Source organism: Lithobates pipiens, unplaced genomic scaffold, assembly GCF_037356315.1.
Source record: "Lithobates pipiens isolate NorthernLeopardFrog02 unplaced genomic scaffold, aLitPip1_a1.2 Scaffold_13, whole genome shotgun sequence".
NCBI lineage: Eukaryota > Metazoa > Chordata > Amphibia > Anura > Ranidae > Lithobates > Lithobates pipiens.
The window spans coordinates 473653315-474218694 of NW_027507718.1; the positions used below are offsets into that span (position 1 = coordinate 473653315).

The window sequence follows — 565380 nt, forward strand, 5'->3', positions numbered from 1 at the left end:
GCGTTTCTATTGCCCTGTTATTATTTCTATTATTCTGTCAAATTGTTGAAGTAAAAGGAGATATACACTCACCGGCCACTGTATTAGGTACACCTTGCTAGTATCGGCTCGGACCCCCTTTGCCTTCAGAACTGCCTTAATTCTTTGTGACATAGATTCAACACGGTGATGGAAACATTCCCCACAACCATGATGTGAATTTCCCATTCTACCACATCCCAAAGGTGCTCTATTGGATTGAGATCTGGTGACTGTGAAGGCCATTGGAGTACAGTGACCACATTAACCATGTTCAATAAACCAGTGGTGAGATGATTTGAGCTTTGTGACATGGTGCATTATCCTGCTGGAAGGAGCCATCAGAAGATGGGTACACTGTAGTCATAAAGGGATGGACATGGTCAGCAACAATATTCATGGTATACAGAAAAAATAGGGGTATGAGAATGATGAGTGTGCTAATGTGCCAACATCCTATATCATATTTATAGAGAGGAAATTGCAACAAAGTGCATGGAGAGGTTGCCCCCTTGGATTTTAAAGGGCAGAGAGAAGAGTAATGGAGAGTATATATATATATATATATATATATATATATATATGTAAAAAGCACAGAAGTGTCAAATTTATTCGTATACAAAACTGTTTTTTTTATTAAAAAGTAGACACAATTCAATCTTAAAAAACAATGTATCAATGAGTTGATGTCAAATTTAAAACATACAGTACATATCACCCAAAGCTAGCAATCCCAATTGTGGCCTCAAGAAACTGAGTTCAGTTTAAGGATTGATAGCGGATATTTACAGCCCGACATGTTTCGGAAAATCGCATTGAAACTTATCTTTCCTTCTGAGGAGGAGTTTATATAGTTGGGTAAACTACTTGTTTGTCTGAAATATAAACACATATGTATGTGATATATAGTAATAACATTAACATAATAGCCTAAGAAAGATCTCAAAACACAGTTTATAACTCATTATGCCATTGCACAAAGTGACAAGGTATAGAATACTCACATGTTTAGACTCATTGGGGGGTTGAATAACGAGGGGAAAGACATGCTGGCTGCAAGGTTCCACACAGATAGCCATAAGTTGTCCATGCACCAATCCGCCAGAGTGAAAAGACGCCCAAAGATGCCAAAAGACGCCCAATGCTGCCAACAGCATTCAAATTTAATGCCACTGTGGGAGCAAATACAGCAGAGGAGTAATTAAATCTAGATTCCTCATATCTAAATAAGGGGTAAAGTAAGTATTTGTAACAGACATGAAGGTATAGCCATGTTTGCACATGGGGAGTATCAGGACCAAAGTATTTATCTCAAATTGGAGAGCTGAGTATGTTGCTCACATCCCGGTAACGACCAGTGAACTGACACTGACCGTCTGAGTGTGAGCATTTAAATATCCAGATGCCCGAGCAGCAGTCAATAGGTGCGTCCATACCGCCAATACAGCCGATTACAGTGATCAGGGCATCTTTCTGATGGGGGGGGGGGGGGCACGGCGCGACCATGCCCAAAAGGGGCATGGCGGCGTTACGTGTCGACACGTCATCGACGGATAAACCCTCACCACACGTCATGGAGACGGAGGCGAGAGCGTGTATTTATACTGAGATTAAATTACACACAGTTAGACTCTACTTACTAATTAGGTGACTTCTGAAGGCAATTGGTTCCACTAGATTTTAGTTAGGGGTATCAGAGTAAAGGGGGCTGAATACAAATGCACCCCACACTTTTCATTTATTTATTTGTAAATAAATTTGAAAAACATTTATCATTTTCCTTCCACTTCACAATTATGTGCCACTTTGTGTTGGTCTATCACATAAAATCCCAATAAAATACATTTACGTTTTTACTTGCAACATAACAAAATGTGGAAACTTTCAAGGAGTGTGAATACTTTTTCAAGACACTGTAAATGCATTGAGTTGCTGCCATGTGATTGGCCGATTAGCAATTTGTGTTACCAAGCAATTGAACAGGTGTAATAAAGTGGCTGGTGAGTGTATATCCAAATGGAACACAGGAGGAACTTGGAGAAAATTTGAGCTCATAGAAAATAAGTTTCATCTTCCATTCACTGAAAAACTTAAGCATGGAAAATAGGACCATGCTCAGTTCTTCACCAAATGCAAGCAGCAGCCTTACTTCAATTGTAGTCTATGGTACAAAGCACATGGAATAGAACTGGTTTCCTAGGTGGAAATGAATGGAAGTCCAATACAAGGTCACAGCACAGGCTGTAATGAACACATTGGGCTTTGGGAGAGGAAGGCTGAGACACACTGATCTAGATTAACTTAATGTTGTCCAAAATGTCCTCATTTTCTATTAATAAAAGCCAAAAATATACCATTGTGTTAAGAATGTTTGTATGGAACTTGTCACTGACTCCTAACGCTTATGGGCAGATTAATTGCTAGTTCTGGCATCCACTGCCCAAAACTATCTGATGCACTTAATGGGGTTGCCACCTTCATCCATTTAAAACTGAAAACAAATGAATTACACAGGTTCTGTGGCTGATTAAGGTGGTAATTAACCGTTTGTGGAGCAGCCACCGTTATTTTACTGCAGCAGCTCGGTGCGAGGCGGCGTAGCTATACGCCGGCTCGTGGGATCAGGACAGTAGGCGCGTGCACCACCGGAGGCACACACCTGCTGCACAGCGGGGTGCCGATGCTCGTGGTCAATGGTCACGATGACCGCTGGCCACGAGCAATTGCGGGCACGAGAGGCCTAACAGGGACGTGTGTGTGTAAACACACAAATGCCTGTTCTGTTAGGCGTGATAGATCATGAGTTTCTATTAGCTAGGAACCACGATCTGTCATTCCCTCTAGATCTGTCATTCCCTCTAGATCAGTCCCCTCCCCCTTCAGTTAGAAACACACATAGGGAACACAGTTAACCCCTTGATCCCCCCTAGTGTTAACCCCTTCCCTGCCAGTGACATTTTTACAGTAATCAGTAATGCATTTTTATAGCACCGAACGCTGTATAAATGCCAATGGTCAAAAATGTGTCAAAAGTGTCCGATGTGTCCGCCAGAATGTCGCAGTCCTGATAAAAATCATAGATCGCCACCATTACTATTAAAAAAAATAATAATAAAATTGTTATAAATCTATCCCCTATTTTGTAGACGCTATAACTTTTGCACAAACCAATTAATTTATGCTTATTGCGTTTTTTTCCCCCAAAAGTATGTAGAAGAATACATATCGGCCTAAACTGGGGAAAAAATTTGCTTTTTTAAAAAAAACAAAATGGGGACATTTATTATAGCAAAAAGTACAAAATATTGTGTTTTGTTTTTTTTAATTGTCGCTCTTTTTTTTCTATAGCGCAAAAAATAAAAACAGCAGAGACGATCAAATTCCACCAAAAGAAATCTCTATTTGTGGGAGAAAAAGGACATCAATTTTGTTTGGGTGCAATCGCGCAACTGTCTGTTAAAGCGACACAGTGCCGAATCGCAAAAAATGGCCTGGTCATTCAGCAGCCAAATCTTCCGGGGCTGAAGTGGTTAAACTCACTTGGTGCCTTATCTGCATTAAATTAGCCTGAGAACCTGTGTGAATAATATGTGTTTGGGTTTCAAGGAATGAGGTGGCATGCACTTACCCTGCTGTATGACTCAATGACCGATATAGATTTATTAAACAGGAACTTCCTCTTGTATTACCGTCATGCTATTTATGCCTTTCAAATGTCATTACAAATAAAAAATAAAAAATACAGTTTCCTTATGTATGGATGGATTAGATTTCCTTGCAAAATACAACATCTCAAATATAATACAACATAACTGTCCCACTTTCTGCTAAGGTATTGCACAGTTGTGTGTTGCAGTGCCAGTCACTTTCAATGGCACCCCAATGCACCTTGCAATTACACGATTACCACGATGCACATATGGTGTGCTAAAAGTTTGAGGTGCGTTGTGGTGCTTTGGTAGTCCATTTAAAGCTGAAATTTGTCTTATCACAAGAGTCACATCATGCATTCTTACAGAAATATTGGGTGTGCTTTATGTATTTCTTCCAGATCTATGCAGTAATGCAGGGTGACTGGTCTTGTCTGTGCCCCCTCCTGTAGTTGTTGCTAGGGATGAGCCGAAACCCCTTAAACCCCCCCCCCCCCCAGTTCGCACCAGAACTTACGAACAGACAAGAAATTTTTTAAACGGACGTTTTTTCAGGAGTAGTGATTATAACCACTTACCGACCAGCTGTCATTATACTGCGGCAGGTCGGCACCATCCCACGAACCGTCGTAGGTATACGTCGGCCCCTTTAAGCGGGATAGCAGGCGCGCGCCACAGCGGGGGTGCCTATGCTCATGACCAGCAGTAGCGATGAGATGTGTGTGCAAACAGGAGAGAGAGATTGTGCGTTCCTACGAGCTGGAAACCATGATCTCTCATCTCCTATAGTCAGTCCCATCCCAACACAATTAGAACACACACAAAGGGAACACAGTTAACCCCTTGATCGCCCCCTAGAGTTAACCCCCTTCCCTGTCCTTGACATTCATACAGTAATCAGTGCATTTTTATAGCACTATATGTCAAAAGTGTCTGATGTGTCCAACATATTGTCTCAGTCTCGATAAAAATCGCAGATCGCCACCATTACTAGTAAAAAAAAAAATAATAATAATAAAAATGCCATAAATCTATCCCCTATTTTGTAGACACTATAACTTTTGCGCAAAGCAATCAATATACGCTTTTTGTGATTTTTATTATTAAAAATATGTAGAAGAATACAGATATGGCCTAACTTGAGGAAAAAATTAGTTTTTTTTAAATTGGGGCTATTTATTACAGAAAAAAGTACAAACTATTGTGTTTCTTTTCAAAATGTTCAATTTTGTTTATAGCACAAAAAAACCCCCCAAAAAACTACAGAGATGATCAAATACCACCAAAAAAAAGCTCTATTTTTGGGGAAAAAAAAGGACATCAATTTTGTTTCGGTACAGCATCGCAAAACTAGTTAAAGGACGCAGAGCCTTATCGCAAAAAATGGCCTGGTCATTGAGCAGCCAATTCAACAGAAATTAAATATTCCTTTAAATATCATGCCTGGGGGGGTCACCTTAGTCCACCCGTAAAGTAGCCCATTTTTCACATGTTTAGAAAAGTACTGCAGCAAAATGACATCGCTAAAGGAAGAAATGTAATTTAAAATTGCTCACGGCTGTAATGTATTGCCAGGCCAGATCCCAGCAATATACATAAAAATTTTTTTTTGAAAACAGCGTGCTCCCCCCAGTCCATACCAGGCCCTTCGGATCTGGTATGGATATTAAGATGAACTCCACACCAATATTTTTTTTTAAATGGCGTGTGGGGGCCCCCCTCAAAATCCATAAGGGCCTGGTATGGGCAGTGGGGAACCCATGCAATTTATTTCTTAATCATGTCCACTTAACCACTTCAATACACTATATTATATATTGTACACTGCAGTATATACCCTGCACTGTATTATATATACTACACTGAGGGCACTGTATACTCTGAACTGCAGTATATGTACTATACAGACTGCACTATATACTCTGAACTGCAGTTTATATATACTATATGGACTGCACTATATACTCTGCTGAAAAATTGGGCCTTTGGTGTTGGTGGTGTCAGAACACGGTAACCCCTCACAGTTACTCTTGCTGGGCCCAGGAACGATCCGTGCTGTTAAATATTATTTCAGAGGCTGCTTGCCCCCTCTTAGAGGCCTTCCGGACATGATGGGTTTTTGTTTTTTTAACACCGCACTACAATGTATTATATACTGTGTGCACCGCCTGAAGTGTATTTGAAACTGTACGCACTCTATTATATACTGTGTATACCGTATATATATATATATATATATATATATATATATATATATATATATATATATATATATATATATATATATATATATATATATATATATATATATATATATTAGTAATATATATATATATATATATATATATATATAATCTCAAATATACTGCTTGTATTGACTGAATATATAGTTTACACTGTATATATTATAGGCTACGCTGAATGCAAAGTATGTATGTATATATATATATATATATATATATATATATATATATATATATATATATATATATATATATTGTGAGGGGTTAGCTCGGCAGCGGGTGTGTGTGACCCCCTGGATGGGTTCACAACACAAAATCAGGCACAGCAGACAGCGTTGTAGGTGCAAAAAAAACAAAAGATGCAGTTTATTTATGCTACATGCAGTGAAACATATAACAACCAAACAAAAATAAAACATGAAAATAAATCCTGGTCAGCTTGACCTCTAATTACACACTTAGATTCCCTATCTAACAACTGAGTGCAGCCTTGTGCTGCACCAGTCCCTGTCTCTGTTGTAGAGGTTTGCCACACAGGCGTTAACTCACCGCACAGAACAGGTGTCACACTCCCCAGTCTATACTATACAACACAAAACTGGTTCCAGGATGGAGCATCTCCCTAAGCATGCTGGGGTTTTTTGTAGAGGTCTTAATGAGCCCACTTACTTCAGCTGGGCTCATTAACTCTTCCCCTCTAATTGTACAAGTCTGCATAAAGCCTGAATCTAGGGCACACATATTTCCCATCCTGGATACAACCAGGTGACTTTACCCGCCTGCTGCCACATACCCCCCCCCCTTGTTTCAACCTTGGGGTTGTAACACAAGCAGCCAGACACGCATGTATCCGAGACAAAGCATCCACATTCCCCATTTTAACACCAGGGCGATGCTTAACTGTAAAGTTAAATTCCTGTAGGGCCAGGAACCACCTATTTAGCCTTCTATTGGTCTCCTTGTTTTGAGCCATCCACTTTAAAGGAGCGTGATCAGTCACCAGGTCAAAGTGCCTACCTAGCAGATAGTAACGAAGGGAATCTAGAGCCCACTTCACTGCTAAACATTCCTTCTCAATCGTGGCGTAATTTACCTCATGGGACTTCAACTTCCTGCTGAGGTAAATGACTGGGTGCTCTTCCCCGTTCCAGACCTGGGATAACACTGCTCCTAACCCAACGTCTGATGCATCAGTTTGTACAAAGTCCTTAGAGAAGTCTGGTGAGTACAACACTGGCTGGCTACATAAGGCTGTTTTTAAGGACTGAAATGCTTCTTCAGCCTCTGGGGACCATTTAACCATGACAGACTCTTTCCCTTTTGTCAGGTTGGTGAGGGGCACAGCCTGAGAAGCAAAATGGGGAATGAATCGTCGATAATAGCCAGCGATTCCCAGAAAGGCTCGTACCTGTTTCTTGCTATTGGGACGTGGCCAACTCTGTATGGCCTCGACTTTATTGACTTGGGGTTTTATCACCCCCCTCCCAATAGTGTACCCAAGATATTTGGCCTCCTCCTGTCCAATGGTACACTTCTTTGGATTGGCCGTAAACCCAGCTTCCCGGATAGAGTCTAGGACTGCTTGTACTTTTGGCAAATGTGAGACCCAGTCTGTGCTATGGATAATCACATCATCCAGGTAAGCTGCAGCATATTTCTGATGGGGCCTCAGAATCTTATCCATTTTCCACTGGAATGTTGCCGGTGCATTCTGTAACCCAAACGGCATTCTCTTATATTGGAATGCCTCATCTGGGGTTACAAACGCAGTTTTCTCCTTGGCCGACTCGGCCAGGGGAATTTGCCAATACCCTTTGGTGAGATCAAGAGTTGTCATATATCGGGCTGTTCCCAGCCGGTCAATCAACTCATCTATACGTGGCATGGGGTAGGTGTCAAATTTTGTAACTTTATTCAATTGTCGAAAATCGTTACAAAACCGCCAGCTCCCATCAGGTTTGGGCACTAGTACGATAGGACTGGACCAGTCACTCTGGGACTCCTCTATCACACCCAATTCCAGCATCCTTTGAACCTCCCCACGTATTGCCTCCCGTCGGGCCTCTGGTATTCTATACGGTTTTAGTTTTACCCTTTCTCCTGGCGGGGTGATAATGTCATGCTCTACGCCAGATGTTTGTCCTGGCAGCTCAGAGAAAATCTCTTTGTTACGAAGTACAAACTCTTTAACCTCCTGTTGTTGGGCTTTCGATAAGGTGACTGCTATTCCAACCTCAGGAACTAAGCAATCAGGCTGTACTTGTGACAAAGTCTCTGCGACTAGGGATTCCCTATCCCTCCAGGCTTTCAGCAGATTGACGTGATAGATCTGCTCCGGCTTTCGCCTTCCTGGCTGTCTAACCCTGTAGTTCACCTCACTAATTTTTTCAATTACTTCGTATGGGCCTTGCCATTTGGCCAGAAATTTGCTTTCAACCGTAGGGACTAGCACCAAGACCCTATCCCCCGGGGAAAAAGTACGGGTCTTGGCCCCACGGTTGTACACTCTCTGCTGTGCTAACTGCGCTTGGGTCAAATGTTCCTTTACGATTGGCATTACCTGTGCAATTCTATCTTGCATCAGGGCGACATGCTCAATCACACTCCTGTGAGGAGAACTCTCATTTTCCCAAGTTTCCTTGGCGATATCCAGCAGCCCTCTTGGGTGTCTCCCATAGAGCAACTCGAAGGGTGAGAAACCCGTAGAGGATTGGGGTACCTCCCTAATGGCAAACATCAGATAGGGTATTAGACAGTCCCAATTCTTTCCATCTCTATCCACCACCTTCTTTAACATTTGTTTTAGGGTTTTGTTGAATCTTTCAACCAACCCATCTGTTTGGGGGTGATACACAGAGGTACGCAATTGTGTCACTTTGTACAACTTGCATAGTTCTTTCATAACCCGGGACATAAAGGGTGTACCTTGGTCCGTAAGCAGTTCCTTACAAATACCCACGCGGCTAAAAACAAGAGATAGCTCTTTGGCTATGGTTTTGGCTGAGGTATTTCGAAGAGGAATTGCTTCCGGATAACGGGTGGCATAGTCCAATATAACCAAAATGTACTGATGCCCCCTAGCAGACTTCATTATCGGACCTACCAAATCCATTGCGATCCTCTCAAAGGGGACCTCAATGATAGGAAGAGGTACCAGCGGGTTACGGAAATGTGGCATAGGTGCCGACTTCTGACACACAGGGCAGGAGGAACAATAATTTTCTGTTTCCTTCATGACCCCAGGCCAATAGAATCTCTGCAGTACCCTCTCTCTGGTTTTCTCGGTCCCCAGATGACCTCCCAGAATGTGCCCATGGGCCAATTCTAACACCAACTTCCTGAAAGGTTTGGGCACCACAAGTTGCTCAATGGTTTCTTCTGCCCTTTGAGCCACTCGATACAGCAGGTCCCTTTCCATAGTGAAGTAAGGATAAGTGCAAGTCTTATCTGGGTTCACTAACTCGCCATCTATTTTCACCACATTTTCCCGTGCCTTTATTAGGGTGGGGTCTCTTAACTGTTCTGTGGCAAAATTTTCCCTGTGAACCTCAAGATCCGAAAACTCCACAGACGGCATGTTTTCATCTGAGGATGTTGGCTCCTCCCCAGTTTCTCGAGTTTCCCCCGCCAATACCTACAAGGGAAATTCAGGAGAGTCCTCACCACTCCCAGAGGAATTCTGGTCATCTTCCTGGTCTATAGGGGCACCAGTGGGGGGCTCAGGACAATCCCAGAGTTCCCAGAATTTTGGAAAATCCCTTCCCACAATAGCATCATGTGGTAAGTGAGACACTAACCCCACCTGATGAGAGAGGTTACCTTTGGGGGTCTCAAAAAACACTGAAGTTACAGGATACTCTCGGGTGTCCCCATGCACACAAATAACAGCGACCTTGTTCTTCCCAGAGACCTCTGTAGTAACTAATTCAGCTTTTATCAATGTTACCAGGCTACTTGAATCCAACAACACATCAACATTTCTACCATTAATACACATTTTACATAAATGTTTCTCAGGTCCCCGAATGGCAGTGCATGCAACTGTCGCAAACAGCGACTGACGTCTCTCCCTTATAAAGTCACATTGCATAGGCTCATCCACAACTGGGCAATTGGCTGCAATATGTCCCTCTTGCCGGCAGCGAATAATCTTTTTCGCTGCCTCTTGCAGCCTGGGCTTCCCGGGCTGCTCCCGCCAGACCTTAGGTAGAACTCCCACCCTCTCACTCTCTCCACCCTCACCCCTTGGAGTCATCTTACCCGCCACTGGGGATGATCTGGTCTTAGGATGGAAAGTCCATGAGTCCCTGGAAGAGGTGGTCAAGTTCTCTGTAGCCAAGTACCTCTCAACCAGATCCACAAGTTTATCTGCATTTTCTGGGTCTCCATGGCTTACCTATTTTTGGATGGCAGTAGGAAGAGCTCTCAGGAAACGATCCATAACCACACGTTCCACAATGTTTGGTGCGGTCAAAATCTCTGGCTGCAGCCACTTTCTGCTCAGGTGAATGAGATCATACATTTGAGACCTGAGGGGTTTTCCAACCTGAAAAGTCCAATTATGCACACGCTGAGCCCGGACGGCCAGGGTGACACCCAGCCGTGCCAATATTTCTGTTTTTAGTACCACATAGTCTTTTGCTTGGTCCGGCTCTAGGTCATAATAAGCTTTCTGCGACTCCCCAGTTAACAGAGGGGCCACCAGTCCAGCCCACTGCTCCTTAGGCCACTTTTCCCTTTCAGCAGTCCTTTCAAATGTGGTCAAAAACCCCTCCGGATCATCCTCTCCAGTCATTTTTGTCAGTAAACGGCTCACCCCAAAGGATGCGGTATTATTGTAACCACTTGCTTCATTGGTCTGCGGACGTTGCTGTATTAATGTCTCTATTTGCTGTTGAAAACTCTGCTCTTGCTTCTGCAACAGGTCTATGAAGCGGGCTTCAGATCGCTGCTGGGCTTGTTGCTGAGCTTCCAGACTCTGCAGGTGAGCTTTCTGCTGAGCTTCCAGACTCTGATGCAAAGTTGCATTTGTCTGCTGCTGATTTGCATTTGCCTGCTGCTGGGCTTGTTGCTGAGCTTCCAAACTCTGCTGCAAAGTTGCATTTGTCTGCTGCTGGGCTGCAAGGCTCTGTTGTTGAGCTGCAAGGCTCTTTTGTAAACCCCGCATTTGTTTGCTGCTGATTTGCATTTGCTAGAGCCAGCTGTCTCAGTATCTCCTCCATGCTGGCCTTAAAAAAAAAACTGCCAAAATTCTCCACCAACTGTGAGGGGTTAGCTCGGCAGCGGGTGTGTGTGAGCCCCTGGATGGGTTCACAACACAAAATCAGGCACAGCAGACAGCGTTGTAGGTGCAAAAAAAACAAAAGATGCAGTTTATTTATGCTACATGCAGTGAAACATATAACAACCAAACAAAAATAAAACATGAAAATAAATCCTGGTCAGCTTGACCTCTAATTACACACTTAGATTCCCTATCTAACAACTGAGTGCAGCCTTGTGCTGCACCAGTCCCTGTCTCTGTTGTAGAGGTTTGCCACACAGGCGTTAACTCACCGCACAGAACAGGTGTCACACTCCCCAGTCTATACTATACAACACAAAACTGGTTCCAGGATGGAGCATCTCCCTAAGCATGCTGGGGTTTTTTGTAGAGGTCTTAATGAGCCCACTTACTTCAGCTGGGCTCATTAACTCTTCCCCTCTAATTGTACAAGTCTGCATAAAGCCTGAATCTAGGGCACACATATTTCCCATCCTGGATACAACCAGGTGACTTTACCTGCCTGCTGCCACAATATATATATATATATATATATATATATATATATATATATATATACATACACACACACACACACTATTCTGGCTGTATATATTTATCAAATACACTGCCACTAACCTAACTAACCTGCCTACCTAATCAAGCTCAATTTCTCTATCTCTGTCCACTATAACACACTATACGGGTGCTGTGTAAGCAGCCTTATATAGCGTGGGGTGTGGACTTAGTCCCCCTGAGCCAGGATTGGCCAAAGGAACTGTCACACATTGTGACAGTTCTTGGCGGCTGATGCGCTATTTAAAGAAGACTGATGCCCAGGTTTATTGCTGTCTGGTCTACAGCGTTCCTTGTGACTCCTGCTACCCATTGACTTTCGGCTTGTTCCTGACTACCCTGCCTTCTGCCTGCCTCTGATCCCAGCTTGCCCTGACTTCGCTCCTGTCTCTCCCTTGGTCTCCTTGCTGCCCACCTGTTACTGACCCGGCCTATACCTTGACTCTGCTCCAGCTACTACACTTGTGCCTGTTCTGTCCGCCAGTGTATGACCTGGCTTGCCTGTACCTGTCTGTGTTTCGATCTACAGAACACCTTCTCGCTGTCTACTGAGTCCTGCTTCCAGTCTGCTCCTGTCTCCAGCCTGCCTGCTGTTCCAGCCATCCTCCTCGCTGAGAGCCACTTCACAGTATCATCGGAAGTTTGGATCAGCCCCTGCATCAGCGATCCTGCCAGGCACTTGTGCCACTTTGCACTCCTGAGCTTCCTGTCTGCTCTATCAGGAGTTCTTGAGTCAGAGGTGTAAGAGAGGCCTTTCCCTGCATACTGGGCTCTACAATAAGGTACTTGACAGTACCAGACAGCAATGTCTGAGCCTCAGCAGGGAACCTCTCCAATGGATGAACTTTGTCGCATCTTGCTGGTCTGACTCAGGCCATTAAAGATTTGCAAGAAGGTTATACCCAACTGGAAGGACGTGTCCAGGCCCTATCCTCTCCTGCTGCTCATCCTGCCTCCACCGCATCTGGGGTGGAGGAAATGTGGTGAACAGGCCTTACATGCTCAAATTTGGGGGCAATGCCCACTTATTCACCCCATTCTGGTCTGCTGTTTTACATTGGATAAAAGTGATCCAAGGCTCAGAGGTTATTGATGATCCTTGGGTTGTCCTATTTAACTGCACAGGCGAATCAGTAGGTCGTTACAAAAAGTCCGTTACTCCACATTTTCTAAACACTGCAAAAGCGCTCATTCCTAGATTCTGGAAACAGCCTACCATACCGTCCTTACGTCAATGGTTACAAATCGTAGACCATATTTACCATATGGAGGACCTTGCCTACTCTTTTAGAAATAAAGTTGAAATTTCCAATAAAATTTGGGCCTGCTAGTTCAGCTTTACATATTCTTCCGAATATGTGGACATAATGTCCCATCCTGTATAAATCTATATTTTGTAATTCCACTGATGTTTGCTTAAGACAGGATATCCCTTCCCCCCATCCTTCCTCTATCCTTTTTCTCCTCCTACTCTCACTAATTTCTACTGTCCTTTTTGAATCTCCTTCTTTTATTGCGGTATACTCTACCTCGTATCTAGTTATCTACAATAGAGACTTTAGAACTGCTTTAAAATTGACCAGGCTATCGAATGCTGTTCGGATAAGAGTCTTCACTTTTTACACTTTGTATGCTTCTTAACCTGTACTCTATTGTCAATTCTCTTTATTCATTCTTATCAGGTAGTCCATACTGCCTGTTTGTATAGTGACCCCTGTGGTGGGATGACTATTGCACAACATAACTGAACCAGAACTTGCAGCAGACTTGCAGAATGTTTTCAAGGAAAGTTTATCTGGAGTCATGCAATGAAGACTTGCTACAACTGAGCAACAAACTTGTGAAGCCTGGTAAGTCTAGCAATAGCTTAGCAAGTCATTTTTAAACTTGCAGCACAATTGCTTGCTATCTGGGCTACAGCAGCAATCCATAAAGCCACTTCTGGCAATTAGTTCCCCTATAGCACTCGCACAGCTATCCATCCCCAACAAGGTCTTTACTCAGTGTCCCATATCTGTCTGTCACCGAGCATCCGTAGTGAGGGAGCGAACAAGATTCTTCTCCAGACCCAGGACTTTGATGCAGTACCCTCAAGCAAATGTAATCCTCAGGCAATCTTTCCCAGGCACTCAGCCCAGCAGATGCTGAGGCCCAGACTGCAGCTTCTTGTCTCAGTAACTCTTTGACTATCTCCCAGAGATGACAGACCCCCAGGAGAACTGGAGCCCTCCCATGAGGGAAAGAACAATTTGCTCGGGCCTCCTGGAGATTTATCACCTCCCCTTCCACCTTCCGGACAACTCCTTCCAGGTACTAGCTAAGGCATGATAAATATTCAACTGATCATTTGAACCCTTTGCCCTATACTCTGGAAACTTCTTTCAGAGGCAGGTGGGAATAATAAAACTCTACGCTCAGGAAACCCCAAACACAGCAAAACAATCAGTCACTGCTCCATTCACTACAATGGAATTGTACCTAGTAACCTAACCAGGAGAGGGCGCTACATCCATATCTTTTGATCACTTCATCCTGCTGTGTTACATTATTGCCCAAGGAGGGTAGCTACACTTTTTACACTCTGCAGTTGTAGAAATTCCAAGTTATGGACTACTAGCTGCGATAAATCTCTGGCTAACCTCCACTGCACAGCTTATTTTTTGGTCTACCAATCTGTGGTGCCAGCAGCGCTTATTATCTTATATGGGGATTGGGTAGCATAGGCATGCTCCAGCATATCTGTCATAACCAGATGCCAGATATAAATCCTGTTAACCTTCCTAGCGGTAATCCCGAGTCTGGCTCGGGTTGGGATTTTAATTACATAAGCGGTAACCCCGAGCCAGACTCGGGATCGCATCGCTCGATGCAGGGGAGGACACAGGGAGAGTTACTCACCTTGTCCCCTGGATCCAGCGATGTCCTCCGCGCTGTGTGATCGAGCTGTCCTCCGCTCAATTCACAGTGCCGAATGCCGCCGAGCTCCGTTCCCTGCGGCGTTACGACGCACGGGAGCGGAGAACGGCGGCAAATTCAAAAAAGTAAAAACACACAAAACACTGTAATCTTACAGATTACAGTGCTGTATTAAAAAAATACACACCCCCTTTGTCCCTAGTGGTCTGTGCAATGCCCTGCATGCACTTTTATATTATAAATAGTGTTTTTTCTGCCTGGAATTTGGAGATTGTCCATAGCAACCAAAACATGTCCCTTTTTCAGTTTTTTTTGGATTTGATTACATTATTGAATCATTTTTATTATTCTTTATTATATTATAAACTTTATCATACCCGGGATGTCCGCTAGACTCTGGTTTGAAGAGATTTCAGAGCGTTATTCCTAAGAATTACAGGACTACAAAATAAAAGCCAGATTTCCATGCAAAATAATTGTATTGCTTTCAGCACCTTATTCCAGACCGAATCATACCGCCAGGGAGGTTAATATACTTAGACCCCTTTCACACCACACCGCACCTTGCGTCGGCGGTAAAACGCCGCTATTTTTAGCAGCGTTTTACCGCCAGATTTGCGGCGCATTTCGGCCGCTAGCGGGGCGCTTTTACCCCCGCTAGCGGCCGCGAAAGGGTTAAAACCGATGGCAATACGCCGCAATAGCGGCGTTTTGCCGGCGGCATTACAGCGCTGCCCCATTGATTTCATTGGGCAGCAGCGGTGGAGGAGCGGTAAACACACCGCTCCAAAGAAGCTGCTGGCAGGACTTTTTTCTGACGTCCTGCCAGCGCACCGCTGTAGTGTGTAAGCCCTCTGGGCTTTCACACTACAAACAATGGTGCAGCTTCTTTAGGGCGTTTTGCAGGAGCTATTTCTAACGCTATAGCGCCTGCAAAACGCCCTGGTGTGAAAGGGGTCTTAGACACTGCTTGGGAAGGAGCATTCCTGCTGGTCCTTTGCGGTGTATAACATATGGAGGTATTGGTTATCTCAGCTATAGTTTTGAGAAGGATTCTGGATGTTTTAGATTCTCATGTTCAACTACACCCTGCCAGTTGCTTTGACCTTTGCTTGTGTTACAACTCTTAGCCCTTGTACACACGGTGGGAGAATCTGTCGGAATGAGTCTTATCGGACCGTGTCGTCAGATAATCCGACTGTGTGTGGTATGCATCGGACTGATTCCGTCCGAATCTCCGTCCGACCCAATTTTCCAACATGTTGGAAATATTTCCCGACCAACTGGGCCGGACGGACCTAATCCGATCATGTGTAGAGCATTTTGATCGGACCAAGTGCCACACATGCTCAGATCAAATTCCTACATCAAAGCTATTGGCTACTAGCCTGAATGTAGTCCCATCGTAACGAAATTACGTCATCATGTTCTGAGAGATCGGATTTTTCGCCAACTTCGCCCGACCGTGTGTATGCAACAGTTTCGGACTAAATCCGACGGGCAAAATCCGACGGATTTGGTTGGCAAAATCTCTGACCGTGTGTACGTGGGCTTAGGCTGACTCAGATTGTTGTGAAGGGATTTATCCCTTGTGAGACCTCTATGCCTGGCCTGTATAAGATATAATCACTGAGGATAATCCTCATCAGCTACCTTGAACTCACCAAATACCGATTCTATCCACAAAGGTGCTTTTATTCTGAACATCAGGTTACAGCAAATGACAGGATACAAACAGATGAATAGGTTTTGGTATTTATGCAGTCAAAAGATTATATTGTCTGTAGCTTATAATGCAGAATACACGTGCCCTGCTACATGTGGCCTGTTAGCTGCATCCATGACATAGGAGGTACAAACTCAGAAAAAAGGGTGGAGCATTACATACAAAGGAAGTGTGTCATAACATAAGGGAAAAAGAACATGGGAAATAAGTGCATTACCACAAAAGTTCACTAGATGGCAACATGTGAACTAAATATAAAATGTCCATAGAAAATGGTTAAGCAAACAATCTATATAGATTCTATGCCCCGTTGGGGCAGCACAACACTTTAGCGGCGCACAGAATTTTTTATTTTTTTTAGCATACACTATAGGATTGTAACAGACCTGAGACACCTTTGGGCGATCCAAAGAGAATAGTGATGTGGCGTGCATAGTGTCCCCTCACCCTCCTATCAGGCCCTGTACCAAGTCACATTCTTGTCTGAATGCTGTGTCCGGGATTCAGGCGGACTGAAACACGGACACATGATTCAAAACCCAAACTGTCCGGGTGAATCCTGGAAAGGTGGCAACCCTACCTGCCCTAACCTGTGCCTGTCTTATGCTGCTACTTGTCACATTCCCAGTTTACTGCTTTTTTTTACTGTGCTCTTTCCTACTTGTTGCCTTGCTTTTGTCATCTGCTAATGGGGAAAGGTGAAGCAGACAAGGGGACAAAGGTGAAAGCTGTAACTTGGAAAAGGAAGCTAATAACATGAAGTGATAAGAGATCACAGATAAAAAAAATATATAATAGTGGAGTGCGAAAGACTGTACACCCAATTTCCCAATAGTACAACCATCACACAGACAGGAAGGGTGGGAAAAATCTCCCCACCATGTGTCCTGTTCTCACCTACCTGCCAGGGTCCCACCCTCCCTGGCAGGTAGGTGAGAACAGGACACATGGTGGGGAGATTTTTCCCACCCTTCCTGTCTGTGTGATGGTGTCAGGATGTTGAGTAGTGGAAGATCAGTGAACATCCCTTCGCCAATTTCCCCCAGGTAGCGTGAGCCTGGAGGTGCTCAGCTCTGAGCACTTCCAGGTTTAGAGCTCTCAATTCCCAGGCAACTTGATCAGCTTTGACAGCGTACTGTGGCGACATTTGAAGAGTCTAGTAGACCCTCTGATGTCTCCTTAAAGAGAATCTGCCATCTGCACTATACTATCATATTGGGGAATTATTGAATTGTGTTTGGGTGCACTAAAATGAATTGAAGTGTTTTTATTTGCACATAATTTAGATTGTTACATAAAAAATTGCAACAGACATAATTTTATTCTACAGTCTCTTTTTTCAGAAAAGATATGTTTTGTTCTATACTGTATATATTTGCTACGAGTTAAAGGGTAGCTCTACCCAAAAGTGGAAGCTCTGCTTGTCTGCCTCCTCTGCTGCAACATTTGGCACCTTTTGGGGGAAAGAGGGTACCTGGTTTTGATGCGGCAAACTCAGCCAAAAATTCAGCTCCCCTTTTCCTTTGCCCACAGCTGGCCCATTAACAGAGTGCAGCACCCTATGCCCATGCACAGTAGGGAACCAGCTGTGAATCTGCAAGGCTTCACTGCCGATTCCCCTTAGTGAACACGGCGGTGGCACCACCCGATAGCCATTTGAAAAAGTGCCTCGGGTGACGACACCGCTGGATGCCTGGACAGGTAAGTGTCCTAATATTAAAAGTCAGCAGCTATAGTATTTGTAGCTGGTGACTTATTTTTTTCTGAAGGAGCCTCAAGCTCCTTTTTAAGGATAGGATCTGCTGTAGCTTGCAAGAAAATAACAAAACAATACAGTACCTCACCTGACCCTATGTGAATTTAGTATTGTTCTGGTCGAATTCTGAATAGTTCTTTACAGCATTTCTCTGCCTCCTAACACAGTGCAAGACAACCCACATAAAAGAAAAAACGTGTTAGTTTGGTCATACAATCTCCTTTAATGTTTCTAAAGGAGAGCAATGCGAGTGCCAAGTCATAAGTCAGATACGGGTCCAGATGGCAGGGAGACGGCAGGAGGCCGGGAACTCTGATGCTCATTGGGCAGAGTAATGAGATCTTGGAAAATCACATTTTAATCTCCAGAGTACACAGCGGCAGAAGAATGAATAGCCATTCTGCAACACTTACATAACAACCACCAGATTTTTTTTTTTTTTTAGTCTGAGTCAGAGCTAACAAGAAGCATGCAGCATTACATGTAAAATCTGCCACATACAATATGTGGGCAGAACAACAAGGAGATTGTGGGATCGCCTCCATGATCATGTGTATGATATACCTAAGAACCACTCTACAAATGTTGCTAATCATTTTAATCAATCACATGGTGGCAATCTCACAGCTCTACAAATACAGGGGACTGAAAGAGTTAAAAGACCACCTAAGGGAGGTGATATCTTTAGGTTGCTGTGCAAGCGGGAGGTCTTTTGGATTTTCCATTTGAGAACAGGTTTACCCAATGGGTTAAATTTTGAGTGGGATCTTACCCATGTTTATGATTGTCCTCTCGCTTTTTCCCTTTTTTTTTTCTTAGCTGGTTTCCTGCAGTCTATTAGCACCTATTTTTCTCCTATATATTTATTATAATTTTTTTCCTATACATTTATTCAATTCCTTTTTTTTTCTCTCTTAGCTAGTTTCCTGCAGTCTATTAGCACCTACAGTGCCTTGAAAAAGTATTCACCCCCCCTTGGTATTTTTTGTGTTTTGTTGCCTCACAACCTGGAATTAACATGGATTGTTTTAGGATTTGCATCATTTAATTTACAGAACATGCCCACAACTTTGAAGTTTTTTTATTTTTTATTGTGAAGCAAACAACAAATAGGACAAAATAACAGAAAAAGTCAATGTGCATAACTATTCACCCCCCAGCCCCCTAAAGTCAATACTTTGTAGAGCCACCTTTTGCAGCTATCACAGCTCCAAGTTGCTTTGAAGACTTTGGATAAGTCTCTATGAGCTTGCCACATCTTACCACTGAGATTTTTGCCCATTCCTCAGTGGTAAGATGTGGTAACTGCTCCAGGTCCTTCAAGTTGGATGGTTTGCACTTGTGAACAGCAATCTTTAATGCCCCGTACACACGAGCGGACTTTTCAACATCCAAAGTCCGAAGGACCGAGTCCGTCAGACTATCCGATCGTGTGTGGGCTGCAACGGACTTTTGATTCGCCAAAGTCTGACGGACTTTAGAAATGAAGCATGCTTCAAATTTTCCCGAAGGAACTCCGCCGGACCCGGTCCCCTTCGAAAACTCCGCTCGTGTGTATGCTACTCCGACGGACTAAAACCGACGCTAGGGCAGCTATTGGCTACTGGCTATGAACTTCCTTATTCGAGTCAGGTCGTACGTCATCACGTTCGAATCCGTCGGAGTTTAGTGTGATCGTGTGTGGCCAAGTCCGTTCGGCCGAAAAGTCTGTCAGAACTCCGTCGGAACTCCTTTGGAAGTCTGTCGGACATAAGTCCTCTCGTGTGTACGGGGCATAAGTCTGACCACAGATTGTCTATTGGATTGAGGTCTGGGCTTGACTAGGCCATTCCAACACATTTACATGTTTCCCTTCAAACCACTCAAGTGTTGCTTTAATAGTGTGTTTAGGGTCATTGACCTGCTGGAAGGTGAACCTCTGTCCTAGCCTCAAATCACACACAGAATGGTACAGGTTTTGATCACGAATATCCCTGTATTTTAGCACCATCCATCTTTTCCTCAACTCTGACCAGTTTACCAGTCCCGACTCTGATGGCCAAAAAGTTACATTTTAGTCTCATCAGACCAGAGCACCTTCCTTCATACATTTTGGGATGGCTTTTCGCAAACTCAAAACGTGCCATTTTGTTTTTTGCTGAAAGTAATGGCTTTCTTCTGGCCACTCTGCCATAAAGCCCAACTCTATGCAGCATACGGCTTGTCTTCCTATGTACAGATACTCCAGTCTCTTCTGTGGAACTCTGCAGCTCCTCCAGGGTTACATTAGGTCTCTGTTCTGCCTCTCTGATTAATGCCCTCCCTGCCTGATCCGTGGTGTGCAGCCCTCTCTTGGCAGGTTTGCTGTTGTGCCATGTTCTTTCCATTTAGTTATGATAGATATGGTGCTCCTAGATCAGTGTTTCTCAACTCCAGTCCTCAAGGCGCACAAACAGGTCATGTTTTCAGGATTTCCCTCAGATGAAACGGCTGTGGTAATTACTAAGGTGGTGAAACCGATCAAATCACCTTTGCAAAATAATGGAAATCCTGAAAACATGACCTGTTGGGGCACCTTGAGGCCTGGAGTTGAGAAACACTGTCCTAGATCATCAAAGATTTGGATATTTTTTATAACCCAACCCTGACTTGTACTTCTGAACAATATTGTCCCTTACTTGTTTGGAGAGTTCCCTGGTCTTCATGTCAGTGTTTGGTTAGTGGTGCCTCTTGCTTAGGTGTTGCTGCCTCTGGGGCCTTTCAAAAAGGTGTGTATATGTAATGACAGATCACGTGACACTTAGATTGCACACAGATGGACATCATTTCACTAATTATGTGACTTTTGAAGGTAATTGGTTGCACCAGAGCTTTTTATGGGCTTCATAACAAAGGGGTTGAATAGATACGCACATGCCAATTATTTTTTAATTTCTGAAAAATAGTTTTATGTATATATTTTTCTAATTTTACTTCACCAACTTAGACTATTGTGTTCTGATCCATCGCATATAATTCAGATTAAAAAAATGTAAATAAAGGCTGTAATTTAACAAAATCTGTAAAAAGCCAAGGGGGTGAATACTTTTGCAAGGCACTGCATTTCTCTCCTACATTTATTTATTTTTTATTTACATGCAGTCTATTAGCGCCTATTTCTCTACTACATTAAATTTTGTATTCATTTATTTCTCTTGGTTAGTTTCCTGCATTCTATTAGCACCCATTTCTCTCCTATATATTTATAATACTTTTTTTTCCTCTTTCTTAGATAGTTTCCTGCAGTCTGTTAGCATTTATTTCTCTCCTATATTTTTTTGCCATTGACGTTCATTTAAGACTATGCACATACTTTATAATGTAGTACCTCATAAAAGTTGAAAACAGGATCTATAAGTTGGTATCCTCATCCTCATTACTTGGAACGAAAAAGAAAGAACGGTTTAACATGGGCTATTCCAAATAGGTTACCATGTAACACCAGTGGTGATTGAGGACTGTCTTGATACGCAGAAATTAGGCAAAGTAAGATAAAAAAAAAGTTACATAGATTTTATTCAAAAAATGTAATTCATTAAAAACTTTTGATGATAACCAACCATTCTACAAGTTTATACCATCATAGCACAAACAATGCTACAATGAACACCCCCCCCCCCCCATTTAAGGGAGCCAGGGATACAAAAGCTTATGCCCAAGTTGGTGGTGTCCTCTACTAGTTTTATGACAAAGTCGCTTCTTCAGGAGATCTCTTGGCACATCTAAGGTTGAATAAATACAGTCTCATGATTAAGGTTATACAAAATTAAACTTACTACAATAGGACATACTGTAGTCTTAGTCGCAAACATGGAGTCGTTTTACAGTCGTAACAGAGGTGATAATAGCATGGCTTACCATCAAGGTCCCCAAAAGAAGCCTGCAAATAGGCATGGGTGGCTCCCTAACAGGGGTAAACCCGGGGCAAACACGGGACTAAAAAAATCACCACTGGTGTTACATGGTAACCTATTTACCTTTCTTTTTTATGCACATACTTTGGGAATATGCCAGTATCATTCTAACACTTTGCTTTCAAAATCATTTGTTCTCATCCTCAACTTCATTGTGTGTATATATATATATATATACATACACACATATATACACACACACACACACTTTTTTTTATTATTTTGTGATGTGTCTAGTTTGCTCCGAGTTCAATTGGTGTATCAGATTTTTTCTGGCAGTGGATTTGGACCGAATGCTACACCTGATTTGAGGGCCATGTATTCTAGCTGGGTTTGCTTTGCAACACCAGCTGAGTACTAATTTTAATTGGTTAGTTCACCTGTAACCGAATGATGACACATTAGAGCAGTATATAGGTGATTGCGGTGACTATGGTAGTTCCAATAGTTAATGGCTAAGCACTAAAGCTGGCCATACATGGTCGTGTTTCGAAATAATTTTCTTTTGAAAATCAGAAAATGTATGCATTCCATAAAAATGATGGACTCATAATCTGTTAGTATGTTAGGTAAGGTGTTGGCAATTGAAGTATGACTGCATGCAGTATAATGGTGCTCCAGTGGGTAGCCATATCCCTCTGCTTGGGTTATATTGATAGCTGGGGGGAATTCCAAGCACTGTACTATTGATATGGAACACCTGTATCTCATGACATCATAACTGAACGTGCCATAAAGAAGAGAGAGTGACAAGGTGAAGAAAATCTCACATGATAGCCATTGCTGTCTAGATGGTATGCTGATGTGTTGGCTTTAACATTTTGAGTCACTCACCCACTTATGAGATAAATAATTCAAATGCTTGTTTCAAATTATCAATGCTGCTCATTCAGTGACAATCTGAAAGTAGGTGACTGCACATGGAACCCCTGAGATTCTGGGCCAAACAATGTGGAAATCTCAACTTTCTTTCCAAAAGTCAAGGTCTAGCTGCCCGGTGCCCTTTAAAACACCCTACGTGTTTTTCAATATGGTGAGTAGCCTCAATGTACAATAAGGAGCTCCTGGAGATGGAAGATGGCAGACTAGTTGTCAATGTTCCTCAAAATCTTAATTTTGGAACTACTCTTGTCTGGCAATTCTCCACTTTCCTACTACCTCTCCCCTGACTTACCTAGGTTGCCTCTCCCCACATCCACCAATGGAATCACCCCCATTCTCCCCTATTCATCCCCAAGCTCCTTACCCCCCCTTCCCTATTCATGGTAGTAGATCCCTACCTCTAGTATCCTCCACCTAATTGCTTAAAATCTAGTGTCAGGGGATACCATGAATCATCATGATTACACTACAATGGTCTACCCCATCTACATCTTGCTGTTATAGTTATGTATTGGAAAGGCTTAACCAGACACCACTGATATTTATGATGTTTAATAATAGAATATCTTTGCACCACTCTGCTTCTACCGCACGTGTAACTTGTACTACAATTGTTTATAGACTTTATACTTATTGTACATTATATAATGTCCTGATGCTTTCTTAAAGTGTATACCCCTTTTTGCAGCCAAATTTGATAATTATCCACTATATATTTGTATTCGCACAACATACCTAAAAATAACTTTCTTACACAATATTTCTTACTTTTCTAATGTTTCTTTGGGGTAGAATTATACACAGGACTGAAATCTATTCGGAACAGTTTCAGAGGGATAAAGTGGAGACATAAGGGGTTCTTCACGAAAGGCAAATCCACTTTGCACTACAAGTGCACTTGGAAGTGCAGTTGCTGTACATCTAAGGGGTAGATCTGAAATGAGGGGAAGCTCTGCTGATTTTATCATCCAATTATGTGCAAGCTAAAATGCTGTTTTTTATTTTCCTTGCATGTTCCCCTCAGATCGACAGCGACTTTCAGTGCAATTTCAAGTGCACTTTGCACTTGTAGTGCAAAGTGGATTTGCCTTTTGTAAATAACCCCCATAGTCCATTTAACTTCATTGACATACAATGCAGAATGCAAGACTCTGGATTGTTAACCCTTTGTTAGGTCAGACAATGTTGCAATCTAGTTTACAACTGATAATGCGATTTGCCAACACAGCACAGACAGGGTTGATTAGGGTAACCATAACTCCACAGCCCCCTCCTAAAATATGACATAGGAGGAAGCTGGGTAGCTAGTTTAAACAAGTGAAGAGCAGGGTCCTCCGATTCCTCCTGTATTGAATTGTATTGTAACTAATATCTGCCGTCATTTTGTAAAGCGCTGCGCAATCTGTTGGCGCTATATAAAGCCTGTATAACAATTTAAAAAAAGTATTTAAAAAAATGGGCAGCATTTGCAAAAAGATCGCACTTCTAAAACAAGCATCTTCTATGGCTATGCTAACCCCCTGCTCATTTACTATGGTTGCTTGATTGGTGGAAACAGCATTATACCATTATTTTTACAGCATACAAGAACGGATATAGAAATGTGGATCAGACATGGCACCTGGACAGTTAATTTATGTTTTTATTTCTACCTCACTTTATACAATGAGCACAATGTGCATAACTGCATGCAGCAGCTTGTCTAACACACACGCCAATGCATGTACCGTGTATATATACTGAACATCATAACATTATGGCCACCGGTAAAGTTAGTAACATTGATTATCTTGTTACAATGGCACCTGAAAGTGGGTGGAATATAATTAGGCAGCAAGTGAACACATTGTCCCTGAAGTTTAGGTGTCAAGTCTGCAGCTCTTGTGAGACGTTCCCCGGGCTGCAGTGGTCATGACCTACCAAATGTGGTCCAAGGACGGAAAACCAGTAAACAGGTAACAGGGTCATGGGTGGGCAAGGCTCACCGATTCATGCAGGAAATGAAGGCTGGCCTGTGTAGTCCAATCCAATAGAAGAACTACTGTAGCTCAAATTGCTGAAAAAGTTAATGCTGGTTCCAAAAGCTAGGTGTCAAAATACACAGTGCATCGCGGTTTGTTGTGTATGGGGCTACGTAGCTACAGACCGGTAAAGAAAGCCCATGCTGACCTATATCCACATTTTACATCATGTGGATGGCCTGGTACATTGCTTACTTGGGAAGAGATGCTTTTGGCAATGTTCTGCTGGGCAACTTTGGGTCCTGCCATACATGTGGCTATTACTTTGACAATTACCACCTACCTAAGCATTGTTGCTGACCAAGTACACCACTTCATGGAAATGGTATTCCCTGAGGCGGTGGCCTCTTTTGGCAGAATAAAGCACCCTGCCACATTGCAAAATTTATTTGAGGAACACGCGTTAAGGTGATGACGAGTGGAAAAGGTGCTACATATATGACACTGGCAGGGAAGGGGTGATCAAGGGGTTAAATGTGTTACCTGCAGGCGTTTTCAAACTGTATGGGGGGGGGGGGCTGTCTGACTGGGGAAACACAAAGATCTGTCTTCCTGCTTAGCAGAAAGACAGATCTGTGTGATCTCCCCTGTCAGAACGGAAATTTGCCGTGTTTACACAGGCAGATCCCCATTCTGTCACTGCGGGGAATGATCGCGGGTGGCCGGCGGGGATAGAGTCCGCTGGACCGGCTGATTGGCTCCCCCGCTGGCCAATGGTAACACCCACAAAAAGCGAGTTCCCGAGCTGACGTACACCTATGCCAGTTTGTGGGATTGTGCCACTTTGCCACAGGTTGGTCGGCAAGCAGTTAATATCTGTACAGTATTCACAGCAGCTACACTGCATTTTCAGAGTACATTTTAGGATTTTATGCTGCCGTGAGCACTTAGCCCTTTGCCTTTAGATTAAGATTTATAGCCAATATACTATTTAAAAGCTCTAGTAAAATCCAACTGAGTGTTTCAAAGCAATTTCCAATCAATACACGACCTTATAAAATCAAACTTTACACATTACATGTGGTGTTCACACTAAAATATTTAGAAAACATGTCAGACTAATGGAAAATCCCTGCAATGTAGTTAAAAGGTGTTTCAAATGTGAAGATCCCATTAACCAACTGACAGGCAGCGAAAAATAAAGTTCCCAATATTTAAGTAGGCTATAGATTTGTACATCATACGTGTTATACTCACCATTTGAAGGGGTATTAGAATTTGTTTTTAGTAAAGACTCAATACACAGACTCAATGCACAATTACTGTAACATTTATCTGAAAGCGGTTTTTGCTTGCTGTTCCATATTTTATTACTATTAAAATTACAGGATTTATATAGTCCCAACAGTTTTAGCAGCCCTTCGCAAAGTAAAAGGAGACAATACAGTTACAATAAAAGAAGCTTAGCAGGGCTCGGCTTGCACAAGCTTATAAAACTAAAAGAGAGGCAATATGTAGCCAGGTGCTGAGCTACAGCAATTTGGAGATGAAGACATTGCCCTTTATTTTTCTTTTGCTCTATTGAGATAGTGATATTATGCTACACCCTCTTCCTCTGGCCAGCAGGAGGAGAGCTAAAGCCAAGCAAGCCCATAGACCTCAATGCAGAGCACTGAGAATCCTGGAAGTTGTAGTTTGAGACGGCAGCCATAGAATTGCTACAATACAGATCCCAATATGCAACATGCAGTAGAAGGAGCAGAGAGAGGATTTTAATAAACTTCCCAGGAAAATGGTCTCTCTAGTAACAAAGAGAGGGTGCATCTCTGTCTGAATATTTGTCTGCCAGCAGATATGAGACTAGGAGCAGCACAGCACTGCTGGTGCAGGATGAGTGGAGCATCCACTCACCCTCTGCTTGCCATCGCTCATCACCGGAGGCTACCTTCTACAGTGAGAGGTCTCCACAGCATCCTGGTTAGAATGCCCCTAAGAGGATGTCAGATGACAAAACGCGTCAGAATTGGCCTGTTACTGATGACATGATGCATGTTGTGCCGACACTTATGGCTTTGCATGTCTACGAACCGACAGTCTGCTGGAATTTGCTTTGTTTCGCTGATTGCAAGCTGTCCTAAAGGTACTTTTTATAACTTTTAATAAAAGAGGGCTTTACTATGTTGGCTTGTTCTTTCATTCCTCGTTTTATTCTGAGCTATGATCAAGTGTCGCCTGCCTCTGATGCTGGTTTTCCACGGTGTAACACATGCATTCATGACCATTATAATTTTTGGTCCACTACATCAGATAAAAGGCGTATGTTGATTGTTGGTGGATTTCATCATTTAATCCCATTTGCACTTATTGGACACTTCACATTGTTTTCATTTAGTTAATTGTAGTCAAGAGACTTCTTTCATTTATTATGTGTATGGTATTTTTTCACAGGATATTTAAAATTAAATTAGAGAGATAGATATAGATATAGATATATATATATATCTATCCATCTCTCTCTATCACTAACCTCCGAAGGAGCTGCTGCTTTGATTGGGCTTACCGTTACCTTCTTCACCTCGATTTGTGTCCAGAGGTTCCTGTGGTAGATGGCCCCTAACAGTCTCTTAGTGTAGGATCAGAGGGTTAGGAAGAAAAGTTCAGGTACTCAGTGTCAAAGTCAATAAAGAACTCTCTAAGGGTCCTTTCACACGGGGAGATCAGTGCTGATCCGCCCCGTGGATATCCGCTGAGCAGGAAGATGACAGGTCTGTCTCTGCACATTGCGCAGGGACGGACCCGTCACAGCGACGCTCTCCCCTATGGGAGATCGGGTGACGACGGACTGCAGTGTCCGTCATCACCCGATCTGATGACGGATGGAAAAAATAGCTTTTTTCTCCGTCACACTTTTCCGGATCAGAGGCTTGGATGTCAGAAGACATGTCCCCGCTGACACCCGACGCTCCAGAGAGCTCTATGGAGCATCCGTTCAGGTCCGCCTGAAAAACTGACAGGCGGACCTGAACGGATCGTCCATGTGAAAGGGGGCCTTAGTCCCTCTATCACAAGGCCTAGCACCCAACAAGGTGCTTAAATCAGGAACAAGTCTCTGCCACAGACGTTGTTGTAAAACCTGTAGGAAACTAGACTTGTAGAGCACTCGTGTAATACCTGGATCTTTCAGCCAATTTGGCGATACCCACGAGATTGGATTCACTTAGGTACTTCAGCCTCACCAGGCTCTTGCTAAGAAGCCAACCCGTACGTGGCCTTCTGCTGAAGAGTCCTCGCTTGGATAGCTATGAAGTTGCTGGGCCTCTCCACAACCGGACCACCTCAGAATTCTCTCTTTAGTGTCCTTGCCTCAGGCTAGCCAGTCCCGAGACAGTCAGGTGGATCCGCACCCCAGGCCATAGCCTTCCTGGGGGCTGGTCAGGAGGACGAGGACCATAGAGTCAGAACATACTTCTGGACTGGAACCCCCGAGACATCTGCATCTTAAGTACCCCCTCCCAGAAAGCACAGCAAGAATGACACTCCCACTGGGTGGGCTCTGAGAGAAAGGAACCTTAAAGCACCCAACCAGACTGTGGTTCCATGCCTGCCAGAAGAGACAGTGCCCCCGGTGGCCAGGCTGAACACCCTATAGTCCAGTCAGACTGATGCTGAGGTCAAAATTTAGAATTATATCCAAACTGCAGTTCAGGTGTAACCTTAAATTTCAAAAACATAGCGCGTGCTCTTCAGGAGCTGGCTCTCTCTCTCTCTCTCTCTCTCTCTCTCTCTATATATATATATATATATATATATCACACACACACACACACACACCCCGAGGTATATGATCTGGAAACACTGAAAAGTGTGAGCAGCAGTTCACCTTTTGATTAAGCATTGTATTTATTGATATTGTTTAAGTTGTTATTATTGTCATTTGGTTCAGTTGGAGTCACACAGCGATTTATTATTTGAGTAGAAGGCTGCACTGATTGTGTTACACTTATTTCACAAGTCAGGAGAGGGATACAAAAAACATTTCAAAGGCTTTATCAAAGCCTAGAAGCACAGTGAAGTCTATTATTAAGAAGTGGAAGGTATTTGGTTCAACACAGACCCTCCAGGATCAGAACGTTGCTTCAAACTGGATGAAAAGAGGCAGGAGGAGACTGGTCAGAAAGGCTACCAAGAGGCCTACAGCAACGCTGAAGCAGTTGCAGGAATTTATGACAAAGAGTGGTCATTGTGTGCATGTGACAACAATATCACAGATTCTCCACAAATGTGGCTTGTATGGGAGGGTTGCAAGAAAAAAGCCACTCCTCAAGAAAGGCCACATGCAGTCACAAAAATGCACACTTGAAGATTCTGAGAAGATTTCCATATGGAAAAAGGAGTTATGGTCAGATGAGACAAAAATGTAATTATTTGGCCTCAACACCAAATGATATGGCTGGTGGGAATCCAATAGAGCTCACCATCCTGTAACACCATCCCTACAGTAAAAACATAGATGTGGTAATATCCTGTTATGGAGAGGTTTCTCTGCAGAAGGGACTGGAGTACTGGATGGGGCAAAATACCATCAAATTCTTGAGTAAAATCTGCTGCCCTCTGCCAAAAAGTTGTCAATGGAAAGAAGGTTTACTTTAAAACATGAGCATGACCTAAAGCTCACAGCAAAAATTACCACACAGTGGTTGAAGGAGGGAAAAAATGTGAATATCCTTGCGTGGCCTAGTAGTCAGATCGCCGCCTTAAACCCTATTGAAAATCTGTATAATGACTTGAAGACTGCAGTCCACAAACGGTCACCATCAAATTTAACTGCACTTGAGCAGTTCTGCAAAGAAGAGTGGACAAATATTGCAAAGGGTAAATGTGCAAAGTTAGTAACGACATATCCCAACAGACTAAAGGCTGTATTATCTTTCACATGAGTGTTCTAAGTTGCACTGAGTAAATACAGCTGGATAAAACAAAAACGGTGTATCTTCATTTCAGGCTGCAAGCAACAAAATGTGATTTTAAAAGGGGAGGGGGCAAATCTTTTCTATACCCACTGTAAAATGTATGTTCCTTGCCAAAGAAATTGTTATGCTATTATTATAAGTTCTGCTTTATCACATATATACTTTCATAAGAAAGCAAAATCTGAATTTTTTTGGCACTATAGAAGTGTATGCAAATGGAAAATCTGTCTAAAGCACACAAAAGCCTGTTGACAAAGGTTCTTTATTGTTAAGTCACAGTTTTAGCTCTCTCTCAGTAATCAGTTCACATGCAAATTAAGTGTAGAAAATAAGTTGCAGTTCCATGTCCTTAATTTAGGAGGGCCCACTTCTGCAGAAGCAGGATTTTTTTATTTTTTTTTTAGCCACTGAAAGTTTTAGGCAGATTTATAACAAAACCTATATCAAAAAGACACATCAGACACACTAATATAAATACACCAGATCGTACATACTTTATTAAATCAACATTGCTATGTGTAAGTGAGGCATGTGTAGAATAATTCATATGAAAGATTTGAACAGATAAGACAAATCTTTAAATTAAAATAAATTAATTAAAAGGTTTCTGCATTCAGCCATTTTAAAATTCCACAGAAACTATCCTTAAAAAAAAAATGATGGAAGTCCTCCCTTGTATGCAAATCTGCATAGCACAGCAGAAGCTTTGTTCTTCCTTACTGCTCTGTGACTGGTAAATAAGGAAAAAGGACGTCAGGTCACCACTGAAAGGGTGGTCAGTAAAGATGAGCTTAGACATCCTGTCAATCATCTCTAACCCGAACTCTGAAATCCCATTTTCTTTTGTACTCCCAGTGATCATTCATAGCCCCGCAGCTCACGTGAGTTCAAGTTAGAAATGAGTTTGGAGGATGCAAGCTCATGTTTGGTTGTCGGTTAATTCCATGCACCCTGTTCCATTAACACTTAAGCATAAAGATAAAAAAAAAAAAAAAAAAAAAAAAAAAAACCACACAAAGCTAGTGTGAAACTCAGCGCTAAAAATCTAATAGTTGTAAAAGTGGTGAAAAAACAAAAAACTCATTAGTCTGAGATATAAAAGCGACATCAAAAGAATAAAATTATGTGAATAAAAGTTATTAATGAAAGAAAGTAAATTTTGATAGAACGTTTTTTTTTTCTTGTTCAATTAGGCTTTGACAATAAAACCCAGAAGTTGATTGGCTAATATGCACAGCTGCACCAGTTTCTGTCTGCACCCGTTTTAGTAGATCTCCCCCATTGTGTTCTAGTTTAAAAAAAAAAAAATTATAATAAAAACAGAGTTACATACAATCATGTACCATGCTTGCCTTACAGACTGTATCTAAGACATAACATCAAGAGGCATGAACCTCTGCCTGGGACTCCAAGCTTTTTACCACAGTCTTTAAAAGCTCCTCATTCTGGAAGAAGTATATGTAAATTTGTTTCTCCAGCTTATCAAACTTGCTAGACTCCAAGATCTTCCTCTTTACTTTGAGATCCTCCAGAACCTCCAGTAAAATCTGGTTGAGTTTGTCCAGATTGCCATGTAAATGCTGAAAATTAGTAGAGACTTCCTAAAATGAGATTAGGCAAAAATCAATTCAATAGCCCATTATCTTCCAAGGTAGACATCCCTGCGAGAAGAGAAATTTACTAAGGCCTTCTTCTGAAAATGCTAACTGCCTGGATGACATATTTCGATAAAGGTCTCCAATTTATTCTGAGTCATTGACCTAAAACAAGTACGCAGAACTGACTCAATCTGCCGTATGCTTGTTCCAGCTCAGGGGCTCAGAAAGTGAAAAATAGAGGATCAGCATTACTGCCAGGCATCTAGCTTTTTCAAAAGGAGGTCAACGGCAGTTACCATATTTCTCTAAGCACAGGTTTTCTTTACATGAAATGCAATATTTGGTAATAAATGTACAATACACCAGGTAGATAAAAGTTTGCAAGAGAAAGAACAAGAGGGCGAACCTGCCTAGTGCATAATCCCATGGATACTTTATTATGAATGAATATAAACATATACTCACAAACGTGGCAAGTAAACAGCACATCAAGCCACTAACTGATGGCACTGTGGTAGGATTAACCCACAGTGTTCCAACGCCAAAGGGACGCTTGTCTAGGATCCAAAGTTATCTAACACATTGAGGATGAACCCTCTTCTTCAGGTTCACTTTCGAAACACGTTAATTATATATATAAAATTCCTGCATTGTTTACAATGACAGAGCTCGGAACTTTCTTCCTCCTTGCCGATCAGTTGGGGCCACTGGCCATCCATTGGCCGGCACCCGCTGATCAGCTTGCGCTGTGACTAATCAATGGAAGAGCAGAATCATATTTTATATTATTAATTGTAGCACTGACTCCCGAAGGAGCGGCTGGTTTGATTTGGGCCTGCACTCTAGTAATAACACCCCACTAACTTGGCTCTCTATCCCCTTGACACAGCTGTGGTGCAATACAATATAATACAATGCAAGGTACCTGTATTATAAGCTCAGAATCCACTGGCTCTACCTGCTGGGAGAAAAAGTACTCCACACAACTGGGTGCTTAAACAGTGTATTTTACTGCGGAAATATTCAAAGAGGTGATTACAGTAATTGCGCTGTCATCCCAACATAGGACGACAGTACAATGGGATTCAATATAAACAATATGCATATAAATACCCGGGAGCTCCCCTTACTTTTTCTGTTTCAATATGTTTATTGAAAATTTTTAATAAACAGGAATAAACAAGAGACTACAATCTGCTCCTTGTGCGCCCTCGCAGGGGCTACAAAACATGAATATGAAACCGAAGGGCAAACCATCACGTTATACTTATAAAAACACAAGAAGGGAAGGAAAAAGTGTAGGGAATGGTATCGAGACTGGCTCCAGTACCAAGCAACTCATTCCTTTATCGGTTCCGGAGGGCAAGCTCTTCTCCCACTACCCCCTCCTACGGGGGGCAGCAGTATTTGTTAGCAATGAGAGAGATTGCAAAGAAGAGTGAAAAGAGATAGGGAACAGAAGAAGGAAAGGTTGGGAGAAAAGAGGGGGAAGAAAGGAGGGGGAAAGTTCGGGTGTGGACGCCTCGCCAAGAGGAGTTAAACCAAGCCCAGGCCTGCAGCTAGGAGCCCGGGGAACTCATAGGAGATCCACGGCTCCCAGATTTTTAGAAACTTAGCATGAGAATTATGGACAATACTGGACATACGTTCCTGAAGTAACATAGCAGTCATGCGGGTTTTAACCCCTTGAAAATCTACCCGTTGGCACTTCCAGGCTTGGGCAATGGTCCGCTTGGCCGCTATAAATAAGTAGCCAGCTTTTGTTGAGGGCCTCGCAAACCAGGTACCGGGCAATGTAGAAGAGCTAGCTTAGCGTCCCTTCGGATCGTAAGGTGGAAGAGTGTCTGCAGCAAACCGAAAATCCTAGACCAGAATCCCACCAGCCTTGGGCAAGCCCACCATGTGTGCAGAACATCACCTCGCTGTCCACAGTTGCAGAAGCATCTGTCAGTACTCCCAGGGAAAGCCCGGGCTGTGCGGGCAGGTACCCAATACCATCGGAACATTACTTTATATGCAGCCTCTAGGGTATTTGTGTTGAACGAGCATTTGGCGACCGTTTTCCAGGCCCTGCTCCAGTCCTCTGGGTCTACTGGGGGCTGAAGGTCCTTTTCCCATTGAGTCATATAAGAGAGGGGTGCTGATGGCGGGCGACCATTCAGAGAGGCATAAATGGCCGAAATAAGACCTGGGGACCCTGGGGCTTGCTGGCATGAATGTTCAAAAAAAGTTTTCTGGAAGGGGTAGGTGGACATGCGGCGCAACGTTGTAATCCAGTGCTTTAATTGGATAAAGTGATAATGCTCGTTAGCCGGCGCCTCATGCGTTTCCCGGATACTCTCCCAGGAGGGGAATAAGCGTGAGGAAAGAAAATTTTGGACTCGTGGATAGCCATGTGAGGACCACCAGGAGAATGCCTGGGGCTCCTCCAGACCCGGGGTGAAAAGAGGGTTATGAGTGATGGGAAGTAGGGGTAGAAAGGGGGACATCGGATTACTGGAATAGCGAACTGAGTCCCACACCCGCAGACCATGGAGCAGCATGGGGCTTAGGGAGGGGGGGCGCAGATTCCTGGGGAGCCAGAGGAGTGCCTGAAGTGCACAAGGGTCACAGCCAGGCACCTCCAGGAGCACCCACAGAGGGACATCCGCGGTTGCATGGAGCATAGTCAACGAAGAGATCTGGGCTGCTGTGTAATATTTAGAGATATTGGGGACCCCCAAGCCTCCCCGGAGCCTATGGGTATAAAGGGTCGCTCTAGGTACCCTGGGGCGTTTGCGTGCCCATATAAAATTGGAGGATTTTATTCTGCAAGAGTCTAAGGAAAAAAGTGGGTACCCGGACAGGCAAAGTACGAAAATAATAAAGGACTTTAGGAAGAATCGTCATCTTCACCGCCAAAATCTTGCCTACCCACGAGAGAGTGGAGATTTGCCAGGCTTGCATAAGGGTGGACACCGTTCGCAACAGGGGATAGTAATTGGTAAAGAAAAGGGAAGAATAAGACGGTGTTAATTTGACACCCAAATAATCAATCGAGTGGGATGCCCAACGGTATGGAAAATGGTCCTGGAGACACTGCACCAGTTCCAGAGGGAGAGTAACGTTCAGCGCTGTGGTCTTGGCGGGGTTAATTTGAAGACCCGAGAAGGCTGAAAATCGGTCTAATACCAGTTGCAGGTTGGGCAGGGAGATAAGCGGGTTTGATATGGTCAAAAGGGCCTCGTCCGCAAAGAGGTTCACTTTGTATTGAGTGCCCGCGTAAGGGATTCCCGAGATATCGCTATTGGCCCTAATCGCCGCTGCCAGCGGCTCCAATGCTAGGATAAATAGTGCCGGGGACAGGGGGCATCCCTGTCTAGTCCCCCGGAGTATCGGGAAAGGGTCAGAAAGGAAGCCCGCATATTTAACCGACGCCGACGGTGCGGAATAGAGGGCCTGGATCCATTGCAGAAAATGTGGTCCAAATCCCCATTTGGTTAGAACAAAATAAAGGTAGTCCCAGGAGAGCGAATCAAACGCTTTATAAATATCTAGGGAGAGCAAAAGTCCAGGTATTTTACGCTGATGAAGTATATGAAGGAGATGGACCACCTTGCGGACATTGTCCCCCGCCTGGCGACTGGGCACAAAGCCCACTTGATCCCTGTGAATGAGGGCCTGAAGATATCTGTTGACCCTTGTGCTCAGAACCTTTCCCAGAACCTTCAGGTCAACATTCAACAGGGGTATGGGACGAAAGGACTGCGGGTCTGTGGCTTCCTCGTGTGACTTAGGAATCATAGAGATATAGGCTTTCAGCGAGTCTGGCAAGGGTCTTGCACCTTCCCGCCAGGCGTTGAAATAAGACGTTAGATGGGGCGTGAGCAGCTCCCCTTACTTTTTAAGCTGTGTGTGAGATCTCACTTAAAGTACTTGGCGTTTGGTCTTCTTGTCTTTGCTAGCTAAAATAATTCCTTGTGATATGTAATCCACAGGTTAAAGTAGGTTAAGTTGAGGTAAAGGTGCTCCTGATATAATTTCAGTACTTATTCTACAAGGCTTGGGATATCAGAGTAGGCAGGCCTCAAGCCTGCTCAGTGTCAGTTGCTCTGCTCCTCCTCCGTGGAACTATAAATCCCAGTGAGGCCTGTGTATGACTGTGTGTGAAAATAAACTGTGGGCCGTGACCCGCTCACCAACTGGATTGGAGATCCGTGTAGTAGCTTTGGTCCGGTGACTGCAGCTTGCTTCTCTGTCAGCTGGGCCCGTCGTTCTGCTGGGTGAGTCCGGTCCTCTGATGCTCAAACGAGTGTCTCTGGATCTCTCCAATCTGGTCACGGTCTCTCTGGCACCGTCAGATCACTCGCGCAAACAAACGAGATTTGCATTCTGCAAAGGCTGTGGGCCGGTCTCTGGGAGGACCTTCACACAGATCCTCACAGGCTGGCCATGTGATCCAAGAGACCTAAAATGGCTGTTCAGGGTCCTTTTATGTCCTACCCAGCATGCACTTCTGTAGAAAGTGTTCATGGGTAGGTCATCAAGCCTCCTGGTTAAAATTTTCAATCTTCTGATCAAAACAACAGTCACTTCCTGCATAAGTCTTTTGTGCCGTCTTCAAAATAATAAACCATCCAAAGTTCAGTTCCAGTATTTGGCCGCTAGATGGCGCCAAATACTAAAAACCAAAGAAATGTCCATAGCCTGCAAACACCCATTAATAAGCAAGGATGTCAGAGCTACACTAATATATATATTTCTGTGTAGCCGGCCTGCATTGTATCAGTAAAGTTACAGTGCGTGGTCGGCAAGTGGTTATTTCATAATAAAATATCCGTGAGATAATACTCTAGGCCAGTACACCCTCTGTTCTCTCATTTGCAGTTGTTTTTCAAACTACCCCAGTTGTTAGAAGGCAGCAAGGCTTACATTTACCCCCTGGTTGTACCACTGAAGGAGCAGATCTGTCAGGTTGTGCCTTAGTCCACACTCATGCACAGAAGGGGTTAAAACATTTGATCTCGTTAGATAAAAAGGCTTTATCAGCATTTCATATGACTGGATCAACATATTCTTCAGCCAACAAGGCAGCATCGTCACATTGTCCAAAAAGGAGGCAGTTGACAATGGAGTATGAAACACAAATCCTTTTTATAATACTAGTCCACATAAGTTTATAAAGCTGAACTTCAGCTTTAATGCTTAAATTTTTATATCATTTTCATTTGGGATTCAGCATCATCCAGCTGTAATAAAAAAAACACTTACCCAAAACTGAACTTGGTTTCCAATTGTGGGTCTCAAAGGGCCTAGATAGGAGGGGGAATTTGTCAATGTTGGAGCAGCCAGAATCTGGAAAAGCTGTGCATGGCAACCAATCAGCTTCTATCTTCAGCTTGTTCAGTTAAGACTTTGGAAAAAAAAAAAAAAATTTGAAGAAGCTAGAAGTTCCAGATTCTGGCTGCTCCAGTTTTGATAAATTCCCCTCCAAGTGTTTAATTGATGTTGCTTGAAGGGGCCCTTAGCTTCACACCTCTTTATGTAGCTCCTAAGCCGCTTCAGTCTTGGAGCTCTTTTGGTACTTACCAATTAAAAACTTGGTTACATTTACCATTAAAAGCTCGCCCTCCTCTACAAACCTTAAAACCATGTGCATGCATACGATTTAAAACAGAGTATCAGGGTTGTGTTTTAGGTGGTGCCAAAGTCTGGGTACCTTTTTTTTTACCCCCCCACATATGGTGGACTTTTACTCACACTAGGTGGTTTTGAATCTGGGTATACCAGTTATCACACTTATGGGCAGAAGTAGTCGAGGAAAAAAAAAAAAATCCACCCAGCTGCACTATTAAAATATGAAATCCGGGAGCGTGACCGGAAGCCGACCTGAATGGACGCTTAGCCAGCTGGCTCCCCCTCAGCTTCAAGGCAAATATTGGGGACTTTTCTCACCCATCCATGGGCGGATCTAGGACCTACCCGATCCTCATCAGCCAGGGGATCCTCCAAACCGCCACAACCTTAAGGGACTACTTTAAAGCGCCCCAGCCTGCCTCTACACGGAGAAGACAAGATGGCGCCGGATGCAGTTTCCTCCCAACCTCGGCCTACTCGCACTCACCATCCCAAGCCCAGCCGCCTCAACAGGACCAGCCAGAATCTCAGTTCCTGGCCCGATGATCCCCACAGGTGGTGAGTAACTCCTATCGTGCTCTCCCCTGCCCAGCCAAGCCACACAAGGAGCAGGCTGCAACCCAAATCCAGCCCTCTGCACCGTACACACAGTGCATGGATGCCTTCCCATGATTATTCCGGGCAGCTTCAGACCCCAGTATCCACGAAAGCAGCCCCAATTCTCCTGCCACCTCAGAAGATTCAGAGGACTTTCCAGTCCTCCCGGGCCCCAAGCCTACCCAGAGCCTGAAGGAGGCAGGAGGCCTCACTCCAACACGCCTGTGCATGCCTCCCAAGGCAGAGACAGCGCTGCTCCAGAGACTCTAGCTCTGCTAGAGGAACCGCTGGGACCCCTCCCCTCTTATGCCCAGATTGCAAGCTCCTGCCCACTTCCTCAGACGGGGTGCCCACTGGCACCAGCTCCATGGCACTCCCACACTCCAACATGGTCTGAGCCCTGGGACCCTCCACCACGGCCTACCTCCCCCTAGCTCACAGCACTGCTGCAGAGGACTCCCATTCACAGCCTTCTACCGCTCATTTGCTCATACTGTTGCCCACCTCCACCCTGTTCCCCCCATGTGGCAATCCTATCTACAAGCCATCCCAACTAAGGAGGACTTTAAATAGCTTATAGAAGTTGTAAAAGCTACATGCCGAGCTGAAATCCAGGCCTCCATACGGGCCTCAAACACCTAGCAGACAGAGTGGAGATGGTGGAGGAGGAAATATAGGAGACCAAAATTGCACTCAAATTCAGGGCTCAGACCACCACCTCTTGCTGAGAGACATGCAACGTCATGTCGAGGACTTGGACAATAGGGAACGAAGGAACAACATTCGCATGCAAGGCTTGCCTGAATCAGAAGAAGCCAAAGATCTACAGACCACCCTGCAGGCCTCTTTAACAACCTACTGTGGAAACTCACTGACAAACAAACACATTGAGATTGACAGAGCCCACGAGCCCTCTGGCCTAAGGGTCCTGCTTATAAACCATGCAATGTCTTCTGCGGGGGGCACGCCTATCCGCTGAAAGACATCATGTGCAAAGCTTGCTCCATCCACAAACTGGTCTTCGACTACAATCCAGTAGAGATATCCAGGAAAGGTCCGGGTATCTCCATGCTTTACAAGATAAGGACATTATCTATCTACAGGTGGGGTTTTCCCCTTCAGCCTGACAGCAAGAAACCAAGGAAAATCTGCTATATTGCGCTACCCAGAGGACCTAAAACGCCTAGGGATGCACCGAAACATACCGGGCAAAAATGGCCTTCAGCATTTTGCCGAAAGAATTCTTGACGATAATGGCGCGGAAAATCGCGCATGCGCAGTAGCGGTGGGAGAAACTTTGGATGACGTCACTCGTTCTGTGGGCGGCTTGCACGTTCCTCGCGGATAAGACGCCGCACTCGTAAAAACATTCCCTGCTGAGACGCTGGCACTTTCCTCGCGGGCGCTCCTCGTGCTTGTGAAATGCTGCTGGGACCCGAGAGACGGCTTCATAGAGGGCTGCACATAGCATACTCAAGTACAAGAGTGGGCACTGTCCCTCCTGGATGGCTACCATTACTACTATTTGCCGGTGAGCAATGCATTGCCTTTTTTGCCTTACTTAAACTAACAAACAACCCAACGAATTTTATTTTACTATACTACTGAAACTGTCATAGCAGTCAAACAACATGTATTACTTACTACTTGGCTTTTGGGCTATGCAATACGGCATTAAATACGTCTGTCTGTCTGCACTGCAGTACATCTGACTTGTAGCAAAAATAATAATATATATATAATAAAACCGATTTGAAATGGAATGGCATGCTATTTATTCTATAGTATACTATAGAATTAAATGTATGCCCTTGTTGTCATTGAATTTGTCATTTTGTCATAGTATAGTTAGTTATTAGTTATACAGTACACACTGATATGACAGCAAGCACATGATTTTTTAAAACATGACAGTACGCAATATATAATAACTATATATTATATATTTTATTGCGTACTGTCATGTTTCAACAAATCATGTATAACTTAGTTCTAATACTATGCTGACAAATTCAATGACAACAAGCGCACAAAGTTATAGTATACTATACTACAGAATAGCTCAAAAAATTTAAATATAGCATGCAATTGCAATTTGCATGCAAGCAATGCATTCCATTTCAAATGAAATTTAAAATCGGTGCAATTATATCTTTTTGGTACAAGTTAGATGTACTGCAGTGCAGACATAACTTCCTTGCATGGCAAGAGCTGAACCGTAAAAAAAAAAAAATAGATAGTTTGTTATTTTTTAAAGAAAGCTGCCTCCTGGGGTTTAGCTTTTAAATTGATTCCGTCCCCCCCCCCCCCCCCCTCAGATTTCACTCCCACTATAGTTCATTCTATGCTATTATTCAGCGCTACCAGCAAAGGTGGACCATGTCTGCAGTGTGGAAATATTTTAAAGTTTCTGATGAAGACCCCAAATTTGCAATCTGTAGTCTTTGCCCAGCAGAAATTTCAAGAGGGGGTACAGTGCCAAGGGCATTTTTCAACAACAGGTTTGATACACCACCTGAAAACACGTCATCCAGTTCAGCAATCAGATTACAAGAAAACAGTGGCACTTCCAAAAAGTGACTCAGGCTCAACACCATCTGTGGCCAGTCTTTGAAAAGGTAAAAAAATTTGCAAGTGACAGTCCCAAAGCTCGTGCCATAATGGATAAAATTATGGAATTTATTGCATTAGACGACCAGCCATTCTCTGTTGTGGAGGACATTGGATTCCGTAGGCTCATGAAACATATTGAGCCGCGTTACTCACTACCAAGCAGACGCTACTTTGCAGATACCTGTCTACCTGAATTGTTTTGCAGTGTTAGAAAACATGTTCAAGAGCTCATGACTACCGACATCATAGCAATCAGTTTTACTACCGACATTTGGAGTTCAGACATCAGTCCAACGAGCATGCTTAGCCTGACAGCACAGTGGATAGATGACAATTTTCAATTGCAAAACATCCTACTTAACGCACGTGAGTTTGTTAGATCACATACTGCAGCAGCAATAGCTGACACTTTAAAATCCATGCTTGACACTTGGCACATTGAGAAGTCTAAAGTGCATTTGATTGTCCGAGAATGCGTGGAACATGGCAAAGGCAATGGAGGACAGTGAACATAAAAGCATACCGTGTATGGCACACAAGCTGCAATTGGCTGTGAATGAAGGATTGCTGAGTCAACGCACCATATCTGATATTGTAACAAAAAGGAAGAAAAATTGTGGGTCACTTTAAGCATTCTCCGCTTGCTTATTCCAGATTACAAGCTGTGCAGATACAGTTTGGAATGCCACCGAAACAACTGCAGCAAGATGTAGCCACTTGTTGGAACAGCACCTACTATATGCTGCAAAGTCTTTTTGAACAAAAGCGTGTTTTAGCTGCATACATTGCAGATTACGAGCTGCCGGCAACACTGAGCGCACATCAGTGGATGTTAGTTGAAAATAGTTGGTCTCTTCCATCTCCTTTTGAACAGTTAACAAAAGAAATAAGCTCAACTAATGCTTCTATTTCTGAATTTATTCCCTTGATTGCCGCACTGAAGCGTCTGCTAGGAAAAGAGATAGAAACAGACCATGGAGTAAAAACGGCTAAAACCACTCTACTGGAGGCCGTTACCAATCGGTTTCAAGACACCGAGTCCAACCCTTTGTACTGCATTGCAACAGTTCTAGATCCTCGATTTAAAGAGCATCATTTTAATGTTGAGAAAAAGCAGTGTGCACAGGAAATGATACAGGCACAAATGGAGGTGGTGGAAGAATCTGGTGAAGGAGTTGAGGTGTAGCACAGAGGAAAGTGAGAAGAAACGGTTGCATACAAGTAAAGAGGAACACGCTCCCTTCATATCTGATATGTTTGAAGAAATTTTACATGAATGCACCCCGGTCCATAGCAGTGCCACAAGTGCAGCTACCCAACAGCCGGACATTTATTTAGCTGAACAGCCTATCGCCAGAAGTGACAATCCCCTTGCGTACTGGCGCATCAATAAACGGTTTTCCTTTGCTTGCACAGATTGCACGCAGATATTTATCTGCCCCAAGCACCAGTACAGAGAGACTATTCAGTCTAGCATCTCATATTCTTGACGAGAAGAGAAACCGTCTCTCCTGTGAGAAAGCTGAGCAACTTTTTGTTCTTAAAGCGAAATCTGCCACTTTTACTGAAATAGATTTATAAATCTGTAGCATAGACCAATTCATTTACCATGTTGTTGAACATAGTAAATTAATTGGCATTGGACTGTACTATTTGACAATTGGAACATAGTATGACTGACTACTGGTATGTTACAATTGTCTAGTTGTGCCATACTGCCATTAGTTGGTTGTTCATTGCAGTTCTTCTACAGTTTTCTTACACTTCAATTTAAGAGAGAACTCCAGCTTTTAATCTAGTACTGTACACACATACATAGTTTGTTGCTGTTGGGCCAAGCTATGTCTCTCCTTAAGCCTTCAGTCCGCTGCATGTGCAAAACTGTATGTTCTGTATCTGTGGCTGTCTACATACTCCAGTACTATACACTATACCACACTCTGTTCCAGATATGGGCGGAGACTTCCAGAAACACAGACTAGTCTACATTGCTTGCTTGCTGTGATTGACTGAGCACCTCTGCTGTAGACCAGACTGTAGACTAGTCTGTGTTCCGGGATGTCTCCGCTCATACCCGGGGGGGCCGGGAAACAGCGTGGTCTACTGTATGACTATGTATGTAACCCGCAGCTACATACACTTTTATCGCACATGCAGCCACTGACACCTTAGGGAGAGAGAGAACTGAATACTAGTTCTGATTTAAGTTGAAAATTAATAAAGTCTAAGACTTTAAGTCTTCTTAGACTTAGTCATTTTATTATTTATATTTATTATTTTTTTTATTTTGTTGTTACGGTTCAATGTGCACTGACTGCAGTCTGCACTGCAGGATATGCTGTAGTAACTTTAAATTTATAATTTTGTATTTTATTTTATTTTTATCTTCTGTGTCCACTGTCCAATTTATTTGGGTTGCTTTATTAAATCGGTTCCCGACCAGTACCTGCCGATGAACGTCGGCAGAATGGCACGGGCAGGCATATTGGCATACAGGTACGTCCAATCTTCAATGCCGCCCTGCCATCACGAGCGGGGCGCTCGCGTGCTGGCCGAGACCCCCATGAGTCTGGTCGCCCGGGCATACCCACGATCATCTCACGGGGTGGCTGAACGGAGAGATGCTGTTGTAAACAGCATCTCCCCGTTCTGCCTAGCAACAAGTGACGCTGATCTCTGCTAAATGTGATTGAAGCAGAGATCAGTGATCACTGAAAGAAAGCCAAGCCCCCAACAGTTAGTAACACACCCCTAGGAACACTTAACCCCTACACTGCCACCAACTGGTTAACCCCTTCACTGCCAGTGTCATTTACATAGGAATCACTGCATTTGTATAGCAGTGATTGCTGTATAAATGACAATGGTCCCAAAAATGTGTCAAAAATGTCCGATATAATGTTGCAGTCACAATAAAAATCGCTGATCGCTGTCATTACTAGTAAAAAATAAATAAAAATGCCATAAAACTACCCCCCATTTTGTACACGCTATAACTTTTGTGCAAACCAATCAATAAATCGCTTATTGCAATTTTTTTTACCAAAAATATGTAGAAGAATATGTATCGGCCTAAATGGAGGGAAAAAAAAATATATATTTTTTTATATATTTTTGGGGGATATTATAACAAAAAGTAAAAAATAATGCGTTCTCAAAATTGTCGCTCTATTTTTGTTTATAGCGCAAAAAATAAAAACCGCAGGGGTGGTCAAATACCACCAAAAGAAAGCACTATTTGTGGGAAAAAAAGGACGTCAATTTTGTTTGGGAGCCACGTCGCATGACCACGCAATTGTCAGTTAAAGTGACGCAGTACCGAATCGCAAAAAGTGGTCTGGTTTTTGGCCAGCAAAATGGTCCGAGGCTGAAGTGGTTAAAATACTGTTAACATTACTGGACTATTCTTTTATTCATAAAATTAATGATTCAGTTGAATATGAATACTATAATGAATAATAATAAGACAATTTTATATAAATCTTTTTTTTTTTTTTTTTTTAATATATAAAAAAAAAAAAGAAAACATTTTCAGTGCTGTTTCGGTTTTCGGCCTAGTGTATTTTTCACCACCTACGATCCTGTTATCCCTATACTTGGGAACATATGTCTCTAAAATACCTGGGGGTTAACCTCACCGTCCCTCGCCAATTGCCCCCCCATTATATGTATGTATGTATGTATATGTATGTATGTGTGTGTATACACATACATATATATATATATATATATATATATATATATATATATATATATATATATATATATATATATACATACATACACATACACACATACATACACACACACACACGTCAATAAGAGTTAATCCAAAAATGGAAGACCCATCACATCTCTCTCCTGGGGCGAATCACACCTGTCAAAATGGTTATCCTTCCTAAGCAAACTGAAAGCTGACTTACTACGATACGTGTGGAACTATAAAAAAGACATAGGATCCCCCGATCAGTCCTGATCATGTGCTGACTGGGGTCTGACGCCCAACTACGCGTGATAGTCTCCCGGTTCCTCCAATAACTGGACGGAAATAGAGAAAATTTGGTTAGCGCCTGTACATCCAAACAGCCTCCTCTGGAATGCGAATGTGGAACCCGGTCAGCTACTGGGGTCAATGTCCCAACTTAGGCGGCTATGACGTAAGCTACCTCATGAACGCAAGCTCAAATCTGAAAGATCACCATTGACCTCCTTTCACTGCAACTCCAAAGTGCCTGCTAGCCTTACCCGACAAATGTCATGGCCCTGGGCTTCACGGAACCTATTCCATTTCGGACACTTAGTAGACCCCAAATCCCACAAACTGCTACCATTTTCTGAACTCCAAGATAGACATGACCTACCACGCCAGGTGTTCTACGGTTACCTGCAGATCCAACACCATGCCCAAACCATAACTCCAAGTCTGCAATTTTCCACACCTTCCCCATTTGTACGTATTATATTAGAGGGTTCCACACGTAGAGGACTGATCTCAGATATATACCAGATCCTTAACACATACAGATCCCAATGGAGGCATGGCAGGTGATCTGGAGTCAAGCTGCTAAGAGTTCTCCATGTACCCTCTATAAGGAAAATGCTTACAAGAGCCTCTTCTTTTGGTACCAGACTCCGGACATGCTACATGTTAGCTACCCCTCTAGCGCTGACCACTGCCAGTGGGACAAAGCACTCTTTTCCACATCTACTGGACCTGCCCTTCATTAGCTCCATTCTGCCATTCGACACAACTACAGATTCACCTCTTTGAGGTGCTAATACCCATAACACCAAAATTCTTCCTGCTAGGCCTCTTCCAACTGAAAATAGCCAAACTTTATAATAAATTACACATTATCATGGCCGCACAATGCCAAGTTGCCCTTAACTGGAAGAAAAGCTAACCACCTTCCCCGGAAGCCCTGTACACTAGGGTTAAAGGATGTTGAGCTTATAGAGAAGATGACTGCCAGGATATAGGACAGGCTAAACAACCACAATAAGGTCTGGGAGCGATGGCATCACCAGGAGGACCTACCCTGAGCCGGTAAAAGCTAATGCGGTAACTTTCTGCCTTCTTCCTACTCTCTTCTACTTTTTCTAGCTTTTCTCCCCTCTTGGATACTCTCCATGCAAAGTTATTTACGATTCCAGTTTTCAGGTACTGCTTACTATTTTTCTAAAACATTGTCACCATTGAAGTTGAAATGTATAATGCAACAATTTGAAGAAGGTTCCTCGCTTCTCAACACTACTGCATTTTTTCACGCATTGTCCTTTTTCTCACTCACACTTGTACTCGTGTACGGTTTCTTTCATTGAGGCAACCAATAAAAAATGTATTTGAAAAAAAAAAAAAAAAAATATGAAATCCAGCATTGTATGAATGCCCAGTTCCACTACCTTAGTCTTTTCATGGAAGCCAAACAAACAAGTCTCAGGTTAAAGCTTGGTGGTCTGTATTTTGGGTGCCCTATGGAGGCTTTGTCCTTTATACATTGATCAGGTTGTATTGTTTCCAGACGATGGCTTTTATGTATCAGATTGTACAATTTATGTTGCCTTTATTTATAACAAAACAACAAGCTTGGTGATCCTTGGGCGGAAAAAGAAGATGGCACAGTTTATTTTGAAAGAAAAGATGTCCGAGATTCTCAATGATAAAACGTAGAGGTTTGAACAGCTCTGGAACCCCCCACCACCCAATTAAACATTACTTCTCTAATGATTTTGAACACTCTCCACGACCATCTTCGCCCCTTGGCTTGGCTATTCAGATCAGTCATTGGGTTGTTTACATTGACCCCTGGCAGATCTTTTCCTTCCACTCCCCTCTTAACCCTGTCCACATTTTGGCCCTTACCCTTTTTTAAATGCCCTATCTTTTTTACTTGTTACTAGATTACAGCTACAGCATCTCCCTTTGTCTGATTGCTGGTATCTTGTGGACAGACTACAGAAGGGTTTTTTCAGGCCCCTAGATTAGCATGGTTTTATGCTGTGGTTTCTGTCAATGTAGACTATACATTTTTCTTCAGAATTGTGCCTCTTGTTCTGTATATTTAAAATGCTTTGATAAAAACATATTGAAAACAGAAAATGGACCTAAAACCATTCATATACAGTATAGGTGTACCATAACCATTTCATAAAATCTTTCCAGTTTTTGTAACTTACTGGCGTTTGCAGAATTAATTCGCTCCCATCAGGATACATAAAATCTTGCAGGGATTTCACATTTGTCTCCAGCTTTGAAAGGAGATGGGACTGTTCCTGCTCACAAACAGCCAGCTGATTTTTTACAGTGTAGATTTCCTGGGACAATTTCACAGCAACAGATTCCAAGCTGCTGTACGTTCTGAACAGTTTCTGTGTGTTATCGCCATCCAGAAGCTGGAATAACCTGCAATACAGAAGGTCTATAATAGTGCCAGTAATGCAAGAACTAGGCAGATGTTAGTCACATTCCTTCATGAATCTGTTACTCCAGTGTCCATGCTTTTCAAACCAAATGTCTCACGGTTAGCCATAGATATAGTGATAAGTAAATAAAAATGTTTCTCTCCCTCTTTTTTTTTATGGCGATACATTTTTTTTTTATCCTGAGACCTTGTCATATTTATTTCTGCTTCCGTTGTTTGTTGTGCTTACCTGTATTATTTATTGCTATCATTTTTAGTTTACTTTGTATTTGTACCATTTCAAATTTAAGATCCTTAAGCTTCTAATCGTATTTACTCTATGTTTGGCACCCCACTGGGCACTAGGCCCTGGTGCTGGTCTGCCGGTATATAGAGCAGCCCTAGAAACACATCACTTGGTGATGTCACACGCTTTTCTCCAGCCACCAGTAGCAGGCCCTGGCGACCCCTCAGCCTTTCATCTGTGGAACGTCCCAGACTCGACATTTTTGGATACTGTGCAAGGGGCCCGTTTTGAACCTACAAACTTTTTGTACAATAAACCTACTCGTCTGTCTGCACTTCAAATAAAAATTTAGGCAATGCCTTTTGATTGGCTACATTTTTATCTGAGTACCACAAACCAAATCACCAGCTATTGTGGCTAACAGCTTTTAGTTCTCAATGAACTACCAGGGGCTGGTAAGCATCTAGGTAGTTCATTGAAGCTTCCTGTCATTCAATAACTGCCTGTTCATACAAAGGTATTAAGTATTTACATTAAGGCTGCATTCACACCTGAGCATTTCGAAGTCGTGCGATTATACCATGTTTTTTTTTAACGCGATTTTGTTCAGGTCACCAATGTAAAAGGCAGAACACCACCTGTAATCTGCCCCAAAGAAGCTCATGTTTTTTGACCTGAGGGCATTTTTCAGGGCCGAGTCCGTTATTCTGTGTCTATATACGCAAATGCTGGACTCTGGAGTGTGCCCGCAAGGTAAATTACTCAGAGAAGCGTTTCTGTGAGGGGGTTATGAGATGTGGGGAAGAGCCACCAGGGACCCCAGAAGAGCAGGTTCTGGGCCACTCTGTGCAAAACGAGCTGCACAGTGGAGGCAAGTATATGTTTATTTTTATTTTTTTAAATAAAAACAAAAAAAAATCCTTACAACAACTTTAAAGTAGAATGTCACTCTCCCACTCAGCATTGATTTTTAATTCTCATGCTGCTAGCATTAATAAATACATAGGAAATTATATAATGTTTAATTGTTTTAAAACTTTTTTTTGTTTTTCCCATTTCTTTCGTTACTTGCCGTTTTTTTAGGCCAAGGCAAATGATGTCATACATCCCAGGAGTCTTCAGGGGGGTTTTCTCAGCTAAGCACATACATGCATTTATGTTCAGGGAAGATTGATTCCTGGAAGTAAATGCTACACGAATCATCTTCCCTTACTTAGATAGCAACTACCAGAAATGTTGGGGGGGTGTGTTTTTTTTAAAGTAATTACAAAGCAAAAAGTATAGAGGCATGGATGTGGTTTTTGATTTTTTTATGAATATCAAAAATGAATTAAAAGACGTAAAGGTTTTTTTGCCCATCATACTTACCTAGGTGGATGCAGCATCTGTCTCCTGCCGCCTTCTGCACTGAGGACCGAGCGATCAATCACCGCTGATGGCTCGGTTCTCTCAGATCCCCGAGCAGAGAGTTGCTGACTATCAGTCAGCAGCTCTCCGCTGTTCTCCCCCACTGGAGCACTGAGCTGTGGAGGGGATGGGAGCGGCCGTCTCAAGGCTCTCAGCGGCTCGCTGAGACAGGCATCAGTCCAGGCACCTAGCAGATCCAGACTGTCATGATGACGCAGTGCCTGGACTGATCTTGGTGACAGCAAAGAGCGGACTTCAGACTGATCTCTGCTGAAAACGGGTCACAGGAGTGCCAAGCTAATTGCACTCATGTGACCCAGAGGAGAAGCCCAGTCAAATGAGCTCTGGCTGGACTTCTTTAAAATAGTGTTTTGCATTTTGTGGTGCTCAGATGCTGTGAATATCTGCTTTAACAGATACAAAAATAAAAAAAATAAATAAAAAATTTACAATTGTATATTTGACATACAAGGAGCAAAGAAGTTAATTTTAGGGTTTATATACACTTAAAGTGGGGTGTCCCCTAAAAATGTAAAAGTCAGCAGCTACAAATACTGCAGCTGCTTACTTAATAATCGAACACTTGCTTGCTTTTTCTTTTTTTTGGTGGCAACACCACTTTAACTGCAGTCCCTTGGTTGATCTACTTTACTTTTGTGCCTTGGTTACTTGCTCCACTTCTATTTTATAGAATTTCTCTTCCATGGCCTACTTTGTAATTTTGATAGAGAGTCACCATTTGATTTTTACATTTTACCATTGCTTTATCAGGTTAATGAGCACCACTTTCCTTTCCCCATGTTATAGAATAATCCCAAAATACAACCAATAGCAAATACGTAGAAGGTAGGAAGTCGTATGCATACCCATGAGCAGATGTGTCTTTAGACTCAATGTTAGTCCTAGGTTTGTCTGCTGATAACGTGTCATCAGACATCATCTGTAGCCTTGCCTCCAGGTTCTCTGCATTTTGTCTCAGGTCTTGGATTATCATCTTCAGTTGCTGGTCAACATTTCTTTGTTTCCTCAGTTCTAGTTCGTATCCCAGCTGAAGGAGCTCAAAAGAGGCCTTCTGCTTCATCAAATGGTCACACACCACGTCCTGCCTTGATAGATATAAATTGCGATGGGCAATCTGCACATCGTAGTCACCTTTCACAACCGGCATATTCAACAACTGGGCGCTCTCCCGAACCAGTGCTGGTAGGGTGTCTCTGTTAATAGCAGCAATATGACTCTCAATCTGGGACGACTCTTCCTTTAGACTTGCAATGCGGACCTTTAGTTTGTCTTTGTGGACATCCTTCATACACAAAAAGAAAGTGATCAGCAACAGCACTTATAAAAAGTAGGATTTAGCAAAGTCTAGTTCTCCACTGCAACTACGAACTATCACAATCAACAGATTGGAGGAAGGCCTCATACACAACCAACATGGGCACTGCTGTTTTCTATCATATGAAGAATCAGACTTCACTATGGTCCTGCTGCACACTGTCATCTTTATGCTGCACTGAGCAGTACACATTAAAGCATCTATTCTGCTCCCAGGATAAGAAAGGTCCCAGACACACAAAAAAGGAATTCCTCACAAAAAGCAAGATACAGTGTTTTCTACTTGTAAGCCTTTCACGAGAATACAGCGTCTAAACTGCCAATATTCAATAGCAGGCAACGGAGGCAGCACAGTGACTAAGCGGTTAGCATTTCTGCCTGGCAGCTGGTTCGAATCCCAACCACTACACAACCTGCCTGGAGTTTTCATGTTCTCCCTGTGTCTGTGTGTGGGTTTCCTCTGGGCACTCCCGTTTTCCTTCCACATTCCAAAGACATGTTGGTAGGCCAATTGACTCCTCTTTAAATTGAAAAAGAATGAGTGGCCTCTAAAAGGTAATAACAATGAATGTAAAATTTAGAAAAGCGGTTGTACCATCATCAAAGACTTAATGGAACAGGGGTTTGGGAGCCTGGTCCCCAGCCAAGGCTCAGAGGCAGGGAAGCAAGTGGACTACCTCGGTACAATGTAGAAAAGGTACAAATAGGATGCATTGACAATCGGAAAATTTACTAAAAACTTAATACAAAATACTAGGGCTGCAACTAACAATTATTTTCATAATCGATTAGTTGTCCAATTATTTCGATTAATCGGTTAATAACCTTAAAAAAGAAAAAAAAAAAAAAAAGGGGGGGGGGGGTAATTTTGCTGCAAATTGCATTTTTAAATTTTTTTGCCCAATTTATTGTTGGGCAGATTAACCACTTACAGACTGGACCATTTTGCTGGTCAAAGACCAGACCACTTTTTGCGATTCGGCACTGCGTCGCTTTAACTGAAAATTGCGCGGTCGTACGACGTGGCCCCCAAACAAAATTGACGTCCTTTTTTACCCACAAATAGAGCTTTTTGGTGGTATTTGAGCACCCCTGTGGTTTTTATTTTTTGCGCTATAAACAAAAATAGAGCAACAATTTTGAAAAAAAAAAAAAAAAAAAAACGCTTTATTTTTTACTTGTTATAATAAATACCCCCCAAAAATATATAAAAATAATTTTTTCCCTCAGTTTAGGCCGTTACGTATTCTTTTACTTTTTTTTTTTACCAAAAATATCGCAATAAGTGACTATTGGTTTGCGCAAAAGTTATAGCGTTTACAAACTAGGGATAGTTTTATGGCATTTTTATTAATTAATTAATTTATTTTTTTTTACTAGTAATGGCGGCGATCAGCAATTTTTTTATTGTGACTGCGACATTATGGCGGACACATCGGACATTTTTGGGACCATTGTCAGTTATACAGCAATCACTGCTATATAAATGCAGTGATTCCTGTGTAAATGACACTGGCAGTGAAAGGGTTAACCAGTGGGTGGCAGTGTAGGGGTTAAGTGTTCCTAGGGGTGTGCTACCAACTGTGGCGGGTTGGGCTTTCATTTAGTGAACACTGATCTCTGCTCCAATCACATGGAGCAGAGATCAGCATCACTAGTTGCTAGACAGAATGGAGCAATGCTGTTTACAGTGAGACGATCTCGGGTATGCCCACGGCGATAGAGTCCACGGGACCCGCGACCGGACTCACGGGGGTCCCGACTTCAGACCGGCCGCGTGCTCGCGATGGCAGGGCGGCATTGAAGATTGGACATACCTGTACGCCAATATGCCTGCCCGTGCCATTCTGCCGACGTACATCGGCGTGCGCTGGTCGGGAACCGGTTAAAAACCACAAATTGCAGCAAAAACTCATTATTACATGCTTTTCTGCAGATTCTCCATTGAAGTATATTGAGCCAAAAAAACAAAATAACACCTTTTTGCGTTAAAAAAAGACCTTGTCTTTTCCAAATATTCAGCAGCTGAAAAAAATCATGGATGTGAACGTGTCCCATAGGAAACCATGTAAATGAACTGTAGTGTGTTTCTGCAAAAAGCACCAAAAAAAAAAAAAACAGGTGTGACCCAGGCTTGAGATGTTTAGTAACCTAATGGGGTTAAAAAAGTCAATAAAATAAAATTAGTACAAAAAGAGCAAATAATCGCTACTGTAAGAGGTTAATTTTTTGCTATGAGACAGTGAAAGTACCCCTACATTCATATGCAACTGGGAACTGGATCTCCAAATGGAACTCTCGCCGAACCAAAAATCGAATATTCTTACCTTGGCACACACTTCCTCTGAATCTTCTAAGATGTTGGAAATGGCGTATAAACTTAACTAGATGGCACTACACGCCTGTGGTACTACACAGGTTTTTCCCCCCCAGACGTCACCACTATGTTGGAGGGAATGCGGTGAGAGAGCTACCTATGCTCATATTTGGTGGCACTGTCCAAGGATCCGTCCATTCTGGCTAGCGGTTTTATACTGGATCAAAGAGATCCAGGGATGGGAGATCCCTAATGATCCATGGTATATCTTGTTCCACTGTACGGGGAAACCAACAGGCCCTTATAAAAGGACAATTACGCCCCACCTGCTGCAAAAACCCTCATTCCGCAGTTTTGGAAAACGAGGAAGATTCCAACGCTCCAACGTTGGTTAATTAAAGTAGGTAACACTTATTACATGGAGGACTTGACCCTCTCCCTCCGTGGTAAATCCGATCTAGAAAAGAAAAATTTGGGCCTGTTGGGTTGCCTTCAAATACTCTACTAATTATGCAGATATAATGTCTCAACCGTTGTAAGCCTAATAGTTAAGGTTCTTACTAAGATTTTGGGGATAGTAACAGAGGCGGACCTGAACTCTCTTCCCACCCCCTAATTCCTCGTCCCCTTCTATGTTCTTCGTCTTTTGTCTCTTTTCTATCTCTATCCACTGTACTTTCTTTCTTAAAATTTGGAAGGAAGGATGTACTCTTCCGTGACACATAGATCTGAGAGTCCCAGCTGGGACGGTTTGTAGTAATAACTTTGGCTTTGTGATTTTGGGGACTTGCAGGTGGTACATGTTACTAACCCACCTCTGCTGCTTTGTCCTTCATGTGTTGGACCTTGTCTAGAACAATGGTTGCCGATAGCGCATTGATGTCCCACGAGCTGGTGCATATGTTTTATTTTATTGTACATGCTTCTTCTCTTCAATAAACATTAAAAAAAAAAAAAAATATGAGAGTGAAAGTAATATTTACAGTAGCGATTTGATCTTTTTGTACTATAAAGGGATAATTTTAGTTTTTGAACCCCATGTTAGGGGCCGATTAATCGATTATGAAATCGATTACTATTTTCATAATCGATTAGTTGTCGATCGATTCGTTGTTTCGGCCCTACAAAATACATAACAGTAAAGTTAAAACAAAGGTGACTTGGTCACACAAAGTACTTTGACTAGATTTTGTGGGATAGAACGCTTCATCGGGAAATACATCTGCAAACAGACACAAGACTAAAACAATGTAATCATGGCTATATAAGAAAATTGTTGCTTACCCAGGTCCCGATGTACACAGAGCCTCACCAGTAGAGCCTCCGGCGGCGACTGGGGGAGATTAGCAAGTCAATGGGCTGGAGTCCGAGTGGAGTAGAGTACATAATGTAAAGTGACAAAATTATTAGGTACCAAGTGAGGGAATATCCCAGTGATGGGATGGCTAGGTGGTGAAAATGGGGTTGAAATTGGGGTGATGTCAAGACAGGTGAAATGGAAAGAGGAAAAACACAAAATGGTGCAACCCGTGAATAAATAGTGAAAGGCAAAACAATTAATGGGTATGAACAAAGCAAAAGACCACAGGACCTAATAGTTTTGACATTTTCCATTATGGATTCCACTCGGACTCCAGCTCCTTGACTTGTTAATCTCCCAGAGTCGCCGCAGGAGACTTTATTGGTGACACCCTGTGCTCTGTGCACACCGGGGCCTGGGTAAGCAGCTTTGTAGACTTCTGCAGAGAAAAGGAGACACTTACCTGCATCTTCCTGATACTTTAGTGAAAGAGGGAACCTAACTGACCAAGTCCAGATTTAACCCCTCACACTGCATCCAGCAGCTCCGTTCATCAAAAGCAGTACAAAACATAGATAGGAGGGATGGGTGCTGTTTCCATCAATGAACTTCAGAGAAAAAGGATTTTACGGGGAGTACAAAAATCCTATTTTCTCTTTCGTTCATTGACAGACACAGCATCTTCATCTTGACCTTAGGGACGTCCCCAAGCAGTGTAAAACAAAAAGGTGGAAACAGCAAGAATAACTCTCCACCCATAGCAATCAGAGCTCCTCAATGGAAAATTTTGTGAAAGTGTGAACGGACGACCAGGTCGCCGCCTTACACACTTGAGAAACAGACACTTGATGTCAGAAAGCCCAAGAAGCACCAATTGCCCTGGTAGAATGTGCCGTGACAGGAAAGCGAGGTGCCCGCCCCCTTAAGGCATAAGCCTGAACCACAATCTGTCTGATCCACGGAAAAATGGTGGCCAACGAGACCGCCAGTCCCTTCTTTGGACCAGCCACCGATACAAGCAGTGAGTCCGATCTCCGAAAAGGAGCCATAGCAGACAGATACACCCGCAGAGCCCGGACCATGTCCAGGGAATGCAAAGCCACCTCTTTGGGGTGTGACGGTCGAGGACGTAAGCGATACTTACTTGCAAAGGGGTTGTAAAAGGTAAACATTTTTTTACCTTAATGCATTCTATGCATTAAGGTGAAAAAAACATCTGACAGTGCCGCCCCCCTCCCCCCCAGTTTTACTTACCTGACCCCTTGAAAATCCCGCGCTCGCGACATCCTCTTTGCCGCTCAGCCTGGCTGGAGTGGATGGATTGAAAGCAGTGCAGCCATTGGCTCGCGTTGCTGTCAATCACATCCAATGACGCAGTTCACAAAATGAAATGTTGCAATGCATACCTTTGTGTTTTTTTTTTTTTATTTCATTAGATGGTTTTTCATACCTTTGTAGTTTTTAAATCAATCCACTATCTACGCTCCCTCTGTCTGCATTTGAGGTGAATGATGGGCATGTTTATCCAGCTCTTCCTCTGAATAACGTACAGCTGTGCCCAAATGTCATTTCCTGCCAGCTGCATGGCATGGGTTATCTAGTAGTAGTTAGTCACATTCAACTGTTGAACATCACAGAACAAGTCAGGTTGAAAGTGATGATCTACTACTATATAAACCATGCCCTGAATAAATAAGAGTCTTCAAATGCATAGAGTGGGGTGCATCAGTGGGCAGGTTTAGGGTGAGGTTGTGGCGTGGTATAATATTGAGTGGTAAGATCGTGGCCAAGACGAAAATGGTGACAGCACTGATTTGAGGAAAGGGTGCTGCAGCGTTGCCACCCGATGGAAGGAAGGGGTGACGGCAGTCAACTAGGATATTGCCAATTACAATAGATAGTAATAGAATTGAAGACAACGGTTTAGATTCACGAGTGATGCTGCATTATTTTTTATTTTTTTATTTTTTTTGTATTTAGTTCAAGTTCAAGATGGCTTTGAGGCAGTTGAACACAGTTCTATATATGATATGACCAAAGGCATCCTCTGTTATAATCACCATCCATGCCTCTTTTTAAGTGATGGGACTTGAAGGCTATGCAAGGATTTCTACCAAGCAGCAATAGTGAACTCAGGGTAATTACATATAGGTTAAGAGCGATGAAAAAGAGGTTTGAAGTCTGCCACATCCCCTGGTAGATTGAGAGAAGGAACTCCCCTAGAAAATTGGACTTTTAGTGCTCTAAGGAATGTACAAACATAAAAAAAAAAACATGGTGTGAATATAAAGTATTTATTATCAAAAGTAAATTAAAGGGTATTTCATACCTTTTTTAATACTTTTGATAATAATACTATATATTCATACCATGTTTTCATGTTTGTACATTCCTTAGAGACCTAAAAGTTCAATCTCTCAATATAGGTTAAGAGCTTTCAAAATAGTAAAGCACATTAAATGCTGCACTATCTCATAAAACAGAGAGAATTAGGATTTCAACCAATAATATCAAACAATGCAGTCAGATGTATATATCTGTTAAAATACAATAAAAAAACTGTTCAGCTAGTTAATGTTGCTGATGGATCTACGGAAATGCCATCAGACCATAAATTCAGAGCTCAGCTGTGTGGGTCATGCCTTTAGCAATTATGCTTTCTGGCTATACTACGGACTACGACTACGGACTACATTTGTAACCAATTCCATACAACGCTATAAGTAAACAAATTATTCTTTATGTGTGAGAGGGTTTAAACTGGAATGCAAACGTCACATCTCTCTCGTTTTTAGCCTGGATTCACAAATTTTGCTCGATGCAAAAATTAAAAAACATCAAAACGCTTGTCAGCGAATCATGACACAAGGCCAGAAACATTATGATGTGTATAGACACTCAATAGAATGTCCTAAAAAGACACAATAACGCATGTTAGAGGAGTACCGAATGAACATTTTGGTGCTGAAACTGAAAATTCAGGATGCACTTGGCCAAACCCCCCCCCCCCCCCCCCAAAAAAAAATAAATAAATAATAATCTATTTTTTTTTATATAGAATTGTATTATATTTGACTTTTAATATAAGAACATGAATTTAAATGAATATGAATTTATTGTTGGCCATTATCAGCACCTTCAGCGCACGAAAAATGCACCCCTTTCTATGTTGGTCAGTGGTTCTCAACTTCTGTCCTCAGGGCCACTAACAGGCCAGGTTTTATGTATTACCTTGGGGAGATGCAGACTAGAATACTGCAATCACTGAGTAGCAAATTATATCACCTGTGATGTATTTCAGTTATCTTGCAAACCTGGCCTTTTAGTGAGGACAGAAATTGAGAACCACTGATGTGGGTCTTCACACTGGTCCGTTCTGCTTCCGTTGGTAAAAAAAAACAACACGCACCTCCCCGTGGAAAAGCATTGAAAACACAGCAAGAACACATCAATAACGCACCCATGTTATGTTTTTTATGCAGTTTTCAGTCACATGACCTATGAAACACTATAAGCACAGTAAAAATCGTGTGGCGTTTTCGGTGCCATTAGCGGAACCTTTTTCTCAAAATGCTGAAGACACCATTTTGAACCAATATGTTTTGGTGCATCTCCAATGTTAAACATGCATTTTGCTGCATTTCCATTAGGGCTGCAACTAACGGTTATTTTCATAATCGATTCATTGGGCCATTATTGTTTAGATTAATCGGATAATAACCTTAAAAGAAAGTGTGGTGTATAATTTAAAATGTAAAGTTTAACCACGTCAATACCAGGTACTTCTACACCTTCCTGCCCAAGCCAATTTTCAGCGCTGTTGCAATTTGAATGACAATTGTGCAGTCATGCTACACTGTACCCAAACACATTTTTTATCATTTTGTTCCCACAAATAGGAGCTTTCTTTTAATGGTATTTGATCACCTCTGCAATTTAAATTTTTTGCGCAACAAATAAAAAAAATGACTGAATATATATATAAAAAAAAAAATATATAAGTTTTTCTTTATAAAATTTGTATATAAGCAAGTCTTCTCCTTCAATGACAGGCACTGATAAGGCGGCACTGATGGGTACTTATGGGTGGCATTGCTGGTCATCACTTGTCTGATCTGCTGCATAATGTTGCCAGTCATTGGCCATTTGTGGGCACTGATTGGCATATTTTTGTATATGTGAATGGCCATGGGGTACCTATATGGCCATCCACATGTTGGGGGCTTCCTGGGTGGTTCTGGTGGCTTCCCTGGCAGTCCAGTGTGGGCATCCAAGGGTGCTGATGAACAATCAGCGCAGACCCCCCTCCCCCCGTCAGGAGAGCCGCCGATCTTCTCTCCTCTACTCGTGTCTGTCAGACGCCAGTGAGGAAGCGCCTATCAATGGCTCTTCCGGTTTAGATCGTGATCAGCCATGATTGGACACAGCTAATCACGTGGTAAAGAGTCTTCGCTGGAGGCTCTTTACCGAGATCTGTGTATCGGTTTGTCAGCCTGACACAGTGCACCACCGATCGCCACAATGCATGCCCCCACGGGCGCACGGTGGCTGTTATTCTGCTGGACGTCATATGACACCCAATCAGGACAGGCCGGGAAGTGGTTAAACAAAAGGACAATTTATTAAAAATCTATATGCAGTGGTAAACATGACCAACCATATGGTTAGGGACCAACATTTATAATTCATTCATATATACTACTGGAGGTTAAATCTGGTAATTATCAGACTCAGAGATCACATTTTTTAATTAGACCGCTTTCACACTGGGGTGCATGTAATGTGCCCTGCCTCCTACGTAATGTGCCCTGCCAACATGAAAAAGTTTACTTTAAATACCCATTACATCCAGTCTTTCAGCCTCCACCTTCTCTGGGCTCAGATTCTGATGTCCTCTGCACGGTCTTTAAAGTATTTTTTTTTTTTTAAAACAGACGTTATACTTGCCTGCTCTGTGTAATGATTTTGCACAGAGCAGCCCCGATTCTTCTCTTCTGGGTTCCCCCACCGATGCTTCTGGCTCCTCCTGCCTTCAAAGGACCCCAATAGCAAGAGCAAATTATAGTATAGAGTGCCCACATAGCAAGGTAAAAAAACTTCTCCCTTTAGACCCACTCACTTCCTGCCCAGGATGACATGTCAATGTGTGAGGAGCCTCATGGGACATGTTCTCAGGCACTTAGTGATGACATGTATGGATGGTGTACTGAGCTGTGTGCTGCACTGTATTTCCTGATATGTAAATAATGCATTCTGTATGCAGGCCAACTAATCGGCTGGCCGATGAATCAATTATGAAAATAGTTGACAACTATTTTCATAATTGATTAGTTGACGATCGATCAGATGTTTCAGACCTAATTTCCACTGATATTACGGTTATACTGTGGCAGGTTGGCTTGGCTGCACAAATCGCCTTAGGTGTACGTCGGGCTTGTACACGGAGACCTGTGGGCGAACAGGGTAATTCCATTACCCAGAGTTCCCCACACCACCTGCAAAAAATTAAAGGCATAAAAAACTTCTAGCAAGGTGAATGGTCTGCATCCTGCATATAATCCGGGATAGGTGGACTGGCTAAGGCTGGGTTCACACTGCTGCCGGATGCAGCTCGCAGCAGGGGTCCGGTGCATCCCTGTTCTTAGTTTCAGGTTCGATTTCAGCCTGAATTTTTGGTTGAATTCAGACGTGAAACGAACTAGAAGACTCACAGGACTCCTGTGCAATTTGCACCAGAGCTGCTCCACAGATGTGTGAACTGGCTCCATAGAGAGCCGGTCACAATCTCCTGACATGCGAACTGGATGCCGAGAAAGCCACATCCAATTCGCATAGGTGGGAACCCAGCCTAAAGCAGTCAGGAACAGCAGTTTTACTTACCTGATCTCCTGCAAGCCCTCTCCACACTGCTAGAGTGGTCCCGCAGCCTCTTCTCCCATATGTTCCAACAATGGCAGGTCCTCTGACATCATCAAGTACAATGCAAAACCCATAGCCCTGCAGTGGACACAGCCAGAGCGTGGCGGGGGCAGGAAGGAGGAAAGTGCCGGCTGCCAGGGGACCAGAGCAGCTGAGGGAGGAATTTATAAATCAGGCTGCAACCTTATAGGCAATCTGTCGCACTGCTTCTGTGTAGCATTGCCTGATGGCATGCTAGGAATACGTTTACAAAAAATGTAGGCCCCATGACCGTTTCAAATCGCATGACAAGTAGCACCCTATTGCCAGCTATGGAACCATTCACATCGCCACAACTCATGTCACAGTGATTAAGAAAAAAAAAAAAAAGTTTCCTGCAATACTTTTTACTGATTTTATTGTCACTTATCTACTGTGACTGTTAAAAGAAGTCCCAAGCTGCAATTAAATCAGCAGTGCAAATCACACTGATGTGCAGCTTTGAAATCGCACTGAAGTAGCATGATTTCAAAAGCAGCACCGGTGTGAACCAGGGCTAACATAGTTTTCAACTATATTCTAAAGTAAAAAGCACATCTACTGTATATCTAAAATACAATTTCCTTTGAACACCATTACACTTATAATGTATCATGTACATTTTATGCTTTAGACTTACCATGGACTGCAGTGCACTTGCATTACTTTCCACCCATTGTAGACCTGTTCCCAGACTTGCTCTCTTGGCCTTTGCTTGTATCAGTTTGTGTTTGGCACTGATGTACGCCAACTGAAGTCTCATCATTTCTTTACACTTGTCCTCAAGCGCCGGGTTATCACTGCCTTTTCCATCCAGCTGAACAAGCTGATAGTCATTCTCAGAACCCTCAATACATTTAGAAAGGCCCTCAAAGAAATGCTCTTTAGTAAAGAGAGTCAATGTGTTGGTGCTTTGTGCTTCACAAGATAAATATTTATCTAGGAGAACCTGGAAGAGGAAAATTGGTGATGTCGTCATAGAACCCATTTCCTGAGGAGCATAAAATGAGATCAACTTCTGAATTCCCTCAACCACTGTCTGGAGTTCATAGTTCAGCTTGTTACCTGAGACTAGTAGGTCATTCAGGGTTTTCTTTAATGATCTGGCCTCCTCGTCTTCCCTATCCTTGAATTTCAGACATGAGTGGACATTGGAGGATCTCATCATTTGAAGCTTGTTGCGCCTTTGTACATGCAGACTTCTAAGGTCTTTCAGGGATTGAATCTCTTCCTCAAGCTTAACAATGGGCACTTCTTCTCTTGCAGTGGCCTTTGAGCCAAGTGGTTTGAAAGTCTTCATCACCTCATCTAAAGCTTTTTCATCCAGGACATTTTTGCCAGAGTCCTTAATTTGATTAAAGGCCTGCAGTTTTTCATCAGACACCACATTTTGCTGTGTTACCGTACCACAAAACCAATCGAGGAATTTTTTGGCATCGGTAGCTTCAAACAACCAGTCAAAGTCTTCTCCTTCTAGCTTGGAGGCTTTAGGATAACCTAGCTTTTGCAAAGTCTGCACAAACCGATCCCCGGGATTCATGACTGTCAGGATAAGATTTCTGCAAATAAATAAAAAAAAATATTAAAAACCACAATCAGAATTAGAAGGGAGTCTCTTTTAGCCAGATAAATTGACGATTTTAGATTGCTAATAATGGGAGCGACAGCGTGCTGCCTCAGCTACAGAGGGATAGATTCCATAAAAGATAGACAGGCAGCCTCTCAGGGATGCCGCTGCTGTTGGTTTCAACAATTTCCCAGTGACAGTATCACAAGTAGCAGAGTCGCCCCTCTGAAATCAGCCTACATGTGTAGTTATTTCTCTACCTGTAACTGAATACTGCAGCCCTCCCCAGGACCCCCCTAGATCTGACCATGCTGCATTTGAGGGAGTGGGCTGCAAGTGGAAAATGAGGGCTGGTGAGCGTGGCCGTGGGGGGGCACAGCACAGCTGGCAGGCGAGGTTGAACAGGAGCCATTCTCCCAGCCAGGGGAAGACAGGAGAGGAAGAGTCGAGCTGGCTGATCAGAGAGCGGGGATTCCCCGCTGTAACAACTTTCATTTGAATTGCTGAGTTGCCGGTGCCACTCACCATCACATACAGCTCCGCCTCCTTGCCCAGGTCCACTCACATAACAGTCCCGCCTCCTCGCATTTGATAGACAGAACACCAGTCCAATGCCGGGAGGCAGGACTGTGTGACATGAGCAGTGTAGGGCAAGGAGGCGGGGCTGTATGCAATGATGAACGGCACCGGGTAACCAGCAATTCAAATGAAAACTGTTACAGCAGATCTCCACGCCTTGCGTCCAATAGACCCCTGGCAGCTGCTACATTCCCAGGACTAATCATTTTTCTCCCAGGTTCATCACTCCTATTCGAGACTGGAGCATTTGTTGTTGTCACATAAAGACTTATCTATGGTGGTGTCCACCTCCATTGGATGTCATCTTTCTCGAACCATGCACCGATACACCTGATACTATAGTGACCCAGACTCCTCCTTCATGGAGCCCGAATGAGTCTCTGCTGCAATCAGAGAAGACCCGCTCAGAGGTACTGGCAACACGCGGGAGTATTTCTCCATTAACAAAGTCTCAGTCGCCAACCCCCTGACGGTATTCTGACGGTATGGGACGGGAGAGAACACATTGTACAGACAAACTCCTTACCCAGATCCGTTCCCTAGAGTGCTCCCATAAAGCTAGTCTCGCACGTTCTTCCCACCAGGAACTCCTCAAAGCATGCAAAGAACTTTGCTCATTCTATTTCATAAAGCAAAATAAAAACTGGCCTGGACACACTGTACGATGTGCAAATTCCCCAATAAACCCGGTACGCTGCTGGCCAGAGCACTGCGATGTCCCCGTACCAAAAACATCATCTGATATGGCGGCGGATTTCCTTGTTCTATGAAGGCCTTTACAATTTAGACAGGCCACCTCCTGATGACCCAAACTCCGCTGGGGGATTTACCCCATGGTCATACCTAGCCACATCTGGCATGCCCTTTCTCCTGACCGCGGTTCAGGAGGAGCTGGAGGAACCTATTACAACAGCGGAGTTGGGTGTAGCGCTGGCAGGGGAAAGACCCACTGTGGTGTGGGAGCTACCGCCCGATGGCTCTCTTGAACACCGACCTAAAATTGTATGCCAAGATACTGGCCAATAGGATACGCTTACCGATGCCAAGCCTTATCCATAGGGACCAAGCGGGTTTCATACCACAACAGGAACACCATCAGGGTGGTAAACCTAATCCATGTGGCCAAGACATCAGGGTGACCCCTTTTCCTGCTGTCAACCAACGTGGAGAAGGCTTTTGACCATGTAGATTGGTCCTTTACACAGGCCACCCTGGAATACATCGGACTTCGTTCATCTGCGCTTAGCTGGATCAGGTCTGTTTACTCCCACCCTACAGATGCGGTCAAAGTCAACGAGACAAGGCCCAGCTACTTTAACATTCACAACGGTACACGACATGGCTAGCCCCTGTCCTTCGCTGATCTTTATACTCACTGGAGAACCTCTTTTTTACAGAATAAGGGTGAATTTAGCCATTATCGATTATCACAAATCTTCTGGGTCCCACAAAGTGGCTGCCTTAGCGGATGACCTAATTTTCTAACAGACCCACTGACCTCGCTCCCTAACCTACTTCACTCCATATAGGAGTACTGTTTCAAATTAACCTAAATCCTCCCTCCTTAACATGACAGTGGGCAAAGATATTGTCCGCCGCCTGCGTACAGAGTACCAACTACGGCGGGCGACCAACACGATTCCCTATTTGGAAGTCAACATTACCTCTGACCCTTCTGACCTGTATCAGGCAACCTTTGCCCCACTACTACTCCATCTCAAATGGACCTCCACCACTGGCATTCCCTTACTTAAAAGAGGAGTTTCCCTTAAGAACAAAAAATTAAAAGTCAGCAGCTACAAATACTACAGCTGCTAACTTTTAATAATCGGACACTTACCTGTCCCAGGGTCCAGCGATGCAGGGGAACAAAGCCCCGCTCGCCCCCCCCCCCTCCTCCGCGCAGTCATCTGGGACCTGTCACGTGTCCCAGATGACTAATAGGAGGGAGGGGGTGGAGCTGAGCCCTTCCTGCGCCACGGGGATGTTACGGGAAGCCTGGGCTCTGAGGACAGCACCTAAGAGCTCCTGACTCCCCACTAGGAAACAAATACTGGCAACATGTGGGAAGGAGCCTCCTTTTAAAGTTCGGTGGAAGTTTTGTTTCCTGTTGGCAAGTGGGAGGAGCCACTCTCAGGTGCTGTCCTGAAAGGTGTTTAGGGAAACACTGGATAGGCACATATTTAACCCTTTGATCACCCCAGCCAGTGCATATTTTTAGCACTGATCACTGTATTAGTGTCACTGGTCCCCACAAAGTATCAGGTTGTCCACTGCAGCCCCACGATAAGTTGCTGATCGCCGCCATTGCTAGTATAAAAATAAATAAATATCCCAAATGTTTATATATATATATTATATATATACACACACACACACACACACACACATATATATATATACATACACACACACCATGTGTGCCTAGCCGCTGGTTTTGTAACTTGTGTGCTGTTTTTACTAGGGGAACAGATCGAATTTATTCCCTGCTTTGCAGGAACACAGACTCCATCCCTTCCCACCTGTCAGAACGGAGATCTGCTTTGATTCTATAGACAGATAATCAGTGCGTTTTACACATGATCGGCAGGTGCCAGCGGACATCCAGTGCCCAGCACCCACAGATCGGCTTCTGCTGTGATTAAACACAGCAGAAGTGGGCTTGCAGCGGCACGTGCCCCCTAGGTGGAAGTGTGTTATACACACACACGCACAATTCTGCACAGGAGAGGCACCCTGTAGCAGTAAATCTGCTATGGGGCAGACAGCCAGTGGTTAAAATGGTTGTAATAAACCCTCACATATACCCAGTGAAGTGTCTGGCCTCAAGTGATACACATGTAGCGCCCTCTACTTTTGGGTAGGTGCTTAGTGGTGTTTGACAGTGTAGGATATAGACAGGTAAATTTAGCAAGGGTCCTACTCTTTTATAGGCCTAGTTGTTTATTTGGGGTAGAAGGGGGGGTGTGTGGCCGGTCACACTTTGGCTCAGGGCTTGGGCTCACATACCTCCTTTGCTTGACAGTAGATTTTGCTGGAAAGGGAGGATGGACCGAGACCTGAATGGTAGGAAACCCATGTGTGAGAATTGACCAATGGTTAATTTCTATGGTCATTGGGAGGTCTCTCATAAAAGGGGGGGGTCACATGCTCTGCGAGAGGAGCTCGAGGTCCAGAGGTTCAGAGAATCCGGAGCATCTGTGGGGAGGCTTGAAGGCCCGGGAGTTCAGGAGATCCCGGAGCCGGATGCGAGTCCAGGGATGCCGAAGTCTGGCCCCTGGAGAAGTCAGCATGTATCGCTGGAGTAAGACCGGGCGTCCCATGTGGGGGGGGGGGGGGGGGTTGGGGGATGTACCGGGTAGCATGGAGGAGGAAGGAACTAAGCGGAAGGTGAAAACTGGGAATCTACTTTCTGTGAGTAGAACATGGACTGTTGATTGGGAGAGAGCAAAAGGAATGCAAACCAGTAGGACTAAACCGTAACTTCATACTGTGTATTCAAGGACCACAGTATCAAGCACTTTTCCAGGACTGAGGGAAGTTTAACAACACAAGTCATGGAAATAGGCAGTGTGGCCTGTGACTTCGGGGTCAACATCCACAGCATTATTCAGAGCGATGCTTATCTGTCCATATTGGAAGTGCAACCAGAGATAGAAATTGGAACCAGGAAAGGATCGCTAGAAGGGATTTAACTAACAAATGCTACAGCTACTGATTAGTACCCTTTTGACTTAAAACTGGGGTCGGATGGAGCATCTCATATACTCTATTGCCTAGTGCACCGACTTATATCAAGAATAAAGCATTATAAAAGCCAGAGTTTGGACTGTTTGGTGATAACCAAGCCTCATTTTCAATCCGGGATTATTATAGCAACGAAGGCCAGCCTGTTCACCATTAGCACAGAGTCCCATGATAAGCACCGATTTTGACAGGTACTGATCCCACTTTTGTGCAAGATCACTGGCGGTCTCCAAGTATTTCTGACCCCTCCTTCTCCCCCGCTGCTTTCTGGGAAACACGTCCCAGAAAACAGCGTGACCATTCAGAAAAGCATAGCATGGCTCACGCATGCACAGTAGGAAACCGCTCGTGAAGCCTGAAGGCTTCGCTGTAGGTTTCCCTTAGTGAAGATGCTGGCTCTTGCACCCGAAGCCAACATCCCTGGACAGCTAAATGTTTTTATATTAAAAGTCATCAGCTATAGTAGTTGTAAAGTCAGAGCTGAAGTTACACTTTGCAGAGCTCAGTGAGGATAGCTCTGAGAGATGATTGGAAGGCAGATACATACCCTATCACACAGCTCACAGAACAGAGCTGAGGCGGCCAATAAGCTGGAGATTCCTCCAGTCACTATTTTTCTCTTGGCTTCATGAAAACTTGTCAGAAGTGAATCATGCTGGGTGTCTCAAATAAGATGTTTGATGCCCCCTTTGGGTTTGTATTGGTGAGTTACGCTGTTCTTACAAAACTCCATTAGCCAAGCTTTATTTGGCAGCTTGGCTATAATACAACTGCAAAACCTGTACAATATCTATGTAACTATTAGATTGTATCTGGCTATTTCTAGATGCTCTAAAACCTCCTGAAGAAGCAACTCATGTCGCAAAAAAACTTGTTGAGGAATCGTCTTCACTCGCATCAATCTGTCCCCATCCACCAGATGGGTTTTGAGCGTACAATTGTTAACCCCACTTTTTTTTGTGCACAACAATTCTCAACATGATTTGCTGCGATTGTATTTTTTGTAACTTCTCTAGAAAATGTATTTTAATATAAAATTACTTGTTTCAAATTACTGGGTACCGTGATTGTCCTTTCATCACCACAGGCGTTACAGGACATTTTTTTTTTTTGGAGTAGCTCATGGTAACTCGCCCTCTTGTTCCATTCATGCTGAGAGAGGAACGAAGCAGCGGATAGAAATGACACAGTGCTCTGAGTTGAGAGAAGCACTACACTATAGAGCAGGGATATGCAATTAGCGGACTTCAGCTGTTGCAAAACTACAAGTCCCATCAGGCCTCTGGGTGTCATGCTTGTGGCTGTCAGAGTCTTGCTATGCCTCATGGGACTTGTAGTTCTGCAACAGTTGGAGGTCCACTAATTGCAGATCCCTGCTATAGAGGGACATTCTTTGTTCTCATGTGTGAGGTTTACAACCACTTTAAGTCCTATTGGCCGCAGTGTGAGGCGGCGGATTGTGTCGTACTGTGCTGCAAAAAAGTAGCGAATGGCGTATTTTTTTTTACACTACAACTCAATGATGTGAAGCAACCAGGTGGTAGGAGACCGGGCATTTTATTCTACCTCAACTGGTATAACCAGCCAACACAGTCCTCCCGCGTTGCCTTCTTAGAGACACCCCCATGGGTCAGCCCAGTTATTGCATGCGCAAAATCACATGGTGCTGCAGCACTACACAGCGCAAATCTACAAAATGTTCGGGAACTTCTTCCGTCTTTCCCATTCAAATGAAGACTGCTGTACCTGCAATCGCACAAATGTGAACCCACACTGAGGGTCCGAGGGGCACAAATCAATGGCGGGCACTGATCACATGGAACCACCGCTATTGCAGAACGACTGAGTCTGCGCCTGGGGGTACCCGGCTCTGGTCAAATGATTCTACCATGCACCCAACCTGTACACACACTACACTCAGAGGAACCAGGCCCAACTTCCTGCACTCAGAAAACATCCCTCATCCATGGTAAAGGCACCAAGAGAGATGGCTCGTTGCCCATAGCAAACAAACTCCTCCTTTTTATCCGACAGGGTGGCCACAGGAGTCAGGCAGGTTGTTTATGGCAACAAGAACGTTTGCCCATCAGCTCCCCCGTTCTCTGTACATGACACGAGCCGTGCTGTCCTCAAACAGGTAATAACAAGGAAAGCACCTACTGTGACAGACACCCGCTTTGTGTTTTCCCGCTGCTCCTACCGTACGGGAAACGCCCTCTTCCCTACGTCACGTCTACGGATTCCACACCGCGACCAAAACTTCCCCGCACGGAGAAAATGCGCCCCAGAGCCACGCGCTTTAATCCCGCCCCTTCTAAATCACCAATCCGGGGAGAGGACTGTCGGGCTTGGCAAGGACACACCCACCCGGGCGGTGATTGGTTGTGGGCAGGGTGTGGGTGATCCTCTTTGCGGAGAACGTGAGCGAGCTAGTGCGCGCGTACGGTCATTTGAGGTGCTCAGCGCGTGCTTCCCGCCCTCCTCCTGAGGTGAAGTCAGTCAGTGAGGTGAATGGAGGGTGAGCGGAGTCAGAGGACTGTGTACAGAATACAGGGAGGAGAGGACTGCGTGTGTGTATATATATATATATATATATATATATATGTATATATATATATAGATAGATAGATAGTACAGGGAGGAGAGGACTGTGTGTATATATATATATATGTATATGTATAGTACAGTACAGGGAGGAGAGGACTGCATGTATATCCACTTAACCCCTAGAAGAATTTACCCCCTTTCTGACCAGAGCACTTTTTGCGATTGGGCACTTTGTCGCTTTAACTGACAATTGCGCGGTTGTGCGACGTTGTACCCAAACAAAATTGATGTGCTTTTTTCCCACAAATAGAGCTTTCTTTTGGTGGTATTTGATCACCCCTGCGTTTTTTTTATTTTTTGCGCTATAAACAAAAAAGAGTGACAATTTTGGAAAAAAAAACTTTTTTTTTTACTTTTTCCTATAATAAATGTCCCCAAAAATATATAAAAACCTACCTACCAGTGACATTTATACAGTAATCAGTGCATTTTTATAGCATGAATCGCTGTATAAATATCAATGGTCCCGAAATAGTGTTGAAAGTGTCCGATCTGTCTGCCGCAATGTCACAGTCATGATAAGAAAATCGCAGATCGCCTCCATTCTAGATTGTAAGCTCTAACGAACGGGGCACTCTGATCCTTCCTGTATTGATTTGTATTGTACGTGTACTGTCTGCCCTTATGTTGTAAAGTGCTGCATAAACTGTTGGCTCTACATAAATCCTGTGTAATAATAATAATTACTAGTAAAAAATAATAAAAATGCCATAAATCTCTCCCCTATTTTGAAGATGCTATAATTTTTGCGCAAACCAATCAATATACGCTTATTGCGATTGTTTTGTGTTTTTTTACCAAAAATATGTAGAATACATATTGACCTAAACTGAGGAAAATTTTTTTTTTTTTAAATTTGATATTTATTATAGCAAAATTAAAAAAATAAATTTTTAATTTTTTTTTAAAACTGATCACTTTTCTTTTTAGCGTAAGAAATAAAAACCACAGAGGTGATCAAATACCACCAAAATAAAGCTCTATTTGTGGAGGGAAAAATCATAAAAATTTAATTTGGGTACAATGTTGCATGACCGTGCAATTGTCATTCAAAGTGCGACATTGCTGAAAATTGGCCTGGGCAGGGAGGGGGTGAAAGTTCCCGGTATCGAAGTGGTTAAACCACTCAAGTGTTGCTTTAGTGGTGTGTTTGGGGTCATTGTCCTGCTGGAAGGTGAACCTCCGTCCTAGCCTCAAATCACACATAGAGATAGATGTACAGGTTTTGCTCAAGAATATCCCTGTATTTTAGCACCATCCATCTTTTCCTCAACTCTGACCAGTTTTCCAGTCCCGACTGCTGAAAAACACCCCCACAGCATGATGCTGCCACCACCATGTTTCTCTGTGGGGATGGTGTTCTTTGGGTGATGTGTTGGGTTTTCTCCAGACATAGCATTTTCTTTGATGGCCAAAAAGTTAAATTCTAGTCTCATCAGACCAGAGCACCTTCCTCCATACATTTTGGGAGTCTCCCACATGTCTTTTCCCAAACTCAAAATGTGCCGTTTTGTTTTTTGCTGAAAGTAATGGCTTTCTTCTGGCCACTCTGCCATAGAGCCCAACTCTGAATGAATGAGTGAGTGACTTGTATAGCGCTACCTATGCGAACTGAATCGCCTCAGGGTGCTTTTGCTGCCGGTGTCCACCTGCGGTATAGTGCAGTCCTTTGCCCCATGGGGTCCTGACTAGCTTACAAACACATACAACATACACATATTTGGCCAATTTTTCAACAGGTTCTAATCAACCTACCAGCATGTCTTTGGAGTGTGGGAGGAAACCGCAGTGCCCGGAGGAGACCCACGCAGGCACAGGGAGAACATTCCAACTCCAGGCAGATGGTGTCATGGTCAGGAGTTGAACCAGCAACCCTATTGCTGCTAGGTGAAAGTGCTAACCACTATACCACTGTGCTGCCCTATACACTACAGTAAAGCTGCACCATTCTGGCTAAAATGAGAATCACGATTTTTTTGCTTAGAAGATAGATCACGATTCTCTCCCCGTTTTCAATTTATTCACTGAAGTGTATTTTTTCCCAAAAAATTGCATTTGAAAGACTGCTGGGCAAATACAGTGTGGCATAAAATATTGCAGCAATTGCCCCTTTATTTCCTAGGGTCTCTGCTAAAATATATATAATGTTTGGGGGTTCCAAGTAATTTTCTAGCATAAAATATAGATTTTTAACTTAAGAAAGAAGTGTCAGAAAAAGATTTAGACTTTAAGTGGTTAAACCTCCTGCATTTACACGTTGTTTAAGGCTGGATTAACACCTATGCAGTTTTAGTGCTTTTTGCATTTTGCAGATTTGCACTGCAGTCCATTTAACATGGTTTCCTATGGAAGAATTGTTGTAGTGCAAATCTGCAAACTGCAAAAAGCACTAAAACTGCCATAGGTGTGAATCCAGCCTAAAACTTGGCAGACTGGCAGACTTTTTTTTACAAACAAGTGTGTCTCTTTGATCTAAGAAGGAAGGTTAGTTACAATGTTTCGTATTCTAAACTTGGCAAACTCAGCAATATAGATCGTTGGGGGGGGGGGGGGGGGGTGAATCGAGATCACAATTTTTTAATGATTAATTGTGCAGCTCTAATGTACAGATACTCCAGTCTCTGCTGTGGAACTCTGCAGCTCCTCCAGGGTTACCTTAGTTATAATAGATTTGATGGTGCTCCTAGGGATCCTCAAAGATTTTGGATATTTTTTTATAAACTAACCCTAACTTGTACTTCTCAACAACATTGTCCCTTACTTGTTTGGAGAGTTCTTTGGTCTTCATGGCAGTGTTTGGTTAGTGATGCCTCTTGCTTAGGTGTTGCAGCCTCTGGGGCCTTTCAAAAAGGTGTGTATATGTCATGACAGGTCATGTGACACTTAGATTGCACACAGGTGGACATCATTTCACTAATTATGTGACTTCTGAAGGTAATTGGTTGCACCAGAGTCTTTTATGGGCTTCATAACAAAGGGGTTGAATACATACGCACAGGCCAATTATCAGTTTTTTATTTCTGAAAAATTGTTTTATGTATATATTTTTCTAATTTTACTTCTCCAATTTAGACTATTGTGTTCTGATCCATCGCATATAATTCAGATTAAAAAAACATTGAACTAAAGGCTGCAATGTAACAAAATAGTTTAAAAGCCAAGGGGGGGGGGGGGGGTTGAATACTTTTGCAAGGCACTGCATACACAGTACAGGGAGGAGAGGACTGTGTGTGTATACAGAATAAAGGGAGGAGAGGACTGTGAACTGCTGAACTGTTCTTTGTTTAAAAAAAAAAAAAAAAGAATGATGACATTAGAGGTAAAGAAGGGAAGGTGGCATTAATTGCATGATTTGGAGGTGCAGAGGAGCTTTGAAAACCTTCCCGTACCTGCCTCAGGCTTGAAGGCCAGCATCTGATATCTATATACTGATACACTTCACCCCCTCACTCTGGCTGAATGTCTTTGGTGCAACCTTAGCTTTCCCCCCTTGTATGAGTGTTTTCTTTAATATTTTTTTAACCTACAGCATCATCATAGATGACAGAAATCCATATTAGGTTGCCTTAATATATCTTATACATATGTATGTGTATTTCAGGGGGAAACATGGAAAAATATAAACAAGACTTAGGATTTTACTGTAACAAAGTGCCTCTTTCACTTACTGCTGGCAAAATTCTGGCAGCTTTGCAGTCCATTGCTACAGGTATTTCATTTAGAATGTGATAATGTAATCAGTGTACATAACCCAATTATGTCCTTGGGGTAACATTTTTATAACGTCTGTTGTCAAGTCCTTTGGAATAACTACAGTTTCCAAGGGACATAAACAAGAAATAGCCTCGACATGGCCATAATATAAGAGATTCTTTCACTGCTTTAGAACAACTTCAACTATCTTGTAGCATTCATTCTCCTTTTTATTAAGTTTGATAATTACTCCGTAACATTGGCTGCTGCAAAAATAAAGGCAAAATTTCCTTATATGCTGCATAAAAAAATGAAATAAAAAAAAAAGGCAGAAAGATTTTTGCCTTTGTGAATATTTATGTTGTATAATTTGATTTGTGTAATATATATTAGGGCATATATATTAGTGCATCATATAATATAATTGAATTGCATTAAGTTAATTTAGCGATAGAGAATATAATGTGGCATTTTTTTAAATTGGATTAAACAGAAGAAAGTTATTTACTGAAAATATTTGAAATAGAAATATATGAAATTATGCCGTGTAGACTAGGTCCGAACGAACGGACTTGGCCACACACAATCACACCAAAGTCCGACGGATTTGATTGTGATGACGTACGACCAGACTAGAATAAGGAAGTTCATAGCCAATAGATGCCCTAGTGTCAGTTTTCGTCCGTCGGACTAGCATACAGACGGCTTTTGTCAGTCAGAAAGATTTGAAACATGTTCTAAATCTGAAGTCCGTCTGATTTTTCAACAGAAAAGATCCGATGAAGCCCTGTGTGTACACGCCATTATGCAAAGTATGTTACGCAACATACAGACTAAATACATTTTTTTCACATTTTGTCCTTTTCTATGCTAATTATATATAAAAATATTATTATTTTTTTTTTTGCGTTTTATTTTTGCATTTTTGTTTAAGAAACAAATAAAAAAAAAGCCTAATTTTCTGGAAAAAAAAAAGATTTAGTTAGTCAATGTGGTTACAAAGGTGTTGTTTAAACCAGGGGTTTCTAATCTTTCTAAAGAATGGGCCAGTTTACTGTCCTTCAGCCCTGGGGGGGGGAGCAGATGTTGACGTCAGTGGGAGGAATAATGCCCAATCAGTGTCAGTGTGAAGAATAGCTGTGCCATTGCTGGAGCCAGTGGGAGGAATAGTTTCCCATCATTGGTATCAGTGGATGGATTATGCCTCATCGTTGGTGTCAGTGGTTGGAATAGTGTCTTCTATCAGTGAGAGGAACCCTGCCCTAAGAGCCTGATAAAGGCAAGCAAAGGGCCGCAACTGGCCCCCGGGCCTCCGTTTGGAGACCACTGGTTTAAACTAACAAATACCAAAACTTTAAAATTGAATGTGGTTAATGAAAGTTTTGAGGTCTTGTGAACATGAGAGGATTAGAGTGAAGTTATTCCAAAAAATATTAGGAGCCATTTATCAGTAAAGTTGCAGCTATTTGTATTCATTAGTGTACCACACTTGTTCTGCCCAAATTTCACATTTATTTATTGCAGGTACTTACATAGAGAGGACAATTTACGCAGCCCTTTACATATATTGTACATTCATATCAGTCCCTGCCCTCAAGAAGCTTACAACCTAAGGTCCCTAACTCACATTCATACTGTACATACTAGGGCCAATTAACCTACCAGCATGTATTTGGAGTGTGGGAGAAAACCAGAGTACCCAGAGGAAACCCACACAGGCACAGGAGAACATGCCAAGGGAGAACATGCCAAGTCCGGACAGGGAGTGCCGTGGTTGGGATTTAAACCGACGACCCTAGTTCTGCCAGGAGAATGTGCTAGCGACTTAGCCACTGTGCTGCCCATACATGATATAACAGTGTGGGAGATTTGCCATCTAAACCACAATTTTCCTATAAAACAGCTCTCAAAAAAACATTTAGAAAGTGTTCCTGATCACGTCTTTATTATGCGAGAGTTTGCATGATTTTAGTTGACATGGCTATTTTAGTGATCTTTGTTTTAATTGCCTAGCGGAATGTAGTCTTTCCCATTACAGGTATTTCATGTAGACAGAATTTTGTAGCAAATTTGCTTTTTTGTCTGTTCTGGAGATAATTAGCTGTATTACTTGTTTTCCCAGACCAGGTCTGCAAAAATGATGAAAATGTTAGCACTAAAATATATCAATGTGAAGTTAAACAGAGGTAAGTTATTTTTAGTTACTGTAGGCCCTTTCTATAACTACATTTTTAACATAAATTAGTTAAAGTGGATGTGAACCCTCACATATGCCAAGTGAAGTGAACAGCCTCAGATAATACACAGGGATGAAAAACATCCTCATACATAAGTTTTGTTTGTATATCCAGGGCTCCAGTCCTGTGGGAACTCACGGGAACGGAGTTCCTGTACTTTTTCCACAACAGGAACTCAGTTGCCATTAGCAGCCGTGTCCTGCAAGACTTTGAAGTATGCAAGCTGTATGGCAGGTGCTACACCAGCAGCTGCTGACACAGCTCGCAATAGTAAGTGCCGCACACCTGACCATTCAGGCATTGCCAGTAGGGGGCCCCATGACAGCTTCCGCTTTGATCTACCTGTCAATCACAGCTAGCTGACGGGTAGATCGGGTCCCTGCTGCTAAAAGACTGTATTTAGTCAGACCTCTCGTGATGCGCTCCTCCTCGCTGGCCCCTCCTGATTTTCTGTCTCCTCATCCTCCCCCCTTGTCCTGCATACTTGCTCTGTGTGTCCTGCTGAATCCCCCCTTCCTCTATCTTCAGTGCCATATGATGAGAGAACCCAGAGGAGGAGCACAGCTATTCTGCTCACAGGACATGCAGGGAGAGAGGTGAGCTGAGGGAGGAACATCAGTTTGGGGTGATAAGCTGAGCACAATACCTGGCAAAGTTTAATGCCAGGAGGGAAGTTTATGTGGAAATAGCTTAGGTTGGAATAGCAGCGAGTGTGTGTTGGAGCCCTGCAGAGTTTGCAGCCCCCCAAAGCTAACATACATCTCCTAAGCAGGAACACATCACTATCTCCCCAAGCATTCTGTCCAGATAATGTGCAGTTAATTTATGACCTTTCCGTTTAACCCTGTGTTATCCAAACTCAAACTTCAATGAAAAGTGTAAACTCACCACATAAACACTCTATATACAAAATAACATTCCCCAATTGTCAGGATAATAGGCGTAACCTCGCACGGTACGATCGCGTTAACGCGCGTCAGCAAATACGTGGGCGCTATACGGTTCCTAAACGAGCGTCCAAAGCTGCGCCCGATCGAGCGCGAGTACGCGGTGATGGACGAACGTATTACGTCGCACGCCGTAGGCGTACGAACACCACGGCGCGCACACGACGCGACCCAGGCACCCTGCCTATTTAAACGTCCAGTTAACAGAGCCTCATCGCTGGATTATCGTCAGCTCTCCTGAGTATCTGTTCCTGTGATTCCTGCTGCCTGATCTCCCGTTCTCCGACCCGGCTCGTTTGACCTGTTCCTGTTGATCCCCCTGGCTCCGACCTCTGGCTTGCATCTGACGTTCCTTGTGCTTCTGGTATCCGACCTTGGCTTGACTTGACCTTCCGCTCTCCAGCTCTTCACCTGAAGACCCGTTGTTCTGATCTCTGGACTGATCTTCCGTGTATGACCCTCGGCCTGGCCTTGACCCTGCCATTTGGACTTCCTCGCACAGTTGCCCTAAAGACTGATCTTCGGCTTCTGCTACCTGGCAACCTGTGCTACTGTGGGCACTGCATCCCTGTGCCATCTTCAGGGTTGCACTGCACTCGGCCGCAAGGGGAGCCCTCTCAGCATCTCGGCCTCTCTACCCGGACGTGACAGTATAATCCAGCCATGTCTGAGGCCGACAGAGGTGCTTCCCCGATGGAGGCCATCCTACAGGAAGTTATGGCCCTTACCCCAGTGATTAAGAAACTCCAAGAAAAGTATGTCCGGCTGGAAGAGCATCTGCAGCACTCCCCACGTCAAGAAGCTACCACCTTAGCTGCAACCTCTCTGGAACCACGAGTCCCTGCACCAGAGTATTTCCATGGGGACCGAAGGAAGTTTAGATCCTTTAGGCACTCTTGCTACTTATATTTCTCCTTACAACCTCAGACTTTTGCCTCCGAAGTAACCAAAGTAGGTTTTACCATTTCCTTGCTAAGGGACGATCCCCAGACATGGGCCCACGGCCTACTTGAACAACGCAGCGTCCTCATCAGTACTTTGGACCAGTTTTTTCAAGCTATGGCTCGCTTATACGACGACCCCTTTCGGACCGCAACAGCCGAAGCAGCTTTGTACTCCCTACGCCAAGGTGAGCGGTCGGCGGAAGACTATACCGTGGAGTTCCAGACATGGTCTGCCGATTCCGGCTGGAATGAGGCAGCTCTAAAATACCAATACCGGATTGGGTTATCAGAAGCCCTAAAGGACGAACTAGCCAGATTAGAGGTTCCCGCAACACTTGAAGGTCTTACCCGACTCGCCATTCAACTGGATAGGCGTTTTCGGGAACGCCAGTCTGAACGTGCTCGGACCCTTCCTCCTGTCCAGGCACCACCCTCGGTCTACCCCACAGCAACTCCTACCCCGAAAGGTCTGCTCCGTTCTGCCTTAACCTCTGAGGAAAGACTTTACCGCCGACAGGCAGATCTCTGCTTCTACTGTGGAGAGTCAGGACATTTTATAACCAATTGTCCTACAAGACCAAGCAAGACTACCCTCTATCCGCCATTTCACCTTCAAGTAACGAAGCCCGCTTCGGCCCACATCACCCTTCCTGTCTCTTTGATGGTGGCAGGTCGGGAAGTTCACTTACAGGCAATACTCGATTCTGGGGCCTGCAGTTGTTTCTTGGACCTAACCTTAGCCGGGAATCTCGCTCTCCCACTACTCCTCAAGAAACAAAGACTGACTGTCCGTTTGGCCGATGGCTCTCTACCCAGTTCTGGCCACGTTACCAGGGAAACCAGGCCCATTCTAACAACCACGGACTCGGGTCATCGGGAATTTCTTAAATTTGATATCCTGTGTTCCCCCATGTTCCCCGTCATTCTGGGAATCCCATGGTTGCAGGCACACAACCCTCGGGTTGATTGGGTCAAGAAGGAGATATCTTTTACTTCCGCATACTGTCAGCAACATTGTCTAGGTCCCGAATCTAAGAACTTACCCAGTTGCCTGACCGTCCAACCCATATCCAGCTCAGTCCCTAACATACCAGCCGCCTACCGGGAATTCGGAGATGTCTTCGACAAGAGGAAAGCGGATGTCCTACCGCCACATCGCCCTTATGACTGCCCCATCGAGCTATTACCAGGGGCTCCCATTCCCTTTGGCCGGATATTCCCCCTTTCCGAAACCGAGCTTGGGGCCCTGAGACAGTACATAGACGAGAACCTGGCTAAGGGGTTCATTCGTCCCTCTTCTTCCCCTGCCGGTGCAGGCATCTTCTTCGTGGAGAAGAAAGACAAGACTTTAAGACCTTGTGTAGACTATAGGGAACTAAACAATATCACACTCAAAAACCGTTACCCACTTCCGCTTATCCCTGAACTTCTGCAAAGGTTCCACACCTCACGCATTTTTACCAAACTCGACCTGCGTGGAGCCTATAACCTTGTCCGCATCCGGAAGGGGGACGAGTGGAAGACGGCATTTAGGACAAGGTTTGGTCACTTCGAATATCTAGTCATGCCCTTCGGGTTGTGCAATGCCCCAGCAACCTTCCAGCATTTTATCAACGATATTTTCCGGGAATATTTAGATCACTTTGTTGTCGCCTACCTCGACGACATTCTCATCTTTTCTACCACGCTGGAACTCCACAGAACACACGTCAGGAAGGTATTAGGCATTCTCAGAACTCATGGACTCTTCGTTAAAGCTGAGAAGTGTGACTTCGAAAAAGAATCCATTCAGTTCTTGGGGCTCATCATCTCCACAAGCGGAATTGCCATGGACCCCCAGAAAGTGAGGTCCATCCTAGACTGGCCCGCTCCCTCGGACAAGAAGGGTGTCCAGAGATTTATTGGTTTTGCGAACTTCTACCGAAGATTTATAAAAAATTTTTCCACCATTGTAGCACCCATTACTCAGACTACCCATCAGCATACCAAGTTCCTTTGGTCTGCAGCAGCACAGGCCGCCTTTGACCAGCTTAAGACTCTCTTCACCACCGCACCAATTCTGCAGCACCCAGACCCCGCCTTACCCTACGTGCTGGAGGTTGATGCCTCAGAGGTCGCCACAGGAGCGATCCTATCCCAACGCCAAGGCCCCAAGGCACTACTACATCCCGTAGCTTTTTTCTCGCGTAAGATGAGCGCCCCGGAGAAGAACTATGATGTGGGGGACCGGGAACTCCTGGCGATTAAAACCGCCCTCGAAGAGTGGAGATATCTTCTGGAAGGTGCCGCTCACCCCATTCTGGTTTTTACTGATCACAAAAACCTAGAATACCTCCGCACGGCCAAACGCCTAAGACCCCGACAGGCCCGATGGGCCTTATTCTTCTCGAGGTTCAACTTTCACGTAACCTATCGTCCTGGATCAAAGAATGGCAAGGCCGATGCTCTGTCCCGAATGTTCCCAGATTCCCCGGAGAGGATTCCACCCAGTACAATCCTTTCTCCTCAAAACTTCCTGCTTATCCAACCGGATCTAAGAGCTTCATTGGTGCAGGCCACCGGCCAATGTACGGAGGCAGAAATCTCCTCCCTGAGACGCCAAGAAGGGCTTCTATGGCATCGGGATAAAATTTTTGTTCCCCAGCAAGCCAGGTCACTCGTATTAAGGACCTTTCACGATCACCAGTTAGCCGGCCACTTTGGGGTCCGGAAAACTGTTGACCTGGTACAGCGGTCCTTATGGTGGCCTACCCTAAGATCGGACTGTAAAAAGTACGTTGACTCCTGTTCAGTCTGCCAGCGTAACAAGGGGTCGAACACCAGACCCTGGGGCCTGTTAAGGCCGCTACCCGTCCCAGAAAAACCCTGGAAGGAAATCTCCATGGATTTCATTGTGGAATTGCCTCCCTCAGAAGAATTCACTACCATCTTAGTGGTGGTGGACCGTTTATCCAAGATGGCGCATTTCCTGCCAATGAAAGGGACCCCTTCTGCCGTGGACACTGCAAAGATCTTTATAAAGGAGATTGTCCGACTACATGGCGTGCCTGACAGTATTGTGTCGGATAGAGGGGTACAATTTACCTCCAGGTTTTGGAAGGAGCTCTGTAGGTTGCTGTCAATTAGAGTGTGTCTATCCTCGGCCTACCACCCACAGAGCAACGGTCAGACAGAAAGAACCAACCAGACGCTGGAACAGTACCTCCGATGCTTCTGTTCTTTTTCCCAGGATGATTGGGTCTCTTTGCTGCCTTGTGCGGAATTCGCATATAACAATTCAGTACATGCCTCTACCAACCAATCACCCTTTTGGGCCAATTACGGGTTCCATCCTTCGTTTTTACCTAACACCATTCCTGAATCCACCGTCCCGGCTGTCCAAGATAGGGTAAATCTCATTCAAGCAAATTATCAGATGCTCCAGGATACTATGAAGAAGGCCCAGGAGGAATACAAGAGGCATTATGACAAGAAGAAGAGGAGTAACCCCACCTTTAGGATAGGGGATAAAGTCTGGCTCTCAGCAGCAAATCTGAAGTTGTCATGTCCATCTCGGAAGCTGGGACCCAAGTTCCTGGGTCCTTTTGAGATCAAACGTGAAATTAACCCCATAGCGTTTGAACTTACCTTGCCCAGATCTTTCAGAATCCATCCTGTGTTTCATGTCTCTCTGCTCAAACATGTAACCTTTAGTCCTTTTTCAGGTAGAGAAGAAGCGCCCCCACCTCCAGTTCAGGTTGGTGATGATACTGAATTCGAAGTCGAATCTATCTTGGACTGTCGTCGGAGAGGTAGGACAATTCAGTTTTTGATTAAATGGAAGGGGTACTCTGTTGAAGAAAATTCTTGGGAACCTGCAAGTTTTGTACACGCCCCTAGGCTCATACACAGGTTTCGTAATCTTCATCCTGAAAAATGGGCTCGCCTGGGCATCCGGAGGCTGCCCCTTGGGGGGGGGCACTGTCAGGATAATAGGCGTAACCTCGCACGGTACGATCGCGTTAACGCGCGTCAGCAAATACGTGGGCGCTATACGGTTCCTAAACGAGCGTCCAAAGCTGCGCCCGATCGAGCGCGAGTACGCGGTGATGGACGAACGTATTACGTCGCACGCCGTAGGCGTACGAACACCACGGCGCGCACACGACGCGACCCAGGCACCCTGCCTATTTAAACGTCCAGTTAACAGAGCCTCATCGCTGGATTATCGTCAGCTCTCCTGAGTATCTGTTCCTGTGATTCCTGCTGCCTGATCTCCCGTTCTCCGACCCGGCTCGTTTGACCTGTTCCTGTTGATCCCCCTGGCTCCGACCTCTGGCTTGCATCTGACGTTCCTTGTGCTTCTGGTATCCGACCTTGGCTTGACTTGACCTTCCGCTCTCCAGCTCTTCACCTGAAGACCCGTTGTTCTGATCTCTGGACTGATCTTCCGTGTATGACCCTCGGCCTGGCCTTGACCCTGCCATTTGGACTTCCTCGCACAGTTGCCCTAAAGACTGATCTTCGGCTTCTGCTACCTGGCAACCTGTGCTACTGTGGGCACTGCATCCCTGTGCCATCTTCAGGGTTGCACTGCACTCGGCCGCAAGGGGAGCCCTCTCAGCATCTCGGCCTCTCTACCCGGACGTGACACCAATAAAGATCAGAACACGATGTTCATATTTGCATGGAAGCACAATTGAATGAATGCTGATTATTCCGAGAATTGCCGTATTTATGTTAATGAGAATTGTTTTTTTTTATGTACTAACAGTTAAGCTTCATACACACAAAAGGAAAATTGGATGAAAAATACCACTTTTGAAGCGTTTGTGCATATGAGTGTATAATTTTTTATTTTTTTTGGTGGGGGGAGTGGATCTTGGGTGGGAGTTCCCACACTTTTTTCCCCAGGACTTGACCCCTGTGTATATCTGCTGTCTTCAGCTTTCTATATTCTTCAGAAAGAACACAGCATGTTAGACATGTTTCTTCCTGTTTTAGCAGTGGGAGGGGAGTCATACACTGTGAGAGCTGATTGGAGGAAAGGCACCTCCCCTCCACATAGACACAGGAACAAAGAAAATTGCACAGCTGTGCTGTGAATAGACAATCTTTGTGATTATCTCTAAAGCCGCGTACACACGTGGCGGACTGTCTGGCCAACTTAGTCCGTCAGACAATCCGACGGACAGTCCGTCATACTTTCGAATGAACGGACTTGACCACACACACCACTTTTTGAGCGGACTAATATGGCGTACTAAGTCCGCCATACTATCCGCCCTACTTTTGAAATGAACGGACTCTCCCACACACGCGGAGGAAAGTCCGCTCATTTCAAGCGCGTCTCCAGGTAGGCGGGGCCCGCGAAGGAGACGTCGCTGGCCACGCCGCCTGGTATGGACTTAAAGGGGAACCCCAACGCCGAAAAAAATCGGCGTGGGGGTCCCCCCAAGTCCACAACAGACCCTTGTCCGAGCACGCTACCCGGCCGGCCAGGAAAAGGGCCGCGCGCCCCCCCCCCCACCCCAAAGCACCTTGTCCCCATGTTGATGAGGACAAGGGCCTCTTCCCGACAACCCTGGCCGTTGGTTATTAAAGGGGGCTCCCGGATTCCGATAAGCCCCCCGCCCGCAGACCCCGACAACCAACGTCCAAAGTGTTGTGGACTTTGGGGGGACCCCACGCCGATTTTTTTTCGGCGTTGGGGTTCCCCTTTAAGTCCATACCAGGCGGCGGGGCCAGCGACGTCTCCTTCGCGGGCCCCGCCTACCTGGATACCCACTCGAAATGAGCGGCCTTTTCTCCGGGCGGGAAAAGTCCGCTCATTTCAAAAGTACGGCGGATTGGCACACACACGGGCGGATTGTCCGCCGAAATGCGAGTCCGACGGAAAGTATTACGGAAATTCCGAAATACTTAGTCCACCAGACTGCACGCTGAAAAAGTCCGCTGAAGCCCACACACGAGCGGACTGTCCGCTGAAATGTGTTTCGGCGGACTAAGTAGGCCAGACAGTCCGCCCGTGTGTACGCGGCTTAAGTTAGCTCCCCGACACAAATTTCCAGCTGCTTTTATTTCATGTGTCGGAGAACTTGTCAGAAGTCATCATGCTGAGAACAGAGGATCGGAGCAGCAGAAAGACACTGGACTTAGGGCTTTGGAGAGAGATAAGTAAATACTACAGATATATGTGCCCAGGTCAGATTTCATCCACTTTAAATAATATAAGACAGAACCATTTATGAACAGTATTGGGTGATATAAATTAGAACAGATTGTGATGTAAGGATTTGTGATATTCTGTTAACCAAAACTTATTGTACCATTAGGTATAATCATACATATTATTACTATGTTAAATAATCACTCTGAAAATCTTAATAAAAAATTATTGAAATCCTGTTTAAAGTGATATTGAAGTCTTGTTTTTTTTTTATTTATTTTTTTTAAAGTAAAAAATAACAATTATACTTACCTGCTCTGTGTAGTGGTTTTGCACTCCTGGCCCCTCCCTCCTGTTGAGTGCCCCCACAGCAAGCAACTTTCTATGGGGGCATCCGAGCCACAGCTCCTTGTGTCCATTCAGACACGGAGCCACTGCCCCGCCCTCCCCCTTTCTCTCCTCATTGGCTGACTGACTTTGACAGCAGCAGGAGTCAATGGCACCTCACTTCTGTCTCAGCCAAGGAGGAGGGGCGTCCCGGGCAGCTGAGACACTCCTGAAACATCGCTGGAGGTAAGTATTAGGGGGGCTGCTGCACACAGAAGGCTATTTATCTTAATGCATAGAATGCATTAAGATAAAAAAAACCTTCTGCCTTTACAATCACTTTAAAAATAACAAACATGTTATACTTACCAGCTCTATGCAATGGTTTTGCACAGAGCTGCCCAGATCCTCCTCTTCTCGGGTCCCTCGCCGGTACTCCTGGCCCCTCCCTTTTGTCAAGTGCCCCAACATCAAGCTGTCGCTGCTCCCTGTCCCCTCTCTCTCTCCTTATTGGCTTAGTGACTTTGATTGACAGCGGCGAAAGCCAGTGGCACCCTGCTGCTGTTCCAGCCAATGAGGTGAGAGAGGGGGCTTAGGTAAGTATTAGGAGGGGCTGGGAGGCTGCTGCACACAGAATCTCTTTTATCTCAATGCATAGAATGCATTAAGATAAAAGACCTTCTGACTTTAGAACCACTTTAACTCCTGCTAAGAGGATTCCTATTCTCTGTCTGTCCAGGGCTTGGATTAGAAAGTTTTTTTTCTAGTTTTCATGGGCTCTTTCTTCTGGTTCACAGAGGTTTGGAATGGTGGAATGCTAGCTCCTGTGCTAGGGTGCTTACTTTAAGACCCAGGATATGCTTAGAGTAAATCCTAAACCCGGGAACTCAAGGTTGTTTCTAAAAGCCTTCTGTATTTCAGGCCACCTATAAGGAGCAGATCTTCCCATCTGGTATCTTTCACGTGCAAAGGATCAAATTAGTTACCATTCAACTGTTGCTCTCAAGGGATTCTTGAATTATCACGAAGACCTTCTGAGAAATATAAACTGCGTCACAATTAGTCATTCATAAATCGAGAGGTTTTTCTTTGAAGAGTCAGATGGGGCATGCATCAGGTATATCTTCATCAGAGGAAATGCAGTAGTACAGACATTCCTCTTCTTGAACCCAGTGGTTGTGTGGCAGTTGATACCTTCCCTTGGACATACAGTATCTCACAAAAGTAAGTACACCCCTCACATTTTTGTAAATATTTTATTATACCTTTTCATGTAACAACCCTGAAGAAATTAAACTTTGCTACAATGTAAAGTAGTGAGTGTACAGTGTGTATAACAGTGTCAATTTTCTGTCCCCTCAAAATAACTCAACACACAGCCATTAATGTCTAAACCGCTGGCAACAAAAGTGAGTACACCCCTAAGCGAAAATGCCCAAATTTGCCCCAATTAGCCATTTTCCCTTCCGGTGTCATGTGACTCATTAGTGTTACAAGGTCTCAGGTGTGTTAAATTTGGTGTTATCACTCTCTCATACTGGTCACTAGATGTTCAACATGGCAAAGAACTCTCTGAGGACCTGAAAAAAAAAAGAATTGTTGCTCTACATAAAGATGGCCTAGGCTATAAAAAGATTTCCAAGACCCTGAAACTGAGCTGCAGCATGGTGGCCAAGAGCAAACAGTGGTTTAACAGGACAGGTTCCACTCAGAACAGGCCTCGCCATGGTCCACCATAAAAGTTGAGTGCACATGCTCAGCGTCATATCCAGAGTTTGTGTTTGGGAAAAAGACGTATGAGTGCTGCCTGCATTGCTGCAGAGGTTGAATTGGTGGGGAGTCAGCCTATCAGTGCTCAGACCATACGCCGCATGCTGCATCAAATTGGTTTGCATGACTGTCCTCCCAGAAGGAAGCCTCTTCTAATGATGATGCACAAGAAAGCCTGCAAACAGTTTGCTAAAGACAAGCAGACTAAGGGCATGGATTACTGGAACCATGTCCTGTGGTCTGATGAGACCAAGATAAACTTACTGTATTTGGTTCAGATGGTGTCAAGCATGTGTGGTGGCAACCAGGTGAGGAGTACAAAGACAATTGTGTCTTGCCTACAGTCAAGCATGGTGGTGGGAGTGTCATGGTCTGGAGCTGCATAAGTGCTGCCGTCACTGGTGAGCTACAGTTCATTGAGGGAACCATGAATGCCAACATGTACTGTGCCATACTGAAGCAGAGCATGATCTCCTCCCTTCAGACACTGGGCCGCAGGGCAGTATTCCAACATGATAACGACCACAAACACACCTCCAAGATGACCACTGCCTTGTTAAAGAAGCTGAAGGTAAAGGTGATGGACTGGCCAAGCATGTCTCCAGACCTAAACCCTATTGAGCATCTGTGGAGCATCCTCAAACAGAAGGTGGAGGAGTGCAAGGCCTCTAACATCCACCAGCTCTGTGATGTCGTCATGGAGGAGTGGAAGTGGATTCCAGTGGTAGCCTGTGAAGCTCTGATGAACTCCACGTCCAAGAGGGTTAAGGCAGTGCTGGAAAATAATTGTGGCCACACAAAATATTGACACTCTGGGCCCAAGTTGGACATTTTCACTTAGGGGTGTACTTACTTTTGTTGCCAGTGGTTTAGACATTAATGGCTGTGTGTTGAGTTATTTTGAGGGGACAGCAAATTCACACTGTTATACAAGCTGTACACTCACTACTTTACATTGTAGCACAATTTCATTTTTTCAGTGTTGACACATGAAAGGATATAATAAAATATTTACAAAAATGTGAGGGGTATACTTACTTTTGTGAGATACTCTATGCCTAAGACCAGTGTTTCTAAACCTTTTTATTATCGAGGATCCCCTGGCAAACAGTCTTAAATCTCAGGGAACCCCTGAAATAATTTTCATATGGTCAGTTCACGGAACATCAGTGTGATTTGCGAGCTGTAGATATAACAACAATTATTTTAGAAAAATAGCATTAAATAGAATAAATATTAAAACGTACCTATTTAATGTAAGACACACTTTGTTTACCTGACTGCTCTGCATGCAAACGTGGGTGGTGATGCAATCTACCTGTCAGTGGCTTGCAATTGACAGGTAGATCGCCGCAGAATCCCCGGTTGAGAAACACTGGTCTAGATATTCCCCTTTCTCAAGCTGCCCTCATTAATTGGAAGATCATACCATACATAAAGTGATTCGCACTCTTCCAGGGAGTTTCCCTGAGCTTAAAGAGTGAGGTGAAGCTTGACGGTCACCTAATCATGTGCAAGCAAAAATAAATTTTTTTTTTTCTTTGCACATGAATAGATATTCTTTGCAAAGTGAATTTTCACATTTCCTATATTTTTGGCAAGAAAACAAACAAAAAAAAATTGCAATAAGCGTATATTGCCCATACATGGCTCGAATGTCGGCCGGTTCAGCAAGAACCATCTATGGCTGGTATTCATAAATGTTTAAAGGTTTAGGAGCTAAGCTTCTCTATTGTATGTTAGTGAGAACTGGACTCAACCAATCCTCAGCCAAGCTTCTGAGACAGAGCATACTGAGCTAGTTGAAAAATTCTTGCAGACAGCCATGACACCTTCTCCTCAAAAATTTCTAAAAAGGTAAGACTTTTTTTTTTTTTTTTTTTTTACTATTATTAAATATGTGTGAAAAAGAACACATTACATATAGAGGTGTTTTCTCCAAATTGACTAAAAAAGTGGAAATACACTTTAAGGGCAGGCAGATGTCTTATGCCCCATCATATATACAATGTGTGTGCCTATAGATATTTATCTCTATGCTTGTTCATCTGCTGAATATTAGTAGAATATTTTTTTTCCCGCATACACAATTGGTAATAGTGTTAATTCTGATTTTGCCAGACAAAGTTGTCAACCAGTTGATTTAAAATCAAAAGGAAACCCGTCAGAGACTGATTACTTCTGTGCAGACTACATCTGGAATGAGAACACTTCACTGGAAGAACAAATCCATCTGTTCAGGTCTGAAAGTGGAACCACTGCTTCACTAACTGAGTGCCAAACGTTTGGTGAGTTCCAGAAAACATAAGCAACTATTTATCCAACTCTTCAAACACACGCTGTGAGATCTCAAGTTGCATTAGTGTAGAGATTCATTTATGTCATATGTAGGGCCCAAAATGATGGCTATACATAAACATTTACTTTACACCTGACAAAACAGATAATAGACTTGGTGTTGTCTGTAGGGACAAGTTAATCAAGTCAGTACTTCTGAGTACATTGGGCTAACCTTACATAGGGACATGGTTAGTCAGGCTAAAAAAAGACACAAGTCCATCTAGTTAAATGAAAATTGAAATAAAATAGAAAACCTCCATACTCTCAGTCCTATAGCCACACTTGATCCAGAAAAAGGCAAATTTTCTCAAGCCAGGTTAAAATAAATTCCTTCACGATCCCTTAGAAGGCAAAAATGGAAATTCCGTGAATCAACAATCTCTAGTGTTATTACCTAACAACGGAGGTTTTATCATGTGCTAGGCAGTATAACTGTGTAATAAATTTTTGTTGTACTTTTGAAAGGGAGAACCGTTTTTCACATACATTTCAATGGTTTATATAGTTGCTTGCCTGGAGTTCATATTTAACATTGTTGTGGGTAACAGTACATGAAGGTGTCTAATGTGGCTCTGCTTCAATCTCATGTGATTGGTCAATAACTACCCATCACATCTGAGCACCAATAAGAAGGCACAGGAGGTGCAAGACCAAACTAGACCTCTACATGAAAAATTGAGATCAAGGCATATAAGCTGCCTTCATCTCTAGATCTATTGATTCATAACCTTTAGTTATGCATATATCTTTCATTATATTTTTATAAATGATTAGACAACTGCATCACAATGGTTGTTACAAGGTGGTATCAAAAAGTTTTGAGACTAGCTCTGTTTACAAGAAAGTACTTTATCTACGTTTACACACTATTACCGTCAACATAGTCCCCTTACACAGCAATACAGCTCTCCCAGCATTCCTGACACTTCTATAATGTGTCCTGGAAGTCTTCATTTCAAAGCGTGTCAAGCACCTTTTGCTATTCGCCCTGGATCTCTGCAATGGTGTCAAAATGGCGACCTTTTAGCCGGAGCTTCAACTCATTGCAGCATCGCCGTTAACTTGCTGAATCATGTGAAACATCTCTGTGGCAGATTTGCCCAGATTCACGCAGAATGTCACGTGTGCTTTTTTTTCCAACTTGCTGTCCATGGTAGCATGCGTGGTCACAATAGCACCAGTTGCACAGCTCCCAGTGTACACAGGACGATGTGTTTTGACACACTAACTTATGAAGGTCAGCCCTCCCGGGACTGTGCGTACAGCGTGTTACAAAACTGGTCTCAAAATATTTTCATACTACCTCGTATGTCTCAAGGAAGCTCAACTATAGCAGCTACCAAAAAAAAAAAAAAAGCACACTAACAGTGCATTATTCCAATAATAAATAAAGTGAAAATTGGAAGCACTTTCCATATAACTATCCAGTGCATCAACAAATGGGATGTAATGCTCACATACAATAAAAGTGGAAAACATATACTGCAAAAGATTGCACAAAAACAATCTTCTGTACATAAAGGGAAAATGAAATGTGAAGGGTCTGGCATGGATTTGGAAGGGGACCTCACGCCGTTTTTTTCACATTTTTTAAAGAGGAAGTAAACTCTCCCACTCTGATGCTTCTCTTCATTTAGTCCATTATCATAAGTCATTATCAGACTATAGCCACTGTAATCCAGCTCAAATCAAATATTACTTACCGTTTAAAGAAACTTTAAAAAACTTGTTTGCAGGGGTTAGGCAGCACCATCTTAAGTATTGTTTTCTGAGTCCACAGTGGAGTGTATTTCCTCCCTTACATTGAGCACTTCCTGTACTGTTAACCAAGCCTCCTTCTCAATCCAACGTTTCTATGGCAACCCTGCTTTCCTGTTCATAGCTGACTTGTTTTATTTCATAGTATTTGTGCCGATTATCTAGTGTTTGCCTTTGTCAGTCTTATCAGCTTCAGCTGATAAGACTGCAGTAATGGCCACGTTTACACTGCATGTGATATCACATGGTCACATGGTGTGTAGGAGGAAGCTCTGAATGATTCTGAAGTCTCCTGGGAGTTCAGTGTTGTGCAGTAGGAAGTCCTGATAACAGATAGATAAGCACATAGAGAGTGTGCCGTAAATTAGGGGAGATCTGGGCTTGCTCAGTGACGTTCTACAGATATCTACAAGCAGTGTTCATTGGGGTTTTTTATGCTGATTTACATGGGACAAAGTTGTGGGGGAGGGCTTACAACCACTTTAATTGCCAGAAATTGTTTTTTTTTTTACTTTCAGCTGCCAGATGACTCATCATTTGTTAAGGAGGTGGCTGCAGCCCTCTCTTTAACAATCATTTTCTTTAGTGGTTGTTAATGTTAATAGCAATATTAAAGCCTTGAGGTTTTTGTTTTAAAAAAAATAACAAACCTGTTATACTTACCAGCTCTGTGCAATGGTTTTGCAGCCCGGATCCTTCTCTTCTCGGGTCCCACGCCAGCGCTCCTGGCTCCTTCCTCTTGCCAAGTGCCCCCACAGCAAGCAGCTTGCTGTGAGGGCACCCAAGCAGGCGTGCTCCTGAGCCGCGGCTCTGTGTGTCCATTCACACACGGAGCTGTGGCTCTGCCCCCCATCTCTTGATTGTCTCACTGGCTGTGACTGACAGCAGCCAATCAGGTGTGCGAGTCCCCAGAGAGGCAAGGCTCTTTTGGACATCGCTAGATCGAGAGGGGGGTCAGGTATTTGGGGGGGCTGCTGTACACAGAAGGTTTTTTACCTTCATGCATAGAATGCATGAAGGTAAAAAACCTTGTGCCTTTACAACCACATTAACTGGTTCCTGACTGGCTCACGCAGATTTACTGCGGCAAAATGGCTCTCCTGAGCTAAATCCCGTATGGGTACGTCCTTCCCTTTTGCAGCCACCAGAGGGCGCACCCGCTGTACGGCGGGGGACCTGATGCGCGTGGTCTGTGGGCATGATTCATGTGGACATATTCAACCCCTTGATCGCCCCCCCCAGTGTTAACCCCCTGCCCTACCAGTGACATTTACACAGTAATTGGTGCATTTTTATAGAACTGATCGCTGTATAAATGTCAGTGGTCCCACAAATGTGTCAGAAGTGTCCAATCTGTCCGTCGCAATGTTGCAGTACCACTAAAAATGCAGATCACTGCCATTACTAGTAAAAAAAAAATAATAAAAATGCCATAAATCTTTCCCATAGTTTGTAGACACTGTAACTTTTGTGCAAACCAATCAATAAATTTCAAAAGAATTGTGATCCACCCTCGTAAGCAGTGTATTAATGATCAGATTATGATTACTTCGAAAACTGTATTTTTCGTAAGATTTTCTGATCGTTTATATGGGCCTTAAGGGTAATTTCACACTATTTAATGACCGATTTGGACATTCACCACTTCTTTTTGCACTGGTATTTACTCACATTATTTATAAACAGACAAGGTCATTATTTGCAACTTAATCTCATCCGGACCAGCTGACTCCCCTGCGCGAAACCACATAACTGTACGTGGGCTCGCGGGGTCCGGATAGCAGGCGCGTAAGCGCCGGCTGCACAGCGGGGGTGCCGATGCTCATGGCCGACGGTCGCAATGACCGCTGGCCACAAGCGATCATGAGCTGGAGACACAGAACAGGGATGAGTGTGTGTACACACACACTTCCCTGTTCTGTTCTGACAGGAGTGACAGTTTGTGTGTTCCTATTAGCTAGGAACCACAATCTGTCACTTCCTGTAGTTAGTCCCTCCCCATTCAGTTAGAATCACCTCCCAAGGAACACAGTTAACCCCTTGACTGCCCCCTAGTGTTAACCCCTTCACTACCAGTGACATTTTTACAGTAATCAATGCATTTTTAATCGCACTGATCGCTGTATTAATGCCAATGGTTCAAAAAGTGTCAAAATTGTCCCATGTGCCTGCCATAATGTCACAGTCGCGATAGAAAAATGCAGATTGCCGCCATTACTAGTAAAAAAAAGACAATTCTATATTCTTTGTGCACACAGAAAACTTAAAGCGGTAGTAAATCCCCCCCCCAAAAAATTTATTATATTACAACTTACCAGTCATTAAATGCGGAAATAAATATGGGGGTGGTTTTGGATTCCCCTTACTTATAAATATGTACAATCTTGTCTAGTCCTATAGTTAGCTAGTCTATCAAAGCTTTGATAATATTAATGGTGATAATATAATAATATTAGCTATAAAAATAAACACATTGCTTCGAAGAAGCAAAGGTCTTATTTATTTACAAAAAAAGTAGAACACTAAGGCCCCTTTCACATGAGCGTTCCATTTCTCCGTTTTTCATCCATCCGTTGACAGATGAAAAGTGGACATCAATGTATCTCTATAGAATACAAATGTAAACCGATGATCACTCATTTACATCTGCTTCCGTCAACATCCGTTTTTTGGAATGGATCAAAGCCCTATTTTTCTTCCATTAAAATAAACGGAATGGACGAAAAACGGATGTATTCAGACAAACGGTCCATTTTGCATCAGTTTTTGATAGTGGATACAAAAAGTAAACTGATGTGGAACTGATGAAAAACTAATAGGAAACTGATGAGAAACTGATAAGAAACTGATGTAAAACTGATTAATTAAAAAAAAAAAAAAAAATGTGACTGAACTGATAAAACAGACGGAACGCTTGTGTGAAAAGACTCTTAACATAGAAATCTAAAATAATTTTACACAGCATATAAAACAAAAGAACAGAGATAATACATTGCGTAAGGGCTCCTTCACATGGACATGTCCGTGTACGGAGCCCGCTCTGCTCAGCAGAGCAGGAAGATGACAGGTCCGTCTCTGCACACTGTGCAGGGATAGATCTGTCAGATCGCAGCTCTCCCCTATGGGGAATCGGATGAAGACAGACCCTAGAGTCCGACGTCGCCCGATCCGATCCTCAGACGGATGGAAAAGTAGGTTTTTCCTCCGTCACACTTTTTCGGTTGGAGCGGGTCGGATGTCAGCGGACATGTCACCGCTGACATCCGACGCTCCATAAAGGTCTATGGAGAGTCCGTTCAGGTCCGCCTAAAAAACTCACAGGTGGACCTGAACGGATCGTTTGCGTGAAAGAGGCCTTAGTCTGTCCTTAGTGTTGTGTATCTTAGCTGGAGCTCAAGGAGAAGTTCATTGCTGGCCTTTGCATTTTTAAAGCACACTCAGACACAACACACACAAACACCCTCTGCCCATCCTGTGTAGTCTTCTGTCCAATGAGCTACAATCCCTAAGCTATAAGGGGCTGTCCTTCCTATTCACAGGAAGTATGTTATTACCCCGAACATCCTCCAGGCAGTATTTTATTACCCCAAACATCCTCCAGGAAATATGTTGCTGTCCTCCACTAGGGGGTAGTGGCACCCTGTGATCAAAATGCCTTGACCCAGATCAACATTCCAGTCCACATCTGGTTCCTTTGACCTTTTTGCAGGCCAGCAAATCTGTCATTTTAATCTCTGCCCCATCAGGAGGTCTGAGGTGAGGCTCTCTTATCTTCATGCCGGTATGCGTGAATTCTGTTCCAGAGGCAGGATTCTGGTATGCAATCTTTTTTTACATGCACCCTGCTCTGTAATCTGATTCTCCTGGCATTTCAAGATGACTTTGCACCTTCCCATTAGGTGTATAAATCTGGTGGTCTTTGGGCTCCAATGGATGGACTCCTGTTCTCTTATGCGCTATCCCTCATATGCATTGGTATCATAGGGGAAAAAGGAAAATTACGTAGTGTATAACTGTAAAACCCTATTTTTATTTGTAGTTAAAAAAGTTCCACTCACATTTAAGAATGCACTAGCCCTATTCATGCAGGTAATTTATTATGTACAATAGGGGTAGGGCCCCTAGGCTAAATTAAACATCTGTAAATCCTCAGCCCTGCTTTCCTTGTGGGTGACTGTATGTTTCCTGGTAATAAGCAATGACGTTGCAAGCTCCGCCCTGATGCATTTCGTCACTGCCCACGTGACTTTGGCAAGACGTCACATTGGACAAAACTCATTGATGGAGCTACAGCCGTGACATAATCACACCCGCCAGGGTGATGACTGTGCTTATCTGTCTAAATGCTTTATTTTACCTGCCTTGAGTGAGTAGTTTTATCTTTTAATAAACTGGTGAAGTTTTACATTACTACACTATGGGCTCCTCCTTTTACCTTTGTATCCTCCTGAACTTCTTTTGCGGATTGTTTAGGAAGCCCTTTTACTGTGTCCTGGAGTGTGCCATCCACTCATCCCAGCAGGGATTTCTCCAAAAAAGTACAGCTTGGCCTCCATCTCTGAGGTCTTACCTGTTGGTAGGCAGTTTGTGAGTTGGATGTGCACTGGTGTTCATTTATACAAGAGGAGGGGGCGACATACACATCAATTTCAAGAATTGTCTTGCACCGATCACTTTATAGCTAGACTGATTTCACACTGTGCAGCTTATTGGGCTATTGTCTTTGGATACTTTTGATGAATTTATTTTCATGCACTATTCATATATACAGGTACATCTCAAAAAATTTGAATATCATCAAAAAGTAAATGTATTTCATTAATTCAATTCAAAAAGTGAAACACATATATTATATTGATTCATTACACACATAGTGATCTATTTCATGCATTTCTTACTTTAATTTTGATGATTATGTTACAGCTAGTGAAAACCCAAAATTCAGTTTCATAGAAAATTTTAATATTACATAAGACCAATAAAAAAGGATATGTAATACAGAAATTTGGCTTACTGAAAAGGTATGTCCATGAACAGGATAGTATGCACTCAGTAATTGGTCTGGGCTCCTTTTGCATGAATTAGTGCATCTATGTGGCGTGGCATGGAAGCAACCAGCCTGTGTCACCGCTGAGGTTTTTTGGAAGCCCAGGCTTCTTTGATAGTGGCCTTTAGCTCACCTGCATTGTTGGATCTGGTGTCTCTCCTCTTCCTCTTGACAATACCTCACAGATTCTCTATGGGGTTTAGGTCAGGTGAGTTTGCTAGCCAATCAAGCACAGTGATACCATGATTATTAAACCAGGTATTGGTACTTTTGGCAGTGTGGGCAAGTGCCAAGGCTTGCTGGAAAATGAAATCAGCATTTCCATAAAGCTGGTCAGCAGAGGGAAGCATGAAGTGCTCTAGAATTTCCTGGTAGAGGGCTGAGCTGACTTTGGACTTGATAAAACACAGTGGACCAACACCAGCAGATGACATGGCTCCCCCAAATCATCACTGACTGTAGAAACTTCACCCTGGCCCTCATGAAACTTGGATTCTGTGCCTCTCCACACTTCCTTCAGACTCTTGAGACCTTGATTTCCAAACTAAATGCAAAATTTACTTTCATCCGAAAAGAGGACTTTGGACCACTGAGCAACAGTCCAGTCCTTTTTCGCCTTAGCCCAGGTAAGACGCTTCTGATGTTGTCCCTGGTTCAGGATTGGCTTGACACAAATAATGGGACAGTTGTAGCCCATGTCCTGGATACGTCTGTGTGTGGTGGCTCTTGAAGAACTGACACAGCTGTAATCCACTCCTTGTGACTCCCCCCAAAATTCTTGAATGGTCTTTGCTTCACAATCCGCTCAAGGCTACAGTTTTCCCTGTTGCTTGGATACAGCACTCTGCGAACAGCCAGCTTCTTTCAGGGGCGGATCCAGAGTCTAATCTCGGGAGGGGCACTGCTATAAAATATGTTTTTTTGGGGGCAATTTATATGGGAAATGGCTGGTATTTGCGCTTCAATCATTACGGCACCATAGTTGTTATGGTGTCAGGATGATTGAAGCGTATTATTTCTATTAATACATTGTAATATAAAATTAAATGGTTCAACTCACCATAATGCAGAATCAGTGGGAGCCCTGAGGATGTCCCTTGCCATGTCGCCTGCCACCAAATGTGGATTGTCACTTGCCACGTCACTTGTCACCAAATGCGGATTGTTACTTGCCACGTCACCTGCCACACATTGCGGATTGTCACTTGCCACGTAGCCTGCCACACATTGCGGATTGCCACTTGCAACGTAGCCTGCCACACATTGCGGATTGTCACTTGCCACGTCACCTGCCACACATTGCGGATTGTCACTTGCCACGTCGCCTGCCACCAGATGCGGATTGCCACGTAGCCTGCCACACATTGCGGATTGCCACTTGCAACGTAGCCTGCCACACATTGCGGATTGTCACTTGCCACGTCACCTGCCACACATTGCGGATTGTCACTTGCCACGTTGCCTGACACACATTGCGGATTGCCACTTGCCACGTCACCTGCCACACATTGGGGATTGTCACTTGCCACGTCACCTGCCACACATTGCGGATTGTCACTTGCCACGTTGCCTGCCACACATTGTGGATTGCCACTTGCCACGTCACCTGCCACACATTGCGGATTGTCACTTGCCACGTTGCCTGACACACATTGCGGATTGCCACTTGCCACGTCACCTGCCACACATTGTGGATTGTCACTTGCCACGTCACCTGCCACACATTGCGGATTGTCACTTGCCACGTTGCCTGCCACACATTGCGGATTGCCACTTGCCACGTCACCTGCCACACATTGCGGATTGTCACTTGCCACGTTGCCTGCCACACATTGCGGATTGTCACTTGCCATGTCACCTGCCACACATTGGGGATTGTCACTTGCCACGTCACCTGCCACACATTGCGGATTGTCACTTGCCACGTTGCCTGCCACACATTGCGGATTGCCACTTGCCACGTCACCTGCCACACACTGCGGATTGCCACTTGCCACGTCACCTGCCACACATTGCGGATTGCCACTTGCCACGTCACCTGCCACACATTGCGGATTGTCACTTGCCACGTTGCCTGCCACACATTGCGGATTGCCACTTGCCACGTAGCCTGCCACACACTGCGGATTGCCACTTGCCACGTCACCTGCCACACATTGAGGATTGTCAATTGCCACGTTGCCTGCCACACATTGCGGATTGCCACTTGCCACGTAGCCTGCCACACATTGCGGATTGCCACGTCACCTGCCACACATTGCGGATTGTCACTTGCCACGTCGCCTGCCACACATTGCGGATTGCCACTTGCCACATAGTCTGCCACACATTGCGGATTGTCATCTACTGTGTCACTTTTCTGCTAAGGTGGTCTTTTCTTGGGTCCCAGAGTGAAGATAGGCAGCAGAGAGATGATGCAATCTCTCTGCTGCACAGTTTCCTACACAGTGAGGGCGGAACTGGAGGGATGCAGGGCAGTGAGAGATGATGTCATCTCCCTGCTCCCCTGCCTGCTGACTTCCTGATTGGCCAGCAGCCCTCCTAAGCCGCCCAGCTGCCCCCCCCCTCACCGTCCACTCAGCGCGGGTACCTGCGGAACCGGCCGCGCGGGTACCCGCGGAACCGACCGCGATTGGACCCGCGGAACCGGCCGCGATTGGACCCGCGGAACCGGCCCGCTGGTACCCGCGGAAGCGGCCGCGATTGGACCCGCGGAACCGGCCCGCTGGTACCCGCGGAACCGGCCGCGATTGGACCCGCGGAACCAGCCTGCCGTATTCTCGGGGGGGGGGGGCAATTGACCCGTTGCCCCCCCCCTGGATCCGCCCCTGGCTTCTTTAGCAATGACCTTTTGTGACTCACTCCCCTTGTGGAGGGTGTCAATGACTTTCTTATGAACATCTGTCCTGTCATGTCAGCAGTCTTCCCCATTATTGTGTTACCTACTGAACAAGACTGATTGACCATTTAAAGGCTCAGGAAACCTTTACAGGTGTTTTGTGTTAAATAGCTGATTAGAGAGTGACACCATGAGTCTACAATATTGAACTTTTTCACAATATTCTAATTTTCTGAGATACTGAATTTTGGTTTTCGCTAGCTATAAGCCATAATACTCACAATTTAAAGAAAGAACTCTGTGTGTAATGAATCTATATAATATACAGTATGAGTTTCATTTTTTGAATTGTGTAACTGAAATAAATAAACTTTTTGATTATATTAAAAATTTTTGAGATGCACCTGTATATGTCATTGTAGGTGTTCAGTGAGTGCTATTGTTTTTTTTTAGTCTGTTTGATAATATTTCTTGACGCTTAGCGCATTATTCCCTTTTAAACTTCAAGATTTGATCTGTTTAGATTAATATAAGTAGGCTAGAAATCATTTAATTACATTGTGGAAATGAATATAGGATTTTGCATTTTGACCATAGAGATGCTTTATATTTAACTACAGCATCTCACTTAAATAATGAGTACCTCAAGTTTAGGAATCACTTTGGCAAATCTATCCCTGTTTTCTAAACTTTATGTACATTTTTACATTCACGTCTTTATAAATGACCCTGTGTGCTCAGTGTGTAGTTCTTAGGAATAATTTTTATAGGAACATTACGATGTGTCTGATAAAAAATAAATATGGTGTATGAAATCTTTTTTTTATTACCTACAGTGGAATATGTATGTAGCACTTTTAGGCTTAGGGGTGAATTCAGGCACTTAAATTGCAAGGTAAAAATATTAAGAGAATCCAGAGAATAAAACTGTTTCACAACTGAATTCAACAACCCCCGGATAGACCTCTCTCACTAGGCCTAGCAGCCGGTGGGATGCTCGGTAAAGTCTCTGCCACAGACTTGTGAGATACACTTCAGCGATACTGAGGCATGTGGACAAATTTAAAGAACTGACATACGGTACCAGTTTCTCTCAGCCGATCCAGCGATACCATATGAGTGTTGATCCAGGTTGCGTCCTTCAACTAAGTCTCCAGGCTCCTTCAGAGAAACCAGTCTTGCGCACGGTCTTCTCCTGAAAGAGTCCTCCCCTGGGGTTCTTCAGTTGCTGGGCCTTTCCCCTCTGATGAGACGGCATCGGACCATCCCTGGATCAGTAGGCTCCAAGACACAGGATGCATAGTTCCGCACCCAAGGCCAGGAGAACCATGGGGCTGGGTCAGGAGGACCACCAGAACCAAACGGACAGAAAGAGGAGAACCCAGTGCAACCCAGCTGGACTGGTACTGAAACCAGAAATTTAGAGAAATTATCCCGAAGCCCAACTGTGGTTTCAGGCAACTTATCTTTACAAAAACAATAGCGCCTGCTCGTCAGGAGCCAGCGCTACATGTAATTTATAATTAGTTTATATTCCTTTCAGATAATGCATAGTGGGAATATTTTGATTGTATTTGAGATTAAATGTATATTATAGTATTATGAATGCACATGGTTTTCTAGGAGAATAGAACGTAGTGTCTTTTTTATATCTCATCAGAATCACCCAGCAACAATTCATTCTCCTCAAAGGATTATGCCATGGATGAACAAGCATGTTGCAGCAAACAGGCATGTCAAATATTATTTGTGCCACAATGAGTTTTGTAATGTCTAAAATATACACATTTACCTCTGTTGAATGGTGGGACATATTAGTCTATGGCAAAGCGCAGCTAACCCACAAAACTGAGGGTGCACTGTGCTGTAGCCAATGAGCAGTGGCTCTGTGTGAAGCCACTCTTACCGAAGTAGACTAGAAATACCCAAAATACAATGTAGAAATAAATGATTTTTAAATGTTTACCCTAGATATGCTTTAAAAGACGTCATAATATTTGGGCTTATTTTTTTGTAATGTTCGGCCTATGTGAGGGTAGTTACCAAACACATCCGTATATATACTGTTATATGGTCAGTCCGCCTGAAACTATTTCAGTATTTGGTTTATTTAATACACTTACAACCAAGCTTAATATTGTTAAGTTTTGGATAGCGTGTGAAGTGGTTAAAACATTTGTCAGGTTTGTATTGCGGTGACCTCTTTTTCTGTCACTGTGACATCAAGACAAGAAACAGGAGAAATGGGTGTTAAAAGGACTTGATAATAAATCAAAACTGAACTCCAGGAATCCACTTAGTTAAATGTGACAGAATACTATGAGTTAAGCCAAAGCAGGTGCATGTCACCTTGTGGACTTTTTCTTTTTTTTTTTCAGGTAAGGACTTATCTCTCTTTAATTCACAATTACATTTTTCTCTTTCGTTTATTGACGGACACAGCATCTTCAACTTGACCTTAGGGTTATATCGCCCCTTTAGGAGAGGACTAGGCAGAAAGTGTTAAAAACAGCAACACTTGCACAGTACCGCCTAGGGTGCGGTCCTACTGGAGCCTACTGCCTAGTGTAGGAGAAGGACCTGGCTCCCTGTGGGACCATTGGTCCTGGGAATTTATTTATTTTTTCTCCATTTTTGATCCCTGTGATCTATAATCAACAGCCAGGCTGGGTGACAGCCTGGATAATATAGATCCTGGTAGTCTCCTCAGCCTGGCTATCGAGCGTGAGCAGGCCCTAGCTATGTGCTGGTTCGGCCGCGATATGCCCCATCTGATCCAGGGGCGGCTGGTGAGCTATATGCTCCAGGGCACACATATGACCGGGCTACTGCTGTCTGTGTCACAGTGTGGCATGGCTGACAGCCACCCCGTACAGCTCAGGTGATGGGTCTGTCTGTGGAATGTGTACAGCTGTCCCTGCAGGAGGGGTAAGTATGGCTCCACCTGTCTCGGCAGCAGGGAGCAGCTGGGCATTCCCTGGGAGGTCAACTAGGGGGTCTGTCACTCTCCCTTTCTTCTCTCCCTGTCCCTTCCCTCCTCCCCATGCCATGGGCCGCTGTGTGACTGGGAACATGGGGGTACGGTGCACGTAACCTGGCCAGGGGTCCTCTGGGGGGGCTCTGGGTCCTGGCAGGGGGCTGTGCTAGGTGTTGGGGTCCGCTCGTCCTCTTCCCTGTTTCTGGGCCACAGTGGGGTGTTTGTGCTGTGTTTGACATGTGGGGAGGCCGCCACGTGCTCCGCAGCCATTTTCCTTGGCCCGCGGTCATTTTTTTTTGTAGCCACAGACAGTTTTTTGCCTTTAGCGCTGGGTGCTTGTTTCCTTCTAGAACAGCGCGATTTTCACACAGATACCTCGTGGATGACACAGGGGAGAGCGGACAGCAGCAGCACAGCGCAGTACCTGGGTTAGGGTGGTGAGTCCTGTGGGGGGCCCCCCAGTCTGTGGCAGCTAGGAGGGTGGACATTTTATGTGACTTGCCTTAGGTCCCTAAGTGGTGACCTGCGAGTGTGGGTCAGCATGGCGTCGGAAGCTGGCGCTTCTTCCCCAGACATCCCTGTTATTACAAATGGTTCCCCTGCACCTGCGGTGCCTATGGATGCTCTGTCGGTGTTCTTGGAGGCCTTTGTTGCCAGGGTGGAAGCGGCGTGCGGGCGCAAGGGGGGTAAAAAACACCCCCTCCCCCCACCGTCTTCTGGGGAAAGCTTTGATTCAGACTTGTGCCCCGCTGTGACAGGCGGCCCCTCTTCTGAAATATCAGAGGATGCGGACCAGGACCGTTTGAACAGTGAGGATGACTCCGTGTCCGCGCAGGAAAAGGCACTTGTAGGAGCACTTAGTACAGCGGTGTGGGATACCCTAAAGACGGAGGATACAGAGGTGTCAGTCCCTTTCAAGTCCCACAAGCCGGCACGGATAAGCTGTTTCCTTACCCAACTTATTTTGATAAGTTTATTTACAAGGAGTGGGGAAAACCGCAGCGGGCTTTTCAATCCCCAAATGCATGGCAGTGCGTTATCCCTTTGAGGAGAGATTCCTGAAAAAATGGACATCTCCTCCGATTGTTGAATAAATAAAATAAAGAGTCCTGCGCAAATCGTGCCACTGAAAAAATTGATGATGAATATAAATATAAAAATATGAAAAAATTGTAAAAACAGTCAATAAAAAATCAAAATAAACACTCCGATAAGTGAAGATATAAAGTGAAAAAACAAGAGAAAGAACGGGACCAAATGTTCCAAAATATATAAATCCAGGCTCTCAGAACTCTCACCTCAAGATGAAGTGAAAATAACCCCAAAAACTTCTCCTTTGCTTCTCTGTATACAATAACCAAGGAATTGCAGATAAGGCATGTAGTATACACTTCTGCCACTAGAGGGCCATTTCCAGCTCTTGAATGTAATACTGCAGCTATAGGCTTGTATTTCCGTGGTGTGGAACTTAAAAAGAACACAGAGGAGGGGGGGAAAAGGGAGAGAGAAGGGGACTCCAATCGTGTAGTGGTTTCAATAAAGTGAACAAATTTATTAAGCGATAAAATAGACTCTCACATTTAAAAGTAAAAATTCAGACAGAATAAGATGGAGATCTGGCGTCTTCCGCCAGTCTTCCGCTACTTCCGGTTTGTCCTACGGCCACTTCCTACGCGTTACGTCATACCACGTGACTTCTTCATGGGGATCCTTTGATCCTTTGACATGGGGATCCTTTGACATGAAGAAGTCACGTGGTATGACGTAACGCGTAGGGAGTGGCCGTAGGACAAACCGGAAGTAGCGTAAGACTGGCAGAAGACGCCAGATCTCCATCTTATTCTGTCTGAATTTTTACTTTTAAATGTGAGAGTCTATTTTATCGCTTAATAAATTTGTTCACTTTATTGAAACCACTACACGATTGGAGTCCCCTTCTCTCTCCCTTTTCCCCCTCTCCTCTGTGTTCTTTTTAAGTTCCACACCACGCAAATACAAGCCTATAGCTGCAGTATTACATTCAAGAGCTGGAAATGGCCCTCTAGTGGCAGAAGTGTATACTACATGCCTTATCTGCAATTCCTTGGTTATTGTATACAGAGAAGCAAAGGAGAAGTTTTTGGGGTTATTTTCACTTCATCTTGAGGTGAGAGTTCTGAGAGCCTGGATTTATATATTTTGGAACATTTGGTCCTGTTCTTTCTCTTGTTTTTTCACTTTATATCTTCACTTATCGGAGTGTTTATTTTGATTTTTTATTGACTGTTTTTACAATTTTTTCATATTTTTATATTTATATTCATCATCAATTTTTTCAGTGGCACGATTTGCGCAGGACTCTATTTTATTTATTTGATGTGATAGTTTGTGTTGACTAGGGATGAGCTTCGTGTTCGAGTCGAACGTACGTTCGACTCGAACATTGGCTGTTCGTCCGTTCGACGAAATCCGAACTCTTGGTCCGTTCGCGTCAAAATTCGTGTGGCGCGCACGGCCCACAATGCACTGCGATGGCGCAGTGCATTGCTGGCTCATGATTGGCCAAGCATGCACTGTGACCCCGCATGCTTGGCCAATCGCAGCGCCAGCAGCGAGGAGAGCCATGATTGGCCACAGGCAGGATGCCTGTGGCCAATCATAGCTGAGGCTGTGTAGTGCACGCCCCACACTATATAAGGCCGCCATTGAGGCGGCCTCGTGTAGTGTGTTAGCATCTGAAGCAGTGGGTGTTCTGTGTACCTTCAACACAGTACACACCGATCGTTTTTGGCTGATTTCCTATCTTGCTGTTGTGTAGTGATTATTGTCTGTGCCCTGACCGCAGTATACATCGCTATATTCACTATTCACTTCACTATATTTATATATCTTTAATAATAGAGCTTGCAGTCAGTAGTGTTAGGAGATAGTGCGTGCTGTCTGCGTGCTCTGTACCCAGTACATACCGCTATAATCCACCTACATAGCTGTTCTCTATTTGAGCCCAATTGCCATCTGCAGGAGTTATTGGAAGTTGTGTGTGCCTCCAGCACAGCACAGTATACATCTGTATATACCCCTTTATCTCTGCTGTTTTCTGGTTATTGTCTGCGTGCCCTGACCGCAGTATACACCGCGATATTCACCTAACCTATATAGCTAGTGATCTATCGTTAATAATAGAGCTTGCAGTCAGTAGTGTTAGGAGATAGTGCGTGCTGTCTGCGTGCTCTGTACCCAGTACATACCGCTATAATCCACCTACATAGCTGTTCTCTATTTGAGCCCAATTGCCATCTGCAGGAGTTATTGGAAGTTGTGTGTGCCTCCAGCACAATATAAACTACCCAACTGCTGTTTTACCCAACTCCCTTCAGGCCATTACCATGTCTGGAAGGCCAGCAAGGAGAGGCAGACAGGCGCGAGCCGATAAAAGAGGGCAAGCAGGCTCTGTGTCTAGAGACAACAGTGCTGGTCGTGGACGCGGTGCATTGTCATCAGCACGTGGCCATGGGACATGCTTGTCCTTCTTTTCGGCAGCTGGACATGTTGAACCGCAACATGCCAACGACTTGGTAGAGTGGATGACCAAGCCCTCTTCATCCTCCTCATCCTCTCTCACCCAGTCTCAGGGTAGTCGCAAAGCAGCTGCCAACGCATCGTCTTCCCTCCTCTCAATGTCATCATCAGTGACTCCTTCCCTAGACCCACCACGTCCTCCTGAGGAGTCTCCTGAACTCTTTGAGCACAGTGTTGGGTACATGCTCCAGGAGGATGCCCAGTGTTTGGTGGGCTCTGATGATGAGACTCAGCTAGAGGAAGGCAGTAGCGTGAGCGCAGAGAGAGGGGATGCTCAAGAAGGACAGCAATCTGGCAGTCATGTTCCACAAGCTGCAGCATACTGCCAGGTTTGCTACAGCGATGAAGAGGGAGGGGATGATGAGGGCACTGACTCCACGTGGGTGCCTGGGAGGAGGAGGAGGAGGAGGAGGCACATGTCCAACGAGGCAGGAAGCCCTCCGGGGGCCAGCTTAGGGGCAGCACACCGACTGAATCACACCGCAGAGCTCCGCCTGTGCAGAGCGCTGCCTCTGCGCGTTATTCTAAAAGTTCTTTGGTGTGGGCCTTTTTTGAGACGAGTGCATCAGATCGCACCGCTGCTATTTGCAACATATGTCTCAAGCGTATCTCACGTGGCCAAAACATCAGCCGCTTGGGCACCACATGCTTGACCAGACATATGTTGACCTGCCATGCAGCTCGTTGGCAAGCGTACCTCAAAGGCCCACACCAAAGAACAAAGCGGACCTCTCCTTGCTCCTCATCAGCTGGCATCTCCAACCCCACTAGACCTTCAGTCCTCTCTGAAACCTGCTCTGAGAGGAATGAAGGTGTAGAATTAGGTGTGTCACAGCCAAGTGCTTCCGGGAACTCTGCTAGCGGTACACCCACGTCCGATTATAGCAGGCAAATGTCCCTGCCCCAGCTGCTGGACCGGCGGAAGAAGTTTACTCCCAGCCATCCACATGCCCAGCGGTTGAATGCTAGCTTGGCTAAATTGCTAGCACTTCAACTGCTGCCTTTTCAGTTGGTAGACTCAGCCCCCTTCCGTGAGTTTGTACAATGTGCGGTTCCTCAGTGGCAGGTCCCCAAACGCCACTTTTTCTCACGGAAGGCGATTCCGGCTCTCTACCGGCATGTGGAAGGCAATGTCCTTGCCTCGCTGGACAGGGCGGTCAGCGGTAAGGTGCATATTACCGCTGACTCATGGTCCAGCAGGCATGGACAGGGACGTTACCTGTCTTTCACGGCCCATTGGGTCACTCTTCTGGCTGCTGGGAAGGATGCAGGACAAGGTGCAGTAGTGTTGGAGGTTGTTCCGCCACCACGCCTCCAAAATGCTACTATTGGTTGTGACACACCTCTCTCCTCCACCCCCTCCTCTTCTTCTTCCTCCATGGCCTCTTCCAGTGCTCTGTCCTCAGAACCAGCGGTGCTCCGTAGGCGTTGCAGGGGCTACGCAAGTACGCAGGCAAAACGATGCCATGCCGTGCTTGCGCTGGTTTGTTTGGGGGACAGGAGCCACACTGGGGCGGATGTTTTGTCAGCTCTGCAGGGGCAGGCCGAGAGGTGGTTGACGCCACGCCAGCTTAAGCCAGGAATGGTGGTTTGCGACAATGGCACCAACCTCCTCTCCGCCCTCCGACAGGGACAACTGACCCATGTGCCCTGTGTAGCTCACGTCCTTAACCTGGTGGTGCAGCGGTTCCTGGGCAGGTACCCCGGCTTACAGGATGTCCTGAAGCAGGCCAGGAAAGTCTGTGTGCATTTCCGCCGATCATTTAATGCCTGTGCTCGGCTGGCTGAGCTCCAAAAGGAGTTGAACCTGCCCAAGAACCGCCTTATATGTGACATGCCCACCAGATGGAACTCAACATTGGCCATGCTGCAGCGGCTGCACACGCAGCAGAGGGCCATCAATGAGTACCTGTGCGACTACGGCACCAGGACAGGGTCAGGGGAGCTTGGTTTTTTCTCACCACGCCAGTGGGGCATGATCAGGGATGCATGCACTGTCCTGTCACCATTTGAGGAGGCCACAAGGATGGTGAGCAGTGACAGTGCATGCATCAGTGACACTGTACCTCTTGTCCACCTCTTGGAGCATACGCTGCGTGGAATAATGGACAGGGCACTTGAGGCAGAACAGAGGCAGGAAGAGGAGGACTTCCTTGCCTCTCAAGGCCCTCTTTATCCAGACAGTGTTCCTGCTGTGCCACCCATCACACAGGAAGAGGATGAGGAGGAGGAAGAGGAGGAGGAGGATGATTGTGTCAGCATGGAGGTGGAGGCTGGCACTCAGCAGCAGCAGCAGCAGCAGCAGCAGTCTTATAGGGATGATTTACAGTCCCAAGAAACACGTGGACTTGTACGTGGCTGGGAGGAGGTAGCTGCGGATCATGTTGTCCTTAGTGACCCAGAGGACTCCGGACCGAATGCCTCAGCTAACCTACGCTGCATAGCCTCCCTGATCCTGCAAAGCCTGCGGAAGGATCCTCGTATTCTTCGGATCAAGGAGAGGGACCATTACTGGCTGGCCACTCTCCTTGATCCACGGTACAAGGGTAAGGTTGCCGACCTTATCTTGCCATCGCAGAGGGAGCAGAGGATGAGACATCTCCGGGAGGCCTTGCAGAAAGCTCTGTGCAACGCGTTCCCAGAGACTGGGAGGTTACAAACTCCTGGTCCTGGACAACTTGTTGCTGAGGCATCGGTCAGAAGGAGCGGTGGAGAAGGTGGCTGTCTGACTGATGCTTTCAGACAATTTTTTAGTCCGCAGCCCCAAGGTATGATTGGTTCCAGCACCCATCGCCAGCGTCTGATTTACATGGTGCAGGAATACCTAGGGGCAAGGTCAGACTTGGACACCTTTCCCACCGAAAATCCTCTGGCTTACTGGGTCTTGAGGATGGATCACTGGCCAGAGCTTGCACAGTATGCAATTGAGCTACTGGCCTGTCCTGCATCCAGCGTTCTTTCGGAACGCACCTTCAGTGCTGCTGGTGGCTTTGTTACCGATCACAGGGTGCGCCTGTCCACCGAATCAGTTGATCGACTGACCTTCATCAAGATGAATCAGTCTTGGATCACCCACAGCTACCAAGCACCTGAAGCTGATGTAACCGAATAATTTTTTTTGAAATACCACATCCCTTCAAGACTGCCTATGCTGATGCTGAGTGACTGTCCTGTTATGTTGATTGTCTATCCTCTTCCTCCTCCACTGATATGTTGGAAGAACATTTTTGGTTCTGGGTGATGCCAGCAGCCCAATTTTTCTGCCCCTGTTTAACAGGGGCGTTTAATTACAATTTTTGATGCAATGCTTTGCAGCAGGGCTAATTCCTGCAATAAAACTAGAGTATATGGCAGAGGTTGCAGTGTGGTGGCACCAGCACCAGTGCCTAAGGCCCAATTTTTCTGCCCCTGTTTAACAGGGGCGTTTAATTACAATTTTTGATGCAATGCTTTGCAGCAGGGCTAATTCCTGCAATAAAACTAGAGTATATGGCAGAGGTTGCAGTGTGGTGGCACCAGCACCAGTGCCTAAGGCCCAATTTTTCTGCCCCTGTTTAACAGGGGCGTTTAAGTACAATTTTTGATGCAATGCTTTGCAGCAGGGCTAATTCCTGCAATAAAACTAGAGTATATGGCAGAGGTTGCAGTGTGGTGGCACCAGCACCAGTGCCTAAGGCCCAATTTTTCTGCCCCTGTTTAACAGGGGCGTTTAAGTACAATTTTTGATGCAATGCTTTGCAGCAGGGCTAATTCCTGCAATAAAACTAGAGTATATGGCAGAGGTTGCAGTGTGGTGGCACCAGCACCAGTGCCTAAGGCCCAATTTTTCTGCCCCTGTTTAACAGGGGCGTTTAAGTACAATTTTTGATGCAATGCTTTGCAGCAGGGCTAATTCCAGCAAAAAAACTAGAGTATATGGAAGAGGTTGCAGTGTGGTGGCACCAGCAGCAGTGCCTAAGGCCAAATTTTTCTGCCCCTGTTTAACAGGGACATGTAATTACAATTCTTGATATAATATTTCACAGGAGGGCCCCTTCCTGTGCCCACCCAGAGTAACGGTGAGGACTTATAGTGTTGTGGCACCAGCACCACAACCACCAAAGGTCAATTTTTCTACCACTGTTCAACAATGGCATGTAATTACAATTCTTGATATAATCGTTCACAGCAGGGCGCTCCAGCGCCCACCAAGAGTCACTTTGAGGGCTTACAATGTTGTGGCAAAACCAACACCTTGTTCCGCCATTTCTGCAGAGCATATAGGGCAGGCCCCTACTTTCAAACATCCAACTTACAAACATCTCCTACTTGCAAACGCAAGGAGACAGCAGCAAGTGAGATGAAAAAAGATGGACGACAAAACAAATTATACAGGGGTGATAACCCTTCCCTATGTTTTCCAAAAAGCTTAAAAATAGTTTTTTTGACTGGAGCTACACTTTAAAAATGTACCAGTTGAAAATTACAAACAGATTCAACTTAACACAACAAACCTACACAGTCCCTGTCTTGTTTGCACCGCCTGTATACTGCTGTTCTGAGTATATAGGGCCTGGGGGCCACACGCATTTCCTTTTTTTAATATGGGTACAGGGTTCCCCTTAATATGCGTACAAGACCCAAATAGGCTGGTAATGGGCAGGGAGGGCTACCCATGCCATTTTTCTGAATGATTTTCAACCATATTGCAGGAACCAGATATAACATTAAAACCGCAAGCAGTTTTAAATGGTGTTATTTCCGTTTAATGTCATTTTGTGCAGGGACTGTTCTAAACACGGGAAACACGTGGCACTTCACAGGCATACTACAGACACCCCCCAAGCACCATATTTAAAGGAATATTTCACTTTTTTTTTCACTTTAATCGTCAGTAAAATCAGTGCTCCCACCAAAACGGCCATTTTTTAAAACATTTTAGGCATTGACCCATGTCCCCTGGGGCAGGAGCCAGGTCCCCAAACCCTTTTTAGGACAGTATCTTGCATATTAGCCGTTAAAATTAGCACTTTCCATTTCGAACGTTCGAGTCCCATAGACTTCAATGGGGTTCTAACGTTCGTAACGAACGCGGGGTCCGTTCGAAAGTTCTGGTGCGAACCGAACCGGGGGGTGTTCGGCTCATCCCTAGTGTTGACTATTTTGTCCCGCTGCATTTTGTATTATTTAGTAGCACTTGCACTTTTGTATCACTTCACTGGTTATTTTACTTATATTTCGTATTGGTTTATTTTCCATTCTATTTTTTACACGTATTTAGATACATTTTCACGTATAGCACTTAGTGGCGCGAGGGTCCATTTTTTATATTTTATATCCTCCGATTGTTGACCACCCAATATCCAGGTTAAATAAGGCAACCATGATTCCAGTGGAAGGGACTCCTGCCTTCAAGGACCCTGCCGACAGAAGGGCCGAGGTGGTTGCCCAGTCCATGTTTACGGTGGTGGGGTCAGCATTGCAGGCCTGTGTTAGCCAAGGCCCTGGTGTCACAGACGCTTACCGAATGGGCTAAATTGTTGCACCGTGAGTTGGAAAAGCAACAGGCTTCCCCGGTCTGCGTGGAGCTGGCGGACCAGTTGATGCAGGGCCTTAAGTATGTCTGTGATGCGGCCCTAGATACTGTCCCCTTGCTCTCTAGAGCCTCAGTATCAGCAGTAGTGCTACGTCACCTGATTTGCCTGAAATGCTGGTCTGCAGACCAGGCATCTAAGAAAGCACTGGCGGATTTGCCCTTCCAGGGGAGTGAGGCTATTTGGAGCCTCGCTGGATGACATTATTAAGAATGTTACTGGGGGTAAGAGTACGTTGCTCCCACAGTCCAGAAAAGGTAAGGAGCCACGCCGTAGGCAAGGGCCCTCCTTTTTCCACTTAGAAGTGGATTTTTCGTCCTCCCGAGTCGTCAGGTAAGCGTTCCCAGTCCGACAAGGTACCTGCTGAGGGACAAAAGCGTCCCTGGTTCCGCAAGCCAAAGAAGCCTGCAAGCAAATCTGTTACCGCATGAAGATTTGCCCCCGCCCGACTCTCGGGGGGGGGGGGGGGGGCGCCTTCAGGAGTTTTCAGCCTGGTCGACCTCCCTACTTTCTGACCAGTGTGTCTGCAAACTGGTTTCATCAGGATACAAGATTCTTTCTTGTCCGCCAAACTGATTTTCCCCAATCGTCTTTCAGGACAGCCACCTTAGAGAGACACCGGCTCCTCCCCTCTGAGGAAACACCGCCTTCAATTTCATAATTTAAGCCTCCTCCTCCCTTCGTTCCTCAGTTATGGTGTTTCCTCCGGCGGGGAGACATCGCCAAGGAACCTTAGGCTAAATTCGGTTGGTGAAACTGAAGCCACCCGAGCGGAGCCCTGGCCCCGTTCGGCTATCCGACCGTTCATCGGTCGGTCCAGGACAGTCCTATCAGCGGGGAGCTGAAGTGTTCGTACTGTCCATATACCCTAAACTCCGCTTGGGGAAAGCGGGAAGTTTATGGGGTCGTCCGTTCGTTCACCCGCGGGGGTTTCAACGGAACAAACAGTCCAGTCGGCTGGGGAAGCTGAATACTCGACTGACCTTTACACGCACTCCAATCTTCGCTTGGGGAAAGCAGGAAGTCTTTGGAGAGGTTCATCCTTGCGTTTCGCCCAGTGGGGTGCTGAACGAAGGCGTCCAGGGCCCCCCTGTGTACGCAGCCGGCTGGGAGCTGGAAGCCGGACCGGTAGGCGGGCGACGTCAGTTCCGGTGGGGGCGGACCCCTTCGTTCGATCCGCGTCTTCCGGTTCCGGACGCGGCACGTGAAAGGGAACCTAGCGTTCGGCTGGTGCGGCCTCTCTTTTCACAGTTGCACAGGTAGCTGTTAGAGGCGCATTCGTACCACGCTTCCTCAACGGGAGAATGTCCGAGGCAGAGGCTTCAAAAACTCCTGGAGATAATAGCACCAGCCACTCGAAGGTAAGAGGAAACCTGGGGAGGTGTTCCCTTACTTGTATCCAGTAGCTCCACTGGTGTTCCTCCTTGGTGGTCGGGGGGAAGGGTAGTGTGTCTGGGATCCTGGTGATGGTTGATCCTAGGGGGGGCACTCCCGGTGGTCCTCTATGTAGCGCTGGTGTTGCTGTTTTTTAGGCTCATGCTGCCCCTTCCTGTATTTTGTGTCTTTCAGAAAGCCACGAGCAAGTCCCCCCATGGTTCTAAGAAGAAGTGCCCTTCGTGTAGAACGTCTATGGGAGACTCTTGGTCTAAAGCTATTTGCAAACAATGTATTGAGGATTTACTTAAGGAACAGGCAGTAGAGCAGGGTGCAGATCTGGTAGCTTCTATGAAGGAACTCTCTGGTACCTTTCAGTCCTTCCAAAACTTTTTTTCCAGTTTTCAGTGGCCCCAGCCTCCGAGCACTCCTACACCAGCGCAGCAGAGTGTACCATCCAGCCCTGTGGATGTTCCTCCTGCAAGGGGAGAGAATTCAGAGGGTCCCAGGGAGGAAGCTGAGGAGGAAATTGACAGTGTCGTTTCAGACTCCCAGGGGGAGTCTGACGCAGAGATGCTGGATGGGGAATCCAGCAGAATCTCGCGGTATAAGCTTTCCCTGGAGGATGTGGATGAGCTCTTGGGAGCGATTCATACCACTTTAGGTATTCAAGAAGAAACTAAGACATTGTCACTCCATGATCGGATGTACAAGGGCATGGGGGAACAAAAGAAGCGGGTGTTCCCAGTGCATGACGTCTTGATCGATACCATCAAGAAGGAATGGCGGGATCCCGAAAGGAAACCTTTCTTTTCTGGGGCATTAAGACGTAGGTTTCCTTTTTCGGAGGAAGAGACTCTCGTCTGGAATAAATCTCCCAGATTAGACGCTGCTTTTTCCCAGGTGTCCAGACACACTGATCTATCTTTTGAGGATATGGGGGTACTGTCTAACCCTATGGATCGAAGGATGGATTACCTTCTTAAGAAGGCCTGGGATTCGTCACAGGGAAATCTTAAGCCAGCCATGGCATCCACGGTGGTGGCCCGTAACATGGAGTATTGGCTCACCCAGATTAGCGCACACATTGAAGCAGGGACAGCAAAAGAGACTATTCTATCCTCCTTTCCCATGCTTCTTAAAGGGATAGCCTACATAGCGGACGCTTCGGCGGAATCCGTGAGGATGTCGGCAAGGTCCTTGGCCCTGACCAACTCTGCCAGGAGAGCCTTATGGTTGAAGACCTGGCCTGGAGACAATGCATCCAAACTTAAACTTTGTGGAATCCCCTTTACAGGAGATCTACTGTTTGGACCAGGCCTTGAAGCGGTGCTAGATCGCACAGCAGACAAAAGAAAGGCCTTTCCTGTTAAAAGGAAAATTGGGGAACAAGCCAAAAGAAAGACTCGTCCCCAGAAAAGGGGTGTACCACCCCGTACGGTTCAGCAGAAGAAAAGTTGGGGACTCAAAAGCAAGGGACCCGGGGGAGCAATTTTTCGCCCTCCTGAACAGCCCAAAAAATCTCAGTGACAGGGTCACGGTGGGAGGAAGATTGGGGGCCTTCCTCCCACAGTGGGAAATGATTTCCTCCAATCAGTTTGTCTTGGGGATCGTCAGAGGAGGTTACCATTTGGAGTTTTCGGAACTCCCTCCTCTGAGGTTCCTTGTCACCGAGCTGCCAAAATGCGCAGAAAAATCATCTGCCCTTCTTTCCTCTCTTCAGGAGTTGGAAGAACAGGAGGTGGTAGTACGGGTTCCAGAAGGAGAGACAAGCAGAGGCTTCTACTCTCACGTCTTCGTGATTCGCAAGCCTTCGGGAAAGTTCAGGCTCATCCTGAACCTGAAGCCCCTGAATGTCTCAGTTACCTACAGAAGGTTTCGGATGGATTCGGTTTACTCAGTAAAAGCACTCCTACCTCCGAACTGCTTCATGGCATCAATAGATCTGAAAGATGCATACCTGCATATTCCAATCGCAGAGTCCCACCAGCGTTTTCTCAGACTGGCAGTGAGAACTCCAATGGAAGTACTACACCTTCAGTTCAGAGCGCTTCCTTTCGGACTATCCTCTTCCCCCCGAATCTTCACCAAAGTGATGGCAGAAGTTCTGGCATTTCTGCGTCTCAGGGGAATCTCGGTGATCGCATATCTCGACGATCTCCTTCTGTTTGCCCCTTCCCCAGCACAATTAATTCAGGATTTACAGGTCACAAGAAACCTGTTAGTAAGCCTGGGTTGGCTCCTGAACCTGGAGAAATCCAACTTAATCCCTTCCCAGAGGGTCACTTTCCTAGGGTACGAGTTGGACTCAACAGTACAAAGGGTCTTTCTTCCTTTGGAAAAAATTCAAAAGATAGACAGGGCTCTGTTGTGTCTTCAGGGCAACCACCAGATCTCCATAAGGAAGATCATGTCAGCGCTAGGGTTGCTGACATCTGCTCTTCCAGCGGTTCAGTGGGCAGGGTTACATTACCGCCCTCTACAATTATTTGTGCTGAAGGTTTGGGATCACAGCCAGGAATCTTTGGATTCTCTGGTTTCGATTCCAGATCAGGTAAAGAGGTCCCTCTGGTGGTGGAGGAAGGGAGCAAATTTGTCCCAAGGTCTAGAGTGGGTCATGCCAACCTCCAGGGTGGTCACGACCGATGCAAGCAGCTCAGGTTGGGGGGCACACCTAGACTCCCAATTAATACAGGGTATTGGGAAAAGAGGGACTCGAGGAGATCCTCGAATTGGAGGGAGCTGAGGGCAGTAGATCTAGCTCTCAGAACCTTTCAGAAGGAGCTTCGGGGGAATCACGTAAGGGTAAGGTCGGACAACTCCTCGGTGGTAGCTTACATCAACAGACAGGGGGGCACCAGGAGCAAGTCCTTATGGGCCCTAGCGGAAGCCATCCTCAGATGGGCCGAAGCAAATATCCTGTCCCTTTCAGCAGTCCACTTGAAGGGAGAACAAAATCAGGTGGCAGATTTTCTCAGCAGGAGAACTCTGAGAGAAGGCAATTGGGTTCTCAAGCAGGAAATATTCGAAATGATCACCCGGAGATGGGGGATTCCTGCAATAGATCTCTTTGCCGCAAGGGAAAATGCGAAGGTAGCAACGTTCTTCTCCATAAACAGGGGGGACGGGGCATTGGCGGTGGACGCACTAGCACAGAGTTGGGGTTTCTCCAGGTGCTATGCTTTCCCCCCTCCAGTGCTCATTCCAGCAGTATTAAGGAAATTTCAAGTGGAGAACACTACCCTCATTCTAATTGCACCTCACTGGCCCAGGAGGCCGTGGTTCTCGATCTTGAAGGGCCTGTCTGTAGAACCCCCCTGGATTCTCCCAGTGCAGGAGGATCTCCTGTCTCAAGGTCCGGTGTTCTGCCCTCAGGTAGGACGATGGAACCTGGCAGCGTGGCTTCTGAGGAAGAATTGCTAAAAGCCAAGGGCTTCTCAGACCGGTTGGTAGCCACTCTTCTAAACTGTAGGAAAAAGGAAACCCAGTCCATTTACTTAAAGGTATGGAAACGGTTTAACAGCTGGTGTTCAGAGGGTTCCTTCAACGTGCATAGCCCTATAGCCGTTCTAGAGTTCCTACAGGCAGGGGCGGATAAGGGGTTAGCGCTTGGAACACTAAAAGCTCAGGTTTCCGCTTTGAGCGTGTTTTTAGAGAAACATCTAGCGTCAGATCCTTGGGTCGTAAGGTTCTTCAGGGCCCTAGGTAGGCAAAGACCAGCTTCAAGCTCCCCCTTCCCGGTTTGGGATCTTTCTTTAGTTTTACAGGTTCTCACAGGGGAACCTTTTGAGCCGTTAGAATCTTGCTCATTAAAGCTGATCACTCTCAAAACGGTGTTTTTGGTAGCGATCACTACAGCAAGAAGAGTAAGTGAACTCGAAGCCCTTTCTGTCAGGGCTCCCTTTTTTCAGGCTTTTCCGGATCGTCTGGTTTTGAAGATAGATCCGGCCTTTTTGCCTAAGGTAGCTTCTAGTTTCCACAGGATGCAGGAGATCGTGCTACCTACATTTTGTTCAAATCCAGTTAGAGAACAGGAACACATGTTTCACAGACTAGATGTTAGAAGATGTGTTCTTTATTATTTAGACTGCACAAGTCAGTTCAGAAAGACAGATTCACTTTTTGTTTTATTTTCAGGGGCCAGGAAGGGTTCCAAAGCCTCTAGACGTACCATAGCTAGATGGTTAAGGTTAGCCATTGGGCAGGCATACGTGGCAGGGGGATTAGATCCTCCAGCGGGCATTAGAGCACACTCAACCAGGGCCGTGGCAACTTCTCAGGCAGAGTGGGCTGGTGCGTCTCCGGAACAGATCTGTAGAGCTGCAACGTGGTCCAGTTTTGCTACGTTTGTGAGACACTATAGACTGGATCTTCTGTCAGCCAAAGACCAAGCCTTTGGTCGAAAGGTGCTACAGGCAGTAGTCCCACCCTAAGGTAATATACTCGCTTATCCTCTCTAAGGTGGCTGTCCTGAAAGACGATTGGGGAAAAATGGAATTACGTACCGGTAATGTCCTTTTCCAGGAGTCTTTCAGGACAGCACCGGTTCCCACCCAAATTGTTGCAGATCATCGGGAACTCATTGCATGAGATCGTCAGGTAAGACTTAAAAAGTTTATTTGTTTGACGTGTTCTTGTGTCTCCCCAGTTTGGCCGGAGGTACTCTGGAAGAACTGAGGAACGAAGGGAGGAGGAGGCTTAAATTATGAAATTGAAGGCGGTGTTTCCTCAGAGGGGAGGAGCCGGTGTCTCTCTAAGGTGGCTGTCCTGAAAGACTCCTGGAAAAGGACATTACCGGTACGTAATTCCATTTTTTTTCCCTCCAACCTTCATCTTCTTCAAGCTCATCGGGAAGCCCTGTTCGGGGCTGTACAGGACCTTCTGTTGCGCGGGGTGATAGTACCTGTACCGGCGCCGGAAAGGTTTCAGGGATTCTACTCCAATCTTTTTGTAGTTCCAAAGAAGGAAGGGGTATGTCCGGTCCTGGACCTCAAGGCCCTCAACAGCTTTGTGAAAGTACAAAGGTTCAAGATGGACCTTTCCTGCACTCCATCAGGGGAGTTTTCTGGCATCCCTGGAAATCAAAGATGCATTCTTGCATGTCCCCATATGCATCAAGCATCAGAGGTTTCTGCGATTTGCGGTCGGGGATGAGCACTACCAATTTGTAGTTCTCCCTTTTGGCCTGGCGTCGGCACCAAGGGTCTTCACCAAGGTGCTAGCCCCAATTTTGGCTTTGCTAAGACAGAGAGGGATCGCAATCGTGGGTTACCTGGATGACCTTCTTCTGAGAGCACCTTCCGCCTCAGAATTAAAGGAAGATGTGGTAATCACCATGCAAACTCTTCGGGAGTTTGGTTGGGTACTGAACCTACAGAAGTCTGTGTTGGTGCCGACTCAATGCCTGGAGTACCTGGGCCTGCTTCTGGACTCCTCAAAGGTGAGAGTCTTTCTCCCTTCAGACAAGCTGCAGACTCTTCAAGCTGCGGTGAAGTTATTGGTGATTGTCGCTGAGTTTTTGCATGCGGGTCCTGGGTCTCATGGTAGCCACTTTCGAGGCGGTACCGTATGCTCAATTCCACACTCGATTCTTGCAAAAGGAGATCCTGTCCAAATGGGAAAAGCTCCAAATGGGAAAAGCTCTGTCCCTTGATTGTCAAATTCGGGTGAGCCAGCTAGTCAAGGATTCCCTGCCCTGGTGGCTGAGGTCACCGGCCCTTCGGTCCGGGAAGTCGTTCCTTCCTCTTCATTGGACGTTGATCACAAAGGACGCCAGCCTGACCGGTTGGGGGGGAGTTTGGGGCATACAGTCAGCCCAGGGTCGCTGGACCCAGGAAGAATGTCGCTTGCCGATCAACGTGCTGGAACTTTGGGCAATTAGGCGGTGCCTCTCCACATGGTCACAGAGGCTGCAGGGGCATCCGTTCAGGATCCAGTCAGACAATGCCACCGCAGTGGCGTATGTCAACCATCTGTCGGCTGTGTACATTCTGGGCATAGAAAACTGGCAAGCGGACTACCTAAGTCATCAGATACTGGACCAAGGGGAATGGTCGCTACATCCGGATATATTTTGGCTCTTTTGCCTAAGGTGGGGCACACCAGATGTGGATCTCCTAGCTTCTTGACTCAATCGGAAGGTACAGAGGTTTATGGCCAGGTCAAAGGATCCCTGGGCGGAAGCGGCAGACGCGTTGGTGGCTCCATGGGGGCATTATCGGCTGATTAATGCCTTCCCACCACTCAAACTTCTACCAGGTCTGCTTTGTGTGGAGGCCCGAGGGGATTCCGGTAATTCCGATTGCTCCAGATTGGCCTCGGTGTCTGTGGTACGCCAACATAGTACGAATGGTGGCGGATGTTCCTTGGTGGCTGCCAATGCGAGAGGACCTTCTGTCACAAGGTCCAATACTTCATCCTGCTTTACCGTCACAGGCTTTAACGGCATGGCTGTTGAAAGCCAGGTGCTAAGGGACTGAGGTCTGTCGGATTCGGTGATCTCCACTATGCTGAGGGCATGGAAATCCTCTTCCCAGAAGATTTATCATTGTAAGTGGAAAGCCTACATCTCCATGTGTGAGTAGATGTTTTTGCAGCTAGGAGTGGATCAGAAACTTACCTTAAGCACCATCAAGGGGCAGATATCAGCTTTGGCTGTCTTTTTTCAATGACCCTTGGCGACTCATTCATTGGTGAGAACATTTGTTCAAAGGGTTCGACATGTGGCTCCTCTGGTTCAACCACCGCTACCTCCGTGGGATTTGAATCTGGTGCTCTCTGTGCTTCAGAAACCGCCATTTGAAAACATTAGGGAGATCCCCTTATTGACACTCTCTCAGAAAGTAGTCTTTCTAGTGGCTATTACATCTGCCAGGAGGGTTTCTGAGTTGGCGGCCTTGTATTGCAAGTATCCCTACTTGATCCTCCACAAGGATAAAGCGGTGCTGCGTCTGCAGCCTTCTTTTCTGCGATAGGTAATTTCGGCCTTTCATCTAATTGAGGACTTTGTGCTTCCATCCTTATGTCCTCGGCCATCACACCCCAAAGAGGTGGCTTTGCATTCCTTGGACATGATCTGGGTTCTGCCGGTCTATCTGTCTGCTACGGCTCCTTTTTGGAGGTCAGACTCACTGTTTGTATCGGTGGCAGTCTCGTTGGCCGCCATTTCTCGGTGGATAAGACAGATTGTGGTTCAGGCTTATTCCATAAGGGAGCGGGCGCCTCCCTTTCCTGTCACGGCACATTCTACCAGGGCAATTGGTGCCTCTTGGGCTTTCCAACATCAAGCGTCCGTTTCCCAAGTGTGTAAGGAGGCGACCTGGTCGTCCGTTCATACTTTCACAAAATTTTACAAGGTTGATGTGAGCGCATCTTTGGATACTTGCTTCGGCCGCAAGGTTTTGCAGGCGGCTGTTTAAGGTTGCCACCCCTCCGTTAAGGAGCTCTGGTTGTTATGGGTGGACTTATTCTTTTTGCTGTTCCCACCCCTCGTTTTTTTGACACTGCTTGGGGACATCCCTAAGGTCAAGATGAAGATGCTGTGTCCGTCAATGAATGAAAGAGAAAATTGTAATTTTGTACTCACCGTAAAAGCCTTTTCTCTGAAGTTCATTGACAGTCACAGCACCAGCCCCTCCTATTTATGTTTGTACTGATTTTGATGAACTGAGCTGCTGGATGCAGTGTGTTATAGCCAGTAGCACCGCCCCCTGGGTGGTACTGTGCAAGTGTTGCTGTTTTTAACACTTTCGGCCTAGTCCACTCCTAAATGGGCGATAAGGTCAAGATGAAGATGCTGTGTCCATCAATGAACTTCAGAGAAAAGGATTTTACGGTGAGTACAAAAATCCAATTTTTTCACAAAGCGCTGGAAATGTGCCTATTGCTATTCAGCTTGAAAAAAGACAAGTCCATCAAGTTCAACCAAAAAAAAAATACAATCCCATATACACAAACCTACACCCACAGTTGATCCAGAGGAAGGCAAAAAACCCCAGTACCTACTAGTCTCTCTTGCAGCAGCTGCAGTGTTATATGCAGCTGCCCACCCCTCCTCTCCTCCTAGCCAATCACAGAGAACTTTGTATTATGTGTACCCATGCACAAAATACAAAGCCTTCCGTGAATTGACAGCATTGGAGCATGGATGGGCAGTCAGAGCTGCTGCTGTGTGAGAAAGCAGTGCCTCTCCTGTCAGAACACTGGAAGTATAGTGATAGCTACTGTATACATCCATCACAGTAGTGCAAAAAAGTGAAGCAAATAGAGGCCGTTAAGCCCTGTTTTACCATGTGTACCACATGTTATGATATTCTGTTGTAAACCTGTTCTGTTGGCATATATGACAATAAAACTTTTGTAAAAGGATAAAAAAACTAAGCAAAAACCCAAAGAGATAAGTCCATGAGGTGGCATGCACCTTGTTTAACTTAAACCATAGTAGGCCAGCACATTTAGTAAGTTGGAGTTCAGCTTTAAGACTAGAACAGAGAAACAGAAATAACAAAGCAACTGGTTTGTCTGAAATGTATTTAGATGTATGCTGGGCCACCAACCACAGATCTCAGTGACCTGCAGCGTGAGAGATGGTGCTTAAATGTGTCTGTGTTATTGTTTACTAGCACTATATTGGTAGGCTTAAAATGAATCTGTATCTGTTTAGTGTTCAAGGCATAGGGGGTTATTTACGAAAGTCAAATCCACTTTGCACTGCAAGTGCACTTGAAAGTGCACTGAAAGTGCACTTAGAAGTGCAGTCACTCTAAATCTAATGCCGCGTACACACGATCAAACAATCCGGTGGAAAAGTCCGGCAAACTCAAGTCCGCCAAACAATCCCCCCGTGTGTAGCCTCCGGCATACTTTTTTGACCCGACAGTACGGCGGACTTAGAATTTCGGTTTTCACAACAATCTGCCCGCCGCATTTCGGCGGACAATCCGGCCATGTGTGCGCCAGTCCGCCGTACTTTTGAAATGAGCGGACTTTTCCCGCCCGGAGAAAAGTCTGCTCATTTCGAGCGGGTCTCCAGGTAGGCGGGGCCCGCGAAGGAGACGTCACTGGCCCCGCCGCCTGGTATGGTCTTAAAGGGGAACCCTAACGCCGAAAAAAATCGGCGTGGGGGTCCCCCCAAGTCCACAACAGACCCTTGTCCGAGCACGCTACCCGGCCGGCCAGGAAAGGGGGCGAGCTAGCGCCCCCCCCCTTAGCCGTACCAGGCCGCGTGCCCTCAACATGGGGGGTGCCTTGGGGAAGGGGGGGCGCGTGGCCCCCCCACCCCAAAGCACCTTGTCCCCATGTTGATGAGGACAAGGGCCTCTTCCCAACAACCCTGGCCGTTGGTTGTCGGGGTCTGCGGGCGGGGGGCTTATCGGAATCCGGGAGCCCCCTTTAATAAGGGGGCCCCCGGATACCGGCCCCCCACCCTATGTGAATGAGTATGGGGTACAATGGGGTATAACCCACCTCATAAACCGATCATTCCACGAAGGGATTGTTCCCAGCATCCTCAAACAAGGCATCGTCAAACCTCTACTCAAGAAACCAAACCTGGACCCTCAGGATCCAAACAACCGTAGGCCGATTACAAGCCTCAACACCATTTCTAAGATCATAGAGAAAGCTGTAGTACATCAGCTACAACTTCACCTGGATACTCACAAACTCCTGGACCCGCTGCAATCAGGCTTCCGCCCGGGTCATGGAACAGAAACAGCTCTCCTCAAGATTTGGGATGACGCCCTCGAAGCAGCAGATGACGGAGAGCCGTGTCTCCTCGTACTGCTAGACCTAAGTGCAGCGTTTGATACAGTAGATCACAATACTCTACTCGTCCGCCTCACAGAAGTAGCCAGAGTCCAAGACGTAGATCTCCAATGGTTCGCGTCCTTCCTAGGAAATCGGTCACAGACAGTGAAACTAGGAAAATTCCTCTCCGAAACTCGGGCAGTCACCTGCGGAGTCCCTCAAGGCTCTCCGTTGTCACCCGTTCTCTTCAACATTTACATTCGCCCACTCCTTCAAATCATCAGATGCTCAGATCTCTGCTTCCACTCTTACGCTGACGACACGCAACTTTATTTCCAGATCAATGGAAAAAAAGATCACCAACAACAACTTGAAAACTGCCTCAAATCAATAGAGGACTGGATGACCAACAACTCCCTCCAGCTGAACCAATCAAAGACAGAGCTTCTTATCTTACACCCAAATCATAAGCCCGCAACCAAAACCTCCTGGTCTCCACCAACCGTCTTTGGGCAGACTATCTCCCCAAAGACCAAAGCGAAGAGTCTCGGGGTTATTTTAGACGCACAAATGTCAATGGATGCGCAAATAGGATCTGTAGTCAGTCGATCTCACCATCTGCTGCGCATGCTTCACAGACTCATCCCTTTTATCCCAAAGAATGACAAAGCAGTGGTAGTTGGAACAATCATTAATTCACGACTGGACTACGCAAACTCGCTTTACATAGGATTACCACAATATCAACTTGCGCGATTACAACTGATCCAAAACACGACGGCAAGGCTGATAACAGGAAAAAAACCCTGGGAATCCATTTCTCCTTCACTGAGGAGCTTACATTGGCTAACCGTAAAAAATCGGATCACGTTCAAGACCCTTTGCCTCACCCACAAATGCGTGCATAGAGAAGCTCCGCAATACCTAATGGAGAAAATAAATCATTACACACCAAACCGCAGTCTTCGATCAGCCAACAAAAACCTCCTCCTCGTGCCCAAAGCCCGGTATAAATCCAAGGGTGATCGGAGATTCGCTGTCCAAGGGCCTCGGCTATGGAATGCTCTACCAATCAACATCCGCCTGGAAGAAAATCACCTGGCTTTTAGGAAAAAACTCAAGACCTTCCTCTTTTAGCAGATGATCAAAGCTCGCCACAGCGCCTAGAGGCGATTCAGTTTGCATTGTGCGCTATACAAGTATTTCATTCATTCATTCATTCATGTACCCCTACCCATTCACCTGTAAAATAAAAGTACAAAAAAAAACACAACACACAAGATAAAATACTTTATTGCACAGCTCCGGGGGTCTTCCGTCTTCGGGTGTCTTCTCGCCGGACTCCTCCACTATCTTCTTGTAGCTCTTTTGCTAGCGGAGGAGTCCGGCTTTCTTCCTCGCCGCCGGCCTCTTCTCCCGACTTCGGGGGTCTTGTCCCCCTCTTCGGTTCTTCTGCCGGGCCACCGCGCCTTCTTATAGCTCTTTTACAGGCGGTGGCCCGGTCTTCTGTCGCCGCTGCCGCCTTCCGTTCTTCTTCGTCTTCTTCTTCTTCTTCTCCTTATTCTCCTGGAGATGTTGACTCGACGCTCTCTCTGGCCACAATGCCAGGGACGCGCTGCGCGGCCACTTATATAGGGACAAGGGGCGGTGTCACATGGCTTTATGTCACATGGGTTGGTCACATGGGTTGATGTCACATGGGGACTGTGACATCGTAAGGGGGCGGGGTCACCATGTGACACCAACCCATGTGACATAAAGCCATGTGACACCGCCCCTTGTCCCTATATAAGTGGCCGCGCAGCACGTCCCTGGCATTGTGGCCGGAGAGAGCGTCGAGTCAACATCTCCAGGAGAAGAAGGAGAAGAAGAAGAAGACGAAGAAGAACGGAAGGCGGCAGCGGCGACAGAAGACCAGGCCACCGCCTGTAAAAGAGCTATAAGGAGGCGCGGTGGCCCGGCAGAAGAACCGAAGAGGGGGACAAGACCCCCGAAGTCGGGAGAAAAGGCCGGCGGCGAGGAAGAAAGCCGGACTCCTCCGCTAGCAAAAGAGCTACAAGAAGATAGCGGAGGAGTCCGGCGAGAAGACCCCCGAAGACGGAAGACCCCCGGAGCTGTGCAATAAAGTATTTTATCTCGTGTGTTGTGTTTTTTTTGTACTTTTATTTTACAGGTGAATGGGTAGGGGTACATTGTACCCCATACTCATTCACATAGGGTGGGGGGCCGGTATCCGGGGCCCCCTTATTAAAGGGGGCTCCCGGATTCCGATAAGCCCCCCGCCCGCAGACCCCGACAACCAACGGCCAGGGTTGTCGGGAAGAGGCCCTTGTCCTCATCAACATGGGGACAAGGTGCTTTGGGGTGGGGGGGCCGCGCGGCCCCCCCTTCCCCAAGGCACCCCCCATGTTGAGGGCACGCGGCCTGGTACGGCTAAGGAGGGGGCGCTCGCTCGTCCCCCTTTCCTGGCCGGCCGGGTAGCGTGCTCAGACAAAGGTCTGTTGTGGACTTGGGGGGACCCCCACGCCGATTTTTTTCGGCGTTGGGGGTTCCCCTTTAAGTCCATACCAGGCGGCGGGGCCAGCGACGTCTCCTTCGCGGGCCCCGCCTACCTGGAGACGCGCTCGAAATGAGCGGACTTTCCTCCGCGTGTGTGGACGAGTCCGTTCATTTCGAAAGTACGGCGGACTTAGTACGGCGGACTTAATACGCCGTATTAGTCCGCTGAAAAAGTGCCGTGTGTGGGCAAGTAGCCCGTTCGAAAATTCCGACGGACAGTTTGGCGGACGTCCGCCAGACTAAGTACGTCGGACAGACGGCTACGTGTGTACGCGGCTTAAGGGGTGGATTTGAAATGAGTGGAAGCTCTGCTGATTTTATCATCCAATCATCTGCAAGCTAAAATGCTGTTTTTTATTTTCCTTGCATGTCCCCCTCGGATCTACAGCGACTTTACTTCCAAGTGCACTTTCAAGTGCACTTTCAAGTGCACTTTCAGTGCAAAGTGGATTTTACTTTAGTAAATAACCCCCATAGTCTATATTTTGTACATCTATACAGTACTTCTGGGGCAATTGACAGGCCTTAAAGTGGTTGTAAACACTTATGCCGCGTACACACGACCAGACTTTCTGGCAGACTAGGTCCGACGGACTTTCGACGGAGTTCCGACGGACTTTCCGAATGAACGGACTTGGCCACACACGAACGGACTGAGTCTGTTCGAAAGTCCATTAGTTTTGAACGTGATGACGTAAATGGGACTAAACAAGGTAAGTTCAACAGCCAGTAGCCAATAGTTTGCCTTGTGTCGTATTTGGTCTTGTCGGACCAGCACACAGACAAACGGTTTTCCCGATTTTAGTCCGTCGGAGTTGAGTCCGTCGAATAGATTTGAAACATGTTCTATTTCTAGGTCCGTCTGATTTATTTTTTTGAAAAACGACCGGACTAGCCCACACACGATCGGATTGTCCAACAGACTAATCCCTTCGGACCTAGTCTGCCGGAAAGTCCGGTGGTGTGTACGAGGCTTTACATATACCTAGTAAAGGGACTATCCACTGGTGATACTCAGAGATGAAACATCTCCTTCTACATAAGTTGTACCTGTTTATCTGCAGGTTTCTTTTCTCTACATCTGTTCAATTTCCAGAATTTATACAACTTGTCTGAGAGTTCCAAAAACGTGGTGGAGAGCTGAAGTTACACTCTGAAGAGCTCAGCGAAGAGAGCTCTGAGAGTTCATTGGAGGGAAGAGATGCACCCCCCCCACACAGCTCACAGAAACATTGCTGAGGTTGTCAATCAGCTGGAGGTTCCTCCCGTCAACTTTTTTCTCTTGGTGTCAGGAAAGCTTGTCAGAAGTGACTCATTCTGATAGCAGAGGAACGAAGCAGCAGGCCGAAATTACATTCAGGCTGGGTTCACACCTATGCGAATTGGATGCGGAGTTCCTTGCATCCAATTCGCATAGCAGGAGATTGTGACCGGCTCTCTATGGAGCCACTTCACACGTCTCCGGAGCGGCTTCGGTGCGAATTGCACAGAAGTTCTGTGCGTCTTTTCTCCTTGTCCGTTTCATTACCGAATTTAGCCAAAAATTCATGCTGAAATCGGACCTGAAACTGTGAATGGAGACACACCGGACTCCTGCTGTGAGCTGAAGCATGCTACGGTGTGAACCCAGCCTTAGTGCTTTAGATTGAAATGAGTGCACACTATAGAGGGATATGCTTTGTTCATATTTGCTCATATCCCACACCCACCTAACAACTGTCCCTGAGCCACCCCCATCAAATCATTCTCTGCAGCTATTACCTTTTGTACCACCATCCCCTCCCTTTAGAATGTAAGCTCTGAGTGGGGCCCTCCTGTACCTTTTGTATTGAACTGTACTGTAATTGTGTTGTCGCCCCTATACATTGTAAAGCGCTGTGTAAACTGTTGGCACTATATAAATCGTGTATAATAATAATAATAATATTTCATGTCTGAGGTTTAAAGTAATCACACCTACAGCTATATAGTAGAGTGGATAAATATATTTTGGTAGCATTTCTGATTTGGCTATTTGTTATGCCAGCATGACAGTGAATTTTCTCTTTGCAAATGGAATTTTGACTTAGGTCAGTGAATGTGGTGAATTTAAATAAATCAGGGTCAATACTGGAAGGTGAATCTGCTGGGATTATTTGTTTAGTATAGTGTTCAAGGTGCAGTCTTATTTTAAAACCCCATACATTACAGACACTGGTACAAGAAATAAAGAAAAGTCTCCCCAGTAAAGATATGAACAGTAATAAAAAACATATCAAATAAGAAATAAAAAAATTCCTGCACCAGCCATAGTTTATTAAACTACAAAACGTTGTTCACAATAGGTGAAATAATTGTGAATAGTGAACTTAATAATATTCCACTTTAGCGCATCCAAATAGATTAGTTAAAGGATAAAACAAAAATAACATTAAAAAAATTAAGCAAATTCATAAATTTTCCAAGTGAAAGTCCATATACAGTGCCTTGCGAAAGTATTCGGCCCCCTTGAACTTTTCAACCTTTTGCCACATTTCAGGCTTCTAACATAAAGATATAACATTTTTATTTTTTGTGAAGAATCACCAACAAGTGGGACACAATTGTGAAGTGGAACGAAATCTATTGGATAATTTAAACTCTTTTAGCAAATAAAAAACTGAAAAGTGGTGCGTGCAAAATTATTCGGCCCCTTTACTTTCAGTGCAGCAAACTCACTCCAGAAGTTCAGCGAGGATCTCTGAATGATCCAATGTTGTCCTAAATGACTGATGGTGATAAATAGAATCCACCTGTGTGTAATCAAGTCTCTGTATAAATGCACCTGCTCTGTGATAGTCTCAGGGTTCTGTTGAAAGCGCAGAGAGCATCATGAAGACCAAGGAACACACCAGGCAGGTCCGTAATACTGTTGTGGAGAAGTTTAAAGCCGGATTTGGATACAAAAATATTTCCCAAGCTTTAAACATCCCAAGGAGCACTGTGCAAGCGATCATTTTGAAATGGAAGGAGTATCAGACCACTGCAAATCTACCAAGACCTGGCCGTCCCTCTAAACTTTCAGCTCAGACAAGGAGAAGACTGATCAGAGATGCAGCCAAGAGGCCCATGATCACTCTGGATGAACTGCAGAGAACTACAGCTGAGGTGGGAGAGTCTGTCCATAGGACAACAATCAGTCGTACACTGCACAAATCTGGCCTTTATGGAAGAGTGGCAAGAAGAAAGCCATTTCTCAAAAGATATCCATAAAAAGTCTTGTCTAAAGTTTGCCACAAGCCACCTGGGAGACACACCAAACATGTGGAAGAAGGTCCTCTGGTCAGATGAAACCAAAATCGAACTTTTTGCCCACAATGCAAAACGATATGTTTGGCGTAAAAGCAACATAGCTCATCACCCTCAACACACCATCCCCACTGTCAAACATGGTGGTAGCAGCATCATGGTTTGGGCCTGCTTTTCTTCAGCAGGGACAGGGAAGATGGTTAAAATTGAGGGGAAGATGGATGCAGCCAAATACAGGACCATTCTGGATGAAAACCTGTTGGAGTCTGCAAAAGACCTGAAACTGGGACGGAGATTTATCTTCCAACAAGACAATGATCCCAAACATACAGAAAAATCTACAAAGGAATGGTTCACAAATAAACGTATCCAGGTGTTAGAATGGCCAAGTCAAAGTCCAGACCTGAATCCAATCGAGAATCTGTGGAAAGAGCTGAAAACTGCTGTTCACAAACGCTCTCCATCCAACCTCACTGAGCTCGAGCTGAGCTATATCTTTATGTTTGAAGCCTGAAATGTGGCAAAAGGTTGAAAAGTTCAAGGGGGCCGAATACTTTCGCAAGGCACTGTATGTGTCATACATAGTGATGGACGAACTTCCGACGGGACGTTTCGCGAACGCGAACCGCGAACGTGGCCAAGAGTTCCCAAACCGCAAGGTTCGTGGCGGACCCCATTGACTTTAATGGCAGGCGAACCTTAAAAACCTCCAGGTCATATTTTCAGCCACAAAATACTTACTAGCTGTGCACACATAGTCCCACAACATGGACACTGACATAACAAAAGTATTAAGTGAATCTAAGCATTCTTTTTTTATCTGTGAAATTTTGACAATTCAGGAGCGCATGAAGGCCATGGAGGAGAGGCAAGGTCAGGCCAGGCTATGAAGGTGGTGCAGGAGATGATCAGTGCCACAGTCAGGGCAGCGCAGTCCTGTGCCAGTGTGCCAACCTGTGCTTGAGCCCCTCCCTCTGCCCGGCCCTTACCCCCACCTATGCAGGGCTCCACTGCGGTGGTCCGGAGGTGCCAGTCCAGTGCTGATCCTCAGCCATGGTGCTGGCACTGCCTGCTGATTGTCTTCTCCGCTGCTATCTCCCTCATTGTCTGAAACCAGCACCGCGATAGAGACTGAGTACTGACACCAGCACCGTGATAGAGAGCACTGACTATATTATACGTGTATTACAACCCTATATACTCTACACCTATACCAGTCCTTAAAAGGACCTTTGTGGACCTAGTAGCTAGTGAATTGCAGACTGTCCCTGCTCCAAAAACCAAACTGTCCCTCCCTACACTGAGAAACGATAGCTGCAGAATCGGTTAGCACTGCATGCAGTGCACTATAATATGCTTTCTATATTTGAAAGAAAGTATATTATAAGTGTATTAGAACCCTATATACTGTACACCTATACCAGTCGTTAAAAGGACCTTTGTGGACCTAGTAGCTAGTGAATTGCAGACTGTCCCTGCACCAAACTGTCCCTCCCTACACTGAGAAACGACAGCTGCAGAATCGGTCAGCACTCAGCAGCACAGCAGTGCACTATAATATGCTTTCTATATTTGAAAGAAAGTATATTATAAGTGGATTACAACCCTATATACTGTACACCTATACCAGTCCTTAAAAGGACTTTTGTTGACCTAATAGTAATAGCTAGTGATTAGACTGACTGTCCCTGCTCCACACAGCGTCCTTTCCCTACACTGACAAAAGACAGAATGTAAAATGGGGGTATCCATGTGCTGAAATGTCTCAATCGGCTGTCCTGTACCCCATGATGGATGTGTCATGGGTCAAAGTTCTTCACAATGTAAACAAATATGTCCGCCGCGAACAGCGGCAGAAGTCCGCCGGTTTGGCGAACCGCGAAGTTCACCACAAATCGACCGCTGGGCGAACCGCAAGGCCATCTCTAGTCACACACCCATGTGAAATCTTGCTGACAATGAAGTACCTTGAATCCACCACTACCACCATGATAAACGTGCCCATTTCCCTCAAGAATAGCACTCACCAGACCACATTGCAACCTCATGAGTAGGCAATAACGCTTAGAACAGTAGTTATCACTCCATTTGCAACACTTCACATTGACTCTCCTTATATCATAAACTCTTATCGCATGTATGCATAAAAAAAAGAGAGAAAGGAAGGCCTCCACTAGTGTATTACTTCTAACACCAGATGATTTATTAAAAGGAATTCACTCACATTTAAAACATTTTTACAAGCACTGAGCAAAACAGGCAACCCCGTAGCATCCCTACAGCTATCTCACCACCTCCATGCTGGTTACAATCACTGTGAGGAACTCGCCATTCATTCTTCTGACATAACTATGCTATTTCCGGTTGCCGCGTAACCACAGCTGATGCGTTTCGTCACATCCGATTTTGTCACAGGGGGTTGTTACACGATGCATCTGTCTGGCTTATCTAGCCTCCTCCCCATCTTCCTTAAAGGGGTTGCAAACCCTCATGTTTTTGCACCTTAATGTATCCTATGCATTAAGGTGAAAAAACTTCTGTCACTGACCGGCCCCCCAGCCCCCCATTTTACTCAACTGAGTCCTGTGATTCACACGCCGGAGAAGCGATTTTCCCCACTTCCCGTTGTATAGGCTTTTGATTGGATAGATTGATAGCAGTGCAGCCATTGGCTCCTGCTGCTTTCAATCAAATCCAATGATGCTGGTGCCGGGGGGCAGGGCCAAATACAGCATTCTGCATCTATGGACGCAAATGCTGGACTCGGGAGTGTGCCCGCAAGGTAACCCTCCGGGAGAGCGCTTCTCCTAGAGGATTTTACGATGTGAGGGGGAGGAGCTACCAGCGCCACCGGGTGACCCGAGAAGTTGAGGATCGGGGCCACTCTGTGCAAAAAGAACTGCACAGTGGAGGTAAGTATTACATGTTTGTTATTTAAACAAAAAAACAAAGTACCCTAACCATACTGACCAATCAGCACCGCCCTTTCCCTATTTGACCACTTCCAACATGGTGGTCGATATGCCTGAGGAAGGAGCACGCATGCTCCGAACGCGTGCAACGTGCAACAACGTCATTACAGCGTGACCCCGTACGACCAACTAGCTGACCTCCGTGACGCTGCGACACCGGGCCGTGAGACGCTGGGAACCACCGGCGCCACCGGACGGGAACCAACAGCAGAAAGAGGACCGCTTCTCCCCGGGAGCGCTGTGATGTCCCCCACAAACTTTTCTTCCACGTAAAACGTGATGTGCCTGAACCATTCCGACAGAGAGTGAGTGTACTACTTTAATAAATGCCTGAGATCTAAAATACTGCACTTAGGTTGGCGCTGTCTTTCTTCTGTTTGTATGTCTCAAATATGTTACCTTTGTCAAGTTATAATCACCAAGTAAGGGTAGAACTGGGTCTAAATAATGTACTAAGAAGCATCCATGAACAGTAATAATATATTCTGAATCAATATTGTGAAATATATCATTTGATAGACTAAGCCCCATGACTTAAATTACAATGCTATTTATTTAAATTAAGGTCATTTTTTTTTTTTTTTTTTTTTTTTGCAGCCTGCAGTTACAGAAGTTTTGAGAAAATCTGTAATTGTTTCTTCCCACTTGTCTCCAAGTGTATTACCTAACAGCAGGTTTGCTCCGAGGGACACCCAACCATCCATGAAAGTCTCCTTAATTTCAGAACAAGATAAAGGACATGTTCAGGGTGCTACAAATGTGGTATTAAATACTAATACACATAAAAACACAGAATGTTTGCCAAAGATCACTGATGAGTTAAAAAGTCAGCCAGATATGTGCTCCTTGGAACACAAAGTCATGAGGACGTTCACAGGAAAGAGGGACACGCTTGTTAAAGGTGAAATTAAGTTCTATAGCGTTGAATCCCTCAGCCAGGAGGAGCAGTTTCAATTACTTGAGGAAACCAAACAAGCTAAAGCCCTGGTATTGACTATGATATTTCACAATGGATCATCACAGCTTAGTGTCTCTAAGGTCAGTGCTCCTTCCTCTCATAATTGAAATGTACGGTAGCTTTTTTTTTGTCTCAATGATTTTATTAATGTTTTCAAATTCACAGGAAAAAAACAGTGAAGCAATTACAGGTAATATAAATGACAAAACATGAATGAAACCAGGAAATTGATAATGCAAGTCATAGTAAACTGGTCTTCACAAAGTGTATAATTACAGCTCTGTAAGGGTCCAACCCGGAGAGGATTGGGGTTGTACATTTGTATTCAGAAAAAGGGTGTTCCTCTTATTGGGACTTTAAATGGGAAAAAGGCTACTTAGGGTATTAATGCCTATACAAATTTATTTGGTGTAGATCGTATAGAGAAAAATTCTATGAATGATACAGACGTGGAACATACGTTAATGGGATGCAGTATACATAACAGAAATGCAGTACACTATGAAAAAATCACAATCATAGGCTCCACAAAACATGTAATCTACATGTACGGGAAAAAGGACCGAAGCGTTTCGAGTAATCACTCTTCTTCATGGGTACTGATTGGAAACAGCACGATAAAGGTGTGTCTGCAAATAAGGGAATAATTCATGAACAAGACAATAAAGAGAAAAAAATATAATCATTGTGAGATATATAAGTTCAGCAAGGTGTTACATTGTATACAAGTTAAAAAGTATAAACGTCAGTACTGACCATAGAGTATTGCTGGGGAGCATGATAGTTTCCTGCAGCCATATAAGGTATTACATTTAAAAACAATGAAACAAAAGCCGTCAGGGACAGCCAGATGTCAATGATCCCAATGACTGCTACAGCGGGTCGGGGGGAGGCAAACCCTCTACGCCAAAGACCCGAGAGATCCCCCAGGGGAGATACACAACTCCCCCACAGAGGGTGCCAAGACACCCGACAAGAGTAATGGAGATACGTAAAGCGTGGCCTCTGTACCCTGGAAGAAAGGGAAGGGTAAAAAGGAGAGAGTAAGGTATCAAAAAGGAAGGAGCTTGTTGACTTAGGTGGGCCAAAAAATCCCCGAAACCAAAAGGAGGGGGAGAAGAAGTGGCCCTCAAAGTGCTGGGTGACAGGATACATACCTGGTGTTATGTAGTAGTGTTGCCCCAACCTGATGATGGTAAGAACAATGGTGACTCCCCTTGGCATGAGATATGATGGTCTCAGCGGGAGGAGATCCACAAGAGAGGTGGACGGGATGCTGGATAATAGGTGAATAATAGATACGGGTTATACAACGGGGTTCCCACAAAAAAAGGGGGGGTAGAGGGGGAATGAAATAAGGAGGAATGTAAACACACCAAAAAGGAATATATATATATATATATATATATATATATATATATATATATATATATATATATATATATATATATATATTATATAAATAATAATAAAATAATATAATATATAAATAATAATAGATTAGTAATAAGATACAAGACAACATCTACACATCTCAGACAGGTGGGAACCCCCTACTGGTGCAAATGAAGCCAGAGGGGCAAACAGCCACAGCGAATAAAGGTTACCTCTGCTAGTAATTGCTGGAGCGTGGAGGTGAAGGTGGTGGTGACCGCTCGACATGCCTGGGTGCTGGGATACTAAAACTTAACGCTGAGGACATATATATGATCGAGTGGGGGGGTGGCCAATTACACTGGAAACAGCTGTAATGGCCAGCAGGTGTCCGAGGGAGGTGCCCCCCGGGCCGGTGGCGAGCGCGCCAGCCCCATGGCAACCCCAGCCGGCCTGTGTACACATCCCCCTGGTGCGGCTACACCCACCTCCTGACGTGATGATGGCAGAGCCAGGAGGGGGTGGGGTGGGGACCCGTGTCAGAGGCCCGCAACGCAGTAAACCAGCTGAGAGAGCAGGCCATAGAGGAGAGGACCCGCACCTCTGCAATGGGGATGCCACCGGTAGCGAAATCGTCACCACCGTCAGCCCCCCTGCATCGAGTGGGGAAAGGAGATCCCCCCAGGGGGAATGGAGACCTCCTGGTCAGACTAAAAGGCTGATATAGTGTTTGCGCCATGTCAATATGTGCTTCGATGTCACAATGTCAGTGAGATCAAATACAAAAACAACCTAAGCCATATACATCAAATAAAAACAAGCACATATATTGTTGTGAAAACCTAAACACAATTTGCTGCAATGCATCAAAAACAGATCCAGAACCCCCACAACCCGGTCGGCTAAACACCGAAGAAGCAGTCATAAAGGGGATCAGAAACAGGAGGAGTGTAAAAAAGGAAAATATATACATAAATAAATACACAAATAAATAAAGTGATTTAAAAGGGGGAAAAAGGCACTGGGTCAAACTGACACACGGAGAACCTAATGAATGGGGACTAAAATGTGGAAGGACAGATAAAAGGTGCGTCTATTGTACAATGAGGACTTTACGCATATTTTTTATGTTGGGATGTGGATGAGAAGGCTACAGGGGCATATCATGGGGTTCCCATTCTGAGCCGCCAGATGAGAAACCTTCCAGAAAAGGTCTGTAAGAAACAAATGAGGGACTCTGTAAGATAAAAACAGGTAAACGAGGCATGCTGCCATGGCACCCAAACACCCTTATTGGGAACTAACTGTGAGTGGGGGCTCTGATAGATGGCACTTGTCGTTCCCTCTTACTGGTTTACTGAGAGGTTTATTTGAGTCACTCAACTTTTCTGGTGTTCCATTTATATTAGATTCCTCATTGGAGATGAACATCTAGGGATAGTTCCCAAACACTGTTGAACTGCAGCAAAATGTAGATTGTCGTGCATGACTCTTACTGGAAAACTTTAGAACCTGTTCAGGGGAGGATAGAGAAAGGGGTGGGGTGTCAGCTCGCACTTATATTCTGTGTGGCGGCATACAATGTCTCATGGGTATCCCCAAGTCAAGCTATTATGAAATGTTTAAGACATTATGGAAATCTGACGATTCCGTAAAGTGTAGCCAGCAGGCCCAGTTTTTTTGGAATTCTGTCAGGGTCTCCCTTGCCTGGTGAATTATGTGAAATGTAGCTTCTATAATAAACTACATCATCTTTGATATAGCTCCACCAAAAATAGTTTTTCTACTTTTAGATGGAGTAGAGCAGGATCAGAACCTCTGTTGGGATGTGGTCTCCTGTCTGTGTACCCCTCCGAGAAATTCCACCTTACTTCCTGTAGTAGAAATCTTCTTTTCTTTATCATACATCACGGGACACAGAGCACCATAGTAATCACTATGTGGTTATATAGGCACCTTCAGGTGATGGACACTGGTATACCCAACACAGGAAGTTCACTCCCTGTATAACCCCTCCTCTTATCAGAAGTACCTCAGTTTTTTTGCCAGTGTCTAAGGTGTTGGTCACGAGTGAAGATGTACTCTGAGGAGCTCCAAGAGCGATCCTTGCTGGATTTAAATAGCCTCCACAGACTGGATCCATCCAAAGTGCCACTGTGGCCAAGGTGGATGGTACCTGGGCCTCGTATACGAAGCACAAAGTTTTGCCTGTAACGCCTCTCCAAGGGCTGGCCCCCAGGACCCAGAGCTTTGGTCATGCTTACATTACTTAAAGTTTTTCCTGGTGGGGTGCTATTACAGGTCCAAGGTAGTGGAACCCTGATAAAAAGGGACCTGGTCCTTGAAGGTTTGCTAACGCAGCCCGCCATGATGGGTGAAGGTTGGATCTGTCTGTTAATTCAGCAGAATCCTGCAGCGAGGATAAGGTAAGGGAAGAAGCCTAGGAACTATAAAAAGTCCACCTGTGGTTTTCTTCTTTAGGGAAAAATTTTGTCATGCCTTAATTCTCCACTAGAGGGAGTATTTGCGAATACCTTAATCTGTTGTCTTCACTTCAGCTAAGTTTCAGTCTGTGTGTGGTCGCAGAGCTTACAGGGGGATTACTCTTGAGGTAAGAGATCTGCCATGCTTTTATCCCCCCTGAAGGGACCAGGAGGGTTAGGGGATTTAGCAATCGTTACCCCCCTTGCGATACCTTCCCTGCAGGGGGTGCGGAGGTCCCGGTTTTCGGCTCCACATATTTTTTCGTCATGCCTCCCCCCCCCTCGTGTTGGGTCTGCGGAATGTTTTGAATTTCAAAACGAAAGGGGGGCGGGTTGACGAGGGGGCAGGGCCTAGGCGTGGCACTGTGTGTAGGACGTAGGTCCACAAGGACACACAGTGCATGCGCAGGCTTAAGATCTCAAACTAGGAGCAGTCTCTCCTCTGCTGATAGCGAGGAGAAGCAAGCCTGGCTACACTCAGGACGCAGGAGTGGTGGGGCATGTAAGGAATGAAATGGCATTCCTTATATGGAAAGGACATTTTTTTCCCAGCGCTAGACTGAACTTGTATAGCGGCATTATACTGTCAGACTATTTTTCTGCGATTAGTGCATTTAAATAGTGCCTCTGCATTTTGTGCTTAGGACTATGTCTGCCAAAAAAGACACCACAAAAACCTCACAAAAGTTACCAAAGATTCCACCTCCAGGCACTGGGAACTCCAGTCGTGCCTCCACACTGTCATCCTTGCCTGAAATACCAGTTGGGGCAAGCCAGGTTGAGTCATTGGAACAAATTTGTGGTTCAGCTGCTTCTCACATCTCAGCCCCTGTGTACGTGACTGAAGATACCTTTTCCTCCGCCCTGCAGGGCCTAGAGGGAAGATTAGTGGCTTTAATCACATCCTCCATCCAAATGGATAGGAAGCGTGTTAGATCCCCTCCCCCACCTTAGACTCTTTGCAAGGGGAACAGTGGGTATGTCACGTACCTTCTCGTAGCGAGCCCGGATTGCTGAAAGAGGCCTCCCTTACAACTCCCACTACAGGTTTCCTGGCAATGTAACAGGGAACACAGGAGTAAGGAGGGGTACAGGTGCCTGGCAGGATCAACAGATGAGTAGGATGGGTAGGTGAAGTTCAGTGGAGCAGGTAATCACAGCGAATGGATCAGCAGGTAATTTATAGCAGATAACACGGTTCAATGGAACAGGTAACTTGCAGCAGATGAAAAGCAGTGCAGGGAAGTAGGCAACTTGTAGCAGATGAACAGTGCAATATACACAGGTACTTGCAGCAGATGAACAGTTCAATATGAGCAGGCACTTGCAGCAGGTGAACAGTTCAATAAGACAAGTGACTTGAAGCAGATGAAATTTAAACAGGTACTTGCAGCAGGTGAACGGTTCAATACAAGCAGGTTACTTGCAGCAGATGACACAGTTCAATATAAGCAGGTACTTGCAGTAGGTGAACAGTTTAATACAAGCAGGTTACTTGCAGCAGATGACACAGTTCAATGTAAGCAGGTTCACCTTTAGCAGACGGATGGTCAAAGCAAGCCGGGTCAGATATCAGACTGGAAGCGAAGTACAAGGGAACAGGCAGGAGAATCGTCACAACAAGCCGGGGTCGGGTGCAGGCAGATAGCAGATGGGTCACAGGCAGGCCGGGTCAAACAGGAACGAATGCTACGGATCAGGTCTCACAGGTATAACGCTGTAGAGCAGACAGCAGAGACCATTAGCAAGAGGCTAGTTTAAATAGGCCGTTTGGTGCCAACACGGACTCACGCACGCACGCGACTGCCCACGCGCACCTGCGTACGAACGCATGCGCGTTCGTACGATCGTGTGTACCCGCGACGATCATAAACCAGAAGACCTGGAGGTCAGTCTCTTCATGCGATTTTCATGACATTGCCCCCTCCCAAGGGGCAGCCTCCGGATGGGCCCTTTTAAAGGATTGAATCAAGTTTTTTGCATGAATGTTGTCCTCGGGCTCCCAGGAGTTCTCTTCGGGACCATATCCTTTCCATTTGATTAAGAACTGGTTCTGGTTTCCTCTTCTTCTGAAATTTAGGATGGCTTCTATTTCAAATTCTTCTTCACCGTCAACCAAGATCGGACCAGGAGGAGTAGTATTTCGGTTAGGAAATGGATTGGGAGTGAAAGGTTTCAATAAGGACACATAGAATACCGGATGGACCTTTAGTGAGTCTGGAAGTTCTAGTTCGAAAGCAACTTCGTTAATCTTCCTTTTGACTGAGAAAGGTCCTAAAAACTTGGGACCTAGTTTCCTTGAAGGGCACGCCATCTTCAAGTTTACGGTGGATAGCCACACCAAATCACCAGGTACCAGTACTAACTCCCCTCGTCTCTTCTTGTCAAAGGTTGCCTTGTTGTGCTCTTGAGTTCTAGTCATTGTTTCTTGCAGAAGTTTGTTGTTGGTTGAGAAAAAGTTCATCTTTTTCTGGACTGCTGGTACTGAGCATTCAGGAAGGGAGTTGGGTAGAAATGAAGGGTGGAAGCCATAATTGGCAAAAAAGGGGGTCGGTTTAGTGGCGGAATGGAGAGAATTATTATACGCGAACTCAGCTATTGGAAGCAGGGAGATCCAATCATCTTGTGCAAAAGAGGAAAAACAGCGTAAATATTGTTCGAGAGTTTGGTTCGTCCTCTCAGTCTGCCCATTGGACTGAGGATGATAGGCGGATGAGAAAGACAGTTCAATATTCAAGGCCTTGCAGAGGGACTTCCAGAATCGAGAGGTGAACTGTACCCCTCGATCCGAAACTATATTGGCTGGTACCCCATGGAGCCTAATGATTTCCTTGATGAACACTTGTGCAGTTTCAGAGGCTGAGGGGGTACCCTTCATGGGAATAAAATGTGCCATCTTTGACAGACGATCAACCACCACAAAGATAGTGGTATGATCGTCTGCCGGAGGCAATTCAACAATGAAGTCTAGAGACAGCATTTTCCATGGCCTGTCCGGAACAGACAACGGTTTAAGGAGGCCCCAGGCCTTAGTTTTACAGTTCTTACTTCTAATGCACGTAGTGCAGGTGTTCACGTATTTCTTGCAATCCTCCCGTAACTGAGGCCACCAAAAAGTACGCTGTACCAATTCAATGGTTCTAGTGATACCAAAATGTCCGGCGAGTGCGTGGTCGTGACACAGCTCTAGGATAGATACCCGCAGAGTTTCGGGGATGTAGATCTTGTCTTTATACCACAGTAACCCACCTCTGGTTTGTAGTTCTGGTTCTGAAAAAGGTCTTTGTCCCATGGAGGCTTGTCTAAGCCGGGAGAGAAGATCTCCCTGAAGCAGAAGGAAATTCCCAGGAGCGAGAATGGTATCTGGAGGAGAAATTTCCTGGGACTTGTGGAACATCCGTGACAAGGCATCTGGTTTTATATTCTTAGACCCTGGGCGATACGTCACATGAAAAGAGAACCGGGAGAAAAAGAGTGCCCACCTGGCTTGTCTTGGTTTTAGTCTTTTTGCAGATCTTAAGTACTCCAGGTTTTTGTGATCGGTAAATATTAAAATTGGATGAGAAGCTCCTTCCAACAAATAGCGCCATTCTTCGAATGCAGATTTAATCGCCAACAGCTCCCGGTCTCCAACATCGTAATTTTTCTCGGCTGCTGATAGTTTACGCGAAAAGAAAGCCACAGGATGGAGCAGGGCCTTAGTTCCTTGTCTTTGGGATAATATAGCTCCTACGGCGATTTCGGATGCATCCACTTCTAAAACAAATGGCAGGGAGGAATCTGGATGTCTTAAAATAGGAGCGGAGGTGAAAAGTCCCTTGAGAGTCTCGAATGCTTCTTGAGCTTCAGAGGTCCAATGAAAACGGGTTCCTTGTTTAGTTAGTTGTGTGATGGGTACGACAATAGCTGAGAAACCCTTAATAAATTTGCGATAGAAGTTGGCGAATCCAATAAAACGTTGGATTCCTTTCCTGTCTACAGGAGTTGGCCAGTCCAGAATCGCAGCGATCTTCTGGGGGTCCATTTTTATACTCTTACTAGAAATGATCAGCCCCAAGAATGGTATACTTTCCTGTTCGAACAAACACTTGTCTGCTTTTGCATATAGTCCGTGTTGGCGGAGCCGACCCAACACGCTTTTGACGTGCTTGCGATGGGCTTCAAGGGAGGAAGAAAAAATTTAAATATCATCTAAGTAAACGACAGTGAATAAGTCCAGAAAGTCCCGGAGCACATCATTGATAAAGTATTGGAAGGTGGCGGGGGCATTACACAAACCGAAGGGCATCACCAAATACTCAAAGTGTCCGAATCGGGTACGGAAAGCGGTCTTCCACTCATCTCCGGCCTTGATACGGATCAAGTTGTAAGCCCCGCGGAGATCGAGTTTAGTGAAAACCGTAGCAGTTCCCAGTCTTTGGAATAACTCTGGAAATAGAGGGAGAGGGTACCGGTTCTTTTATAGTGATGTTGTTTAATTCACGGTAGTCCACGCAGGGTCGGAGAGTGTGGTCCTTCTTCTCATCAAAAAAAATACCCGCACCTGCTGGGGACGTAGACGGGCGAATGAACCCCTTCTTTAAATTTTCTTCGAGGTATTCTTTGAGTTTCTCCTGCTCTACCTCTGTTAAGGGGAAAACCCTTCCAAACTGAATTTTGGCTCCAGGAAGTAACTCAATGGGGCAGTCATAAGCTCGGTGGGGCGGGAGCACCTCTGCCTTTTGTTTACTGAACACGTCCAGGAATTCATGGTAGACTTCGGGAATGGCCTGACGTAAATCGATCTCTGAGTCAATAGATAATAAGGTTGCTGGTCTCAGGAAACAGGAGGAACCACAGAACTTCTGGCAATAAGGTGAAGAAAAAGTAATTTCTCCTGTAGCCCAATTTATGGTTGGATTGTGGGCCTGTAGCCAGGGCATCCCAAGTATTACAGGAAAAAGTGGGGAGGTGATAATGTCCATCCGGAGAAGTTCTCGATGCGAACCAGAGATAACAGTAGATAGAGGTGCAGTTTCTTGAGTTACAGGACCAGATTTAATAGCGGAGCCATCGGCCAAATGGATAGAGAGTCCACGGGTCTTAGGTAGGAGAGGAATCTGATGTTGGGCAGCACAGGATGAATCCATAAAACAGCTGCATGCCCCGGAATCAATAATGGCGGGCGTCTGTAAAGTCTTTCCTGGGAACTGAAAGGAGACAGAAATGATGAGGTGAGATGAAAACTTTATTAAAGAGTCTGGGAGATCAGGAGGCATAGATGGACACTTACGGAGCTTAATAGGACAGTTTCTGACGTAATGTCCAGATTCCCTGCAATAGAGACATAGATTGTTATTCCGCCGACGTTGACGTTCTTCGGGGGTAAGAGATGGTCGCAAGACCCCAAGTTGCATAGGCTCAGGTGTGTCAGACGTGGCCCCGGGTCGGGCGGCAGGTGCTGGATGTAAATGGCTTGGGTCCTTTGGAAGCATCCAGGTTGGGCGAGAGAAACCTGTGGCCCTCTCGGCTCTTCTCTCTCTCAGACGACGATCGATCTGTATCGCCAAGTCAATTAGTGCGTTTAAGGTCTGTGGAACACCGACTCTAGCAAGCTCATCTTTCAAAGAATCAGAGAGTCCCATGCGGAACTGATGACGAAGGGCAGCATCATTCCAGTTCGTATCCGTGTTCCATCGCCTGAACTCGGCCACATAATCTTCCACCGCCCTTCGTCCCTGCTGGAGGGTCCGCAAGGCGGTTTCTGCAGTCACTGAAAGTTGGGGATCTTCGTATAATTGAGCCATTGCATCAAAAAAGTAGTAAGATTAGCCAACGCTGCGTCCTTCTGTTCTAACAGGCGGTGGGCCCAGGTCTGGGGGTCTCCAGAGAGTAAAGATACCACAAAACCCACCTTGGTAGCCTCCAGAGAAAAGGTCCGTGGTTGGAGGGCGAAATATAATTCGCAGGAGTTGCGGAAGGCCCTGAAGCCACTGCGATTCCCAGTGGGAACTTTAGGTTCTGGTGGTAACATCACAACTGTAGGTGCTGGTTCTGCTTCAGCTGAAGAAACTGATGGTTGAGGGGCCCCCAAGGATCCGGAGGGGTTGGAAAGAGCAATCACCCGTTCTTCCAGCCGGGTGTAGCCTTGCTGGAGGCCCTTAACTGCCTCAGAAAGTCCTGCCAGGTGTTGACAAAGTTCTTCCATGGCGGAGGCTCCCTGCTCGGGCTCAGACATTGGCTGTCTGCTACTGTCACGTACCTTCTAGTAGCGAGCCCGGATTGCGGAAAGAGGCCTCCCTTACAACTCCCACTACCGGTTTCCTGGCAATGTAACAGGGAACACAGGAGTAAGGAGGGGTACAGGTGCCTGGCAGGATCAACAGATGAGTAGGATGGGTAGGTGAAGTTCAGTGGAGCAGGTAATCACAGCGAATGGATCAGCAGGTAATTTATAGCAGATAACACGGTTCAATGGAACAGGTAACTTGCAGCAGATGAAAAGCAGTGCAGGGAAGTAGGCAACTTGTAGCAGATGAACAGTGCAATATACACAGGTACTTGCAGCAAATGAACAGTTCAATATGAGCAGGCACTTGCAGCAGGTGAACAGTTCAATAAGACAAGTGACTTGAAGCAGATGAAATTTAAACAGGTACTTGCAGCAGGTGAACGGTTCAATACAAGCAGGTTACTTGCAGCAGATGACACAGTTCAATATAAGCAGGTTCACCTTTAGCAGACGGATGGTCAAAAGCAAGCCGGGTCAGATATCAGACTGGAAGCGAAGTACAAGGGAACAGGCAGGAGAATCGTCACAACAAGCCGGGGTCGGGTGCAGGCAGATAGCAGATGGGTCACAGGCAGGCCGGGTCAAACAGGAACGAATGCTACGGATCAGGTCTCACAGGTATAACGCTGTAGAGCAGACAGCAGAGACCATTAGCAAGAGGCTAGTTTAAATAGGCCGTTTGGTGCCAACACGGACGCACGCACGCGACCGCGCACGTGCCCGCACATGCGCACCTGCGTACGAACGCATGCGCGTTCGTACAATCGTGCGTACCCGCGACGATAGTAAACCAGAAGACCTGGAGGTCAGTCTCTTCATGCGATTTTCATGACAGGGTACAGGATGAGGTGTTACCCTCAAGCGATCAGGAGGGAAAACAAACAGTAGATGAACCCTTTTCAGCCTTGCAATCTGAGAAATTGCTAATACAATCTCTTACGGAGATGGTTCATTCCACTTTCATGCTACCCCTAACAGAGTCTGCTGAAAGTTCGGTTTCTTCCTTTTGTTCCTTAAAACCTTCACAGCCTTTGCATTCGTTTCTTTTCAATGCACTACTAGAAAAGCTTATTTATGCTGAATGGGTCACTCGGATAAGCACTTTCTCCCTCCAAAGAGATTCTCAGTTCTCTATCCCATGGAGGAGAAATTCACCAAAAAATGGAATGTACCAGCAGTTGACGCTGCAATTTTCAGTGTGAATAAAAGTTTAACTTGTCCAATAGACAATGCACAAATTCTTAAGGATGCAACAGATAAAAGGTTGGAATTCCTGCTAAAATCCTCTTTTTCTATGGCAGGTGCCGTTACTCAGCCTGCAGTCACTGCAATAGGCATCTGTAAATCCCTAAAGGACCAATTTAGACAGGCCCTTAAAGAGCTTCCTGTACAGCAAGCCCAGGATTCGGCCGAGCTGCCAAGAGCTTTATGTTTTGTCATAGATGCCATTAAAGATTCTATTCACCATGCGTGTCCCGCCTTGCGATTGTGCTAGTACACATCCTGTGGTTAAAAAATTGGTCAGCTGAAGCACCATGCAAAAAGCTCCTGACTGGTTTTCCTTTTCATGGGGATCGGCTATTTGGGGATGATTTGGACAAATACATCCAAACGATTTCCAGTGGGAAAAGTTTGCCAGTCAAAAGAAAGCGTAATCGGCCTTCATTTAAGCGCACTCTTTCTCCTGCGCCAGGGGCATCCGCCTCTAGACAGTGGTGACGGGCTCCGCCGTCAGACTCTAGAGGAAAACCTCAGGGTCGGGCCCAGGCACATAAGAAGGCCTGGGGTTGGAAACCTGCAAAACAGAATTCTAAAGCCTGATTATGAAGGGGCACCCCCCTTTGCCAGAGTGGGAGGAAGACTTCTGCAGTTATCAGAAGTCTGGCAAGAGGAAATTCAGGACAGATGGGTCATCACCACGGTAACTCTAGGGTACAAACTGGAATTTCGGGACTTTCTACTGTCTCGTTTTCTGAGATCAAACGTTCCCAAAGATCCAGGGAAAAGAAAATCTCTGTTTTGGGCACTAGACCGATTAATGGCTCAGGGGTGATCATACAAATCCCCACAGAAAAGCAAGGTTTGGGGTTTTATTCAAACATCTTTACGGTACCAAAACCGAATGGAGATGTCAGACCCATTCTAGATCTAAAAAAACTAAATCAGTTCCTGAAGATCCGCTCCTTTCGCATGGAGTTGATCAGGTCAGTGGTTTCTATCCTACAAGGAGGAGAACTTCTGGCATCTATAGACATCAGGGATGCATATCTGTATGTTCCTATATTTCCCGCTCACCAACGGTTTCTGTGGTTCAGGTTAGCTACAGCACCCCCGGTGTTTACAAAAGTCCTGGCCCCACCTCTAGCTAGGTTAAGGGCACAAGGCATAACAGTGTTGGTATACCTAGATGATCCATTGCGTACCTAGACAATCTATTGCTAAAATTCATTCGAAGTGGTTCCCTATGCCCAGTTCCATTCGAGACTGTTGCAAAACAGTATCCTGTCTGCTTGGAACAAAACGATTCATGCTTTAGACTTGCCAATGTGGCTGTCCCCAGGGTATCCCAAAGCCTCAGTTGGTGGTTGCTGACCCAGAATCTGTTGAAAGGAAAATCATTCAGACCGGTTATCTGGAAGGTGGTAACGACAGATGCAAGCCTTTCAGGCTGGGAAGCAGTGCTAGAAAAGACAACTGTCCAGGGACAGTGGTCAAGAACCGAAAGCCTTGCCCATCAACATCCTAGAGATTCGGGCAGTGCGTCTGGCTCTGAAGACCTGGACTTTCAGGTTATGGGATTGTCCTGTCAGGATCCAATCAGACAATGGCACAGCTGTGGCCTATATCAGTCACCAAGGGGGCACCAAGAGTCTCGCAGCGCAGAGAGAGGTGAACAATATTCTAACTTAGGCAGAAAGGAATGCTCTGTGCCTATCGGCATTCATCATTCCGGGAATAGAGAATTGGCAGGCGGACTACTTGAGTCGCTAGCAGTTATTCCCGGGGGAATGGTCCCTTCACCTTGACATTTTTTGGGCTGTTTGCCAAAGATGGGGGACTCCGGACGTAGATTTTCTGGCGTCCAGATTCAACATGAAGTTGGTCAACTTTGTGTCCAGAACAAGGGATCCACTCGCATGCGGAACAGATGTGTTGGTGACCCTGTGGGATCAGTTCTCACTGATTTATGCATTCCCCCTATTCAGTTGCGGCCACGACTTCTTTGCAGGATTAAGCTGGAAAGAAAGCCAGTAATTCTGGTAGCCCCAGTGTGGCCCAGAAGGTCCTGATATGCAGAAATCGTAAAGATGGCGGTGGAGGATCAATGGTCCCTTCCACTATGGCCAGACCTACTCTGACAGGGGCCGATATTCCATCCTACCTTACGAAGTCTAAATTTAACAGCTTGGGGGGCTTATGTTTCTGGTGTGAATCCAAGTATATCATAGGCAGAATTCTTGCCTTTTTACAATTAGAGGTAGAGATGAAATTGGCCTTGAGTACTGGTAAGGGCTAAGTCTCAGCTTTATCAATCTTATTTCAAAGACCACTTGCGTCACATTCTTTAGTTCGGGGTTTTATGCAAGGGGTGATGCGGCTTAAGCCGCCAGTTAGATCACCTTTGAACCCTTGGGACTTGAACTTAGTTTTGTCAGTGTTACAAAAACAGCCATTTGAACCGATAAAGCATATTCCCTTAGTCCTTCTGACAAGGAAGTTAGTGTTCTTGGTTGCTATATCCTCAGCAAGTAGGGTTTCGGAATTAGCTGCTCTTTCTTGTAAAGAGCCATACTTGTCCTATGAAACTACAGGCAGCATCGAAATCCACTGTCGCTAAGTGGATTCGGCAAGTTATAATTCAAACTTTTTATTTAAGGGGTAAGATTCCACCTTTTCAAGTCAAAGCGCACTCGACCAGTTATTGCCTCTTAGGCAGTGTGTCACCAGGCCTCTATGGTTCAGATCTGTAAGGCCGCAACTTGGTCTTCAGTACATACATTCACCAATTTTTATCAGGTGGATGTAAGAAGGCATGAGAATATCGCTTTTGGGTGTAGTGTGCTTCCGGCAGCCAGGGCTGTCTTTAATTTTGATTGGGCCCTGGGCAAACATTTTCTTGGGGCCCCCTCCCTCCATTCTGAGGCATACAAAAAAATAGCAGATAGACTCAAAATCAGTTTAATGCAGCAGATCACGCAGCAATTGAAATTGTTTGCCAGAGGTTACAGCCTATACTTACCGCTCGCTGGCTGTTTGCTAGAGGTTACAACACATAATTTCTGCTTGCCGAATGGTTGCTAGAGGTTACTGCACATTATTAGCGCTCACTGATTGGTTGCTATAGGTTAATACATATGATTATCACTCACTGAGCAGTGGAGCAATCCCAAATAATTGAGCAAGTAAAGCGGCACATACTACAGGAGAGGGTTAGAAAGTGCAGACATACTGCAGGAGATTACCAGAGACTGCGGACATACTGCAGGAGATTGTCAGAGACTGCAGACATACTGCACAAGCTTTCCAGACTGCAGACATACTGCACGAGATTACCAGACTGCAGACATACTGCACAAGATTATAAGAGACTGCGAACATACTGCACAAGATTATAAGAGACTGCGGACATACTGCACAAGATTATAAGAGACTGCGGACATACTGCACAAGATTATAAGAGACTGCGGACATACTGCATGAGATTACAAGAGATTGTGGACATACTGCACGAGATTACAAGAGATTGTGGACATACTGCATGAGATTACCAGAGACTGCAGACATACTGCACAAGATTACTAGAGACTGTGGACATACTGCATGAGATTACCAGAGACTGCGGGCATACTGCACAAGATTACCAGAGACTGCGGACATAATGCACAAGATTACCAGAGACTGTGGATATACTGCATTAGATTATCAAAGACTGTGGATATACTGCATTAGATTATCAAAGCCTGTGGATATACTGCATACGATTATCAGAGACCGTGGATATACTGCATGAGATTACCAGAGACTGTGGATATACTGCATGAGATTATCAGAGACTGTGGATATACTGCATGAGATTATCAGAGACTGTGGACATACTGCACGAGATTACCAGACTGCAGACATACTGCATAAGATTATAAGAGACTGTGAACATACTGCACAAGATTATAAGAGACTGCGTACATACTGCACAAGATTATAAGAGACTGCGGACATACTGCACAAGATTTTAAGAGACTGCGGACACACTGCACGAAATTACCAGAGATTGTGGACATACTGCACGAGATTACCAGAGACTGCAGACATACTGCACGAGATTACCAGAGACTGTGGGCATACTGCACGAGATTACCAGAGACTGTGGGCATACTGCATAAGATTACCAGAGACTGCGGACATACTGCACGAGATTACCAGAGACTGCGGATATAATGCATGAGATTACCAGAGACTGCGGACATACTGTATGAGATTATCAGAGACTGCGGATATACTGCATGAGATTATCAGAGACTGTGGATATAGTGCATTAGATTATCAGAGACTGTGGATATACTGCATAAGATTATCAGAGACTGTGGATATACTGCATGAGATTATCAGAGACCGTGGATACACTGCTACTACTTTTGGCAACTTCAGGGTGCGATTTGTATAGACATCTGTGCAGGAACCCGCACAGATGTCTCTGATGTCAGCTGAACTCGCACAATTTCAATTCCGCTGTCAGTGTGAACCTGGGCTAAAACCTGGAAGCTGATTGGTTTCTATGCAGAGCTGCAGTAGATTTTTTGCACCCACCAGTTTTAGTAAATGCCCCCCTTGTACAGTGCGTTTTCAATCTCGTGTATGGAGAACACGCTCTGTCACACAGTCACACATTACACACTTTAACCTAAAACACGCACACACAGTACACAGCATAATTACAAAAAGTACACATTCACATGTAACAAACATGCGCAGTACAGAAATACCTTTTCTTGTATATTGAGGAACACAGAAAGTCTTGACCTTTTGGGTTGTATTGCCACCTTCAGGAAGCCAGCACAGGGTATAACCCCTCCTACTACCAGCATGCCTAATTTTTTTTGCTATGAAAATCTATTTCTTTTCATCCCTGCTGTTTTAAAGACTTATCTGTGATTCTTCTAGCACTCTTCTTTTCTTTTTCGTACATCACGGGACACAGAGCCACAGTAATTACTGTATGGGTTATATAGGCACCTCTAAGTGATGGACACTGGCACACCCTAGACAGGAAGTTTAGCTCCCTATATAACCCCTCCCCTTACTGGGAGTACCTCCGTTTTTTCACTAGTGTCTAAGGTGTTGGTCACGAGTAAAGATGTGCTGTGCTGAGCTCCGCTGGAATATTCCTTGCTGGGGAAAACCATGTAACCAGATCCATTCAAAGTGTCTTTTCCAGGCTGAATTGAATGGTACTTGGGCCTCGTGTTCGAAGAAACAAAGCTTTACCTGTAACGCTTCTCTTTTTAGAGAGCTGGACCCCAGGATCCAGTATTTGTTTTTTTCAGCCATATTCCTGGCAGGGTGCTTTTTACAGGCCCAAGGCTGTGGATAACCCGATAAAAAGGGGGCCCCAGTCCCTGAAGGTTCTTTAACGGTGCCCACCATGAGCCGTGAAGATTGAGTCTGTTTGGTTTACCACAGAACCCTGCAGCAGGATAAGGTAAGGGAGATTCCTGAGGAGTTTTTCTAACTCTTGTGTTTTCTCCTTTAATAAATGTTGCTATGCCTAAAGTCGCCACCGGGGGCTGTCAAGAGCACATACCTGTTCCATGTTCGTCAGTCTTGCTTAGTGTCACAAGCTGCACGCTTCCTCCAATAAGCTGTGCATGCTTATCCTGTTCATTCATTGCTGGAAAAGCTTATTCTGAGTGGAATCACCCAGATATTAATTTTTTCGCTCCTAAAAAGTTTTCAACACTTTAACCTGTGGAGGAAAAATTTATAAAGATGTGGGGTATATTAGCAATTGACGCTGCTATATCCTCTTTATTAAAAAGTTTGACTTGTCCTATTGACCGCTCAAATGCTTAGGGATCCAACCGATAAAAAAATTGGAATTACCATTAAAAAAACATTTTTTCATTGGCAGGTTCAGTAGCTCAACCTGCAGTGGTGGCAATTGGGGTATGTCAATCCTTGAGAGATCACTTAAAACAGGTGCTTAAGGTTTTCCCTGAACAGCAGGGTCGGGAGTTAGCCGAGCTGCCAGCGGCTGTTTTGCAGTTGACGTCATCATAGATTCTATCCTTCAGACCTCTTGTCTTACGCTTGGGTTGGTACATATGCGTAGAATCTTATGGTTGAAAAATTGAGCCAAAGCGCCATGCAAAAAGCTCCTGGATGGTTTCCCCTTCTGTGGGGTAAGGCTATTTAGGGATGATTTGGACAATTATATCCAAAAAATCTCAAGTGGGAAAAGTACCCTTTTGCCAATTAAGAAAAGGAGTAAACATCCCTCATTTAAACAGGCTCTTTCTCCAGTGCCAGGGGCATCAGCCTCCAGGCGGTCGTGATGGCCTCCACTGTCGGATTTAAGAGGTAAAACTCAGAGTCAACCCCAGGGACAAAAGAAGTCCTGGGGGAGGAAATCTACAAGACAGAATGCTAAAGCCTCTTTATGAAGGGGTGTCCCGCTCGTTCGAGTGGGGGGGGGGGGGAGACTGCTACAGTTCTCAAGGGTCTGGCAGGAGTATTTTCAGGGCAGATGAGTGGTCTCCACAATAACTCTAGGTTACAAACTATAGTTCAGAGAATTCCCATTTCCTCGTTTCCTCAGATCAAATGTTCCCAAGGACCCAGAGAAAAAGAAGTCTCTCTTTCAAGCATTGGAGCAACTTTTTTCACAAAAAGTAATCATGGTGGTTCCCATGGAAGAGCAGGGGTTGGGGTTTTATTCAAAACTTTTCACAGTGCCAAAGCCAAATGGGGTTGTCAGACCCATTCTAGATCTCAAAGATCTAAACCGGTTCCTAAAGATTCAATCTTTTCGCATGGAATCAATCCGATCAGTAGTCTCCATCCTACAAGGAGGAGAACTTCTGGCATCAATAGACATCCAATATGCATACCTGCATGTGCCTATTTTCCCCACTCATCAGAAATATCTGCAATTCGAAGTGAAAAAACAGAATTTTCAGTTTGTAGCTCTACCTTTCGGTCTAGCTACTGCACCTCGGGTGTTTACAAAGGTCCTGGCCCCTCCTCTGGCCAGATTAAGGGCCCAGGGTATAACAAATATAGCGTACCTAGACAACCTGCTCTTAATTGACCGGTCGGTAGCCCGCTTAAACCAAAGTTTGGTCACCACAGTCAACTACCTTGAACACCTAGGTTGGGTCCTCAGCCTAGGGAAGTCTTCTTTAAAACCAGTAAGAAGACTAGAGTACTTGGGTCTGGTTATAGATACAACACAGAAGAGGGTGTTTTTACCCCAGGCAAAAATCAGCGCCATAAAGGAGCTGGTTCAGGTAGTCAGAGCAAAGAAGGGTCCTTCTATTCGCCTTTGTATGAGGTTTTGGGAAAGTTGGTGGTGTTAGGTTGCTCGTCTTCTGTAAGTAACCCCTGGTAGCCTAGGCTAGGATGGAGGAGCGGAGGTCCCGATCACCGGTGGACATTCATCACACATACACAATTGTACGTGAACAATGACTGTGAGTTTATTGGAGCATACACAGTAGTTTTATGCAGTTTGAGCTAAAGTACAGCCCTGTGGTTGGGCCAATCAGGGACTGCCACATAAAATATGCAAGATAGTATATTTTACTACGTCATCATGGTTCTTTGCACAAGCAATATTTCTAGCAGCAAAAAGCTAAATATATATATTCACAGTTTAGAATGTTTCTTAGGTGTAATGCAAGATAGGCCTGTGGTCTAACGCCATGAAGTTACTTCTGCTCTTAGAAAAGGAAGTAGCTTAACCACATCCAACTGTTCTGACCTCGTGACCATTCTAAATACCTTGTAACACATATGACCTTAAGCAATAATCGTTGTTTAGAAATATAGACCAAGAGTTAGTAAATTTGTCAGTAGTTTGTCACGTAGACATGGCTCAGGCTTTGTTACTTATAAAATTAAAGTAAAGCATAAATGTAAAAGTTACCCTATACCTTATAGGTGGCTTCATTTGAAGCGGTTCCCTATGCTCAGTTTAATTCGAGACTGCTGCAAAACAGTATCCTGTCTGCCTGGAACAAGAAGGTCCAGGTGTTAGATTTTCCAATGCATTTGTCGCCAATAGTGCATCAGAGCCTCAGGTGGTGGTTGGTACCCGAGAATCCTTTTTACCAGTTACCTGGAAAGTGGTAACAACAGATTCCAGGGGAGAGAGAAGACCACTGCTTCAGGCTGATCCACCAAGACAAATGCTTTTCTTCTAGAGACAGAGAGCCCCAGGTGCTAGCTAATGCATGCGCAGATGAGAACAAATGGAAAAAACTCTGGACAGCCTCACTCTGGAAAATATGTATTTTCTTGTGCCTTTTATTGCAAATAAGAAAAATAATAAAATAAAATAATCCTAACCTGGGCAGAAAAGCATGTGCCGTGCATATCGGCAACCTTCATTCCAGGGGTAGAGAACTGGCAGGCGGATTACTTAAGTTGCCAGCAGTTGTTCCCGGGGGAATGGTCTCCTTACCCCGACATCTTCCTGGCTATATGAAAAAAAATGGGGGATCCCGGATGTAGATCTGTTTGCATCCAGGTTCAACAACAAGATTGACAACTTTGTGTCAAGAACAAGGGAACCACTCGCATACGGAAGAGATGCGTTGGTGACCCTGTGGGATTAATTCTCATAGATTTATGCATTCCCTCCTATTCTGCTGCTACGACTTCTTCACAGGATCAAGCAGGAAAAGAAGTCGGTATTTCTGGTGGCCCCAGCATGGCTCAGAAGATCTTGGTATGCAGAAATAGAAAAGATGGCGGTAGGGCCCCCATGGACCCTGCTACCATGTCCAGACCTGTTATCACAGGGACCAGTGTTCCATCCTACCTTACAAACGCTAAATTTAACGGGTTGGCTATTGAAACCCACATTCTGAAAAATTGCGGGCTTTCGGACTCGGTGATATCTACCTTGATTAATGCAAAAAAGCCAGCTTCCAGAGTCATTTATTATAGAGTCTGGAAGGCATATGTTTCCTGGTGTGAATCCAGGGGTTGGCATCCCAGAAGGTATGTCATAGGTAGAATCCTTGCTTTTCTGCAAATGGGGTTAGAGATGAAGCTGGCCTTGACTACTATCAAGGACCAGGTCTCAGCATTATCAGTATTGTTTCAACGTCCTCTTGCTTCGCATTCTTTGGTCCGAAGCTTTATACAGGTGTAACGCGGCTTAATCCTCCTTGGATGTAGTGAGAGTGGTCAAAATCTATTTGGCGGCGACTGCTCAGGTTTGGAAAATTGATGTTTTGTTTGTGTTGCCTGATAGTCCTAGAAAAGGACAGGCAGTGTCAAAATCTACTATTGCTAATTGGATTCGGCAAGTAATTATTCAAGCTTATTATCCGAAGAGGAAAGTTCCACCTTTTCAAATGAAGACACAGTCCAGCAGGGCTGTTAGTGCTTCATGGGCAGTGCATCACTAGGTCTCTATGGCTCAAATCCACAAGGCCGCAACTGGGTCTTCAGTCCATACATTCACCAGATTCTATCAGGTGGGTGTGAGAAGGCATGAGGATAACGCCTTCGGGTGCAGTGTGCTGCAGGCAGCAGTATAAGGTCCTCAGGTCTGATTGCACCTTACCTTTTGTTTATGTCGCCCTCCCCTCAGATAGCATTGCTTTGGGACATCCCATTCAGTAAATACTGTGGCTCTGTGTCCCGTGATGTACGAAAAAGAAAATAGGATTTTTATAACAGCTTACCTGTAAAATCCTTTTCTTTGAGTACATCACGGGGGACAGAGGTCTCTCCCCTCTTCTGATACACATATATTGCTTTGCTACAAAACTGAGATACTCTCAGTAAGGGGAGGGGTTATATAGGGAGCTAAATTTCCTGTCTAGGGTGTGCCAGTGTCCATCACCTAGAGGTGCCTATATAACCCCATTCAGTATATACTGTTGCTCTGTGTCCCATCATGTACTCGAAGAACAGGATTTTACAGGTAAGCTGTTATAAAAATCCTTTTTTTTTTTTTAAGTTCTTCAAACAAGACTTTTCATACAGAACTGCTGTTGTGTACCCCAATATTTTCATCTTTCCAGCATGGTTAGGACATTGCAGGGTGAGCCTAAAAGTGACCCTCATGCACTGGGTCTTCAATAGGAGATTTTGACATTTTGTTCTAGTTAGGTTAGCTATGGATTGCTCTCCAGGTCCAGAGCTGTTGGTATTGTCTCTATTGTGCTTACCCTGTTTCTGAAGAGTTGCTTTATCACTTGACCTCTGGAAAGTTTTACCACCTTCATGACCGGGGCATTTTTTGCTATTCAGCCCTGTGCTACTTTAACCACTTGCTTACTGGGCACTTAAACCCTCTGTCCTGCCCAGACCAATTTTCAGCTTTCAGCGCTCTCACTCTTTGAACGACAATTACGCGGTCAGACAACGCTGTACCTAAATTAATTTTTTATCAATTTTTTTCTCACAAAAAGAGCTTTCTTTTGGTGGTATTTGATCAACTCTGGTTTTTTTATTTTTTGTTAAAAAAATGAAAAAAGACTGAACATTTTGAAAAAAATACAAAACAGCTTTATATTTTGTTATAACATTTTGCAAACAGGTAATTTGTCTCCTTCATTGATGTACGTTGATATAGCTGCACTGATGGGCACTGAGAGGGAGCACTGATGGACACCGGTAGGCTGCATTGAAGGGCACTGATATGGTGGAACTGATAGGTGGCACTGGTGGGCACTGATAGGCGGCACTGGTGGTCACTGAGAGGTGGCACTGATGGGCGGCACTGAAAGGTAGTGGTAGGTGGCATTGAGGGGCACCAATAGCTGATAGGTGGCAGTGATGGGCACTGGTAGGTGACACTGGTAGGCAGCACTGCTAGGTGGCACTGATGAGGCTTTAATTGGCACCACTGGTGGCCATTGATAGGTGGCACTCATGGGCATTGATAGGTGGCACTGATATACACTGGTGGACACTGATTGGTGACACTGATATGCACTATGGGCTCTGGTAGGTGGCACTGGCAGGTGGCACTCGTGTGGGCATAGTTGGCTTTGCCTCTTCCTCTTCGGGACCCTTACACAGAAACCAGGGATCGGCTTTTTTTTCAGCGTGAGGAGAAAAAAAAACAATTACAGATCTTCTGTTTACATCACGTGATCAGCTCTCATTGGCTGACAGCTGATCACGTGGTAAGGGGCCAGGATCGGCCCCTTACTCCGATCTGTGATCACCTGAGTCTCATTGAGCAGGGGGCATGTGGGGAGCGTGCAAAGGGTAGGATGTCTATTGACGGCCTCCTGGCAATGTAGGTCCGCGCTGTAGCCGTCATTCAGCTATAGCACGGACGGGAAGCGGTTAACTGGCAATTGAGCGGTCATGCAACACCATATGCAAATAAAATTTATATCATTTTTTTCACACAAATAGAGCTTGCTTATGGTGATATTTAATCATCACTGGTTTTTTTTATTTTTTTATTATATAAATGACATATCCAATAAACAATAAAAAAAATCTAATTTCTTTATCAATTTAGGCCAAATGTTTTCTGCTACATCTCTTTGGTAAAAAAAAATCCCAGTAACTGTATATTAGTTATATTGGTTTATGTGAATGTTATTGCGCATACAAACTATGGTATATATACTGAAATTTACACAGCTATAGACTGCAATGGTAGTGATTGGCAACTTACAGTGTGACTGTGATAGGGTGGCAGTCAATCTGGCACTAACAAACATTTGCTGGAAGGGTCACTAACCGACATTGACATCGCTAGTGTCACCAATACCGTGATCAGTAATAATACTGTACACTGACACCATACTAATGACACTGTCTGGGAAGGGGTTAACATCTAGGGCAGGCATGTCCAAAGTCCGGCCCGTAGGCCAATCGCGGCCTGTGTTCCGGTTTCGGACGGCCCGCCTGGTAATTTTGACATATATATCTTTTGTGGCCCCCATCGAATCCCCGAGCGCCGGGGGCCACAAAAGATATAAATGCCTTGGAGAGGACGGAACAAGTGCCGTACAGGATACAGGAGTATTTCCTGTTTACACAGCATCCTGTGTGAAAGGAAGTCCCGTCTCCTGCGCTGCCATTGGACAACTGTTCTGTCCATCACAGGAGGTGGGATTTTCAATTAAAGAGGCAACCGAGAAAACAGGAGTTTCTCCTGTTTGTCTGTCGGTGCTCATCCCGCCCCCTACCTGTCTCCTCAAGGCTGCAGATGGACATGAATCAGGCTGCACTGACGGCAATGGTGAGTCTGCATTCATGTCAATGTGGGTGCTGCATTAATGGTAATGTGAGTGCTGCATTCATGGCAATGGAGTGGGTGCTGCATTCATGGCAATACGGTGGGTGCTGCATTCATGGCAATACGGTGGGTGCTGCATTTATGGCAATGGAGTGGGTGCTGCATTCATGGCAATACAGTGGGTGCTGCATTCATGGCAATACGGTGGGTGTTGCATTCATGGCAATACAGTGGGTGTTGCATTCATGGCAATGGAGTGGGTGCTGCATTCATGGCAATACGGTGGGTGCTGCATTTATGGCAATATGGTGGGTGCTGAATTTATGGCAATACCGTGGGTGCTGCATTCATGGTAATGGAGTGGGTGCTGCATTCATGTCAATACGGTGGGTGCTGCATTCATGGCAATACGGTGGGTGCTTCATTCATGGCAATACGGTGGGTGCTGCATTCATGGTAATGGAGTGGGTGCTGCATTCATGACATATGGGTGGGTGCTGCATTCATGGCAATATGGTGGGTGCTGCATTCATGGTAATGGAGTGGGTGCTGCATTCATGGCATATGGGTGGGTGCTGCATTCATGGCATATGGGTGGGTGCTGCATTCATGGCAATATGGTAGGTGCTGCATTCATGGTAATGGAGTGGGGGCTGCATTCATGGCATATGGGTGGGTGCTGCATTCATGGCAATATGGTGGGGGCTGCATTCATAGCAATACGGTGGATGCTGCATTCATGGCACTTGTGAGTCTGCAGGTGGGCACCGATTAGGCTGCATTGATGGTCACTGACCCTTATTTTGCTTCACAGTTCTTTATTTAAAATGTAAGTTTTTTTCCTGAAACTTATGGGGCGTGTTATAAGCCGATAAATATGGTATATAAATATATATACAAATAAAACGCCCAAGCTCATCTGTTCACCACACACAGCCACAAAGGCAAGAGAATTATTGTTGGGTAGTGTATTAGTGCTCGAACGAACACAAGTAGACCGAATTTTAATGGTTTAAAGAATATCAGGAAAAATGGTCGGCCCTCAAGCATGTTTACTTCATCAAATCTGGCCCTCTTTGAAAAAGGTTTGGACACCCCTGATCTAGGGGCAATACAGGGGTAACGGTTTGAACTGTATGTAACAATATGAAGTGTGTGTAAGGTATGCTGTTTTTACTTACTGATCTGGCTATTTTTGTCTATTTTCCTGCTTTTTAGGGAAAAGAAACAGCCAGATCTCTGTTCACTGTACATAGAGGTCTGTGTGTTTTGTAAACACAGAACGCTGTGTGTGATTGGACACAACCGATCAACAGGTTTCAGCCTCAATCATTGGCTGAACTCTGTGAAGTAAATACTCCTGCGCTAAAAGGATGTAAGTATATTGTATAGGTGCTGCATCCACCGTAAGGGTCAAACTAATACCCAAATATATGAAAGATTAGAGTAGTAAGTGGTGTTGCGCTCATAACGTTCATAACACAGTTGTCATACATCCGAGTGAAAATAAATACAAATAAAATTTATAATATCCAGTTATGTCTCTTGCAATAAAGTGCTATTGTGCAACATTGGGACAGATCTAATCCACAATGTGCAAAAAATATATAAAAATAAAATGAAAACAGACGTAATCAGCAATGTAACTGAGTGCAAAAAAATAGATGTGCAAATAAGCAAAATATATAAATGCTACTCGGTGCAAAAATGTGCAAATAAATAGAAGAGATGTGCAAATATGCCGAATAAAACGCCAAAACCAGGCATGGATAAATAAAGGCCAAAGTGAAATATTGGACGCTCTTCGGGGTTCACTGTGCAAAATAGTGCAAGTGTAGCAGTGTTTCACAGGAACACTGCGTGATAATGCAATAATATCCAGTGTCAGTGTGACTTTTAAGTGCAACAAATGCCTTCAGTGTCACTGACACCCGTGGCTGTGCTAAATAATTACCTTACTACTGTAAGGTAAACAGCATGTAGAAAAGGTAGGGGGAGTTGATTACCTTCGGATTGTTGTATTCCTGCGCGTCCCTACTATGTATGGAGCAGAGCCAGAGGGGATCCTTTCCTTCCACTGAATGGGTGTCTATGATCACTCACATGTACAATGTATCAGGGTATAGAAAGGGGATAAAAAGTCTACCATGGTGTAGTATATTTTAAATAAAGGTGAAGTTTATTAATGAAGTAATCAAAAACTCACATTTCCATGTGTAAATCACACAATGTAAAAACGAGCAACGACCGCACTTTATTGCAGGAGACATAACTGGATATTATATATTTTATTTGTATTTATTTTCACCCGGATGTATGACAATTGTGTTATGAATTTCAAACAATAATTCTAGGAGCGCAACACCACTTACTACTCTAATCATTGGCTGAACTCTGCTGGCAAACTTGTGCTGTGTCCAATCAAAGCATAGGTCGGAAAGGGACGCACCCAAGCATGCCTCAAACTTGGAAGCAAGCCGCCAACCTAGAAGTATGTTGCCGAGCCTGCACCTGCCACCCGCTTGCAGTATATTTAATGTGAGTGGTTGGCCGGAGGTTAATGAATAGGCTATTTTGGCTGGGCAATGGAGACTCCAGTACCCGCCCAAGTAACCTAAAGCAGTGTTTCTCAACTCCGGTCCTCAAGGCGCCCCCACAGGTCATGTTTTCAGGATTTCATTATTTTTCAGAGGTGATTTGATCAGTTTCACCGCATTAGTAATTATCACAGCTGTTTCATCTGTGGGAAATCCTGAAAGGATGACCTGTTGGGGCTCCTTGAGGACTGGAGTTGAGAAAAACTCTCCTTCTTTGTGGGATTATTGGTTGTTTTCTACCAACACTGCTGCACTTTATGGACCGTGTATTGTTTGTAGTATTGAGCTTTGTTTGCTTAATCATGCCAACTGTTTCTTTACTTTGTAATATTCTGCCTTTATATTTCTAATAAAGCAATCCTGTTTGGTAAAACAAATAAAAATATAATGAATATTCATTAAACATCACATTTTACTGCAATATGTTTACTATTACTCATAGGATCCGACTGCATTATTGAGTGGAATTTTTATTTTGCTCAAAAAGGGGAATGAGCTTGTATCTACTAATTCAAATGATGCTGCAAGCTGTGACAGAGCGGATACTTGCATTTATCTGACTGTAGGAGATGAGGCTTCATGGAGAACAGATCAATCTCAAAATGATTTCATAAGGTAAATCTCTATTACGCAAAAGGGGAAATACTGCGCTTAAAATAACACTCGATATATATACAGAGCATAAACAAATCTAAACAAGCAGCAGCATACACATACCTCCCAACATTTTGAGATCAGAATAAGGGACACCTACTAGCAAATGTATGAAAGCAAAGGACACGCCCAATGCTACATAGGAGAATTAACAAAAAAAGTGCTTTTTTACCACTGCTATTCCTTTATATTGGTTTTTAAAATTTACAAATGCATCAATTTAGAAATCAGATCAAAGGGTTTCAAAGATAAAAAGTGCATTTTATATACAACTATATAGATCAGACCAAAACGAGGCACAAATGAAGGGGAAAGAGGGACAGAGGGACATTGCTCCAAATCAGGGACAGTCCCTCAAAATCAGGGACAGTTGGGAGCTATGGCATACAGTGAGATATACACACACAAAAAAAAACTGGAAATAGAGACGCTGTGCTACAAAAAGTCTCAAGTCCATATGAACACTTGAAAAAATGTAATGTCACCATAGTGTATACACACAGACAGGAAAGTGCCCGACCACCGTCATTAATATCAGCTAACTAGATAGCAAGCATAAAGGACAGATGGCTATAACCCAGCTGAGGCCTTTAGCTTGTAGATGTCAACACTAATACCGATGGGCTGGATCATGTAGATCGCTTCCTCTCTTCACCTATGGCAGTGATGGCGAACCTTGGCACCCCAGATGTTTTGGAACTACATTTCCCATGATGCTCTTGCACTCTGAAGTGTAGTTGAGCATCATGGGAAATGTAGTTTCAAAACATCTGGAGAGCCAAGGTTCATCATCACTGACCTATGGTGTCCGTCTTATACTCAAATGTATGTCCCAAAAGAAAACAAACTGACCATAGCGTAATACTGTGTAGATCATATTTATTACAAAGTAAGGTAATGCACTATGTGCTTGGAGGAAAGCACATAGTTATGTCGCCATGCGATTTTACCAGGAGGATGGGCTCCATGTTGTTTGTGCTAGCCGGCTTTTTTTAATATGCATGCAATCTTCTACACAAATGTAAGTGCATTACGTTACTTTTTAATAAATATGATCTAGACAATATTACGCTATGATCAGTTTGTTTTCTTTTGGGACATCCATTTGAGTATAAGATGGACACCATAGGTGAAGAGAGGAAGCAATCTACATAATCCAGCCCACCGGTATTAGTGTTGACATTCGCAAGCTAAAGGCCCTGGCTGGGTTATAGCCATCTGTCCTTTATGCTTGTGTTATCTGGTAAGCTGATATTAATTACGGTGGTCGGGCACTCTCCTGTCTGTGTGTATACACCGGTGTGACATCAAGTTTTTTCAAGTGTTCATATGGACTTTTCCTATATGTTTTATGATTTTGATCGGACTTACTGATTGAGACTTTTTGTAGCGTAGCTTCTCTATTTCCAGAAATCTCTATTACGATTCTGATATAAAAAAAAAAAAAAGTACAACAGACCCTACATGGGTCTGTTTTGTGTGAAGATTTTTAACCACTTCCCGACTAGACACCGCAGTTTTACTGCGGCAGAATGGCACGGGTGGGCGAAGAGACGTTATGTTACTTCGACCACGACGATAAGATTAGTTTCAGAACCGATCAGTCTCCAGGCCCAGGCCAATGATTTCTGGCCTGGACCTGCTGATCAGTCCTGACAAATGAAATCCTCCCCGCCTGTGTAAGTGTAAACATTACGTCTTATGTCATCTCTCCTCGTGGAATTCAAAACATAAGTTGCACAACACTACACTCACACACTACACATAGGCACATATTTCACCCCCTGATCGCCCCCCCCCCCCCCCCGGTTAACCCCTTCACACCTTGTCACTGTGTCACCCAGTACAGTGTTTATATTTTTCTTTGATCACTGTACTGATGTCATTTGTGACACTAATCAGTGTTAGGGTACTTAGTAGTAGCCCTAGATAAGTCTAGGGATCCCCCTAACCCCCAATAAAGGTTTAACCCCTTGATCACCCCCTGTCACCAGTTATCATCGTATTAGTCTCATAGTGATGCTGGTCAGTTAGTTATTTTTTTATAGCGTCAGGGCACCTGCCGTATATTACCTAATAAAAGGTTTAACCCCCGATCATCCTGGCGGGTGATATCAGTTAGGTTTTAGCGTCAATTAGGGTCTGCGTTGCCCCAGGCAGCGTCAGATTAGGGCCAGTAGCACTAACACCCATGCATGCACCATACACCTCCATTAGTAGTATAGTGTCTGAACGGATCAATATCTGATCTGATCAGATCTATACTAGCGTCTCCAGTAGTTTAGGGTTGCCAAAAACACAGTTTTAGCGGGATCAGCCCGGATACCTGCTAGCACCTGAGTTTAGCCCCTCCACCCAGCCCAGCCCACCCAAGTGCAGTATCAGTCGATCACTGTCACTTACAAAACACTTAACTGCAGCATTTGCAGAGCCACACCTGATCCCTGTGAACACAGATGCCGCATTCACACGACTGGACTTTCCAGCAGACTAGGTCCGATGGTTTTCCCGAGGGACTTTCGGCGGCGTTCCGATGGACTTTCCAAACGAACGGACTTGGCCACACATGAACGGACTAAGTCCGTTTGAATGTGATAACGTAAATGGGACTAAACAAGGACATTCAATAGCCAGTAGCCAGTAGCTTCCCTTGCTTAGTATTTGGTCCATCGGACCAGCACACAGACGAATGGTTTTCCCGATATTACTCAGTCGGAATTGAGTCCGTCGGATAGATTTGAAACGTTGTATTTCTAGGTCCGTCTGATTAATTTTACGAAAAACGATCGGACTAGCCCACACACGATCAGATTGTCCGATGGACTAATCCCTTCGGACCTAGTCTGCTGGAAAGTCCGGTCGTGTGTACGCGGCATAAGAGTTTTTTTGGTAGCGTTGGAAGCAGTCGCTGACAGTCAGTGCTCTTTTTTTTCTATGAGTCTCACTAGTGTACCAGTAAATTTAGAGGCCAAAATTTCCAATCAAAGGCACACTAGTGAAGAGGCCTACACACTTCTGAGCATGACAGATAGTGAAGAGGAAGTCACCCATCTGTCAGATTCAGGCTCAGAATACGCCTGTTGAGCTCATAGTGCCCTTCCTGCTGCATTTACCAAACCGAGTTGGGAGCCCATCACTTGTGCAGCACCTGAACTTCATGGAAGATCTCTATTTAGATCTATTGTGGACCAAAGCAATTGTCGAAGCGTGGGGGCAGGGGTGGAGGAGCGATTTGCTCCTAACATAAGGGGCGGATTTCACCCATGCTTCGGCATATATTTTTTAAGCACAAATTGCGTTAAAAAATCAAGTTGTTTTATTCAGTTAATATTTTATCCTTACCATTGTTTGCTTTTCAGGTACGTCATTCAGAAGCAGCACTGATTTATCTATTTTGACAGCAAGAGCATTTGCTCTCGCGATACAAATATCAGTGACTCCAGCACCATTGGAGGTGATTTCACCACCACAATTAAAAACAGACATGGTGCATGTATGCCCATCATTAGAAGTGGGTGGATGAAGGGTGGTATTCTAATGGTGGGCACACCCACCGATCAGGAACATTACAATATATGCCCAACAAGGACCAGCAACGTACTGGTATATTGCTGGAATTTGAGTGGTTATACCAGAATTATGCCTACAGCATGCAAAAGCAATCCTAGTGGCTAATTAACCTCTAGACTGCTTTTACAAGCAGTGGGAGGGAATATCCCCCTCGCCCCCCCCCCCACCGTCGTCCATGTTTTTCTCTGGCTCTTCTGTCCCAACAGGGAACCTGAAAATGCAGCCGGTGGTTCCACCAGCTGACCATAGAGCTAGTCGGAGACCAGAACAGCTCCAATCATCTCTATGGCCTAAGAAAGTGGAAACTACAAGCATTTCCTGGCTTAGGTTTTGCCAGATATAAACAGCGCCATTGGGAAAGCATTTTATCACACCGATCTTGGTGTGGTCAGATGCTTTGAAGGCAGAGGAGAGATCTAGGATCTAATAGACCCCATTTTTTTTCAAAAAAGAGTACCTGTGACTACCTATTGCTATCATAGGGGATATTTACATTCCCAGAGATAACAATAAAAATGCAAAAAAAAAAAATCGAATAGTAGACCTCCTCTGTAAATCTAAAGTGGTAACCTGTAAAGGACTTTAACCACTTGCTGACCAGCGCACGACGATGTACGTCGACAGAATGGCACGGGCAGGCAAATGGGCGTACATGTACGTCCCTTTAAATTTGCGCGCTGGTCGGGACCCCCATGAGTCTGGCCGCGGGACTCGCGGACTCGAACGCCGCGGGCATCCCCGCGATCGTCTCACGGAGCGGCCGAATGGAGAAGTGCCGTTGTAAACAACATTTCTCCATTCTGCCTAGCAACTAGTGACGCTGATCTCTGCTCCATGTGATTGGAGCAGAGATCAGTGTTCACTAAATGAAAGCCCAACCCCCCCACAGTTAGTAACACATCCCTAGGAACACTTAACCCCTACACTGCCACCCACTGGTTAACCCCTTCACTGCCAGTGTCATTTACACAGGAATCACTGCATTTATATAGCAGTGATTACTGTATAAATGACAAAGGTCCCAAAAATGTGTCAAAAATGTCCGATGGGTCCCCCACAATGTCGCAGTCACAATAAAAATCGCTGATGGCCGCCATTACTAGTAAAAAAAAAATAATAAAAAATTATTAATAAAAATGCTATAAAACTATCCCTATTTTGTAAACGCTATAACTTTTGCGCAAACCAATCAATAATCGCTTATTGCGATTTTTTTTACCAAAAATATGTAGAAGAATACGTATCGGCTTAAACTGAGGGAAAAAATGTTTTTTTATATATTTTTGGGGGATATTTATTATAACAAAAAGTAAAAAATAATGCGTTTTTTTCTAAATTGTCGCTCTATTTTTGTTTATAGCGCAAAAAATAAAAACCGCAGGGGTGATCAAATACCACCAAAAGAAAGCTCTATTTGTGGGAAAAAAAGGACGTCAATTTTGTTTGGGAGCCATGTCGCACGACCGCGCAATTGTCAGTTAAAGCGACGCAGTGCCGAATCGCAAAAAGTGGTCTGGTCTTTGACCAGCAAATTGGTGCGGTCTGAAAGTGGTTAAAGGCTTTTAAAAATGTATGTAGTTTGTCGCCACTTCACGTTTGTGTGCAATTTTAAAGCATGTCGTGTTTGGTATCCATGTACTCGGCATAAGATCATCTTTTTTAGTTCATCCAACATTTGTGCAATATAGTGTGTTTTAGTGCATTAAAATGAAAAAAAAAGTGTTTTTTTCCCAAAAAATGTTGTTTGAAAAATCACTGTGCAAATACTCTGTGAAAAAAAAAGTTGCAACACCCAATATTTTAATCTGTAGGGCATTTGCTTTAAAAAATATATAATGTTTGGGGGTTCAAAGAAATTTTCTAGCAAAAAAAATATATTTTTTCATGTAAACAAAAAGCGTCAGAAAGGGTTTTGTCTTCAAGTGGTTAGAAAAGTGGGTGATGAGTGACATAAGCTTCTAAATGTTGTGCATAAAATGCCAGGACAGTTCAAACCCCCCCAAACGACCCCTTTTTTGGAGAGTAGACACCCCAAGCTATTTGCTAATAAGCATTGAGTCCATGGAATATTTTGCCACAAGTTTCGGGAAAATTACAAACTTTTGTTTTTTATGCACAAAGTTGTCACTAAATGATATATTGTACACACTTGCCATGGTTATATGTGGAACTAAATCCCAAAAATACATTCTGCTGCTTCTCCTGAGTATGGGGATACCACATGTGTAAGACGTTTTGGGAGCCTAGCTGTGCACAGGACCCCGAAAACCAATCACCGACTCCAGGCTTTCTAAAGGTGTAAAATGGTGCTTTCACTCCTCACTACCAATCACAGTTACGGAGGCCATGAAATGTTCAGATAGCACAAACGCCTCAAAATTACCCCATTTTGGAAAGTACACACCCCAAGGTATCCCTGTACTCAGGAGAAGCAGCAGAATATATATCCCGCAACTTGTGGCAAAATATAAAATATTCCATGGATTCAACATGCCTCTCAGCAAATAGCATGCGGTGTCTACTTTCCAAAATGAGGTAATTTGGTGGTGGTGGTGGGGGGGGGGGGGGTTGTGCTATCTTGGCATTTTATGGCCTTCGAAACTGTGATAGGCAGTGAGAAGTGAAATCAAAAATTTACGCCCTTAGAAATCCTGAAGGTGGTGATTGGTTTTTGGGGTCATGTACATGGCTAGACTCCCAAAAAGTCTCAGACATGTGGTATCCCCGTACTCAAGAGAAGCAGCAGAATGTATTTTGGGCTGTAATTCCACATATAACCATGGCACGTGTGAGCAATCTATCATTTAGTGACAACATTTTTCAATCACTTGTGACAAAAAAAGAAAATATTCAATGTGCTCAACGTGCCACCCAGAAATTTCCTTGGGGGGGGGGGGGAGTACAACCCCCCTTTCCAAAATGGGGTCTTTTGAGGGGGGGGTTGTACTGCCCTTCCATTTTAGCACCTCAGCAAATGGGTAGTCATAAACTAAAAGCTGCGTAAATTCCAGAAAATGTACCCTAGTTTGTAGACGCTATAACTTTTGCTCAAACCGATAAATATACGCTTATTGACTTTAGTTTACTAGACTTAATACATTTTGGCATAAATGTATGACTAAAATTGAGTTTATTCGATTTTTTTTATAACAACAAGTAGAAAATATATATTTTTTCAAAATTTTCGGTCTTTTGCTGTTTATATGGCAAAAAATAAAAATCGCAGAGGCAATCAAATACCAGCAAAAGAAAGCTCTATGTGTGGGAAAAAAACAACGCAAATTTCTTTTGGGTACAATTTTGCATAACCACACAATTACCAATAAAGCAGCGCAGTGTCGAATTGTAAAAAGTGCTCTGGTCAGGAAGGGGGTAAATCCTTCCGGGGCAGAAGTTGTTAATAGATGTTGCTTTGGCTGTTTCAAGACCACACACACACTGTTCTGATTCCACATGTGTTCAAATTGTTTAATAATGGATACAACAGTAATCACTATTCAAACCGCTCTTCTTATTACTGTATATTGACAAAAACAAGAAAATATAGTGCGATATCTTCCCAGTTAAAAAAGGAAATAAACACAAGCATGTCTTATGTCAACTGTAAACATTCAGATCGACTGTCCATTGTGTTCAGAGATGCTGGTAAATATTGGAAGACAGTGCCTTATCCTTAGTGGCTCGTGTGTGAGTACATTCCAAATTTTAACAAGATAAACAAAACCTTAGAACAATCCACACTTATGGGACCACTCACTGGAATCGAAACCAATCTTGGGGGATAGAGTGTTAAAGCGTTTGTTACCCTAAAACTACTACTACTAAAATGAAGTACTTGTACGAGACAGTGTCCTGTTCTCTTTGTATTGCTTGCTTTATGTGAAATCCCTGGTGTTCCTGCCAATCCCTCTTCTTTCCTATTAAAAACTGACCATACCAAGCAGGAGAATACAACGTGGTCAGTTCTTTACCTATTTTGGGAACTCGACAGACTCATCTAATGATCAGACTTATCCTGACACGCCCCCACTACACAGCCATTCACTGGGAAGATTCGTGTGCTGAGAACAGAGGGAATGTGATCACTTATAAAAAGAAAAGGGAAAAAGGGTATATATATATATATATATATATATATATATATATATATATATATATATATAAAAATGTTATTACCTATAAACTACCTAGGACAAATAGAGAGGGTGAACAGCAATACATTTTTTTACTGGGTATTCTAATTAATTTCTGTTCTGTCCAGAACTAAAAAAATAAAATATTTTTGCTGTTAGTTATACTTTAGGGATGCGCATTCAAGTTGAGTTGTTTTACACAAGCTGTCAAGGGGCAATACTATATTTTTGACTTTCATTAAGGCAAATGTTTTTGAGGTAAAAGCAATTTGTTATAATTACACAGGACTAGGGATGAGCCCGAGTCGAGTTCATTTCACAAAGAAAGTGTAAAAAATAGTTAAATATCCACTCTTGCTATCCAGCGACAGATGATCATCTCTACGGGGTCCAGTGATGGCTGATGGCCACCCGTCACCTGACCCCGCCCCCTCTGACGCAAATGGGGAAGCTGGGCTTCCCCAATGACGCGTGGGTGACCCCACCCCCCACTGATGTAACGGAAACCTGCGTTACTGCGTTATTTAACTATTTTTTACACTTTCTTTGTGAAATGGCAGGGGTACGTTTGTGCCCCCTTACCATTTCAAGCAGGGGGGGCCGGGCTCTGGGGGTCCCCTTGTTAAAGGGGGCTTCCAGATTCTGATAAGCCCCCCACCCGCAGACCCCCACAACCACCGGCCAGGGTTGTGGGGATGAGGCCCTGGTCCCCATCAACATGGGGACATGGTGCTTTGGGGGGGACCCCAAAGCATCCTCCCAATGTTGAGGGCATGTGGCCTGGTACGGTTCAGGAGGGGGGGGGGCGCTCTCTCACCCCCCCCTCTTTTCCTGCGGCCTGCCAGATTGCGTGCTCGGATAAAGGGTCTGGTATGGATTTTTAGGGGGACCCCCACGTCAATTTTTTAAAAAAATCCTTAATATCCATACCAGACCTGAAGGGCCTGGTAATTGAATTTGGGGGAACCCCACGCTTTTTTTTTTCTATCAATGACTTTCAATGAGTGTTCTCTGTATTACGGGAAGCCGACAATTCATTATAGCCGCGAGTGATTTTAAATGACTTTTTTCCCTGCAGAAATTACACTTTGTGCAGGGACAGTTCTAAGCATGGCAAGCATGCGCCCCTTCACAGGCATACTATAGACACCCCCCAGGTATGAAATTTAAAGGAATATTACACTTTTATTGTTTCACTTTAATCATTATTAAAATCACTGCTCCCGAAAAAAACTGACGTTTTTAAAACTTTTTTTGCATTGATACATGTCCCCTGGGGCAGGACCCAGGTCCTCAAACACTTTTTAGGACAGTAACTTGCATATTAGCCTTTAAAATTAGCACTTTAGATTTTGAACGTTGGAGTCCCATAGACTTTAATAGGGTTCTAAAGTTCACACGAAGTATGCTATATAGAGTTTAGCAGCTCTGTCGAATCTTCTTTATACATTCGACAGACATCATAAGCCTTCAAAGACAGATTTGACCGTAATTCATGTGGATTTTCGGACTAATGCAATTTTTGAACGAAAAACAAAATAATTAAAAACGAATTTTGGGAGTAACTAAATAAATTTATTTTTTGGGACGAAAACGAAATTCCAAAACAAAATATTTCACTCTGCACATGTCTATGTGTTATAGGAGACAGAGAGAGACTGCAACAATTTTATAATTTACTTAAAGCGGAGCTCCACCCAAAATGGGAAGCTCCGCTTATTTGCCTCCTCTCCCCCTCTGCTGCCACATTTGACACCTTTCAGGGAAGGGGGGACAGGTACCTGATCCCACTTCCAGCTGACTGCACCCTAGCGAACTCATCTGGAAGTTCTGCCACCCTCTTTCTTTCCCCCGCTGCCAGGCCATTCAAAAAGCACAGCTCGCTTTACACGTGTGCAGTAGGGAACCGGCTGTGAAGTCAGCATTTGTAGCTTCTGACTTTTTTTTTTCTGAATGAGCCTGGGGCTCCGCTTTAAAGCAATACTAAACCCAAAGCCAAAAATGTTATATGTGGCAGCTTACCAATTATTAGATGCAGTGGCTGTATTTGTTTTCTTTTTTTAGGCTTTTTCCCCTCTGTTTTCACCAGGTGGTCCAGCCAGTAACACAAACCATATATTCGATTTCCCCAATCTGGATGAAGGAGAACAAGGGGTACCTATGGACAGCAGCATTGTTAATCTCAGGGGAGGGGGTATTAGATGTATTACCAGATTAAGATAAACTAACAAATTGAAGCCAAACTCCAGCAAACACTTTATAAGGCTGGGTTCACACCTATATAATTTTTAGTGCGTTTTCTATTTTGCAAAAACACACTACAGTCCATTTAACATGATTTCCTATGGGTCACGTTAACATCTGTGCATTTTATGGAAAGAGCCAGGGACCAGCAGGTTGTGGTTTTGGTTCTATAGACTTCAGTGGATCAAAAATTTGTATTGAAAAACACAAAATGCACCTGGAATATGTGAACCAGGCCTTACAGCAAACATTTTTTTTTTTGTTCTTTTGGAATAAAGATATTACATCAATAAATAAAAGCTTATCATTGTAAGAACCCAATCAGTGGCAAATGATTTGTCTCATTCCTCAAACTGCTACATCTGCAAAAAACCTTGTTCTTTTGAAAAACAACAGACTTACTGGCAGAATCATCAGGTGGCAAAAAGGGAAAGCAAGCCAAAAAATTTAAACGAATGTAGCCACCAAATCTAAGAATTTTGTAAGCTGCAATATAATTGTTTGCTTTTGGGTTTAATACTGCTTTAACCTGACCACAAAGCAAGCTTTAGGCTGCTCTTTTCAGCTCATAAAACACTCATAAAGCGCCTGAAAAAATTGCTTAAAAAACGACCAACAAGCAAAATCCCATTCATTTCAATGGCACCTGTTCACATCTGAATGTTTTGTGACCTGAAGCAAAACGCCTGAAAAACGCTCTGAGCTCAAAAAAGAACATGAGCTTCTTTGGGGAAGATTTCAGGCATTCTTCTGCCTTTTTACATTAGTGACCTGAACAAAATTGTGACAAAATCACGGTAGAATCGTGGTAAAAACGCACAACTTTGAAACGCTCATGTGTGAATGCAGCCTAATACCATGTACACACGGTCGGAATGCCAGAAAAAGACCGATGAGAGCTTTTCATCGGAAAATGCAACCGTGTGTATGCTGTCCGAATTTCCGCCAGCCAAAAATTGATAGCATGTTCTCAATTTTCCCGACGGAAAAACTTTCTATCGGTAATTCTGATCGTGCGTATGCAATTCCGACATGCCAAAAATCACGCATGCTCAGATTCAACTACGAGACAGAAGCTATTGGCTGCTGGCTATTAAACTTCCTTTTTCTAGTCACGTTGTACGTCACCGCGTTATAAATGATCGGAATTTGATGTGACCGTGTGTAGGCAACACAGCTTGAGACGAATTCCGTTGGGAAAACGATCAGAGCTTTTTCCGACGAGAATTCCGATCATGTGTACGCGGCATTAATGTGCTCTAAACCCAGCTCCAATCTTTCAATCCATCATCTGCCCTGATTCATTGAATATGTGCCAGAGGTGGTAGTAACGGCGCTCACCTACTATTAATTACACCTGCTATTAATTTACATTTTGTTTTTATGTGAAAAAAATGTTTACAAAAGGTGTAACTGAAAAGTGCCTACGTGACAATATCTTTCAAAAAATGTCTCACATAAAATGATGTACAAAAATGAAAACAAAGCCAATATTGTATGAGAAACATCAAGTGGATATTCTACATATATAAATCCCTAGCCATATGCAAAGAAAAAAATTTGTGAAAAGACCTACTTCACATATAAACGTTAAATTCACTTATTGCGATTTATCAGAAGTGCTAAACATGCAAAAAAAGGGCCTTATTAACAATGATGACAAAAGCTTCTGCAAAAAAAGTGCTGCATGCTAATTAAAGTGCCATAGTATATACATTTTCTGTCCTTGTGCGATTATAAAGTCGCTAAATTATAGCATGCATTTTTTAGTTGATATGAAAGTCCAACGGCAAAAAAGGCAAAAAGGACAATACAGCTCCAATAAAAGTTCTTCTATAACAAAGGTGACTGTGTGCTTTAATTTTCAGTGGATTCCTGGATTGCAACCGGTGCGATTTTTCGTGTAAAAAGACAATAATCTGCACTCACCAGCTCCCTCTCCCCTTAAGGGGTTAATGCGCCTCCACAGTGTAAGCCCCTGTGTCGCTGTGCAGAGCTGGTCCGGTTAATATCCAGTCGTGATCCAAAGATTTCCTTTTGCTCTCACAGATCAGCGTTGTCTGTGTCTCCCAGGCAGAGAGCCTATATCCACTTGATGTTTCTCGTACAATATTGGTTTCTTTTTATTTTTGTACATCATTTTATGTGAGACATTTTTTGAAAGATATTGTCACGTAGGCACTTTTCAGTTACACCTTTTGTAAACATTTTTTTCACATAAAAACAAAATGTAAATTAATAGCAGGTGAGCCTGCAGTAGGTGTAATTAATAGTAGGTGAGCGCCGTTACTACCACCTCTGGCACATATTCACGTCTTTTCACCTTCTGGGTGAATTTATATGGTAGTGGCAGCCCCTTTTTCTTAATCGTAGGGTTTTAATTCTGTTGTTCACATATAATATTATAATTTTATTTCACATTTAGGGTCCATAGCGCACCTACCCCCCTTTTTCTTATGCCCTGATTCATTGTCTGACCTAAACACCTTTCATGTTGTTGATAAACTGCATATACCCAACATGCAGCTTGTTTCAATACTACTTTTTGAAGAGCTTTACATATTCTGATGGTTATAATTGTGCAGTTACAAAAATGCATAGATATGCATAATTCACTGTCTCATTAAATGATGCCTTGCTCGCAGAACCATGTATGATTGTGTTTTCATTTCACAGAAAATTGCTTCCATTTCTGTTCCAAAGGAAGACGCCAGGGATTTGCTTTGATGCAAAAGATTTCCTCCGATCAGTTGTCCCAGTCTTTAGAAAAATCATCAGCTGGAAAAAAGGTACAATAATTTAAAAACATTTTTTTGGAATTGTACAGATATTTTGCACTATGGCTTTTAACCATTTACTAATTGCTTTACTTTGTTTTCAAGTATATGCTTTATACACTGAGAACTCATCATGATTTGCGGTAATGTTATGTAATAGCAGAAGTTTAAATCTTGAGAGCACATGTGCATAGCCCTATTATGCCAAGCATGACCTCCTGTGATAAATAATATAAATATAATTAAACTCTCCTCCACTTGTAATAACACAGATGGAAATTTAGACTCAGAGAAGCAATGTGTGTAGTAGAAAAGAAGTAGCTCCTTGGCAGCATCCCCCCCCCCCCCCCCCCCCGTTTAAACTAAAGGCAGGTTCTGGGCATTCAAAGATGGGAAAGCCATCCATTTTAAAATATATATATATATCAAATTATATATATATTTTTAAGAGTTTGTAGCCAGATGTTTGGCCAAGAATGATAGTGAGAAAGACACTGTGCTGCTCCTTATGCACTCACTAAGCTGTTCCTGCTGAACCTAGCAACATTGTCTGCCTCCAGCCAGTAGGGGAGCGGACATGCCTAAAAAATTCAAGAGACCTCTTTGCTGGCCACAATGGAATGTGGGAATTGAAGTTCAGAAAGGAAGCCATGCTATGGACTCTTATGGACCATTGGACTACAGTACCTAGAGGGACAGCGATACTTTGGGGAAAGAGCTGCATTTTCTCAGGATGTAGATAACACAGCTTCTTCTTGCCACAAGGGAGCCCAGAGAGTGCACGTCACTGTTCTTGTGGAAAATTTTAGATGTATTTATTATATGTATTGTCATAAGAGTCCCCCTGTCTTCATTCTCCCCTAGCCCTCTAAAAGAGCTGCCTGGGGCAGACTGACGCTGATTGAGATCCGTTAGGTAGTGGATAACTTCCTGGGATTGGAAAGAGGTGTTTTCGGAGTGGGGGTATGTCTGCCAGTGAAAGGGCCCCTGTTCATTGTACAGATAATTGTCTGGGGGGCATATTCTTGCTCTGCAAGGATTGGTTGTAGGCGAATGTGCGCTCATTGTCTCTGCTGTGTCTGATCACCACATAGAGATAGGCAGTGCACATCTGTGGATAACCTTCCATCCACAAGGAGGTGTAGAATAATCCAAGTATACATTGTTCTCTAGAACAATGTATATTAAGGATTTCTATCAGCGGAATTGTAGTCATCGTTCATTGGTTTTTGTATGGTTTCCATCATTGAAAGCATTTAGTCAGTTTACTTCACTGACTATTTGAATGTATACATGTCTGTGATTGGTTCTTTTGAAGGAAAACAAATGTCTGATTGTTTGTGAAGACACCACTTTCTGCTGTATTGTATTGCATTGTATTGTCCTTATATGGGCATTCACATCCTGTGCTGCTGCTGCGAGGTCACAAGATTTGTAGGAGGTGTTAAGCTGGTTGGAGACAAACCCTCCAGGGCGTGGCTTCCTGTTGAAATGTAAATAAAAGATTTGTCCAGGTCAGAGAGGACACACATGCTGACCCTTTGGAGAATGTAAGAATGTTGGTGATGTCTCTTTAATGGGGAACCAGAAGGGCCTGGCTGAGGAGCAGTCAGGCTGAAATGAGGATGTAGGAATGTGGGTGATGTCTGAGTACTTGGATGAGTGGGTTTAAAGGTAAGACGTATTATATCATTAAGAGGGAAATGTTATTATTATGGAAAACAAGGAGATTTGGCTGTGTGCTATGTGTATGGCCAAAATTTCCAGAACACTGTCCAGTGTGCACCACCACCACTGCATAACTGCAACCTGAGCAGGATCTGGAGTGCTGAGTCTAGATGCACCAACAACCAAAGTCACCTTGAGGCAGAGCAGAGAGTGGACTGATCATTGTATATGACCAGATGGTGAGCTATAATATTGCTAGGACTGGTGAGCTGCTGCTGGGGGGATTTACTATCTACTGCTAGAGGGACTGAACCCTTAAGGAACTGATCATACAGCCATCTAGTAGCCTTATTGCTGACTTCGGGCTTGACTGGGACTATTCTAATGTGCATCAATGGTACAACTGGGCCTCAATGAAGAGTTAGGAATAAAGACTGTCTCTTTACAGCTGCTACACAGAGACCTTTACCCATTGCTTATGCAGTTAATGCTTATACGCATCTATCTAGCAGATTATGTCTCAACCTACCTTCTGTGTGTTCATTTGTGCTCGAACCACCATTTATTCTAACCTGTACCAAGACATTGCGTTCATTTACCACTAAACAGTCTTGTGTTTATTTCCTAGTACTAATTTACAGTCAAGTTAAAATCCTCTATACTTGAGTTCTTATAAAGTGTTTGCAGTAACATTAATTCAACCAGGTGTATCAGAGGGGCTGGGGGTGTTCTTGAAGTTGAGGCAAAGACCAGAGAATCCAGATTACCAAGCTTCTTCCTGGGGTTAAAGCCCTGATGAAGTCACGTGACTAGTGACGATACGCGTCGGAACAGGAGGAACTAGGATACCGGAAGTGACGTTCACAACACGAGCGGAACGCTCGTTCGTTTTTAAAGCTGTGTTTTTACTACCTGTTTGTGAGTACCTTTTCAATACATTTCTTTAATAAAATTTACGAACGTACTTCACCATTGGAGTATACCTCTCTCTTTCCTATGAGACCTTTGTGGATGGTATTGAGGCTTAAGATCCATATGGAAATTATCTGAGGTGAAAAATTCCAGCCGAGGGGGCCAGTACCCATCTACCAGGAATTAGGACATAACCCCTGGACCCTGTCGTTTGTTTGGTTTGCTGTTTACCTTACAGCAGTAAGGTAAGGGGCCACTCTACCTGGTGTGCCGTGAACACTGGAGATACAGGAATCACAAAACACGGTTGCTGGCACCTGTTTTTGAGAAGCACTGAATAAGCCACTGGCCACTTTACCCATTTCAGCTCACATATAGACTCTATTATTTTAGTCTTCTTATTAAGAAGATCACTGAAAAATAGCCACTGGTCACCGTATTTTTTTTTTTTTTTTTTTTTTTTTTTAATTGTATTTTTTATTAAATTTCAAAGCAAGTACAAAATAATCAAGCAATGAAATGATCAGTAAGCAGAAATAAACATAGATTATAACGTAAACGTTAACCATAGAAGTCAGATAATTAATGTCCATAGATGCAGGCACAAAAGTGAACTGCATACCTGTTTCAGTTAAAATAAATAACATACAGTTTATGAAAAACAAAAGTCGGTGCGACAATAGGCCGGAGGCCATAGGTAGATAAAGCAACAAAACAACCATAAGAACATCATGACAGTCCTCAGGGGAAGGAGAGAAAGATACCCGGACTGATACATATAGAAAGTTAATGGGAGGGGGAAAGGTGGGCGCGAAGGCCGAAAAGAAGGCACTACCATCGGCGACTGGAGCCGTTAAGGGTGTACAGACCAGGGGGACCCAAATTCCGACCGATCCCAGGGTTCCCAGACTTTATCAAACTGGGAAACCAAATCATGTACTGAGGCGGTCAGGTACTCCATTCTCCTTATTTCGGACACCAATTGGAGAAATCTAGGCCAGGGAGGGGTTGCGCGAGACAACCAGCATAGCGGTATGAGCCTCTTAGCAGCTAAAAGAATATACGAGATCAGCCGGTTGGTATTTTTAGATAGGCCTGGGAGAGGGAGACCCAACAAACAGTGTAGGGGGTCGATCGGAAGGGACACCCCCGTCACCTCCATCACCAGCGACCCCACCTCCAACCAAAAAGGACGTATCAGGGAGCACTTCCAGAAGATGTGGAACAATGACCCGACGTCAAGCCCACATCTCCAGCATCGTGGCGAAACCGAGGGATCAAATTTGTGGATGACATCGGGGGTCCTGTACCAGAACATGAGGATTTTAATTGCCGTTTCCCTCTGCGTGACACACTTAGAGGACTTAAAAGTAGAGGCCCAGATCTTATCCCAGGTCTGTAGGGGGATGGGTTTGTCTAACAACTGAGACCATTTACTCATGTACAGGTGCGTAATTTCATTTAAGGGGGTTGACTCATGGAGGATTTGGTGAATAGAAGAGATTAGATGCAATTGGTGGGGACCCTGGGCGCAAAGGTGTTCAAAGGCCGTGGGGTTTACAAGGGTTAAGGTCGGAGATTTGGAGCTAAAAAAGTGCCTAACCTGTAGGTAAAAGTAAAACAAGTGCTTGGGGATATCATATTTGGCACGTAGGGTTTCAAAGGTGTGAAGTCTACGCGAGATGGGGTGCACCAGGTTTCTAAGTTGGAAAAGGGGAGGGGCTAGCCACGTGAAGATCCTGCCCAAAGACAGGCCATCCGGAATACTGGGGTTGAACAGCACATTCGTAAGGGGGGGGCAGAGCAAGGAAAGGGAATATTTTTTGTTGCATCTTTGCCATATGTCCAGAGTAAAGGACATTGGGGCCGTACATTGGCTCCTGAGGTTAGGATGCAGAGGGGAAGAGGCACCCCAGATCAAGGAGCATGGGTGCACCGGATACAGGACCCCCTTCTCAATGGCAGCCCACTGACTCGTGGCGTTAAGAGAGGACCAAGAGGTAATAATTCGTAAATGGGTAGCATGATAATATTTTACGATATCCGGGGCACCCAGACCTCCCCGAGCTCGAGGTGCAAACACCACTGAACTGGCAAGGCGGTGAGATCTGTCAGCCCATATAAATTTTAAAAACCGTCTCTGGAGAAGTTTAAGCTGGGCGGTTGGAAGGGCGACGGGCAGTGTCTCAAAATGATAGAGCAACCTGGGCAAAACTGACATTTTAAGCACGTTAATTCTGCCCAAGAGGGATAGAGGGTATTTGGACCAGGTCAGTAGGGAGTTATTGATATCTTGGAATAGGGGGGGAAAGTTAGCACGGAACAGGTGGGAATATGAAGGAGTCAAAAAAACACCCAAATATTTGAGTGAGTCCGTGCACCACCTATAAGGATACGTTTCCGTAAGCCTGGAGAGTTGAGTAGCGGGTATGTGTATGGGTAGAGCTTCAGTCTTTGAGGTGTTCACTTTGTAACCAGAGATCCCCCCAAAGGTTGAAAGTAATTTGTGTAGTGAGGGGAGAGAGACCAGTGGGTTGGTAATGGTTAGCAAGATGTCATCCGCGAAGAGTGATAATTTATACTCCCCCTGTCGCATTACCACCCCGCGAATATCTGGATGAGAACGTATGGACTCGGCTAGGGGTTCTAGGCATAAAATAAATAACAACGGTGATAAAGGGCACCCCTGCCGAGTTCCATTCATCAGGGGGAAGCAAGGCGACAAGAAGGACGACATCTGAACCTGGGCAGTGACTGTGGAGTACAAAGCTTCGAGTGCGTTTAAAAAAGGGCCAGTAAAGCCGTAGACTTTAAGCGTAGCGAACATATAAGGCCAACAGAGCCTATCAAAGGCCTTCTGTGCGTCTAGACTAAGTAGCAATGCTGATTTGTTGGTCCTATCCAGAAGGTCCACTAAGTTGATTGTACGTCGGGTGTTGTCCCCGGCATGCCTGCCAGGCACAAACCCCACCTGGTCTCTGTGGATAAGTTTGGGGGCCAGGACTGACAATCTAGAGGCGAGAATTTTCGTAAAAATCTTGTAGTCCGAATTTAGAAGGGCTATAGGCCTATAATTGTCTGGGATAGAGGGATCCTTACCCGGTTTGGGGATCACCGAGATGTAGGAATGTGAAAAATGGGGGTGGGGGGGGTGCCCCCCAGCAGAGAATCAAATAGAGTGAGCATGTGCGGACCCAAAATGTCCAGATAGGTTTTGTAATAGAAATAGGGGAGGCCATCAGGGCCAGGCGCTTTATGCGAAGGGAGCTTCCGTATGATGGCCGAGAGCTCGTCTGCAGTTACAGATTTGTTCAAAGTTTCTAAATCAGTTGTTGAAAGCTTGGGAAGTTTCAGGGTAGAGAAGAAGGACTTGAATTTCTCTTGTGTGAAATGAAAATGGTTTTCTGGGGATAAACAGTTATATAGTTTGCGGTAAAATTCACCGAAGGTGTTGGAGATTTCACGAGGACAGTGGGTCCTGGAACCGTCAGGACGGGAGAGAAACTCAGGGAAGGAGTTGAATGGGCGCGGGCGTAATTTATTAACTAACATTTTATGGGGTTTATTGGAAAATTCGTAAAATTTCTGTTTCGTCCAAAGCAATGATTTAGCAGCCTGGTCAAGCTGGGCAGTTTTAATCTGTTCCCTGAGTAGAGTGACTCTCCGCAATCTATCCACCGTGGGGGAACCCAGAAGCCTCCGCTCCGCCGAGAGAAGAGCAGAAGTCAGAGAACGAATACATTCGGCTCTGTCTCTCTTCAATCTGGAGCTCTCTGCTATACAAGCACCTCTAAAAACGGCTTTGTGGGCTTCCCACAGGGTGGAAAAATCTGAGACCGACCCCTTGTTTAGCTGGAAAAATTCTGCAAGATTCCGCGAAAGGACAGAGCGGGAGCCTTCAGACTGTAAGAGATGGTTATTAAGCCGCCAGTGACAGGATCTGGGGTAGGCCTGAGTGAGCAGGAGGTCTAGGGTAATGGGGGCATGGTCCGACCAGGTTATCGGCATCACCTCAGAATCAACTACCAATGGGATAAGCGGGGCAGATATAAAGAAGTGATCGAGCCGCGAGTACATTTTATGGGCAGGTGAATAGAAGGTAAATTGCTGAGCTGTGGGGTGTTTAATCCTCCATGAGTCAAAAAGGCGGTGGGATCTAATAAGCTGCCGGAAGGAGGTAGCTTGAGAGGCAAGCTTCTTGGAGGGTGTGGAAGAGAACAGTGTTTTTCTATCCCTAGTGGGGGACATAACCAAGTTGAAGTCCCCGCCAACTATCATAAAAGGCTGAGAAGGATAGTGGGAGGAGTCAAACAGGCCATTAAGGAAATCAATCTGACCAACATTGGGGGCATACAAGTTGACAAGGGTCAGAGAGGTGTTAAAGTATTGGCAGTCTAGGATTAGGTATCTACCCTGCGGATCTACATGAGAGGTTTTGACCTTGAGGGGACATGATTTTCTAATCAAAATCGCAACCCCCGCCCTACCTGTGGGGTCAGAGGCTAGGAAGGAGGTGGGGTAGTGCTTGGAGGCAAACTTAAGGGAGCCATCCACTTTAAAGTGCGTTTCTTGCAACATAATCACGTCTGCACCAGAGGACCTGAATTCCTTCAGGGCCACCCAGCGCTTACGTATAGAACCTAGGCCCTTCACATTATATGACAGGAGCTTTAAAGCCATAAGGGCAGTCTAGATAGGTATGCGTATGTAAGAGTCAGGAGGTTGTAATACAGCAGAGAATAAATAACAAAGGACCAGAACCCCAGTCGACGTAAAGGGTCATTAGCGTCAGGTATGCCTAGGCGATGGGGAAGAAGTAGGTATACCCAGAGCCAGGATAACCTGAGGCCAAGTCGGCATGTACAGTGCATAAGTAAACAATAAAACTGATCTATATGAATGGACACAATAGAACAAAAAACCTTAAAAAGGAACATTAACAGAAGCGTCAGAAAAATAAAAAAGGAAAGAAAAACAAAATAAAAAAAAAACAGATCTTGAGAGCCTGAGGGGAACATATACCTCAGGGGACCTAGGGCAAATACCCAGGCCAGGAGGGTCGTGACCAGACGATCACCGGAGGAGGTAACAGTGGAAATGGGAGGGCCGTCCACTCTCCTTATGAGCTTGGAAAATAACAAAAGAATATGAAGAACATATAGACATTTGTAGAAACAAAAACCCCCATGGGAAGGGGAAAAAAAGTCCCAGCTTGAACCGTCAAGACAAAGGACATACTTGAAGTAACCATTGCAACAGGATCTTTTCCATTCAATTCACGGAGGCAAGGGAAAAGATGGGGAAGTATGAGGAACATACATAAATGAGCCATATGGGATATGGCAGGGGGAATCAGGGAGGTTGTTTGGAGAATCGTGTGCGTTGAGGTGTAGAGAGATGCCTTCTGGATTTGCTTCTCACAGGTGTCCAGATGCGGCTAGGAGTATTGGGGAGAGGTCGGGTCTGGGCTTCAACCGGATGCATGTCTTCCTCAGGCAGGGGAGGGAGCCCGAGGCTCTTTAGAAAGGATTCACTCTCCGGAAGATCGCGAAGGGTATGTTGGGTTCCATTTTTGGACACAAGCAGACGGAAGGGAAAGCCCCAATAATATGGGACCTTGTGATGCTGCAAGTAAGAGGTAATTGGCCGCAGGTTCCTGCGTTTAGCCAAGGTGATGGGGGAGAGGTCGCTAAAAATTTGTAACTTCGCTCCTTTGTATACAATTTGGGGGTTATTGCGCGTGGATTGAATCAGTGCCTCTTTGCTTTCAAAGAAGTGGAACCGGACAATAACATCCCTGGGCCTAGCCCCTGCAGGAGGCCTGGGGGCCAGGGAGCGATGAGCCCTGTCAAGGCGCCAGTCTATGTCCACTACCGTGGGGGCCAGGGTGTTAAAGAGGCCTAACAGGTAGGCACGTAAATCACAGTCTCCCACCGTCTCCGGGATACCTCTGAAGCGAAGATTCTGGCGTCTTTCTCTATTTTCCAGATCCTCCTGTTGGAGCTGCAGTTGAGACACTGAGAGGCGAAGGTTGTGGTTATCCTCCTCAACAGCCTGAACATAGCTGACCATCTCATCGAATTTATTTTCAAGCGTGTCTGTGCGGTCACCGAGCTGGTTGATTTCCTTTCGCAATTCCACCGCAAGTTTGTTCACCTCGGCCGAGACATTGGTTGTAATTTGTTGAAGCAAGAGATGTAACTTAGCATCCAGTTTGGCATCCAATATGTCAGGGGTAAGGATCCCCTGCGGGGGTGGCAGACCCGAGTCGGAGGTTTGGGGAACAATAACTGGGGGAGTGCCAGAACCCGCCATTCCCAGAGGTAAGTCCATATTGGAGAAAGGGTCCGGGGGGGAATGGGAGGGAGGCGGCTGAGATCTGGTAACAAAGCGGTCCATAATAGGCCCCGTCTGCTGATCAGGGACGTGTTTGTAATATTCCTGTTGCTGACCAATTTTTCCCATGGGGTGCTTTAGGACTGCAATGGAGAGGATTGCTTACCCCCGGAGCACTTAGTGGCTAATGTGGCGGTGCGGGGGTCATGGGGAGCAGACTGGCCCTTTAACTCATTCAAAAGTCATATTGGTCGGTATCAGTGAGACACATGTTGATGGCTGAAGACAGGATTAATAGATTGCAGGAGACTCCACTCCCCCTCCACACCAGCAGAGTGTAAAATTAAGAGCAATAGGCAGTTGGGTGTAGCAAGATGGCTGCCCACAGCCAGCACAGGCCAGGACCAGGGCCAGGCCCGATGGAAGATGCAGTGCGGGGGTTTGAGAGGCAGTTGCTATCCAGGGGGGGACCCTGCGGTCGGATGAGCTCTCTCCTGAATTTTCGCAGGGTAGCAGACCGGGCGCGGTACTCGTCCGCGGGCTTCCGCCGTAGGAAAGGCCGGGGATCCACAGGCCTCACTAGGCCGCACTAGGCCGGACCCGGCCGCGGCCTCCCCGCACACCCCCGAGGCTCAAACAGGTCACCGGAGCACACAGGGGGGAGAGATCAATAAGATTGAAGGGTAGATGGCAGTCCCCTACCTCCCGATGCGGCCGAAATCCCGGGAATCCGCAAGGCCTCCGGAGCGGCAAGATGGCCGCCGTGAGTTCCCGGTGTCGTCCGTCCCGCAGCCGAGTGGAGGGGTAAGTGCTTGAAATATGGGCACCGGACGCTGCAGGGCACCCCAGGGAGTAGCCGACCGTCGTTTCAGGTGCTTTTTTGGGCTCAATCAGCAAGGATGGCAATGGATGGAGCTCAGAGTACACGGAGCTCTAGGAGAAAGCGTCCTCCTCCGATCACTTCCGGACACGCCCCCCTCCCACCGTATTTTATTTAATTTCACCAAAGACTTTATTACATAGCTTTCTTGTTTAAGCATGCATTGCGTGTTGCACGTTTTAGTATAAGGAAAAATATTTTATGAGTTTTTATCTTGGAGATATTCATTTGAATATTCAAAGCACATGACACTTTTGGTTTATGATTTGTAACAGATTGGATATTTTATTTCATTGATTATTCAAGGATTAATCTGTTGGAGATACTTCACAGTTTTGGATTATTTTCATATTTTGTATTGTGCATAATATTTAATTGTACAACATTGGAGTTCTTATATTTTTTTCCAATCACATATATTTACCCAAAAGGAACAAATACCACTCAATAGAAGGAGACACTGCTCTCGGGAGTGGGTCACTCATTAACACTGATATCTTTCACATAAGCACAAGGCACTTTAATTCTAATTTAGTATAGTTTAGCCTAACGGTTTCAGCTAGTGCAACACCATCTACCATTATCTATTATCACTTAATAACATTGTTATTATTTACATAAGCATAAGGCACTTTAATTTTAATTTAGTTCAGGTAGCGCAACACCATTTATTTGATTTTTAAATATACTATCTGGGGGTTAGGGTTTATACCTCTGCCGGTGGTTTGCTGCAACCTACCCTTACAAATAGCTTAGGCCCTTGGTGATAGCGCGGGGATACTCTAATCTACTACAAGTTAAAATAGTTTTTTCTTTCGTTCATTGACGGACACATCATCTTCATCTTGACCTTAGGGTTATATCACCCCTTCAGGATCAGACTAGGCAGACATGTTAAAAGCAGCAAAACTGCACAGTACTGCCCGGGAGGCGGTCCTACTGGCTATAGCCCCTCATACTGCATCCAGCAGCTCAGTTTTTTTCTACATAGTGTAGGAGAAGGACCTGGCTCCCAGTGGGACCATTGGTCCTGGGAATTTTTTTCTTTTTTCTGCATTTTTGATCCCGGTGATCTACAATCAACAGCCGGCTAGGTGACAAGCTGGATAATATAGATCCTGGTAGTCTCCCCAGCCTGGCCATCGAGCGTGAGCAGACATTAGCTACGTGCTGGGTCATCCACACCATGCCCCATCTGATCCAGGTGCAGCTGGTGAGCTATATGCTCCGGGGCACACATGTGACCGGGCTACTGCTGTACGTGTCACAGTGTGCTGTGGCCGACAGCCACCTCATACTGCTCGGGTGATGGGTCTGTCCGTGGAATGCGTCCAACAGTCCCTGCTGGAGGGGTAAGTATGGTTCCACCTGTCTCAGCAGGATAGAGCAGCTGGGCATTCCCTGAAAGGTCGACTAGGGGGTCTCTCACTCTCCCTTTCTTATCTCCCTGTCCCTTCCCTCCTCCCCATGCAATGGGTCGCTGTGTGACTGAGCACATGGGGGTGCAGTGCAAGTACCTGGCCGGGGGTCCTCCGGGCAGGGTTCCGGATCCTGGCAGGGGGCTGCGCTGGGTGTTGGGGGTCGACTCATCCTCTTCCCTGTTTCTGGGCCATGGTGGGGTGTTTTGGTGTGTACACCATGTGTGGAGGCCGCGGACATTTTTCCTGAGGCCGCGGCCATTGTTTTTAGCCCCAGCCAGTTTTTTCCTTTTGACCATTTTCTGAAAGTCTGGCGGCCATTTTCCCGGCGCCCTAAGACGTTTTTTGTCGAGATAGCAATGGGGTTATTTACTGGTAGCCTCAGCTTGTTTTAGCTCTAGCGCTGGGTGCTTGTTTCCTTCTAGAACAGTGCCTTAGGTCCCTAAGTGGTGACAGGTGAGTGTGGGTCAGCATGGCGTCAGAAGCTGGCGTTTCTTCCCCAGACACCCCTGTTATGACAACCGGTTTCCCTGCACCTGTGGAGCCTATGGACACTTTGTCGGCAGTCCTGGAGTCCTTTGTTGCCAGGGTGGAAGTGGCGTGCAGGCGCAAGGGGGATAAAAAATGCCCCTCCCCCCACCGTCTTCTGGGGAAAGCTCTTATTCAGACTTGGGTCCCGCTGTGGCAGGCGGCCCCTGTTCTGACATGTCAGAGGATGCGGACCAGGACCGTTCGGACAGTGAGAATGACTCCGTGTCGGGTCAGCGCAGGAGAAAGCGCTTGTAGGAGCACTTATCACAAAGGTGTGGAATACCCTAAAGATGGAGGAATACGGCAGGGGCATCTACAGAGGTGTCGGTCCCTTTGGGGTCCCACAAGCTGGCCCGCATGGCTCAGGTGTTTCCTTACCTAACTTATTTTGATACGTTTATTTACAAGGAGCGGGGAAGCCCGCAGCCGGTCTTTTCAGTTCCGAAACGCATGGCAGTGCGTTGCCCCTTTGAGGAGAGTTTCCTGAAGAAATGGACATCTCCTTCAATTGTTGACCCCCCAGTATCCAGATTAAATACGGTAACCACGATTCCGATGGAAGGGACCACTGCTTTCAAGGACCCTGGTGACAGGAGGGCCGAGGCAGTTGGCCGGTCCATGTTTATAGTGGTGGGGTCAGCATTGCGGCCAGTGTTAGCCACGGCCCTGGTGTCTCAGACACTTACTCAAGGGGGCTAAATTGTTGCACCGTGAGTTGGAAAAGCAACAGGCTTCCCCAGTCTGCGTGGAGTTGGCAGACCAGTTGGTGCAGGGCATTAAGTATGTCTGTGATGCGGCCTTAGATACGGCCCCCTTGGTCTCTAGAGCCTCAGTTTCAGCAGTAGTGCTACGTCGCCTGATTTGGCTGAAATGCTGGTCTGCAGACCAGACATCTAAGAAAGCACTAGTGGATTTGCCCTTCCAGGGAGAGAGGCTATATGGAGCCTCGCTGGATGACATTATTAAGAATGTTACTGGGGGTAAGAGTACATTGCTCCCACTGTCCAGGAAAGGTAAGGAGCCACGCCGTAGGCAAGGGCCCTCCTTTTACGCTCAGAAACTGATTTTTTGTCCGCCCGGGTCGGCAGGTAAGCGTTCCCTGTCCGACAAGGTGCCCGCTGAGGGACAAAAGCATCCCTGGTTTCGCAAGCCAAACAAACCTGCAGGCAAATCTGTTGACGCATGAAGGTTTCCCCCGCTCGACTCTCGGGTGGGGGGGGGGGTCGCCTTCGGGAGTTTGCAGCTCGATGGACCTCCCTACTTTCCAACCAGTGGGTCTGTGAACTGGTTTCATCAGGATACAAGATAGAGTTTCTTTCTTGTCCGCCAAACAGATTTTTTCCCTCCAACCTTCATCTTCCGGCTTGTCGGGAAGCCCTGTTCGGGGCAGTACAGGACCTGCTGCTGCACGAGGTGATAGTGCCTGTACCGACGCTGGAAAGGTTTCAGGGATTCTACTCCAATCTGTTTTTAGTCCCAAAGAAGGAATGGGTCTGTCCAGTCCTGGATCTCAAGGCCCTCAACAGTTTTGTGAAAGTACAAAGGTTCAGGATGGAATCAGTTCGCTCAGTGGTCGCTGCACTCCATCAGGGGGATTTCCTTGCATCCCTGGGCATCAAGGACGCATACTTGTATGTCCCCATATGCATCAAGCATCAGAGGTTTCTGTGATTTGTGGTCGGGGACAAGCACTACCAATTTGTAGCTGTCCCTTTTGGCCTGGCGTCGGCATTGAGGGTCTTCACCAAGGTGCTAGCCCCAATTCTGTCTTTGCTAAGGCAGCAAGGGATCGCAATCACAGGTTACCTGGATGACCTCCTTCTGAGAGCACCTTCCGCCTCAGAATTAAGGGAGGATGTGGCAATGCAAACTCTTCGGGTGTTTGGTTGGGTACTGAACCTCCAGAAGTCGGTGCTGGTGCCGACTCAACACCTGGAATACCTGGGCTTGCTTCTGGACTCCTCAGAGGCGAGAGTCTTTCTCCCTTTGGACAAGCTGCAGACTCTTCAAGCTGCGGAGAAGTGGTTGGTGTCCCGCAGGTGGTCGGTGCTGCGTCTTCACATGCGAATCCTGGGTCTCATGGTAACCACTTTCGGAGGCGGTACCATATGCTCAATTCAACACTCGAGTCTTGCAAAAGGAGATCTCCATTGTCCCTGGATTGTCAAATTCGTGTGAGCCAGCTAGTCAGGGATTCCCTGGTCTGGTGGCTGAGGTCGCTGGCCCTTTGGTCTTGGAAGTCGCTGCTTCCTCTTCGTTGGACGGTGATCACAACGGACATCAGCCTGACCGGTTGGGGGGGAGTATGGTGAGTACAGTCAGCCCAGGATCACTGGATGCAGGAAGAATCCCACCTGCCGATCAATGTGCGGGAGCTTCGGGCGATCAGGCGGTGCCTCACCACATGGTCACAGAGGCTGCAGGGGCATCCGGTCAGGATCCAGTCAGACAACGCCACGGCGGTGGCGTATGTTAATCATCAATGAGGAACAAGGAACTCGGCTGCAGCACTGGAGTTCGCTCACATCCTGCGGTGGGCAGAGCGGTGTGTGCAGGCTCTGTCGGCCGTGTACATTCTGAGCGTAGAATACTGGCAAACGGTCAGATGCTGGATCAAGGGGAATGGTCGCTGCATGTGGATGTGGATCTCCTGGCCTCTCGACTCAATCGGAAGATACAGAGGTTGGTGTCCAGGTCAAACGATCCCTGGGCCGACGCGGCACATGCGTAAGGGGCATTGGGGGCATTATCGGCTGATTTATGCCTTCCCCCCACTCAAATTTCTACCACATCTGCTTTGCAAAGTGGAGGCCGAGGGGATTCCAGTGATTCTGATTGCCCCAGATTGGCCTCGGCATACGTGGTACGCCGACATTGTACAAATGGTGGTTGATATTCCTTGGCAGCTGCCGATGCAAGAGGACCTTCTGTCGCAAGGTCCAATTCTTCATCCTGCTTTACCGTCGCTGGCTTTAACGGCATGACTGTTGAAAGCCAGGCGCTAAGGGACCGAGGTCTGTTGGATTCAGTAATCTCCACTATGCTGAGGGCACGGAAGTCATCTTCTCTGAAAATGTATCATCGTAAGTGGAAGGCCTACAGCTCCATGTTTGAGGAGATGGGGCATCCGCACACATACTCAATTTCCAGGATTTTTTTGCAGTGAGGAGTGGATCAGGAACTTGCCTTAAGCACCATTAAGGGGCAGATATCAGCTTTTAGCTGTCTTTTTTCAGTGACCCTTGGTGACTCATTCATTGGTGAGTACGTTTTTTCAGGGGGTTCGACATGTGGCCCTTCCGGTTAGACCACCACTGCCTCCGTAGGATTTGTATCTGGTGCACTCGGTGCTTCAGAAACCGCTGTTTGAAAACATTAGGGAGATCTCCTTATTGACACTCTCTCAGAAGTTATTCTTTCTAGTGGCTATTACATCTGCCAGGAGGGTTTCTGAGTTGGCGGCCTTGTCATGCAAGTCTCCCTACTTGGTCCTCCACAAGGATAAGGCGGTGCTGCGCCCGCAACCTTCGTTTCTTCCAAAGGTTGTTTTGGCCTTTCATCTAAATGAGGACATTGTGCTTCCGTCCTTATGTCCTTGGCCGTGATACCCCAAAGAGGTTGCTTTGCATTCCTTGGTCATGGTCCGGGCTCTGCAGGTGTATCTGTCTGCTATGGCTCCTTTTTGGAGGTCGGACTCGCTGTTTGTATCGGTGGCTGGTCCAAAGAAGGGCCTTGCGGTCTCGTTGGCCACCATTTCTCGTGGATCAGACAGATTGTGGTTCAGGCTTATGCCATTAGGGGGCGGGCGCCTCCCTTTCCTGTCACGGCACATTCTACTAGGACAATTGGTGCCTCTTGGGCTTTCCGACATCAAGTGTCTGTTTCTCAGGTGTGTAAGGCAGCTACCTGGTTGTCCGTTCACACTTTCACTAAATTTTACAATTTTGTTGTGAGCGCATCTTCGGATGCTTGCTTCGGCTAAAAGGTTTTGCAGGCGGTTGTTTAAGGTTGCAACTCTTCCGTTGAGGAGCTTTGGTTCTTATGGGTCCCTAAGGTCAAGATGAAGATGCTGTGTCCGTCAATGAACGAAAGAGAAAATAGAATTTTTGTACTCACCGTAAAATCCTTTTCTCTGAAGTTAATTGACGGACACAGCACCCACCCCTTCTATTTATGTTTGTACTGCTTTTGACGAACTGAGCTGCTGGATGCAGTGTGAGGGGTTATAGCCAGTAGGACTGCCTCCTGGGCAGTACTGTGCAGTTTTGTGGTTTTTAACATGTTCAACCTAGTCCTCTCCTGAAGGGGCGATATAACCCTAAGCTCAACATGAAGATGCTGTGTCCGTCAATGAACCTCAGAGAAAAGGATTTTACGGTGAGTACAAAAATCCTATTTTTCTCCCTCCTACAGTAATGAGGTGATCACAGAGCTCATGTTAGTAACAATCAAATAATAGTAACAATCAAATCATGTTAGTAATAATCAAAGCTTACCTTAGAGGAGAAGCCCACTTGTTAACATTTATCTAGCCTATTGGACTTGCTTGTTTGTGTAGTGGGTACTGCAGCCGAAGACTTACATTAACACAGATAAGTTGACAGGGTGGGGTTCAGATTGTCTGCAGCTATGAGGAGTTTCTTCCTTCTCCTCCCTTTTTTTCTTCACTGACTGCATGTACACAGGCTTTCCAGCCTGAGAGAGGGAAAGTGTGTCTGTCATGTCTGTGGGGGACTCCCCCCCCCCTCCTTCTCCTCATTAACACAGGCATCTTCCCACTCTCTGCTTTCCTCCCATGTGTGCCTATTGGCAGGAGAAGAACCAATTAGAGGCACAGTTACAGCAGCCTATCAAGAGGGACTGTACTAAGCTGCAGGAAGCAGCTTCAAAGGGCTCTGGAATATGAAGTCTCAGCACAGAGCAGCCTCACTGACTTTTAAAGAGGCAGAACTACAAATCCCAGCATGCTGGAGACCCTCCATTATTATTCCTAGAAGAGAATTCAGTCAGCATGAGATGGAGGTAGAGATCAGACCTGAGGGAGAGATGCTGTCTCTCAGGTGATCTCCCCTCGTGATTCAGGCCTCCGCCACCAGTTGGGACATCTAGCCTGAGACAGGGGGATCCCAGGTGCACATCTAGGCGCATCTGCACCGGTGGTGAAGCGTTCCAGTGTGAGGGGACCAGTCGGGTCGCCAGGAGAGCCGATTGGGTGAGGGGACTTTTTTCCCATTTGCAGGAAACAGAGACACTACACCACATTGGGAGTTAAATGAACGCTGTATACAGACATCATTGCTGGTAGTCATCTTGCTGCCAATTGTAGTACCGCGGGGACAAAGGATAAGGCCATCCATTTCTGGGACACTGCATACAGACATCATTGTCTTCTCACCTTGCTGAGAAAGATCCTGCCTGCTTCGCTTGATAATCTGCGCCAGTTGTGTTGTTTGTCCCTGCTGTCCAGGAGTTTTAAGTGCACCAATGAAAGTGGCTAGCTGAAGACACAAAATGTTATCTTTTCTTGAAAAGGACTGAAGCTACTAGTGCCATACGGATCCGCACACACATATTCAGGGCTCTGTATATGCAGTGGGTGTGTGTGGGACAGTTTATCTAGGAAGTTAAGCCGTTAGATGCTGATGTGAATAAAGTGTTTAAAGTTGGGCCTGTGGTGTCAGGGGACAGGAGAGAGAGGCCTGACACAAAGGGAGTCATTCCTCTGATCTCCTTCTTCTGCCTGGACTCATAGAGCCAACCTGAGTAAAGGTAACCAATCCGATTTAAAGTGTTTTTTTTTTATTTACCATTAAAGTGTGCCTCTGCTCATTGGGGACATTCTCAGTTTTGGAATCCCCTGAAAGCAGCTTGAATATAGGATTGAGAGCTATATTGCTCTTAAATCTCAGTTATTGCTCTCTATTTGATTACTTGAATAAATACTGTTAATGTCTGTTATTTTTCCACAGATAAATTGGCGTAAAAAGACAATGTCTGTGTTTTATCATAACGTGTGTGTATGTGTGTGTATGTTTCTCATTTGGTCATTGCACTTACACTATTGCCAGGTGTGCCAGAGGGGGCTGAGGCTGTTATTAGGGTTGAGAGGCAGAGTAACGGACTGAACAATCAAAAGCAGTTACTTCAGGGGTATCGCTACATTAGCATTTATCTTCTCCCTACAAGATGGAAGAAATTGTTAGCTTGAGGTTTGGCTTGTATATTATTCTCATCATTGTTGGCCAGGATGTATTATCCTTCTTGGTAGAATTGGCAAGTATTATATAATTACTGTTTTTTAAAACATTATTTAAGTGAGGGTTTCACCACATCCTAAAAGGAACACATTTCAGACACATAGAATGTCCATAAAGTCAAAATTGATAGAAAATACAAACTGATTGATCAGGGACATAGCACAAACATATACGGCATGCTAATTTGTTGGATGGTGTAAGCACAGGTAGATGTGTTCAATGTTCACATCAGAGTCTTCACAACCTGAGACAAGTAAAATCACTACTACAGGTCAAAACTGATTATACAACTACTTTTTGTTTTGCTCAATAGTGTCATTAATTCAGACTGAGGAGAAAAAGATGTTGGGGATTACATTTTACTGGATTTTCCTACTGCGTAGTTGGCAGCATTTAAAAACATTTCCATTTACAGTATCAAATTCTGCACTGCTATAAATGGTGCCAACCTAAATTACATGTATTAAAAATTATATATATGAAAGCTGCCCCTTTAAGTGTGAAGCACATTAAATAATCCAAAACCTTATAGATAAAGTGGCCGCTAGTCCTCCTAAGTACTAACTAGTGACCTGTGTTTAAAAAAATATATATATATCTTGTTGGTAGCTCTAAAATGCCATACATATCACAATGTTAAACATACAAATAAAAACCGCGTGATAAATTGTAAATCAATGTACACATTTGTGGAAAAACTTGTGAAGCAAATACCAAAAAAAAATGTTATGATGCGAATACGGCGATATGCATCGAGATCCAATCGCTGCTCGTATACCCATGGACCACAAGGGACGTCACATCCGTTTGTCAGTGGAACGCACGCCAAGGCTTGGTAAGAGGGACGGTGGTGCTGGTCGGGTTACCTGACTGTTTTTTGGATCCAATTCAGATATGCCGATTGAGCTGGTGCTGGTCTGGGCACTCTAATGTGTAAGCGCATGAATTGCGGAATGAGTTTTAAATGGGCTATTTTTAATAAAACTGTGTTGCATGATTACCCTGTATTTCCTTTTTTTGGTGACTGGTGTTCATCCATTGAGTGGAGAAAATGTTTATTGGATGAAGAAATGCTGTTTTGAAGTTTCCATCAGTTTTTTCTGGCTAAATAATGAGGAGTGATTTGTCCAGAGGGCCTCAGGGCTCCTGTGAGTGCAATATTAGCATCACTGGTGGTGGAGCACCTTTTGTGTCTATGTTTCAGAATCACTTACATAGAAGCACGGTGGATGGGATGAAGTATAACAAGTGCAATAACACTAAACTTTGTGTCTTAATATTTCTAAGGACTTTCCTTTTCTTTTCTTTTTTTTTTTGCGTCACATGTTTTTCCACAAATGTGTACATTGATTTACAATTTATCACACGGTTTTGATTTTTATATTTAATATTGTGATATTTATGCTGTGTACAAACGACAGGACTTTCCGGCAGACTAGGCCCGAAGGGATTAGTCCATCGGACAATCCGATTGTGTGTGGGCTAGTCTGATTGTTTTTCAAAAAAAAAAATCTCACCTCTAAATGCCTGTTGCTAGGGGGTCAATCAAATGTTTTATTTTTTATTTTTTTAGGAATTTTAATCATTTTTTTTTTGTGTGTGTGGAACACCACTTTAATAGGAATGAAGGCTTACCAGAAATCCCTTTCAATAGGCTTAGTTGAATCAAGCGATGGGATCCTTGAGTCCTCTCTCCAGCAAACTTGATATAGATTGTGAACCACAGGGAGAACTAATTAATTCTCACCTAAAACATTGCCACATCCCAAATGTATGTTATAGAAAGGCCCTGAACAGGATCAAGAGTACCCCCCAATACACTGGGACTTTATAGGCATAAAAAAAAAAATTTTATACTATAAAACTTAATTTATTTAGAAAAACATAATTTTCTTTAAAGAGCACATGTGTGATAATAACAAATATGTTAATAATTTATACAGTAGATTTACAACAAAACATATATTCACGAGTAACCATTGCACAATTCAATGCATATAAATTTCCTCCTTTAGGCCTAACATATTTTGGGAAGCTTATTCCCTTCTTCAGAAGCAGTTCAGGAGAGAATGTAGGCATTCTGAATAAATCGGGAGCAGTAGCTTTTAGCACAACATCTCATGGCAACATCAACATTATAGCATACAAGCACATTCGATATACATACCAGCATTGAACTATAGATAAATTATTAAAGAAAAAAGTTTTAAATTAAATAGGGCTGTGGAAATTAAAGAATAATTCCTCTGTTAATGGTTAATTTTTTTGATCGATCAAAATTTTTTTGATTGTCACGCTACTGTGGAAAAAAAATACATAGGTCAGTGCTACAGTTTGAATTTAAAACATATTTGTGTGAACTGTGAAGTTAAGTCATGGATTGTGGAAACTAACTAGTGTCGGGTGATATAGTGTATGTCGTGTATATAGTGTATGCCACATTTACCACTGACTAATGCAGAGTTGCAATTCAAGGAGATCGGCTTAAAGTAGTTGGATCTGTATGTGCATTATAATTAATCGAAATTAGTCGATTAATCGATTTAAAAAAATCGATTAATCAAACACGAAAATTTTAATCAGTAACAGCCCTAAAATTTAAATCTTTTCATAGAAAAATGAACTCGCCACCATCTGTCCCAAAAAGGACAGTAAACCTGATCTAGGCTTCAAACAACCCTCACAAGTGTCCCCACACCAAAGTCCCCATGGTACGTTCGCACAAAAGATCCTGAAAATAATTAACACATTTTAATCAACAATAAATATGTTTTTTTAACAAACAATAATAATCTATTTATGCACTCGGGGGCTTACATGAATGTATAGCATACATCAGGACCCGTGAACGCCAAGCTCTCTATACTCAGAAGTAAATATATCTGTGAAACAGATATAAACAATCCATTTTAATATTGGTTTCCTAGTAGGTATGTTCTTCATTGCTCATAAAGGGGGAAAAAAGTGACAGTAGGTTAAATAGTTTTCTTCATAAAGCTTCTTTCTCGTATATGAAGAAATGATTTGTACAAAGAAGTATAGCTATTACTTACTCAGAGTAGAGCAACAGCTACGAGCAGCTGACAGTGACGTTGTTTGTCATGACGGGCAGAGAATTGCGCTCATTTTTGCGCCAAACGCGGACCTAAAAAGCCACCAACACGATGACGTCATTCTCCAGCGGCTATGAGCCGGACGAGCAGGCAGCTCACAATGCCCAGGAGGAAAGTAATATAGAACGCTGTGTGGAAAAGACCATGGGAGGAGGATGAAGGAAAGGGAAAGGACTGCACAGGGCCAAACCACGATGGAATGCCGCAGGAGGGCGTCGTGCAGCCCAAGCCCACTGGCGCAAAAATAGTTACAAAAAAACCAAGGCACCACAAGAAAAAACAAGGAGTAAGCGGGCTATGCCACATATAACGGGTGCCTGCCCACAAGCACAGATGCTGACGGGCACCCGTGCACCGGGTGGGGATGGACCGAGCCCCAAATACCAGAAATTTTGCAAATAATGGTAGGGGGGGGGGGGCCCTTTCATCCTTCCTTTATTTTTGAATGACAATATTATATTCTCAAATTCACTATATAATGTATATTGGCTAGTCATTATTATGGTAGTAAGCTTCTAATGGAGCCCATTGGTGGAAAACTTTCCAACAATCATATTTATTGTCGATTAAAATTAGTTATTTAATTATTTTCAGGATCTTTTCAAACATTTACCTGATCTATGCTTCAGTTCCCCCTGTCATATAATATTTTAGTGGGAGGCAAAATGTAAATTCCCCCTAGGTTTTTCAGACCTCTTCTGTGGCATTAATAGTGATGAGCAATGATGAAGCAGGCAAATCCCAAAATTACATTTTATTGTTAATTCTCCTGGAGAGATCATGAAGATTTGTCTAGTCTGCAAAGAATAATACAATTCACAAGGATCCCTATGTGAAAATATTCAGGTAAATAAAATTGAATGAATCATTGATTTCTTGTAACATGATCATGGCTATGATAAGCATTTAAAAAGCTAGCTGTCCTGCAGAAACTGTAAGGCTGGGTTCACATTTGTGCACTGTGCGACATCACATGTGATTTGTGCTGCTGTGCAAATCACATGCAATGTTTTTGTAATGCAAATTCAGCCATACAGGTTGTATGGCTGAATTGGCATCGCATTCAGACCAAAGTAGTGCGGGACCCTTTTTTTGGTCCCCACCAGAATAGGATCTCATGGGTGTGAACACCCATGTGATCTGAATCATGTCCGAATTGACAGTTCGCACTGCAATATGTGACCAGATCTAGGGGTGTCATTAACTTTGTATTGACACTCCCAGTGGTTTGCATATGGCAGTGTGAGCTGCCTGCCTAAAGCTTTTATTATAACTGTCACCAAGACTGTTACGGTTCTAATTTTTCCAGGTCATGGTATAGGTCATGGTATAGACCAGGGATATGCAATTAGCGGACCTCCAGCTGTTGCAGAACTACAAGTCTCATGAGGCATATCAAGACTGTGACAGCCACAAGCATGACATCCAGATGCAGAGGCATGATGGGACTTGCAGTTTTGCAACAGCTGGAGGTTCGCTAATTGCATATCCCTGGTATAGACTGTAAGGCTGCATTCACACCTGAGCGTAGCGTTTTCAAGCTTTTTTTGCGGCCTTTTTTTACCGCGTTTCGCTGCGTTTTTTACCGCGATTTTGTGCAGGGCAAAAGGTCACCAATGTTAAAAGAAGAAAAACGCCCAAATCTGCTCAATTCGAGCGACAAAAAAAGGTCCGGAACTTGTTTGAGCTTCAGGCGTTTGGCTTCAGGCGACATGTAGTGGAGATGTGAACCATCTCCATTGAGAATAATAGAATTTTTCCCCTCTAGCGTTTTGTAGCTTTATGCTTCAAGCTACAAAACGCTCAGGCATGAATGGGGTCTTATAGTTAGCTACACTTTACTGGACTTGTTCTGTGATAGAGACATACCCCAGCATTTATATTCGCACAGATAGTCAAACAAAATCATTTATTGGAACTTTAAAGGACCATAATATTACACAAACCATTATATAAAACCTTCTTACCAATGTTTTGTTACCATAATATAAAATGTTAATATAAATTGCCTAAAAACATTGACAACAGCATTTCTATAGACATATTTATATACCACTTAGCCCTTGTACACACGGTCGGAGAATCCGTCGGAATGTGTCCTATCGGACCGTGTCGTCGGATAATCTGACTGTGTGTGGTATGCATCGGACTGATTCCGTCGGACCCAATTTTCCAACATGTTGGAAATATTTCCCGACCAACTGGTTCGATCGGACATACTCCGATCATGTGTAGCGAATTTTGATCGGACCAAGTGCCACGCATGCTCAGATCAAATTCCTACATCAAAGCTATTGGCTACTAGCCTGAATGTCCCATCGTAACGAAATTACGTCATCACGTTCTGAAAGATCGGATTTTTCGACAACTTAGTCCGACCGTGTGTATGCAACAGTTTCGGACACAATCCGTCAGACTAAATCCGACAGACAAAATCCGACGGATTTGGTTGGCAGAATCTCCGACCGTGAATAAGACCGTGAATAAGCACTAGCATTTGTGTGAAAACTATTAGTGTGTACCAGGCATAAGGATGGGAATATGCAACTAGAACAGGTTGATCACAATTTTCACACCTACCATCCTGTTCTTTGACAATCAACATCTACCTTGACATGTTCCATGGTGATTGGGTTTAGTTGTCTGTGCTTCCTGTGTGGATATAAATGTGGTATTTTCCTATCGCTCATTAGCACTAAATAGTTGATCTGGATAATATATATACAAAAATATTCAACATTACAGGACTAGTCCAGTTGAATATGATCAACTGCTACTAGATGTCTCTATTTCTTGGAGAACAAGACAATATGTGTGGCCATATTGGAGAATCATAGTCAGATAATAGTGCATGCAAAGGCAACAGGTGATCATGTGATTTCCCTATGTAGCACCTACCACATTTAGGTATGTGTTAGTAGGTAAAGATAGGTTAAATTACCAGTGCCTCACTGTTCTTTTTGTACAGGCCTGGAGGTTTGGTTTGGGTTAGGGTGGAGTAGTAGGTTAGAGGAGGGTGTGACCACCTGTTCATCACCCTGGAAAAACCCTCCCTTGCTTCTCCAGAGGAATGTTCTGGAAAGGAGGCGGGTGCAGGGATTGAGCGACAGGCAGTGTGTATGGCCCTAATCCAATCGTTAATTTGTTTGGGCAGGAGCGGGTCCATACATATACACTGAGGTCACGTATTCCCTTGGGGAGATGGGACGAGATTGAATCCAGAAAGGCTGCAAGATGTGACCCACAGGAGCAGGGCCGGAAGGCCTGGGGGTGCACAGACCCCAGTGCTGGAAAGCAACAGAACTTTGCCAGAAAGCCTGGAGGTTCATAGACTCCAGAGCTGGAAGGTTTCACCATTCAAGAAGAAATGGCAGGAGGTGAGAAGGCAGGGGTGAGGCCTGGGACTCCAGCATTTCAACAGTACCACATGTCATTCAGAGGGACATGAGCCAGTTCATTAAGGGAAAGGGTTCTTTCTACTCGTACAGCTCAACAAGCGAGGCAACTTACATTGTCACACATCACTTGCTAACCAGACACACAACATGGACCGCAGCATTAAGAATAAAAGTTCTTGTTTTTTTTCACTGTTGAACTGTGTCTGTGATTATTACAGCAGGGGTGGAAGAAGCGTTGGTTAAACCAGCATATTGTATGAACTATTTAGAAGCTCCCAAGGGAGTTGTGCGCTACATAATGTGCTCAGTCAAATGATGGAACGATCACAAACTGGCGTTGCGTCATGACACCGGTTCCTCCCTTCCCTCTCTGTACCGATCGGTACAGTGCGAGGGGAGAGATTGGTGACAGCAGCGCTGTGGGCTAGATCTGTAGTGCCCACAGCGCTGCTTACTATCAATTAACCCAGCAATACCCTGCCAAAACTCTGCAATACTCTGCAATACTCAGCAATGCCCTGCCAATACTCTGCAATGCCCTGCCAATACTCTGCAATACCCAACAATGCCCTGCCAATACTCTGCAATACCCAGCAATGCCCTGCCAATGCTCTGCAATACCCAGCAATGCCCTGCCAATGCTCTGCAATACCCAGCAAGGCCCTGCCAATACTCTGCAATACCCAGCAATGCCCTTCCAATACCCAGCAATGCCCTTCCAATACTCTGCAATAACCAGCAATGCCCTGCCAATACTCTGCAGTACCCAGCAATGCCCTGCTAATACTCTGCAATACCCAACAATGCCCTGCCAATACTCTGCAATACCCTGCAATACCCAGCAATGCCCTGCCAATACCCTGCGATACCCAGCAATGCCCTGCCAATATTCTGCAATACCCTGCCAATACTCTGCAATACCCTGCAATACTGTGCAATACCCAGCAATGCCCTGCCAATACTCTGCAATACCCTGCCAATACTCTGCAATACCCTGCCAAAACTCTGCAATACCCTGCCAATACTCTGCCATAAACTGCAATACCCTGCCATACCCAGCCATACTCTGTGATACATAGCCATACTTGGTGATACCCAGCCATACTCTGCGATACCCAGCCATACTCTGCGATACACAGCCAATACTCTGCAATACCCAGCAATGCTCTGCAATACCTAGCAATTCCCTGCTAATGCTCTGCAATAACCAGCAATGCCCTGCCAATACTCTGCAATACCCAGCAATGCCCTGCCAATACTCTGCAATAACCAGAAATGCCCTGCCAATGCTCTGCAATACCCAGCAATGCCCTGCCAATACTCTGCAATAACCAATAATGCCCTGCCAATACTCTGCAATAACCAGCAATGCCCTACCAATACTTTGCAATACCCAGCAATGCCCTGCCAATGCTCTGCAATACCCAGCAATGCCCTGCCAATACTCTGCAATACCCAGCAATGCCCTGCCAATACTCTGCAGTACCCAGCAATGCCCTGCCAATACTCTGCAGTACCCAGCAATGCCCTGCCAATACTCTGCAATACCCTGCCAATACTCTGCAATACCCAGCAATGCCCTGCCAATACTCTGCAATACCCAGCAATGCCCTGCCAATATCCTGCAATACCCTGCCAATACTCTGCAATACCCTGCCATAACCAGCCATACTCTGCGATACCCAGCCATACTCTGCGATACCCAGCCATACTCTGCGATACCCTGCCATACTCAGTGATACCCAGCCATGCTCAGCCATGCTCAGCCATACCCAGCCATGCTCAGCCATACTTGGCTGTACTCAACCTCTGTATGTGGCCAGACTGTGGAAGTCTCACACATGTGGTATCGCCGTAGTCAGGGGTGTCGTTTTTGGTATGTACATCCCATGTGTTAGACATATGGTATAAATGGACAACTTTATATTTAAAAAAAAGCATTTTAACCACTTCCCGCCCACTGGCCAACATATGGCATCCTTGACTTTGTGCGGGGATATCTGAATGATGCCTGCAGCTACAGGCATCATTCAGATATCAGCTTTTTCAGCCGGCTATTCCCTACACCATAAGAATGATCATAGTGGCTGTTCCACTGCTTGATCGTTCTTACGGGAGGCGAGAGGGGACATCCCCCCCTCCTGCCACCCTCCGGTGCTTCTACTGACTCACCGCTACGATCAAAACCAGAATTGTTTTTTTATTTTTTTTTATTTCAGGCTTCCCAGCCTAGAGGGGAGATGTGGGGTCTTATTGAACCTATATCTCACTGTAAAGAGGACCTGTCATGCCATATTCCTATTACAAGGGATATTTACGTTCCTTGTCATTCAAAACGTGAGAACACCGAAAGCTGAAAATTGGTCTGGTTATTAAAGATGTTTAAGTGCCCAGTGGTCAAGTGGTTAAATATTGAATACAGATAAAGAAACCCATTGATCAACCCAAGAAAAGAAAGCCATTTGTATACTTCCTGTGGGGCTATAATTGATATGCGTCAGAAAAGCCAACACTAGGGTCTGGCACTTGCTGTTGGGGTGCTTAAAGGTCCTTGAAGAATTAAAAAATGCTCAACATGTTCTGCGACCAAAATTATCGCTTCTTCAGGAGCTTCTGTATCTCTAGTCAAAGAGATAGTTCGTAATTAGAATAAGATATGAACATTTTATTACATAGCTGTTAAGGTACATATACACATATATATGTATAACCATATATGTAAATTATGTGAAAGCACCACACTTGGTGTTTGAGGAAAATCTTTATGCCCACCCCTACTGCCAAGACACTGCTACTGACCATAGAGCCTCTCCTGATGGATGGAAGAGAGGATGACTATGGAACTCGACCCCAACCACAATGGAGCAGCAACCCAGAATATAGTTTGAGATATGGGGTACATCAGGTGACTAAAATTATAAATTATACAGGTTTGACTAAGCTAGCTTGGCCATGGCTTAACCTATCCTGACAACTATAATAGTAAGCAATTCTTTACTTACATATATGCTGCAACCTGATTTCCACAACTGCCCATAAACACTATACGAGGCCTTTATAAAAACTGTGCTGTCTGAATGGAGACATAAAATATATTTGTACTTTATATGTCATATTACCAAAACCCATTCGTTTCAAGCTATTAAAGGGGTTGTAAAGGTAAATGTTTTTTCACCTTAATGCATCCTATGTATTAAGGTGAAAAAATACCTGGCAGTGCCCCCAGCCCCCCCGTTTTACTTACCTGAACCCTCGAACTTGTCCCACGGGGAAGCGCCGTCTCTCGGCTAGGGGTTTTTTGGCTGTTGATTGGATAGATTGATAGCAGCGCAGCCATTGGCTCCTGATGCTGTCAATCAAATCCAATGACACGGCTGCCGGGGGGGCAGGGCTGAGTTCTGCATTCGGCGTCTATGGGAATGCTGGACTCGGGAGCGCGTACGCAAAGGTAACCCCCCAGGAGAGCGCTTCTCCCAGGGGGTTATCTAATGCGGGGAGGAGCCGAGAGAGCCGGCGAGGGACCCCAGAAGATGAGGTTTGGGGCCATTCTGTGCAAAACGAGCTGCACAGTGAAGGTAAGTATGACATGTTTGTTATTTAAAAAAACAAAAAAATTTAACTTTAGTGTCACTTCAAGGCGCATTATTTTTGATTAAGTTTATAACTACATGCTATGGAAATATCCATAGATGTATATATCTAGTATATGAGTATCTGCCAATATATTTAACTGGTAAACTTAAATATGAATGGTTTGGTATAAAATGAATATGGTTAAATTGCTTATAAACACAGAATGGCCAAATAAATAAAGAGCATACTACCTGTCTGAAATTGCTAATTTATATGCATCTATGGGTTAGCTTGAATAAATCATAGGCGCTGGGGATAGTATTAAAGATGTTTGTAAGTTTGTGTGAATGACTGCAGTGATTTGCCCTGGGCTGTGCGTCTTCCATCTCTTCCCTCTGCTGAACAGGTATTTGATCATAGCAGTTCTGAACAAATATTAGGACCTAGGTTGCCAGTGTACTTTTGGAAGGTATTCTTTTGCATTGATTGGAAACCTGAGCTTTCTGGGTTATTATCAGTTGTTGCTTGCCTAGATTGGTCTCACCTGAATTATTTATAAATGTGAACACCTTTTAGATAATAAGAATTGTGTGCATTATACCCAAATACAGTACTTTTACTGGCATACATTGAAAAATAATGTTTCACTTGACATTTGAATGACGTGATTATCAATTTTGTTTTTTTAGTTCTTGAGAGCATTGTTTTAGACCCAAGAATAGCCGCGTGGCTTTTAAACCCAGCTGAGAGTAATCCAACATTTGAAGATTTAGTGAAAAAGTATTGTGAGAAGACAGATGCAAGAAACACGGAGAGTCCTTCAGATACCCAAGTTTGTATATTCTGCATTTTACCTGAAGTTAATTGGACTATAATTTAGCCCCATAAGGTCTATGCACATTTAATTCTGTAAAAGGGTGGTCGTTTCTATTTTATTTTAGCATGCATTTTAACATGCGTTAACATACATCTAATTTGTGTGATTACTTCTCCAGAATGCAAATATAGCCGGTTAAATAAGTATTGAACACATCACCATTTTTCTTGAGGTCTTGAGCTGACATTGGAATGGCAGCACAGCGAAGGAGGGAGCTGCCCCAATTAACTGATTGTTTTCTAGAATGCAGGAGCGGTCCTAGCAATCAATCAGTTAACTGGGCCAGCTCCCCCCCCCCTCATCTATCGTTGTGCTGCCTAGTGATGTCATCTCTGCTAATAGTGGCCGAGGAGAAGAACCGGCTCCTAAATGGTATGACCTCTGGGTCCAGATCGGACATTGACTGGACTGCGGTCCCCCATTTAGTGATGCCTGCCTTACATGCTCCCCATTGCTGTGAAGATTGTAGCAACTCTACCAGGCAGCAAATGAGGACTGTGTTTTAGCCAAGCCTTCAATTTCACCTCATGTTGCTACAGAAAAGAATTGCTGGGAATCTTCTTTTCTTTCCAGGAATTTTGTTTTCTTGCATATGTGCATTTCTTTTTCGATTACATTTCTTGCACGATTCTCCCATCTTTGATTAGAAAATCGTTTATTTATCAAAAAATTTCCAACATGTCCAATTACTCAAATTTGATTGCCTCACGAAAATCGCCTGTTGCTGCAGCCCACTAATGGTGCAAAATACAAATGAAAATTCTTAGATAAGATTTAAAAAAAATAAAAAAAATAACAGTATGCGTTTAAAAACATTTGCAAATACATGCGTAAGCTACAGCCCCGGCAAGGCACCCTGTGATCTGTAGACCCTACCTCTAACTTATATGAGGCTCTGCAGTGGAAGCACATGCATTCTGATGAGATAGATGAAGGCAGATGGACTGGAGAGAGCCCATCCCTCCTTAAAGGTACAGGAGCACATTGAACACCCAGCATGTAGCACAATGGCTGTAAAGGTGTCAATGTGTTGCCTGACCTAAAATCAAGCATACAATAAATAGGCCAATGCCCTCAGCTATAACTGGCCTTTGCAGTAAGGAGCATTGGAAGGCAACGCATATAAAACAAAAGCCAAGGAAAAAATCCAAGCTCTACTTACCAACCGAGGCCTGTAGCTTATTTGCAAATTTGTGCAACTAAACCCCTGTTTTCAAAGGCATACTGTTGGACAGGTTAATCTAGTTGGTCGCAGGCTGGTTGGTAAGTAGAGCTTGGATTTTTTCCTTGGCTTTTGTTTGATATGCGTTGCTTTCCAATGCTCCTTGCTGTAAAGGCCAGTTATAGGTGAGAGCAGTGGCACATTTTTTTTATTGTTGGGCATCTTTCAGCCTGCACTGGAACATGGCAGTTGGAGTATAAATATTTGAATCCCCGCTGTCTAAAGAGGTCACCCAAAAAGCAAGCAATCTCATCACTGATACAAAATTGTCAGTAACGGAATCACTAAAAAGAACACCATTCCAGTTCAATGAGCTGCAGGTTTAAGATGTTTCTAAAGATGTTTCTCACTTGTCCAGCAATTCATAATCTAATGAAAGTTGTGTAACTTCAATAAAGTTTGCAACTGATGTGCATGGGCACATAAGGGACTACACTAGGGCTGCAACTAACGATTATTTTCATAATCGATTAGTTGGCCGATTATTGTTTCGATTAATCGGTTAATATCCATAAAAAAAAGTGTGGTGTATAATTTAGTTAATATGTAAAGTTTAAAAAAAAGGCAATTTATTCTTAAATATCTCTATGCAGTAGTAAATATAAATAACCAACTATATGGTTAGGGAGCAAAATATCTAATCCACTCTGAGAATAACAGACAGAAGAGATATACTGTATATATATTAGAGGGGATATATACTGTATATACTATTACAGGAGATATACTGTATATACTATTAGAGGAGAGAGATACTGTATATACCGGTACTATTAGAAGAGATATACTGTATATACTATTAGAGGCTATATACTATTAGAGGAGAGATATACTGTATATACTATTAGAAGAGATATATTGTATATACTATTAGAGGCTATATACTGTGTATACCGGTGATGGCGAACCTCGTCACCCCAGATGTTTTGGAACTACATTTCCCATGATGCTCAACTACATTGCAGAGTGCATGAGCATCATGGGAAATGTATTTCCAAAACATCTGGGGTGCTAAGGTTCGCCATCACCAGTATATACTATTAGAGGAGAGATATAATGTATATACTATTGGAGGGGATATACTTTATTAACTATTAGAGGAGATATACTGTATAAACTATTAGAGGAGATATACTGTATATACTATTAGAGGAGAGATATACTGTAGACATGTGCATTCGTTTTCGTCCGAATGCATTTTCGTCCGAATTTCAGGTATTTTCGTTTTCGTTTTGACAAACGATAACGAAAGTGCAGATTCCGAAAAACGAAAGATCCGACATAAATAAATGCTTTTTTTCATTTTCGTTGTTACAACAGTTCGATATAGAATAGGAGATTCGAAGTGACCGTTCGATATAGAATAGGAGATTCGACGTGACTCCATATGTCTATTGAACCTGTGGTCGAATGTGCCTAAGTTTCGTTTACCTCTATTAGTCCTATTATATAGAAAAGCTTCGACAGAGAGTAAATATTCGACATAGAGAGAACAGAATCGACAGAGAGAAACGATACTGGAATTGGGTGGGGAAGTAAATAAAAAAAAAATAATGATAATATTCGACGGGATCGTTGCACGTTTATAATAATATTCGACGGGATCGTTGCACGTTTATAATAATATTCGACGGGTTTGTTGCACGTTTATAATAATATTCGACGGGATCGTCGCAACTATACGACACTGCAATCGTACATTTCGGCAATCGAATGCTCCGCCTATAGGCTATATAGTTTAGCAGCTCCATCGAATCTTCTTTATCCATTCGACAGATACCATAAGCCTTCCAAGACAGATTCGACCGTAATTCATGTGGATTTTCGGACGAATGCAATTTTTGCACGAAAAACGAAATAAATAAAAACGAATTTCGGGAGTAACTAAATAAATAAAATTTACGGACGAAAACGAAAAAACGAAACGAAATATTCTAGTCTGCACATGTCTAATATACTGTATATACTATTTGAAGAATGATATAGTGTATATACTATTAGAGGAGAGATATACTATTAAAGGGTCAATCTAGTAAATATCATCAGACTCATTAACTTTAACCCCATTTTGTCACTGGCCGATTAATCGATTATGAAAATAGTAATCGATTAATTTCATAATCGATTAGTTGCCGAATAATCGATTAGTTGTTTTAGCCCTAGACTAAACCACATGCATATTTTGCTACTTGGTAAACTTGGTACAACCTTCACAGGCATGCGGAGCATGCAAGGCAGGCATCACTAAATGGGGGACTGCGGTCTGGATCTGGATCAAGTCAATGTCCCATTCGAACCCCATAGTTGCACCATTTAGGAGCCAGTTCTTCCCCTCAGCCTCAACTATGTTCTTTGCAGAGCTGACATCTCTAGGCAGCACAGAAATAGAGGGTCAAGGTTAACTGATTGCTAGTGACCGTCCTGCATCCTAGCAACCAATCAGTTAACTGGGGAAGGTCTCGCCCTCTGTCCAGCGCTTTGCTGCCCTTCCGAAGTAAGCTCAAGACCTTCTGTGCCTCCTTCCCTCTGTCCTGTGTAAGGTAGGACAGGGCAGAAGGCTCTGTCAGAGCTATGAAGGATGGGGGAAGTTGGGGTGATTTGAAGGTGGTCCAGAAACTGTAATGTGAATGAGGAAGGGGGGCGCAGGTAGGGATATGGAGGGAGCTATATAGGGGTTGGGGGGGGATTAGTTCTACAAAGAGGGTGAGGACTGCAATGTGAAGGAGTGCTATGAAAGGGGGTGAGGACAGGAATGTGAAGTGGGGCTGAGAAATGCAATATGAAGTAGAGCTGCACAATTAATCGTTAAATTGTTATCTTGATTCAACCCCCCTGACAATCTCTATTGCAGTTTGCCGATTCTTTCATATAACAAGTGGAGAGACTTATCTGCTCACCCAGCTGTCAAAAGAAAACATCAATAAAATCAATTTTTTGCTAGAAAATTACTTGGAACCCCCAAACATTATATATATTTTAGCAGAGACCCTAGTGAATAAAATGTCAATTGCTGCAATATTTTATGTCACATTGTATTTGCCCAGCGGTCTTTCAAATGCAATTTGTTGGGAAAAAATACACTTCAATAAATAAAAAATAAAAAGACAAACAGTAAAGTTAGCCCAATTTTTTTTTGTTTTAATGTGAAAGATGATGTTACATCGTGAGAATCGTGAGCGAATCCTGGTCTATCTTCTAAGCAAAAAAATTGTTATTCTCATTTTAGCCAGAATCGTGCAGCTCTAACATGAAGGAGTGTTCTAAAAAGTGGGTGAGGACAGGAATTTGAAGGGGGGCTGCAATTTTAAAGAGGGGTACTATAAAGGGGGCGAGGACAAGAATATAAAGGTGGTGATATAGAGGGGGGCTGGAAACTGCAATTTGAAGTAGGGGGGTGATATAAAGGAGGGCAGAGGACAAGAATATGAAGGGAAACTGAGAACACCAATGTAAAAATATAATTGTGATGGGAAGGATCTGAGGCTAGCTTCACATCTTATACTGTGTTCTGCGTGTAGGCAGCCCATTTATTTCAGAGGGCTGCCTTATAAGCAGAAGCACAGAGAAAGACGACTTTGACCTTTTTTTTTTAATTGCGCCTTACCGAGCTGCATAGTATCGTGGCACCATTCGGTTTGGCAAAAATGCGGCATGTTTGACGATGCACAGAGGTGACATTAAAAATCAAACATGCAAGTCTTGCATTGTGACCGATTAAACCTGCTATCTATGGCTAGCCTAAGCCTAACCATAGGCACATAGATTTCTGCTCTTCATGCTGAACTAGTTAATTCCTTCCCCCACCAACTGCTGAACAGCATAGATGGGGAAATCTCTCCTGCTGGTCATTATTGTAAGACTGCATTCCATCAGTTTGGATTATAATCTTCCACCTAGCTGAGTTGATTTTTAAATTGAGTTTGTTGAGTCAGGTGGTGCTGATAAGGCTGCCCACAACTCAAATTGTGTCAGTTTCCTCAGGAATCATTCAAGCTGTGTATGGGCAGCTTCAGACATATTATCACCTAATTATGAAAGACCATTTAACATTTATCCAATAATTATCAGAAACCATTTTAATAATACTCATATTGCTGTTGTATTTTGATGAATCCTATTTGATGACCCTCACTGGGTTTGTGCTGCCTAACAGTTAAATGTTTATTCTTTACAGTACTTGTGCTAGTACAAACATTTTTCATTAGTCTATGTCAGTGATATTGAATTAAAGGTCCGATCAGTAAAAAAATTTTCTAACAGAAGTCCGAATCGCATGTTTGTGCGATGTCTCAGATCCTTCCCACCCCAACCTCCTCATTTTATATCACAATCCCGTTCTTACGTCAGTGTTCTCAGTCCCTGCTCAGTTTCCACTTCACATTAGTGTCCACTGCTCCCTTCACATCAACCCTCTTTTACATCATCCCCACAGCACAGCCATCCCTTCACATCACTTTCATTACATCCCCCCTCCCCCCACAGCGCTGCTCCCCTTCACATCCCCCCACAGTGCTGCTCCCCTTTACATCGCCCCCACAGCGCTGCTCCTTTACATCACAGCACTACATTGCCCCCACAGCACTTGCCCCCCTTCACATCACCCTTTCCCCCATAGCACTGCTTCTCTTTAACTTCGCCGGTACTAGCAACCTGATGGTTAATCTGGAAAGTTAACTATACAACTTGCTCTCGATCTCCATCCAATGCAGCTTTGCTTCCCTCTTTGGCAGCGGCGGAGGCCAGGGTTGACGAAGCAGCTCCTAAATGGCATGACTGCTGGGTCCAGATGGGACAGTGGCTTGGTCCAGATCGAGGCCACGTTCCCCCATTTAGTGATGCCTGATCTATGTTATGTTATTGAAACACAGAACCATCCACAAATGCAGAGACAAACAGTACCATTTTATTTCTTACACTTTGAGTAAATGATCCTTATTTCTGGTGGAATTAACGTTTTACTGCCTGCTAATGCCATATTCATAGTTAGATGACATGTATGTTGTGGGTATACAGTTTAGAGGGAGAGGTCAAGGCAACTCATGCAAAATAAAAAAACACACAGACGGAATGAGGCGACCCTAACATTCATAGAATAGATGTTATGTTGACACACTCTCTTTTTATAACAAATACACACAAATGCATTACCTTTACCACAGGGGACACAGCAAACCATTCTAACAAAATGCTGAAATGCTGTTGCTAAGACTTTTTTTGTCTTGTGTTTTACAGCAACAAGCTATGTGTAAGAAATTAAATATACTTTATAATCTGATGGAGAGCCTACAGTATAAACTCCAGGTAAGCCTGTATAATGTATACCTTGAGGTTTTTGACTTATCTCATAGTAGTGCAGTTGAGAAATTTGATACTGTACCCTATGTGAAAGTAAAGATTACTAAGCTTCCTAAGGAAGACAAATGCCTCATACACGTGATCAAACTGTCCGGCGGACCAGAGTCCACTGGACAAACCGCCCGTGTGTGGGCTCCGGCTGACTTTTTTTCCCCCCAAAAGTCCGGCGGACTTAGAAAGTAGTTTTGACTCATAATGGGACTGTGACATCATAATGGGCGGGGACACCCAGTGACCCAGCCCATTGTCCCTATATAAGTCGCCGCGCAACACGTCCCTGTCATTACGGCCAGAGACAGCGACGAGTCAACATCTCAAGGAAGAAGAAGAGAAGAACAGAAGGTGGCGAAGACAGCAGCGACAGAAGACTGGGCCACCACCAGTAAAAGAGCTGGAAGAAGGAGCGGAGGCCCGGCAAGAAGAACCGAAGAGGGGGACAAGACCCCCGAAGTCGGAAGAAGACCCCCGGGTTGTGGTGAAGAAGAAAGCCGGGCTCCTCCACTAGTAAAAGAGCTAGCAGAAGATAGGGGAGGAGTCCCGCGAGAAGACCCCCCCAAGACGGAAGAAGACCCCCGGAGCTGTGCAATAAATTATTTTTAATCCTTGTGTGTTGTATTTTATTTACATTTTTTTCATAGGTGAATGGGTAGGGGCACATTGTACCCCAATACTCTTCACATAGGGTGGGGGGCCGGTATCTGGGGGCCCCCTTATTAAAGGGGGCTCCCGGATTCCGATAAGCCCCTCGCCTGCAGGCCCAGACAACCAACGGCCAGGGTTGTCGGGAAGAGGCCCTTGTCCTCATCAACATGGGGACAAGGTGCTTTGGGGTGGGTGGGCCATGCTGCCCCCCCTTCCCCAAAGCACCACCCCATGTTGAGGACACGTGGCCTGGTATGGCTCAGGAGGGGGGGCGCTCGCTCGTCCCCACCCCTTTTCCTGACCGGCCGGGTAGCATGCTCGGATAAGGGTCTGATATGGACCTAGGGGGGACCCCCACGCCGTTTTTTCAGCGTAGGGCTTCCCCTTTAAGTCCATACCAGGTGACGGTGCCAGCGATGTGTCAATCTCGGCGCCGAAGGCAGCGACATTGACTTCCTTCGCTAGTCCTGGCTACCTGGAAACGCGTTCAAAATGAACAAACTTTCCTCCATGTGTGGGCAAGTCCGTTCATTTCAAAAGTACAGCGGACTCCCGCCATAGTCCGGCGGACCTAGTCTGCCGGAAAAGTCCGGTCATGTGTGGGCAGGTCCGCTCGTTCGGAAAGTCCAGCGGACTTTCCGGCAGTTTGTCCGCCAGACTAAGTCTGCCGGATAGTCTGATCGTGTGTACGCGGCAAAAGATTTAAATGAGGATCATCTTCCTTTTGCCACAGCTTTAGGAAAAATCATTGACTTCATAAAATGCTGCATAAGAAATGCCTATATTTGTTTTGGGTAAAGTGAGGAAGGGTTAGAACCTGTGTCAGGAATTTATGTTTGAGCCTATTGGAGAGATTTCCCCTTACTTCTTATCTTGGTGACACAAACAACAGTGCAAATGTATTTTGCTACTTTCTTACTTGTTCCAAACTAAATGCAAATCTTAGGCTGGGGTTCAAGTTTAAAGCGGAGGTCCGCCCACTGCTGCATAAATTAAAAGCCATCAGCTGCACATACTGCAGCTGTTGACTTACTAATTGGACACTTACCTGTCCAGGAATTCCAGCTATGTTGGCACCACAGATGATGTTTCCATCGGCTATTGGGTGCATGCCGCCTCCATTGCGAGTAAGTAAACTCGGCAGGGAACTTCATGCCAGGAACCCTACTGCGCGAGGCTCCACTCCTTTCTCCTACTGGCCTGGCGGCCAGGGAAGGAGGAGGGAGCCTGGGTGGTGATGTCAATACCCGTGGCTGAGGCTCACGGAAGTGGGAACAGGATACCTGTGAAAGACAGGTATCCCGCCCCCCGAAAGGTGCCAAATGTGGCACCTGAGGGGGGAAGGAGTACAAAGAGTGGAAGTTCCAATTTTGGGTGGATCTCTGCTTTAAGTAAAGCCAATTTAGTGATACAGTGGATATAAAAAGTCTACACACCCCTGTTAAAATGTCAAGATTCTGTGACGTAAAAAAATTGGACAAATATAAGTCATTTCAGAACTTTTTTCACCTTTAATGTGACCTATAAACAGTCAGTATACACACCTGCCATCATTTTAAAGTGCCTCTGATTAACCCCAAATAAGTTCAGCTGTTCTAGTAGGTCTTTCCTGGCATTTCCTTAGTCGCATCCTACAGCAAAAGCCATGGCCCTCAGACAGCTTCCAAAGCATCAGAGGGATCTCATTGTTAAAAAGTATCAGTCAGGAGAAGGGTACAAAAGAATTTCCAAGGCATTAGATATACCAGTGAAGACAGTCCTCATCAAGGGGAGAAAATATGGCACAACAATGACATTACCAAGAGCTGAACGTCCCTCCAAAATTGAGGAAAAGACAAGAAGAAAACTGGTCAGGGAGGCTGCCAAGAGGCTTACAGCAACATTAACCGGTTCCCGACCAGCACACGCCGATGTACGTCGGCAGAATGGCACGGGCAGGCATATTGGCGTACAGGTACGTCCAATCTTCAATGCCGCCCTGCCATCGCGAGCGCGCCGCCGCGTTCCGGTCGGGACCCCCGTGAGTCCGGTCGCGGGTCCCGCAGACTCGATCGCCGCGGGCATACCCGCGATCGTCTCACGGGACGGCTGAATGGAGGAAATGCTGTGTAAACAGCATTTCTCCATTCTGCCTAGCAACTAGTGACGCTGATCTCTGCTCCATGTGATTGGAGCAGAGATCAGTGTTCACTAAATGAAAGCCCAACCCCCCCACAATTAGTAACACACCCCTAGGAATACTTAACCCCTACACTGCTACCCCCTGGTTAACCCCTTCACTGCCAGTGTCATTTACACAGGAATCACTGCATTTATATAGCAGTGATTACTTTTTAAATGACATTGGTCCCAAAAATGTGTAAAAAATGTCCGATGTGTCCACCACAATGTCGCAGTCACAATAAAAATCGCTGATCGCCGCCATTACTAGTAAAAAAATAATAATAAAAAATTATTAATAAAAATGCTATAAAACTATCCCTATTTTGTAAACGCTATAACTTTTGCGCAAACCAATCAATAATCGCTTATTGCGATTTTTTTACCAAAAATATGTAGAAGAATACGTATTGGCCTAAACTGAGGGAAAAAATTTTTTTTTATATATTTTTGGGGGATATTTATTATAACAAATAGTAAAAAATAATGTGTTTTTTTCAAAATTGTCGCTCTATTTTTGTTTATAGCGCAAAAAATAAAAACCGCAGGGGTTATCAAATACCACCAAAAGAAAGCTCTATTTGTGGGGAAAAAAGGACGTCAATTTTGTTTGGGAGCCACGTCGCAGGACCGCACAATTGTCAGTTAAAGCGACGCAGTGCCGAATCGCAAAAAGTGGTCTGGTCTTTGACCAGCAAAATGGTCCGGTCTGTAAGTGGTTAAAGGATCTGCAGGAATATCTGAAAAGAACAGTGGCAGCACAGTGGTGTAGTGGTTAGCACTCTCACCTAGCAGTAAAAAGGGTCGCTGGTTCGAATCCTCAACCATGACACTACCTGCCTGGAGTTTGCATGTTCTCCCTGTGCCTGTGTGGGTTTCCTCCTGGTACTCCGGTTTCCACCCACACTCCAAAGACATGCAGGTAGGTTAATTGGCTTCTGTCCAACATTGGCCCTAGTATATGAATGGGGAACTTGGATTGTGGACTCCTTGAGGGTAGGGACCAGGGGTCAAGTCCTGGGAAAAAAAGTGTGGGAACTCCCACCCAAGATCCATTCCCCACCAAAAAAAAAAAAAAAAAAAGGTACGCTCATATGCATATATACTTCACAGAAAATACAGTACAACATTTATTGTAAAGTGCCAGTTTACAAAAACAAAATAACGTGTCAAACAAAACAATCAACACAATGGGTGATGATCTTTCCCTCGCAGGGAATTTCTACCACAAATACACCCTGTTCCAAATTCTGTTACACAGCCCATTAGAAAATATCCCACAAACAGGAATAAGTATTGGCAGAGTATTGAAGAGTATTGGCAGGGTATTGCAGAGTATTGATAGGGTATTGCAGAGTATTGGCAGGGTATGTATTGAAGAGTATTGGCAGAGTATTGCAGAGCATCGGCAGGGTATGTATTGGCAGGGTATTGCAGAGTATTGATAGGGTATTGCAGAGTATTGGCAGGGTATTGCAGAGTATTGATAGGGTATGTATTGTAGAGTATTGGCAGGGTATTGCAGAGTATTGATAGGGTATTGCAGAGTATTGGCAGGGTATTGCAGAGTATTGGCACAGTATTGCAGAGTATTGATAGGTTATTGCAGAGTATTGGCAGGGTATGTATTGTAGAGTATTGGCAGAGTATTGTAGAGTATTGGCAGGGTATGTATTGGCAGGGTATTGCAGAGTATTGGCAGGGTATGTATTGCAGAGTATTGATAGGGTGTGTATTGTAGAGTATTGATAGGGTATTGCATAGTATTGGCAGGGTATTGCAGACTATTGGCAGGGTATTGCAGAGTATTGGCAGGGTATTGCAGAGTATTGGCAGGGTATGTATTGCAGAGTATTGGCAGGGTATTGCAGAGTATTGATAGGGTATTTATTGCAGAGTATTGGCAGGGTATTGCAGAGTATTGATAGGGTATGTATTGCAGAGTATTGGCAGGGTATTGCAGAGTATTGATAGGGTATGTATTGCAGAGTATTGGCAGGGTATTGCAGAGTATTGATAGGGTATGTATTGCAGAGTATTGGCAGGGTATTGCAGAGTATTGGCGGGGTATGTATTGCAGAGTATTGCAGAGTATTGGCAGGATATTGAAGAGTATTGGAAGAATATTGAAGAGTATTGATAGGGTATTGCAGGGTGTGTATTGGCAGAGTATTGGCAGGGTATTGCAGAGTATTGGCAGGGTATGTATTGCAGAGTATTGACAGGGTATTGCAGAGTATTGGCAGGGTATTTATTGGCAGAGTATTGGCAGGGTATTGCAGAGTATTGATAGGGTATTGCAGGGTGTGTATTGGCAGAGTATTGGCAGGGTATTGCAGAGTATTGGCACAGTATTGCAGAGTATTGATGGGGTATTGCAGAGTATTGGCAGGGTATTGCAGAGTATTGGCAGGGTATTGAAGAGTATTGGCAGAGTATTGGCAGAGTATTGGCAGAGTATTGAAGAGTATTGGCAGGGTATTGCAGAGTATTGGCAGGGTATGTATTGCAGAGTATTGGCAGAGTATTGGCAGAGTATTGCAGAGTATTGACAGGGTATTGCAGAGTATTGGCAGGGTATTTATTGGCAGAGTATTGGCAGGGTATTGCAGAGTATTGCAGAGTATTGGCACAGTATTGCAGAGTATTGATAGGGTATTGCAGAGTATTGGCAGGGTGTTGCAGAGTATTGGCAGGGTATGTATTGCAGAGTATTGGCAGGATATTGAAGAGTATTGGCAGAGTATTGAAGAGTATTGGCAGGGTATTGCAGAGTATTGGCAGGGTATGTATTGGCAGGGTATTGCAGAGTATTGGCAGGGTATTGCAGAGTATTGACAGAGTATTGCAGAGTATTGATAGGGTACTGCAGAGTATTGGCAGGGTATTGCAGAGTATTGGCAGGGTATGTATTACAGAGTATTGGCGGGGTATTGCAGAGTATTGCAGAGTATTGGCGGGGTATTGCAGAGTATTGATAGGGTAGTGCAGAGTATTGATAGGGTAGTGCAGAGTATTGATAGGGTATTGCAGAGTATTGGCAGGGTATTGCAGAGTATTGATACTGATAGGGTATTGCAGAGTATTGATAGGGTATTGCAGAGTATTGGCAGGGTATTGCAGAGTATTGATAGGGTACTGCAGAGTATTGGCAGGGTATTGCAGAGTATTGGCAGGGTATGTATTGCAGAGTATTGGCGGGGTATTGCAGAGTATTGGCGGGTATTGCAGAGTATTGGCGGGGTATTACAGAGTATTGGCGGGGTAGTGCAGAGTATTGATAGGGTAGTGCAGAGTATTGATAGGGTATTGCAGAGTATTGGCAGGGTATTGCAGAGTATTGATACTGATAGGGTATTGCAGAGTATTGATAGGGTATTGCAGAGTATTGGCAGGGTATTGCAGAGTATTGATAGGGTATTGCAGAGTATTGGCAGGGTATTGCAGAGTATTGATACTGATAGGGTATTGCAGAGTATTGATGAGTATTGGCAGGGTATTGCAGAGTATTGATGAGTATTGGCAGGGTATTGCAGAGTATTGATGAGTATTGGCAGGGTATTGCAGAGTATGGATGAGTATTGGCAGGGTATTGCAGAGTATGGATGAGTATTGGCAATTTGGCAGGGTATTGCAGAATGCAACTTACTTACACACTAGTGACTGACCTCCTGGTATTTATTCTCTTCCCTTCTGTTCTGGGGGGAGAAGAAGTAAACTTGAAAAGTGCAGCGGCTGTGGCAACAGGAGGCACTGGGTAGAGTGGAGCGGGAGGACAGTCCGGCGCGCAGCGTGTGTCACACTGACTGACGGTCTCGCGCCAGTGCGTGCCCACGTGCACGGCCGAAGTCATGTGACCGGTTGCTAGATGCGGAGCGGCCCCTGCCTAGCAACCAGTCACTCGGCGGCTGAGGAGCGGTGCGGACTACGCGCTGCATAGCCTCAGCCCGGCTCAGACAGCTAATGGGAACGGCGTTCCCGCTGTGGAAATAGTACGGGAACGCCGTTCCCATGCGTTCCCGCAGCACTCGAGCCCTGGTAGGGACTGATGAGAGTGTGCGATGTGCAGGGATAGGGACAATTGTAGACACTCACTAAGGTTAAACTGGATGGACTGATGTCTTTATTCAACCTTACTAACTATGTAACTGGCTGTGTGGTACATGTGACAACAATCTCTTGTATTCTTCATATGTCTGGGATATGGGATAGAGTGGCAGACTTTTCTTACAAAGAAAAACATCCAAGCCTGGGTAAATTTTGCAAAAACTCATCTGAAGTCTCCCAAAAGCATGTGGGAAAATGTGTTATGGTCTGATGAAACCAAGGTTGAACTTTTTGGCCATAATTCCAAAAGATGTGTTTGGTGCAAAAACAAAACTGCACATCACCAAAAGAACACCATACCCACAGAGAAGCATGGTGGTAGCAGCATCATGCTTTGGGGCCGTTTTTCTTCAGCTGGAACAGGGGCCCTGGTCAAGGTAGAGGGAATTATGAACAGTTCCAAATACCAGTCAATATTGTCACAAAACCTTCAGGCTTCTGCTAGAAAGCAGAACATGAAGAGGAACTTCATCTTTCAACATGACAACGACCCAAAGCATACATCCAAATCAACAAAGATATGGATTCACCAGAAGAAGATTCAGGTTTTGGAATGGCTCAGCCAGAGCCCAGACCTGAATCTGATTGAAAATCTGTGGGGTAATCTGAAGAGGGCTGTGCACAGGAGATGCCCTCGAAATTTGACAGATTTGGAGTGTTTTTGCAAAGAAGAGTGGGCAAATATTTCCAAGTCAAGATGTGTCATACCCAAAAAGGCTGAGTGCTGTAATAAAATCAAAACATGCTTAAACAAAGTATTAGTTTAACCACTTGCTTACTGGGCACTTAAACACCCTTCCTGCCCAGACCAATTTTCAGCTTTCGGTGCTCTCACACTTTGAATGACAATTACTCAGTCATGTAACACTGTACCCAAATGAATTTTGTGTCCTTTTTTTTCCCACAAATAGAGCTTTCTTTTGGTGGTATTTGACCACCTCTGAGTTTTTTATTTTTTGCGCTATAAATTAAAAAAGACCGAAAATTTTGAAAAAAAACGCATTTTTCTTAGTTTATGTGATAACATTTAGCAAATTATTATATTTTTTTTCATAAATTTTGGCCACAATTTATACTGCTACATATCTTTGGTAAAAATAACCCAAATTAGTGGATATTATTTGGTCTTTGTGAAAGTTAGAGAGTCCACAAGCTGTGGTACGAATCATAAAAAATTGATCACACCTGATGTACTGGTGGCCTATCTCATTTCTTGCGACCAGAACAAGCCAGGAAAGTAAAAATACCCCCCAAATGACCCCTTTTTTGAGCACCAGGACAAAGGAAATGCCTTTTGGAAAGCTAACACCCCAATGTATAATCTATGAGGCATATTGAGTCTTTTGAATGGTTAATTTTTTTCCAGAAGTTTTGGGAAAATGTGGAAAAAAATGAAAACGCATTTTTTTTATGCAAAGTTGTCCATTTCTAAGATATTTCCAACACATAGCATGTACATAGCAAAAATGACACCCCAAAATACATTCTGCTACTCCTCCTGAGTATGGCAATACCAAATGTGTGAGACTTTTACACAGCCTGGCCACATACAGAGGCCCACTATTGAAATAGCACCATCAGGCGTTCTAGGAGCATAAATTACACATCTAATTTCTCAACCACCTATTACATTTTTGAAGGCCCTGGAGAACCAGGACAATGGAAACGCCCACAAAGTGACCCCATTTTGGAAAGCTAACACCCCAACGTATAATCTATGAGGCATAATGAGTCTTTTGAATGGTTCATTTTTTTCCAAACGTTTTGGGAAAATGTGGAAAAAAATGAAAACGCATTTTTTTTACGCAAAGCTGTCCATTTATAAGATATTTCCAACACATAGCATGTACATAGCAAAAATGATACCCCAAAATATGTTCTGCTACTCCTCCTGAGTATGGCAATACCAAATGTGTGAGACTTTTACACAGCTTGGCCACATACAGAGGCCCAACATGCAAGGAACACCATCGGGTGTTCCAGGGACACATAGCATGCACATACCAAGAATTACACCCCAAAATACATTCTGCTGAGAAAAGAGTAAACAAGATTACCTGTGGTTTTAGCAGCGCAGTTGTCCACAGGATGATAGCACTGGTCCAGGCAGCAGGCAGAGACTTGGTCAGCAAAAGTGAACACAATTTTCCAGGCAACAGGCAGGTATACTGTCCATAGTCAATATAGGCAACAGGCAGGGATACTGTCCATATACAGTCCAAGGTCAGTGCATGCAGAGATTGTCAGCAGTGCCAAAATACTGGTCCTGGTAGTAGGCAGGAACATGGTCCATCCATGTGGTGTGGTCAGTTCATGCGACAGGCAGAGGCATGATGGTATAGGTCCTACAGGCAGCAAGCAGAAGTAGGGACTCGTTCAGGACAGAATGGGGATAGGGGTAGAGGCTTCTCCCACCCAAATCTCTTTGAAGCCTCCGAGTCTCCAGACCCTAATCTAGGAATGAGAAAACAAATGAAATTGTCTTCTTCATCCAAAAAAACTATTCTGGAGCCCCTCACATATGTGGGACCCCTGTTATGAATCCCACTAGTCCACTGAGAGGGTACAAGATCAGTCCAAGAGGCAGGCAAGAGGCATGGTCAAACAGTCCAGGGTCAGTTCCAGATCAGGCAGAGGTATGTACAGAATCGGTAGGCAGAAGCGTGGTCGAATAACAGTCCAGGGTCAGTTCCAGATCAGGCAGAGGCATAAACAGAATCAGTAGGCAGAAGCGTGGTCGAATAACAAGCCAGGGTCAGTTACAGAGCAAGCAGAAGCATAAGGGGTGTGAAGGTAAATGGCAGGAAGTGAGGGTTATGGTTACCATACTGCACTAATAATTCACTGAAGTGTGGTAACCCGTGGAAACAGTCACCTATGCAGAGGCCTGGTTGGGAAGGGCATTGGGTACAATGATAAGTGGTGTCTCTTCTCAATCCTCGTTTGCTGCACACCCGACATTTTCTCTGATGTCTTCGGCCTGTTGGTCTGGGAGGGATTTTATCAGGAAAGTGGCGTTCAGAGAGTCTTCTAATTACATCGGATCAAATGTTTTCTGGTGGGCTGTTGGGGTATAGAAGGGCAGTGACGATTTCCTCCTGGTAGCCAAGGAAGGGTATGGGTCTTTCTGTGGATTCCCGATAGATTACATACGTGTTGTATATGGCCAAATTAAAGAAATAAATTGAATTTTTTTTATACCACTTGTATGTTCTTCTTGTGGCAAGGTTGGGTTCGAGCATCTGGTCGTTCAAGTCAACACCCCCCATGAACATGTTGTACTCATGGATACAAGTTGGTTTTTGTATTGGGCCATTCCTCCTGGTGATCTCAACAAAAGTGTTGTCGTGGATCGAAGAAAGCATTTACACATCCCTTCTGTCCCTCCACTTCACAGCCAAAATGTCCTCGTTCCGTAAACTCGCCGCTTCGCCTTTTCTTAAGCTTTTGTTGACGAGGCTTTGAGGAAAGCCCTTCCGGTTCGTCCTTACGGTGCCACATGCTGGAGTTTAAGATAAAGGATGTGATGCGCTGATTTCAAACCATACAATAATCGCAATAAGCCACAAGTATGCGATTATAAAATTCTATAAAGTGCAACTGTGCATAAATCAATCAAATGATGCTTCTGTGAATATATAAAAGTGATAGCTAGTGCATAAACCATAAAGTGACTCTTTGTGCAAAAAAACGCAGATTTGTCATATAGACTAAAGTACATATATGAGGTATGTAAACTTATTACAAAATGTATATAGTGAAGCAAAGACAAGTATCTGGGTATATGTTAAAGTGATAACTAGTGCAAGGACCATGAAGTGACTTTATGTGCAAAGAAAACGCAGATTTAAAAAAACTTATAAAAAGTGGGTGTACTTATTAAAAAGTGTAAAAAATGGAGCAAAAACAGGTACAAAGAAAAAAGGCAAAATATAAAATATTCAATTCAAGTGACCAGCGTGATTGAAGGTAAAATGTCCCATACACAGTCAGATCATGCAATTCGGTAAATACACTAAGTAAAACGTGCAGCGTGCTGGGCAATCACTCCATCCGTGATGATCCGTGCAAAAAAAGTGCAAATGTTATGCAATTACCTCACTGCTGTGAGTAAACAGCAATATAAATGATGAATGCCAGGATGATTGCAGAAAAACGGCTGTGTAACACAATCTTTAGGAGACTTCTCTAACTTCCTCGTGAATGGCAGGTAAACTCAAAGGAATAGATTAAGAGGGACCGCCATAGTGTAGTATTTTAAACATATAAGTTTTATTAAACAAGTTTTAAAACTACTCACAAGCGAAGCAGATATAAGCACATCAGACAAGCAGCATTAGAGTAAAACCGGATATGGACGTCACTTCCGGGTTCCTACGCGTTACGTCTTGGAGACTTCAACTGGGATCTGAAGTCTCCAACTTCAACTGAAGTCTCCAAGACGTAACGCGTAGGAACCCGGAAGTGACGTCCATATCCGGTTTTACTCTAATGCTGCTTGTCTGATGTGCTTATATCTGCTTCGCTTGTGAGTAGTTTTAAAACTTGTTTAATAAAACTTATATGTTTAAAATACTACACTATGGCGGTCCCTCTTAATCTATTCCTTTGAGTTTACCTGCCATTCACGAGGAAGTTAGAGAAGTCTCCTAAAGATTGTGTTACACAGCCGTTTTTCTGCAATCATCCTGGCATTCATCATTTATATTGCTGTTTACTCACAGCAGTGAGGTAATTGCATAACATTTGCACTTTTTTTGCACGGATCATCACGGATGGAGTGATTGCCCAGCACGCTGCACGTTTTACTTAGTGTATTTACCGAATTGCATGATCTGACTGTGTATGGGACATTTTACCTTCAATCACGCTGGTCACTTGAATTGAATATTTTATATTTTGCCTTTTTTCTTTGTACCTGTTTTTGCTCCATTTTTTACACTTTTTAATAAGTACACCCACTTTTTATAAGTTTTTTTAAATCTGCGTTTTCTTTGCACATAAAGTCACTTCATGGTCCTTGCACTAGTTATCACTTTAACATATACCCAGATACTTGTCTTTGCTTCACTATATACATTTTGTAATAAGTTTACATACCTCATATATGTACTTTAGTCTATATGACAAATCTGCGTTTTTTTGCACAAAGAGTAACTTTATGGTTTATGCACTAGCTATCACTTTTATATATTCACAGAAGCATAATTTGATTGATTTATGCACAGTTGCACTTTATAGAATTTTATAATCGCATACTTGTGGCTTATTGCGATTATTGTATGGTTTGAAATCAGCGCATCACATCCTTTATCTTATTTTTTAGTAGTGAGAGACAACTCATTTAGTGATTGCTGCTTTTTTCCACCAGTTACTTTTCACTTTTCCATAGAGCGCAGAAGTCTTTAGATATACACAGTACATGCTGGAGTTTGCTTTCTATGGAGGTTGCGGAACAAGGGTAAACTTGTGTAAAAATTATCCACATAGAGATGGTAGCCTTTCTCCAGGAGTGGGTTTATGAGTTCCCAAACAACTTTCCCACTCGATCCGATATATTCGGGGCAATTAGGGGGATGTAGCTGAGTGTCCTTCCCTTCGTATACCATGAAGGAATATGTATACCCTGTGGCTCGATCACACAATTTATACATTTTCACCCCATAACGGGCCCTTTTGGAGGGAATAAATTGTTTTAGGCCCAGCCTGCCAGAAAATTTGATCAGGGACTCATCCACACATATGTGTTGGTCTGGGGTAAACAACTGGGGGAAGATCTCAAAAAAATAATTTATTAGCGGCCGAATTTTGTAAAGTTTATCAAAATTTGGGTCATTCCGGGGAAGGCACTGGGTATTGTCGTTAAAGTGTAGGAATCTCATTATCATGAGATATCTGGTCCGGGGCATTATTGAGGAAAAGATGGGCATGTTATAGATGGGGCGGGATGACCAATATGCACGTATTTCATTTTTATTGTTTAGTCCCATACAAAATGTGAGGCCCAAATTTTTTTTAAACTCCTCCACTGTTAGGGCTCTCCACTCGTAGGGACGGGCATAAGAGGACGTTGGGTTGTTTTCAATAAATTGTTGGGCATATAGGTTGGACTGGACCACAATCGATTCAAGCATGTCCTCTGTAAAAATTAAGTGGAAAAAGTCCATCAGGGAAAAATTGTGTGTGTCCGCCTGGACTCCTGGGTTGGCAGTGAAAGGGGGAACGTTAGCTTCTCCTGAGTTAGGAGGAAGCCACAAGGGGTTCTGGAGGGAATAGGGAAGGCTGGCATGGGACCTAACCCTTTGGGGCCGAGTTGACACACTGGTACTTGGCCTTTGCCGAGGTACTGTGGTTCCGGTGGATGGCACTGCATTGCCGGTGGATGGCTCTGCGGTTCTGGTGGATGGTACCGCCTCCTCACCAGTACGTCTTCGTCTGACGGGCGGACTATCATCTTCCTCCTCTGAGGCTGTCATTGTACCGCTGCTGAGGACAGGCTCGTAGTCCACGTCAGACTCAATCTGAATATGAGGAGGAATCCGAAGCAGAGACCTCCCCGTTGCTCTCGTCGGCTGCAAGAATATCATATGCCTCCTCAGCTGAATATAATCTTTGTGACATTTTTATTGATCACAAATGGCACTGACAGGTGACGCTGATCTGGCAGATGACACTGACAGGTGACGCTGATGTGGCAAGTGACACTAGCAGGTGACACAGCACCGATCACAGGTGACACTGACGCGGCAGGTGGCACTGACAACAGGTGGCACTGACAACACGTGGCACTGGCAGATGGTACTGGAGGCAGATGGCGCTGGCAGATGGCACTGGCAGATGGCACTGGCAGATTGCGCTGACAGATGGGGCTGGCAGATGGCCCTGACAGATGCCGCTGACAGATGGCGCTGGCATATGTCGCTGACAGATGGCGCTGGCAGATGGCACTGGGGCTGGCACTGGCAGATGGCACTGGGGCTGGCACTGGCAGATGGCGCTGGCAGATGGCGCTGGCAGATGGCACTGGCAGATGGCGCTGGCTATTTTCTCTGGCTAATTGCTCTGGCAGATGGGGCTGGCAGATGGCACTGGGGCTGGCACTGGGGCTGGCAGGTGGCACTGGCAGATCGCACTGGGGCTGACGGCACTGGCAGATGGCACTGGGGCTGACAGATGGCACTGGGGCTGACTGTATTTCATACACTGTATCGCTTTAATACTCACAGATCCTCTCTCTCCTCACACGCTGTCTCTGTGTGAGGAGAGAGAGACAGGGCAATGGGAGATGATCTCATATGTTTACATTTGAGATCATCTCCCATTGGCAGCTGCGATCGCGCTGTAAACGGCCGCTTTGATTGGCCGTTCACAGCGATCTGTGTTTGCCTGTCTCCGGGAGACACGGCGAACACAAAACTTCCCTGATGCGTGCCCCCGGCGGCGCGCATTGCGGAAGTAAACACAAGGATGTCCAGGGACGGCCTCCTGGACGAAAGCGCCCGCTCTACGGACGTCATTCGGCTATAGGGCGGGCGGGAACCGGTTAAGGGTGTTTACACTTCTGTAACCATATTATTTTATTTTTTTTATTTTTACTTCCCTCCACCTAAAAGATTTCAGTTTATTGTTCAACTGAGTTGTACAGTTTTAGGTCACATTAAGGCTAGGTTTCCACTATTGTGACCCCAAAGTCGCACGTTTTACAGTGCGACTTTGCAATGCAATTTGGTGCAATGTCATGTGACCCCTGAGAACCATGCGAGAACAAGTCACACTAAAGTCGGAACAAAGTAGTGCAAAAACTTTTTTTTTAGTTGAGTCGCACCAATTAGAATGGGGACCATTGAAATACATGGATTTTGATTTATCATGCGACTTCACATGTGTCAAGTCGCACAACAACCCACAATAGTGGAAAAAAAGGTGAAAAAGTTCTGAAATTATTTATCTTTGTCTCATTTTTTTACCTCCCCGAAACCTGACATTTTAACAGGGGTGTGTAGACTTGTTATATGTGTGATACTGTATGTTACACCATGCTTTACAGAGTACATGTACGTTCCTGCCCAGTGGAGCATATAAACCTTAACGCAGTCACCTAAGCACAGCCGCTTATTTTAAAGCAGTAGTAAGCTGAAAAACTAAACTAGTACCTACAGGTAAGCGTATGGTAAATCTTACCTGTAGATAACGTGAATGTCTACTAAACTTGTGCCATTTAGTAGATATTCACATTGGCTCCAGCCAATGACGTCACTTGCTCGTCTACAGTACACTGCAGAAAGCCATGCTACAATGATGACTCCCATGCACAAGAGTGACTTCATTGCAGCCCAGCCATTTAAACGGCCGGAGAATGCGAACCCAGATGGAAAACCATGTGAAGAGAGAGAGAAGATAGAGCGGTGACAGCTGAGCGCTGGAGGGCTCTGTTCAAAAGGTAAGTCAGTCATGCAGTACATACTAGCAAATTATAGCACAAACCTGTAGGGAGCCCATTTAAAAGGAACCTGTTTCTAGAGTTGTATTACTGTTTTAAGGTCAGTTCTAAACAGAAGTCCATTTTGATTATCAGAGGAAGTTCATTTTAATTCCAGCAATACCTAAACTTTATTAATTTCATTGTTTTTGTTGCTACTTTGAAGTGCTCCTCACTGGGCTATATTTTGCCTCCTGCGCAGTATACCTCTGAGCAAAACAATTAAAGATTTTTGTTAGTTGCTTTTAAAATGAAAACAATAGTTGACATTAAAAAAATCTCTTTATCTTCAAGGGGAAACTATAGTGTCATTAGTAATTTCAGATTTTGTTGTAGTTTAAGTAATAATAATAGTTTGTGGTTGACACATTTTTAGATGCTCACTGCCTACATATCCACAATGCCATATGATATACAAAATGTTCAGACATACATTTTATGTTTTTATATCGAAACATGTACTTGCTTGGTTTAGAGTCCACTTGCAAGCCATTGCCCAGCTCCCTCTACCTGTGTTAAATGTCAGACTTGGGACTTTTTAGGACTAATGTATATAGATCTATCTATATCTAACTAACTAACTATCTATCTATCGATATATATATATATATATATATATATATATTGTAGACATGTCACTGGAGAAGTGATCGAGGGGGTGTACATCTCACCTAGGTTGCTACACAGTGTGAGATGGTAAATCCAGGATGGATCAGTTTCTCAGCAGCGATATGCTGCTGAGTTGTTATTTAATTTTGCCGGGCCTGGGTTTATATGGAATGGCAGGTAGGTTTGGTAGAGGGACCTGTCATTCCACATCCCCCGATCCAGGTCTGGGTTTGGGATCAGGTGAGCTTGGATCCTAATTAGCCTGGGAAGCTAAAGGCTCTGTGGGGTCTGCAGGTGATTGCTTCTCAGCCAGGGAATGAACAATCTGTGTGTTGAAGGAAGCTGCAAGCACAGCCACTGCTGGAGCTAAAACTCACCCTGCGATATCCAGGCGAAAGACGCTGTGTTTGTAAGTGTCAGATAGGTGAGCAGAACCTGTTAGTAAGCGCCCAGCCGGGCTAGGACTTTTATTTTTGTTGTACTTAGAAAGCACGGTGTTGCTGTGTATTTTGTTTGCTGGACTGTTTGTACCACGAATAAACACCAAGATCTGCTTTATCAAATTCCAAGTCTGCTGTGAACTGTGTCCAAACACACCCTACCCCGGGAAGATCCCTTACAATTGGTGGAGGTAGCGGGCAACGCGGTTGCTAGGGGCAACGGTGTGGACAGACTTGGCTACAGCTGCTGATGTCCTGGGTGAAAGCTGCAACTACACTCCAAAAACAGTCCAGCAACATGGAGGAGATGCTGAAGCAGTTTATGCAAGTGAGTTTGCAACAACAGCAGGCTCAGACAGAGGCCAATAGACGACATGAACAGTCCATGGCTGAACAACAGCAGATGATCGCTGCACAACAGCAGGCTCAGATAGAGGCCAATAGACGACATGAACAGTCCATGGCTGCACAACAACAACTTATTGAGCACCTGATAGCAAATCGAGAGGCGCCTGTGGTGATGGGAGCCGCTCCAGAGATTTTTTCTGGGAGAAGGACTGTGCAGAAAGCGCTGCAAAAGATGACTGCTGAGGACGATGTTGAGGCCTATCTAACAGTATTTGAGCGCGTGGCTGAGCGAGAGAAGTTACCAGCCGCTGAGTGGGCAGAGGTAATTGCTCCCTATTTAACAGGTGAACCTCAAAAGGCCTACTATGACCTCAGTGAGCAAGAGGTTAAGGACTATACTCGGCTAAAAGAGGAGATGCTTGCCCGACTAGGAGTTACTACTGCAGTCCGTGCCCGGAGGGTACGCAACTGGAGCTACAGTCTGGACAAATCAGCGAGGTCCCAGATGTATGACCTAATCCATTTGGCAAGAAAGTGGTTGGAGCCAGACACTTCTACTCCTGCACAAATCCTAGAGAAGGTCGTGATGGATCGCTACCTCCGAGCCCTTCCTACTGACTTGCAACGCTGGGTGGGACAAGGTGATCCTAAGAATGCAAACGAACTTGTCAACCTTGTGGAGAGGTTCCAGGCGACTGAGGACTACCTCCGTGATGTTCCTGCAGCATCTTCACCTCCCCGGAGCGCCAGATCTGTGCCGTCAGCTGGTAAGAGACTTCCATCTATTGGGGGAGTGTGGAGGGGTGCTGATGGGGGGAAAAGGGCTCAAGTGGTGTCTCAGGGACAAAAGACTGGTGATGGTCCCGGGTGGCTAAGGGGCTCTGAAAAGGACTCCTTGCCAAAGAGACCAGGCCCTATCCAGTGTTGGAGATGCCATGAGGCGGGACACGTGTCGGCCCATTGCCCTCTTACCTCTGAACCCATGGAATGTGACGCTAGCCGGCGTCAGTCGCTATTTGCGGAACCATCTTGTGCTGCAGTTCCTGGACTAGAGACTGAACCGCAAATCTGCGATATTACAATCAATGACTTTCCTGTTAAAGCGTTAATGGACTCAGGAAGCCTTGTAACCTTGGTGCATGCTAGCCTGGTGACTGGGGACTTAGAGTCTAAAAAGCATATGAGTGTTGTGTGCATACATGGTGATACAAAAATGTACCCTATAGTGCTGGCTAAAGTCGGGACTGAACAAGGCACCGTACAATATGAAGTGGGTGTGGTTAAAAACCTCATGCATAATGTAATATTGGGGCGCGATTTTCCATTATTCTGGGCTCTCTGGGAAAAAAGAAAAATCCCCAAAAGGAGTGAGGATACCTCTAAGGGGGTTGCCTTGTCCACTGTGAATGATAAAAGTATGCAGGATGAAAATGATTGTTTTCCTTTACAGGTCCTGGCTGGGGAGGAGGAGGCTCCTCCCACTGAGCAAAATATACTAGACTTAGAGGTGTCTAGAGATAATTTTGGGGCTGCACAATTACAGGACCCCACTCTCAAAAATGCGAGAGAGCAGGTTGCTGTAATGAATGGGGTACCTCAGGAACCAGATGCTGAAAAAAGATTTCCACATTTTTCGGTGACTAATGATCTTTTCTATAGGGTTAATAAGGTTAAGGATGAGATTGTGGAACAGCTTCTGGTACCTAAGCCGTACCGGCGTCAGGTGCTTGACATGGCACATAACCATGTTCTTGGGGGACACTTGGGGACTGACAAAACGCGAGAGAGGGTTCTCCAGAGGTTTTTTTGGCCGGCCATATATGATGACATTAAAAAATACTGTGAGTCGTGCCCCACATGTCAGGTTAGTGCCCCAGTGTCACATTTTCGCAGTCCTTTGGTTTCGCTCCCTATTATAGAGGTGCCTTTTGAGCGTATTGCCATGGATTTAGTGGGTCCCATTGTAAAGTCAGCTAGAGGACACCAGTATATTTTGGTAGTCCTGGATTATGCGACCCGCTATCCTGAGGCTGTACCCTTAAGAAACACTGCATCTAAAACAATTGCACGTGAGTTGTTTTATATGTTCTCTAGGACTGGGATCCCCAAAGAAATCCTAACTGACCAAGGTACGCCATTTATGTCGAAAGTAATGAAGGAATTATGCAGACTATTTAAAATCTCACACATCCGTACCTCTGTGTACCACCCCCAGACGGACGGATTGGTGGAGAGATTTAATAAAACTTTGAAACATATGTTGAAGAAAGTGGTGGCAAAAGATGGTCGTGACTGGGATCATTTATTACCCTACCTCATGTTTGCTATTAGGGAGGTGCCCCAAGCGTCCACAGGGTTCTCACCATTCGAGTTGGTCTATGGTCATCACCCTAGGGGTCTACTAGACATTGCAAAAGAGACATGGGAGAATGAGTCCACCCCATACAAGAGTGTTATTGAGCATGTAGCACAAATGCAGGACCGTATAGCCACTGTAATGCCCCTGGTAAGGGAACACCTCCAGAGAGCTCAAGAGGCCCAAAGTAGAATTTACAACCGGTCCGCAAGAATCAGGACATTCAACCCAGGCGATAGGGTCCTTATACTAGTCCCCACTGTTGAGAGTAAATTCTTGGCGAAGTGGCAAGGTCCTTATGAAATTGTTGAAAAGATCAGTGAGGTGAACTACAAGGTGCACCAACCAGGTAGAAGGAAGCCTTTCCAAGTTTATCACATAAACTTGATCAAGCCCTGGAAAGACAGGGAATCCTTGGGGGCGACAAATACTGTTAATAATTTGTCACAACCAATCCCTCCAGTCAAGGTAGGTGATACTCTATCAGTGTCACAGAAACAGGAGGCTCAGGAATTTTTACAGAAAAACAAAAACAAGTTCTCTGACCTCCCAGGGCGTACACACCTCATCCATCATCACATTGAAACTGAGCCTAGAAGCAGAGTAAACCTTAAGCCCTATAGGATACCCGAGGCACGTAGGGAAGCCGTATCTGCCGAGGTAAAACGTATGCTTGCTCTGGGGGTAATTGAGGTGTCACAGAGTGAATGGTCCAGCCCAATTGTGCTAATCCCAAAGCCCAATGGAACTTGGAGGTTCTGTAACGATTTCAGAAAGTTGAATGAGATCTCCAAGTTCGATGCGTATCCTATGCCCAGGGTAGATGAGTTGATTGAGAAGTTGGGTAACGCCAGGTACATAACCACCCTCGATCTCACAAAGGGCTATTGGCAGATTCCACTTTCTGACGAGGCTAAAGAGAAAACTGCTTTCTCCACCCCTGATGGGCTATTCCAGTATGTAGTGATGCCGTTCGGGTTACATGGAGCGCCTGCAACTTTCCAGAGGTTGATGGACTTGATTCTGCGACCACATCGTGATTACTCAGCCGCCTACCTCGATGATGTGGTCATTTTTAGCCCTGATTGGGAAAGTCACCTCTGTAAGGTACAGGCCGTGTTGGATGCCATAAGTGATGCAGGGTTGACCATAAATGCCGAGAAGTGTGCTCTAGCCCTAGAAGAGGCCAAATATCTGGGCTACATTGTTGGAAGAGGATTGGTTAGGCCACAGCTAAATAAAATTGAGGCAATACAGAATTGGCCTAGACCCCTGACAAGGAAACAGGTTAGAGCTTTCCTGGGTATTACGGGTTATTACCGTAGATTTGTGCCGAACTTTGCCTCAGTTGCTGCTCCGCTAACTGACTTGACAAAGGGCGGAAAGACAGCAATGGTCACGTGGACCCCAGAGGCCGAGGAGGCTTTCCAAAGCCTTAAGTCTGCCTTGTGCCAACCACCTGTGTTAGTCACCCCCGATTTCAGGCGAGAATTTCTGGTCCAGACAGATGCCTCTAGCACAGGCTTAGGTGCAGTACTCTCACAAGTAGTGAATGGTGAGGAGCATCCGGTGACGTACTTGAGTAGAAAACTAACCCCGGCCGAGAAAAATTATGCCATTGTGGAGCGAGAATGTTTGGCAGTGAAGTGGGCCCTAGAATCTTTAAAGTATTACTTGCTAGGCAGGAAATTCAAGTTGGTGACAGACCATGCCCCCCTAACATGGATGAAGTTAAACAAGGAGAGAAATGCAAGAGTGACTAGATGGTTTCTCTCCCTACAAAACTTTAATTTCACTGTGGAACACAGGCCAGGGAAATTACAGGCAAATGCTGACGCATTGTCAAGGGTAAGTTGTCTGTGGGGACAAAAGGCTCAGCCCTCCGGTCTGAAAAAGAGGGGGGGGATATGTAGACATGTCACTGGAGAAGTGATCGAGGGGGTGTACATCTCACCTAGGTTGCTACACAGTGTGAGATGGTAAATCCAGGATGGATCAGTTTCTCAGCAGCGATATGCTGCTGAGTTGTTATTTAATTTTGCCGGGCCTGGGTTTATATGGAATGGCAGGTAGGTTTGGTAGAGGGACCTGTCATTCCACATCCCCCGATCCAGGTCTGGGTTTGGGATCAGGTGAGCTTGGATCCTAATTAGCCTGGGAAGCTAAAGGCTCTGTGGGGTCTGCAGGTGATTGCTTCTCAGCCAGGGAATGAACAATCTGTGTGTTGAAGGAAGCTGCAAGCACAGCCACTGCTGGAGCTAAAACTCACCCTGCGATATCCAGGCGAAAGACGCTGTGTTTGTAAGTGTCAGATAGGTGAGCAGAACCTGTTAGTAAGCGCCCAGCCGGGCTAGGACTTTTATTTTTGTTGTACTTAGAAAGCACGGTGTTGCTGTGTATTTTGTTTGCTGGACTGTTTGTACCACGAATAAACGCCAAGATCTGCTTTATCAAATTCCAAGTCTGCTGTGAACTGTGTCCAAACACACCCTACCCCGGGAAGATCCCTTACAATATATATATATATATATATATATATATATACAGTGGAACCTTGGATTACGAGCATAATCCGTTCCAGGAGAATGCTTGTAATCTAAAGCACTCGCATATCAAAGCGAGTTTCCCCATAGAAGTCAGTGGAAACTAAGGCCGCGTACACACGGGCGGACTGTTCGCTCAACTTTGTCCGCTGAACAGTGTTTCAGCAGACAGTCCGCTCGTGTGTGGGGCTTCAGCGGACAGTTTCAGCGGACAGTTTGACGAACAAAGTTTTTCGGAAATTCCGAAAAACTGTCCGCTGAAACTTGGTTTGAGCGGACAGTCCGCCCGTGTGTAGGCCACTTTCGAAATGAGCAAACTGTTCCCGCTCGGAGGAAAGTCTGCTCATTTCGAGCATTTCTCCAGGTAGACGGGGCCCGCGAAGGAGACGTCGCGGGCCCCGCCGCCTGGTATGGACTTAAAGGGGAACCCCAACGCCGAAAAAAATCGGCGTGGGGGTCCCCCCAAAGTCCACAACAGACCCTTGTCCGAGCACGCTACCCGGCCGGCCAGGAAAGGGGGGGCGAGCGAGCGCTCCCCCCTCCCGAGCCGTACCAGGCCGCGTGCCCTCAACATGGGGGGTGCCTTGGGGAAGGGGGGGCCGCGCGGCCCCCCCACCCCAAAGCACCTTGTCCCCATGTTGATGAGGACAAGGGCCTCTTCCCGACAACCCTGGCCGTTGGTTGTCGGGGTCTGCGGGCGGGGGGCTTATCGGAATCCGGGAGCCCCCTTTAATAAGGGGGCCCCCAGATACCGGCCCCCCACCCTATGTGAATGACTATGGGGTACAATGTACCCCTACCCATTCACCTGTAAAATAAAAGTACCCAAAAAAAAAAAAAACACACGAGATAAAATATTTTATTGCACAGCTCCGGGGGTCTTCCGTCTTCGGGGGTCTTCTCGCCGGACTCCTCCGCTATCTTCTTGTAGCTCTTTTGCTAGCGGAGGAGTCCGGCTTTCTTCTTCCCCGCCGCCGGCCTCTTCTCCCGACTTCGGGGGTCTTGTCCCCCTCTTCGGTTCTTCTGCCGGGCCACCGCGCCTTCTTTTAGCTCTTTTAGAGGCGGTGGCCCGGTCTTCTGTCGCCGCTGTCGCCTTCCGTTCTTCTTCTTCTTCTTCTTCTTCTTCTTCTTCTTCTTCTTCTTCTTCTCCAGGAGATGTTGACACGTCGCTCTCTCCGGCCGGAATGCCAGAGCCGTGCTGTGCGGCCACTTATATAGTGACAATGGGGCGGTGTCACATGGTATATGTCACATGGGTTGGTCACATGGGTTGATGTCACATGGGGACTATGACATCGTTAGGGGGCGGGGTCACTATGTGACATATACCATGTGACACCGCCCCATTGTCACTATATAAGTGGCCGCACAGCGCGGCTCTGGCATTCCGGCCGGAGAGAGCGACGTGTCAACATCTCCTGGAGAAGAAGAAGAAGAAGAACAAGAAGAAGAACGGAAGGCGACCGGAAGGCGACAGCGGCGACAGAAGGCCGGGCCACCGCCTCTAAAAGAGCTATAAGAAGGCGCGGTGGCCCGGCAGAAGAACGGAAGGCGGCGGCGACAGAAGACCGGGCCACCGCCTGCAAAAGAGCTATAAGAAGGCGCGGTGGCCCGGCAGAAGAACCGAAGAGGGGGACAAGACCCCCGAAGTCGGGAGAAGAGGCCGGCGGCGGGGAGAAAGAAAGCCGGACTCCTCTGCTAGCAAAAGAGCTACAAGAAGATAGCGGAGGAGTCCGGCGAGAAGACCCCCGAAGACGGAAGACCCCCGGAGCTGTGCAATAAAATATTTTATCTCGTGTGTTGTGTTTTTTTTTTGGGTACTTTTATTTTACAGGTGAATGGGTAGGGGTACATTGTACCCCATACTCATTCACATAGGGTGGGGGGCCGGTATCCGGGGGCCCCCTTATTAAAGGGGGCTCCCGGATTCCGATAAGCCCCCCGCCCGCAGACCCCGACAACCAACGGCCAGGGTTGTCGGGAAGAGGCCCTTGTCCTCATCAACATGGGGACAAGGTGCTTTGGGGTGGGGGGGCCGCGCGGCCCCCCCTTCCCCAAGGCACCCCCCATGTTGAGGGCACGCGGCCTGGTACGGCTCGGGAGGGGGGGCGCGCTCGCTCGCCCCCCTTTCCTGGCCGGCCGGGTAGCGTGCTCGGACAAGGGTCTGTTGTGGACTTTGGGGGGACCCCCACGCCGTTTTTTTTCGGCGTTGGGGTTCCCCTTTAAGTACATTCCAGGCGGCGGAGCCCGCGACGTCTCCTTCGCGGGCCCCGCCTACCTGCACACGCGCTCGAAATGAGCGGACTGTTGCCTCGTGTGTGGGCGAGTCCGTTCATTTCAAAAGTTGCGCGGACTTAGTACGACGAACAAAGTTTGCCGTATTTGTCCGCTCAAAAAGTGCCGTGTGTGGGCGTGTTCGTTCATTCAAAAGTTTGAGCGGACTGTTTGACGAACTTAGTTTCGGCAGACAGTCCCCGCGTGTGTACGCGGCCTAAGACAATTTGCGGAGGGCCTTGGAAATACTTGGGGACCGTTCGGCTGAACTTAGAAAGGCTTGGCAACTGAGTATTTCCGAGTGCTTCTGAGTATTTCCGAATGGCTCCAAACTGTTCCGAGTGTCACCGGCGCCCCCGCACCTCTGGTCAAATGCAGTACTTCACACCCCATTAGCTTGAATTCTACTTGATTTGTGAGACAACAGTCAGAATAATAATTAAAAAAAAGTTGCTTGTCTTTTAAAACGCTAATTTACCACGTTACTCGTTAACCAAGGTTCCACTGTATAGATCTATATACAGGTAGCTCTATATAATCGATCACATATCCTTTACCAGATCCTTGAGGCTCATGGTAAAGAAGTCAAAGTTACACAGTGGACAAAAAAAGAGTAAAACTCCACTTCCGTGGGAAAACAAATTATAAATAGCATATACAATTGCAACACAAGTCATATTGAAATTGAATGTTATTAAAAATGATCTTTCCCTTTCAATCTGCAGCTCTGTCATTTTCTGTAACATGCAGTGCAATAGGGATACCTGAAAGCGTTCTTTACACAGATGGTATACACAACGCCCCCCCCCCCCCCCCCCCCCCAGATATGTAATTTCCTGCTTGTGTGATTGTTTCTCTGATTTTCCCAGCAGTCTGCACTAAGATACAAGTCAGACTTTTGGTAAAAATAGAATTTTTGGTGCGGTACTACCAAAAGGAAATCACGTCTAAAGGGATGCAGACCCTGCCACTTTCCTCTTCAGAGCCCTGCAGCTGCAGCAGCTGATTGTAAATGGGAGTAAGAGTGGTTTTATAATTATCAATCACTTACTTTGCACATGGACACAAAAGGTAGGAATCTGCAACAAAGTTTGTTAAAATCCCTGCATGTACAGGGTGAGCACAAAAACACTCCTTGATTTCAAGTAGTTTTAAAATCAATACATAAGTTTACAGATATGGTGACTGCAGATACATTAACTCAATTTCTTTTGATGTGGTGCACCAATTTCATTGAGAAAGAATGCATCTGTGATTCAGGCCGACCATTGGTCTCCGAGCAACTTGTTGATGGCACCAAAGAAAACTTTTTGCTTAGCCCCAGGAAGTCGACTCACAGAGCTAGCCAAGAGTTGCATGTCCTGCAAAGGACGGTAAGCAAGATCTTACGCAAACGCTTGCGGTTTTCACCCTTACAGATACCATATGAAAGTTTATGATTTGATGCAACTGTAGCCACCAGTGTGTAAGAATATTCCAATAATGTTACATTCTATATCTGTTGGAAATCAATGAGTGTTTTTCTGCTCACCCTGTATATTGATCACCCAGAGGGAATGTTTTTTTCCTCAAGACAAATGAAGTTACTCTTTAAACCTGGTGGGATGCAGGTACAGATGTTAGTAATAAAAAACAAAAAACAAATTGCATATATTAAAGGGATTGTAAGGAGAATTTTTTTTTTTTTTTAAATAACAAACATGTTATACTTACCTCCACTGTGCAGCTCGTTTTGCACAGAGTGGCCCCGAACCTGCTCTTCTGGGGTCCCTCGGGGGCTGTCTCAGCTCCCTCGCATGGTGAGAAGCATCTGCGGACGCGCTCCCGTGATACAGCCGGCGGCTATAGCCGCTCGCTGTATCACACGGGCCCGCCCCGGCGCTCCGCGTCAGTGGATGTGATTGACAGCAGCGCGAGCCAATGGCTGCGCTGCTTTCTATCCATACACTCCAGCCAATCACCGGCCAGGCTGAACGGTGGAAAGGACGTCGGGGGACGAGCGCAGGATTTTCGAGGGGTCAGGTAAGTAAAACTGGGGGCTGGGGGGGGGGCCGGCACTGTCAGATGTTTTTTCACCTTAATGCATAGAATGCATTAAGGTGAAAAAACATTTACCTTTACAACCCCTTTAAAGAGGCAGCTGATATATTTTGAAAGAGCATTGATGGGCTTATCATTAGTGATGGACGAACTTCCGACAGGAGGTTTCATGACCGCGAACGCGGCCAAAATTTTTACGACAGACACCATTGACTTTAATGGCAGGCGAACCTTAAAAACCTACAGGTCATATTTCAGCCACAAAATACTTACTAGCTGTGCACACATAGTCCCACCACATGGACACTGACATAACAAAAGTATTAAGTGAATCTGGTATTGACAACGACAAGCATTCTTTTTTTATCTGTGAAATTTTGACAATTCAGGAGCGCATGAGGTCCATGGAGGAGAGACAAGGTCAGGGCAGGCTATGAAGGGGGTGCAGGAGATGATCAGTGCCACAGTCAGGGCAGCGCAGTCCTGTGCCAGTGTCCCAGTGTGCCAACCTGTGCTTGAGCCCCTCCCTCTGACCGGCCCCTACCCCCACCTATGCAGGGCTCCACTGCGGTGGTCCGGAGGTGCCAGTCCAGTGCTGATCCTCAGCCATGGTGCTGGCACTGCCTGCTGATTGGCTTCTCCGCTGCTATCTCCCTCACTGTCTGAGACCAGCACCGCGATAGAGACTGAGCACTGACACCAGCACCGTGATAGAGAGCACTGACACCAGCACCGAGATAGAGAGCACTGACACCAGCACCGAGACAAAGAGCAATGACACCAGCACCATGATAGAGAGCACTGACACAAGCACCGGGATAGAGAGCACTGACACCAGCACCGTGATAGAGAGCACTGACACCAGCACCGTGATAGAGAGCACTGACACCAGCACCGTGATAGAGAGCGCTGACAACAGCACCGAGATAGAGAGCACTGACACCAGCACTGAGATAGAGAGCACTGACACCACACCAGCACCGTGATAGAGAGCACTGAGACCACACCAGCACCGTGATAGAGAGCACTGAGACCACACTAGCACCGCGATAGAGAGCACTGACACCAGTACTGTGATAGAGAGCACTGACACCAGCACCGAGATAGAGAGCACTGACACCACACCAGCACCGCGATAGAGACTGAGCACTGACACCAGCACCGTGATAGAGAGCACTGACACCAGCACCGAGATAGAGAGCACTGACACCAGCACCGAGACAAAGAGCAATGACACCAGCACCGTGATAGAGAGCACTGACACCAGCACCGTGATAGAGAGCACTGACACCAGCACTGAGATAGAGAGCACTGACACCAGCACCGAGATAGAGAGCTGTTAAGGTCTTCAGATAGTGAGTCTGACTGAGTGGAAGGGGACCTCTCTTACGGCTCTGGTTCTAGTCTCTCTGGAATGGGAACAGGGAGACCGGAGCGCAGCGGGGTAGGAGAGTCCAGCCAGGTGCAGCAGCAGATGCTAGGTAGATGAGGATCCTCTGGAGCAGGAGCTCTCTGTAGCAGGAAGGCAGCTGGGAGAAGGCCACGGACCGTGGAATCAGGATGGATGGATCTCTGGATGAGGAGGTAGCAGACACAGAAGCAAGCAGGAGCCAGCAGAAGAGTCAGGTACAAGCAGAGGTTCAGCAACGAGAAACAGTCCAAGAAGGGTCAAACAAGCCGGGGTCGGAGCAGGAGAGATCAGCAAGGTCAGACGGAGCCGGGTCAGGTATCAGATAGGGTTCAGGCAGAATAGCAGGTAACTTCGGGTACAAGCTGCAGACGAGACAGCACAGAGCCCCTGCAGCTGTGCCTTTAAATAAGGCCACTGGCGCCAATCGTGCTAACGCTCGCCCGTGCGTGCGTGTACCGCGCGCACATGCGAACGACGTGCACCCCCTAATAGTAATAACTAGTGATTAAACTGACTGTCCCTGCTCCACACAGCATCCTGTCCCTACACTGACAAAAGACAGCTGCAGAATCGGTCAGCAGTGCACTCAGCAATCACCAGCACAGCAGTGCACCAGAACCCTATATACTGTACACCTATACCAGTCCTTAAAATGACTTTTGTGGACCTAATAGCTAGTGATTTGTGTCACTACAGTCTGTCACTGCTCCACACAGCAACCTCTCCCTACACTAACAAAAGACAGAATGTAAAATGGCCACCAGATAAGGTCTATTTATAAGGTAGGGGGAATGTCCAATTGTCCATGTACTGAAATTTCTCAATTGGCTGTCCTGTACCCCATGATGGATGTGTCATCATGGGTAAAATTTCTTTCACAATGTAAACGCATATGTCCGCCGCGCGAACAGCGCCAGAAGTCCACCTGTTTGGCGAATCGCGAACATGCAAAATTCGCAGCGAACTGACCGCCGGGCGAACCGCAAAGCCATCCCTACTTATCACTGTGTATCCCCCTCTCCCACAAGAAGTAATGAAAGTGTCCCTGTCTTGCAGGCAGGCTCATTATTTGTTTATAATTAAGAATAGAAAATCTATTGTAGGAATTTAAATCAGCATTTTGTTTTGTTATAGGCATGCCAATAGAAAGTACTAGACATGTAGTGAGGGGCATATCTCTATTATGTACCCAGAGGGCTATAGACAAAAATCTGAAATATTACACATGCCTCTGCTTTCCACATTATAGTCAATTAGCCTTATACTCCTCCTAATCCTGTTTTATACACTCATTTAGGCATACAAAACTTACTACCCTACATTCCACTTCAAAATATTTTTTAGAGGTGTAACTTTTCAGTTTTGTATAGTTGGACATCAAAAGGATGTATTCTGCATTTGTTTTTAATATCAAGAGTGCGTGAATGTCTGTCTATTAAGGTGAAATTCCATCCAGTTTTAAATAGAGTGGGGAGGGTTCGAAACATTTATCAGGTTTTTTTTATAGCCTATGCCCTTGTTGCAGAGAGTTTCCTGCATGTCCTGCTAGATAATCACTGTTACCAGGACTGGAATGAAGAGGAATCTTATCAAGAAGAAGACTGCAAATGAAAAAAAAAAGACAAATATCCTAAACCCATTCCTCCTTTCCACCTTGCTATGCCTTTTGAAGAATTATGCTTATAGCGTTGGGGGGCATTAAAATTGCAGCATTTGCTCGTGTGGGGGAAGGCTTCTTATGAGAGAGGGCACATAGAATGGCTGGTATAGGAGATTTAAACCACCAGTTTTAAAGGCTTAAAGGATTTTATATCTTGGCAGTTTATAGTACTCCACTGTACTCATGTATAAATAACTGAATACCACCAAGGATGTGTGACTAAACTTTAATTGGGTTATATTTTCAGTCAGATGGATTGTGGAATTTGTTTTACACCATAGAACTTCCATTAACTACTATTTTGGCTGGTAAGAATTAACTATTTGGTGACATTTTATTAGAATTGGCTTACCTGCTTTTTTTAACCATTAAAAATGTTAAATATGTTTACCAAATGCATGGTACAAAACAGCAGTTATTTTGAGATATATACCAAAAATTCCTGATTTCTATAGTAACAGCTGCTGTGTAAAACACAATCAATGTTCTTATAAATATTAAACAATTAGTACACAGCGCTCAATTGTTTTATCCTGGTGCTATTATCTACTATCAATCAACTGTGTGAAACAAATAAATTCTTCATTCACATAAAGTGCTCCTTTGCATGAATAATTTCAAACAAAAAACTAAAATATCACCCTTCCTATCTCATTTGTAAACTCAAACATAATAGTCCATATGCAAAGGGGGTTATTTACTAAAGGAAAATCCACTTTGCAATGCAAGTGGACTTGAAAGTTCACTGAAAGTGCACTTGGAATTAAAGTCGCTGTAGATCCAAGGGGGACATTCAAGGGAAATAAAAAACAGCATTTTAGCTTGCACATGATTGGAGGATAAAATCAGCAGAGCTTCCACTCATTTCAGATCTACCCCTTAGATTTAGAGTGACTGCACTTCCAAGTGAACTTTCAAGTGCACTTGCAGTGCAAAGTGGATTTGCCTTTCGTAAATAACCCCCAAAATGTCCAATCACTTTCCAATGCTGTTCCTCTGGAAATGAGTCAGTGATGTCGCTTTTCAAAGTGCTCTCTGGCAAAAAATTGTATAAATATGTATATATCTATATCTGTTTCTTATTCTCCACCGTGCATCACCACCACACTTGTACACTCACCAGTAGGGATGAGCCGAACACCCCCACCGGTTCGGTTCGCACCAGAACTTGCTAACGGCCCCCGCGTTCGTTACGAACGTTAGAACCCCATTGAAGTCTATGGGACTCGAACGTTCGAAATGGAAAGTGCTAATTTTAACGGCTAATATGCAAGATACTGTCCTAAAAAGGGTTTGGGGACCTGACTCCTGCCTCAGGGGACATGGGTCAATGCAAAAAAAAGTTTTAAAAACGGCCGTTTTGGCGGGAGCACTGATTTTAATGACGATTAAAGTGAAAAAAAAAAGTGAAATATTACTTTAAATATGGTGCCTGGGGGGTGTCTGTACTATGCCTGTGAAATGCCACGTGTTTCCCGTGTTTAGAACAGTCCCTGCACAAAATGACATTTAACGGAAATAACACCATTTAAAACTGCTTGCGGTTTTAATGTTATATCTGGTTCCTGCAATATGGTTGAAAATCATTGAGAAAAATGGCATGGGTAGCCCTCCCTGCCCATTACCAGCCTATTTGGGTCTTGTACGCATATTAAGGGGAACCCTGTACCCATATTAAAAAAAGGAAATGCGTGTGGCCCCCAGGCCCTATATACTCAGAACAGCAGTATACAGGCGGTGCAAACAAGACAGGGACTGTGTAGGTTTGTTGTGTTAAGTTGAATCTGTTTGTAATTTTCAACTGGTACATTTTTAAAGTGTAGCTCCAGTCAAAAAAACTATTTTTAAGCTTTTTGGAAAACATAGGGAAGGGTTATCACCCCTGTATAATTTGTTTTGCCATCCGTCTTTTTTCATCTCACTTGCTGCTGTCTCCTTCCGTTTGCAAGTAGGAGATGTTTGTAAGTTGGATGTTTGAAAGTAGGGGCCTGCCCTATATTATAGCGGTATGTACTGGGTACAGAGCACGCAGACAGCACGCACTATCTCCTAACACTACTGACTGCAAGCTCTATTATTAACCACTTGACCACTGGGCACTTAAACACCCTTAATAACCAGACCAATTTTCAGCTTTTGGTGCTCTCACATTTTGAATGACAATTACTCAGTCATGCAACACTGGACCTATATGAAATGTTTGTCCTTTTTTTCACACAAATAGAGCTTTCTTTTGGTGGTATTTAATCACCTCTCAGTTTTTTTATTTTTTGTGCTATAAAAGAAAAAAGACCGGAAATTCTGCGAAAAAATGAATTTTTCTTTGTTTCTGTTATAAAATTTTGCAGATTAGTAATTTTTTCTTCATAAATTTTTTTTTACTGGTTACATGTTTTGAGTTGCAGAGGAGGTCTAGGACTAGAATTATTGCTCTCGCTCTAACGTTCTCGGCAATACCTCACATGTGTGGTTTGAACACCGTTTTCATATGTGGGCGGGGCTTACGCATGCGTTCGCTTCTGCATGCGAGCACATGGGGACATGGGCGCTTTAATTTTTTTTTTTTTTTTTTATTGTTCATTTTACTTTATTTATTTTAGTTTGACATTTTTTTCCCCAAAAATATATTTTTGATCACTTTTATTCCTATTACAAGGAATGTAAACATCCCTTGTAATAGGAATATGGGGTGACAGGTCCTCTTTACAGTGAAATCTGGGGGTCAATATGACCCCACATCTCACCTCTAGGCTGGGAAGCCTGAAATAAAAAATAAAAAAAAGATTCTGGCTTTGATCGTACTGGCGAGTTGGTAGAAGCCCCGGAGGGCGGTGAGGGGTGGGGGGCGTCTATGGCTGGGTATTTCAGGGTATCACCGAGTATGGCTGGGTATCTCCGAGTATGGCTGGGTATCTCTGAGTATGGCTGGGTATGGCAATTTATGGCAGGGTATTTCAGAGTATTGGCGGGGTATTGGCGGGGTACTACAGAGTAATAGCAGGGTACTGCAGAGTATTGGGGAGTACTACAGAGTAATGGCAGGGTACTGCAGAGTAAAGGCAGGGTACTGCAGAGTAGTGGGGGGTACTGCAGAGTAATGGCAGGGTACTGCAGAGTATGCACTGGTATTGCAGAGTATTGGCGGGGTATTGGCGGGGTACTACAGAGTAATAGCAGGGTACTGCAGAGTATTGGGGAGTACTACAGAGTAATGGCAGGGTACTGCAGAGTAAAGGCAGGGTACTGCAGAGTAATGGCAGGGTACTGCACTGCAGAGCAATGGCGGGGTACTGCAGAGTAATGGCAGGGTACTGCAGAGTAATGGGGGTTACTGCAGAGTAATGGGGGGTACTGCAGAGTAAAGGCAGGGTACTGCAGAGTAATGGCAGGGTACTGCAGAGTATGCACTGGTATTGCAGAGTATTGGCAGGGAATTGAGGGGTTAAATTCGGTGAGCAGCGATGTGGGCACTGCAGATGCAGCCCACATCGCTGCTGACACCGATCTCTTTCCCCTCCGCTGTACCGATCGGTACAGAGAGGGGAGGGAGGAACCGGCGTCATAACATGACGCCGGTTTGTTTACAAGTGATCACTCCGTCATTTGACGGAGCGATCGCGTGGTAAACGGCCGCGACGAGCGGCCGTTTACCGTGATCCGTGCTGCGCCGGGTCCTGTGGACCCGGCGGTCACGGATGCTCTCGAGTGCGCGCCCCAGGGGGCGCGCGAGAGCAGAATTCTGGGAGGCCGTTAATTAACGGCCTCTCAGAGTTAAACAACCGCCCTGAAGCCGTTAATCGGCAATGGGCGGTTGTTAAGTGGTTAAAGATAGATCACTAGCTAGCTATATAGGTGAGGTGAATATAGTGTAGTGGTGTATACTGCGGTCAGGGCACAGACAATAACCACTACACAAGAGCAAGATAGGAAATCAGCCAAAAACGATTGGTGTGTAACTGTGTTGAAGGTACACAGAACACCCACTGCTTCAGATTCCAACACACTACACGAGGCCGCCTCAAAGGCAGCCTTATATAGTGTGGGGCGTGCACTACACAGCCTGAGCTATGATTCCAATCATGGCTCTCCTCGCTGCTGGCGCTGCGATTGGCCAAGCATGCGGGGTCACAGTGCATGCTTGGCCAATCATGAGCCAGCAATGCACTGCGCCATCGCAGTGCATTGTGGTCTGCGCGCGCCATACGAATTTTGACGCGAACGGACCAAGAGTTCGGATTTCGCCGAACGCCCGAACAGCCAATGTTCGAGTCGAACGTACGTTCGACTCGAACACGAAGCTCATCCCTACTCACCAGATGACCATGACCTTTCTGGAAAGAGTATGGTCAAATGCGCTTTTCTAGTGTAGAGAACTAGTGTAGTGTAAAACCTTTTTATTTAAAAAAAAAACATAAATATATGTGCTTACATTATAGTGCATTTCCCTTGCACCCATGTTGAATTGTTTTTGTATAACCAGCCGGCTCCATTATCTCTCAGTGCGGGCATGAGCTACCTCCTGAAGATGTCATGTGATGAAACGTACGTCGGAGGGGGGGGGGATACAGGAAGCTAACTGTGCTGAGCGAGAGCCTGACACCTGGGAGTGGTGAGACTTTGAGTACGGTCTTTGCCCGCACTAAGTGATAGTGGAGTCTGCTTGTTCTACAAAAGCGGTTCAACCCGCAAATATAATATTTAATTATATTTAAATAAAGGTTTTTACAATATTAAAGTTCTCTTTCTTCCATTTCATGGTGATTTTACCCCGGAGTGGAAAAGCTGCTGCCTAGGATTATTAACCCCTTGGGGGGAAAAGTGCATTTTGACCATAACCTTTCCAGAGAGGTCATGGTCATCTGGTAAGTGTACAAGAAGAAAATATACGTATACAATTTTTTGGCATTTTGAGCACAGAGCACTTTGAAAAGTGGCATCATTGATTGATTTCCTGAGGAATAGCATTGGAAAGCAATTGGACACTTTGTGTATGGACTATTGTGTTTAAGTTCACTAATGAGATAGGAAAGGCAATTTTTGTATTTTTAGGTTTGAAATTATTCATGCACAGGAGCACTTTATGTGAATGATGAATTTATATGTTTCACACGGTTGATTAATAATAGATAATAACACCAGGATAACACAATTGAGCACTGTGTACTAAGGTTTAATAAATATTTTTAGATTATAAACTGAATAAAGTGATAAACAATAAATCTGAAGTTTAGGTGTGAATTTTATTGCATAGTTACATAGATCCAGCTTGAACCAATGTAGGTATGCACATCTCATAGGAAGAAAAGAACGGCTGCACACCACAGGAACTCTTCAATGATTTTATTCCAAAAATAGCAAATGACAGCCAACAAAGACAGAGTATCCGAAACCAGGAGGTGACGCGTGTGTTTCACACTGACCTCAGTGCTTCTTCAAACCGTTCTTCAGCCGTTCTTTTCTTCCTAATCATGATCGGTGGTGAGCCGTGGCTTGCACCCAGCGCATTCCGCACTGTAGTGACTGCTCACCTGGAGTGGCATCTTCCTTGTTTGAAGGAAGGGGGATAACATAACAATCTACACCTTGTGCAATCAGAGAATGCCTTGGGTGCTTCTTGGGCAGATGTCGGAAACTGGAAACAATGAAGATTTTGTCAATTCCGGTTTTGGGTTATTTACAAGCTGTTAACAGCTTGTAAAGCATATGATCTGATTTCGGTTTGATCAGATGCTTTGAGGGGCAGAGGAGAGATTTTGAGTCTAACAAATCCCTGATGTTCATCCCTTGTGATAGCAATAAAGTTCAATCAAAGAAAAGTTAAAGGTACAATGTAAAAAAAAATATATATATATATAAATGTAAATAAAATAAATCATTTTTTAAAAAATTGAACGAGCCCCCATCCTGCATCCATATGTAAACAGTGATCGCACCGCACATGAAGTATTGTCACAAATGTCAGCGTGAGAGCAATCATTTTATGACCAGTCCTCCAGTGTAACACTAAACTGGTAAACTTTTACAGAGATTTTTAGGGATTGAGGTTCATTTCTAGTAGAATGAGGAAGATTTAGATCATGGATATGCAATTAGCAGACCTTTAGTCTTTGCAAAATTGCAAGTCCCATTATGCCTCTGCCTCTGGGTGTCATGCTTGTGACTGTCAAGATTCTTGCTATGCCTCATGGGATAGTTCTGCAACAGCTGAAGGTCCACTAATTGCATATCCCTGATTTAGATTATTTTCCAGTGTTTTATTTATTCATATAAGTCAGGGTTTGCCTATTCTTCAGGTAAGAGAAGGGAAATCCCCTGAACAGGGACAAAGACAGCATATAAAAACTGACAGAATCTAACCCCCTTTCACCTCTGCCCCCACTCTGCGAAAGTGGGGGCCTTATCGCCATCCCACTCAAAAACAATCATGTTTCTGACATAGTATAATTTTCCACGCTAAGTACAGTGGCATCCTTGAAAAAATTTATCCCCCATCCACCAACCAGTCCCGTCACTCTTTCTCAGTCAAATATTTTTTCTTGCTATTACTTCCACAGTTTATTGCCCACAATATGTCATTTACAATAGCTGTTATGTGTTTGTTATTTTAAGTGTACTTTAACAATTACTTGCATTCATAATTTTAATGGCATACTAGATAGTGAGCATATTTTGTTTTCTAGTAATGGAAAACCATCCCATACAAGTAAATAAGGATGAGCTAAAAAGGACATCAGTGCTTCTTGGAGTAAGTCCTATCATATTTAGTATTCTTATGGTATTTAGATTTTAAAAAAATGTATACTTTTTAAATGTATAGCCTGGAAAATATGCAGTATTTGTGCTGTATGGTCAAAGAAGGCTGATATTTTATTTATTAACCCACCATGCTATAACCCTCTGAGGAAGACTCATACACTCTTCGAGGTGTAATCTGTTGGGGTTTAATTTTACTTAACAGGCACTGTATGAGCACTGAAAATAATTCCTGCTGGTGGTCTTGTTTATTGTTGTTAACGTGAGAACCCTTTGGGTATCCTTTTCATCATTGTATAACAAATACTGTTGATTTTAGATTTATTCTTTTGATGCCTTAGAAAAAAATCCCAGCCCGCATACAGTATCTCACAAAAGTGAGTACACCCCTCACATTTTTGTAAACATTTTATTACATCTTTTCATGTCTAAAACCAGCGTGCTGAAAATTATATAAAAACTTGACCTATTAGCACACTACCCAGTGCTTCAGGATGGGCTAACTTTAAATTGATATATAAAATATGTCAATAAAAAAGTTACAAGAATATAAATATAAATATAAACCACAGCTGCTGCTTTCTTTCAAAACAATGTTATAAAATATATAAAAAGTTTTAATCCTGACAACAAGAGTCCACTCTCTATATACAGTGGTGTGAAAAAGTTTTTGCCCCCTTCCTCATTTTCTGTTCCTTTGCATGTTTGTCACACTTAAGTGTTTCAGAACATCAAACCAATTTAAACAATAGTCAAGGACAACACAAGTAAACACAAAATGCAATTTGTAAATGAAGGTGTTTATTATTAAAGGTGAAAAAAAATCCAAACCATCATGGCCCTGTGTGAAAAAGTGATTGCCCCCTAAACCTAATAACTGGTTGGGCCACCCTTGGCAGCAACAACTGCAACCAAGCGTTTGCGATAATGTGCAATGAGGCTTTTACAGCATCCTGGAGGAATTTTGGCCCACTCATCTTTGCAGAATTGTCCTAATTCAGTTACATTAGAGGGTTTTTGAGCATCAACGGCCTTTTTAAGGTCATACCACAACATCTCAATAGGATTCAGGTCAGGACTTTGGCTAGGCCACTCCAAAGTCTTCATTTTTTTTTCCTTAAGCCATTCGGTGGTGGACTTGCTGGTGTGTTTAGGATCATTGTCCTGCTTCAGAACCCAAGTTCGTTTCAGCTTGAGTACACGAACAGATGGTCGGACATTCTCCTTCAGGATCTCTTGGTAGACAGCAGAATTCATAGTTCTTTTTATCACGGCAAGTCTTCCAGGTCCTGAAGCAGCAAAACAGCCCCAGACCATCACACTACCACCACCATATTTTACTGTTGGTATAATGTTCTTTTTATGAAATGCAGTGTTCCTTCTACGCCAGATTTACTTGGACACACACCTTCCAAAGAGTTCCACTTTTGTCTCATCGGTCCACAGAATGTTGTCCCAAAAGTCTTGGGGATCATCAAGATGTGTTGTGGAGAAATTGAGACGAGCTTTGATGTTCTTTTTGCTCAGCAGTGGTTTTCTCCTTGGAACTCTGCCATGCAGGCCATTTTTGCCCAGTCTTTTCCTGATGGTGGAGGCATGAACGCTGACCTTAACTGAGGCAAGTGAGGCCTGCAGTTCCTTGGACGTTGTTGTGGGGTCTTTTGTGACCTCTTGGATGAGTCATCGCTGCGCTCTTGGGGTAATTTTGGGCGGCCGGCCACTCCTGGGAAGGTTCACCACTGTTCCATGTCTTCGCCATTTGTGGATAATGGCTCTTACTGTGGTTCGCTGGATTCCCAAAGCTTTGGAAATGGCTTTATAACCCTTTCCAGACTGATAGATCTCAATTACTTTCTTTCTCAATTGTTCCTGAATTTCTTTGGGTCTCGGCATGATGTGTAGCTTTTAAGGATCTTCTGGTGGACCTTACTGTGTCAAGCAGCTCCTATTTAAGTGATGCCTTGATTGTGAACAGGTGTGGCAATAATCAGGCCTGGGTGTGGCTAGAGAAATTGAACTTAGGTGTGGACAACCACAGTTATAGTATGTTTTAACAAGGGGGGCAATCACTTTTTCACACAGGGCCATGATGGTTTGGATTTTTTTTCACCTTTAATAATAAACACCTTCATTTACAAATTGCATTTTGTGTTTACTTGTGTTGTCCTTGACTATTGTTTAAATTGGTTTGATGTTCCGAAACACTTAAGTATGACAAACATGCAAAGGATCAGGAAATGAGGAAGGGGGCAAGCACTTTTTCACACCACTGTATAGCTGCGCATAATTATACACTTTCATTCAAAGTGACTTCTTCCAGTGCCCAAGAAATTATGGTGATCGGAAACAGTTCTATTTGTGAAAAGAAGGGATACAGAGCAGCTTCCACCCCACGATTCACCTCTTGTGTTCCAAACGAAACCCCTTTTGGGGGTACACTCACCAAATCACTGAATCACTAGCTCAGATTTTCAGTGATTTGGTGAGTGTACCCTCAAAAGGGGTTTCGTTTGGAACACAAGAGGTGGATTGTGGGGTGGAAGCTGCTCTGTATCCCTTCTTTTCACAAATAGAACTGTTTCCGATCACCATCATTTCTTGGGCACTGGAAGAAGTCACTTTGAATGAAAGTGTATAATTATGCGCTGCTATATATAGAGAGTGGACTCTTGTTGTCAGGATTAAAACTTTTATATATTTTATAATATCTTTTCATGTGCCAACACTGAAGAAATGACACTTTGCTACAATGTAGTGAGTGTACAGCTTGTATAACAGTGTAAATTTGCCATCCCCTCAAAATAACACCACATAGCTATTAATGTCTAAACCGCTGGCAACAAAAAAGAGTACACCTCCTAAGTGAAAATGTACGAATTGAGCCCAAAGTGTCAATATTTTGTATGGCCACCATTATTTTCCAGCACTGCCTTAACCCTCTTGGGCATGGAGTTTACCAGAGCTTCACAGGTTGCCACTGGAGTACTCTTCCACTCCTCCATGATGACATCACAGAGATGGTGGATGTTAGAGACTTTGCACTCATCCACCTTCTGTTGGAGGATGCTTCACAGATGCTCAATAGGGTTTATGTCTGGGAACATGCTTGGCTAGGCCATCACTTTTACCCTCAGCTTCTTTAGCAAGGCAGTGGTCATCTTGGAGGTGTGTCTGGGGTTATTATGTTGGAATACTACCCTGCGGCCCAGTCTCCGAAGGTAGGGGATCATGCTCTGCTTCAGTATGTCACAGTACATGTTGGCATTCATAGTCCCCTCAATGAACTGTAGCACCCCAGTCCAGGCAGCAATCATGAAGCCCCAGACTATGACACTCCCACCACCATGCTTGACTGTAGGCAAGACACACTTGTATTTGTACTCCTCATCTGGTTGCCTCCACACGTGTTAACATGCATTAAAGTATATATGAACTCTTACCTTGTAAAACAAACTCATTCAGTGTAAAATAGAAATGCAAGGCAAAACATTTTTGTATATACTGTTCACTGATCATCCATTAAATGTTAATCATGTTAATGGTTAAACATTTAAAAATGTTGTCCCTGAAGTTGAAAGCAGAAAAACTGGGCAAGGGTAAGGATTTGAGCGACTTTGACAATGGTCAAATTGTAATAGCTAGATGGCTGGGTCAGTGTAACGCCAAAACTGTAGCTCCTGTGGGATGTTCCTGATCTGCAGTGGCCAGGGACTACCAAAAGTGGTCCAAGGAAGGAAAACCGATGACAGGGTCATCGGTGGCCATAGCTCATTGATGCACGTGGGGAGGGAAGGCTGGCTCGTGTAGTCCGATCCAATAGAAGAGCTACTGTAGCTTAAATTGCTTAAAAAAAGGTAATGCTTGTTCCGATAGAAGAGTGTCAGAATACACCGGCATTGCATTTTTTTTTGTGTATGGAGCTGCTTAGCCCCAGACTGGTCAGAGTGCCCATTCTGACCCGTGTCCACAGCCAAAACCACCTGCAGTTGGCATGTGAGCATAGGAACTGGACCACAAATGGAAAACGTGGCCTGGTCAAATGAATTAAAAAATGGTTTCAGGAACACAACAGTGAGATTGAGGTGTTGACTTAGCCTCCAAATTCTCCAGATTTCAGTTCAATCGAGCATCTGTGGGATGAGCTGGAAAAACAAGTTCGATCTTTGGAGGCCCCACCTTGCATCTTACAGGTCTTAAAGGATCTGCTACTGACAGCTTGATGCCAGATACGACAGCAAACCATCAGATGTTTAGTGGATTCCATGCCTTATAGGCATGCAGTTGTGCTCACAATTTTGCATTTTGGTGACATTTTGGCATGATATTGAAGATCTGACTCTACATGCCAAAAAATTGTCTTTTATTTAAAGATAGTGATCATATGAATTTATATATTATAACATAGTTGTTTGGCTCCTTTTTAAATCATAATAACAACAGAAATCACCCAAATGGCCCTGATCAAAAGTTTCCATCACCTAGAATGTTTGGCCTTGATGCAGACACACAGGTGACCCACACAGGTTAAAATGGCAATTAAAGGTCATTTCCTACATCTGTGACTATTTAAATTGCAATTAATGTCTGTATATAAATAGTCAATGAGATTGTTAGCTCTTATGTGGATACACTGAGCAGGCTAGTGTCAGAAACCATGAACCAGACCGAGACAGAAGTACTATTAAATCACACTTGTTTATTAATAAAAAATAAAAAGGTAAATAGAGTAAGCGTAGTCAGAGCATAGCCAGAGTCCAGTAACCGGATCGAGTAGTCAGCCAGCCCAGAGTTCAATAACCAGATTGGGTAATCAGCCAGGCCAGAAGTCAGGGATCCAAGTTGAGCAACAGCAAGCAGGATAAGGAGCCGGAAGGGATGTCAGCAAGCCAGTCTTTAAACAGAACCGCAGGAGATGGTTTCTGGTGATGTGACCAAGGTGAAGGTATAGATGAAGTGAGCTGGACAGATTTAGGTAGGCAGGTCAGACGAGCAGGATCAGGAACAGCTGGTAACTGTGGAGAGAGATGAGAGCTGACAATTAGCCGACAGCCGAGCAGCCAGAGAGGGAAGGGCTAAGCCAGCCCTGACAGCACCCACTCCTCAATGGCCCCTCTCCCTCGGAGGGCCACCGGGCTTGAGGGGAAAAGGTCCATGGAACTCGCGGAGGAGGACAGGGGCATGTACGTCCAAGGCAGAAACCCAGGAGCATGGGGCGTGGTCTCGGCATGGAGGATTGAGGACGCACATCTTGTGAGCTCCCGGTCTGCGACCCCTCCGCAGCCCTATCGTACAGTCTAGCCGCACATTTCGGCACCTCTGGCCTCGCAGTACATCGGCAGTAGACAGCCAAACCGGCGGGGATAAAAACTATGATGGTATGGATAAATACCTGGTCCCACTCCAGCCTTCGGCCTCCACGCCTGATCCGGCCAAGATGGCGCCCGCGGCCTCCTGAGCTCCCAGACTAGAGCCACCGGAGGAAGGTGAGAAGAGCACCACAGAGCCATGACATGCCTCCGTTCTCCCCACCCAGCGACCTATCTCCATCTCTCCTCCGCTCACTATCCCTGGCTTCCCTGGGCAGCCCGGAGCATAGCGGCCTGCCGCCATGGTTCCCCCATGGGTCACACAGGGGCCTTCCCGCAGAGGATCCCTCACCCTAGAGCCGCGCAGTCAGCCAGCACCTGCCTCAGGCACACAGAGGGAAGCGCAGCTGTTCCACCCATCAGCACTTATGGGAGACAGAACCATGTGGGCCCTACTCCAAAATCTCCCCACTAAGGAGGACTTTAGCTGCATGGCGGCCAGGTTTGAAACGACCCTTAGAAATGAGATAGCGGGGGTCAAACTGAGGTCTCGGCCACGAACGCACGGGTGACTACCTTAGTGACTGATGTGACTTCTCTGAACACTGATTTGGCAGGCTTGAAAGACACGCAAGATACCCTCACAGACAGAGTTGCACAGCTGCAACTATTAGTGGACGATCTTGAAAATCGCAATCGCAGGCGCAATATTAGGATCAGGGACTTGCCTGAAGCTACTGGTCAAGCTGACCTTAAAGTAACAGTCACAGCCATCTTCAACACTTGCTTGGACTGCCCTGCTGACACAGAAATTGCCATTGACAGAGTTCACAGGACTATGGGACCTAGAGGCCCCACTGAGGGCAGGCCGCGTGACGTTCTGTGCTGTCTTCACAGCTACTCAGTGAAGGAGGATGTCCTACAAGCAGCATGGCACAAAGGCAGCATAGACTTTGACGGAGCTCAGATCACTCTACTGCCAGATGTCTCTCGGAGGACTCTACAGATGCGACGCTGCCTGCGGCCTCTTCTGGAGAGACTGAATGAACAGAGGATCCCCTACAAATGGGGTCACCCATTTCATCTCATAGTGCGCAAAAATGGTAGGCCCTATACACTACGACACCCCTCAGAGGTTCCCTCTTTCTTGGAAACATTGGGTCTACCATCGGCCACTATCCCTGACTGGCTGGTGTTTGCTGTTACCCAAAGTACCTTAGCCACCGCGATCAACCCACCGGCCAGACCCCAGAGGTCGAGGAGAAACCACCGATCCCAATGCCGGAGATCGCAGGCACCTCAAGACCACGAACCCTGAGTGAGTAGAGCTTCCTCACACATCTTGACACCTGGAGTTTATTGACATTTGTTAGTTGTTATACCTGAGAGACACCCGGAGCCACCCTTAACAGAGTTCACCATCACGGGTCCCGGGGGGGGGGGGAGGGGGCCGCGGACCTGAACTAACCAACACCTGGGTGAGGGCCTGGGCTGGACAAGGCTGCTTAAGACTTGGGAGTGACTGCCTACCTACAGGCCCCCAGGACACCCTCAGTGGGTCAGAAATCATCATGGAAAGACTTGCCACGCTGCCCGACCACCCCCCGGAGAATTACCAACCCCCCCATTTCTTGTCACCTAGAGACCTGAGCACCACAGGTTGTTCGGCCTCCCGGAGACCTCTGTGGGAGACGGGATACCAATCTGAGCAGCCACGGGACCTGTGGATCTGCCGCATGCCACCAAGTTGAGTGGGAGGATTCTCCCCCCCCCTTTTTTTTCTGCTCCCTCCTCTTGGAGAGGAGAGGTTTCGGGGAGGGGGAGTAGGGTTGGTACCTGGGTGGTATAAGGATACATATACTCTGACCTGTAAGTTTTACTATGGTTATCTGTTCTTACATTGTTTTAATGTTATTAACTGTTTGCTGCAGACTGAAATGAAGATATGTAACGTTTTCTTTTTTTTTTTGCTGAGTTGCTGTAGTGATGCTGAAGAAACCCTCTGTAAGCCCGCTTGTGGCTGTATTGACCCTGGGCTGCTGGGGGGGTACTGTACTGACGAGTTCCTCCCTCTACAGTGCCCTACCTCTTCCCCCAATAGGCCCCGCTGCCTTAGCCGGCAGGTTTTCTCCGATAGGAGCATTAGAATTTCCCAGATCCATCCTTACCCCTGCCCCTTTCTTCACTAGGTTGGGGCTTCTCCTAGCCCCCCACTACCCATCCTTTCTGCTCCACCTTTTCTTTGTCCTTGGACCCTTCCCTTCTTTTGGACTCTGGTGGGGAGCACAAGACCGGTACAGCGGTCGCCATGGCCCTGAAGCTGGTTTCCTGGAATGTAAAAAGGCTAAATATACCTGAAAAAAGGTCCAGCTGCCTAGCGGAGCTGTGGCGGATGAAGCCCCAGGTAGTTTTCCTCCAGGAGACCCATTTCAGGGCAGACCAAATACCGCGGCTTTACAGTAAACACTTCCCTATAGCCTACGATAGCACCTCCTCTGCTTCAAAATCAAAGGGAGTGTGTATCCTCCTTGTTAAAAACTTGCCGTGGCAGCTGTTAGACATCCGAACCGATAGTGAAGGGAGGTACCTCTTTCTTAAGGGTACACTCCACTTGCAAACCTTTACTCTTGCTAACCTATACATGCCGAATGTGGGCCAACTGCCGGCCCTAGATGCGTGCCTTGATGCCCTGGCTGCATTCTCGGGAAGGTACCCTGATTGTTGGGGGAGACTTTAACCTTACCCTGGATCCCCACAGAGACTCATCGACGGGCACTTCTGCTCTGTCTATAAGAACGCGTGCCCAAATAAGAGAATTATTCCACTCTCACCGACTGATAGACGTATGGCGTACCCTCAACCCGCAGGGGAGAGACTATTCGTTCTTCTCTGCCGTTCATGGCTCATACTCGCGTATAGACCTGTTCTTGGTTGCCCACAACGCCCTACCACTGGTATCTGACGCTCGGATCGGACATATAGCTTTGTCCGATCATGCACCGATTTCTTTGGTGCTGAAGCTCCAACCGGAATCGCGTGGCCAGTCGTGGTGGCAGCTGAATGAGTCTCTCCTGAAAGACACGGAGACCCACTCAGATTTGCTGCGGGAAATAGAAGGCTTCTTTGAGAACAATCGGGATTCAGTTCCCAACCCCCTCACGGTCTGGGCTGCTCACAAATGTTACATTAGGGGCATTCTTATCAAGCATGGACACAGACTTAAGGTTGCTAGAACCAAGGCTCTTTCTGACCTCATCTCCAAATTGCATGCGTGTGAACAGCAACACAAGTCACTACCAACTGACACTCTAGAAGTAGAGGTGAAGGACCTTAGAGAGCAAATTTGAGAATTTTCTCTCTTTCAAGCAAAAAACAGGCTCATGTGGGTTCGTAGAACATATTATGAGTATGGGGACAAATGCAGTAGGTCCCTGGCGAATGCCTTATGAGCCCAACGAAATGCGTCTTTTTATCCCGGCCATATACTCCCCTATGGGTGCCAAAATTCATGATTGCAGAGTGTTTTCACTCCTTCTATGAGGCCCTCTACAATCCACACCCTCAGGCGTCGGTAGACACCCTTCGGGCCCAATCAACAGCCATTGAATCATACCTGGCATCGGCGAACCTCCCCTTCCTTACACCAGAGGAGATGGAGTCGCTCTCACAACCAATCTCACCGGAGGAATTGTCGGCTGCCTTGGCTGACTCACCCAAGGGCAAGGCGCCTGGCCCGGATGGATTTACAGTCCCTTACTATAAGACATTCCACTCCTTGCTGGCCTCGCCATTTGTTTCGGCCTTTAATGCCATTTTAGAGGGCCAGTCTGTCCCACCGGAACTCTTACAGGCAAGCATTTCGGTCATATCCAAACCAGAGAAGAACACGCTTCTCTGTACTAGCTACAGACCTATCTCCCTGCTGAATTGCGACCTGAAACTGTTTACCAAAATACTGGTGGAATGGCTGGCACCTATTCTTCAACGCCTGATACCTTTGGATCAGGTGGAGTTTATTCATAATAGGGAAGCCAGAGACAGCACCACAAGGACTGTGAATATCATAGAAAGAGCCTTAAAGTACCGCTTATGTTGCTATCTGTAGACGGTGAAAAGGCGTTTGACAGGGTGAGCTGGCCTTTTCTGCTAGCCACCCTGCAACGCCTGGGAGTGCCTCCTCCCATGCTCTCATGGATAACGGCTCTCTACTCTTCACCAACAGCGGTGGTTAGGGTCAATGGGATCGCCTCGTCTCATTTCAATATAGGCAATGGGACGAGGCAGGGATGTCCCTTGTCCCACCTCCTGTTTGTGCTCTCTATTGAGCACTTACTCCATCATATCAGACTTAACGCTGACATTAATGGGCTGGAAACCTCATCGTATCACCATAAAGTCGCTGCCTTTGCAGATGATCTCCTGTTTTATGTCTCAGAGCCGCACACCACGCTGCCGAATCTCTTAGCGGAAATAAGACGATATGGAGCATTGTCGGATTTCAAAATCAATTTACAGAAGTCGGAGGCACTTAACGTCTCCTTGCCTTCCAACGCTCAGATATGTATGAGAAATAACTTCCCCTTTCGCTGGGCATCTCATGCCATACAATACCTGGGCACCAAGATTCCCCCGGACCCGCACCTTGTTTTCCAACTGAATTTCCAGCCCCTCCTGAAAACCTTTACCATTGACCTAGAGAGATGGTCAAATTTGGCAACCTTCTGGTTTGGAAGGTGTAATGTGCTCAAAATGAACGTAATGCCGCGGCTTCTATACCTTATGCAAGCTTTGCCTGTAAGGATTCCCCAATCGTTCTTTAAGGCACTGCGATACATCTTTGTCAGATACGTATGGCAAGGCAAGCCACCGAGGCTCAGCCGAGCCTTACTGCTTAGACCAAAGCACAGGGGTGGGGTTGGACTCCCGGACCCGGCATGGTACTATACAGCTGTCCATATGAACAGGACAGTTGACTGGTGCAGGCATTTGGATGATAAGCTGTGGGTTCATCTTGAGCGAGAGTCAATACCTTTCCCTACTGAGGGATTACCCTGGAGTGGACCTGGCTGTACAGGGGTAACGCTGGCGCACCCCCTTATTGAGCCTACGTTAAGGGAACTAGCCCGGGGTTGCCAGAAAGAAGCTTTCACTGCACCAATGCCACAAAAAAGCCTGGTTACAATATGTCTGACAACACCTTGGCATGCATCACAGCTTTTATCATATTGTAATCTGGAGTGATGAGACTAAAATTAGAGTTTATGGTCACAACCATGAGCGCTATATTTGAAGAGGGGTCAGCAAGGCCTTTAGTGACAAGAATACCATCCCCACTGTGAAGCATGGTGGTGGCTCACTGATGTTTTAGGGGGTTGAGTTCTAAAGGCATGGGGACTCTTGTGAAAATTTATGGCAAGATGAATGCAGCATGTTATCAGAAAATACTGGTAGACAGATTGCATTTTTCTACATGAAAGCTGCGCCTGGGACGTTGGACTTTTCAGCATGGCAATGACCCTAAACACAAGGCCAAGTTGACTCTCCAGTAGTTACAGCAGAAGATTCTGGAGTGGCCATCAGTCTCCTGACCTTTAATATCATCGAGGCACTCTGGAGAGATCTCAAATGTGAGGTTCATACAAAATGACCAAAGACTTTGCATAACCTGGAGGCATTTTGCCAAGATGAATGGGCAGCTATACCACCTGCAAGAATTTGTGGCCTCATAGACAACTATTACAAAAAACTGCGCACTGTCATTGATGCTAATGGGGGAATACACAGTATTAAGAACTAAGGAGATGGAGCATTTGAACAAGGGTCATTTTGTTTTGTTTACTTGTTGCCATGTTTTGTGTTTTTGATTGTGCAATTCTGTTATAACCTACAATTGAATGTGATTCCCATAAAAAAATAAAGAAATGTGTTTTGTCTGCTCGCTCATGGTTTCTTTAAAAATAGTACAATCTGTATATTACCAAAGGAAATATTACTGTAGGTGTGTCAGCAGGAGGCAGAGAAACAGCAGTACACTGGTGTTCTGAGTGAAGAGCTGTGCATGTGCGGGGGGGGGGGACGTCTTGGCCATTGGAAGACAGACGGGCTGTGCTCCCAGCACAGCTAGAAAACTGAGAGCATGCTAGGGTGGATGTGCTACTGTGTCAGTTTGAAATAGGAAATCAGCGGGACTGGCGGGATCACCAGGGGTTTCATACAAAGGAAGCAATGCTAAAAGAACAGGATACTTTTTAAAAAAAGTCCATGGTACAGCAGACACATATCAGGAATATGAAATGTTGGGGTAACAAACACTTTAAGCCCATTCACTTTAAACTACTCCTTAATACACCTCAACAAAACAGCCACCTACACTCTTTTAGATCAATGCAGCGCACCATAACTTACACTTATTTACATCTGTGTGTTGTGGTGCACTGAAGGGTAGATGCTTACACTGTTGGTGTGCATTGGCGTGCCATTCAGAATGTAGTAATTGTTTGATCCCAGAGGATTGTACAGTATTGTATATTTGGTTAGTGCATGAACAATACATGCAGTATTATAGTAGTATGCTAATTTAGTTAAAATGCATATTTTGTTTTGTAGATGCATCTTAAAGACTTGGAACATGAGGCCCACCTTGCTGCAGGGGAAAAGTTTAGATTAACAAGCAGTAAGGAACTTCGAGAGGTGGGCATGTTAACTTGTCTATAAGAAGATAACCCTAAAAGCCGGTTCACACAGGGGCAACACGACTTCCAGCGCGACTTTTGGAGGCAACTTGGACACGACTTGAGTATGAATAACAAGACTTGGGGAGACTTACAACACGAATTGAAGTCGCCCCAGGCCAGGCGACTTTGGCCGTGGCCAATCAGAGAATAATAAGCTCTCAAGGGGGAACTCCATGCCAAATTTTAAATAAAAAACGGCATGGGTTCCCCCTCCGGGAGCATACCAGGCCCTTAGGTCTGGTATGGATTTTAAGGGGAAGCTCCTCTACGCCGAAAAAAACAGCATGGGGGTCCCCCCAAAATCCATACCAGACCCTTATCCAAGCATGCAGCCTGGCCAGTCAGGAAAGGGGGTGGGGACGAGCGAGTGCCCCCCCTGAACCATACCAGGCCGCATGCCCTCAACATGGGGGGTTGGTGCTTTGGGGAAGGGGGAGCCCTGTGGCTCCTCCACCCCAAAGCACCTTATCCCCATGTTGATGAGGACAAGGGCCTCTTCCCGACAACCCTGGCTGTTGTTTGCCGGGGTCTGCGGGCGGGGGGCTTATCGAAATACGGGAGCCCCCTTTAATAAGGGGGCCCCCAGATGCCGGCCCCCACCCTATGTGAATGAGTAAGGGGTACATCGTATCCCTACCCATTCACCTGGGGAAAAGTGTCAATAAAAACACAACACAGGTTTTTAAAGTAATTTATTAATCAGCTCTGATGGTCTTCTTCCGATGTCGGGGGTCTTCTTCCGACTTCTCCGCTCTGTTCAGCCTCTTCTCCCGCTCTCCGGCGTCGTCTCCAGCTCTTCGGCGTCTTCTCCCGGGCTCCTCCGCTGTCTCCAGCTCTCCGGCGTCTTCTCCCGGGCTCCTCCGCTGTCTTCTTGCAGCTCTTCCCAGCCGAAGAGACAGTTTAGAGCCTGAATGTATGCTCCTGGAGCGGTGAGATCCCTTCTCCTTCTTATATAGGTATGGGGCGTGGTCACCAGGTGATGTCACAAGGTGACCCCGCCCCTTTACGACATCACAGTCCCAGCATGCCCTGGGACTTGATGTCATAAAGGGGCGGGGTCACCTTGTGACATCACCCGGTGACCACACCCCATATCTATGTAAGTCTCCGCGCACGTCGCACAAGCCATTACAGCGGAAGAAACCGGCGTGTCAACATTGGAAGAAGAAAGAAGAGAGAAGAGGGAAGAAGAAGGAAGAAGGACAGAGGAGACCGGGCTCCTCCGCTAGTAAAAGAGCTGCAAGAAGACAGCGGAGGAGCCAGGGAGAAGACACCGGACAGCGGGAGACGACGCCGGAGAGCGGGAGAAGAGGCCGAACAGAGCGGAGAAGTCGAAAGAAGACCCCCGACGTCGGAAGAAGACCCCTGGAGCTGATTAATAAATTACTTTAAAAACCTGTGTTGTGTTTTTATTGACACTTTTTTTCCCCAGGTGAATGGGTAGGGGTATGATGTACCCCTTACTCATTAATATAGGGTGGGGGGCCGGGATCTTGGGGCCCCCTTATTAAAGGGGGCTCCTGGATTCCGATAAGCCCCCTGCCGCAGACCCCAACAACCGGCCAGGGTTGTCAGGAAGAGGTCCTTGTCCTCATTAACATGGGGACAAGGTGCTTTGGGGTGGGGGGCTGCATGGCGCCCCCCTTCCCCAAAGCACCAACCCCCCCATGTTGAGGGCATGCGGCCTGGTATGGCTCAGGAGGGGGGGGGGGGGCGCTCGTCGTCCCCACCCCCTTTCCTGACCGGCCAGGCTGCGTGCTCGGATAATGGTCTGGTATGGATTTTGGACATAGGAGGGCTTCCCATTAAAATAAATACGAGACCTAAGGACCTGGTATGCTCCCGGAGGGGGAACCCATGCCGGTTTTTTATTTAAAATTTGGCATGGAGTTCCCTTTCGAGAGCTGATTGTTGCCTCAATATACGTAGATCCGACTTGGAGGGGACTTCCATTGAAATCAATGGGTACCAGTCCCCTAGAAGTCGGATAGAAGTAGTACAGGAACCTTTTCTGAAGTCGGGCGACTTCAGTAGTATGCATTAAGACGGCTCTCATTCACTTACATTGTTTTTTTAACACGTAGCACGACTTGAGGTGACTAGGGGCGACCTGAAGTCGGATCCTGAGTTACCCCTGTGTGAACCAGCTCTAAAAGATGAAATACATTAACTGCATGATCTCTGGTAATGGTAAATGTGCCATCTGCTGCATGCATGCTGAACTTCGCAAGAGGTACCAGTATGAATGAAGTATGCACATATTTACCTGACACATGAAAAATACATGGCTTTATTTATCATCATTATTTATCATAAAATAAGAACTGTTCCGTGTTGTAATTAGCAACCTATTTTTTCCTTTCATTTTTTTCACTTGCACATAAAAATAAAATGATTTGGTTACTATGGTAAATACATACAGTTCTTACATGTTGATAAATTAAGCAAATTTTTGTCCTCGATTTTGTACTGTTCTTGTGGTATATTTCCATGTTTGCTGCCAAATTGGGATAACATCCACTTTATATTTGTTTTATAGTTAGTAAGGTTGAATAAAGACACCAGTCCATCCAGTCCAACCTGAGTGAGGTTTCTACCCCTATCCCTGTACATTGCACACTCACATTGGTCCCTACGCTCAAGGAGCCCAGAATCCAAAGTCCCCATTCATATACTAGGGCCAATTTTGGACAGAAGCCAATTAACCTACCTGCATGTCTTTGGATTGTGGGAGGAAACCGGGGTACCCGGAGGAAACCCACGCAGGCACAGGGAGAACATGCAAACTCCAGGCAGGTAGTCGTGGTTGGGATTCAAACCAGCAACCCTTTTTACTGCTAGGTGAGAGTGCTAACCACTACACCACTGTGCCGCCCAAATGTTGCATGTTTCTATTCACTTAGCATAACTTAAAATATATAAAATTTGCTGCTTACCATTTTAGAATGCATGTCCATTCACACACAGAGCCACAACTCGGCCCCGCCCCTCTGTCTCTCCTCATTGGCTCACTGGCTCAATGCGGAGAGAGAGTCCCTGGAGAGCCAAAGCTCTAGTGCACATCGCTGGATTGAGATGGGGCTCAGGTGATTATTGGGGGGGGGGGGCTGCTGCAAAGAGAAGTTGTTTTACCTTCATGCATGCACCTTTGTTTTTAAGTTTTGGGCAGAGTGGGAAAGGATTAGAACCTATGTTAGACTGTATCACAAGAGTGGCTGGCCAAGATTACAAAGCCTTTGGTAGATATAAAAGTGGCCATATGTATTTCAACCATGTATAAGGGTGTTTGCCTGGAGTTCAACTTTAGACCCCTTTCACACTGGGTGTTTTTCAGGCGATTTAGCGGTAAAAAAAGCGCCTGTAAAGCACTGCAAAGAAGCTGCTTGCAGGACTTTTTATGACACCCTGCCAGTGCAGCACCTCAGTGTGAAAGCACTCAGGCTTTCACATTGGCATTGCAGGTGAGGCTTCTTTCAGGCGCTTTACAGGCACTTTTTTGTAATGCTAAAACGCCCCAGTGTGAAAGAGGTCTCAGTGTGAAAGCACTCGGGTTTTCACACTGAGATAGCAGATCAGGCTTCTTTCAGGCCCTTTAAAGACACCTTTTTTAATGCTAAACCCCTGAAAAATGCCCCAGTGTGAAAAGGGTCTTAAAGTAAACTCAGGAGAATAGAACTGTGGGAAATGCCATTGCACTTAAAGTTGTAGCATCTGTAGCCCCTGAAATTGTCATTCTGATCGTGGGTTCATTACCGATTGAGCCATTTACTTGGGAAAAATATGTGCTTTGGGTTTTCCATCTGCCCTTGCTGCATACTTCTTTTATGTAGGTGACCCACTAGGTACTAAAATCAGGATCGGAAAAACCACCCCTGCACTCTTAACATGCAACTTTAACAAAAAGTTAGCAAATGCAGGCCCCATATTTTCTAAAGAGGATTATATTTGGAGTGCATGTTCAGTTCAAAGACTAATTATCTTTTTATATTTCAGAATATTTAAACTCCCTGTATTATGTTACATGGGTACTTCCTCGCCAATTATAATTTCTTTATTGTAGGTGCTTTATGGAAAGCTGCATTTGCATCTCAAGTGCAAAACCAAGCTTCCTCGGACAAACCTGTGCCATTTTCCATCTACAGCAGAGCCAGCGGTAATCACTATATTTTATGTTTACAAAGTTCTCTGAATTGTTATACATGTAAGTGGCATCTTTCAAAATCAGGAGCACTTTATTAAATTGTATGGGCATACAGTTAGGTCCATATTTATTTGGACACAGGCACAATTTTCATATTTTTGGCTCTGTGTGCCACCAGAATAAAATTAAAATGAATCAATCCAAATGAATTTGAAGTGCAGACTTTCAGCTTTAATTCAAGGAGTTTAACATAAATATCAAGTACAAATTATAGGAACTGCAACCATTTTTATACACAGTCCCCCCATTTCCCCCACAGACAGAGACAGAAAAATAACATAAAACATTTGTTTATTAATAACATATAACACTTGTTTATTAATAAAAATAAAAAGGTAAACAGGAAAAAGCGTAATCAAGCAAGCCAGAATCCAGTAGCTAGATCGGGTAGTCAGCCAGTCCAAAGTTCATAAACCAGATCGGGTAATCAGCCAGTCCAGACATAAGGGATCCAAGGAGAGCAACTGCAAGCAGGATGGAAGCCAAGAGGGATGTAGCAAGCCAGTCTTGAAACAGCAGGAGATGGTTCCTAGTGATGTGACCAAACGTGAAGGCAATGGAGAAATGAGCTGGAAGACTTTAAATAGGCAGGCCAGACGAGCATCATCGGGAACAGCTGGTAACTGTGGAGAGAGAAGAGAGCTGACAATTAGCCGACAGCTGAGTGGCCAGCCCAGAGGAGGAAGGGCTAAGCCAGCCCTAACAGATACACCCACCTCCCGGAGAGTGTCCTTCACTTGTCTGGATGTTATGAATGGGTTTTTCTTTACCATAGAGATCCTGCGATCATCCACCACTAGTGCGTTCTTTCCTAAGAATGTACCAAATTGTTGATTTAGCCACTCCTAATGTTGCTGCTATCTTTGAAGCCTTACAATGGCCTGTTTCACTTGCATGGACAGCTCCTTTGAATACATGATGTAGGTTCACAGCAATAGATTCCAAATGCAAATACCACACTTAGAATCAACTTTAGATCTTTTACATGCTTAATTGATGAAGAAATAACAAAGCAGTAGCCCACACCTGGCCATGAAACAGCTTTTTATAAAGTTGTCCAATTACTTTTGGTCCCTTAAAAAAGGGGGGGGGGGGGTGGCTATTCTTGAGAGATGTAATTTCTAAACCCTTTCCCGATTTGACTGTACATGCCCTACAATTAAACCCGAGAGTGTGCACTCTCAGCCCATATCAGTTATATAACTATAGCTTGAATATGTTTTGGTAAACAAAAAATTGTGCCTGTGTCCAAAAACATATGGACCTGACTGTATGTACTAAAAGGCAGAGTGTTTTTTTTTTTTTTACACCCAAAACAGTGAATCTGTATTACTAAGATAAAATATTGGTTAATAAGTACCTAAATATGGGTAGCTCAGAAATAAACATTAGTTTCTAACCTGCTCAAGGATTGAAAGCATATACAAATGTTTTGTTCTGACACTAATGGGGTGTGTAATTCCAGATATAGTTCCATCTAGGAGGCTCACTGTAGAGTACATATAAATATACTCTGAATAAGAAAATGGAATTCCTTCCCCAAATAGGGGGTAACCGCTAATAGTATTAGATATTTACACTAGCTTAAACATGGCTACAGGAAGTGACGGTTTTAGCTATGATTAGTAGAATTACCCTCCGTGAAGATTTCTCCAGGTCCAGGTGTCTGCACAACATTTGACTTGCTGAATGCAAAACTATAGGCAGACTTTAATACGCTATAGGTTTTTTTTTTTTTTTTTTGGTTAACCGTCAACTTTCAGCACAGGGTCTTTCAAAAGAGACTATAGTTGATCATTCCATCACACATTATGCGGGCATAGTCCACTGTTGTCACCAGCAGAAGGAAACCTGCCCTGTGAAATTCCATGCAACCATAGTTTTTAGTGAATGTGCACAGAAAGTGGCTGCAGAAGATCAGCAGCACTGAGATAAAACAAAGGATGAAGAAAAATTGAAAAAAGTGTTTTATTAAATAATTGGTAATGTTTTATGTTACACAGTACTTTAACAAATTAAATGATGTTTATTTAAATATTACATGAATCCTTACCTACTAACAGTATACAGTATAAAAAAAACAGTAGTATATCACCTCTTTTCATATTGTTAAATTTTGGATCAAAGGTTTGATAGCAAACTACAGATCTCAGTAAAGTTTAAAATACCAATGTGTTTTTTGTTTCTTCTAAAGCTACATCTACTTAAAGATCTACATCCACTACCCAGAATAATTTTAGAGTTCAGACAAGTAGGTTTTATAAATAGTTTCTGATGATGTACTTTATTTATAACGATACTTGAGTTTTTAGACTGTTTATATGAATATAATATACAATAAATGTAAAATTTATTTGTGATAGACTCACCCGGAACAGAGGCTTTTGGAAGGGACTTTGGGAGAATGGTTCTCTTTGTGAGGTGTATGCCTGGGGACCTTTGAGGTGGTGTTACTTTGGATTTAGGTGCATGTCCACCCAAGACACATAGACTCTGGGAATCCTGTATATGCCATATTAGAAATAGTGACTGATTCATACTGTTGGGACTTGTAGCAGATGCTGATGCCATCAACTCCAGCCACCTGTATGTCTGTTGTCTGCTATAATGTGTTTGTTGTAAATAAGTCTAGTGTGGTTTCTAATGCCCCGTACACACATTCCGATTATCGTAAGACCGATCGTTCACATTTTGTTGTATACAACTAAGATTGAATACAACAGTGCAAAATGTGTGTAAGACTTTTGTCGTACGATTCTGGAAAAATCTTCCGTCGTGCGTAGCTACGTATTTTAAATGATGTCAAAAACGTGTGACCTGTGTGTCCTTCTGGTTTATTTTCATGTTTCCGATCATGCGTGGTGTTTGTCTAATGACTTTTATCGGACCCATACTGTACTGACTACACGACTGTCGTACGATGGGCTGTCATCCGACCAAAGTTTTCCTGTTTGTTCCTTCGGATTTAGTTGGACGGACTGTCGTGATCGGCTGTCGAAAGCTGCGTACTAACGATCAGATTATCGAACGATCTGTCCGAAAGCGACTTTTGTGGTCCGATAATCGGAACGTGTGTACGGGGCATAAGACTCTTTCATGCATTGTTGTTTGTGCTAATTAACTCTTGTGTGAAGGAGTTCTGTGTTGATATTTATGATAATGTGTATTGCAGGGGTAGGCAACCCCCGGCACACAAAGCCTCTTTTGCTGACACTCGACTCCCTCCCCATCAGCAGAGCAGCACATGGAAGTGTCAGTGAGACACTAATGCATTCCAATTTCAGAATTCCCCACACTGCACCTGCACTCTCTTTAAGCCACAGACTGTATTCAGCACAATGAAAATCACACACAACCACTTTTTCTCAGCTGCGGGGGCCCAACTTATGATCCTGCACACAGACCCACTGCTTTCAAAAAGTGCCCTTGACCTGAGCTCATCATTGCGCATCCATTCCACATGGTTGTATCTGACATCACATACAAGCATGTGGGCTTGATGTGAGAGGTGGATCAGCAGGATGATGTGCCAGGACAGGTAGATGTGTCTCATCTCTGCTTCCTTTCACCATTCTACATATCATAGATGAGAAGAGGGTACAGCGGTGGAGCAGATGAGCAGGAGGGGTTCAGAGGTGGAACAGAAGAGCAGGAGGGTACTGCAGAGGGGCAGATGTGCAGGGAGGTACAGTGGTGGAAGAGATGAAAAGGGGGTTCAGTGGTGGGCCAGATGAGCAGGGGGAGTACAGTGATGGGCCAGATGAGCAGGATGGTACAGTGATGGGCCAGATCAGCAGGGGGGTTCAGTGTTGGGGCAGAAAGGCAGGGGGTGAGCAGTGGGAACAGAGGTGGGGAAGAAGAGCAGGGGGTGAGACAGATTGCAGGAGGTACATTGGTGGGGCAGATGAGAAAGCCGGTTACAGTGGTGTGGCAGATGAGCAGACGAGTACAGTGTTAGGACAGATGAGAAGGTGATTCAGTAGTGAGACAGAAGATCATGGAGATATGGCGGTGGAGCAGATGAGAAAAGAGGTACATTGGTGGGGCAGATAAGCAAAGGGGTTACAGTGGTGGGACAGAAGTGCAAGGGGGTACAGTGGTGGGGCAGATGTGCAAGAGGTACAGTGGTGGGAGGGATGAGAAGGGGGTTCAGCAGTGGGACAAAAAGCAGGGTGGTACAGTAATGGGGCAGATGAGCAGGGGGGTTTAGTGTTGGGCCAGATGAGAAGGGAGTTACAGTGGTGGAGCAGATGAGCAGGGGGTACAGTGGTGGGCAGATGAGCAGGGGGGTACAGTGATCTGAGGTGTGGAGTTGCAGGAATTGGGTCTGATCTGAGGCGTGAGAGTGCAGGATGTTAATTTCTCATTACTTATGTAGTTTACTGCATTTACTTTATAAAAAATCATTTTCTTGATTGAGAGTGTGAAGTTGACATTTTTGCTCAATTTCTTTTAAACATTTTTCGGCACACTGTGCTCAAAAGGTTGCCTACCCCTGGTGTATTGTATAGTTGGTGAGCTAGGAGACGACAAGGCTGCCCTGAAAGGTCATATCTCTGAGTCACTTAGTCTGGTTAAAGGATTAGTTAATTAGCTCATGTTAATTAGGTTTATGGCTACAGTTTGTATTGTCACCCTGGTGTATATAATTTGTATGAGATCTCAAATAAAGCAGGATATTTCTGATGTACTCCAAGACTGGTGTTGTCTGGTTCTTGGGGGTTACTATAGCCAAATCCATTAGTCTTGTGTTCCAGGATTTAGGAAGCGATATACTGACGGAAGCACTGAAGCGGAGTGTGGGACATTCCGACACAGTATTTTCACAATTGAAATATATATATATATATATATTGAAGTGTAGAGGAGAACCGCACACAGCTTTCAGGCTGGGTTCACACCGCTGCGGGTGGGAGACCCGGATGTGATTCGCACCGCACTGCAGTGCAAATCACATCCGATCTCTGTGCGATGCGAGTTCAGCCATACAGATAGTATGGCTGAATTCGCATCGCACCCGCCGCAAACTCGCACAGGACCCTTTTTTTGGTCCGCAGCAGAATCGGATCGCATGGGTGTTCACACCATGCGATCCGATTCCTGTCCGAGTTTGCAGATCGCACTGCGATATGCGGACTGATCTGGGGGTGTCATTAAGATTTCATTGACACTCCCAGCAGTCCGCATAGGGCAGTGTGAACTGCCGGCGGGAGGCATGCGATGCGGGAAAACGCTGCGGATTCGCGGCGTTCCCGCATCGCTTCGGTGTGAGCCCAGCCTTAATCTAGTGCCAGCAAACAGGTCCTCCCAACTACCTTGTTTTGCTGCGCTTAAAAATTTGTTGCTTTATTCCATCAAATCTTTAGAAAAAGATTACAAAGCAAGTAGAGTCATTCAAGACAAAATCGTTACAATCATCTGTTCAGACAAAGATTATGTTTCGGGCTGATTTGTTTGCGCCCTTCCTTAGATCAGTCAGAACACATCTGAAGGTTTTAACCACAATCATCTACTTTATATATGTTTCACAAGCATCATCACACATGGAATCAATATGGTTAATCATTCTCAGTTTCTATTCAATCAATGTTATGCTAATCTTATACCATAGATAATCGCAGGGCCGATAATCTCAATATCTCATTGTCATCTTGCAATTCATCCTATTTTCAGATCTGAAAGACATATATAGGCATAAAAAGATATATATCCTCAATAAATATATGTAAAAATCTGTTCAGTCACCACACAGAACCAATAACCTATTAAATAAACAAATATAAATCAAAATCCACGTTTAAACCATATGGGGCAATTGTATTAAAAAAATGGATCCAGTGTACCTCTCTTTTTCTAAGGGGTCATTCACGATCCCACCCTCTTCCTCCAGGACCATATATGTCTAGCAAGTGGTAGCTGTGTTAATTTATCCCTAATGGAATATTTGTGTCTTGCGATTCTATTCTTCACTTTCTGTGTAGTTTCACCAATGTAGACTAATCCACATGGACATTTGATGGCATATACTACAAATGATGATTGACATATATACCCCTTTATGGGGGTGTGTGAAAAATGTACCCTTAATCATTGGTTCTGTGTGGTGACGGAACAGATTTTTATACTTCAATATATATAAAAGATATATATCTTTTTATGCATATATATGTCTTTCAGATCTGAAAATAGGATTAATTGCAAGATGACGATGAGATATTGAGATTATCGGCCATGCGATTAGCTATTTTCTGTGTCTATGGTATAAGATTAGCATTTGTAACATTGATTGAATAGAAACTGAGAATGATTAACCATATTAATTGCATGTGTGATGATGCTTGTGAAACATATATAAAGTAGATGATTGTGGTGAAAACCTTCAGATGTGTTCTGACTTATCTAAGGAAGGGCGTGAACAAATTAGCCCGAAACATAATCTTTGTCTGAACAGATGATTGTAACGATTTTGTCTTGAATGACTTGCTTTTTAATCTTTTTCTAAAGATTTCATGGAATAAAGCAATATATATATACACTCACAACATTACATTAACCTGAGGTGTGCCCTGGTCAGCTGGTTGGTACGCCAAGAAAGGGAACATACCCAAGATAAGTAATGGTTGACTGTAGAAGAGGGATGTGAAGGAATTGCCCTGTAAATGGGGATGGGAGGGTATCGTGCACTGGAACCAACAAGAAAAACGCAGGTGAGTAGGCTACTTAAATACCCCCCCTCCCCACCTCCTTCCACAAATTAAGGCCACCATACCGGCCTTCTAATTAAAAAAAAATCTATCTATATATATATATATATATACATATATATATATATATATATATATATATATTTCTCATATAGGCACGTTTGCCTGCCGGAGTGTCAGGTGCACACCATCCACTGTTTATAGCCTGAGATGTGACCATCGAAAACCATATGGGGCAATTGTATTAAAAAAATGGATCCAGTGTACCTCTCTTTTTCTAAGGGGTCATTCACGATCCCACCCTCTTCCTCCAGGACCATATATGTCTAGCAAGTGGTAGCTGTGTTAATTTATCCCTAATGGAATATTTGTGTCTTGCGATTCTATTCTTCACTTTCTGTGTAGTTTCACCAATGTAGACTAATCCACATGGACATTTGATGGCATATACTACAAATGATGATTGACATATATACCCCTTTATGGGGGTGTGTGAAAAATGTACCCTTAATCATTGGTTCTGTGTGGTGACGGAACAGATTTTTATACTTCAATATATATAAAAGATATATATCTTTTTATGCATATATATGTCTTTCAGATCTGAAAATAGGATTAATTGCAAGATGACGATGAGATATTGAGATTATCGGCCATGCGATTAGCTATTTTCTGTGTCTATGGTATAAGATTAGCATTTGTAACATTGATTGAATAGAAACTGAGAATGATTAACCATATTAATTGCATGTGTGATGATGCTTGTGAAACATATATAAAGTAGATGATTGTGGTGAAAACCTTCAGATGTGTTCTGACTTATCTAAGGAAGGGCGTGAACAAATTAGCCCGAAACATAATCTTTGTCTGAACAGATGATTGTAACGATTTTGTCTTGAGTGACTTGCTTTTTAATCTTTTTCTAAAGATTTCATGGAATAAAGCAATATATATATACACTCACAACATTACATTAACCTGAGGTGTGCCCTGGTCAGCTGGTTGGTACGCCAAGAAAGGGAACATACCCAAGATAAGTAATGGTTGACTGTAGAAGAGGGATGTGAAGGAATTGCCCTGTAAATGGGGATGGGAGGGTATCGTGCACTGGAACCAACAAGAAAAACGCAGGTGAGTAGGCTACTTAAATACCCCCCCTCCCCACCTCCTTCCACAAATTAAGGCCACCATACCGGCCTTCTAATTAAAAAAAAATATATCTATCTATATATATATATATACATATATATATATATATATATATATATATATATATATATATATATATATATATATATATTTCTCATATAGGCACGTTTGCCTGCCGGAGTGTCAGGTGCACACCATCCACTGTTTATAGCCTGAGATGTGACCATCGAGGTATATTATTACACCATCACCATCTCCCACCAAAGACCTGTTGGCTTGGATGGTCTGAATGCCTGTTTGATCCACCGCTATATGGCGTGTGTGTCCATCATCTGTGGTAAGCATACCCAATCTTCCTGTTGTGATACATGCATACTTGTGAATGGTATTTGGAGAAATCCGCCTATCCCTGTCTACCATTATTTGAAGAGGCACCACTCCTGTGTGCCCCTTTCAACAGGACTATATAGCACCTAAGAGAGGAGCTTTCATTCATATTTTTTCCTTCATGGACTGTTTGTTGATGTTTCACATGAACTTTTTATTGTGTCACTATAGATACATCTTTTCATTTTGTGCACATTGATTCAATTTGTTGTGTATTTGTATGATGCTAGTTTTTATATATTAGTAGTCATCAGCTTAACACTCATCCCTGAGGGTCGCTCCAGGGATTGTCTAGATATTTTTCACAAGCGCTGCATTTTATTTTTTTCATTTGTTGCACTATTCACTATATAAATGATGCTAGCTGCTGACCTATTTTCTTATTATATCCACTTAGGGATGAGCTCGGTGTTTGACTCGAACGCATGTTCGACTCGAACATCGGCTGTTTGTCTGTTCGGCGAATTCAGAACTTTGTGGACCGTTCGCACCAAATTTGTGTGGCGCGAACGGCCCATAATGCACTATGCCATCGCAGTGCATTGCTGGCTCATGATTTGCCAAGCATGCACTGTGACCCCGCATGCTTGGCCAGTCACAACCCCGGCAGCGAGGAGAGCCATAATTGGCCACAGGCAGGATGCCTGTGGCCAATTATAGCTCAGGGGGTTTAGTACACGCCCCGCACTTTATAAGGCTGCCAGCGCGGCGGCCTTGTGTAGTGTGTTTTCCCGGGGTGCAGTTAAAGAGCTAGATAGGCAGGGACAGTGTGTTCTTTTCTCAGGCATCTTAAAGTTAAAGTGGTGTTGGGGCGTGGCCGGGATGGTGGACTGAGCAGACGTGCTGCCTGAGCTCTGCTGGAGAATTATCCGTCCTACCATCCGTTTGTGGTGTTAATTGCTGCCAGAAAATTGTGTATGCCTTCGAGGAGCTCGGGGGGTCCCAGAAGGGCCAAGAAGCTGCAGTTTCTCCCACCCGTTGAGCATCTGGAAGCCCCGTTACAGAGGCCTGCTGCTCTGTCCCTGGCCAACATGGCGTCTCAGACAGACCGCGTGGAGGATGCTCCGCCTGGGATCCCGGAGGTGATGGCGGCTATCACGGCGTGTCAGGCTGCGCTGACGAACAAGATCGAGGCCGTGCAGCTTGACGTCGGGCTGCTGCGCCAAGATATCGACAAGATCCGATCCCGGATCTCGGCGGCGGAACAGCGGATCGGTGACACGGAGGACGCGGTGACCAGTCACGAGGCTTCCATACGAGCGCTTCAAACGAAGGTTAGAGCATTGGAATACCGAGCGGAAGACGCCGAGAATAGAAGCCGTCGTAATAACCTTCGTATTGTGGGGCTCCCCGAGGGAGTCGAAGGTAGAAATCCGACCGTTTTCACTGAAGACCTGTTACGTTCGGTTCTTCCGACCGCGCAACTTTCCCCATACTTTACCGTGGAAAGAGCACACCGGGTCCCACCGAGGCCTGGCCCAGAGGGCGCCCCTCCACGTACGATGATCCTACGGCTGCTGAACTTCCGAGACAGGGATGAACTTCTTCGTGCGGCCAGAGTGGCGGGCGATGTTCCTTACCAGAATGCCAAGCTTATGCTGTTCCCTGACTATACGCTTGAGACACAGCGACAACGCAGATCTTTCGATGCGGTCAAGGCCGCCCTGAGGAGCAAGAACATTCGGTACAGCATCCTGTTTCCGGCCAAGCTACGGGTGGTTGACGGCGAGACTGTGCGGATCTTTACCAGCCCTAAGGATGCTAGTGCTTGGCTGGACACCCTTCCTCGTGGGTGAGTTGTAACTGAGGTGTCGGGACTTACCCTGTTTTCATTTCACGCTTGGAATGTACGGGACGAGGACGGCCTTGGAGGGATGTTTTGCTTTTGTTTTATTTTACCCGTTTAGTTTTGGAGGATGCCTTATTTTTTCCCCTCTTTTTGTTTTTAGCTGGGGGGCCTAGCAGCCTCCTCTGACTGCCTGAGGTTTATGTGTTCATTCCTCCTATTTCGCTCTCTGCTCTGGCTGCTCTGGACTCCCTGGAGTGGAACTAAACACGTTCCCTTGTCTGTGACTTATCGCCCCGGGGCTCTTGGGCTACTCCCGGGGAGCTCTCTGGACTTTTTCCGGCATACTGGGACGTATCCTTTTGTTTTCCTTTCACAGGTTTTTCTTTTTTTCTTGGCACTTTTATATTTTTGTATTTACTTAGTTTACTCCGTGATCCAGCAACTCGGGACGGAGATGTTGACTGTGGTTCTCATTCTTCACATTCTTCCACGGTTCTGTGGTTGGGACTGCTGGTGCGAACCTGAGCGGGTGCGAGTCCGCTGCCATTAGCCCTATTTGAACTTGTTCATGTTTGTTATTTGGGGGTGTATGTGCCCTCCATGGTTGGGAGGTGCACGGGGAGGGGGGAGGGAGGGGACGCCTGTTGCGACCCATGGGTTATGGTGTTTGGGTTTGTTTATGTTCTGTTTTATTAATTTGGTTGGTTTGGGAAGACATGTGTGGGTTATATATGTGGGCTGTTTATCTGCTATGCTGTGGAGGATCCTGATCGACTGGTGGAACGGAGATCATGGCTGATTTGACAGTTCTGTCTTGGAACGTCCGTGGCCTCAATTCCGCCGTGAAGCATTCCCTGGTATTTAAATTTGTGCAAAGATACACTCCCAAGGTTTGCATCTTCCAAGAAACGCATCTCACTGGTTCCAAGATTTTGGGTTTGAAGAAGGCGTGGGTGGGAGCGCATTATCATGCCTCCTACTCTACCTATGCCAGAGGTGTTAGTGTGTTAGTGCACAGGTCCCTTGATTTCCGACCCTTGCTGATCAAAACGGATCCGGAGGGTCGGTATGTATTGATTCATGCGCTGATTGCTGGCATCCCCTTTGTTATTGTGGGCTTGTACTTGCCCCCCCCGGCAGATAGTGCCCTGCTTTATACTGTGATGAGGGTGGTGGCCCAGCTGGGGGTGGAGAGAGTGTTATTGGTTGGGGATTTCAATTTAGTTATGTCTAATACCTTAGATAGGCTTCATCCCTCCCCTGGGTCCAGTAGTGGCCTGTCCAACTGGGCCTCTACATTTGGGTTAACGGACCTATGGAGGCACTTCCACCCTTCTGATGCACAGTTCACCTGCCTATCCGCCACCTATAGGACGCTGTCTCGGTTGGATATGGCTTTTGCGTCCTCCGCTGTGCTACGGGAGACGGTCTCTGCGGAGATCCTCTCTCGGGGTATATCGGACCATGCTCCCTTGTTGGTGTCGGTTGGCGGGGGTAGGGCGCCGGGCCCGAGATTGTGGAGGCTGTCGAAGTACTGGATTGAGGAGGTGGGTATTCGGGAGGAGATCCCAGAGGCGCTGTGCGACTTCTGGTTGCATAATGAGGGGTCGGTTGACCCCCTATGTGTCTGGGATGCCTTCAAGGCCTGGGTTAGGGGCGAATATATGCGTAGGATTGCTAAGAGAAAGAGGGAATACGTGCAGTCTCTGCGGCGATTGGAGGACCGGGCGCGGGATCTGGAGGTGGGGTTTGTCGCCGACCCGCAGCCTAATAATTACTCCCTTTGGCAGGGTGCCCTTCGGGAGTTGTCGCTGCTCAGGATTGACCTGACCAAGAAGTCCATGCTATCCAGTGCCCAGAGGGTGTTCGAATATGGAGATAAAAACGGGCGGCTCCTGGCCTGGCTGGCCAGGGGACAGTGCCCGGTGACCCACATCGGGCGCTTGAGGGATGCCGGGGGAGCCCCCCTGACCACCCCTGAGGCGATTAATGAGCGATTTCTGCACTATTATCGGGGACTGTACTCCTCTAGGGTCGGTTACTCGGAGGCGGAGTTGGCTGGGTTCTTGGATGGGGTGGACATCCCATGCCTGAGCCCGGCTCGGCGGGAAGACCTGGAGCGTGATATTTCTCTTGAGGAGGTGCAGATGGCGATGGGGTGTATGCAGGCGGGTAAGGCCCCGGGACCGGATGGTCTCCCAATCGAATTTTATTCTGCGCATCAGGAATTGTTGGCCCCGAGGTTGGTTTCCCTTTTTTCCCAGTTTGCGGATTTGGGCGCTCTCCCGGAGTCCATGTCCGAGGCGGTGGTGGTGTTGGTGCCCAAACCTGGTAAGGACCCTGAGGACTGTGCGGCTTATCGGCCCATCTCACTGCTTAATGCTGATGCTAAGCTGCTGGCCAAAATCTTGGCATGCCGGTTGATGCAGGTCCTGGGGGACCTTGTCCACCGGGACCAGACGGGGTTCATGCCGGGGAAGGGCACTGATATCAACATTCGCAGGCTCTTTCTTAACTTGGACATGTCTCATGACAACATGGGTACTCGAGTCATAGCCTCTCTGGACGCAGAGAAGGCTTTTGATTCGGTGGAGTGGGCCTACCTCTGGGAAGTGCTCCGGAGGTTCGGGCTAGGTCCTAAATTTCTAGGTTGGTTACGGTTGCTTTATGGGAGTCCGAGGGCCAGGATTCGCACAAATGACACCCTCTCGGATTTTTTTCTCCTCCAGAGGGGCACCAGGCAGGGGTGCCCGTTGTCACCCAGCCTGTTTGCTTTGGCGCTTGAGCCCTTGGCGATTTCAATTAGAGACTCGGTGGCGGTTAAGGGTCTTCGTGTGGGCCCTCTGGAGGAGAAAATATCGCTTTATGCTGATGATGCCCTGTTGTATCTGGAGGATGCGGGGGCCTCGCTGCAGGCTGCCCTAGCTATTTTTACCGAGTTTGGCAGATATTCGGGCATCCAGATCAACTGGTCTAAGTCTGTCTTATTCCCTCTGGACTCACGGGCGAGGGCGGTGCAGACACCATCCCCGCTGGTTTGGGTAGAAGAGTTTAAATATCTGGGAGTGTTGGTCGCGAGGGAGATTCGGACGTTTCGCCGGCTTAACCTTCAACCCCTGGTGGCGAAATTTAAGGACCATTGTGTTAAGTGGAAAGATTTACCCCTGTCCCTACTGGGTCGGATTAATATTTTTAAGATGATGTTCCTCCCGCGCTTTTTGTACATGTTCCGCAACTGCCCGGTGTGGCTCCCTAGCTCCTTTTTTAGAGAGCTGGAGGGATATCTGAGCACTTTTCTGTGGAGTGGCAGGGCCCCCAGACTGGCTAGAGCTACCCTGCAGCTGCCGGTCAGGTGCGGGGGCTTGGCTTTGCCGAACTTGCAGGTGTATTATTGGGCGGCGATTTTAGTGTCGGTGCGATGGTGGTTTGAACAGTCGGGGGATAATGCGGCGGTGGGACTGGAGGCGGCGGCCTTGGGTTCTATGCGAGAGCTCGGGAATCTGGGGTACAGGGGTCCCAGGGCGTATCGTTCTCTTCCGTCGGCTACTGCGACGACCCTGCGGGCCTGGGCGGTGGCCAGAAAGCGTTTTCTTCGTGAAGATCGATACTCGCCCTTTATTCCGTTGTGGGGTAATCCGAGTCTCCCCCACTTCCAGTCGATTCCGGACCCGCAGCTGTGGGCCCGTTATAATATTCGGATACTGCCCTTTAGGAGCTTAGTGGACAGATCGGGGCTTCCTGGGTTTATGCTGTTTCGTTACTACCAATTGCGACATGCGGCCAGGGCACAGTTTCCCGGGCCTATTGTGCTGTGTGCGGACCCTGTAGAAGATGCCCTGGCGCAGGAAACTCTCACTAAGACCCTTACCACGTTGTATCAGGTTCTGCTGCGCTCCGATTCCCCTAGGATGAATACCCTCTGGGATAAGTGGCGGGCGGACATCCCTGGTTTGGATAGGCAGGATTGGGAGGAGTGTTTCGAGGATGGGTCCCGGCTGCTGATCTCCTCTAGGGACCGGTTGATACACACAAAATTTTTACACCGCGTATACTTTACGCCGCAGAGGCTGCACAGAATGTATCCCCATCGGTCCCCGGAATGCCCCAGGTGTCATTACCCTGAAGGCACATTTCTGCACATGTTTTGGGACTGCCCCCGAATTGCTCGGTTTTGGAGGGATGTTTTTGACTGTATAAACATTCGCCTGCAACTGACGATTCCTATGACGCCTGAGTTCGCCCTCCTGGGGATTCAGGATGATGAACAGCGTCCTCGGTACAGTAAGCTGTTGCTCTCCCTCCTGGTGTTCTACGCCCGGAGGGAGATCCTTCGGCATTGGATATCATCCTCTCCCCCTACGGTGGAGCTGTGGGATGCGGCGGTTAATGCTGTCCTCCCCCTATACAAATTGACTTATCTGGTTAGAGGGTGCCCGCAGAAGTTTGACTGGGTATGGTTACCTTGGGTGGAACAGTTTTGATTTCTTGAAATGTTGCGGTTGAGCCTCCCCTCCCCTCCCCCCCCCACCCCCCCCCCCCCTCGCCCCCCACTCCCCCCCCCCCTCGTCCCCCACTCCCCCCCCCTCGTCCCCCTCTTCCCCCCCCCTTTTTTTTTTTTTTTTCTTTTTTCTCTTTTTTTCCCTCCGCACTGGTATTTTTGGTAGGGGTATGTGGGGGATTTGCATGTGAGCTTGCTGTATGGACACACTCCTTTTTCTTTTTCATGTGCAATTTTGCTGTTCTGGCTCATTTGTTATGTCATGGTATTCTTGGATTACTTCTGTGCTGTACCAGTCTGCTGAGATGTATGCATATTGCTTGTTATGTTCTGTCTTCTCAATAAAACCAACCGTGTTGTTAAAAAAAAAAAAGTTTAAGTGGTGTTGTGTGCCTCCAGCACAGTATACACCTGTATCTACCCTTTATTGCTGTTTTTCTCTAATTAAGGCATCTGCAGGAGTTAGTGGGTGTTGTGTGCCTCCAGCACAATATACACCTGTATCTACCCTTTATTGCTGGTGTTCTCTAATACAGGCATCTGCAGGAGTTAGTGAGTGTTGTGTGCCTCCAGCACAGTACAGTATACACCTGTATCTACCCTTTATTTCTGGTGTTCTGTAATACAGGCATCTGCAGGAGTTAAAGTGGGTGTTTTGTGCCTCCAGCACAGTATACACCTGAAGATACCCCTTATTGCTGGTGTTGTCTGTTGCATATCTTGCATATTAGCTTTTAAAATTAGCACTTTTGATTTCGAACGTTCGAGTCCCATAGACTTTAATAGGGTTCTAAACTTCGTACGAATTTTAGGCCCTTTCGCAGGTTCTGATGTGAACAGAACGGGGGGGGGAAGGTGTTCGGCTCATCCCTATATCCACTAGTAGCGCAACTTTTTTCTTACACGTTAAGGAATTTACAATAAGTGAATAATCACAATTCTACTGTGATATAAGCGTGGTGAAAAGTAATTTAAATATTATATTATTTTTGGGTGTAAATATTTAGTGCTAATTGGATAATCAACAATTAACAATATTTGTGTATATTCAGCCAGAATAATCCTGGGAAACCTGTGCAATAGGACCATAGAATACAAATATCAATTTTAAAATCATGAATTAACTAAATAAATAAAAGAATGCCAGAATGCCAGAGTGACTTACCCTGAGGTGGTCTCCAGTGTTTAGTTTACATTCCTTGCAGTGCAAAGTAAGGGCGCATGACCCTAAGTAGAATGTGCTAATGATAAATAATACATTTTATGTTGGTTTTTGAGACTATATAAATGATTAATAATCAGTTATGAAGCAATTAAGATCCAGTTCAACATTTAACCCTAAAATGATAACTATAGACCCTACATTTCTTTGTAAGTGGGCAAACTTACAAAATCTACAGGGTATCAAATAATTATTTTCCCCACTGTGTGTGCGCGTGTGTGTGTGTATGTATGTATGTATATATATATATATATATATATATATATATATATATATATATACATTTTTGGGGATTTGGTGAGCTGTGCTTGGATAATATATGAGAAAGGGTTTTGTAAACTGATGTATTTTGTTTTGTGATGATTTTGTTTTAGATGGCTTCTGTATCTGAAAATAACTATTACTTATAATTATATTTTTCTTTTTAAGATACAGAAGATAAAATCAACATTTGTAGATGGACTTTCAACCTGTATGACCAAGGTAGATAACAAAAAAATAATCTGACCCAAAATGCACAGTTGTGTTTTTACTCACTGATGGTATGTTTTCTGACTTCTATAATTATATATTATTATTATTATTTTTTCTTTTTTTACTGTTTTATAGGTCTGACATACATGCTGTATGATTTATCTTTCAAGCTGGCTACACTATACAATTTCTATACAACTTTCCTTTACATGACCAAAATCCTATAATATGAGGTCAAACCTAAACACTTCCAAATTGTATGCAATCAGGCAGGCCCTATGCATTACATAGTTGAATGTAAATCTAAAGGAATTTGAACAACAAAAATTGTATAGTGTGCATCCAGCTTTGGGTTTATTAGCTGTAACATCATAGATTAATAGCTCCCTGCCATTATAGATGGAATACAATCATTAATAACTTCCTGCCATTATTGATGCGATACAATCAGATTCATGCATCCCTATACCTTTTACATTATATGCTCTTGAAAGTGCTTTTTTATCAAACTTCAGACTTCTCTTGAAACAATTACAAATATTCCCGTTAACGTTTTTTTTTTTTCATACTGCCATTGACTCAAATTCTTGCTGTTAATTTCTTTTCTTAGCTGATAGGCATACAGGAGAGTCTGGGTCAGTCACTGACATAATTATGAGGAGATGATTTCTGTCAATTGCATCTTGGAAGCACATGTCAAGGAATTCCATGCATCTTTTTCAACAGTTCTTAGCTGACAACAAGTGCAATGTGGGGCAGGGTGTAAATGCCTTTTAAAAATGTTTCCCCATTAATATTGTTAATATTTCAATGTTTCCAAATGCAAATATCACTGATATAGTACATCAATATGTATATCACTGATCCCAGCGCTCAATGGAAAACTACCTAATAAAGCTGCTGTTATAATCATAAATCGTATCCATACACATATATGGTAATAATATTCCGACCGAAGTCACAAACGATACCACTATATTAACAGCGCTACTAATAAATCCGATAATCCACCGGAGAATAAAATAAAATAAAACAAAACTTTATAACGATTAAAAAGGAATAGGAAAAGTCCATAAAATCCCAAAGCAGGTAATTCTTGAAGTGCAGATTAGTGCACCACGAAGTCCCCAGAGGAAAAAAGAAGAATCGTTTTAAACCAATTCACCAGACAGAAATAATGCATGACACTAGTCATGTATTATTTCAACCCCTCATCTTATTTCCCTTGGTGGTCCCACTGTGTTCTGTACTCAATGTGCACACATTGTTACCTTCATATTGTGAACTTTTTGCCACTAAACCATTTGCACATATCTTACAAGTTTGGACACTTGACACACATTTAGACAACCTGACCTGCACCTAAGAAAATACTAATAATACATTTATGTCTGCCAGGGTTGTGTTTCTCCCACCTGGAACCAGACAGGAACTGTAAGCGGCCGTCTCTCAGCAAAGCATCCTGTAAGTTGATGACAGTATGTGTTTCCTGTTTTTCTTAGAGAAATCCCTTTCTGCATTGTTATTGATTTCTTCAAAGACCAGCATTACATAGTAAAGGGAGTAATTTGATTTACAAAGGTTTCTCAGTTTATGAAGAGAGGTGCCCACTTTGCCTAGTTGTTTACACCACAGCCTAAGAATAGCAGACATTGGCCTAGAAGCAAGACTGGTTAGGACTGGGGGGGGGGGGGGGGCAGGCTTCACAGGCCCTTTAGTTTTGAAAAATGAGGACAACTACAGTGGGCTTCTTTCAGTGTGGCACATTATTAGGCTACAGTACAGCAGTAAGTGGTTGTAATATATGTCACTGGCCTATAGAACTATTTTATAATATATAGAGATTTACAGATGTAATTGTTACTACACTATTTTCTACACTATTGGTTTCCATAACACCTCCTAATTAGGGATGATCTGAACACCCCCCGGTTCAGTTTGCACCAGAACTTGCGAACGGACCGAAAATTTGCGTGAACTTTAGAACCCCGTTAAAGTCTATGGGACTCGAACGTTCAGAGTCAAAAGTGCTAATTTTAAAGGCTAATATGCAAGTTATTGTCCTAAAAATGGTTTGGGGACCTGGGTCCTGCCCCAGGGGACATGTATCAATGCAAAAGAAAGTTTTAAAAACTAAAGTTTTTTTGGGAGCACTGATTTTAATGATGCTTAAAGTGAAAAAAAAATTCAATATTCCTTTAAATATCGTACCTGAGGGGTGTCTATAGTATGCCTGTAAAGTGGCACGTGTTTCCTGTGCTTAGAACAGTCCCTGCACAAAATTACATTTTTAAAGGAATAAAAGTAATTTAAAACTGCTTACGGCAATATGGATGAAAATCAGTGAGACAAACGGCATGGGTACCCTCCCCCCCCCAGTCCATTACCAAGCCCTTAGGGTCTTGTATGGATATTAAGGGGAACCCCGCACCCAAATTAAAAAAAGGAAAGGCGTGGGGCCTCCAGGCCCTATATACTCTGAACAGCAGTATACAGGGGGTGCAAACAAGACAGGGACTGTAGGTTTTTTGTTAAGTAGAATCCGTTTATAATTTTGAACTGGTACATTTTTAAAGTGTAGCTCCAGCCAAAAAAATCAATTTTTAAGCTTTTTGGAAAACGTAAGGAAGGGTTATCACCCCTATAACATTTGTTTTGCTGTTTGTGCACCTCTTCAGAAGATTTCACCTCACTTTCTGTCCCAATGACAAATGTTTTTTGAAATTTTGGGGTTTTTTGTGAAACAAGGATTGGTGATAAAGCATTAGTGGAGAGCAGACACGTTTTTCCCATATCAATTTTTACAGGAGAGAATTTCCCTTCCTAGGGGTAGATTTCATCTCACTTCCTGTTGTCTCCTTCCATTTGCAAGTAGGAGTCGTTTGTAAGTTGGATGTTTGAAAGTACGGGCCTGCCCTATATGCTCTGCAGAAATTTGGTCCAAAGGTGTTGGTGTTGCCACAACACTGTAAGCCCTCACAGTTACTCTTGGGGGGCGCTGGAATGCCCTGCTGAGAACTATTATGTCAAGAATTGTAATTACATGTCATTGTTGAACAGTGGTAGAAAAATTGGGCCTTTTGTGGTGGTGGTGCCACAACATTGTAAGTCCTCAAAGTTACTCTTGGGGGGCGCTGGAACAGCCCCTGCTGTGAAATATTATATCAAGAACTGTAATTACATGCACCTGTTGAACAGGGGCAGACAAATTGGGCCTTAGGCACTGGTGCCACAAAACTACAACACCTCACAGAAAGTCTAGTTGGAGTATAGGAATGAGCCCTGCTGCAAAGTATTGCATCAAAAATTGTAATTACACGCCCCTGTTAAACAGGGGATTAAAAATTGGGCCTTAGACACTGGTTCTGGTGCCACAACACTGCAATCCCTCACAGATACTCTAGTTGGAGCATAGGAATGAGCCCTGCTGCAAAGTATTGCATCAAAAATTGTAATTACACGCCCCTGTTAAACAGGGGCTGAAAAATTGGGCCTTAGGCACTGGAGCTGGTACCACAACACTTCAACCCCTCACAGATACTCTAGTTGGAGTGCATGAATGAGCCCTGCTGCAAAGGAGGTCAGCCAGCCGAGCACTGGCATTATATGACCGGCGGAAATGCACAAGACTTTCCTGGCCTGCCTCAGGACATCCTGTAAGCCCGGGTACCTGCCCAAGAATCGCTGCATCATTAAGTTAAGGACATTAGCCAAACAGGGCACATGGGTCAGTTTTCCCTGCCGGAGGGCCGAGAGGAGGTTGGTGCCATTGTCTCAAACCGCCATTTATTGCTTAAGCTGGCGTGGCGTCAACCACCTCTCAGCCTGCCCCTGGAGAGCTGACAATCTCTGCCCCAGTGTGGCTCCTGTCCCCCAAGCACACCAGTGCAAGCACGGCGTGACATATTTTTGCCTGCATACGTGCGTAGCCCCTTGAACACCTACGGAGCACCGCTGGTTCCGAGGACAAAGCACAGGAAGAGGCCATGGAGGAAGAAGAAGAGGAGGGGTGGAGGAGAGAGGTGTGTCAGAATCACAAGTAGTAGTATTTTGGAGGCGTGGTGGCAGAACAACCTCCAACACTACTGCACCTTGTCCTGCATCCTTCCCAGCTGCCAGCAGAGTCACCCAAAGCGCCGTGAAAGATAGGTAACGTCCCTGTCCATGCCTGCTGAACCATGAGTCAGCAGTAATATGCACCTTACCGCTGACCGCCCTGTCCAGCGAGGCCAAGACATTGCCTTCCACATGCCGGTAGAGAGCCGGAATCATCTTCCGTGCGAAAAAGTGGCTTGTGGGAACCTGTCACTGAGGATCCGCACATTCCACAAACTCACGGACGGGGCAGAGTCTACCAACTGAAAAGGCAGCAGTTGAAGTGCTAGCAATTTAGCCAAGCTAGCATTCAACCGCTGGGCATGTGGATGGCTGGGAGTGAACTTCTTTTGGCAGTGCAGCAGTTGGGGCAGGGAAATTTGCATGGTAAAATTGGATGTCGGTGTACCGATAGAAGATTGCCCACAAGCACTTGGTTGTGACACACCTAATTCTACACCTTCATTCCTCTCAGTGCAGGTTTCAGAGAGGACTGAAGGTATAGTGGGGTTGGAAATCCCAGCTGATGAGGAGGTAACGAACAGGTCGACATATGTCTGGTCAAGCATGTGGTGCCCAAGCGGCTGATGTTTTGGCCACGTGAGATACGCTTGAGACATATGTTGCAAATAGGTGCGGTGCGATCTGATACACTCGTCTCAAAAAAGGCCCACACCAAAGAACGTTTGGAATAAAGCGCAGAGGCAGCGCCCTGCACATGCAGAGCTCTGCGGTGTGATGCAGTCGGTGTGCTGCCCTTAAGCTGGCCCCTGGTGGGCATCCTGCCTCCTCCTCTCTCCTATCAGGCACCCACATGGAGTTGGTGACCCCATCATCCCCTCCCTCCTCATCACTGGAGCAAACCTGGCAGTATGCTGCAGCTGTGAGAACATGACTGCCAGATTGCTGTCCTTCTTGGGCAACCCCTCTCTCTGGGCTCACGTTACTGCCTTCCTCTATATGGGTACCATCATTAGAGCCTTCAAAATGCTGGGCATCCTCCTGGAGCATGTACCCAACACTGTGGTCAAACAGTTTGGGGGACTTCTCAGGAGGACATGGTGGGGCTAGGGAAGGAGTGACTGATGCCATTGAACTGAAGGAAGAGGCCACGTTGGCAGCTGCTTTGCCAGACAAAGTATCCTGAGCCTGGGTGAGAGAGGATGAGGAGGATGAGGACGGCTTGGTTATCCACTCTACCAAGTCTTCGGCATGTTGCAGGTCAACCCGGCCAGCTGCCGAATAAAAGGACAAGCGTGTCCCATGGCCACGTTCTGATGAGGATGCACTGTGTCCACGGCCAGCACTGTTGCCCTCTAGACACAGAGCCTGCTTGCCCTCTTTTATTGGCTTGTGATTGTCTGCTTCTCCTTGTTGGTTTTCCTGGTTTTCCAGACATACTAATGGCCTGCAGGGAGATGTAGCTAGGACGTATATACTGATTATACTGCAGCTAGCAGAATCAACTGCCTGCCTGTAGTATTATTAGTATGAGAACACCAACAATTGTCTTCAGGTAGCTTTATGTGCACACTGTGCAGAGGACACAGTACACCAACTGTAAATACTGCAGCTGCCTGCCTGTGGTATAGGATCAGAAGAACACCAGCAATTGGGGTAGCTTTAAGTGCACACTGGGCAGAGTACACAGTACACCAACTGTAATTACTGCAGCTGCCTGCCTGTGGTATAGGATCAGAAGAAAGCCAGCAATTGGGGTAGCTTTATGTGCACACTGTGCAGAGTACTGTCAGAAACCATGAAACAGACTGAGACAGAAGTACAATCAAATCACACTTGTTTATTAATAAAAATAAAAAGGTAAATAGAAAAAAGCATAGTCGAGCATAGCCAGATCGGGTAGTCAGCCAGTCCAAAGTTCATTAACCAGATTGGGTAATCAGCCAGGCCGGAAGTCAGGGATCCAAGGAGAGCAACCGCACGCAGGATAAGAAGCCAGGTGGGATGTCAGCAAGCCAGTCTTGAAACAAACAGCAGGAGATGGTTCCCTGTGATGTGACCAACGCAAAGACAAATAAAAAAGTGAGTAGGAAGGCTTTAAATAGACAGGTCAGACGAGCATCATCGGGAACAGCTGGTAACTTTGGAAAGAGAAGAGAGCTGGCAATTAGCCGACATCTGAGCGGCCAGCCCAGAGGAGGAAGGGCTAAGCCAGCCCTGACAGTACCCCCCCAATAACCCCTCTCCCTTGGAGGGCCAACGGGCTTGAGGGGAAACCGTCTATGGAAATCGCGGAGGAGAACAGGGGCATGTACGTCAGAGGATGAAACCCAGGAGCGTTCCTCCGGACCGTACCCCTTCCAATGCACCAGGTACTGTATGCGCCCACGGAACCTACGGGAGTCAACAATGGATTGTACCTCATACTCCTCATGGTTCTCAACCAGAATAGGGTGAGGACGTGGCACCGAGGTGGTAAATCGGTTACAGACCAACGGTTTCAATAAGGAGACATGAAACACATTAGAGATGCGCATACTAGGAGGAAGGTCCAATGCGTAAGCTACTGGGTTAATCCTGCGAAGGATACGGAACGGCTCAATAAACCGAGGTGCAAACTTCAGTGAGGGAACACGAAGCCGGAGGTTGCGAGATGACAGCCAAACCCTGTCCCCAACCAGGTAGGAAGGCGCAGGCAGGCGTCTGTGGTCAGCATGGAGTCTGTACCTAACATTAGCATGACGCAAAGCCTCCTGGACGTGTACCCAAGTGGAACAAAGACCACGGAGATGCTCCACTAATGCAGGAATACTCTGCGGAACAAACAAGTCAGGCAACATGGAAGGTTGAAAACCATAATTCACCATAAATGGAGACAATCGGGAGGCAGAATTCAAGGCACTGTTGTGAGCAAACTCTGCCCAAGGTAATAGGTTAGACCAGTTGTTATGATGGTCAGAAATATAGCAACGTAGGAATTGCTCCAAGGACTGATTGGCTCATTCTGCGGCCCCATTAGCCTGCGGTGATACGCAAGCTGGATTCCCAACTGTGCACAAAAGGCTCACCAGAACCGGGAGACAAACTGACTGCCCCTATGTGAGACAATCACCGTGGGTAGCCCATGTAAGTGAAAGATCTCCCGAGCAAAAATGGAAGCCAGTTCCTTAGAGGTGGGCAACTTCTTAAGTGAAATACGACACATCTTTGAGAACCGGTCAACCACCATAAGGATAACAGTGTTGCCTTGGGAGTTGGGCAATTCCACAATGAAATCCATAGACAGGTGAGTCCAGGGCCTCTCTCCATTGGGTATGGGTTGTAGGAGGCCCACTGGAAGTTGTTGTGGAGTCTTACTCTGAGCACACACGGGACAGGCAGCTACGAAGGCAGTAACATCAGCCCGTAGACTAGGCCACCAGAATTGTTGGGAGATGGCCCAAATGAGTTGATTCTTCCCAGGATGGCTAGCTGCCTTCTGGAGCACTGCAGTACGGAGACTCTCTGGGACAAAGCAGCGTTCACAAGGTTTATCAGGAGTATGGACCTGAGCAGCAAGAGTTTTGTCACCCAAAGGAGAAGTAAGACTAGTAAGAACCGTAGCCAAGATACGATCAGGAGGAATCATAGGAACCGGAACCGACTCCGACTTGGAACTGGAGGAAAATTGTCATGGCAAGGCATCAGCCCTTACATTCTTAGTACCGGGTAAGAATGAGACAATGTAATTAAAGCTCGACAAGAAAAGAGCCCATCACGCCCTTCTGGGAGAGAGTCGCTTAGCCTCAGACAAGAATGTAAGATTCTTATGGTCAGTAAGAATAAGAACGGCACAGTGGTACCTTCAAGGAGATGTCTGCATTCTTTCAGGGCTAAAATGATCGTCAACAGCTCTCTGTCACCAATCTCATAATTGCACTCAGCAGGTGACAATTTCTTGGAAAAGTAGCCACACGGATGCATAGCGCTCTCAGAGTTAGGACGTTGAGACAGAAGGGCTCCAACTCCCATCTCAGAAGCATCAACTTCTAAGATAAAAGGCAACAGAGGATCAGGATGTGCCAACACAGGAGCAGAAACAAAGGCAGCCTTGAGAGTCTCAAAGGCTTTAATGGACTCCGGAGACCAACTCTGTGGGTTACCGTCCTCTCTGGTCATATCAGTCAGAGGCTTGACCAGAGACGAGAAGTTACGAATAAACTTCCGATAGTAGTTGGCAAAGCTCAGGAAACGCTGCAGAGGACGTAAACCCACGGGTCGAGGCCACTGTAGGACTGCCGACAGTTTCTCTGGGTCCATCGAAAAACCAGCAGTGGAAATTACATAACACGGGAATGTAACCTGTTTACAATGGAACTCACACTTCTCCAGTTTACAATAGAGATTGTTCTCTCTTAGTTTCTGAAGTACATGACAGACATCTGTGTGGTGGCTCTCCAGGGACTTGGAAAATATGAGGATATCATCGAGATAAACCACCACACACAATTGCAACAAATCTCGGAGGACAGCATTAATAAATTACTGGAAAACTGCCAGGGCGTTACAAAGGACAAAAGGCAATACCAGGTATTCATAATGGCCTGTTCTGGTATTAAACGCAGTTTTCCACTCGTCACCCTCCTTAATGCGCACAAGATTGTATGCCCCTCTCAGGTCAAGCTTTGTTAAAAACCGTTGCTCCCTTGAGGCGGTCAAATAACTTCGTAATCAATGGAATTGGGTAGGCATTCTTAATCGTGACACGATTGAGACCCCTATAATCTATACAAGGTCTCAGTTCACCGCTCTTCTTTTTCACAAAGAAGAAACCAGCACCAGCAGGAGAAGAGGACTCGTGGATGAAACCTCGAGAAAGTGCGTCAGCAACATATTCCTCCATGGCCTTATCCTCCAAGACCGACAAAGGGTAAACCCGGCCACGAGGAGGTATGGCACCAGGTTGAAGGTCAATTGCGCAATCATAAGGCCGGTGTGGAGGCAAACTACCAGCTTGACCTTTATCAAAGACATTGCCAAAATCACGGTACTCCTCCGGCAAGGAGGGGAGTGAAGCGGTGCACAGGACCTTGGATACCTTCAGGAAGCATGTCTCACTGCATTGTGGTGACCAGGAGAGAACCTCAGCACAGAGCCAATCAAAAGCGTGGTTGTGCCTCTGTAACCAAGGATAACCAATAACCAGCGGAAATCTGGGTGAGGAAATAACTTGGAATTGGATTATCTCATGGTGAAGAGCCCCTACAGCCATGGACAACGGAACCGTCTCATGAGTCACATGGGTAGTCTGTAAAGGTCTCCCATCAAGAGCCTCAATGGCAAGTGGAGTGTCACGCAGCTGCAGCGGAATCGAGTGCTGCGAAACAAATGCAGCATTAATGAACAGGCCTGCAGCCCCAGTGTCGATTAGAGCCTGTATCTCGATGGACGACTCAGCCCAAGAAAGGGTGACCAAAACCAGGGGCTTATCCTTCTGGATAACTGGGGACGAAACAACGCCACCTAAGGTCTGTCCATAACTGGACCTCAAGGTTCGGGCGTTCCCTGGACGGGTAGGACAAGACTTCAAAAAATGACCTGCCTGGCCACAATAAATGTACAATCTCTCCCTCCTCCTAAAGGCTCTCTCATCCGCAGAGAGACGTGTGAAGTCCAGGTGCATGGGTTCATCTTCACTGACCAACTCGGTACCAGGAGGCATGGGAGGTGAGGAAGGCATGGGTGGGACTACAAAGCTCGGAGGCAAACGTACAGGAGGCTTCCGCAAGCGCTCCTTAAGAGAAAGTCTTTCTCTGAGTCTGGAGTCAATGAGGATGGCAAACGAGATCAAGCTCTCCAGCTCAGTGGGTATATCTCGGGCTGCTATCTTATCCTTGATGGAATCCGAGAGACCATGAGAAATAGCAGCCACGAGGGTCTCATTGTTCCAAGCAACCTCTGCTGCCAGAGTACGGAATTCAATGGCGTAGTCGGCAACAGTTCTCGTACTCTGTTTGATGGACATGAGGCACTTGGCAGCAAAAGTAGAGCGTGCGGGAACATCAAAACCCTTTTAAAGGAGGCCACAAACTGAGGGTAACTCAAGACAACAGGTTTTTGCGTCTCCCATAGAGGGTTAGCCCAGGCCAAGGCTCTCTCAGAAAGCAAAGATATCACGAAACCTACTTTGCTTCTGTCAGTGGGAAACGCCTGGGGCAGCATTTCGAAGTATATCTCAACCTGATTGAGAAACTCTCTGCATTGAACTGGATCGCCCCCAAATCGCTGGGGAAGGGTAGCAGAACCAGACGTACCTCTTATAGAGGTAATACTCAAGGCGGGTGCCTGCACAGAGACTGGCGCAGCAGCAGGGATGGTCTGCAACTCAGGTTTTACCAGAGCAGCCACCGTGGGGGATTCCAGGTGAGCCGTGCGATTCAGGAGCGTTTGTAACGCTATGGCAAACTGATCCATGTGGTGATCTTGCTCATCCAATCTGGAAAAAATATTACCAACAAGTGGATTGACTGTATCTTCTGAATTCATGGCCTTCGCGTACTGGCAGAAACCATGAAACAGACTGAGACAGAAGTACAATCAAATCACACTTGTTTATTAATAAAAATAAAAAGGTAAATAGAAAAAAGTGTAGTCAAGCATAGCCAGAGTCCTGTAGCCAGATCGGGTAGTCAGCCAGTCCAAAGTTCATTAACCAGATCGGGTAATTAGCCAGGCCGGAAGTCAGGGATCCAAGGAGAGCAACCGCAAGCAGGATAAGAAGCCAGGTGGGATGTCAGCAAGCCAGTCTTGAAACAAACAGCAGGAGATGGATCCCTGTGATGTGACCAACACGAAGGCAAATGAAAAAGTGAGTAGGAAGGCTTTAAATAGGCAGGTCAGACGAGCTTCATCGGGAACAGCTGGTAACTGTGGAAAGAGAAGAGAGCTGGCAATTAGCTGACAGCTGAGCGGCCAGCCCAGAGGAGGAAGGGCTAAGCCAGCCCTGACAAGTACACAGTACACTAACTGTAATTACTGCAGCTGCCTGCCTGTGGTATAGGATTAGAAGAACACCAGCAATTGGGGTAGCTTTAAGTGCACACTGTGCCGAGTACACTGTACACCAACTGTAATTACTGCAGCTGCCTGCCTGTGGTATAGGATCAGAAGTACGCCAGCAATTGGGGTAGCTTTATGTGCACGCTGTGCAGAGTACACAGTACACCAACTGTAATTACTGCAGCTGCCTGCCTGTGGTATAGGATAATAAGAACACCAGCAATTGGGGTAGCTTTATGTGCACACTGTGCAGCGTACACAGTACACCAACTGTAATTACTGCAGGTGCCTGCGGTATAGGATCAGAAGAACACCAGCAATGGGGGTAGCTTTAAGTGCACACTGTACAGAGTACACAGTACACCAACTGTAATTACTGCAGCTAGGATGCATATATATATATATATATATATATATATATATATACACAATACACTCACTGCAGCTAACTGACTTGCCTTACATAGTGTGGAGCGTGTACTAAACCCCCTGAGCCATAAAAAAGTACAACATGCTGCTTTAGTCTTGCACAGAACTGTACTGGAACGTGGTAAAAAGCATCAAAATGCACCGGACCCTAGTACAGTAAAAAAGAAGGAAATCTGGAATGCATCTGGAAAGGCATCAAAGAGGTGTTAGAAAAAGCACATGCAGAAACGCATCCGGATCGCATATGGAGGCTCAGCCCCATCCACTGATCCCTCAATGGCTGTGTCTGAGCATTGAGGTAGCTGGGAGTGGGGTGTGAGCTGCATACTGGAGGTTTTTTTGTTGTTTTTTTTTGTCTGTGGACAATGGTTCCAGTTTGCTAAACTTTTTTTCACAGTTCAACCCACATTCTCTCATACAGTATATGAATGTGTAAGGTCTTCTAACCAAAATTGGCAGTTCATACGGAAGCTGACAGTTTATCAATGGCATTGTTCATCACTTTACCTCTTTAAAATTATACCCTACTTCATTTTACCAGTGTGTCATCGTGGTGAATAAAAAAGTTTGCTTGATCAGAATATACAGCTGGTTTAGTCATATGATAGTAATAAACAATCTTGTATGTATTTGTCGTTTAGAACATCCAAGGTGTTTCGAAGCTTGCAGTGCAGTTTGAAAAGAAACAAAATGTATCAGGTGATTTTTTTATTTTTTTATTTTTTGAGAGTAACTATAGAACATAGTAACTACAAATCTGTAGAGATTTGTTTTAGAATTGTGGCATTATTCTTCATAGCTTCAACTTGACATTTTTTGCCAAGAAATAAAACAAAGAGCATTTCTAATTAATTTGTTGTTTGTAAAGCTTATCTTTTAAACCTCTGCACCCAACCCTCTTGAATAGTACAAACAAATGTACTGTTTTATTCCAAGTGATGCTGTCACAAGGGCTCCATTGCAAGTATTTGTGGTGGCGGCCAGTGGAGGGTCGGCAGGGGCCCTAGGTGTCTTCTTTAAAAGCAGATGCACCTTGCCAGGTTACAACTCCCTGAGTCATCTGACTGCAAACATGGTGTGGCTGCTTCTTGGTAGTTGCTTCTATTGTGGACCAGCAAGTGAGTGGTATTGAGATCACATTCTCTGTGAAAATAAAAACTATTCTCAAATTTTTGAGACATTGGAGCCCCTAACCATAAAAAGATGCTCTTATCTGTAATGGGTTTGCAACATCCTAATTTAATGGACATGGATTGCTTGTGAGTAGAGTTCAGGTTTAGCTTTGGTCAAGAATTAAAAACCACCATTTAATATAGATAAGAATTCTGACTTTTCATACATTTCCTGTAATCCCCTGCACAGTACCACGCAGTATGGGAGAGGGAACAGCCTGCATTGTGAGCAAGCCAATCGAGGCTCTAATGCTCACTGGGAAAATACTTAGCAAGTGAAGAGAACATTGATGATTTCATCAGTGTGCCTTACTTTACCATTCAAAGGCTGGAGTGGGTCCTGGACTAGAGTGTGTTGCTTAAAGCAGAACTAAACTCTCTTATCCTTTACAACCAAGGAAGCTTCCATCTTAGCCTCTGTATGATCTGCAATTGCCATTGTGCTGCACATGTGATCAATTATGCCACCGGCCATTTAAGGGTTTGACAGTTCAGTTGAGAGCACAAGTTGGACCCCTTTCACATTGAGGCAGTTTTCAGGCATTTTAGCACCTGAAAACTGCCTCTCATGCCTCCCCATTGTGAAAACCTGGTGCGCTTGAGGGACGGGAGAAAAAATCCTGCAAGCCGCATCTTTAGGGTGGTGTAGAAGTGCTGTATACATCGCTCTTACAACGCCCCTGCCCATTAAAATTAATGAGCAGCGCTTCAGAAGCGCTGCAACGCGCAAGGGTTCTTCGCTCCGCTACCAGGGGTTAAAAGCACCCTGCTAGTGGCCGAAAAGCGCAGCTAAAACGACGGTAAAGCGACGCTTTACCGCTAAAAGACCCACCACCCCAGTGTGAAAGGGGTCTAAATTGTGACAGTTATCATTAACACTATTCCTTGATGGTAAGTGTGTTGGGATTGGGAAACCGTTAAATTTATGGGTTTAGTTCTGCTTCAAAGCAGAGCTAAACCCATCGATTTAGCCCTTAAAAAAAAACTTGCTATGGGGGCAGATGTGCGTGCTTGCTTCTAAGCCTGGCTGTGTGTTTGTCCATAGACACACACAGCCCAGCTGGGCCCCGCCCCTCAATCCCTGCTTTTGTTAACAGTTGCAGGAGCCAGTGACTCCCGCTGCCTCAGCAAGCCCTGTGAGAGTGGGGAGGGGACTGCTATAGACAGGCACATCGCTGGATTGAGTATTTATGGTGGTGATTAGGGATGAGCCGAACACCCCCCGGTTCGGTTCGCACCAGAACTTGCGAACGGCCCCCGCGTTCGTTACGAACGTTAGAACCCCATTGAAGTCTATGGGACTCGAACGTTCGAAATGGAAAGTGCTAATTTTAACGGCTAATATGCAAGATACTGTCCTAAAAAGGGTTTGGGGACCTGACTCCTGCCTCAGGGGACATGGGTCAATGCAAAAAAAAGTTTTAAAAACGGCCGTTTTGGCGGGAGCACTGATTTTAATGACGATTAAAGTGAAAAAAAAAAAGTGAAATATTACTTTAAATATGGTGCCTGGGGGGTGTCTGTAGTATGCCTGTGAAATGCCACGTGTTTCCCGTGTTTAGAACAGTCCCTGCACAAAATGACATTTAACGGAAATAACACCATTTAAAACTGCTTGCGGTTTTAATGTTATATCTGGTTCCTGCAATATGGTTGAAAATCATTCAGAAAAATGGCATGGGTAGCCCTCCCTGCCCATTACCAGCCTATTTGGGTCTTGTACGCATATTAAGGGGAACCCTGTACCCATATTAAAAAAAGGAAATGCGTGTGGCCCCCAGGCCCTATATACTCAGAACAGCAGTATACAGGCGGTGCAAACAAGACAGGGACTGTGTAGGTTTGTTGTGTTAAGTTGAATCTGTTTGTAATTTTCAACTGGTACATTTTTAAAGTGTAGCTCCAGTCAAAAAAACTATTTTTAAGCTTTTTGGAAAACATAGGGAAGGGTTATCACCCCTGTATAATTTGTTTTGCCATCTGTCTTTTTTCATCTCACTTGCTGCTGTCTCCTTCCGTTTGCAAGTAGGAGATGTTTGTAAGTTGGATGTTTAAAAGTAGGGGCCTGCCCTATATTATAGCGGTATGTACTGGGTACAGAGCACGCAGACAGCACGCACTATCTCCTAACACTACTGACTGCAAGCTCTATTATTAACCACTTGACCACTGGGCACTTAAACACCCTTAATAACCAGACCAATTTTCAGCTTTTGGTGCTCTCACATTTTGAATGACAATTACTCAGTCATGCAACACTGGACCTATATGAAATGTTTGTCCTTTTTTTCACACAAATAGAGCTTTCTTTTGGTGGTATTTAATCACCTCTCAGTTTTTTTATTTTTTGTGCTATAAAAGAAAAAAGACCGGAAATTCTGCGAAAAAATGAATTTTTCTTTGTTTCTGTTATAAAATGTTGCAGATTAGTAATTTTTTCTTCATAAATTTTTTTTTACTGGTTACATGTTTTGAGTTGCAGAGGAGGTCTAGGACTAGAATTATTGCTCTCGCTCTAACGTTCTCGGCAATACCTCACATGTGTGGTTTGAACACCGTTTTCATATGTGGGCGGGGCTTACGCATGCGTTCGCTTCTGCATGCGAGCACATGGGGACATGGGCGCTTTAATTTTTTTTTTTTTTTCATTGTTCATTTTACTTTATTTATTTTAGTTTGACATTTTTTCCCCCAAAAATATATTTTTGATCACTTTTATTCCTATTACAAGGAATGTAAACATCCCTTGTAATAGGAATATGGGGTGACAGGTCCTCTTTACAGTGAAATCTGGGGGTCAATATGACCCCACATCTCACCTCTAGGCTGGGAAGCCTGAAATAAAAAATAAAAAAAAGATTCTGGCTTTGATCGTACTGGCGAGTTGGTAGAAGCACCGGAGGGCGGTGAGGGGTGGGGGGCGTCTATGGCTGGGTATTTCAGGGTATCTCCGAGTATGGCTGGGTATCTCCGAGTATGGCTGGGTATGGCAATTTATGGCAGGGTATTGCAGAGTATTGGCGGGGTATTGGCGGGGTACTAAAGAGTAATAGCAGGGTACTGCAGAGTATTGGGGAGTACTACAGAGTAATGGCAGGGTACTGCAGAGTAAAGGCAGGGTACTGCAGAGTAATGGAGGGTACTGCAGAGTAATGGCAGGGTACTGCAGAGTATGCACTGGTATTGCAGAGTATTGGCGGGGTATTGGCGGGGTACTACAGAGTAATAGCAGGGTACTGCAGAGTATTGGGGAGTACTACAGAGTAATGGCAGGGTACTGCAGAGTAAAGGCAGGGTACTGCAGAGTAATGGCAGGGTACTGCAGAGTAATGGCAGGGTACTGCACTGCAGAGTAATGGCGGGGTACTGCAGAGTAATGGCAGGGTACTGCACTGCAGAGTAATGGCGGGGTACTGCAGAGTAATGGCGGGTACTGCAGAGTATTGGGGGGTACTGCAGAGTAATGGCAGGGTACTGCAGAGTAATGGGGGTTACTGCAGAGTAATGGGGGGACTGCAGAGTAAAGGCAGGGTACTGCAGAGTAATGGCAGGGTACTGCAGAGTATGCACTGGTATTGCAGAGTATTGGCAGGGAATTGAGGGGTTAAATTCGGTGAGCAGCGATGTGGGCACTGCAGATGCAGCCCACATCGCTGCTGACACCGATCTCTTTCCCCTCCGCTGTACCGATCGGTACAGAGAGGGGAGGGAGGAACCGGCGTCATAACATGACGCCGGTTTGTTTACAAGTGATCACTCCGTCATTTGACGGAGCGATCATGTGGTAAACGGCCGCGACGAGCGGCCGTTTACCGTGATCCGTGCTGCGCCGGGTCCTGTGGACCCGGCGGTCATGGATGCTCTCGAGTGCGCGCCCCAGGGGGCGCGCGAGAGCAGAATTCTGGGAGGCCGTTAATTAACGGCCTCTCAGAGTTAAACAACCGCCCTGAAGCCGTTAATCGGCAATGGGCGGTTGTTAAGTGGTTAAAGATAGATCACTAGCTAGCTATATAGGTGAGGTGAATATAGTGGTGTATACTGCGGTCAGGGCACAGACAATAACCACTACACAAGAGCAAGATAGGAAATCAGCCAAAAACGATTGGTGTGTAACTGTGTTGAAGGTACACAGAACACCCACTGCTTCAGATTCCAACACACTACACGAGGCCGCCTCAAAGGCGGCCTTATATAGTGTGGGGCGTGCACTACACAGCCTGAGCTATGATTGGCCACAGGCAGGATGCCTGTGGCCAATCATGGCTCTCCTCGCTGCTGGCGCTGCGATTGGCCAAGCATGCGGGGTCACAGTGCATGCTTGGCCAATCATGAGCCAGCAATGCACTGCGCCATCGCAGTGCATTGTGGTCCGCGCGCGCCATACGAATTTTGACGCGAACGGACCAAGAGTTCGGATTTTGCCGAACGCCCGAACAGCCAATGTTCGAGTCGAACGTACGTTCGACTCGAACACGAAGCTCATCCCTAGTGGTGATGGGGGAATGCTGCCACTGAGACATTTTTTTCTCTTAATGCAGGAGAAATGTCTTGGCTTTAGAACCACATTAGGGAGCATTTTGGACATGCTTTTTTTTTTTTTTTTTTTTTTTTTTTTGTGGTTTGGTATAAAGAATGAATATACATACTGGGGGAGGGGTGCACATTTTGTTCTGGTGTTTTAGCCACCTAATTTTATGTACATGTAATACATTTTGGTATGTACATCAAGTAATTAATTTCTGTATAGGTGATTTAATAATCTATTCGAATAATGCCCTGAAAATTTAAAAATGATGAACGTTAATACTAAAAATTATTTTAAAATATGATATAATTTACATGTATAGAAAGCTGTTAAATAATCTAGGTATGTGTGGAGTTAGATATGATGTGAACATCAGATCTCTGAACTGCTACTAATGGCTATTTGTAAAAATTATTTAAACCAGGAGAAGACCGAGAAATAATAACAATTAATCCAAGATCCGTGTTTGTATCTTCCAAAGGCCACGTTTTCCTTGCAGCAGGCAAGTCATTTTCATTTTTCTGCCACACTACATCCTTTTTCTTTGTCAGTTTGATGCAAATTATATTTCATAATGAATTGTTTGGATAATTGGTTAGAAATGGAACACTTGTGACCACCAGAGGGAGCCTGCTGTCTATGTTTCTTGTCTATGCACTTATTCAAGTAGCTCTCTCTTGTGCGCTACTTAGACTGTCATTTTTGTGATAAATTGTAGAAAAAGTTGGAATATTTTTATTTATTATGCTTACTTTTTAAAATGTTATACAGATGCAAAATATAAAAATTAAGAAAACAATGGCACTGAATAACTAATTAAAATGGTAATAAACTCCAAACCACAAATTTAATATAGTGCAGCTTACCAATGATTAGATGTGGCTGCATTCGATTTTATTTTTTAGGCTTTTTTTCATCTAGCCAGTAACACCCCTTCTGTATTAGAGCGCCTACACTGTGGATGAAGGAGCACATAGCGCACAACAGACAGCAGCATTGTCAGTCTGAGGGGAAGGGATGTGTTGGAAGAAGTAGGAGACTTAAAGTGAGGACGGAAAGTATTCAGACCCCCCTAAATTTTTCACTCTTTGCTATATTGCAGCCATTTGCTAAAATCATTTAAGTTCATTTTTTTTTCTCATTAATGTACACACAGCACCCCATATTGACAGAAAAACACAGAATTGTTGACATTTTTGCAGATTTATTAAAAAAGAAAAACTGAAATATCAGATGGTCCTAAGTATTCAGACCCTTTGCTTAGTATTTATTAGAAGCACCCTTTTGCTCTAATACAGCCATGAGTCTTTTTGGGAAAGAGGCAACAAGTTTTTCACACCTGGATTTGGGGGATCCTCTGCCATTCCTCCTTGCTGATCCTCTCCACTTTTGTCAGGTTGGATTGTAAACGTTGGTGGACGGCCATTTTTAGGTCTCTCCAGAGATGCTCAACTGGGTTTAAATCAGGTCTCTGGCTGGGCCATTCAAGAACAGGCACGGAGTTGTTGTGAAGCCACTCCTTTGTTATTTTAACTGTGTGCTTAGTCATTGTCTTGTTGGAAGGTAAACCTTCAGCCCAGTTTGAGGTTCTGAGCACTCTTGAGAAGGTTTTCACCCAGGATATCCCTGTACTTGGCCGCGTTCCTCTTTCCCTCGATTGCAACCAGTCGTCCTGTCCCTGCAGCTGAAAAATACCCCCACAACTTGGTTGGGGGCGCAGTCTATGTCCAGACAGGTAGCTTTGCAACTGGCAGAAAATAAAAGATTTTTCCTACAACAAACACTTTGAGGAAGGGGAATCAACAGGTCATATGCTGGCTCTGCTGGCAAAGGCTCAGGGTTCTACACCTATGGTTCACTCGCTGTGCGATTCGCAGGGGGTGACCCACTCGGACGCCCCTGGGATCTTACAGATATTTCGGTCCTTTTATGCAGACTTGTACTCATCCAAAGTGCAGCCCGGTGACGGGGAGATTGTGAGCTTCCTGGACGGATGTGATATTCCATGCTTGTCTGCGTCGGATGGGGAGCTGTTGAATGCCCCCATAACAGAGGATGAATTGGCCTCTGCACTGGAACACTCCCATAATAATAAAGCTCCGGGGGCAGATGGCCTTCCATCCGAGGTATACAAGCGTTACGCTAGTGTTCTACTGCCCACTCTCTTGAAAGTGTTTAACAACGCCCTAGAGACAGGGGTTCTGCCTGCTTCTATGGACGAAGCAATCATAATTGTACTCCTAAAACCGGGTAAGGTAGCGACATCACCGGACGCATACAGGCCCATCTCCTTGCTCACGACGGACGTTAAACTATTGGCTCGGGTATTGGCAACGAGATTGTCCCTGGTAATACATAAACTGATCCATAGGGATCAATCAGGGTTTATTCCCACACGTTCGACTGCCCTAAATATTCGCCATTTATTTCTAAACCTACAGGTCCCTGTGGATAACCCCAGTAATTAGGCCGTCCTCTCGCTGGACGCAGCTAAGGCCTTCGATAGTGTTGAATGGCCTTATCTGTGGAAAGTGATGGAAAGGATGGGGTTAGGCAGTACATTTATTAGCTGGGTCCAACTATTATATGCTAAGCCTACGGCTAGAATTAGAGCTAACGCGTAACTCTCATGCCATTCATGCTGTATAGAGGCACTAGACAGGGGTGCCCTTTGTCGCCCCTGCTCTTTGCCATGGCGCTCGAACCACTGGCAGCAAGAATGAGGTCGGCTCCGGACATTGTTGGATTCTGCAGGCCCACTGGGACGGATGTGGTATCACTATACGCGGATGACACACTTATTTACCTGGGGGACACACAGGGTTCCCTAACAGCAACTATGCACTTGATTAACCTATTTGGTACATTATCCGGTTTCACGATAAACTGGGACAAGTCTGTATTAATGCCCTTATCCCCTTTAACGGCACCTCTACCCCCATGCGCAAACATGATACAGACGGTTGCGTCCTTTAAATACCTGGGGGTACAGGTATCCCCTGAGGTGACGAACTACGCCAATCTGAATCTTCTACCGCTATTACTTAAGTTCAGGGAGAAATGTAAAACTTGGTGCAAACTACCGCTATCGGTAGTGGGAAGGGTGAATCTCATCAAAATGGTATGGGCTCCACAATTGCTCTACGTTTGTCATAACTCGCCGACCTGCATTCCGAAACGTTGGTTCAAAAAAAATTGACTCTCAGTTTAGGGAATTAATATGGTGTAGGAAGACGGCCAGGCTTAGTTTACTTACCCTGCAATATAAAAAGGACGAGGGGGGGTTGGCACTACCACATGCGAGATTGTATTTCTTGGCTTCGCAGCTTCAACACTTGGGTGGTTGGGGGTCGGATGATCCCCTGGACCCGATACGTAGGATACTTGATGACACTGTCGCCCCGGACACAGCATTGTCCAGGTTGGAAGCAGGCTTCCCTCATATGGACAGGAGTTCCCCAACTATTATATTACTGAATACCCTATGGTCCCATGTTAAACGACTGCTACAAATACGTGGTTTCCTTGGTCTCACCCCTATTTGGCGGAACGCTAACTATGGCGAGCTTTTTAAGCTCAAGGGATTTGGTAACTGGAGAAGGAGCGGCCTCCGGTACCTCTCGCAGCTGTATAGTGGCCGGGTGCTGAAGTCCTTCATGGAAATACAGGCTGAGTTTGGCATACCGCGTTGGGACTTTTTTAAATACTTACAATTACGACATGCGCTACAGGCGCAAGCCCGCAGTATGCAGCTTTGCCTGACGGACCATGCTGTAGTACATGGGATATTCATGCAAACTGAACAAAAGGGTATGATATCTAGGGGGTATGACATGCTTCTTGATGCAATGCAAGACCCGGCACATCTCCCATGTCGGCAGAAGTGGGAGGCGGACCTGGGGCCTATGGACGTGGAGACCTGGAACCTTTGCTTTTCCTTCGCTCCGTTGGTGTCGGTATCGGCCTCCCATAAACTCTCCCATCTATATCTACTGCATAGGGTTTATAGGACGCCAGTTAAACTGCACAGCTGGGGTGTTAGGGGATCCCCCCTTTGCCCAAAATGTATGCGGGACCATGGGGATCTCCTGCATATGTTCTGGAGGTGCCCAAAACTAAAAAGGTATTGGGATGAGATCCTTGACACTATCTCTTCTGTATTCTCTGTTAGTATTCCGCGGTGTCCATTGGTCTGCCTGTTGGGGGCCCTAGACGAAGAATCGTTAACGCCTTCGGCTCATACTGCCATTATTCGGTTATTATATGTAGCCAGGAAATTAATAGCACGATTGTGGATAACACGCAGGGTTCCCACCAGGCAGCAATGGACGGACCAAGTGAACCAGATGCTGATCAGGGAAAAAATAACATACCAACACAGAAACGCACCGCACAAATGTAATGCTATGTGGCAGGGATGGCTCGAGGTTCCGGGGCTAGCCCTCCACCAACTTATACAGGACAGACTTTTACAGGGCTGAATGTGGGTCCAGGGGCATGTGCATGGAGGCACATAGACAATCTTAATCTCTTCATGGGGCTAATTCTATGTCTCTCCCTCTCCCGGCATTTATGAGGGGTAAGAGGAGGGACCAGCAGGACTGGGTAAAGGGATGCTGGACGTTGTGCATAACACTGTAATTATATAGCTGTCCCAAAATGCAATATGGTCTCAGAGAGAATGCCACTTTTGTTTCTGTTCTTGGTTTATTTTTCTTATTTTTCAGTTTTAATGACATTTCCTATGTCTCAGTGGGCTACAAACCGGGTCAATTTGTACTTTGTATTTCCAGTATTCCTTTAGACGTAAAAACCATTACTGCTGTACGACTGTATTTCCGGTCTATGTTTGGTTTGTACCATATATGTTTTGCAATAAAAACTTATTTGATTTTTTTTTAAAAACACCCCCACAGCATGATGCTGCCACCACCATGCTTCACTGTTGGGACTATATTGGACAGGCGATGAGCAGTGCCTGGTTTTCTCCACACATACTGCTTAGAATTAATGCCAAAAAGTTCTATCTTGGTCTGATCAGACCAGAGAAACTTATTTCTCACCATCTTGGAGTCCTTCAGGTGTTTTTTTAACAAACTCCATGCAGGCTTTCATGTGTCTTACACTGAGGAGAACCTTCCGTCGGGCCACTCTGCCATAAAGCCCCGACTACAACCTTCTCCCATCTCCCGACTGCATCACTGGAGCTCAGCCACAGTATCTTTGGGTTCTTCTTTACCTCTCTCACCAAGGCTCCTCTCCCCGATAGCTCAGTTTGGCCGGACGGCCCGCTCTAGGAAGGTTTCCGGTCATCCCAAATGTCTTCCATTTAAGGATTATGGAGGCCACTTTGCTCTTAAGTGCAGCAGACATTTTTTTGTAAACCTTGGCCAGATCAGTGCCTTGCCCCAATTCTGTCTCTGAGCTCTTCAGGCAGTTCCTTTGACCTCATGATTCTCATTTGCTGTAAGGTCTTATATAGACAGGTGTGTAGCTTTCCTAATCAAGTCCAATCAGTATAATCAAACACAGCTGGACTCAAATGAAGGTGTAAAACCATCTCAAGGAGGATCAGAAGAAATGGACAGCACCTGAGTTAAATATATGTGTGTCACAGCACTTAGGACCATGTGATATTTCAGTTTTCTTTTTTTTAATAAATCTGCAAAAATGTCAACAAATCTGTGTTTTTCTGTCAATATGGGGTGCTGTGTGTACATTAATGAGGAAAAAAATGAACTTAAATGATTTTAGCAAATGGCTGCAATATAACAAAGAGTGAAAAGTTTAAGGGGGTCTGAATACTTTCCGTCCCCACTGTAAATACACTGACAAATTGAAGCTGAGCTACAGGAAACCATGTTTTCCTTTTTGGGATAAAGGTTTTACATAAATAAAATCTGATCATTTTAAGCACCCCTGTCAGTGTTAAATGGCGTGCTTCATTTCTGTAACTGCAAGATAGCATTTTTGTTGAAAAACAACAGACTTACTGGCTGGATCACCAGATGAAAATAAAAGAAAGAAAGTCTAAAAAAATAAACAAATGGAACCATCACGTAAGAATTGGTAAGCTCCAATATAATAAATGTTTGCTTTTGGGTTTAATACTGCTTTAACCACTTGCCGACTGCGCTATAGCTAAATGACAGCTACAGTGCAGTCGTCCATTTCCGGGAGGGTGTCAATAGAGGTCCTCCCAGAACACCCTGCCCCCCGCATACCTCCTGTGAGGATTGGGCTTGCTCTGTGACCATTGTGTTCTTAGGACACAGCTGATTAAAGATCAGGGTAATGGGCTAATCACTGCGCCCCTTTACCATCTGATCAGCTGTGTCCAATTACAGATGATCACATGTAAACAGACTTGCAGACAGCATTACCTTCCTACCACACTGTGTCTGTGGGAGGAAAGGAGAGCCGTTAACTGTCATGACTGCAAAGACATTGTTCACACTGATAATCAGGGCACTGCGAATCAGTGCCACCTATCAGTACCCCACCAGTGCAGCCTCATCAGTGCCCATCAATGCAGAGGAAAAATTACTTATTTGCAAAATTCTATAACAGAAACTAAGAAAAATGTTTTATTTTTTCCAAATGTTTGGTCTTTTTTTGTTTGTTTTTCAAAAAATAAATAACCCAGCAGTGGTTAAATATCACCAAAAGAAAACTCTATTTGTGTGAAAACAGTGATAAAAAATGAGTTTAAGTACAGTGTTGCATGACTTTTCTCCGTGTGCGGGAAAGTCCGTTCATTTCAAAAGTCCGGCGGACTAGCACACAGACGGCCGGATTGTCTGCTGAACTCGACTTTTGGGGAAAAAAGGGTCAGCCGGAGCCCACACATGGGCGGATAGTCTGATCATGTGTACGCGGCATTAGTGTTCCAGTGAGCACAGGACTCTGCTTTTCAGGTCAGGCCAGTATATTTGGGGATCTGTTCTTCCTCTTGTATAAATACTTACCATTTGTGATGCTGATGTTGAGCAAAAAGGAACCAGTTTGGCGGAGCCAAAGAACAAATGTGATGGCAGCATAGAAGCCTCACAGATTGATGGGATATCTCATGGTGTATGGCTGTTTGTCAGCTGAGCTTATTTGCCTGAGATCCAGACTTTCTGGTAAGAAGTGTGTGTATCCTGGTGGCCTGGATTATTTCACAACACTGGTTTCTTTTGGGATTTACGCAGGATTATGGTTATTTACAATTGATTTGAATGTCACTTTTAGAGACTTTATTTCAGTTTGTTGGCTTTTTTAAGATTTTTTCCTTCTCTATATGTGGCTTGCATGAATATTATATTTAAAGAGAGAGCGTGCCTTTTTTGAGTATCTCCTTGTTCATTCATCTGTTAGCCAAGACTCAATGACTTCTACCAGATCAGCCAGATTTGTTATCTCAAAGACCCAATAATCCACCCTGCTGCTTGGTCGTCCTTGCAGCCTGGCTGTTGAACCCCAGGTTCTGAGAGACTGATGAATTTCAGAAAGCTTGTAAATCTACCTCCTGCACGGTTCATCATTGTATGTGGAAAAACCTATTTTCGGAGTCTCTGAGGGCTTCCCCACATGCCTTTTAAGTGATCCGTGTTTTTTCTTTCCTTTTGTTGGGCATAGAATAGCCTCTAGTACCCTCAAGGGTCAGGTGGCTGCCCTGTTTGTTCTTTTTCAATTGCTAACAATTTACAGATTTGTACTCCTATTCAGGAGGTTGCATACGTTATTCCCCATATTTGGCCTCCACCACAAATGTATGCAAGACGAAACCAGAGAAAATTCCCAGCTCAATTCATCAACCAGTCTGCTTACCAACCGAAATATCCTGTCTAACAGTATGCGTTAAAAACAGGGGTTTAGTTAGCACACATTTGCAAACGCATACGTAAGCTGCAGGGCCACTTAATGTCACGCTGTATTACCTGCAGTCCTAACTCTTCTAAATTTATGAGAGTCTCCAGCCATACATTAATTCTAATGGATAGATAGGGGGCAGGTAGGCCTGGAGGTAGCCCAGTTCTCCTTAAAGGCACAGGGGGCACACTGGACACCAAGTACATAGCACAATGGCAGCAAAGGTGTCCAGTGTGTCCCCTCACCAATATTTACACCAGTAACAAAGAGATGGCCCCGATCTATACCTATAATTTACAAGGGTTTAGGACTACAGGTAATACAGAGTGCTGTGAAGGGGCCCTGCAGCTTACGTAAGCATTTGCAAATGTGTGCTAACTAAACCCCTGTTTTAAACACATACTGTTAGACAGGTTAATTTGGTTGGTAAGCAGACCTGGGAATTTTCTCTGGTTTTGTCTTGCATGCGTTGCCCTTCCATGTGCTCCTTGCTGTGAAGGCCAGTTATAGATGGGGGGCTGGGGCCATTTTGTTTTTTTGGCTTTGTTGGTGGAAAGAATTTAGCTCTCACAGGGAAATGAGCCTGGCTTAGCTAGCGGGATAGCAATGTGTTCTAGGGTGTCTGTGAACTCTGCCCAATATTATTAGTGATTATTTGCACATAGTTGTATATCTGACCTGGGAATTCTTTCTCTGATACTAGGATTCTCACTATGCCCCGCAGATCCAAGGTTTTCAATTGAAATTCGAAACCACTTGTGTGATCTAAATTGATTAATAAAATGTAAAATTGTTAATTGCCGTCTTGCATTCCTTCAGATAATTCGTACGATGTGTAAAAACTATTTTTCGGCCCCCTTTTCATCTACTGTCAAAGTGTACAAACTTATCACTGTACATAGATGTATGAATGGGGATAAGGACTCTCCTTTGCAATACACTTAAATGATTGTAAACGATCACCTTGTAAACAACATATTCAGATTAAAATGCTCTCCGGAGCCCCGGGTTGAAGCACTTAATGACGTGGAGCTTTCCAAGTACCACTCATCCTCCCCACTTGAGCCACCATCCTCAGGAGAGGACCAAACAAACAAATGTTCCTGTGATCCATAGCGCTCCAGCACTTCTGGTGAACCCCAGTCTATGGCCCTGCCCTTGCTTCCCCTGTCCAGCTAACCTGAGGAGTCCCCCTCTACTACTGGCGGCTCCTTCTGAACAGGTTTAACAAGGGGCTTACTGGTGACCGGGTCTTCCGGGTGTTTCCCTGGGGACTGCCCAACAACCTCCACAGTCTCTTGGTCCATGGCCAGGCCACAGGCCTCCCCCACAAATCCTACCTGGACCTCCGGTACTCCCGACTCCTGAGTCTGGATCTCCACTGCAGTTGTCTCTGATGTTGCATGGCCCTCTCCGGCCTTCCGAGTCATCCGGATTTGAGGCAGGCAAAGTCCGGTAGTGATGCTGGCATAGAAGTATCTCACCTCCTGCTGTTCAGGTCCCAGCCTTATCAGCTGCATGCTGCAATGGCTGCACCAGGCCCAAGCGTTCACCCCCAGAGTAGGCCTCCGACAACCGGGACAGAGCAGGCATAGTCTCTCCACTTCATCCAGGACTTCTAGTGCCAGGCCACCGGTAGGTTCCAGGTGAATACCGGTGTCAATAAGGATCTGGTCCTGCATATCGGTGTTCTGCTGAACGGTGGATGTGCTCTGAACACTCCACGCCATCTTCCTCCGCTGTATGGGCAGCACGTGGCACGCAGGACGCTGGAGTGATGCCCTTTCCTCCTGGGTGTGACTCCACCCTTTGTCTTGTTGGTCCAGCGCGCAAGGAACTGTAACCGTTCATTTCGACAATGCACGCCAGCGACCCCTGGAGGCAGGCACAGCAAAACTTTAAGTCAATGCAGCAATCACTAAAACACAGTTGAAAATGTCACTTGCGATGCCTCACTGTAAGAAACCAACAGCTCCCTGGTTCCTGGCCGCCCCTCCCTTGGTGTCCATGTTTTATCCATGGGCTACAGTGACATGTGCACATTTTCATCTGTTAAAGCAGGACAGTCTTTTGCTGTTGCTACGGGTAACGTGTTAGCAGTACAGTAAAATATCTCGGTGAGACCTCCATGTAGCACACTACTCCCTTGGGAGCTGCTGTGTAGTTCATACCATACTGCCAACATACATCCGTTCTTCCACCCCGCATGATTCACAACAGACACAGTCAATAAAGGTTGAACAGATAACTTTTATTCCTCATGCTGCAGTCCATGTGTAATGGTGGTGATAGGAAGTATGAGCTGCCTCCTCCTTCTAGTTCCTCTGAGTAGCTAGAGTCCTTTCCCTTAGCGAACTGACCAGTGCTCCTCTGAAAAGCACCTTGGTAATTGGATGCTGGAAGTCCCAGGCCTCACCTGCCCATCTTGCCTCCTGCAATCTTCCCCGGGCCAGTTCAGGAAAGTTCAGGTCAACCCCGATCTACTCCTTCCGCTTTGCAGCTAATTCCCGTGTCTTGAATATAAGGCCATCCCAGCCGGGATGCCTGGATTAATTCCCCAGGATTTCTCGGACGATTTGCTGTGCTGAAACCACCCAGCACTGGGGCCTCTGTAACCTCAGGCCTGTTCATTGGAGTTACATTTTGGCTGCTTTACTGGACTCAGTCTCTTCCCATCCTCCCCAAGAAGCATGTGACCTCAGAATATATATCAGTCCTGCCCCTGCCCGTACAAATTAATGATTGGGCCAGGGGCCATATACACTGCCTGCACTCCAGTCCCTGGGCAGAGTACAGGTGGTCACACCCCCCTCTATTCTATCACTCCTCCCAAACCAAATTAACCCACCAGGCCTAAACAGTGTAAGGCGCTGCCAATTTCACCTATCTTTAACCTGTTAGCACCCACCTAAATACCTTTTTTTTCCTTTTTTTTATAAGTGATCACATTCCCTCTGCTCTCAGTTGCATAAGAGCTGGCTCACCACAGCTAGAGAACTGACCATGGTGTGCTCTATTGGTTGGTGTGGTCAGGTTTTAATAGGAAAGCAAAGGGACTGTCAGGGAACACCAGGGATGTTTACATAAAGGAAGTAATACAAAAATAACAGGAGACTTTCTCATACAAGTACATGGTACAGCAGGCATATATCAGGAATATGATGTTTTGGGGTAACAAATGCTTTAACTCTGATGAGATCATAATATGCAATGGGGGTTGGAAATGGAACACCCCTTTATTTTCAGTGCAAATGATGTGATGTTGTAAGGATTTAAAAGAATAATTTTGCATTTCTTTGTGCCAGTCAGGTAAACAGTTAGGGCATGCTCACTAATTAAAGTGGTATTAAACCCTAAACCCTAAGTTTTATACAATGCAGCTTACCAATCATTAGATGTGGTGGCCGGTTTAGTTTTCTTTTTTCCCCTCTAATTTCACCTGGTGATCTGAGCAGTAACACATCTCCTGTATAACAGTGCCTGCACTTTGGATGAAAGAACACAGGGGGCCCCTTAGGACACAGTCAGTCACTGTGTCTTATATGGCCTTGCCAAGAGAGACCCTGCATGAGTGGGAAGATCTGTCCATACAGGATCAAAGAGCCTTTTTACACAATACAGAAGATTAACCTCTTAAGTTCCACAGTGAGCATAACAAGCATGCTGTTACATAGTTACATAGTTAGTCAGGTTGAAAAAAGACAGAAGTCCATATAGTTCAACCACAAAAAAAAAATCATACAATCCCATATACCCAATTCTATACCCACAGTTGATCCAGAGGAAGGCGAAAAACCAAATGTCATAACAATACAAAACACTTAGGTCACTTTCACACTGAGGCGATTTACAGGCGCTATAGCCTCTTCTCTCACTCCACTTACCGCCGATGCCCCCGCACCTCAGTTTGAAAGTGCCCTTATGTTTGATCACAGAGTGTTTTTTTGCGATACAGACATACAAGGATATTATACAAGGATATTAGGGAGACAATTGTGTATGGATTCTTATTTCTAGTTTGTAATCTAGGGGTTAGGTGTTGGTTTGAGTGATGGAAAAACCATTCCACCGATTGCTAATCTCAAACAGATCAGAGTGTCTACCATGATTTGTTTTTTTGTGGGGATTTGTTGCAGGCAAAATATATAGCAAAATATGGCTGTACCAGGGTTCTCTTTCTGGCTCAATGCATGTAAAGAAGATCATGGTCTGTTTGAGTTATATGTTAGAGAATTCAAAGGGAATCTTTATGTTTTATATTGATTTTGGCATTTCGTATGACCGCTATTCCTGCATTCTTGTAGGAAAATCTTTTTCTCTTAAGCCTCCAGCTTTACCTACCTGCCATGTTCTTAAAAGATAATTTCCGAGAAAAATTTAAATCTAATACTTTATCGGGAATATGTGTATGTATTACAAACCCCACAGCACTCAAATAACATTGTGACTCCCTCCCCTGTAAGGAAACAAGATATCCTGTTTTCCTGAAAATGCTCTTCTTTTTTTTTACATTTTGAAGATCGCAGTGAATGGAGTTGGAATCTGTGGCATAAGATGATACTTTTTTTTCCCCAGTAGTTTCTGAAATAGAAACCAATTGGATGATTCAGCCTATCACTTATGATTTGGCTGGTATGATTCTATAAATGTGTAGACAGATCTTTTAACTGCAGTCTTAGGTCTAGCTCTTCTGTATTTATTTTTTCAGGTTCTGTAATTCGAATTACACAATTCAATGTTTATGTAAAAACATTTTTCTGATTAATTCTTAGATTTTTCTCAGATAGAACTGCGTTTACTCGCTCACTTTTCTTCTGATCCTGAGCTTTTAAAACTCTTTCATGAAGCGGAGGAAACTGACATATTTGCAAATTTGGCATCTCAGTGGTAAGTAAAACTAGCTTAATTAATGATTTTCCAATATGTAAATTGCCAATGCTTGTTAACGGCTTAACAACTTCCCACCTCAGATATACTGCGGCAGGGCAGCCACTACGTGATCCACGTGCCAGGGTAGAGAGCGCGCCCCGCCACCCCGGCTGTGTTACGATTGGCTGAAGCACCATTGGCTGCTGGCGGCTGATTGATCACAGGCACCTGACAATTGGCTCCGGACATTACCGAAGAGAGCCCTGTGTAGGAAAACAAACACAGGGCTTTTTTCTGACAGGAGCAATGCGCTGTTTTTTTTCCCCCTGCAAAGCAGGAAGTAAAAAACAACACATTGATTAGTAAAAGCAGCACACACAGTACACAGTAATGCCGCGTACAGACGATCGGAATTTCCGACAACCAAATCGTGGAGTTTTTTCCGACGGATGTTGGCTCAAATTTGTCTTGCATACACACGGTCGCACAAATATTGTCGGAAATTCTGAACGTCAAGAATGCTGTGACGTACAACACGTATGACTAGCCGAGAAAAATTAAGTTCAATAGCCAGTGCTGCTCTTCTGCTTTATTCCGAGCATACGTGGACTTTTGTGCATCGGACTTGTGTACACACGCTCGGAATTTATCGGAAAATGTGAGAACCTGCTTTCAAACAGTTGTTCTCAGAAATTGCGACAGCAAATGTCCAATGGAGCATACACACAGTTGGAATTTCCGACAACAAGCTCACATCGAACATTGGTTGTCACAAATTCTGATCGTCTGTACACAGCATAACACATATTGGCCACACATTTAACCCCTTGATTGCCCTAGATGTTAACCCCTTCCCTGCCAGTGTCATTAGTAAAGGGACAGTGCATATTTTTAGCACTGATCACTGTATTGGTGTCACTGGTTCCCAAAAAAGTGTCAGGTGTCTGATTTGGCCATTACTAATAAAACATAAAAACTCCATAAATATATTTCAGTTTGTAGACGTTATAACTTTGGCCCAAACCAATCAATAAACGCTTATTGGGATTTTTTTACCAAAAATGTGTAGCAGACAACATATTGGCCTAAATTGATTAAGAAATTTGATTTTTTACATTTTTTTATTGGGAAAAAAAGGACATCAATTTTATTTTTGGTACAGTGCCGCAACGAAAGTAACGCGGTGCCATATCGCAAAAAATGGCCTGGTCATGAAGAGGGGTAAACTTTCCGGAGCTGAAGTGGTTAAACTAACAGGTTCACTGCATAGGTGGCATGTAATCTTCCTGTACTTACCGTTTCCACACACCACTACCAGAGCCCCAAGCAATACCCAGTATTTGCAGGTATGGGGCACATTTGAATCTCCCACCCTCCCCTCCAACCTCCTGAGGGACACATCACTAAGTCCGAGTGCTGTTGCGTGACACACCAGAATGGGGAGGGAGCTTGTATAGCCTTGTTTCAGAAATTCAAAACCGCTCACAAATTTTTTTGATGGAGTAGGAAAATGGTAAGTATGGGCTGCCTTTGTACAAAACCAATATTTTTCCCTAGTATGGGCAAAGTACAGATTTTTTTAAATACTTCTGTGTGTAGTATGAATTGAGGGAGAACTACTGTCTGACTTTGACAAGCACCAAATTGTAATGGCTAGATGACAGGGTCAGAGCAATTCCAAAACTGCGGCTCTTGTGGGATGTTCCTTGTCTGCAGTGGTCAGGATTGACCAAAAGTGCTCCAAAGAAGAAGCTGGCAACAGGATCATGGGTGGCCAAGGCTCATGGGTGACCAAGGCCCATGGATGTACATGGGGGGGGGGGGCGCTTGCCCATGTAGTCTTACCCAGTAGAAGAACAACTATAGCTCAAATTGCTGAGTTAATGCTGTTTCCACACAGTGCATCACAGCCTGTTGTATATGGGGCTATGTAGCTACAGACTGATCAGGTTGCCCATGCTGACCCCTGTCCACAACTAAAAGTGTCTACAATGGGCACAAGAACTTCAGAACTGGTTCGGAAACTGGCTTGGCCTTGATAAATCATGTTTTCTTTTACATCATGTGGAAGGACAGGTGTGTGCGCTCCGCTTAGCTGGGGAAGAGATGACACCAGGATGCAGTATAGGAAGAAGGCAAGCCAGCATACACAGTGTGATGTTTTTGGGAAATGTTCTACTGGGAAACCTTGGGTCATGTCATTCATGTGGATATTACTTGACACATACCAGCTACCTAAACATTGTTGCTGACCAAGTATACCCCTTCATGGAAACAGTATTCCCTGGGGGGCAAGGGCCTCTTTCAGCAGGATAATGTGGCCTGCCACACTGCAAAAATGGTACATGAATGGTTTGAGGAACACAACAATGAGTTTGAGGTGTTGACTTGGCCTTCAAATTCTCAAGATCTCAGTCCAATCGAGCATCGGTGGGATGAAAAAAAAAAGACTGACTCATGAGGACCTCACCTCACAACTTGCAGGACTTGAAGGATCTACTACTGATGGCTTAGTTCTAGATACCATAGCATACCTTCAAAGGTCTAGTGGAGTCTATGCCTCGATGGGTCAGGGTTATTTTAGCAGTAAAATAGGGACCTATTCAAGTTCTTTTTTCTAAGTTACCTCTTTGCCTCTGTCCAACTGTTAGCTCAATAAAGGTACAGAAGCACATTGATGTGGCCATCACTGTGTTCTCTCTTGTAAGCATGTTCACAATGTTAGTGTTGACATCACTGTGCAGAGTGCTAGAGCTCTGAGACCCCATTCACACCTGAGCGTTTTGTAGTTTGACACCTGAAGCTACAAAACGCTGGAGGGGAAAAAATCCATTATTCTCAATGGAGATGGTTCACATCTCCAAGTCGCCTGAAGCCCTACGCCTGAAGCTCAAACAAGTTCTGGACCCTTTTTTGTCGTGCGAATTGGGCTGATTTGGGCGTTTTTCTTCTTTTAACATTGGTGACCTTTTGCCCGGCACAAATTCGCGGCAAATCGCGGTAAAAAACGCAGCGAATCACGGTAAAAAACGCTTGAAAACGCTACGCTCAGGTGTGAATGCAGCCTGAGGGTCAATTCCCATCTGTGAATATGTATTAAAAGCAGGCTTAGTTACAGGGTTTTGGATACGTTTTTGTATGTGCTTGCAAGCATTAGGCTGCATTCACACCTGAGCGTAGCGTTTTCAAGCGTTTTTTTACCGCGATTTGCGGCTTTTTTACCGCGATTCGCGGCGGTTTTTACCGTGTTTTTTACCGCGATTTGCCGCGAATTTGTGCAGGGCAAAAGGTCACTAATGTTAAAAGAAGAAAAACGCCCAAATCAGCCCGATTCACGCGACAAAAAAGGGTCCGGAACTTGTTTGAGCTTCAGGCGTAGGGCTTCAGGCGACTTGGAGTGGAGATGTGAACATTCTCCATTGAGAATAATGGATTTTTTCCCCTCCGGCGTTTTGTAGCTTCAGGCGTCAAGCTACAAAACGCTCAGGTGTGAATGGTGTCTTAATGTACACTTTAAACATAAACTGATGTGCGTTGTTAACATTTACTGTGTGTTTTAGTGAAATGTTGCACTGCATTAATAAAAAAACTAAAAATATTATGTATCAAAAAGTATCAGGCTTTGTTGCAAATTCGTCATAACCTCTTCTCATCCACAGTCTATATTACCATTCCTTAGCACAATGCCCAATGCTGCATTGATAAACATCCTCCCTTGGAGATCTACCAGCCAATGCTTTGCATGGCTGTTGGTTCTGATTCCCACTAAGTATGGGACACCAGTCAGAATGATTCAGGTTGATGTGATCTTTATACCAGTTATAAAATAACTCATATGCAGGTTGAAGGCATCAAGATAATCCTTTAGCTTATGCATGGCAGTTCAGTTTGAATGTGCATCTGTTTAATGCTGTAATTGTCAGATACTATTACAGTTTATTTTTATTTTTTTAAACAACTATTTTGTGTGTGTGTGTGTGTGTGTGTATTTGTTAGCTAAAAATAAGAGTCAGGTTTTTATGAAAACAGTGTATCAAACAAAAAGATATATATATTACAAGAGTTTTTGTCAAGCTGACCGATGCTTATTTATGCTTCTAAATTTGACTTTGGCATCTAGGCATTAATGACCTCTGGTCACAAAACATTTGACCTTATTTATAAACCACATGCATACAGCAGAATCTAAGTTAAAATTGTATTTTTCCATATTTTAACCTTTCTATTAGCATTCACTGTGTCCTTTCTGCTAGCTCTGTTAATTGCAGTTTCGCATGAAATACTAGAACATGATTTGGGGTTTCAGAAAAGCACCTAAGACTCAATAATCATTTTGTATGGCTCTGGAACATTTGTAACATTTTAGTTGCTAAGGGACTAATAGCCCAGTACTTTGTATTAGAAGGGCAGACGAATGAAAGAGTACAAGGGTTTTTTTTTTTTCTGTTGTTGCTTAGAAAAATAAACATTTTACATTGGGCATTCCTCTGTGGTATCATTACTTACATGACCCTGACTTCAGTCATGGATATGCAGTAATCTTTGTCTGTCAGTTTACCTCTCCATGTGTTCAACTTAACCACTTCCACCCTGGAAGATTTTACCCCCTTCCTGACCAGAGCACTTTTTGCGATTCAGCACTGCATAGCTTTCACTGACAGTTGCGCGGTTGTGCAAAGTTGTACCCAAATAAAATCGAGGTCCTTTTTTTCCCACAAATAGAGCTTTCTTTTGGTGGTGTTTGATCACCTCTGTGGTTTTATTTTTTGCGCTATAAACAAAAAAACAATGACCGTTTTGAAAAAAAATATTTTTTTTAAATTTTTGCCATAATAAATATCCCCCAAAAATATGTAAAGAAACACATTTTTTCCTCAGGTTAGGCCGATATGTATTCTTCTACATATATTTGGTAAAAAAAAAAATCGCAATAAGCGTATATTGGTATATTCGTTTGCGCAAAAGTTATAGCATCTACAAAATAGAGGATAGCTTTATGGAATTTTTATTATTCTGTTTTTTTAATTAGTAATGGCGGCGACATTATGGTAGACACATCGGACATTTTGATGCTATTTTGGGACCATTGTCATTTATACAGCGATCAGTGCTATAAAAATGCTGTGTATGTGTGTAAATGACACTGGCATGGAAGGGGTTAACCACTAGGGGTGATGAAGGGGTTAAGTGTGTCCTAGGGAGTGATTATAACTGGGGGGGGGGGGGGGCGGCTACCTAGGACATGACAGCGATCACTGCTCCCGATCTAAGGGAGCAGTGGACCTCTGTCATGACACAAGGCAGAATGGGGAACTTCCCTGTTCTACCTCTCCACACTGCAATCCAATGTATGACACCCGGGTCAGTCGTATGACCCAGTGTCATACATTGGGGGGTTGTCAGGCTGGCCGCCCCGCCTCTCCTGGCCCTTAGACAGCACTGCCAGCATAGTCTAAAGTTAGGCCGCGTACACACGGGCGGACTGTTCGCCCAACTTAGTTCGTCAAACAATCCGACAAACAGTCCGCTCAAAATTTGCATGAACGGACTTGACCACACACGATGAACGAACAGTCCGCTGAAAACGAGCGTGAAGACGTGTACAGCACGTACGACGGGACTAGAAAAACGACGTCCTATACACTGCAATGCAACCTTCGGCCGTGTAAACCCTTTCTGAGTATGCGCGATACTTAGTCCCTCCAACTTGCCTACACACGAGCGGACTGTCCGCTGAAACCAAGTTTGGACGGACAAAACCAAGTTTCAGCGGACTGTCTTACGGAAATTCCGTAAAACTTTGTTCGTCAGACTGTCCGCTGAAACTGTCCGCTGAAGCCCACACACGAGCGGACTGTCCGCTGAAACACTGTTCAGCGGACTAAGTTGGGCGAACAGTCCGCCCGTGTGTACGCGGCCTTAGGGAAAAAAATCACTGCCAGTCCCTTCTCCTACACCGCTCCTGTGTCACTCTTATTGTAAAACAAAGCTTCTAAATATCTCAATAGCTCTGTTCTTGTGGGTCACTCTCCTCCTCCTGCTCCTTCTCCTCCTCTGAGTGTTGCTTTAGATTATAGGAGAGAGCGGTCACATGGCCAAACCCTGAAATTGGGTCAATGAAAGAACTATTGAGGTGGAGCAGTGTATGAGGAAGGCATGGCAGTGATTTATTCTTAACTTTAGAGTACGCTGGCAGTGCACGGGGGCTGTGTATTCAGGGGTCCGACGGAGACTCTTTACCACGTGATCATCCAATCACGGCTGATCACAGTGTAAATAGGAAAAGCCGGTGATCGGCTTTTCCTCACTCGCGTCTGTCAGACTCGAGTAGAGGAGAGCCGATCGGCTGCTCCTCTGACAGGGAGGGTCTGTGCTGATCGATTATCAGCACAGCCCCCCCGAGGATGCCCACACTGGACCACCAGGGGCGCATCTAGACCACCAGGGATGCCAAGGACAAGGTATGCCACCCTAGACCACCAGGGATTCCAGTCAGTGCCACAATGGATGCCAATCAGTGCCCATAATGGATGCCAATCAGTGCCCACAATGGGCATCACTGATTGGCATGCATTATTGTTTGGCACTGATTGGCATCCATTAGTACAATATATTATAATACAATGTCGCCTATCAGTTCCCATCTGTGCCGCCTATCAGTGCCAACCATGGCACCTATCAGTGCCCCTCCATGCCCACCTGTGCCGCCTACCCATGCCCACCTGTGCCACCTACCCATGCCCACCTGTGCCGACTCAACCCATGCCCACCTGTGTCCCCTATCCATGCCCATCCATGCCAATCCGTGCCAGCTATCAGTGCCAATTTGTGCCACCTATCAGTGCCCACCCGTGTTGCCCATCAGTGCCACCCATCAGTGCCGCCTATCAGTGCCACATATCGGTGTCCATCAATGCCACCTCATCAGTGCCACTTCATTGGTGCCACCTCATCGGTGCCCATCAGTGCCGCCTTATCATTGCCCATCAGTGTAACCCCATCAGTGCCCATCAGTGAAGGAGAAAACTTACTTATTTGCAAAGTTTTGAAACTGAAACAAAAAAAACATTTTTTTTTTCAAAATGTTCGGTATTTTTTTATTTGTTTAGCAAAAAATAAAAACCGCAGAGGTGATCAAATACCACCAAAAGAAAGCTCTATTTGTGGGTAGGGATGAGCTTCGTGTTCGAGTCGAACGTACGTTCGACTCGAACACTGGCTGTTCGGCCGTTCGGCGAATTCCGAACGTTTGGGCCGTTCGCGTCAAAATTCGAGTGACGCGCGCGGACCACAATGCACTGCGGTGGCGCAGTGCATTGCTGCCCCATGATTGGCCAAGCATGCACTGTGACCCCGCATGCTTGGCCAATCGCAGCGCCGGCAGCGAGGAGAGCCATGATTGGCCACAGGCATCCTGCCTGTGGCCAATCATAGCTCAGGCTGTGTAGTGCACGCCCCACACTATATAAGGCCGCCTTTGAGGCGGCCTCGTGTAGTGTGTTACTTAGCATCTGAAGCAGTGGGTGTTCTGTGTACCTTCAACACAGTACACACCAATCGTTTTTGGCTGATTTCCTATCTTGCTGCTGTGTAGTGGTTGTTGTCTGTGCCCTGACTGCAGTATACACCACTATATTCACCTCACCTATATAGCTAGTGATCTAGCTTTAACCACTTAACAACTGCCCATTGCCGATTAACGGCTTCAGGGGGGTTGTTTAACTCTGAGAGGCCGTTAATTAACGGCCTCCCAGAATTCTGCTCTCGCGTGCCCCGAGGTGTGCGCACTCGAGAGCATCCATGACCGCCGGGTCGCATCACGGATCACGGTAAACGGCCGCTCATAGCGGCCGTTTACCACGTGATTGCTCCGTCAAATGACGGAGTGATCACTTGGAAACAAACCGGCGTCCTGTTCCTCCCTCCCCTCTCTGTACCGATCGGTACAGCGGAGGGGAAAGAGATCGGTGTCAGCAGCGATGTGGGCTGCATCTGCAGTGCCCACATCGCTGCTCACCGAATTTAACCCCTCAATTCCCTGCCAATACTCTGCAATACCAGTGCATACTCTGCAGTACCCTGCCATTACTCTGCAGTACCCCGCCATTACTCTGCAGTGCAGTACCCTGCCATTACTCTGCAGTACCCCCCATTACTCTGCAGTAACCCCCATTACTCTGCAGTACCCCCCAATACTCTGCAGTACCCGCCATTACTCTGCAGTACCCGCCATTACTCTGCAGTACCCCCAATACTCTGCAGTACCCTGCCATTACTCTGCAGTGCAGTACCCTGCCATTACTCTGCAGTACCCCCCATTACTCTGCAGTAACCCCCATTACTCTGCAGTACCCCCCAATACTCTGGAGTACCCGCCATTACTCTGCAGTACCTGCCATTACTCTGCAGTACCCCCAATACTCTGCAGTACCCTGCCATTACTCTGTAGTACCCCCCAATACTCTGCAGTACCCTGCTATTACTCTGTAGTACCCCACCAATACCCCGCCAATACTCTGTAATACCCTGCCATAAATTGCCATACCCAGCCATACTCAGAGATACCCAGCCATACTCGGTGATACCCTGAAATACCCAGCCATAGACGCCCCCCACCCCTCACCGCCCTCCGGTGCTTCTACCAACTCGCCAGTACGATCAAAGCCAGAATCTTTTTTTTATTTTTTATTTCAGGCTTCCCAGCCTAGAGGTGAGATGTGGGGTCATATTGACCCCCCAGATTTCACTGTAAAGAGGACCTGTCACCCCATATTCCTATTACAAGGGATGTTTACATTTCTTGTAATAGGAATAAAAGTGATCAAAAATATATTTTTGGGGAAAAAAATGTCAAACTAAAATAAATAAAGTAAAATGAACAATAAAAAAATAAAATAAAAATTAAAGCGCCCATGTCCCCATGTGCTCGCATGTGCCACACATGTGAGGTATCGCTGAGAATGTTAGAGCGAGAGCAATAATTCTAGTCCTAGACCTCCTCTGCAACTCAAAACATGTAACCAGCAAAAAAAAAATTAAAGCGTCGCCTATGGGGATTTTTTAAGTAGCGACGTTTGGCGCCATTCCACGGGCATGTGCAATTTTGAAGAGTGACATGTTTGATATCTATTTACTCAGCATAACTTCATCTTTCACTTTATGCAAACATTGGGCTAACAAGTGGTTAATAATAGAGCTTGCAGTCAGTAGTGTTAGGAGATAGTGCGTGCTGTCTGCGTGCTCTGTACCCAGTACATACCGCTATAATATAGGGCAGGCCCCTACTTTCAAACATCCAACTTACAAACATCTCCTACTTGCAAACGCAAGGAGACAGCAGCAAGTGAGATGAAAAAAGATGGACGACAAAACAAATTATACAGGGGTGATAACCCTTCCCTATGTTTTCCAAAAAGCTTAAAGATAGTTTTTTTGACTGGAGCTACACTTTAAAAATGTACCGGTTGAAAATGACAAACAGATTCAACTTAACACAACAAACCTACACAGTCCCTGTCTTGTTTGCACCGCCTGTATACTGCTGTTCTGAGTATATAGGGCCTGGGGGCCACACGCATTTCCTTTTTTTAATATGGGTACGGGGTTCCCCTTAATATGCGTACAAGACCCAAATAGGCTGGTAATGGGCAGGGAGGGCTACCCATGCCATGTTTCTCAATGATTTTCAACCATATTGCAGGAACCAGATATAACATTAAAACCGCAAGCAGTTTTAAATGGTGTTATTTCCGTTTAATGTCATTTTGTGCAGGGACTGTTCTAAACACGGGAAACACGTGGCACTTCACAGGCATACTACAGACATCCCCCAGGCACCATATTTAAAGAAATATTTAACTTTTTTTTTTTCACTTTAATCGTCATTAAAATCAGTGCTCCCGCCAAAACGGCCGTTTTTAAAACTTTTTTTTGCAGTGACCCATGTCCCCTGAGGCAGGAGGCAGGTCCCCAAACCCTTTTTAGGACACTATCTTGCATATTAGCCGTTAAAATTAGCACTTTCCAATTCGAACGTTCGAGTCCCATAGACTTCAATGGGGTTCTAACGTTCGTACCGAACGCGGGGGTCGTTCGCAAGTTCTGGTGCAAACCGAACCGGGGGGGTGTTTGGCTCATCCCTATTTGTGGGAAAAAAATTATAAAAATTTCATTTGGATACAGTGTAGCATGACCGCGCAATTGTCATTCAAAGTGCGACAGCGCTGAAAGCTCAAAATTGGTCTGGGCAGGAAGGTGTTTAAGTGCCTGGTATAGAAGTGGTTAATATTGATTGGACCCTGGGCAAATATTTTCTTAGGCCTCCTCTTCTATGTAATTTCGCTCTCCACATGCTTTCAGACATACAATAAATAGCAGCTAGACTCAAAATTAGTTTACTGAATCAGATCAGGTAGCGAATGCGATTGGTTGCCAGAGGTTACAGTGCATCATTACCGCCCACTGACTGGCTGCTAGAGGCTACGGCACACATTATGGGACGCTGTTATTTTCTAGAGGTTACAGCACATGACTTCTGCTTGTTGATTGATTGCTAGAGATTACTGTACATCAATACTGCTCACTTACTGAATGCTAGAGGTCCCTGAACATCCTTCCCACTCAATTGGTTGTTAGAGGTTACTGTACATTATTACTGCTCACTGATTGGTTGCAAGAGGTTAGTGCACAGCATTACTGTTCACTGGTTGCTAAAGGATACAGCACATAATCTCCTCACTGCCTGCCTGCGTATTCACATGCACCAAAATTCTGGGTGCTGCAGCACCATGTTATTTTGAAGACGGGTTCCACCTCCAATTTTCTTACTTTTGCAGAACATGATGTTAGGCTTAATGACCACAATTGTAGTCAGGATTTTCAAGCATGCTCCTTTACCTCCCAGTGGGCAGAATTCAGCAGAAGTGATGGTGGCTGTGACCTCAGGGGGACATGACATACATATGAATGCCGCCTCTATTTAAATATCAATGCCGCAGTCCACGACTATTTACATATTAATGCTGCCACTATTTACATATCAATGCAGGTTATTTCATGTAAACACAGGGTCTGCAGGTGAGTCATCTGCACATGGCAATATGGCAGAGCTGGGCAGCAGCAGCAGATGTTTACACTGAGATATTGGGACACAGCACGGGACTAAAACTTCAGGGGTAAGGGAATTTAAACTTGGATAGTTGGCAAGTATGAGGCAGCTGCTTTGGGCCCCACTACAATGATGGGGCCCAGGGCAGCTGCCCCTTTTGCCTGCCTTAAAAAACGGTCCTGTCTGTGTATACTGTGTGATTGTATACTGTGTATATGTGTTTGTGTATACTGTGTGGCCCCATAATCTCTGATTGCCTGGAGGCCCCATAATCTCCTATTGCCCAGGGGCCCCATGAGTTGTCAGTCCGCCCCTGTGTGTATTGTGCAGAAGGTGGGGGGCTGTGTACTGTGGGGGTCTGTGTACTGTGCAGAGGATGGGGAGCTGTGTAATTTTACTTGACTAAAATACGGTGACTAAAATGGGACTAAAACTAAAATGGCATTTTGGTCAAAGACTATGACTAAACTAAAACACTTGCAGAACCCTAAAATTGGACTAACACTAAAATGCCATTTTAGTCCTAAGGCCGCGTACACACGAGAGGATTGTCCGTCCAACTTAGTCAATCCGCTCGTGTGTGGGCTTCAGCGGACTTTTTCAGCGGACAGTCTGGCGGACTAAGTCTTTCGGAATTTCCGTAATATTGTCTGTGAGTAGGCTAGTTGGACGGACTAAGTATGGCGCATGCTCAGAAAGGATTTACACGGCCGAAGGTTGCATTGCAGTGTATTGGACGTCGAATTTCTAGTCCCGTCGTACACGTCATCGCGCAAGCTTTCAGCGGACTGTCTGTTCGTTGTGTGTGGTCAAGTCCGTTCATTCAAAAGTAGGACGGACTGTCTGTCGGATTGTCTGACGGACTTAGTTGGACGGATAGTCCGCCCGTGTGTACGCGGCCTAAGACTAAATCGAAATTTGCTGCCAAAATGAACACTGTTCATAACAAAATACACCATCATGGACTGAAATCCTGCAGGGCCCACAAGGTCCCCATCCTCAAGAAGGCACATGTGCAGTCCCGTCTGAAGTTTGCCAATGAACATCTAAATTATTCAGAGATGGATTGGGAGAAAATGCTGTGGTCATATGGGACCAAAATTGCGCTTTTTGGCATGAACATGACTTGCTGTGTTTGGAAGAAGAAAAATCATGACTAGGACCCTAAAAACACCTACAGTCAAGCACGGAGGTGGAAACATTATGGTTTGGGGCTGTTTCTCTGCTAAAGGTACAGGTCGACTGCCACATTGAGGGACCAATGGACATGGCCATGTATTGTAATATCTTGGATGAGAACCATCTTCCCTCAGCCAGAACACTGAAGATGGGTCATGGATAGGTCTTCTAGCATGGCAATGACCCAAAACATACCACCAAGGCAACACGAGTGGCTCAAGAAGAAACACATTTAGGTCATGGAGTGGCCTAGCCAGTCTCCAGACCTTAATCCTATCGAAAATTTATGAAGGGAGCTGAAACTTTGAGTTGCCAAGTGACACCCAAGAAACCTTAAGGATTTAGAGAAGATCTGTAAAGAGTGGGCCAAAATTCCTCCAACTACAAGAAATGTCTTACCTCGGTGCTTGCCAACAAGGGTTTCTCCACCAAGTACTAAGTCATGTTTTGCTTGGGAATCAAAAAATTATTTTACTCATTGAACTGCAACTCAATTTAACATTTGTATTGTGTTTTCTCTCGATCTTTGGTTGATATTCTGTCTCTATCATTTACAAGACACCTATGATAAAAAATTATAGACCCTTAATTTTTTTGTAAGTGGGCAAACTTACAAAGTCTGCCGGGGATCAAATAATTATTTTCCCCACTGTAAATATGCCTCTAAGGGTTATATTCAGTGGTTGGGTTCAAGGCAAGAGTCAGGTGTTGTGAAATGCAGCAGATTATTACCACCTGACATAATAGTGATGGTGGGGCTATGGCCTCATGCACACTGAGAATTTGCCCAGCTCTCCTGAACATTTTTCACCTGGCACGTCAAGCACCTGGGCGTGTCCATTCAGTTCCTTGGTCAAAATATATTTTTTTCTGGGCATTGAAATTAATACTCAAACGCAAAACTTGCCTAGCGTTAACATGCATTCAGATGCATTTACACGTGTTTAAGCATGCAAAGCATTTTTTCTGACAAAAAGCTGAACACGCTGGCTGTGTCCCATCACAGCTGATCACGATGTAAACACACTTTATTGGCATTTCTTTCATTAAGCTATCACAGCCGGCTAGTGTGAATGGTGACTTCTGCACTGATAATCAGGGCACTGATCATCAGTGTCCTAATGATCAGTGCAGCCCCAACAGTGCCCATCATTGCCACCTATCATTGCCTATTAGTGCCCATCAGTGCCTCCTCATCAGTGTCCACCAGTGCCGTCTCATCAGTGCAGCTTCTTTAGCGCACATCAGTGCAGGAGAAAAATTACCTGTTTGCAAAATTTCTAACAGAAACGAAGAAATTCTTTTAAAAAATGTACAGTCTGTTTTGTTTGATTAACAAAAAAATAAAAAAAACAATGGTGATTAAATACCACCAAAAGAAAGCTCTATTTGTGTGAAAGAAAAATGATAAAAAGGTCATATGGGTACAGTGTTGCATGACTGCGCAATTATCATTCAAAGTGTGACAGTGCTGTGAAGGTTGGAAATTGGCCTGGGCAGGAACGGGGTGAAAGTGCCCAGTAGGCAAGTGGTTAAAGTGAGTGTAAACCAATATTTTTTTCAATAACAAACACATTACACTTACTCGCTCTTCGCAATGGTTATGTACAAAGGAGCCCTGATTCACGTCTGCTTGGGCCCTCCAACAGCGCTTCTGGCTCCAAGTGCCCGCTATAGAAAGCCACTAACTATGGGAGCACTAACATAGGCTCGCTCTCAAGCCTGCTCTCTGTGTGTCCACAGACACACAGAGCATGACTTAACCACCCCCTCTCACTCCCTCCTTACTGGCCAATGGCTCCTGCTGCTGTCTATGAGCCTATGAGGGGGAGAGAGCCCCTGCTCTCGTGAACATTTCTGGATTGAGATTGGGCTCAGGTAAGTAAGTCGGCGTCTAGGGGGAGCTGCACTCAGAAGGTTTTTTACCTTAATGCAGAGAATGTCTTTTGGCCTTTAGAATCACTTTAAACATACCCAAAACTAAAGCACAGTTTTTCAGTTAATTTCTAGGGGGAGGCAAGTTGATTGCTCCTACTGAAATATGTTCACTGTGACCTCAGTGCATTGCAAGTTTTTTTTTTTGTCCTGCTATTTTACTTCTTATGGTTTCCCTCAAAGTAAGTGATCAAGGAAATAACTCTCAACCTGAAAATATATAATAACATGACAGCTGTACAAGAGCAGAAACACAGATGGTATCTTCTCAGCAAAGAGCCTGTCTCATGTGGTGTCCCATCCAAAAACAATATGTGAGTTTACAAACAAGGAAATAGCATAAGGACCCCTGGGCTTTATTTGGATGATAGCTCAAAGTATATCATAGGTTTACTGCCCTTATTTAGGGAGTGAGGGAAGATCACTGCCTTTGCATCACTCAAATACAGCACAGATCAAAGAATCTTCTCTAATCTTGTGTTTCCTTTTAAAAGCAGTCTGATATGTCAAGCAGGAAATTGTTGATAACTGGACAAGGAATAAACCTGAGAAAATTGACAGAGAAATGTCATACTGTGAAATATAATAAAATCATCTATGGCGGTGTTTGATTCCTAGAGCGTGTTGAATTGTAGCCTTTGTGATCATTGTACTGTAGGATAGTAAGAAAAGGGATTTCAAATACACCTAAATGTTAACATTTAGAACGTTTCACTTACATATAGACTATTGTACATAAGTAACAGTTATTACATTCTATGTAAAATTGACTGTACAGGCTCCTAGTTCCAGGTATTTCTTTTTTCAGCCAAATAAATTCACAGTTGTGATCTGGAATAGCTGTATTAGAGGGCAGGGAAGATATTGGGGGCCTATTACACCTCTGTCACTCTCGTACATGTCTTCACTATTCATTAGTTAAATCTAAACTGATAACCTGTAAAAGCTTTTAAAATGTTGCCTATGGAGAATTTTGGTTACCATAGTTTTTTGTGATTTTATGGGCATGGACATTTAACAGCTTGACATGTTTGGTATTTATTTACTTGACACAGCCCCATCGTTTATATTTTACCAAAAATGGGTATTATATTGTGCTTGCACTAAATTTCATTTTAGTATGTTTTTCCTGAAAATATGTATTTGATAAATAGCTGCGCAAACATTGTGACAAACAATTCACACTATCACCGTTTTATTCTCCAGGGTCTCTGCTTTCAGAAAATATATACTTTCTCTTTCGTTCATTGACGGACACAGCTCCTTTAATTCTTGACCTTAGGGTTATCGCGCCACCTTCAGGAGAGGACTAGGCAGAAAATGTAACACATGTAAAAACAGCAAGACTGCACAGCACCGCCCAAGGGGGCGGTCCCTCTGGCTATAACCCCCCCTTCCTGCAGTCCAGTTTTTTTTCTGCCTAGTGTAGTAGAAGGACCTGGCTCCCTGAGGGGACCATTAGTCCTAGGATTTTTTTATACAATTTTTGATCCCGTGATCTACAATCAACAGCCGGATGGGTGAAAGGCTGGATAATATAGATCCTTGTAGTCCTAGCTATGAGACATGCCCTTTCTGCTTCAGGGACATCTGGTGAGCTATATGCTCTGGGGCACACATATCACTGGGCTTCTGCTGTCCATGTCACAGTGTGCCGTGGCCAACAGCCACCCCGTACTACTCGGGTGAAGGGTAAGTATGGCTCTCCCTGCCTCGGCAGGATAGAGCAACTAAGCATTCCCTGGGAGGTTGACTAGGCACTGAGCACTTTGTGACCCAAACAGGGCAGAGCGGTCGGAAAAGCGCAGCACTCGGTCGGGGTGGTGAGTACTGCGGAGGGGCCTCTCAGTCTGTGAGCAGCTAGGAGGGTGGGATTTGTGTACCTTGACTTAAGTCCCTAAGTTGGGGCAGGCGAGTGAGGGTCAGCATGGCGACAGAAGCTGGTGCTTCTTCCCCAGACATCCCTGCTATTGCAACCAGCTCACCTGCAAAAAATGCAGTGCCTATGGATGCTTTATCGGCAGGCCTGAAGACCTTTGTTACCAGGGTGGAAGCGGTGTGCCGGCGCAAGGGGGGTAATAAACACTGGGAAGAGCTCTGCTTCAGACTCGGGTCCCGCGGTGACTGGCGGCCCCTGTTCTGACGTGTTAGAGGATGCGGACCAGGACCGTTCGGACAGTGAGAGTGACTTTGTGTCGGGGGTAGCACAGAAAAAAGTAGTAAGGAGCTAGTAGTAAAAAAACTAGTAGGAGCACTTATCACTGTGGTGCGTGATACCCTGAAGATACAGGATGCAGCAGGAACCTCTGCTGAGGTGGCGGTCCCTTTTGGGTGTTTCCGTATTTTACTTATTTTGATAAGTTCATCTACAAGGAATGGGGAAGTCTGCAGCAGGCATTTTCAGTCCCAAGAAGAATGGCGGTGCGTTACCCCTTTGAGGAGAGCCTCCTGGAAAAATTTACATCTCCTCCGGTCGTTGACCCCCCGGTATCCAGGTTAAATAAAGTTACCATGATTCCGGTAGAAGGGACTCCTGCGTTCAAGGACCCTGCCCGAGGCAGTGGCCCTGTCCATGTTCACGGTAGTGGGATCAGCGTTACGATCTGTGTTGGCCACGGCCTTGGTGTCACAGACACTTAATGAATGGGCAAAGTTGTTGGTGGTCAGTGTAAATCCCCCTTTACATTGGTGATAAGTGTAAATCCCTCCTAATATCGATAATTGGTGTAAAAGTGTCATAGTACATTGGTGGTCAGTACAAATCTCCTCAACAATGGTTGTCAGTATAAATTCCCCCTTAGCCCTTGTACACACGGTCGGAGATTCTGACAACCAAATCCGTCTGAGTTATTTCGACGGATTAATTCCGGACGAGGTCCGGAAGTGATGTTGCATACACACGGTCGGACTAAGTTGTCGGAATTTCCGGTTGCCAAGAACGCGGTGACGTAAGCCGCGTACGACGGGTCTAGAAAAGGGAAGTTCAGCACCACGTCCGGCCCCCTTTGGGCTCCTTCTGCTGATCTTGTGTGTATCGCGTGTTAGTAGAAGTTTGGTAAGAGACGATTCGCGCTTTTCAGATTTGTGATTCAGTTCGCTACTGCTCTTCAGTTTCTGCTTGTCTTTGCGTATCTGATAATCAGTGCGTGTAGTCAGTAAGTATTTGTTTCTCATTGTGGACTATATCTTGGTATAGTACACTTTGATTTGCATTGCTTATTGTCTGCTTGCTTCTGCTATTCAGGTCGTTCTTTCAGGCATTGCTCTTTATCGGTGCTTTCTGTTGTCCGTTCTGACCAGCTGACCGTTTTCAAACCATGTTTCGTCTACGTACTCGTCGTAGAGTTTGTGCTGTGCAGGGGCTTCGTGTTGGGGTTCTTACTTTGACACAAGCCCGGTCCATGAACAGGGAGGGGAGGCGTTTGTGGACGAAGAATGGGTTGCGCCAGCGTGACCAGTTCTCGCACATGCCTTTGCACCGTGAGATCCGCGAGAATAATCCTGATGATTTCAGGAATTATCTCCGGATGACGGATCCCTGCTGGCTTTACTGTCCCCTTATATAACCAGGCAGGATACCTGCATGCGGCAAGCCATCAATCCGGAGCAGAGGCTCATCGCCACGTTGTGCTACTTGGCGACAGGGAGAAGCCTTCAGGACCTCAAGTTCTCTACAGGCATCTCCCCCCAGGCTCTGGGGATCATTATTCCAGAGACCTGTTCTGCCATCATTCAGGTCCTGCAGAAGGACTATATGAAGGTAAGTTTTATCCTTTAACATCACATTCTATGTATTTAATGATTGCTAATGTCTTGTATTTCTTTCCTCATTCCCTAATTACCATCATTGCAATATGCTCTAATTCATATTCTCTGCCCCTTTGTCCTCATGCATATTTGCCTCACTAACTTCCCCACCATGCTCTTCTTGGCCCATAAAACTATAGTCTAGTCACTTAGCAATGTCTTTTGTCAGCTCCATAGTATTGCTTTCCCCTAAACACCCCCTAAAATGTCTACAAATGTTATGTGTGTGCTTCAATTCATGCAGAGTAAAATTTTTTTTTTGGTTGTGCCAAACTCATTAGGATCCCCCCTCCCCCCAACTGCTAGGTCCGCTGCTAGCAATCCTCTATCTGCTGACTTTACGAAACCCAATACACACTATATCTACCTTTTTGATGGTAACATTTATGGATGAATTCACCAAAGCATGTAGTGCAAGGGCCTGCCTCAATACTTTCAAATACTATCATTTGTTTTTGTTTTTCCCCTATTATTATCTTGATATGTAATAGCAGAATGTGAAAATGTGCTTCCATTTTGTTTTCTTTTTGGTATTATGACACTTCTTACCTGTCCGGTGGGCTGCCAATAGCGTAAGTAAGGAGGGGCTTCCCAAAGAATCACACATTATTTAGGCATTCAGCTCTCAATCAAGTGGAGAGGGTTACCTGTCCAAAACATCCCCCTCCCCTCATTTTTAGCAAGGGCCCATCAGATGGGGGGGGGGGGGGGGGATGGGGGGGTGATGACTCTGATAAGGGGACCTTATACTTTAGGCTTTAAATACTCAGTTCCCAAAATGTTATACTGATCTAGGCCAAAAAAATTTGTGTCTAATCTGCTTGCAATGTTGATTTGCAAAATTACAAATTTCTTGTCTTGTTTCACTCCACAGTGTCCTTCAACACCACAGGAATGGCAGACTGTGGCCTCCCACTTTGCCAGTCGTTGGGACTTTCCCAATTGTGGAGGTACAATTGATGGGAAATATGTCCGCATCGTCCCACCACCCAACTCGGGGTTGTACTATTTTAACTACAAGGGGTTTAATAGTATTGTGATGTTGGCGGTGGTGTTTGCGACCTATGACTTCTTGTATGTGGACGTGGGGCAAAATGGCCGGATGTCGGATGGTGGAGTGTTCTCACGGATAGAGTTCTACTGGCATCTCCAGAGTGGCAGTCTGGGCTTGCCACCCCCAGAAGAGAATCAGGAAGGACTCCCGTTCGTCTTCGTCGCGGATGAGGTGTTTGCCCTGGCAAACCATCTGATGCGGCCTTTCCCGATGAGGACTCTCACCCCGGACCAGAGGATTTTTAATTTCCGGCTGTCTAGAGCCAGAAGAGTGGTGGAGAACACTTTTGGAATACTGGCCAGCCGGTTCCGCATTTTTTTAACGCCTATCCACATGGCAGAATACAAAATAAATCACATTGTGCTGGCCTGCTGTGTTCTTCACAATTTCCTAAAAAGACATTCTGCAAACTATGCGGTCTTAGTTGTCCAAGAAGCAGACTTGCTTGAAAATGAGAACCTCACAGGCCTTGAAGCTGCTCGTCCTGGCTTACCCCCCCAAAGAGCCCGTGAGGTTAGAAACCAATACATGGAGTACTTTGTGGGTAGGGGGGCCATTGATATGCCAGACAATGTCTGAGCGGCATTTTTGGAATACATTTTTCTTTGAAACTCCATATTTGTTTTCATTTACTGCTTGGCTTGGTTTTAGGTGTCTCCTAGGTAAATTTATGTTTTTTCTTGTTGTGCCTTTTTCTACAACAGTGCAAACCCAAGTTCTGAGCAAGATGTGGGGGACAGTCTCTTCTTCAGATAATCTTATTATGTTGTGGGTCTGCTACACACACACCTTGTTTTTGTTAACTAATGTATGTAGTGCATAACTGACCAAAATCTTGCTCATTTTCAGCACCATGACAGAAATATGTGGGCTCAGGAAAATAGCATGATTATGAAAATTAACACATCACTGTGGGTGTTATTTACTAAAGGCACATCCACTATGCACTACAAGTGCACTGCAAAAGTACACCTGAAACTGCACTTGTAGTGCAAAGTGGAGTTGCCTTTAGTAAATATCACCCATTGTCACCGAAAACAACAATTTTACTACAAATACTGCTTTTGCGCATTGAAAAAGGAAGCCACACATTGTTGATAATTTAACTTTTTAATCAAAGCACATTCACATGTGCGTTTATAAAAGGGTTTTACAACAAACCAACAAATTGGGTGTATCAAAAACATTATTTCAGGTAATTTTTTTGTAACTTGGTGTTTTTGTGTAAACAGGCATGTATCAAAGCGTAACATACAGAACACAGGAACTTACAAAGTTCAACTTTGAAAAGTGAAGACCATATCAGACATGAGTATATACAAACTGGGCTGATATTGCCTTCATCACATGGGGTGTCACCCCTGGAAAATTTGGAAGATGCACACAGTGTGTCAACATGTGCTATCTCCCATCATGGGGGATCAATGTACATGTTTTGGGGGTGCAACCCCTTCATCTCAGCCACTTTCCACAAAACACGTACATTGATCCCCCATGATGGGAGATAGCGCATGTTGACACACTCTGTGCATCTTCCAAATTTAGATTTTTATAAAAGACAAGAAGTTGTTGTTTAAAAGCAAAAAAATAAAACACGAGCTAGTTTGTGGTGTTTCACACTCTTCCCAAAACATCAATGATGTTCTTCATTTTATTTTTAACATCATTGATGTTTTGCTGTACATTTTCTAAATCCCGATTGCACCCCATTATCTCCCCAATGAGGATCTGGGCACTTTCGCTGGTAAAATTTGATTCTTCTTCCACATCACCTACAAAACAAAGCAAAAAAACACACAATGTATTATAAATATGACGACATACATTGAAGAGCTTACCTGAAGCTGTGTTCTCTGACACTCACGATCTCTCCTTCCTCCTCCTCCTCATGCTCCTCTGCTTCTGGTTTTGGAATTTTACCTTCTTTGGAAGTCTTCTCTCCCCTATGAGAATGTAAAAAAGGAATAATTAGCACACAGAGGGCAGAAATAGGAATATGAAACATTGCTTGGAAGTGTTGTACAATTGTGTTTTTTGGCTGAGTTCAACGGTGAGAACATTATTGTGGACACTTTGTTAAGCTGGAATACTTACCTGCAGAACGATGTTTCTTACGAACGAATGAAACCATGAACTTGAAAGTGGCCATTTTAAACTGCACAGCATGAAATCAAAGCATATGGAGCAGTATGCAAGCAAGAATAATCATATAAACACACAACAACTACTTACTTTTTTCAAGAACACGCTTGATCCTTCTGTACTGATTGTGCTCCCTCAGTTTCAGGTCTGACCAGTGTTTTCTCAGTTGATCCATGGATCGGCGTACCCCAAAATTCTTCTGAAGACTTTTCACAACTTTAGTCATGATCTTGGCCTTTCTGATATTTGGGTTTGGGTAAAGTCCATACTTCCCATCATAGTCGGTCCTGTTCAATATGTCCACCATCTCCAACATCTCTACAAAAGACATATTTGAGGCCTTAAATCTTCTCTTCCTGGATCGGGACGTTTCAGGCTTTGGGCTTTCCTCAACCTCCTCCTCGTTAGTGGAACTCTGATTGCGCACCTGCGTTCTCTCCGCCATGTGCTCTCCCCACTGTGCCAAAAGCGAAGGGGCGGAGAATAGTCTAGAAAGAACGTCAGGGGCGGGCGGAGTTTCACGCATGTGCACTGTATATAAAACGCAACACGCGTGTGTCGTCTGTACGATCTGTGAACAGAGGGAGAAGCTGACGTGACAATCGTGCAAACGAAGGTAACATTTTGAACTTGGTACCTCACTAGGCTATACTGCTTCTAGATTGAGGCCTGCATTAGTGGAGTTTAGCCTGACATTAGGGTTTGTCTTGTGTTGTGTCTTGCAGAGATTATGGACGGTTTCAATGATCACAATTTCCTCCCTCTGTTCATCGATAAATACAGGGAGCTGCCCTGCCTGTGGCAAGCGACACACCCTCATTATAGTAACAGACAAAAGAGGCAGGCAGCAATGGAGAAACTGGTTGAGTTCGTGAAGCCGGGGGTCCCCAAGGCAGACATCCACTATTTAAAAGTGAAAATCGGTGGCCTGAGGAGTACATATCTGAAGGAGAGGAAGAAGGTGCTGCAGTCCATGCAATCTGGTGCTTCAGCAGATGACGTTTATGTCCCCAGGCTGTGGTATTATAACAGGATGCAGTTTCTGTCAGACCAGGCTGAGGTCAGAGAATCCCTCTCTACCCTTCCTTCCACGCGTCCTATGCTACATTCCACACCCGCTGAGTCTTCCGACGCCCAACCTGGGCCTTCCACTCAGGAAGAACTGGGGGAGCCCAGCTTAAGCCAGGTATAGTATTGTTGTACATATTTTGGGAGTAAAAATGAATGATGTTAACTTGATTTTTGCTCACTAATTGCTGATTTTAGAAAGTGTTTCACATATCAATAGACAGTAGTGGCCAAAACCTTTGGGACAAGAAAGAAAAATGCTGGGCTCAGAATGATAGTCTTTTGTATTGCTTAACAATTTACAACAGTCTTGATGTGAAAATTGTGTGCGTGTTTGATGAACCAAAAACTAAAACTATGTCCCTTTTTCATACACAGGAAGACATCAGCCAGGAGGAGGGTGTGGAATGCAGCAGCCAGGAGGTGGCTGTGGAAAGTGCAGGAGGAGGCAGGGGTAAGTGCCAGCCAGGCGGTGGGCGGGCAAAGGAGCCTGACAGAATGCCAGGTCCCTCCCCTCCGCCTTCCACGCAAAAGGGCGAGAAAGGGGGGGAATGTGGAGGAGTCGGCTCTGAGGCTGATCGGGGAGGCTTCAGCGTCCCTCAAAGCCAAACCCACCTATCAAGAGGCCTTTGCCGCCTTGGCTGCGTGCAAAATGGAGGAGGGGCAACAGCTCTTGTGTGAGGAGATAATTATACACACCCTCAACAAGGGTCTGTTGGGCCAAATGACACAAACAACACACTTGTGTGATTTGGCCCATGCCCCTCCTCCTCCTTATACCACACCTCCAGCACCACAGCCACAGCCTGGAAGGAAGCGTGGAAGGAAGACCAGAGTGTGATGACCTGGGTTCAGTCTGGTCTGACAGAAGATGCAGCCTGTTGTCGTACCACAGCTTGGGAACATAGATGTCATCTGCTGCTGTTCCGGGTTTCTTGGACTTCAGGACCAGACTTCTCTCCCTCAGATATGTACTCCTCAGGCCACCAAGTTTTGCGTTTAAATAGTTAATGTGTGCCCTGGGGGCCAAAGGCTTCGTTAATCTCCCCAGTTTCTCCATCGCTGCCTCCCTCTTTATCTGTTACTGACACCTAAATAAAGTTTTTTTTTTGTTTGAAGAAATACTTGCGTATGTGTTTTACTTCAAAAAGGCCAGTTTATTTGTGAGCAGGCAGGTACATTTCAAAAATACAAAGTGAATTGAATAACAAGGGGTGCCAACACTAAACAACCTCCTGTAGATTGAAAAAGAAAATATAAAAAAGATAATAATGTTGTTGTGGTAAGTTAACACACAAAACACACCCCAAAAAATGCAAAGATGAGCAAACTGTCAAAAAAAGAGATGTTTATGAAAAAAAACAAACACAAAATTCACCCAAAAAACAATAAAAATAAAAAAAATTGTGTAGATGTGACAAGTTAAAAAATTGTATTGCTGAAATGAGTAAAAAAGAGTCAGGAAATGCATTCGGGAGAAGTGTGTGTGACTATGCGCAACAAAAGAAGTTCCTTCTTGCAGCATTGTAAAGAACAAGAGAATGCGCTTCATGAAAGAATTTTTAACATTGCAGCGTGATGAATATGCTATATCGATTACGAGCAGTAGTTTTACCTGAGTGAGCGCTTCCGTGTCCGAATTTGATTGTGAGCATGCGTGGCACCTTGTCCGTCAGAGTAGGCTACACATGATCGGAGTATGTCTGATCGGAGCATTTTGTTGGAAAATTTTACCGGCAAGTTGGAAAAGTTGGTCCATCGGGTACTCCGACTGAAACAGTCCGATGCAGACCACACACAGTCGGAATATCTGACAAAAAGCTCCGATCGGAAACATTCAGTCGGAATCTCCGACCGTGTGTACAAGAGCTTACATGGAGGTCATTGTATATTCCCCCTTACATTAGTGGTTGGTGGAAATGCTCTTATTGCATTGGTGTCAGTGTAGAAATCCCTCTTTTCCATTGGTGGGTGGCGTAAAATCCCCCGTTACATGGTGGTCAGTCCAAATTCCCCCTCACATTGATGGTCAGTGTAAATGCCCCCTCACATTGGTGGTCATTGTAAATCCCCCCCCCCCCATTACATTGGAAGAATCCCCCACTATATACTTGCCAAAGATTTTCATCTTTGCCCAACATGATTCAGAATTTGTCAGTGTACTGCTACTTAACTAATCCCATCAACCCACCAGCATTGCCACTGATCCCCCCCAGCATTGCCACTGATCACCCTCCCCTCCCCCAGAATTACCACTGATCACCCCCCCCCTCCCCCAGGATTGCCACTGATCCCAGGAGTCCTAGGATCCCTAGGAGTCTTCTGTCTATTGATGGGTCCCCGCACCTCCCCATTCCATGGTGTGCAGGCAGTGAGGAGATGATGTGCTGTAACCTTTAGCATCCAATCAGTGATCAATAATGCTGTGCACTAACTTCTTGCAACCAATCGTTAAATGGTAAGGATATGCAGTAACCTCTAGGAACCAATCAGTGAGCAGTAATAATGTGCAGTAACATCTAGCAACCAATTAGTGAGTGGTATAGATGTCCAGTAACCTCTAGCAATCAATCAATGAGCACTTTTGATGTACAGTAATCTTTAGCAAACAATCAAAAACAGAAGTCATGTGCTATAACCTTTAGAAAATAAACAGTGAGGCATAATGTGTGCTGCAACCTCTAGCCAGTCAGTGAGCGGTAATGATACACTGTAACCTCTGGCAACCAATCGCAACCGCTGCCTGATCTGATTCAGTATACTAATTTTGAGTCTAGCTGCTATTTATTGTATGTCTCAAAGCATATGGAGAGCAAAATTACATGGAGGGGGCCCAAGAAAATGTTTGCCCAGAGTTAGCTGTGCTAGCTGTTGTCAGGTGATAAAGTCTAGGGAGGTTCAGATTAGTCCATATTTTAAAGGAGTTGGCAGGATAAAATGATGACTTTGTAGGAAAGAAAGCAGTGGATATGGGGAGATAGCAGCCCTGAAGTCTATCCCATAAAGCAAGAAAATGGATTGTAACAGTGTTGGTGAGAGATTTGCAGTCAGAGGGTCTAAGGCAGAGTAGGTTACCCAGTGAGACTGGATCACAAATAGCAGCTTCCAAACATACCCATAAAGGAATTGACTGCATCTAATGATATTTGACCATCTGGATCAATTGTGCTTCATAATAATATTTCATAAAGCTGGGTAGTCCAGTCCACTGCCTAATTTGGAGACAGCCTTAGCCCTTGTACACACGGTCGGAGAATCCGTCGGAATGTGTCCTATCGGACCATTTTGTCGGATAATCCGACTGTGTGTGGTATGCATCGGACTGTTTCCGTCGGAATATCCGTCGGACCAAATTTTCCAACTTGCTGGAAATATTTTTCGACAAACTAGTCCGATCGGACATACTCCGATCATGTGTAGAGAATTCCAATCGGACAAAGTGCCACGCATGCTCCGATCAAATTCCTACATGAAAGCTATTGGCTACTAGCCTGAACGTAGTCCCATCGTAACGAAATTACGTCATCACGTTCTGAAAGATCGGATTTTCCGACAACTTTGTCCGACCGTGTGTATGCAACAGTTTCGGACACAATCCGTCGGACAAAATCCGACGGATTTGGTTGTTGAAATGTCCGACCGTGTGTACAAGGGCTTAGAGACCCATGGTTTAATGGAGTCTCAAGCATAGTGAGAGACCTGACATTGTAAATTTTGCAAATAGTACGCTGGGATTGCTCTAAAGAGATACAGTATTTTCGGTAAGAGTGTCATCTTCACCGCAGCTATCCTGCCCATCTGTGAGACATATAGGGGTGACCACATGACACAAGGGTAGTGAAACTGGTAAACATGGGAGGATAATTAGTGCGAAAAAGACCACCTGGTGGCTGGTCAGTTTAATTCCTAAGTAGATTAAATGGTGGGTAGAGCATGTGAAGAGGAATGATGGCTGTAACTGATTTAGTTCTGTGTTGGTAAGAGTAATAAGAAATCTTCCTTTTTTTAATGATTGCAAGGATATGCTTGGAAAGCAAATTACGGTGAGAAGGTTTTAGCAGCACTTGTAGGTCAGATACCTTTAGCCAATGTTAAAGTGGTATTAAAACCAAAAGTAAAAATGGATTATATTGCAGCTTACTAATTAGATGTGATGGCTGCATTTCTCTTTTTTAGGCTTATTTTACTTTATTTTCATCTGGTGATCTGGCCAATAAATCAATTGCTCAACAGAACAAGCTCTCCTGTAAAGGTCAATCAATTAGAGCAGGGGTCTCTAGACTTTCTAAACAAAGGGACAGTTTACTGTCCTTCAAACTGTAGGACAGCTGGATTGTGGCCAGCGGGAGTAGAAAATGTCCTGGCATTAGTGGGAGTAAACAATCCCCCATCTTTGGTGTCATTGGGAAGATAAGTACCCCATAGTTGGTGTCAAAGGAAGCAATTGTGACCCATCGTTGCTTTCATTGGGAGGAATTATGCCCTATTGTTGGTGTCAGTGGATGGAGTAGTGCCCTAAAGGCTGGCAAAGGGCTGCATCTTGCCCCTGGGCTGCAGTTTGAAGACCACTGAATTAGAGTGTTGAAACAAAGCACAGACAGGTTCTTGCAATAATCAGCTTTTTTGTTATTCATGTAAAACCTTTATTCCAAAAAGGAATAAAGGTCCTGTTGGAGGAACTCCTTGTGTAACTGCAGTGTGAGCCTTAATAGGGCATAATTCCTCCCAATGACAGCAACAATGGGTCACAATTGCTTTTCTTCCCAATGACCCCAATGATGGGGCATTGTTTACTCCCACTAATGCCAGGACATTTTCTATTCCTGCTGACCACAATACAGCTCTCCTACAGTTTGAAGGACTGTAGACTATACCTTTGTTTAGAAAGTCTGGATACCACTGCTCTAATTTATTCATTTGCAGGAGAGCTTGTCATGTTGAACAATAGACTTACCGGGTGAAAATGAAAGGAAAGAAAGCCAAAAAAGTTTGCCTAAATCTGCTAGTACATCTAACACCCCCCCCCCCCCCCACCTGCCTTCGGCTGACAATGCTGATGTCCAAAGGTGCTCCCTCTGCTGCTTCATCCAAAGTGGGGGCACTCTAATACAGGAGGTGTGGTACTGGTCAGATCGCCTGGTGAAAACGGAGGTGAAAAAGCTTAAAAACAAAAACGAATGCAGCCACCATGTCTAAGATTTGGTAAACTGCAAAATATCAAATTTTTGGCTATAATACCGCTTTAAGACTAAATGCTGTCCATCTCCAAGACAAAGGGTAGGGCCAACCATTAATTGACAGGCTAGAGACTTGAACAGAACATGAACAGCTGCAGATAGTGACATAGGTTGGATATAAAGACAGTAAACTGTGACAGTAACAACCTGATAGCCATTTAATCTAATAAGTCACCTCCACCTATTAAGTGTATCCTATGTTTGGCCGCTATAGTTCACTTTTCTAAGGTACCGGAGTCTCTTCTCCAGTTCACACCTCATCTTTTTCTCCTAATAATCCACATCTCCATGTGGTCTGAGAGGGTGCAGATTGACAATGCTGCCCTTATGTCAATATCAATAGTATTGCATTGTAATTCTATCAGAGTAATTAGGGAAATAACAGTTTTGCGTGCAAGATCAACAGATTATTAGTGAACTATGAGGAAACGAGTGAAACAGCATTAATAAAGGGTTGCAGGGCTAGAGGAATTTGCATACTAATCACAGGAGTCAGCTGCGGATCTTGACGTGACGGGGGAGGAGCCTGAGATGGTGCCTGTGAGGGCGCACAGAAGGCACTCAGTAGCAGCGGCAGCAGCGGAAGTTTGGGAGCCGGTTGGAGGTGAGAGAGACGCCGAGCTGCCCGGACGCTGCCGCCAGCACCAGCAGAGGCTACCACGGCCATCTGAGCCTCATCTGTACCCCGCCCGCCTGCCGCCTGAGAGGATCAGATGATCGTAGCAGTGAGGAGGGAGATGAGAGCAGCTTTGTGTATCTGCCTGGCAAACAGTGATTAGCTAGAGCAGAAGCCTGAACCCCCTCGGAGTCCTCTCCCTGGCGGTGAACTTGAGAGGTGCTGAGGGATCGAGGGAGACACTGCGGTTGATAAGACGGCTGAGGAGAAGGATCGGTGTTTGGATCAGTGGGACTGAGACTGAGAGGGAAAGATTTGAAGATTTGAAAGATCTGAAGTGCCTGATGAGCCTGGTGAAAATAGTAATTAAAAACTGAGGCTAAAATGGCGGTGAGCTGGTATGTTAAAACCCACCCTTTTCCTCATTAATAGCCCGGTGTGAGTAACCCTCAGGTAAAACGCTGACTGTGCATGGTATATGATTAGGCTAACGTATGGAGTATGAACTGTTTAACTGTTTAATGCCTGCCTATGAACTGTTGTTGGATGAGAAACTTACTCACCAGAAGGGCTTTGAGTCAAAAAAAAAAAAAAACTGTACCTGAGAGATGGTGGAGTGTGAATAGCTGGAGATATTAACCACTAGAGATCCGCGCTATAGCCGAATGACGGCTACAGTGCGGACCTGCTTTGCCGGGACTACGTCTATTGATGTCGTCCCGTGCACGAGTGGCCTGCACGCCCCTTGAGGGGCGCACGCGGCGTGCTCTGTGATCAGCGAGTCTATGAGACTCACCTGATTACGGATCGGAGCAAGGGGTCGATCCCAACCCCTTACCACGTGATCAGCTGTCAGCCAATGACAGCTGATCATGTGACACAACAGAGCCGGTAATCAGCTATCTTTCCTCCTCGCACTGATAGCGCGAGGAGAAAAAAAAAAGCCGATCACCAGCGAGAGGGACTTCAGTCCCGATCACGGCCAGCTCATCAGTGCCCACCTGCCCCCTGCCAGTGCCACCTACATATTAAAAAAGTGCCACCATCAGTGCCCACAGTGCCACCCATCAGTACCCACAGTGCCACCTATCAGTGCCCACAATCTGCCTCAACAACAGTGCTGCACCCCAGTGCCACATATCCGTGCCCATCAGTGTCATCTACCAGTGCCCATCAGTACTGCCCATCAGTGCCACCTATCAGTGCCACCTATCAGTGCCCATCAGTCCCATCTATCAGTGGTACCTATCAGTGCCCCTTAGTGCCACCCATCCGTGCCACCCATCTTTGCCACCCATCAGTGCCATCTTATCTGTGCCCATCTTTGCCCATCAGTGCCGCCTTATCTGTGCCCATCAGTACTACCTTATCTGTGCCTATTAATGCCGCCTTAACTGTGCCTATCAGTGCCCACCAGTGCAGCCTATCAGTGCCCACCAGTGCAGCCTATCAGTGCCCACCAGTGCCGCTTCATCAGCGCATTTCAATGAAGGAGAAAAATGACCTGTTTGCAAAATTTTATAACAAAATATGAAACATGATTTTCTATTTTTTTTTATTTTGCATCTTTTTTTGTTTGTTTAGCAAAAAATAAAACTCCCAGCTGTAATTAAATATCACCAAAAGAAAGCTCTATTTGTGGGAAAAAAATGATAAAAATTTCATTTGGGTACAGTGTTATATGGCCGCGCAATTGTCATTTAAAGTGCATCAGCGGTGAAAGCTGAAAATTGGTCTGGGCAGGAGGTGGGTTTAAGTGCCCAGTAAGCAAGTGGTTAAAAGAGCCTAGCTATAAAGTGTCCCCTTTTTTTGAATAAATAGGGGAAATGTTTGGATATTGAATGCTCAACCGACGCAGGCTGTATCCGATCAAAAAAGGTTTTCCTGTCTATCTTTCTCCTCTTGGTGTATGATAACTGTATATAAACCAAGACGGATTACAGGAAGTTCGCTATAAAATTCTTTCTTTAAATACAAAGTGAAATAGAAAATAATTTTGTCCCCATAGACAAAATAGTATGCAGTGAAGTGCGGTAAAGTGCAATGGGAGGTTAAAGTGCGGTAAAGTGGATATGAACTACTTTGTCAAAAAAAAAAATCATAATATTCAGTCCTCTGACTCTGGGGTGCTTTTATTTTATTTTTTCTTTCCCGAGTCAGAGGATAGAAAAAAGGAGTAAAATATGAGAGGCTGCTCTCAAAGAACAGCAGAACCCAAAACCCCAAGGTAGAGCCTAAGCACAAACGCAAGCACAATCCAGAAGTATCTAACAACTATGGAGGGAAACCCCAAAAGTCCAGGAGTAGAAAAAAAATCTCAAGGGACGAAAGTTGCTAAGAAAGATCTAGCCAAACAAAAGGGGACCCAGGGGGATAAAGAGAGGGGGGAAGTAGAAAGGGAAAGAGCAATGGAGACGAGTGCAAGAGAAGAACAGAGAAGCCTATCTCAAACGCCTACTAAAATGGAGATGTTTGAAATGGTTGAGAAGTTGGAAAATTCGATAAAAAGTGAAATAACAAACGTTAGAATGGCTATGAGCCATCTCTTGAGGAGAGTAGAGGAAGTAGAAGAAAAAAACGGAAAAACAGGCAAAAGAGATAGTTGAATTAAAAACACAAGTAAAGAGATTGCAATTAAATCAGAGGGACCTTGCATATAAATTGGAGGACCACGAAAACCAGAACAGGCACCAGAATTTAAGAGTCAGAGCCCTACCAGAACAAGATGGAGAAATTCTAGAGGCAATAATGCGAACAATATTTAACCTCCTACTGGGTCGAGATGAAGAGGAGGAGTTACAAATTGATAGAGTACATCGGATAAGGAAACCCCTGGGTCTAAGGGAAGAAATCCCTAGGGATATTATTATAAAATTCCATCAATATGAAGATAAAGCTAAAATATGGAGTAATCTCAGAGGAAGAGCACTGGTACAGTACAAACAAGCAACACTGCAAGTGTTTACAGATCTGTCCGGGGGAATGTTAGCCCAGAGAAGAAAATTAAAACCATTATTAGCACAATTAAGGGAGTTGAATATAAAATATAGTTGGGGGCTTCCAGCAGAATTGGTTGTGCATAAAGAAGGAAGAACAGTAAAGTTTTTGGATGAACTATAGGACTTCTGTAAAAAATGTGAGATCCCGGTCCCAACTCTCCTCGGACAACAAGACGGAGAAAGAGCGATCAGCAGGTAGAGAGAATGGCAGAGAACTTAATGACTAAGGGGGGGGGGGGGGTGGAAGGGGGTAAAAAATGGATAAGCTGCGATTGTATTAATAAAAGAAGAAAGGCGGTGGATGGAGGGGGAGATGGGGGAGCAGATGCCTCTCCGGGGTGCCCACTTCGGACATTTCCACCCCCGCCGGTGATGGTGGGGGGGGATGCCTGATATGGGGGGCCATGGTAGGAGTAACACCCTAGGGGATGAGGTACAGGATGGGGAGCTATCCTAGTCCACGGACTGTGGCCGAGAGGCGGCCGGGGGAGGGGAGAGAGGAAGGGAAGGGGAAAAAAAATGAGTATCTGCAACCTAGGACCTCGAGGACAGAGACCCCAAATAGGGAATGATATCATGTATGACTACCGTTCATTTTCTGACATATAATGTTAGAGGGCTGAATTTCCTGTAAAGAGACATAAGGTATTACATGAGATCCAGCAGTATGGGGCAGGGATTGTTTTTCTACAAGAAACGCATCTAAGCCATGAGTCTAGAATTAGACCATACTCTTCACGGTACCCTAACTGGTACTATGCTGATTCAATGTCAAATAAAACAAAAGGGGTAGCTATAGGTATGGGGAAGGAGGTTTGCTTCACCCTGGAGGATAGATTGAGTGATCCAGAGGGGAGATACCTCTTTTTAAGGATCAAATTATGGGGAGTAGAGTACACGCTAGCCAATATATATAGCCCCAATAGAGGACCCACAATTTTTCTAAGAGAAATACTTAATAAACTTTGGGAGTTAAAGAGTGGGTTCGTTATTATAGCTGGGGATTTGAATTTCTGCATGGACCCCGAACAGGATAGTACGCCCCGTGTACAGGGGACAAGAAACATACAGTTGAAAGCAATAAAATGCCAGATACATCAGCTCCAATTAGTGGATATATGGAGAATTCAATACCAGAGAAAACAGGATTATTCGTTTTACTCCCCTGTGCACGGGACATACTCTAGGATAAATTACTGGTTGATGGAGCATAGGTTATTAGATTCGGTGATATCTACCAACATAAAAATAAGATCTATGTCCGATCATGTCCCATTGGTAATGAAAATTAAGATCCCTGGAGTACAGAAGCAGCCATTTACTTGGAAGGTTAATGAGGAATTATTGGATGGAAGGGGGGAAGAATTAATAAAGCGGGAACTAGAGACTTTTTTCCTGATAAATGATACAGGGGAGGTAGCAGAGAATATAGTCTGGGAGTCTCATAAAGCTTATATCCGAGGAATTTGTATTTCCATGAGAGCTAAAAGAAAGACGGAAATATCAAAAAAAAGAAAGGAATTAATGGAGGACATCTTCAGACTAGAGCAAGCCCATAAAAAAGAGAAAAGGAGTAATAGAGGACAAGACGGTGAATTGCAACATAAATTAATCACTAAAAGACAATAGTTGAAAGAACTAATAGAATTAGAAATGAGGAAAACTTATAATAAGATAGTGAAAGAAAGATACCAATGGGGGAATAAAAATAATAAAAACCTAGCTAGAATATTGAGGAAAAAAAGGTAAAGCAGGGGCCCTGGTATATAATACTAAAGATATAGCAGAAGTATTCCTAAAATATTATAAGCAGTTATATTCAGTGAAGCGATTACAAATAGGGCAAGCAGAGATTAATAGAAGAGAAAAAATTAAGGAATATATGGCACAGGCTGAAGTCCCTATTTTATCGGAGGAGGTAGTGCAGGAATTGGAGAAATCGATAACAGTACAAGAGGTAAACTAGGCAGTAATGGGATCAGCAGGAGGAAAAAGCCCAGGGCCTGATGGATTTATAATAGAATATTTTAAAAAATGTAGGGAAATCTTAGCCCGAAAACTCTGTGCATACTTCAATGGGTTGGGAAAGGGATATGGGTCGAGTAACGAAGCTTCGAGAGCGACAATTACAACTGTGTTAAAAGAAGGTAAAGAAAATACAATCTGCTCTGATTATAGACCGATATCGGTAATGAATATAGATACAAAACTGTTCTCTAAAGTAGTAGCTATGAGGATAAAAAAGTTAATGCCGAGCTTGGTGCACCCGGACCAGCCCGGCTTTATGGAAGGGAGGGAAAGTAAGGACAATGGGGTAAGAACACTGCTTCTTCTTCAGAGGATGAGGGAGAGTGGGATCCCCAGTCTACTCCTTTCGATCGATGCAGAAAAAGCGTTTGACTGAGTAGACTGGGAATTCATGATGGGTACTTTGGAGGCAATGGGTTTTGGCCCCAGAGTGTTAGAATGGATCGAGGTACTGTATAGAAACCCAACGGTGGCGATAAGGATAAATAGAGTATTGTCTTCTCCCTTTGAAATGTTTAACGGAACAAGGCAGGGATGTCCTCTATCTCCTCTCCTATTCGTTCTGACACTAGAACCGTTATTGACGACAATAAGAAATAACCCCAATATAGGAGGGGTCAGGGTAGGAGAGGAGATACACAAATTAGCTGCATTTGCAGATGATGTACTATTTTATGTCTCGGAACCCCAAATCTCTATGCCCAAATTACTGAGAGTTTTAAAAGAATATGGAGAGCTATCCAACTTTAAGACACATATAGGTAAGTCAGAAATATTGAATATCAATATACCCCCAAAAGAAGAGCAGAGTCTTCAAGTGGAATTCCCTTTCTCATGGAAGAACACAGGAATCAAATACTTAGGAATCAAGCTTACATCATCTATCGAAGAGATATATCAGGAGAATTACATTCCGCTTCTAGATGATCTTAAAGAAGAAATAAGGAGAATAAAAATAAAGCCCCTGACTTGGTTTGGCAGAATAAACGCTTTAAAAATGGTAATATTACCTAGAATATTGTACAAATTTCAGATGCTCTTGGTTTATATTCCCCCGGCGTACTTTAGAATTATTAGAACCTTAATCTCAAAATGTATCTGGAAAAATAAGAAACCCAGAATATCCCTAAAGATGTTGCAAAATGATAAGGACCAGGAAGGAGTAAGTGTGCCAGATTTTAAAACATATTACGAAGCTGTGATACTAACTAGGGTGGTAGAATGGACTAGACAGGGTAGTAAAAAAAAGTGGGGGGGGATAGAACACTGTATGTCCGACACAAATTTGGGGAAGAATATTTGGTTATCACCACAATATCGAGCACTGGGGCGAAATACACTTATGCTGACTACTAATACGATTAGGATATGGGATGAAATGCACAAACACAATAAATGGAAGTATAATTATCTATTGATATATTTAAAAGAGAATGATTTTTTTACACCTGGTAAAAGGGAATGGGGAGGGAATTGGATAAAAGCGGAAAATTTCCAACTTAGACACATAATATATGGAGGGAAAATAATAGCACAGGAAAAGTTAAAGAGTGAAAAAGAAATGTTTGAATTAAAGTGGCGATATCTCCAGCTCAGACATTTGGTTTCGGCCTTACTGGGCCCTCTGAGAGGCGGAGAAGAACTAATAAAGGGTTGCAGACTTGATAACATAATTATTTTTGGATATGAAAGGATATGTAAACCCAGACAATATATTTTCATTATTTACTCACATTTGGTCTGTGAAATGTACCATTCAAAGCATTTTGTTATATCGGCAAAATATCTTTTTAATTAATTCTGCCAGAAATCCACTGCAGTCTTGTGCACTCTGAAGTGTTATCTCAAGCATTTTTTATTAGAAAGTCTGTTAGAACGCCGCCTATATTACAGGGATTGGAAACATTTCTATAGTTCAAACACAGGGTTTCCTGTCCTAGGATGACATTATAGATGCAAAACGGTGAGTGAGCGTCGCCTTAGGACAGTAAATATATTACTGGCAGGATTACCAAGTGAAAATAAAGGAAAAAAAAAACTTTAAATATAAATCTACTGCTACCATAACACCTAAGACATTGTATGTTGCAATATATTCATTTGATGTTATCCTGTTTAGATACCCTTTAATGTTTTAAAACACTGTTTCTATGAACAGTTTGTAATTATATTCAAATGTGGGCTCATAGATGTTTACATGTTGTACTTCTTGCTTAGTAGTGTAGCAGTGATTCTGCTTTACTGGTAATCTTTATGAAAGTCTATGGGTCAGCTCAACTCCATAAGGCTGGGTTCACACTAAAGATCGCAGTGGCTCACTGCAGAGTCCGGTGCGTCTCTATTCACTGTTTCAGGTCTGATTTCAAGCCAAATTTTGGAGCGAATTCGGACCTAAAATGGACAGAAAGACGAATAGGACTCCTGTGCAATTCACACTGGAGCTGCTGCGGAGATGTGTGAATCAGCTTCATGGAGAGCCGGTCACAATCTCCTGCGAATTGGATGCGGGAAAACTTGCATCCAATTTGCAATAGTGTGAACCCAACCTAAAGATTTCTTGCACTCAAAGCAATGTCTAGGTGGCTTATCCTGAATTTGAGGGTTTCTTTGCAAGTAAATGAACAAGATGGCTGATTGTGCTATCTGATGCATCCAAGTTTCTTTCAAACTTTGCAATCAAATAACTTGCTGAATAAACACTATAAGACATGGAGTCAATCAATGAGGATAGATGGTGGGAGCTGCCATTGCTGACTTATTTTTAAAAGTGCTGCAATCTAGATCCTTTCTTTTCTTTTTCATAAGTCACTGACCAATATATAACATAATATGCTATGATGATTGTCATATAAATTATTTTATAATGATTTTGTAGTTGGAATATTTTGTGTCCTTTGTTCATTTTTGGTTGCTGTTGATTTTCCTTTCTGAAAAACAGGAAAGAAATAGAATATAAAAATGTAACCCAAATGGACAGAGAACAAGCAAAACGTATAGTCTATTCAGTCATCTATGGTGTAGGTAAGACTGTATAATATTTTCTCTATTTTTATGAGATCATGGGACTGATTGTAAAGACTGAAGCAATATTGAAGCAGTTACCAACAGACATATATCTGTCATCAAATCTGTTAAATTGATGCGGATTTTCTCTTTAACCAATTGCTAACTGGGCACTTAAACCCCCCTCCTGTCCAGACCAATTTTTATCTTTCAGTGCTAATGCACTTTGAATGACAATTGTGCAGTCATACCCAAATTACATTTTTATCATTTTTTTCACACAAATGGAGCTTTCTTTTGGTGGTATTTAATCATAGCTGGGATTTCTATATTTTGCTTAGATCAAAGCATATTCATGTGTTAGAATGGCCCAGTCAAAGTCCAGACCTAAATCCAAATGAGAATCTGTGGCCAGACTTGAAAATTGCTGTTCACAGATGCTCTCCATCTAATCTGACAGAGTTTGAGCTAATTTGCAAAGAAGAATGGGCGAAAATATCACTCTCTAGATGTGCAAAGCTGGTAGAGAAATAACCAAAATCGATTTGCAGCTGTAATTGTGAAAGGTGGTTCTATATATATATATATATATATATATTTCAATATTGTGACAAACAAGGTCCATAAAGACATGGATGAGTGAGTTTGGGGTGGAGGAACTTGACTGGTCGGCACAGAGTCCTGACCTCAACCTGATAGAACACCTTTGGGATGAATTAGAGCGAAGACTGTGAGCCAGACCTTCTCTGCCACATTAGTGCCTGACCTTCCAAATGCTCTTCTGGAAGAATGGTCAAACATGCCCATAGACACAATCCTAAACCTTGTGGAGAGTCTTCCCAAAAGAGTTGAAGCTGTTATAGCTGCAAAGGGTGGGCCAACGCAATATTGAACCCTACGGACTAAGATTGGGAGGACATTAACGTTCACGTGGGTAAAGGCAGGTGTCCCAATACTTTTGGTAATAGAGTATTTGTAAAAAAAAAAAAAAATGAAAACCATTTATAATCTTCCTTCCAGTTCACAATTATGTGCCACTGTGTTGGTCTATCACATAAAATCCCAATAAAATACATTTATGTTTTTGGTTGGAACATGACAAAGTGTGGACCATTTCAAGTGGTGTGAATACTTTTTCAAGGCTATATATATATATATATATATATATATATATATATATATATATATATATATATATATAAATATAATATAATATTTTAAATATCAGGTTTTATAAACAAAGACAAAAAGATATCCTTCAGGTTGGCATTAAGAGTCTCCCCTACCATGTCATATACATGTGGTACTACTTAAAATCAAATATATAACAGTGAATAATTCAGTCCATAATACATACAACCAAAAAAGTACATTACATCAAAATAATTATTAACAAAAAATGCTTTGCAAATCAAGAAAGGTGCTTCAAAACAATGCATTATTTGTTCATACAACAAATACACTGAAAAAAAGAAATAAATTCATTGTGCAAAATCAATTTAGTATATAATAAAATACTCATAAGTTCATTAAACTATGTAAACAAACATCTTCCACAATGTGATAGCAGGTCTTCAATGTGGTAAAGATCCTGTGCTTTACAAAATGGTCAAATGGCGCCGGGTACTCAAAAGCCCAAGCATCCCTTGGTTGCTATGGTCTTCATACCACTTATGAAAATAAGGTCCCATTCCAAAAAATAAAAAAATAGAAAAAGCTCATAGCGTAAATCAAGCCCAGCACTAAGGACTTGATAGTAAATCGAGCACCACACCAGTCCTGCTGTGCAGACATTGCAATATTCAAGCGCTGCCCAACATGTTTTAGCTATACAGAGAATTACTCAGAGTTAGCCCCCATACACGCGGTCGGACATTCTGATGGACAATGTCCGATAGGACCATGTTGTCGGATAATCCGACTGTGTGTGGGCTCCATCGGACTGTTTCCGTCGGAATATCCGACGGACCAAGTTTGAGAGCTGGGCTATAAAATTTTCTGACAACATGAATCCAATCACGTCAGTTCGATCGTGTGTAGCCTATTCCGACAGACAAGGTGCCACGCATGCTCATAATAAAATTCTGAGACAGAAGCACTCGCTCAGGTAAAACTACTGCTCGTAATCGATATAGCACATTCGTCACACTGCAATTTGCATTCTCTTTTTCTTTACAATGCTACAAGAAGGAAGTTGTTTTGCTGCTCATATTCACACACACTTCTCCCCAACTTATTTCTTTATTCTTTTTACTCATTTCAGCAATACAATATTTTAATTCATCACCCCAATCTTTTTTTTTATTTTTTTTATTTTGTGGTTGGTTTTTTTAACCACTTGCCGACCGCCGCACGACGATGTACGTCCTATTTTTGAAGAGGGATATCTCGGTAACGGCAGCAGCTGCTGCCACAACCGAGATATCCATCTCTTCAGGCGGCGGTCAGCTGTACGATAATGGTGGTCTCCGCGGCGGATTCGCCGCGAGATCACCGCTATCGGCGGCGGGAGAGGTGTGCCACCCCCCTCCCGCCGCCCTCCCGCACCTTCCGCCGCTTACCGGAGCCGTCGGTAGCGGCGGAGGCGATCGGGTCCTTTCATCTGCTGGGCATAGAGACAAGTGAGGCTAAGATGGCCCCCACTCGTCTCTATACCATAGGAGGGCGGAAGCGACGTCAAAACGTCACTTCCGCCCATACCTCTTAAAGGTATATTTTTTTTAAATGTCAGATTTTCTTTTTTTTTTTTTTTTTTTGCATTTTAGCCCAAATATGAGATCTGAGGACTTTTTGACCCCAGATCTCATATTTAAGAGGACCTGTCATGCTTTTTTCTATTACAAGGGATGTTTACATTCCTTGTAATAGGAATAAAAGTGATCCATTTTTTTTTTTAAACAGTGTAAAAATAAATAAAATCAATTAAAATAAATAAGAAAACATTTTTTCACGACGAGCTTGCGCACAGAAGCGAGCGCATACGTGAGTAGCGCCCGCATATGAAAACGGTGGTCAAACCACACATGTGAGGTATCGCCGCGATCGGTAGAGCGAGAGCAATAATTCTAGCCCTAGACCTCCTCCGTAACGCAAAAAATGCAACCTGTAGAATTTTTTAAATGTCGCTTATGGAGATTTTTGAGGCTAAAAGTTTGACGCCATTCCACAAGCGGGCGCAATTTTAAAGCGTGACATGTTGGGTATCAATTTACTCGGCGTACCATTATCTTTCACAATATAAAAAAAAATTGGGCTAATTTTACTGTTGTCTTATTTTTTTATTCAAAAAAGTGAATTTTTTCCAAAAAAAGTGCGCTTGTAAGACCGCTGCGCAAATACGGTGTGAAAAAAAGTATTTCAATGACCGCCATTTTATTCTCTAGGGTGTTAGAAAAAAAACAATATAAAATGTTTGGGGGTTCTAAGTAATTTTCTAGCAAAAAAAACAGTTTTAAACATGTAAACACCAAGTCTGAAAAAGAGGCCTGGTCCTTAAGTGGATAATCAACATCTCCTTTTATGACAGTTTGCTCATCTTTGCATTTTTTTGGTGTGTTTTGTGTGTCAACTTTCCACAACACCATTATTATCTTTTTAATTTATTGTTTTCTTTTTTAATCTACAGGAGGTTGTTTGGTGTTGGTGCCCCTTGTTATTCATCTGACTTTGTATTTTTGAAATGTACATGCCTACTCACAAATAAACTGTCCTTTTTGAAGTAAAACACATACGCAAGTATTTCTTCAACCAAAAAAAACCTTTATTTAGGTGTCAAACAAATAAACAGGAAGGCAATGCTGGAGAAACTGCTCAATCTGGCGAAGCCTTTGGTCCCCAGGGCAGACATGAACTAATTTGAAAATGCAAAATTGGTGGCCTGAGGAGTACATATCTCAGGGAGAGCAGTCTGGTCCAGAAGTCCAAGAGATCAGGAAGAGCACATGACATCTATGTCCCCAGACTATGGTTCTACAAGAGGCTGCATCTTCTGTCAGACCAGACTGAACCCAGGCCATCACTCTTTGATCTTCCTTAGGCACTTCCCACCAGGCTTCCTTCCAGGCTGTGGCTTGGCTCCTGTAGTTGTGGCAGGAGGAGGAGGAGGAGGGCAATGGTTGACCTCCCGGCTGCCACTTGCCACAGCCTCCTCCCGGCTGAGGTCTTCCTGTGTATGAAAATGGGACATGGTTTTAGTTTTTTGGTCATCAATCACACAATTTTGTGCTCATGACTCTTGCAAATTGAATGTTACCAAATAGAAAAGACTATCATTCTGAGCCCAGCATTTTTCATTCTTGTCCCAATCATTTTTGGTCACTACTGTCTATTGAGATGTAAACCACTTTGTTAAATCACAACTTACTGATCAATAATAACATCTAGTTAACATCATTAAATGTACGACAAGAAATATGTTCAACAATGCTATACCTGTCTCAAGCTGGGCCCCTCCACATGTTGCTGCCTGGAAGGCCCAGGTTGGACATCGGAAGCCTCAGCTGGGGGTGAAAGAAGCCTTGAAGGAAGACTGGAGAGTGGTGGCGTGGGTTCCCCCTGATCTGCCATAAAATGCAGCCTCTCATAGGACAACATCCTGGGGTAAAAAATGTCATGTGGATCTCCTGATCTCAGGGAATTCTGGTGCTTCTTTCGCTCCCTGAGATATGTACTCCTCAGGGCACCAATTTTAAACATCACATAGGTCATATCTGCCGTGAGGACCATGATCTTCACCAAAGCAAGAAGTTTCTCCAGCGCTGCCTTCCTCTTTCTTAGGTCCTTATAAAAGGGGTTGTTCTTCTGCCACAGGCAGGGCAGCTCCCTGAGCAGATCAATGAATAGCCCATAAAATTTGAGTGCTTGAAGGGATCCATCTTGTCTGCAAGACACAACACAAGACAAACCCTAATAATAATAATGCCATGCTAAACTCTCCTAATCTTGTCCCAACATAGGCCTATATCGAAGCAGTATAGGCTAGTGATGTACCAAGTTAAAAATTGTACCTTTGTTTGCACGATCTGCTCACAGATGGTACGTGCGACACACGCGTGTTGCATTTTATATACAGTGCACATGCGTGAAACTCCGCCTGCCCCTGACGTTCTTTCTAGACTATTCCCCGCCCCTTCTCTTTTGGCGCAGTGGGGAGAGCACATGGCGGAGACAAAGCAGGTGCGCAATCATAGTTCCACTAACAAGGAGGAGGGCGAAGAAAGCCCGGAGCCTGAAACATCCCGATCCTGGAGGAGAAGATTTAAGGCCTCAAATATGTATTTTGGAGAGATGTTGGAGATGGTGGACATATTGAAGAGGACCGACTATGATGGGAAGTATGGACCTTACCCAAACCCAAATATCAAAGGCCAAGATCATGACTAAAGTTGTGAAGAGTCTTCAGAAGAATTTTGGGGTACGACGATCCAAGGATCAACTGAGAAAACGCTGGTCAGACCTGAAACTGGGGGAGCACGGTCAGTACAGAAGGATCAAGTGAGTTCTTCAAAAAAGTAAGTAATTGTCAGTATTCTTGCTTGCATACTGCTCCATGTGCTTTGATTTAATGTTGTACAGTTTAAAATGGCCACTTTCAAGTTCATGGGTTCAGTCGTTCGTAATAAACCTCGTTCGTTAGCCCACTCCCAAAACAATGTTTTCCCAACTTATACTTCACTACATTTGTTCACACTGCAGGTAAGTATTCCAGCTTTAGAAAGTGTACAAAATAATGTTCTCACCTTTGAACTCGGCCAAAAAGCACAATTGTACAACACTTCCAAGCAATGTTTCATATTCCTATTTCTGCCCTCTGTGTGCTAAGTATTCCTTTTTTACATTCTCATAGGGGAGAGAAGACTCTGGACGTCTGAGGACACTAGGGACCCCACACCTCCCAAAGAAGGGGAAATTCCAACACGAGAAGCAGAGGAGGAGGAGGAAGGAGAGATTGTTGAAGTTGGACAAATTGTCACCACAACAGGTGAGTGTCGGAGACCACAGCTTCCGGTAAGCTAATCAATGTATGTCTGCATATTTATAATACATGGTGTGTGTTTTTTTTTTTAGGTGATGTGGAAGAAGAATCACATTTTACCAGTGAAAGTGCCCAGATCCTCATTGGGGAGATAATGGGGTGCGATCGCGATTTAGAAAATATACAGAAAAACATCTATGATGTTCAACAGAAAATAACATCATTGATGTTTTGGGGAGAGTCTGAAACACCCCAAACTAGCTAGCATAGTTTTTTTATTTCTCCGAAAAACTTTGATATTTTTCAAAAAGTCGAATTTGGAAGATGCGCACAGTGTGTCAACATGTACTATCTCCCATCATGGGGAATCAATGTATGTGTTTTGTGGGTGCAACCCCTTCCTTGCTACTAAAGTGGCTGAGATAAAGGGGTTGCACCCCCAAAACATGTACATTGATACCCCATGATGGGAGATAGCACATGTTGACATTAGGCATGGGATCAGGAGGAAAATGGCCACTTTTGTATTCTCAATGTGTGTGCATCTTACAAATTTGGCTTTTCCAGGGGTGACACCCCATCTGCTGAAGGCAATATCAGAACAGTTTGTACATACTCATGTCTGATATTGTCTAAGTTGTCAAAGTTGAAATTTGTAAGTTCCTGTGTACTGTATGTTATGCTTTGATACATGCCTGTTTACACAAAAACGCCAAGTTATAAAAATGTTACCCAAAATAATGTTTTCTATACACCAAATATGTTGGTTTGTTGTAAAACCCTTTTCTAAATGCACATGTGAATGTGCTTTGAGTAAAAAGTGAAATTATGAACAATGTGTGGCTTCCTTTTTCAATGCGCAAAAGCAGTATTTGTAGTAAAGTTGTTGTTTTCTGTGGCAATGGGTGTTATTTACTAAAGGCAAATCCACTTTGCACTCCAAGTGCAGTTTCAGGTGCACTTTTGCAGTACACTTGTAGTGCATAGTGGATGTGCCTTTAGTAAAAAACACCCACAGTGATGTTTACATTTCCTCAATCACGCCATTTTCATGACCCCACATATTTCTGCCATGGTGCTGAAAATTTGCAATATTTTTGTCAGTAATGCACTACATACATTATCAACAAAAACAAGGTGTGTGTGTAGCAGATCCACAACATAATAAGATTATCTGAAGAAGAGACTGTCACCTCATCTTGCTCCGAACTTGGGTTTGCACCGTTGTTAAAAAAGGCACAAAAAAAACAGCAAAAATACCTATGAGACACCTAAAACAAAGCCAAGCAGTAAATGAAAACAAAGATTATTTGTTTCAAAGAAAAATTTATTTAAAAAATGCCTCTCAGACATTGTCTGGCATATCAATGGCCCCCCTACCCACAAAGTACTCCATGTATTGGTTTCTGACCTCGCGGGCGCTTGGGGGGGGGGGGGGGCAAGCCAGGACAAGCAGCTTCAAGGGCCGTGAGGTTGTCATTTTCTGGCAAGTCTGCATCTGGGCCAACTGAGACCACATAGTTTGAGGAATGTTTTTTCAAAAAATTGTGCAGAACGGAGCAGGCAAGCACAATGTGATTTAGTTTGTATTCCGCCATGTGTATTGGCTTCAAAAATAGGCGGAACCGGCTGGCCAGTATTCCAAACGTGTTCTCCACGACTCTTCTGGCTCTGGCCAGCTGCAAATTAAAGATCCTCTGATCCGTGGTGAGGGTCCTCATCGGGAAAGGCTGCATCAGATGGTTTGACAGAGCAAACGCCTCATCTGCAACCAAAATGAACGGGAGTCCTTCCAGATTCTCCTCTGGAGGTGGCAAGCCCAGACTGCCACTCTGGAGACGCCAGTAGAATTCCATCCGTGCGAACACTCCACCATCCGACGCCCGGCCATTTTGCCCCACATCCACATAAAGGAAGTCATAGGTCGCTGACACCACCGCCAACATCACTATACTATTAAACCCCTTGTAATTAAGTAGGACCCCGAGTTGGGGGGTGGGACGATGCGGACGTGTTTCCCATCAATTGCACCTCCACAAATCGGAAAGTCCCAATGGCTGGCAAAGTGGGAGGCCACAGTCTGCCATTCCTGTGGCGTTGAAGGAAACTGTGGAGTGAAACAAGAAATTATTTTTTGAATTTTGCACATCAACATTGCAAGCAGATTAGACACAAACATTTTTGGACAATATCAGTATAACATTTTGGGAAATTAGTATTTAAAGCCTAAAGTATAAGGTCCCCTTATCAGAGTCATCACCCCCCCATCCCCCCCATCTGGTGGGCCCTTGCAAAAAATGAGGAGGGGGAGATGTTTTGGACAGGTAACCCTCTCCACGTCATTGAGAGCTGAATGCAGAAATAATGTGTGATACTTTGGCCAGCCCCTCCTTACTTAAACTATTGGCAGCCGGACAGGTAAGAAGTGTCATAATACCAAAACAAAGGGAATAAATGGAAGCACATTTGGACATTCTGCTATTACCTATCAAGATAATAGGAGAAAAAAAAACTTGAAACTGTAGCATTTGAAAGTATTGAGGCAGGCCCTTGCACTACATGCTTTGGTGAATTCGTCCATAAATCTGACCAGAAAAAAGGTAGGCATAGTGTGTATTGGGTTTGGCAAAGTCAGCAGATAGAGGATTGCTATCAGCTGACCTAGCAGTTGGGGGGAGGGGGGTTCCTAATGAGTTTGGCCCAACCAAAAAAATAAAATCTGGCACTCTGCATGAATTTAAGCACACACATAACATTTGTACACATTTTAGGGGGTGTTTAGGGGAAAGCAATACTATGGAGCTGACAAAATACATTGCTAAGTGACTAGGCTATAGGTTTATGGCCCCAGAAGAGCATGCTGGGGAAGTTAGTGAAGGCAAATATGCATGAAGGACAAAAAAGGAACTTGAAAAGCTTTCAGCATGCATGAGGACAAAGGGGCACAGCATATCACTTAGAGCATATTGCAATCATGGTAATTAGGGAATGAGGAAAGAAATCCAATACATTAGCAATCATTAAATACATAGAATGTGATGTTAAAGGAGAAAACTTACCTTCATATAGTCCTTCTGCAGGACCTGAATGATGGCAGAACAGGTCTCTGGAATAATGATCCCCAGAGCCTGGGGGGAGATGCCTGTGGAGAACTTGAGGTCCTGAAGGCTTCTCCCTGTCACCAAGTAGCGCAACGTGGTGATGAGCCTCTGCTCCAGAGTGATGGCTTGCCGCATGCAGGTATCCTGGCTGCTGATATAAGGGGACAGCAAAGCCAGAAGACGGTGAAAAACGGGGTCCGTCATCCGGAGATAATTCCTGAAATCATCAGGATAATTCTCCTGGATCTCACGAAGCAAAGGCATGTGCGAGAACTGGTCACGTTGGCGCAACCAGTTCTTGGTCCACAAACTCCTTCTCGCCCTGTTCATGGACCGGGCTTGTGTCAAAGCTAAAAGCCCAACACCAAGCCCCTGCACAGCACAAACTCTACGATGAGTACGTACACGAAACATGGCTTAAAACGGTCGGCTGGTCAGAATGGACAACAGAAAGCACTGATAAACAGCAATGCCTGAAAGAACAACCTGAAAACCAGAAACGAGCAGACACTAAGCAATGCAAATCAAAGTGTACTATACCAAGATATAGTCCACAATGAGCAACAAATGCTTACTGACTACACGCACTGATAAGCAGATACGCACCGACAAGCACAAACTGAAGAGCAGTAACGAACTGAAGCACAAATCTGAAAAGCGTGAATCATCTCTAACCAAACTTCTACTAACACGCGATAAACACGAGATCAGCAGAAGGAGCCCAAAGTGTGCCGGATGTGGTGCTGAACTTCCCATTTCTAGTCCCGTCGTACGCGGCTTACGTCACCTCGTTCTTGGCAACCGGAAATTCCGACAACTTAGTCCAGCCGTGTGTATGCAACACCACTTCCGGACCACTTCCGGGCTAAATCCATCGGAATTTATCCGACGGATTTGGTTGCCGGAATGTCCGACCGTGTGTACGGGGGCTAAGGCTACTTTCACACTAGGGCGTTGTGTGCACTGGCGGTAAAGTGGCGCTATATTTAGCGTCGCTTTACCGTCGTTTTAGCGGCACTATGCAGCCGCTAGCGGGGCAGTTTTAACCCCCGCTAGCTGCCGAAAAAGGGTTAAAAACGCCAGCAAAGCGCCATTACAGCCACGCTTTGCAGTCTGGTTTGCAGCGCTGCCCCATTGTTTTCAATGGGAAGGGGCGCTTTAGGAGCGGTAAATACACCGCTCCTACAGCGCTCCAAATATGCGGCTTGCAGGACTTTTTTGACCGTCCTGCAAGCGCACCGCTCCATAGTGAAAGCCCTCGGGGCTTTCACACTGGAGACACAGCAGCAGCTGTTTCAGGACGCTTTGCAGTCGCTATTTTTAGCACTTTAGTGCCTGCAAAGCGTCTCAGTGTGAAAGCAGCCTCATGAACCACAAGCCCCTCCCTCCCTCCTCATCCATGACTGTTCAAAATGACTAGTGTGGCAGATTCAACAGGGATTGAAAGATGGGGGTATAACCTCCTGTTAGTCCCCCCAGCATATGCCATCAAATGCTAGCAGCTCTGCCTACAGATCTGTGTTATATTCATAAAATAAGGCATTCAGATGCTTTAAAAAATAAAATAAAAAATAAGATGGTAAAGCATTATTTGTAAACGATCTATGCCACATAACACTTTTGTCTTTATTATCACTTTAATTGACCTTTGAGTATTTTATTATATACTGGATTGATTATGCACAATGTATTTATTTCTTTTTTTTCAAATATGAATTTTATTAATGCCCAAACAGTGGATACATCACATACGTAAGCATAAAATAAGGTAACGGAAGGAAAGGAGGAGGTTCTCATAATCAACATAAACCTGCACGGGGACATCACTCACAGTGAGAAACATGTCATTTCAATCCTTCTGTGTACCCTCTTTCCAGACCTCAGAAGCCTTTAATGAAGGGCCCACGTCGGCCATCAGTTCCCATTCTGAGGCTTCGGGTCCGTTAAGGTAAACTCGTCGTTAGCCCCTCCTCCCTCTCCCAACCGCCCCACACCTCTCTGGGTAGGACTCAATAAGCAGAGGGGAGGACCGGAATGAGGGTCCCCAGCATACAGAGGACTCCTGGAAATAAGGGAGTAAAAGTGCAAGAAAGGTAGGGTAGAAAAAAAATTAAAAAAAAGGGGGGGAGTAGGGGGAGGACTAGGAAAACCCCGGGGAAAGGACGAAGTGGAGCCACAATTCCCATGTCGCTTTATATTTTTCCCCTTGTTGTCTTGCTGTGTGCACCAGGTCCTCCATTCTCCTGATGTCTTCTACCCTCTGAATCCAGCTAGCTGTCGTTGGAGGGGACTGACTTTTCCTTTTTATTGGAATACAAGATTTCAAAGCTTTTAACAGAATGACAGATTTTTTGTATCTCTTGATTGTCATAGCATTCATATGTAACAGAAAAAATGCAGGGTCATTAGGAATCACATAATCCCTAAACTTCTGTATGGTCGACCTAACTACAGACCACAAGACCAAAATATGTGCAGCAGCGTGCCCCTGTCACTCTGGCACCTCCAACACAATGCTGGGGTGTTTGGGTCGTAGGAGTGCATGTGGGGTCAAGTACCACTTTGTCATGAGTTTGTAATTAGTTTCTTGTACCTTCGTACAAGTGGAAGATTTCAGGGCAAGCGCAATCACACGTTGAGTCTGGCCAAAGGTACAATTCAGGTATTTATCCCACTTACTCAGGTATTTTGGGGGTGTGTTATCCGTCAGGGAAATCAGGAGGTTGTACATTGTGGATAACGTCCTCGGGAGCCTGTCCTCTCCAGAGCAGAGAGTCTCCAGAGATGTAAGGGGTCTGTCGAATTTCTGTGGGTCAGGTATCGATACAAGAAAGTGTCTTAACCGTATTGCCGTCCAAAACGGCAGCTTAAAGGTATCTGACTCACTTCAGAGTGCTTCTAGAGAGGGCCAGGAGTTGTTCTGCACAAAATGTCTCGCTACAGTTTATGTCCTTAAAGACAATGCTGGTCTGGGGGTCTAGTCCCGGAGGAAATTTTGGATTACCTATAATAGGGAATAAGGGTGAATTCTGTGTGGATAACGATTGGGAAAGACACGTTTGTGACCCTATCCGAAGGGTCGTCCCTATCAGTGGGTGTTTTTTTACTTCAGCCGGAAGGTGTTCATAACACCATACAGCCCCCTGCAATGGAATCTGTGTCTGCGCCTGTTTCAGCTGCTGATGGCGGCTCCAGTCAATGATCCTACCAAGCTGTACTGCCTGATAGTACTTTCTCACATCTGGAATCGCTAGCCCCCCATTACGTTTAGATAATGATAGAAGAGAACGGGGGTATTCTCGGTTTCTTGTTTGCCCATATAAATTTGTAAAACTGACCGTGTACCTGTTTAAAAAATATCGCAGAAATTAAGATCGGGAGTGCCTGTAACAGATATAGGAACTTGGGTAGTATACACATTTTAATAAGGTTGCATCTGCCAAACCATGAGTGGAGGCCCCCTTGCCACGTTTCCAGAAGGGATCTGGTTTTAGTTAGTAGAGGGGGAAAGTTCAGATGAAAGGTGTGCTTAAAGAGGGATTCCACCAAAAAAAAAAAATATTAAAAGGCAGCAGCTATAAATACTACAGCTGCTGACTTTTAATAAATGGACACTCACCTGTCCCGGGTTCCAGCGATGCCGGCAGCCGAGGCCGATCGCTCGGCCCTCGGCTGCTGCCGCCACCATTATAGGTGAGGGAATCAGGAAGTGAAGCGAATCGGCTTCACTTCCCGGTTCCCTACTGCGCATGCGCGAGTTGCGCCACGCAATAGGAAATCTCTGCGCTGTCACTGGGACCCGTGTGTGTCCCAGCAGACAGCGCGGCAGGGCAGGAAATGGTGTAGACTCCCACGGGAGTCTATACCCGGAAGTGGGTGTAAATACCTGTCTTTGACAGGTATCTCCACCCCCCTCCCCCCTGAAAGGTGTCAATTGTGACACCGGAGGGGGGGGAGGGATCCGATCAGCGGAGGTCCCACTTTAGGGTGGAATCCCGCTTTAAAGTGGTTGTAAACCCTTACAACCAACTTTGACCCAAGAAATATCTCCTAAACCTATACAGTTTAGGAGATATTTACCCGAAGACAGCCACCGCTGTCCGTAGACAGCGGCGCGCAGGCGCACTGGGGCATGTGAGACCCGGAAGTCGCTCCGGGATACATGGCAGCGGCAAAGAGGAAGACGGAGGACCGCTTCGGGGGCTTCGTTCTCAGGTAAGTTATTCATAATGAGCTAGGATGTTATGCATACTAGCTCATTATGCCTTTGCCTTACAGGGTGTGCTTTAAAAAAAAAAATGTGCCTTTACTTCCTCTTTAAGGTTAGCTGGTACATAGGCACTTAAGTACTTTAAGGCAGTTCCTGTCCACTTAAAACTGAAATTAGAGTGGAGTGTCCTCATAGCTAAATCCGGAATGCCTATACCCATGGCCTCCGACTTGGTATAATTAATTTTAAGGTTGGATATGTTTCCATATGTATCGAATTCTCGTAGGAGGTTCGGGAGGGACACCTCAGAGGGAATGGAGTAGATTTGAGAAATCCATCTTAACATAGTTTTCCCAAGGCCTATGAAAATCGTGGGTGTGTGAGTCTTATTGGATATGTGTATTAGGTTTAGTACTTTTATTGTGCTGTTTCTAGCTTCTCTTGTAGGGATAAAGCCTACCTGGTACAGGTGAATCCAAGGCTGTAGATGACGGGCTAGATGGGTCGCTAAAATCTTGGTAAATAACTTAAGGTCCATATTGAGGAGGGAAATTCTCAGGTAGCTGCTGCACACAGTGGGGTCCTTACCTTCTTTAGGTATAACCGTAATATGAGCTCGTAGCGTATCTTCAAAAAAGGTCGCTGTGTCACCTAATCTATTTAAGAAGAATAACATGTGAGGGCTAAGGGAAGGGAGTAGCATTTTATAGTACTGCAAGGTAAGGCCATCCGGCCCTGTGGCCCTTCCTTGGTTTGGTGGAGGTCAGTGCAAGTTCAAGGTCATCGGTCGTTATAGGGGTGTCTAACTCAGATATGTTTTCAGGTGTCAGTGTGGAGATTTGGGCCGAGGACAAATAGGCTTCAAACAGAGATTGCTTATTGGGGGGGGGATCAGAATATTATACAGGTTAGAATAATACTCTTTAAAAGTATTGGCAATGTGTCGTGGTGAATTGGCGATCTCGCTGTTCGCGGTCTTAATTTGAAGCACATATGTTTGTATTCTGATTTCCTTAACTGCTCTAGCTAAGATGCGGACGCATTTATTTCCAGATTCATATGATATGAGCTGACATTTCTGTAACGCAGCTTTCGCCCTATAGTTAAGGATCTCGTTAATTTGATCACGCAGTGAGCCAAGCTCAGCTTCCAGCAGAGGGTCTGGTGCAGTTTTGTGTCGCATTTCCATAGAATGGAGAATATTCAGAAGCTTCTCCAGCTGCTCTCCCCTCTCTCTTTTAAGACGTCCACCATGTTTTATAAAGATGCCCCTAACTACTGCCTTATGTGCCTCCCACACTGCCCCAGGGGCAGACTCTTCTGTCGTGTTGGTTTGGAAATAGTACCTCAATTCTCTATTCAGCTCCTCCATGACCGCTGGGTTCTGTAACAGGCTTTCATTGAGACGCCAGAAGCACGTCATGGAGGAGGGATTATCCAAGAGCCTCTTGGTCATGGTAATGGGGGTGTGGTCAGATCAAAATCTCAGTATCTTGTACAGTGTGCAACTGCCCATGGGGCAGTAAAAAGTAATCTATTCTTGTATACAGTTTATGGGGTGGGGAGTAGAAGGTATAGTCCCTCTCCCCGGAGTGCTGGAGTCGCCATACATCTATTAGCTGTGCTTCGTGGAGATCTTTTATTATAAGTTTACGAGCCCCAGTCAGTAAGGAAGACTTGCTCGAGGACACATCCACCCTGGGCATAAGTGGGGTATTAAAGTCTCCCCCCACGATGAGCTGACCCTCTTTGATTTTGGATAGCTGTGATAGTCTGCGTCATATGAAAGTGTCTTGACCAGTGTTCGGGGCGTAGATAGTTGCGAGAGTCAGATGTACATCACCTATTGAGCCTTTGATAAACGTGAATCGTCCTTCCGTGTCTAGCTTAATGTCTCGATGGGACCACCTTAATCTACTAGATATGAGAATGGAGGTACCCCTGGATTTAGTTTTGTTGGTAGAGTGATAAGCAAAGGGGCAGAAACTGTTTTTGAGGACCGGAAACTTGTCGTCCTTAAAATGAGTTTCCTGAATAAAGGCTATATCTATCCTATCCTTCTTTAAGTCATTCATAAGTATTCGTCTCTTTTCTGGCATGTTAAGGCCTTTAGCATTAATGGAGAATATTTTGAGGCCATCCATTCCCAACCAGGGCTGTGTGAGAAGTTGTTAGATTTGGCAGAAGGGACTCTGTAGTGAGGGTAAGTTTCCCTGGGTGGAAGGGATGAGGAAGGGGAAGATAGAGGGGGAGTGGGGGAAGGTTAACCGATTAAGGGGTGGGCCAGAGAGGTTATCGTATTGGGGACAACTACTGTCTCTGATATAAGGAAATGGCTCCTGAAATCACCAGGAGCTCCTGTGGGCTACCTTCGGTCCACCCACACCAGAAAGGGGATTCGATTAGACCAGAAAGAAACTGGAAAGGTGGAGTAAACAGGGAGGGTTAACTTACTACAGGCAAGCCTCTAGCTTGCTTAGCACAGCTTGACCAACGTGGTCAAGATATGTGTCGGCCTATGTGGGGGAGTGACTGTACAAGGCCAATGCTAGGGAGAGCTTCCGACTCCCTCCGCCCAGTCCAGCCGAGGAGGTCCAACCCATCCGGGTTGTCGGCCACAGCGCCGCTATTTCCATTGCACTGGCCCCCCAGTCAGAGAGGACTAAGGGGGAGGGGGAGGGGGGGCCGGCCACTGGGGGTCTCTCCGCACTTCCAATATGTGCGGGATGGGGCCGCAAGCCCGGGCCCCCACCTCTCGCCCCCTCAACCCCCTGTAAAGCTCTATGGCAACAGTGGATCACCTAATAGATACCTGCCAGGGGAGATGTGTCATTCCCCCCCTCCTAATCACATCAACATAAGCTCTAGAGCAACATAACATTAGAAAAACATATGCAACCTTATAACTACATACAATAATCAAATCAAACATTTGGACTCCTGTCTGCTAACTGTGAAGACCTCTGCCCACACCAGAGGTAAGAGCCAAGTCAGACTGAACCCCGCGTATCCCCTTCTCTCACACCAGGGCAACATCACACACAAAGGTACTGAGGCGCCCCTAGAGAGCTGAGGCTCAGGAAAAGGCACCTTCTTTAGCATGATGTCCGTAATGTTCGTCTCGGGGGGGGGGGGGGGGGACGGGAGAAAGGACGACTCAGCAACACAAAGTTCCCAGCATCTAATCCCCCCAGCAACTGTTGGGTCCGTGCGGCCTCAATACCCTCAAAATACCAGGGCTCAAGCCTCCTGGGTGGGTCTCCCCACCAGGGCCCTTGTGGGCGCAGAGGTCTCTTAATGAAGAATGTTCCCAGCTTTACACCCCAGGCCCCTTGTCACCCATATTGTTTCAGTTCTCATAACCGCATAGCATCCTCTGTATGGCAACCACTCGAGCAGAGGGGTCAGAGGCTCAACACACACTCGTATCAGTGGGTCGCCTCGGATAGCATGGGGTAGGTAGTGTATCTGAGGAGAGTTGCTTAGGGGCTCAATGGACCATAAATGGCTAGATCCGGGAACTCTGGTGTATATCGATTGTGGGTAACTGGGGAATAGGCTGCACGTAAGTGGAAGGGGATGGAGGGGGGGAGAATCAGCTACAATTCACGTTACTCCTCCGGCGTAGGCGCCCGAGAAAGAGCGTTGTCTTTCCGGTCTGGGTTGAGGGTGTCTCTGCGAAGATTGCTGGTTGGTTCGGTTGCCTACACGTGGAAGGAACTGGAGCCAATTTGGGATTCTGATGGGGTCCGTTTCCAGGAATGCAAAAAGGCTCGGCAAGTCCCTTGTGGACCGAAGGGTGAAGAATCATTGTTCCCTCTTAAAGGTCACTGACAGTGGGTAACACCATCCGTAGGTAGCAGCCTGCCGGCGGGCTAGATTAAGTATGGGGCGGAGCATAGCCCTCCGTTGCAAGGTTGCTCGGGAGTATCTTCACTGTTGCCCCATCGAAATCCATATCTCCGCGGGTGATGATCTCTTTTTGAGTATAATGATGGAAATGACAGATGACGTCTCTCGGCCTGTTAGAGTTGGTGGATCTTGGTCCCAGGGCCTGATGGATCCTGTTAAATTCAAGTTTTGGGGTAGGGGGTCACCCAGGAGCCCACGGAAAATAGCTGCTGCAGTGGCAGAGAGGTCTTCCACCCCCGTTGCTTCCGGGAGACCTTGCAGGCGGAGATTGTTCCTCCTACTCCTGTCTTCCATCACCTCCATGTGCAGCTGTAACATTGTGGCAGCGTCAATGTGGGCATCTTGGAGGCTCTACAGTGCCTGCAATCTATGCTCAAGGTCCGTTACTGACGTCTCCTCTGCTGACAGTCTAGTAGTCAGCATGCTCAGTTCCCCCTTCACCTCCTGTATGTCCTTTTTATGCTGTGTTTCAATGCGGTTGATAAGCAGTTCAATGTCTGATTTGGTGGGGAGGGCTCGGAGGAGTACCCACATCTCTGCATCTCCCGCTATGCCTGCGGAAAGTGTGCTGCGGTGTTCCAGAGATCGGCTGCAGTACCGCCGGGGTCTCTGCATATGTGTCAGACTCAAGAGATGTGGCCGGGGATGTTGGCCGGACCGCCTGTGTTAGGGCTCCGCTCGTTTCCCCACGCGGACCACTATGTCAACAGTGTTTTTCCTTTCCTCTTTTTAGCATGTGTATCTTTTACCTCTTCTTATCAGATATAATGGAGGTTACAAAATTGTACAGCTAATATGTAATGTAGCTAATAGTTCTGTAGTTTTATGTCCAAAAACAATCTTTATCACATCCTATCCTATACTTTAATGTAAAAGAAGCAAAGGGGAAATCAAATGTTTTAGTTTCCCCTTCCCATGAGAACGTTAAAGCGGTGTTTCATTCGTAAAAAAATTTTTTTAAAAGTCAGCAGCTGAAACAAAAGTAGCTGCTGACTTTTAATATGGAGACTTACCTTTCCAGGGCGCCTGCGATGTCGGCCGCCGAGGCTGACATGTCCCCCTGCTCTCGGGTCCCAGCGCTGCCATTCCAACTAAGGGAAACAGGCAGTGGAGCCTTGCGGCTTCACTGCCTGTTTCCTACTGCGCATGCACGAGTCGCGCGGCGCTATGTGAGTGGGACGCGCTGTGTGACACACAGTGCGCCCCATTACTCAGAAGACAGCGCGGAGGAAGAGAAGACCGAAGATCACAGAAAAGCAGGAAGAAGGCAGATTAGGAAGACTGCCTAGCAACAGGGATTTCTGGACAGGTAAAAAAAAATTTTTTTCCAAATGTTTTTTTTTATATTTTTTGAAGAATATTAGTGTTTTTTTTTTTTTTTAGGGTGGCCCTCCACTTTAAGTAGTAGAAGTGGGTATACAGTAGCTTACCACTTTATATATATTTGAATGTAAAATTCTACTTTGACATGATACTAAAGATATTTTTTGCTGTGCACTTCAGTACGATTGCCATGGGTTTCAATGGAGGCAGAGGGGAAAAGCAGTGATCAGTTTAGTGGTACCTAGCGAGATCATCAACCTATTATTGCATTTTAACACCCCTGCTATGCATTAGTGGTTGGCAATATGGAGGCACATGATTAACGTATGCGATGTAGATATCAGAGTTTTAATTCTACTGTGCATACGCAAGTCATCACTAATATATTTCATGGCATTACATACATTACTGCACATGTACAGTAGTAAGTGGCAATAAACCCAGATAGCAAGCAATTGTGCTGCAAGTTTGAAAATGACTTGCTAAGCTATTGCTAGACTTGCCAGGCTTCACAAGTTTGTTGCACAATTGCAGCAAGTCTGTAGGTTGAATTTTCATGCTGTAGACTTTCAGAGCTCTTGCTGTAGATTCGCCACTGCATCTTTGCACTTGCTAGAGACTTGCTACACACACACATTTGCTACCAATTGGAAAAGTGGCAACTAGAACTTATGCTTCAAGTGCTCTGCAGGTGTACAACTTGCCAGTGAAAATGTGCAGCATGTTAGCAGACTAAAGCCTCGTAAACACGGTATGATTGTTGGCAGGGGATTGTCTGTTGACAGACTGTTGTTCTAAAATCTAACTGTTAGTATGCTCCTTTTGACAATTGTTGTCCAACTTTTGGCCAACAAATGTTGGATGACAGGGTAGTAAATTTTCAGCGGACAGCAATTTGACGTCAGATTTTCGTATGGTCAGTACACAAATCCCTCACACAACAGTTGAAAGTACAAACACGCATGCTCGGAATCAATGCTTACCAAACATGAAATTAGCAGAAGGGGCCCAAAGGATGGCGCTCAAGAGCTGAAATTCCTCATAGAGTGTCACTATGTTCTTGTTTGTTGCACGACAATTGTGTACCATTAGTATGCAGGACAAGATCCTGGTACACGCCCTTAAGACAAAAATCAGACGCTCGGTTGGCCGACAATCATACTGTGTGTACAAGGCTTTAGGCCTCATACACACTTTTCAATTTTCTGTAGATTTTTGTCTTCAGATTTACCAAAACCATATAATATGAGGTCAAACCTTAAGAGTTTAAATTTGTATGCAATCTGGCAGGCCCTTGCACTACATGGTTTTACTAAATCTGAAGAAAAAAATCTGCAGAAAATCTAATAGTGTGTATGGGGTCTTAAACTGGATACACACTATACAATTTTCTGTAGATTTTTTCCCTCAGATTTACCGAAAACATAAAATATGAGGTCAAACCTTAATGCGCCGTACACACGGTCAGACTTTCCGATGGAAAATGTGTGATCAGAGCTTGTTGTCGGAAATTCCAACCGTGTGTAGGCTCCATCTGACTTTTTCCATCGGAATTTCTGACATACAAAGCTGGATCAAAAATTTTCCGACAACAGAATCTGCTAGCGGAAATTCTGATCGTGTGTAGACAATTCCGACGCACAAAGTGCCACGCATGCTCAGAATAAATTACGAGACGGAAGCGCTTGGTCTGGTTCATAATGGATATAGCACATTTGTCACGTTGTAATGTTAAAAATTGTTTAATGCAGCACATTCTCTTTTTCTTTATAATTCTAGAAGAATGAAGTTGTTTTGCTGCTCATATTCACACAGACTCCTCACAAACTTCTTTCTTTATTATTTCTCGTGATTTCATGAATATAATATTTTTATTCGTCAGAGCTCCCGAATATTTTTTTTTTTATGTTTTAATATTTTTTACATTTTTTGTGGTTGATTTTTTTTTTTTGTATATTCTCTTTTTATTTTGTTCATATTAAAATTAACAATGTTTAACAAATATCAATACATCTTTAAATTTCTACATATATATATACATACTTACAGTTATACTTAGACCCCCCCCCCCCCCCATCTCAGTCCCTTACAATTTATCCAGCTCTTCCAACATTTTCAAGTGATCCGCTGTCTTTTTGAACTCTATCCATCTCCCCCATATGCTATTAAATACTTCCATCAAATCCTCCCTTCTATGTATATTTTCTTCTATCGATCTTTGCCAATCTACCCTTACTATCCAATCTCTTATTGATGGGAGGTCAGGGGTCCTCCACACCTTCAGTATTAGGCTCTAAGCTGCGTTCAACAGATGGGGTGTTAAAGTATTCTTATATTGAACTAATGTTTTATCTGTATCATGAAAGAGGCATGTGCATGGCTCCTTCCTAATTTGTTCTCCTGTTATTTGATAGATATTATCTATAATTTTTTCCCAATATGGCTGAATCTTTACACATTCCCACCATAGATGCGCGAAAGTTCTGGGGGCATTACAGCCTCTCCAACATTTTGCTGAAATCTCTTCTCCAAACTTCTGCGCTCTCTGTGGGACAATATACCATCTCACTATTAATTTATAAAACATTTTCACTGTCCTAATATCTCTAGAAGTAGTGCTTGCTATTCTTAATACCTTACCTCTATGTTCCTCATCCCGTAGATCCCCAAGCTCTTCCTCCCATTTCTTTAGATAGGGCGGATACCTAGATTCTGTTTTTTCTCCTAGTATCTTATATATTTTAGACACCCCTTTTCCCAGGCACCACAAGGAGGAAAGCAACCTCTCCATAGCCCTCATGTTTCCCTCCCCTCGCAGTGGCTGAGGGAGCGTCTGTGAAAAAATGTTGTATTTGTGCATACCTCCATTTATCTAATGGCCTATTCCCCCATTTTTGTCTTAACTCACTAAATGTGCATATTCTATTTCCAATCATCACATCTTTCAAAACCATATCGTTTTTCTTTGCCCATCTAATAAAATACATGCATTTGTCCTTTCCAGGTTTAAAATAACTTGTATCCAATAAGGAAATTAGAGGTGAGTTAAACTGCCAGTGATATAATTTATCCAATTCATCCCATATTTTGAAGACATTTCTCTGTGCTTCAGTGGAACCCATACCCTTTTCCCTAAATCTACTTTACTTTGAGCTTTCTCAATATCTACCCACCCCTTACTACCCCTATCGTGTATCCAACCTATCATCCGTGATATAATAATTGCCTGATAATATCTCTTAAAGTCTGGTGCTGCCAATCCCCCTACTTGTTTCCCCTTTACCAATGTTGCATATGAGATTCTAGGATGCTTACGCCCCCAGATACATTTTATTACTAAAGTTCTAAGCTTCGTGAAGAACTCTTGTGGAACTCTTAAGCCCCGTACACACGAGCGGACTTTTCAACATCCAAAGTCCGACGGACTGATTCCGTCAGACTATTCGATCGTGTGTGGGCCGCAACGGACTTTTGACTCGCCAAAGTCTGAAGGACTTTAGAATATGGAACATGCTTCAAATTTTTCCGAAGGAACTCCGCTGGACCCGGTCCCTTCGAAAAATTAGCTCGTGTGTATGCTATTCCGACGGACTAAAACCGACGCTAGGGCAGCTATTGGCTACTGGCTATGAACTTCCTTATTCGAATCCAGTCGTACGTCATCACGTTCGAATCCGTCGGAGTTTAGTGTGATTGTGTGTGGCCAAGTCCGCTCAGCCGAAAAGTCTGTCAGAACTCTGTCGGAACTCCGGCAGAATTCCGACGGAACTCCTTCGGAAGTCTGTCGGACATAAGTCCTCTCGTGTGTACGGGGCTTTATTGGGATCATTTGAAATACATATGTTAATTTTGGTAAGATAAACATTTTTAATGCATTTATTCTCCCTATCAATGAAAGGGGTTTATGTCTCATGTATGTTAAATAATATTTCACCTTATTCAAGATAGGAATATAATTAGCTGCATAAACAGTCGACAATGATTCTGCAAGTTTCACACCCAGATACCCAAGCTCTTCCTTACACCAGACAAAAGGGAGGGAAGACTGAAGCACCTGTTGTCCTTTTTTTAGTCGTAGTTATATTTAAGATTTCTGTCTTTGATATATTGATCTTGAAATTTGTCATCTTTCCATATCTATTTAATTCCTCCATTATGTTAGGTGTAGTGATCCTGGGGTCTGAGACATAGAATAGTATGTCATCTGCATATGCAGCCACCTTATATTCCTCTTTACCTATTTTCACACCTCTTATATCTGTGTTCTTTCTAATCGCAGCTAATAGAGGCTCCAATGCTAGTATAAATAGCATTGGTGACAGGGGACACCCCTGTCTTGTACCATCATGTAATTCTAGGAGAGGGGATAAACTTCCGTTTATTTTTATTTTTGCTGTTGGATGATGATAGAATGCCATTATCCACCGCATCATTCTTTCTTTTATTCCCAGATGTCTCAGCACTCCCATCATGAAACCCCAGTCGACTCTGTCGAAGACCTTCTCTGCGTCAACCGACAGCAGTGCGACCAGGGTTCCACTCTCCTTAACCTCATGTAGCAAAAGCAGAGTTTTCAAACAGTTATCCTTTCCCTCCCTCCCTGTCACAAATCCTACCTGGTCACTATGCACCCACCAAGGCAGAAGTAATTTTAATCTCCCCGCTATTATTTTTGTAAAAATTTTTATATCAATATTCAGTAATGATATTGGTCTATAGCTCTCTGGTATCGTTGGATCTTTACCCTCTTTTGGTATCAAAGTAACATGCGCCATCAGTGCTTCTTCCCTAGTTTTTCCCCCTCTGCCAAAGCATTCATATAATCGCATAGTTTAGGTACCAGTATTTTTCCAAATTTCTTATAATATTTAATAGAGTACCTGTCGGGACCAGGACTCTTCCCAGTTGCCATCTCTTTTATTGCTCTTGTCACTTCCTCCTATTGGAGCTTCTAAGAGCTCCAGTTCCTCTTTAGGGACCTATGGAAGTCCAGTCCCCACAGGTACTCTAGGATTTCTTACTTATTTCCTTTATTTTCCACTCCTTGTCTTACATTATACAGCTTACTATAAGGGGATGAGTGTACAACTTACCCTTTCTCATTTCTTATTTTGGCTATAAATGCGTATTTTTTCTCTTTTACTACCCTCGCTAACCATTTCCCATACTTGTTTTCCTCCTGATATCTCTTTGTATCTACCATATGAAAAGCTTGTTTCATCTCCTGCTCTATTAATTCTGGCAATTCTTCTTTTTTATTTTTTAACTCCACCCTCTCTGGGACCTCCCTTGGTCTTGTCCATTGTTCTAGTTCATATATTTCCTTTCGTAGGTTTTTAATCTTTTTCCCTTTTTCTTTTTTTTCCCCTGTTCCAATACTTATTAAAATACCTCTTATATAGACCTTATGGGTCTCCCATAGAGTGCTGGTAACTGTGGAGAGAGAAGAGAGCTGGCAATTAGCCGACAGCTGAGCGGCCAGCCCAGAGAAGGAAGGGCTAAGCCAGCCCTGACAGTACCCCCTCCTCAATGTCCTCTCACCCTCGGAGGGCCACCGGGCTTGAGGGGAAACCGTCCATGGAACTCGCAGAGGAGGACAGGGGCATGTACATCAGAGGATGAAACCCAGGAGCGTTTCTCCGGACCATACCCTTTCCAATGCACCAGGTACTGAATGCGCCCACGGAACCTTCAGGAGTCAACAATGGATTGTACCTCATACTCCTCATGGTTCTCAACCTGAATAGGGTGAGGACGTGGCACTGAGGTGGTAAATCGGTTACAGACCAACGGTTTCAATAAGGAGACATGAAACACATGGGTATGTTTGGTGCATCATTTATAAGAAAAAAATCCTCCAACTCCTGTTCTATTTTCTTATTAACCTCCGTATCCTGAATCAGGGAGTCATTAAATTTCCGCATTCTACCCACAGGTGTCCCTGCTGTTATTTCTAATCGGACCATCACCGGAGCATGGTCCGAAAGAGAGATAGATTTTATTTCCATTTCCTTAAGTAGGGGGAGTAATTGGTGTTCTATCAATACATAATCTATTCTAGAGTATGTTCCGTGTACTGCTAAGTAGAATGTATAATCTCGAGTTCCCCGGTGTCTAATTCTCCAAGCATCTACTAATTGGTACTCTAATAGTAGGGATTTTAATCTGTTCTGTCTTACACTTGACCACCAGGGGGACCCTCGTGTAGTATCCTCCTGTGGGTCCATACATATATTTAAATCCCCAGCTACTATTAGTTTCCCTTTTTTTAAATTCTAACAAGTTACCAAGGGTTTTCCTCAGGAACCTATCAGGGTCTCTATTTGGTAAGTATATATTTGCTATAGTATACTCTGTATTATACAATTTCCCCCTTATAAAATGAAATCTCCCATCTGGATCAGCTAGCTGCTCCTTTAATTCAAATATTGCATTTCGAGCAAATCCTATTGCCACTCCCCTTGTGTGACTCGATGAAGAGTCCCCATAGAACCACTTAGGAAATTGCCACGTAGACAATCTACCTCCCGATGTATGCAAAATATGTGTCTCCTGGAGACATACCACATTCACTCCATAATACTGTAATTCCTTATTCACTGTAAACTTTTTCTTTTGGGGTATTTATACCTCTTACATTATATGATATTAAATTTAATGTAGCCATATATTACCCAGGATCACCCTCCCCCCCCCTTCCCCCATTCCTCTAGTGGGCATTTCAATATTATCCCCACCAGACAAGAGGAGGCGTACATAGGAAGGGAAGAGGGGACCCGAGAGAGAGAGAAAATGCCTCTATCCCCTCCCCCCCCCTCTGAACCCGTGTCCACTGTCCATCACCGGCAACCATCCCTCCTCCGTCATCCTCCCTCCATCCCGGCAAAGCCGGTAGGGGAATATCTAGTTTACTACAAAAATTTGGGAGATCTTCTGGAAACCTCAGTACTGCGCTGCATCTGTCCCTCTTGCCCCTAAGACAAGCTGGGAACCCCCATCTGCTCTGTCAAGAGCAATCAGGGGCAGATGGAGCCCAAGTAAACTTGAGTCAACTAAGAGAAATACTTACTGAAACACTGTCTAAAGTTGAGACATCACTGAAAACAGATATAGCGGCAGTGAGAGTGGATATAGGGCAAGTTTTGGGGCAAGTGGAAGAAATAGAAGACAGAATTAATAAATACGATCAACAACTGGAATCTATGCAAAAAAGAGTGCTTTTATATAAAATGGAGGACCAGGAAAATAGAAGCAGAAGAAAGAACTTGAGGATAAGAGGAATATCAGAAAAATATAAAAATGATGAACTTAATAAAGTGATGCAAGATTTGTTTAACCCCATTTTAGGGAGAGAAGAAGCTGAAATATTGAAATTGGACAGAGTACATAGAATTACTAGATATTAACCTCAGGGGGATGAAAAACCAAGGGACATAATAGTTAGGTTCCATTACTATGAGGAGAAAGCTAAAGTTGTAAAGTTTGTAAGGTGGCCAAAATAATATATGAAGAGATGGAGCTGCAGATCTTTTCAGACCTATCGGGAGAAACTCTTTTTTATTTTGGTGATCTCTATAATTTTTTTTTGTCTGTTTTGTGTTAAGTTACCACAACACCATTATTATCTTTTTATTTTATTTTTTAATCTCAAGGAGGTTGTTTTTTGTTGGTGTCCCTTGTTAATTTGACTTTGTATTTTTGAAATGTACCTGCCTACCCCCAAATAAACTGTCCTTTTTGAAGTAAAACACATAGGTAAGTATTTCTTTAACAAAAAAAAAACTTTATTGGGGTTATAACCAAATAAAGACAGTGCTGGAGAAACTGCTGAAATTGGTGTAGCCTTTGGCCCCCAGGCCACACATCAACTCATATATGTCCCCAGGCTGTGGTCATACAAGAGTCTGCATCTTTTGTCAGACCATACTGAACCCAGGCCACCACTCTCTGGTCTTTCTTCCACGTTTCCTTCCAGGCTGTGGCTGTGGTGTTGGCGGTATGGCAGGAGAAGGAGGAGGATGGTCCAACTCACACAGGTGTTTTTTTTTTGGTGATTTCACCCCTCAACCCCTTATTTAGTGTGGGGTACATGATTTTCCCACACAGGAGGCGTTGCCCCTCCTTCATGTCCTGCAATTTGCATGCAGCCATGGAGGCAAAGGCCTCTTGATGAGTGGGGGTGGTTTTGAAGGCCGCAGAAGCCTTCCCAATCAGCCTGAGTGCTGACTCCTCCACGTTCTTCCCCTTCCTGGGCCTTTTTGGTTGAAGGTGTCGGGGAGGGACCTGGGATTCTGTGAGGCTCCTAGGCCTGTCCACCTCCTGGATGACACTAACCCCTGCCTCCTCCTGGCTGCCACATTCCACAGCCTCCTCCTGGCTGAGGTCTTCCTGTGTATGAAAAAGCGACATACTTTCTTTTTGGTTCATCAATCACACACAATTTTCAGTTCATGACTGTTGCAAATTGAATGTTAACAAATAGAAAAGACTATCATTCTGAGCCCAGCATTTTTCATTCTTGTCCCAATTATTATTGGCTACTACTATCTATTGATATGTAAAACACTTTATTAAATCAGCAATTAGTGATCAATAATCACATCTAGTTAACATCATTAATTTTTACAAAAAAATATTTAGAAAAATATGTAGAACAATACTATACCTGGCTCAAGCTGGACTCCTCCACTTCTTCCTGGCTGGAAGGCAGAGGATGGGCACGGGAAGCCTCAGTTGGGATGGACGGAAGTGTGGAAGGAAGGGTTGAGAGTGATTCCCTGACTTCAGTCTGGTCTAACAGAAAATGCAGTCTGTCATGGTACCACAGCCTAGGGACATAAATGTAATCTGCTGCAGCCCCTGACCTCTGAGAATCCTGGACCTTCTTGCGCTCCCTAAGATATGTGCTCCTCAGGTGACCAATTTTGGCTTTTAAATTTTGGCTTTTAAATAGGGATGTTTGCCGTGGGGACCAACAGTTTCTCCAGCGCTGTCTGCCTCTTTAATTTGTTATTATAATGTGGATGTTTCACCTGCCATAGACAGGGCAGCTCCCTGTAGTTGTCTATGAAAATTGGGAGAAAGCTGTGGTCTTTGAACCCATCCATTTTCTCTGCAAGACACAACACAAGACAAACCCTAATGTCAGGCTAAACTCTCCTAATCTTGTCCCATTATAGGCCTCAATATACAAGCAGTATAGGCCAGTGATGCACCAAGTTTAAATTGTACCATTGTTATAACGATTGTCGCTTCCAATACCTGTCCTTCGCTCACAGATTGTACGTACGACGCATGTGTGTTACGTTTTATATACATTGCGCACTTCTAGTCTATTCCCTGCCCCTTCTCTTTCGGTGCAGTGGGGAGAGCACCAGACAGAGACATAGCAGGTGCATGATAATCTCAGCAATGAGGAGGACGAGGAAAGCCCGGAGCCAGAAACGTCCCGATCCCAGAGGAGATTTAAGGCCTCAAATATGTCCTTTGTAGAGACGGTGGACATTTTGAAGAGAGCCGACTATGATGGGAAGTATGGACCTTACCCAAACCCAAATGTGAGAAAGGCCAAGATCATGACTAAAGTTGTGAAGAGTCTGCAGAAGAATTTTGGGGTAAGACGATCCAAGGATCAACTGAGGAAACGTTGGTCAGACCTCAAAACTGAGGGAGCACAATCGGTACAGAAAGATAAAGCGACTTCTTCAAAAAAGTAAGTATTTGTCATGTGTTCATATTATTATTATTACTTGCATACTGCTCCATGAGCTTTTCTTTACTGTTGTACAGTTTAAAATGGCAACTTTCATGTTGATGGGTTCAATCGGTCGTAGGAAACCTTGTTCGTTCGCCCACTAAAATACGATGTTTTCGGAAGTTGCAATTAACTACATTTGTTCAGGCCTATTTCTACTAAAATAAGTTTGTTGTCTAGATGGGTTTGTAACTAGAATGAAATGCAAACTTGATTCAGTGTAAGACCCCTTTCACACTGCCGCGCCCATAGCGTCGGCAGTAAAATGCCGCTATTTTTAGCGGCGTATTACCGTCGGATTTGCAGCACATTTCGGTCACTAGCGGGGTGCTTTTACCCCCGCTAGTGGGTGAGAAAGGGTTAAAAACACCCGCAATACGCCACAATAGCGGCGTTTTGCCGGCGGTAATGCAGCGCTGCCCCATTGATTTCAATGGGGAGCAGCGGTGGAGGAGCGGTAAATACACCGCTCCTTCACCGCTCCAAAGAAGCTGCTGGCAGGACTTTTCCTGATGTCTTGCCAGCGCACCGCTCCAGTGTGAAAGCCCTCAGGCTTTCACACTGGAATGAATGGAGCAGCAGTTTGGGGGCGGATTGCAGGCGCTATTTCTAACACTATCGTGGCTGCAAAACGCCCTCGGTGTGAAAGGGGTCTAAAGGAGAGGACACTGAGCAGCTGTTTACACATCTGCACTTAGGAGCACTAGTGTGGGACACCAGAACACCCTTTTTATTAGGGTGTCCCACACACGTGCTCCAGTGGATACTATAGGGGTGTCTCCATTTGTGAAACTTGCACAAAACAGGTAAGTATTCTAGCTTTAGAAAGTGTAAAAAATAATGTTTTCAGCTTGGAACTCTGCCAAAAAATACAATTGTACGACACTTTCAAGCAATGTTTCATATTCCTATTTCTGCCCTCAAATATCGGTGTGCTAAGTAGGGCTGCAACTAACGATTATTTTCAAAATTGATTAGTTTGCCGATTATTGTTTTCGATTAATCGATTAATAACCTTACAAAAAAAAAGCGTGGTGTATAATTTAGTTACTATGTCAAGTTTTAAAAAAAGGTACTTTATTCTTAAATGTCTCTATGCAGTGGTAAATATAAATAACCAACTTTATGGTTAGGGAGCAAAATATCTAATCCATTCTGAGAATAACAGACAGAAGAGATATACTGTATATACTATTAGAGGAGATATACTGTATATACTATTAGAGAAGATATACTGTATTATTAGAAGAGATATACTGTATATACTATTAGAGGAGATATACTGTATATACTATTAGAGGAGATATACTGTATATACTATTAGAGGGTGAATCTGGTAAATATCATCAGACTCAGAGATCAATTCTTCCTTCAAAAAAAAATGTAATTTTAAGAAGTTCATTCTATTTTCTAATCGTTAGTGGGGTCAAATTGACGTTCATTTTCAACCACAGTGATGGAAAAATTTGGAAATAGAAAGCTGCTTGGTCAAAGACATTTTCAGACAGTGTATGTGGTTTTCATTCAGAAATTACATTAATTTTAAATACAGAATGTTAAAAACAAGTGAGATTTTCAAACATTCTTTCATTCAGCGACTGTACAAAGATTTTTCGTCTGAATATTCTCGTGTGAAAATTGATCCGTGTGGCCAGCATAAGGCTCGGTATACACCTATGCCGTTTGTGTTTGATCTGTTTCTGCTGTGCTTTTTGCTATGCGTTTTGATTTTTGCACACGTGATTTTGCTGAGATTTTGCATAATTTTTTGGCCAATTTGTTGTTGGGCAGAATAAAAAACACAAATTGCTGCAAAAACGCATTACATGCTTCTCTGCAGCTTCTCTATTGAAGTATATTGAACCAAAAAAAGCACAGTTTTGCATGAATGTGTCCCATAGGAAATTATGTAAATGAACTGTAGTGAGTTTCTGCAAAAAACACATACCGTATATACTCGAGTATAGGCCGACCCGAATATAAGCCGAGGCCCCCAATTTACCCCCAAAAAAACTGGCAAACTTATTGACTCGTGTATAAGCCGAGGGTGAGACATGCCTGTCCATCCCTGTGTGTGTGTCCGTCCATCCCTGTGTGTCCGTCCATCCCTGTGTGTCCGTCCATCCCTGTGTGTCCGTCCATCCATCCCTGTGTGTGTGTGTGTCCATCCATCCATCCATCCCTGTGTGTGTGTGTCTCCATCCATCCATCCATCCATCCCTGTGTGTGTGTGTCTCCATCCATCCATCCATCCATCCCTGTGTGTGTGTGTCTCCATCCATCCATCCATCCATCCCTGTGTGTGTCTCCATCCATGTGTGTGTGTGTGTGTGTGTGTGTGTGTGTGTGTGTGTGTGTCCAGCCTACCTTTGTCCCGAGCCTCCGTCCCGTGCCTTGCCTCCTTGCCTCCGTCCCGTGCCGTGCCTTGCCTCCTTGCATCCGTCCCGTGTCGTGCCTTGCCTTGCCCCCGTCCCGTCCCGTGCCGTGCCGTGCCTTGCCTTGCCTCCGTCCCGTGCCCTCTTCGTCGGCGGCCATTGTAAAATTCAAAAGCTGCGCCGCCGCCTTCGCCTGTGATAGGCGGAACACTGAATTTCCCAGCAGCCTGTGTTCCGCCTATCACAGACGTCGTATCATCCTCGTCCGTAGTACGAGGATGATACGATGTCCGTGATAGGCGGAACACAGGCTGCTGGGAAATTCAGTGTTCCGCCTATCACAGGCGAAGGCGGAGCCGGAGGCGCGGCTTTTGAATAGAATGGCCGCTGTCTGTCTGCTCGACACGCTGATCGAGCGGGCAGACAGCGATGACTCGAGTATAAGCCGAGGGGGGCACTTTCAGCCTCAAAAAAGAGGCTGAAAATCTCGGCTTATACTCGAGTATATACGGTAGATGTGAACCAGGTCTAAAATGTTCAGTAACATAATGGGGTTAAAAAAAACTAAAATTAGATCTTTATAGTACACACAAAGAAGCAGATGATCACTACTGTAAGGGGTTAATTTTTTTTACTGTAGAACTGTGAAAGTAATATTAACAGTAGCGATTATTTGCTCTTTTTGTACTATAAAGGGCTCATTTTATATTATTTTAACCCCATTATGTTACTAGCCGATTAATTGATTATGAAAATAGTAATCAATTCATTTCATAATCGATTAGTTGTCGATTAAACGATTAGTTGTTTCAGCCCTAGTGCTAAGTATTCCTTTTTTAAATTCTCATAGGGGAGAAAAGACACTGGACTTCTAAGGACACCAGGAACCCCACACCTCCGAAAGAAGGGGAGATCCCAAAACCACAAATAGAGGCGGAGGAGGAGGGAGAGGTTTTTGAAATTGGCGAAATTGTCACCACAACAGGTGAGTGTCTGAGACCACAGCTTCAGGTAATATATGTATGCCTGCTTTTTTTTAATAATATATGGTGTGTTTTTTTGATTATTTTTAGGTGATGTGGATGTTGTGGAAGAAGAATCTCATTTCACCAGTGAAAGTGCCCAGATCTTCATCGGGGAGATAATGGGATGCAATCGCGATTTAGAAAATCTAAAGAAAAACATCAATGATGTTCAACAAAAAATTAAGAACATCATTGATGTTTTAGGGAGAATCTAAAACACACAAAAATAACTAGCATTGATTTGTGTTTTTAAAAACAAGTTTTACATTTTTTGAAAAGCCAAATTTTGAAGATGCACACAGTGTGTCTGCCATCATGGGAGATCAATGTACACATTTTGTGGGTGAAACCCCTTCCTCGCTACTAAAGTGGTTGAGATGAAGGGGTTGCACCCCCAAAACACGTCCATTCTCCCATGATGGCAGATAACACATGTTGACATTAGGCATGGGATCAGGAGGGAAATTCTCAGTTTGAATCCCAATTTGTGTACATCTTCAAAATTTGTTTTTTACAGGGATGACATCACTCAATCTGATGAAGGCAATATCAACACAGATTTGACATACTGATGTCTGATATTGCCTTCAATTTTCAAAGTTGAACTTTGTAAGTTCCTGAGTTGTGTATGTTATGCTTTGAAACATGCTTGTTTTAACAAAAAAGGCTAGTTATATTAATGTTACAAAAAATAATGTTATACACCAAAGATGTTGGTTTGTTGAAAAACCCTTTTATAAACACACATGTGAATGTGCTTTGAGTAAAAAGTTTTATCATCAACAATGTGTGGCTTCTTCTTTCAATGCTCAAAAGCAGTTTTTGTAGTAAAGTTGGTGTTTTCAGTGACAATGGGGGTTATTTACTAAAGGCAACTCCACTTTGCAGTACAAGTGCAGTTTCAAGTGCACTTTTGCAGTGCACTTGTAGTGCAAATTGGATTTGCCTTTAGTAAATAACACCCATGGTGCTTTTTAATTTGCCCCAATCACGCCATTTTCATGAATCCTCAAATTTCTGTCATGGTGCTGAAAATTATTAATATTTTTGTCAGTAATACATTACATACATTAACAACAAAAACAAGGTGGGTGCGTGTGTAGCAGACCCACAACATAATAATAATATTAGCCGAAGAAGAGATTGTCACCTCATGTCTCAAAGAAATTTGGTTTGCACTGTTGAAGAAAAAGGCCACAAAAAACAAAAAAAGATAACCTAGGAGACAGCTAAAAGAAACCCAATGTAAGGAACCATGAAACAGACAGAGACAGAAGTACAATCAAATCACACTTGTTGATTAATAAAAATAAAAAGGTAAATAGGAAAAAGCGTAGTCATGCATAGCCACAGTCCAGTAGCCAGATCGGGTAGTCAGCCAGTCCAATGTTCATAAACCAGATCGGGTAATCAGCCAGTCCAGACGTCAGGGATCCAAGGAGAGCAACTGCAAGCAGGATAGAAGCCTGGAGGGATGTCAGCAAGCCAGTCTTGAAACAAACAGCAGAAGATGGTTCCTAGTGATGTGACCAATGTGAAGGCAAAGGAGAAATGAGCTGGAAGGCTTTAAATAGGCAGATCAGATGAGCATCATCGGGAACAGCCGGTAACTGTGGAAAGAGAAGAGAGCTGGCAATTAGCCGACAGCTGAGCGGCCAGCCCAGAGGAGGAAGGGCTAAACCAGCCCTGACACCCAAGCAGTAAATCAAAGCAAATATTATTCCAGTTTCAAAAATAAATTTACTTCAAAAATGTCTCAGACATTGTCTGGCATATCAGTGGCCCCCCTACCCGCAAAGTACTCCATGTAGCTTCTTCTGATCTCGCGGGCACTTTGTGGGGGCAAGCCAGGACAGCCAGCTTCAAGTGCTGTCAGGGTTGTAGCATCTGCAAAGTTGGCCTCAGGCCCAACTGAGGCCAGATAGTTTGTTGATTTTTTTCTTAGAAAATTGTGCAGAATGCAGCAGGCAAGCACAATATGGTTCAGTTTATATTCCACCATGTGTATCGGTGTCCAAAATAGGCGGAACCAGCTGGCCATTATCCCAAAAGCATTCTCCACCACTCTTCTGGCTCTGGCCAGCCAGTAATTAAAAACCCTCTGGTCCGGGGAGGGTCCCTCATAGGGAATGGCCGCATAAGATGGTCCCCCAGTGCAAAGGCTTCATTCGCCACGGAGACCAAGGGGAGTTCTTCCACATTGTCTTCTGGAGATGGAAAGCCCAAGCTGCCATTCTGGAGATGCCTGTAGAACTCCGTCTGGGCGATGACTCATCCAATCTGACATCCGCACATTTTTCCCCACGTTCACATAGAGGAACTCATAAGTTGCTGACACCACCACCAACAGCATTATACTATTACACCTCTTGTAATTATAATAGTATGACCCAGAGTTGGGGGGGGGTGGGACTATGTGGACACGTTTCCCATCAATTGCCCCTCCACAATTGGGAAAGTCCCAACGGGTGGCAAAGTGGGAGGCCACAGTCTGCCATTCCTGTGGCATTGAAGGAAACTGTGGAGTCAAACAAGAAAAAAAAAATAGTAATTTTGCACATATACATTGCAAGCAGATTAGACACAAACATTCTTGGCCAACATAAGTATAACATTTTTGGAAATTAGTATTTAAAGACACAAGTATAAGGTCCACTTATCAGATTCCTCACCCCATCTGATGGCCCATTGCAAAAATTTAAGGGGGGGATGTTTTTGACAGGTAATTCTCTCCACTTCAATAAAAATACACACTGAACAAATAGAAGCACATTTTTACATTCTGATATTACCTATCAAGATAATAATATGAGAAACAAACTTTAAACAATACCATTTGAAAGTATTCAGGCAGGCTCTTGCATTACATGCTTTGGTGAATTCATCCATAAATCTGACCACAAAAGAGGTAGATATAGTGTGTATGGGTTGCCAAAGTCAGGATTGCTATCAGCTGACTTATGGAGTGACTAGGCTACAGGTGTATATGGGCCCAGGAGAGCATGCTGGGAAGGTTAGTGAAGGCAAATATGCATGAAGGACAAAAAAGGAACTTTAAAAGCTTCCAGCATGCATGAGGACAAAGGGGCACACCATGTTACAGCATATTACAATCATGGTAATTAGAGAATGATGAAAGAAATACAATACATTAGCAAACATTAAATACATAGAATGTGATGTTAAAGGAGAAAACGTACCTTAATATAGTACTTCTGCAGGACCTGAATAATCACAGAACGGGTCTCTGGAATAATGATCCCCAGAGCCTGGGGGGAGATGCCTGTCGAGAACTTGAGGTCCAGCCGGCTTCTCCCAGTCGCCAAGTACCACAAGGTGGAGATTAGCCTCTGCTCCGGAGTGATGGTGGCTTGCCACATGCAGGTATCCTGCCTACTGATATAAGGGGACAGCAAAGCCAACAGGCGGTGCAAAATCCATCATCCTGAGATAATTCCTGAAATCATCAGGATTATTCTCCTGGATCTCACGAAGCAAAGGCATATGTGAGAATTGGTCATGCTGGAGTAACCAATTCTTCGCCCAACCCCAAGCCCCTGCACAGCATAAACTCTACGTACGTACATGCAACATGGCTTCAAAATGGTCAGCTGGTCAGAATGAACGAACAGAAAGCACTGAAAAACAGCAAGGCCTGAAAGAACGAGCTGAAAATCAACAACGGGCAGACAAGAATGCACTGAAAATCAAATACGGTACTATAAATAGCATGCACTGACAAACAAATGTGAACTGACTACATGCACTGAAAAGCAGATACGAACCAACAAGCACAAACTGAAGAGCAGTAATGATCTGAAGCACAAGTCTGAAAAGCGCAAATGGTCTCTAACCAAACTTCTAACACACGATAAACACAAAATCAGCAGAAGGAGACCAAAGGGTGGCGCACTTGGTACTGAACTTCCCTTTTAAAGTCCCGTCGTGCGTGTTGTACGTCACTGCGTTCTTGACGTTCGGAAATTCCATCAACTTTGTGCGACCGTGTGTATGCAAGACAAGTTTGAGCCAACATCCGACGGAAAAAATCTGATGGATTTTGTTGTCAGAATGTCCAATCGTGTGTACAGGGCACAAGAGTTTCAACTTGTATGCAATAAGGCGGGGCCTTGCACTACATGGTTTTGGTAAATCTAAAGGAAATCTGACAACAAAAGTTGTATAGTGGGTGTGGGGTCTTACAATTCAACACTGCCACAAATTTGTGGCAAGTGATCCTTGCTATCTGGGAAGAAATATACGGGTGCCCAGATAGCAAGGATAACTTGCCACAAATTAGTGGCAGTGTTGAATTGTAAGTCTTGTTAACTTGCTGCACATTTTCACTGGCAATTTTACACTTGAAAAGCATTGGAAACACAAGTTTTGTTGACCCTTTTCCAATTTGTAGCAAATTTGCGAGGCAAGTCTCTAGCAAGAGCAAAGTTACAGGGGTGAGTCTACAGCAAGAGCTCTGCAAGTCTACAGCATGAAAATTCAGCCACAGTGACCCCCTGTGGTGGGATGACTATTGCACAACATAACTGAACCAGAACTTGCAACAGACTTGCAGAATGTTTGCAAAGAAAGTTGATCTGGAGTCATGCAATGTGGACTTGCTGCAATTGTGCAACAAACCTGTAAAAGCCTGGCAAGTCTAGCAATAGCTTAGTAAGTCATTTTCAAACTTGCAGCTCAGTTGCTTACTATCTGGGTGATTATTCATTCATGCAGATAGAAACATATAAGTCCAACCTGTAACGTGCATGTGTGGATCATTCCCACCATATTTGATGATATTGTGTAAATTACTGTGCATTGGCATTAGTGAGAGTCAATTGCGAAATATGGTGAAGATGCGCAAGTTTATTATGCTGTATACACGCGACCGGAACGAATCCGCCAGACAATTTGATCGTGTGTGGGCCTCATCGGACCTTTGCTGTCTAAAAATCAGACAGACTTTAGATTTAGAACATGTTTCAAATCTTTCAGATGGACTTGAGTCTGGTCTAAAAAAATCCGTTCGTCTGTATGCTAGTCCGACGGACGAAAACCGATGCTAGGGCAGCCATTGGCTACTGGCTATGAAGTTCCTTATTCTAGTCTGATCGTACGTCGTCACGTTCGAATCCGTCGGAATTTGATGTGATTGTGTGTGGCCAAGTCCGTTCGTTCGGAAAGTCCGTCGGAACTCCACTGAAAAGTCCATCGGGAAGACCGTTGCACCTAGTCTGCTGGAAAGTCCGGTCATGTGTACACGGCATTAGTGATGTGAACCATGCATGCTTGAGTATTTGATGCCATCATTTTCATGACATAGTGGCTGAAACACAATAGCCCACTCACGGCCACTGCAGCAATGCCCAATATCCCAATCACTGCCACTGCACCAGTGCACAGCGCCTCTCTTACTGCCACTGCACCAATACACAAAACCTCACCACCACTGCATCAAAAAACAATACCCCACTTACTGCCACTGCATCAATGCACAATACCCCACTCACTAGCATGGCAATGAGGCATAATACTCCACTCGCTACCACTGCAACGATATGCATTTCTGCAGTAACTGCCACTTCACCAATGTGCATTTCTGCACTGATCACCACTGCTCTGGTGCGCACTTCTGCTACATATGTGACCACCCCCCCCTCCATTCCAATCACACCGTCTTTCCTGCATGGCTCCCCACTGATATGTCTTGGTGCTCGCTGCACCTCTGTCATTGCTTTCAGCCTGTTCAACGTATGAGCATACTTTTGCTAGTCTTCTTAACAGCAGTAGCAAGCACTCTAATCCCGCGTACACACGATCTGACTTTCCGGCAGACTTGGTCCGGTGGACCGGAATCAGTCGGACAATTCGATCGTGTGTGGGCTCCAGCAGACTTTTTTTCCCAAAAGTCTGATGGACCTATAAATAAAACATGTTTCAAATCTATACGACAGACTCAAGTCCGACGGACTAAAAATCGGGAAAAACCGTTCGTCTGTGTGCTAGTCCGACGGACCAAATACGACGCAAGGGCAGCTATTGGCTACTGGCTATTGAACTTCCTTGTTTAGTCCTGTTTACGTCAGCACATTCAAAATGAATGTACTTTCAAACGGACTTAGTCTGTTCGTGTGTGGCTAAGTCCGTTCGTTCAGGAAGTCTGTCGGACCTCCGCTGAAAGTCCGTCGGGAAGACTGTCAAAAAGTCTGGTCGTGTGTACGCGGCATAAGAAGAGGCATATAAAATAGCTCTTTCTTATCACAGCAACATTTACGATCAGAATAGTCTCCTGTGCAAGTGTCCTGATCTACCTCTCTTTGAACAGTTACACAATCGATAAATCCCAAACGCAGCATATCTATAATTTATTGCTGAAGTGGTTAGTTAGAACTATATGCATGCACGTTTCATTTTTTTTTTCTTACATATTTTCAGGAAAAGAACGTCTGTCAGAATGTCTTGGGACAACACCAGCAGAAGCTAATAAATTTATTGAACGATTTTTGCAGAAATATAGAGTGTGTGACTTCACACAGACAGTGGTACAGGAGTGCCTCTCTAAAGGTAGAGTATATGTGTTGCCTGTGCATATCTAAACATCTGCTGGGCATGCTAGGATTTGTAGTCCTAAAGTTGGATGACTGGTAGTTGCATATATCTAGATTAAATAAGTGATATCAATATGTCATACATACATTTTCCATTGTAGAGGTATATAGCAAACACAAAGTCCAAATATAAGCCTCCAATAAATTAGCATAACTGTTCACACTGAGAACAAGTTTAATAGATATGATAGTCGCTATATTTTTTAAACATGCACAATTTTCAAAGAAACTGCTGGCTGTAGCAAAAATACTTTCTGTGAAAACCCCAGGGAAGAAGAAAAACAAAGATAAACGACTAGGAATACCAAGAACCCAGTGTGAGGGGGGTTTACTTTTCTAAAGCTGAATTTGTATTAGTTTCTAAAATGGAAACTGTATAGAAATATGAATCCACCACAAGAATGGATAGCTTTGCTTCACATTTTGTTAAAACAATCTTAGAATGAGGGAAAAATAAGTACAAAATACATGATACATAATTGTAGAAACTATTAGGTTCCAATACATACAGCTATTTCTTCCCACTGACACTTAGGAGATTCTGGGAGCCCCCTTAATTTCCTATGCGTGGGTTGACTTCTTGATAATTGGAACACAAACACATGTCTATTTCTCATACTGCAGTGCTGTACACTATGGTTCCACAGCCTGTTGAGAAGCCCAGGGTCTGGTATTTTGGGATTTGTTGAAATCTAGAGTGTTGTAGGATCAAAGTATCATGTCTTCAAATGATTTTCCTGTTGAAGGGAATTTTGGTGAAGAAAGGACACTTTTGGGGTCATTGCACATGGCCAGGAAGAAGGAAGAGGTTTTGTTTTTATAGACCTATCCCACCTTCCAGACCCTTTTCTTATAATTCTGCTGGTTCAGATACCATTACCCATATATCTGAAACACGAACTTACCTTTGGTAAATGCTCTTACTGTAATGTTCAACGCTTTCTGTTGATGGTCAACATGTCTATTTTAGATTGTGTTTACCTTGGTTTTAAAAGGGTAGGCTGAAGACACACAAAAGCTCACATAAACTGCAGCATCACTGAGTAGGAGTATATGTATTTAAATAAAATAAAGGGAATGCTTTACTTAAGGAGAAGAGCATGCTCACTTTGCAATGTAAATGTTCACCTAACGCTTAATGATTGAGGTAAAACTGTGCTGACTTGAATCATACAATCATGTGAGCAAAATGTTTTTTTTTCAATTTCCTTGTGCATGAATGGGCATTTTCTGCAAAGTAATTTTTCACTTAGCGTCAGCTCATATACCATATATGGTAAATGACAAAGTGAATGTTCCTCTCCTCCTACTTTAATAAATTAACCCTATAGCCTTATTGATTGTCAGAAACCATGAATCAGACCGAGACAGACGTACAGTTAAATCATACTTGTTTAATAATGTAGCACTAACCCCCGAAGGAGCTGCTGGTTATTTTTGGGCTTACCGTTACCTTCCGCTCTCCTTGTTGCACGTCTAGGGGTTGTCCCGTGGTAGATGACCCAGTAACTTGAGACTGACAATAGATCCACTTGAATGGATTTTATTTGCAAGCTCAAACCATTGAACATTCTTTTAACTGGGGATCAGAGGGTTGGAAAGGAAGTTCAGGTATTCTCAATGTCAAAGTCCAAAAACATTAAAGAACTTGTTTACTTTGACTGCATCCAGAGAATAGCCATTCGCAGCTGGATGAACACACAGGTTGGACAGTCCCTCTCTCACAAGGCCTAGCAGCCAACAAGGTGCTTACTCAAGAACAAAGTCTTTGTCACAGACGTTGTTGCAGAACACGTAGGGAAACTAAGCTGTAGAACACTTGTAGGATACCTGGATCTTTCAGCCTGCTTGGCGATATCCACAAGACCGGAATGCTTGAAGTACACTGGGTCTCTCCCAAACCGGAGACGGCATCCACCCACCTCAGAATCCTCCTCTAGTTTCCCCACCTTGGGCTAGCCAGCCCCGAAGCGTTAAAGTCGGGTGAATCCGCACCCCAGGCCATAGCCTTCCTGGGGGCTGGTCAGGAGGACCAGGGCCATGTAATCAGCACATCATACTGGACTGGAACCCCGAACCACGTGACGGCACAGCGAGAGGGCCACTCTTACTGACCTGGCTCCAAAAGAGAGTAACTTAAGCGCCTGACCAGACCATAGTTCCACGCCTGCCACTAGAGACAGTGCCCCCCTGTGGTCAGGCTGAACATCTCACGGTCCAGTCAGACTGACACAGAAGTCAAATTTAGACAAATAAACCCAAACCTAACTGCAGTTTAGACAAAGTTTAACTTTGAAAAACACAGAGCGCATGCTCTTCAGGAGCCCGCCGCTTCAATAATAATAAAAAAAGGTAAACAGAGTAAACGTAGTCAAAACATAGCCAGAGTTCAGGAACTGGAATGGATAGTCAGACAAGCCAAAACGTCAGGGAGCCAGAAATTAGTATAGTAGAACAGCAAGCAGGATCTGGAGCCAGAAGGAATGTCAGCCAAGCAAGACTTTAACAGTTACACAGGAGAGCGTCTCTGGAGATATGACCAAGGCAAAGGCAGAGATCATCTGGACTGGATGGCTTAAGTAGGCAGGACTGACGAGCAGGATATCATCAACAGGTGAGTCACTGTGGAGATATAGGAACTGGCAAGCAGCCAAAAGCTGAGTAGTCAGCTTTGAAAAGGAAGGGCTGAGCCCAGCCCTGACATTAATGATTTTTGGATAACTTGTTTCTGTTTTTAACTAATATATATATATATATATATATATATATATATATATATATATATATATATATATACTAATATACATGTTTCGATTTTTCCAAAAAAAGCTGTGCTATAATGATTCAAACCAATGTGTGAAACAAATGAAAAAATAAATGAAAGAATGAAATCCAAAAATACAGACAAAAGGAATCTATATATAAATGTTCAAATGTTAGTCCATTTCCCGGTCAACAGTAATTCTGCTTATCATCTCCACCGTGTTTTATCACACCGCACCAATGGAAAAAAGTGTCATCAAAGTTGCAGAGAAAGGCTTTCCACCACCAACAATACTGACGCTTACCAGCTATACTGATCCCATCTCAGAGATCAGATATCACCACTATTAAATCACTCCCTCTGAACATGGACTGCATGGAGGATGTATCTCTTTAAGCGCTCTGTTCAAGTGGATGGTATGTTCCTACGGCCACACCGCTTATTGCCCAGCACATGCATAAACAAGAGGAATCGCCATAGTGTGATATAGTCAAAAAATTTTAATAAAATAAAAAGAGTTGCACTTACATCAAATATAAAAAGGATTCGTTTTTCAATAAAAAGATTTGCAGGCCGGCTTCATACAACGCTGCCCGTCGCTTCCGGGTTCAGCATAGATCGCGGTGACGTCAGCACGCCGCTCCTCCCTACGCCGTTTCGTTAGAGATAACTTCTTCCAGGGGCACGGGCGGCGTACTGACTCACCGCCATAAATAGCACTACATACAATTAGTTCCGCCCCATTCTGAGCTTCTGATGGCCATGTTGGATAAGGGCAAACTTCCCCATTACGTGGGCGGATGTTATGTCACTCCCACAGCCTGTAAACAACTACAGTGTGAGGGATCTCTTCCGGAATCCTTCCCTGCCTATCTAAAAAGGCCATATTGAATCTAAAAAGGCCATGTTAGATCTGGGCAAATATTCCCTCATACTGAACAAGTTACTATGCATATGTAATAACTCGGCAGTCAACATATCCAGTATCAGTTAGTATTAAAAAGGGGAAAGCTAGATAAAAAAAATGAAATATAGAGAAAAAAAATATATATAATATATAAAAAAAATATATATATATTATATAAAGAATATAAAAAAATATAAAAAATATCAAAAAATTTTTTAAAAGAAAAATGTAAAAAGAATTTTTTTTTTATATATTGTTATTTGTATCTATAGGACTACCAGCCAATATTATACATATCTCCAAAGATCTCACATGATATGTATATATTTCCAAAAGATCTCACATGATATAATACAATTTTTTTTTTTTATCTTATTTTCTAATTGGGCTGCTTATGAGAATCTCCACCCAAATTTACCTCACAAATAGCACCAAAAAAAAATTGTATTTGTTTTGATGATAATGGGGCACTCCATACCCCCAAAAATGTGCAATACAAAAATTGTATAAAATTAACAGATAAAAAGAAATGAAAAATGGAGACTAGGATGTGGAAGGAACCAGTAACCCTACCCCTTTAGTCAGTTAACCGTACCTGGTCTTACAGAAACTCACAGTGGGTTCACAATATTTCATCTCATCACATACCATCTAGCTATTATCGATAAAAGCGTTGACATCTACCTCCACATTAAGGCCATACGGGGTATAGCAACGTACCCTATGTATCCAGGTCATTTCCAACTTGGATAATTCCCTCACCAGAGAGCTTCCCATCCAGTGAGCACTGTACTTGTCTATTCCCAAGAACAGTGTATTAGCCGGGTTACGATTATGATGGATAGCATAGTGTTTTGACACCGAATGAAATCTAAATCAATTTCGTATATTGGTTATGTGTTCCCCTAAGCGCACCTGCATAGTGCGCTTAGTCCTACCTATATATTGAAACCCACAGGGGCATTGTAAAAGGTATACAACTCCTGTGGAACTACATGTAATGAACGGTTCAATTTTATGTTCCCTAGATGTACTTGTGGAAATAAAAGATTCTGTTTTTCTCTGCCTGTTCTTATTCAGTGCGCAAATTTGACATTTGCGACACTGATGATATCCTGACATATTTTGGAAAAAGGATATCTTTTTAGTGGGCGGGTCCACCACATTCGGTGCTATTTTATCTCGAAGCGAAGGTACTCCCCTAAAGACCACCTGTTGTTTAACTGGTAGGAAAGTTTTAATAATCCTGTCGTTACCCAACAGGTGCCAATGCTTTTGGAGCAGTTTTTTGATAAGATAATGTTGAGTAGAGAATGTAGTAATAAAGGATATGACCGGTCTCTCCCTCCTTTTCTTATTAATATTGGGGCCTTCATTTAATAGAATAGAGCGATTGATTTCTCCTATTTGTTGCATTATCTGATTTAAAGGCTCCACCTCATATCCCTTCTCTAATAACCTTTTCTTTATTATATCTGCCTGTAGCTTATAATCGGCCAGATCGGTGCAGTTTCGCCTCATTCTCAAAAATTGGCTCTTTGGAACTGAGTCCAACCATACATCATGATGGCAACTCCCCCTAGGTATAAACGCATTCCTATCCGTTTTTATGAAGAAAGAAACAATCTTAAGAGTGTCACCACTCCTATTGATCGTTAAATCAAGAAAATTAATCTTATCTAGGCTCGCCTCATGTGAATTTGATACCTCTCTCATTATTGTTTAGATAAATAAAAAATTCTTCCAATTCCTAAACAGTCCCATCCCATAGGAGGAGGACGTCGTCTATATACCTAGCCCAAAAGGACAGGTAAGGACTCTTGTCCTTATAGACGACGTCCTCCTCCCATTTTGCCAGAAACAGATTGGTGAGGCTGGGGGCATACTTCGCCCCCATAGCCACACCGCGAATCTGTCTGTAATAATTATGTTCAAACCAAAAATAATTATGATTGGCCGCATATTCCAAAAGATCTATAATGAATGTTTGTTGCGACTTGGGTATAGTAGCAAAAACATCCAGAAAGTATTTTACTGCAGAAATTCCCATAGCATGCGGGATTATAGTGTACAAAGAAGACACGTCTGCTGTTAGTAAGAGAGTGGAAGCACCCAATTTTAGTCCTGACCGTAAATTGATTACATGTCTGGTATCCTTAATGTATGATGACATACGTTGTACCAGGGGTTGAAGGAAAAAGTCAATATACTTACCCACCCGGGCCGTGATGGAGTCAATACCACTCACAATCGGACGGCCCGGGGGGCAAGTAAGGCTTTTATGAATTTTAGGGAGATAGTACAAGACTGGGGCCCGTGCAGCCTTAGGAATTAGAAAGGTTTTTTCCTTTTCGTTCAATATACCCAAACGAGAGCCCCTATCAACCAGTGTTTGCAACGTTTTTTTCATACTGAATTACCGGGTTACCTGGAAGGATCGCATAAGTGTCACTATCGTCCACTATATTATGCATCTCTGCCAGGTAATCCTTACGGTCCAAGACTACTATTCCCCCTCCTTATCCGCTGGACGTATTACCAGATTTTTATTCTTACACAATGAATCCAAACCCTCCTCCAAATTTTTTTCCATTTTTATATTTCTAATTTTAATAGACCCCAAATCTCGTAAGAGGACATCCCTAAAAACTCTAACAGAAGGGGCCAATGCACCAGGGGGGTTAAACGTAGATGCATTAGAGAACCCTGTGTGTATATATTCCTGTTGCACACCAACATGCTGTCTAGTTGGAGTAAGCATAAAATGTCTCTTTATATTAATAGTACGGACATACTTATGTATGTCCATGTAAGTTTGAAACTTATTTAATTTCTTAGGGGGTGCATACTTTAGACCTTTATTGAGAAGAGCTGTTTCAGCTTTAGTGAGGGTCTGAGAGCTGAGATGAAAAATACCATCCCCATTTATTTCCTTAGTTTTTTTTGATTGTGCTCTACTCCCCCCCCTGGTTTCTCTTTGTTTTCTATTCCCCTTTTTACACCCTGATTTGCCTTGGCAAAACCCCAATTCTGCTGGACCTGATTATTCACTGTGGGTCTGGGGGGATCTACTCTTGAATCTCCATATTCCCTCCCTTTCTGTGTATAGCTTTGTGAGCTTTGATTGATGGGACCCTCTCTATCACATAGGGGAAAGAAACGATTGCGAGTCTCCACCCCATGCTCAAAATCCTCCCCTCTCCAATTGTCATGGTAAGGTCGGGGACCACCATAATGATTAGGTGGTACACCGTAATTAAAGGGTCTCTCATTAGGCCCATAATGGTTATAAGGTCTCTCCATTCTCCCTCCGTTAACATAAGGGTCTCTACCATAATATGATTGTTCTGGGTTGAAAGGCTGACGGTATTCCCTATCATAGTAACCCACCTGTCTATATGGGGGTGGATGATTCCCTCCAGGGTTACGATACTGTTGTCCCATTCTCCCAGTATTGGAATTTCTCTGTGGTGATGAATAGGACACCCTACTCTCCTACTTATTAGATTTACTAACAGGCTTCATAGGAGTTTTCTGGCCTTGACTTACTATAGGCATATGTTGTATCTGAGAGGGCTCTTGTTCGAAAGTGCCCCCCCCCCGGTCCCTATTTCCATTTGTGAATCAGAACGCAATGTCTGTTCCTCTCCCAATTTCTTTTGCCATTCAAAAACACTATTGGCCTGGTAATCCTCAAAGTCCCTATTACATTTTTTTATTTTTTTTATTTTCTGTTCCTTCTCCTCTTTATCTAATGTTTTTAGCAAACCTGTACTCCTATCTTTATATTCTTCTTTATCCTTATGTGGCAATAATTTATCCTTCAAAGCTTTGATCTCTCCATCTAAGCGTACCAGTTTGCTATTTTTTCTAGATACCAGGAATTGGAGGAAACTGACTCCTGCCTCATTAAAGTACCGGAACCATTCCTCCAATTCCTGGTATCTAGAAAAAATAGCAAACTGGTACGCTTAGATGGAGAGATCAAAGCTTTGAAGGATAAATTATTGCCACATAAGGATAAAGAAGAATATAAAGATAGGAGTACAGGTTTGCTAAAAACGTTAGATAAAGAGGAGAAGGAACAGAAAATAAAAAAAAACGAAGGAAATAAATGGGGATGTTATTTTTCATCTCAGCTCTCAGACCCTCACTAAAGCTGAAACAGCTCTTCTCAATAAAGGTCTAAAGTATGCACCCCCTAAGAAATTAAATAAGTTTCAAACTTACATGGACATACATAAGTATGTCCGTACTATTAATATAAAGAGACATTTTATGCTTACTCCAACTAGACAGCATGATGGTGTGCAACAGGAATATATACACACAGGGTTCTCTAATGCATCTACGTTTAACCCCCCTGGTGCATTGGCCCCTTCTGTTAAAGTTTTTAGGGATGTCCTCTTACGAGTCTATTAAAATTAGAAATATAAAAATGGAAAAAAATTTGGAGGAGGGTTTGGATTCATTGTGTAAGAATAAAAATCTGGTAATACGTCCAGCGGATAAGGGGGGGGGGGATAGTAGTCTTGGACCGTAAGGATTACCTGGCAGAGATGCATAATATAGTGGACGATAGTGACACTTATGCGATCCTTCCAGGTAACCCGGTAATTCAGTATGAAAAAAACGTTGCAAACACTGGTTGATAGGGGCTCTCGTTTGGGTATATTGAATGAAAAGGAAAAAACCTTTCTAATTCCTAAGGCTGCACGGGCCCCAGTCTTGTACTATCTCCCTAAAATTCATAAAAGCCTTACTTGCCCCCCGGGCCGTCCGATTGTGAGTGATATTGACTCCATCACGGCCCGGGTGGGTAAGTATATTGACTTTTTCCTTCAACCCCTGGTACAATGTATGCCATCATACATTAAGGATACCAGACATGTAATCAATTTACTGTCAGGACTAAAATTGGGTGCTTCCACTCTCTTACTAACAGCAGACGTGTCTTCTTTGTACACTATAATCCCGCATGCTATGGGAATTTCTGCAGTAAAATACTTTCTGGATGTTTTTGCTACTATACCCAAGTCGCAACAATCATTCATTATAGATCTTTTGGAATATGCGGCCAATCATAAATATTTTTGGTTTGAATATAATTATTACCGACAGATTCGCGGTGTGGCTATGGGGGCGAAGTATGCCCCCAGCCTTGCCAATCTGTTTCTGGCAAAATGGGAGGAGGACGTTGTCTATAAGGACAAGAGTCCTTACCTGTCCTTTTGGGCTAGGTATATAGACGACGTCCTCCTCCTATGGGATGGGACTGTTTTGGAATTGGAAGAATTTTTTATTTATCTAAACAATAATGAGAGAGGTATCAAATTCACATATGAGGCGAGCCTAGATAAGATTAATTTTCTTGATTTAACGATCAATAGGAGTGGTGACACTCTTAAGACCGTTTCTTTCTTCAAAAAAACGGATAGGAATGCGTTTATACCTAGGGGGAGTTGCCATCATGATGTATGGTTGGACTCAGTTCCAAAGAGCCAATTTTTGAGAATGAGGCGAAACTGCACCAATCTGGCCGATTATAAGCTACAGGCAGATATAATAAAGAAAAGGTTAATAGAGAAGGGATATGAGGTGGAGCCTTTAAATCAGATAATGCAACAAATAGGAGAAATCGATCGCTCTATTCTATTAAATGAAGGCCCCAATATTAATAAGAAAAGGAGGGAGAGACCGGTCATACCCTTTATTACTACATTCTCTACTCAGCATTATCTTATCAAAAAACTGCTCCAAAAGCATTGGCACCTGTTGGGTAACGACAGGATTATTAAAACTTTCCTACCAGTTAAACCACAGGTGGTCTTTAGGGGAGTACCTTCGCTTTGAGATAAAATAGCGCTGAATGTGGTGGACCTGCCCACTAAAAAGATATCCTTTTTCCAAAATATGTCAGGATATCATCAGTGTCGCAAATGTCAAATTTGCGCACTAAATAAGAACAGGCAGAGAAAAACAGAATCTTTTATTTCCACAAGTACATCTAGGGAACATAAAATTGAACCGTTCATTACATGTAGTTCCACAGGAGTTGTATACCTTTTAAAATGCCCCTGTGGGTTTCAATATATAGGTAGGACTAAGCGCACTATGCAGGTGCGCTTAGGGGAACACATAACCAATATACGAAATTGATTTAGATTTCATTCGGTGTCAAAACACTATGCTATCCATCATAATCGTAACCTGGCTAATACACTTTTCTTGGGAATAGACAAGTACAATGCTCACTGGAGGGGAAGCTCTCTGGTGAGGGAATTATCCAAGTTGGAAATGACCTGGATACATAGGGTACGTTGCTATACCCCGTATGGCCTTAATGTGGAGGTAGATGTCAACGCTTTTATCGATAATAGCTAGATGGTATGTGATGAGATGAAATATTGTGAACCCACTGTGAGTTTCTGTAAGACCAGGTACGGTTAACTGACTAAAGGGGTAGGGTTACTGGTTCCTTCCACATCCTAGTCTCCATTTTTCATTTCTTTTTATCTGTTAATTTTATACAATTTTTGTATTGCACATTTTTGGGGGTATGGAGTGCCCCATTATCATCAAAACAAATAAACTTTTTTTGGTGCTATTTGTGAGGTAAATTTGGGTGGAGATTCTCATAAGCAACCAATTAGAAAATAAGATAAAAAAAAATAAAATTTTATTACATCATGTGAGATCTTTTGGAAATATATACATATCATGTGTGATCTTTGGAGATATGTATAATATTGGCTGGTAGTCCTATAGATACAAATAACAATATATAAAAAAAATATATATTTTTACATTTTTCTTTTAACATTTTTTTATATTTTTTATATTTTTTTATATTTTTTTATATTCTTTATATAATATATATATTTCTTTTTTATATATTATATATATATATTTTTCTCTATATTTCATTTTTTTATCTAGCTTTCCCCTTTTTAATACTAACTGATACTGGATATGTTGACTGCCGAGTTATTACATATGCATAGTAACTTGTTCAGTATGAGGGAATATTTGCCCAGATCTAACATGGCCTTTTTAGATAGGCAGGGAAGGATTCCGGAAGAGATCCTTCACACTGTAGTTGTTTACAGGCTGTGGGAGTGACATAACATCCACCCACGTAATGGAGAAGTTTGCCCTTATCCAACATGGCCATCAGAAGCTCAGAATGGGGCGGAACTAATTGTATGTAGTGCTATTTATGGCGGTGAGTCAGTACACCGCCCGTGACCCTGGAAGAAGTTATCTCTAACGAAACGGCGTAGGGAGGAGCGGCGTGCTGACGTCACCGCAATCTATGCTGAACCCGGAAGCGACGGGCAGCGCTGTATGAAGCCGGTCGGCAAATCTTTTTATTGAAAAACGAATCCTTTTTATATTTGATGTGCAACTCTTTTTATTTTATTAAAATATTTTGACTATATCACACTATGGCGATTCCTCTTGTTTATGCATGTGCTGGGCAATGAGCGGTGTGGCCGTAGGAACATACCATCCACTTGAACAGAGCGCTTAAAGAGATAAATCCTCCATGCAGTCCATGTTCAGAGGGAGTGATTTAATAGTGGCGATATCTGATCTCTGAGATGGGATCAGTATAGCTGGTAAGCGTCAGTATTGTTGGTGGTGGAAAGCCTTTCTCTGCAACTTTGATGACACTTTTTTCCCTTGGTGCGGTGTGATAAAACACGGTGGAGATGATAAGCAGAATTACTGTTGACCGGGAAATGGACTAACATTTGAACATTTATATATAGATTCCTTTTGTCTGTATTTTTGGATTTCATTCTTTCATTTATTTTTTCATTTGTTTCACACATTGGTTTGAATCATTCTAGCGCAGCTTTTTTTTTGGAAAAATCGGTATTTGTAATTGTGGGTATCTCACTTTTAAGTTGCTGCTGTTTTTACTGTATTTATTATATATATTCACTAATTTTTGTCACATACGTTTTTCACTTTCAAAAAATTATTTTTCAGTATCTGTATTTAGGAATAAGCGCTGTATTATATGGGTTTTATACTAATATACATACTAATATGTACTATTCTAATATGTACTATACAAATATATATATACCAATATATATATATATATATATAAGGGGGCCAGTATGGTGGCCTGTAATTATGGGAGGAGCCTGGAGGGTATTTAATTAGACCACCCACAACGGTCTGTGTCGGTTCCAGTGCAAGGTACTGCACATCAAGGGGCCGACTCTTCTCAGCTCCCTCACGGTCGACTATCTGTGCGTCCAATCGTAGGTGCACTTCGGCTTCTTCATTCATCGTCTTCGTCGGCGGTTCCCGCTCATAGTCGCAGATAAGTAGTATCCGAATCTTTTCATATCATGTGCAAACTTGCGGCTTATCATGCTTACTATCCTGCACCCCTTTCGCAAAAACCTACCTCTGATTCGTTGACACTCATGTCCCGACATCTTTCGGCACAGGCATAGTACATTCGTAAATTCCTTCTACCAAACATACGATTCATTCATAGATCCAAGCCTCTGAGTCGCTGACAGTCGTTCTCCAATATCACTCGCCATATGCTTCATTGGTTATAAAATTCCCTGTTCTCATCCTTCTTTGAGATAAACAGGTATTGTTTGTATGGGTTTCTGTGGCTGATTGAGGTGTAATTAAACCCACCTGATGTCTTTCCTACACTTGACTAGCCTGGGGGGATGGGTGGTTGATAGGTGTTTGGTTTCACAGCAAGGAATGGCATAAACTCTACAACCAATTCGTATCAGATACTCCTTACTGCCAATTTATATCAGATTCATCTCATACATTTTTTAAGCTGATTCGTGTCAAATACATTGCAGAGGCTGACGTACGTAGTTGTACCTTCGAGATCGGTCGTATATCTTCATTGATTGTCCCACGCTCGCTGTCGCAGGTAGGACTTTGTTGTTACCGCTCCTCTAAACTCTAATAGTTACGTTATCATGTTCGTTTATCATGTTCGTTTTGCAAAAGTCGCACTTACGCCACCGTAAGTCTTTCTATGTCATCTTTCATGTATTTCATGCTTTCTACCCAACGCGGGTTTACTTGAGCCGTTCACTTCGCGGTCGATGCGGTCTAATCCGACATTCAAGCCCCTTACTCGCCTCGCATCTACGGCCGATTCGAATCTAGTCGCAACTTCGCTTCTATGTTTCGGATCCTCGGCAATCACAAGCCCCTTCAACCGCCATCACCATTTAGTTGATTCGAACCCAGCCATATCATCGGCAATACGGTCAGATCTGTCATACGAGCCCCGTAGTCTCACATCTACGGCTGATTCGAATCTAGTCGCAACTTCGCTTCTATGTTTCGGATCCTCGGCAGTCACAAGCCCCTTCAACTGGCATCACCATTTAGTCGATTCAAACCCAGCCATATCATCGGCAATACGGTCAGATCTGTCATACGAGCCCCGTAGTCACCTCACATCTACGGCCGATTCGAATCTAGTCACAACTTCGCTTGTATATTTCGGATCCTCGGCAATCACAAGCCCCTTCAACTGCCATCACCATTTAGACGATTCAAACCCAGCCATATCATCGGCAATACAGGCAGATCTGTCATACGAGCCCTGTAGTCACTTCACATCTACAGCCGATTCGAATCTAGTTGGATCATTGGCAATCACCAGCCCCTTCAACCACCATCACAATTCAATCAATCCGAACCCAGCCATATCCTCAGCGATACAGTCGGATCCCATATACGAGCCTCTCAGTTGCAGCTACGGAGGATTTGAGTCTAGTCGCAGCATCGGCGCAACAATTCCAGTCCTTGCCAAACGCAACTCTAACAACCAAGCCGAATCCTGTTGCATCACCGACTCAAATGAGTCAAATCTTTCGCAGACTATTCCATAGCTATAGCCCAGTTCAAACTAGTCACATCGACTGTACAAATTCAGCAGTACTTACTTTTGACTTTCTCAGTCTATCCATACATGATCATACACAATTCTCTCCACCAATATGCTCAGTGTTGTGCACGGTTATTCCTACATAATCACATTTCCTCTATAACCTTTTCTTTCGCCTTTCAACAAAGCTGCGTTCTTGCAAATCGCTTGCAAGTCTTTCTGCATTTGGCTCAAAACTGCCAATCGTCTCCAGTAGCAACACTGCTGTTCACCTCATACCTACACACTTATAATTCCGCAAAACATTGCTTTCACCTTTCAAATAAAGCTGCTTCCTTGCAATCGCTGCAAGCATCGATGCAATGGCTCAATGCGGCCATTCATCTCCAGTAGCAACACGGCTGCTCTCCTTATTCCTACACACTTATAATTAAATTTATAGAAAGCTGCTTTCTTGCAATTGCTGCAAGCATCTCTGCAATTGCTTAAATACGGCCACTCATCTACAGTAGCAACACAGCTGCTCACCTCATTCATTCATTCATTCTCACCTCATAATTCAATTTATAATTCAAATAAGGCTGCTTCCTTGCAATCGCTGCAAGCATTTCAGCAAGTGGCTCAAACTGCCACTCATTGTCTCCAGTAGCAACACGGCTGCTCATCATTTTCTCTGTCGCTTTCCCCTTTTTAGGCCAGTTAGAACACCAGTTAGTCCACCCTGCACCAGGTTTGGACAGTATCTCCCAAAAAAAAAAACATTGTCGAGGGCTTGCATCTTCACCAGGGAGTCAGCTTTGCCCCAAACAGCTCTTTGCAATCCCCCTTGTCAAAACAAAATTCTCATGTCACCTTTCTACAGGCTCCCGGTCAACTCAGTTCTCGACCCCAACCAGTCGACTTCACAACTAGGGCATAACGTCAGGTGTGTAGTTCAATGGGATTCTCCCTTTCTCTTAAACACTCTTTCACTACATATTTTTACTTCACATACAGAATTTGACCTGCTCCTGAGGCGTTAGCAACTGTCACATACTTCTGTGCACTTCACTCTGTTTTCGAAGCACAAGCCTTCAATACGCAGACAAGGTCGCCTAATCTCCATACTTGCTGGCAGTGCAAGCATTAGTAGACTGAACCCACGTCAATTAACTACAGATCGCAACATTCCTACTTAGCATACCAGACTTCAGCTACCCACCCCAGTCCGCCCTGGGGCGCTCTGGTTCATTAGTCGGTGCCGAGCACAGATGGACACCCGAGCTATCGGTTACCTAGCCAGTCACCTCCTGGCTCACCTCGGTTGTCACGCATTCTTTTGAGTTTTCTAAAGTCACACTCAACAGCGCTCGAGCGCAAACCAACTGTCACTATGGCTGTCGTTCCTTTCCTGTTCTTCTTATTTTCCTTCCGCCTTTCATCTTATCTACCCAAACGCAACTATCCCCTCCTACTTTTGCAACTTACCTCAAACATACGCACCCCCCCCCCCCCTTGCTTTTAGTTGACGCCATGTCGCAGGCAGACAGTGAGGACTTTGCCTCAGCCCTGCTATCACCCTTTGCGGGCTCAGCAAGCAGCGGTTTACAGTCTCACAAGAGCTTGGACCATTATATAAAAAAAAAAAACTCATAGCAGAACGGTGTCGCAGGAGTAAATCCTACCCTGCCGCAGCCAGGAAACCAAGCTTTTAGGCTACTGTTTACACCACCAGTGGCAGCCCTTCCAGGTACCACTTCAGTCTATCTTCTCTACGACTACTCAGCTGCACTCCTGGGTGACCACACTGTCAACAGCAGTCACCGAAGTCCAAGCAGAGTGGCAGCCCTGGAGGTACGCCCAGCCGTGCCCCTATCAGCTCCAGTCACCACCGTCATTCACGTACCTTAACTTACAGGTACACCCAACATCTGCACCACTGTCTTCCCTGCACACCTTGTCCTAGCAGGGCATCTAGGAGGACATCTTGGATGACAACGACGTTAACTTAGCATCCCTCCTCATAGCAGTACACAACTTGGCCTAGAACAAGTCATATTCGTGGGGAGATGTCTCTGTCATCCTGAAGGCCAGAGACCCTTTACTTATTCGCAAGCTCACTGTCACAGAGTTTGTTCTGGCCTTGGGGACAGTCAGAGACATGTTAGGCAGAGCAACCCCAACAGGAGGGTAGAATTGGACCCGTATCTGCATGCAGCAGGTCACAAGTACGCAGGGTGCCCATCTTTTTACTATCACCGCTCATTTTCAAGGCAGCAGCCAGACTCAAGGTGATCCTTTATCTCCCACCTTTTAGTGTTTCTCTCCCAGGTACAAGACCCTGACTAAATCCTTAAATTAAGATGTGCCAGCTATAGCAGATCTGCCCATGGGAGTCGAATTTCTCACAAATTGGAATGGCATGCCAATGTTTATTCCCTCAGCATCTCTCTCTTCATCTCAGGTAGTCATGTTCACCACAGCCTCCACAGGTCCTCGCCTCAATTTTTGGCCAACTTGGGTTTACAGGGCCATGGCCGTCAGAAATCCTCTTGATTCCTGGGTTCAGTTAGTCCTCCTCTTTGTTTGACCTCTACCCCATTGTCGCAGCAGCTCAAGTCTGGTGCAACAACTGGGCAGGACAAACAGTGACGTTTGCCAGACAACCAAGCCACAGCCAGTATTATAAATAAAGGAGGTCCTAGTAGCTGGCCATCGTGGCCTTCCTGCGCAGGCTGGTGCCACTATCCCCACAGCACCAATCTAACGTCCTATGCGTCCACATCCCAGACAAACGCAATAATCTGGCCGACGCACTACCCGTTAACTTTGCTTCGTTATTTTTGCAGGAACCTGGAACCGACCCGACCATGTCTCTTATCCCACACTGGTCATAGCTAACCTCGGATTCAAACAACACTTTCACGACGCTACCTGCCTTATTAATCTTTCATTATCTCACAACACCCTGAAGGCCTACCGTGCAGCCTAGAGGTTCTATGTCAGGTTACTAGCCTCAAACCCCAGAGTAATACCAAGAGTTCTCCATCACATCCTGGTCTTCATATCATGCCACCACACACAGTTGGCATTGTCACACAATACCATTAGACTCTACTCAGCTGGCATCCAGTATTTCATCCCCTTATGAGATCCTAACAAACCATCTTGTTTGCCGCCCATACGGTCAAGACCATGTTGTGTGGTATTCACAGGCAATGACCCCAAATCAGTATCAAACGGCTACCCGTCACCAGTGACATATTCCGAGACGTGTCTTTCATCCTGTCACATCCCTTTGGTTAAATTCAGCCAGGTCGTTCAAGCAGCCATCTACCTGGCTTTCTACAACTTCTTACGCCCCAGTGAATACTGTCACCATCCCAGTTGTAAAGTGTTACGTAGACGCCACCTCACACGCCATCAGACTTACTTCATCTTGCTCCTCATGGTGTCCAAAACACAATAGTCTGGTCCAGGGGTTGACATCAAACCTTTCCAAACTCTCAAAGCCTGGTGCCCTGTGTCCATCCTAAATCAATTTTTGGCCCATCTGTTTGATCCCTCGCAGGACAGCCCATTACTACCGTTCCCGATTAGTACCCCAGGCAGCAACCAGTTCATTAGTCACGTCAGGTTCCTTTTGAGCAAATTAGGCCGGGACCCTGGCCATTTTCTTGGACATTCTTTCGCATTGGAGCAGCATCAGCAGCCTCAAGAAACGGGGTCCTAGTCCACGCGATCAAAAGATGGGCAGGTGGGAATCCACCTGCTTTACTCGATACATCCCCAATCCACAAGTGGAAATGTCATGAGCCTTCAGCAACTTTGCCCTATAGTATCTTGTTGTACATAAATTAATAATGACCTCCCTAAACCAAGTCTTTTGCGGCCTTCTCTTGGCATATCGGCCAGCAGACCAGGGCTCACCGCCCAGCTCACCAGGGCTTACCTTACAGCAGACCAAGGGCACAATTCAGGTCTATTTTATGTTGTTAGTCTTGTGACACGTTTATGTGTTCTTTCATATCTCTTAGAGCGGAGGGCTCCGACCATAAATAAGAGGGCCAGTATGGTGGCCCGTAATTATGGGAGGAGCCTGGAGGGTATTTAATCAGACCACCCACAGCGGTCTGTGTCGGTTCCAGTGCAAGGTACCCACCCACCCATTTCCCTTCTCAGAGTACTTCTCTTAAAACACGTTTCTCTACAGAAACATCCATTTACTTTCTTAAGGTATGCGGCCTTCTCTTGGCATATCGGCCAGCAGACCAGGGCTCACCGCCCAGCTCACCAGGGCTTACCTTACAGCAGACCAAGGGCACAATTCAGGTCAATTTTATGTTGTTAGTCTTGTAACGTGTTTATGTGTTCTTTCATATCTCTTAGAGCGGAGGGCTCCGACCATAAATATATATATATATATATATATATATATATATATATATATATATATATATATATACATACACACACAGTTGTGCTCATAAGTTTACATACCCTGGCAGAATTTATGATTTCTTGTCCATTTTTCAGAGACTATGAATGATAACACAAAAGTTTTTCTTTCACTCATGGTTAGTGTTTGGCCGAAGCCATTTATAATCAATCAGTTGTGTTTTACTCCTTTTAAATCATAATGAGAACAGAAACTAACTGATTTTGGCCTGATAACACGCACAAGTTGATACAAAGGGGTTGGAATGGCTATTAAAGGTAACCATCCTCACTTGTGATCTGTTTGCTTGTAATTAGTGTGTGTGCGTATAAAAGGTCAGTGAGTTTCTGGACTCCTGACAGACCCTTGCATTTTCATCCAGTGCTGCACTAATGTTTCTGGATTCTGAGCCATGGGGAGAGCAAAAGAATTGTCAAAGGATCTGTGGGAAAAGTTAGATGACCTGTATAAAACAGGAAAGGGATATAAAAAGATATCCAAGGAATTGAGAATGCAAATCAGCAGTGTTCAAACTCTAATCAAGAAGTGGAAAATGAGGGGTTCTGTTGAAACCAAACCACGGTCAGGTAGACCAACTAAGATTTCAGCCACAACTGCCAGGAAAATTGTTCGGGATGCAAAGAAAAACACACAAATAATTTCAGGTGAAATACAAGACTCTGAAAACATGTGGTGTGGCTGTTTCAAGATGCACAATAAGGAGGAGAAAGATGGACTGCGTCGAGTTGCCAGAAGACAGCCATTACTACGCAAATGCCACAAAGTACGCCAAACAGCAAAGAGACAGGCCTCAAACCTTCTCGCACAAAGTTATTTGGAGTGATGAGACCTAAAGCTTTTTGGCCACAACAATAAACACTACATTTGGAGAGGAGTCAGCAAGGCCTATAATTCCACCATTCCTACTGTGAAACACGGAGGTGGATCACTGATATTTTGGGGATGTGTGAGCTACAAAGGCACAGCAAATTTGGTCAAAATTGATAGCAAGATGAATGCAGTATATTTAAAAAAAAATACTGGAGGAACATTTGCATTCATCAAGCTGCACATGGGACGTACTTGGACATTCCAGCATGACAATGATCCAAAACACAAGGCCAAGGCGGCCTGTCATTGGCTACAGCAGAATAAAGTGAAGTTTCTGGAGTGGCCATCTCAGTCTCCTGACCTCAATATCATTGAGCCACTCTGGGGAGATCTCAAACATGCAGTTCATGCAAGACAGCCCAATAATTTACAGGAAATAGAGGCTTCTTGCCAAGAGGAATGGGCAACTTTACCATCTGAGAAGATAAAGAGCATCATCCACAAATACCACAAAAGATTTCAAGCTGTCATTTATGTTAAAGGGGGAAATACACGGTATTAAGAACTGGGGTATGTAAACTTTTGATCAGGATCATTTGGCTAGTTTCTATTGTCATTATGATTTAACCTCTTGCCGAAAGGCTTACGCCATATATATGTCGGCAGACAGGCACGTACAGGCATATTAATGTACTTATACGTTGCCCTTTAAGACGCGGCATTGTGGGTGCGTCCCACCGTGAGCTCCGTGAGTGTGATCGCGAGTCCCGCGGACGCGCTGTCTGTGGGGATTCCCACAATCGTCTCACGGAGAGGAAGAATAGGGAAATGCTAATGTAAACAAGCATTTCTCCATTCTTCCTAGTGACAGGACACTGATCACAGCTCCCTGTGAACGGGAGCGGTGATCAGTGTCATGTCACACGTTTTTAATCACAATGATTGCTGTATAAATGTGAATGGTCCCAAAATAGCTCCAAAATTGTCCAATCTGTCTGCCATAATGTCGCAGTCATGATAAAGATCACCGCCATTACTAGTAAAGAAAAAATTATTCAGAAAAATGCCATAAAACCATCCCCTATTTTGTAGATGCTATAACTTTTGTGCAAACCAATCAATATACGCTTATTGCAATTTTATTTTTAACAAAAATATGTAGAAGAATACGTATCAGCCTAAACTGAGGGAAAAAAAAATTTTTTATATCTTTTTTGGGGATATTTATTATAGCAAAAAGTAAAAAATATTGCGTTTTTTTCACAATTGTCCCTCTTTTTTTGTTCATAGCACAAAAAATAAAAAACGCAGAGGTGATCAAATACCATCAAAAGAAAGCTCTATTTGTGGGGAAAAAAGGACATCAATTTTGTTTGGGAGTCACGTTGCACGGCTGCGCAATTGTCAGTTAAACCGACGCAGTGCCAAATAGCAAAAAACGCTCTGGTCTTTGGCCAGCCAAATGGTCCGGGGGTTGAAGTGGTTAAAAAGAGTAAATACAGTTGATTGATAATAAATGGCTTCAGCCAAACACTAACCATGAGTGAAATAAATTTTTTTGCGTTATCATTCATATTCTCTGAAAAATGGCCAAGAAATCATAAATTCGGGCAGGGTATGTAAATGTGAACTTATGAGCACAACTGTATGTGTGTATGTGTGTATATATATATATATATATATATATATATATATATATATATATATATATACATATACAGTATATAACCGTGTTGTTGTCACCACTTGGTGCTAGCAATCCGCCAGTCACCCTGCTGACAGACCCCCATCTATCATCTATCAGTTAAGACAATGAGCAGTCATTTGCGTAGTTTTGTTACGTTTATTGCGGGATGTCACTTGGATAGGACATGGTGTAGATATTGATATGGTGTAGAATAGCATGTGAGGTCAAAATTATGAAATCCAAAGTCAGTAAATGCCACAAAATTCTGTTGTGTGAAAATTATGACCAAAAAAATAATTATTTGTTAATGTGCTTAAAGTGGTTGTAAACCCTCAGATACAAGTTAAGCTTATCAGATACTACATAACACAGGCAGCTGATCGCTGCCTGTGAAAGTGCACTTACTTGTGTAATTATGATATAAATCGTCTTTTTAATGTTCGTGACGTCATGCGCGATTGCGCAGTATGCACTTTCAAAGGCGGCATGTATATAATGCCAATTCTGTCTTTCCTGCTTGCCTTGATTTTACTGTGCGTGAGATTCTCCTCTGAATGGCACAGAGGAGAAGTCTCGCGATGCAGTAATTATTCTGGTCTTCCTGATATTCCCCCTTGTGACTGAACAATGCTCTGTTGCTGTAGTAACAGCAATTGAGAACGAGGCTTGGTTACGATGCTACAGCGCATGCGCGAGATTTCGGCAGGGATACGAACTAAGGGCGGAAATGACGTCCATATCGGCTTCTGAAAACAGCACAAAGAATGGCGCAGACTATACCCGGAAGATACAAAAAAATAAAACTACAAAAAAAGGTACTTCCAGCGCTCGTTTTGGAGTTATTAATATATCTTTTGCTTGGATATGTTAATAAACATAGAAATATTGTAAAAATAGCATTTTTTTGGTGGGGTTTACTTCCTCTTTAAAACCGCCCAAAAACCAACCAAAAAAGAAGAAAAATTAGAAAAAGTGAAAATAGAATTACACTTTAGAATGTGTTAGACCCTCTGTATCTCAAATCTGTGTTGCCCAAAGTGATGAAAGGTAATGGTGTCTATTATTGTCGTGTGAAAATTTTGGTGGCTTTTGTGGTCTTTCCACCCTCAACTGTGTTTGACACTCTGTGGTAAAAACGTATCTCAATTTACCAATAATTAAAGAGCTAAAAGCTTGTAAAGTGTATAAGAGGAAATGAAACCACTTGAGAAAAAAAGGAAAAAACATACTTCAATTACTTATTAGGTATGCTGGAGGTGTGTTAGACCCCCTGAATATTAAATAGTGGCAAATAAAGTGAGGTAAAATAGAGTTACATTTTGGTGCCAAATGTGTGAAATGAGTGGTGAACAATCTATTATTAAAAAAATGGAAGAACCCTCTAAAAAGCACCTATAGCGGTGAAAATATGTGTATGCTCCCTGGGTTAGACCCCCTGCAAAATTGCGATCTGTATAAACTTGACTAACCCCACTGTATTTTGAATAAATAAATAGATCATACAATTGATTTCACAAAGAAAAATATACCGTATTTTTCAGACCATAAGACGCACCTAGGTTTTAGAGGAGGAAAACGAGAAAAAAAATATTCTGACCCAAATGGTGTACAGAAATATTTTATAAAGTATAACAGAATAATATTTTAACCATGTAAAGTGAACATCAGTCAACAATGGCATTAAGGACCATCATCACTGTCATTAACAAATGAGGAGAGACTTTAAGGTTCAAGTACTCTTCTAGTTTTCTGGGAACCCCAAGAACTCATCATCGCTAGTGTCAGAATTTATGAAGCTCAGCTTCTCACAATCACTGACATCACTTTCTTCACTATCTTCATATACGATCAGGTCCATCTTAGCCCTTGTACACACGGTCTGACATTTTGACGGAAAATGTCCGATTGGACCATGTTGTCGGATAATCCGACTGTGTGTGGGCTTCATCTGACTTTTTCTGTCGGATTGTCCGACCAACAAAGTTTGAGAGCTGGATATAACACTTTTCCAACAACATGATCCGATCAGACTTTGTCCGATCGTTTGTAGAGAATTCCGATCAGACAAAGTGCTACACATGCTCAGATCAAATTCCTAGAACAAAGCTATTGGCTACTAGCCTGAACGTAGTCCCGTCGTAATTAAATAACGTCATCATGTTACGAACGATCGGATTTTCCAACAACTTTGTCCAACCGTGTGTATGCAACACCAGTTTCGGACAAAATCCGTCGGACAAAATCCGATGGATTTTGTTGTCAGAATGTCCGACCGTGTGTACAAGGGCTAAGGCATTGCTAATGCCACACTTTTTGAATGACTGTACAACAATTTTCTCCTTCACTGAGTGCCATGATGTTTTCACCCATTCACAAAATTGAGTGATAGTGGGCCTCTTCATTCGTCCAGTAGGTGTCAGATCACGATTACCAGCAGCCATCCATTTGTTCTACTCTTCTCGCATAAAGACTTTAAATAGTTTGTTGATGGGAACATCGAGAGGTTGCAACTGGCTGGTAAGACCCCCAGGAATCACAGCTAGATGAGTCTTCACTTCTTTAAAACACTTTTTTGTAGTTTCGCTAATATGTGCTCTAAACTGGTGAAGCACTAATAAAGCCCCGTACACACGAGCGGACTTTTCGACATCCAAACTCCGACGGACTGAGTCCGTCAGACTATCCGATCGTGTGTGGGCTGCAACGGACTTTTGATTCGCCAAAGTCTGACGGACTTTAGAAATGAAGCATGCTTCAAATTTTCCCGACGGAACTCCGCCGGACCCGGTCCCCATCGAAAAATCCGCTCGTGTGTGTGCTACTCCGACGGACTAAAACCGACGCTAGGGCAGCTATTGGCTACTGTCTATGAACTTCCTACGTCGAATCCAGTCGTACGTCATCACGTTCGACTCCGTCGGAGTTTGGTGTGATGGTGTGTGGTCAAGTCCGTTCGGTCGAAAAGTCCGCCAGAACTCCGTCGGAACTCCGTCTGAACTCCGGCGGAACTCCTTTGGAGGTCTGTCAGACTTAATCCCTCTCGTGTGTACGGGGCTTAAGGCAGGTTTTTCCAGAAGCCCTCCAGGACTTTTGGACCACACTTTTTCAACCCATACTCTCATTCCATTTTCGTCCATCCATCCTTTGTCATGAACATGTACAACAACTCGTGGAATCGTTTCTTTTGGAAATGTTTTCCTTTTGAAAATTAGCATGGGCGGCAATTTGGTGTCGTCTGCACAGCAGGACATCACAACCGTGTAATGGGTTTTCTCATGTCCTGAGGTTTTCACAGTTATGGTTTTGGCACCTTTCAGATCAACAGTCCTATTAGATGGCACATCAAAGGTTAGCGGAAACTTCATCCATATTCCCAATCTGGCCAATTTGAAAACCATTTTTCTTTCTAGCATCAATCACAAATTTATAAAAAGACAGAATCTTAGATTCATATCCTTTGGCATTTTTTGCGCAATTCTAGTTTTGGTGCGAATAACAAGGTCACATTGCCTCATAAATCTGTAGCACCATGATGATGATCCAATAAAATCCTGAATGCCTTTCTCTAAAGCAAGGCGTTTGGCTTCATAGATTATAATTTTTGTGCAGACTGAGAAGCCATTATTCCGATGATGTGTGAATCATGGCCACTTCTAACTGTGGCCACTTTGCAGCATGCCCGTGAAATGTGTGCTTACTTTTTTTTCCCTTTTGCAGCTGATCCTCCTGTTTCCCCCACTCTCTTATTATTTTTTCAGTTGGAAGTGGCCCAAAATGTCTCTCCGCTGCTCTGTTTCCATGTTCCTTTGCATATTTTACTACCTCCAGTTTAAAAGGAATTTTATATGCTAGTCTTTTCTGCTTCATCATCCTTTCTGCTTTAGCACCTGGTCCCTGGCACCTGGTCCCTGCTGTGGGTGGTTGAGCTGGCACCTGGTCCCTGCAGTGGGTGGTTGAGCTGGCAAATGGGTGGCTGAGCTGGCAAATGGGTGGCTGAGCTGGCACTCGGTCCCTGTTGTGGGTTGCTGAGCTGGCACCTGGTCCCTGCTGTGTGTGGCTGAGCTGGCACCTGGCCCCTGCTGTGGGTGTCTGAGCTGGCACCTGGTCCCTGCTGTGGGTGGCTGAGCTGGCACCTGGTCCCGGCAGTGGGTGGCTGAGCTGGTACTTGGTCACCTGCAGTGGGTGGCTGAGCTGGCACCTGGTCCCTGGCCCCACTGTAGGTTGCTGAGCTGGCACCTGGTCCCTGGCCCCACTGTTGGTTGCTGAGCTGGCAGCTGGTCCCTGCTGTGGGTGGCTGAGCTGGCACCTGGTCCCTGCTGTGGGTGGCTGAGCTGGCACTTGGTCCCTGCAGTGGGTGGCTGAGCTGGCAAGTGGGTGGCTGAGCTGGAACCTGATCCCCAGCAGTGGGTGGCTGAGCTGGCACCTGGTCAGTGTTAATTTCCAATATTCAGAGACAGTGTTTAGTAATTTTTTTAATTTACTGTACTGTAGAATGCAGGGAGGGCACTGCTTGCAAATGCTATTAACTGGGACTTGAAGTGAGGCAGTGACCAATGAGGGCTCACTTTACTGTACTGTAGAATGAAGGGCGGGCACTGCTTGCAAATGCTATTAAATGGGACTTGAAGTGAGGAAACGACCAATGAGGGCGCACTTTACTGTACTGTAGAATAAAGGGCGGGCACTGCTCGCAAATGCTATTAACTTGGACTTGAAGTGAGGCAGCAACCAATGAGGGCTCACTTTACTGTACACTGTACTGTAGAATGAAGGGCGGGCACTGCTTGCAAATGCTATTAACTGGGACTTGAAGTGAGGCAGCGACCAATGAGGGCTCACTTTACTGTATACTGTACTGTAGAATGAAGCACTGCTTCAGTGAAAATGCTATGAACTGAAAGGGACCAATGAGGGCTCATTTGACTAGTCAGCTGACTCAACAGGAGAACAAAGCAATGCACACTTTTTACTGTATATCATAATATGTGCATTGTTTTGTATAGTGTCTAATAAAACATGCGGATTGCTTTGTATTTGATTTGTATAATGTGCATTGTTTTGAATTTTGACTGGAGCAGTGCAGCGGCGAATGGTATTATACCAGTATTTACAGTAATGTATTCAGGGGATTAGCGTGTTAATAAAGGGCCACGCAGGCGCAGTGTGAAGACAATCTGAAAGACATTGTGATTATTGACTTTCCCGTGGACGTGCATGCGCAGTAGTCGATGTATGACAGAACACAGGCCGAGTGCACAGAGCAACATGTAGTGACGTTGTGTGGACCTGCTCAGCGCGCTGGACCTGCTGCAAAGCTTCCTGGGCTGATTCTACAAGGGCCGCCCCCTTCCCTTGCTGTGTGATATGTGCAGGAGTGCTGCTGGAAAAAAGATGACCGCTGCAGACCAGTCTGACCCCCCTGTGAGCTCAAGCTGATGGCGCCAGCTGCCTGCCATCTGCTGACCACCGCTGGCCTGTATGTTAAATGGGGGAGACCGGGGGGGGAGGAAAAAAGTGTGTCTTATGGTCCGAAAAATACGGTAAATATATAGAAAACATAAAATCTGTGCAAAGACGTTCTGTGGCCACGCCCTATGCATTTCGTCATCAAGACGTCATCTAGAGCGGCCATCTTGTTACACCTCCCATCCTTATATAGGGTGTATTGTCCTTATCGTGCTTGCACGAGAGCCTATCGCGGCCATTTTGGTTAAGGTTTTTTGATGCCAATATAATCCTAGGGCAATCGGATTAGCCTCTTAGTGCAATAACACCCTGCTTACCAATTATGTTTTTTTCTCTCTTTGGAGTGAGCATAATAAAAATGTAAATAACAAACTATTAATATTAATGTGATTTGGAAAAAAATATAATTTGATTGCTGGCCGGTGAAGTGTTATTAGCCGGGTCACTAAATCCTATTGGACCTTACCAATATTTGATCGCTGGATAATATACATACCTAACATTTGCATTTTTGCCCCATAATTAATACACAAACTTAATACATAATTAATGCCTAACATTTGCATCTTTACCCCATGATTAATACACAAACATCATATAAAAAAGCATATAAAAAACAACAATCATGTGAAAAACAAATCAGTTAATAGTATCTTTTTTTTAAAAAGACGCATAAATGAACTTTATTTGTATAACCTGTGTTATGTATTTAAAATAAGTTTATTAAAGTTGATTAAAATTATAAGAAGAAAAGAAAATGATTTTTTTTTAAAAACATTATGAAATATGAATGAAAAAAATAAAATAAAGTAAAATTAAAATAAATATAAATTTAAATTAAATGATAAAATGTTAAAAAATTGTAGTGATTACAAACTGAGAAAAAAGGAGTTTATAGGCCAAATTAATGTTACAGGAAATGTGTTATGCCGCGTACACACGACTTTTTGACAGCAAAGGTTAGACGGAACGAGTTTGTCAGACAATTCGATCGTGTGTGGGCTCCATCGGACCTTTGCTTGCCAAAAATCCAGCGGACTTTAGAAATAGAACATGTTTTAAATTTTTCCACCGGATCTCTGCCGGACCGAGAAATCCGTTCGTGTGTATGCTAGTCCGACAGACAAAAACAGACGCTAGGGCAGCGATTGGCTACTGGCTATGAACTTCCTTATTCTAGTCCGGTCGTACGCCATCACGTTTGAATCCGTCGGACTTTGGTGTGATTGTGTGTGGCCAAGTCCGTTCATTCGGAAAGTCCACAAAACAAACAAAGATGTCACCGCTCCAAGTCAAAACCACTGACAGGCTGCTAGCTCTCCAAATGGGGTTCCAGGTGCAGGCTGATTGCATAAACCAAATGTGTAGAAACAGAACGAAACTCTGGATAGCCGCACTCCGGATTGTGTAAAAATTAGATGCCTTTATTTCTTCAAAATGCAAGTGCAAAACTTCATTGAACAAAACGTCACAGCAAAAAGGGAACAAAAAAGGATTTTTGAATAAAATAGCTAACGCGTTTCACGCTACAAACAGCGCTTACTCATAGCTAGCTTATGTTCTGAATAACAAACAAATATATACTGTTCATGTATAAGCACACCACAGTGAAATCAGAGGTAAAACCATGACAGCTGATAAGGCTATCATCATAGATTCTCCACACATGCATTCCACACCCAGTTGTTGGTTGGTGAAAATAACTGGGAAAGGAAAAAGGGGAAAAAAAAAAGGTGAACATGTCTGTGTGTTGAAACGTGATTAGATGAAAAGTATAAATATGTAAAAAATATATATATATACATATGGAGGTGAAAATAACAAAGTGTGAAAATAAAAAGAAAAATGTATATATGTATATATGCGTGTATAAATGTGTGTATATAAATATATTGGTGTAAAGGTGATAATAATACATATAATTGTGCACTAGTGCAGAATAACCTTTTAATGCATAGATAAAGAATATGAATAAATGTCATAAGATTCAAAGTGAAACAGTATTGAATGTTTATATGTATGTAAATAAACTCAAATATTTAGAGAATAAACTGTGATATAAAAGTGACAGGGATGAACCTGCACTAAACAAAATCACATCAGATCGATGGCCATATTTATGTGAACTGTTGGTGAAAAAAGAAAAGAATAATAGTGAAAGAACCAATATGAAACCATACAATTGATGGACTTATTTCGATGACAAGTAGTATGCATGCATGGAAAATCCAAGATTCAGAAGCAGATCACAATTGCCAAATATTTCTAAAGTTGTACATACACCAACCAATCTCGTGTTTTTATCGATGTGTAAATGAATGTAAATACACCAATCAATGCATAAAATAAAGTGTGTACCTGCAACTACCACTATAAAAACACACAAATATACAAATATAACATGTAAAATAGTTGAATAAAAACAGAAACAAAAAAGAAAAACAAAAAACCTTTTAGAACCCTCACGGACACTAGAATAAGCCTAGACGCCTCAATCAAGTGCCTAAAACAGTAAATGCACCCAAATCAGGCGTATGCTTTAGGCAATCAACCATCTACTTGGATATTCCATAAATATTACGATTAATGGGCAAGAAAAGGAACAAACATTTTAACCCCTTCCTTCCTAAACTATAATTAACTCATGTTGTTCACACGGGTCGCCCATATAAAAACACCAATACAGCGACGTGCAGAAATGTCTGTAATACAATAAATGCAACTAGTGTACAGACACCAACTGTTCTACATAGAATAGTGATATATAGTGTGTAATCGCAGTGTATATAAAGTCACTTAGACATTTTTATATAGGTTGTGTAATATGAAAAGGAAATATCTCACTATAATCCTATGAAACATCTCCTTTTCTTTGAAGACCAATGACCTGAGTGAATAGTATAAGAGAGTCTATGATGGAATAGAGGCAAGGATGCAATGGCTATAACGGGTGATTGAACATGATCAATTCCGCATAAGATAAAATGGTGATATATATAACCACAATATGTATAAACTCATGTGAACACGGTTTGTGGACTATATATATATATGCAGAAGGGATCACGCTACAATGCTGTGAGATCTCTTGATTTCTATTCCTTATTTTTATTATTATTTATTTATTAACCTAATGTAAATGACACCTCTCTAGATTATGTAAAGTGAAAAAATATATAAAGATTTACTTGTTAAAAGACTATAGTCGCGGAAAAAGAATATTTCCAGATCTGTACAATGGTTAAATGTGAAATGTGCTGTATATAAACCGCATCAATAAATTGCATAAACCGCAAAGTGTGTAATGCGGTATATACAAAATCCCCAATATCTGGGTTATATCAGTAAACCACATACATGTAAAATAGTGAGTGTGTCCCATATCTATGAGACTATACCCATGTAATATATACTGTATCTGAAAATATCTATATATGGGTGACATTCACAAACTAGACAAACCCTCCTCTATAATCTTAGTAAATATGGGGAAGAAATGTCAATTACCACCCACTTGGTGTGTCTGACTAGCGCACACATGTATAATTTTAGACATTCACATGGATGTTATCATTTTGATCCCATGTGACAAGCTTGTAGAAGGTGTTATTGTGAATGAACCTATGACTATTATAACGTTAGATTTTGGGATGGCTGAAAAAGCTGATGGAAAATAAGAAACAGAACTGGAACACTAGTATATCATAAAAGGTAACATTAAATTGGGGTATAATCACATGAATTCAGGACCACCACACTGCCTCCCTTATCCGCATTCTTGATAACTATGTTTTTATCTGTTGACAATGATTTGAAAGCGTTTCTTTCAGCATTTGTTAAATTGTCAGGAAATGGTTTTTTATGACAAGTGCGAGCAAGGCGGGTCAAGTCTCTCTCCACCATTTTTTGGAATAAATCCAGATCCTTGCCCCTTGACTCGATAGGGTAAAAATTGGATCTAGTCTTAAATGACATTTTTAGGGAAACATCGATAGGGTCAAGGGGGAAGGAATCCGATTCCATAACAAGATCCTGTAAATCTAATAATGCACAAGTATCACAAAACTTGACAGGTGAAGGAAGATCAGGAGACTCACCCCGCTCGCAGGTGTCAAAGGAAACCTCAGCTTCAATGTCTGTGGGAGAAATGTCCAAGAAATGTTTCTTGAGTGTTAAAGCTCGTGAAAACCTATTAACATCTAAAATAGTTCCAAACAAATCAAAGTGTCTATTGGGGCAAAAACCAAGTCCTCTTGATAATAAATGACATTTCTCTTTCAATAAAATTCTCTCTGAAACATTGATAACGTTTAGGGCTATCTTCTGGTTCTCGTTCGTGGCATGTGCTGAGTGTCCTTCGCGACTTCTGTGTTTCTTGCCCCCTCTCCTGACTTTTTTATGGATGATTTTTTCTTTTTGGTTTGACTGGATCTTTGAGGGTTTCCCGGTGACCGATCTGTAGTAGATTTGATTGAACTTGATGGTTCTGTAGAACTTGTGAGGTGTTCTGGAGAAGAATCTGACATGGTATACGCAAGGGTATCATCTCCCAGGTCACTGTCATGATCTGAGAAACTGACTTGTTTAATTGGATTCCTCTGAGAACGTCCAGGAAAAAATCGTGGCTTCTTCCAAACATAGACTTTTTTATTTTCATAGTCTGTTTTATCACGAGCCATTTTCCCTCTTTTACTGTCGATCACCGATTTTTCCATTTTATCCAATTTGCTGTTAAGTCGGCTGTCTAAATTCAAAAAGTCAGGATGAGTTTGCATCCTTGCTAGGTCTGTTTGAACGGAGGTTATCTCTGTTTGTAGCACTTCTATTTCTTTTTGTTTAGATGACACTAAAGTCTTCATTAAGGTGAAGGAGCAAATATCAAGTGCTTCAGTCCATTCCTTCTTCATGTCATCATTGAATAGTTCTGAGGATGGAAACTTTTTAATACGCAGTCCACGTGGAATGTGTGCTATAGAAATATATTCTGTCAGAAAACTAATGTCCCAATAAACTCTGATCTCTTTGGCCATCAGATGCTCAAGTTTCCTGAATTGACGTATTAAAGGCACACTATCATCGTCCAAAGATTGTACAGTGTGTGTCTGTGATGTTCGTCGTAATGGATTATTGGACAGCGCCGTGAGGGTTCTACTGAATGTTCCCTCTGCTGTGGTTGTTGGGATGATGGTCGGATCCATGTTCAAGATTGTTCAGGCAGAATTTCTCAACCCCACTGGTAAAATAGATCGGAGAGATAAACGAAGCTGTAAATACCTGTGTATAGGTAAACAGAAGTGGATGTTCTGAGCTGGTGATATTTAGAAGATGCAAAAAGATCCAGAAAGTCGACAAAACAAACAAAGATGTCACCGCTCCAAGTCAAAACCACTGACAGGCTGCTAGCTCTCCAAATGGGGTTCCAGGTGCAGGCTGATTGCATAAACCAAATGTGTAGAAACAGAACGAAACTCTGGATAGCCGCACTCCGGATTGTGTAAAAATTAGATGCCTTTATTTCTTCAAAATGCAAGTGCAAAACTTCATTGAACAAAACGTCACAGCAAAAAGGGAACAAAAAAGGATTTTTGAATAAAATAGCTAACGCGTTTCACGCTACAAACAGCGCTTACTCATAGCTAGCTTATGTTCTGAATAACAAACAAATATATACTGTTCATGTATAAGCACACCACAGTGAAATCAGAGGTAAAACCATGACAGCTGATAAGGCTATCATCATAGATTCTCCACACATGCATTCCACACCCAGTTGTTGGTTGGTGAAAATAACTGGGAAAGGAAAAAGGGGAAAAAAAAGGTGAACATGTCTGTGTGTTGAAACGTGATTAGATGAAAAGTATAAATATGTAAAAAATATATATATATACATATGGAGGTGAAAATAACAAAGTGTGAAAATAAAAAGAAAAATGTATATATGTATATATGCGTGTATAAATGTGTGTATATAAATATATTGGTGTAAAGGTGATAATAATACATATAATTGTGCACTAGTGCAGAATAACCTTTTAATGCATAGATAAAGAATATGAATAAATGTCATAAGATTCAAAGTGAAACAGTATTGAATGTTTATATGTATGTAAATAAACTCAAATATTTAGAGAATAAACTGTGATATAAAAGTGACAGGGATGAACCTGCACTAAACAAAATCACATCAGATCGATGGCCATATTTATGTGAACTGTTGGTGAAAAAAGAAAAGAATAATAGTGAAAGAACCAATATGAAACCATACAATTGATGGACTTATTTCGATGACAAGTAGTATGCATGCATGGAAAATCCAAGATTCAGAAGCAGATCACAATTGCAAAATATTTCTAAAGTTGTACATACACCAACCAATCTCGTGTTTTTATCGATGTGTAAATGAATGTAAATACACCAATCAATGCATAAAATAAAGTGTGTACCTGCAACTACCACTATAAAAACACACAAATATACAAATATAACATGTAAAATAGTTGAATAAAAACAGAAACAAAAAAGATTCGGAAAGTCCGTCGGAACTCCGCTCGAAAAGTCCGGTCGTGTGTATGCGGCATTGTATACATTTGGGACCAAGAAGGTGCACTAAAATTAAATAAACGAAAAATATAAAAATATTTATAAAAAAATAATTGTATGTTAATTTAGTGCATTATGGAATGGAGGAAAGGATAATTTATATTAAAGTTGGACGGGGTGGTCTACTAATTACAAAGTAGAGGAGTTGGGCACTTTGCCCCATTGCCCCTTTTAACCACTTAAGGGCCGCCGCATGCCAATGTACGTCATCACAATGGCATGTACAGGCACAAGCACGTACATGTACGTGCTTGCCTTCCAGCGGGTGGGGGGTCCGATCGGACCCCCTCCCGCTGGATGCGGCAGTCCGGTTCGCTTCAGGAGCGATCCGGGATGAGAGGATGGCCGTTGGTTTCTGGCCATCCCCTCTCGATCGCTCCTGACGAATGAGAAGCTTCCTCCCCTGTGTAAGTGTAAACACAGGCAGGAGGAAGTGATATCACACGCCTCGTGTCGGTCTTTTTGACCGGACGGCAAGGAGTGAAGACATCCAAGTAAGTGCACCAACACTACACCGACACATAGGTACACATAGGCACACTTTTCACCCCAGTCACCCCCCCGATCACCCCCCCCCCCTGATCGCCCCCCCCCCCCCCGTCACAGTGTCACTGATTGCAGTGATCATTTATTTACTGATCACTGCATTTAGTGTCAGTTGTGACTGTAAAAAGTGTCAGGGCAGCTAGTGTTAGGCCCCTTTAGGTCCAGGGTAGCCCCCTACCCCCCCTAATAAAGGTTTAACCCCTTGATTGCCCTCCCAGTTAACCCTTTCACCCCCTTTTACCAGTGTCACTAAGCGATCGTTTTGCTGATCGCTGCATTAGTGTCACTGGTCCCGCTAGGAAGCTAGTTTTTTTTTTTAGGTTCAACGCCAGGTTTTTATAGCGTTAGGTACCCCGATATATAACCTAATAAAGGTTTTAACCCCTTGATTGCCCCTAGAGTTAACCCTTTCACCAGCGATCGCTGTATAAGTGTCACTGGTGACGCTGGTTAGCCAGTTAGTTATTTAGTTATTTAGGTTCCCCGTCAGGTTTTTATATAGCGTCAGGTACCCCCATATAAATACCCAATAAAGGTTTTAACCCCCTGATTGCCCTTAGTTAACCCTTTCACCAGTGGTCACCGTATAAGTGTTACGGGTGACGCTGGTTAGGTAGTTCGCTTTTTATAGCATCAGGGCACCCGCCATTTATTACCCAATAAAGGTTTAACCCCCTGATCACCCGGCGGGTGATATCAATTCGGTTTTAGGGTCAGATAGGGTCTGTGTCGCCCCAGGCAGTGCTAGGTTAGTGCCAGTACCGCTAACACCCACGTGCAAAGCATACACCTCCCTTAGTGGTATAGAATCTGAACAGATCAATATCTGATCTGATCAGATCTATACTAGCGTGCCCAGCAGTTTAGGGTTCTAAAAAAATGCATTGTTAGCAGGATCAATCCAGATACCTGCTAGCACCTGCGTTTTGCCCCTCTGCCCAGCCCAGCCCACCCAAGTGCAGTATCGATCGATCACTGTCACTTACAAAACACAACACACATAACTTCAGCGTTCGCAGAGTCAGGCCTGATCCCTGCGATCGCTAACAGTTTTTTTTGTAGCGTTTTGATACAGTCGCTGACAGCCTAGGTGCTTTTTTACCTGTGAGTCTCACTAGTGTACCCCTAAATTTAGAGCCCAAAATGGCAAAGCGAAGGTACACTAGTGAAGAGGCCTACACGTTTCTGAGCATGACAGATAGTGAAGAGGAAGACACTGATCTGTCAGATTCAGGCTCAGAATACGAACCTGTAGAGGACAGCGGCTCCATGACAGATAGCTCTGATGACGAAGATGAGGTCCCTGCTAACGTCAGGCGTACCCGACCCGATCTTCTGATGTTGTTGAGGTGCAGGAACCGCAGGTCCCTCGTATGGAGCAGAGAGACAGTACTAGCGCCGCTCATCCTTTTGGTGAACTGGCAAGCCCCAGCGGCCTAGTACACCCTGGATGTACATCCAGCACTGCAGTATCACGTGATGACGTGGCGAGTCCCATAAGTGCAGTTCAAGCTAGCGAGGTGGCAAGCACAAGTAGTGTCCCGCTGCCACCAAGAAGAAGACGAAAGCAGGCCCGTCGTTCCCATAGTGTCCTTCCTGCAGAATTCGCCAATCCTGATTGGGTGCCCACCACTTCTGCAGCACCAGTACTTCCCCCATTCACTGCCCAACCTGGTATTCAGGTGGATACAGATGATTTTACGCCACTTGATTTTTATTCTCTGTAATTCACGGAAGATCTCTATAGAGCTATTGTGGACCAAACTAATTTATATGCTGGTCAACACATCGCCGCTAATCCCCAGTTGCCTTCCCTTGCCAGAGATTGGAAACCAGTTACGGTTTCCGAATTTAAGACCTTTCTGGGCCTTTCCCTCAACATGGGCACACATAAATTCATGACGTTGCGGGCTTATTGGTCCGCGCTTCCGACTGACCACATGCCCGTGTTCTCTAACTCCATGTCCAGGAAACGATACGAGCAGATCTTGCCGTTCATGCACTTCAATGACAATGAACTTTGTCGTCTTCGTGGAGACCCTGAATACGATCGGCTCTACAAAATTCGGCCCCTCATAAACCATTTCAACCAACGTTTTGCAGACTTGTTTACTCCCCATCAAGTTGTCTGCGTTGATGAGTCCCTGATTAAGTTTCATGGTCGCTTGTCATTCAAACAATACATTCCCAACAAGCGTACCAGATACGGGGTCAAGCTCTATAAGTGCTGTGACAGGGCCACAGGCTATACATGGAGCTTTATGGTTTATGAGGGTAAAGATAGTTACGTAGAGCCGGAGAACTACCCTGACTACATAGGAAGCGCTGGTAAGATAGTGTGGAACTTGATGTCACCCTTATTCGGAAAGGGGTACCACTTGTACGTGGACAATTATTACACAAGCGTGCCACTGTTTAGTCACTTGTTTGATCATCAGATTGGAGCATGTGGCACCGTGCAACCTAATCGCCGGGGCTTTCCCCAGCGGCTTGTAGATTCCCGTCTTAGGCTGGGGGAGAGAGCCTGCTATCAGTGTAATAATTTGCTCGCTATGAAGTGGAGGGATAATAAGAATGTTTTCGTTCTTACCTCCCTTCATGTAGACATGACGGTCCAAATTCCTACGGCGACTGGTATTGTGGAGAAACCCCTCTGTGTCCACAAATATAACAAAAATATGGGAGGGGTGGACCTCAATGACCAGTTGTTGGCACCGTATCTAGTTTCCCGTAAGGCCAGACGCTGGTACAAAAAAGTGTCTGTTTACTTATTTCAATTGGCTATGCTGAATGCTTTTGTGCTATACAAAGCTTCAGGCGGGACTTTATCCTTTCTTTTCTTCCAAAGAGAGGTTGTCACAGAGCTTCTGTATCCAGACGGTTCTGCACCTCACCATTCCCAACCAAATGCAGTAAGCCGGCTGCATGAGAGGCATTATGCTTATGCCCTCCCGAGTACCCCTACCCAACGAGCCCCCCAAAAAAGATGTTGTGTCTGTACCAAGCGCTGATATAGGCGTGACACCCGTTGTTATTGTCCACGCTGTCCTGGCAATCCTGGTCTTTGCCTTGGTGAGTGTTTTGAACGCTACCATGAACTAGTGAAGTATTAGCGTAGGGTACAGCATTTCACAGGCTAGTCACACTAACACAGGGTCTCCCAAGATGCCATCGCATTTTGAGAGACCCGAACCGTTACAGTTGTTACAGTTTACAGTTAAAAAAAAAGTGTAAAAAAAATAAATAAAGTAAAATAAAAAAAACAAAAATATATAAAATATAAAAACCAAAAATAGTTGTCGTTTTATTGTTCTCTCTCTCTCTCTCTCTCTCTCTCTCTCTCTAATTGTTTATACTTTACTGTTTACTGTGTTTTATTGTTAACCATTTTTTTTTGTTTTCAGGTACGCCATTCAGCTGCAGCGCGGATTTATTTATCTTGACAGCAATAGCGTTTGCTCCCACGATACATAAAGCCGAGACTCCAGTACTGTAGGAGATGATTTCACCACCACAGTTAAAAAAAAAAGAGCATATATGCCAAAGCATGGGGGCAGCAGGGGAGGAGGAGCGATTTTGCTCCTAATGCCGCATACATACGGTCAAAATTCCGACGGAGGGCTTGCCCGTGGAAAAGTTTGACCGTGTGTACGCGGCATAACTTTTTTGCGGGAGGATGCCCCCATGCTTCAGCATATATATATATTTTAGGCACAGGTTGTGTTAAAAAATTGTTTATTTTTTACAGTTTTTTTGGCATTTGCTTTGCAGGTATGGTATGGTAAGGTTTTACTGTTATACTGTAATGTTACTTTGTTTTAACGTTAACCATAATTTGCTTAGCAGGTGCGCCATCCAGTTGCAGCGTGGATTTATTTATCTTGACAGCAACAGCGTTTGCTCCCACGATACATAAAGCCGCAACTCCAACTCTGTAGGAGGTGATTTCACCACTACAGTTAAAAAAAAAGAGCATATATGCCCGAAGCATGGGGGCAGCAGGGGCGGAGGAGCGATTTTGCTCCTAATGCCGTGTACATACGGTCGAAATTCCGAAGAAGGGCTTGCCCGTGGAAAAGTTTGACCGTGTGTACGCGGCATAACTTTATTGCGGGAGGATGCCCCCATGCTTCGGCATATATAAATGGTGCATGTATGTCCATCATTAGAAGTGGGTGGATGAAGGGAGGTATCTAATGGTGGGCATACCCACCTATCAATCTCTTTTTTTTGGTTCAGCCAACATGACTCTCAGCAAATAGCATGGGGTGTCTACTTTCCAAAATGGGTTCATTGGGGGGGGGGGGTTTGTGCTATTTTGGCATTTTATGGCCTTCGAAACTGTGATAGGTAGCGAGGAGTGAAATCAAAAATTTTCACCCTTAGAAATCCTGAAGGCGGTGATTGGTTTTCGGGGCCCCGTACGCAGCTAGGCTCCCAAAAAGTCCCACACATGTGGTATCCCCGTACTCACGAGAAGCAGCAGAATGTATTTTGGGGTGTAATTTCACATATGCCCATAGCATGTGTGAGCAATATATCATTTAGTGACAACTTTGAGCAAAAAAAAAAGTTTGTACTATTCCCGCAACTTGTGGCAAAATATAAAATATTTCATGGACTCAACATGCCTCTCAGTAAATAGCTTGGGGTGTCTACTTTCCCAAATGGGGTAATTTGGGGGGGTTTTGTGCTATTTTGGCATTTTATGGCCTTCGAAACTGTGATAGGTAGCGAGGAGTGAAATCAAAAATTTTCATCCTTAGAAATCCTGAAGGCGGTGATTGGTTTTCGGGGCCCCGTACGCAGCTAGGCTCCCGAAAAGTCCCACACATGTGGTATCCCCGTACTCAGGAGAAGCAGCAGAATGTATTTTGGGGTGTAATTTCACATAAGCCCATAGCATGTGTGAGCAATATATCATTTAGTGACAACTTTGAGCAAAAAAAAAGTTTGTACTATTCCCGCAACTTGTGGCAAAATATAAAATATTCCATGGACTCAACATGCCTCTCAGTAAATAGATTGGAGTGTCTACTTTCCAAAATGAAATGGGGTCATTTGGGGGGGTTTTGTGCTATCTTGGCATTTTATGGCCTTCGAAACTGTGATAGGTAGTGAGGAGTGAAATCAAAAATTTTCACCCTTAGAAATCCTGAAGGTGGTGATTGGTTTTCGGGGTGCCGTGCGCGACTAGGCTCCCAAAAAGTCCCACACATGTGGTATCCCCATACTCGGGAGAAGTAGCAGAATATATTTTGGGGTGCAATTCCACATATAACCATGGCATGTGTGAGCAATATATCATTTAGTGACAACTTTTTGTAAAAAACATTTTTTTTTTGTCATTATTCAATCCCTTAGGACAAAAAAAATATTCAATGGGCTCAACATACCCCTCAGCAATTTCCTTGGGGTGTCTACTTTCCGAAATGGGGTCATTTGGGGGGGTTTTGTACTGCCCTGCCATTTTAGCACCTCAAGAAATGAGATAGGCAGTCATAAATTAAAAGCTGTGTAAATTCCAGAAAATGTACTCTAGTTTGTAGACGCTATAACTTTTGCGCAAACCAATAAATAAACGCTTATTGAAATTTTTTTTTTACTAAAGACATGTGGCTGAATACATTTTGCCCTAAATGTATGACTAAAATTTAGTTTATTCGATTTTTCTTATAACAAAAAGAAGAAAATATATTTTTTTTTCAAAATTTTCGGTCTTTTTCCATTTATATCGCAAAAAATAAAAATCGCAGAGGCAATCAAATACCATCAAAAGAAAGCTCTATTTGTGGGAAGAAAAGGACGCAAATTTCGTTTGGGTACAACATTGCATGACCGCGCAATTACCAGTTAAAGCAGTGCAGTGCGAAATTGTAAAAAGACCTCTGGTCCTTAGGCTGAAAATTGGTCCGGGGCTAAATTGGTTAAACAAACAGGAAATAAATAGATGGACTATATCAAGGAATACTACTCCTTTCTAATATGAAGAAAATGGATAAAAAGAATATATTGTTAGGAAAAGAAGGAATCGGTTCCACGTGTATGAAGCTATTGGAAAAAATTGGCAAAAATATAATGGAAAAGAGAAAAATGTATAAATTAATATAAAAAGCTATAATATGTTATTGCAGAAGAGGGGGAAGGAGAAGGGGGGTGTTCCTCAAAAGTTCGTCAGAAAACAGTTAAGATCTAAATCTATGTTTAACCCTGCTGCTTGAAGTGTATCTAAATTAAAAATCCATTTTGTTTAATTTTGCAAAACTTTAACTAATTTGTCCTCACCCCTCCAGTGGCCTTTGATTTTATCTATCGCATAAAATGTCATGCATGTTGGGTCCCGGCCATGATAGTCTCTGAAATGTCTTGAGACGCTGTGTTTATTTAACCCATTTTTTATATTAGTGATGTGTTCCCTGATTCTGACACATAATTGTCTTGTGCTTCTCCCCACATATTGTTTGTGGCATGGACATTCTATAACATAGGTAACGTAAGTGCTATTGCAAGTTATCAATTCGTTCATTTTATATTTACTCCCATTAAAGCGGTAGTAAACCCGCAATTTTTTATTTTTATTTTTTAAACCTGCAAAGCAAAAGGCATAATGAGCTAGTATGCACCGCATACTAGCTCATTATGAAATACTTACCTTAGAACGAGGCCCCTACATCTGGCCCGATCCACGCCGAGGGAGCTGACATGCTCCCTCTGCGTTTCTTCCGGGTATCGCGGCTCCGGCGCTGTGAGTGGCCGGAGCCGCGATATCGTCACTCCCGCGCATGTGCGCGGGAGATTTCATTCCGGCTGGTCGGCCACTGCCGGATTTTCAGGCCGAGAATCCCCTTGTGTGCATGCACCGCTGCAGTCAGCGGCGCATACCGAGGGGAATATCTTCTAAACCGTACAGGTTTAGGAGATATTTTTTTTACCTACAGGTAAGCCTTATTATAGGCTTTCCTGTAGGTAAAAGTTAAAAATTTGAGTATACAACCACTTTAACTGTAGACGTGAAACTTAATTTTTTCTTATTGGTTTTCTTGCTAACTCTACATGGTAGGCAATTACCACATTTATGAAAACCTTTCAAGTTTTTAAATATCTTAATTTGCTTTGGAGGGTCTATAGCGTTATGTACCAATCTATTTCTCAAGGTTGGCGCTTTTCTGTAGATGAAAGTTGGTCTGCTTGGTAATATAGACTTTAGGGTGTTGTCAGAGTGTAAAATTGGCCAAAGCTTCTTTATTATGGACTCTAAGGCCTTATGTTGTCTATTAAATCCTGTGAGGAAAGCCATATAAATATGTTTATTCTTTTTCTTCTTCTGTCCTGATGTGTCTTCTATCATCTTATTTCTATCCATCTTTTTTACTTTTTCTTTCAATACAAGCAGTTCTTTTTCTTTGTATCCTTTTGATTTGAACCTCTTAATAACATTTGCTTGTTCTTCAAAATCATCCTTATTACTGCAGTTCCTATATAGATGCATTAATTGGCCTTTTGGTATATTACCAATCCATTGAGTGTGATGGCAACTCTTAGTTGGGATGTACCCGTTTCTAATTGTAGTTTTGAAAAATGTGCGTGTTTAAAAATGCATTGCACTTGTATATCTGCAAATCCAAATAATCAATGCTCGGTCTGTTCCAATTGCCTGTAAAAGTAATCTCATTGTCAGGGCTGGCTTAGCCCTTCCTTCTCTGGGCTGGTCCACAGTTACCAGCTGTTCCCGATGATACTCGTCTGACCTGCCTTCTTAAAGCCTTCCAGCTCACTTCACCTCTGCCTTCGCGTTGGTCACGTCACAAGGAACCATCTCCTACGGTTTTTTTCAAGACTGGCTTGCTGACATCCCTCCTAGCTCCTTATCCTGCTTGCAGTTGCTCTACTTGGATCCCTGACTACAGGCCTGGCTGATTACCTGATCTGGTTATTGAACTTTGGACTGGCTGACTACCTGATCTGGTTACTGGACTCTGGCTATGCTTGACTACGCTTTTTCTTTTTACCTTTTTATTTTTATTATTAAACAAGTGTGATTTAATTGTACTTCTGTCTCAGTCTCATTCATGGTTTCTGACAGTACGCGAAGGCCATGAATTCAGAAGATACGGCCAATCCACTTGTTGGTAATATTTTTTCCAGATTGGATGAGCAGGATCACCGCATGGATCAATTTGCCTTGGCGTTACAAACGCTCCTGAATCGCACGGCTCACCTGGAATCCCCCACGGTGGCTGCTCCGGTACAACCTAAGTCGCAGGCCATCCCTGCTGCGTGCCAGTCTCTGTGCAGGCACCCGCCTCGAGTATTACCTCTATAAGAGGTATGTCTGGTTATGCTGCCCCGGGCATTTCCCACAGACAGAAGCAAAGTAGGTTTCGTGATATCTTTGCTTTCTGAGAGAGCCTTGGCCTGGGCTAACCCGCTATGGGAGACGCAAAAACCTGTTGTCTTGAGTTATCCTCAGTTTGTGGCCTCCTTCAAAGGGGTTTTTGACGTTCCTGCATGCTCTGCTTCTGCTGCCAAGTCCCTCATGTCCATCAAACAGAGTACGAGAACTGTTGCCAACTACTATCGGAAGTTTATTCGTAACTTCTCGTCTCTGATCAAGCCTCTGACTGACATGACCAGAAAGGACGGTAACCCACAGAGTTGGTCTCCGGAGTCCATTAAGAACTTTGAGACTCTCAAGGCTGCCTTTGTTTCTGCTCTTGTGTTGGCATATCCTGATCCTACGTTGCCTTTTATCCTAGAAGTTGATGCTTCTGAGACTGTAGTTGGCGCCCTTCTGTCTCAAAGTCCTAACTCTGAGAGCGCTATGCATCCGTGTGGCTACTTTTCCAAGAAATTGTCACCTGCTGAGTGCAATTATGAGATTGGTGACAGAGAGCTGTTGGCGATCATTTTAGCCCTGAAAGAATGGAGACATCTCCTTGAAGGTACCACTGAGCCCGTTCTTATTCTTACGGACCATAAGAATCTTACATTCTTGTCTGAGGCTAAGCGACTCTCTCCCAGAAGGGCACGATGGGCTCTTTTCTTGTCGAGCTTTAATTACATTGTCTCATTGTTACCCGGTACTAAGAATGTAAGGGCTGATGCCTTGTCACGACAATTGTCCTCCACTGCCAAGTCGGAGTCGGTTCCGATTCCTATGATTCCTCTAGACATGTGCATTTTGTTTCGTTCCGAATCGAAATTCGGACGAATTTTCATTATTTGGACATTCGGATGCATCCGAATTACCGAATTACAATGCTAACGAATTCAAACGAAATTCGAATCAATTCGAAAAATTACCTTTTGCGACCTGACTTTGGGGCCATGTATCTTGGGGCCACTTATAGCTAGGAACCCCAAATTTGGTATGCAAACACAGTAGAACTAGCACTACAACATATCTAAGTTTCTAGAACCAAGTGACCCCGAGTTACGGGGCCCCAAATTCGGGTCACAAAATGTCATTCTCTGCTGCAGAAAAGTGCTTGACATTTTCGAAAATATTTAGCGAACCGACTTTAGAGCCATGTATCTCGGGGTCACTTGGTACTAGAAACCCCAAATATCCCCAAATATGTTGTAGTGCTAGTTCTACTGTGTTTGCATACCAAATTTGGGGTTCATAGCTATAAGTGGCCCTGAGATATGTGGCCCCAAAGTCGGCTTGCAAAATGTCATTCTCTTCTGCAGAAAAGTAATATAAACACTGGAAGTATGAGAAGTTGATGTGACAGATGTATATAAGTAAGTAACTAACCATCTTCCAAAATTTCTAATTCAAATAGAAAAGATTAGAAAAAAATATAATTGAACCACTTTCAGACCGGACCATTTTGCTGGTCAATGACCAGAGGTCTTTTTACAATTTGGCACTGCGCTGCTTTAACTGGTAATTGCGCGGTCATGCAATGTTGTACCCAAACAAAATTTGCGTCCTTTTTTTCCCACAAATAGAGCTTTCTTTTAAAGGTATTTGACTGACTCTGCGATTTTTATTTTTTGCGATATAAACGTAAAAAGACCGCAAATTTTGAAAAAAAATGATATTTTCTACTTTTTGTTATTAGAAAAATCCAATAAACTCAATTTTAGTCATACATTTAGGCCAAAATGTATTCAGCCACATGTCTTTGGTAAAAAAAAAGTCAATAACTGTATATTTATTGGTTTGCGCAAAAGTTGTCACATCTACAAACTAAGGTACGTTTTCTGGAATTTACGCAGCTTTTAGTTTATGACTGCCTATCTCATTTCTTGAGGTGCTAAAATGGCAGGGCAGTACAAAACCCCCCAAATGACCCCATTTTGGAAAGTAGATACCCTAAGGAAATTGATAAGAGGCATGTTGAGCCCATTGAATATTTTTTTTTTTTACACAAAGTTGTCACTAAATGATATATTGCTCACACATGCCATGGTTATATGTGGAATTGTACCCCAAAATACATTCTGCTGCTTCTCCTGAGTATGGGGATACCACATGTGGTCGACTTTTTGTAAGCCTAGCCGCGTACGGGGCCCCGAAAGCCAAGCACCGCCTTCAGGATTTCTAAGGGTGAAAATTTTTGATTTCACTCCTCACTACCTATCACAGTTTTGAAGGCCATAAAATGCCAAGATGGCACAAAACCCCCACAAATGACCCCATTTTAGAAAGTAGACACCCCAAGCTATTTGCTGAGAGGCATGTTGAGTCCATGGAATATTTTATATTTGGCACAAGTTGCGGGAAAATTACAAACTTTTATTTATTTTTTTATTTTTTTCACAAAGTTGTCACTAAATGATATATTGCTCACACATGCTATGGGCATATGTGAAATGACACCCCAAAATAAGTTCTGCTGCTTCTCCTGAGTACGGGGATACCACATATGTGGGACTTTTTGGGAGCCTAGCCGCGTACGGGGCCCCCGAAAACCAAGCACCGCCTTCAGGCTTTCTAAGTGCGTACATTTTTGACTTCACTCCTCACTACCTATTACAGTTTTGAAGGCCATAAAATGCCAAGATGGCACAAACCCCCCCAAATGACCCCATTTTGGAAAGTAGACACCCCTAAATTTAGGGGTACACTAGTGAGACTCACAGGTAAAAAAGCACCTAGGCTGTCAGCGACTGTATCAAAACGCTAGAAAAAAAAGAAAAACTGTTAGCGATCGCAGGGATCAGGCCTGACTCTGCAAACGCTGCAGTTATGTGTGTTGTGTTTTGTAAGTGACAGTGATCGATCGATACTGCACTTGGGTGGGCTGGTCTGGGCTTGGCGGAGGGGCTAAACGCAGGTGCTAGCAGGTATCTGGGCTGATCCCGCTAACAATGCGACGCTAATATAGATCTGATCAGATACTATATTACTAAGGGAGGTGTATGCTTTGTGCGTGGGTGTTAGCGGTACTGGCACTAACCTGACGCTGCCTGGGGCGACGCAGACCTTATCTGACCCTCAAACTTATATCACCCGCCGGGTGATCAGGGGGTTAAACCTTTATTAGGTAATAAATGGCGGGTGCCCTGAAACTATAAAAAAATAACTAACCAACCAGCGTCACCTGTAACAGTTATATGGTGATCACTGGTGAAAGGGTTAACTAGGGGGCAATCAGGGGGCTTTATGCGGTAGTATATGGGGGTCCCTGGCGCTATAAAAAGCTGCGGCGAACCTAAATACCTACCTGCCTAACTAGCGTCACCTGTGACACTAATACATCGATCAGAAAAACGATCGCTTATTAGGCTGGGTTCACACTGGAGCGATGCGGGAACGCCACGAATCCGCGGCGGGTTCCCGCATCGCATGCCTCCCGGCGGCAGTTCACACTGCCCTATGCGAACTGCTGGGAGTGTCAGTGAAATGTTAATGACACCCCCAGATCAGTTCGCATATCGCAGTGCGATCTGCAAACTCGGATCGCATGGTGTGAACACCCATGCGATCCGATTCTGCTGCGGACCAAAAAAGGGTCCCGTGCGAGTTTGCGGCGGGTGCGACGCGAATTCAGCCATACTATCTGTATGGCTGAACTCGAATCGCACAGAGATCGGATGTGATTTGCACTGCAGTGCGGTGCGAATCACATCCGTTCTCATAAACCGCTGCAATGTGAACCCAGCCTTAGTGACACTGGCGACGGGGGGTGATCACGGGGTTAAACCTTTATTGGGGGGGTTAGGGGGGTACCTTAGAACTAAAGGGGGCTAACCCTAACTGCCCTAACAGTTATTACAGTCACAAATGACACCAATGCAAAAAAAAAAAAAAATGCAATTGGTGTCACTGTGACTGGGGGGGCAGGGGTGATTGGGGGGGTGATCGGGGGGTGAAGGGGGGGTGAGAGTGTGCCTGGCATGTTCTACTGTGTAGTGTCGTGTTGGTGCAACTCACCGATCCTCTCTCCTCGGTGCCGGAACGAAAAATACCGACACGGAGGAGAGATTACATCACTTCCTCTGCCTGTGTTTACATTACAGGAGAGGAAGTGATGTCATGCTTCACTTCCTTTCGTCAGGAGCGATCGCGAGGGGGTGGCCATGAATTAATGGCCGCCCCCTCATCCCGGATCGCTCCTGAACGGATACCGACCGCCGCTGGCACCGGGGGGGGGGGCCCGATCGGGCCCCCCACCCGCGGGAAGGCAGGGACGTACAGGTACGCCCATATGCCTGCCCGTGCCATTCTGTCGACGTATATCATCGTGCGGCGGTCGGCAAGTGGTTAATAGAATAAAATAGAAAGAATATACAACCATCTTCTGAAATTCAAATTTCAAATAGAATAAATTTGAATTTCGAATAGTATGAATTCAAATTTTTAAATGAATTAATTTTAAATTTGGATAGAAAAGATTATAATAAAATAGAAAATAGACTAGAAAAATGATAGAACAGAATAGAATATATTATATTTTATTCTGTTCTGTTCTATTGTTTTTCTAGTCTATTCTTTTATATTCTATTAAAATCTATAAAAAACAAGTTGTGTATTGTCCACTTGCCACGTCACCTGCCACGAGTGCCACGTGGCCGGCCACGAGTGCCATGTGGCCGGCCACGAGTGCCACTTGGCCGGCCACGAGTGCCACGTGGCCTGACACGAGTGCCACGTGGCCTGACACGAGTGCCACGTGGCCTGACACGAGTGCCACGTGACCGGCCACGAGTGCCACGTGACTGGCCACGAGGCCTGACACGAGTGCCACGTGACCGGCCACGAGTGCCACGTGACTTGACACGAGTGCCATGTGACCGGCCACGAGTGCCATGTGACCAAGTTGTGGATTGTCCACTTGCCAGGTCACCTGCCACCAAGCGACCCCATATATGGGCAATATGAAAGTACTTTTCTGCAGCAGAGAATGACATTTTGCGACCCGAATTTGGGGCCACATATCTCGGGGTCACTTATAGCTAGAAACACCAAATTTGATATGCAAACACAATAGAACTAGCACTACAACATATCCATATTTGGGGTTTCTAGCACCAAGTGACATGGCCCTAAAGTTGGGTCGCAAAATATTTTCGAATCCGGTTGAAATAGTTTTGAATGCGGTTGAAATAATTTCGAATCATGTTGAAATCATTTAGAATTCGGTAGAAATATTTTCGAATTTGTTTGAAATATTTTCGAATGTGACTGATTCTTCAAATTCGGCAGAAAACTAGACTAATTAAAACTAAACTAAACAAAATTTTTCCTTTTGCACATGTCTAGATTCCTCCTGATCGTATCTTGGCTACGGTTCGCATCAGTCTTACTTCTCCTTTGGGTGACAAAATTCTTGCTGCTCAGGTCCATGCTCCTCCTAATAAACCTTGTGACTGCTGCTTTGTCCCAGAGAGTCTCTGTACTGCTGTGCTCCAGACTTACCATTCTCCCAAGGCAGCTGGCCATCCTGGGAAGAATCAACTCATTTGGGCCATTTCCCAACAATTCTGGTGGCCTAGTCTACGGGCTGATATTACTGCCTTCGTAGCTGCCTGTCCCGTGAGTGCTCAGAGTAAGACTCCATGACACCTTCCAGTGGGCCTCCTACAACCCATACCCAATGGAGAGAGGCCCTGGACTCGCCTGTCTATGGATTTCATTGTGGAGTTGCCCAACTCCCAAGGCAACACTGTTATCCTTATGGTGGTTGATCGGTTCTCAAAGATGTGTCATTGTATTCCACTTAAGACGTTGCACACCTCTAAGGAACTGGCTTCCATTTTTGCTCGGGAGATCTTTCGCTTGCATGGGCTACCCAAGGTGATTGTCTCGGACAGGGGCAGTCAGTTTGTCTCCCGGTTCTGGCGAGCCTTTTGTGCACAATTGGGAATCCAGCTTGCGTTCTCTTCTGCGTATCACCAGCAGTCTAATGGGGCTACAGAATGAGCCAATCAGTCCTTGGAGCAATTCCTACGTTGCTATATTTCTGACCATCATAACAACTGGTCTGACCTATTACCTTGGGCAGAGTTTGCTCACAACAGTGCCTTGAATTCTGCCTCCCGATTGTCTCCATTTATGGCGAATTATGGTTTTCAACCTTCCATGTTGCCTGACTCGTTTGTTCCACAGAGTATTCCTGCGTTAGAGGAGCATCTCCGTGGTCTTTGTTCCACTTGGGTACAAGTCCAGGAGGCTTTGCGTCATGCTAATGATAGGTACAGACTCCATGCTGACCGCAGACGCCTGCCTGCACCTTCTTACCAGGTTGGGGACAGGGTCTGGCTGTCATCTCGCAACTTCTGGCTTCATGTTCCCTCATTCCCGAATACTTAGCAGGTTATTCATCTCTGTTTCGTAATCCTTTTTATTTAGTATGACTAGGCCCCTCCCCCTTTGTCCGCTGGACGGATGATGATATATTTTTTCTTCTCAATTTCTTTGATTATTTTCCATATTTTTTTTCCTTATGTCGTCCTTTATCATCTTCTTAAATGTAGGCCTCAAATTTATCTAAATCTTTGTCTGGGGCATATTTTAGTCCTAAATCCAATACTTTCAATTCTTCCTCATTAAAATTGACATCACTTAAAAATCCCTTCTCCTAATATTCTCGTCTTCTTTTTCTTGACCCCTCCTCTTTCCTCTGGTCCGTTTTCTCTTGCCCATCTTTGAGGTCTGTATGTGTGTTCTCTCCTCTTTTCTCAATGATTGACTTCTTGATCCACGTTGTTTCTTCTCCCATCTACCAACTCCTCTATTTTGTAATTAGTAGACAATCCTGTCCAACTTTAATATAAATTATTCTTTCCTCCATTCCATAATGCACTAAATTAACATATGATTATTATTTTTTTCCATAAAAGTTTTTATTTTCAAAAATAACTGGTATTACACAGTGTACAGGGTATACAAAACATACAACTTGATTTCAGATGACAGAAATTGCTATAGTTTTTAAACACTCTTGCACTCATGTTGATATCCTTAGGTTGAAGCATCAGCAACTTGGGAAAAGAAAGCAAAAAAAAAAAAAGGAAAGAAAAAAAAAATGGAAAAAAGATCCCCGTATTCTGAGATCCTTCGGTGCGGTAGAGGTTCTGGTTGTAGAGGGATAGGTTCTCTATGATAACTGAATTGCTCTTTCAGATGGGTCACCCAATTAGGGTATGTCGCTCAATCTGTCTAGGGTTGTATGGGGTGTCGTCTGTGTTCGGGGGTGATCTAAGCTGGGCATTCAGTGTGAGAAGCAAGGGTTATGGGCATCGAGCCAGGTAAGCCGTCCAGCTGTCCGTGAGTCTGGGATAAAACACGGCGGCACTCGGCCTGTTCTCCATGTTAGCAGTATAAAGCAGGTTCAGGACTTTGGTGGTGTTGTCTCTAGCCTCTCTGGTTGTGACGAAGCCCACCTGGTCAAGGTGTATCAGATCGGGGATGTAAGACTGCAGCCTCGCAGCTATGATTTTAGTAAATAGTTTAAGATCTGTGTTCAAAAGAGAAATTGGGCGATAGCTCCCGCACTGAGACGGGTCCTTGCCTTCTTTAGGGATCACAGCTATATGAGCCTGTAACGTGGCCTCATGGAGCCTTCTCCCCTTAGCAAGATCATTGAAAAGGTGTAAATGATGATGTCCATGAGATGGAAGTAGGGTCTTGTAGTATTGTAGTGTTAGGCCGCCCGGACCTGGGGCCTTCCCCTTCTTGGTGTTACTAATTGCCTGTTGGATTTCGGACAGTGTTATAGGCTCCTCCAAGACGACCCGTATTTCCGTCGACAGGGTGGGCATATTTGAAGAGGCTATGTAGTCAGCTATTTGTACTGGGGAGGGTCGGGTAGTGTCCAGGTTGTAGAGAGATTCGTAAAAGGATTTGAATGTATTAGTAATTTGTTGGGGTAGCATCTCTCGCGTCCCCTGGGAGGAGAAAACAGAAGGGATTTAGGATGCCGCGCGTTGGGCTTTCAAAGTTTGTGCGAGTAATCTACCACATTTATTACCTGATTCATAGATTTTTTTACGGGAGATCTGGAGCGCTGCCTTAGCTTTAAAAAGGAGGAGGTCATTTATCTGGGAACGTATCATATCCAGCTCACTACTCAAGGGAGTACTCAGTGTCTGTTTATGATTAGCCTCTAACATTTGAAGTTTACCGAATAACTCAGACAGTTGGGCTGTTCGCTGTCTTTTAAGTCGTGTGCCGCGTTTTATCAGTACCCCAGGAATCACCGCCTTGTGTGCCTCCCAAACTAGGCCCGCATCGCATTCCCCCGTACCATTAGTGTGGAAGTAATGAGATATTTCTGTCGTCACATCTGACACTACCGTGGCGTCCTGGAGGAGACTGTCATTAAGTCTCCATGGCTTCTTCTGTCTCTTATAAAAGTCTGTCAAAGCATAGTGTAAGGTAACCGGGGCATGGTCAGACCACGTGATGGACCCTATGGTGGATCCTTTGACTGCCTGTAGCTGATTGTGTGGCATCAAGAAATAGTCGATGCGCAAGTACCCGTGGTGCGGTCTAGAAAAGAAGGTGTAATCCTGGGGTGGAAGAGGCGCCATACATCCACCAATTGTGCGGCATGTAAAGCTGCGTGGGCGGCTCTCCGCATGCCCCGGGGGAAGGAGGACTGCCCCGTGGAGGTGTCATCTGCGGGTATTAGGGGGATGTTTAGGTCACCGCCTATGATCAGTTGGCCTTCCGTTAAGTTTTGAAGTAGGTTTAAGTGTCTCCTCACAAACAGGTCTTGTCTGCTGTTAGGGGCGTATAAGTTAGCAATGGTAACCTTCACACCACCAACCAGGCCTTTAAGGAATAAAAACCATCCCTCTGGGTCTGATTTTAGGTCCAACAGAGTCCACGGTACTCTGGCCGCTATTTGAATAGAGACCCCTCTAGATTTGGCCTCTGTGTATGTGGAGTGGTAGACTGTCGGGTAGTATCTGCTTTTCAAGATAGGGAACTTGTTTTCCCTAAAGTGAGACTCTTGTAATAAAACAATGTCAGCGTTCTGTCGTTTCATGTCGTTCAGCAACATGCGTTTCTTCTCAGGAACGTTAAGTCCCTTCGCATTAAGGGTAACAATGTTAAGCACCTCCATGATAGGGTAGGGGTAGAAGGAGTGGAGAGGGGGGGAGAAGGGGTAAAGGATGTGTGGTTAGAAGAGTGAGGTAGTGGAGAGCAGTAGTGAAAGGGTAAAGGGGGTCAGGAACTTATAGGGGCGTGGTCAAGAAGGGAAGGATTCTCAGACAGCCCTGTCTGGAAAACTAGAATGCAGCAATTAGCTGCTTCAACGCCCACCGGGTGAAACCCGGATAGAAGGCGTCAACCTATTTAGGGGCGTGTGCAGCGTGGGCCAACGGAGAGTCTCCCCAACCCCCCGGAGCCCCAGGCCTTAGGTGTATGTGTAGATGTGTATATTTAAATACTGCCCATATGGGCACGGCCGGTTTGGGCAGAAGGATAGAAACCTCCCATAATTCGTAAAAGCTAAACAAACCACAGAGCTAGGCAATAAATAACGTTGCAGAAAATATCTACTAAGTAGCTACACCGGCTGAAAACATAGCCTACAAGTAAATGCAGAACAGAGAAACCCATAAAACATCCCCAAACCAGCATCCTCCCCTGCCAGTAAACGTGGCACAACCTCCCCTGCCCCCTCCCGTAGACAATAACAGATCCCAAAAAAAGTAAGACATGGAGGGGGGGACAGGGGGGGGTAGGGATGGGGGGAGTGGAGGAGGGAAGGAAACAGAGGGCCCCCCTCACAACCCCCACCCAACAGTCCAAAGACAGATATCAGACCCCCGCCCCCACCCGGCCGCAGCACAATGTCTGCCACAAAGACCCACCTGGTCTCCACACATGTTCCAGGATGTAACCATACTCCGGGAGTCTTCAGATAGATATCAATCGGGATCAATCGGGATGGCCAGCCATATGGACCATGAGGGGCCCGGAGGTTGAGAGCCGTGCCATATGACCAAGGGGCCAACAGTGTCTTTCCAAAGTGTTGCATGGGTGGCCTCTCTACTCCTACGGAACTTGTATCAACATCCGCGGCCGCCAGGGCATGGCATCTCTCCACTCCCCCCAGGCATGGCTCCAGCAGCCGTGGCAGCAGCCGTGGCAGCCGTGTGGTGGGGCAAAGTCCAGAAAAGGGGGATGCCAAACAAGGGAATGTAATACTGAAGAGGAGTATAAAGGTCAACCAGTGCAGAACATCATAAGAAGTGCTAGAGGGTGCAATCATGTCTCGCGTGTTCCATTAGCAGATGAGGACACAGTGCGGGACCGACCTCGGGACCTTCGGGAGCGAGCTGGTGGGTCAGGCCTGCCCGACAGGGGGCCTAAACGGCCCGCCGGGCTTTGGATCCTTGACAGCTGGTGTGCGTAGTGTGAAGGAGCCGCTATCCGTGCGAAAGAAGACTGTTAGAGGATAGCCCCACCGGTATGTGCAGCCGTGGCGTCTCGTGACTTCAAGGGCTGGTTTCAGCATGGCACGGTGCTGTAGTGTGGCCCTGGATAGGTCCGGGAGTATCTGAATCTGCGCACCATCAAAGTCGATGACTCCATGTTCCCATGCCTTCTTCAGGAGTATTTCCTTTTGTGCATATCGATGGAGGCGACACAGAACATCACGGGTCTTGCCGGGTCGGTAGATCTAGGGCCCAGCGCCCGGTGAACCCAGTCGATTTCCAGAGAGGGAGGTGGAGCTCCCAGAAGCCTGTGAAAAATAGCGGTAACAGTTTCTGCCAAATCCTCTGGGCCCGTAGCCTCCGGGAGACCCCGCAGCCGCAAGTTGTTACGGCGACTTCGGTCTTCCATTTCCTCCAAATGCAGCTGCATTTCTTGCGTTACTGCTGCATGGGAAGCCTGCGCGTGTTCCAGGGCTTGCATCCTGGTCTCCAGCGAGGTGATCTGGGTTTCTCCAGAGGTGACCCGGTCTTCTATGGTGTGCAGCTCCGTTCTCACCTCTTGTATGTCCCTGTTATGCGCTTCTTCTATCCGCAGGATTAAGGTTTCAATGTCCGCTCTCATGGGGAGTGCCTCAATGTCCGCCCTCGTGGGCAGGGCCCGCAGCATTCTGTGAAGGTCCTCGTCCAGGTTTCCCTGGTCTGCGGTAGAGCCAGCCATCTCAGATGTTAAGGCGGGTGCTGTGATGGACCTCCGAGTCCCAGTCTCAGGGGGGACTGGTTCCGTGTGGGGTCTCCGAGGGGTGGTGGTAGTGGCTCCTGGGGAAGTGCACGGGCTCCCCCCGAAGAAACGCTGGATACTGGGCTGCGAGGTACGACTGTGTGTCCCGCGGGTCGCTGATCGTGTCCTGTATTGTTTGGGAGTGTGCATGCCGAGATCACATCTGATAAAGTGGTGTTGTGGCCTGTATGGTCCGGGTTAGGCAGGGGGCCCCCCAGGGTCCAACTTTACCCAGCCATCACCAATTCGCGGCCACCGGAGCCGGGTGTATACATGTTAAGGGTAGCGGGGACGTCACTGGGGGGAAATCGGGCACGTCCCTGAAGTTCCCCGAGCCAGCTCTCTCCAAGGACAAAGCTCACCCGCAGTCTCTCACACCGTAACAGGGTAAAGGGGGGCAAGGCTGTGTTTGTGGGGGGCCCAGAGATACCCCAAGGAGCAAAGTCACAGGCCTCAGCCCACACACCCCCCTATCCACAGGCTGCGTCGGTCAATCAGACAGGGGCCAGGGTCCGAGAACTGAGTGGGCAGGAGTGCTACGTCTCCGGAGGAGGCTGGATCGGCCGCGGTGTCTGCCGGCGGGGGTGCCGCCCCAGGAAACAGCGGGGATGTATAGGCCGGACTAGGCTGCACTAGGCCCGAGCGGGCCTCCGCGTCGCCGGGCCCCAACTAGGCCTCCGGGGCGTGCTCCGCCTGTCTCTGCTCACGCACGGGGGGTTAATAAAGAGCTCCCTACCTCCGTCTCCGCGGTATGAGCTCTGTCAGGCTTCTGGGCTGCAAGACGGCGGCCCGGGTGTAGCAAGATGGCGGCGGCCCGCGGAGGGCTGGAGGAACGATCCGGCCTCGCGCTGCCCGCACACTGCAATAATATCGGCCCTGTGCATCTCCGGGGGTCCCAGGGGACTGTGCAGGCTGTTTTTGAGGGTCGCCCTGGCTGTAATTCCCTCCGATGGCAGCGGATTAGCGGTGATGGTCCGCAGCTCCCTGAGGACATGTCCGCCGTCGTCCACTTCCGGACACGCCCCCCATCGTCAGAATTCTTTCCCAGTTTTCCTCTGAGAATTTCATTTGTAAATCCCTTTCCCAGGCTTGACAAGCTTTCCCCTCTTTCGAGGAGATTAGCATGTAAAGCATTGAGTGTATCGTCGAGATCAGGTGTCGTTGTGGTGAGGTTCTCAAATGGGGTCAATTGTCTAGAGAGAGCTTCATCTAAGTTCATTGCTCTGAGGAAATGACGTATCTGGAGGTATGTCCAAATGGGTATGGGAGTCCTATCTGGGTTGGTAGGGAGTGCGATATGATCTAGTAGGTCCCCGTTTCTCTAAAATTGGTGTGCTTGTATGTCTTTGTGGGGCCAGATGGTTTTTAGAAAGTTGTTAGACATACCGGGAGTGGAGGCCGGGTTGAGGTGAATGGGAGTAAGTGGCCCTGGGTTTGAGGAGAGTCAAAACTTTTTGCATGCCTCTTTGAAGTTGTTCCTTCAGCGTTTTGGGAATATTAGAAGGGAGAGCCCAAGGTGAGGTCTTGATTGGAAGATGTGAGAACGAATCTTCCAAGTTGACCCAGGCTTTGTCTTTCTCGTGTGATGACCAATCTACTATTCTGACCAAGTGACAAGCTAGAGAGTAGTTCCGAAGGTCTGGAAGGCCAATCCCCCCTTTGTTTTTGGGTTTTGTGAGTTGGCTAAAACTTATTCTGGGGTGTTTGTGGTTCCATAAGAACTGTAGAGACATACGTTTAATGGTCTGAAAAAAGGAAGTTGGGAGCAGCATAGGAATTGTTTGTAAAATATAGAGGATCCACGGGAGGCTATTCATCTTAAGGATGGCTGCGAGGCCAAAGTGCACTCAAAGTGCACTTGGAAGTGCAGTCTTTCTAAATCTAAGGGGTAGATCTGAAATGAGTGGAAGCTCTGCTGATTTTATCATCCAATCGTGTGTAAGCTAAAATGCTGTTTTTTACTTTCCTTTGCATGTCCTCCTCGCAACTACAGAGATTTTACTTCCAAGTACACTTTCAGTGCACTTTCAAGTGCACTTGCAGTGCAAAGTGGATTTTCCTTTAGTAAATAACCCCCCAATATCTTTTATTTTTTGCTATAATAAATATCCCACATTTAAAAAAACAAAAACTTTTTTTTCCTCAGTTTATGCCGATATGTATTCTTCTACATATTTTTGGTAATAAAAAATCACGATAAGTGTATATTGATTGGTTTGTGCAAAAGTTATAGTGTCTACAAAATAGGGGATAGATGTATGGCATTTTTATTTTTGTAATGGCGGTGATCTGCGATTTTTATTGGGACTGCTATATTGCGGCAGACAAATTGGACACTTTTGACACATTTTTGGGACCATTGGCATTTATACAGCGATCAGTGCTATAAAAATGCACTGATTACTGTATAAATGTCACTGGCAGTGAAGGGGCTAACATTAGGGGGCGATCAAGGGGTTAACTGTGTTCCCTCACGGTGTTCTAACTGTGGGGGTATGGGACTGTCTAGGAGGAGAGAGTGATCGGTGTTCATACATAGTCTCCAAATATCACCCAAATTGTCTCCTCCGCTCTTCTCAAGACCTGCTACTCTCAAGCTCTCTCATCTCCTCCCCCCATGCTCGTCTCCAGGATTTTTCCAGAGCCTCTCCCATCCTCTGGAACTCACTACCTCCACTGGTTTGGCTATCCCCCACTCTCGCTACCTTCAGGCGATCCCTGAAAACTCATCTCTTCAGGGAAGCCTACCATGTCTCCGACTAATCTCCTACCACTTCCATCAGCTCATTCCCCACAGTTAGAACCTTTTCTACCACCTGCCCCACCCTATTAGATTGTAAGCTCTTCTGAGCAGGGCCCTCTTAATCCTCTTGTATTTTATTGTATTGTAACTGTATTGTCTCCTTTTATATTGTAAAGCGCTGCCTAAACTGTTGGCGCTATATAAATCCTGTATAATAATAATAATAGTATGAACACACAGTCTGTTTCCTCTCTCCTAAAAGAACCGGGATCTGTGTGTTTACACACACAGATCCCGGTTCTCACTCTGTCACGAGCGATCCTGGGTTGCAGGCACGCGCCTCTACTGGCCAAAAGGCTAAGCGACATAAGGTAATTTCGTTTTGCCCAGCCGTGCCATTCTGCCACAGTAAAACTGCGGTGGCTAGCTGGCAACCAGTTAAGCAGTTACAGCAACAGTTTATTTTTATTTTAAGATAAAGATTTTACATAAATAAATAAAAGCTGACCATTGTAAGAACCTCTTACAACCAGAAATGGTAAAAGGTTTTTGTTTTGTTTTTTACATATGCACTACATTGTAATGGTGTACATGATTTAAAACGATCTTACATTCATTAGTTAAACAAACTATTTTTTTTGCTTTTACCTACAAGTGTTTTTCTACTTCCTGATTAAGTTGAGGCATTGGTTATTTAACCAGGGCCTCCCAACTGCATCCTGGGAATTTCACATGTTCCAGGAGGCAGACTCTGAGTTTATGGCAGAGTTACAGAAAGTAAAGAAAGATGGATTCATCTGCTGTTAGTGGAAATAACCACTGTGACAAGAATGGGGAAGAGAAAAAGCCTGCAATTGTCTATAAATATCAATTTGTTGATTGCCATTGCTAAACATTTCTAAAGGTGCCTTTGTTGTAAATTTTATAAGGGTGAAGTCATCCTTTAACCACTTGACCACTGGGCACTTAAACCCCCTTCCTAACCAGAACAATTTTCAGCTTTTGGTGCTCTCACACTTTGAATGACAATTACTCAGTCATGCAACACTGTATCCATATGAAATGTTTGTCCTTTTTTTCACACAAATAGAGCTTTCTTTTAGTGGTATTTAATCACTGCTGGGTTTTTTATTTTTTGTGCTATAAATCCAAAAACCTGGAAATTCGGTAAAAAAAAAAAATCTTTGTTTCTTTTAAAATTTATTGCAGAGTATTGGCAGAGTATTGCAGTGTTGCAGAGTATTGGCAGAGTATTGCACTGTGTTACAGAGTATTGGCTGAGTATTGCACAGTGTTGCAGAGTATTGCACAGTATGGGCAGCAGAGTACTGCAGAGTATTGGCACAGAGCAGTGCTGTGGGCACTACACATCCAGCCCACAGCGCTGCTGCAATCTCTCCCCCTCTCCCCTCACACTGTACTGATCGTTACAGAGAGGGGAGGACGGAACCGGCGTCATGACATGAGAGCGTCGTGTCAACATCGGAAGAACAGAAGAAGAAAGAAGAAGACGATGGCGACAACGATGAAGGAGAATGCTGGGCCACCGCTAGCAAAAGAGTGGTAAAAGAGCAGAAGATAGCGGTGGAGCCCGGCAGAAGAACCGGAGAGCGGGAGAAGTGGACAGAGAGCGGGAGAAGAAACGGAAAGCGTGGAGAAATCGGAAGGGACCCCGAAGTCGGAAGAAGACCCCCGGAGCTGCCTAATAAAATATTTTAAAAACCTGTGTAATTTGTTCATTTATTGACACTTTTTCCCCCAGGTGAATGGATAGGAGTATGATCTACCCCATACTTATGCACATAGGGTGGGGGGCGGGATCTGGGGGCCCCCTTATTAAAGGGGGCTCCCAGATTCCAATAAGCCCCCCGCCCGCAGACCCCGACAACCAACCACCAGAATTGTCGGGAAGAGGCCAACATGGGGACAAGGTGCTTTGGGGTGGGGAGGCCGCTTCCCCAAAGCACTCACCCCCCATGTTGAGGGCATACAGCCTGGTACGGCTCAGGAGGAGGGCGCTCGCTCATCCCCCTTTCCTGACTGGCCGGGGCGGCGTGCTCGAATAAGGGTCTGGTTTGGATTTTGGGGGGACCCTATGCCATTTTTTCAGCGTAGGGGGGTCCCCTTAAAACCCATGCATTCCCCCTCGCTCTCGCTGCGATAGGAAAATGTGTTTTTCCTATTGTAGCCAGCGTGAGATTTGCAGTACCCTGTCACCGAGAACCATCGTGATAGGATTGTGCCGCAAACATTCTCGCAGGCAGGTGCTGTAGCTGCCCATACGTCGTATTTGGTCCGTCGGACCAGCATACAGACGAACGGGTTTCCCGTTAGGAACTGGTTCCGGCGGGAAAATTTAAAACATGTTCTATTTCTAAAGTCCGTCGGATTTTTGGCAAGCAAAGGTCCGATGGAGCCCGCACACGATCGAATAGTCCGACAGATTCGTTCCATCGGACCTTTGCTGTCAAAAAGTCCAGTCGCGTGTACGCGGCATTAGATGAATAAAGAAACTGTTCCAGCTTCTCTTCTATCCTGATAACTTGCCACCAATGCATGCATGAGATATTCCCTTCACAAAGAAAAAAGTCTACTCAAACTCATGTAATGGAACCTATGGGAGTTTTCTACTGTCATCTCTACCCTTCCCATATCTATCTATGCTTTGTGTTTATCATAATTCAAGTATTACTGTTCCATGTATCTTCTTTTTATTTCTGAAAATATTCTAATTAACAAAAAAGACATTACTTTAAATATTTTTGGCCAATTGAGGTGAAGCTAGGTTCTCATTTATTCCACAGTAGATTAACCATTTCCTTACTGGGCACCTAAACCCCCCTCCTGCCCAGACCAATTTTCAGCTTTTAGTGCTGTCACACTTTGAATGACATTACGCGGTCATACAACACTGTACCCAAATTTTATTTTTATCATTTTTTCCCCACAAATAGAGCTTTCTTTTGGTGGTATTTGATCACCTCTGGGTTTATTTTTTAAAAAGACCGAATTAAAAAAAATAAATAATACAAAACCATTTTATATTTTATAAATAAATTTAGCAAACAGGTATTTTTTCTCCTTCATTGATGTACGCTGATGAGGCTACACTGATGGGCACTAATAGACGGTACTGGTGGGCACTGATAGGTGGTATTGGTGGGCACTGAGATGTGGCACCAATGGGTGGCACTTAAGGGCACTAATAGGGGGCACGGATAAGTGGCAGTGATGGGCATTGATGGGTGGCAGTGATGGGCATTGATCGACACTGGTAGGTGACACTGATAAGCAGCACTGCTAGGTGGCACTGATTTGCACCACTGGTGGGCATTGATAGGTGACATTTGTGGGCACTGATAGGTGACACTGATTGCTAGCACTTAAGTAATGTGGGCACTGATTGATGGGCACTGTGTGCACTGATTTTTGGCATTGATTTGTGGTACTGGTGGGCACATAACATGCTGCTCCTCTTCGGGACCGATGTCCCTGCAAATTGAAGCTAGTGATCGGCTTTTTTTCTTCTCACGCTGAAAGCGTGAGAAGAAAAAAAGCTAATACTGATCCTGTGTTTAAATCACGTGATCAGCTGTCATTGGCTGACAGCTGATCACGTGGTAAAGGGCTGGGATCTGTTATCACCCAAGTCTCATTGACTCGAGTGATCATAGTGTGCGCCCCCTTCAGGGGGGCGTGGCGAGGCTGCGAAGGGGAGGACGTCAATAGACATACTCCCAGCAAAGCAGATCTGAGCTGCAGCCGTCATTTGGCTTTAGCGTGGATCTGAAGGAGTTAAATGGTAGTTATTTATAAATGGAAAAAAGAAGTGTTACTAAAAGTGGACAATTATAAAAGAAAATAATGCATACATTTTGCTGAAGATGAGTAGTAAAATTTTAAAGGACAAAGCAAATAAAATAGGACTAAAGGCAGTCACATCCCAATTTGGACACCTAGAGATAAAAACAAAATGTTTCTAACCTCTACCTGTACAAAAACCTTCTCTCTGGGTCCACACTGGGGGGATTTTGCTTTCTTTCTGTGACCATAGTTACATACAGCAATAAAAAAAACATGACAAAAGTTCTTGCTCTTCTCACTAATATAACTTAAAAATAGTAAGTAATTCAAAATATGTAGATTATTTATTTGGCCTTTTAATCTGTTCATTTTATTTCTATGTGCAGGATTTGTCATCTCACTTATGGGTCGCAAGAGGCCTCTCCCCCATATCAACTCAAAAAACTACAGCTTAAGAGCTCAAGCTGAAAGACAGGCTGTCAATTTTGTCATTCAAGGTAAACCTTTGCAGTTTTTAATCATAGGCCGTTGAGGGCACATTTTTAAGGCATTTTATTTTTAAAGTTGATAAATGGAGTGGTCAGATTTTTAGAACACATTTTAGAAAATTCATATCAGATGGTCATCATCTTCTGACACGTCATCATGATTCTACATCAAAATTGCTAGTGTGACCTGACCCTAATACTATGTTTAGACATGGAACAGAACTTGCCACCCTTCTGAAAAGCAATTCATGATGTATCATTTTTCAGAGGTTTGATGGGCAGTGAGAAAGGTGAATTAACCCACTTTAACCTTGTAAGGGCTACACTATTGTGCTGCCACCGCTCAATTGCCTATTTTTATATTTCAAAGCTTTTATTGATTTTCAATAACATAACAGAACAACAAAATAAAATTCAGAGTACAAAACATTGGTCACATTGTTGACAAAGGTTTGAGTTATCCAGGTTTGTGTGGCAGAGATTAATGCCGTCATGTGGTTCTATTAACATCTATATAAAAGCAAGTACTTCAAACATATTAGGTGGGCGGAGGGAGTCCCCTTCACCCCAGACACCCCCTATGGGAGCAAGCTGTGTCTGGGGCAAGCCGGAGGCTCCACTGACCCATATCATTCTATTCTATTCTACTTGCATCTTGTGGTAACCACCGGGATACCGGATATAAAAGTTCTACGGGTCCTCTAAGGGACCGGTCTAAATAGGAATATCGGCGTTAGGAAACACTCTGAGCCTGGTTATTCACGATAGACCTTAAATCAGATTAACCCTGTCATGTGACCCATTATCTGATAGTATGAAGGTGAAGAGAAGACTAGAAGAAAAGGGAAAAGAGAAGGTAGAGTATAGAGGAGAAAGGGAAGGACCGCAAGCCTCTAAGATGCTCTCCTCGATATTCAGGATCCGTTGTTCCCAGGCAGCAGAGAGATGCCTATATATTGGGCCCATGATTCCCAAATCGCTTCAAATTTTTTGGATGTGTCTAGGATAGCGCTTACTATCTTTTCTTGAGCCATTATCCAAGAGATTTGGCTGTCATGGTGCACATTGGCACCATTGACAAAATCAGAGGCAGATGGAGTGTCCTAAAGAACGATTTTAGGGACTTGAGAGCTAAATTGAGGAAAAGGACCTCAAAGGTAGTATTCTCAGGAATTCTCATGCGTATTCTCAGGAATACTACCGGTACATTGAGCCACACCAGAAAGGCAGAGGGAGATTAGGGAAGTAAACAAGTGGCTGAAGAGCTGGTGTAGTAAGGAGGGGTTTGGGTTCCTGGAGGACTGGGCCGACTTCTCAGTTGCTCACCGGTACTATAGAAGGGACGGACTGCACCTAAAGGAGGAAGGTGCAGATCAGTTGGGAGAAAAGATGGCCAAGAAGTTAAGCATTTTTAAACTAGGTGATGGGGGAGGGCCCAGAGGTAGAAATAGCGCGGAACATATTCCAGAGGGGAGTATTGGGGGCATTAGGGGCAGGTTGACTAAAGCACATAAACCCAAGGTAAGTATAGTAACCAGTCCTAGTTGCAATTTTGGAACACCCAATAAGAGGATAGTAGGCGACCTGTCTAAACTAGGTGGGATGTTCGACAATGCCAGGAGCTTGGTGGACAAGATTGGTGAACTAGAGATACTGTTGTACAAGGAGGATTTGGATTTTATGGGAATTTCCGAGACCTGGTTCAACATCTCTCATGATTGGCTGGCAACCATTCAAGGGTATACCCTTTATCGCAGGGATAGAGAGGGTAAAAAAAGGGGGGGGGGTGGCTATATATCAAGAAGAATGTACAAGTGAATGTGAGAGATGACATCACTAAGGGGGCTAGAGAGGAGGTGGAATTTTTATGGGTAGAGCTCCAAAGGGATGAAGCTAAGGGGAAAACATTACTGGGAGTATGTTACAGGCCCCCTAACCTGAGGGAGGAGGGGGAGATGGATCTCCTATCACAAGTTGGATTAGCAGCAAGGATGGGAAGTGTTATCATGGGGGATTTTAATTATCCAGACATAGACTGGGCGGAAGGAACCACGTATTCGTCTCAGGCTCTCCAGTTCCTAAATGTCTTGCAGGACAATTTCATGGTTCAGATGGTAGACATACCAACTAGAAATAAAGCGTTACTGGATCTACTGATTATCAACAATACAGATCTGATCACGGATGTTGAAATACGGGGTAATTTAGAAAACAGCTATCACAGGTTAATTGGCTTCAGTATAAATCACACAAATAGCAAACATAAGGGGAATAAAAAGGCACTGAATTTCAAAAGAGCCAACTTCCCTAAACTACGACAAAAAAACTTTCCCTGTGACACTGCGCTATCCAAAAAAGAAAAAGAAAGAAAGCTGCTAACACAATCACAAGGATAAAACAGTGAATAATAAAACAAATACCAAACCAAAGTGTAGCGCTTAACAAAGTTATGAATAGTCTAGTTAGTGCATCATCATACAGTTTAACCAAAACACCTTAAGTGTGACAATTCTTGAAAACTTGCATAGAAATAAAAAAAAAAAAAAAAAAAAAAAAAAAATACACTTCCAAAGGAATATAAATGAATTAAAAGTCTCTATGTGAGGAGTTAATCCAGTCCAGACGTGAAATACAGGTCACCATCCACCTTCTTAAATGAGACTAGCATGCAGACACCCTGTGATGTTCCCGTCACCTTTAGAATTAAAGGCTTACCGGATAGTATAGATCCAAACGAATCTATATTCGAAGGATCATACAAGCTTATGACTTAGAAGCCGAAATTTGCAGGTGTGGATTTTCAAGGAAGTATCAACTCAGACTCCTCATAAAGTTGTCCCAACTAGTTGTTAAATCCACATCAGTACACTCCAGCTCAAAATGTTGAACTCATACAAAGGAAAACAAGGAGCCACAATAGTGTAAATCCGTTTAAAAGAAAAAAAATTTAATAAAAAAGTAATGAACTCACATGTAACCAAAGAAATCAAGCGCTTAATCCATAAAAACAGTGCTACAGCAGTAGTCCCGACGCGTTTCGTCCTCTACAGACGTCATCTGTAGAGGACGAAACGCGTCGGGACTACTGCTGTAGCACTGTTTTTATGGATTAAGCGCTTGATTTCTTTGGTTACATGTGAGTTCATTACTTTTTTATTAAATTTTTTTTCTTTTAAACGGATTTACACTATTGTGGCTCCTTGTTTTCCTTTGTATGAGTTCAACATTTTGAGCTGGAGTGTACTGATGTGGATTTAACAACTAGTTGGGACAACTTTATGAGGAGTCTGAGTTGATACTTCCTTGAAAATCCACACCTGCAAATTTCGGCTTCTAAGTCATAAGCTTGTATGATCCTTCGAATATAGATTCGTTTGGATCTATACTATCCGGTAAGCCTTTAATTCTAAAGGTGACGGGAACATCACAGGGTGTCTGCATGCTAGTCTCATTTAAGAAGGTGGATGGTGACCTGTATTTCACGTCTGGACTGGATTAACTCCTCACATAGAGACTTTTAATTCATTTATATTCCTTTGGAAGTGTATTTTTTTTTTTTTTTTTTTTTTTTTTTTTTTTATTTCTATGCAAGTTTTCAAGAATTGTCACACTTAAGGTGTTTTGGTTAAACTGTATGATGATGCACTAACTAGACTATTCATAACTTTGTTAAGCGCTACACTTTGGTTTGGTATTTGTTTTATTATTCCCTAAACTACGAACCTTGTTAGAAGGCATGAATTGGGATAAAATCTTAGAGGTCTTAAGAACAAGGAGGAGAGATGGGTTTGCTTTAAGAGTATATTAAATAAGGGCATTAGCCAGTGCATCCCATTGGATGGGAACAAAAGTCCTGGGTGGCTTAACTCCAATGTAAAAATGCATATAAAAGCAAAGGTGAAAGCCTTCAAAAAATACAAGGTTAAGGGGGTCCTGTACAGCTCTATGAGAGGTGGAGGTCTGGGGGTTCCTCAAATTTGGTTGTATTATCTTACCTGCAGATTTACGCAACAAGCACAGTGGTCGATCCCTAACTCCAGAGTCCCTTGGGTGAGGTTTGAGAGTGATTCGATAACGCCCTTTTATCTCCCTGGCCTTATGTGGTCAACGCATCGACCTCACTCTACTTTATACACGCTTAATACTATAGTTGCGGACAGTCTACTACTGTGGCACCGCTACAAACACAAATACAACCTCACCTCGGAGAGCTCTATGGGCGCCTCTTTCCTGGGTGATCCTAGGTTCCCCCCAGCCTATCTCCATACTGAATCTTTCGGATTGTGGGTTCGATGTAAACTTACTCAGTTAAGGGACTTTGTGACGGGTTCTGACTTCGTTCCCTTCTCGATATTACAGACCCAGCACCAACTCCCAGACGGTGAACGTTTCAGATACTTACAAATCCGCCACTTCTTTCTCTCCCATTACAGACTCCGGTCCCAGACCCAGCTCACTATCTTTGAGGATTTATGTTTTAACTTCCCACGCCAAAAAGGCCTGATCTCCCTGATCTACAAAGCTCTTGAAGGACATACTGTGGATCAGACCCTGCGGTATAGATCACAATGGGAGAAGGAGTTGGCGCTGGGGACCGGTGCTGTAGACTGGGAAGAGGGATGGAACAATATGCGTAAATGCACTAGATCCTTAACAATCAGGGAAAACGCTATTAAAGTAATCACCAGATGGTACTACACTCCGGTACGTTTGCACCAGATCTATGCCCATACATCCCCTAACTGTTTTAGAGGTTGCAATCACCTGGGCACCTTTGTTCACATCTTTTGGGACTGTGGTTCAATTCGTCCAGTCTGGCAAGAGGTTTTAAGGCTGATGGACAGGCTCGCTGGCCGGGCATTGTCCCTCACTTATCACCACTGTCTTCTCTTCCAAACCCCGCCTGACACCCCAAAACACTTTGTAAGGCTTGTTCACTCCATATGTGTCTCTATGCTATGGACTATAGCACTTCACTGGAAGTCCCCGTCGATCCCTTTATCTCAAGTTCTCTCACGCATTGATCAAGTAATGCTGACTGAAAAGATTTTCCATACTCTGCAGGACACGACTCACATATATGACCTAAAGTGGAACCCATGGTTCCTATTCCGTTTACTAAAATGATCGCACCTTGGGTTTTTCTTTTTTTTTCTTGGCTATCTGCAATTTTTTATTTTTTTTTATTTTCTTTCTGAACTTTTCTCCTCTCTTTCTCTGTATGATCCATTCTTATACATTTTAGATATGAAGGTCAGCACATTGAATGTTTTATCTTTTCTCTTTCTTGCAGTCTTTTGTTGGATGTAAGGTCTACACTAATGTTTATAATCTTATGTTTGGTCTGTAGAGTCCTACGGTCTGTTTACCACTTCATTGCAATATGTCATCTGATTCTTTTTGCTGACACTGTTTTCTATTTATCGCTTTAATAAACTTTTTTGAAAACAAAAAAAAAATACAAGGTTGAGTATTCAGCATTCAGATTTTATAAAGAATGTAACAAATAGAAGGGTGCAATTAGGGTGGCTAAGATATAACACGAAAGACACATAGCAGAGGAGAGAGAAAAAAAAAACAAGAAATTCTTTAAGTATGTAAACAGTAAAAAAAGGGAGGACAGACCATGTTGGCCCCAAAAAATGAGGAAGGACATCTGGTTAAAAAGGATGGGGAGATGGCGAAGGTATTGAATTTATTCTTCTCCACAGTCTTCATGAGTGAATCGGGGGGCTTCAGTAACCAAAACTGCAGTGTTTATCCTTATGACACATCACAGGAAGCACCTCCATGGTTAACAGAAGACAGAATAAAAATTAGACTTGGGAAACTTAACATTAATAAATCACCAGATGGCTTGCATCCGAGGGTACTCCAGACCATTGTTCCTAATTTTTACTGACAGTCTACTGATTGGAATGTTACCAACTGATTGGAGAAAAGCCAATGTAGCACCAATATTTAAAAAAGGCCCAACATACATCCCTGGGAAATACAGACCAGTTAGCCTAACATCAATAGTATGCAAGCTCTTGGAGGGGATGATAAGGGACTATATACAATATTTTAGTAACGAGAACGGTATCATTAGCAGTTATCAGCATGGATTCATGAAGAATCGTTCTTGCCAAACCATTCTATTAACCTTCTATGAGGAGGTGAGTTGCCATCTAGATAAAGGAAGGCCCATAGACGTGGTGTATCTGGATTTTGCAAAAGCATTTGACAAAGTTCCCCATAAACGTTTACTGTACAAAATAAGGTCCGTTAGCATGGACCATAGGGTGAGTGGATTGAAAACTGGTGAGTAGTGGGGTCACACAGGTTCTGTGCTGGGACCAATCCTATTTATTTTGTTCATAAACGACCTGGAGGATGGGGTAAATAGTTCAAGCTCTGTACTTGTGGTCGATACTAAGCTAAGCAGGGCAATATCTTCTCTGCAGGATGTGGAAACCTTGCAAAAAGATCTGACCAAATTAATGGGGTGGGCAACTATATGGCAAATGAGGTTTAATGTAGAAAAATGTAAAATAATGCATTTGTATTTGCATTTGGCAAAAATATGAATGCAATCTATACACTGGGGGAAGATTATAGGCTCAGCAGTGGCATTTAATGTCAAGCTGTTGCTAACAAAGCAAACTGAATATTGGCATGCATTAAAATGGGGATCAACTCCAGAGATAAAACAATAATTCTCACGCTCTACAAGACTCTGGTTCAGCTGCACCTGGAGTATGCTGTCCAGTTTTTGGCACCAGTCCTCAGGAAGGATGTACTGGAAATGGAGCGATTACAAAGAAGGGCAACTAATCTAATAAAGGGTCTGGAGGATATTAGCTATGAGGAAAGGTTGCAAGCACTGAACTTATTCTCTCCGGAGAAGAGACGCTTGAGAGGGGATATGATTTACATTTGTAAATACCGTACTGGTTACCCCACAATATGGATAAAACTTTTTTTCGGAAGGGAGTTTAACAAGACACGTGGCCACTCATTAAAATTAGAAGAGAAGAGGTTTAACCTTAAACTAAGTAGAGGGTTCTCTACTGTAAGAGCGGCAAAGATGTGGAATTCCCTTCAACAGGTGGTGGTCTCAGTGGGGAGCATCAATAGTTTCAAAAAACTATTAGATAAGCACCTGAACGACCGCAAAATACAGGCATAAACAATGCAATACTGACATATAATCACACATATAGGTTGGACTTGATGGACTTGTGTCTTTCTTCAACCTCACCTACTATGTAACTGTGTAAGATTTTCCTTTTAGTGGATATTACTGAAACCTTGGGTTGTTTCCAGGCCTTGGCAATGGAGATTTCTCTTTCATTTATTGAAGGACACAGCTCCATTAATCATGACCGTAGGGTTATTACGCCACCTTTATATAATACATGTGAAAAACAACAGAACTGTACAGTTCCTCCCAGAGGGCAGTCCCTCTGGTAATAACCCCTCAGCCTGCTTCCTGCAGCTCAGTTTTTTCAGCCTAGTGAAGGAGAAGGACCTAGGTTCTCTGCCGGGACCATCTGTCCTGGGGATATTCTCTGGATTTTTGCCTTTTGCGCAAGATTTTAATATCCTGCAATCTTCTATCAACAGCCGGCTGAGTGACAAGCTGGGTAATATAGATCCTTGTAGTCTCCCCAGCGTGGCCATCAATCGTGTGCAGACCCTAGCTACGCGCTGGGTCAATCACGACATGCCCCCCAGGCTCCAGGGGTGGCTGGTGAGGGCAATGCTCTGGGGCAACCATATGACTGGACTACAGATGTCTTTGTCACAGTGTGCCGTGGCCCGCAGCCACCCCGTACTGCTTGGGTGTGGGTCTGTGATGGGATGCCTCCAGCTCATATGGTAAGTAGCTCTTCCTGCCTCGGCGGGATTGAGCAGCTGGGCATTCCCTGGGACGTCGATTAGGGGGTCCCTTTCTTCTCTCCCTGTCCCTGTTCCCCCCCGTGGGGAATACTGCATGTATGTACCTGAGCCTAGGGTCCTCAGGGGTGGTTCTGATCCTTGATTGGGGGCTGCACTGGCTGTCTTTGTCCCTGGGGCTGTTGAAGGCCAGGTCCTAAGGAACCGAGGTCTGTCTGACTCAGTGATTTCCACTATGTTGAGGGCATGGAAATCTTCTTCTCTGAAGATATACCATCGTACGTGGAAGGCTTATATTTCCATGTGTGAGGAAATGGGGTGGCGTCCACGCACCTACTCGGTGTCAAGGGTCCTGCTGTTCTTACAGAGTGAAGTAGACCAGAAGTTGGCCTTAAGCACCATCAAGGGACAGATATCAGCCTCAGTCTTTTTCCAATGACCCCTGGCGTCTCACTCTTTAGTAAGCGCCTTTGTACAAGGGGTCTGGCATGTAGTCCCTCCTCTGCATCCACCCTTACCTCCGTGGGATCTGAACCTGGTGCTATCGGCGCTTCAGAAACCGCCGTTTGAGAACATTAGGGAAATCCTTTGCTAACGCTCTCTCAGAAAGTGGTCTTTCTAGTGGCCATTACATCTGCCAGGAGGGTTTTGGAACTGGCGGCCTTGTCTTGCAAGTCGCCCTATCTAGTTATCCACAAAGATAAGATGGTGTTGCGTCCGTAACCTTCTTTTCTGCCGAAGGTGGTTTCGGCTTTTCACTTCAATGAAGACATTGTGTTACCATCTCTGTGTCCAAAACCGACACACCCTAAGGAGGTGGCCCTCCATTCCCTGGACGTGGTCCGGGCTGCAAGGGTATATATGTCTGCCACGGCTCCCTGCCGGAAGTCAGATTCTCTGTTCGTTTCAATAGCTGGTCCAAAAAAAGGACTGGCGGTCTCATCGTCCACCATTTCCAGATGGATCAGACAGATCGTGGTCCAGGCTTACTCCTTGAAGGGGCAGGTGCCCACCTTTCCTGTCACGGCCCATTCCACCAGGGCAGTTGGGACCTCTTGGGCCTTCCAACATCAAGCGTCAGTCGCTCAGGTGTGTAAGGTGGCAACTTGGTCGTTTGTTCACACTTTTACAAAGTTGATGTAAGCGCATGTTCTGATGCCTGCTTTGGACGCAAAATTTTGCAGGCGGCCGTGTAATGTTGCAATTTTACACTCTTGATTCTTGTTAAAAGAAAGTTACCTTTTTGAATGTCAGTGCACTCTGCTGCATATGTTGACCACAAGTTCTTATGCAGTTGGTTCAGATGGTGACTACCCCGTTAGGGAGCACCTCTTGTTGTGGGTGAAGTTATGTTGCTGTTCTCACCCATCGTTATGACACTGCTTGGGGACATCCCTATGGTCAAGATTAATGGAGCTGTTTCCGTTAATGAACGAAAGAGAAAATAGAATTTTTGTACTCACCGTAAAATCCTTTTCTCTGAAGTTCATTGATGGACACAGCACCCTCCCCTCCTATTGGTTTACGTTATACTGCTTGTTGATGTACTAAGCTGCAGGAAGCAGGCTGAGGGGTTATTACCAGAGGGACCGCCCCCTGGGCAGAACTGTACAGTTCTGTTGTTTTTCACATGTATTACATGTTCTGCCTAGTCCTCTCCTGAAGGTGGCGTAATAATCCTACGGTCAAGATTAACTTCAGAGAAAAGGATTTTACAGTGAGTACAAAAATGTTATTTTCTCTTTCGTTCATTGACGGAAACAGCTCCATTAATCTTGACCATAGGGATGTCCCCAAGCAGTGTCATAACGATGGATGAGAACAGCAACAAAACTTCACCCACAACCAGAGGTGCTCCCTATATGAATTTTTTGTCCTTTTTTCACACAAATAGAGCTTCTTTTGGTAGTATTTAATCACAGCTGGGTTTTTTTTTTTTTTGCACTATAAATGAAAAAAGACCGAAAATTCTGTAAAAAAAAAATTTTTTTTTTTTTTTCAATGCAACCAGCTTTTTATTGGTACATTCAATAAAGTATATAGTTAGAACATTATCGCAGTAAACGTCAGTGAGGGTAACAATAATTACATCATAAGGCATAGAAGAAGAAGACATCCCATGTAGAGAGGAGAATGCATTTAGAAATAATAGGGGGTTTACAATACAGGGTAATACGACAGAAAATATAGAAACATGGCTTGCATGGTACAGCAAATATTCATCCTTCTCATGGTTCCCACTCCACTGAGAGTATATGGAGGGGGCTTCATTATATAGTCTCTGGGGCTTGTAACCACTTATCCCAAATGTTATCATATTTGGAAATACAACCTCTATATAGATAAACTAGTATTTTGTATTTTAGACCATTATTTACTTCCATTACCTACATTTTAAACTCAGGTGGGGTAGACCTCATCCACTGTTTCGCTATGGTTTTTCTAGCAGAGAACAGCGTTTCATTTAGGAATATCTTGATGCATTTGTTGATGTCTGGTTCTGGGTATATGCCCAGTAGGCATGATTTGAGATTTAATGTGATAGGGGAGCCCATGGTGTCGTGCAGGAATTGGACTACTTGTGCCCAAAAGCCCTGCATCTTAGGATAATCCCAGATCAGATGGTAGAATGTGCCCGAAGCCTAAGTGCACATGGGACAGTTGGTGGTTTGATCCTGTCTGTACCTTGACACTCTAGTTGGGGTAAGGTATGCCCGATGGGTGATGTATATCTGTGTTAGGCGATCTGACAATTTGGGGGATACCAGTTTGCAGTGGTCTAGGGCTTCACTCCATTCCTCATCTTTGAGTGCCCCAACATTTTCCTCCCACCTACCCTTCAGTGCATAAGCTGACCTGCTCGACGAGGGTGTGATTAACTTATTATAAAATGTAGAAATCCGTTTTTTGGGATCTGAGCTACATATTACGGCCACAAAGGGGTTCACTTCAACTGGGATAAAACCTGCTGAGAATTGCATTCTAAAAGTGTGACAAATCTGAAGATAGCGGAAAAATAGTGAGGCCGGGAGTCCAAATTCATCTCTTAGCATATCAAATTGTTTTAGATCACCATTAGAGATCAAGTGACATAGGTAGTATACGCCCCTAGATCTCCATAGTTCTGAGTCTGGTAGGAAGCGAAACTCTGGCAGGTCAAGGTTAAACCAAAGGGGAGTGTGTTCATGCAGTGATGGTGATGCATTTTGGTCATCATTATGTCCCAGATACGTCTGTAGTGGTGTAATAGAGACGTTCTGTCTTTGGATAAGTTGAGATTTTGCGTTTGACCGATAATGGTTACAAGGGGGTCCCTGGTTGAGTGGGACCACTTAGGGTAAAGGAAGGTTAAGAATCTTACTCTATCAGTTTTCACAATATGGAACAGTTGTGATAGTTGTGCTGCCAAATAATACATATTGAGGTCAGGTAGTGCTGTCCCTCCAAAATCAGTGGGGTTCTTCAATTTGTGCCATGGAAGTTTATGCCTACTTTTCCCCCATATGAATGTTTTGAGGATAATTTCAATCACCTTGAAGTGCCAAAGCACCAGATATACCGGGGAGTGCAAGAGTGTATATAAGATTTTGGGTAACAACACCATTTTAACAAGGTTGATGCACCTCATGACCCCCAACGGCAATTTGGCCCAAATTTGAAGAAAGAAAGAGAGGGTGAAAAAAAAATGTCTGTTTTTTTCCCACAATTCTTTGCAAAATCAACATTTTTTTCTTTTTGTTTTTCACAAAATTGTTATATTAACAGGTTATTTCTCACACACAGCATATGCATACCACAAATTACACCCCAAAACACCTTCTACTACTCCTGAGTATGGCGATACCACATGTGTGAGACTTTTACACACTGTGGCCACATACAAAGACCCAACATGCAGGGAGCACCTTCAGGCATTCTAGGAGCATAAATTACACATCTAATTTCATGACTACCTCTTGCATTTTTGAAGGCCCTGGAGCACCAGGACAATAAACGCCCAAAAATGACCCCGTTATGGAAAGAAAACACCCCAACGTATAATCTTTAAGGCATATCGAGTCTTTTAAACATGTCATTTTTTTCTACAAGTTTTTGCAAAATGTGGAAAGAAAATTAAAACCCATTTTTTGTTTACACAAAGTTGTCAATTTATACAATATTTCTAACACATAGCATGTACATGGCAAAAATTACACCCCAAAGAATTGTCTGCTACTCCTCCTGAGTATGATCCCACAGGGACTTTTACACAGCCTGACCACATCCAAAAGCCTAACATGCAGGGAGCACCATCAGGCATTCTAGAGGCATAAATGTCAAATGTAATTTGAATACCAATTACACTTTGAGGTACTATAGTGGCACGGATGAGCTGTGGATGGGGATGGCTAAGCATGGTTGAGCCATAAATGTGGATGGCTGGGTATGGCTGGGATGGCTGAAGATGGATGAGTATTGCTGAGCATGGATGGATGGATGACTATTGCTGAGGATGGATGGATGAGTATTGCTGAGTATGGATGGATGGATGAGTATTGCTGAGCATGGATGAATGGATGTGTATTGCTGCTTATCGATGGATAAGTATTGCTGAGTATGGATGGCTGAGCATGGATGGATGGATAAGTATTGAGTATGGGTGGATGAGTATTGCTGAGTATGGATGGCTGAGTATGGATGGATGGATGAGTATTGCTGAATATGGCTGAGTATGGATGGATGAGTATTGCCGAGTATGGATGAGTATGGCTGAGAATGGATGGATGGATGAGTATGGCTGAGTATGGATGGGTGGATGAGTATTGCTGAGTATGGATGGATGGATGGATGAGTATTGTCGAGTATGGATGGATAGATGAGTATTGCTGAGTATGGATGGATGAGTATTGCCGAGTATGGATGGATGGATGGATGAGTATTGCTGAGGATGGATGGATGAGTATTGCTATGGATGGATGAGTATTGCTGAGCATGGATGGATGGATGAGTATTGCTGAGTATGGATGGCTGAGGATGGATGAGTATTGCTGAGGATGGATGGATGAGTAATGCTGAGGATGGCTGAGCATGGATGGATGGATGGCTGCATGAGTGCAGGAATGGGCAAAACACATCCATCCCACAACGCTGCAGCACCTGATCTCTCCCCTCTCTTTACGATCTGTACAGAAAGGGAGAGAGGACCTGGACATAACACCGGTTTGTTTACAAGCGATCGCTCCGTCATTTGACAAAGCAATCACATGGTAAACGGCCCCTGTCAGTGGGCATTTAACGTGATCCACGATGCGCCGGGTCCTCCAGACCTGGCGGTCACGGATATTACCGGGTGCGTGCGGGAACAAGAATAAGCCGACCGTGCTGCAGCCGTCTTTCGGCTATGGCCCGCTGCGCAAGTGTAAAATTTGATACTGTACTTCATAAATGTTTAATCTATAAAACAAGTTCTATTGAAATTGATAAAATTGTATGCATCTGGATAGGAAACTATTTACAGGAACAAGCCCAGATAGTAGGGATAAATGACTCATTCTCTGAATGGAGGTTCTCTTCTAAGAGAATCAACAATGGAAAATGATCTGGGATGCTTGTAGATCACAGATTAATGCTGGCCATAGATGGATCGAATCTCGTCCGGTTCAGCAGGGACTGAACAAGGTTCGATGCAAGTATGGGCAGGCTGATTGTACCCAAGTCGATCCATCTATCAACTTGGGTACAACCAGTATGTCAGATTTTTATCTGATTTGATCATTGTGTTCTCCTAGCAGGGATGGCTCCCCATGCCCCCAAACCTTGCCCCTGTACTCATGTACACATAATATCTACAGGCTCTTCCCCTGCATAACACCATGTAGACTATTTATCCTCCTCTGCGTATCTCCTGCAGACTGTTGCTCTCAGGACTTCCACCCTCCTACACAAACTTCCACTGTAGATCATTACTCTTCCTGTCAAATCGTCCTCTTTTAGACAAAAGAGACCAGTCTGAACAGTCTCAGTTTCTGGCTAGAATTGGTTGCACTTTTACTAGGCCAGAGGTCTGCAGTACCTTTCCCCGTCGGCCTAGGCATTTAGTAGCATGTGCTGATTGGTGGACTACTTCTCCCAGCTAGTTCGGCTTGCAAATCCTGAGCCCTCAGGCCGCAGCGATTTGACACTCTCCCCACAGTCTCTCCTCTGGCCTCGCACCCAGCTCCCCTGGCATGCCTTATCCAGAACTCCAATGTGGTCCACTCACCGACCTTCTCCTGCCCTGAGTCCATTTTGGAGAGCTTTAACTGGACATACATTCCGGCAGCTTCTCCAGCCCCTCTGTTCCAGAACACTTCACCCATAACAGTGTAAAGATGAAGCTCCCTTCCAGCTCTCCTGGACTCCTCTGCTAGGCCACGCACCCCCCCAGATGGGGATGGGGCCCCTGCTGCTGCCTCGTACTCCATTCTCCATGTCTCCCGGCCAACAACTCCTCCCACAGTGGGTTGTTACCCCAGATTATATGGGAGGCCTGCCCCCTGCCAATTCCAGTTGGAGATTGGTCAGAGCTCCTCACATGAGCTGCCTACCACTCCAGTCCTAGGCCCTGCCCCTCTCCCAGATCATTCTTCCTGGAAGCAGGGGAGGCACCTCAGAACTAAAGCACAGGTGGTCACACCCACTGCTGCAATAACCACTCCCTGCCCCCCAGATCAAAACTAGCAGGCCTAGCCTGAAACCTAGGCCTGCCCAAATTTACCTGCACTGACAGTTTCCCTTACAAAATCCTCACTCTAGCACCTACCTATGGTAGAGGCTTCTACATTCACCCCCCCCCCCCCCAAATCACAGCTGGTCCCCACCTGTGGAAAAATAAAATTTACAAAAATTACCTCCTAGGACCAAGAGTAAAGGCACCCCATATTAATTGGTTGGATGGGGAAGGGGAGAAAGCTTGGATGGGGCTATGAATGAATGAATGAATGAAATACTTATATAGCGCACAATGCGAACTGAATCGCCTCTAGGCGCTGTGGCGAGCTTTGATCATCTGCTAAAAGAGGAAGGTCTTGAGTTTTTTCCTAAAAGCCAGGTGATTTTCTTCCAGGCGGATGTTCATTGGTAGAGCATTCCATAGCAGAGGCCCTTGGACAGCGAATCTCCGATCACCCTTGGATTTATACCGGGCTTTGGGCACGAGTAGGAGGTTTTTGTTGGCTGATCGAAGACTGCGGTTTGGTGTGTAATGATTTATTTTCTCCATTAGGTATTGCGGAGCTTCTCTATGCACGCATTTGTGGGTGAGGCAAAGGGTCTTGAACGTGATCCGATTTTTTACGGTTAGCCAATGTAAGCTCCTCAGTGAAGGAGAAATGGATTCCCAGGGTTTTTTTCCTGTTATCAGCCTTGCCGCCGTGTTTTGGATCAGTTGTAATCGCGCAAGTTGATATTGTGGTAATCCTATGTAAAGCGAGTTTGCGTAGTCCAGTCCTGAATTAATGATTGTTCCAACTACCACTGCTTTGTCATTCTTTGGGATAAAAGGGATGAGTCTGCGAAGCATGCGCAGTAGATGGTGAGATCGACTGACTACAGATCCTATTTGCGCATCCATTGACATTTGTGCGTCTAAAATAACCCCGAGACTCTTCGCTTTGGTCTTTGGGGAGATAGTCTGCCCAAAGACGGTTGGTGGAGACCAGAAGGTTTTGGTTGCGGGCTTATGATTTGGGTGTAAGATAAGAAGCTCTGTCTTTGATTGGTTCAGCTGGAGGGAGTTGGTGGTCATCCAGTCCTCTATTGATTTGAGGCAGTTTTCAAGTTGTTGTTGGTGATCTTTTTTTCCATTGATCCGGAAATAAAGTTGCGTGTCGTCAGCGTAAGAGTGGAAGCAGAGATCTGAGCATCTGATGATTTGAAGGAGTGGGCGAATGTAAATGTTGAAGAGAACGGGTGACAACGGAGAGCCTTGAGGGACTCCGCAGGTGACTGCCCGAGTTTCGGAGAGGAATTTTCCTAGTTTCACTGTCTGTGACCGATTTCCTAGGAAGGACGCGAACCAATGGAGATCTATGTCTTGGACTCCGGCTACTTCTGTGAGGCGGATGAGTAGAGTATTGTGATCTACTGTATCAAACGCTGCACTTAGGTCTAGCAGTACGAGGAGACACGGCTCTCCGTCATCTGCTGCTTCGAGGGCGTCACCCCAAATCTTGAGGAGAGCTGTTTCTGTTCCATGACCTGGGCGGAAGCCTGATTGCAGCGGGTCCAGGAGTTTGTGAGTATCCAGGTGAAGTTGTAGCTGATGTACTACAGCTTTCTCCATGATCTTAGAAATGGTGTTGAGGCTTGTAATCGGCCTACGGTTGTTTGGATCCTGAGGGTCCAGGTTTGGTTTCTTGAGTAGAGGTATGCACAAATAAGGTACAAACAAATAGAATATGCACAATCTGTTCACATATTTACACTGTACAATTTGAGCATAGACATCCTAACTACAGGTCCCTGCAGCTAGGCACATACAAGTGAATTGCTCTCTCAGGAAGAATACTCTGCCTATCACAGGTCTTCATCTGTTCCTGCGGTGAAGATGGACAGCTGTCACATCCCTGTCACATCCCTGGCATTCCTAAAAGAAGACACAGACAAACATACATACTAACTGTACATATCACCTCACCACTGAGAGGGGGCTACAATCCTCTCTGCGGTTACTAGACATGTGCATTTCATTTCGTTACGAATCGAAATTCAGACGAATTTTCATTATTCAGACATTCGGATGCATCCGAATGACCGAATTACAATGCTAACGAATTCAAACGAAATTCGAATCAAATTCGAAAAATTACATTTTGCGACCCGAATTTGGGGCCACGTATCTCGGGGCCACTTGCAGCTAGAAACCCCAAATTGGTATGCAAACACAGTAGAACTAGCACTACAACCTCTCCAAATTTGGGGTTTCTAGCTCCAAGTGACCCCGAGTTACAGGGCCCCAAAGTCGGGTCGCAAAATGTCAAGCATTTTTCTGCAGCAGAGAATGACATTTTGTGACCCGACTTTGGGGCCACGTATCTCGGGGTCACTTATAGCTAGAAACCCCAAATTTGGTATACAAACACAATATACCTAGCACTACAACATCTCCAAATTTCTAGCACCAAGTGACCCCAAGATACATGGCCCTAAAATCGGGTCACAAAATATTTTCGAATCCGGTTGAAATAGTTTCCAATGCAGTTGAAATAATTTCGAATCATGTTGAAATCATTTCGAATCTGGTAGAAATATTTTCGAATTTGGTTGAAATATTTTCGAAATGATTTCAACATGATTCGAAATTATTTCAACTGCATTGGAAACGATTTCAACCGGATTCGGAAAAAATTTGCGACCTGAATTTAGGGCCTTTGTATCTCGGGGTCACTTGGTGCTAGAAACCCCAAATTTGGAGATGTAGTGCTAGGTCTACTGTGTTTGCATACCTAATTTGGGGTTTCTAGCTATAAGTAGCCCGGAGATACGTGGCCCCAAAGTCAGGTCGCAAAACGTCATTCTCTGCTGCAGAAAAGTACTTGGCAAGTGGACAATCCACAACTTGGCCATGTGTCAGGTCACGTGGCACTCGTGGCTGGCCATATGACAGGTCACGTGGCCGGCCACGTGGCACTCGTGGCAGGTCACGTGGCACTTGTGGCCGGCCATGTGGCACTCGTGGCAGGTCACGTGGCACTCATGGCAGGTCAAGTGGCACTTGTGGCAGGTGTCGTGGCAAGTGGACAATACACAACTTGTGGCAGGTGACGTGGCAAGTGGACAATGACACATCAAACCCCAAATTTGGAGATGTAGTGCTAGTTCTATTGTGTTTGTATACCAAATTTGGTGTTTCTAGCTATAAGTGACCCCGAGATATGTGGCCCCAAAGTCGGGTCACAAAATGTCATTCTCTGCTGCAGAAAAATGCTTGACATTTTACGACCCGACTTTGGGGCCCCGTAACTCGGGGTCACTTGGAGATAGAAACCCCAAATTTGGAGATGTTGTAGTGCAGAATAGAATATAGATACTATCTATTTCATTTTTAATTCCTTTGCAGATTACTATTTGTTACTATTAGACTATTAGCATCTATTTCTTTTTTTAGCAGATCTCCTGTAGACTATTAACAGCCATTTCACTTTTTTTGCAGATCTCCTGCAGACTGTTAGAATCAATTTCATTTTTTTTTGCAGATTACTATTTATTTCCATCAGATCTCCTGCAGTATATTAACATATATTTCATATTTTTGCAGATCTCCTGCAGACTATTAGCATCTATTTCATTTTCTTTTCTTATTTTGCATTAGAGCAGCCATTTCCTTTATTTCAGCAGATCTCCTGCAGACTATTAGCATCTATTTAATTTATGAATGGAGGAACGGTATGAGGAAGAGACAACAAGAAAGACATCACCGCTTATCTCTATACACAGGGAAATGGCTGCTAATAGTCGGCAGGAGATCAGCAAAAAATAAATAGATGCTTAAAGTCTGCAGATCTGATGAGAAAATTAAATAGATACTAATAGTCTGCAGGAGATCTGCAAAAAAATTATATAAATGCTAATAGTCTGCAGGAGATCTGATGGGAAAAATAGTAATCTGAAAAAAAAAATGAAATAGATGCTAATAGTCTGCAGGAGATCTGCAAAAAATGAAATAGATGTTAATATACTGCAGGAGATCTGATGGAAATAAATAGTAATCTGCAAAAAAGAAAAATGAAATTGATTCTAACAGTCTGCAGGAGATCTGCAAAAAAAGAAGTGAAATCGCTGTTAATAGTCTACAGGAGATCTGCTAAAAAAATAGATGCTAATAGTCTACAGGAGATCTGGTGAGAAAACAAAATAGATACTAATAGTCTGCAGGAGATCTGCAAAAAAATGAAATAGATGCTAATAGTCTGCAGGAGATCTGTTGAGAAAACGAAATAAATACTAATAGTCTGCAGGAGATCTGCAAATATGAAATAGATGCTAATAGTCTGCAGGAGATCTTGTTAAAACAAATGGTAACCTGCAAAAAATTGTAAAATGAAATAGATAGTATCTATATTCTATTCTGTTCTACTGTTCTAGTCTATTCTCTATTTCTATTCTAATCTTTCTTATTCAAATTCGAATTCATTCTATACGAAATTCGAATGTCGGAAAGAAATATATATATATATATATATATATATATATATATATATATATATATATATATATATATATATAAAACCATCTTCCGAAATTCGAATTTAGTATATAATGATTTTGATTTTAATAGAAAAGATTTTAATAGAATATAAAAGAATAGACTAGAAAAACAATAGAACAGAACAGAATAAAGTATAATATATTCTATTCTGTTCTGTTCTATTGTTTTTCTAGTCTATTTTCTATTTTATTATAATCTTTTCTATCCAAATTTAAAATTAATTAATTAAAAAATTTGAATTCATACTGTTCGAAATTCTAAATTATTCTATTCAAATTCGAATTTCAGAAGATGGTTGTATATTCTTTCTATTTTAGTCTATTCAATTATATTTTTTTTTCTATCCTGTTCTAATCTTTTCTATTGGAATTAGAAATTTTGGAAGATGGTTAGTTACTTACTTATATATATCTGTCACATCAACTTTTCATACTTGTCACTGTCCACTTGCCACAAGTTGTGTATTGTATTTGTCCACTTGCCACGTCACCTACCACAAGTTGTGTATTGTCCACTTGCCACGTCACCTGCCACAAGTTGTGTATTGTCCACTTGCCACGACACCTGCCACAAGTGCCACGTGACCTGCCACGAGTGCCACGTGTGCCACGTGACCTGCCATATGGCCGGCCACGAGTGCCACGTGACCTGACACTAGTGTCATGTGACCGGCCACGAGTGCCACATGGCCAAGTTGTGGATTGTCCACTTGCCACGTCACCTGCCACCAAGTGACCCCAGATATGGGCAATATGCCAAGTACTTTTCTGCAGCAGAGAATGACATTTTGCCACCTGACTTTGGGGCCACGTATCTCGGGGCCACTTATAGCTAGAAACCCCAAATTAGGTATGCAAACAGTAGACCTAGCACTACAACATCTCCAAATTTGGGGTTTCTAGCACCAAGTGACCCCAAGATACATGGCCCTAAAGTCGGGTCACAAAATATTTTCGAATCCGGTTGAAATAGTTTCCAATGCAGTTAAAATAAATTTCGAATCATGTTGAAATCATTTCGAAAATATTTCAACCGCATTCGAAAATATTTCTACCGGATTCGAAATCATTTCAACATGATTCGAAATTATTTCAACTGCATGGGAAACTATTTCAACCGGATTCGAAAATATTTTGCGACCCAACTTTAGGGCCATATATCTCTATGTATGCTAGAAACCCCAAATTTGAAGATGTTGTAGTGCTAGTTCTATTGTGTTTGCATACCAAATTTGGGGTTTCTAGCTCTAAGTGACCCCGAGTTACGGGGCCCCAAAGTCGGGTCGCAAAATGTCAAGCACTTTTCTGCAGCAGAGAATGACATTTTGTGACCCGACTTTGGGGCCACGTAGCTCGGGGTCACTTATAACTAGAAACACCAAATTTGGTATACAAACACAATAGAACTAGCACTACAACATCTCCAAATTTGGGTTTCTAGCACCAAGTGACCCCGAGATATATGGCCCTAAAGTCGGGTCGCAAAATATTTTCTAATCCGGTTGAAATAGTTTCCAATGCAGTTGAAATAATTTCGAATCATGTTGAAATCATTTAGAATCTGGTAGAAATATTTTCGAATTTGGTTGAAATATTTTCGAATCATGTTGAAATCATTTCGAATCCAGTAGAAATATTTTCGAATTTGGTTGAAATATTTTCGAATGCGACCGATTTTTTTAATTCAGTAGAAAACGAAACGAAATCCGAAAACGAATTTAACTAATTTAACTAATATAACTAAATGAAATTAATTCATTAACGAATTAAAACGAAACTAAACTAAACAAATTTTTTCCTTTTGCACATGTCTAGCGGTGACAAAAGAAATACATTTTTCTTCACAATTTACAGATGTGGCATGTGTTTCCCTGTCTACCGTCACTCACCCAGGAAGGGTCTAAGGGAACCTCCTGGAGAGCACAGCCAGACATACATGCTGGTGGCAATGAAAACCTTTTCTTTTGCTCCTGGGTGGAGGGGCCCCTCCTGAATGGTAGGTTGCAAAAAAGCTTTAACAGAGACAGTACACCCTAGTGTCCATGATGCTCTCCATCAGGCACCCTGGGTGGCAGGCAATCACTGTCCTCTGCATAAGTATTTTTTTTTCTTTGGGGAAGAACCACGCAAGCCCTGTCCTGGTCTTGCAGTTCTGGTGGCCGCTCCTACTTGTGGGGCTACACAACTCTCTCACAAATAGAGCATGGATCCAGCAACCTCATCCGGCTATTCACCTCTCCTCTGACAGAAACTGAGTGGCTTGCCTTCACAACTAGGACCCTGTCTCGGTAAAGCTTCCACTCCTACCGAAAGTCCTTAAACCAGGCCCAGACCTCACTCTCTGGCACCCGCAGCGGTTTGGGCACGTGCAAGTAGTCCCAAACCAGGTCAACCTCGCACTCTCCCCGGGAGTCCTCAATGATGTCCATGGTTTGGGATGGGACATACGGGTAGTCTGAGCCCCTATCCATGGCAATCCTCCATTGTACCTCCCACTGTAGACGGGAGAGCCTGGGAAGTTCCTTGGGTCTCCCCCTGCCAGGCAGGACACAGGCTCAGAAAAGTCTGCTGGTCTGCACTGAGGTCCATACTGGCGACTGTGGTTCCTCCATCACCTCAGACAGGACCCCTGTGTATGGGGAATTTCCTGTCTCCCACTCCTCACGAAGCCTTCTTTTCCGGAGATGACCAGGAGAATAATTTCTCCACAGATCCAAATCTGTCCAGTTCACTGGGTGAACCCCAGTCAGTGACCCGGCCCTCGCCCACCTCATCCAGCTCACCTTATGGTTTTTCCTCCTCCAGCAGCATGGGCCTCTTCCGGATGAGCACAGCAAGGAACTTATCTGAGACAGGCTCTTCAGGGAGATCAACTGGAGGCTGCACACTGGTACCTGCAACCTCCGGGCCCCTGGCCAGGCCAAGGGTCTTCCCAACATCCTTCTCTTTCTGTATGTCCAGGACCTCTGGGGTGGAGACACTTGATGGCAGCTCTCCTCCATCTCTGGCGGGTGATACATGGCCCTCACTTGCCTTCCAAGTCACCTGCAGCTGTGGCATTCATAGTCCTGTGAGCAAGTTGGCAGATTAGCACCTTGATTCCTGCTGTACCGGCCCTAAGCGGGTTAGTGACTCCCCACAATGGCCACACCGGGCCCAGGCGTTGACTCCAGCCATCAGGATATGGCACCTGGGACACAGTGTGCACAATCGCTCCACTCCTCCTATTACCCTCAAGGCGAGTCCTCCCAAGAGATCCAGCCAGATACCGATATCGACCAGCACCCAATCCTGCATATCAGGCAACCACTGCATAGCGGGCATCCTCCAACTGCCCTCCGCCATCTTCAGCAGCCCTGAGTAGTGTGCAGTATGCTGGTCTCCTTCACTAGAAACTTGAACAGTTGTGGAGGCAATTTGTACTCAATTTACAAAAATATATAAATTTATTATGCACAAACACACACATAATTAAAAGCCTTCAATAGTAGATAAATTGCATTGGATGCTACTAATCATGGAGTATCCACTTGTCTGACACAAATTGGAAGAACATCTTAAATCAATAAAGATAAAGTCTAATATACCCCTCAATACATCCCTCAATATTAAGGATTAAGGGATGTACTGATGGGTACACACGTTCATTGGTTCAACGTGCGAGGAACTGTAAGCAGGCTTCAGGCAGTGTGCCCTGTAGTGACACCTGGTGGCAGGCACTGATGAATTGCAGGCACTGTCCAGGCATGTAGTTTTAGAAACTGCGTCACAGAAGCTGGAAACTGAAGGCAGGCAAAACTATACAGCGATCACCATTGGCACAGTAAAGTCTTTCCTGCAACATCCTACTGTATGGGACTGACCGTGCAACATCCCATCATAGACATCCCTTTGTTGCATACCGTTACTAGGGGCAATGGCATACATTCACAAACTCCTTTTACTGTGTTTAGCAGGGATATTAAAGTCACCATGCAGAGCGCTGGACATATTTGTAATCCAGAGCGCGATCGCTCGCCGTGGTTGTCACGGGTGACAGTACATGGTTACAGTCACTGGTTGCAGGGCTTATTACTGATGTGAGTGTCCATTGAGGCAACTGGGTGCAGGGGCGTGATGGCAGTGCTGATCCTGGGTAGTTGCTATGGACAACGGCACTTGGTAACAAGTTTGCATTTGGTTGCTATGGGCTTGGCAAAACAGACAAAGTCTCCCCTGGCTTTTAATGGTTGTTAGGTGTGACGGCCAGCAGGTTAACCGTGAAGGCGGATCTCGATGGGACCTCCACATGTAGCACTTGGTTGCTAGTATTAATTAACATACACCATGTCACCCTGCTGTCAGACCTCCATCTATCCCTGCTGAGACAATGAACAGTCATTTTGCATTGTTTTTGTTTTGTTTATTGGGGAATATAACTTGGTTGGGGGAAAGGAAATATGGGATTCCCATGGAACAATTGCTTTGACATCATATTTAACCCCCTTAACCCCTTAAGGACCGCCGCATGGCAATGTACGTCGGCACAATGGCACCGACAGACACAAGCACGTACATGTACGTGCTTGCCTTCCAGCGGATGCGGCGGTCTGTTTTGCTTCAGGAGCGATCCAGGATGAGGGGATGGCCGTTGGTTTCTGGCCATCCCCTCTCGATCGCTCCTGGCGAATGAGAAGCTTCACCCGCTGTGTATTGTAAACACAGGCAGGGAGGAAGTGATGTCATTCTCCTCGGGGCGGTCTTTTTGACCGGACTGCGAGGAGAACACAGAAAGTAAGTGCACCAAACACTACACTGACATGTAGGTACACATAGGCACACAAATCCCCCCCCCCCTCCCAGTCACAGTGTCACTGATTGCAGTGATCATTTATTTACTGATCACTGCATTTAGTGTCAGTTGTGACAGTAAAAACTGTCAGGGCAGTTAGTGTTAGGTCCAGGGTAGCGCCCTACCCCCACCAATAAAGGTTTAACCCCATGATTGCCCCTAGAGTTAACCCTTTCACCCCCTTTTGCCAGTGTCACTAAGCGATCGTTTTTCTGATCGCTGCATTAGTGTCACTGCTGCCGCTAGGTAGCTAGTTATTTTTTTAGGTTCACCGCCAGGTTTTTATAGCGCTAGGTACCCCCATATACTACCTAATAATGGTTTTAACCCCCTGATTGCCCCTAGTTAACCCTTTTACCCCCTTTTGCAAGTGTCACTAAGCGATAGTTTTTCTGATCGCTGCATCAGTGTCACTGGTGCCGCTAGGTAGCTAGTTATTTTTTTAGGTTCACCGCCAGGTTTTTATAGCGCTAGGTACCCCCCATATACTACCTAATAATGGTTTTAACCCCCTAATTGCCCCTAGGTAACCCTTTTACCCCCTTTTGCAAGTGTCACTAAGCGATCGTTTTTCTGATCGCTGCATTAGTGTCACTGGTGCCGCTAGGTAGCTAGTTATTTTTTTAGGTTCACCGCCAGGTTTTTATAGTGCTAGGTACCCCCATATACTACCCAATAATGGTTTTAACCCCCTGATTGCCCCTAGTTAACCCTTTTACCAGCGATCACCGTATAAGTGCCACTGGTGACGCTGGTTAGCCAGTTAGTTATTTAGGTTCCCCGTCAGGTTTTTATATAGCGCCAGGGACCCCCATATACTACCTAATAAAGATTTTAACCCCCTGATTGCCCCTAGTTAACCCTTTCACCAGTGATCACCGTATAAGTGTTACGGGTGACTCTGGTTAGTTAGTTTGCTTTTTATAGCATCAGGGAACCCACCATTTATTACCCAATAAAGGTTTAACCCCCTGATCACCCGGCGGGTGATATCAATTAGGTTTTAAGGTCAGGGTCTGCGTCGCCCCAGGCAGCGGTAGGTTAGTGCCAGTACCGCTAACTCCCACGCGCAAAGCATAAACCTCCCATAGTGGTATAGAATCTGAACAGATCAATATCTGATCTGATCAGATCTATACTAGTGTCCCCAGCAGTTTAGGGTTCCAAAAAAACGCATTGTTAGCGGGATCAGCCCAGATACCTGCTGGCGCCTGCGTTTTGCCCCTCCGCCCAGCCCACCCAAGTGCAGTATCGATCGACCACTGTCACTTACAAAACACTAAACACATAACTGCACCGTTCGCAGAGTCAGGCCTGATCCCTGCGATCGCTAACAGTTTTTTTTGGTAGTGTTTTATATTTAAATCCTGAAGGCAGTGCTTGGTTTTCGGGGTCCCGTATGCAGCTAGGCTCCCACAAAAGTCCCCCACATGTGGTATCCCCGTACTCAGGAGACAACTAGTGACAACTTTGTGCAAAAAAAAAAAAAATTTTATATTCCTGCAACTTGTGGCAAAATATAAAATATTTTATGGACTCAACATGCCTCTCGGTAAATAGCTTGGGGTGTCTACTTTCCAAAATGGGGTCATTTGGGGGGGTTTTGTGCTATTTTGGCATTTTAAGGCCTTCGAAACTGTGATAGGTAGTGAGGAATGAAATCAAAAATTTGCACCCTTAGAAATCCTGAAGGCAGTGATTGGTTTTCGGGGTCCCGTACGCGGCTAGACTCCCAAAAAGGCCCACATATGTGGTATCCCCGTACTCAGGAGAAGCAGCAGAATATATTTTGGGGTGCAATTCCACATATAACTATGGCATGTGTAAGCAATATATCATTTAGTGACAACTTTTTTTTTTTGTGTCATTATTCAATCACTTGGGACAAAAAAAAAAAATTTCCTTGGGGTGTCTACTTTCCAAAATGGGGTCATTTTGGGGGGTTTGTACTGCCCTGCCATTTTAGCACCTCACGAAATGAGATAGGCAGTCATAAATTAAAAGCTGTGTAAATTCCAGAAAATGTACTCTAGTTTGTAGACGCTATAACTTTTGCGCAAACCAATAAATATACACTTATTGACATTTTTTTTACTAAAGACATGTGGCTGAATAAATTTTGCCCTAAATGTATGACTAAAATTGAGGTTATTCGATTTTTCTTATAACAAAAAGTAGAAAATATATTTTTTTCTCAAAATTTTAGGTCTTTTTCCATTTATATCGCAAAAAATAAAAATTGTAGAGGCAATCAAATACCATCAAAAGAAAGCTCTATTTGTGGGAAGAAACGGACGCAAATTTCGTTTGGGTACAACATTGCATGACCGCGCAATTACCAGTTAAAGCAGTGCAATGCGAAATTGTAAAAAGACCTCTGGTCCTTAGGCTGACAATTGGTCCGGGGCTGAAGTGGTTAAGAATTAGAACAAAAGGTTGAGCTGTGAAGTACTGATGTACACATACAGACGCTTCCCCTGCATAACACCATGTAGACTATTTCTCCTCCTCTGCATATCTCCTGCAGACTGTTGCTCTTAGGACTTCCACCCTCCTGCACAAATTTCCACCGTAGATCATTACTCTTCCTGTCACATCATCCTCTTTTTGACAAAAGAGACCGCTCTGAACAGTCTCAGTTGCTGGCTGGAATTGGTTGCACTGTTACTAGGTCAGAGGTCTGCAGTACCTCTCCCCAGCGGCCTAGTAATTTAGTAGCATGTGCTGATTGGTGGACTACTGCTCCCAGCTAGTTCGAGTTGCAAATCCTGCGCCCTCACGCCGCAATGATTTGACACTCTCCCCACAGTCTCTCGTCTGGCCTCGCACCCAGCTCCCCTAGCATGCCTCATCCAGAACTCCACTGTGGTCCACTCACTGGCCTTCCCTACCCGAGTCCATGATGGAGAGCTTTAACTGGACATACGTTCAGACAGCTTCTACAGCCCCTCTGTTCCAGAACACTTCATCCATAACTGTGCAAAAATGAAGCTCCCTCCCTGCTCTCCTGGGTTCCTCCGCTAGGCCTCGCACCCACCCCAGATGGGGATGGGTCCCCTGCTGCTGCCTAGTACTCCATTCTCCATGTCTCCCGGCCGACAACTCCTCCTCAGTGGGCTGTTACCCCAGCTTATATGGGAGGCCTGACCCCTGCCAATTCCAGTTGGGCACTGGTCAGAGCTCCTCACATGAGCTGCCTGCCACTCCAGTCCTATGCCCTGTCCCTCTTCCAGATCATTCTTCCTGGAAGCAGCAGAGAACTAAAGAACTAAAGAACTAAAGCACAGGTGGTCACACCCACTGCTGCACTAACCACTCCCTTCTCCGCAGGCCTAGCCTGAAGCATAGGCCTGCCCAAATTTACCTGCACTGACAGTTTCCCTTACAAAATCCTTACTCTAGCACTTACCAATGGTAGAGGGTGCTACCCTATTAACCATTAACATTTAAACTTTTTTTATTTGTTTTATTCACTTTTTTTAGTGTCACACACACACAACAAAAGTAAAAAAAAAAAAAACCTTTATTTCATTTCTAAGAAACCTTGCAACAGGAACAAATATACCGTATATACTCGAGTATAGGCCGACCCGAATATAAGCCGAGGCCCCCAATTTACCCCCAAAAAAACTGGCAAACTTATTGACTCGTGTATAAGCCGAGGGTGAGACATGCCTGTCCATCCCTGTGTGTGTGTCCGTCCATCCCTGTGTGTCCGTCCATCCCTGTGTGTCCGTCCATCCCTGTGTGTCCGTCCATCCATCCCTGTGTGTGTGTGTGTCCATCCATCCATCCATCCCTGTGTGTGTGTGTCTCCATCCATCCATCCATCCCTGTGTGTGTGTGTCTCCATCCATCCATCCATCCCTGTGTGTGTGTGTATCCATCCGTGTGTGTGTGTGTGTGTGTGTGTGTGTGTGTGTGTGTGTGTGTGTGTGTCCAGCCTACCTGTGTCCCGAGCCTTTGTCCCGAGCCTCCGTCCCGTGCCTTGCCTCCTTGCCTCCGTGCCTTGCCGCCGTGCCTTGCCTCCGTCCCGTCCCGTCCCGTCCCGTGCCGTGCCTTGCCTTGCCTCCGTCCCGTGCCCTCTTCGTCGGCGCCTCGGCGGCCATTGTAAAATTCAAAAGCTGCGCCGCCGCCTTCGCCTGTGATAGGCGGAACACTGAATTTCCCAGCAGCCTGTGTTCCGCCTATCACGTACATCGTATCATCCTCGTCCGTAGTACGAGGATGATACGATGTCCGTGATAGGCAGAACACAGGCTGCTGGGAAATTCAGTGTTCCGCCTATCACAGGCGAAGGCGGAGCCGGAGGCGCGGCTTTTGAATTATAGAATGGCCGCTGTCTGTCTGCTCGACACGCTGATCGAGCGGGCAGACAGCGATGACTCGAGTATAAGCCGAGGGGGGCACTTTCAGCCTCAAAAAAGAGGCTGAAAATCTCGGCTTATACTCGAGTATATACGGTAGAATAAACTGTATACTTGATTCTACCATAACATACATTTTTGGGAGCAATCAAAAATGTGAAACTGGCATACAAAATTTAAGCTATACACTAATAAATAAAAATATATTCTGAAAGTATACCGTACTCTTTGTCTAACTTTTACATTTCTTCAAGGCTCTGCTGCTGACCTGTGCAAACTGGCAATGATTAACATTTCAGCCTCCATCACATGCTCTTCAAGTCTGACAGCCAGGTTTGTAAAGAATTTTGTAAGTGTAACTCTGTGTGTCATATGTAACATAGATGTTGTTTTTTTGAAGTCCAGGTGCTTTTGATGCATTTTTAGTGCATTTTGCATTTTTAAACCAGCGTTTTTTAATGCGTTTTTGCATGCCGTTTTCATGCATTAAGTTTTTTTTAAACACACTGTAAAACACGCTGTATAAAGCTAGTTGCTAAGGAGGGGGGCGGGAAGCTGGCTACCATGTCCCTAACAAACGATGAGTCATTAGCTGTCAGCAGGGTTCCCGCTAAACGCTGAATTGAGAAAAATAAAGATTGCTGGCAAAAAAAATTGCGAGAAAGACGGCATGGGGTTCCACCCCAGGTCCATACCAGGCCATTTGTGTCTGGTATGGATTTGGAGGGAACCACCAAGCCAAAATTTAGAAGAAAAAAAACGCATGGCCCCCCCAATCCATACCAGACCTTTATCCGAGCATGCTGCCTGGCAGGTCAGCACATTGTCCCCATGTTGATGAGGAAAAGGGCCTCTTCCCAACAACCCTTGCCTGGTGGTTGTCGGGGTCTGTGGGTGGAGGGGCTTATCGGAATCTGGAAGTCCCCTTTAACAAGGGGACCCCCACGGGGGCGTGTCCGGATGTAGACCTAGGAGGACGTGTGGTGCTGGAGCTCCTGCCATCCTGAACCTAATCCTGCTCCATCCTCCGAACGCCTGACTTTGGGGACGATTATCACCTATCCCCTACATCTGTGCCATCCTACTGGACGGGGGGAAGCATTTTGGTTCGGCTAGCAGTGTATCTGACGGCTCCGTGGTTTGAGGCCTAGCTGGCCCGCAGTGTCCGACCGCCATCTTGCGGCCTGTGAAGCCGTCGGACCGGCCGCGGTGGAGTACAGAGTCTGGAAGCCAGCTGTGCGGGAGCGCTGAGCGGAGGGGACACAGGACGGAGACGACTGGGGCTGAGTCCTCAAGACATCCTGGCAGATACCGCTGCGGTGACGATAATACTCTGCCGCAAACGGCCACGCGGCGGTGCATCCGCCATTTGGGAGGACTGACTGACCTGTGGAGGCCCTTTATTATCCTTGGTGGGGCGGTGAGTCATATACTGGGGAGCATATAGCGGCTGCACAGGAGCGGTGGAGAGATGTGTGGGGGAGTGGGTAGCAGCCCTGGTGCCATTCCCTGCTGAATTCCCTGCTGGGTGCATGAATAGACTACCTTAACCACTTGACCACTGGGCACTTAAACACCCTTAATAACCAGACCAATTTTCAGCTTTCGGTGCTCTCACATTTTGAATGACAATTACTCAGTCATGCAACACTGTACCCTTATGAAATTTTTGTCCTTTTTTCACACAAATGGAGCTTTCTTTTGGTGGTATTTAATCACCGCTGGGTTTTTTATTTTTTGTGCTATAAAAGAAAAAATACAGAAAATTCTGTAAAAAAATGAATTTTTCTTCGTTTCTGTTATAAAATTTAGCAGATTAGTAATTTTTTCTTCATAAATTTTGGCCAAAATTTATACCACTACATATCTTTGGTAAAAATAAGTACAAATTGGTAGATATTATTTGGTCTTTGTGAAAGTTATAGAGTCCACAAGCTATGGTGCCAATATCTGAAAATTGATCACACCTGAAGTACTGACGGCCTATTTCAATTCTTGAGACCCTAACATGCCAGAAAAGTACAAATACCCCCCAAATGACCCCTTTTTGGAAAGAAGACATTCCAAGGTATTTAGTAAGAGGCATGATACGTTTTTTGAAGTTGTCATTTTTTCCCACAATTCTTTGCAAAATCAAGATTTTTTTTAACTTTTTTTTTTTTTCACAAAATTGTCATATTATCAGTTTATTTCTCACACAGCATATGCATACCACAAATTACACCCCATTCTGCTATTACTCCCGAGTACGGTGATACCACATGTGTGAGACTTTTACACAGTGTGGCCACATACAGAGGCCCAACATGCATGGAGCACCAGCAGGCGTTCTGGAGCACCCAGGACAATTCTGACATTTCTCTCCTACATGTAAAAATCATCATTTATTTGCTAGAAAATTACATCGAATCCCAAAACATTATATATGTTTTTTTAGCAAACACCCTGGAGAATACAATGGTGGTCGTTGCAACTTTTTATCTCGCACGGTATTTGCGCAGCAATTTTTCGAATGCTTTTTTTGGGAAAAAAAAATGTTTTGTGCTTAAAAAAAAAAAAAAACACAGTAAAGTTATCCCAATTTTTGCATAATGTGAAAGATGAAGTTACACCGAGTAAATCGATACCTAACATGTCACTCTTCAAAATTGCACAGGCTCGTGGAATGGCGCCAAACGTCGCTACTTAAAAATCCCCATAGGCGACGATTTAATTTTTTTTTTACTGGTTACATGTTTTGAGTTACAGAGGAGGTTTAGGGCAAGAATTATTGCTCTCGCTCTAACGTTCGCAGCGATACCTCACATGTGTGGTTTGAACACCGTTTTCATATGTGGGCGGGACTTACGTATGCGTTCGCTTCTGCATGCGAGCACATGGGGACAGGGGCGCTTTAAAAAAAAAAAAAATTTATTGTTCATTTTACTTAATTTATTTTAGTTTGACATTTTATTCCCCAAAAATAAATTTTTTGATCACTTTTATTCCTATTACAAGGAATGTAAACATCCCTTGTAATAGGAATATGGCATGACAGGTCCTCTTTACAGTGAGATATGGGGTCAATAAGACCCCGCATCTCATCTCTAAGCTGGGAAGCCTGAAAAAAAAAAAAAAGATTCTGGATTTGATCGTATTGGCGAGTCGGTAGAAGCACCGGAGGGCGGCGGGAGGGGGGGGTGTCTATGGCTGGGTATTGCAGGGTATCACCGACTATGGCTGGGTATGGCTGGGTATCTCAGAGTATGGCATTGCAGAGTATTGCGGTGCAGAGCATTGCAGGATATTGGAGGGTGTTGCAGAGCATTGCAGAGTGTTGCAGGGTATTGGTGGGTGTTGCAGAGCGTTGCAGGGTATTGCAGAGTGTTTCAGAGTATTGCAGAGTATTGCAGGGTATTGCAGAGTAATGCAGGGTATTGCAGAGTATTGCAGTGTAACGCAGAGTATTGCAGTGTAACGCAGAGTATTGCAGAGTATTGCAGAGTATTGCAGAGTATTGCAGGGTATTGCAGGGTATTGCAGGGTAATGCAGAGTATTGCAGAGTATTGCAGAGTAATGCAGAGTAATGCAGCAGAGTATTGCAGGGTAATGCAGAGTATTGCAGGGTATTGCACAGTAATGCAGAGTATTGCACAGTAATGCAGAGTAATGGCAGGGTATTGCAGAGTATTTGCAGGGAATTGAGGGGTTAATTTTCGGTGAGCAGCGATGTGGGCACTGCAGATGCAGCCCACATCGCTGCTGACACCGATCTCTTCCCCCTCCGCTGTTCCGATCGGTACAGAGAGGGGGAGGGAGGAACCGGCGTCATAACATGACGCCGGTTTGTTTACAAGTGATCACTCCGTCATTTGACGGAGTGATCACGTGGTAAACGGCCGCTTTGAGCAGCTGTTTAACGTGATCCGTGATGCGCCGGGTCCACAGGTCACGGATGCTCTCGAGTGCGCGCCCCAGGGGGCGCGCGAGAGCGGAATTCTGGGAGGACGTCATATGACGGCCTCCCAGAGTTAAGAAACCGCCCTGTAGCCGTCATTCGGCTATAGGGCGGTTGTTAAGTGGTTAAAGAGCAACACTCCAACTCCTCAGTGCATAGCAAGAGTGTCTCCTTACTACATTGTTAAGTTTCTGGAAGTGAGAGGCTCTGGGGGGCTGCCAGAACTGTACCTTTCGCCCTCCTAATCAGTTTTTACTGTATCCCTGAAGTTGAGTATTCTTAAAGGGGCGCGCCCTCCTCTCTGCACACAAGTACACGCAAGGCCAGCTTGCTCCTCATTTTTCCTCATGCCCTCCAAAGGCAAGTCTGCGGCTAGGAAGGCATCGTTACAGCCGGTGCAGAATCCCAGTGACTTTTTGAATCAATTCAAGGCTCTAATGGCGGACATGGAGCAGGCGGCCCCGCAGGAGGCTGCTCCATCCGCACCCATGTTACCTGCAGCAAATGATACCACTGTTATTCTTGCAGCGATTGAGCAAAGCAGAATTTTCTTGTTGGTTCGCATTGATCATCTGGCGGAGGAGTGCAATCTCATAAGAGCAGACTTTGATAAGTTCAGGGGCAGGCTCCTGGAAACTGAGTCGCGTATCTCGGCGGCTGAGGACACTACTCACCGTCATGATGAGGCCATTCAGGCGTTGCAGCGTACGGTTCAGAATCTGGTGGCCAGCTGGAAGCGAGCCGTGCTTTGGCACTCCATTACTCTGAACTAACACACACATCTAGGATGAAAATGGCTGAATCCATCTTTAAGCAAGGGGACAAGAATGGTAAACTGTTAGCCATGCTGGTGGCTGAGCAAAGGGCACAGACTAATATCCCTTGTATCAAAAATGCTCAGGGAGACCTGCTGACGACCCCGACGGACATCCTAGACACGTTTGTGGAATATTACAAAACTCTGTATGCCCCCATTCCGACTTATGACATAACGGAGTTGGAATTGTTAGCATCGTTCCGGTCCCGAGGCTGTCTGAGACAGATAGGGACTTTTTGGAGGCTGACATAACTACAGAAGAAATTGAAAGAGCCATTAGGTCTTTCCCTCCCCGTAAATCCCCAGGGCCTGACAGTTTCTGCATCGAGTGGTATAGGCAGCATTTGGAAGAATTGGTACCTAGACTTAAAAATTAGTTTGACTACTGCCCGGAACACAGGTGTCTCCCGGACTCTTTGCTGGAGGCACAGGTGATCCTGCTGCCGAAGCTAGGCAAGGACCCCCTGTCATGTTCTTCATATAGACCGATCGCATTGCTGAATCAAGATCTAAAAATTCTAACGAAGGTGCTGGCTACCAGACTCTCTCAGGTTATCACGACCTTGGTGGATATAGATCAGACAGGGTTCATTCCGCAGAAATCTACTGACACTAATTTACGCAGATTGTTTGCCCACCTACAGTTTGAACATGCTGAAAAGGTTCTGCGGAGAATGGGCTTTGGGGAGATCTATGTGACTTGGATATCCCTGCTTTATAGTTCTCCACAGGCGGGTATCAAAATAGGTACTTCAGTCTCCCCACAATTTAGAATCAGTAGGGGTACGCGTCAGGGGTGCCCTTCATCTCCCTCCTTGTTTGCATTAGCAATAGAACCACTGGCTATAGCCCTGAGGCAATCTCCTGAGGTAGGAGCACTGGAGGTGGGGGTATTAGGGAGTGCATAGCGTTATATGCGGATGACATGCTTCTTTTCTTGAAGGACGCAGGGTCATCTTTGGAGGTGGTGTTCGGGGTGCTCGACAAATTTGCTGAGTTCTCCGGGCTCCGGGTCAATTGGGAGAAGTCCAATGTGATGGCTATTGACGGGGAGGCTCGAGGGCTGGCGACCACTAGGGTTCCCATTGCATGGATGCAAGAATTTAAGTATCTAGGGGTGAGGGTGTCACCAAGAGTGGGCGATTATATGTCTCTAAATCTCTTCCCCCTGCTGGCCAGGGTTAAGGTACAGTTGGAAGCTTGGAAACATCTGCCGTTGTCCCTAATTGGTAGGGTTAACTTGCTTAAAATGAAGGTCCTAACAGTTTTCTTAACTTTTTACGTAATTCACCTATTTGGATTCCCTGTTCATTTTTTTGGAGGGTTAATAGTCTCTTCAGCTCCTTTTTATGGGCCGCTGCGGACCCCAGAATAAGTCTCTGGGTTTTGCAGGAGCTATTGGGTCAAGGTGGCTTAGCTTTGCCGGACCTTTTTAAATATTATCTAGCTGGGCAAATGGTGGTCGCCGGACGCTGGCTAACATGGGAGGACGGGGACTCGGCCAATGTACTGGAGGCGGCCCTTCTGGGCTCGTATGAGAGCTTGTCCTATTTGGTGTATAGAGGTCAAAGGTCTGACGGCCTCAATGCGGGCAACGATACGGGCTTGGGACAGAGCGCGGGTCTTGCTGAAACAACCGGAGGGGAGTTGGTCTCCTGACACTCCTCTCTGGTTTAATCCTAGATTGCCACATTTCGGGGAAATTCCAGACCCGGTGATATGGGCCAGAGTAGGCATTAAACAACTGAAGCATGTGGTGGGAGAGAGGAAGCTTCTAACGTTTGATCAGCTTAAGGTTAAGCTTAAGGTTAAACATGATCTTCCAAACTGGTATTTCTTTCGCTACCTACAGTTACGACACTTTTCTCTCAGTTTGGCCCTGGGGCTCTGAAGATGGGAGTGTCGCCTCTAGAGAGTGTGCTGCGGACGGGGGACCTGAAAAAGCCTCTTTCCGTTGTGTACAAAATTTTGTTCCCAGACAGGCCAAAGCCCATCCAAAAATGCAGAGATGTTTGGAGCGCCTTAGTACCAGACTTTGTGGGGGAGGACTGGGAGGACATGTGGGATTACCCATTCCAGACTCTGGTATCAGCTAGAGACAGACTTATACAGTTTAAAATCCTGTATAGAGTATATTACACCCCAGACAGATTAGCCAGAATTTATGGTACGGGTGCGGGGGGGTGCTGGCGTTGTACAGTCGACCGAGCTGACTTTGACCATGTTTTCTGGCAGTGTCTGCAGATTGAGGTGTTCTGGATGGGAGTGACGCAAGTTATACAATCAGTACTATCGGTGCCGATCCCAGTCACAGTTGCGGCATGTTTGCTCGGACTGGTGGAGGAATTGGCACCTCGAAAGACGCAGAGGACTCTGATTTCTCTGATGTTATTTTATGCACGTAAAGCTATCCTGTTATGTTGGAAGAAACCTGAACCTCCTACGGTGTCTTATTGGAAGGGTTTAATCAACAAAGCTCTGCCGTTCTACAAAGCCACATATCTCAGTAGGGGATGTCCTAATAAATTTGAGAGCGTGTGGCGGTGTTGGCTTGAGGCCAACGATACTTTGATCTAATCGCTAGGTGGGGGGAGAACTCCTCGAGAGTCGGGTGAAGGGTGGGGCAGGGAGTCGCTCTATCTGGGTTGGCTCCTGTCGCCGTCTCAGGTCTTGGAATAATTATTAACGATATAAGTTATGTTTTTTATATATGTGAGGTACTGTTGGTGAACATTGACTGAGCTCAGAAGTTGAACGGAGGGCTGCACAGGGGGGGGGGGTTGTTGGGAGGGAAGGGTGGGGGGGACTGGGGTTTCTGGGACCTTTTGTATGTTATGTATGTGGTGAAAAATTGTTCAATAAAAAAAAAAAACAAGGGGACCCCTACATCCCAACCCCCCACCCTATGTGAATGGGTATTGGGTACATCGTACCCCAACCCATTCACCAAAAAAAAGTTAACAGTAAAAAAAAACCAAGAGCCAGTTTTTAACAATTTCTTTATTAGTAAAATAGCTCTGAGCTGCCTTCTCTCCCGATGTTGTCTCTCCCGATGTCATCTCTCCTGGTGCCCTCGCTTTCTTCCGCCGCCGCTTTCTGCCCATGCTGTCATCTCCCGGTATTGCCGTCTTCTTTCTCCTCGTGTCGTCGCCGCCGTCGTTGTCTTCTTCTTCCCCGCCGTCAACGGTTACCCACAAAAAAAAGCTGGTGCTGTCACGAAGCTGTGTTCTTCCATTGTTATGTTCCCCACTGTCTGGCGCCTCTTATATAGACATAGGGCGTGGCCATCCAATGACATTGCCGGAGAGCCCGCCCCTTCAGGAGAGACGGAGGCTACATGCACTTTGCATGTAGCACTTTGTCCAGTCTTTGTAGCTGATGTAAAAAGCCTTGTACACACGATCGGATTTTCCACAGACAAAACCTCTGACTTTTGTCCGAAGGGCGTTGGCTCCAAACTTGTCTTGCATACAAACAGCACACAATTGTCGGCCAACAAACACGAACATAGTGACATACCACGTTGTTTTTTCAGCTTTTTAGTGCCACCGTTTGGGCTCCTTCTGCTATTTTCGTATTAGGAGAAGTTTGGTGAGTGTTGATTCGCGCTTTTCATTTTGTGCTTTTTATTCGTCAACCAGCCATGTTGCGGAATTGGAGGAGATAACGTGTTATTTATTTTTGGCCTTGGAGTTATTGCTTTGACCCAAGTCCAGTCCAGGAACAAGAGGAGGAGGCTTTCTTGGACCAAAAATTGGTTGCTTTATTAATCGTGACCAATTACGTCATATGCCTTTGCTGCGGGAGTTCCAGGAGAATAATCCGGATGATTTTCGGAATTATCTCCGGATGACGGACCCCTGCTTTCACCAACTCTTGGCATTGTTGACCCTCAATATTAAGAAGCAGGACACATGCATAAGGCTTTTATTTTATTTTTTGGTTGAATAATGATTTGATTTGGTATATTTTCTATATTTTTGGATGCATATAATGCACTTTTTGGTTAAATTCTATTTGCAGATAGCATGTCTAATTTTATTTGTTTTCTTTTTTTAATGCACAATAAAAAAAAATTGTGTAGAATAATACTTGGCTATGTGTTATACTTCAAATGACAGTTTGGGAGTAGGCAGTTACATTTTAAAAAACACACTGTAAAATTAACAAGGGCCACCAACATAGTTGTACCTTTGACCTTAAAAAACTACGGGGTAATGGTATTAATATTCTTGATATCACTAGAAATAAAAACCTTTGAAAATTCTTTTGCAATAACTCCATCAGTATCATCGCCAAAGCAGCTTCATTATTATCCCATTAAATAAAGAAGAGAATGTGCGCTGCATTTTGAGATTTCATAACTTGCCACGTCACGAATATTAATTCTTCATTACGAACGCTAGTTTACAAGACCGACTGCTTCCAGCTTGTTCTTGCTTCCGAGCATGCGTGTTTTTTGTACTTTGGACTTTTGTCCGACAGACTTGTGTACCCACGCTTTGAAAATCCAACAGCAGACATTTGTCCGTGATAAATTTTAAAGTCTGCCATCCAACATTTGTCTGCAGAATATCCGACAACAATTGTCAGATGGATCATACAAACGGTCGGATTTTCCGACAACAGCCTGTCATCACACACTTCCTGTCACAAAACCTAATCATGTGTACGAGGTTTAGACTAGCTTTGTGGTAAGATTTTGTTTTGGGAACAATCCCATGCAATGATATTATGGTTGTCTGGCCTATTTAACATTTATGTGCTTACAGGCAGTCCCTGAGCTATGAATGGGTTAGGGACTGCCAGTTGTTCTTAAGTCGGATTTGTTCGTAAATTGACAGCGCATGTGCAGAATGGCAGAGATGTCGTTTTCTGATGTTTTCTGATGTTCTGTCAAGTAGCCGCGCATGCTCAAACGTAGTTTTCCTCTGTTTTCCAATGTTTTCTGATGTGCTCGCTGTTGAAAAGTGGCCGCGCATGCGCAGGACGTCATGCCGCCTCCCGTTCCTAATTAGGAGTCGTTCGCAAGTCGGAGGTTCCTTTATATGTAAATGGTGAGCAACTATGAAATAAAATGTGCTTTACAGTTATGTGTGGGCTATCAGGCTGTGTATTGAATCTGTTAGGAGAGCGGACAAAGGAAAATATAAAAGCTTTAATAGCTTATGCTAGTAATCAGGAAACCTTTCCAGTTTCAATTACAAATTACTTTGTGATCACTATTTATGCAACGCTAAATACTCTAATCCTGACGACACTAAACATAATGGATGTCTTTCAGGCTCATTGCACAGATTCATGATGAATTGTTGTTCGAAGTGGAGAATTCTCAAATGTTGAAATTTGCAGGTTGGTGCTAATTTTTTGTTCAATGTAAAAAAACATAAATGGTAAATAGACCAAATACCCCTGAGCTCAGTTTTCTTTGTTAGAATTAAAGATAATAATGCTTGCAAAATTTTAACCTTCTGAAACTAAAATAATCATAAAAGCATTGGTCTACGTTGTATACTTTAGTTGTATATCTAAGTTGCAAATATATTCAGTAATCACAGATGGTCAGAGAAAAGCTTACCAGCTGAGCACACAACCATCCAGAAGGGTATTAGACCAATGTGAGAACTAGCAGTAGTTATTACAACTTTTACAGCACGTTTGAAGCAAGTCTTTGGAGTACAGATTGGACTCGAAGTGTAACTGTTGACTATAGCATTTAAACAGGATTTATAAAATTTCGTTTATTATCCCCTGAAATTACTACACACCTATTTGTGACAAATATTAAAACTTATTTTTATACAAGCCAGTTTATGAAAATGAGATAATTTATGTATACTGACCTTTTAAAGATTAAATTTAAGCTTTGTGCCCTAGGAAAAAAACTGCACTCATAGGCTTGTGAATAAAATAGTATAATTAGGAATAGATTCTGCTGTGTAATTAGGTCAACGTTTAGTTTTTCAGAACACAAAAGCATACAATTGGATTTTCATAGGGGTAAAAAAGAAAAAATGAGTGTGAGTTCAGTTTTAAACTGATGATTAAAAGAAGCCAGGGAAAACAGATCCACACATGTTTCTATAGGGAATGTTTGTTAGGTGAGGAGGAGAGGGTTTCATAAACAGTGACTGCATTTGAAAAGTACCTGTGCTTCTAAACTCCAGTTGTCAAACCCCTTATCTTAGATAGTTGATGTTTGAGCCAATCTGGATCCAAGACATCCCAAATCTCTGGGTCCAATCTGTCATTTTAAAGCAGTGCAAAATAAAATATATGTGTCCTTTCCTCGCTTTTTGTCTTCCGGTCTGCCAGCTTCAGCCCAAAAAAGGCAGATTTAATGACCGCTTTGCACCAGTATTTGCATTAGTTTCTTTAGAGAAGAACAATTTAAAGGTTTCTTTTCAAACCTATTCACAGTCCCAAAATCAAATGGAGGTTCAACCCAAAATCTCTCAATAGATTCCCGTGATAAGACTGTTTTCTGGTTTGTAAAGCATTGTCTGACTCTAGACAATGAGAATATTCTCCAAAACAAACCCATTTAATGAATTGCCATGATAAAGGATGTTCACATTTGATTATTTTAAATCCTGTAACATCAAAGCAATCATCAATCAGCCAATCAGAAAACCCTCCGGTGTTATAAAGTCACTGGTTATAACCTGTATATCACCTGTATATCAAGAGGAAGATTTGACTGTTATGATGAAAAGGATGATGGGAGGAAAGTCCTAGGATAGAAAGCACAAGAATGCACATACATGAAAGATCTACACGGGGGCCTACAGTATATAGATTGGACATATATAATGGATAGCGGAGCATCTGTATACTATGGGGTTTATTTACTAAAGGCAAATCCACTTCGCACTTGAAAGTGCAGTCGCTGTAGATCTGAGGGGGACATGCAAGGAAAATAAAAAACTGCATTTTTGCTTGTACATGATTGGATGATAAAATCAGCAGAGCTTCCCCTTATTTCAGATCTTTCCCACAGATCTACAGCGACTGCACGTGCTGTGCACTTGTAGATAAAAGTGGATTTGCCTTTAGTAAATCAACCCCTATGTCTCAATACTTTCTGTAATGAACAACAGAAGGACTGAGCATTCTGAATGGGACTCTTAAGGATTCTGTTATTGTATTATTTTGTGTATACTCTGTTGAGCTTGTCATCTCCCATAACTTACTACATACCTGTACTAAAATACAGGATTGAATTAACAAGATCTGTTACTGCTTCTCTCAGGCAAGGGAAATGTTTGGCATCAGTAGACCTACAAGATGCCTATGTATACATTTTCTTTTATATAGTCCCTTTTCACATTACAATCTACACATTTTCCATCTTCCCCTCATATCAACACTTTCTGCATTTTGCTTTGGAAGACCAAAACTTCCAGTTTGCAACTCTCCTATGTACCATGTGTGTTCATAAAGGTGTTTTCCCCACTTCCGGCTCTTTGGTAAACCCAGGACAATCAACTCACAGTTTACCTGGACAACCTCTCACTGAAGGATTTTTCAGCCACGACCTTGTCTGTCGCATTTCATCATTTCAAGCCTTTGGCTAATTCACTTCAGGTCCTTCAAACAGTGTCTAAATTCTAATTGTGGACACAGACCAAGCCAGAATCTTCCTCCCTCAGGAGAAGGTTGCTTGCCTAAGGTCCCACATGAAAATCCATAGCACTCCTCAGTTTGCTTCTGCATGAGACTACTGGGCTTAATTATAGCCTCCTTTGAGGCAGTTCCCTTTGCCTAGTTTCACTCCAGACCTCTTCAATCCAAGGTACTCATGACATGGAACAAGCAAACCCAAACTTTGGATTATTTAATGGTTCTGTCCAGTCATACCAAGCTCTAAGATGCTGGATCTCCAAGCCAGCCCTGGATCTGGGAAAGACTTTTCTTCACATGCTGTGGAAGGCAGTGACAACTGATGCCAACCGTACAGGTTGGTACACAGTTTACATTTCCTTTAGTGTCCAAGGGTCCTCATCCAATCAGGAGCTGAATCTTACCATGTAGATTCTGGAACTGAGAGCCATCAGATTATTACTAGCATTCCCTTATGCAAGGTCACCCAGTCATGGTGCAGTTGGACAATGCCACAGAAGTGGTTTAAATAAACCATCAAGGGGGCACCAGAAGTCAAGCTGCCCTAAAAGAAGCAAGTCTGATACTCACTGGGAAAGTTCTCCTGGACAACCACATCCCTAGAGTGGACAATTGACAAGCAGACTTCCTAGGGCATTTATGCCAAGATCCAGGATAGTGGTCCCTGCACGCAGAGATCTTTCAGAATCTTTGTCAAAGGTGGAGAAAACCAGATGTGAACATCCCTGCCTCCAGGTTCAACAATCAGCTGAAAAATGGAAGACCAGGGAACCTCTAGCCTTTGCGGTAGATGCTCTAGTGAGTTCTTGGGCTCAGTTCAAGCTGGCTTATGCCTTTTCTTCAATGAAGATCCTCCTTTGACTGCTGCACAAGATAGAGTTGGGAAGGGTTCTGGTGAATATCATTGTACCAAATTAGCCCAGAAGAAAATGGTATACAATAATACTCCAGAAGTCTGGTGGACAAGGCCTGGTTTCTTCCAAACAGACCAGATTTATTGGCGCAAAGCCCTATATTCCATCCTGCATCTCAGTCACTGGCTTTAACGACATGGCTATTGAAACCCATGTTCTAAAGGATAAAGGCATTTTTGATTTTGTTATTCCCACTTTACTCAAAGTAAGAGAATCCAACTCCTGCAAGATTTACTATAACACATGGAAAGCCTATTTTGCCTGCTGCAAGGACAGAAAAATGAGTCCCAGGGAATACTCTGTCTCTTGTATGTTGGTCTTGACCGACATCTGGCCCTGAATACTCTTAAGGCTCCGTTCACATATACGCAAATTGGATACTTTTCCGATTCGCATTACGAATCCGATTTGCATAACATGTGAACCAGACCGGCTTTGGAAGGAGCTGATTCACATATATGCAGGCTGGTTGCGGTACGAATTGAAATAGGGTCCTGTGCATTTTTCAGTCTGGTTCATGTGCAATTTAATGCACCTGAACGGCTAAATGTAAACCGCACCGGACTCTGCACCGAAACCGGACTGTCAGGAAGATTCTGCCAGTGAAAGACAGTCTGGGCCTTCCACCGCGCGTTCACATGTGCGCGCCTGCGCCCGGTCAGGCTATTTAACTTGGTCTCTCACATTGAGTTCTTGCTGTCTGATCTACAGCGTGCAAGTATCCTGACCCTGAGAACCTGCCTTCTGTGACCGGCTTGTCTACCTACCATCCTTGCTATCCGCCTGCACCTGATTCCGGCCTGCCTGTCTACCCTTCTGCTTAATCCTCTGGTACCTCTGCTGTCTGCCTGATTACTGACCCGGCTTGTCCGACCATCCCCCTGCTTGCTCCTTTGGTACCTCCGCTGACCGTCTGACCACCGACCCGGCCTGTCTGACATCCCTGCTTCCAGCATCCTGGTTCCTGGTGCATGTCTGCTCTCCTGCCTCCAGTTGTTGGTCCAGCTCCTGCCTGCAGTCCAGCTTCAGCCTGAGTTCCTGCTTCTGAGTCCTGGTTCCAGCTGCCTACCTGCTGTTCTGTTCCAGCCTGCTGTACCCGCCTGCTGACCCAGCTCCTTCCCGGTCCCAGCCTGTCTCCTGATCCTGCTGGAAGTTCTGCTACACAGTACTTCCTGAGTTCCAGACCCCTCTGCTGCTGTTGATCCTGCCAGGCACTCGTGCCACTTCGGACTCCTGTGCTTCCTGTATACTCTACCAGGGCCCTCGAGTCAGAGCCGCAAGAGATGTCTCTCCCTGCGGGTCGGCTCTTCCACTAGGTACATGACACGGACCCACATATTTGTGAACTGAGCCCTAGGGATAGGTCTCTGCCTTATATATTCTATTCCAGAAGCCTCTTGCCTCACAATCCCCAATCAGGACTTTTCTACAAGGAGTCAACCTAAATGAATCCCCCAGTTCAACCTTTCATGTCAACTTGAGGTGTAAGGGGAAAACCGTGCGCCAAAAAATTATCTAAAATAATACCTTATGTAAAGAGCAGCTCCCCAAAAACAATGAACTAAGCACTGTACAATTGGTCAAACGGGTGATAGGTGCGCTATGTGATTCCATTAAGTTCCTTATATACAACCACATGACATTTAATAAAGTGAACATGTGCATAAAGTGCAGCAAATAATTCTACTAAGTTCCTTAAATAAAATCATATGACATGGAATAAAATGAACATATGCATAAAAGTGCAACAATTAATAACCATTTGTGATAAACATATGATGTGATCAAAAATGTATTGATATATGAATTATGCAGTCCATAACATTCAATGTTGTATCTTGATAGTAGACCCACACCGAAAAAAAGGGGAGAATTCCTTTGCTGCTTGTCATATAGATATGCCCAAAGTGCTCAGAAATTAAAACTGCTCACCAGATGGAAAGGTCTAATGCGCTGTTGGGAAATCCTAATTGGATTAATGGATGGATCTTCTAAACTGTAACCTCCTCTCCACCAAGTATTCCCATATAGAAAACAAAGGGACAATACATAGTGCAATACTGTATTTTATTAAAAATCATGCATAAAAATAGTGCCTGTTGACATTTGTTGGTGCCTTCACCTGGCACGGAGGATAGCCTGCAGAAATTGATATGTGAAAAACCGCTTGCCACTGTGCTCACGTCCAGAGCTGGCGTTCATTACACTCGACCATAGGAGAAACCAGAAGCTGGGATCCGGAAGGTGCTTCCGGTCACGTCACTTCTGGATCCCAGCTTCCGGTCACGTCACTTCCGGATCTCAGCAGGCACCATTTTGTATGCATGATTTTAAGTAAAATACAGTATTGCGCTATGTATTGCTCCTTGGTTTTCTATATGGGAATACTTGGTGGAGAGGAGGTTACAATTTAGAAGTTCCATCCATTCACCAAGAATATCCAATTAGGATTTCCCAACAGCGCATTACACCTTCTTTTTAGGTAAAGAGGTCATATCCTACTGTATGTAAGAACACCTGGCCCATTTATTCCTTAATCTTATGCTGGAATGAATAGTTCTTTGAACAATGTATTTTACCTTTTATGCCAATAAAATCCTTTTTTGAGAAAAAAAAAGAGGTCATATCCATCTGGTGACCAGTTTTCATTTCTGAGCACTTTGGGTGTATCTCTATGACAACCAGCGAAGGAAGTCTTCCCTTTTTTCGGTGTGGGTCTACTATCAAGACACAATATTGAATGTTATGGTGTGAAAAAAAGTCAGGTAGAATTGGCGTTATACCCTTAAATAAAATGTGTGTCACTCTATTAATTAATAAAATTATTCCTAATCCGTGCAATTGGTTAAACAGTTATACATCCATACCAATGAAGGTTGTGAAACAATATAAAAAAAAAAAATTGGTAATATACACCTAGTGAAAAATACTGAAATAAATAAATGCAATATTATTATCCTATAAACATAAAATCCCGACAAGTCCTTTGTAATATATTAAACCGTTCATAATCCAAATGGTGCCTCGTGCAAATATCCAAAGAAAATCCCTGGTGCGCTTTGGTGAAAATGATATATATTGCGCTCACCAGATCTTTACCCCTACTGGGGGAAAACCGCCTTCACTGTGTATAGCCCCTGTGTCGCTCTCTGGCATCTCTCTGGGAATTTGGTTATTCATCCATCTGCAGTTTAGATTCTCATTTAAACATTACATGTAAAAAGGAGGAGAATCCATAGTGTAGTATGTCTTTAAGAAAGGTTTATTGAAAACAGAAAACAACTCACATCTTATCAGAGCAAGATTCACTATAAGAAATCCTCACACCATGCGAAATAAGAAAATTGGGCCAAATAGCGTAATTCCGTACAATAAACGAATTTATTAAAAATAAATCACACTTAGGCCGCGTACACACGGGCGGATTGTCTGGCCAACTTAGTCCGCTGAAACGTGTTTCAGCGGACAATCCGCTCGTGTGTGGGCTTCAGCGGACTTTTTCAGCGGACAGTCTGGCGGACTAAGTCTTTCGGAATTTCCGTAATACAGTCCGTCCAAACTTGGTTTCAGCGGACAGTCCGCTCGTGAGTAGGCAAGTTGGACGGACTAAGTATGGCGCATGCTCAGAAAGGATTTACAACGGCCGAAGGTTGCATTGCAGTGTATTGGACATCGAATTTCTAGTCCCGTCGTACGTGCCGTACACGTCATCGCGCAAGCTTTCAATTGGGTCAAATAGCGTAATTCCGTACAATAAACAAATTTATTAAAAATAAATCACACTTACATTTAAGCAGTGAATTAAGCGCTTCTCAGATAAAAAGGCAGCAGTAGAGTACCCCCGATGCATTTCGTCTCCCACCCTAGATGATGTCCAAGGAGACAAAACGCGTCCGGAGAACTCTACTGCTGCCTTTTTATCTGAGAAGCGCTTAATTCACTGCTTAAATGTAAGTGTGATTTATTTTTAATAAATTTGTTTATTGTACGGAATTACGCTATTTGACCCAATTTTCTTATTCCGCATGGTTCCTTGAGGGGAGTGTGATCTTTTCCGTGAGCTTTGGCTCCATGTCCAATTCAGTTTGAACAAGTGTGGAGTGACCATCATCATTGAGTGCTCATCTTCTATGACCTGAGGATTTCTTACCTGTATGACAGAAAATCGTATTTGACCCTTGGAGCGTATGCTCGCCGGGGTCATTTGGAGTCGGTAAGCTTACATCCTTCTTCTGTGTGTGGCGGTGTCAGCACCAGGGTGTTTTTTGAATAAACATTCTATGGACTGAATGAATATTTCCATCTCTCCATGTTTGCACCAAGGGCGAGCACAATTTTGATCTTCTAGAAAAGGACTTTCTTCTGTTTATATTTATTTGTTTATAGTTATCTTGTATTAGGTATTGTTTCAGATGTTTATTATTATTTCTCAAAATTTGAATGGGTAAGACATTTAGTCACTACTAGTACACTTTCACATTGTACATGTTTTCTAGCGCAACACTTTTTGTACACTTTTAGCTTTGACACAAGCCCGGTCCATGAACAGGGCGAGGAGGAGTTCAAGGACCAAGAATTGGTTGCTCCAGCGTGACCAGTTCTCGCACATGCCTTTGCTTCGTGAGATCAAGGAGAATAATCCTGATGATTTCAGGAATTATCTCTGGATGACGGACCCAGTTTTTCACCGTCTGATGGCTTTGCTGTCCCCTTATATCAGCAGGCAGGATACCTGCATGTGGCAAGCCATCACTCCGGAGCAGAGGCTTATCGCCACGTTGCGCTACTTGGCGACAGGGAGAAGTCTTCAGGACCTCAAGTTCTCGACAGGCATCTCCCCCCATGCTCTGGGAATCATTATTCCAGAGACCTGTTCTGCCATAATTCAGGTCCTGCAGAAGGACTATATGAAGGTAAGTTTTCTCCTTTAACATCACATTCTATGTATTTAATGTTTGCTAATGTATTGGATTTCTTTCCTCATTCCCTAATTACCATGATTGCAATATGCTGTAATTGATATGCTGTGCCCCTTTGTCCTCATGTATGCTGGAAGCTTTTCAAGTTCCTTTTTTGTCCTTCATGCATATTTGCCTTCACTAACTTCCCCAGCATGCTCTTTTGGGGCCATAAACCTATAGCCCAGTCACTTAGCAATGTATTTTATCAGCTCCATAGTATTGCTTTCCCCTAAACACCCCCTAAAATGAGTACAAATGTTATGTGTGTGCTTAAATTCATGCAGAGTGCCAGATTATTATTTTTTTGGGCCAAACTCATTAAAAAAACCCTCCCCCCAACTGGTAGGTCAGCTGATAGCAATCCTCTATCTGCTGACTTTGCCAAACCCAATACACACTATACCTATCTTTTTTCTGGTCAGATTTATGGATGAATTCACCAAAGCAAGGGCCTGCCTCAATACTTTCCAATGCTACAGTTTAAAGTTGTTTTTTCTCCTATTGTTATCTTGATAGGTAATAGCAGAATGTCAAAATGTGCTTCCATTTGTTCCTTTTTTTTTGTATTATGACACTTCTTACCTCTCCGGTGGGCTGCCAATAGTGTAAGTAAGGAGGGGCTGGTCAAAGCATCATACATTATTTATACATTCAGCTCTCAATGAAGTGGTGAGGGTTACCTGTCCAAAACATCCCCCCCTAATTTTTTTTAATGGGCCATAAGATGGGGGGGGGGGTGAGGAATCTGATAAGGGGACCTTATACTTTTGGCTTTGAATATTCATTTCCAAAAATGTTATACTGATTTTGGCCAAAAATGTTAGTGTCTAATCTGCTTGCAATGTTGATGTGCAAAATGACAAATTTTTTTTTTCTTCTTTGACTCCACAGTTTCCTTCAATGCCACAGGAATGGCAGACTGTGGCCTCCCACTTTGGCAGCCGTTGGGACTTTCCCAATTGTGGAGGTGCAATTGATGGGAAACATGTCCGCATCCTCCCATCTCCCAACTCAGGTTCCTACTATTATAATTACAAGGGGTATAATAGTATCGTGATGTTGGCAGTGGTGTCAGCGACGTATGACTTCCTGTATGTGGACGTGGGGAAAAATGGCCGTATGTTGGATGGTGGCGTGTTCGCGCGGACGGAGTTCTACTGGTGTCTCCAGAGTGGCAGTCTGGGCTTTGGGAGGTGTGGGGTCCCTAGTGTCCTCAGACGTCCCGAGTCTTCTCTTCCCTATGAGAATGTAAAAAAGGAATACTTACCACACAGATATTTGAGGGCAGAAATAGGAATATGAAACATTGCTTGGAAGTGTCGTCCAATTGTGTTTTTTGGCAGAGTTCAAAGGTGAAAACATTATTTTTGACACTTTCTAAAGCTGGAATACTCACCTGTTGTGTGAACAAATGTAGTCAAGTGCAAGTTGGCAAAACATCGTTTTGGGAGTGGGCTAACGAACAATGTTTATTACGAACGATTGAACCCATGAACATGAAAGTGGCCATTTTAAAATGTACAACATTAAATCAAAGCACATGGAGCAGTATGCAAGCAATAATAATAATATGAACACACGACAACTACTTACTTTACTTATGAACTCGCTTGATCCTTCCGTATTGATAGTGCTCCCTCACTCTTCACAACTTTAGTCATGATCTTGGCCTTTCTGATATTTGAGTTTGGGTAAGGTCCATACTTCCCATCATAGTCGTTCCTCTTCAATATGTCCACCATCTCCAACATCTCTACAAAATACATATTTGAGGCCTTAAATCTTCTCCTCCGGGATCGGGACGTTTCAGGCTCCGGGCTTTCCTCATCCTCCTCCTCGTTAGTGGAATTATTCGTGTGCACCAGCTGTGTCTCTGCATAGTGCTCTCCCCACTGCGCCAAAAGAGAAGGGGCGGGGAATAGTCTAGAAAGAACGTCAGGGTCGGGGGGAGTTTCACGCATGCGCACTGTATATAAAATCCAACGCGCGTGTGTCGTACGTACGATCTGTGAGCAGAGGGAGAAGCTGACGCGCCAATCATGCAAACAAAGGTACAATTTTTAACTTGGTGCATCACTAGCTTATACTGCTTCTAGATTGAGGCCTGTATTGGGACAAGATTTAGGAGATTTTGGCCTGACATTAGGGTTTGTCTTGTGTTGTGTCTTGCAGAGAATATGGATGGGTTTAACGACCATAGTTTCCTCCCTCTGTTCATCGATAAGTACAGAGAGCTGCCCTGTCTGTGGCAAGCTACACATCCACACTACAATAACAAATTAAAGAGGCAGGCAGCGATGGAGAAACTGCTGAAGTTTGTGAAGTCGGTGGTCCCCAGGGCAGACACTACCTATTTAAAAAATAAAATTTGTGGCCTGAGGAGTACAAATCTGAGGGAGCGCCAGAAGGTACTGAAGTCCATGCAAACTGGAGCAGCAACAGATGAAGTTTATGTCCCCAAGCTGTGGTATTATGAGAGGATGCATTTTCTGTCAGACCAGGCTGAGGTCAGGGAATTCCTCTCTACCCTTCCTTCCACGTGTCCTTCTATGCTTCATTCCACCCCTGCTGAGTCTTCTGATGCCCAACCTGGGCCTTCCAGACAGGAAGAACTGGAGGAGCCCAGCTTGAGCCTGGTATAGTATTGTTCTACATATTTTTGGAGTAAAAATGAATGATGTTAACTTGATTGTTGCTCACTAATTGCTGATTTTAGAAAGTGTTTCACATATCAATAGACAGTAGTGGCCAAAACATTTGGGCCAAGAATGAAAAATGCTGGGCTCAGAATAATAGTCTTTTCTATTTGTTAACAATTTGCAACAGTCAAGAGCTGAAAATTGTGTGTGTTCGATGAACCAAAAACTAAAACTATGTCCCTTTTTCATACACAGGAAGACCTCAGCCAGGAGGAGGGTGTGGAATGCAGCAGCCAGGAGGTGGCTGTGGAAAGTGGCAGCTAGGAGGAGGCAGGGGTAAGCGGCAGCCAAGAAGTGGGCAGGCGTAGGAGCATGGCTCGGTCACAGGTCCCTTCCCTCCGCCTTCCACCCAAAAGGGCCAGAAAGGGGGGGAATGTGGAGGAGTTGGCTCTGAAGCTCATTGGGGAGGCTTCAGCGGCCCTCAAAGCCACCCCCACATATCAAGAGGCCTTTGCCACCTTGGCTGCCTGCAAACTCCAGCAAATGTTGGAGGGGCAACACCTCTTGTGTGAGGAGCTTATCATCCACACCCTCAACAAGGGGTTGTTGGGCCAAATCACACAAACACACTTGTGTGATTTGGACCATGCTCCTCCTCCTCCTTCTGCCACACCTCCAGCACCACAGCCACAGCCTGGAAGGAAGCGTGGAAGGAAGACCAGAGAGTGATGGCCTGGGTTCAGTCTGGTCTGACAGAAGATGCAGCCTCTTGTAGGACCACAGCCTGGGGACCTAGATGTCATCTGCTGCTGTCCCGGATTTCTTGGACTTCAGGACCAGACTGCTCTCCCTCAAATATGTACACCTCAGGCCACCAATTTTTGCATTTAAATAGTTGATGTGTGCCCTGGGGGCCAAAGGCTTCGCTAATCTCCCCAGTTTCTCCAGCGCTGCCTCCCTCTTTATTTGTTACTGACACCTAAATAAAGGTTTTTTTTGGTTCAAGAAACACTTGCCTATGTGTTTTACTTCAAAAAGGACAGTTTATTTGCGAGTAGGCAGGTACATTTCAAAAATACAAAGATTGAAATTAATAACAAGGGACACCAACACCAAACAACCTCCTCTAGATTAAAAAAGAAAACAATGGGGGCGTGGCCTGGCTATGGAGGAGTAAGGACGCGGCGTGCTTGAGTTCCGTCCAGTCCGCAGCAACAACAGCAGCTAAAGGGGTGAAGATCCCCCCGTTTCTCACCCAGGGTATGCCACAACACCGCCGGGCATCCTTACAGCCCCGGAAAACGTCCCAGCACGGGCAGGGCTCGCTGAATTCGTTCCTCGCCGATACTCCCCGCCAGCAGAGAGGAAAATCCAAGATGGCGCTGGAACGAACGGCCTCGCAGCAGCAGCATGAGGCCCAGCTCACACCGCCAGCGCTGTCTCCTATTTCCTCTCCCGGGGAGGTAAGGGAATCTATCCCTCCTGCATCCCCTCACTCCATCTCCTCCCAGGATCAGGGCGCGGAGATAGTGGACCTGGCTAGGGACAGGCATATAAGGAAACATCTGTGGTCCCTCCCCACTAAGGAAGACTTGGAACATTTTACCAGCAGGATTGAAAGGGCTTTCAAGCAGGACATTGAGCAGTTAAAGACAGACACCACTGAGCTGGGACACAGGGTGGAGACCTTAGAGCAGAAATTTGATGACACATCGCTCAGCTCAGAGAGCAGTCCCTGACCCACGGTCATCAAATTGAAGCCCTTCTCTGTCAATTACCTGAGGCCACGGCGCAGAAAAGACATTATACCAACACTGCAGGGGGTGTTCAGATTAATTCTAAGCCTTCCACCCTCAACACCGATTGAAATAGACAGGGCCCACAGGGCTCTCAAACCTCCATCTGAGGACCCAGGCAACCCCAGGGACATCATTTGCAAACTCCATAAATATACTCTGAAGGAGCAAATTATGCAAAGGATGCGCAACAGACCGGTCTTTGACTTCGATGGAGCCCAGCTGTCCTTTTACCAGGACCTCTCCAGGCGCACTCTTATGCAACGGCAAGCTGTTCGCCCACTCCTGGCGGCAATTCAAGCAACAGGTCTCACTTATCGCTGGGGCTTCGTGTTAAGCCTCCAGGCGTTCAAAAATGTCCGCTGGGCTGTGCTGCGCACCAAGGATGACCTCCCCCGCTTCCTTCACACCTTGGAGCTTGGCCCTGTGGATTTCCCGGATTGGCGCAACATCCCAGATATCCCACTCCCACAGCTGCCGCAACCATGGATCCAGGCGGCAGGTGGACATCGCCCCCGGGGGCGCAAAAGGCAGACGGAGGGACCTTCCCTGGGCACCTCTGCCCTTAGAGACTGACTATAGTGTCACAGAACTCATGGACGGCCTGTAGCCTCTTAAAAGGACTGAGCTTGCCTCCTTTTTTCTAACGGTCACCTGAACCATGCGAAGGGTCCCAGAGGCGCAAAGCTGTAAGCTCGGACTCATCTCAGGGTTGACATTGCATCTGACTACCTCTGTGTTCCTATCCAGCATTAAGTTGAGATTCCCGCCGAGCGTTGGACTGGAGGCCCACTTTGTCACCCACTGTTTGGATGCCGTTTCCCTTTGCCACCCCCCCCCCCCTTTTATTCTCAGCCCTCAGTTTTTTGCACTATTGGGGAGTACAAATTATAGTACTCTGTTTTCACACCCTGTTCATTTGGACCCATGGACCGGACGGGGCGCTGGACCCCGTGTCCCCTTGGTGGTTGTCTTCGTTCCCCACTTAGGCCCCACCTAACTAGGTGTTTGTCCCGATTGGGACTTCTAGCTAACACCCAGGAGGTGGATGCTCCCCCTCTCTCCCTGGGTGGGCTATTTAGATTTCTTACTGTACAGTGTTCCAGGCCCGCTAGACAGGGTCTGGCCATTATCTACCCCCTTTTTTTTTCTCTTTTTTTTTCTCTTTTCTCCTCTGTGTGCTACCCCCCTGCCCCTTCTCTTTCCCCTTCCCCACTCCCCTTCCCCTCCTCTCCTTTCTCCTCACCCTCCTTCCTGTCCCCCCTGCCTCCCCTACCTACATCAGTATCTCTTATACCGCTTCTGCTAACTAACAGTTTGACGCTTTGTTCTTCAGGTTACTTTTCTCACGTTCTTACAGGCGTCCACAATCCCAGCTGGAAATAATTGGGCTGGATGGTTAGCAGCCAATAGTTCCCGTGTTCTGGGGTAATGGTACTTCCAGAGATTGGTTTCAGCTTCTATTTCAGGGGTTCGTACTCATAACTCCAAGACAACTTTGTTAGAAGTGTAAGAAGATTCCATACCGCGACCCTTCTCTCCAGAGGCTGGAGTATAACCCTTAGGGGTTACAAGCTCTTTAGACCCAGTGTCGTAGGGCATGCGGGTACAACTGTTCTGGTAAGAGTATTTATCTTATAAATTCCAGATTGTTGCATCTACAGATATCTCTACAAACAGATTGTCGTGGTTGTCTCTATGTTATCTTGATCCGAAGTTCATACGAGAAGAACTGTTACCCTCTCTCCATTTAAGTGGACCTATGCATAGACTGACGAACTGTTGTTAGCTTATTTTTTAGGATCCATGTCATGTGATCTTACTGCTATTATATTATGCACTATTGTATGTATACAACATTAAAGATTGCACTTTGCACATGTTACTGTCTGCACTTGTTTAGTGCAAAGTTTTCTTTTGAGTTTAGGTATTTGCACTTATTTAAAATTTATTGTAAAGTTTTTGGACCTATTTTGTCAGCGCTATACTTTTGTTTTTTCACATTTATTATAACTTTGTTTGTTTGAGTATCAGCTGCTAGCCTTATTTCAGTAGCGCAGTGTTTCGCTTTTTTGTAAAGACTCATTGGCGACTATCTTGCCTCGGCAGGGCTCCCCTCCCTGACGCCAGAGCAGCAGACAGAACTTGAATTACCCATTTCCCCGCAGGAGGTTATAGGGACGGTGAAGGCCTTGCCTAGTGGGAAGAGTCCTGACCCGGATGGATACACTAAAGCGTATTATGCCAAATTTCTTCCTCTGCTACAGAATCACATGTGCAGGTACTTCAATTCCTTCGCCACAGGCCACACGATCCCTGAAGCCTTGTTGGCTCACATCACTGTGCTGCCCAAGGAAGGCAAGGACCCTACCCTCCCACAAAGCTACCGCCCTATATCGCTACTTAATGTAGATATAAAAATTTTGTCAAAAATTATGGCAAACCGACTTAAGTATATCATTCCCTCCATCATCCACCACGATCAGACAGGGTTTATATCAGGTAGGGAGGCCAGAGATAATTCCATCCGGGCCGTACAACTCACTGGGCACGTCTCCACAATGACTCCACTCCCTACCTCATTCTGTCCACAGATGCCAAAAAGGCCTTTGACAGAATAGATTGGTCCTACCTAAATGCGGTTCTAGAAGCCTTAGGATTGGGCACCCGTATGCTACACTGGATCATGGCCCTATATACGTCCCCCAGTGCGCAAGTTAAGGTTAACGGCCATCTGTCTCCGGGATTCCCTATTCGGAACGGCACTAGGCAGGGGTGCCCCTTATCTCCCCTCCTGTTCGCTCTGGCTATGGAGCCCCTGCTCAGAACAGTGAGGGCGAGTAGGGATATCAACGGGGTGCGGGTGGGGTCCACGGAGCACAAACTCTCAGTGTATGCTGATGATGTGCTTTTCCACCTGACCAACCCCCTCATCTCGCTCCCTAACCTTTTGAAGGAACTTGACATGGTCAAATATCCAACTTCAAGATTAACTATACTAAATCTGAAGTCCTACCCGTCACTATACCCGAGACAATGGCCATCGGCTTACAGCAAGCTTTCCCATTCCAATGGGCCAAGGCATCCATTAAATACCTAGGGATCCAGCTCACAGACCAATTCGATACACTATACTCCGCTAAGTTCCCTTCCATGTTGAGCACGGTGCGTAGAGACTTGTAGAATTGGAACAAAACCTCCTTCACATGGCTAGGCAAAGTAAATATACTTAAAATGAATATCCTTCCCAGAGTACTTTTCTACCTGCAGATGTTACCTATTCCCCTCCCCAAAAGCTTTTTCTCGCAACTCCAAAGCCTCATGATCGGGTTCATATGACATAACAAAAAACCTAGGCTCGCCATGTCCGTACTGCAGAGATCTAAGGAGAGGGGCGGGCTGGGCCTCCCAGACATTCGTCGCTACTACAGGGCCATTGCGCTTCAACATATACTAAACTGGCGCCACCACTCTGCCACCAAACTGTGGGTCCCCCTGGGAAAAAGCCTAGCTGGCCGCGACCTAGCATATGCCCCTTGGCTTCTGCGGGAACATAGGGGACTCTCGCAGACAACTTCCCCGCTGACCACCCATGCCCTCAGGGTATGGGATCGATCCAATGCTCTGTATGCCCTGGCACCCCCGGGATCTCCATTGGCTCCTCTGGGAGGGTTCAGGTGGTTCCCCCCTGGAGAGCAGGTAGCCTTTTTTGGGTCATGGGCCACTGATGGTAACTATAGCTGTGGCAAATTTATAGATAAGGGTAAGCTGATACCCCTAGATACCCTGAGGGATAGATAGGGACGCTTTCCACTGGTGGAGATACAAGCAGCTTCACCACTTCATTGCAAACCTAGGAGCTACGCTAAGAGACATAGAGTCTCTTACGTCGCTTGAAAAAGTGTTTATAGAAGAGGAACCCACTCCCCACTTAGTTTATGAACTTTACCGGCTCCTAGGGGCAGTCTCTGGCACCCACCGACCAGCCTTTATGAGGGAATGGGAACGTGATCTGGGGGTCGAATTCTCACCAAGCCAACGATCGCAAGTGTATCGACTGGCACACTCCAGCTCCATTGATTCCCGGACACAGGAAACTAACTACAAACTTTTGACCCGCTGGTATCGGGTGCCGGCAGCACTGGCCCGCATCTACCCCTTGATCACGGATCTTTGTTGACGAGGTTGTGGCCAGAAAAGGCACTCTCTTACATATTTGGTGGGATTGTCCTGTAATACACACATTTTGGGTTTAAATTCACACCTTTATAAAAAATGCTCTGCAGATCGAGATCCCTTTCACCCCAACGCTTTTTCTCCTGCACCTCCCCACCCTTCCTCTGAGCCTCTACACGAAGAGTGTACTCCCCCACCTCTTAAATGCCGCTAAGCATCTAGTACCTATCTACTGGAAACGCTTACAGATTCCTACCATTACTGAGTGGCTCAAGAAGGTGGAAGATATTAGGGAGGCGGAGGAGTGGGTGGCGCGGTGCAGGGACAGGAGTGACCGTTTCAATAGGATCTGGGCCCAGTGGCGGCAGCATACTGCCGACACGGACCCTATGTCATCTAGCCTGGATGTTGCGCTGTTGGAGCTAGCAGAGCCCTCACTGAAGTTGAAGAGGCCAGTGAATGGTGACGTACATGCCTGATCATGGTATTTTGCCGACCTAATCGCAGTTAAATACAGGGCACTTAAACACCTTCCCGCCCAGACCAATTTTCAGCTTTCAGTACTCTCACACTTTGAATGACAATTACTCTTTCAAGCTACACTGTATCCAAACAAAATTTGTATCATTTTTTTCTTACAATTATAGCTTTCTTTTGGTACTATTTAATCACCGCTGAGTTTTTTATTTTTTGCAATATAAGCGGAAAAAGAGCGAAAATTTTGAAAAAAAAACACTTTTTTTTCGTTTCTATTGTAAAATTTTGCAAATAAGTAATTTTTATTCATAAATTTGGGTCAAAATTTATACTGCTACATATCTTTGGTAAAAATAACCCAAATTAGTGGATATTATTTTGTCTGTGTGAAAGTTATAGAGTCTACAATTTAGGGTGCAAATCACTGAAAATTGATCACATCTGATCACACCTGATGCACTGAAGGCCTATCTCATTTCTTGAGACACTAACAATCAAGGAAAGTACAAATACCCCCCAAATGCCCCTTTTTTGGAAAGTAGACAGTCCAAGGTATTTAGTAAGAGGCATGGTGAGTTTTTTGAAGTTGTCATTTTTCCCACAATTCTTTGCAAAATTAAGACTTTTTTTTTTTTTTTACACAAACTTATTGTATTGACAGGTTATTTCTTGAACACAGCATGCGCAAACTTGCAACAACAGCCAAAAATACAATCTGCTACTCCTCCTGAGTATGGCGATACCACATGTATGAGACTTTTACACAGCCTGGCCACATACAGAGGCCTAATATCCAAGTAGCACCTCCAGGCATTCTAGGAGCAAAATTACACATATAATTTCATGATGACCAAGCTCAGTTTTGAAGGCCCTGGAGCACCAGGACAATGGAAACGCCCACAAAATGACCCCATTTTGGAAAGCAAACACCCCAACATATAATCTACGAGGCATAATGAGTCTTTTTAACGGTTCATTTTTTTCCAGAAGTTTTCAGAAAACATGGGAAAAAAATGAAAATTCATTTTTTTTACACAAAGTTGTCCATTTATAAGATATTTCCAACACATAGCATGTACATAGCAAAAATGACACCCCAAAATACATTCTGCTACTCCTCCTGAGTATGGCGATACCACATGTGTGAGACTTTTACACAGCCTGGCCACATACAGAGGCCTAATATCCAAGTAGCACCTCCAGGCATTCTAGGAGCAAAATTACACATATAATTTCATGATGACCAAGCTCAGTTTTGAAGGCCCTGGAGCACCAGGACAATGGAAACGCCCACAAAATGACCCCATTTTGGAAAGCAAACACCCCAACGTATAATCTATGAGGCATAATGAATCTTTTTAACGGTTCATTTTTTTCCAGAAGTTTTCAGAAAACGTGGGAAAAAAATGAAAATGCATTTTTTTTACACAAAGTTGTACATTTATAAGATATTTCCAACACATAGCATGTACATAGCAAAAATGACACCCCAAAATACATTCTGCTACTCCTCCTGAGTATGGCGATACCACATGTGTGAGACTTTTACACAGCCTGGCCATATACAGAGGCCTAACATCCAAGTAGCACCTCCAGGCATTCTAGGAGCAAAATTACACATATAATTTCATGATGACCTAGCTCAGTTTTGAAGGCCCTGGAGCACCAGGACAATGGAAACGCCCACAAAATGACCCCATTTTGGAAAGCAAACACCCCAACGTATAATCTATGAGGCATAATGAGTCTTTTTAACGGTTCATTTTTTTCCAGAAGTTTTCAGAAAACGTGGGGAAAAAATGAAAATGCATTTTTTTTACACAAAGTTGTCCATTTATAAGATATTTCCAACACATAGCATGTACATAGCAAAAATGACACCCCAAAATACATTCTGCTACTCCTCCTGAGTATGGCGATACCACATGTGTGAGACTTTTACACAGCCTGGCCACATACAGAGGCCTAACATCCAAATAGCACCTCCAGTCGTCCTAGGAGCATAAATTACACATATAATTTCCTGACTACCAATCAAATTTTTGAAGGCTCTTCATATTTCTAACACATAACCTGTACATACCAAATAAAAAAAGATTACCTGTGGTTTTAGTAGTGTAGTGGTCCACAGAAGAGAGCATCGGTCCAGGCACCAGGCAGGGATGTGGTCAGCGACAGCAAAAGCAATCATCCAGGCAGCAGGCAGGAATACTGTCCATAGTTAGTTCAGGCAGGGATACTGTCAGCACAGCCAAAGCATTGGTCCAGGTAGCAGGCAGAGATGTCCAGGCAGAAATACTGTCTATTGTTAGTAGAGGCAGCAGGCCGAGATATGGTCAACATAGCCAAATTATTGGTCCAGGCAGCAGAAAGAAACACAGTCCATAAAGTCCTGGGTCATTACAGGCAGCAATATGGTCAGCACAGCCAAAGTTTTGGTCCAGGCAGCAGGAAGGGCCATCAAGCTTAGGGCCAGGGGGACAGGGGTAGAGGCTTCTTCCACCCAATTCTCTTTGAAGCCTCAGGGCAACCAGACCCTGTTCTAGGAGCACAGAAAACCAAAAACTGATTTTCTCTACTCAGAACGCTATTCTGAAGCCCCTCACATATGTGAGACCCCTGCATACTGAAGTAGAAGGGCAAAAGATCAGTCCAAGTGGCAGGCAAAAACATGGTCGATTTAACAGGCCGAGGTCGGTGCACGTGGAAATCAGAAACGTGGTTAAAACTTCAGGCAAAGGCATGGTCGGTAAACAGGCCGAGGTCGGTGCACGTGGCAGTCAGAAGCATGGTTAAAACGGCAGTCAAAGGCATCGTCGGTAAACAGGCTGAGGTTGGTGCACGTGGCAGTCAGAAACATGGTTAAAACAGCAGGCAAAGGCATCGTTGGTAAACAGGCTGAGCTTGGTGCACGTGGAAGTCCAGAAACGTGGTTTCAAAACGACAGGCAAATACATTGTCGGTAAACAGGCCAGGGTCAGTAAACATGGTGGCAGGAAAATGATGCACAGAGGTAATTGAAATGGGGAAATGGCAGTCTGTTACTAATAAGGGGAACTAATATCGGATGGATGTGTGATACTTTTTGAAACAATCACTGATACACAGGCCAGGTTGGGAGGGACAATCAGGACAATAATAAATGGTATCTCTTCTAACTCCTCTATTTGAGCATACACGACATCTCTTTTGGCGTCTTCTTCCAGATTCTGTGGGGGGAATGCTATAGGGAAAATGTTGCTCATGTAGGCGACTCACACAGTCAGAGCGAATGCTTCCTGGGGTGGGTCCTTGCTGGTAAATAAGGGCAGTGATAATGTTTTCAATATATTTGAGGTAGCTGATGGGTTGGTTTTGGGGTGACTTTTGATAGCAGACAAATTCTTATACCAATATCTGGACTTGCGGGTTGATAAATACGGTTGCAGCATCTGATCATTTAAATCCACCTCCCCCCATATAAAGATTGTAGTCATTGACACATTCAGGCTTTACTATGGGGCCACGTCTTCTCTGAATCTCCACCAAGGTGTCATTGTGAATGGTACTCATCATATGAACATCCTTCTTGTTCCGCCACTTCATGGCCAACACCTCCTCATTCCTCATGAATGCGGCTTCCCCCTTTTGTAGCCGTTTTGATAATAAATTTTGTGGGAAGCCCTTCCTATTTTTTCGGAAGGTACCGCAGGCCAGGGTTTTTTCATGATACAGGTGACGGAAAAGGGGCAAGCTGCTGTAGTAATTATCTACATATAAATGGTAACCTTTTTTGAACAGGGGGTATGCAAGGTCCCACACAATTTTACCACTGGTTCCTATATATGTGGGGCACTCGGGGCTGGAGCTGGGAGTCTTTTCCCTCATAAATACGAAATGTGTACACGTATCCAGTGGCTCGGTCACATAATTTATTCAATTTCACACCGTACCTGGCTCTCTTACTTGGGATATACTGCTTCATATGTAGCCGGCCAGTAAAGTGGATAAGGGATTCGTCTACACAAATATTTTGGTCGGGGATAAAGACTTCAGAAAATCATTTGGTAAAAGAATTTATTAGGGGGCGAATCTTATATAATTTGTCGTGGATGATCTTGGGGAGAGCACTGCGAATTGTCATTGAAATGTAGGAAGCGCATAATCATATCGTACCGTGACCTGGACATAACAAAAGAATATATGGGCATGTGGTGGATGGGGTGGGTGGACCAGTAGGCATGCAGTTTGTTTTTCTTTGTACGCCCCATATTAAAAGTAAGGCCCAAAAACAATTTTAATTCGTCTAGTGTTAGACGTCGCCATTGGAACATACGGGCGTAGGATGTACTGGGGTTGGCAGCAATAAATTGCTCTGCATAGAGATTTTTTTGGTCAACCATGTACTGCAACAAATCTTCGGGGAAAAACAAATAGAAATAGTCCAAATGTGCAAAATTTGAAGTGTTGGGTTGCACACCTGGCTGTGCAGTGAAAGGGGGGATTGTAGCAGATCCTGAGTTGGCAGGCAACCATAAGGGGTTTGCCAGGGCATCGGGAAGGTAGGACTGGGCCTGGATTCTTTGGGCTCGATGTGCAATTCCAGTACTTGTACTGGGTTCCTCTTCTTGGGGTCTGGCGCTGCTGGTGGTAGGCAGGTGTTCTGATCTTGGTCCTGATCTAGGTCCTGATTGCCTTACTCTTGTAGGAGGGGCGGTTTCTTCCGCTGACTCGGACTCCGATCCACTATCCTCCACTGGTTTGTATTCCGAACCAGAATTGGATAATGAGAGCTCCCCGCTGCTCTCATCATCCGACATGGTGAGGATGTTATATGCCTCCTCAGCTGTGTAAACTCTGGGACATGGTGGTACTTTTGACGGGCTTCTGTGACAAAACTGGTGGTGGTACTGACAGCTCACTGATGGCGGGCCTGTGTGATGGTACTGACAGATTACTGATGGCCTGTGTGATGGTACTTTATAGCGGGACTGTGAAGCGGTAGTGATGTCGGGCCTGTGTGACAGATGGGCTGTCAGATCCAGATGGTTCTGATGGCGGTACTAATAGCGGCACTGATAGCGGTACTGTTAGTGGTACTGATGGTGGCCTGTATGACAGATGGGCTGTCAGATCCAGATGGTACTGATGGTGGTACCGATGGCGGGCTTTGTGACAGATGGGCTCTCAGATTCAGATGATACTGATGCCGGTGCTAATGGCGGTGGCTGTGCTGATGGCGGTGGCTGTGCTGATGGCGGTGGATGTGCTGATGGCGGTAACGGTGGTGGTGCTGATGGCGGTGGCTGTGCTGATGGCGGTACCGATGGGGGTGCTGATGGCGGGCTGTGACAGGTCCTGCTGGGCTGTGACAGGTCCTGCTGGCCTGCGACAGGTCCTGCTGGCCTGCGACAGGTTCTGATGGGCTGCGACAGGTTCTGATGGGCTGCGACAGGTTCTGATGGGCTGTGACAGGTTCTGATGGGCTGCGACAGGTCCTGATGGGCTGTGACAGGTGGGCTGTCAGATTCAGATGATACTGATGCCGGTGCTAATGGCGGTGGCTGTGCTGATGGCGGTGGCTGTGCTGATGGCGGTAACGGCGGTGGTGCTGATGGCGGTGGCTGTGCTGATGGCGGTACCGATGGGGGTGCTGATGGCGGGCTGTGACAGGTCCTGCTGGGCTGTGACAGGTCCTGCTGGCCTGCGACAGGTCCTGCTGGCCTGCGACAGGTTCTGATGGGCTGCGACAGGTTCTGATGGGCTGCGACAGGTCCTGATGGGCTGTGACAGGTGGGCTGTGACAGGTGGGCTGTGACAGGTCCTCTTTATTGGCAAGGGGGATTTGTGTTGAGCACAGTATAATAATGAAATAAAGTGTTGTAAACTCACAGATCAGATCTCTCCTTCTCTCTCCTCACGATCGGTGTGAGGAGAGAGAAGGAGAGATCCCTGGATACCGCTGCAGTGTTTACACTTGTGACCGGCTGTGATTGGACACAGCCGATCACGTGGGTAAACAACCATTTCATTGGCTGTTTACCCGGATCGGGATGGGGATATGTCCAAGGGACATATACCATCTCCGATCGGCGTGCTGTTCGCTCCCGGCGGCGCGCATTGCGCGCAAGCCCGATTTGTTTTGACATGTGACCGGCTGTTATTGGATACAGCCGATCACATGGTAAACAGTCAATTTCATTGGCTGTTTACCCTGATGGGGGAAGCGCTGTGTCCGAGGGACAAGCGTCATCCCCGATCGCCGTGGTGCGCGCCCCCGGGGGGCGCGCGATTGCATTGTATCCTACAGGACGTCATATGACGTGATGTCAGGATAACGAAACCACTTTGCCGCCTTCTATTTGTAATAGGGCGGGCGGCAAGTGGTTAAGATTCTCAGGGCCCTAGGGGGGGAAATTACCCCTGGGGGTGGCACAATCTTTGTAAGCCCACACCTTTGGCTGCTGTCTCCTGGGCGTTCTGATAGTTGACCGGTGCCCTAGGGGGCTGTGGCTGGGTTCCGGGGGATGCTTCCCCCCAGACGGAGTTATGATGGAGGCTTTTGGCCCCACTCTGGGGGGGGGTATCGGCCGGGACCCTGCCGAGGGCCGGGGGTGTTTTGCCCCATTACAAGTACCGACAGCTGTTGGGGGGCATGGGCCTTGTGCTAGGCCTCTGGAGGGGGTCTCCCCCTCCGTGATGTAAACCTTGTTGGTAGGGCCCTATTTCCCCTTCCCCCTCAAATGTTTTTTCCAGTTGTATGGTTACTGTTTTTTCCCTTTTGCCTTGATTTTACTCAGGTGTTCTGCACAATGTTAGATCTCTTTGACAAGGTCAGTTACCCAGGATAGTGATACATTGTTGTCTGTATTGTGCACTGTATGTTTTGATATGTTTTAGGAAACTAAAACAAAGATTATACAAAAAAAATAAGAAAACAATAAAATAAAAAGATAATAATGGTGTTGTGGTAAGTTGACACACAAAACACACCAAAAAAATTGCGAAGATGAGCAAACTGTCAAAAAAGGAGATCTTGATTAAAAAAAAAAAAAAACAACCACAAAATTTTAAACCAAAAATTTTTTTTATTGAGGAGATGTGACGAATTAAAATATTGTATTCATGAAATGAGGAAAAGATTAAAGGAATACGTTTGGAGAAGTGTGTGTGAATATGAGCAGCAAAACAACTTCATTCTTGTAGCATTGTAAAGAAAAAGAGAATGCGCTGCATTAAAGAATTTTAACATTGCAGCGTGTCGAATGTGCTATATCGATTACGAGCGGTAGTTTTTACCTGAACGAGCGCTTCCGTCTCAGAATTTATTCTGAGCATGCGTGGCACCTTGTCCGTCGGACTAGGCTACACACGATCAGAACTGACGCGCATCGGATCATGTTGTCGTAAAATTTTATAGCCAAGCTTTCCAACTTTGTTACTTAGCCCACACACTGTCGGATTATCCAACAACACGGTCCGATCAGACATTTTCCATCAGATTTTCCGACTGTGTGTACAAGGGCTTAGAGGGCGTCCAGCTTCCTTCTCCACAATTGCCAGGAGAATTAGGCAACTTTTCTCCAGGGCCTTTGCCCTTCGAGGCAGAATTCCTCCTTTCTTTAAAACCCATTCTAGCAGGGCTATTGGTGACTCTTGGGCTTTTCACCATCAAGCATCTGCTTGCAAGGCCACTGATCTCTTCCCACATTCTCTAAATGCTACCAGGTGGATGTTCAGACATTGGTTCATGTAATATTTGGCTACAAGGTGCTTCTAGCTTTTATCTGAGTGTTTTTTGTGCTTGGGTTCTTTAACCCTTGTTTTTCTTGTGGGTCTGTTGGCAGTTCTGTTTAGATATATTGTTGCCAACCTTCAGTTTATTGCTTGGGTACATCCAATGATTTATAAATACAGGTTCTATGTCCTGTACTGTACAATTAATATAATAGGAATTTTGGTCAGTATAGTATGTGTTTTTTTAAGCCAGCAGCTACAATATTTCTGTTACTGCCTTTAAATGTTTGGCTAAATTCGTGAAATCTCTCAATAACTAAGGTAGTGTGCCATTGGCGTAGGGAGTGGCATAAATGTTCTATACAAAGCATTGCGGTAATATATTATTTTGTCGCCCTCAGCTAAAGCTTTGTTTTGATTTTGGATAATGTGAAAGAGACAATCCCTGGCAGGTTTCTACTGTGGTCTTTATCCCTGGTGGAAAGATTTTCCCTCCTTCTTGGGCTGGGGGCTGGTGACTGGTACACTAGGGCAAGAAGTAAAGGTAAATCTCTCCAAGGGAGACACAACCAACATAAAACCCCACACATGTTAATGTGAAAGAAGGGTTAGAAACTGTTTAGATTTAAATTTTTGCTTGTGACCTTGAAGAATTGTTCCTGTCTTGGAGACTGATGCAGCACAGAGAACAGTTAAAATCAGTATTCCTTTCTCATTCTATTCAAAACTAAAACAAACAAAATAGTTGTAACTAGTGTTTCTATTTTAAACGTGGATTGTAGTATGATTATGCAACGGCACATAAGGGTGCATGTGATCGTACATACCGATGTTGTGACCATGATGTAAACTAGATCTGTGCTCATTGTTTTGAAGGCCAAGAGCCAATAATACTTGTTGTCAGTCATGAGACACTGTCAACGGTCAATTGTGAACTCACAATATGTAGTGTTTACTAAACACTGCATTGATATTGAAAACTCTCAGCTTCTTCTAGCTTTTGGTTGAAATAGACTAAACCTTTGTGCTTTGACTCTGCAGTACACTTGGTGAAAACAATTAATATATAAAAGCTATCATATCAAATTTCCCCTTTTTACCAAGAACTGAAAGAGGAAGTAAACCCTGATGGGTTTACTTCCTCTTTTTTTCCCTGCAAAGGTAAAGCATAATGGACTACTATGCATCGCATAGTAGCTCATTATGTGTCACTTACCTGACACAGGAGCCAGCGAAGTCGCCGCTGTCCCCTGTAGTCCGCCGCATCCATGTTGCTTGTGGCGTCTCGCAGCTCCGACAAATCACAGCGGCGCAACCGCGATGACGTCACTCCCGCGCATGCGCACGGGAGTCGCGCCTCGCAGCTCCGCCGCTGTCATACGGCGAAGCCGCGATGACGTCACTCCCGCGCATGCGCACGGGAGTCGACAAATTTGGCAAATCCATTCTTGGATTTGCCGCATTTAGTGCGCCTGCGCGCCGCTGTCTACGGCGCATGCGCCGTAGACAGCGGTGCCCATTTTCGGGCAAATATCTCCTAAACCATATAGGTTTAGGAGATATTGCTTGGACCTACAGGTAAGCCTTAATCTAGGCTTACCTATAGGTCCAAGTTGTTTGGAAGGGTTTACTTCCTCTTGAAATTTTCAATAGACTCATTTAATTATCCCTCTTTTTTATGCTTTGTAAGGAAAAAAAAGAAATAAACTTTTTTGGCAGAATTACCAACTCTTAGTGCCTTAACTTAAAACATATATCTATACTTTTTTTTTTCTTTTTTTACAAAGGACATGGCTATCAACATAATGTAATGCATGTCTTATTCAATGTCTTGCTGACTATAACGCATATATTTAGCAACATGAAAGGTGGGCTTCAACTATCAGCCACTGCGCTGTCCCTGCACACTGACTGAGTAGTCACCAACCACTTTCGCCTAAGGCTTCTGAGCCTGAACAAGCAGAACAGACTCCTGATCATGTGACCACTGTGACAGGCAATCACAGTGGTCACACGATACAGAAGCCACACCACCTCCTGGGCAATAAAACCCACTTAAAGGCCTGTTGGGCGATGGCATTATAAAGTTAAAGTGGTTCTAAAGGCTCAAGTTTTTTTACCTTCATGTATTCAATGCATGAATGTAGAAAACCTCTTCTGTGCAGAAGCCCCCCCCCAGGCGTGTTTGAGCCCCATTTCTATCCAGTGATGTGCACGAGAGCCTTGACTCTCCAGAGACTCTCCCTCCTTATTGGCTGAGACCGCAGCAGGAGCCATTGGGTGTTGTCAGTCACAGCCAGTGAGCCAATTAGGAGAGGGAGGGGAGGCACAGGGCCAAATCGTAGCCCTATGTGTGAATGGACACAGAGCCATGGCTCGGGAATGAGCCTGCTTGGTTGCCTCCCTTACAAGCAGCTTGCTCTGGGGGCACTCAGCAGGAAGTTTTGGGCCAACAGTGCCGACGGAGGACCCGAGAAGAGGAGGATCATGGCTATTCTGTGCAAACCACTGCACAGAGCAGGTAAGTATAACATGTTTGTTATTTAACCAAAAAAAAAAAAAAGCCTTTAGAATCACTTTAACTTGTAACTTTCCAAACAAACAAAGGTTGTTTGTGATGTGTGTTGTCCTTCCATGTGCACCTTAATGCAAAGGCTAGTTATAGATAGGGTGGTTGCCACTTTTTTTACAGTTAATGTATGATTTTCACCTCGGTATTGCTTAATGGTTTTCATAACTTCCCAGGACATATTTAGAAAAAAATTTACTTAATGATACTGATATTGATTAATTACCGTATATTCTGTAAAAACCTGGCTGTGTTTAGTAATTATGATGCTCCCTACAGAGACAGTTTACTCAATGACTAATGCTAATAATGGCAAATAGCCTTTCTTTGTAATGATTAATCAAACATTGATTTAACCCAGGGAAATACATTTATGAAAATGAAGAAAACTGCTAGGATGTTTTAAATTTTCTAATAACGTCTTTTAAATAGCCATTTTAGTTGAACTTTTGTTTTCATACAATTATAGGGCTCGTTAAGCATACTATGGAATCTGTACAGCATGCAGATGGAATTCAACTTAAGGTACAAATATTTGAAGTTAGTCATTGAAGACTGTGTGTTATACAAGGTGATATAATGCAGAGGGGTGCTGACCTACCACAATTCCATATCAACAGCATTATGACCTGTAAGGGGTATGCCCCCCCAGGTACATGGAACTGGGCACACTTGACAGTAACCTGTTGCTGCAAGAACAAAGCATATCTAAGACTGATAGAAAAAAAAGTGACCCGATAGTTGTAGTCTCATGCACTTATATTGTGAAATAAGATGAAGAAAAGAATCTGACATTGGATGTAATGGCTTAACATTTTGTTGTAAAATTACAATCACGGGGCAGACCCCCATCCTGCTGTTTGTACCACTTGGAGAACTGAAGTCTACCATGGAAATTCAATGGATGTGTACTGAGTAGTATGGGGCTGTGGTGTTGTTTTTTAAATATAACCTTTAAAAGGGGAAATCTGTATTATATGATCTTCCCTTTCCTTTTTACCTTTGCCATAATGATATAGTACAGTGATGGCGAACCTTGGCACCCCAGATGTTTTGGAACTACATTTCCCATGATGCACTGGCACTCTGCAGTGTAGTTGAGCATCATGGGAAATGTAGTTCCAAAACATCTGGGGTGCCAAGGTTCGCCATCACTGATATAGTACCTCTGCACACACCTGTGTACCTACACACATTTAACAAATTTTTTAATCAAAAGTCTTAGTTGAGGGCACAGAGACACAGAGAGCTATAATACCCAATACAACTTTCAGTTTAAACATGCTAATTGTTTAATATATCTAATATATTTAACATCACTTTATGTATGTTCCAGTAAACACGTTTTTGCAGTGAACTGTACCTGGCTATAATGTGCAATAAGACATAGCAAACATTCAGATTTAGGGGTCTAATTATAAATGTTTTCATAGAATATTCACCCAGTTTTCACCCAATATTCACACATTATTCTAATTTGGATTACATTGGCAGAATTTTGTGTGAAAATGTTTATAAAGAGACCCCTTTAACCACTTGCCTACTGGGCACTTAAACACCCTTCCTGCCCAGACCAATTTTCAGCTTTCGGTGCTCTCACACTTTGAATGACAATTACTCAGTCATGCAACACTGTACCCAAATGAATTTTTTGTTCTTTTTTTCCCACAAATAGAGCTTTCTTTTGGTGGTATTTGATCACCTCTGGAGTTTTTATTTTTTGCTCTATAAATGAAAAAAACGCAGATTTCTTTGTTTTTGTGACAAAATTATGCAAATTATTAATTTTTCTTCATAAATTTTGGCCACAATTTATACTGCTACATATCTTTGGTAAAAATAACCCAAATTAGTGGATATTATTTGGTCTTTGTGAAAGTAATGCCACGTACACATGATCAAACAAGCGGGTGGAAAAGTCCAGCAAACTGAAGTCCGCCGGACAATCCCCTCGTGTGTAGCCTCCGGCATACTTTTTTGACCCGAAAGTACGGCGGACTTAGAAAGTAGTTTTGCACGTGGCCCCCCCACCCCAAAGCACCTTGTCCCCATGCTGATGAGGACAAGGGCCTCTTCCCGACAACCCTGGCCGTTGGTTGTCGGGGTCTGCGGGCGGGGGGCTTATTGGAGCTCTTTTACAGGCGGTGGCCCGGTCTTCTGTCGCCGCCGCCGCCTTCCGTTGTTGTTATTGTTCTTCTTCTTCTCCTTCTCCTGGAGATGTTGACTCGACGCTCTCTGCGGCCGCAATGCCAGGGACGCGCTGCGCGGCGACTTATATAGGGACAAGGGGCGGGGTCATTGGTTGATGTCACATGGGTTGATGTCACATGGTGACCCCACCCCCATTACGATGTCACAGTCCCGGAGGATGCTGGGACTGTCGCCATGTGACATCAACCCATGTGACATCAACCCATGATTTTTTCTGCGTTGGGGTTCCCCTTTAAGCCCATACCAGGTGGCGGGGCCAGCGACGTCTCCTTCGCGGGCCCCGCCTACCTGGAGACACGCTCGAAATGAGCGGACTTTCATCCGCGTGTGTGGGCGAGTCCGTTCATTTCAAAAGTACAGCGGATAGTCCGGCGGACTTAGTACGCCGTATTAGTCCGCTGAAAAAGTGCCGTGTGTGGGCAAGTAGCCCGTTCGGAAAGTCCGACGGACAGTCTGGCGGGAAGTCTGCCAGACTAAGTTCGTCGGATAGTCGGCTACGTGTATACGCGGCATTAGAGAGTCTACAAGCTGTGATGTGAATCATACAAAATTGATCACATCTGATGTACTGGTGGCCTATCTCACTTCTTGTGACCCGAACAAGCCAGGAAAGTACAAATACCCCCCAAATGACCCCTTTTTGGAAAGTAGACATTCCAAGATATTTAGTAAGAGGAATGGTGAGATTTTTGATGTTGTCATTTTTTTCTCACAATTCTTTGCAAAATTAAGATTTTCTATTTTTTTTACTTTTTTCCACAAAATTGTCATTGTAATAGGTTATTTTTCTCACATGGCATGTGTATACCACAAATGACACCCCCAAACAAATTCTGCTACTCCTCCTGAGTATTACAATACCACATGTGTGGGACTTTTTCACAGCCTGGCCACATAGAGAGGCCCAACATGCAGGGAACACCATCAGGTGTTCTAGGAGCATAAATTACACATCTAACTTGTTGACTACCTATTACACTTTTGAAGGCCCTGGAGCACCAGGACAATGACACGTGACACTGATGACAGGTGGCAATGATGACACTTATACGTGGCACTGATGACACGTGGCACTGATAACAGATGGTACTAATATGTGGCACTGATGACAGATGGCACTTATACGTGGCACTGATGACAGATGGCTCTAATACGTGGCACTGATGACAGATGGCACTAATACGTGGCACTGATGACAGATGACCCTAATACGTGGCACTAATACGTGGCACCGATGACAGATGGCACTAATACGTGGCACAGATGACGCGTGACACTGATGACAGATGACACTGATAAGTGGCATTGATGACACGTGACACTGACAACAGATGGCACGTGACACTGACAGGTGGCACTGATGACAAATGGCACTGATACGTGGCACTGATGACAGATGGCACTAATATGTGGCACTGATGACAGATGGCACTATGTGGCACTGATGACACGTGGCAATTTTTACTACCAGTCTACTGGGCTCACTAATGGACCAATGACTAGTCATTGTAATATATTTAAATAGTAGACTATAGATATTGTACTATAGACTTATTACAGATTTTACTATCATACCTTATAATGCATAATGTATAAACCATGTTTTATTAATGCGTTTTATAATTGCTCTTGCCTATTATGACTTCATCATCAAGAAGATAGATCCTACTTACATCCAGAAAACCTTGTATTGTAGGTCCCTTTGAAAGTGACATTAACCTCTGGAAAGTCCTGGGGATGCATGACTGAGCTTCAAGTGAAATAGAACAAGAGACTTCAAGTGCTATTTAGTAACTTTATACTTAACCGGTTCCTGTGCTGTTTTGTGAATCACTAAGCAACAGCTCGACTGGAGCTATCATCAGCACCTAATAACCAGCATGTGAATGCTCTTACTTCATTCTCTCTGTAGCCCAAGGCAACTGCTGTGTGGAACACAATTGGCTCAAACCAGTGTATGGCTCTTATTTTAGCCATGGTGCAAGCTGAGAGCTTGTGGCATTTTTTTTACAAATTACAATGCTTATTGAGCATAAAGCTGACATCTAGTGTGGGATGAAGAACATCGATCTGTATTGTCCTTTCTCTCTGAGAAATGTGTTTTGAAGATAGTCTGTCATAGTCATCACAGGTTCTGGATTGTGCAGAAATAAACCACTGCCATGATCTCCTTTATTGTTATTATTATATTATTATTATTAGTATTATTGTTGTTATTATTATTATTATTATTATTATTTCCTTCTGAATTACTTGTTGGACTATCTAATAAATATAGTGTTGGTTATATAAGCATATCTATATATGTATGTATTTTTTGTTTTTAAAAAAATCTCTGTATTCAAAAGTTTTTCTGTTATGTAGCTGCAAAGAAGAGAGATTCAACGGTGCAAATAGAGACTTTCTCAAAGTCTTTATTTGCATAAGTGCAAGTCTTTCACAATGACAATGAATGGGTATGCTGAAATATCCTTCTGCGGAATGCAGTATGCATATGAGGAGAGCTTGCCTTATCTTTAATTGCTGGAAGTGAAAAAACTCTGGGGGAACCAGGCAGGGCTGTAGCAGGAATTGCCACAACAGATATGTGTATACCAGTTGCGGCTGGTGAAGTTTTAGGATGGGGGGCGCAAGACCCCACCCCTCCACATTCCCCCCCCCCCACTTCTCATAAGCCACACCCCTTATAGAATCCACATCATATACCAGGCTGTACATTATACACAGGGCTCTGCACATCATATACCAGGCTGCACATTATACACAGGGCTCTGCACATCATATACCAGGCTGCACATTATACACTGGGCTCTGCACTTCATATACCAAGCTGTACACTATACACAGGGCTCTGCACATCATACACCAGGCTGCACATTATACACCGGGCTCTGCACATCATATACCAGGCTGCACATTATACACAGGGCTCTGCACATCATATACCAGGCTGCACATTATACACCGGGCTTTGCACATCATATACCAGGCTGCACATTATACACAGGGCTCTGCACATCATATACCAGGCTGTACATTATACACAGAGCTCTGCACATCATATACCAGGCTGCACATTATACACCGGGCTCTGCACATTATATACTAGGCTGCACATTATACACAGGGCTCTGCACATCATATACCAGGCTGTACATTATACACAGAGCTCTGCACATCATATACCAGGCTGAACATTATACACCGGGCTCTGCACATCATATACTAGGCTGCACATTATACACAGGGCTCTGGACATCATATACCAGGCTGCACATTATACACCGGGCTCTGCACATCATATACCAGGCTGCACATTCGATGTTGGTAGTGCTGCTCAATGCATCTGAGTCTATGCACTGCACTCGCCCGGCCAGTCCATCAAGCCGGAAGCAAATTAAGCGCTTTGCCTGCAATCTCATGATTGCATCGACATGGCGCTTATAGAATCCACATCATATACCAGGCTGTACATTATACACCGGGCTCTGCACATCATATACCAGGCTGCACATTATACACCGGGCTCTGCACATCATATACCAGGCTGCACATTATACACAGGGCTCTGCACATCATATACCAGGCTGCACATTATACACAGGGCTCTACACATCATATACCAGGCTGCACATTATACACCGGGCTTTGCACATCATATACCAGGCTGCACATTATACACAGGGCTCTGCACATCATATACTAGGCTGTACATTATACACAGAGCTCTGCACATCATATACCAGGCTGCACATTATACACCGGGCTCTGCACATCATATACTAGGCTGCATATTATACACAGGGCTCTGCACATCATATACCAGGCTGCACATTATACACAGGGCTCTGGACATCATATACCAGGCTGCACATTATACACCGGGCTCTGCACATCATATACCAGGCTGCACATTCGATGTTGGTAGTGCTGCTCAATGCATCTGAGTCTATGCACTGCACTCGCCCGGCCAGTCCATCAAGCCGGAAGCAAATGAAGCGCTTCGCCTGCAATCTCATGATTGCATCGACGTGGCGCTTATAGAATCCACATCATATACCAGGCTGTACATTATACACAGGGCTCTGCACATCATATACCAGGCTGCACATTATACACCGGGCTCTGCACATCATATACCAGGCTGCACATTATACACAGGGCTCTGCACATCATATACCAGGCTGCACATTATACACCGGGCTCTGCACATCATATACCAGGCTGCACATTATACACAGGGCTCTGCACATCATATACCAGGCTGCACATTATACACAGGGCTCTGCACATCATATACCAGGCTGCACATTATACACAGGGCTCTGCACATCATATACCAGGCTGCACATTATACACAGGGCTCTGCACATCATATACCAGGCTGCACATTATACACAGAGCTCTGCACTTCATATACCAGGCTGCACATTATACACCGGGCTCTGCACATCATATACCAGGCTGCACATTATACACCGGGCTCTGCACATCATATACCAGGCTGTACACTATACACAGGGCTCTGCACATCATATACCAGGCTGCACATTATACACCGGGCTCTGCACATCATATACCAGGCTGTACACTATACACAAGGCTCTGCACATCATATACCAGGCTGCACATTATACACCGGGCTCTGCACATCACATACCAGGCTGCACATTATACACAGGGCTCTGCACATCATATACCAGGCTGCACATTATAAACAGGGCTCTGCACATCATATACTAGGCTGCACATTATACACAGGACTTTGCACATCATATACCAGGCTGCACATTATACACCGGGCTCTGCACATCATATACCAAGCTGCACATTCGATGTTGGTAGTGCTGCTCAATGCATCTGAGTCTATGCACTGCACTCGCCCGGCCAGTCCATCAAGCCGGAAGCAAATGAAGCGCCTCGCCTGCAATCTCATGATTGCATTGACGTAGCACTTCCCATATTGCACTGCGCCTGGACATGTTTAAATATTTTTTTTTTTAAAAGAAAGAAAAGAAAATTAGTTGGGACTTTAAATGAGGAATACAGGGGCCGTTCGAGTCCCCTCCTCCATCCCGGTTCAATATATAAATAGGAGAGCGTAGCTAGCGGGACTTTTCCATGAAGCACACGGGAGCAATGAAATAAATTGGATCAAAAGTATTTTTAATTCATTCGAATTGTTATAAAATATTCGTATCGTATAGCAAAATGCATGAAATCAATTGATACGAATATTTTATATTATAACAATTCGAACGAATTAAAAATACTTTTGATCCAATTTATTTCATTGCTCCCGTGTGCTTCATGGAAAAGTCCTGCTAGCTACGCTCTCCTATTTATGTTTAAATAATTAGTTTTTCTTTTTTTTTTTACCAGTTGCTAAGGGGGGGGTGGGGGGGTTTGTGTGCTGCCATCCAAATACCAGGCTGCACATGAAAAAATTAATGAGTTGATAAGCGAGGGGGGGGGGGGGGGTTGGGGATGATTGTGTGCTGCCGTCCAACCTCCACAAATAACATGCTGCACATAACAAAAAAATGTATGGGTTCATAAGCGGGGTGGTGGGGGGATGTGCTGCCGTCCTACCTCAGAAAAACATTACTGATATTGATAAGTGAGGGGGAGGGGGCGGCTGCCGTCTAACCTCCAAAGTAGTCTTCTAGTCTGCTGACATCTATAGAAGTCTGGGCATCGGTTCAGCATCGGCTCAGCTTCCTCTCACACTGGACTGAGCAGACGAGTGCCAACATCACTTCCTTGAGTGACGTCGGTAGCGCTGCTCAATGCATCTGAGTTTATGCACAGTACCCGCCCGGCCAGTCCCTCACGCCGGAAGCTGTGGCGCGATCGACTTTTTTTTTTTTTTTACATTTTTTTTTTACTGCCTGGGGGGGGGCCGCGATCGACAATGCAACAGAGCGAGTTTTTTGGGGGCAAATGAAGCGCCTCGTCTGCAATCTCATGATTGAATTGACGTGGCGCTTCCCATATTTCACTGCGCCCCGGGTCGCAGTGCACATAAGGACATTTTGACATTTTTTTTTATTTCATTTTTTTAACATTTTTATTTTGACTGCCGGGGGGGGGGGGGGCGCCCGGGTGCCCCCTATGGACGCCACTGGTGTATCCACTATCTGCCACTGATGTTATATCTCTCTCACACTGGACTGAGCAGACGAGTGCCAACATCACTTCCTTGAGTGTCGTCGGTAGCGCTGCTCAATGCATCTGAGTTTATGCACAGTACCCGCCCGGCCAGTCCCTCACGCCGGAAGCTGTGGCGCGATCGACTTTTTTTTTTTTTTTACATTTTTTTTTTTTACTGCCTGGGGGGGGGGCCGCGATCGACAATGCAACAGAGCGAGTTTTTTGGGGGCAAATGAAGCGCCTCGTCTGCAATCTCATGATTGAATTGACGTGGCGCTTCCCATATTTCATTGCGCCCCGGGTCGCAGTGCACATAAGGACATTTTGACATTTTTTTTTTATTTCATTTTTTTTACATTTTTATTTTGACTGCCGGGGGGGGGGGGGGGGGGGTGCCCGGGTGCCCCCTATGGACGCCACTGGTGTATCCACTATCTGCCACTGATGTTATATCATTTTAGTTTACACACACATTTGATTTAAAGAAGAAGTCTCACTAGACTTCCAATCCTGTTGGAATCTGTCTTGCTATTGCAAGGTTGTATGGTTACCACCCCCCCCCCCCCCCCCCATCCTTACAACCACGCTGTTAGAAAGGAGACAAATTTGTGAGTGACTGTGCTGGTCTTCTGGAAAGTAGCACTTCAGCTCTGTGTCAATTTGTGGCTGCTTGTAAGTGCAAAGCTTCAACCAATGGATCATGCAGCCCTGCAGAGTTGTGTGATCTTCCACTTTTATGAATGAACAGTCACTGCTGTGGGGCTGAATGCTAGCTGTACCTCCCACCCACAGGGATGCCCATAATTTGGGTTTAAGAATGGGGTGGGGGAGCCACAGCTAGATTCAAGGTGAACTTAAGTCTTTTTTAATAACAGGCAGGCTATTATTGCAGAAGAGACAAGCAATGTCTTCAACAATATGCACCTACTTGCCTGCTCGCTGCAATATTTAGCATGTGAGCTGAGCTGAGCAGCTAGCTTGCAGAACTAGGCCAATCCCTGTGTGCTGGGATGACTGGCTCCTGTGCATGCACAGACGTGATGCCATCCCACACCAACCATTGAAGATGCCCAAACACTGGCACACAGAAGAAGATGCTGGCGAGGAACGGGGGGACGTTGAAGGAAAGGTAAGTAAGGAACCCTTAAATTCTGCTTTAACCCCCCTGCCACATCTGAACAGAAGTCCCTTCTTATAATGTTAATTGCTAGGCTGTTATGTTGACTCCAGTGTATTAATGCTACAAGCTTTGAGAAATTATTCACAGTTGCGTGTTTTCATGTAGTAAAAGGCATGAAAGGGCATTTCAGGTATCTTATGGCTGGGTTTAAACTATGTGTGTTGCAGTTTAGTGTGTTTGTAAATGGAAACCTACACATGTGCATAACCTTGAGCCCTGTAACATGAATGCACGGGGTGAATGAACCAAAATGTAATGCGAGTGGGCGACAGGTGCAGGCACAATCACTTACTTGTACGTCGGTCCTCTATTCCGTGTTCAAGGCACACATGCACATGCCCCCTGGTCACTCATGCTGTGACTGGACATAGCATGAGTTTGGAATCAGATTTCAGCCAATAATTTTTGCTGAAATCAGCTGAACAGCTGTGTCCAATTCCACACAGAGTTCTGTGTGTCTACAAACACACAGAACACTGTGTGCATAGGAACAGCTACCTGGCTGTTTCCTCTCTCTGAAAAGCATCAAGAAAAACAGACAGATAGTAAATTAAAAGCAGCACACATTACAGTTGTTGGGCACACAGGTAACTCCTTGATTACCCCTAGATGTTAACCCTTTCCTGGCCAGTGTCATTAGTACACTGAAAGTGTACAGAATTATCATTGATCACTGTATTAGTGTCAGTTAGTAACTCTCCCAGATAGTGTTTTGTTATCGCCAGATTTACACCACCCTATACTGGCCCACTATAAGTCGCTGGTCACTGCCGTTACATTATACCTATAGCGCTGTAAATTCCAATACATATCCCATAGTTTGCAACTGCTATAACTTTTGCACAAACCAATTAACCACTTGCCAACCACCTATAGCAGTGATGGCGAACCTTGGCACCCCAGATGTTTTGGAACTACATTTCCCATGATGCTCTGGCACTCTGCAGTGTAGTGGAGCATCATGGGAAATGTAGTTCCAAAACATCTGAGGTGCCAAGGTTCGCCATCACTGACCTATAGCATATACAGTGCCTTGCGAAAGTATTCGGCCCCCTTGAACTTTTCAACCTTTTGCCACATTTCAGGCTTCAAACATAAAGATATAAAATTTTAATTTTTTGTGAAGAATCACCAACAAGTGGGACACAATTGTGAAGTGGAACGAAATCTATTGGATATTTTAAACTTTTTTAGCAAATAAAAAACTGAAAAGTGGTGCGTGCAAAATTATTCGGCCCCTTTACTTTCAGTGCAGCAAACTCACTCCAGAAGTTCAGCGAGGATCTCTGAATGATCCAATGTTGTCCTAAATGACTGATGGTGATAAATAGAATCCTCCTGTGTGTAATCAAGTCTCTGTATAAATGCACCTGCTCTGTGATAGTCTCAGGGTTCTGTTGAAAGCACAGAGAGCATCATGAAGACCAAGTAACACACCAGGCAGGTCCGTAATACTGTTGTGGAGAAGTTTAAAGCCGGATTTGGATACAAAAAGATTTCCCAAGCTTTAAACATCCCAAGGAGCACTGTGCAAGCGATCATTTTGAAATGGAAGGAGTATCAGACCACTGCAAATCTACCAAGACCTAGCCATCCCTCTAAACTTTCAGCTCAGACAAGGAGAAGACTGATCAGAGATGCAGCCAAGAGGCCCATGATCACTCTGGATGAACTGCAGAGAACTACAGCTGAGGTGGGAGAGTCTGTCCATAGGACAACAATCAGTCGTACACTGCATAAATCTGGCCTTTATGGAAGAGTGGCAAGAAGAAAGCCATTTCTCAAAGATATCCATAAAAAAGTCTCGTCTAAAGTTTGCCACAAGCCACCTGGGAGACACACCAAACATGACACATCGCCACTATTCCCCAGTCCGCTCTTGCCAGACATTGGAAACCAATTACGGTTTCCAAATTTAAGATCTTTCTGGGCCTCTCCCTCAACATGGGCATAACCAAAAAGAGTGAGTTGCGGTCATATTGGTCCACTGACCCAATTCACCATATGCACGTGTTCTCTGCTTCCATGTCCAGGGCACGATACGAGCAGATTTTGCGGTTCATGCACTTCAACGACAATGAACTCTGTCGTCCTCGTGGAGACCCTGCATACGATCGGCTCTACAAAATTCGGCCCCTCATAAACCACTTCAAGCAACGTTTTGCAGACTTGTTTACTCCCCATCAAGTTGTCTGCGTTGATGAGTCCCTGATTACATTTTCTGGTCGCTTGTTTGGCGTAAAAGCAACACAGCTCATCACCCTCAACACACCATCCCCACTGTCAAACATGGTGGTGGCAGCATCATGGTTTGGGCCTGCTTTTCTTCAGCAGGGACAGGGAAGATGGTTAAAATTGAGGGGAAGATGGATGCAGCCAAATACAGGACCATTCTGGATGAAAACCACTGTTGGAGTCTGCAAAAGACCTGAAACTGGGACAGAGATTTATCTTCCAACAAGACAATGATCCCAAACATACAGCAAAATCTACAAAGGAATGGTTCACAAATAAATGTATCCAGGTGTTAGAATGGCCAAGTCAAAGTCCAGACCTGAATCCAATCGAGAATCTGTGGAAAGTGCTGAAAACTGCTGTTCACAAACGCTCTCCATCCAACCTCACTGAGCTCGAGCTGTTTTGCAAGGAAGAATGGGCAAGAATTTCAGTCTCTCGATGTGCAAAACTGATAGAGACATACCCCAAGTGACTTGCAGCTGTAATCGCAGAAAAAGGTGGCTCTACAAAGTATTAACGCAAGGGGGCCGAATCATTTTGCACGCCCCACTTTTCATTTTTTTATTAGTTAAAAAGTTTCAAAAATCCAATAGATTTCGTTCCACTTCACAATTGTGTCCCACTTGTTGGTGATTCTTCACAAAAAATAAAAATTTTATATCTTTATGTTTGAAGCCTGAAATGTGGCAAAAGGTTGAAAAGTTCAAGGGGGCCGAATACTTTCGCAAGGCACTGTATACTGCGGCAAGGTGGCTTGGCTGCACAATCCGATGTACCTGTACTTCGATCTGTGTATGAGATATAGTGGGTGCCCGCGGGTCTGGTGGACTCTATGTTTGATGGCCATCCGCGATTGTGGTACAGAGAGGGGATCTGCCTATGTAATTAGGCAAATCCCCATTTTGATGGAACAATACTGAGTTCTGCTGTTCCTGGTGATCAGGAACAGTGATCTCTGTGTTATGCCATTGAGCACATCCCCCACACAGTTAGAACACACCCAGGGAACACAGTTAACCCCTTGATTGCCCCTTGTGTTAGCCCCTTCCATGCCAGTGTAATTTATACATTGATCAGTGCATTTATTTAGCTATGATCACATGGGGTCAGATTTGTCCACAGTAATGTGGCAGTCCTGCTAAAATTTGCAGATCGCCACCATTACCAGTCTGAAGTCATTTTGAACAAATTCAGAGAAAAGGATTATCATGACCTGTATCTGGTACCTATACAAAGGCAGGTCATGGATATTGATAGAGGGAAATTATTGGAGGATAAACCCTAAAAAAGAAGGGACAAAGATAATTTGACCTTCTTAACCAACTTTAATATAGATTATAAGACATTGGAACATATTATCAACAAACATTAGCCAATTTTATTGAGGGATAAGACATTATCTAATCTTATCCCTAGTCGTCCCCAATTAAATTCAATTCAAAAAGAGACTCACTTTCCTAGACACAACTGGGTTTTTCTACTGTTGAAAATGTAAAGCATGTAAAACCACAAGGAAAATAGATAAATTCCAATCCTTCAGTACAGAAAGAGAATGCAGTATCAAAAAATGAATTACATGTAGGATGACCCATGTAACCTACTTGATCACTTGTCCATGTGGGTTGCAATATGTCGGGCGCGCCACAAGAAATTTGGGTATTAGAATTAATGAACATCTCAACATCATAAAGAAAGGGTTCCCCCAAACATAGCCCCTCAAACCATTTTAGGATGTATCACAATAGGGATCCCAGTTTGGCCACTTTCTTTGGAATTGATAAGATAGAGCCTCACTGGAGAGGGGAAATATGACCCAAAGAATATCAAAAAATAAAACAGTGGATTTTTGAACTAAATACGTTTAATCCTACAGGTATTAATGTTGACATAGAACTAAACATCTTTTTATCTATCTATTATATATAATGTGATTGTATCGCTAATGAAGAGTTCCAATTGGATTTAATTCTCTAAGGTATTTCGTTAATATCCTTTTTCAACACTAGATGGTGTTTCACCATTTTGGACTAGCCATCCTCCAAACCTCCATTGGGAGCAGTGTGTTATATAGATCGTGGTATATAGATTCTTTTACAATATTTCCAACACCAAACCTACATTTATTATAAGTCAATATAGCTCTATAAAGGTAGAAGATAAATTAAATAAGGCATGCTCTTATAAGAGATTTTTAAACTCCCAATCTAAAGGATTGAATTGGATTGGATATTCTTAACGGTCGGGAGTATATATTTAGGGAAGCAATGTATCCGGTCATGTGACCCCTGATGACATCAGACGTGCTGACAAAACGCGTTGGATGTGGTTGAGCGTGATACGCCAATTCCGCCCGGTGGAACACAGGTAGAGCACATCCAGCGTCCCTGCTTTCACTTTTATCATTTTTACCTGTTTTTGCTCCAAGCGCCTTAAGTCCATAAATCTTTCCCATAGTTTGTAGACGCTATAACTTTTGCGCAAACCAATCAATTCACGCTTCTTGTGATTTATTTTTTTGTTTTTTTACCAAAGATAAGTAGAAGAATACATATTGGCCTAAACTGATCAATCCATTTTGTTTTTTATATATATATTTTTTTGGATATGTATTGTAGCAGAAATTAAAAGCTGTTGGGTCATTTCTTGTCTTTTTTCATTTAAAGCTCAAAAAATAAAAACCACAGAGGTGATTAAATACCACCAAAAGAAAGCTCTATTTGTGAGGAAAAAAAAAAACATCCATTTTGTTTGGGTATAATATCGCATTACTACGCAATTGTCAGTTAAAGTGACGCAGTGCCGTATCACAAAATTATGCCCTGGTCATTAAGGGGGTAAATCCTTCTGGGGCTGAAGTGGTTAGCCAGTTGCCGACTGCCGCACGCCGATGTACGTCGTCAGAATGGCACGGGCAGGCATATTAGCGTACAGGTAAGTCCATACCTTCCCGCGGGTGGGGGGCCCGGTGCCAGTGGCGGTCGGATTCCGTGCAGGAGCAATCCGGGATGAGGGGGCGGCCATTCATTCATGGCCACCCCCTCGCGATCGCTCCTGACGAATGAAATTCTAGCACTACATCACTTCCTCTCCTGTAATGTAAACACAGGCAGAGGAAGTGATGTAATCTCTCCTCGTGTCGGTCTTTTTCATTCGGGCACCGAGGAGAGAGGATCAGTGAGTTGCACCTAACACTACACTACACAGTAGAACACGCCAGGCACACTTTCACCCCCCCAATCACCCCTGCACCCCCAGTCACAGTGACACCAATTGCATTTTTTTTATTTTTATTATTGCATTAGTGTCATTTGTGACTGCAATAACTGTTACGGCAGTTAGGGTTAGCCCCCTTTAGGTCTAGGGTACCCCCTAACCCCCCAATAAAGGTTTAACCCTGTGATCACCCCCCGTCGCCAGTGTCGCCAGTGTCACTAATAAGCGATCGTTTTTCTGATCGCTGTATTAGTGTCACAGGTGACGCTAGTTAGGCAGGTAGGTATTTAGGTTCGCCGCAGCTTTTTATAGCGTCATGGACCCCCATATACTACCGCATAAAGGTTTTAACCCCCTGATTGCCCCCTAGTTAGCCCTTTCACCAGTGATGACCATATAACTGTTACGGGTGAAGCTGGTTGGTTAGTTATTTTTTTATAGTTTCAGGTCACCCGCCATTTATTACCTAATAAAGGTTTAACCCCCTGATCACCCGGTGGGTGATATAAGTTAGGTTTTAGGGTCAGATAGGGTCTGCGTCGCCCCAGGCAGCATCAGGTTAGTGCCAGTACCGCTAACACCCACGCGCAAAGCATACACCTCCCTTAGTAATATAGTATCTGAACAGATCAATATCGGATCTGATCAGATCTATATTAGCGTCGCCAGCAGTTTAGGTTTCCCAAAAACGCATTGTTACGGGATCAGCTGCGTTTATCCCCTCCGCCAAGCCCAGCCCAGCCCACCCAAGTGCAGTATCGATCGATCACTGTCACTTACAAAACACTAAACACATAACTGCAGCGATCGCAGAGTCAGGCTTGATCCCTGCGATCGCTAACAGTTTTTTTTGTAGCGTTTTGATACAGTCGCTGACAGCCTAGGTGTTTTTTTTACCTGTGTGTCTCACTAGTGTACCACTAAATTTAGAGCCCAAAATGGCAAAGCGAAGGTACGCTAGTGAAGAGGCCTACACGTTTCTGAGCATGACAGATAGTGAAGAGGAAGTCACTCATCTGTCAGATTCAGGCTCAGAATACGATCCTGTAGAGGATAGTGGCTCCATGACAGATAGCTCTGACGATGGAGATGAGGTCCCTGTTAAGGGCAGGTGTACCCGATCCCGAACTTCTTCTGTTGTTGAGGTGCAGGAACCGCAGGTCCCTCGTATGGAGCAGAGACGTACTGGAGCCACTCATCCTTCTGGTGAACTGGCAAGCACCAGCGGCGTAGTATACCCTGGACGTACATCCAGCACTGCAGTAGCACGTGGTGACGTGGCGAGTCCCATAAGTGCAGTTCAAGCTGGCGAGGTGGCAAGCACAAGTAGTGTCCCGCTGCCACCAAGACGAAGACAAAGACAGGCCCGTTGTACCCATATTGCTCTTCCTGCAGAATTCGCCAATCCTGATTGAGTGCCCACCACTTCTGCAGAACCTGTACTTCCCCCATTCACTGGCCAACCTGGCATTAACGTGGAAACAGTTGATTTTACGCCACTTGATTTTTACTCACTGATTTTCACCGAAGATATCTATAGATCTATTGTGGACCAAAGCAATTTGCACGCTGGTCAACACATCGCCACTATTCCCCAGTCCGCTCTTGCCAGACATTGGAAACCAATTACGGTTTCCAAATTTAAGATCTTTCTGGGCCTCTCCCTCAACATGGGCATAACCAAAAAGAGTGAGTTGCGGTCATATTGGTCCACTGACCCAATTCACCATATGCACGTGTTCTCTGCTTCCATGTCCAGGGCACGATACGAGCAGATTTTGCGGTTCATGCACTTCAACGACAATGAACTCTGTCGTCCTCGTGGAGACCCTGCATACGATCGGCTCTACAAAATTCGGCCCCTCATAAACCACTTCAACCAACGTTTTGCAGACTTGTTTACTCCCCATCAAGTTGTCTGCGTTGATGAGTCCCTGATTACATTTTCTGGTCGCTTGTTTGGCGTAAAAGCAACACAGCTCATCACCCTCAACACACCATCCCCACTGTCAAACATGGTGGTGGCAGCATCATGGTTTGGGCCTGCTTTTCTTCAGCAGGGACAGGGAAGATGGTTAAAATTGAGGGGAAGATGGATGCAGCCAAATACAGGACCATTCTGGATGAAAACCACTGTTGGAGTCTGCAAAAGACCTGAAACTGGGACAGAGATTTATCTTCCAACAAGACAATGATCCCAAACATACAGCAAAATCTACAAAGGAATGGTTCACAAATAAATGTATCCAGGTGTTAGAATGGCCAAGTCAAAGTCCAGACCTGAATCCAATCGAGAATCTGTGGAAAGTGCTGAAAACTGCTGTTCACAAACGCTCTCCATCCAACCTCACTGAGCTCGAGCTGTTTTGCAAGGAAGAATGGGCAAGAATTTCAGTCTCTCGATGTGCAAAACTGATAGAGACATACCCCAAGTGACTTGCAGCTGTAATCGCAGAAAAAGGTGGCTCTACAAAGTATTAACGCAAGGGGGCCGAATCATTTTGCACGCCCCACTTTTCATTTTTTTATTAGTTAAAAAGTTTCAAAAATCCAATAGATTTCGTTCCACTTCACAATTGTGTCCCACTTGTTGGTGATTCTTCACAAAAAATAAAAATTTTATATCTTTATGTTTGAAGCCTGAAATGTGGCAAAAGGTTGAAAAGTTCAAGGGGGCCGAATACTTTCGCAAGGCACTGTATACTGCGGCAAGGTGGCTTGGCTGCACAATCTGATGTACCTGTACTTCGATCTGTGTATGAGATATAGTGGTCGCTTGTCATTCAAACAATACATTCCCAACAAGCGTTCCAGATACGGGGTCAAGGTGTATAAGCTCTGTGACAGGGCCACAGGCTATACACGTAGTTTTATGGTTTATGAGGGTAAAGATAGTTACGTAGAGCCGGAGAACTGCCCTGACTACATAGGAAGCACTGGCAAGATAGTGTGGGGCATGGTGTCACTCTTATTCGGAAAAGGGTACCATTTATATGTGGACAATTATTACACGAGCGTGCCACTGTTTAGTCACTTGTTTGATCAGCAGATTGGAGCATGTGGCAGTGTGACCTAATCGCCGGGGCTTTCCCCAGCGGCTTGTAGATTTTCGTCTTAGGCTGGGGGAGAGAGCCTGCTTGCGGTGTAATAATTTGCTCGCTATGAAGTGGAGGGATAATAAGAATGTTTTTGTTCTTACCTCCCTTCATGCAGACACGACGGTCCAAATTCATACGGTGACTGGTGTTGTGGAGAAAGCCCTCTGTGTCCACAAATATAACTTTAATATGGGAGAGGTGGACCTCAATGACCAGTTGTTGGCACCGTACCTAGTTGCCCGTAAGGCCAGACACTGGTACAAAAAAGTGTCTGTTTATTTATTCCAATTGGCGATGCTGAATGCTTATGTGCTACACAAAGCTTCAGGACGGACTGGATCCTTCCTTAAATTCCAGGAGGATATCGTCAGAGCCCTTCTGTATCCAGACGGTGCTCCACCTCACCTTCCCCAACCAAATGCAGTAAGCCGGCTGCATGAGAGGCATTATCCTTATGTCCTCTCGCGTACCCCTACCCAACGAGCCCCCCAAAGAAAATGTCGTGTCTGCAGAAAGCGCGGATATAGGTGTGACACCCGTCATTATTGTCCCCATCCTGGTCTTTGCATTGGTGAATGTTTTGAACGCTACCATGAACTAGTTGAGTTTTAGAGTAGGGTACAGCATTGCACAGGCTAGGCACGCGTTCACAGGGTCTCCCAAGATGCCATCGCATTTTGAGAGACCCAAACCACTGGAACCGTTACAACAGAACTGTTAAAGCCAAAAAAACAAAAAATATATAAAATAAAAAAACAAAAAATAGTTGTCGTTTTATTGTTCTCTCTCTCTCTATTCTCTCTCTATTGTTCTGCTCCTTTGTACTGTATTCTATTCTGCAATGTTTTATTGTTAACCATTTTTTTGTTTTCAGGTACGCCATTCAGCTGTAGCGTGGATTTATTTATCTTGACAGCAACAGCGTTTGCTCCCACGATACATAAAGCCGCGACTCCAGCACTGTCGGAGGTGATTTCACCACCACAGTTAAAAAAGAGCATATATGCCGAAGCATGGGGGCAGAAGGGGTGGAGGAGCAATTTACTCCTAACGTTTGCGGGAGGATGCCCCCATGCTTCGGCATATATAAATGGTGCATGTATGCCCACCATTAGAAGTGGGTGGATGAAGGGAGGTATTCTAATGGTGGGCATACCACCGATCAATATTTTTTTTTCGTTCAGCCCACAGGTTGCATGAAAAAAAATTACAATATATGCCCAACCAGTTCCAGCAACGTACTGGTATGTTGCTGGACTTTGAGTGCTTATACCAGAATGATGCCTACAGGTTTAGGTATCATCTTGGTATCATTCTTTTCAGCCAGTGGTTGGCTTTTATGTAAAAGCAATCCTAGTGGCTAATTAGCCTCTAGACTGCTTTTACTAGCAGTGGGAGGGAATGTCCCCCCCCCCCCCACTGTCTTCCATGGTTTTCTCAGGCTCTCCTGTCCCAACAGGGAACCTGAGAATGCAGCCGGTGGTTCCGCCAGCTGACCATAGAGCTGATCAGAGACCAGAATGGCTCCAATCATCTCTATGGCCTAAGAAACCGGAAGCTACGAGCATTTCATGACTTATATTTGGTGGGATGTAAACAGCGCCATTGGGAAATTGGGAAAGCATTTTATCACACCGATCTTGGTGTGGTCAGATGCTTTGAGGGCAGAGGAGAGATCTAGGGTCTGATAGACCCTCATTCAAAAAAGAGTACCTGTCACTACCTATTTAATCATAGGGGATATTTACATTCCCTGAGATAACAATAAAAATGATAAAAAAATATATATAAATGAAAGGAACAGTTTAAAAATAAAATAAAAAAGCATAATAAATAATAATAAAAAAACAAAAAAAAAACACCCCTGTCCCCCCCTGCTAAGGCGCAAGCATCGGTCTGGCGTCATATGTAAACAGCAATTGCACCACACATGTGAGGTATCACCACGAAGGTCAGATCGAGGGTACTAATTTTAGCAGTAGGCCTCCTCCGTAAATCTAAAGTGGTCACCTGTAAAGGCATTTAAAGGCTTTTAAAAATGTATGTAGTTTGTTGCCGCTGCATGTTTCTGCGCAATTTTAAAGCATGTCGTGTTTGGTATCCACGTACTTGGCCTGATATCATATTTTTTATTTCATCAAACATTTGGGCAATATAGTGATTTTTAGTGCATTAAAATTAAAAAAGTGTGTTTTTTCCCCAAAAAATGTGTTTGAAAAATCGCTGCGCAAATACTGTTTGAAAAAAAAAAATGAAACACCCACCATTTTAATCTGTAGGGCCTTTGCTTTAAAAAAAATACTTAATGTTTGGGGGTTCGAAGTAATTTTCTTGCAAAAAAAAATTTTTTTTCATGTAAACAAAAAGTGTCAGAAAGGGCTTTGTCTTCAAATGGTTAGAAGAGTGGGTGATGTGTGACATAAGCTTCTAAATGTTGTGCATAAAATGCCAGGACAGTTCAAAATCCCCCCAAATTACATTTTTAGAAAGTAGACACCCCAAGCTATTTGCTGAGAGGCATGTCGAGTCCATGGAATATTTTATATTTTGACAAAAGTTGCGGAAATATGCCATGGTTATATGTGAAATTACACCCCAAAATACATTCTGTTGCTTCTCCCGAGTACGGGGATACCACAAGTGTGAGACCTTTTGGGAGCCTAACTGCGTACGGTACCCCAAAATCCAAGCACCACCTTCAGGCTTTCTAAGGGTGTAAATTTTCAAGATTTCATTCCTCACTGCCTATCACAGTTTCGGAGGCCATGGAATGCCCAGATAGCACAAAATCCCCCCAAGTGACCCAATTTTTAGATGGTGAGATCTGCAGTATGATCATCCATATTTCTGTTCTGATTTATTTTTATAATTACCAAGCACAGCGCACCATCAGTCCAGAACTGCAGCGCAATGAAAGGATTCTAGTTTCTGTATGGAAAAAAATCTATTTGGCAGTTGTTGAGAATTTATAACGTTGTAAAATATAGGTAACTTATCTTGAATATTTTTTTATCTCTTTTGATTTGCTGTTAGAAAATACCGATCCCAAATATAACCCTTTTGTCACTAGTGCTGCTAAAAATATCAATAGATTTTTAAGACAAATTCTTTCAGGAAAAAGCATCTTTTATCAAATGGAAAATATAAAAAATACAGAGATCTTCAGATCTACATTTTTGGATGGGTTGACAAACTGAGTTGTCTATGGCCAACAGAGTTTGCAATCTTTTTTAAAATATACTAACTATATATTTCCAGATCTGCAACGTTCATTAACATGCAGGAGGAAGGGGTGTTATTTTACAAGATTTTGGTTTATAAAGTAGACATCACACACACAGAAATCTGATACATGCTGTAACAGTTGTGACAGTAGGAGATGCTGTCACTGTAAAATTGGTAGTTTGGTGGACACAGGGTGTGCACATTGGCTTGGTGGAAAACTGCTTTCATAGCTTTCTCCAGGTATTGGTATTCCAGCATGGGACTCTGTATAGTCCATAGTGTCTTAGGTGGGGCGGGATCTCCAACCCTGTGTCAAGATTCTGTTGATGACCAGCAGGGTGTGGGAATACCTCATGGCTCCCAATTGGAGACTGCTTCACCCCAAGAGAGACAGGAGGTCTCCAGGAGGCAGCAGGCCGTTTACTGCCTCTTGCAGTCACACTTGGTGTGGAACAGTCTCCACCTGGGAGCCATGAGGTACTCCCATATCCTCATTATAGGGGCTTGTCATCTACAAAATCTGGACACAGGGTTGGAGATCCCGTCTCACCCAAGACACTATGGAATCTCCAAACTACAGAGCCCCATGCCGAAATACCAAAACCCGGAAAAAGCTACGAAAGCAGTTTTCTCTAGTCCACATGTATGCTCTGCAGTCTTGCACCAAGCCAGTGTGCACACCCTGTCCCCCCCAAACTACCAATTTTACAGTGACAGCATCTTCTACTGTCACACAGTATACAGGCACAAATTGTAGTGCTGCTCAAGCAATGCATTAAATATATATGATATTGTGTTGCTCATCTCAGTGTATTGATTTTGTTCCTGTTGTGAAAAGCTGTGGTATGTTGTAATGCATAGAAATTCAACATCCTGCTATTTGCTTTGGTCTTTTGGTCTACTATGTGCTAGTAGTTACTTTGGGAGCTGACAAGCCCTCATGCACACAGGGTGCTTTTCTCCCTTGAATGCCAGAACTTCTACCAGGATAAAAGCTGTTTTAAAAATCCAAAAGCACATGCACATGCATTTAGTTGCATTCAGAGGCTTTTAGGCGCGTCAAGCATTTTAACATTAATGTATTCCATTGGCCAGAATATTAAGTTATTCTGGCCATTGGAATACAATAATGCTGAAAGGCATCTAAATGTATCCTGCTTTTTTTCTGCTCTTCAGCTTCTCTCCTAAGGATCCATGCACACTGGCTTAAAAAATGCTGCTTCTACAGGAGTTTTGTGGGTTTTTTTCCTGCTTGTATAAGAGGCTAATGCCCCATACACAGGGTTGGAGATCCCGTCTCACCCAAGACACTATGGAATCTCCAAACTACAGAGCCCCATGCCGGAATACCAAAACCCGGAGAAAGCTACGAAAGCAGTTTTCTCTAGTCCACATCTATGCTCTGCAGTCTTGCATCAAGCCAGTGTGCACACCCTGTCCCCCCCCCCCCCTCCCCCCAAACTACCAATTTTACAGTGACAGCATCTTCTACTGTCACACAGTATACAGGCACAAACTGTAGTGCTGCTCAAGCAATGCATTAAATATATATGATATTGTGTTGCTCATCTCAGTTTATTGATTTTGTTCCTGTAGTGAAAAGCTGTGGTATGTTGTAATGCATAGAAATTCAACATCCTGCTATTTCTTTTGGTCTTTTGGTCTACTATGTGCTAGTTACTTTGGGAGCTGACAAGCCCTCTTGCACACAGGGTGCTTTTCTCCCTTGAATGCCAGAACTTCTACCAGGATAAAATCTGTTTTAAAAAATCCAAAAGCACATGCACACGCATTTAGTTGCATTCAGAGGCTTTTAGACGCGTCAAGCATTTTAACGTTAATGTATTCCATTGGCCAGAATATTAAGTTATTCTGGCCATTGGAATACAATAATGCTGAAAGGCATCTAAATGTATCCTGCTTTTTTTTCTGCTCTTCAGCTTCTCACCTAAGGATCCATGCACACTGGCTTAAAAAAATGCTGCTTCTACAGGAGTTTTGTGGGGTTTTTTTTAAGCGGCTTATGCCCCATACACACGGTCGGAAATTCCGACGGAAAAAGGTCCGATCGGATTAAATTGTCGGAAAATCTGATCGTGTGTGGGCTCTATCAGACTTTTTCCGTCGGTAATTCCGACGGAAAAAATTTGAGAGCAGGATCTCAGATTTTCCGACAACAAAATCCGATTGGACTTTGTTTTGGGAAGCAATACTTGTAAAAGCAAATGCCAATAAACTTGTGCAATACGAACTACTATGAGCATATTTTATGCTGACTTTTCTGCCAGAGGTTCCTCTTCTAATACACTTGTATACGCCTATGTGTACATTGACACATAGGCCAACATAGAATTGCTTTTATAAGCTGAAAAACAACCCTCAAATGCCTGTAAAAAAAAGTGTTTTGTTTAACCAATTCAGCCCTGGAAGATTTGACTGCTGAATGACCAGGCCATTTTTTGCGATTCGGCACTGCATGACTTTAACTGACAATTACATGGTTGTCCGACACTGCACCCATCAAAATTTACATCCTTTTTGCCCACAAATAGAGCTTTCTTTTGCTGGTATTTGATCGCCTCTGTGGTTTTTATTTTTTGAGCTATAAACAAAAAAAGAGCAACAATTTTGAAAAAAAATCAATATTTTGTACTTTTGCTGTAATAAATATCCCCATTTTTTTTAAAAAAAAAAAGCTAATTTTGTCTCAGTTTTGGATGATATGTATTCTTCTACATATTTTTGGTAAAAAAAAATCACAATATATACTAGTAATATTGGTGATCTGCGATTTTTATCGAGAACTCCGACATTATGGCGGACACATCGGACACTTTTGACACTTTTTGGGACCATTGGCATTTATACAGCCATCAGTGCTATAAAAATGCACTGATTACTGTAAAATGTCACTGGCAGGTAAGGGGTTAACACTAGGAGGCAATCAAGGGGTTAACTGTGTTCCTTGTTTGTGTTTCTAACTGTAGGGGGAGGGGACTGACCTAGAGGAAGTGACGGATTGTGGTTCCTAGCTAAAAGGAACTCACGATCTGTCATGCCTCACAGAATAGGGATACACACACTCATCCCTGTTCTGCTTCTCGTGCCCGTGATTGCTCGTGGCCAGCGGTCATCGTGACCCTCGGCCATGAGCATCAGCACCCCCTCTCGCGCCGACTATTCCGGTCCTGCGAGCCAACGTATAGCTACAAGACTTGTGGGATCGTGCCGACTTGCCGCAGTAAAATGATGCCGGCTAGTCGGCAAGCGGTTAAGCCAGTGTCCATGAGTCCTAAGGCCCCTTTCACACTGAAAGGAGTCCGCCAGTGGATCCACCCGCTCAATAGGGGATCTCTCCACTGATCCCTACTAATCAGGTGGATGACAGGTCTGTGTGTGCTCCACTGATGCAGAGTGTACACGGACACAGCCCACTTTACTCTGTGGGGCTATGGAATGGAAACAGGCTGCCTGTTCATTTCCAATCTGATCAACATGATAGATGGGGAACAGTTCTGTTTTTAATGGACAGGATTGGATTGGATGTCGCAGGGTCGTTGGCATCTGCCACTCCATAGAGAGCAATGGATGGTCCAATTGGGTCCACCTGAAAAACTGACAAGCCGATCAGTGTGAAAGGGACATATAATGGGTGACAAGCAGTGCCTGTTTTATGACCTATGGCTTAACTTTCTATATTCTTCTACTTCATTTTCAATGTGCTGATCTGTATTTTCTTCTTTGGTCAAATGGGGTCTTATTTTCTTTATTTAAAATGCCTCTATAGCACATTGCTTTACTGTGCTTTGAATGTAAAGAGCTAAGTTTAGATAAATAGTCGGGTACTGCCAATTATCCCACTAGTGTTGCAATGTACAGACTTTCAGTTAATCAAAAATAGTATAAGATGAACTGGGTCAGCACAGGGCTGTACACTCCTTGTACACTTAACCTGAAGTCAACATTTCTCTTGTCTGATGTTTCCTACTTCTGCCGTGGCACAAGTTGTGAGTGCTGTTAGTGATTTTTATTTTCAGTACTGTACTGTTATTACAACCAACAAAAGTAAAATGTTGAATAGTTATGCGTACCTTGAATTCCCTAGCAGCAATCCCAAGTGTGGCTCGGGGCTAAATTTAAGTACCATTAGCGGTAACCCCAAGTCACACTCTGGAGTATATCTCAGGATCCTGCTACAGATCTGTCCTCCGCCCAAAGGTCTGTATGCTGGGCTTCGTTCCCTGCAAGCGTTGCAACACATGTGGGCGGAGCCTGGCAGCAAATTCAAAAAGTAGAAAAAAACATAACACATACAGTACACTGTAATCTTACAGATTACATTACTGTATCAAATCATTTCACCTCCCTTTTTCCCTAGTGCTTTGTCCAGTGTCCTGCATGCAGTTTTATATTATATATACTGTTCTTCCTGCCTGGAAACTTGAGATTGTCCGTGGCAACCAAAAAGTGTCCCTTTATGTCAAAAGTGGTTTTAGACCAGCTAGAAAACAGCGATAGTAAATTAGAACACTTGCATCATTGAGCCATAGTGAGTCGTGAGGAAAATTAATTTTATTATTATTATATTATTTTTTTTTAATAATTATATTATAATTAATGATTTTGTGTATCAAATTTTATCATACCTGGGATGTCTACTAGACTTTTGTTTGGACAGATTTAAGTGTGTTATTACTAAGAATTACAGGCTTACAATATAAAATACCAAATTTCTATGCAAAACAATGTACCGTTTTGAGATGCAAATATCTGACATAATCATAGCGCCAGGATGGCTACTGAAGAAATCTATTTTCATAAAATGTATTCACTACCTTTGCACAGTAGAAAAGCTGCTGCTGGAGCCTGAAATATACAGGTGCATCTCATAACATTAGAATATCATCAAAAAGTTAATTTAATTCAGTAATTCAATTCAAAAAGTGAAACTCATATTTTGAATAGATGTGTTACACACAGTGAAGGGAAACATATATCTTTAAATAGGCATCCATTTTGTATAATGCCATGATTTTAGATGAGTAACAGTTTTTAGTTTCTAGTTTTGTTTCTCTTTCCTTTTTTCACTTCCCTGTAACTGGATACTCCTCGCTTAATTATTCTAGGTTCTTGCATGCACTGTCCCGTCACTATTTGAGGAGGCTACAAGGATGGTGAGCAGCGACAATGCATGCATCAGTTACACTGTCCTACTAGTCTACCTCTGGAGCACACGCTTCATGGAATAATGGACAGGGCACTTGAGGCAGAACAGCGGGAGGAAGAGGAGGACTTCCTTACCTCTCAAGGCCCCCTTTATCCAGATAACATTTCTGTGGGTCAAACACACAGGAAAAAGAAGAGGAGGAGGATTGTGTCAGCATGGAGGATAACACTCAGCAGCAGTCTTCAAGGGGTGGTTTTCAGTCCCCAGAAACCCAAGGAGTTGTACGTGGCTGGGAGGAGGTTGTAACAGATCATGTGATCCTTAGTGACCCAGAGGACTCAGAATCGAATGCCTCTGCAAACTTACGCTGCATGGCCTCCCTGATTCTGCAAAGCCTGCAAAAGGACCCTAGATTTCGTGGTATCAAGGAGAGGGATCATTACTGGCTGGCAACCCTTCTTGATCCACGTTACAAGGGTAAGGTTGCAGAACTCATCCTGCCTTTGCAGAGGGAGCAGAGGATGAAACATCTTCAGGAGGTCTTGAAGAAAGGTTTGTGCAATGCATTTACAGAACCTTGGAGGTTACAATTTCCTGGTGCTGGACAACGTGTTGCTGAGGCTTCGTTCAGTCAGAGGAAGAGCAGTGGAGAACGTGGCCGGCTGACCGATGCCTTTAAACAATTTTTCAGTCCTCATCGCCAAAGTCTGATCGGTTCAAGCAACCATCACCAGCGTCTGCATTACATGGTGCAGGAATATCTAGGGGCAAGAGCAGACTTGGAGACCTTTCCAACAGAGCATCCACTGGGTTACTGGAGGATGGACCACTGACCAGAACTTGCTCAATATGCAATTGAGCTACTGGCCTGTCCTGCATCCAGCATTCTTTCTGAACACATTCAGTGCTGCTGGAGGGTTTGTAGCGGATCATAGTGTGTGCCTGTCCACAGATTCTGTTGATAGGCTCAGATAGTCTTGGATCAGCAGCTATCAAGCACCTGAAGCTGATGTAACTGATTGAATTTTGTATGGTTGTGGGATCCCTTGAAAACTGCCAATGCTGACTATCCTATTCTTCCTCAATCTTGATGATGCTAGCTTCCAACAATATTTTTGGTTTAGGGCACCACCATTCAAGGCCCAATTGTTCTGCCCCTGTTGAACAGGGGCATGTAATTACAATTTTTGATCTAATATTTCACAGAAGGGCCAGTTTCTGTGCCCAACAAGAGTATCTGTGAAGGGTTATAGTGTTGTGGCACCACCCAAGGCCCAATTTTTCTCTGTTTAACAGGGGCATGTAATTAAAAATTTTGATATAATATTTCAATGCAGGGCGCATTCCTGCGCCCAAGAAGAGTAACTGTGAGGGCTTAGTGTTGTGGCAGCACCACCACCCAAGGCCCAATTTTTCTGCCCCTGTTTAACAGGGGCATGTAATTAAAATTTTTGAAATAATATTTCAATGCAAGGCCCATTCCTGCACCCAACAAGAATAACTGTGAGGGCTTACAGTGTTGTGGCACCACCACCCAAGGACCAATTTTTCTGCCCTGTTTAACAGGAGCATGCAATTACAATTTGGATATATTTTTTCCACGCAGGGCCCGTTCTTGTGCCCAACAAGAGTATCTGTGAGGGCCTACAGTGTTGTGGCACCACCACCAAAGGCACAATTCTTCTGCCCCTGTTTAACAGGGGCATGTAATTACAATTCTTGATATAATATTTCACAGCAGGGCCCGTTCTTGTGCTTACCAGGAGTAACTGTAATGCCGCATTCACACGATCGGACTTTACGACAACAAAATCATGGATTTTTGTCCGAAGGATGTTGGCTCAAACTTGTCTTGCATACACACGGTCACACAAATGTTGGCTAAAAGTTCCGAACGTGAGAGCGCGGTGGCAGCATACAACACGTACGACGGGACTATAAAAAGGAAGTTCAATAGCCAGTGCGCCACCCTTTTGGCTCATTCTGCTAATTTCATATTTGTCTCGTGTTAGTAGAAGTTTGGTGAGAAACGATTCGTGCTTTTCAGCCTTGTGTTTTCTAGTTTGTTTCTGCTTTTCCATTTGTGCTTGTGGGTTCGTATCTATTCTTCAGTGCGTGTTGTCAGTTTGTTTCTGTCTTTCAGTGCATTCTATTTATAGTTCACTTTTGTTTTTCAGTGCGTTCTTATCTGCTCGTTTCTGATTTTGAGCTCGTTCTTCTCAGGTCCTTTCTGATTTTCAGCTTGTTCTTCTCAGGTCCTTTCTGATTTTCAGTGCATTCTGTTAGTTCGTTCTGACCAGCCAACCGTTTTCTAGCCATGTTATGGTTACATTCTTGTCAGAGAGCTTGTGCCGTTGTTGGGCTTGGTGTTGGAGTTCTTGCTTTGCCCCAAGTCCAGTCCATGAACAGGGCGAGGAGGAGTTCATGGACCAAGAATTGGTTGCTCCAGCGTGACCAATTCTCTCACATGCCTTTGCTGCGGGAGATCTAGGAGAATAATTCTGACGATTTTAGGAATTATCTCCAGATGACGGACCCCGTTTTTCACCATCTGTTGGCTTTTGCTGTCCCCTTATATCACGAAGCAGGACACCTGCATGCGGCAAGACACCTGCATGCAGCAAGACATCGCTCCCGAGCAGAGGCTTGTCGCCACCTTGCTGTACTTGGCAACAGGGAGTAGTCTTCAGGTTATTAAGTTCTCGACTGGGATCTTGTCAGAAACCATGAAACAGACAGAGACAGAAGTACAATCAAATCACACTTGTTTATTAATAAAAATAAAAAGGCAAATATAAAAAAGCGTAGTCAAGGGATCCAAGGAGAGCAACTGCAAGCAGTCTTGAAAACAAACAGCAGGAGATGGTTCCTTGTGATGTGACCAACGTGAAGGCAAAGCAAAAGTGAGATGGAAGGCTTTAAATAGGCAGGTCAGACGAGCATCATCGGGAACTGCTGGTAACCGTGGAAAGAGAAGAGAGCTGGCAATTAGCCAACAGCTGAGCGGCCAGCCCAGAGGAGGAAGGGCTAAGCCAGCCCTGATAGATCTCCCCCCAGGCTCTGGGAATCATTACTCTAGCGACCCATTCTGCCATAATTCAGGTCCTGCAGAAGGACTATATTAAGGTGAGTTTGATCCTTTAACATCACATTCTATGTATTTAATGTTTGCTAATGTATTGTATTTATTTCATCATTCCATAATTACCATGATTTTAATATGCTGTGAATGTCCTCATTGTCCTCATGCATGCTGTAAGCTTTTAATGCTCCTTTTTTGTTCTTCATGCATATTTGCCTTCACTAACCTCCCCAGCATGCTATCCTGGGCCCATACACACCTAGCCTAGTCATTTAACAATGTATTTTGTCTGCTCCATTGTAGTGCTTACCCTAAACACTCCCTAAAATGTGTCCAAGTGTTATTTTTGTCCTGAAATTTAGGCAGAGAGCAAGAGGCTTTGTTTGGAGGGGCAAAACTCATTTTGAACCCTTACCCCCCAACCGCTAAGTCAACCGATAACAATACTCTATCTGCTGGCTTTGCCAAACCCAAACACACTATACCTACCTTTATTGTGTTCATATTTATGGATGAATTCACCAAAGCAAGTAGTGCAAATGCCTGCCTGAATACTTTCAAATGGTACTGTTTATAGTTTTGTTCTTCTATTATCTTGATAGGTAATTGCAGAATGTAAAAATGTGCTTCAGTGTGTATTCATATTTTTGAATTATGGAACTTATTACCTGTCCAGTGGGCTGCCAATAGTGTAAGTAAGGAGGGGCTGGACAAAGTAATACACATTATTTATGCATTCATCTCTCAATGAAGTGGAGAGGGTTACCTGTCCAAAACACCCCCCCCCCCCCCCACTGCTGGACAAATTGGGAGGCCACAATTTGCCATTCCTGTGGCTTGGAAGAACTATTTCGCTATCAGAATTTGTGCACTTGCACTGTTGAAGTGAGTTTCTTCTTCCACAACATTCACATCACCTAAAAATAAAAAAACACACCATGTATTATAAATATGCAAGCATACATCTATTACCTGAAGCTGTGGTCTCAGACACTGACCTGTTGTGTTCACCATTTCATCCACTTCGTGAACCTCGGAATCCACATCTTCATGGTGTGTGGCGAGTTCCCCTTCTTCAGGAGCTGTGGGGTTCCAGGTGTCCTCAGATGTCCCGATGATTTTATCCCCTATGTGAATACAAAAAAGGTATACTTAGCACACAGATATTTGAGGCAATAAATAGGAATATGAAACATTGCTTTGAAGTATCGTCAAATTGTCTGTTTTGGCCGAGTTCCAAGCTGAAGACATGATTTTTTCCCTTTCCAAAGCTGGAATACTTACCTGTTTTTGTTAAAGTTTCACACACAGAGAGACTCCTAGTATCCACTGGAGCACCTGCATGGGACACCATAAAAAGGTTGTTCTGGTTTCCCACACTAGTGCTCCTGCGTCCAGATGTGTAAACAGCTGCTGAGTGTCCTCTCCTTATACTGAATCAAGTTTGCATTTCATTATAGTTACAAACACATCTAGACAACAGTGTACTAAACTTCTTTTCATACAAATAGGCATGAACAAATGTAGTTAACCTGCATCTGACAAAAACGTTGCATTAGTGGTCGAACGAACAATGTTTACTACAAACGATTACTGTGCCCACGAACCTCAAACTTGCCATTTTAAACTGTACAACAGTAAAGAAAAACACATGGAGCAACACTAAAGTAATAATAATAATAGGAACACACAACAAATACTTTTGTAGCACTTTCCTGATCCTTCTATACTGATAGTGCTCCCTCAATTTCAGGTCTGACCATCGTTTCCTCAATTGCTCCTTGGATCGTCATACCCCAAAATTCCTGTGCAGACTTCTCACAACTTTAGTCATGATCTTGGCCTTTCTCACATTTGAGTTTGGGTAAGGGCCATACTTCCCATCATAGTCTGCCTTCTTCAAGATGTCCACCATCTCCACCATCTCTACAAAGGACATATTTAAGGCCTTCTCGTCCTGGATCTGGAACTGCCTTGCTCTGGGCTTTCGTCGTTGCTGCTCTCTGCAGGTGCCTGCTGTGTCTCCGCCATGTGCTCTCCCACTGCGCCGAAAGAGAAGAGGCGGGGAATACACTAGAAAGAAGGACAGAGGCAGAGTTTCGTGCATGCGCAGTGTATATAAAGCATAACACGCATGCATCGTACGTACGATCTGTGGGCGGAGGACAGAGTAATGTAAGTGCCGATCGTGCAAACGGAGGTAAAATTTTAACTTGGGGCATGAATGGTTAGTGGTCTATATTGCTTATAGATTGAGGTCTATATCGGGACAAGATTAGGAGAGTTTAACCTGACATTAGGGTTTGTTAAGTGTTGTGTCTTGCAGAGACAATGGATACATTTACAGACCCGGACTTCCTGCCAAACTTCATAAACAGGTACAGGGAGCTGCTATGTCCCTGGCAAGTCAAAACAGGGACTACTCCAAAAAGCTAAAGAGGTAGGCAACGCTGGAGCAACTGTTGAAATTGGTGAAGCCTGTGACTCCCGCAGCAGACATCACCTATTTGAAGGCCAAAATTGGAAGCCTGAGGAGCACATATAATAGGGAGCGCAATAAGGTCCAGGATTCCATGAGATCAGGAGTAGCAGCAGCAGATGATGTTTATGTCCCCAGGCTATGGTACTACGACAGACTGCTTTTTTTGTCAAACCAGAGTGAACCCAGGCCATCACTATCTACACTTCCTTCCACACTTCCTTTAATATCAGATGAGGCTTCAGATGTCCAACCTGGGCCTTCCACCCAGGGAGATGTGGAGGAGCCCAGCTTGAGCCAGGCATAGCATTGTTTAACATATTTTTGGACAAAAATGTAATGATGTTAACTAGATGATATTATTGATTAACTAATTTCTGATATCTGATTCTGACAAAGTGGTTTACATATCAATAGACAATAGTAGCCAAAATGATTGGGACAAGAATGAAAAATTCTGGGGTCAGAATGATAGTCTTTTCTATTTGTTAACATTCAATTTGCAACAGTCATGAGTTCAAAATTGTGTATGATTAATGACCAATAAAACTATGTACCATTTTCATACACAGGAAAGTCTCAGCCAGGAGGAGGTCATGGAAAGCAGCCTGACTGAATCCCAGGTTCCTCCCCTCCGCCTTCCAACCAAAAGGACCAATAAGGTGAGGAACCTGGAGGAGTCAGCAACTACTTTAATTCACCAGGCTAATGTGGTACCAAGAACGACCCCTGGTGGTCCCTAGTCGTATGGCTGTCTGACAGCCAGTAAACTGGAACGAATGGAAGAGAACCAACGCCTCATCTGTGAGGAGATAATTCTTCAAACCCTTAACAAGTGGATGAGGGGCCAACTCACGAATCAAAGCCACTTGTGTGAGTTGGACCATACTCCTCCAGCACCTCTAGCAACACCACCACAGCCACCCAACCCACCACAGCAGCGTGGAAGGAAGTGTTGAGAGTGATGGCCTGGGATTGGTGTGGCCTGGCTGGGGACATATATGTCATCTGCTGCCGCTCCTGATCTTTCAGAGTCCTGGACCGTATTGTGCTCCCTATTAAATGGACTCCTCAGGTTACCAATTTTAGCCTGTCAAAAATGTCTGCCCTGGGGTACAAAGGCTTCACCAATTCCAACTGTTTCTCCAGCATTGTCTTCCTCTTTATTTTGTTAATACCCCTATTAAATTCCTAATTTTTGTTTTGACAAATACTTGGCTATGTGTTATTCCAGAGATCTTAGGGGAAAAAGAGATCACTAGAAAAAAATAAAAATAACATTATATTCCGGAGATCTTTAGAAAAAAAAAACAACAAAAACAAAGATTATTCAGGAGATCACGAGAAATAATATAAAATCCGTTTGTCAGAACTCTGTGTGAATATCAGCTGGAAAGCAACTTCATTATTCTAGCATTCTAAAGAAGAAGAGAATGCGCTGCATTGAAAGATTTAAAAATTTGCGTGACGAATGTGCTATCTCCATTACGAACGCTAGTTTTACAAGACCGATCGCTTCCATCTCGTGCTTGATTCCGAGCATGCCTGAACTTAAATACTTGAAAAATACCTGAAAAAAATAAAATTGTGCCGGTGTCCAAATATATATGGACCTAACTGTATATCTATTTTGTATTGTCTATATTGGTGATTGTAGTAAAGTGTGATACTCTAGAATACAACACTAATGATTGTTTTATACGTTTTTTTTTCAAATGTTATTGTGGAATAATTTTAACCAAAGTGAATTATTGACAATTTTTGATGGATGTCTTTAATTAAAATCCACGTGGTGATAATGAATTATTAAAAGCTAATTTAACCACATAAGGACCGGAAGGATTTGCCTCCTTAATGACCAGGCCATTTTTTGCGATAGGGCACTGCGTTGCTTTAACCGGCAATTGCGTGGTTGTGCGACGCTGTACCTATACAAAATTGATGTCCTTTTTTTGCCCTTTTTTATTATTATTTTTTATTACTAGTAATGGTGGTGATCAACGATTTTTAGCGGGACTGCAACATTGCAGCGGACAGATCGGACACTTTTGACACTTTTTTTGGGACCATTGACATTTATACAGTGATTAGAGCTAAAAATAGCCACTGATTATTGTATAAATGCCCTTGATAGGGAAGGGGTCAACACTAGGGTGCGATCAAGGAGTTAAATGTGTGTCCTATGGAGTGTTTCTAACTGTGGAGGGATGGGACTGCCTGGAGGAGGAGTATGCTATGCATACTAGCTCATTTTTCCTTTGTCTTACAGGGGATTTTTTTTGTTTGTTTTTTTTTGTTAGTGGGTTTACAACCACTTTAACTGGTTAATATGGGTCGAAGAGAGTTCACTCTCATTAAACAACATGGCCATATATTTTGCATTTTTGTGATTAATATGTGTTTATTGCTAACCATTTGTTTATTTCTAGGCCTTTAATTTTTTTTAGTTTCTAGATAGTACTAAACAGCATCAATCTACCTGGCTGATATGGTATGTCCAAGAACTAAAGAAGAAGATTACAACATACATTGACAGCTCGCATCTTTTTAATTGTTAATATTTTGCTTGTTTATGTGAATGTAAGGATAGTTTTGTTAGAATCAATTGTAAACAGAGCAGCTAATTATTTTGATGCTGAGTGATGGGTATTCAAGTTTTTTCTCGTATTAAATCTGTAACCTGAGAATACCAGCTCTGATCAATTGTAATATTGTATATTTTTCTGTGCTGTTCCGGTTTCCTGTGTGTATTTAGCTTGATTATAACAGAATCTACCTTGGTATATACTGTCATAATCATTGTAGTGGCCTCTAAAGCAAAACCATCTTTCCTGACAGACTCCATGGCAGCAACGTGTGGGTTAAGTCCCGCCTCCACTACCCTATAGGACACTACTCCCATAAATCTTTGCTCCCTGCCCCTGGCCGTGTTCTTTTTTTGTCCTCCTCCGAAGGACCCAGAGGTGGTCTTTCTACCTGAAGATTTATCATCCCCACGATCGAGGTCGGCCGGTCTGCGACTCTGGATCTGGAAAGTCGCATTACTCCGCTAAGCCCTAGCTATTAGCAGGGTATGGAGTGGGCAGTGGAAGAGGCGCTGTGAAGAAGCCCATGTCCTGGCCACTGGCAGGCAGGCTGCGCATTGGTCGGATAGCCAGCTATTAGCAGGTGACCTGTTTTTGCCCCCTGGAAAGTCCGTTGTCATCTTACCTTACCTTCGGCCGAGTGATCGATCGTGATGGGAGTGGTGAGAGGTTCTATAAGTTCATTATGGCAGCAGTTTTTGTATCTTTTATCTGTCTTTGTTTTTTCTGTTTGTTTGTATGTGCAGGCATGGCGGCTGGTTCTTCCGCGTTCCAGCCGCTGTTCTACTTCCGGGTTTGCGTTTTTCGGCCGTACTGTGAATGCGCGAATGCGGTTGAGATCGAGGCTTGGTTTTGCGCATGCGCGATAGCGGCAAATTGCCGCTATTTCACGCATGCGCACAGGCACGGCGGTGACATCACAGGGGCGGGCTATTTAAACAGGGAATTAGTCTGCAAGCTTTGGGAATGCTTGCGGGCTGTTGCGGTGACTTCCCCCTGCCTCTGTGTTGCATCTACTGGTAAGTGGCATTCTGGGACAGGGTGGCTATCCCTTCCCTGTCCCTTGCACTGATCCCTTGTCATCTTTTCAGTGCGTATGGATATCGCTGAGGACATGGATTCTTTACCGCCTGTTTGTGGCCAGCCCTATCATAAAAGGTATTTCTAATGATCACCTGAAGGCCTGGTGGGGGAGGGGTATTTATCTGTTAGCTCTGTCCTGATGTCTTGTCTCTTGTGGTTTCTTGTCTTGTTCCTGTTTCAGCCCTTCCAGGTCAGAACAGCATCGCAGCTCTCACAGAGGGAGCGACTCCTCCAAGTCGCATCACCGGCACTCCTCTTCCAAATCAAAACATTATGGTTCCTCCTCAAGATCAGGACACCGTAGTGAGGAACGATCGCACTCCTCGAGGACTCAATCTAGTCACTCAGCTAGTGCCTGTTGGGGGTGCAGAGCTCTTGTACCGGCAGGAAAATCTTTGTGCGATCCTTGCTACGCCAAGGCTTCCAATGAAAGGGGTGACGCGGATCAACAACTTAAAACCCTGGTGGAAAAAGTTGTTAAGGAGTCCCTCAGAAATATTGAGGGCCAATCCTATGTTCCCCCGGGAGAGCCGCCACTTTCTCCAGGAAGGGAGACTCAGCTGCAGGATACTTGGGAATCCTCTGCGCATAGCCACCCCTCAGCTGCCATATCTGACAGTGACTCTGATGAAAGTGATCCCTGTGTGGGTTTTGATTTCGCTCTACTTCCTCCTCTGGTCAGAGCTGTTAGAGAGACACTGAACTGGGAAGATTCTGTGGCTGCTCCTTCCAAACAGAGAAAATTCTTTAAGCAACTAAAGAAGGAACAGATAAATTTTCCTTTTATCTCTGAGCTAGGTGAGATTATCACAGATGAATGGGGCAAGGTGGAAAAGAAAAATTCCATGCTATCAAAGGTTTCGAAACTCTATCCTTTCAATGAAGAAGAGGTGAAGCATTTGGAGTCAGCGCCGTTTGTAGACGCAGCAGTCATGAGGCTGGTGAAACATGTGACACTTCCCTTAGAGGATACTGTGTCTTTTAAGGATGTTCTGGACAGACGGATTGATGCTGATTTGAAGAGAGTATATCTCACAGCAGGAATGGCCTGTAAGCCAGCGCTAGCCCTGGCCGCTATGTCCAAAGCAATGGAGATATGGAAGGATAGTGTAGATGAGATGCTTAGAAATATCTCTGAAGATACGACTAAGAGCTTACCTATCCAAGAACTTAGGCTGGCCTCCGCCTTTCTTGGGGAGGCCTCTATCCACATCATACGCCTGGTGGCTCGGGTGATGCTTTCTTCTGTTACGGCCAAACGGGCTCTGTGGCTCCGCCCTTGGCTGGCGGACCCAGCCTCAAAACAAGTATGGTGCCGTATCCCCTTTGAAGGGTCCTCCCTTTTCGGCAATAAATTGGATGAGGCTATTACCCGAGCCACTGGTGGGAAGTCGGGGTTCCTTCCCCAGGACCGGCGTTTGCAAGCCCAGAGAAGGTCTTTTCCAAAGAGACAGTACCAGGAACGAGCCAGGGAAGCTCGCAGTTACAGACCGGGCCGTGAGTTTTCCAGGTCCTGGAAATCAAGACAATCCTCTTTTAAAAAATCTACCAAAAGTGATTTAAAGGGAGAGAGGGAACCGACTAAATCCTTTTGAGGTTGGGCCCGCTCAGACAGGGCAGGTGGGGGCTCGTCTTTTCCACTTTCGCCATGTCTGGGCGGCCTCGATCCAAGACTTCTGGACCGTCAAGACTGTCTCCTCAGGTCATGTTTGGACCTTCAAGGAATCTCCCAGGCTCAGATGGGTCCCCACCTCTCTTCCGGCTTCAGACGAAAAAAGGCTAATTCTTCTAGCCTACATGGAATCCTTGTTGGCTCAAGGCACCGTTATCCATGTTCCAGTCATTCAGCGAGGCATGGGAATCTACTCTCCTTTGTTTATGGTCCAGAAAAAGAGCGGGGCCTGGAGGCCAGTCATAGATCTAACTCACTTGAACAGTTTTATCAAAAAGAAAAATTCAAGATGGAGTCATTATCCACAATTCAACAATCTGTTCAAGCAGGGGACTGGATGGTCTCCGTAGACCTCAAGGACGCCTATTTTCATGTCCCAGTTGCAGAAAATTACCAGCAGTATCTCCGCTTCTCCGTGGGCGAAAGCCATTTTCAATTTACATGCCTTCCCTTCGGGCTATCAACTTCTCCTCATGTATTTTCAAAAGTACTGTTGGCAGTGGTAGCTCTTCTGAGAACAAAAGGGATTTGTCTACATCACTACCTAGACGACCTTCTGTTGTTGGCTCAAGACAAGGATCAACTTCTGGTACACAGAAAGCAGGTCATCTCCACCCTACAGGAGTTCGGGTGGATCTTGAACTTGGAGAAGAGCCAGCTGGTCCCATCTCAGAGGCTGGTGTTCTTAGGGGCCCTATTCAACACTGTCAGAGGCACCATTTCATTACCAGAAGAGAAGTTGTCAGTGGTCAGGGACAGAATCCGTCCAGCCCTCTCTGCCTCTCATCTCCAGGCTCTCCAGTGCCTGAAAATTATAGGCACTATGGTAGCGACAATTCCGATGGTGAGGTGGGCACAGTGGAGGATGAGGCCCTTTCAAAAGGTTTTCCTTCATCAATGGTCAGGCAGCAAAACCCAGCTGATTCGGATCATCCTATCCATGAGGAATTCCCTTCCGTGGTGGCTCCAACGGGAAAATCTCTGCAACTGCCATTCCATTCTCCCCATCTCATGGGTCACCATAACAACGGATGCCAGCAACAGAGGCTGGGGCGCCCACTGTCTGGCAGAAGTGGCTCAGGGCACCTGGATTCTCCCCTCCAGAGGGACGGTGTCAAACATCCTGGAGTTAAGGGCAGCCTTTCAAGCTCTGCTAGCCTTTCAGCATCTGATTTCAGGAGCCTCAGTCTCACTCAGGCTACACGATACCACAGCAGTAGCGTACATAAGAAGACAAGGGGGTACCCGAAGTCTATCCCTTCTCCGGGAGGTGGAACCGATCATGACCTGGGCTCAGAGGAACCTGAAGGATCTGACAGCATCCTATGTCCCGGGGATTCAGAACTTTCAGGCAGACTTTCTTTCCCGGATACTTCTGGACAACAACGAGTGGTCTCTTCACGAGGAAGTGTTCAACTGGATCCTGACAATGGGGCTCTCCCCAGAAGTCGACCTGTTTGCCTCTCCCTGCAACAAAAAACTGGAGAAGTATTATTCAAGGTACAGGGATCCTCAAGCCTATGGGGTGGATGCCTTGACGGAGAAATGGTGGTTCCACAAGGCCTATGCCTTTCCTCCAACTCCTATCATTCATCAGTTCCTGAGGAGACTCAGGTCAGAGACAGCAGAAGTGATAGCCATAATCCCTTATTGGCCCAACAGGCCCTGGTTTCCACTTCTGATACTCCTCAGTGTCAGGGATCCAATTCCTTTACCATCCAGACCAGACCTTCTGTCTCAAGGGTCGAGATTACATCCTTGCCCGGATCACCTGCGCCTAAAGGCTTGGTTTTTGAAAGGGGACGGTTGAAGGCTTTAGGCTGTCCGGAAGAAGTCATTCCCACTCTTCTTAGTGCACGAAGAAGTAGTACTAACCGGGTATATGAGAGAATTTGGGTGAAGTTTGCAGATCACTTATCTTCAAGGTCCAGTTCCTGTAATACCCTGACAGTCCGGGACGTTTTAAGCTTTTTACAATCAGGGTTGGATATCTCCCTTTCGGGTTAGTTCTCTCCGGGTCCAGGTTTCAGCAATTTCAGCTTTTTCTGGAGTCGCATGGGCCAATTATCCCTTGGTCCAACAATTCTTCAAAGGAGCAGTCAGGCTTAGGCCACAAAGGAAGCCTAGATTCCCCAAATGGGACCTTCCATTGGTTCTCGATTTCTTCTCTCAACTTGACAAAACGCTCTCAATCAGAGAATTAACCCTTAGAACCTCTTTTCTGGTAGCCATAACTTCGGCGAAGAGAATCTCCGAAATTCAGTCTCTAGGCGCAAAGGAACCTTTTCTCACCTTCTTTCCAGATAGGGTAGTCCTAATTCCGATGTTGGGGACAAATCCCAAGGTTACCTCTGTTTTCCATGAAAACCAGGAAATCACTCTTCCTACCTTCAATTCTGCTGGAAGTCCGGATCCACATCCACTCGATTTAGGAGTTACTCTAAAACAATATCTGGATGTTACAGCCTCTTTTCGTCAATCTGACTTCCTCTTCTTGCTATTTAACGGGAAAAATAGAGGCGCTAAGGCCTCCGTTAGATCCATCGCTGCTTGGGTGGTCCAGGCAATCCAATGGGCTTATAGAGAGAAGGGCTTGGCTCCTCCTGAGGCAGTTACAGCTCACTCTACCAGAAGTCTCTCAACCTCATGGGCAGCTTCGCGTCATGTTGCGCCTGATGTAATCTGCAGAGCAGCCTCCTGGTCTTCAATTTATACCTTCATGTCTCACTATTGTGTTGAGCCAGCATCTTTATCCTCTGTTGATTTTGGTTTGAAAGTCCTGTCGGCCGACAGTGTTAAATAAATCTTTTGTTCAGCATTTTGCCCACCCGGGTGTGTTTGGCGAGTTATTTCCCACACGTTGCTGCCATGGAGTCTGTCAGGAAAATGGAAAATTCCTATCAAAATACTTACCGTAATTTTCCTTTCCTGATGGACTCCATGGCAGCAGGAGTTCACTCCCAAATGGCTGGAGTGGGCTAGTTACCGAACACGGCCAGGGGCAGGGAGCAAAGATTTATGGGAGTAGTGTCCTATAGGGTAGTGGAGGCGGGACTTAACCCACACGTTGCTGCCATGGAGTCCATCAGGAAAGGAAAATTACGGTAAGTATTTTGATAGGAATTTTCCATTTTTTGGTGTGCACAAACGTTTTGAAAAACAATTAATCAAAAAGTTAATCATGTCATTCTTTATGGCAGGGATGTCCAAACTTTTTTCAAAGAGGGCCAGATTTGATGAAGTGTACATGCGCATTTTGCCTGACATTCTTTGAACCATTAAAATTCGGTCTAAGTGTGTTCGTCCGAGCACTAATACACTTCCCCACAAGAATTCTCTTTCCTTTGTGGCTGTGTGTGGTGAATATTTGAACTGAAGTGTATTATTTGGATACACTGTATTTATTGGTGTATAACACGCACCTTCACTTTAAGAGGGAAGCTTCAGGAAAAAAAAACCTAAAAATTTTAAATAAAGAACTGTGAAGCAAAATAAGGGTCAGTGTCCATCTACAGACCCACCATTGCTAGGAATGCAGTGCCCACCATTGCTAGGAATGCACCCACCATTGCCAGGGATGCACCCACCATTGCCAGGAATGCACTCACCATTGCCAGGAATGCACCCACCATTGCCAGGAATGCACTCACCATTGCCAGCAATGCACCCACCATTGCCAGGAATGCACTCACCATTGCCAGCAATGCACCCACCATTGCCAGGAATGCACTCACCATTGCCAGCAATTCACCCACCATTCCCAGGAATGCACTCACCATTGCCAGCAATGCACCCACCATTGCCAGGAATGCACCCACCATTGCCAGGAATTCACTCACCATTGCCAGGAATGCACTCACCATTGCCAGCAATGCACCCACCATTGCCAGGAATGCACCCACCATTGCCAGGAATTCACTCACCATTGCCAGGAATTCACTCACCATTGCCAGGAATGCAGCCACCATTGCCGGGAATGCTGCCACCATTGCCAGGAATGCACCCACCATTGCCAGGAATGCACTCACCATTTGCAGGAATTCACTCACCATTGCCAGGAATTCACTTACCATTGCCAGGAATGCAGCCACCATTGCCGGGAATGCTGCCACCATTGCCGGGAATGCTGCCACCATTGCCAGGAATGCACCCACCATTGCCAGGAATGCACCCACCATTGCCAGGGATTCACCCACCATTGCCAGGAATTCACTCACCATTTCCGGGAATGCTGCCACCATTGCCAGGAATGCAGCCACCATTGCCTGGAATGCTGCCACCATTGCCGGGAATGCTGCCACCATTGCCAGGAATGCACCCACCATTGCCAGGAATGCAGCCACCATTGCCGGGAATTCACCCGCCATTGCCAGGAATTCACTCACCATTGCCGGGAATGCTGCCACCATTGCCGGGAATGCTGCCACCATTGCCAGGAATGCAGCCACCATTGCCGGGAATTTCTCCCACCATTGCCAGGAATGCAGCCATCATTGCTGGGAATTTCACCCACCATTGCCAGGAATTTCACCCACCATTGCCAGGAATTTCACCCAACATTGCCAGGAATGCAGCCACCATTGCTAGGAATTCACTCACCATTGCCAGGAATGCAGCCACCATTGCCAGGAATGCAGCTCCAGAACTGCAATTGCCAGGAATGCAGCCACCATTACCATCAGTGCAGCCATGGAGGGCAGGACGAGCGCCAAATACATCTTACAGGAGAATCTCCTGTTTACACAATGGCCTCTTTAAGAGATAGTCCCGCCTCATTTGATGGACAGCACAGTCCAATGGCAGAGACGGGACTTCCTATTACAGAGGCTGCCGCGTAAACAGGAAATTCTCCTCCTGTGTGCACGGCACTCGTCCCGCCTCCTCCCTCCGACGCAGCCGGACTATATATCTTTTGTGGCCCCGACGCTGGGAGATCGCTGGGGGCCACAAAAGGTTTAAATAACCAGACGGGCCGTTCAAAACCGGGCCGCGGGCCGCGATTGGCCCACGGGCCGGACTTTAACATGCCTGCTTTATGGAAAAGGCAATTTTATATTTACTCATAATTGTTGGTTTACTAATCTGGAGGATATGGAATTTGTATTCTACAGTTCTACAGTGTTTCAATTGTTGTACTGCAGCTGCTATCTGATCATTGGATATCCAAGACTCTGCTGTCCATCACCAGGTATGGAGGACTTTGACATGTTTCTACACTTTTAAACTCTTGGAAAGGAAAGTCTGATTTTTATACCTGCTCCTGTGCTTTCGAAAGTACAAGTTTGGTATTCTTCTGTTGGTCCAACATATAGTTTTTTTATATTTTTTACAGGAAAATGAAAGCAGGTATCTACATTTTAGATTAGATACATTTTAGATCCTGGTAATGGTGAACTGGGGGGGGGTTATGCATTAATTAGGTGCTTTCTTTCCAATGCTGAGATGAAACTGAAAGGAAACATACAGTATCTCACAAAAAGTACAATTAATTGTGAGGCTTACAGGGAAGTAAAACAAAGAAAGGGAAACAAAACTAGAAACTAAAAACTGTTACACATCTAAAATGGTGACATTATACAAAATGGATGCCAATTTAAAGATATACAGTATCTCACAAAAGTGAGTACACCCCTCACATTTTTGTAAATATTTTATTATATCTTTTCATGTGACAACACTCAAGAAATTACACTTTGCTACAATGAAAAGTAGTGGGTGTACAGCTTCTATAACAGTGTAAATTTGCTGTCCCCTCAACGTATCTCAAAACACAGCCAATAATGTCTAAAATGCTGGCAGCAAAAGTTAGTACACCCCTAAGTGAAAATGTCCAAATTGGGCCCAATTAGCCATGTTCTCTCCCCAGTATCATGTGACTTTGGTGTTACAAGGTCTCAGGTATGAATGGGGAGCAGGTGTGTTAGGCTGGGTTCACACATGTGCGGTGCAAATTGAAGCTCAGGTTTGCCTGCAAAGAGAAAATTCAGTTGTTCAGCGTTTTATGTCAGTTTTTGATCAGTATAAGATCAGGATTGCTTCAGTATCGGCTCAGGATTGCTTCAGTATCAGCTCAGGATTGCATCAGTATTTTATCCTTTTCACAACGGAACACATCTGCAAATCAGAAGCGTGCCCATAGAAGATAATGGGCCTGAATTCGCACACGAGCCGGACCTCACTACCTAAAAAACGCACACTTTTTTGTGCAATGCGGAGTGCAAATGCACCGCAGATATATGAACCAGCTTTATTCAAATTAATGAATTTTGAAATGTCCTGCGAATTGGATGCGGTGTAAGGATCCAATTTGCATAGGTGTGAACGGGGCCTGAAATTTGATGTTATCGCTTTCACTCTCTCATACTGGTTACTAGAAGTTCAACATGGCACCTCATGACTAAGAACTCTCTGAGAATCTGAAATATAAGAATTGTTTCTCTACAGAAAGATGGCCTAGGCTATAAGAAGATTACCAAGACCCTGGAACTAAGCTGCAGCACGGTGGCCAAAACAATACAGCAAGTTTAACAGGGCAGGTTCCACTCAGAACAGGCCTCACAATGGTCGACCAAAGGAGTTGAGTGCATGTGCTCAGCTTCATATCCAAAGGTTTTCTTTGGGAAATAGATGTATGAGTGCTACCAGAATTGCTGCATAGGTTGAAAGGGTGTGGGGTCAGCCTGTCAGTGCTCAGACTATACACCGCACACTGTGTCAAATTGGTTTGCATGGTTGACGTCCCAGAAGGAAGCCTCTTCTAAAGATGATGCACAAAAAAGCCCGCAAACAGTTTGCTGAAGACAAGCAGACTAACGACATGGATTACTGGAACAATGTCCTGTGATCTAATGAGACCAAGATAAACTTATTTGGTTCAGATAGTGTCAAGCGTGTGTGGTGGCAACCAGGTGAGGAGTACAAAGACAAGTGTGTCTTGCCTACAGATACTCCAGTCTCTGCTGTGGAACTTTGCAGCTCCTCCAGGGTCACTTTAGGTCTCTGTGCTGCCTCTCTGATTAATGCCCTCCTTGCCCGGTCTGTGAGTTTTGGTATGCAGCCGTCTCTGGGAAGGTTTGCTGTTGTGCCATGTTCTTTCCATTAAAAAAAGGAGGAGCTGCTGGTGGACCATGCTTATTGAGAACAAGCAGTTTGGGTAACCTCACTATTTCATACATATGGTTTTGAACTTGTTAGCATTTGGCCTGTTTTCATTTTTTGATATACAGTACTTTTTTGGGATGTCCACATTAGACCGCGTTTTCTCATTGCATTGGTCCACAGTCCTCAAGACCGTCCACGTCCTTATCTGTCCATCTGCCTGTGCGTGACGTCACCACTGTACTTAGGTATGTTTAATTAATAATTTTGGGTTTGGCAACGGAGGGGGAATTGTTTCTTTACCTCCTCCCCCTCATCTCTTTTTTGTACATTTATATTTACTATGCTTTTTGGTTTTCCTTCCAGATTTCTTGCCTGCTGGGCCTCACTACACATGTTAGTTTGCTGTCTGTCTAGTTCCCCAGACTTCAGTGGATTTTTTGGGTGTGATTAGGGGATGTTTATCCCCCCACATTTCTTGCCTCCCCCTTTTTTTGTAAAATTTAACTAACAGCTCAGTGGATGGGATTTGCGGGAGACTCTACGTCATGATGTCTTTCCTCTTTTAATTACTGTGGATGTCTAAATGTACATGCAAAGTGATTATGATGTAAGTAGTGCAATACCCTCAGTATTTTGTGTATGATCATTCAGTAATACTTGTTAGTGTTCTAATATGGCTGACTATTTTTTTTTTGCATTTTAATCTCATACTATACTACTTGTGAAAATCCCTGATGAAGGAGACAACATTTCATCTCTGAAATGTCTTTGGGTTAAAGAAGTGGTATTCTTTCCCTTTGCACTTTTTGTATATATTCAATTGTATCCATGGTCATGTGGTATATATTTTATCTATGTTATCTCAATAAATGTTTTCTATTTTTCTACAACTTTCTGTCAATCTGGTAGTGCCTTCAAAGTCCCACCCCTAGGGGGGTTTTCTCTTTCCATGTTCTTTTGGTTATGATAGATTTGATGGTGCTTCTAGGGATCATCAAAGATTTGGATATTTTTTTATAACCTAACCCTGACTTGTACTTCTCAACAACATTGTCCCTTACTTGTTTGGAGAGTTCCTTGGTCTTCATGTCAGTGTTTGGTGGGTGCCTCTTGCTTAGGTGTTGCAGCCTCTGGGGCCTTTTAAAAAGGTGTGTATAAGTCATGACACATCATGTGACACTTAGATTGCACACAGGTGGACATTATTTCACTAATTATGTGACTTCTGAAGGTAATTGGTTGCACCAGAGCTTTTTATGGGCTTCATAACAAAGGGGTAAATACATACGTAAATGCCAATTATCATTTTTTTATTTCTGAAAAATTGTTTCATGTATATATTTTTTTCTGTTTCAATATGTTTATTGAAAATTTGAATAAACAGGAATAAACAAGAGACTACAATCTGCTCCTTGAGCTCCCTCACAGGGACTACAAAGCATGAATATGAAACCAAAGGGCAAACCATCACATTATACTTATAATAAACACAAGAAAAGGAAGGAAAATTAGTAGGGGATGGTATCGAGACTGGCTCCAGTACCAAACAACTTGTTCCCTTGTTGTTTCCAGAGGGTAAGCCCTTCTCCCACTACCCCCTTCCACAGGGGGCAGCAGTATTTGTTAGCAATGGGAGAGATTACAAAGAAGAGTGAAGAGCGATAGGGAACAAAAGAAGGAAGGGTAAAGAGAAGAGAGGGGGAAGAAAGGAGGGGGAAAGCTCGGGCGTGGATGCCTCGCCGAGAGGAGTTAGATCAAGCCCAGGCATGCAGCTTGGAGCGCGGGGAACTCATAGGAGATCCACGGCTCCCAGATTTTTAGAAATTTAGCATGAGAATCATGGACAATACTGGACATATGTTCCTGAAGTAACATAGCAGTCATGCAGGTTTTAACCCCTTGAAAATCTACCCATTGGGACTTCCAGGCTTGGGCAATGGTCCGCTTGGCCGCTATAAATAGATAGGTAGCCAGCTTCTGTTGAGGGCCTCGCAAACCAGGTACCGGGCAATGTAGGAGAGCTAGCTTAGCGTCCCTTCAGATCGTTAGGTGAAAGAGTGTCTGCAGCAAACCAAAAACCCTAGAGCAGAACCCCACCAGCCTTGGGCAAGCCCACCATGTGTGCATAACATCACCTCGCTGTCCACAGTTGCGGAAGCAGCTGTCAGTACTCCCAGGGAAAGGCCAAGCTGTGCAGGCAGGTACCCAATACGATCGGAACATTACTTTATATGCGGCCTCCAGGGTATTTGTGTTGAACGAGCATTTGGCGACCGTTTTCCAGGCCCTACTCCAGTCCTCTGGGTCTACTGGGGCCTGAAGGTACTTTTCCCATTGAGTCATATAAGAGAGGGGTGCTGATGATGGGCGACCATTCAGGGAGGCATAAATGGCCGAAATAAGGCCTGGGGACCTTGGGGCGTGTTGGCATGTATGTTCAAAAAAAGTTTTTTTTCGAAGGGGTAGGTGGACATGCGGCGCAATGTTGCAATCCAGTGCTTTAATTGGATAAAGTGATAATGCTCGTTAGCCGGCGCCCCCAGGAGGGGAATAAGCGTGAGGAAAGAAAATTTTGGACTCCTGGGTAGCCATGTGAGGGCCACCAGGAGAATGCCTGGGGCTGCTCCAGACCCAGGGGGAAAAGAGGGTTATGGGTGATGGGGAGTAGGGGTAGAAAGGGGGACATCAGATTGCTGGAAAAGCGAACTGAGTCCCACACCCGCAGACCATGTAGCAGCATGGGGCTCAGGGAGGGAGGGAGCAGATTCCTGGGGGGCCAGAGGAGTGCCTGAAGTGCACAAGGGTCACAGCCAGGCACCTCCAGGAGCACCCATAGAGGAACATCCGTGGTTGCATGAAGCATAGTCAACGGGGAGATCTGGGCCGCTGTGTAGTATTTAGAGATATTGGGGACCCCCAAGCCTCCCAGAGCCTATGGGTATAAAGGGTCGCTCTAGGTACCCTGGGGCGTTTGCGCGCCCATATAAATTGGAGGATTCTATTCTGCAGGAGTCGAAGGAAAAAAGTGGGTACCCGGACAGGCAAAGTACGAAAATAATAAAAGACTTTAGGAAGGATCGTCATCTCGCCGCCGAGATCCTGCCTACCCATGAGAGTGTGGGGAATTGCATAAGGGTGGACATCGTTCGCAACAGGGGATAATAATTGGCCGAGAAAAGGAAAGAGTAAGATGGCGTTAATTTGACACCTAAATAATCAATCGACTGGGATGCCTAACGGTAAGGAAAATGGTCCTGGAGGCACTGCACCAGTTCCAGAGGGAGGTTAACATTCAGCGCTGTGGTCTTGGAGGGGTTAATTTGAAGACCCGAGAAGGCTGAAAATCGGTCTAATACTAGTTGTGCAGGGAGATGAGTGGGCTTGATAGAGTCAAAAGGGCGTCGTCCGCAAAGAGGTTCACTTTGTATTGGGTGACCGCGTAAGGGATTCCCAAGATATCACTATTGGCCCTGATCGTCGCCGCCAGCGGCTCCAATGCCAGGATAAACAGTGCCGGGGACAGGGGGCATCCCTGTCTAGTCCCCCGGAGTATCGGGAAAGGGTCAGAAAGGAAGCCCGCATATTTTACTGATGCCAACGGTGCGGAATAGAGGGCCTGGATCCATTGCAGAAAATGTGGTCCAAATCCCCATTTGGTTAGAACAAAATAAAGGTAGTCCCAGGAGAGCGAATCAAACGCTTTATAAATATCTAGGGAGAGCAAAAGTCCTGGTATTTTACGCTGACAAAGTATATGGAGGAGATGGACCACCTTGCGGACATTGTCCCCCGCCTGGCGACCGGGCACAAAGCTCATCTGATCCCTGTGAATGTATATATTTTTTTAATTTTACTTCACCAACTTAGACTATTGTGTTCTGATCCATCACATATAATTCAGATTAAAAAAAATTTTAACTAAAGGCTTTAACCACTTCAATACCGGGCACTTAAACACCTTCCTGCCCAGACCAATTTTGAGCTTTCAGCACTGTCACACTTTGAATGACAATTGCGCGGTCATGCTACACTGTACCCAAATGAAATTTTTATAATTTTTTTTCCCACAAATAGAGCTTTCTTTTGGTGGTATTTGATCACCTCTACGGTTTTTATTTTTTGCGCTACAAATAAAAAAATACCGAAAATTTTGAAAAAAATATGTTTTTTTTTGTTTCAGATTCAAAACTTTGTAAATAAGTATGTTTTCTCCTTCACTGATGGGCACTGATGGGGCTACACTGATGGGCACTGATAAGGCGGAACTGATGGGCACCAATGATGTGGCACCAATGAAGTGGCACTGATGAGGTGGCATTGATGGACACTGATATGTGGCACTGATAGGTGGCACTGATGGGCACTGATAGGCGGCACTGATTGGTGACACGGATGGGCACTGATAGGTGGCACAAATTGGCACTGATTGTTGGCACGGATTGGTATGGATGAGCGGCACAGATGGGCATGGATAGGCGGCACAGATGGGCATGGGTGGGCACTGATAGGTGGCACGGATGGGCACTGATAGGCGGCACAGGTGGGCACTGACAGGCGGCACAGGTGGGCCAAGATAGGCGGCACAGGTGGGCACTCATAGGCGGCATTGGTGTTATACTGTACTAATGGATGCCAATCAGTGCTAAACAATAATGCATGCCAATCAGTGATGCCCATTGTGGGCACTGATTGGCATCCATTATGGGCACTGATTAGCATCCATTGTGGCACTGACTGGCATCCCTGGTGGTCTAGGGAGGATTACCTTTTGCTGGGCATCCCTGGTGGTCTGGTGGCATCCCTGGTGGTCCAGTGTGGGCATCCTTGGGGGGGCTGTGCTGATAATCGATCAGCACAGACCCCCCTGTCAGAGTAGCAGCCAATCGGCTCTCCTCTACTCGCGTCTGGCAGACGCGAGTGAGGAAAAGCCGATCACTGGCTCTTCCTATTTACACTGTGATCAGCCGTGATTGGACACGGCTGATCACGTGGTAAAGAGTCTCCGTCGGAGACTCTTTACCGAGATCGTAGTTGCCGGGTGTCAGACTGACACCCCGCAACAACGATCGCCGCGATGCGTGCCCCCAGGGGCACGCAACGGCTCATAATCCTGATCACGTCATATGACGTCCCATCAGGATTATGCAACCACTTCGCCACCGTCAATTGCCTATAGGGCAGGCGGCAAGTGGTTAATGTAACAAAATAGGTAAAAAGCCAAGGGGGTGAATACTTTTTAAAGGCACTGTAAACCATATACTGTTTTTCCATAAATTCAAACCTGGTCTTCCCATTCTAGATTAACCACTTGGGTACCGCGCTATTGCAAAATGACGGCAATAGCGCGGACCCACATTTTCGGGACTACGTCTATTGACGTAGTCCCGGTTACGAGCGGCCTGCGCGCCCCCTGAGGGGCGCGCGCGGCGCGCTCTGTGATCGGCGAGTCCGTGAGACTCGCCTGATCACCGATCCGTGTAAGGGGTCGATCCCGACCCCTTATCACGTGATCAGCTGTCAGCCAATGACAGCTGATCATGTGATAAAACGGAGCCGGTAATCGGCTAGTATTCCTCCTCGCGCTGTCAGAAAAAAAAAAAGCCGATCGCCGGCGGCCGTGTTCGGGACATCAGTCCCGATCACGGCCAGCAATTTAAACGGACACCTGCCCCCTGCCAGTGCCCACCTGCCACCCGCAGTGCCATCCTGAAATAAAGTAAGTGCCCCCCTGTCAGTGCCACCCAGCAGTGCCCATAGTGCCCACAGTGCCACCCAGCAGTGCCCACAGTGCCACCCAGCAGTGCCCACAGTGCCACCCAGCAGTGCCACCCACAGTGCCACCCAAAATCTGCCTCAAAGGTGCTGCACCCCAGTGCCGCCCATCAGTGCCCAGCAGTGCCGCCCATCAGTGCCCAGCAGTGCCGCCCATCAGTGCCCAGCAGTGCCGCCCATCAGTGCCCAGCAGTGCCACCTATCAGAGCCACCTATCAGTGCCACCTATCAGTGCCCATCAGTCCCATCTATCTGTGGTACCTATCAGTGCCCATCCGTGCCACCCATCCGTGCCACTTATCCGTGCCACCCATCCGTGCCATCTTATCTGTGCCCATCTTTGCCCATCAGTGCCGCCTTATCTGTGCCCATCGGTGCCGCCTTATCTGTGCCTATTAGTGCCGCCTTAACTATGCCTATCAGTGCCCACCAGTGCAGCCCATCAGTGCCCACCAATGCAGCCCATCAGTGCCCACCAATGCAGCCCATCAGTGCCCACCAATGCAGCCTATCAGTGCCGCCTAATCAGCGCACTTCAATGAAGGAGAAAAATGACCCGTTTGCAAAATTTTATAACAAACTATTAAAACATGATTTTTTTTTTTTTTTTTTTTGCATCTTTTTTTGTTTGTTTAGCAAAAAATAAAACTCCGAGCTGTAACTAAATACCACCAAAAGAAAGCTCTATTTGTGGGAAAAAAATGATAAAAATTTCATTTGGGTACAGTGTTGTATGACCGCGCAATTGTCATTCAAAGTGCATCAGCGCTGAAAGCTGAAAATTGGTCTGGGACTGAGGGGGGTTTAAGTGCCCAGTAAGCAAGTGGTTAAACATTGCTACTGGGATTACTGAACTAAGGGCCCGTTTACACCATAGTACTGCAGTAACGTAGGCATTACCACAATGCACAATATCGCACATTATGTGCATTTGTGCACTGTGGTGCCATTCATTCTGAACAGTAACCCAACACACCTACGTTGCAGCATAGTGTATGGCAACTGTGCATTGTGGTGTACTTCTGAAAATGCTACATACACAATTTTTGGTCCATTGTGGTGTGTTAATGCACCGGAGCAGTCCAGGCTGGTGTGAAATGATGTGAAATAGCGATCACTAAATGTGAGATGTATTGAGTATGGATTGATGGAATTGTGATGTATCTTTTTTAGGAGTAATGAATAATAAGTAATCAATATGTTATATGCTGTGATAAGGTCCATAGTAAGTATACAGTAAATAATTGAACATTTACCTCACACCCATTTATCATACATGTAGAATTTTGCTCTGTTGTGTTGCGCTATACAGGGCAATATTTTTTTTCCATGTGTACACTGAAAAGAAGTCCATTCTTAGGGAAACTAAACTGCATGCACTCTTAAAGTGCTACTAAACCCACAACAGTAAAATAGGTTTGTACAGTAAATGCCGTGAAGTATGCTTGTTATATTCACTGTGGAACCTAAGGGGTTAATTCTCTGCATTGTGTAAAAAGGCTGTTTGCGCCTGTCTTCTCTGATTCTCCCCTTCTTTTACTGTCCGCAAAGCATTTGCTGATAGTACAGAACCTTGGAGGCACTCTGCACATGCTGAGTTTGATGTGTATTGCTAGAGTTTTTTTTTGGGAGGAGGGTGCATGTGATCAGCACAGGGCCAATCAGCACTGTCCAGACAAAGGGTCAGGGGTTCTGCAGCTTCTTAGGGCAGTGAAAGAATGAAAACTCCTTCTTTAAGTTAGAGACTAGATATAGTGAATGCAGCGTCACAGGTTTAGTAACCGCTAAACCACAGTAAGTAAAATAAATTCTAATATCCCCATGGATCAACATTATACTGTACTGTGCATTTTTCTCTAAATTAACCTTTATAGAGCAGCATGTCTTAACATATGATATTTAAACTTTGCTGAAGAAGTGAACAGTCCCTGGCCTGCGGAGAGACAGTAGGGAGGCAGCCTTGTAAGTAAAACTTTATTTTGGAGTCGGATACGTTTCTGTGCTTTTTTTGACTGAATCTAGAGTTTTTCTTTAGCAACTACTTAGGATTCTGCATTCGGCCTCTAAAACTCCCATGGCAAGAAAGTTAATTGAACAAATACCATTGTTGCAGTTTTGTGGAATTCCAGCCAGCAAAAGATTGGGAGCATGTTCTCAATTTTTCGGTTGGAAAAAGTTCTGATAGGAAATTCCGATCGTCTGTGCCAATTCTGATGCGCAAAATTCCGATGCATGCTCGGAAGCATTGAACTTCATTTTCTCGGCTCGTCATAGTGTTGTACGTCACCACATTCTTGGCAGTCGAAAGTTCAGCAAACTTTTGTGTGACCGTGTGTATGCAAGCCAGGCTTGAGTGGAATTCCATCGGAAAAACCATCCAAAATTTTCCCAACGGAAATTTCACGTGTGTGTATGCGACATAATAGGATTTCAAGCTACAATATTCACTTTTTTTTTTTTTTGCAGCAGCAGTACTTTTCAATGCTACTGAATCATTATACCATGTTTAGATTTATGAATCGTATAAAAAGGTGGGTATGACACTGGCCTTTTGGAGCTGTATTAGACTGAACTGTTATGGAAAAATAGAATTTCAGTTCAGAACACAAAAAATCTAACACAAATGGTGTGGGGTAGGGGTGGCCAATTCACCTTCCAGGGTGATTTTTTACTTGAGCTCGTGGAAAATCAAGAAATTATTAGTATGAAATTCTAGTGGACTGGAGTGTGAGATTACTTTCCAAACTCCTTCAGGGAATACACAATGATGGTCAGAGACCCAGAGAATTATATAAAGTACAAACCTGCAGAGGAAATGTCATCTAAAAACATGTTGTAACATTTTATAAAGTAGATTAGACAGCTGTAAAAAAAAAAAAAAAAGTAGGAAGCATAGAAAGAATTTGAGAAAATGTTTCCTCTTTTTCTTCACAAATGACTTCTAAATTGCCATCTCATATTTATCCTATTTGTAATTTATCATAATAAAACAGTCCTTTAACATATACTGTAAATGTTTGAGGAAATGTCCCTAATCTCCCTAAAGGGGGTTCACTGTGTGGCCTGCTGACTCTTGGTGGATTTCCTTGGTCCTAATAGAGTACATCAGCATGCATACCGCAGTGCTGTATCTTACAGACCTGGAGGTTTAGGAGATGTGTCCTTGGTCTCTCCTGAGTAGTTGGTGGATGAAAGAACATCATGTAGTTGGTTTCTGGGTTTCTCCAGCTCTGGGTAGTAGTGCGTTGTTAGCTATATTCACTTGGGGGGGTTATAGGATGCATCTCCTTGATGGAGTTGAAGGTAGCTATGTTTAACCTGTGAGACCATTAATGTAGTCTTCAATGGAAAATTTCTGCTGTTTGTTCTGTGCAGAATAACATTTTAGTAAGTCTGGCTTTTGTTTGACTTTATGTGGACATTGATCACTCCTGTGAACTGTTAGAACACCTGGTCCAGAGGTAATGGGAATATTTTAGAAAGAGTTGATGCTGAGTACAAAGATGTTGAGTAACAGACATGGGGGATGATTTACTAAAGCTTGAGAGTGCAAAATCAGGCTCACTTCTGCATAGAATCCAATCAGCTTCCAAGTTTTATTTCCAAAGCTTAATTGAACAAGCTGAGGTTAGAAGCTGATTGGTTTCTATGCAGAAGTGAGCCTGATTTTGCACTCTCCAGCTGTAGTAAATCAACCCTATGATCAGGAACACAAGAAGAGCAGCAGGAGTTAGGGACTGCCCAGATATAGAGAGATGGATGGGTAGTGTGTAACCTGGTGGTAGATTCACAGATGGAACAGTGCAGAGTCTTGAGGGCATATCCCACAGAGGGAGAAATAAAGCACATACAGTTTGAAATGCCGGGGGTGAGGAGTGTGGCCCAAGAGTATGTGGGGCCCATTTAGGAGCTGCAGTGACGAACACCTGATAAAAGAAATCGCCATCAGCCTTGGAGTAGCAGCCACTAGAGAATGCATGTAAATATTTTAAAGCAGGAACATCTAACTGCTAGTAAAAGTGATCCGGGAGGCATAAGGTCCCATGCAAACTGGCTGTTTAGCCCAGATTATAGGTGTTGGCGGAATGCACAGGTGCACTGTCCAGCCCTGCTGCCGACAGCCTGTCTAACTCTAGACAGCCTGTCTAGCTGGGCAGTGCACAAAGCAGTGCTAACATTTAGGGCAGAATGCACCCAGAGACAAATGCTTTGAATGCAGACTATTTACATGTGACAAATTTACATTAGAATATTGAATGCAGGACACACAGAATCATGTGAAAAATCAGGCAACAAAAATCTTGAGTGGGAATGCTCATTCTAACACAATATGTGAACAGGGCCTTACACTCTGCACAGAACTGTATAGGTCTGAATGGGCCCTAAAGATTTACTGCAGGAGTGTGCATGAACTTTAAAGCTCAATCTGACAGCTACAGAGTGAGTATGAGAAAAAAATTGATTTAAAGTGGTTGCAAACTTCAGCCATGAAATTTGAATAAAGCATATCCCTCTATAGTGTGTACTTGTCTCAATACAGAGCATAGTTTAAAGCAGGGGTGCCCAACCTTTTGAAGCACGAGGGCCACTTAAGCGACTTGGTAATCGGTCGCGGGCCACAATGAGCAGAGCAGGCAGATGGCAGGTCTGTGTCCGCTCTGCATAGACACAGCCCACTAAACTCTTTATTTTTTTAGCGGATGGGATTGGAGGTAGGACACATGTCGGTTTACATCTGCCACTCCATAGAGGTGAATGGAGAGTCCTATTGGGTCAGACTGACCGTGTGAAAGAGGCCCAAGGCTGCTTTCACATTGATGCACTGCAGTTTTCCAGCATTGTGGGTGCAACACAATGTACCTTTGGCTTTCCTGCACTTTGCAATAGACTTCTATTATATTCTGTAGGTTTGGTGCACTTTCAGAAAGCTCACCAAACTCGCACGTAATAACAGAAGTCTATGGCTCAGTGCAGGTAACCCTGCAGGTTCACTGCTCTGCATCTGCAGATCAGTTTGAAAGCAGCACAGTAACCACCGCAGAACAGATATGCCCGTATATACACTGTGATTTTAGTAATAAACTGATCTTTAATAACAGTATTCTATTCTATTCCATTCCCAGAACAGGAGGTCACGGTCCACATCAGAGTGCTCCGCGGGCCATATGTGGCCCCCGGGCCACTGGTTGGGCACCCCTGGTTTAAAGTCTGTCAGCTGAGTCGCTCCTATACCATCTGCAATCATTTACGACTAGTTTTACTGACACCATTTATACATTTTGGGCTTTGGACGGATTTGAAGAGAAGACTATAGATAGACAAGTACAACTTATGTAGGAGGATTTGTCTCATCTCTGTATATTACGTGAGGCCAGTCACTTCACTGGGTATATATGTAAATGTTTACAACCATTTTAAATCGAATTCAATATTTTTTTTAATCACTGTGTTTAAAATACATATTCTTGAAAGATGCGGTGAATGTAATGCAGTGTACACACAACCGGACTTTCCGGCAAACTGAGTCTGAAGGGATTAGTCCGTCGGACAATCCGATCGTATGTGGGCTAATCCGATAGTTTTTCTGTGAAAAAATCCGGCGGACCTATAAATAGAACATGTTTCAAATCTATCTGATGGACTCGATTCAGACGGACTAAAAATCTTGAAAACCGTTTGTGTGCTGGTCCGACGGACCAAATACGACGCAAGGGCAGCTATTGGCTACTGGCTATTGAACTTCCTTTGTTGTGTCCCGTTTACGTCATCACGTTCAAAACGAACGTGCTTAGTCCGTTCATGTGTGGCCAAGTCCGTTCGTTTTGAAAGTCAGTCGGAACTCTGCTGAAAGTATGCCGGGAAGACCGTCGGATCTAGTTTGCCAGAAAGTCCGGTCGTGTGTACACGCAATTAGATTGCCTGAAAAAACATGATCTCACCCTTAAGTTGACCATAGAGATGAGATGATTGACGTAATAATATTTTGTCTGTGGCTACTTAAGGATGCAACTGGTGCTGGGGCTTTCTTTACATCCTGCCCATGACTTTCCTCATTCCATCAGTCATGCATCCTCAAAAAACCTGACTCTCCATTGTTTGACAGAAAACAGCAGGCAAAATTATTAGATACACAGCGCTGGACTGGACGTCAATCTGTCCCAAGTCTACAACTACCTTATACTGCCAGGGACATGAGAGAGGCAGGTTTCTATGCTTTGCTAGACCACAGAGGTATAAAATACCTCTGATTATGACATCAGCTAACTGCTCAGAGTAGGTAAACATTCATGCAAACCAGATGTTAAAAATATTGAATCAAACACATTAGTCTGCTTTAAGATTGGTTCACTTTATTTTAAACATTATTTACAACCAGCAGAAGACATAGCCTTTTCACATGTAATTACATTTCATTAATTTGCCTTGAAAATAAAGAACAAAAAGGTATGCAGCAAAATAAAATATGGCAGCTAATATTCACAGTAACATCGGCCATCAGGTGATGCGGTGTGCAGCCAGAGAGGATGGAAGAGGGAAGTACAGTACTTGAGGGTCAATAATATTCTCTGAGCTTAGTAAAGGCAATTATTGAGTTATCTAGCTAAACCAAATCAAAGCCAAGCCACAGACAACAATAACAGAGTAAATAAGTTATAGCCAGATTGAAAAGGTTTGTTGGGTTAAAACAGTAGAAAGGGCAGAAAAAAAAACGTACCCCTGCAAATCAATGGCATAAGCTGGCATGTGTTGGTATGCATCGCATACTAGCACATTATGAAAGATTTACCTTAAAATGAAGCCCTTCAGAGGAGCGCTGTCACTGCTGACAGGTCTTTCATCTTCACCTGGTCTTCCTTCCGAGTTTGTTGGCTCTGGCCCTTTGAATGGCTGAGCCAAGTTAACATAACTCCCGCACATGCGTACAGGAGCCACAGTCGTGGCACAGCTCTCTGAGTGAACAGCACACTCAGTATGCGGTACATTCAGAGTGCAGTGGTGTCATCACTGGCTGCAGAAATAGTGAAAATCTCCTAAGTGGTGCATGTTAAGGAGATACCCGCAGGTAAGCTTATAATAAAGCTTACCTGTAGGTACAAGTCCCCAACTATTTACTACTGCTTTTAAATTCTTGTGTGACCGCAACCAATAAGTACTCTCTCATACCTATATACTCGATGGAAAGCTACATGTAATATGTTTATTTAAATGCTCAGACCACCCAAAATTGATCAGTCTCATGCAGCTAACATTTACATTTTTAAAAAGAAAAGATTTTGCTACATTTAAAAAGTAGCAAAAGAATCATTTTTAGATTCATATAACTAAGGTCCTAAGTCTTTCCATTTTGGACTTTCCATTTATGTTGTATTACTTAAGAAATGTTTATTTTGCTTCTAGAGAAGGAATGAGATTCTCTGACTGGCTGTAGAACCAGCTAGATTGGCACAGAGATCTTGCTGCTGGATTCCACAAGGCATATAAGAAGCCTGCAGGAAATTTTGCTCAGCAACTTTCATGGTAATCTCTTTATGGGCTCATGCACACTGCAGCTAAAAAAAAAAAGCTGCTTTTTACAAGCATTTGAGCTTTTATTTCTGCCTATAAAAGCTTGAAGAAGCTTGTTCTTTTTTGTGCCCTCTCTCTCTCTCTCATTTTTATTGAGCTGCAGTATTGAGCATGAGCGCTTTTTTTTTTTTTTTTTCACAAACCCTCCTAGATAGCATTTTCTTAACCACTGTATAAACAAAACAAAAAGCTGGAACAAATGTTTTTGCGTGTTTTTGAGTTTTAAGCTCTTTGGGGCAATAGCTCTTCTCAAAAACGTGAGTTTGGTGGGGTTTTTTTCTGTCTGAAGGAGCATTTGCCCAAAAAAGCCTGAAAAAGCCCTAGTGCGCATGGACACATTGGCTAACATGAAGGGGAGTTTCTAGAATGAGATGGGAGTTCCAGAAATAATGAGAGCTCAAAAACCTGTAGGAGACGCTTCTTTGGGCTGCAGTGTGCATGAGCTCTATCAGTGTTGGATGGACTGATCATTTAAAATAGCAATTTTACCAAATACTTCCTTGGAAATGATATGTATTACTAGCTGCCTCACAAGGAACTAGATATGAAAAGGAAAAACAGTCAGAAGTCATTTGGTATATTATTTTTGTACAGCGATGTACACACCATTTAGACAGACTACTTGTTGGCCTTGTTGATCAGGACAAGCAGTAATGTGTAGAGGGTAGTAACCCATAGCATGAAACTCTCCTAGGGTGGGCATGGTCTGATCCCACTTGCATTTCAAAGCACAATGAGAGGCTTGGCCAAAGATCAGTTCATCCAGGATACATTTAGGTCTGACTGTAATCCCTATTTGTTGCCCACAGTCTTCCCAAGTGAAAAGTAAGTGAAAAGTGAAAGGGACATACCCAACTACGCATGTGCGTCATCAAGCTATTGTGTGGGTTGGGAGGCATAAGAAACACCAGCGGGTCGTGGAACTAAATGTGACAGTAGCATGTCTCAATGTCCTTCATTACAGAGGAGACATTTGCCTGAATAATCGGTTTACAATGGCTAAAGGTGAAATCTGGCTGTTATGGGTTACTGTACACCACTGCTCTTTGTGCAGACTTAGTCACTTTTGAAGTAACTGTGTCGTCACTTAATTTATTATGTTACACATACATACAGGCAGTGTCCGCGTTACAAACATCCAACTTACATACGACTCATACTTAACAAATGGAGGGAGACAACAGAAAGTGGGAGGAAATCTACCCCTGGGAAGGGAAATTCTTTTTGTCAGAGTTATCATGGGAAAAAGGTGTCTCCATGAATTCTTTATCACCAATCTTTGTTTACACAACAACCTAAAATTTTCAAAATCCAATTGTCACAGGAACAGAAAGTGAGGTGAAATCTTTTGAACGGGGGCACAGACAGAAAAACCAATATTACAAGGGTGCTAACCCTTCCCTATGCTATCCCAAAAAATACCCAGACATTTTTTTGATTGGAGTTACACTTTTAAAATGTACCTGTTCTAACGTATATACAAACTTGACTTAGGAACAAAACTACAGACGCTATCTTGTTTGTAACCCAGGGACTGCTTGTAATAGTCTAATGCACTTTTTAAACAGAAATAGGCTAATTGCAAAGCTACAGGCTGAGTGTCTGGCCTGTTTTTACCTTCTTCAAGACACCACTTTTACAAATCATCAGACTCCTGTACTTTGTTTGACAATTTATTTCTTGATAAAGAGAGGTCAGGCTGTTCTTAATAGTTCTGAAGTTGCATAGGTGTGCACAGCCTATTGCCTTAGGGCTCATACACACATAGGTGTGTGTATGTGAAGATACTGTATATATATACACACACACACATATATATATATATATATACACACACATATACATATATATATATATATATATATATATATATATATATATATATATATATACACACATACACATATATACACACACACAGTATCTCACAAAAGTGAGTACGCCCCTCACATTTTTGTAATATTTTATTATGTCTTTTCATGTGACAGCACTGAGGAAATTACACTTTTCTACAATGTAAAGTAGTGAGTGTACATCTTGTATAACAGTGTAGATTTGCTGTCCCCTCAAAATAACTCAACACACAGCCATTTATGTCTAAACTTCTAGCAATAAAAGTGAGTACACCCCTAAGTGAAAATGTCCAAATTGGGCCCAAAATGTCAATATCTTGTGTGGCCACCATTATTTTCCAGTACTGTCTTAAACCTCTTGAGCATGGAGTTCACCAGAGCTTCACAGGTTGCCACTGGAGTCCTCTTCCACTCCTCCATGACAACATCACAGAGCTGGTGGATGTTAGAGACCTTGCGCTCTTCCACCTTCCATTTGAGGATGCCCCACAAATGCTTAATAGCGTTTAAGTCTGGAGATATGCTTGACCAGTCCATCACCTTTACCCTCAGCTTCTTTAGCAAGGCAGTGGTCGTCTTGGAGGTATGTGTCTTATAGCTTAGGCCATCTTTATGTAGATCAACAATTCTTTTTTTTTTGTCAGATCCTCAGAGAGTTCTTTGCCATGAGGTGCCATGTTGAACTTCCTTTGACCAGTATGAGAGAGTGAGAGCGATAACACACCTGCTCCCCATTCACATTTGAGACCTTGTAACACTAATGTGTCACATGACACTGGGGAGGGAAAATGGATAATTGGGCCCAATTTGGACATTTTCCCTTACGGGTGTACTCACTTTTGTTGCCAGCAGTTTAGACATTAATGGCTGTGTGTTGAGTTATTTTAAGGGGACAGCAAATGTACACTGTCATACAAGCTGTAGCCTCACTACTTTACATTGTAGCAAAGTGTCATTTCGTCAGTGTTATCACATGAAAAGACATATAATAAAATATTTACAAAAATGTGTGAAAATACTGACTTTTGTGAGATACAGTATATCTCTGTCAAATTTTGTGTTTATGTCTTTATTTGTTAAGTTTTGAAAATTCTTAATAAATACATAGTCAAATATATATATACACACACACACACACACACACACACACACTCTCTCTCATTGCACCGAGGTAAAGTAGAGGGGGGTGAGAGAAAGAGAACGGGGGCAAGAAAGAGAGGGAGAAGAGGCATGAGAGAATGGGGGCAAGGGAGAGAAGGGGTGAGAGAGAGAGAGAAAGAGGGTCTTCATCATACCTGCATCCACCCTATTGTGGCTGTAAGCTGGTCTCCCCTAGGCTCAGGCAGCCAGGATCTAGGACTGCTGTGTGCTCTATAATTAAATCTGCCACCTCCATGGCAAGCCTTTTCACAGCAGTGTGTGCAAGTTGGTGGGTGGAGGGGTGGGGGCAGACATAGCAGGGATGGGATGGGAGGCAGAGCAGATTCAGCCTCCTCTGTCCTGTTCATTTAGCACATTGTGCCTGGCACTGCCACTTGTGTGTCTCTATATCTCACTCATAGGATTTCTGCGAGTGAGATATTACAGGATCGGCACAGCACAGTGCACCTACCCCCAGCTCACAGGGAGAAATGTCCCGGCTGGCAATGGCAGGGAGATGATGCAGAGAGCAGTGCTGCTGATGAAATAGGATGGATTACTTGGGGAGTGCAATACCCTGACGGGGCACAGTGTGCCCCTCACACTTCTGCACACTGGAGTACATGCCACTGCACACGGAGCGATTAGGGTGTGCCCAGGCACACCCCCTGCGCATGCTTGTGTGATGTTGTAGTCTGTAATATTTGCTTTAACTCGATAGCGCATTCTGTAATTTCTGTGCTGCCTGATTGTAGATCTCCTAGTTAATCATTTTACACATTAGGCACGCTACTTGTTAGCATCAGTGGAGCCTAAAAGCAGTAGGTGGAAGTTTTTCTAGGGCTTGCATTCGAGCTACAACAGGAGTTGCCATAAACAGGTGGGTCTTGGGTAATGTGTAACAGGCCATGTATACTTAGCCAATTACAATGCCACACCAATGGGTTGATTTAATATTTTTTTTTGGCATAGCTTAATTGAACAAGCTGAAGATAGAAGATGATTGGCTACCATGCACCAGATTTTGCACTCTCCAGTTTTAGTAAATTAACCCCAATGTGCTGCTGTGCAATTCTCTGTCATAACTGTATGCAGGTCTACTACCCCAAAATATCTTGTGGTCACTTCCTTTGCAGCTATTTTCTATTGTACTATTGTCATTACTGATTGGTGAAATGTTTAGGAGAAAAGGTGTTTAGAGAAACTGAGCAAACACTCAGTGTGCATGAGGCCTTAGGAGATTGATACATATCTTTAGGTTAGCCATGTGACTGTAATTTTCAAATCTCATTCGATAAAGCTTAAAAATAACAGTATTTTTTTGGAAAATAAGGATTCTTTTGCCAATGTGTTAACTGTGAATCAAGCCTATAGCATCTTTGCCAATTACCATCAGCCAGAGAAATGATCCTCAAGTTAAGCTCTATAGTGTGCTTGTGGGCATTCACACACAGGAACATGTGAATTACAATTAAAATAGTTGCTTTATCTGGGCAACCAACCTCATTGTGATCACTAGCCTTTGTGGAGGTCTGTAAGCAAATTTATCAAAAATGGAAATAATTTTTTTTCATAATCGTGGATATTTTCATTGAAGTAGACAATTGAATAAAGAGCTTGGACTTTTTAGGCACAGCGATACACAATGTAGAAAAATAATATCTTTAATATAGAACAAAAAAAGACAAAAGTACATAATACAAATTAAAATTCATGCTAATAGATTAGCCAGTAGTTAAAATGTTGCAACTATGAAATAAACCTGATGCACTGCAAGAATAAATATTTCATAATACAATAAATCCCAGAGTGCGGTTATGATGAAACGTTGTGACGTAACTTGATCTTGCGCTACATGTTACGTGCCAAGCGCTTCTTCAGGAGCTTTAGATTATGTATAATAAAGCTGTAAGTAATGCAGCTAAAAACAAGGGCAGGGCAACTGCTGGAGAGTCAAATTAACCCATCAGAGATTATATATGGTAGAATATAAATCTAGTTCCACAGTGTAAAGCATCTATGAGAGAGAGAGGTAGTAGGAAACCATAGCTAATCCACATAATACCAAAGGGAAGCAATCCCAAAATCTTCACATTTTAATAGTTATAGCAGACAAAGAGAGATGGTAGCCTTGATTACATCAAAGTTTCATCATAACTGCACTCTGGGATTTAGTGTATTATGAAATATTTTTCCTATTCCCTGTAGTGCATCAGGTTTATGTCATAGTTGCAACATTTTAACTACTGGCTAATCTATTAGCGTGAATTTTTATTTGTATTATGTATTT

General features: G+C 44.4%; 2 protein-coding genes and 1 long non-coding RNA gene across 4 annotated transcripts; 2 read left to right on the forward strand and 1 right to left on the reverse strand.

Moving 5' to 3' along the window:
- Positions 1–30138: 30138 nt before the first annotated feature.
- Positions 30139–67460, reverse strand: HAUS3 (HAUS augmin like complex subunit 3). 2 transcript variants are annotated; one of them, XM_077477915.1, is made up of 5 exons: positions 67315–67460; positions 59902–60820; positions 49239–49675; positions 46495–46720; positions 30139–31494 (listed from the first exon to the last, which is right to left on the reverse strand). In XM_077477915.1, the coding sequence occupies exons 2-5, from the start codon at positions 60799–60801 to the stop codon at positions 31273–31275; spliced, it is 1785 nt and encodes a 594-aa protein (XP_077334041.1). In that variant the 5' UTR covers positions 60802–60820; positions 67315–67460; the 3' UTR covers positions 30139–31272. The 2 variants fall into 2 exon arrangements, with proteins under 2 accessions (XP_077334041.1, XP_077334042.1); XM_077477916.1 differs by having other exon boundaries at positions 67355–67454.
- Positions 67461–70952: 3492 nt separating this feature from the next.
- LOC143975478 (uncharacterized) lies at positions 70953–80862 on the forward strand. The gene is made up of 3 exons (XR_013272381.1): positions 70953–71470; positions 73577–73640; positions 80336–80862. It is a non-coding gene; the product is annotated as an uncharacterized LOC143975478 (long non-coding RNA).
- A 47587-nt stretch (positions 80863–128449) lies between these two features.
- On the forward strand, positions 128450–436385 carry POLN (DNA polymerase nu). Its single transcript, XM_077478450.1, has 18 exons — positions 128450–128876; positions 132729–132781; positions 168237–168349; positions 197113–197255; positions 203755–203823; positions 233194–233254; positions 239627–239691; positions 251612–251695; positions 255800–255892; positions 258135–258191; positions 272119–272172; positions 273562–273627; positions 284328–284385; positions 289808–289885; positions 302010–302124; positions 338217–338299; positions 376391–376519; positions 436240–436385. Exons 1-18 carry the CDS (start codon positions 128541–128543, stop codon positions 436383–436385), a joined length of 1803 nt encoding a protein of 600 aa, XP_077334576.1. The 5' UTR covers positions 128450–128540.
- The last annotated feature ends 128995 nt before the right edge of the window (positions 436386–565380 follow it).

Bases quoted from the DNA above. Each gene is read 5' to 3' on its own strand.
- HAUS3 (XM_077477915.1), bottom strand. From the start codon at position 60,801: ATGAATCCCGGGGATCGGTTTGTGCAGACTTTGCAAAAGCTAGGTTAT. The intron at 49,676-59,901 runs GTAAGTCTAAAG...TTGTGTATGAAG, and splicing joins CAAGTGCACTGCAGTCCATG to GATGTCCACAAAGACAAACT. The intron at 31,495-46,494 runs GTAAGTTACAAA...ATCTCATTTTAG, and splicing joins AATTAATTCTGCAAACGCCA to GAAGTCTCTACTAATTTTCA.
- POLN (XM_077478450.1), top strand. From the start codon at position 128,541: ATGAAAGTCTCCTTAATTTCAGAACAAGATAAAGGACATGTTCAGGGT. The intron at 289,886-302,009 runs GCAAGTCATTTT...ATTAATTCTTAG, and splicing joins CCACGTTTTCCTTGCAGCAG to ATTTTTCTCAGATAGAACTG. The intron at 376,520-436,239 runs GTAGAGTATATG...TTCTATGTGCAG, and splicing joins ACAGGAGTGCCTCTCTAAAG to GATTTGTCATCTCACTTATG.